General features: G+C 51.1%; 64 protein-coding genes and 3 long non-coding RNA genes across 162 annotated transcripts in view; 36 read left to right on the top strand and 31 right to left on the bottom strand.

The window, feature by feature from the left end:
• Nucleotides 1-1,529: 1,529 nt before the first annotated feature.
• LOC133161931 (transmembrane protein 151A-like) lies at nucleotides 1,530-8,478 on the bottom strand. Its single transcript, XM_061290675.1, has 6 exons — nucleotides 8,386-8,478; nucleotides 5,560-5,907; nucleotides 5,075-5,209; nucleotides 4,807-4,946; nucleotides 4,667-4,706; nucleotides 1,530-4,459 (listed from the first exon to the last, which is right to left on the bottom strand). The coding sequence occupies exons 1-6, from the start codon at nucleotides 8,449-8,451 to the stop codon at nucleotides 3,323-3,325; spliced, it is 1,866 nt and encodes a 621-aa protein (XP_061146659.1). The 5' UTR covers nucleotides 8,452-8,478; the 3' UTR covers nucleotides 1,530-3,322.
• An 889-nt stretch (nucleotides 8,479-9,367) lies between these two features.
• Nucleotides 9,368-10,994, bottom strand: LOC133158598 (sperm-associated antigen 17-like). The gene is made up of 8 exons (XM_061285925.1): nucleotides 10,979-10,994; nucleotides 10,781-10,934; nucleotides 10,653-10,714; nucleotides 10,459-10,577; nucleotides 10,215-10,393; nucleotides 10,088-10,148; nucleotides 9,546-9,952; nucleotides 9,368-9,481 (listed from the first exon to the last, which is right to left on the bottom strand). The coding sequence occupies exons 1-8, from the start codon at nucleotides 10,992-10,994 to the stop codon at nucleotides 9,472-9,474; spliced, it is 1,008 nt and encodes a 335-aa protein (XP_061141909.1). The 3' UTR covers nucleotides 9,368-9,471.
• Nucleotides 10,793-20,807, bottom strand: LOC133161917 (sperm-associated antigen 17-like). Of its 2 annotated transcripts, XM_061290663.1 has the most exons (38): nucleotides 20,615-20,807; nucleotides 20,089-20,229; nucleotides 19,946-20,005; nucleotides 19,741-19,869; nucleotides 19,489-19,624; nucleotides 18,577-18,750; nucleotides 18,285-18,472; nucleotides 18,052-18,204; nucleotides 17,727-17,781; nucleotides 17,216-17,622; nucleotides 17,023-17,151; nucleotides 16,774-16,924; nucleotides 16,390-16,703; nucleotides 16,030-16,314; nucleotides 15,790-15,944; nucleotides 15,610-15,722; nucleotides 15,480-15,538; nucleotides 15,175-15,414; nucleotides 14,993-15,107; nucleotides 14,830-14,919; nucleotides 14,592-14,702; nucleotides 14,395-14,456; nucleotides 14,224-14,332; nucleotides 14,007-14,140; nucleotides 13,852-13,936; nucleotides 13,619-13,776; nucleotides 13,281-13,544; nucleotides 13,004-13,159; nucleotides 12,777-12,895; nucleotides 12,525-12,655; nucleotides 12,327-12,460; nucleotides 12,038-12,205; nucleotides 11,860-11,967; nucleotides 11,688-11,757; nucleotides 11,527-11,617; nucleotides 11,383-11,433; nucleotides 11,015-11,291; nucleotides 10,793-10,934 (listed from the first exon to the last, which is right to left on the bottom strand). In XM_061290663.1, the coding sequence occupies exons 1-37, from the start codon at nucleotides 20,741-20,743 to the stop codon at nucleotides 11,087-11,089; spliced, it is 5,379 nt and encodes a 1,792-aa protein (XP_061146647.1). In that variant the 5' UTR covers nucleotides 20,744-20,807; the 3' UTR covers nucleotides 10,793-10,934; nucleotides 11,015-11,086. The 2 variants fall into 2 exon arrangements, with proteins under 2 accessions (XP_061146647.1, XP_061146638.1); XM_061290654.1 differs by having other exon boundaries at nucleotides 14,224-14,329; nucleotides 16,030-16,703.
• A 680-nt stretch (nucleotides 20,808-21,487) lies between these two features.
• On the bottom strand, nucleotides 21,488-25,126 carry zfta (zinc finger translocation associated). 2 transcript variants are annotated; one of them, XM_061290456.1, is made up of 6 exons: nucleotides 24,543-25,126; nucleotides 23,191-23,673; nucleotides 22,709-23,053; nucleotides 22,203-22,620; nucleotides 22,066-22,112; nucleotides 21,488-21,959 (listed from the first exon to the last, which is right to left on the bottom strand). In XM_061290456.1, the coding sequence occupies exons 1-6, from the start codon at nucleotides 24,688-24,690 to the stop codon at nucleotides 21,502-21,504; spliced, it is 1,899 nt and encodes a 632-aa protein (XP_061146440.1). In that variant the 5' UTR covers nucleotides 24,691-25,126; the 3' UTR covers nucleotides 21,488-21,501. The 2 variants fall into 2 exon arrangements, with proteins under 2 accessions (XP_061146440.1, XP_061146448.1); XM_061290464.1 differs by lacking the exon at nucleotides 22,066-22,112 and having other exon boundaries at nucleotides 22,237-22,620; nucleotides 24,543-25,117.
• A 710-nt stretch (nucleotides 25,127-25,836) lies between these two features.
• On the top strand, nucleotides 25,837-31,200 carry si:dkey-28a3.2 (uncharacterized). 5 transcript variants are annotated; one of them, XM_061273618.1, is made up of 7 exons: nucleotides 25,837-26,393; nucleotides 27,038-28,678; nucleotides 28,969-29,334; nucleotides 29,544-29,605; nucleotides 30,134-30,195; nucleotides 30,267-30,579; nucleotides 30,878-31,200. In XM_061273618.1, the coding sequence occupies exons 2-7, from the start codon at nucleotides 27,104-27,106 to the stop codon at nucleotides 30,987-30,989; spliced, it is 2,490 nt and encodes an 829-aa protein (XP_061129602.1). In that variant the 5' UTR covers nucleotides 25,837-26,393; nucleotides 27,038-27,103; the 3' UTR covers nucleotides 30,990-31,200. The 5 variants fall into 5 exon arrangements, with proteins under 5 accessions (XP_061129602.1, XP_061128924.1, XP_061131883.1 ...); XM_061272940.1 differs by having other exon boundaries at nucleotides 25,840-26,393; nucleotides 27,043-28,678; XM_061275899.1 differs by having other exon boundaries at nucleotides 25,844-26,393; nucleotides 27,043-28,678; nucleotides 30,267-30,575.
• On the bottom strand, nucleotides 30,755-34,524 carry ecsit (ECSIT signaling integrator). 4 transcript variants are annotated; one of them, XM_061279345.1, is made up of 8 exons: nucleotides 33,926-34,524; nucleotides 33,333-33,519; nucleotides 32,690-33,047; nucleotides 32,554-32,618; nucleotides 32,395-32,481; nucleotides 31,893-32,105; nucleotides 31,709-31,814; nucleotides 30,755-31,638 (listed from the first exon to the last, which is right to left on the bottom strand). In XM_061279345.1, the coding sequence occupies exons 2-8, from the start codon at nucleotides 33,423-33,425 to the stop codon at nucleotides 31,406-31,408; spliced, it is 1,155 nt and encodes a 384-aa protein (XP_061135329.1). In that variant the 5' UTR covers nucleotides 33,426-33,519; nucleotides 33,926-34,524; the 3' UTR covers nucleotides 30,755-31,405. The 4 variants fall into 4 exon arrangements, with proteins under 4 accessions (XP_061135329.1, XP_061133087.1, XP_061133661.1 ...); XM_061277103.1 differs by having other exon boundaries at nucleotides 32,395-32,618; XM_061277677.1 differs by having other exon boundaries at nucleotides 32,395-32,618; nucleotides 33,333-33,432.
• A 122-nt stretch (nucleotides 34,525-34,646) lies between these two features.
• On the top strand, nucleotides 34,647-44,456 carry eml3 (EMAP like 3). Of its 3 annotated transcripts, XM_061263851.1 has the most exons (24): nucleotides 34,648-34,920; nucleotides 36,948-37,136; nucleotides 37,209-37,305; nucleotides 37,385-37,765; nucleotides 38,131-38,241; nucleotides 38,337-38,365; nucleotides 38,527-38,562; nucleotides 38,888-39,008; nucleotides 39,084-39,233; nucleotides 39,304-39,373; nucleotides 39,707-39,817; nucleotides 39,947-40,042; nucleotides 40,461-40,595; nucleotides 40,953-41,091; nucleotides 41,183-41,337; nucleotides 41,442-41,567; nucleotides 41,634-41,765; nucleotides 41,839-41,906; nucleotides 41,980-42,068; nucleotides 42,149-42,246; nucleotides 42,316-42,403; nucleotides 42,534-42,632; nucleotides 43,149-43,279; nucleotides 43,516-44,456. In XM_061263851.1, exons 1-24 carry the CDS (start codon nucleotides 34,896-34,898, stop codon nucleotides 43,675-43,677), a joined length of 2,838 nt encoding a protein of 945 aa, XP_061119835.1. In that variant the 5' UTR covers nucleotides 34,648-34,895; the 3' UTR covers nucleotides 43,678-44,456. The 3 variants fall into 3 exon arrangements, 1 of the variants encoding a protein (XP_061119835.1); XR_009711692.1 differs by lacking the exon at nucleotides 43,516-44,456 and having other exon boundaries at nucleotides 34,647-34,920; nucleotides 42,511-42,632; XR_009713693.1 differs by lacking the exons at nucleotides 42,534-42,632; nucleotides 43,149-43,279; nucleotides 43,516-44,456 and having other exon boundaries at nucleotides 34,647-34,920; nucleotides 41,442-41,571; nucleotides 42,316-42,367.
• Nucleotides 44,457-48,671: 4,215 nt separating this feature from the next.
• LOC133157420 (acid-sensing ion channel 2-like) lies at nucleotides 48,672-54,296 on the top strand. 2 transcript variants are annotated; one of them, XM_061283942.1, is made up of 2 exons: nucleotides 48,672-49,323; nucleotides 53,784-54,296. In XM_061283942.1, exons 1-2 carry the CDS (start codon nucleotides 48,934-48,936, stop codon nucleotides 53,826-53,828), a joined length of 435 nt encoding a protein of 144 aa, XP_061139926.1. In that variant the 5' UTR covers nucleotides 48,672-48,933; the 3' UTR covers nucleotides 53,829-54,296. The 2 variants fall into 2 exon arrangements, with proteins under 2 accessions (XP_061139926.1, XP_061139918.1); XM_061283934.1 differs by having other exon boundaries at nucleotides 48,673-49,323; nucleotides 53,778-54,296.
• On the bottom strand, nucleotides 49,814-55,838 carry LOC133157409 (coiled-coil domain-containing protein 74A-like). Of its 2 annotated transcripts, XM_061283911.1 has the most exons (6): nucleotides 55,147-55,838; nucleotides 54,887-55,051; nucleotides 54,608-54,791; nucleotides 54,427-54,533; nucleotides 54,298-54,348; nucleotides 49,814-53,920 (listed from the first exon to the last, which is right to left on the bottom strand). In XM_061283911.1, the coding sequence occupies exons 1-6, from the start codon at nucleotides 55,245-55,247 to the stop codon at nucleotides 53,809-53,811; spliced, it is 720 nt and encodes a 239-aa protein (XP_061139895.1). In that variant the 5' UTR covers nucleotides 55,248-55,838; the 3' UTR covers nucleotides 49,814-53,808. The 2 variants fall into 2 exon arrangements, with proteins under 2 accessions (XP_061139895.1, XP_061139906.1); XM_061283922.1 differs by lacking the exon at nucleotides 54,887-55,051.
• A 4,093-nt stretch (nucleotides 55,839-59,931) lies between these two features.
• Nucleotides 59,932-69,229, top strand: mta2 (metastasis associated 1 family, member 2). Of its 2 annotated transcripts, XM_061283546.1 has the most exons (18): nucleotides 59,933-60,349; nucleotides 62,823-62,890; nucleotides 63,164-63,257; nucleotides 64,360-64,477; nucleotides 64,608-64,671; nucleotides 64,797-64,914; nucleotides 64,984-65,086; nucleotides 65,184-65,283; nucleotides 65,383-65,571; nucleotides 65,791-65,865; nucleotides 65,935-65,993; nucleotides 66,064-66,188; nucleotides 66,660-66,799; nucleotides 66,882-67,110; nucleotides 67,179-67,268; nucleotides 67,628-67,746; nucleotides 67,822-67,964; nucleotides 68,047-69,229. In XM_061283546.1, exons 1-18 carry the CDS (start codon nucleotides 60,322-60,324, stop codon nucleotides 68,201-68,203), a joined length of 2,019 nt encoding a protein of 672 aa, XP_061139530.1. In that variant the 5' UTR covers nucleotides 59,933-60,321; the 3' UTR covers nucleotides 68,204-69,229. The 2 variants fall into 2 exon arrangements, with proteins under 2 accessions (XP_061139519.1, XP_061139530.1); XM_061283535.1 differs by having other exon boundaries at nucleotides 59,932-60,349; nucleotides 64,797-65,086.
• Nucleotides 69,230-69,767: 538 nt separating this feature from the next.
• cth1 (cysteine three histidine 1) lies at nucleotides 69,768-71,265 on the top strand. Its single transcript, XM_061285816.1, has 2 exons — nucleotides 69,768-69,776; nucleotides 70,375-71,265. The coding sequence occupies exons 1-2, from the start codon at nucleotides 69,768-69,770 to the stop codon at nucleotides 71,209-71,211; spliced, it is 846 nt and encodes a 281-aa protein (XP_061141800.1). The 3' UTR covers nucleotides 71,212-71,265.
• Nucleotides 71,266-72,963: 1,698 nt separating this feature from the next.
• taf6l (TAF6-like RNA polymerase II, p300/CBP-associated factor (PCAF)-associated factor) lies at nucleotides 72,964-77,399 on the top strand. Of its 6 annotated transcripts, none has more exons than XM_061272336.1 (11): nucleotides 72,964-73,121; nucleotides 73,693-73,875; nucleotides 73,995-74,081; nucleotides 74,179-74,329; nucleotides 74,670-74,884; nucleotides 74,939-75,013; nucleotides 75,125-75,345; nucleotides 75,469-75,631; nucleotides 75,982-76,110; nucleotides 76,182-76,699; nucleotides 76,934-77,399. In XM_061272336.1, exons 2-11 carry the CDS (start codon nucleotides 73,729-73,731, stop codon nucleotides 77,271-77,273), a joined length of 2,046 nt encoding a protein of 681 aa, XP_061128320.1. In that variant the 5' UTR covers nucleotides 72,964-73,121; nucleotides 73,693-73,728; the 3' UTR covers nucleotides 77,274-77,399. The 6 variants fall into 6 exon arrangements, with proteins under 6 accessions (XP_061128320.1, XP_061128473.1, XP_061128165.1 ...); XM_061272489.1 differs by having other exon boundaries at nucleotides 72,988-73,875; nucleotides 74,670-74,720; nucleotides 74,790-74,884; XM_061272576.1 differs by having other exon boundaries at nucleotides 72,990-73,875; nucleotides 74,670-74,720; nucleotides 74,790-74,884; nucleotides 75,499-75,631.
• A 1,161-nt stretch (nucleotides 77,400-78,560) lies between these two features.
• sorcs2 (sortilin-related VPS10 domain containing receptor 2) lies at nucleotides 78,561-93,174 on the top strand. 2 transcript variants are annotated; one of them, XM_061271984.1, is made up of 27 exons: nucleotides 78,561-79,056; nucleotides 83,800-83,867; nucleotides 84,701-84,800; nucleotides 86,417-86,581; nucleotides 86,710-86,783; nucleotides 86,875-86,939; nucleotides 87,360-87,481; nucleotides 87,589-87,678; nucleotides 87,792-87,971; nucleotides 88,032-88,178; nucleotides 88,296-88,398; nucleotides 88,468-88,544; nucleotides 88,646-88,737; nucleotides 88,811-88,918; nucleotides 89,184-89,304; nucleotides 89,418-89,551; nucleotides 89,682-89,801; nucleotides 89,894-90,059; nucleotides 90,123-90,309; nucleotides 90,423-90,556; nucleotides 90,630-90,753; nucleotides 90,830-90,942; nucleotides 91,216-91,323; nucleotides 91,390-91,489; nucleotides 91,573-91,672; nucleotides 91,743-91,974; nucleotides 92,238-93,174. In XM_061271984.1, the coding sequence occupies exons 1-26, from the start codon at nucleotides 78,724-78,726 to the stop codon at nucleotides 91,945-91,947; spliced, it is 3,336 nt and encodes a 1,111-aa protein (XP_061127968.1). In that variant the 5' UTR covers nucleotides 78,561-78,723; the 3' UTR covers nucleotides 91,948-91,974; nucleotides 92,238-93,174. The 2 variants fall into 2 exon arrangements, with proteins under 2 accessions (XP_061127968.1, XP_061128050.1); XM_061272066.1 differs by lacking the exon at nucleotides 78,561-79,056 and adding an exon at nucleotides 82,170-82,492.
• A 118-nt stretch (nucleotides 93,175-93,292) lies between these two features.
• LOC133150245 (intraflagellar transport protein 57 homolog) lies at nucleotides 93,293-94,854 on the top strand. The gene has a single exon (XM_061272696.1). The coding sequence runs from the start codon at nucleotides 93,295-93,297 to the stop codon at nucleotides 94,708-94,710; it is 1,416 nt and encodes a 471-aa protein (XP_061128680.1). The 5' UTR covers nucleotides 93,293-93,294; the 3' UTR covers nucleotides 94,711-94,854.
• A 507-nt stretch (nucleotides 94,855-95,361) lies between these two features.
• LOC133150322 (equilibrative nucleoside transporter 2) lies at nucleotides 95,362-101,901 on the top strand. 3 transcript variants are annotated; one of them, XM_061272979.1, is made up of 14 exons: nucleotides 95,362-96,061; nucleotides 96,134-96,266; nucleotides 96,754-96,887; nucleotides 96,972-97,053; nucleotides 97,496-97,659; nucleotides 98,194-98,333; nucleotides 98,420-98,554; nucleotides 98,641-98,738; nucleotides 98,804-98,873; nucleotides 99,100-99,272; nucleotides 99,657-99,762; nucleotides 99,951-100,036; nucleotides 100,126-100,325; nucleotides 100,406-101,901. In XM_061272979.1, exons 3-14 carry the CDS (start codon nucleotides 96,856-96,858, stop codon nucleotides 100,515-100,517), a joined length of 1,398 nt encoding a protein of 465 aa, XP_061128963.1. In that variant the 5' UTR covers nucleotides 95,362-96,061; nucleotides 96,134-96,266; nucleotides 96,754-96,855; the 3' UTR covers nucleotides 100,518-101,901. The 3 variants fall into 3 exon arrangements, with proteins under 3 accessions (XP_061128963.1, XP_061128883.1, XP_061128805.1); XM_061272899.1 differs by having other exon boundaries at nucleotides 96,134-96,270; XM_061272821.1 differs by lacking the exon at nucleotides 96,134-96,266 and having other exon boundaries at nucleotides 95,362-96,102.
• Nucleotides 101,902-103,211: 1,310 nt separating this feature from the next.
• On the bottom strand, nucleotides 103,212-107,809 carry LOC133150497 (serine/threonine-protein phosphatase PP1-beta catalytic subunit). Its single transcript, XM_061273097.1, has 8 exons — nucleotides 107,673-107,809; nucleotides 105,402-105,533; nucleotides 105,098-105,328; nucleotides 104,903-105,007; nucleotides 104,762-104,833; nucleotides 103,858-104,009; nucleotides 103,581-103,715; nucleotides 103,212-103,500 (listed from the first exon to the last, which is right to left on the bottom strand). Exons 1-8 carry the CDS (start codon nucleotides 107,722-107,724, stop codon nucleotides 103,396-103,398), a joined length of 984 nt encoding a protein of 327 aa, XP_061129081.1. The 5' UTR covers nucleotides 107,725-107,809; the 3' UTR covers nucleotides 103,212-103,395.
• On the top strand, nucleotides 104,895-107,812 carry LOC133150557 (uncharacterized). The gene is made up of 2 exons (XR_009713799.1): nucleotides 104,895-105,033; nucleotides 106,500-107,812. It is a non-coding gene; the product is annotated as an uncharacterized LOC133150557 (long non-coding RNA).
• A 1,674-nt stretch (nucleotides 107,813-109,486) lies between these two features.
• On the top strand, nucleotides 109,487-113,863 carry rela (v-rel avian reticuloendotheliosis viral oncogene homolog A). 2 transcript variants are annotated; one of them, XM_061291498.1, is made up of 11 exons: nucleotides 109,487-109,646; nucleotides 110,587-110,622; nucleotides 110,730-110,875; nucleotides 111,030-111,175; nucleotides 111,252-111,343; nucleotides 111,449-111,583; nucleotides 111,722-111,826; nucleotides 111,891-112,106; nucleotides 112,177-112,257; nucleotides 112,324-112,422; nucleotides 112,507-113,863. In XM_061291498.1, the coding sequence occupies exons 1-11, from the start codon at nucleotides 109,640-109,642 to the stop codon at nucleotides 113,373-113,375; spliced, it is 1,932 nt and encodes a 643-aa protein (XP_061147482.1). In that variant the 5' UTR covers nucleotides 109,487-109,639; the 3' UTR covers nucleotides 113,376-113,863. The 2 variants fall into 2 exon arrangements, with proteins under 2 accessions (XP_061147482.1, XP_061147475.1); XM_061291491.1 differs by lacking the exon at nucleotides 109,487-109,646 and adding an exon at nucleotides 109,695-110,191.
• A 7-nt stretch (nucleotides 113,864-113,870) lies between these two features.
• On the bottom strand, nucleotides 113,871-115,445 carry lg1h11orf68 (linkage group 1 C11orf68 homolog). Its single transcript, XM_061291511.1, has 2 exons — nucleotides 115,287-115,445; nucleotides 113,871-114,893 (listed from the first exon to the last, which is right to left on the bottom strand). Exon 2 carries the CDS (start codon nucleotides 114,842-114,844, stop codon nucleotides 114,098-114,100), a length of 747 nt encoding a protein of 248 aa, XP_061147495.1. The 5' UTR covers nucleotides 114,845-114,893; nucleotides 115,287-115,445; the 3' UTR covers nucleotides 113,871-114,097.
• Nucleotides 115,446-115,737: 292 nt separating this feature from the next.
• On the top strand, nucleotides 115,738-118,814 carry drap1 (DR1-associated protein 1 (negative cofactor 2 alpha)). The gene is made up of 7 exons (XM_061291526.1): nucleotides 115,738-116,157; nucleotides 116,444-116,516; nucleotides 116,966-117,059; nucleotides 117,144-117,272; nucleotides 117,349-117,439; nucleotides 117,529-117,617; nucleotides 117,982-118,814. Exons 1-7 carry the CDS (start codon nucleotides 116,116-116,118, stop codon nucleotides 118,163-118,165), a joined length of 702 nt encoding a protein of 233 aa, XP_061147510.1. The 5' UTR covers nucleotides 115,738-116,115; the 3' UTR covers nucleotides 118,166-118,814.
• Nucleotides 118,815-119,054: 240 nt separating this feature from the next.
• LOC133162340 (mitogen-activated protein kinase kinase kinase 11) lies at nucleotides 119,055-129,116 on the top strand. 2 transcript variants are annotated; one of them, XM_061291472.1, is made up of 11 exons: nucleotides 119,055-121,630; nucleotides 122,369-122,464; nucleotides 124,246-124,426; nucleotides 124,713-124,861; nucleotides 124,928-125,103; nucleotides 125,181-125,433; nucleotides 125,509-125,625; nucleotides 125,796-125,967; nucleotides 126,039-126,154; nucleotides 126,326-126,745; nucleotides 126,827-129,116. In XM_061291472.1, the coding sequence occupies exons 1-11, from the start codon at nucleotides 120,850-120,852 to the stop codon at nucleotides 127,471-127,473; spliced, it is 3,108 nt and encodes a 1,035-aa protein (XP_061147456.1). In that variant the 5' UTR covers nucleotides 119,055-120,849; the 3' UTR covers nucleotides 127,474-129,116. The 2 variants fall into 2 exon arrangements, with proteins under 2 accessions (XP_061147456.1, XP_061147462.1); XM_061291478.1 differs by lacking the exon at nucleotides 122,369-122,464 and having other exon boundaries at nucleotides 119,058-121,630.
• Nucleotides 129,117-129,546: 430 nt separating this feature from the next.
• On the top strand, nucleotides 129,547-133,251 carry LOC133163133 (FERM domain-containing protein 7). 6 transcript variants are annotated; one of them, XM_061292941.1, is made up of 12 exons: nucleotides 129,547-129,684; nucleotides 129,801-129,905; nucleotides 129,979-130,021; nucleotides 130,087-130,165; nucleotides 130,300-130,397; nucleotides 130,475-130,589; nucleotides 130,797-130,944; nucleotides 131,014-131,109; nucleotides 131,200-131,366; nucleotides 131,472-131,540; nucleotides 132,308-132,380; nucleotides 132,448-133,251. In XM_061292941.1, the coding sequence occupies exons 1-12, from the start codon at nucleotides 129,574-129,576 to the stop codon at nucleotides 133,177-133,179; spliced, it is 1,836 nt and encodes a 611-aa protein (XP_061148925.1). In that variant the 5' UTR covers nucleotides 129,547-129,573; the 3' UTR covers nucleotides 133,180-133,251. The 6 variants fall into 6 exon arrangements, with proteins under 6 accessions (XP_061148925.1, XP_061148835.1, XP_061148769.1 ...); XM_061292851.1 differs by having other exon boundaries at nucleotides 130,797-131,109; nucleotides 132,451-133,251; XM_061292785.1 differs by having other exon boundaries at nucleotides 130,797-131,109; nucleotides 132,448-133,203.
• Nucleotides 133,206-137,534, bottom strand: stk26 (serine/threonine protein kinase 26). Its single transcript, XM_061293772.1, has 11 exons — nucleotides 137,132-137,534; nucleotides 136,098-136,166; nucleotides 135,596-135,757; nucleotides 135,468-135,524; nucleotides 135,236-135,344; nucleotides 134,910-135,067; nucleotides 134,638-134,823; nucleotides 134,345-134,490; nucleotides 134,136-134,256; nucleotides 133,941-134,059; nucleotides 133,206-133,681 (listed from the first exon to the last, which is right to left on the bottom strand). The coding sequence occupies exons 1-11, from the start codon at nucleotides 137,150-137,152 to the stop codon at nucleotides 133,666-133,668; spliced, it is 1,164 nt and encodes a 387-aa protein (XP_061149756.1). The 5' UTR covers nucleotides 137,153-137,534; the 3' UTR covers nucleotides 133,206-133,665.
• Nucleotides 137,535-137,992: 458 nt separating this feature from the next.
• tbc1d19 (TBC1 domain family, member 19) lies at nucleotides 137,993-144,008 on the bottom strand. Its single transcript, XM_061293314.1, has 21 exons — nucleotides 143,781-144,008; nucleotides 143,584-143,656; nucleotides 143,477-143,522; nucleotides 142,930-143,011; nucleotides 142,762-142,836; nucleotides 142,628-142,691; nucleotides 142,490-142,536; nucleotides 142,290-142,409; nucleotides 142,152-142,221; nucleotides 141,938-141,979; nucleotides 141,713-141,825; nucleotides 140,925-140,999; nucleotides 140,786-140,848; nucleotides 140,627-140,711; nucleotides 140,507-140,551; nucleotides 140,146-140,178; nucleotides 139,927-140,036; nucleotides 139,749-139,840; nucleotides 139,366-139,481; nucleotides 139,215-139,285; nucleotides 137,993-139,128 (listed from the first exon to the last, which is right to left on the bottom strand). The coding sequence occupies exons 1-21, from the start codon at nucleotides 143,874-143,876 to the stop codon at nucleotides 139,060-139,062; spliced, it is 1,587 nt and encodes a 528-aa protein (XP_061149298.1). The 5' UTR covers nucleotides 143,877-144,008; the 3' UTR covers nucleotides 137,993-139,059.
• Nucleotides 144,009-144,089: 81 nt separating this feature from the next.
• On the top strand, nucleotides 144,090-146,998 carry LOC133163573 (cholecystokinin receptor type A-like). The gene is made up of 5 exons (XM_061293653.1): nucleotides 144,090-144,565; nucleotides 144,898-145,149; nucleotides 145,221-145,482; nucleotides 145,584-145,711; nucleotides 145,807-146,998. The coding sequence occupies exons 1-5, from the start codon at nucleotides 144,436-144,438 to the stop codon at nucleotides 146,457-146,459; spliced, it is 1,425 nt and encodes a 474-aa protein (XP_061149637.1). The 5' UTR covers nucleotides 144,090-144,435; the 3' UTR covers nucleotides 146,460-146,998.
• Nucleotides 146,999-147,013: 15 nt separating this feature from the next.
• On the bottom strand, nucleotides 147,014-158,046 carry rbpjb (recombination signal binding protein for immunoglobulin kappa J region b). Of its 2 annotated transcripts, none has more exons than XM_061293525.1 (11): nucleotides 157,910-158,046; nucleotides 152,455-152,493; nucleotides 151,589-151,684; nucleotides 151,161-151,326; nucleotides 150,866-151,040; nucleotides 150,390-150,527; nucleotides 150,203-150,315; nucleotides 149,985-150,125; nucleotides 149,760-149,915; nucleotides 149,571-149,674; nucleotides 147,014-149,476 (listed from the first exon to the last, which is right to left on the bottom strand). In XM_061293525.1, coding segments are annotated over exons 1-11 (1,431 nt in total). In that variant the 5' UTR covers nucleotides 157,912-158,046; the 3' UTR covers nucleotides 147,014-149,175. The 2 variants fall into 2 exon arrangements, with proteins under 2 accessions (XP_061149509.1, XP_061149424.1); XM_061293440.1 differs by lacking the exon at nucleotides 157,910-158,046 and adding an exon at nucleotides 156,966-157,258.
• Nucleotides 158,047-163,497: 5,451 nt separating this feature from the next.
• On the bottom strand, nucleotides 163,498-164,307 carry smim20 (small integral membrane protein 20). Of its 2 annotated transcripts, none has more exons than XM_061281365.1 (3): nucleotides 164,103-164,307; nucleotides 163,873-163,955; nucleotides 163,498-163,731 (listed from the first exon to the last, which is right to left on the bottom strand). In XM_061281365.1, the coding sequence occupies exons 1-3, from the start codon at nucleotides 164,209-164,211 to the stop codon at nucleotides 163,726-163,728; spliced, it is 198 nt and encodes a 65-aa protein (XP_061137349.1). In that variant the 5' UTR covers nucleotides 164,212-164,307; the 3' UTR covers nucleotides 163,498-163,725. The 2 variants fall into 2 exon arrangements, with proteins under 2 accessions (XP_061137349.1, XP_061137343.1); XM_061281359.1 differs by having other exon boundaries at nucleotides 163,873-163,929; nucleotides 164,103-164,303.
• A 728-nt stretch (nucleotides 164,308-165,035) lies between these two features.
• On the top strand, nucleotides 165,036-167,534 carry si:dkey-19b23.7 (uncharacterized). The gene is made up of 8 exons (XM_061290160.1): nucleotides 165,036-165,166; nucleotides 165,726-165,797; nucleotides 165,867-165,938; nucleotides 166,020-166,183; nucleotides 166,264-166,327; nucleotides 166,579-166,744; nucleotides 166,809-167,006; nucleotides 167,073-167,534. Exons 1-8 carry the CDS (start codon nucleotides 165,152-165,154, stop codon nucleotides 167,174-167,176), a joined length of 855 nt encoding a protein of 284 aa, XP_061146144.1. The 5' UTR covers nucleotides 165,036-165,151; the 3' UTR covers nucleotides 167,177-167,534.
• On the bottom strand, nucleotides 167,447-172,816 carry si:dkey-19b23.8 (uncharacterized). Of its 3 annotated transcripts, none has more exons than XM_061290190.1 (4): nucleotides 171,152-172,816; nucleotides 170,759-170,935; nucleotides 168,042-168,681; nucleotides 167,447-167,778 (listed from the first exon to the last, which is right to left on the bottom strand). In XM_061290190.1, the coding sequence occupies exons 3-4, from the start codon at nucleotides 168,592-168,594 to the stop codon at nucleotides 167,708-167,710; spliced, it is 624 nt and encodes a 207-aa protein (XP_061146174.1). In that variant the 5' UTR covers nucleotides 168,595-168,681; nucleotides 170,759-170,935; nucleotides 171,152-172,816; the 3' UTR covers nucleotides 167,447-167,707. The 3 variants fall into 3 exon arrangements, with proteins under 3 accessions (XP_061146174.1, XP_061146183.1, XP_061146164.1); XM_061290199.1 differs by having other exon boundaries at nucleotides 170,759-171,365; nucleotides 172,658-172,816; XM_061290180.1 differs by lacking the exons at nucleotides 170,759-170,935; nucleotides 171,152-172,816 and adding an exon at nucleotides 169,218-170,729.
• A 249-nt stretch (nucleotides 172,817-173,065) lies between these two features.
• tnfsf12 (TNF superfamily member 12) lies at nucleotides 173,066-177,847 on the top strand. Its single transcript, XM_061290168.1, has 6 exons — nucleotides 173,066-173,449; nucleotides 175,051-175,132; nucleotides 176,876-176,932; nucleotides 177,041-177,064; nucleotides 177,174-177,301; nucleotides 177,424-177,847. The coding sequence occupies exons 1-6, from the start codon at nucleotides 173,282-173,284 to the stop codon at nucleotides 177,697-177,699; spliced, it is 735 nt and encodes a 244-aa protein (XP_061146152.1). The 5' UTR covers nucleotides 173,066-173,281; the 3' UTR covers nucleotides 177,700-177,847.
• A 3,066-nt stretch (nucleotides 177,848-180,913) lies between these two features.
• chd3 (chromodomain helicase DNA binding protein 3) lies at nucleotides 180,914-201,825 on the bottom strand. Of its 6 annotated transcripts, none has more exons than XM_061290103.1 (41): nucleotides 201,426-201,823; nucleotides 199,963-200,102; nucleotides 199,707-199,877; nucleotides 199,505-199,629; nucleotides 199,208-199,437; nucleotides 199,000-199,127; nucleotides 198,796-198,907; nucleotides 198,565-198,734; nucleotides 198,120-198,371; nucleotides 197,777-197,986; nucleotides 197,489-197,712; nucleotides 197,299-197,430; nucleotides 197,137-197,236; nucleotides 196,845-197,036; nucleotides 196,484-196,690; nucleotides 196,275-196,412; nucleotides 195,759-195,880; nucleotides 195,500-195,673; nucleotides 195,265-195,406; nucleotides 195,038-195,169; nucleotides 194,819-194,936; nucleotides 194,343-194,467; nucleotides 194,030-194,261; nucleotides 193,100-193,284; nucleotides 192,187-192,364; nucleotides 192,040-192,126; nucleotides 190,521-190,606; nucleotides 190,313-190,446; nucleotides 190,004-190,148; nucleotides 189,467-189,626; nucleotides 189,329-189,399; nucleotides 188,470-188,641; nucleotides 188,310-188,390; nucleotides 188,076-188,207; nucleotides 186,975-187,083; nucleotides 186,523-186,655; nucleotides 186,044-186,239; nucleotides 185,809-185,972; nucleotides 185,449-185,560; nucleotides 184,040-184,154; nucleotides 182,839-183,556 (listed from the first exon to the last, which is right to left on the bottom strand). In XM_061290103.1, the coding sequence occupies exons 1-41, from the start codon at nucleotides 201,613-201,615 to the stop codon at nucleotides 183,376-183,378; spliced, it is 6,207 nt and encodes a 2,068-aa protein (XP_061146087.1). In that variant the 5' UTR covers nucleotides 201,616-201,823; the 3' UTR covers nucleotides 182,839-183,375. The 6 variants fall into 6 exon arrangements, 4 of the variants coding, with proteins under 4 accessions (XP_061146104.1, XP_061146087.1, XP_061146079.1 ...); XM_061290095.1 differs by having other exon boundaries at nucleotides 188,458-188,641; nucleotides 201,426-201,822; XM_061290120.1 differs by lacking the exons at nucleotides 182,839-183,556; nucleotides 184,040-184,154 and adding an exon at nucleotides 180,914-181,643 and having other exon boundaries at nucleotides 188,458-188,641; nucleotides 201,426-201,821.
• Nucleotides 201,071-204,177, top strand: naa38 (N-alpha-acetyltransferase 38, NatC auxiliary subunit). 2 transcript variants are annotated; one of them, XM_061290218.1, is made up of 3 exons: nucleotides 201,071-201,206; nucleotides 203,333-203,507; nucleotides 203,752-204,177. In XM_061290218.1, the coding sequence occupies exons 2-3, from the start codon at nucleotides 203,345-203,347 to the stop codon at nucleotides 203,874-203,876; spliced, it is 288 nt and encodes a 95-aa protein (XP_061146202.1). In that variant the 5' UTR covers nucleotides 201,071-201,206; nucleotides 203,333-203,344; the 3' UTR covers nucleotides 203,877-204,177. The 2 variants fall into 2 exon arrangements, with proteins under 2 accessions (XP_061146202.1, XP_061146194.1); XM_061290210.1 differs by lacking the exon at nucleotides 201,071-201,206 and adding an exon at nucleotides 202,645-202,997.
• dnajc3b (DnaJ (Hsp40) homolog, subfamily C, member 3b) lies at nucleotides 204,069-208,390 on the bottom strand. 3 transcript variants are annotated; one of them, XM_061290132.1, is made up of 12 exons: nucleotides 207,982-208,390; nucleotides 207,795-207,905; nucleotides 207,514-207,638; nucleotides 207,348-207,422; nucleotides 207,124-207,267; nucleotides 206,887-207,068; nucleotides 206,680-206,799; nucleotides 206,482-206,587; nucleotides 205,809-205,929; nucleotides 205,593-205,725; nucleotides 205,303-205,451; nucleotides 204,069-204,724 (listed from the first exon to the last, which is right to left on the bottom strand). In XM_061290132.1, exons 1-12 carry the CDS (start codon nucleotides 208,064-208,066, stop codon nucleotides 204,567-204,569), a joined length of 1,509 nt encoding a protein of 502 aa, XP_061146116.1. In that variant the 5' UTR covers nucleotides 208,067-208,390; the 3' UTR covers nucleotides 204,069-204,566. The 3 variants fall into 3 exon arrangements, with proteins under 3 accessions (XP_061146116.1, XP_061146125.1, XP_061146134.1); XM_061290141.1 differs by lacking the exon at nucleotides 207,982-208,390 and having other exon boundaries at nucleotides 207,791-207,905; XM_061290150.1 differs by lacking the exon at nucleotides 207,982-208,390 and having other exon boundaries at nucleotides 207,514-207,691.
• Nucleotides 208,391-208,698: 308 nt separating this feature from the next.
• On the bottom strand, nucleotides 208,699-213,277 carry cldn15a (claudin 15a). The gene is made up of 5 exons (XM_061277732.1): nucleotides 211,146-213,277; nucleotides 210,897-211,061; nucleotides 209,278-209,359; nucleotides 209,061-209,168; nucleotides 208,699-208,984 (listed from the first exon to the last, which is right to left on the bottom strand). The coding sequence occupies exons 1-5, from the start codon at nucleotides 211,360-211,362 to the stop codon at nucleotides 208,885-208,887; spliced, it is 672 nt and encodes a 223-aa protein (XP_061133716.1). The 5' UTR covers nucleotides 211,363-213,277; the 3' UTR covers nucleotides 208,699-208,884.
• A 153-nt stretch (nucleotides 213,278-213,430) lies between these two features.
• Nucleotides 213,431-215,317, bottom strand: fis1 (fission, mitochondrial 1). Its single transcript, XM_061277789.1, has 5 exons — nucleotides 215,157-215,317; nucleotides 214,680-214,812; nucleotides 214,519-214,595; nucleotides 213,886-213,991; nucleotides 213,431-213,797 (listed from the first exon to the last, which is right to left on the bottom strand). Exons 1-5 carry the CDS (start codon nucleotides 215,199-215,201, stop codon nucleotides 213,694-213,696), a joined length of 465 nt encoding a protein of 154 aa, XP_061133773.1. The 5' UTR covers nucleotides 215,202-215,317; the 3' UTR covers nucleotides 213,431-213,693.
• Nucleotides 215,318-215,328: 11 nt separating this feature from the next.
• On the top strand, nucleotides 215,329-218,025 carry tada2b (transcriptional adaptor 2B). Its single transcript, XM_061277577.1, has 2 exons — nucleotides 215,329-215,945; nucleotides 216,115-218,025. The coding sequence occupies exons 1-2, from the start codon at nucleotides 215,478-215,480 to the stop codon at nucleotides 217,270-217,272; spliced, it is 1,626 nt and encodes a 541-aa protein (XP_061133561.1). The 5' UTR covers nucleotides 215,329-215,477; the 3' UTR covers nucleotides 217,273-218,025.
• Nucleotides 218,026-225,326: 7,301 nt separating this feature from the next.
• cct7 (chaperonin containing TCP1, subunit 7 (eta)) lies at nucleotides 225,327-228,837 on the top strand. Its single transcript, XM_061277576.1, has 12 exons — nucleotides 225,327-225,477; nucleotides 225,996-226,079; nucleotides 226,178-226,247; nucleotides 226,323-226,429; nucleotides 226,519-226,697; nucleotides 226,766-226,937; nucleotides 227,023-227,187; nucleotides 227,266-227,454; nucleotides 227,703-227,800; nucleotides 227,889-228,021; nucleotides 228,099-228,305; nucleotides 228,372-228,837. Exons 1-12 carry the CDS (start codon nucleotides 225,472-225,474, stop codon nucleotides 228,591-228,593), a joined length of 1,632 nt encoding a protein of 543 aa, XP_061133560.1. The 5' UTR covers nucleotides 225,327-225,471; the 3' UTR covers nucleotides 228,594-228,837.
• Nucleotides 228,838-230,234: 1,397 nt separating this feature from the next.
• Nucleotides 230,235-231,950, top strand: grpel1 (GrpE-like 1, mitochondrial). The gene is made up of 4 exons (XM_061277758.1): nucleotides 230,235-230,395; nucleotides 230,804-230,945; nucleotides 231,002-231,083; nucleotides 231,167-231,950. Exons 1-4 carry the CDS (start codon nucleotides 230,340-230,342, stop codon nucleotides 231,511-231,513), a joined length of 627 nt encoding a protein of 208 aa, XP_061133742.1. The 5' UTR covers nucleotides 230,235-230,339; the 3' UTR covers nucleotides 231,514-231,950.
• Nucleotides 231,951-235,196: 3,246 nt separating this feature from the next.
• Nucleotides 235,197-252,288, bottom strand: LOC133153187 (NACHT, LRR and PYD domains-containing protein 3-like). Of its 6 annotated transcripts, none has more exons than XM_061277294.1 (12): nucleotides 252,132-252,288; nucleotides 251,105-251,375; nucleotides 248,932-250,891; nucleotides 248,688-248,858; nucleotides 248,437-248,607; nucleotides 237,204-237,371; nucleotides 236,953-237,123; nucleotides 236,698-236,868; nucleotides 236,447-236,617; nucleotides 236,196-236,366; nucleotides 235,942-236,115; nucleotides 235,197-235,662 (listed from the first exon to the last, which is right to left on the bottom strand). In XM_061277294.1, exons 2-12 carry the CDS (start codon nucleotides 251,358-251,360, stop codon nucleotides 235,653-235,655), a joined length of 3,594 nt encoding a protein of 1,197 aa, XP_061133278.1. In that variant the 5' UTR covers nucleotides 251,361-251,375; nucleotides 252,132-252,288; the 3' UTR covers nucleotides 235,197-235,652. The 6 variants fall into 6 exon arrangements, with proteins under 6 accessions (XP_061133278.1, XP_061133287.1, XP_061133310.1 ...); XM_061277303.1 differs by lacking the exons at nucleotides 248,437-248,607; nucleotides 248,688-248,858; nucleotides 248,932-250,891 and adding exons at nucleotides 237,456-237,626; nucleotides 237,693-237,863; nucleotides 237,937-239,743; XM_061277326.1 differs by lacking the exons at nucleotides 248,437-248,607; nucleotides 248,688-248,858; nucleotides 248,932-250,891; nucleotides 251,105-251,375 and adding exons at nucleotides 237,456-237,626; nucleotides 237,693-237,863; nucleotides 237,937-239,743; nucleotides 239,941-240,199 and having other exon boundaries at nucleotides 252,132-252,267.
• A 751-nt stretch (nucleotides 252,289-253,039) lies between these two features.
• nat8l (N-acetyltransferase 8-like) lies at nucleotides 253,040-260,910 on the top strand. The gene is given in 6 exon segments (XM_061284972.1): nucleotides 253,040-253,050; nucleotides 253,957-254,083; nucleotides 254,085-254,150; nucleotides 254,152-254,653; nucleotides 255,469-255,633; nucleotides 257,105-260,910. Coding segments are annotated over 6 exon segments (1,239 nt in total). The 3' UTR covers nucleotides 257,473-260,910.
• Nucleotides 260,482-282,116, bottom strand: poln (polymerase (DNA directed) nu). Of its 8 annotated transcripts, none has more exons than XM_061277428.1 (29): nucleotides 281,888-282,116; nucleotides 272,859-272,983; nucleotides 272,489-272,579; nucleotides 271,741-272,426; nucleotides 271,613-271,665; nucleotides 271,039-271,425; nucleotides 270,797-270,957; nucleotides 270,618-270,730; nucleotides 270,033-270,163; nucleotides 269,905-269,964; nucleotides 269,761-269,821; nucleotides 269,284-269,348; nucleotides 268,737-268,820; nucleotides 268,309-268,398; nucleotides 268,167-268,223; nucleotides 268,037-268,093; nucleotides 267,895-267,960; nucleotides 266,573-266,630; nucleotides 266,001-266,078; nucleotides 265,471-265,582; nucleotides 265,052-265,128; nucleotides 264,574-264,705; nucleotides 262,917-263,027; nucleotides 262,770-262,848; nucleotides 262,629-262,696; nucleotides 261,354-262,560; nucleotides 260,974-261,281; nucleotides 260,751-260,791; nucleotides 260,482-260,619 (listed from the first exon to the last, which is right to left on the bottom strand). In XM_061277428.1, the coding sequence occupies exons 1-26, from the start codon at nucleotides 281,890-281,892 to the stop codon at nucleotides 262,343-262,345; spliced, it is 3,225 nt and encodes a 1,074-aa protein (XP_061133412.1). In that variant the 5' UTR covers nucleotides 281,893-282,116; the 3' UTR covers nucleotides 260,482-260,619; nucleotides 260,751-260,791; nucleotides 260,974-261,281; nucleotides 261,354-262,342. The 8 variants fall into 8 exon arrangements, with proteins under 8 accessions (XP_061133412.1, XP_061133403.1, XP_061133455.1 ...); XM_061277419.1 differs by having other exon boundaries at nucleotides 260,974-261,278; XM_061277471.1 differs by having other exon boundaries at nucleotides 260,974-262,168; nucleotides 262,499-262,560.
• On the bottom strand, nucleotides 273,123-278,418 carry haus3 (HAUS augmin-like complex, subunit 3). 3 transcript variants are annotated; one of them, XM_061277569.1, is made up of 6 exons: nucleotides 278,402-278,418; nucleotides 275,005-275,956; nucleotides 274,719-274,931; nucleotides 274,241-274,473; nucleotides 273,521-273,800; nucleotides 273,123-273,393 (listed from the first exon to the last, which is right to left on the bottom strand). In XM_061277569.1, the coding sequence occupies exons 2-6, from the start codon at nucleotides 275,926-275,928 to the stop codon at nucleotides 273,166-273,168; spliced, it is 1,878 nt and encodes a 625-aa protein (XP_061133553.1). In that variant the 5' UTR covers nucleotides 275,929-275,956; nucleotides 278,402-278,418; the 3' UTR covers nucleotides 273,123-273,165. The 3 variants fall into 3 exon arrangements, with proteins under 3 accessions (XP_061133553.1, XP_061133555.1, XP_061133554.1); XM_061277571.1 differs by having other exon boundaries at nucleotides 274,719-274,928; nucleotides 278,402-278,417; XM_061277570.1 differs by lacking the exon at nucleotides 278,402-278,418 and adding an exon at nucleotides 276,480-276,576.
• On the top strand, nucleotides 276,624-280,234 carry LOC133153626 (prostaglandin reductase 1-like). Of its 2 annotated transcripts, XM_061277583.1 has the most exons (9): nucleotides 276,624-276,745; nucleotides 277,746-277,873; nucleotides 277,944-277,989; nucleotides 278,219-278,278; nucleotides 278,437-278,604; nucleotides 279,013-279,286; nucleotides 279,357-279,462; nucleotides 279,726-279,844; nucleotides 280,002-280,234. In XM_061277583.1, exons 2-9 carry the CDS (start codon nucleotides 277,768-277,770, stop codon nucleotides 280,110-280,112), a joined length of 990 nt encoding a protein of 329 aa, XP_061133567.1. In that variant the 5' UTR covers nucleotides 276,624-276,745; nucleotides 277,746-277,767; the 3' UTR covers nucleotides 280,113-280,234. The 2 variants fall into 2 exon arrangements, with proteins under 2 accessions (XP_061133567.1, XP_061133568.1); XM_061277584.1 differs by lacking the exon at nucleotides 278,437-278,604.
• Nucleotides 281,163-282,905, top strand: txn (thioredoxin). The gene is made up of 5 exons (XM_061277863.1): nucleotides 281,163-281,323; nucleotides 282,116-282,220; nucleotides 282,310-282,375; nucleotides 282,585-282,650; nucleotides 282,722-282,905. Exons 1-5 carry the CDS (start codon nucleotides 281,297-281,299, stop codon nucleotides 282,791-282,793), a joined length of 336 nt encoding a protein of 111 aa, XP_061133847.1. The 5' UTR covers nucleotides 281,163-281,296; the 3' UTR covers nucleotides 282,794-282,905.
• Nucleotides 282,781-312,065, bottom strand: svep1 (sushi, von Willebrand factor type A, EGF and pentraxin domain containing 1). 5 transcript variants are annotated; one of them, XM_061277206.1, is made up of 50 exons: nucleotides 311,161-312,065; nucleotides 309,040-309,601; nucleotides 302,988-303,243; nucleotides 302,748-302,924; nucleotides 301,638-301,796; nucleotides 301,384-301,563; nucleotides 300,418-300,591; nucleotides 299,819-300,013; nucleotides 299,640-299,758; nucleotides 299,432-299,561; nucleotides 298,786-298,893; nucleotides 297,976-298,107; nucleotides 297,716-297,910; nucleotides 297,522-297,643; nucleotides 297,350-297,455; nucleotides 297,099-297,260; nucleotides 296,463-296,696; nucleotides 296,240-296,401; nucleotides 296,001-296,162; nucleotides 295,689-295,850; nucleotides 295,538-295,620; nucleotides 295,377-295,473; nucleotides 295,194-295,307; nucleotides 294,959-295,072; nucleotides 294,675-294,876; nucleotides 294,440-294,597; nucleotides 294,162-294,360; nucleotides 293,905-294,080; nucleotides 293,665-293,789; nucleotides 293,458-293,587; nucleotides 293,137-293,307; nucleotides 292,878-293,051; nucleotides 292,678-292,797; nucleotides 292,311-292,487; nucleotides 292,117-292,201; nucleotides 291,653-291,844; nucleotides 291,416-291,583; nucleotides 290,507-291,185; nucleotides 287,570-290,271; nucleotides 287,059-287,293; nucleotides 286,836-286,991; nucleotides 285,978-286,041; nucleotides 285,733-285,906; nucleotides 285,460-285,636; nucleotides 285,220-285,393; nucleotides 284,558-284,728; nucleotides 283,864-283,959; nucleotides 283,488-283,583; nucleotides 283,313-283,406; nucleotides 282,781-283,247 (listed from the first exon to the last, which is right to left on the bottom strand). In XM_061277206.1, exons 2-50 carry the CDS (start codon nucleotides 309,535-309,537, stop codon nucleotides 283,217-283,219), a joined length of 10,767 nt encoding a protein of 3,588 aa, XP_061133190.1. In that variant the 5' UTR covers nucleotides 309,538-309,601; nucleotides 311,161-312,065; the 3' UTR covers nucleotides 282,781-283,216. The 5 variants fall into 5 exon arrangements, with proteins under 5 accessions (XP_061133190.1, XP_061133183.1, XP_061133217.1 ...); XM_061277199.1 differs by lacking the exon at nucleotides 311,161-312,065 and adding an exon at nucleotides 309,833-310,565; XM_061277233.1 differs by lacking the exon at nucleotides 309,040-309,601.
• Nucleotides 312,066-312,209: 144 nt separating this feature from the next.
• On the bottom strand, nucleotides 312,210-317,255 carry LOC133153306 (NACHT, LRR and PYD domains-containing protein 3-like). 4 transcript variants are annotated; one of them, XM_061277530.1, is made up of 9 exons: nucleotides 317,098-317,211; nucleotides 316,933-317,021; nucleotides 315,909-316,179; nucleotides 313,938-315,738; nucleotides 313,694-313,864; nucleotides 313,443-313,613; nucleotides 313,188-313,358; nucleotides 312,948-313,121; nucleotides 312,210-312,667 (listed from the first exon to the last, which is right to left on the bottom strand). In XM_061277530.1, exons 2-9 carry the CDS (start codon nucleotides 316,966-316,968, stop codon nucleotides 312,625-312,627), a joined length of 2,838 nt encoding a protein of 945 aa, XP_061133514.1. In that variant the 5' UTR covers nucleotides 316,969-317,021; nucleotides 317,098-317,211; the 3' UTR covers nucleotides 312,210-312,624. The 4 variants fall into 4 exon arrangements, with proteins under 4 accessions (XP_061133514.1, XP_061133522.1, XP_061133532.1 ...); XM_061277538.1 differs by lacking the exon at nucleotides 316,933-317,021 and having other exon boundaries at nucleotides 317,098-317,255; XM_061277548.1 differs by lacking the exon at nucleotides 316,933-317,021 and having other exon boundaries at nucleotides 315,909-316,493; nucleotides 317,098-317,221.
• A 4,166-nt stretch (nucleotides 317,256-321,421) lies between these two features.
• On the bottom strand, nucleotides 321,422-348,903 carry LOC133153290 (NACHT, LRR and PYD domains-containing protein 12-like). 4 transcript variants are annotated; one of them, XM_061277495.1, is made up of 13 exons: nucleotides 341,661-342,545; nucleotides 339,918-341,014; nucleotides 338,529-338,593; nucleotides 338,258-338,375; nucleotides 335,880-336,217; nucleotides 325,277-326,311; nucleotides 323,296-325,105; nucleotides 323,052-323,222; nucleotides 322,815-322,985; nucleotides 322,564-322,734; nucleotides 322,313-322,483; nucleotides 322,073-322,246; nucleotides 321,422-321,799 (listed from the first exon to the last, which is right to left on the bottom strand). In XM_061277495.1, exons 6-13 carry the CDS (start codon nucleotides 325,530-325,532, stop codon nucleotides 321,787-321,789), a joined length of 2,937 nt encoding a protein of 978 aa, XP_061133479.1. In that variant the 5' UTR covers nucleotides 325,533-326,311; nucleotides 335,880-336,217; nucleotides 338,258-338,375; nucleotides 338,529-338,593; nucleotides 339,918-341,014; nucleotides 341,661-342,545; the 3' UTR covers nucleotides 321,422-321,786. The 4 variants fall into 4 exon arrangements, 2 of the variants coding, with proteins under 2 accessions (XP_061133479.1, XP_061133487.1); XM_061277503.1 differs by lacking the exons at nucleotides 322,073-322,246; nucleotides 322,313-322,483; nucleotides 322,564-322,734; ... (7 more) ...; nucleotides 339,918-341,014; nucleotides 341,661-342,545 and adding exons at nucleotides 343,873-344,046; nucleotides 344,113-344,283; nucleotides 344,350-344,520; ... (2 more) ...; nucleotides 345,810-347,805; nucleotides 348,019-348,903; XR_009714292.1 differs by lacking the exons at nucleotides 321,422-321,799; nucleotides 322,073-322,246; nucleotides 322,313-322,483; ... (3 more) ...; nucleotides 323,296-325,105; nucleotides 325,277-326,311 and adding an exon at nucleotides 335,187-335,356 and having other exon boundaries at nucleotides 341,661-343,866.
• On the top strand, nucleotides 335,211-376,698 carry LOC133153347 (NACHT, LRR and PYD domains-containing protein 3-like). Of its 3 annotated transcripts, XM_061277563.1 has the most exons (9): nucleotides 335,211-335,228; nucleotides 368,409-368,878; nucleotides 369,096-370,896; nucleotides 370,970-371,140; nucleotides 371,225-371,395; nucleotides 371,476-373,054; nucleotides 373,692-374,788; nucleotides 376,113-376,177; nucleotides 376,331-376,698. In XM_061277563.1, exons 2-6 carry the CDS (start codon nucleotides 368,623-368,625, stop codon nucleotides 371,651-371,653), a joined length of 2,577 nt encoding a protein of 858 aa, XP_061133547.1. In that variant the 5' UTR covers nucleotides 335,211-335,228; nucleotides 368,409-368,622; the 3' UTR covers nucleotides 371,654-373,054; nucleotides 373,692-374,788; nucleotides 376,113-376,177; nucleotides 376,331-376,698. The 3 variants fall into 3 exon arrangements, with proteins under 3 accessions (XP_061133547.1, XP_061133546.1, XP_061133548.1); XM_061277562.1 differs by lacking the exon at nucleotides 335,211-335,228 and having other exon boundaries at nucleotides 367,466-368,878; XM_061277564.1 differs by lacking the exons at nucleotides 335,211-335,228; nucleotides 370,970-371,140 and having other exon boundaries at nucleotides 367,466-368,878.
• cideb (cell death inducing DFFA like effector b) lies at nucleotides 349,443-350,844 on the top strand. Its single transcript, XM_061277721.1, has 5 exons — nucleotides 349,443-349,665; nucleotides 349,754-349,868; nucleotides 349,947-350,096; nucleotides 350,400-350,590; nucleotides 350,705-350,844. Exons 1-5 carry the CDS (start codon nucleotides 349,547-349,549, stop codon nucleotides 350,835-350,837), a joined length of 708 nt encoding a protein of 235 aa, XP_061133705.1. The 5' UTR covers nucleotides 349,443-349,546; the 3' UTR covers nucleotides 350,838-350,844.
• gmpr2 (guanosine monophosphate reductase 2) lies at nucleotides 350,689-354,140 on the bottom strand. 4 transcript variants are annotated; one of them, XR_009714342.1, is made up of 11 exons: nucleotides 353,953-354,134; nucleotides 353,556-353,650; nucleotides 353,364-353,483; nucleotides 353,208-353,291; nucleotides 352,773-352,946; nucleotides 352,620-352,701; nucleotides 352,421-352,527; nucleotides 352,189-352,231; nucleotides 351,957-352,116; nucleotides 351,625-351,889; nucleotides 350,689-350,828 (listed from the first exon to the last, which is right to left on the bottom strand). XR_009714342.1 is itself a non-coding variant. In XM_061277582.1 (10 exons), the coding sequence occupies exons 2-10, from the start codon at nucleotides 353,640-353,642 to the stop codon at nucleotides 351,700-351,702; spliced, it is 1,047 nt and encodes a 348-aa protein (XP_061133566.1). In that variant the 5' UTR covers nucleotides 353,643-353,650; nucleotides 353,986-354,140; the 3' UTR covers nucleotides 351,241-351,699. The 4 variants fall into 4 exon arrangements, 2 of the variants coding, with proteins under 2 accessions (XP_061133566.1, XP_061133565.1); XR_009714341.1 differs by lacking the exon at nucleotides 350,689-350,828 and adding an exon at nucleotides 351,010-351,194; XM_061277582.1 differs by lacking the exon at nucleotides 350,689-350,828 and having other exon boundaries at nucleotides 351,241-351,889; nucleotides 353,986-354,140.
• slc7a8a (solute carrier family 7 member 8a) lies at nucleotides 355,006-363,240 on the bottom strand. Of its 2 annotated transcripts, none has more exons than XM_061286147.1 (11): nucleotides 362,704-363,240; nucleotides 360,070-360,274; nucleotides 359,127-359,278; nucleotides 358,003-358,128; nucleotides 357,478-357,631; nucleotides 357,227-357,350; nucleotides 356,804-356,907; nucleotides 356,632-356,728; nucleotides 356,410-356,559; nucleotides 356,158-356,335; nucleotides 355,006-355,996 (listed from the first exon to the last, which is right to left on the bottom strand). In XM_061286147.1, the coding sequence occupies exons 1-11, from the start codon at nucleotides 362,861-362,863 to the stop codon at nucleotides 355,851-355,853; spliced, it is 1,596 nt and encodes a 531-aa protein (XP_061142131.1). In that variant the 5' UTR covers nucleotides 362,864-363,240; the 3' UTR covers nucleotides 355,006-355,850. The 2 variants fall into 2 exon arrangements, with proteins under 2 accessions (XP_061142131.1, XP_061142126.1); XM_061286142.1 differs by lacking the exon at nucleotides 362,704-363,240 and adding an exon at nucleotides 360,635-360,923.
• Nucleotides 376,699-378,676: 1,978 nt separating the features above from the next.
• Nucleotides 378,677-386,165, top strand: LOC133153213 (NACHT, LRR and PYD domains-containing protein 3-like). Of its 8 annotated transcripts, none has more exons than XM_061277352.1 (10): nucleotides 378,677-378,811; nucleotides 380,717-380,851; nucleotides 380,913-381,183; nucleotides 381,353-383,156; nucleotides 383,230-383,400; nucleotides 383,481-383,651; nucleotides 383,732-383,902; nucleotides 383,983-384,153; nucleotides 384,220-384,390; nucleotides 384,674-386,165. In XM_061277352.1, exons 1-10 carry the CDS (start codon nucleotides 378,758-378,760, stop codon nucleotides 384,822-384,824), a joined length of 3,270 nt encoding a protein of 1,089 aa, XP_061133336.1. In that variant the 5' UTR covers nucleotides 378,677-378,757; the 3' UTR covers nucleotides 384,825-386,165. The 8 variants fall into 8 exon arrangements, with proteins under 8 accessions (XP_061133336.1, XP_061133346.1, XP_061133379.1 ...); XM_061277362.1 differs by lacking the exon at nucleotides 378,677-378,811 and adding an exon at nucleotides 378,854-379,068 and having other exon boundaries at nucleotides 380,700-380,851; XM_061277402.1 differs by lacking the exon at nucleotides 378,677-378,811 and adding an exon at nucleotides 379,062-379,068.
• Nucleotides 386,166-386,595: 430 nt separating this feature from the next.
• tinf2 (TERF1 (TRF1)-interacting nuclear factor 2) lies at nucleotides 386,596-390,558 on the top strand. 3 transcript variants are annotated; one of them, XM_061277575.1, is made up of 11 exons: nucleotides 386,596-386,853; nucleotides 387,344-387,546; nucleotides 387,678-387,779; nucleotides 387,842-387,937; nucleotides 388,048-388,158; nucleotides 388,207-388,330; nucleotides 388,702-389,088; nucleotides 389,486-389,768; nucleotides 389,990-390,063; nucleotides 390,224-390,297; nucleotides 390,364-390,558. In XM_061277575.1, exons 1-11 carry the CDS (start codon nucleotides 386,820-386,822, stop codon nucleotides 390,499-390,501), a joined length of 1,626 nt encoding a protein of 541 aa, XP_061133559.1. In that variant the 5' UTR covers nucleotides 386,596-386,819; the 3' UTR covers nucleotides 390,502-390,558. The 3 variants fall into 3 exon arrangements, with proteins under 3 accessions (XP_061133559.1, XP_061133557.1, XP_061133558.1); XM_061277573.1 differs by having other exon boundaries at nucleotides 386,598-386,853; nucleotides 389,447-389,768; XM_061277574.1 differs by having other exon boundaries at nucleotides 386,604-386,853; nucleotides 388,222-388,330; nucleotides 389,447-389,768.
• dhrs4 (dehydrogenase/reductase (SDR family) member 4) lies at nucleotides 390,531-393,240 on the bottom strand. The gene is made up of 9 exons (XM_061277667.1): nucleotides 393,172-393,240; nucleotides 392,726-392,841; nucleotides 392,489-392,666; nucleotides 392,326-392,427; nucleotides 392,186-392,256; nucleotides 391,615-391,666; nucleotides 391,399-391,533; nucleotides 391,050-391,105; nucleotides 390,531-390,976 (listed from the first exon to the last, which is right to left on the bottom strand). The coding sequence occupies exons 1-9, from the start codon at nucleotides 393,223-393,225 to the stop codon at nucleotides 390,862-390,864; spliced, it is 879 nt and encodes a 292-aa protein (XP_061133651.1). The 5' UTR covers nucleotides 393,226-393,240; the 3' UTR covers nucleotides 390,531-390,861.
• Nucleotides 393,241-394,046: 806 nt separating this feature from the next.
• Nucleotides 394,047-402,070, top strand: efs (embryonal Fyn-associated substrate). Of its 2 annotated transcripts, none has more exons than XM_061277561.1 (9): nucleotides 394,047-394,206; nucleotides 394,342-394,450; nucleotides 394,573-394,700; nucleotides 395,328-396,515; nucleotides 396,725-396,835; nucleotides 397,896-398,786; nucleotides 398,869-398,925; nucleotides 399,194-399,451; nucleotides 401,135-402,070. In XM_061277561.1, exons 3-9 carry the CDS (start codon nucleotides 394,689-394,691, stop codon nucleotides 401,240-401,242), a joined length of 2,625 nt encoding a protein of 874 aa, XP_061133545.1. In that variant the 5' UTR covers nucleotides 394,047-394,206; nucleotides 394,342-394,450; nucleotides 394,573-394,688; the 3' UTR covers nucleotides 401,243-402,070. The 2 variants fall into 2 exon arrangements, with proteins under 2 accessions (XP_061133545.1, XP_061133543.1); XM_061277559.1 differs by having other exon boundaries at nucleotides 399,804-402,070.
• A 289-nt stretch (nucleotides 402,071-402,359) lies between these two features.
• On the top strand, nucleotides 402,360-414,857 carry acin1b (apoptotic chromatin condensation inducer 1b). Its single transcript, XM_061277482.1, has 17 exons — nucleotides 402,360-402,542; nucleotides 403,990-404,034; nucleotides 404,134-404,245; nucleotides 404,506-404,576; nucleotides 404,865-405,896; nucleotides 406,066-406,139; nucleotides 408,182-408,299; nucleotides 410,868-410,913; nucleotides 410,984-411,126; nucleotides 411,188-411,343; nucleotides 411,420-411,576; nucleotides 411,642-411,787; nucleotides 411,973-412,080; nucleotides 412,168-412,275; nucleotides 412,423-412,771; nucleotides 413,165-413,262; nucleotides 413,791-414,857. The coding sequence occupies exons 1-17, from the start codon at nucleotides 402,408-402,410 to the stop codon at nucleotides 414,100-414,102; spliced, it is 3,210 nt and encodes a 1,069-aa protein (XP_061133466.1). The 5' UTR covers nucleotides 402,360-402,407; the 3' UTR covers nucleotides 414,103-414,857.
• Nucleotides 414,858-414,928: 71 nt separating this feature from the next.
• On the bottom strand, nucleotides 414,929-420,535 carry ajuba (ajuba LIM protein). Its single transcript, XM_061277568.1, has 9 exons — nucleotides 419,972-420,535; nucleotides 418,520-419,895; nucleotides 416,564-416,665; nucleotides 416,411-416,478; nucleotides 416,280-416,342; nucleotides 416,082-416,212; nucleotides 415,945-415,996; nucleotides 415,467-415,535; nucleotides 414,929-415,370 (listed from the first exon to the last, which is right to left on the bottom strand). Exons 2-9 carry the CDS (start codon nucleotides 419,817-419,819, stop codon nucleotides 415,227-415,229), a joined length of 1,929 nt encoding a protein of 642 aa, XP_061133552.1. The 5' UTR covers nucleotides 419,820-419,895; nucleotides 419,972-420,535; the 3' UTR covers nucleotides 414,929-415,226.
• A 1,239-nt stretch (nucleotides 420,536-421,774) lies between these two features.
• Nucleotides 421,775-425,015, top strand: mrpl52 (mitochondrial ribosomal protein L52). Of its 6 annotated transcripts, XR_009714383.1 has the most exons (8): nucleotides 421,775-421,906; nucleotides 422,189-422,258; nucleotides 422,325-422,392; nucleotides 422,477-422,541; nucleotides 422,691-422,858; nucleotides 423,344-423,440; nucleotides 423,506-423,557; nucleotides 423,901-425,015. XR_009714383.1 is itself a non-coding variant. In XM_061277852.1 (6 exons), exons 1-5 carry the CDS (start codon nucleotides 421,873-421,875, stop codon nucleotides 422,841-422,843), a joined length of 390 nt encoding a protein of 129 aa, XP_061133836.1. In that variant the 5' UTR covers nucleotides 421,775-421,872; the 3' UTR covers nucleotides 422,844-422,858; nucleotides 423,347-425,015. The 6 variants fall into 6 exon arrangements, 3 of the variants coding, with proteins under 3 accessions (XP_061133836.1, XP_061133817.1, XP_061133808.1); XR_009714382.1 differs by having other exon boundaries at nucleotides 423,506-425,015; XR_009714381.1 differs by having other exon boundaries at nucleotides 423,344-423,557.
• mmp14a (matrix metallopeptidase 14a (membrane-inserted)) lies at nucleotides 424,133-430,552 on the bottom strand. The gene is made up of 10 exons (XM_061277572.1): nucleotides 430,299-430,552; nucleotides 427,756-427,904; nucleotides 427,562-427,684; nucleotides 427,170-427,477; nucleotides 426,939-427,100; nucleotides 426,735-426,874; nucleotides 426,517-426,655; nucleotides 425,862-426,012; nucleotides 425,681-425,796; nucleotides 424,133-425,615 (listed from the first exon to the last, which is right to left on the bottom strand). Exons 1-10 carry the CDS (start codon nucleotides 430,374-430,376, stop codon nucleotides 425,296-425,298), a joined length of 1,686 nt encoding a protein of 561 aa, XP_061133556.1. The 5' UTR covers nucleotides 430,377-430,552; the 3' UTR covers nucleotides 424,133-425,295.
• Nucleotides 430,553-431,857: 1,305 nt separating this feature from the next.
• lrp10 (low density lipoprotein receptor-related protein 10) lies at nucleotides 431,858-436,842 on the top strand. 2 transcript variants are annotated; one of them, XM_061277565.1, is made up of 10 exons: nucleotides 431,858-431,947; nucleotides 432,435-432,546; nucleotides 432,621-432,653; nucleotides 432,926-433,070; nucleotides 433,376-433,569; nucleotides 433,680-434,176; nucleotides 434,357-434,793; nucleotides 435,032-435,226; nucleotides 435,292-435,421; nucleotides 435,489-436,842. In XM_061277565.1, the coding sequence occupies exons 2-10, from the start codon at nucleotides 432,495-432,497 to the stop codon at nucleotides 436,053-436,055; spliced, it is 2,250 nt and encodes a 749-aa protein (XP_061133549.1). In that variant the 5' UTR covers nucleotides 431,858-431,947; nucleotides 432,435-432,494; the 3' UTR covers nucleotides 436,056-436,842. The 2 variants fall into 2 exon arrangements, with proteins under 2 accessions (XP_061133549.1, XP_061133550.1); XM_061277566.1 differs by lacking the exon at nucleotides 431,858-431,947 and adding an exon at nucleotides 431,954-432,102.
• Nucleotides 436,843-437,028: 186 nt separating this feature from the next.
• LOC133153547 (ciliated left-right organizer metallopeptidase) lies at nucleotides 437,029-441,291 on the top strand. Its single transcript, XM_061277578.1, has 11 exons — nucleotides 437,029-437,553; nucleotides 437,881-438,030; nucleotides 438,087-438,194; nucleotides 438,293-438,529; nucleotides 438,611-438,794; nucleotides 439,303-439,372; nucleotides 439,941-440,037; nucleotides 440,106-440,213; nucleotides 440,577-440,699; nucleotides 440,773-440,873; nucleotides 440,947-441,291. The coding sequence occupies exons 1-11, from the start codon at nucleotides 437,548-437,550 to the stop codon at nucleotides 441,128-441,130; spliced, it is 1,368 nt and encodes a 455-aa protein (XP_061133562.1). The 5' UTR covers nucleotides 437,029-437,547; the 3' UTR covers nucleotides 441,131-441,291.
• A 588-nt stretch (nucleotides 441,292-441,879) lies between these two features.
• rtn3 (reticulon 3) lies at nucleotides 441,880-450,418 on the top strand. 3 transcript variants are annotated; one of them, XM_061277686.1, is made up of 8 exons: nucleotides 441,880-442,179; nucleotides 444,857-444,904; nucleotides 448,667-448,874; nucleotides 448,969-449,107; nucleotides 449,376-449,445; nucleotides 449,515-449,561; nucleotides 449,752-449,810; nucleotides 449,883-450,418. In XM_061277686.1, exons 1-8 carry the CDS (start codon nucleotides 442,089-442,091, stop codon nucleotides 449,929-449,931), a joined length of 711 nt encoding a protein of 236 aa, XP_061133670.1. In that variant the 5' UTR covers nucleotides 441,880-442,088; the 3' UTR covers nucleotides 449,932-450,418. The 3 variants fall into 3 exon arrangements, with proteins under 3 accessions (XP_061133670.1, XP_061133679.1, XP_061133662.1); XM_061277678.1 differs by lacking the exon at nucleotides 441,880-442,179 and adding an exon at nucleotides 444,632-444,719; XM_061277695.1 differs by lacking the exon at nucleotides 444,857-444,904 and having other exon boundaries at nucleotides 441,884-442,179.
• Nucleotides 450,419-451,290: 872 nt separating this feature from the next.
• Nucleotides 451,291-452,449, bottom strand: LOC133153775 (uncharacterized). Its single transcript, XR_009714384.1, has 2 exons — nucleotides 452,164-452,449; nucleotides 451,291-452,094 (listed from the first exon to the last, which is right to left on the bottom strand). It is a non-coding gene; the product is annotated as an uncharacterized LOC133153775 (long non-coding RNA).
• Nucleotides 452,450-452,453: 4 nt separating this feature from the next.
• Nucleotides 452,454-521,057, top strand: part of LOC133153157 (NACHT, LRR and PYD domains-containing protein 3-like) — an 80,209-nt gene continuing 11,605 nt past the window's right edge. Inside the window, exons 1-10 of one of the 4 annotated variants that reach the window (XM_061277262.1) lie at nucleotides 452,455-452,604; nucleotides 453,522-453,792; nucleotides 453,958-455,767; nucleotides 455,841-456,011; nucleotides 469,985-470,155; nucleotides 470,236-470,406; nucleotides 470,480-470,650; nucleotides 470,735-470,905; nucleotides 470,979-471,152; nucleotides 508,736-509,053. In XM_061277262.1, coding sequence (XP_061133246.1) covers nucleotides 453,537-453,792; nucleotides 453,958-455,767; nucleotides 455,841-456,011; nucleotides 469,985-470,155; nucleotides 470,236-470,406; nucleotides 470,480-470,650; nucleotides 470,735-470,905; nucleotides 470,979-471,152; nucleotides 508,736-508,748 — 3,108 coding nt within the window. In that variant the 5' untranslated portion in view covers nucleotides 452,455-452,604; nucleotides 453,522-453,536 and the 3' untranslated portion in view covers nucleotides 508,749-509,053. Of the gene's footprint in view, nucleotides 452,605-453,521; nucleotides 453,793-453,957; nucleotides 455,768-455,840; nucleotides 456,012-456,081; nucleotides 456,253-456,332; nucleotides 456,504-456,573; nucleotides 456,745-456,810; nucleotides 456,985-457,320; nucleotides 458,127-469,984; nucleotides 470,156-470,235; nucleotides 470,407-470,479; nucleotides 470,651-470,734; nucleotides 470,906-470,978; nucleotides 471,153-508,735; nucleotides 509,054-521,057 lie in introns of those variants that run through there. The other 3 variants (XM_061277254.1, XM_061277246.1, XM_061277271.1) reach the window with 3 other exon arrangements.
• Nucleotides 464,263-468,796, bottom strand: LOC133153779 (uncharacterized). Its single transcript, XR_009714385.1, has 2 exons — nucleotides 468,336-468,796; nucleotides 464,263-467,977 (listed from the first exon to the last, which is right to left on the bottom strand). It is a non-coding gene; the product is annotated as an uncharacterized LOC133153779 (long non-coding RNA).
• Nucleotides 516,672-521,057, top strand: part of LOC133153648 (uncharacterized) — a 6,282-nt gene continuing 1,896 nt past the window's right edge. The window contains exons 1-7 of one of the 2 annotated variants that reach the window (XM_061277595.1): nucleotides 516,673-517,359; nucleotides 517,455-517,619; nucleotides 517,715-517,879; nucleotides 517,975-518,158; nucleotides 518,233-518,339; nucleotides 518,418-518,468; nucleotides 518,845-521,057. The exon at nucleotides 518,845-521,057 is cut by the window's right edge and continues 1,896 nt beyond it. In XM_061277595.1, coding sequence (XP_061133579.1) covers nucleotides 517,259-517,359; nucleotides 517,455-517,619; nucleotides 517,715-517,879; nucleotides 517,975-518,158; nucleotides 518,233-518,339; nucleotides 518,418-518,468; nucleotides 518,845-518,956 — 885 coding nt within the window. In that variant the 5' untranslated portion in view covers nucleotides 516,673-517,258 and the 3' untranslated portion in view covers nucleotides 518,957-521,057. Of the gene's footprint in view, nucleotides 517,360-517,454; nucleotides 517,620-517,714; nucleotides 517,880-517,974; nucleotides 518,159-518,232; nucleotides 518,340-518,417; nucleotides 518,469-518,844 lie in introns of both variants that reach the window. The other variant, XM_061277604.1, reaches the window with a different exon arrangement.
• The window catches only part of LOC133153736 (acid-sensing ion channel 2-like), a 9,645-nt gene continuing 7,057 nt past the window's right edge, over nucleotides 518,470-521,057 (bottom strand). The window contains exon 2 of one of the 2 annotated variants that reach the window (XM_061277811.1): nucleotides 518,470-518,981. In XM_061277811.1, the coding sequence (XP_061133795.1) occupies nucleotides 518,937-518,981 (45 nt within the window). In that variant the 3' untranslated portion in view covers nucleotides 518,470-518,936. Of the gene's footprint in view, nucleotides 518,988-521,057 lie in introns of both variants that reach the window. The other variant, XM_061277802.1, reaches the window with a different exon arrangement.

The raw sequence follows: 521,057 nt of genomic DNA, 5'->3' as shown, positions 1-521,057 counted from the left end.
TTGTTTACGTGCAGCCCGAGGAAATGAAGAGAGCAGAGCAGAGCGAGCGCACGTTCCAGCCATGCACTGGCTTTGATGAACTGCCGGCCGGAGGCACAAATGCCGCGCGGGCAATCCTTTGGGGCCGTTTACCCGCCCATCTATCCTCACAGCCGCAATGCCTTCTTGCCATGCCCGTTGATTCGTGGCTCCTTGTGCTTGATTGATGGCTTCATCAGCTTCTGCCATCTCAAGTGGGCTAAAAAGGGCTCTTGCCACGAGTTGTGCCTTTCATTGTGGCTTGGCAAACTTTGTAGCTCAGCTAGGTTCTTTTGTTCTTCTCGCCCTCAGGTTTCCGGCCAGTGCACTCGAGTCATGTGAGATGGCGAGGGCTACCCGCGGGCGCTGGACGACTCGCTCTCGCTCTCGCTCTCTTTCATCAAGTGGCCCGAAAAGCAAGTCGAGCGCCCGCCCTCTCATCGTCTTGCCACGAGAGCTTGATGCCGGCCACTTTTCCGCCGTTGACGCATTGAGGATGCCGTCATGCCACTCTCGGCTGTGGAGTTTTCGTTTCTTTTGGTGCAATCCGAGCAAACGTATTTATCTGGCCTAACGACCAGAACCAGAGTGGAGACGGCTTTTTGGGGCGGCGGCTGCGGTGGGGGCTGTCGAATGCCCCGCTAACGTGGGCGGGGTCGTTTTTTCCGCAGGTTCACCAAGCGATGAAGCGCCACGACCCCCCCCCCCCCCCCCCCCCGTCCAGCCTCCAATTCATCAAGGCAGCGATTCGGGTCGTCAATAACGGCGAGACGGATGGCTCCCCTGCTTGGCGCGCCGGCTGAATTGCTCACAGAACGTGCGTCGTCACGTCCAGCGGTGACTGGTGGGGATTGCGTTGGAGATTTCGAAATACAGCGAGCAGCGCTTTGGCAAATAGTCTATTATATCTATACATTAGTATATTGCCACTGCCTGTTGAAGTTTGCATTGAAAACAACCACATAGTTTGCATTGAAAACAACCGCATAGTCCGTTCGCTTATTGCTCATTTAGTCGCCCTCCTCGTGGCGACGACAAAGATGGATAACGACGGAAAGCCATTTGTGCACCTCCCCGAAATTGCGCTTTGAACGATTCTTTTTTATTTCACTCCCTATCGCGGCTTGCTGTCAAAATAAATTGCCTTACGTGAATATGTTAGCTTAAAAGTCAGAATTCTGAGCATAAAGTCAGAATTATGACTTTAAAGTCAGACTTCTGAGAATAAAGTCAGAATCCTGTCACCCTTCTTTTTTTTTTTCTTCACCGGCCCTAATCCTCTTCCGTACATAACAATGGTATCATGAACCAAATATTATTGCGACTAACTGAGGAGTTGCGACCGTCTCCGTGCGCGTGTTTTACTGCCCCCTGGCGGCCACGCTGCACAGCAGAAACATTGGACTGATGCCTCCCTCTCGCTCCCTTTAATAACGTCGACCAGGTGTTCTCAACTGCTTTAGTCCAAGGGACCACCATAATCACCAAGAAGCAACTCGGGGACCACAGCCTTGGCAGAATATTATTTTATTTTGCACCAAAGGAGGATAGACCTATACAGGCTATTTATTTGCATCTGTATGTATTTTGGGAATCTCAGCTACATGTGACATACTTTGGATGGGTAAATGATTGACAAAATGAGCTGGAATTTTATTTGGACAAAGGTTATCATTCTTTTCCATTTTGTAGACCCCACGTAATACCACCACGGACCGCTAGAGGGCCAATGATTGACAAAATGAGCTGGAATTTTATTTGGACAAAAGTTATAATTCTTTTCCATTTTGTAGACCACACGTAATACCACCACGGGCCGCTAGAGGGCCGCGGACCACCGTTAGTTAGTTTATTGTTTAGCACATATTGTTATATCAATAACTGTGCAAGGAGGGAGACGAAGCCTAGGGCTCGTAAAGAGTTCCACTCCTTCACCGTTGACGATCCCTGAAGTAGCCAATGAAAAGTTGAGTTGAAAACAGAGGCGTAGCCAGGAATTCTTCCAGTAGGGGCGCGCGCCCACAGGAAAAAAAAATCGAACATCACCCACGCCGTTCGCTGATCGCTAAAACAACATCCGGGTCCGGGAGGCAAACGGTGAATGGATAACATCGCGCACATAGAATAGCGCAAGCACAGACCGAAAGAGAAAAACGGCATGAAGATGAAGAATCGAAAAAGCTCGATTTTTTTTCAACCGGGGCGCAGGGAGTCCTAACCGGGGCGCGGCCCCGGCTTGGCTACGCCTCTGGTTGAAAAGACACGACGATCTTGGGGTTGTTTTATTTTTGGGAGGCCGGGGCGGATTTGTGGCGGATTTCAAGACAGCGGCGAGGCGAGGCAAAGCGCATGCTCGAGCGTGAATTTCAAGGACAATGACTCACTTTCCACCATGTCAGATTTGGTTTGTACCTTGTCTGAGTCAGGGTGAGTGGCCGGGTGGAGAAGTGCTTCTTCGATATTTTGCTGCCAGCTCGACGCGGCGCTAGACGCCGCACGAAGGCGACGCGGGAGGAGGACATGTCCATGATGTCGGAGAGCGCCTGGAAGTCCCGTCGACAAGCTCGCTAAACGGGAACGCGGTGCACGCGCTGACTATTTCAGTTTGGTGGCCAAATGCTTACAGCATAGAGAGAGCGAGAGAGAGAGAGAGACTGAGAGCGAGCGAGAGAGAGAGACTGAGAGCGAGCGAGCGAGCGATAGATTATTGCCCAAGTGCGTTCCGTCCGTACAATCAAATCAAAGGAACAATAATGAAATAAATCCATACGTACTAGATGAATAGATAGATGAAATACTCGCCGGTTTGACTTTTATGTCCGATTTCATGTCATCGTGGCTGATTGGAGGCCATCTTCATCCACGTGTGCTCGCCGTACCTGCGAAGGGAGGGAGGGAGGGAGGGGCCTCGCTTGCAGCAGCTGATGTGCTCGTAGCAAGTGATGTGCTCGCACCAGAGTGCTGCGGAAGACGCTCGGGTGTTCCACAAAGGCGTTTCTGCCTGCCTGAATGGGTGGGTGCGCTGCTGTGCGGAAGATCTGGACTCCGGGCCAGGTGAGGCAATGTCGTTGCGGCTCCCCTATCCTGCTCCTCCCCTATCCTCCTCCTCCTGCTCTTGCATAGATTGATCCAGAAGCCAGCTTCCGTCCGTCTTGGCTCGCTGCACTGGCAAAGTTTTGGGGCGGGGCAACTGATTTTGTGCTCAAGTGAAACCATGCCTAAGATAAAGAGCGCTGCTTTGTCCGTCCGATAGAGAAGCCCTTTTTCGGTGTAGGCGAGTCCAAAGCCAGCCTGCATTGCGTGTTCAGAGGCGCTCCCCGGCATGGCAGCTTTCATCACCGTGGACAATGAGCACAGGGAAGAAGAAGGCATCCTGGTAGGAAGGCGGGCGATCCCTCCGGAAGAGGCCTCCTCCGTCTCGCCCGGCCCTCTGGCTGCGGCCGTCCTCGCCCCTCCCCTCGTCCGCCTCCCGCTCGTCTTGGTCATCGCCTTCGGCCTGCAGCACACCTCGGCTCTCCTCGTCGTCCTGCCGGGATCCCAAGCCTGGGAAAGAGCCGCCGCCGCCGCCGCCGCCGCCGTCCTCCCGACTCCCCGCCGGGCCTCCTCCCATGCTGCGGGAGGAATGAAGGAGGCTGCTCCGCCTCCCTCCTCCGAGCCTACCCAGGGAGAATCCGCTTCGACTGAGCACCAGCCGGCCCGGCGGGCCGCCGTGCCCGGCCGCCCTCAAGGCGGCCACGGTGGCATTGAGCAGGGCGGCGGTTCCCGTGGGCGTCCTCAGTCGGGAGGGCAGACTGCAGCTGGACGCGGTCCGCCGACATCGAGGGCAGCTCTGCAGGAGGTATGTGGAGTTGAAGACCACCGGCAGCGCCAGGGGAGGTGGGTTCCCCTCCGGGTTGGGGGTGGTGCCCGGGGGTCCAGACACGGGCGTGAACGCGGCGGAGTTGTCGGTCCTGCCGCTGCCACTGCCTCCGCTGTCCAAGTCCATGAGGATGGCCTCAGAGTAGCTGGGAACCATCTGTTGGTTACAGCGGATGTGCCACTCCAGTTCAGTCATGTCCACCGTGTTGACCCGGGAGATGGCTCTGTAGCTGGACCCATTCAGAGCCGCGATGCATGGGATGGCCGCCATGCCCGCCCCTCCGTTCTCCGTCTCCCCTGGTCCTCCTCCGCCGCCGCCGCCGGGATCCTCGTCCTCCCCAAACAGCTTCTCCACGTGGTAGTGCACGTAGGCCGTGCGGTACTCAGACAGCACGCGCAGCGGCCACGAGAGCAGGAAAGCCGAGGCCAGCCAGAAGACCCAATACTTGGAAAACCACGGCTGGTGCGAGGGGTCCGGGAAGGCCAGGATGTGCTCGCGGAAATCCACGTTCTTCAGGTGCATGCCCTCCCTGGCCTCCATGTAGTCGTCCAGGCCCTCGTTCTCGCCGAAGAAGCGTGCTCGCTTGGGGCGGGAAGGACAAGTGAGTTGACAGCGGGCCGTGCCATGCACGCGCTTGCCAATCAATTCAAGGCTTTACGCTCACGTATGACGGCCAAAAAACCCCAATCGAAATTTGGAGGGAGTGGTGCGTGTCAAATGGCTTAAGGCGAGTTGATCTCTCGTCCTTAAGTTTAGGCCAGTTCACCTTTGCTTTGGTCTGTCAATTACCTGGGTGAGATAGGCAGCCTCAGAACGTGCGCTGGAGAAGCTGAGGAAGGGGAAAGGCGCTCGGTCGGTCAGTCGCTCGCTCGGCCGGTCATCTTTCACCACAAATTGCGAGCAGGCCATGGAAAATAAAGCTCACCTACCTGAAGCACTTGGTGAAGCGGAGGCGAACCGCCGAGTGCAACTGCAGCTCCAGCAGCTCCTTAGACACGTCTTTGACGCCGTAGCGGGCGTAGTCAAACTCGGAGCTGGAGGCGTGAGTGTTGACGCGTTCGTGATAGACCTGGAAAGACCACAATTGCAAATGTCACAACTCAAGTGGACTCGTCTCGTACCACCAATGCCACTAGTGCAGTGAGCAGGAAAGGGGACGCATTTCTCCGCACCGCTAGAGGGAGCCGTGTCTCTCACCTGCGTGGTCGTGTACGCGTCTCCGTTGCGGTATCTTGTCACCTGCCTAGTCCTCCTCACGTAATGGTAGCTGATGGCCTTCCACCAAATGCAGGGCGTGGCCTGCTGGAGCCGCTGCACGCGCTCGTACACGTCCTGCGAATGTTTGGCGTCAATGAAGCAAAAAAAAAGGAGCACACTTTTCAGAGCTTTGACTCCTGAAGAGTAGCTCCAAGCCTTTGAGCGTGGCTCCCCGAATCCCTCAATGGCCGGCTGTCCAGCCAGCGCAAAGTCTTGGCCAGTTCCGCTTTGAGCTTGAAGAAACACCAAAGATGGCCAGCAGACGGCAGCATAGGGCGAGATCACTGCCTAGCAAATGAGTGGGGAAACGGCGGAGCTTTGGAAATTTCACTCTGACCGCCGGTTTGAGAGGAATTAGCACGCTAGATGATTTGAGTTGGGAAGTAGAAGCCATGCCGGCGAGTGTACGTTCACGCACGACAAACCTGGAATTCAGCGTGCGCCAACACAGCCGTCTTGGAGAAGCAGTGCCAACACTCCACCAGGTAGACCACATAGAGCATGGCCAGGAAGGCCAGCGGGATGTAGAGGTAGCCGCCGGAGCACGGGCTCTCCAGGCGCCGCACGTCACTGTAGTAGGCGGTCGAGGTGGTGGAGTTGCTGGCGCCGGCGGCAGCCACGCGCACCGGCGACGAGCTGAGCACGGGCACGCGGCACAGGGCGCACCAGATCAGCGCGGCGAAGCAGCCGTACATCAGGAGGCTCAGGAGCAGGCACTTCCAGTGCGACTCCCGGCACAGAGACGCCGCCGCCGACCGCCGGATCGGACGTTGCTGAGGAGACGCGTGCAGAGACGTGTAAGGGAACGGCGGCGGCGGGACCATGCGGTCTTCCGATAGCTCCGCTTAGCATAGCGAGCGTTGGAGATGGAAGAAGCGGCTGACTATACTACTACTTTTCTTAGAAAGTTGAATTTTCTCATTTTTAGTTCCCGATGCTGTCGCCACCGTAGCGGCCCGTCCCCAGCGACGACCTTCCTGCCGCTAAAGGGGGTCGGTCCGAGTGTGGAAGCGTGGCTGGCGACCTCAACGGAGACATCGCCACCCGGAACGTAATTACAAGCACGAGCCATGCAGTGAGCGCTATTGCTTGCATGGCTAAGTGAACGCGGCCTCACTTGCACTGTGCGGATGTCATATTACAGCCAGCCCTCCTTCTCCAGCCTCTAGTTCTGATTGGCCCGTCAGAGCCCGGCATCGCGATGCATGTGAATAATTTAGTCACCTAGGATGCTTGGAGACGATTCTGGAGCGGACGCTGGCCAGAGGACGCAACGCGGCTCTTTGGACATAGCACGGCGTGCTTGAAGGTCGCCCATCTCCGGCCTATTTCAGATGCCGTTGGCCTGCCCTGTCTCTGAGCTCCACGGGCTCTACCTTTGCTGACGCAACGACCTCTGAGTTTTGCCTGATACAGCCTCCCTCGCTCCCTCCCTCCCCCAACGCTGGCAAAACAGATAGCTTGAGCGCCATATACGTATGGCTATATTGTCGCCTGCTCGCCCCGTTTTCAAACAAGCATTTATTTCTCTGCTTCCATGCGAATGGAAGCCCCAGCCGCCTCAGAATCAGTAGGAGCAACTGAAGTGTTTGTTCACCGATGGGATTCCAAATTTGTCCTCAGCTTTCTGACACAACAAATCTCCGATGTGGCCGTGTTTGATCGATTGCCGTGTTTCCTGGTATTCAACCACAGTCCACACGTTTGTTAGCGGCCTTCCCATTCCGCTGCTGAGCTGAGGTGTGCTATAATTAGCAAATCTTGCCATGTGGGCAGGCAGACCAAGAAGTGACTGAGGATCTGGAAATGTATTTTGTGTGTATACATACATTCTTATACACCTATGTGTATTTACGTATGTACTGTATGTTTCTAGTCGTAGGACAATGATGGTCAGTCGAGAGACAAAGTGTAATAAAACGAATGAAGGACTCGACTGCACTTTAGCAGTCGACTATTGACTGAAGGTAAATGGGATAAGTGCTTGAGAGGGAGGTTGGAGGGAGGGAGGGAGGGAGGGAGGTTGGCGGATGGGAGGTTGGCGGATGGGAGGTTGGCGGATGGGAGGTTGGCGGATGGGAGGTTGGCGGATGCGAGGCCGCCATCGAGTCCATCCGGGAAGGCAAAACAGGAAGCACACTCGATCGCATGCATCGCCTATGCTCTCCATGGCAGCAAGCAAGGAATGCTGGAACGGGGCATTCGACAACAAAACGTTTACGTCTTAGATTTCAGCACTTTGGCAAATGGTGACCGTTTCATGAGAAGGGGGGGGGGGGGGGGGGGGCAATGACGACGGTACGGCCACTGCCAGTTGAGCTTTCCTGTCAATTTCAACCTCCAAACGAAACGGCCTTACCTTTGACACTGGCTAGCTAGATGCTCAAATAAATGGCAAATGCCGTTGACATTGGCCACCTTTATGGATTTTCTTCAGGCTCCACAAGAAACGGACTCGCGTTCGAGTAAGTTGGTAGTAGACGAATGGAACTCGATTGTCTTTTTCTTCACTCACGTCTGCACGACTACTATCGGACACTACAGTGCCTCCTGGTGGTCGAGGCTGGCACACCCACCGCTGTGGAGCAGTCAGTCAAACCGCGCGCGATGCACAGACACTTTGGCCTCTTTATTTGATTGCAAAGATGGGACTAATAATCGATTGGTGATTTTTTGAAAAACGCGTCCAGCTGCTGGCACTTTCCGCTTCTCAACAGTTCACTTTTCTCCCATTTTTGGAGTCCTCCGTGACAGCCGTGCGATGAGCCTTGTGTTGATTGAATCAAATGAAAACATCTGAATTGACTTGGGAAAATCATGATCGTCAATTTTGCCGATTTTCTGACCATGAGCAAACCAGGAAGTGAATGCTAATCCATTGGCTTGTGCCTTTTCTGTTCTGCCGATTTGAAATGTTGTACTGCGTTGTGGAAATTCAAACGTTTTGAGCACGTCATAAGCAAGCAAGCAAGCAAGCAAGCTTTGATTCAAATAACCATTGGCTGCAAAGCGTTTAGAAAAAAGTCGGGGAGATTGAGCAATATGTACGGCTAATACAATCAAGTTGAGCCTACTCCAAAGATGTCATCTTCGCTCTGCGTTGCCGGCTGGCCGATCGAAAACAAGCGCCCGCCCGATCGAGTGTCCTTGACCCGCTTCGCCCTTCCCTTCAATGACACGGCGTGTCCGCATGCACCGCAACTTGTCGGCCGGCCGGCCGGCCGGCGGCGCCCACCGTCCGGCGTCCTTACCTGCTCTCGTCCCGAGCCTTCCTCCAAAATGGGCTCTCGTGCGGCGGCCCTCTCCTCCGTCCGCATCTTCCCTCCTGCCGCTCCTCGCTTGTGCCCGTGCCCCCCCTCCAACCCGGCCCCAACCCGGCCCCAACCCAACACCCCACCACCACCCCCCAGCCCTCCCCTTTCCTCCCCTCCTACAAGCGAGCACAGGCGGCGGTGGCGGCGGCAGCCGTGTCCGAAGGCTGCAGCTGGCACTTCCTCCCGGGTGGAGCAGCGGGCTCGGTCACGTCGGTCACCCCATCTGCCGCAAGTTGGTGTCCGCTTTCACGATGACGGCGCCTGCGGCAAACGGGCATCGTCGAGTCCGCCTCTTGGAGCTCAGCGATGTTCGGCCGGCTCCGTCATTCGGCGTGAAGAAGAAAAGAAACCAAACAAAAAGAGTCACGCGGCGGCGGCGGCGGCGGCGGCGGCGGCGGCGCTGAGCCAAAAGCGGGGGACGCAAACATGACAGACTAGACTGCATACGGCGCACGCACAAGCGGCGACGCCGAAGCTGACAGACAGCGCCGCTTTTGCACCTTTCTCTGACGTCATCGGCGCGCTAAACACGGAGGCGCGTGACACCCCGGCGCGAGCGAGCGAGCGTGCGCGCGCGCTGTGCGCGGGGAGCGGAACGAAAGAATGGCTCAGTAGTTCTATCGATGTACGTCCGACAAATTGACCCCTTCTCCTGTCCTTGTGGAAATAGGCTTGATTTGAAGTAAAGAATAAAAACGACGGTCAATCAAAGGGTTTTTTTGAAAACCAAATCACACCATGAATCCTATCAGATAGCGCCGATGGTGCTAGGGAATGAAAACGAGTGACTCGTTACTTCATTTCAAAAGTAACTCAATTATCAACCAAAAGATTTGTCATTTGGAGTTTCACAAAGAACGATTGTTAAGGCGCCCACACAAACGTGACGGTAACAGAGAGCCAAGAATGGAACGGAATGGAATGGAATGGAAGCTACGACCGCTGCTTTATTGTGCGTGCACGCTTGGGTGACGTTCGGCTTGCTGCCTGCGTTGGCGTGCTCTTCAAAGACTAGCTGTGCGTTTATGGTGCCCTGTACAAAGAAGAACAAGAAGAAGAAGAAGAGATTGTGCTCAACTCTCTGCACGCGTGCGTACCTGAGAAGGCAGCAGCGGCGGCGGCGGCGCTCAAGAGAGCCGCGTTGCGGCGGGTTCTGGCCCAGGCGCTGGCACGCCGGGAGGCTGCGGGCCTGTCTGGGCCTCCCGGCGCGGATCCCGCTGTCGCAACCGGAGCGCTCTCTCAACCAGATGTCGTAGAAGGCCTCAGGAAGAACGGCTACGCCACGTGCGTCAAGGATCTCTCCGCAAGGCTGCCTCGGTCCAGACCGCGGCGACGCCTGCCTTTGAAGGATATTGGCCGTGACGGGTAGGTAGAAGATGTCGGTCTCTGTGGGGATGATGATGTCCTGGGAGATGTACTTGGTGGGATTCCCGTCCAGCTGGAGCGCCTCCTCGCACATGGCGTACAGCTCGACGTCCAGTTCAACTTGCAAACCCGCCGGCACCTGGGCAAACAGACGGAGCGCTTGGCGCAGGCGTTTGCGCTTCGGGCGTTTGCGCTTTGGGCGTTGGCGCTTCGGCCGTCGGCGCTTTGGGCGTCTGCGCTTCGGGCGTTTGCGACGGCTGGCCTGTGCGCTTACGGGTCCCGGCTGGTACTTGACGCGGAGGCCCGTGGAGACCGGAGGCTGCTTGACGTGGAACCTGGAAGAGAAGCCGAGCGGCAGAGGTGACGCCCTTTGCGCGTCCTTCGCCGCCTCCCGCGCTCACCTGCAGGTGTCGACGCCCACGTTCTTCATGACCACCGTGACCACGGAGGACGCGCCGTCCCTCAGCGGGCCAAAGTCAACTCTGGACGGCCGCAGCTCAAAGCCTCTGCTGATGACTTTGGGGTCGGCCAGCGAAACGGCGCGACACCTGCGCCGCACCGGCTCCTCCACGCGGCGGAACTGGCACGGAAAGAACGTTAGCCAGGCAAAACGCCGGCCTGAGTCAGGCAGGCGACCGGCCTTACGTGATGGTTGGGGACGCTGCAGGCTTTGCAGCTGACAATGGAAGGCGGCAGTCTGACGCCGCTCCGCCTGGGCTGCCCGCTCACATTCACCTGGAGCGACCTGGGACGGACGGCTGCTGCTGGCGCACGCGGAGCGGGGCAAGGTGGGGCATACACATCAGCCGCGTTCAGTTGAACTAGGCGGGATTGCGCACCTGGTGCGGTGGCGGGTGCGGCGCCAAACGTCCTGCTGCTCCTCGCTGCCACCGCCGCGTGACTGAAACAGAGGGCCGCGCCCATAAACATCCGCTGACTATGTCGGCCGACTGCGCGACTGGCAAACCTGGCAGGATAAGAAGGCTCCAAGGGCCGCGCCGGCTTCAAGGGTCGCCGCGCCGGCTCCAAGGCCGGCTCCAAGGCCGGCTCCAAGGCCGGCTCCAAGGCCGGGTCCAAAGGCCACACTGGCTCCAAGGGCTGTGCCGCTTTGTTGTCATCGTCTAGGCGGCAAAACGCAACACGTAGACAAAGTGGCTTTGTGAGCCCGACTCGTTTCCCATTTGTCGGCCCGTACGCTTACGGGCCTCTTGGGCTAGGATGTCGCTCCGGAAGGCGTCGTCGTCCGTATCGTCCGACTCGGTGGTGGGCACGCTCAAACTTGGCCTCTGGGAGTCGGGACAATGAGTCTGTAGAAGAAGAGCACGAGAGAGTCAAGGGGTGGTACGGGCAAACCATTTGGACGGGAACGGAGGTCAACGCTTTCCTCGCGCAAGGAGTCGTTTTCGGGATGAAAGTAGGGCACGATGATCCTCTTCCTCAGCGCATCGACACGGGCCTTCACTTCAAGCAGCTCCTGTCTACGGGACGCACAGAGGGGCGGATGGAGTTTTGCCAGCTTTCTTTCGGGTCAAAGACCAGCGCGCGGCGCCACGGGCCGAGCCTGCCCACCTGTACTGCTCCAGCGTGTCCGTCCACTTTGACACCTGGAGCTGGGTGCGGCTGCGAGAAGACAGACGGGAGAGGGAGGGAGGGAGGGAGGGATGAGATGCTTGAGCCAGTCGGCGGGTCGAGCTACGCGGCGGCGGCCTTTACCCGGCGCCGGCCGGCACGGCGGGATCCTCCGCGCGGCCCGACGGCTCGAGTGCGGCGTGCACCGCCCGGCCGTACAGAACGCCCATGTCCCCTGCGGACAGACGAGCGGCAAATGAGACAAAGGATCGTGGGCTCGGGCCGTGATGAGCGACTGCCTTTACCTGGACTCCTCTGTGCGCCGGCGGCGCCGCCTTTGGCTTGTTCCCGGTGCTCCGGCTCCTCTGCGAAGGACTTGAGAAGAACTCTGAATCATTAGCACACTTTGCAGAGGAAGACGGCATCCCGAGCAGCGCTGGTTTCACGTCTTGGCTCGTCGGCAGAGAGCGCCGGCACCTGACTGAGCAGAAGCCCGGCGTGGGCTCGTTCCACCTCGCCGCGAGGCTCCTTGAGCGTCGCGTCGGCCGACCAGCTCGCCTTCTCCATCAAACTCTCGATGTATTCCTGCCGGGAGAAGCCGGCGTTCCTTTGTCTGCTCACGAGTCGCGAATGGTCGCGAATGGTCGCTACTCGCCTTCAGCCACGTGTCCACCGTGTCTCGGAGCTGTCGACCGAAGGCCCTGTGCTGCTGAACTTCCCTTATCTCCAGGACTTTGGGGCAGCTGAGGACGCCGCCGCCGCTGAGCTTTTTCAGGCCGGGCCCCTGTCCTGCAGTGCTCCCGAACGGAGGACTGTGAGTCGTCTGCGCCGGCGGCGGGCGGGATGTGTTAAGGGTTAGGGTGTTAAGTCAGAGGCTGCGTTCCCACAAGTAAGGGCGGCGGCAACCTGCACGAGCGGAGGCGTCACCTTACGGGATAGCGTACCTCAAATGGGGCGCAATCCCGCCCGCTGCGGTTCCGAAGGCTCTGATGTATGGCGTTGGGGTCCAGCTTGACGTGCACCCACTTGGAGCGCACGTTTTCCGTGCCGGGTTTCAGGACGGTGATGCCAAACTCACCTGGAGGAGCGCAGACACCTTTCCGTAGCAAGGTCGCGCCTCGGCGGGACAAAGGCACGCTCACCTGGCGAGTCCGGCAGCGGGTCCTTCAGCACGGCCGCGGCGGGGTCCGAGCGGGCCCGCTTCAGCAGCTCCGACACGGCTCGGCTACTCATGAGCTCCGAACCGGAACCGTCCTCGTGCACCAGGAACAGCCTGCGCTCAAAGACCAGGCAGGGGTCAAGCGCCGAGGACTTGGCCGGCGGAAAAAAACTGCTCGCGGGTGCTTGGGGCCGTGTGAAAGTTCCTTCTGACACCGTGTGTGCGTGTGTGTCACCTGGGAGAGTGGTCTCGGGGCCCCCCCGTCCCATCTTTGTCCTCGTCTTCGTCGTCCTCTTGCAGCGTCCTTGGGGCTGGGCCAACAGAGCGCACGCTCACCTGGCCGTCTTGCGACACCTGAAGAGAGAGCAATGTACAGCTGGCTGGGGGCTATGTGTAGAAAGTGGAGTTGTTCTCAGCAGAACACGCCGGGCGCACGACAGCATGTCGACATCCGCAACTGGCCTGAAAGTGATTTCCATCCACGTCTGTGACGTCGCAGGCCACTTTGTCGGTGGGACTCATGATGTAGGCGGGGCGGCCGTCCCGGAGCGCTCCGCTGGAGTAGACGCACTTGCCGTCGCTTTGGATGCGCAGGAGTCCGATGCTGGACGGGACCACCTTTTGACCCCAAACCTCTTTTTTAGGAGTTCACGAGGACGGACGGACAAACGGAGGGAGGCAGCGCGACGCGCATCACCGCGCGCACCGCCAGCCAGCCAGCCAGCGCGCGGCGGCCCACCTGATAAGCTCCCTGGTTATCGGAGGTGACCACGGTGCCGTCCGCCAACCAGATTTCGGCCACGTGTCGTTCGGGGTACATCAAGACGGTGGCGCAGGCCTCGTTCTCCACCGCCACCACCTTCTCTCTCCCTCCCTCCTCAGCAGCGCTTCCAGGCCTGTCCCGGTAGAAGGTGGTGATTCTGGTTCCGTCCGCGTGATCGACGCTCACCGATCCGTCCGGCCGCTTCACCGTCACCACCAGATCTTCGCGGCTCAGCATCACCTGGAAGGAAGCCGAGGGCACGGAGCCAATGTCGTTCGCCCGGGTTGGGCCGGTGGCACCGGCGTGCGGCTCACCTCGTGAGTGACCGGGTCGGAGGTCACGTAGCTCAACAGAGCGCAGGCGGGACTCTGCTCGTGCGTGCTACCCACGGTGCAGATGCGCGTGCCGCAGGGCGTGGTCGTTGCCCAATACCCTCGAGGAGGAGACGCCGGCTGGTTCTCGGGGTTTTGCTCTGGAAGCACGCAAGCAGATAAGAAGGTGTGGAAGACGCAGAGGCTCGATGGAGTTCAGCGCGGCTCTTTCTTGCCATCCGTCGTGTCTTCTTCCGCCTCGGGTACCCACACCGGGCCGGAATCAAGGCTGGAGCTGACCGTGCCGTCCGCAAAGAGCACCTGCCGCGCCAACGTCACCAAAAGCTGAGTGGCCGAGTAGAGGCGCGGCAGGCACGGCAGGCGGGCTCACCTGGCTGGAGCCGTCCCTCATGTATCGGATGACGGTTCCCTGGGCCGTAACGGTGCGGGACGCCTCCTTGGCCAGAGCGGGGCCGCGGCGACCCGTGGCGTGAAAACTCAGCCGCACCAGCACGCTCGGCTCCCCTGAGGACACGCGTAGGTGTCGTCATGCGCTGCACGTAGGTTGCGGAGGGAAAAACAAGCACAGGCCCACCGCCGTCACCCACCGTCTTGGCGCATGAACTGCACAAGTAGGCCACTGGGGATGGACAAGCTGAGGCCGGCCAGCGGCCTCGGGGGGGGGCACGTCCGCGACGACGGGCTGTCACGCGGCTGCTAAGAAGCGCACAATCACGTCTACGGCTCCATGGGCCGGCGCAGATTGCAAAGACCTGCACCTCGGCACCATCGCCCTTGGACGTCGACTCTTCCTCCGGTTCCTTGAGGCTCCCGTCCGAGGCTGCCAAGGAGGGGCGGCGGCGGCGGCGGCGGCCATTTGATTATTGGCCATCCGAGGCATTTTGGAAATACTCATAATAAAGGAAGGGCACGCGTGCCGTGCCCATGACAGCCGGCGGCAAGCTCACCAACCCACCTTTGCCTTTGTCCTTTGCCGGTCCCTCAAAGGTGTAAGCCAGCCGGACGCCGCTGTCCAGCAAGGCCGAGAAGGAGCGCCTGGTGGCCGCGGCCGTCCTGACCGGATGCTCTTTTGGAGTAGCGAGCCAGCCAGCCAGCCAGCCAGCCAGCCAGCCAGCCAGCCAGCGAGAGAGCGAGCAAGAGGTCAGCGCGGCAGCAGAAAGCGGCAAACGAGCAAAGCTCTCGAGGTTCTTCACCTTTGCCGCCATTTCTCGTAAGCGCTCGGTCCACGTGCGTGTACAAGCGGTGGCCGTCTTTGCTCACGGCCACTTTCAGCATGCTGGAACCTGCCGAGAAAAGCGTGAGCGACTTTACCCTCCACGTAGCCCACGGTCTCCACGGTAGCTAACGTGACTTTACCCTCCACGTAGCTGATGGTCTCCACGGTAACGTGCCCCCCGGCCGCAGGGAAGAGGTACTGGAGAGACCCTGACAGGTGGACCAGCATTCCGTCCATGTGGAAGCCGGCGAATCCCTAAAGGAGAGGCACAGAGGTCAAGACGGCGAGCGTTTGGCCTCCCCCGTCCGGTAGCGTCTCCTACGCTGCCGCCGGCCTCCTCTTTGTCGTCCGCTGTGCTGGGCGGCGCCGCGTCGGCGGCAGCGGCCGTGGAGCTGCTCTCCGCGGCTTTGCTCTTGCCCACCGCCGATTTGTCGCTCTTCTTGGTCTCGGTGGACTTGGCGTTCTCCGCCGGCTGCTGCTTCTTGCCCGTGGCCGCCTTGGCCGGCTTCTTGCCTTTCTTGCCTTCCTCTTCCTTCAGCTTGTCTTCCTCCAGCTTGGCCGCCTGCCAAATGTCAATGGCATTTCAGAGGCCGGGGCGTCTCCAATGCGGCGGCGGCGGAGTGAAACCTTGAGTGAGCTTCCGGTGACAAATTGCTCCCGGGATTCGTCATCTTCCTCTGGCAAACCTGCAAAGTTTTTTTTTTTCTTTCAAGTCCCGGAAGAAGGAAGCCATCAGAACCGAAGCTGGGCTGTATACTTTCTGAAGCTTGCGCTGCAGAACTTGTGCGGTCGCTCGCCGACAACTGTTTCTTCAGCTCCTCCTTCTCAAGCCAGTCTGCAATGGTGTCTGCCACGTGCTCCTTGAAAGTCCTTGAAAGAGCAGCACGAGAGGCGCCGTGCGGCCAGCCAAACAATGGGTGTGGGCTCTCGCTCTTACCGGAACTTGACGTCGGTGTGAATGGCCACGTCCCAGAACTCCTTGCACAAGCGATCGGGACTCATGGGATTGTGGCAGAAGACGTAGAGGACGTTATTGTGACTTCCTCTGTGCGTGTCCACACAGCGATACCGCTGGGCAGCTGAGTGGAGGACCTGCGGCCAGCACGGCGCCGAGCGTCACACGCCGGCCGGCATGGCGGCAAGCGTCAGTCCCCCAGACGAGAGAGAGCGAGCTCACCTGCGGGAAGACACCCGCCTCGTGGCGTTCCACGTAGTCCCAGTCCCGGAGGCACCTCCGCCGGCAGCTCTGAATGTCGCGCAGGTCGAGCCGCTTGGCGCTTTCCCGCTCGGCGCTTTCCCGCTCGGCGCTTTCCCGCTCGGCGCTTTCCCGCTCGGCGCTTTCCCGCTCGGCGCTTTCCCGCTCGGCGCTTTCCCGCTCGGCGCTTTCCCGCTCGGCGCTTTCCCGCTCGGCGCTTTCCCGCTCGGCGCTTTCCCGCTCGGCGCTTTCCCGCTCGCTGATCTGCTGCGTTTGGCAGGCACAATTCAAAAAAAAGACAAGAAGAACAAACAGAAGCAAGAAAGAAAGAAGAAGAAACACCTCCTCTTCCTGGAGAAAGGTGGGGCCTGCGGCGGCAGAGACAAGGAGGGGAGGGTGAGCGCGTCTGCCGGCGCAAAGGGAAAAAGGTTTGAGGGGCGGCGGCGGACATTTCCTGCGCAGGTTGCTAAACTTGTGCTTTGCAAAGGACAGCGGGTCATCCCAGGGGATGACGGGCTGCTCCTTGGCCTGATGCGCCATTCCCAAAGCTCTGCAGTCTTTTCCCAGGACGCCGTCCTCCTCCACCTGGCTCAGCAGCATGCTCTCCAGCACGCTGCGCTGGAAGAAGTGCTCCGCCTGGGGCCACGACACCTCATCTGCGGCAAAGGCAAGGGCTCAGCTTGACCCAATGGAACAAAAAGCACATAAAAACTGCGCGGCGGCCACCTCCGGTGCACTGGCGCTGGAGCTGTTGCTTGACCACCCTCCAACACGAGGCGTCGCAACGGCGCCGGGCCACAGAGTCGATGAGCTGCCACGCCGGCGAGCGCCTCATCACGGACGCCTCCTCCTGGGCCGGATCCAAACTCGGAGTGGCCTCGGTCGGGGAAGAGAGCGACAGACGAGGGCCGTTGCCTTTCCGACGCAGAGGCGCCAAGCATGGACAGCGCGCATCTGATGATGCGCTTAACTCACAGTTACGCCAATGAAGCGGCGCGCCCTTTCGTCGTGGTGGCGGACGATGACAGGCTGCTGCTGCTGCTGCTGCTGCTGCTGCTGGCGCCTCCTGGGCGTCTCCTCGGCGCCAAACTCTTCCTTAAGCATCTGCGACAGCCAGCAGCCGGGTGACAAGGTGACAAAGAAAGGTGCGAGGCCTTCACGCACCTACCTGCTTGTCCTCTTCTCGCTCCACCGCGCTCAACAAACTACACAGCAAGTCTCTCCTCTCGTCCTCTGCGTGGACCTGAGGCAGGACCTTGTGCAGCATTCGGCCCAGCGCGTGACGGTCCAAGTCGAGAGCCGTCTGAGGCTCGCCGTCGTCGGGCGCCTGCTCGCTCGACACAGCCACCTGCACGCACGCAAAGGTGCAGGGATGATGGGAGGGACCCAAAGGCCGGCCGGCCGGCGGCGGCGGCGGCGGCACGGCGGCGCTCCCGAAGTCCAAGGACGCGCAAACCTGCTCCAGCATGCAGTGCAAGATGAGCGCCACCGAGCAGGCCTCGGCTGGGACCTGCTCCAACAGGCCCGCGTAGTGATTCATGTCCACGTCGGTGGTAAGGGATGAGGGCGGCTTTTCTGTTTGCCAAGAAGGAGAGCCGGCTTAGCTTGCCTGCCTCCTACCAAAGTGACGCTGGAGGATGATGAGATGGAGAGAGGGAGGTAGGGAGGGGCGTACTCACTCGGGGCAGGCGGCCGCCCCGACTTCTTGGAATGGGGGGACACAGAAGCTGTAGTCTGTCAGGAAACACCACAAAAGTCAGGCCCAGGGAACCGAGGTTGAACCAAGCACCTTTTTACAAGCCAACAGTGCTAGCCTCCCTACCTCCCTCCCTCCCTCCCTCATTTGAGTCCATCTCACCTGAAGGCCAGTGGCCGGCTTGGACTGACAAAACAACAAATAATGGCTGACATGGGATCGGACAATAATCTGCTCACAAATGGGAGCCCTTGCAATCAACATTTCAGAAGGCGTCCGTCCGTCCGTCCGTCCGTCCGTCAGTCTACCTCGGCAGGCGGCGGCGCGTCCTGGCCCCAAACCACCGAAGGCACACGGATGAAGTTGGCGCTGTCCAGGTAGTGCCGGTGCTGCCTGCGCCACTCCAGACAGTCGTAGATGAGATTGGACACGCCGTCAAACATTTGGGTCGCCGCCGCCATCTGCCAGCAGACGGACGTGAGCGTTAAGACACGGGCCGGCCAATTGGCAGGCACATCCTATCCGGCAGGCGGCCGCGGACCGCAGCCTCCGGGTCCTGCGGGTCAAAGGGCATCAACGAATCCGGGACAGCGTATTCCAGCTGAGCCACGTCGTGGAGTCTGGAGTTGGGTCCCCCGTTGTCCAAAACGTGTCTCAGGGCTCCCCAGAAGCGGTCCAGCACCTTGGCCTGCGCCGCCCTGGCCTCTCGGGCGGCAATTTCGTCCGCTGCTGGAAAGCAAATGAAATTGCAATTTGCGCTTTACCGTCATTGTTGCGCTTCCGCTCGTCTCAGGCCGTCCAGAAGGACAAAGGCGCACGCTTTGGTAGCTCACCGTCGGCCGTTTCCTCATCCACTTGGTCAGGGGGCACGGTGGCGGCGGCGGCGGCGCTCAGCCTGATGACGTTGGCCACGTGCACGCCGGCGCCGTCCAGCGTCCCCACCAGCTGAGGCTGGTGGAAGCCCAGCAGCAGCACGTAGTGGTGAGGCCCGTCGCTCGGCTCGTCGTCTTTACCGCCGCGCGAGCAAAAAAGCAAACAGGACAACACACGTGTCAATGCTGAGGGAGCGAGCGAGCGTGCGTGGCTTTGCAACTTTCTCGCCCGGGGGACCGTCCATTCTCTATTATCGACCAAATGCCGATGATGATGGAACTTTATTCATCCCACCGTGGGGAAATGCACTTGTCTAAACAAATAAAATAAATAAACAGATTGATTGTGTTATCTGTTTATTGATTATTTATTCATCACTCTTACTATTGATTGTTTGAATTTTTGCCTTCTTGTTTTTATATTGTGTGGCGTACTTGTATGTCTATCGTGTTATGTGTTTCGTCACCGTGGGATAGAGAAAAACGTCATTTCGGTCTCTTTGTGTGTTGTGACATGTGGAGAGATTGACAATAAAGCTGACTTTGACTTTGACTTTGACTTTTGTCTCAGCAGCGCAAATGATTGCAAGAATGCCAAAATGTCCAAAAAAGGATCAATACGGCATCTCAGTGGCAGGAAACTATGTTGGCGCAAAGCTTAGACAGAAGTAGCACTTTGCCGCTGCAGTTGCATTCGGACAAGAGTCACGCTTTTCTGTTGGCATCCCGGTCGGTGCCGAGGAACTACGTGTCATTGCCACAAAAGCAGTGTTTTGCCGCCAGCCTGGCGGGCATCGCCGGGCAACCCCAAAGAGCAAGGGTAGCATGTAAACAGTCATTGTCGTCAGCATCATCATCACGGCCGTGGCTTACTTATGAACTTGGGCGGCTCCACATCATCCCTGCGCTTGAGTTTTGATTTGGGTTTGAGGGCCGGCTCGTCCTTTGGCTTTTTCGCTTTGCCTTTGGGTCCCGGTTTTTCTTTGGCGACAGGAGCAGCTGCTTTGGCCTTGAGACGGAAGCGCCCAACAAGGGCAAGCGGTTTGGGTGGGTCAGAAAGAGCGCGGGCGAGCGGACGGACAGACGGACGGGCATCCAGCTCATGGTTCTGCCCACGTCTCTCACTTGCTCGGCCTTTCGCCTCTGCTGGTCGCTCTCCTTGATCTGCAGCAGCATGAACTTAACGACTTGCGCCATGAGCTGGGCGGGGATCTCCTCTCGGGCCTCCAGCAGCTCCCTGGCGGGCTCCGTCACCTGCGGACATTGGCAAACGTCCGGAGAGGCGCGGGAGTCGGGCGTGGCGGCGGCGGTCGCGGTCGCGGTGGCAAACCTGGTAGAACTGAGGAAAAGCGTCTCGTTTCTTTGCTTTGGGGTTCCCGTACTCGCGAATCTGCTCAAGGACATTTGCTTCACTATGTTCCACTTGCTCAAGTGGTTAGGCCAGAGAGACTCAGGCGTGCACCGGCGAGCTACCTTGGCCTCGGTGTCCTCCCACGACAGCGAAGTGAAGAGCTTGCGTTGCGGTTGCCGCACGGCCCGAGCCAGCGTCCGGATCAGCTCCTCGTCGCGCGGACCTCGGCCCACCAGCACGCACACGCACGCTTGCCAGTGGTCCTGTCGCCGCCACAGCCAGCGAGAGCGGGGTTACGGCGGGAGCCAGCGGCGGCTACGTCACGCGCTCGCTCCATTCTGATCAAAAGTTCTTCATCACAGTTGAGCCAACTTCAAAGCAAGTCAACGCATGCAGATGCCATTTCTCAGCCGGCCAATGACACAAATGGTTGGTTTTGCGCTTCTTTAAAGTAGCTTTCCTCCATTTTTAATTTTTCCTTCGAACTTGCTTGCTTTGTTTCTGGGCCCCAAGTAGACAAGTGTTACGTTCCGACATGCAGTGAACGTATTCCCCGAATGGCCAATGCCCGGCCGCGTCCGGTCGGTCGGCCGGCCGGCCGGCCGGGGCGGCGGCGGCGGGCCTTGTTGTTTGCCGTTACGTACAAACCTCGTGAAAAAGTGCATTGGCGAGCTCGCTCTCCCAAGTCTGGACTTCCGAGCCCTGCGCGGCGGCGGCTGCGACGGCGGCCGCGGTCTTCTTCGCTGCGGCGCCTTTCTTGGCAGCCTTGGGGGCCATGATTGCCTGGCTGGCTGCCTTGCCTGGCTGCCTGCCGGGACAAGAAATCCGATGTGCAACAAACTCGACCGCGTGTCTCGGCGTCCGTGTTGCCAGGACAACCAAGCGCACACACAGTTCCATCCCGCCCGCGTCCACTAGATGGCAGTGGAGCGTCTTTGGTCGAAAGACGTTCAAAGTAGCTGCTATGATGACGATCCAAGGTTTCCAAGAAAAGCCTAGGGACCGCCGGACGGATACGCACGCTGCACACTTCACGCTTCAGATCGATTGGAGTTCAATACAATGGAGGAGGAGGAAGTTGTAAATAAATAAATAAAGACAAAAAATAATCTAATAATAAAATAAATAAATGGCTGAGCTAGTTTGCTTTGACCCAAGTATTGAAGCGAGAGCAACAGCAACATGTTCTCTCATGTACGTTTTGATGCCCATATCCGTACAATTCTTTCTATTAGGGGAAAGAAAGCCAAATAAAGGTCATGAGTGAAGCCTTTGAATGTGATTTTCTACTTTTTGACATTTTTTAATAAATTAACAAAAAACTTTTTTTTAAAAATTACAAGATATGTGCAGAATTTTAAGGAGGGTGTATTTACTCCATTTTGGATAAAGCTCTAACATCATGTGGAGTAGAGAAACAAGCGCTGCGCATACTTTTCCAGATGCATTGGGAAGGCTTTAGGAGGAGCTTTTTGAGAGCGTTGTGGAAGCTGAAACAAGAGCAGCCTGAGACACCCCCCCCCCCCCCCCCCCCCTTAAGTGGCAAAGTGCCCTGTGTCTGTGCGGGCGTGATCCCGGGACAGGAAGCAGTCGTCGGCGTGGACAAAGCTTTTGGCGTTGCGGTCGTAGGACAGCGCGGCGCGGCGCCGCTCGGCGTCTCCGTAGCGTAGCGAGTGCGCGTGCACCTGCTGGATGTGGCGCTTGATGGTGCTCACTTTCAGCGTGGCCAGCGCCGCGCCGCACACCATGCAGATCAGCCCGTGGCGCCGGCAGTCGTAGTCCATCAGGAAGTCCCTGCGCCAGCGCACCTGGTAGTTGCGCCGCTGGTCCTTGCCCGCGTAGTGACCGTGGCGCGGGGCGGCGTCCTTGCTTGTGTCCTTCACTCCTCCGTCCTCGCCCTTCTCCTCTTCTTCTTCTTTCACCGAGCATTTGGTGTCCTCGTTCGGGGCTTCGTCGGCGGTCGGAACAGCGGCGGCATCGCTCGTGTTAATTTCTGCCGACCGGGAAGTAAGCGCAATAAGCCTCCGTCCAAAAAATAAGCAACAACAAAAAGGAACATAAATGCATTGTGGATACGCAAAGTGTTTGTAGCACTTGACTTTTTGGACATTTTTGCAGATCATTTTCGTTTTCTGGCCCTTGACATCTGAGGAAGACAGTGGAAACTGTCAAGCAGGTAACATCTCAAATTTGGACTCGTGTGAACAAAAGAACCGCCTTCTATCTATGTACGTACAAGATGGGTTCTGCAAGCTCCCCAACCCACCCACCGTCTTGGGCGAGGATGCCGTCGGCACAGTACTCTTTGGTCCAGGCGGCGGCGGCGGCTTCCCGCTCCTCCTGGCTCAGGCTCAGCGTCTGGGGATGGCATTGCTGGATGTGGCGGCGGAAGCTGCGTACTTGGGTCCCGCGCAGCACCTGCGAGCACACCATGCAGTAGACCCGACGGCCCCGGGGCCCGTACGCCACCAGGTAGTCCAGGCGCAGCTGCCACGATTCGCCGCAGGCGCCGCGGCGCCGCTCCATGCGGGCGGGGCACGGCCGTACGGCATCCGGCCCGCCGTCTTGGCCGAGCGGACCCGCGTCCCCGGACGGCGACGGGTCCCGCTCGCCTCCGTCGTCGGCCTCCGACTGGATCGAGCCCTCCGACTCGTCTGCCGCGGTCAATAGAGGCAAGTCAATTGCCGACAAGTGCCGGCCGACAAAGCGCCCCTGGCCCAACGGGTACGCCGTCTCGCTCACCGTGCGCCTGGGCCCAGGCCTGCAGGACGCAGTGCTTCTGCTGGGAGGTGTAAACCAGCGAGTCGGGGTGGCGCTGGAGCACGTGGCTCTTGATGTGGTCCAGGTGCAGCGAGGGAAGCTGGCCGCCGCACAGCATGCACAGCAGCCGGCCCGCATCCGCCTCGTACTCCATCAGGAACTCCTGGCGGAACCACGCGTGCAGCGACGCGTTCAGGTAGCACTCCAGCGTGCGGATCTCCGCCGCCGCCGCCGCCGCCGCCTCGTCTTCCGCATGGCCGGCGTCTCCCGCCTCGGGCCGGGGAAAGAGGTTCCTTCTCTGTTGCAGTTGGGACTCGGCCGGTGCGGCTCAGGTGGGACAAAACAAAACAATCGTGTTACTTTTTCAATAGTGTACGTGTAGATTTCAAGCATTTTTCTCGACCGAACAAATCGAAAAAAACACCTGACGCCATTCGTTGACCAACTCGCGCGCACGCACTCACCGGCAGCGTCGGCCTCTCGCTCCCCCCGAGGTGAGGCCTGGACGGGCGGGGCGGCGAGGCTCAGGTGGCTCTCCCAGCCCGAGCGGATGACCTCCTTGTCGGCGGCGCTCCACAGCAGCGAGTCGGGATGCTTCTGGCGGATGTGGCGTTTGATGGTGCTCAGCTTGAGGGTGGCCAGCGAGCTGCCGCACACCATGCAGATCATGCCGTGGCGCAGCGGGTCAAAGTCCATCAGGTACTCGCTGCGCCAGTACTCGTGGTAGTAGCGCCGGTGGTCGCGGCCCGGGATGCGGCTCAGGCCCGGGCGCGACGCACGCCGCACTTTGCGTCCCGACGACGGACCGGGCGCCGGCGACAGGATGAGGGGCCGGTCGGGACTCTCGCTGATGCTCCAGTAGCTGGTGCCCGGCGATCGGACGGGTCCCGCCGAGCCCTCCTCGGATTCGTCTCGGGAGGCGTGGCCGTTGGCGAGCGCGTCTTCCGCTAAGAAGACACAACACGCTTGGACTCAGGGATTTTCCACTTGATAATGCAATGTTGAAAAGGAACACTGGTCAACAGCAGATTTGTATCCGGTAGGGCCGCGCATTGTTATTAACATCATTGTTATTATTAGGATGAAACCTGACTGTTTGTTCTGGGATCAAGCGAAGCGGTTAGCTTCTGACTTTTCCCCTGTAGTGCCTCTACTGTCCACTGATGAGGTTTCCCCAAAAACAACCCTTCTTTCTTAAATACTGTAAATGATTGTTATTATTATTATTATTGTTTGTTTGGGTCATAGCAAAGACTATAAAAATGGGACCCATTGCCTCCCTGCTTGGCATTCAGCATGAAGGCTTGGAATTGGGTTAGGGTTAGATCGCCAAATGATTCCCGAGCGCGGCGGCGGCGGCGGCGGCACCGCTGCTGCTGCTGCTGCTGGTGCTGCTGCTGCTGCTGCTGCTCACTGCTCCCCTCTCGACCCCAGGGGATGGCTCCAAATCACACAGGGATGGGTTCAATGCAGAGGACAAATTTCACCACACCCAGATGTCATTGGGACTTTAACTTGACTTTAACTTTGTCGTTATTATCATTCATATGATGATGATGAAAACATGACTGTTTGTTCCGGGATCAAGCTAACCGGTTAGCTTCAGCTGTTTCCCCTGTAGTCCCTCCACTGTCCACACGAGGACGTCCGCGCGCGCCGTGGCGCTGTTAAGCCTTTGTTTACAGGAGCCCACACAGACTTTCGGGGCCAAGCGGTATTGGTATTGTCCCACTGACAATGGCCGTGGCTTTGACAGCAGCCACACACACGTGAAAAGCGTAACATTGACTTTCTCTTTTGCTCAACGTCACCTCACCTCCCCAGTCGCCGTGCCCGCGCGCCGCCTCTCCCTCCTCCTCCTCCTCCTCGTCCCCGCGTACGGTTAATGAGAGCGGCTCCGGCCGAGCTTGCTCGCAACGCCGAAGCTCGGCGGCGGCGGCGGCGGCGGCGGCGGCGACGTCCATCCCGCGCTCGCTCCGGTTCCGGGACGTGTCACGCGCGCATGAGCACGTTGGGGACACTCATCTGGCATCGCACGGCAGCTCCGACGACGCGTGCGTGCGTGCGTGTGCGTGCGCGCGCGCGACCCTGTCAATGTAAACCTACCCCCCTCCGCCCCCCAGCCTCGCGCTCTCTCTTGACAAGTTAACTTTTCATCGGGGCTCTCCCGTGACGTGGAAAAGGTGCAGCAAAGGCGTGAGCGTGGGCCTCCAGTCGCGAATTTCTGAAGCTCTTGCTTGTCTTAAGGGTGGGGAGCCGGACGAGGGGCCCCTGGGGCTCCTTAAGGGGCTCCTGGGTAAATTTAAAGAGACAGTACTCGTGTCCACGAGCGTCCTGGAGCACTGTTGCGTCATCACACGTACGTTTGTCAGGTCGCCCGACCGCCCGTTAGTATTCTTAGCATTACGCACAGATAGACTGCATGTGTTGACAGCAGGGCAGGGCAGGGCAGGGCAGGGCAGGGCAGGGCAGGGCAGGGCAGGGCAGGGCAGGGCAGGGCAGGGCAGGGCAGGGCAGGGCAGGGCAGGGCAAGGCAGGGCAGGGCAGGGCAAGGCAAGGCAGGGCAAGGCAAGGCAAAGTAGGGCAGGGCAAGGCAAAGCAGGGCAAGGCAAAGCAGGGCAAGGCAAGGCAAAGCAAGGCAAGGCAGGGCAGGGCAGGGCAAGGCAAGGCAAGGCAAGGCAAGGCAAGGCAAGGCAAGGCAAGGCAGGGCAAGGCAAGGCAAGGCAGGGCAAAGCAAGGCAAGGCAAAGCAGGGCAAGGCAGGGCAGGGCAGGGCAGGGCAGGGCAGGGCAAGGCAAGGCAGGGCAAGGCAGGGCAAGGCAAGGCAGGGCAAAGCAGGGCAAGGCAGGGCAAGGCAGGGCAGGGCAGGGCAGGGCAGGGCAGGGCAGGGCAGGGCAGGGCAAGGCAAGGCAGGGCAAGGCAGGGCAAGGCAAGGCAGGGCAAAGCAGGGCAAGGCAGGGCAAGGCAGGGCAAGGCAGGGCAAGGCAGGGCAAGGCAGGGCAGGGCAGGGCAGGGCAGGGCAGGGCAAGGCAGGGCAAGGCAGGGCAAGGCAGGGCAAGGCAGGGCGGCATGGTGGTCGGCATTTAAATATATTTTATGTTGTTGTTTTTTTACCTCGTATTGTAATATTTAAATTCTAAATTTCATTTTATGCACGCGTTTATTTCTCTTTTATTCTGTTTTTTAGGCACACACCTTTAATATGGGATATAATCGTGTTTATTCCTATATTGTATGTATACACTTTATTATTGAAACAAAACAAAACAAAAATCATAAAGGGGCTGGCTGTAATGCGCGGTACATGGATTCTATTCAGTACTTGAAATTCCAGTTTGATGACTATATTTGTTAGTACGTATCCCCCCCAAACATCGAGACGCGCGCGCGGCCTTGTCATTGTGGAGTAGGTCGGGCCAGTCCGTATCCGGGTCCTGTGCTTCGTTGTCAAGGCAGCCAGTTGGCGCGCACGGCGGGAGCTAACCGACCGTGGAGCGAGTCTTACGCGGGCGGACCGAGTCCCACGCGGGCGGACCGAGTCCTACGCGGGCGGATCGAGTCCTACGCGGGCGGATCGAGTCCTACGCAGGCTGTTCTCACATCATCACGGAGAAAAAGAAAACGAAAAAATCCTCAGCCCGCCGGCACTAAAGTAACTCGTTGATAAGGTAAACGATCGAGCGCGCATGCTTTCACTCTCCGTCCTCGAAGCCGCGCAGGCGAAGATAAACGACGAGGACAAGCTAGATGTCCATTGTGAGACACGGTGTGCCGCCGGCCGGCCGGTGGGCCGGAGAGTCGCCCGTCCACCCGCCCGCTCGCTCGCTCGTTCGACGACCGTCCTAGTAGTGTCAACCCCCCCCGGCCCCCACCTCTTTTGAACCCGTCGTTTCTTCTCCGCTGTTGAAATGGGTCAAAACGCGTGCGAAATGCGACATTTTGACGGTCGGCGGGTAGAACGAAAGCAAGCCGGCCGGCGGAGGGCACATATCAAGAGCTAGCTAGCATCACCATAACGACGACACGTTAGAAGGGCGAGATAGCCAGCCGTGTGTTGCTACAAGGCCTCCAAACAAGTGGACATGAAAGCAGTGAGGAGGGTAACACCACCCACTTCAAAGCAGTAAGCCATTTGAGCAACATTGAAGGCAAACTTAACATGGATGAAAAGAGACAACAAGATTGATTGGAATCGGCTGCAATGCTACCTAACGTTTGATGGTGATTCGATCCAAATGGATATTGCACAGAAACATGCGTTGATCTTCTCGTTTCCCCCCACATTGACTGTAGTGTGCTACTGTCATGTCAGCACAGGTCCTGACGGCAGAACCCGTGAAGGACTCGGCGGGACGCCATCTTGTCGCTTGACAGCAGCATGCCCACGGTCGAGACGGAAGACGACTCGGAGGCTCCCGAGTCGGACGGCGCCGCCGCCGCCGCCACCCCGTCGACTACCGCTTCGTCCGCTCGCTCGGCTAAAAGCACTCGGACGGTCGGGACGATGACCGACGGCGGCCGGACGCCGCATTCTGCGCGGGTCATAAGCGAGCGCAGTTCGACAACGGAGAGTGAGAGCGAGGAGGCTCGAGTGGCCCGTCGCCGGGAACGCTGGAGGCTGAAAAAGCGAGAGCAGCGGGCCAAGATGGCGGCGAGGCTCAGCGAAACCCAGGAGAAGGTCACACCGGTGATAACCGCGTCCGCTCGCTTCCTTTTTCCTCACGCCGACCGAGGTGGGCGAGCCCAAACGCAGACCTTGCGCAAGTGCACACAAATAGCCAAGGAACGGCCTCCGAAGGGCGCGCCGCCGCCAAGCCTCCCTCGGCGGAGATCCTCGCAAGCGCAAAGACGGCAGAAAGTCAAATGCCTGTCCGTGCCTTCGCCGCCGCTGACAAGGAGGAGCGTCCCTCCGACGGACGCTGCCGGTGACGCTCTGGAGCGGAGCGTCGCCAAACAGAGAGAGTACTGGCGGATTAAAAAGCGGGAGCAGCGGGCCAAGATGTCGTTGGTGGCCAAGGTCCGGCTCAAGGAGAAGGACTCCCTGATGCGGCGAGTCCGACGTTACCGCAACATTGTGAAGGAGATGAGGCGGGCCCGGCCGGGCGGCAGCTTCATTAAAGGAGACGGCGCGCTGCCCGCGGCGGGCATTCCCCGGACCACGCCGTCCCTCGGCGGCCACGCGGTCCCCGCCGGAGCGCCCGCCCGAAGCTCAGAGCCACCGCCACCCCGGTCTTGCAGTCACCTCACGCGTCCTCAGAGCCAGCGCAAGGCCGTCTTTCCGGCCGCGGCCGCACGGGTCGCTCGGCCCGCCTGCGTCAGGAAGATGCTCCTTTCGGATCAATCGCTGAGGGAAGCCGAGCGCTTGGCGAAGAAACGAGAGTACTGGAGGGTGACGAAGCGGCAGCAGCGGGCGGCCCGCCTGAGGCGAGAGGGGGCTCGGCTCGGCCCGCCGCTCCAAAGGAAGCAGGGCCCGAGGCCGGTGTCGGAAGCGCCCGTGTTGAACGTCATCAAACGGGAGCCCGGCCTTAGTCCCGCCTCGGAACAAGGCGTCGCTCCAGATGTCAAGCCTCCGCTTCTGGAGCCCGAGCCTGACCCGGCTTCGCCTGCCGACTGCCCGGCGGCGACCACTTTGCTGGCGGTGGCTTCCATGAAGAAGCTTCTGGAGGAGTCTCTGAGCACGGCGAACGAGGTCCGAGACCAAGAGCCCGGCGTTGGCGCCAAGGTGAAAGCGGAACCCGAGCGCTCGGAGCCCGACAGGACGGAGGTCGCTCTGGTTGTGCGAGCTCGGTACCCCGATGGCGTCCCCCAGCCTTGCCCGAGTGCAGACGGGAGCCTGCAGAAGAAGCGTGAGTACTGGAAGCTGATGAAGAGGCAGCAGAGGGCCCGGCAGAAGGAGAGCCAGCGCAAGGTCGGCGCTGGTCATGGCCGTGGTGCTGGCTTAGCGAGCAAGCAGGTGGGACGCAGGCGTTCTCTCTCCTCTTGGCACGCTGGCCTTCTTTCACCGTGGCTCGGAGTCTGTCTTGTCTGTCTGTTGGTCGGTCTGTCTGTCTGTCTGTCTGTCTGTCCACTGTCCAGACACTGTGTCCATTTACCGCTGCATGCGTTTGTGTCGCTGCGCGCGCGGGACGCTGTCCGAGCGTACTCGTCTGTGCCTTCCCATTGGCTGCGTCCGCCATTGTAACATCTGATGAACTCTATGGACAAAAGACGAGGTTACAAATGCACAACTCTATTCCTGTTCAGGCCGCGGCTCTGGCCCCGGTAAACGTCGCAAAGACGCCAGCGAGGGTTTCCGCCGCGCTGCTCCGAGCGCCCGGCAACGGACGCCCCGCAGCAGAGTCCGCTCTCCCCACTCTGAGACCCCCGCAAAACCCGCTTTCCGGGCTCACCCTGCTGCTCCCCGTCCGGCCTCCCGCTCCTCTGAAACGCTTGCGGCCGCCCGGCGCGGGCCCTCCCAAGCGCCGCCCGGAGGAGTCCGAGGAGGACTTTGTGAACCGCCAGCGCGAGTACTGGAGGATCAAAAAGAAGGAGCAGAGAGCCAGGAAGTGTGTGGCTGACAAGGGCGTCGCCCGCGGGAGGACCTGCACGCCGCCCGCTCGCAAGCTCCAGGTATAAAAAGTCCAGAGAGGCTCGCTTACTCCAGTAGGCCATCTGGGTTCTTCGCCATGGCAACCGCCGAGACACCCATTGCTAAGGCGTTTCCCAACCGCCCTGCCTGCCTGCCGGCCGGCCGGCAACGACGGGGCTAGGCTAGCTAGCCACCAACGGTGACGAGCCATGCTTTTATTTCTTTCTTTCTCTCTGTTTTCATCGCACAGGGTTTTTGTCAGCGTGCCATGCCCGACGAGCCTTTGAGTGACGCGGAAGGACTTCTCGTCAGGTAGGAAACTGCATTTGCTTTGGACCTTGATCGTTTGTTCTCGTTAAAGACGCTACGTACGGAGAAATGACAGCCCAGAACTCTAGTCTGTGTCTCGACCTGCTCGTCGGTTGACACGAATAGGGAACAACAGGCTGAACGCTACGCGATGCTCACGTGACATGAACGAGGAGCTGAGAACGTGCCTGACGTCACATATTAAGACTTATTCAAATAACATCAATAACAAGTTTATCGAAGCATCCGTCCCACTCCAAATCCATCCAAATCTTTGTCCTCTGGGTCACTCATAAACAACTCTGCTGATTTCGTAAGCGGACGTCGGACTCATGGTCAGTTGCAACTATTCCACGGGCCGAGAGCGTCCTCTTGCGGTTTAGTGTGACAATAACATTTGAAAGGATATAATGTGTTAATAATCTCACACATAAGTCGCTCGCAGCGAGCCGAGCGGAGATGGAAAAGGGACTCGCAGTTGCGCTCGCCCGTCCATGTGTATCGTTCTCCCGTTGTGCTTTGCTTTCACAGCAATCGGGCGGACGCCGGGACTTGCTCTCACGCCGCCGCCGCCGCCGCACCACCGCCGCAAGGTAACGCGGCAGCAGCTAGGGAAAGACTCATTTGGAAAAACAAAAATAACGACGGTCAACCGCGTCGCCAGGTGAGTTACTCGGGACGGCCGAGCGCCCCACCGGCGAGGAAGGTCCCGTGTCGGAGGCCACGTGGAGGAACACCTACCTGATGGACTACGAGCCGCTGGACCGGCTGCTGGTGTGCGTGGCGTGCGGTGAGCTGCAGCACTCTCACAGCCTGGAGGGCGTGCTGGCGCACATCCAGGAGGCCCACCCGCACACGCGGGCCCTGGAGCCCGCACAGCGCCGCCGCATCCTGGAGGCCTGGGACGAGCAGGTGTCCCGGCGCGAGCGCTTCTTCACCAGCCAGCTCCAGCGGCGCCACGCGGCCCTGGCAGGTAGGTAGGCGAGCTCGTCTCGGTTTAGCGCCAACTGCCAAATCGATCGATGACATCGCGGACCGTTTTTGTATCGATGAAGGAGTAGAATCGAATGGCGTCATTGTGGCGCTTTGCTTCGTTGGAATCGGCGCATCCCAAAGAAATGTATTTGAGGAAAAATGGACAAAAGCAACGAGCACTTGGAACACAGTTTATTGTTGTTGTTGTTTCGATCCCCTGGTCGGTCGGTCGGTCGGTAGCCCGCCCGCGTTTACTCACCGACAACTGCAATGAATGAATAGACCTGTTTTGTTCAACAGAGACTCACAGGAACTGACGTGTGGGATAAAAGCAACTTCTCCAAAAGACATCTTCAGGTATTCATGTCCGGTGATCCCGCCAAGCCACGGACGGGCAAAGTCGCCAATGTGATTTTGGAGCCAAAGGAGAGCGTGAGAGGGAGAGAGATTGGCTCTTTCAATTCAGGAGCATGGTGACAGCACAAAGTTTTCAGCATCTGGCAGGCCAGAAAGCATTTGCGTTGCGTGGACGTGTGCACACCGGCCCACCGCAAGCTTTCCAATGGATTTGGCACGTGCCAACTGATGCCTTTTCTTCTGCAATTAAATGCTCTTTTTTGTCACTCTGGGACAATTTCTTTTGCGAGCAGTGCAATTAGTTCTTATGGGGCGCGCTTGCGGCCGGCCACATGCACGTCGCCACGCATGTCGGCCTCTAGAGTGTTTTCTTGCCGTCTTCTCCTTCCCAAAAGACGCACGTTGAAGACTCCATCTGGGTTTGAGGGAAGGCGAGGGCAGAGGAGACCGCCCGCCCGCCCGCCCGCTCGGTCAGTTGGCGCTCCTTCTCGCTTCCTCGGGCGGCGTCTCCCTCCCGAGAGAGTCGTCTGTCGGGCTTTCTGCCGGGAGCTCCCTCGGGGGGGCGGCGGCGGCTCGCAGGCGGAACAGGGTGGGGATCCGACCCAGGATGGGGTTGCTCTCCTGGAGACCGGAGATCCACCGGTTGAGCGTGGCCTGGTCCCCCTGGCTGGTCATGCACATGGCATAAACTGGACCTTCGTCCACTAGGGGGAAAGACACAGCAAAAGTTGAGTAAGTCACCAAAGAGTTTCCCATCCCAAATGTCTTTCTTACAGTCTTCAACATCTAAAGTGTCCATGTCCCCAAGGTCCCGATCTAAGTCCAAGTCGAGTTGCAGAGGGTAGTCAAAACAGCGCTCTGGGTCGTAGGGCTCCTCCGCCTTGGGGGAAAAAAAGAAAAAGAGAAATATTCCATTTCAGTTCTTTGACGTGTGCTGGCGAGCAGCGGCTCTGCTCACCCTCTCCTCAGGCGGCGCCGGTTCGGCCCGGAGGACGTAGTAGTGGACGCACGTCTTCCTCAGCCACAGCGGGAAGGGCCCCTCCACCAAGACGGGCCTGTCGGGGTCGTGCTCGCCGAGTAGCCCCATCTGCTCGGGGCTCTGGATGCCCACGATGTGCGGCGCCGCTGCCGTCTGCTCGCCGCCGCTCTGGCTCACGTCCGTGCGCGCCGTCTGCTGACCAGATGGGAGGTAAGACGATGGCCACGCTAGCTATCTTGATGACTCGTGGGGATTGGAAAAGAGGGAAAAGAAAAGCTTCAGTCCCTTTGTCCAAATAAGTACACTTGTGCTCCGAAAATGTAGTTTGGGGGTCATGTCGTCAGATTTGCGGCCGCGTGTTTTGGTCGGGCACCGACCGACCGGCGAGCGATAAGGGATGCCGTCGAGACGAAGACAAAGTCCCGACCCTCTTTTGCCGGTCTCCCGTTCCCCCTTATGATTTGAAACGGGCGGGCACCACCTGGTAAACGGTGACTCGGGCATCCAGGTCGTCGGCGATCCGCTTCAGGCTGAAGCGGGCCAGCTCCACCGGGTCCTCGGGCAGCCGCTGCGGGACGGGGAAGGGGTTGGCGTGTTTGAACTTGGGGAACCAGTACATGATGCGCTGGTACTTTCTCACAGGGTGGCCCTTGTCGCCAAAGATCCGCACCAGCAGGACCTTGGTTTCCACGTTGGGCATGACTCCTGGCCAAAGCAAAAAGAGCACACCGGTTCAGATTGCGGCTTTGAGCCAGCGAACCCTTTGTCACACGCACCGTAGTTCTCCATTTGCTCCAGCAACTGCACGGCGCACTCCTGCTGCCGAGGATAATGGTTGAACATGCGCTGGATGAAGTTCCTGGGCACAAACACCTCCTTGGGAAAGACGTCCAGCAGCTGGTTGTAGACGGCCAGGTCGCGCTCCACGCCAAACTCGGGCATCTTCATGAGCGCCGCGTAGATGAACTCCACGTGGCCCCTGCGCCTCACGTCCGCCTCGGCAAAGGCCCGCAGCGCCTCGGCGAAAGAGGCCTTGCTTTTGTGCTCGGCGCCGGCGAAGGGGTCGCGCGCCACCGCCGTCCCGGAGCCCACAAACTCGGCGGGTGTGTCGTTGCTGCGGAAGCGCCGCGGCACCTGTGGAACGTGGTGGGAGCGCGCATCCAAATGTTGTGACATTCTTCCTTCCAGATATTTCCTATTGTAAGCCACGCACGGCACAGTTTCCACGTCAACAGTGTGCTGCTTCCATATAGCAAAATGTACTTGAATGATTACGTTGATAAAAACGACACTCTATAGGTTCAAAGAATACTCAAATGGTAAAAACGGAATCATGAACATTTCCAAAAGCATGTAATAGTACACCATGAAGGCCTTCACAATGGTTTAGTCGGACCTAAATTCGGACCGCTGTCTTACCTGACGGTGCTGTGGACTGCGTAGCAAACTGGGCCGAGCAGCACGGTAGACCGACTGGCCCAGAACTCGGAGCAGGCAGCGGGCGCAATGCATGGTACGACTGAAGTAGGAAGAAGGTGCATGACGATCTCACACTCATTGAAGACAGGTGAGCACACTCGTGGTCAACGACGTCGCCATTTGCGCGCTGTATTTAGGAACTTATATGAGGCGAACCATTTCCACATTGACACCTAAATCTTGTTTTAACTTCGCAAGCAGTCCTACGATATGTGTATTTTCATACGTTTAGGTAGACATGTCACCTCACTTTTAAGCGATACTATGCATTCTTTCGTCGGGTTTTAAGCGCAGTGTTCTAGTTGCAAAATGCATGCGGTTGCGGACAGTGTCATATACATTTGAAGAAAACCGGAATACATCATTGATTCGGATGGTACATCGTGGTTGTCATGTGGGTCAATGTTAAAAACAAGCTAGTACAGTGGCGTTTGCGTGTACTGCATATATTAAAGTTTAATATAATATATTAATTTAATATTAAACGAATGCTTTGCTCGCTTGCTCGCTCGCTCGCTCGCTCGCTCGCTCACCGTCTCCTTCAAGTTGCTCTTTATGAGTGTCGCCGGGCAGAAACGTCGACCGACCGACCGACCGACCGACCGACCGACTTCCGGATGCTTCGTCCAAATCCCGCCGGCCAAGAACGCTGACATTAGTTCCGCCCTTTTTTTCTCTAACATTGAGACAAACTGAAATAAAACGATCGAAAAGATGTGCTTCCTCAGCTAAGGGAAAAGGCAAGCTATGAAGAAGCACTCCTGCGTGTTCACATCTTATCGGAAGTTGAAGAGAGCGGAATTTGGATGACATTCTTTTTAGGAACACAGTAGATTAAATAGTACCATTAAATGAACTCATTAAATAGTTCCATACCGCATGAGCTTTTCGTTGGAGTATGTTTTGTGTTTGTAACGTTTGTAACCCCCCAAACCGGATAACGATAACCATTGAATTGTATTTCATGTCGTCACTGCGTGAGAGCGTCATGATCCTCGTTTCAGCCGTTTGGTATCCAATCATCATGTAGTATACCGAGAGACTCAAACTGAAGAAAAAGCACAAGGGTTTATATTCTTATCATTAAACAAATGATCAACTATTGAGAGCAAATATCAAACCTTGGTCAAAGTTCACGGAAACTACCGTTGCAGTGATGAAAACGTCCGCATGATGGCGCCAAAGCCTCCAAGCAAGGAGTGCGAGGGAGGCGTACCTACCCTACCGTCTTACTAGGAAGAGTTAAACGAGAAGCGAATTAGAGTCAGTGAACCAATAGTTCCAGTTTGGATACTCGACGCGGTGGCTGGCCTTCGGGGGCAAAATTCTCTCGGCTCAACTTGACGTGGAGAGCCCGAGTGCGTGTTTGAGCAACACTCCTTCCTTCCTTCCTTCCTCCCGCCCTCGCAGCATGGGGACGAAGCACCCTTTTTTTGGGGGTCGCCTTTGAACTCTCGACGACACGGGTCATAAAAGAAACCTAATCCCCCCCCAAATCCCACCATGCACTCCTCAAGCAACAGCCTGGGTGAGTACGTGTGTGTTTGTCGGTATTCTTTTGTGCTACGTTGAGCTACATCCTCTTTTTTGGTGAAGAACATGCTTGTGGGCGTCCGTGCGTGCGCGCGTGTGACATGAGTGCGTAGGCGTGGAGGCAGATGTTGGCTCGTTTGGGAACTGTCTCATGGTTTTCAGTCAATGCTTTCCTTGTTGTTGACTGGGGCCAAAACATTCTTTGCAAAAGAGTTGTTGTTGTTGTTGGGTGTTTTAGCCACGTGCACGGCTAATTACAAATATGCATCTAGTGTCAATCGTGAGTTCGAATTTTCCCACATTGTGCCCTTTATTTTTCGATATTCATCACGCTTAAATGTTTCAGATCAGTAAGATTGACTCACCAAGTGAATACGAAACGCAGTTCAGGTATCAATCCAAACCGATGTGATCCTGTAATGAATTGTCTCCTGAACTTGACCCGCTGAGCTTCATTTGGTACAGACCAAGGGACTATGTTGAAGTCCATTGAGGCGCTTCAACGAGACCAAAGGAGTGCTTTGCCTAATGAAGCCAGGGAAGTGTGTTGAAGTGAGTCGAGGAGCTTTGTTTTCTCAAAGAGAGTGGTTTGTTGTCATTCTGCTGCCAAGTGAGTTGGGGATGTTCATTTGGACAAAACTAGTGCTTGACCACCATCCCCTGACATCTTGGAACCAAGGAACTTGATTCAAGTTGAGAAGCTTCGTTTCGACACAAGTTGTCTTGTTGAGCTATTTTCGAACCTTTTGAGCAATCAGACCATCCATTTGCCTGTGTGTGTGTGTGTGTGTGTGTGTGTGTTTGTGTTTGTTTGTTTGTTTGCGTTTGAGTCCGCTGCTTGCAACATGTTGCGTCCGCACTGAATGAGATGGTTTTGTTCAAAATGGCCTGTAATCACAGTCTGCCTGATGTGCCATTTGTCTTGAGCATCGCAGGCAGATTGGATTGGCCATTGTACAGTAAATGTGAAAGAAGCTTCAAGAAAAGGGCCCATTGCTTTCATAATCTCACCACGAGACAGAGAGCAAAGAATACAAAACAAGAATCAGCGCATTGTGAAACTTCCTATCTGTATTCCTTTGGAGAGCAAGCTCAGTCACGCCCATTCACTGACGATTGCCAAATCCGATCCCCCCCGTACTTAGGCAGGCGTCGGGCCGTGCCGGGCCGGGCCGGGCCGGGCCGGGCCGACTGACGTCTAATAGGGCCGCCAGCAAAACTTCAACTTCATGGCATTTGTCTGCAAAAAGTGGAGACTTGACATCAATCCTTTTTACGCTACGTAATTGAATGGCAAAACGAGTTTCAAACATGCAATCTTGAAGACAACTCTGCATTTTGTATTGAAAGCAATTGAGCAGCTTTGCCCTAGCTTGGCTATCTTAGCTCAATGCTAGCAGACGACGGCCTTTTAAAAGCCAGCAAAAGGAAGAGCAACACTGTCGAAAGATACTCTGTGAAAAAGGGGCTCATATCTATCTATTCATCTGACTGAGGCTCCATGGATGTGTTATACTGCCCCCAAGCGGCCAGCCAAGGTGCGCAACACACATTCGGAGCGGCGCAAAGCAATAGCAACCTTTCGTCTTTCATTCTTTCCATTTGAATTGTGATTGTCAAATCTCTTTCTTGTCTGCACGTCGTGCCGAGAAAAATGGAAAGGAGGCCAAATGCGCCAGTTGACCAGTTTGACAAGAACAACCGTCGTACCGTTGCTCATCATCATTCCGGAATCTTCTCCAGCGACACTAGTTGCCAGACGAGTTTGCGCTTGGGATTCTGCCATAAACTCGGATCTCTCGGCGTCGAGGCTTAACGACAGTCTGTGTGTGTGTGTGTGTGTGTGTGTACGTGTACTTTTGGAACTTGTGCAATCCTCGAGGCTCCGACCTGGGGTTAAAAATGCGACTTGCTTGTTGCGTGACTTTTGCAAGAGAGCTTTCTTCTCACGCAAGCGTAGCTTAGCTTGCTCACGCACAATGCAACAGCCGTACGAGTGTCCATGGCGCGCTCTGTCCTCAGATGACGCGGCGGTGGCGGCGGCGGCGGACAGCGGCGCCGATTCGACCGAGCTGGCGGCCCCGACGGAGACGCGTCTTCAGGCGCAGGAGGACGAGCTCACGCTGCTCAAGGCTTCGCTGGCGGACGCCTTGCGCCGGATCCGCCTCCACGATGGGCTTCTCCTTATGCTCAAGCAGCAGTTGATCGCAGGTGAGGCCCCGAGCGAGCGAGCGAGCGAGCGAGCGACCATTCCATTGACTCCATTTGACCCGTGGCTTCTAGTGAACCCCGCCGCTGCCGGACTGATCAACCAAATTTGCTGTCACGAGGGCGCAAACATTTTTTCCAGCTTGGACCGAGTCCTCCTGTGTGAGTGCAGGTACTGGAAAGAAATGCCGGTGGGAATTCTTTTCAAACCCCGAGTGGCTGAGTTCACGCCCCTCCGCTTTTGTGCCCAGCCAAAGACCACGGAGCATTTCGGGGCCGGCGACGACGGATCGGTCCACCCAAACGGAGGCGGGCCATCCCGAGCCAAAGGCTGTGCACGGCCAGGCGGCTCTATCCGGGGGGGCGCAGAGCCTCCACCTGGAGGACGCCTTCCCGCTGCGGGCCGAGCAGCAGCGCGCCCCCAGCGTGGAGGAGGGCGAGGACCCGGATGACCACGATGGAGCGACGCGGCGAGAAACGGAGCCCACTCGGACAGCGGCCGGCGAGGAGCCCGTTTGGACCAGCGCCGGCGGCCCCCAGAATGGACGCGATTGGCCGGAGGACGCGTCTCTCGATCAGAACCTCGGCCCTTTGTCCAGTGTCCGGGAAGAAGAAGCGCAGCACAAACCTCTGTGCGTGAGCTGGCCAAATTCAACTCTTTTCTTTCTTCTAAAACGTTCTTGTTGAGAAAATGTTGTCCGTTTCCGTATCAATCAGCTTGGAGGGCATTTTTGTTTTTATTTGATTTATTTTTGTTTTTATTTATTTTATTGTATCCGTATATTCTATTGGTTTTATTAGATACATATATATCTATTTATTTTCGGTTTTTTTGGGAGTGCAATTGTTAGTTGACGTTCTCCAATCACGCACACCGCAGGTCGAAATGAGAAAGGGCGAAAAAAACGTGTACAGGTTTATCCTATTTATAAAATATGTTGAAAAAGGTGAAGCGTATTTCTCAGCGGCAAACAAATGTCTTCTTTTTTTTCCCCAGACTTCGAAGGAATAGCGAAAAACTGGGCAACTTGAAGAGGCAGGTCAAGCGACTGGACAGAAAAGCGGCGTCCTCGGCCACTCTCCTCAGCCGCTCGCCAAGCTTAGAGAAGTGGGACATGCGCGCCGGCGAGCGAGCCAGCGAGCGAGCCAGCCAGCCTGCTTGTGCGCTTCTGCTCATTCCCGCTTGTCTTCCTTTCTCCGCAGTCATGTCAAGGAGCTCGTTGCCAGCGCAGGTGATTTTATTTTTTTTTTTTCCTTTTCCAAAAATGGAACTTTTGTGTCGCAAACACTCCCCTTGTGCAATTGCGAGCGTTCATCAGCTTGAAAATGGTTCTCAGAATGGTTATGGGAAAAGATTTTTAAAATGTCCCCTCCGTCCCATTCACCCTCACAGGATCCCCCGGCTCTCGAAGACGAACCTACGGTCAAGGTGGGTCAAGTTTGAAATGTATTTGTTCTGAGGATTCGCTCCCACCCGCTCAGAGTGACGAAATGTCCACTTGACTTTTTGGGTATTTTCCAATTGTAGTGCAATTTTAGTTTACTTTGCCATTTTTTGGATAGCTCCAAACAAATCTTTGCGCGGGATGTGAGGTTGAACAGATATACGTACGTTCGTTCCCCAAGGCTCTGCGCTAGGTCCTAAACTATACGCAGCTAGCTATCTACCAAGTGGTGGAACACAATTTGGAAGGAGTCCTGTGTCTGACTCAAAGAATCCTTCCAAATCGAGTGAGTGGAATGTGCTTTTCCAGGCCAGTCCATCAAAATGTTCATCCGCGGCCGGCCCATCACCATGTACGTCCCGAGCGCCATCCAAAATTACCACGAGCTGAAGACGGAGCCGCCCTCCCAGAGCCTGGAGCTGGACTGGGTGTATCCTTGCTTGCAGCACGGCCGCGCGTCCAAAGTGACACTCGGAGGCGTCCACCTTGACCCGCGGCGCCGCAGCTACGGCTACCGGGGGCGAGACTGTCGGGCCAACCTGTACACGCTGCCCACGGGCGAGGCCGTCTACCTTGTGGCCCGCGTGGTGGTCCTCTACCACATGGACCAGCGCACGCAGCGCCACTACCGCAGACACAGCGACTGCGTTCGCTGGTCAGCGGAGAGAAGAAATGGCCGCTCCTGAAATGCCTGCCGCCGTCCAACCTTTCTGCTTTGCTTTCAGCCTCGCGCTGCATCCCGACAAAGTGCGGATCGCGTCCGGCCAAACGGCGGGTGTGGACAAAGACGGCAAGGTGGTGGTAATAGCTGGCGCAAATGGCTTGCAAAAATGAAAACCTTCAAACCCGGAAGATTACATTGTAGAGCAAAAAACGACATTGAGAATGGGCCTCAAGAACCAGACGGGTTTGATTCTTTCATTGTCGTTTTGTAAACTTGGTGACATTCCCGTGCTTGCACGGGACTCCAGTGTTGAAAATGGCGCCAGAGCAATTCATGCAGAAATGCGGGAGGAAAAAGTCCATCCCAAAATCACTTTGGGGAAGAAAACAAATGACACGCAGCTTGTTTACTTCTCATCAGACGTGTTGAAAATGATCCTTTGAGACGCTGTGCGTGTGTGTTAGCCCCTGCAGCCTTGCGTTCACATCTGGGACTCGACCACCTTGGTCACACTGCAGCAAATCGGACTGGGAACTTTCCAGAGAGGAGTGGTCTCTCTTGCTTTTTCCACCATGGTGAGTTTGAACCTCTTGAGAAGGATGGCGGGCGTGTTGTCAGTTGCCCTGCCACCACCGCTGCGCTTTGAGCTCATCCAGACTTTTTCTTTTTCGGTCTCTCCTTGCCAAACGTATTTGCCTTCTCAGGACTCGGGCGTCTTCCTGTGCGTGATCGACGAGTCCAACGAGCACATGTTGTCCGTGTGGGACTGCGCCAAGGGGAGCAAGCAAGCTGAGGTCAAGGTAAGTCGCAGGATACTCGCAGATGAATGGAGCTTTTTGTGTCCGTTTCTTGAAGTCGTGGTGAAGAACATCTGCCAGAGGTCCTAGCTGGAAGCCTTTTCTTTTGGCACAAGGCACCGTTGGCGCAGCGCACGGACTCCGGCTCCGAATTCTTAGCCGCTCGTTTCAAATGAGAGAAAAAGGGATCACTTTTGAGGACGTCTTTTTTATTTGTCATGCCCCGCCCGCAATAATCAAGCGCCTAAAATCCGTCCATCCGCTTTCCGAATCAAATCGAGTCATATTAAATTTTAATTTCAGTATACGACTCAAAGGAATCTGTGTGAAAAGAAAACGCGGGTGTTAGTGTTGTAGCCCCCCCCCCCCCCCCCCAAAAAAAAAGTGCAACCTGACGATGCGGTGTCTTTTGTTTTGGAAGACCACCAACGAGACGGTGTTCGCCGTGGACTTCCACCCCGGCGACAGTGGCAACATCATCACCTGCGGCAAATCCCACGTCTACTTCTGGACCCTGAGCGCAGGGCAGTTCACCAAGAAGCAAGGCATCTTTGGGGTGAGCCTGGCCTCCCTCCCAGCGTGTCACCTTCACGTCCCCCCCGTGGCCCGATGCTATCCTCGTGGAATGTATAATTATTCTGAAGGCAAATTGTGGATGGACTATCAGACTCCACGTGCGGATAGTGAAAGCGCCAATTGTCTTGACTTTGAAAAAGGACAGATGTCACTAGCCATTTTGATCCCATTGATCTTTTTCCTATATTTGAAGCGTCCCGTCCGTCTCTCATTTCAAAGCGAGTGTCGATAGGTTTAACAACGGTGTGAAGAAAACGTATGAACCCCGCCCGCATGAAATTGCCTGGGCCGACGACCTCTGCCCTGAAAAGTCTCCCTTGGCTTTCTTTTCTTGCAGAAATACAAAAAGCCCAAGTTTATCCAGTGCTTTGTGTTCAGCCTGACTGGCGACGTTTTGACCGGCGACTCGGAGGGGAACATCCTGACCTGGGGCAGGTCAGCGGCCAATGTCAGAACTCTGGGCAAAGGGGCCAAAGGTGGGAAGGAAGGAAGGAAGGAAGGAAGGAAGGAGCATGTCTGACTTTCATATGCCCATCCATGATGTCGGTTTTGGACCTTTCCCTTCAGAGACCTTCCAGATCATACGTCAGACCAAAGCGCACGAGGGCAGCGTTTTCACCTTGTGCGCGCTGCAGGGCGGCGCCACGCTGCTCAGCGGAGGAAGCAAAGACCGCAAGATCATCCGCTGGAGCGCCGACCTGGCTCCGGAGCACGAGTGCGAGGTGAAGCGCAAACCACAGCAAAAAAAAACAGCGCAAAGCCGCCGCCGCCGCCGCCGCCGCCGCCGCCGCTCCTTCACCCGCCTGCCTCACGCCCGCTTGTCCAGATTCCCGAAAGGTTCGGGGCGGTCCGCAGCCTCGCCGATATCGACGGAGAGCAAGTGTTAGTGGGAACGAGCCGAAACGCCATCCTGAGGGGCGCCTTCTCCACCGGCTTTGTGGCCGTCGTGCAAGTAGGTGCGAGAAGCCGGCCGGCCGCAGAGCTCGCCCAGCTTCCCACTCACCCGAACGGCTCTCAGGGCCACGTGGACGAGCTGTGGGGGCTGGCCACGCATCCCTCGCTCAACAGCTTCCTGTCCTGCGGCCACGACCGGCAGGTGTGCCTGTGGAACGCCGAGGAGCACGCGCTGCGCTGGAGCGTCTCCCTGGAGGTACTCGGCCAATCAGCCAGCGATCGCCAGAGCTTTTTGCCCCCTCGCAAACGTCAGCGCTGTTTTTCTGCAGGAGTACGGCCTGTGCGCCGATTTCTGCCCAAACGGATCGGTGGTCTCGGTCGGCCTCAGCACGGGAAGGTAAGTTGCGGACGGCGTTGCGCCGCCACGGCCGGAGGCCGAAATGACTCCCGCCCGCCCGCCTTCGCAACAGATGGGTGGTCCTGGACCTGCTGACGGCCGAGGTCATCTCCGAGGCTGTGGACGGCAACGAGCAGCATTCCGTCATGAGATACTCTCCAGGTAGGAGAGAGTTGAAGCTCCTCCCAGCAACCCATTACCAACGTGGGTGCGTGGGTGCGTGCGTGCGTGCGTGTTGTCAGACGGTAGCTTCCTGGCGGTGGGCTCCCATGACAACTTCATCTACATCTATAACGTGACTGAAAATGGCCGCAGTTACACTCGTTTTGGGAAATGCAACGTAAGCCCCGCCCCGCCGCGTCCATGGCCATCCTGCTGCACTCTGCCCCTCACCCATCTTTGCTCACAGGGTCACTCCAGTTTCATAACTCACCTGGATTGGTCCAAAGACGGAAAGTACATCATGTCAAATTCGGGCGACTATGAAATCCTCTATTGTAAGTTGATATATGCTGCTTTTTTTCCTAAATATCATTCGCCCAAAAATGCGTCAGTCCGTCCGGCCGGCCTCGTCCGGCCGAACAATTAAACACTCCTCCACTAGATGGCACACTTGTTTGTTGTCAGGGGACGTCGCCGCAGGCTGCAAACTGCTGAGGAATCGCTCGGAGAGCAAAGACCGGGAGTGGGCCTCCTACACCTGCGTGCTGGGCTTCCACGTCATGGGTGAGGAAAGGTGGTTTTGCCTGCCATGCCATGCCATGGCATGCCATGCCACTGCAATGGTTGATTTCATACAGGTCAAAGAGATGCCACCATTTGCTGCCATCTTGTGGTAGTTTAGTGTCAAACAAGGATGGGTTTTTTTTGAATATTTTATTTGGGTTTTCAAAACAATGATGTTTTGGCACTCAAAAATGCTCCTCATGGAGTTGGATTTCAAATAAAACACTTTTCAACGTTCCATCCCTTTACTGAACAATAGTTTGCGACATGATTTCAAATTTTAGGATTTCGTTCCTGGTTTGGCCTGGAATGTGTCCGACAATTGGCGTCGTTGTTTTCTGAGCTGATAGCAAATTGTTTTATTTGGATTCAATCCAAAGATCAGGCAATTTTTACTGTTGAAGCTAAAAGCTTGAGCCTCTCTCTGTACGATTGTTCTACCAAAGGAAGAAAATATGTCAATTCATTGAGTCATTGACGAAGCATCTCTTTCTGCATTTTTGCCGCCATCACCAGGCGTGTGGCCGGAGGGCTCGGACGGCACCGACATCAACGCGCTGTGCCGCTCCCACAGCGAGAGCGTGGTGGCGGTGGCGGACGACTTCTGCAAAGTCCACCTCTTCCAGTACCCCTGCCCCAAACTCAAGGTGCGGCGCGGCGCGGCACGGTTTTGCTGAAGCAAACATGATGTGGCCAAGCTCCAAAGCGCTTTTGGAATTTGCATAAGCGCATATGCCAACTCCACTTCCTGGCTGCTTTCCCGCCCGTTACCGTCCGCTCGCAACTAAATGCCTGCGCTGGATTTGCTGTTTGGGCTGGAAAAGCAGCCAAAAAAAAAAAGTCTTTTTCACCAGACCAGAGTTGGTTCGTTGGTTCGTTCCAGGCGCCGAGCCGCAGGTACGAGGGCCACGGCAGCCACGTCACCAACGTGCGCTTCACCCACAGCGACGCGCACTTGCTCTCGGTGGGCGGCAAGGACACGTGCATCTTCCAGTGGCGGGTGCTCCCCGCAGGCGCTCCGGAACCCGCTCCCAGCAGCCACTAGGTGGTGACCGCAAAAAGAATGGAGACAAAGAAAGCGGCACAACGCGGACGGACGACGCGACGGGTGGGGGATTTCGTCGTAGCCGCGATAGTGCACCCGTTACCGTCGTCTTCCTTCCTTGCGTGTGACCAGGCGCCTCAGTTGAGCGATTCTCACGGACGGACGGACGAGCGAGCGAGCGAGCGAGCGTCAGTCGCTCGGCCTTGTTTGGAAAGCGCTTTCCCAACAGCCGTCACAAGAGCTCCGTTTTCGCGGATATTCCGATTCGAACGAGCCCCCGCCCGCGTTTCGAGGAGGCCGATGTCTCATTCGGAGAATTCCAAATTACGACAACCAACTATTTATTGTCAAAAAGGTTTTTGGACCTGTAGCGCTTACAGCGATAACGATAAGAAGTACGGACTTTTTAAAAGAATACGACTACCACTAAAATGAATGATTTTACAATACTTTGTACTTGTTTCATTTGACAACTTTTATCTTGTATTGCCACAGTAAGTGGACCAAATGTTTTTTTTTTTTTAGAACAAATCTCTTGAATGGAGGGAGGGAAGAATTGGTTTTATACTCTGTTACAATATCAAAGTGCCGTTAGCACACTGCCGAAAGCTCTTCCCTCTCAGGAAGTCCATTAACGTTCCTTGTCCATTTGTGTATACGCCAAAGTACTGTGAAGACCTTGTAATCATTTTCTGGATTGCTTGTCCACATTTGTCTATCAGACGAGTCGAACACAAACCTGTTCGCCAGTCGCAAGATCAAAGTCAAAGTCAAAGTCAGCTTTATTGTCAATCTCTCCACATGTCACAACACGCAAAGAGACCGAAATGACGTTTTTCTCTATCCCACGGTGACGAGACACATAACACGATCGACATACAAGTACGCCACACGATATAAAAACAAGAAGGCAGAAATTCAAACAATCAATAGTAAGAGTGATGAATAAATAATCAATAAACAGATAACACAATCAATAAGAGGAGCAAAACGGAGCCAGCAAGCATAGCGCAAAAGTAAAAAACATCATCAACAAAAAGGCACAAACAATAAATAATAAGAGTCATAATAAATAAACCGATAACACAACAAATAAGAGCCAGTGTGCATACAGACAGTACAGACAGTAAAAGTACAAGACGCTACGCAGAACGTCTACTCTATCCGCCCATGTTGTGTTGTAACCACAACACATTTGTTTAGACGATCCAAGGACGGGAATTTGTCGAGAAGTCTTTACGTGAATCTCTGCGGCTCCTTGCGCCTCGGCTGGACTCATTGTTTTAGTGGTAAAGAAATGGCTGATGCACTTCTCGTCTGGACATGGATTTCTATTTTCGGCTGTAGACACTTATGGCTGGCGACACATTATGGATGTCATTCTCTCCTCAAATGGTTCCTGCCGAGCACCACCTGCTTCTCTGTCGGCAAACAGACCAGGCATAGCTTCATTCTGTCTTGCGTGACTGTATGTTACATTCCAATAGATAGGCTGATTTCTTTCTTGAGCCCATTTGTTTTCCATTTTGGGCCGACAAGTGATTGCAATCGTTTGCTGTAATGATGACTTTACTAGACTCGGGCACATTCTTCCTTCTTTTCGAATTTCAGTTGCGTAAATGAACAGTGGCATGGGAATACATGCTGTATTCAAACGGTGTCATTGCTATGTGAATAATGAGCATTTTGATACAGTTGCCTGCTTTTCTAGTTTGGTGCACTTTTGACAGGCTTTTGAAGGCGCTACCAGTGACTCTCACTGATGTTGCTTTCATGTGTCGCGTTTCAGCAGGCTTTTGCTATCTGTCTTGTGGATTTTATCATCTACGTATATATATATATATATATATATCAAGGCTTATCTCAAATCCCCAGTCTGCGCTACATCCCTGTGTTTTTTCTTAGCTTTAAATAGGGTCATGAATGTCTAATTACTGAGAGAACATATTCCATATTAGATTTCTTGGGAGTGACTATCACCATTTCCAATCAAGTAGGGGATTAAAAGAAGGCAATGTGGTGCAACTGCGCTCCAGACCTCCTCTGACACGTTGATGAACTGCATGCACAGTGTGTAGGTCCAATAGGTACCACCGACAGATTTTTAAAGTCTAAGCGTACTCCATGCAAACAACTCGCTCGACTATGAAGCTAACAAGCAGGTAACTAACACAACGGACATTGAATTAATAGTCAATTCCAATTTGAAAGAATACATTTCCATTATCCATCAGTGGAGACTATGTAGCACCTTTGGTCCAAGGCTGTCAAGCTACCATTTCCTACCGACATCCAAGACTGGCTCGGGACTTAAGTGTCCTCCAAAGGAACATTAGGGCTGACACAGTAATCATCCAAATCCTACGTGAACCCTGAAACATGAAATGGAATTGCTGCCGAGTGAGTGAGTGGCTAATCTCTGGTTACTCCAAGCGAAGGGCCGACTCATTAGACAGGGACCGGAAAAATCGACGTACCTGCACTCAACAACTGTAGAAAGAGGGCAGGGGAGAGAAAAGAAAGAAAGAAAGAAAGAAAGAAAGAAAGAAAGAAAGGATGTGTACCCCAGTAGGAAATTGTACAAATAATGGAAGTGGACGTACGACAGACGCATCTCAATACATTTGGATCGAGTGGAAATGGTCATTTATTTCAGTCATTAAATCATTTAATGGATTGACTACAAAGGCTGAAATGGTTGACTTTTTTTCTCATTTCCATCATTAACATTACAGGTGATAAAGCATCTAAAAATGAATATTGCATGAGCAAGCGTCCCAATGATTTCTAAATGACATGCTAGCAATTGGCTGAAAACTGAAAACGTTTTCCTGTCTAGTCAATGTGAATAATGCCTTTCACTTTTAAACTTAACCATGGAAATCAGCATTTATTCAGATGCATCTCTACGTCAAAAGGTAAAACTGGTTCTGCTCACCAACCGGTCCGATTTTTCTAACATGCATGTTGTTGAAATGTGGGAGGGAGGGAAGAAGTCAAAGTAGCTCAAGCATCAATTGGAGATTCTGGGAGCACTTTTCTCCATGGCGGCTCTTTTCTTTTGTGATCTTTCCGTCCAAATCTACGGAGCCGTTGTCACTGCGTTCCGCTGGCCAATTGAAGCGCTGACATGTGTCGTTGACGTTGCCCAGCAGATCCCTGAAGACAAAAGGAATATCCTAATGAGCACTACTGACCTTCCTTCTCTTATTCTGTGAACTTTGTGTGACCTTGGCATATATTCAGGAGGGCCTAGTTATTCTGCCGCCATTTTCTTTGCGGCCCTTTCCCCGCACGGCCACGCAACGCTTCACAGTGGAGACTTGCAAGTCCACACCGAGTGGTTCCAGAGTCGCTAGGCTGCATGGCGCCCAGCTTCCGTTGGAACACATTTTAGACGATGAGCATGAAGCACCACTTAGTAAAAACTCCCTGAGGGCGTGATGGTTGCACAAACTCCTGCAAATTCCTTGCTGGGTCTGCTAGCAGCCTGCCTTTGCGCCCTTGTTGGCCGCCCTTGTTGGCCGCCCTTGAAGCTTTGCCACACGCCTGCTATTTTCCATTCTTATACTCAACCCTTTCACCGGCCCTTGAACTCTGGTTGTGGAGCATCAAGTTCCTTTCCTTGAACCCTTCGATCTCGCTTTCTGCTAATTTAGCGGCGTAGCAGGACGACAAAGAACGCAGCCAGCGACGAGGAACACTGGTCTGATGTGTCAGTTAAAAGAAGATGGGAGAAAAACCTTTCCGACACGAGTTGCATTCCAAAGCGTATTTGCTGTCATGACTTTAAATGGGTTAAACAACAGCCGAAATAGGGATGGACGATTAGTACGGATGTGTCAAAAAAGAGGAATTTGACGATATATCATTTCCTATGTACTATGTACCTGCGGCGAAAAAAGCCAAGCGTGGAGAGTCTCTGCTGCTGAGTAAAAGTCAATGAATGGCAGCCCGGGCGGGCAGCCTTCCCATACTGTCTTTTAATCTCGCCTATTTCCTCTCAAATAGGACAATCCACTTCCTTTTAGACAATTGCCATGTTTGAGGTTCAATAAAAAAAATAATGATAATACAGCACAGCACATCAAAACGTTTTCCAATAAAAAGTCCCGGGTTCAAAGGTTTTCCCGTTGCAGCGTGTCGGAGAGCGGCCCATCGTAATTGCTTCATGATTGTTCAGTTCGGTCACGTTTGAACGGGTTGCTGCACACAGCGCTTGTCAGTCCCCAAACAACCCCCTTTTCTGGACTTTCCTCAACAGGTGAAGAAGAAAAGTCGTTTTGAAACCTATAGCTTGGTGCTGTCCAAAGTCATTCGCCATAAATCATGTCTTAGGGAACAAGGAGGCAAGCAATAAAAAATCCAATGACTCCTTTGTGCCTTAGCTTTGAGACAATTCAAACCTCTAATATATAGTAGTTGTGAATAAAGCTGCAGGAGTAAGCGTTGTTTTTGGTTTAAACAAATGTCCTTTTTGTATTTTCTCAATAATAGTTATGCATCTTTGATCATTTCTCCAAAACGATGAACATGTGAAAAAGCAAATGAAACAAAAACAGCAGGCAACAGCTTGTCACTCGCAAAGTAGAGGGCAATCGAAAGTCGAGACACCATTATATTGTACTTAGCTCGTTATCTCGTAAATCGTGTGTGTGGTATAACGCAAGTCATGCGTTAAGAGCAGAAAACTGCAACTAGGTGACCTTTCGGAAAACTCCAAAAGAAAAAGCAATAGGAGCTCAACTATGCAGGGATGTGCAGTTTTCTTTTCTTTCTCTGCGTGTTATTTATGTGTCTAGTCATGGAGTGGACTTGCAATTCATTTTTTTCTTTTTCTTTTAAAAACTCCCATGGTGTAGGTGGGAAGCTGAAAATAAACCAACTCCTCTGCACAAGCTGCACCTCTCTCTCTCTCTCTCTCTCTCTCTCTCTCTCTCTCTCTCTCTCTCTCTCTCTCTCTCTCTCTCTCGTGTTGCTCTCCACAGTCAGTCTCTGTGCTTCAGCATTATCTATCCATCCGTTCATCCGAGTGCGCGCATTTGAGCGAGCGCTGGTTGCGCACGATCATCAGCCCCAGCGTTTCGGGCACGCACGCACGCACGCATCCAAGAGAAGAGAAGATGTGCCAATGCGTTTCGTCCGCCTCCAAAGTGAAGCCTCCGGGCTCCCTAGCCGACCGTGGCTCTGCTGCTCGCCTGGTCGTCCAACCGCGTGCGCTACCTGCTCTCGTCGCCCGTGTACACCAAGGCGCACATGGTGTACGCCAAGCGGCTCGTCTTCCCCGCCGTCACCATCTGCAACCAGAACCTGCTCTTGCCCAGGCGCATGAAGAAGTCGGACATCTTCAGCGCCGGAAGGTGGCTGGGGCTCCTGGGGAGGAATTGGCAGGTGTCTCCGGCAGCCAGGGAAGCTTTGGCGGGGCCTTGGTCGCAGCAGCAGCAGCAGCAGCAGCAGCAGCAGCGCACCGAGCCGCCTTGGTCGCCGCTCTCCCGCATCCTGGACTTCAACCACTTTCTACCTCCCCCGCGGGAGTCGCAGCCGTCCATGAGGCAGCTGCTGGACCCGCTGGGCCACCAGCTGGAGGAAATGCTCTTGTACTGTCGCTACCAGGGAGAGATGTGCGGCCCGCGCAATTTTAGTACCGTGAGTGTGACCACCAAGTCCTTTCTTGAAAATGGATGGGTTTTTATTTTTGAGGATGTACTTGGGTTTTGCAAAGCTCCCGTTAGTTCTAGCAAATGATTGATTCTGATTTCTATGCAATGTTGACAGTGTGCTTGAAGCACTACTTTCCCATGACTGTGGCCTGCTCTCATTGCAAAGCTACAACTGCCACAGAAATACACTTCAAGAGCTTGATGGGGCAAATGAAGAAGGCAGCCAGCCTTATGGCGCTTCCTCTCCCAAGGATTTGGTTACTTAATTCTCAGCAATGACCGTGATATCTTTTTCATGTCAAATTTGTGTCAAGTTGCATGACACCACCACATTTATGCCTCAAGCTCATGTTTGAGTGACACTTGAGACTGGAAAATACTTCGCTGGCCGCTGAGCTATTTATAAAACAAGGCCGAGGGCTACTCCTAGTCCCTCCTGGCGTGAACTATACAAGTCAGAATGTCGACAACACATCTTTAATGCACGGCAAACTTTATTACATGAAGAAGGGATGCAACAACGGGGAGATGATGCTTCTCTTTGGGCAATCTTGATTTTATAACACTTGTAGTTTTTAAAATAACAAAAATTTGACATTTGGTTAACTGTGTGACGTTACAGCAACAGGTGAGGGCGGGTGTGGCACTTTTCACTTTCAGTTCAGCTTTGGCCATCATTTTTCTCTAATGAACTGACGTGTTTTTAGGTACGCTTGAAAATGGCGACGTACCTAAAGGAGTGTCCGTGTGACATCACAGATCAAACAGAAAGTGGGGGTGAGGGCGGGTGTGGCACTTTTCACTTTCAATTAAGCTTTGGCCATGATTTTTCCCTGGCGTAAATAAAGGTTGACCATTCGCTTGTGAGTTACTCCATCAAACCATATTCATTCCGGGTATTGAGAGCCAGGCTTCCTTAGTGGAGTTGTTGGTCCTCTGGGCTCTCACCCCCAGCAACACGGGTTTCAAGTTTGGTGGGGCCCAAAAAAATTATTATGCCCTGCATTTGACCCATCCCCATGTGATCGAGGCCTCCGTAGTGGAGTGGTTAGTCCTCTGGGCTCTCACCCCAGCGACACAGGTTTGAATCTGGGTGTGGCCGAAAAAATAAACTTGCAACACTAGTGGCTCGTGCCCCATATAACTAACCATAGTGTTTTTTTCCGTGTATAGTGCGCAAAATTTAACTAATTTATTGTCCTCAAATCTGGGGTGCGCATTATACATGGGTCCCAAAAAATTTTTTAATTTTTTTTTTTTTTTTTTTAAGTCCCAATGCTCGTCACACACGTAGGGAGGCAATGGGTCCCATTCTTATAGTCTTTGGTATGGTCTTAACTAGGCTGGATGTAATTTTTTTTGTTGGCGTTGATTTCTCCGACTGCCCGTAAACCAGTGCTTCTCAATTATTTTCTGTTACGCCCCCCCCCTAGCAAGAAGAAAACTATTCGCGCCCCCCCTCCCCACCGTGACTATCCTAACTTGTCTTGTAAGTCGTAAAATGTTGCACTGTCGCAAACGTCACAGAAGTAACAATGAGAGCGCCACTGCCCCCTGCTGTAGTAAACGCGCAATTACACTTTCTTCTAGTACTGCCAAAAAAAAAGCCTGTTCCCCAGGGTCACACGCGCCCCCCCCAGGAATAGCACCGCGCCCCCCAAGGTGATCGAGCAAGCGTCTGATACGAGAGTGTCTGAAGTGAACAGCAGAGAAGAAAGGCAAAGTGTTGTGAAATAAAATGCGCAGAACGGATGCGCAAGACACGTCAGCTATATAAAGAGCGAGAGTTGTTTTCTTCCTATTAGTTTCAATTCACAGTTTAATTAGCAGTTTCAATCAGCAAATAACAAAATGCGTATTACAGGTAATATTTTATTTCACAACACTTTGCCTTGTTCCTTTGGTCTCTGCTGTTCATCCTAAAACACAAAGGCGCTCGCTCTTTAAGCAATGCGACAGTGAACGCCCGGCGCGCTGCGGTTGCGCGACCGCACCAAATTAAGCTCCCTGCGCAGTGCGCACTGAGGTCCACTTAAATTTTAGATCAGGACTTTAAAAATATCTTCTAAATTTCAGCGACGGCTCTGTCACCGCAAACCGGATATCATACGGAGGCCGCCATTACAGATGCCCAGAACGGATGCGCAAGACACGTCAGCTATATAAAGAGCGAGAGTTCAGTTCTCTACCTAAGTCCGTATTACAGGTAATATTTTATTTCACAACACTTTCTTCTCTGCTGTTCACTTCAAACACGCTCCATGCGACCGCAATGCTCTCGTATCAGACGCGGTGGTGCGTTTACGGGCAGTCGGAGAAATCAACGCCAACAAAAAAAATGACATCCAGCCTAGTTAAGACCATACCAAAGACTAAAAATGGGACCCATTGCCTCCCTGCGTGTGTGACGATCATTGGGACTTAAAAAAAAAAAAAAAATTAAAAAAAAAAATTGTACATGGGTACAAGCTTTTTTCCAGCATCAGCATGCCATTTTTAGGGGTGCGTACTACACACGGGGGCGCACTATACACGGAAAAAAACGGCACACCTCCCTAAAGCTTAGGGTTAGGTTAAGAGCTAGGGTTAGGTTTAGAGCTAGTGTTAGGGTTAGAGCTGTGGCTAGGGTTAGGGTTAGAGCTAGGGTTAGGGTAAGGCTTAGAGCTAACCCTAAGAGTGCGAGTACGAGTCGAGAAAATGGCGAGCTAACCCTAGCACTAACCCAGGGGTCGGGAACCTATGGCTCGCGAGCCAGATGTGGCTCTTTTGATGATTGCATATGGCTCGCAGATAAAATAAAATATTGGCGAGTATGCTAAAACGTTCATGCTGGATGTAGCCAATGAACTTTCTCATGATCTTCCGAACAAAGCGTCCTGTACGTTTGCGCTACGCTTACTGTCTGCTGTATGCACACTGGCTCCGTTTTGCTCCTCTTATTTATTGTGTTATCTGTTTATTTATTCAACATTCTTATTATTTAATGTTTGTGCCTTCTTGTTTTTGTATTGTGTCGTTTACTTGTATGTCTATCGTGTAATATGTCTCGTCACCGTGGGATAGAGAAAACGTAATTTCGATTTCTTTGTCTGTCTTGACATGTGAAGAGATTGACAATAAAGCGGACTTTGAAGACAAGATAATCAAACGGATACAAGACATGCCTCTGTCGGCAAGAACTGTTCTGTAATGATGAGTGTTATAACAACATTATTTAAAAGAATAAATTCAAGAGGCTTATTATACTGACATTTAGTTGAATTCACTTTTAAAATATATTATATGGCTCTCACTGAAATAAATTTCCCAATTTTTTGCTTTCATGGCTCTCTTAGTCAAAAAGGTTCCCGACCCCTGCTCGGGGTCTGCTAACCCTAACCCTAACCCTAGCCCAAACCCTAAACCTAGCTCTAACCCTAATCCTAACCCTAACCCTCTAATCCTAACGCTAGCTCTAGTTCTAACCCTAGCTCTAACTCTTACCTTAACCCTAGCTCTAACGCTAACCCTAGCCCCAGCTCTAACCCAAACACTAGCTCTAAACCTAACCTTAGCTCTAAACCCAACCCTAAGCTTCAGGGAGGTGGATGGTTAAATGGGGAAATACACGATCAACTGTGTTGCAAATTTATTTTTTAGGCTGGACCCAGACTCAAACCCATGTCGCTGGAGTGAAAGCCCAGAAGACAAACCACCACACTACGGAAGCCTCGATCACATGGGGATGGGTCAAATGTAGGGGTGTAAATGGCGGGTTTTTTCACGCTACGATATAATATCGATATAAAGAACTACGATACGATATTTGCCGATATCTTAAAGCCTGCTGCGGTTCATTCACGATGTATCGCGATCTAGTGCTCTACGATCGATTAATCGATGCGTATCGATGTATCGTTACACCCCTAGTCAAATGCAGGGCATAATAATTTTTTTAGGCCCCACCAAAATTGAAACCCGTGTTGCTGGGGGTGAGATCCCAGAGGACCAACAACTCCACTAAGGAAGCCTGGCTCTCAATACCCGGAATGAATATGGTATGATGGAGTAACTCACAAGCGAATGGAAAGCTACGGACCGGTGACGTGTCAGAAATATTTAGGGTTAGGGTTATATGGTAGTATGGTAAGGTAATATGAATAAATGATACATTTATGATAAATATATAAATACGATTAAATAAAATGATTTTTTTTAGTAGGGTTTTTGGGAGTTTTTCGTAGCTCTTTTGGGGGGCTTAAGATCAGGGGATGCTTTGAGAATAATTGACAATGATATATATATATATAGATGTGTCTTTGGTGACATTAGGTACTGTAAATCCCTGCCGTTTACAAGCTTCTACCCAGCGAAAACATTTCTCTCGGTTCTTCCACGGCTTTTTGATTGGCTGTTTGATCTGTGACATCACACGGACACTGACTTTGCATGTCCCCGAAGTTGCAGCTGAGAGGTGAGCATCTGGATCATCTCATCGCACCGTGCCCTTGACGTGGCTTCTGTGCACGGCGCGATTCCGTCTCTGGCGCTCCGCCACAGATGAGTTGAGGCCCTGCGTGAGCGCCGGGAGGCCAACGGCGGTCCTGGGGGAGGACAAAAACACAATTCCTAACTAGAACGTAGACTGGAGGCAGATGGCAAGACCAAAACAGTCGCTGATTCTTTTTCAGGCTTCCACTTGACTAAAATAGTACCTGACTTGTCTACAAAAGTATTTAAGAGATATTTTTAAACACCAAAGTGTTTTTTTTTTTCCACACTTGGATATGGAAAGGTGCATTGAAGTGTTTGACACCAAATATAGTCAAGTAGGGCTGCAATTAATGATCATTTTGATAATCAAGTAACGTCATCTATTTTGTTGATTCATCAAAGAATTGTATTTAAAAAGAAAACGTTTTAATTCCTATCCCTTCATTCAAATACACATGTAAGGACAAATAAAATGAGAATCACTTACGTTTTTTCTGTTTTCAGATCCAGTTTCGGAAATGTGTTGTCAGAGAATTTGCTGCAAAAAAATCGCTTCGATTGGAAATGTACCATTTCCACGTCACGGCTAACACGGCGACGCTTTCTGATACCTTACCGAATATCATCCGCAAGGAAGGCTTTGGTCAGGTTGTAGTTTTCGGGGGTGATTCTCTTTCTCTTGTTGAGCACAATATCTTCCAGCAACTCCTTGTAGCGCACAATCTGGAAGACGCACAAATGTTGCCCTGAGTTGAGACACACAATGCATGGCAAAGGCTTTGAAATGCGAGCCTCACTTGCTGGGACTGTGAACGGTGGTTGGTGTTGTACAGCTGACGGATGATGAGCTCACATTCCCTCAGGGTGGACGCACGCGGTGGATTAGACAGACCGTTGTGGACTTGTAGAGGCTGCAGCGAGGCTGAGTACCCGCGATTGGCTCTGTAGGGTCCGTGAACCTCGGCATAGTCCCCCATGTTTCTGTAATCAACAATAACATTCTCATGTTAGTTCACTTCGATTTCACATAACAGGAAATAAATGGATGAATAAATGCAACTTGGGGACATATTCACCTTCGCATTTGGTTCTGGGCTACTTGGCTTTGCTTGGGTGCCAGCAGGGTGGACGCACGCGGTGGATTAGACAGACCGTTGTGGACTTGTAGAGGCTGCAGCGAGGCTGAATACCCGCGATTGGCTCTGTGGGGTCCGTGAGCCTCGGCATAGTCCCCCATGTTTCTGTAATCAACAATAACATTCTCATGTTAGTTCACTTCGATTTCACATAACAGGAAATAAATGGATGAATAAATGCAACTTGGGGACATATTCACCTTCGCATTTGGTTCTGGGCTACTTGGCTTTGCTTGGGTGCCATATGGATGGTGCCATCCATAATCATCTTCAATCCCTCGATTTCATCAATGCAATTCATGGCAAAAGTCGTCCAGGGCAACCAAATACGATCGATTCTAAGTTGCCCTCTGCTCAGACGCCCCGCTTTTTATGCCGCGTTCTAGTGACGTCGGATTGACGAGGACCCCCGTTGTTTTTCTCAACAAAGAACTGACGTGCGGTTAAGTTTGTTCAAGTTAAAGTCTGACACAAAGATCAGAGTACAGTATCAGAGTAGTAGTCTTTTATACAGACGGCTCGCGCATAGTGGACGACGTGCTGACGTAGCCAGGCAGGCGTACGTGCACTGGGTATGCCGCGTTCTAGTGACGTCGGATTGACGAGGACCCCCGTTGTTTTTCTCAACAAAGAACTGACGTGCGGTTAAGTTTGTTCAAGTTAAAGTCTGACACAAAGATCAGAGTACAGTATCAGAGTAGTAGTCTTTTATACAGACGGCTCGCGCATAGTGGACGACGTGCTGACGTAGCCAGGCAACAAAGAACTGACGTGCGGTTAAGTTTGTTCAAGTTAAAGTCTGACACAAAGATCAGAGTACAGTATCAGAGTAGTAGTCTTTTATACAGACGGCTCGCGCATAGTGGACGACGTGCTGACGTAGCCAGGCAGGCGTACGTGCACTGGGCCAATCAGCGAGCACGCAAGGTTTGGTGGGCGGGGTCTCGTATATTCCGTACATTTGGATTTAAAAACGTTTTAAAATGTTCGACAAAATATGACAACATTAAAATTAGGTTGATACTTTAATGTACGATATTTTATGACTTGACCTCTTATTCGGAACATCATTTTAAAAGCCTACGGATATATTACAAAATACCATACCAATACTATATCAATGAAAATGAAGCGTTCTCAATAAACTATTTACGGTTTATGCTATTATTTCTTTCAAAGCAATCACACTACTGATTACTTATATTTTGAGTTGAGGTTTCCTCCTGCCTGTTCTCACTACGTATTTGCCACATGATGTTTTAAATTTCAGTCAGAATCGGGTTGAAAATACAAACAAGATCATATACTCCAAAATGCATTAACATTCTGGCTATACAGGGATTACAAAATATCCATAAATAAGATATCTGCTATTTTGGGTGCGTCCTTCTTCCCGTTCAAACGATTTCCTGCTTCATTAAAAATTCAAAATGCATATGGCATCATCAGTAATGCTATCAACCACTAGAGGTCAGCAGTGTCTTGAGTAAGAGGAAAAAACTACAGTGACTACAGTGTGGCGTTTGCATGTTCTGCAGGTATACTCACAAATTAGCTTCACTGAAGACTCCAAATTGCCCTTCAGTGTCAAACAGATGAAACAAGTGAGGCGCAAATACATGCACGTGCATCTTGTATTATTTATTCTTTCATTTCAAAAAAAAGTCAATAACACAAAACAAACTGAAAGCATACAACATATGCAAATAGGCGAAGTCCTTTTGAACAAAATAAAAGGTATATAATGCAAGTGAGCCCTTGAAACAAGGCAGGACATGTATGGGAAATGCGCTATGCCACATTTTCACATGGTTTAGTTTGACTAAGCACATTCTGCTCCGAAGGCAATCCAAAAAAACGATTGCAGCCTTAAGAAAAAAGTTCAATTGAGCGGTTGCAAAGAAAACACAACCATAAGACACTTTGTGTGGGGACAAAAATAGCAGCAAAGTCATCGACGATCCACCACCAACGCTCTCTCCGCCTCCAAAATTGCCTGAGTGAGGCAAACACGCTTTGCGATGAGTCTTTGTGGAGTCCATTGTTGGTGAGAGGCTAGCAGCAAAGCGGCGCCAGGTCCTCGTCCGCGTCGGTGAAAAGCCGCAGGAGTTCCCGGGCGGGTTTGGAGTAACCCTGGTGAGAAAGCAGCGTCCTGCGCAGCGTCCTGCGCAGCGTTAGGAAACACTTGGTCTTCTCCAGGCAGGAGCTCGGTCAGCGGGAGCCCGCGCTGCAGTAGCAGATCCTCCAGCAGGGCGCGCACTTTCTCCAAGCCACCGCTGCATTTCTTCTCCAGTGTGTGCAGCTTGCACCTGAACAAAAGAAAAGCATTTCATCTTTGTCAACTGGTCAAACTGGGACGGATAGAATTTGCAGAAAAATGCACCCCAAACAAAATCAAATGTTGACCCTGATTTGGTGCTTTATATACATTGATAACAAATGTATCCAACTCAGAGCTCTTCCTAATATTTTGGTTCATTATTGAGCTCTATGCATTTTCACCCGAATGAAGGCTGTTCCTAATGTTTTGACCTTCACTAAGGTGACAGGAAGGGCTTTACCTGCATCCAACTGAAGGCTGTTCCTAATATTTTGATGCATCTGTGTCCCTCCATAAAGCTACAAAGGTTAGGAACAGCTGACAGTCAGAAGTAGTTTTGGCTGTTTTAATATTTTTACCCATGCACTTATGTCACTAAGTAAGGGAACCAAAATATTAGGAGTATGACATTAAACTACACAAAAATAAAAGCAAACAAGATGCCAATGAATGGTGCCTCACCTGAAGAGCTGCTCCTTGATGCTGTCCTGAAGTTCGAGGTCTACGTACAGAGACATGATGTTTTGGAATCCAAGTGAGTGCGATGAGACGTGCCGATCCAGCGTGTCTCATTTATGCTCACCGGCAGCCAATCACAGGCCGCTGCGCTACGGGCGGGGGACAATGGCGTGAATGGCGTGTTAGACGGAGCAGGTGGGCTGCCAGTCGGTTCACAGAAGGTCAGTGGGAAAATGTTCCTCCTTGGGTGGACACGACCCAAACGACCGACACCCTCTTCACGAGACTCCCAGATGAGGCCCGAGCGTGAGACTCAAACGTGCGATAGAGTCTCACTTGAAAACAGTCACAAGGAAAAATATTGATGAAATATGGAAAGGATGCTTTACTGTTTTGGATAGAGTGGAAGTGTCCAATCATAAATGATCATTCTTTCTTCTACAACCCAGCCATCCGTTATTTCCTCCTCTATCACTCCTTATCACCATTCTTCCATCCTTCAGTCTTCCTGCATTAGTCATGCATACGTCTTCCATCCATCCATCCATCCATCCATCCATCCATCCATCCATCCATCCATCCATCCATCCATCCATCCATCCATCCATCCATCCATCCATCCATCCATCCATCCATCCATCCATCCATCACTGGATTTGATGTAAAGTACACAAATAACAAGCATCTTATTCGCCGGTCTCACTATTCCCCTCTCAGCCACTGTCACCAACCTGGGTGTGAAACTGGACCCTCAACTCAACCTTGAGTCACACATAAAACACATCTGCAAAACCTCCTTCTTCCACCTCAGAAATATCTCCAAACTCCGCCCCACACTTACCCTGACGGATGCTGAGAAACTTGTCCACGCCTTTGTCTCCTCAAGGATAGACTATTGTAACGCACTCCTCATCGGGATCCCTAGCAAGAGCCTCCAGAGGCTTCAGTACATTCAAAACAGCGCTGCTAGGATCCTGATGGGGGTGCGGAAAAGCAATCACATCACACCCATCCTCCGTTCTCTGCACTGGCTCCCCATCAAATTCCGAATTGATTATAAGATCGCCCTCCTCACTCACCATTGTATCCTTGGACATGCTCCCCCATACCTCAAAGAACTCCTTGCCCCAAAACCTGCCACCCGAAGCCTCCGCTCATCCAATTCTAACCTTCTCCACGTTCCTAAAACCAAGCTGCGCACCATGGGCGACCGAGCCTTCTGCTATACAGCCCCTACACTGTGGAACTCCCTCCCCGACCACCTAAGAGCACCCCAATCCACTGACACTTTCAAAACTGGACTTAAAACTCACCTCTTTACCTTAGCATTTCCGTAATTTTCTTTCTCATATCTTGGTTGTCGTCCAGTTGTTCTAAACTTGTCCTTGTTTTGTTTTCTTGTTTTTTATCTGCCATGTAGCACTTTGAGATTTCCCCAAATGTAAAGTGCGTTATAAATATAATTTATTATTAATTTATTATTACATTTGCAATTTATAAATGAACAACTAATATATTAACAACAGGTCACAGTGAGCGAACGTGCCGTCGACTGACGCTTAGGGGGCAGTGTTGCTCCGCGTTTGCTCAACAAGCACAACGTTTGTCCATTTGTCCAACTTGTTCTTAACCATTTTTGCCCACATAGTCATTCATAGTCTGTAATTTTCGAGATGCTTTCTTTAAACATTTTACCGCCTTTTGTAAAAAACATTGAAATCCATTTTCTTTTCTTTTTTTTTATATCGTCTAAGTTGAAAAACACCCTCAACTTAAGTTGCACGTATGTATTCTGATGACCAATTTTTCAATTCGTTAGCCTAATAGCGTAAATGCCTGAATCCTCTTTAATTTACTGTCATTAGCAATAAAAAATGAGCAATGTTGTCATTTTTATGCATATTCTGAGTCGAAACTTTTCCTGTTTGTTGGATTTTTTTCCCCCGCCAGTTTTCCCATCAACGTACAAATATAATGTGGGCATTTATGCGATGTAAGCTATGGAAATGTAATTGTGATGTGAACATATTGAAAATGCTATTCAAAAAGATGTTTTGGAGGCTTTTTTTTTCTAATTTATGTCAGAGGTCAATAATGTTAAAAAAAAAAAAAATGAAACACGCTTTCTACAGTATTATTATTATTTCCGTAACTGCCTGGTCGAGATGACGTTTCCGACGTTTGCCGAACATTTCCGAAGATGACGACGAGCGTGTGTAATCGAGTGACGGTGAAGACCAAGAAGAAGAAGATGGACGAAGATCTGCTGAGCGGAGGATGAGCGGAAGAGTGGAGGTCGAGACAGACGTGTGAATGAGCGAGTGAGAAGGCGGCGGCCGCGGAGGAGGAGGAGGTGGTGGGGGAGAAGGAGACGATTGTCGTGAGGGAGCAAATTCAAGACCAATGTTTTGGAGGAGCGTTTCGTGACGGAAACTTTCAACTTTTTTTTCCTTTTTTTTTTTAAACCGCCACTCACTCGGCTTGTTGTGCCCCGGAGCCGGCCGGCTTTGTCTCACGACGCGGGCGTCTATAAATGGACTAAAACAGAGCCCCGCAGACCATCTCTTCGCATTAACCCAGAGCTCATTACTAAAGAATGGCGGCCAACATGTATCGAGTGGGAGGTAAGTTGTCTTATTTCATTTAATTTTTGTTCATTTTTGAACACCCCACCACTCCCCACCTCCTCCCTCCAGCGTGGTTGTTCCTTCTGGCTGCACGTTAGCTTAGCTACGCGCTAGCTGTCTGTGAGCTAGCCGCTAATCCCCGCTAGTGCTTGCTAGGCTAAACGTAGGCACCGCACCGTCTACTTTCCAATTCCAGTCAACTATTGAAAAGACGTAGCCCATTCACTAGCAGTTGAAAAGACGCCTTTGTGATCCAAAATCCACCCGAGGGGACATTTTACAGCGCTAAAGTGCGCCCAAGTCTTGCAAAAGGTCAACTTCCGAATTCCATTCGTTGTCCGCCGAAAGTTATCGGGAACCTACTACGAGGGTCCCTCTCTGGTTAGAACATTCAATTCGGCGTATTAACACGACCATTTTATTGATTTGCAACATCGGCCTGAAGTGGACGCATTACACATGGTGCTAGTTAGCATTAGCTTTGCTTTGACAATGCCCCGTAGGCTGAACTGATAGATGCGGCTTAGGTTTTGCCACTGGCTTTAGTTCACATATGACTGTTGTATACAGAATTGTTACAGTCCCTGAGTATAAAGATTTCATCTGAATTGTACAAAGTGGCGGCAGCAAAGCACTACTTTTGTCCAAAGGAAACTTCTCAACAGACTTCAACTAAAAGCAACCAAGCTGAGCTGAGTCTGCTGCAAATGGCGAATTCAAAGCAAGTCTCCGGTCCTCCCGATTGTTATCCGGCTTCTCCAGATCTTGCTGATCATTCCAATTAGGTGTGTTGCAACAAGGAGACGTAGAAAACGTGTAGGACACCGGCCGGCGCTCAACGACCCACCCGACCGACTTGCCTACCCAATGCACTTTAGTGGGTGCGCAGTCAAAGTCGTCTATCTTCATGTGTAGAATTCTAGGTTTTCTCATTTTAACGTCAACGTAAGCACTCGTTGAAATGACAACGGCGCCTCGAAGCGTGCGTGGGCCAGTGTTAGATTCTGACAGCGTGAACAAAAAGAGCGATTTTTTTCTTCTTCTTCAAAGACTCATGGACCAAATCTCGGGACTGCTTGCTTGTCTTTTTTATAATTGAATATAGCAATATGCGTTCATGAACAGAGCGACCAGTCAAACGATAGTCAGTCAAAAACCCTTCGGCAGTTCTTTTAATCGACGTTGGGGCCGGCCGGGATAGGCGCCACCAGCTCGATTGTTTAAGAAAGCCAAATTCTGAGCTTAACTTCAATGTGGTTTGTCCGTATTTGCCGTGTTTCTTTTGTCGCCCTCCATCTCCACGCGTAACTTCTCAGCCGTCCGTCCCCTCTCTGCTCGCTCACAGAGGAGGAGGGGAAAAAAAGGACTGGCCCCAATGACCTTCAAATAGGTGGGCTCGTTAACTCTGCAAGCAAATCGCGACTATTTTTATTTATTTTTTCTTCATAAAACCGAAGAAATAACTTGGCTGACTCTGACATTCTTGCCTTTGATTGGTCCGTTTTTTGGATGAGATGAGGGCCTGGACATTTTGTTTCCTTCCAATAAGCCATCAATCGGAGTGAAATTCAGATTTTTTTGGCCTCCGGTACAGTGATCCCTCGCTATATCATTTATCGAGGCTTCGGTGCATCGTGTTTTTTTTATAAAATGTAAAAATAAAAGTTGTTAGTATAATAAGAGTTCTAAAAACATATTTACAGTATTGTATTGTACCTTGTTATAAAAAAAAGTTAGAATGATAATAATAAAAGAGTTTTAAAAAGATATTTACCGTATATACACTTGTTATAAAAAAGTTGTAAAAACATACGTATCATATTGATATTATTTTCTGTATGTCATTTACACTATTAATATAATGTTTACATGTTTGAAACTATTCTTTAATGTTGTAATGATGACGTCAAAGTCCGCTTCATGTCAAGACACACGAAAGAAACCGAAATTCCGTTTCCTCGATCCCACGGTGACGAGACATAGTACACGATAGACATACAAGTAGACGACACAAAATAAAAACAAGAAGGCACAAACAATAAATAATAAGAGTGATGAATAAATAATAAATAAACAAATAATACAATAAATAAGAGGATATGTACTTGTATGGTTTCATATACATTTATTGATACGCAAAAACTGTTAAAAACGAGAAGGTGACACTACTTTGCGTATTTCCTCTTATCGCGGGTGCTCCTGGAACCAATTAGTCGCCCTAAACCAGAGATGACTATTTCATTTTACAACACAGTGAGAAAAAAGTTGTTGTCATTGTGTGGCATAAATCAGCATTTTTTAGCTTTCGGGGTGATTCGTGCTAACATTTGGCCAGCGATATGCGGAGAGCGATTTGCGAGTCCAATTTGTCGACGCGCAAACGACGTTTGAAAGAATCCCACGTCTCCACCCGCTTGCTGGTTGGACGTAGGTCTGCTTCACCTCTTGCTGTGTGTTTCCCTCCTTCCAGATTACGTCTACTTTGAGAACTCCTCCAGCAACCCGTACCTGATCCGCAGGATAGAAGAGCTCAACAAGGTGCCGTGGTGCCACACAAACGCACACATCCGGTTTGGCCCAACACTGGCGCGGGAGCCTCCTCCAGCTCAGTGGCCTACTGTCCGCCCTGAGACTGGAAGACCGCCGCACAGACATTTCATCTTTTGTGCGTGCCACCGGAAGGCGCTGGCGTAGATAGACGGAGAGACAAAAGTGGCAGAATTGCTTTTAATTTGGGTTGATCGTTTGGCCTTTTTGAACTTCTTAAACGGAGATGTGTTTCTTGTGCAAATTTGGCCGTCTTTTGTGCAGACGGCCAACGGGAACGTGGAGGCCAAGGTGGTATGTCTCTTCAGACGGCGAGACATCTCCGGCAACCTCAACGCTCTCGCCGACAGCAACGCAAGTAAGTTGCGCCCGCCGCTACTCGAACCGCCGCCGAGTCGCCTCGCGTCCGCGGCGACATATGCCGAGTCGGGTCGGCCTGAGCGCGACAAGATTGAGCATTTTCAAAGAAATGAAAGCTGAAAAGAAGAAGCTGTTGGACGGTGGTGTCACACGCCTTGAGGAAGTCGCGCCTCAAAAATGCCTTCAAATGAAAGTCGAACTGGATCCTTTGTCAACATGCGTCCCGTCCCGGCCGGCGCCTTTGCTGCGCTCTTCTTCTCCAGGACGCCTTCACTTCTTTTGTCTTGTGTGGGTGTGATATAAGGAGTTTGGGCGGGCTTATTTTGCTTTTGACATACGGCCCACCGGAGGCTGAGCACATTTGCTCATTAGCGAGGAAGACCCCCCCCCCCCCCCCCAAAGGATGCACCGCCCGCCCACCCGCCCGCCTCAGACAAAGACGTGCCCGCCTCCAAAATCGAAGCATCCACTGTACTGTTGGCCGGTCGGTCACACGAGGACACCGTCGTTAATATGGGTTTGAGATTTCCAAATCTGGGTCCTCCGTCGTGCCAGTTGGGCTGCTCGTCTATAAGAACAAATAAGTACGCTTGGTCGCATGTGGCGGAACAAAAGGCCCTTTTTTGTGCGCTGCCACAGGACCTTGTGGAAAGTGTGTGTGCGTATTCCTTAGATGGAGTGTGCTGCTCTGTGTGTGTGTGTGCGCAGCGCAAGTTAGGATACATGTTGGGGGGGGTTGCACCTCGAGTTCGGTACACAGGGTTTCCGACATTGTCTGGCAGGGACTAGCTGGACGGCGGTGGGGGGTGAGAGGTTAACAGAAAAGGGGGTGTAGCCCAAGTAGCGTCCCTCCTCCAATGTGTGTGCGAGCGCGGGCGGGCGGGCGGGCTTGCCCCCTCGCTGACGGACGGGGTTTCCCGTAGCGGAGCGCAGGGGCGGAGTCCTGCCAGAGATGGAGCAGGCGATAATGGCGCCGCCCCCTTGGGCTTACCACAAATAGCAAAATGGTACGTTCCGGACAGAGGTGGTACGGTTGGATACTTGTGTGAAAAAGAGGCGCAAAGTTGGAGTGCAAATGAAAATGCCGTTGTCATTTGAAGGGGAATTTGAGGAGGAGTCCAAGCAGCCGGCGCTGGCCGAGCCACAGAAGCACCAACTCAAGCACCGGGAGCTGTTCCTCTCGCGCCAGTTTGAGTCGCTACCGGCCACTCACATCAGGTAGTGCCTGTGCTGCCGTGGCCGCCTGACCCTTGTGCCTGCTGCCTGACCCTTATGCCTGCTGCCTGACCCTTGTGCCTGCTGCCTGACCCTTACGCCTGCTGCCTGACCGTCTACTCTCTCCCCCCAGGGGCAAGTGCAACGTCACCCTCCTCAATGAAACTGATGTCTTGGCAGGATACTTGGAGAAAGAGGTGAGAGGAGCCTGGAGAGCATTTCACTCCTCAACTGGCTTTGCTTTGTCTTGCCTCTGATGCTGGCTTTGTTTGAAGCACAGCAAACCTCCCCCCCCCTCCCAATCTTCCGGCTTTCTTTTCAGGACTGTTTCTTCTATTCATTGGTGTTCGACCCGGTCCAAAAAACCCTGTTGGCCGACCAGGGAGAGATCAGGGTGGGCTCCAAGTACCAGGCGGATGTGCCCGACAAGCTGGCGGAGGGTGAGGAGCCAAATGCGCCCGCGCCGCTCTTCCTCAAATCCATTTCTTTTCTTTTCTTTTTAATCTCAGGAGAATTGGATGGCCGCATCCAGGAGAAGCTGGAGACCAAGGTGTGGGACCCTGACAACCAACTCAAAGACCCCCAGATTGACCAGTTTCTGGTGGTGGCAAGGTAAATGACCCAAGCCCAATTAGCAACTAACGGCGGCGTGAGTAACGGATGACTTTGAGAATCTCCCTCGCCTCCCTCTTTGACTTGTTGTTCACAGGGCGGTGGGCACCTTCGCTCGGGCTCTGGACTGCAGCAGCTCCATCCGCCAGCCCAGCCTGCACATGAGCGCGGCGGCGGCTTCTCGAGACATCACGCTGGTGAGACGTTGGCCGGCCGGCCGGCCGGAATCACTGGAATAAGCCAGGCGGACGGACGCTTCTAAGCCCTCATTGCGCCGCAATGTCTCTTGTGTGCAGTTCCACGCCATGGACACGCTGCAGAAGAACCATTACGACTTGGCCAAGGCCATGTCCACGCTGGTGCCCCAGGGCGGCCCCGTGCTCTGTCGCGACGAGATGGAGGAGTGGAGCGCCTCCGAGGCCATGTTGTTTGAAGAGGCGCTGGAGAAATACGGCAAAGACTTCAACGACATCCGCCAGGACTTTGTAAGCAGCAAAAAAAAAAAAAAAAAGTGCACCGGGGCTGAGATGGCCTCAAATGTAATCGCAAGTTCGCCAGCAAATTCATTTGAATCCCAAGAAAGTCATTTAGCCTGCAAAAAGCTTTTGGCCGACGCTCAACTTGATATGAAAGGGTTCATCTGCACTTTGGTCCTGGCCTGCCTGCTCTTTCATTTCTTTATTTTGCTGTGCTGTGCTGTGCAGCTCCCTTGGAAGTCTTTAGCCAGCGTGGTCCAGTTCTACTACATGTGGAAGACCACAGACCGCTACATCCAGCAGGTAAACAGCCCGTCGTGGTTTGACGCCGCTCCGAGGCCACAAAGCGAGCGTTTCTTGCCTCCTCCTCAGAAACGACTGAAGGCGGCCGAGGCGGACAGTAAGCTGAAGCAGGTCTACATCCCCACCTAGTGAGTATTGCCAGTCACTGCGGCATCACGGCAGAAGAAAAAAAGAAAAAAAACCTTTTTTTCTGACCAGCACCAAGCCCAACCCCAATCAGATCATGGTGCCGGGGAGCAAGCCGGGCGTGAACGGCGCCGCCACCGGCGCCGGCGCCACCGCCGCCGGCTTCCAGAAAGGACTCAACTGCGAGAGTTGTCACAGTAAGTCAGGCCTCGTCGTGGCTTGTCCTTTTTTCTTCAGTTGGTCATTGAAAAGAGGAAACGTGTTGCTTTTCGACCGCCTTGAATGGATTCTTTTAGGAATGAATGGCTCTTCCAGTAAACTGGGACTTTGTTACCAATCGGACTCCTGTAGCCGCCTCAGGTGCCGCACGCACCCACGCACGCCCGACCGACACGCAGCCAGCCGTATTATCTGTGCCGACGCGTCTCCTTTGTTAACTTTAGCGTCAAATACGAAATTGAAGCAAGCGTTGCATGTTTCCTTTTCCGCTCTACCCGCGCTGAAAATGCTGAAAGTCCAAAGTAAGTTAAGAGTGTACAAATAAGTTGTCATAAGAGAAAAATTCTCCAGGTGAGCCAGAATACAAATCAAATTCTAAAGATTTTTTTCATTTCCCGTCGGAGGCGAAATAAAGTTGAAGAGAAACTCTTTGATGTCTTTTGTGCCAGCGGCCCAGTCGCCTCAGTGGTACGCCTGGGGGCCCCCCAACATGCAATGCCGACTGTGCGCCTCCTGCTGGATCTACTGGAAAAAATACGGCGGCTTAAAGACCCCGACGCAGCTCGAGGGCGCCGCCCGGACCGGCTCCGTATGTCGCCCCAACGCGCGCACGCACGCACACCTCGCGGTCCCTAAGCACGCACCCATTCCATTGTCCTCCTGCCTTTCAGGAGTCAGGGCCGCGCAGTCACATGACCCGCCAGGAGGTCCAGGGCCTGTCGCCATTCACGCGCAACGAGGGCCGCGCCAAGCTGCTGGCCAAGAACCGCCAAACGTTCATCCTGCAGACCACCAAGCTGACCCGCGTGGCCCGCCGGGTCTGCCAGGACATCCTGCAGCCTCGGCGGGCGGCGCGGCGCCCCTACGCCTCCATCAACGCCAATGCCGTCAAAGCCGAGTGTACGTCCACCCGCGTGCGCGCGGCCGGCTCCAGCCTCGGGATCCACCTTTGACTCTGCTCTCCTCAGGTATGATCCGGTTGCCCAAAGCCACAAAAACTCCCCTGAAGAGCAAGCTGGTCCCCCGACCGTCGCTGGCCAACATCGTGAAGGACTTGGGTAAGAGTAGCCGGAGCGTAGGAAACGGCTCGGGTCCCAAATACACGCCGAGCCCATTGGGGCTCGGAGATCAGCCAACCCGGGTGGAGGCCAGAGTTCCCAGCAATGCCGGTGCGTCGGCATTTAGCTGTTACGCTGCACGCAAATGGAAGAAAGTGTGGATGCCCCCCCATAAGTGCCATTTCTATCATTGACTTTTCCCCAACGGGTCATTTTACTCAACTGCTTTTGACTTGAAATGAGGGACACGCTTTAGTTTTTGCCAGATTATTTTCCCTTTAAATGTCTTTTGTGCCACATGCTGCCTTGCCTTGGGATGAAATCCGATGTTTTGGGTTTGTTTGTTTGCTTGTCTGCAGCCATCGCCGCTCCTCTCAAGCTGAAAGCGTCCAGGGGACCCCCCACGCCCATCAACAGGAACCAGGCCAGCCAGCCTAGAGCGGGCCAAGGCCTGCTGGGAAAGAGGGGCTTTGACAGCGTGAGCGTCCTCGCTGGCGCGCCGGCCGTCCCGCGCCGGCCACGTCCGACTCAAATTGCCCTTTGCTTTGGACAGGGCTCGGGAACGGCCTACTCGGCCAACGGGAGGGCCTACACTTCAGGCATGAGGACCACCTCCCAGTCTGTCATCAAGCGTCAGAAGGTCAGCCAGGGAGAAGCCCCCAACCCTGTTGTCTTCGTGGCTACAAAAGACACCAGGTACTCCCAAATGGAGCCCGACCCGAGCCCATTGAGCACAAGATATACTTGACAAATGTCTCCCCCCCCCACACACACACAGAGCACTAAGGAAACATCTGACTCAATCGGAGATGCGCCGGGCGGCTCGGAAACCTCACCTTCCCGTGCGGCTCAAGCTGCCGCCGCCGCCCCCTCGCCCCCTGGCCCTGCCCTTGCTCCCGTCCAGCACCAGCGAACCCATCGTCCTCGAGGACTGAATGGCGGGCGGGCCGGCCGGCCGGCCGGTCGCTTTTCTTAACAGGATAGCAGCGGTCTGTGTCCATACTTTTCTCTTTTTTTTTTTAGTTCCCCACCAAGGATCCCTCCCGCAGCTCAGGCTTTGTAAGATTTTATTCCAGGTCCTGAATTATTTTGTAACACCCCACTGGCTTTTAAATGTGTAATTTAAGTGGAAAATGTTTTCTCCCTGAAACAATTTTGGATGGTAAAGCACACCGTGTGTCAATGTGTGCGTGCATCGTCGCTATCTCTGCTCAAAGTGAAGCTCTAGTCTAAACACTTCAAACTTTGGCCCCCGTACGCGGTTGGCCGGCCGGCCGGCCGGCCGGCAAGCAGCGGACAGCTTGCCAACCTGTGCCAGATATCCCAGCCAGCCAGGCATTGCATAGCATACAATAACACCGGCTTGTTTTGTGCTCGCTTGAACAGCCGGCGGCACTATCCAATAATTGTTCAGGACCCTCCACTCTCTTTCACTTTTCTATCTCAAAGCCCACCCCAAATACTTTTTTTACAAAGACAATTGGATCATCCTAATCCCTGGATTCCACAGCACTTGGGGATAGCAATGATTCTTTTTTTTCTCAAGCAGCTTTGGTCCCAATGTGGAGTTTATCTTTCCTCAAAAAAATCAAAAAGAGGGGGAGAAAAAAAAAGAAGAAATGGCTGTGTTTGTAGCAAATACCCGTCTGTAAAGATCAGGCAAGTGGATAACTGCATTATTGCAAATGTTTTCTTTTTTCTACAAACTGAAGTACATCACTGAAGTACAGTTAGGTTGTTGTTGTTGTTGCTGCAAATTTTGAGATGTCATTGGGCAGGGGGCCAGACCCTTCAAAAAAGTGTGTGCGCGTGTGTGTGTGTTGGTGGGCGGGGAATGACATTTTGTATAGGCAGCAAGAGAAATATGCGACAAATGGTTTTTTATGATTATTCCAGCGTCTCTTTATCCTGTAATCTTTCTTGATGACAAAAGAAATAAAGTTTCTTTTTCTTTTTGGTCACGCAAGTTTTTCTTAATTTGCCGTGACTTAAAGGTGTTGAAGGTTGCCTTTGTTCCTTTTATACCTCCTTGTTTGCTTATTAAAAAGTGTTGTCTTGCGTGCATCACAAACTGTGTGTGTGTGTGTGTGTGTATATATATATATATATGTGTGTGTGTGTATATATTTATATGTGTATATATAGTTATGTATGTATATGTGTATATATAAATGTGGCTATGCATAATCGGTCCCTGGGTCGTTGGTCCGTGCACCACGTGACAAAAGCAGAGCACCTGGTTGGTCCACGGTCACGTGACCCCTCGCGCACACCAGATAGTAATTTGGCGGGACTTTCGGGTCGTGTTCTCCACCACGTGCAGAGTTGACCATTTTCCGCTTGCGACTTTGTGACAGAAGAGCGGACGTTTTGGCGTCCGTGCCATCCCCCATGTAAATAACCACGATTGATTTTGAAAAAGTCGTATCCTGTGCCTAATTAACTGAGGCGGGGTCACCCATCAATCACGAGCAAGTAGCGTGGTAACCGCGCGCAGCCATGATTGGGGTAAGTCATTCTAAAACGGTTTTGTTTTGTTCGATGGAAGAATTATAACAAAGGCATATTTTCGTTGAATTTCCTATTTGAACAATTGTCTTGAAAAAGCAACATTGATTCGACTTCAAGACGAGCTGTCTTCTGCCCTCTAGCGGACATGAATCGGCTTGTTCTGCGTCAAGATTTCTAAATATTTCGAGTAAATGTCGGTTTTGGGCGCTTTGGTTTTGCAATCACTACGCCTGCACAAATTGTTGAGTATTATGATCTCACAATATTTGTTGTATGAAAAGGTGTCAACGTTGATTTAATTTTGAAGTTTCAGATTTTTTTGAGGGTTGGGGTGTAACTGGCATGATTGAGTGAAATGACTAACTGGGCGTATCTTGACCACCGGGATGCAGCGTAATAGTCATGCACGTGTGGCGAGTTTCACAACTGACTCGGTAGTTGAGGGTTTGGCAAGAGGATCGAGACCACTGAGTGAGTCTTATGTCTGCCTGTATGATTTGCTAGCACTGAGCAAGAATGATAGTTTTGTCAGCCCATGAATGGCGTTTTGCATGGAATGAGCACACCTGAGTTTGAGCCTTTTTATCTGTCACAGGTGAGCGGTGACTTGCTCCTTCCCACCGGCCAAGACGAGGAGCCGGTAGCCAACCTGCTGCTCTCCGGCGAAGAGGGGACCAGTGCGGACGGTGACGACGGCGCTCTTTCCCTGGCCCAGGCCCTCCTCCCCGTTTCTGACCCCCCGTTGCCCCAACTCCCGTGGGTGTGCTCCACCCGCTACAAGACGGAGCTCTGCGCTCGCTACGCCTCCACGGGCTCCTGCAAGTATGCCGAGCGCTGCAGTTTCGCCCACGGCCTGCGCGACCTCCACGTGCCTTTTCGCCACCCCAAGTACAAGACGGAGCTGTGCCGCAGCTACCACTCGGCGGGCTACTGCTACTACGGGAGCCGCTGCCTCTTTGTCCACGGGGCGGCCGAGCAGCGGCCCGTTCCGCGCCGCGCCCGCCGGAACGTGCCCTGCCGCACTTACAGCAACTTTGGCATCTGCCCCTACGGCACGCGCTGCAACTTCCTGCACGTGGAGGAGGCAAAGTGCGACAAGAGCGCCGCCAACCTCCAGCAGCGGGGGCGGTGGCGGCGGCGGGAAGCCTTCTGCCACACCTTCAGCGCTTTCGGCTTCTGCGTTTACGGCACGCGATGCCACTTTCGGCACGCCGTCCCCAGCGCGGTGAAAAGCGCCGGCCCGAGCAGCGCCGGCCCGGCCTCGCCCGCTCTGGAGTCGCCGTCGGTGTCGCCCTCCGCCTCCCCGCGGCCCCGCAACGCCTTCACCTTCTCCAGCCAGGACCTGGGTGACCTGATGCTCCCGCTGGCCTTGCAACTGCAGCAGATGGAGAGCAACAAGGCCTGCAATGTGTGGGAGCAATATCAATTCTGAACTCTCCAAAATGTTTTTGAAAGCGGAGTAGCTTTTAAAACGATTTTTTTTTTTTTTAACCCATAGATTGCTTTTTCTCGATGCTTTTATTTTTATTTTTTTTAAGCATAGCTTGTGTGTTTCTCGACCATTAAGCTCGAGTTGGACAGTCATCCTGAATCGCAAGTGTCATTTAATTGCTAACATACTGGGAGGAAAGACGAACCCAAATAAAATGATTTTAATACCCTGCTTTTTTGTCACATAGGAGTTTTTAGGTGGCCGTTTTAGTCTTTTCTTTTTTTTTTTTTTTTCGTGATATAATTTTCCAGCATTTGGATCAAAACAGAATCTAAAGGCTGCTTAAGGGCCCTTCATGCCACAATTGGTGTTTTCAGTATTTGTGTGCTGACTTTAGCAGTAGGTCCGTCTAACCCAGGGGTGGGCAAACTTTTTGACTCGCGGGCCGAACTGGGTTCTAAATTTGGACCGGAGGGCCGGACCAGGAGCAGATGGACGTAGGCGTTGTGTGAAGTCATATAAGCGACCTGTAAAGGTCATTGCATAAAAGATCTTGGCCTTTAGTAGGTAGTAAAGCATGGATATTCCAAACAAGTTTTTTGAAAACAAATGCATTTATTAACAGCATTAAAAAAAAAAAAAAAATCACTAAAAAACTGCTATCAGTGATTCTCATCAAATACGACACTGTTATTATGAATAACAATCTCCATCACTTCAATGCCTGCAGGTCAGATTAATGAAAGATGTTTATCTCATGAGATCACATCATACGGCAAACATTCTGACCAAATATATCATCTTGAAGAATCGGTGAAAGCATACATCCAAATAAACTAATCAAAACAGCAACACGGTGAGGGGTATCTGAACATCAGAGCAGAGTTTTAACTCACCTGGTAACAGAGGTGAGGAAACGGGAAACACTTGCTTAAAGTAAGCCTTAAGAACTTTACAGGTTAAGATTAGTCGCAAATAGGTGGTGCATCAATGTCCTTGAGCATCCTGCATTGTTTGAAAATGAGAATGGTCGCTAGTTTCAATCCCTGCTATGTGTACAAATCATATTCAAAATGCATTTTTTTACAATAAACTTGAGAGCCTCCCGTTCATTTTCAGTGGGAACAGTGTTGTTGGTCTCCCTTTTTTGCTAGTGCGTCATAGTCTGGAGTAAAATTTGTTGTGGCAATTCTTAGGCGAGATCCGAGGTGTTGGTCCGTTTACCTTGATCTGTGACGGGTTGATGTTGATGTGGCTGAACGTCACGTCGCGTACGTCGAGCCAAATTGGCCACTCTTTTTTAACATTCGGCACTCACTTCTTTTTTTCGGGCCACTCATTTTAATGGAAGGATTCCAGGGGAAGGTTTGTGGGTGGCTTTAGCGCAAAACTGCATCTGAAAGCTCAGCGCGCGAATTACAAGAACGCTGTCGTCAAAGCCCACGCTCTAAATTCGGGACTGATACGAATAGAGCGAGAGTGCGCCAAGTCCGTACTACTGAGTACGTACACGCACTTGTGAGTGTGCACCGAGCTTTCTGACACGGCTTCCGGTAGTAAATGCGCAGGCGAGCGCTTCGCCATCTACTGGGAAAACGCAGTCATTGCAGGCAAAATGACAAAAAAAAAAAAAGTTTAATAATACAATTTGTTCAGGGTTGGCGGGCCGGATTAAACGGTCCCGTGGGCCGGATGTGGCCCGCGGGCCGTAGTTTGCCCACCCCTGGTCTAACCGGAAGCCTCTGCTTTTACTTTGATAGCGTTGTCTTATTTTGAAGCGACCGGCCGGTCGACTTGGTTCTTGCTCGATTGCGAACTTGCCACTGCTATGGCTGGTGCTAAGCTCTCGAAACGTCCGAGAAAAGCTTCCACGTGAAGTATTCCGCCTCAATTTGCTTCCGTGTGACAAAGTAAGTAAACATGTCGATTTAAGATATGATTTTTGATTGTGTTTTCCAAACGATTGAAAGCAAGCTGTTATGGTTTGTGTTGTCCGTAGCGTGTTCGAGCGCTAGCATAATAGCGCCCGAAAAGCTAGCTACGATTCAGAATTCAAAAGAGGGGCATAGCATGGGCATGAGGGAGAAGAACTTGCTGCACTGCGTGCGATGAATTTGGGCCTTGATTCGGGCCGGGTAGGCTTTGGAACGGTCGACGGTTAGCTTTTGAAACTTCCCGTTGAGCTTGTTGCCATTCGTACTCAAGAGCAAGAATACTTGCTCGTGCCTTGGGACCATTTGTTTGCAACAGCAGACATATTGACATCCTGGCTTTAGTATTCTGAAAGACCTTCAGATGAAGTGCATTTCACCTAAATGCCTGAGAAGATAGATAATCCATGTTGGTGAGGAGCTAAGTCTATGAAATGATCATTTTGCCTACCCAATTGAATCCGTCGTCAGTCATTCATGAAAAAGTCAAGATTTGAAAGTAGCTGTCAACAGAGTCGTCTAAAACCAAATGACAATGTCATGCATGGAGGTGTTTTTCCGTCACGACCTTTTGCCACACTTGCGGATGGCGGAGCGAGACGAGCGACGCTTCGCCGAAGTGTCGCGGGAGTCCGTCAAGTTGATGGCCGAGAGCGCCGGCGTGGAGCTCGACGACGACGTGGCCGCTCTGCTGGCCGAGGACGTGTGTTACCGGCTGAGGGAGGCCACGCAGGTGAGAGAGAGACAGAGAGAGTCTCCCTCCGTACGAATGCGATGGACGACAGTGATAACATAACGCTAAACACCGTTGAAGCAATGACTGATGTTTTCTTTTTTTTTCCAACACAACAGGGCGGCTCTCATTTCATGAGACATGCGAAGAGAAGGAAGCTGACAGTGGAAGACTTGAACAGAGCTCTGCGCTGGAGCAATGTGGAGGTATGTGGAGCTGGCTGGCTGGCTGGCCGGCCGGCCGGCCAACTCGTGGCTCAACTGGCTGTGTACGGCTCACACCAAGCGTTTGAACCTTGCCAAGGCCATCTGCGGTTACGGCTCCCAAGAAGCGCTCGCTTTCCGCTCGGTGAAAGAAGGGGAGCTTTTCGTCAGCGAGGAGCGCGAGGTCAACCTGGTCGACTTGGCCCTGGCCACCAACATTCCCAAGGGCTGCGCCGAGACCATGGTTCGAGGTACACTTTGCCCCTCATCGTTGTTTCCCCACTTCTTGTTTTCCCACTTCTTGTTTTTATGATTAAACGAAATGCAAAAAAAAAATCACACAGTACATGAGGAGCATTCAAGCAGTCTCACACAGTTTTTTTAATTGCCATGGGCCGCTGGTCACGTTGCTCCTTCTCCAATGCAATATTTGACTCTGATTTTCAGCCCATAATTCCATTCTGACCTCCTTGGGGGAACAAAAGATTCAAAAGAAAACATGCCACTCTGCACGTTTATCAAATTCGACAGAAACTTTAAGAGGAAAGTCTTTGCTTTGCTGAAAGTCTCTGGCGACTGTTGTTTTGCCAGTGAGCGTGTCGTACCTGGACGGAAAAGGAAACGTGGAACCCCAAGGAACGGGTAAGACACCGAGCGGGGCGCCGCTCAGCGCCCCCGCCGCCGCCGCCGCTAACCGCCGTCTCTCCCAAGTTCCCTCGGCGGTCCAGTCGCTGTCGGAGGAGCTGCTCAAGTACTACCAGCAGGTCACGCGCGCCATCCTGGGAGACGACCCCCACCTCATGAAGGTCTGCCCTCGGCCGGGTCGGGCGGGCTCGGGCTAACCTCTGACCTCCTTCCAGGTGGCTCTGCTGGACCTGCGCTCCAACTCCAAAATTGCTGCCTTGCTTCCATACTTTGTTTACGTCATCAGCGGGGTGAGGCCGCTCGCTCGCTTGCTCGCTCGCCTGGCCGCCCGCCCGCCAGCCAGCCAGCCCGCCCGTCGCGCAATGTTTGCTTGCACGCTGACTGTGTTTTTGTCCTCGCAGGTGAAGTCGGTGAGCCACGACCTGGAGCAGCTCAACAGGCTCCTGCACATGGTGAAGAGCCTGGTCCAGAACCCCTATCTGTACCTGGGCTCGTACGTGCGCAGCCTGGTCTCCAGCGTCATGTACTGCATCCTGGAGCCCCTGGCCGCCTCCATCAACCCGCTCAACGACCACTGGACCCTCAGGGACTACGCCGCCCTGCTCCTCAGCCACATCCTCTGGTAGGTGGGGGGGCCCGCCGACCGACCGACCGACCGCATGCGACTTGTGATTTGAGGCGCACAAAGACTGAAGCGGTCGGTGCTTTGCGATTGGGAGGACATGTCGGTGCTACGTTTTCCAAGTCTTGCCCCGCCCGGCCGATTTGCCTCCAGGACCCACGGCGATCTGGTGAGTGGGCTGTACCACCAGATTCTGCTGTCTCTCCAGAAGGTTCTGTCGGACCCGGTCAGACCGCTGTGCTCCCACTACGGCGCTGTGGTGGGCCTCCACGCGCTGGGATGGAAGGTGACTTCCTCCGCCGGGCGCCAGCCATCGTGCTCCATTGCTTTCTGGCAGCAATTTCTTTGCTCCGATTGGTCAACCTCATTGACTACTTGATTCATAATCACATGGAAGATACTTCCTTAGCTACGGCTGATTTTAGGCTTTAATTTTCCATTTCAAAACATTGTGTTTAAAAAGAATCCCGGTGCACCGAGCAATTCTCGGACGATGAAAGCGTTGGCCTTTACGTGAAACTGTTTCACCTTGAACGAGATCAAAATGGGTTTGATTGTGATATTGTTCAAATCCGGCCAAAGAGTCGCTCCATGAATTCAAGACGTCAATGAAGAAGTGAGTGACCTTTGCCGCAGGCTGTCGAACGGGTTCTGTTCCCGCATCTTCCCGCCTACTGGGCCAACCTGCAGGCTGTGCTAGACGACTACTCTGTGTCCAACGCTCAGGTCAAAGCAGATGGACACAAGGTCTACGGGGCCATCTTGGTGAGTCCCGAATGGGTCCCGAAAGGCGCTAAACGGCCCCAATCGATTTCATCGTCCTGTCTGTCCTGTAGGTGGCGGTAGAGCGCTTGCTGAAGATGAAAGCGCTGGCGCTGTCCCAGCCGGCGGCCGTAGCCGACGGAGGCGCCGGTGCCCATCCGGGCTCCGCCGCCGCTGCTGCTCTGGGCTACGGGGTGAGCTCGCCCGCTCTCAGCCCGCCACCGGAACATCTGTCCGAGGCCGCCCTGGGCATCGCCAGCCACCTTCAGACGGGCGGCGGCGGGTGCCCGTGGGAGGACTGGGCCCCCGTCCCGCTGCCCGCCATGTACTGCGAACTCTACTCCTTCTTCGGGGACAGCCTGGCCGTGCGCTTCAGCAGCGGGCCCGGCTTCCGCGGCGGGCCCGCTGCGGCGGCCGGCGACCCGGCGCGGCCCGGCGACGCCAGGAAGGACCCCCCGGGGCCCGCCTCCAATCACGACACGGCGCGCAAGATGCCCCAGCTCACAGCCAACCTGAGCATCAGTCCCAGGCACGACGGCAGTCCTCGGACAGACCCGGCCCCGCCCAGCCTGGCCGCTACTGGATCCGGAAGGTACAAAGCCGAAATGAAGCATTGAGTTAGTTCTGGGTCCTTTGGCTCCAAAATGGGACTACATTTGAGTGTGTGGCATTCGATTTGAAACGAGACAAGCTCATCACGCTTTTGAATGCAATTGATTCCAAATACATGTTGACACGCCTGTGTGAAAAAAGGCTCATGCTTCAAGTCCACATTGCACTTGATGCAAAAAAGCCTTTTTGATTTTCTTTGCCTTCCCACTCCCAGGGCTGCGGCCGGCTCCTCCTCCTCCTCGGTGGAGCGCTCGCGATGGTCCGCGTCGCGGCCGGGCCAGCGGCAGTCGGGTCCGTCTCGCGACGTTTTCCCCAAAGCTCGCTTCAGCTCCCCTCAGGCGCGACCCCTCGTCTTCTCCTTCCTCATCGGCGGCAGACAAATGGGCCGCAGTTGCCGGGGCCGTCGACCTTTCCAGACCGCCTTTGCCCTCCCGCCGGCTCCGGCGGCCGTCCCGCCGCGCGCCTACGCCCACAAGCTGCCCGTCATCGGTCGGGTGGGAAAACCCGTTCGCCGTTGGGTGCGCTCCCACTATTCTCTCCACCTTCCCCTTTAGGTGCGAGCTCTGTTGTACATTTGCTTCCGGACAGAATACTGGTCCACGGTCGACCGTTTGAGTTTTACAAAGCGTAATAAATGGAAAGGTGTGTTTCACACCTTTGACGTTTTCTTACAGGTCCTACTTCCTTGTTTGATTGTATTCATTTCAACTAACAAAAGCAGTCGCGGGTGTAGCCCATGGAGCGCCCGCCCGCCCGAGGACAGCTGGGACACTTGCCTTGCCGTGGGTTTATGCTTGTGTTTGGGCCACGTCCGTGGTCACCCTTGTGCATGAGGGAGGAAGGAGAAGCCATTTGGAAAATCAAGCAATGGCTTTCTTCCACACTATCATCTATTTATGTGAACATTCTTATTTCATTGTGCCACTAATGCGTACATTTTGATTCAAGTCTTTGTCTCTATTTGTTAAATAAGTCATTTTAAGTAGCAAATGTAGTATATTTTCAGTTCATAACTTTACTATGCTATTAACTAGTTTTGGGTCATTTTATAAATAAGATAATCAATGCCCCTACCGATTTTAGTTGTAATTCATATATATATATATATACCGTTTTTTTCCATGTATAATGCGCAAAATTTAACTAATTTATTGTCCTAAAATCTGGGGTGCCCATTATACATGGGTACAAAAATATATATTTATTTATTTATTAATTTTTTATCCGGATATGATACGGAGGCTACCATTACGGATGCGCTTTCTTCTCTGCTGTTCACTTCAAACACGCTCCGGCTCCATACGAACACAATGCACTCGTATCAGACGCTTGCTCGATCACCTGCTCGTTTGCTGTCTGTCACAATGTAGCCTACGCAAATCCGAAACATTTCTTTGCTATCGAGTTTGCTAGCGCATGCGCAGTGATACAGAATAACATCCGGTTGTTCCCAAAGATTATCTTTTTTTCTGAAATAATTTTACATTTACGGACTTCAGTAGGAGTCAAAATTTGGGTGCATATTATACATGGGTACAGGCTTTTTTCCAGCATCAACATGCCATTTTTAGGGTGCGTATTATACATGGGGGCGCATTATACATGGAAAAAAACGGTATATATATATATATATATATATATATGCCACCCCCCAAGCCCAACACGTAATCCGCGCTCTCATTTGTACTTGCTTATTTTTTATGAAATACAATGACTAAAATCCAAAAGATATGGTTGAATTGAATCCATTCGCCTTCGTATTGACGTCACACGTGACGTGTAACTGTAGGCGTGATTTCTTGGCTTTGGCGGCGGGACGCGTCCACGTTGTTGCCACTGTCTCCGCCCCCCTTCCCTTCCTCGTTCGGCACACAGCAGCGAACGTCGCCTCCCTAATCCATCCCTCCCTCCCTCCCTCCACACCTATCCAATCATCCATCCATCCATCCATCCATCTTGCTCCAGTCTCCTGCTCCGTGTCTCTCTCCGGGCCGGGCCAAAAGCATGGCCAAAGCAGCGCTCGCCGCCCGGGCGCGCCTCTGCCTTTTGCTCCTAAGCGTCTCGGCGGTGGTGGCAGCCGCCGCCGCCGTCGCCATGGTGGAACCGGCGCGCTGTGACCGCGGGCGCGTCGTGGACCAGCGCGGAGGACGCTCCCCAGCAGACGGAGACGAGGACGCGCTCGGTGCCCAGGAGCAGGAGGAGGAGGGCTCCCCCCCCCGCCTCAGGAGAGCGCTGTCCCGGGCTAAAGCAATGTCCCTGCAAAGCAGCTCGTTCGTGCTGAAAGGCGATGCGACCCACAACCAGGCGATGGTCCACTGGACAGGCGAGAACAGCAGCGTAAGTAGCCCGCCACGCCACGCCACGCCACGCCCCGTCCATCCAACACCCCCTCTTTGTTCCGTCCGTCTACGCGACGGGAGACAAGTTATTGTTCTCGCCAGCCAGCCACGCACGACTGTCGGGTCAGGCCAGGCCGGGCCGGGCCAGATCAGGCCAGGCATGTGTCGCACCTGCCACATGGCCGGCCTGACCTGACAGTCGGCCGGCACCGCTGCGTGCGTGCGTGCGCGCGTGCGTGCGTGCCATGCGATGAGATGCAGCTTTCTCTTATTCTGCTTGCCGTATGTAGTCCTTCCTTCCTCTTTATGCATCTGGGCCAGAGGAATGTGCAAAGCGGTCATGAGCGGTTCGTGTCTGTTGAGGTCAGGGGTGACCATGCAAACTTCCACAAAGGCCGCTTGACTCGGTTTGGCGAGCGCACAAGATTCCTCATTGAGCATTCATTTGTTCCACGATGAATGGCTTTGCGAGGAGAGACCGAGAGAGCTAAAAAAAGCACACGGCTACAAACAAGCTGTCACTGGTGCTTGAGGAATGAATGGCGAGCAATTTTTGGGAGTTCAACAAAAAAAACGACTAAGCCCAATTTTTCAGGGGGGTAGCCGCCGTTTCATGCCGTCAAGTCAGCCCATCTGGACAAGCAGCAGTAAATGCTGCGTGCAAACACCATGCAAGCCAACTAACTCAAGTAGCTACTACCTGGGTTGCCCAAGAGAACAAATGGTGTGGCTATTTGAGTGCCGTGCTCACTCGCTCGCTGGGTGAACGGAAAATCCATTCTTGTCAAGCGCAGCATTATGTGACCCCCCCCAACACGCGTGGCTTCCGCTGGCCCACTTGGGGCCTATGCAAACCACAGTGCTTTTTGCCCAAAGTCTGCACACTCCTGCAGTAGAAAGGAGTCTTTTTGGGGCAGTGGCCCGCCCTGGGCCTGCCTGGATCTCAAAAAGCATGAAAACCATGCAAGGCCCTTGTGAATTGGCCGTAGCGCTGACACCTCACGTGCGCGGGCCGGCGTGCTCAGGCAGGCATGCGGGGGCCGGCATGCGGGGGCCGGCATCCGGGGGCCGGCATGCTGTGGGGGGGCCTCCGCGTTTGTGAGTTCCTCAGCTCCCTATGGCTGAGAAGGGACGCCGACAATGTTCCTGGAGCGGGCGTCAGAATATTGAAGAGGAGGAGGAGGGCGAAACGCAGCGGGAGAGAGGAAGCTGGCAACTGTGTGATCAAAGTGAACATCAGCTGTCCTCTTTAATGCCGCCGCCGCCGCCGCCTCCTCCTTCGTGGGATTAGAAAGCATTTTTTTTTTTCTTTCTTGTCCAAACCTCAAGACACTTGCTCGGCTTTGACACTGCCAGGCATTTCACATCCAGGCACATTTTGGAATCAGAGCGTGACGTCGGCTTGAGCCGTCAGCAGCGACTGCGGATGATTGTTTTGGAATATGACCTGGCGGCGCCGGCCAGCGTCCGCGCACACACAGCATGTCCGGATTATCCCGTCCAAAGAAGGCTGAGTCCTCCCTCCCCCCCCCTGTTTTGAGCCTCCTTCATTTCATTTCATTTCATTTCATTGCATAACGTCTCATTACATCACGCTCGTCGCTCTGACGGGAACACGAGCAGGCGGCAATCAAGGCGCACAGCCCATCGACAGCAGCCAGCGTCGACGGCACGTTGACCTGGCTCGCCTCAACGGCGCTGCAAGTCTAAAGACACACGACAGAAGAAGAAGAAGAAGAAGAAGAAGAAGAAGAAGAAGACAAGCGCATACGCTGCAGGGTGAAGCCCGCTCGAAACGATTCATCGAGTCATTCGATTGGAAAAATCGCATCCGTTACATTCCGTGTAGTCCACCTGAGCGTGTGCCCGAAACGATTTCATTGCCTCAGGTCGTCTTTTTAGGTTTGCACTTTGGGTTAGTGGGCGTGGAACCAGCGTTTATAAGCTTACAAGGTTGCTTGTGCGCTAAACAATGCATACAAGACTGTGAAATCTTGAGTCATTTTCCATAAAAGAAATCTGATGACTCCATGTCATTAATCGCTAGATTACTCAAATACCCAAATCATCTTTCAAACAAAAATAGCCTTTTTGGCCAGTCCAGTGGAGCGCTACCTCCACTGGATCCAAAAAGTCGACACAGCCCTGTCCGGCCGGCTGCTCTAGCTCAGGGGAGGCGCCTCCGCTAAATAAAAAAAACAAAACCCCCAGAAAACAACAGCGACAGCCTCGCCCCGCTCAATTTCGGAGACGGTGTTGCATTATTAAGAGCAGACGGCCTGCATGTCACCCCCCCCCCCCTTTTTCCTCCCAAAATTGCATTATTTATCACTTGGGCAACGAGGAGCCGTGGGCAAGGTTGTACAGCACCCCGTCAAGGTCATTTCCTCACTCACAGATGAAAGGCCTTGAAAAGGGAGCCCAACAAACGGCAGGCTGCGTTGCAGTCGCCACAACCTGCCCGCTTTGCCCTTTGCCCAATCTCGGCAAAGGAGCCTCGGCCCCCCTCCCGCCGTCAATTATGCATTGCACTCTGGTGACTGGCGAGCGTTAATAATGAAGCAGCCCGGCCCGGCCCAGTCCGGGCCAGCCAGCCGCAGTCGTCATTGTTCTTTTGTTTCTCACTTCACCCCCTCCCGCTTCTACTCATCTTCAAGGTGACAACATGGCATCCCTCCCAAACATGAGACTCGCTTTGCTAAGGAACGGAGAACGCAAAGCAACGGTGGTTAGTGCAGGGAAACCAAGCTGGCTTGGACAAAAGCGGCACCGGAACTGCCGAGCGCTAGAGCAATGAGGGGAAACGGCGGAGCGCCTCATCTCGCTGCCACAGGGTGGTCATTAGCCCACGAGCGTGCTGTCGGCACTGCTCCCAACCACCCTCCCTCCCTCCCTCCCTCCATTGGCGCCCAAGATAGCCTGACGAGGCGACGACGGGCCTCGCCCGCTGCCAAACGCTAATCGCCACGCGGGCCGCCAAAAATAGCCGCGCCGCGCTTTTGTACGCGGCCAGCTGGAGCTGACAGGCCACTCCTTTCTGGAGCCTTGATTGTTGCGCAATCTTCCCGTCATGTCCAGATTCACCGAATGACCTTTCGCTAGACCTGCTAAAAAACAAAACGAAAAAAAGCTGTCCTTTCACATGTGTGTTGCTTCAAAACAGTGAGCTGAATAACAATAGGAAATAAAGAAAAAGTAACCGCTTGACATTTCGGCCCAAACGCCAACGTCTGCATGTTTATGGATGAGACGAGTCGCCACGCCGCTCCACTTCCTGCAGCTATAACAAAACAAGCCGTGTGGCATGTGCGGCGAGCCGTTGGCCTTCCACCCACGCTTAGGGACGAGGCGACAGCTGCTGCGGACGGGGACGGAGCCGGAGCCGGAGCCGGAGCTCCAGCCGAATGTCTGATTCCTCCTCGTACCGCGTGACGGTGAGGAAAGTTGATTGCTGTGCGGTCGCCGTGCAAAGTAACAAAGTGACAATTTGAACGACATCAAACTCCGTGACAAATGCCGCTGTACGAGCCTTGGTGACAGACACTATCACAATCTATTTTGGTCCCAAGTCAAGAAAGCACCATGCGCTCCCATGCAGCTTGGTGGCCGCTCGTTTCCCTTGAGCGCAGGGGCGAAGACTCCGAGGCGGATTTCCCGCCTCCAAATTCCCGCTCGCTCGCTCGCTCGCTCGCTCCGGTTCCCACCTGCGTTGCCTTTCCTCCTTTGTCTCTCGCTTGCCTCCGCAGCTCCATTTCCCGCATCTGCTCCTCCCCGAGGCCACCACATTAGCCAGCGAGATGGATAGATGGAGAGAGAGAGAGAGAGAGAGAGTATGAGTATCAGGATCTAGTTGTGATCATGTTGGCGCTGATGCTACGTGGGGGACACAGCTCCCAAGCAGCGCCGGCGCTCTGCTCTGCTCTGCTCTGCTGTCTAGGCTGGCGGGAGTTTGGTTGAGGCCAGCAGAGGCGCATGTAGTTGCCCCTGCTCTCCTCTCATCTGCTCTCCTCTCCCACGTCAGATTGACGATGCTGTCTGGACAGTGAGAGCAGCCTTTGAATGGAGCTAATTGGCAATATTCAGGCCATTTCTTTTGGACTAGTTGCTGCTTTGCTGCGTGTGTGTGTGTGTGTGTGTTGGAAATTGGTGGAGGATGAGAAATAGCTTGCGCTGCACCTCAATATATCCAGTTGCTTTCTTTTTTTGCTCTGCGACGGCGTCATGAAATTAAGTGTAAGAAATGTCTTGCCCTTTTTATTTATTTTTATTTTTTTGGGCGATCTAACCCCCCCAATTCCAACCTTATAGTCCAGAAAATACGGTAATTATCCCAATCCCATTTGAAAATAGGCCAATGTATTTAATGGACATGTTTATTTGTGGTTTTGTGGGTGATAAGCCGTCTCAGGCGATGCTCAATGAAGGGCAAATTGGATGACACTAGAGCTCAGTGTAGAGACGGACAATGCGGTCGCCAACACTGAATGGCCGCATTCTTCCTCTCGGACGGCGCAGCAAAAGCGGCCCTGACGGCCAGCCTCTCTCCCGTGAGGTCGTGACCTCCGAGGGACGTCTGGAAAGTCACTGGACTCATTCTCTGCCTGCCGCGGCGTACTAACAAAAAAAGCCACAGTGGACCACGGAGCGGAACTGGCCCATTTCCGTCCCAACGTTTTTGGCATCCTGCTTTGCGTTCCATTTCTTTTTTGCCATGTGACTAAAGTTGCCTCTCCTCTTGCAGGTCATTCTCATCCTGACCAAGTACTACCACGCAGACTCCGCCAAGGTGCTGGAGAGCTCTCTGTGGAGGTAGGTTGCCCACGGCAACGTGGACCGCCGCGCCGTCCCTCCTGTCCCGTCCCGTCCGTCTGTCCTCGAGTCGGGCTGCCCAAACCGCTTTGAGTGGCTCCAAAAAAAAAAAAATCCCGTCGTTAGTGAGGGAGAGAGAACCTCGTGCTTACTTTCTCATCGAATATTCATTTTTGATGCTGTGACCTACATTATACGAGGCTTAATTTGCCTCCTTTTCATAAGAGAAAAGAAAGCAGACATCACCGACCCTGGCAACAATTAACTGCCTTTTTATTTTTTTTCTTCCCTCCCCTTCACTCCATTCCCAGAGCGCTTGAAAGCTTGCAGCCAGCCTCCCATTAGCTCCAATTCTCCCTGGAAGTCACGGATGGAAATTATGCGCATACGCATTTTTCTTTGTTGACACTTTCTTTGTTAGGCTTCTCTGCAGCTGTGCTGTTGCAGACTCATGTATACCGAAAAAAAAACATTTATTATAGTGTGTGTATGTGTGTGTATGTGTCACGTCAAGTGAAAGCAGCCGCGGATCACACACTTGGTGGCACTTGCTGCCACGCACGCACGCACGCACGCACACGCATACACACACACTAAGTGCACTGATGCGTGTGTGCGGGGGGAAGACGGCGGGCGGGCGGGTTCAAGGTCGGGCCGAAGCTGTCGCTGCCTCAAGTGGCGGAAAAGGTGTCAAACTTCACAAGTTGCCAAGAGGCACTCAATGGGAAAGGAAGGTCGAGGGAAAGTGTGTTGAAAGCGGCGGCGGCGGCGGCGGCGGCGGGCTTTTGAAGATGCCTTTTGTGTCTGAAGCTTGACGTTTGCCCGTGTCGCAGGTCCGCCGACTACGGCGGCACCTACACCAAGCTCAACCTGGTGCCAGGGACCAGCGTGGTGGTGAGCAGCTTCTACATCTGCCCGAGCAACAAGAAGAAGGTAGGAGACACTTTGGCCCCCATCGCTCTTCATCCGGACATTGACCTTCCTTCCGTCGAATTGGGCCGAGCGCTGGAAGGTCGCGCGCGCACTTCAACAAGACACTTGCCGTTGCTCTCTGGCGTGGGCAGAAGGTCTACTCGCAGCGAGCCATTTCTCTCCGGCCGGCCGCCCGCTTGGCGTGTGCGAGTGTGACGGACGGGAAGAGAGCCAGCCGTAAAAGGGCAAAAAGTGCCAAATGGATCTTTTTTTCTTCCGTTCTCACTCGCTCGCTCACGCATGTGTGTGTGTGTGTGTGTGTGTGTTTCTGCATCTAAATGGATACATTTGCCCGGCCACCGCCAGACATTGAGCGGAGGTGGTCTTCAAGCACAACGTGGAGGATGCAGTTGCCACGGCAACCCGAGCGGCGATCCGAGCCGCGATGAGGTGGCGCCGCTCTGTAAGGTCGCTCGCAGTTGAAGGATAAGAAGGAGTCGGAGGCGCCGGAAGAAAAGCGCGCCGAGGCTAAGGAGGCCTCGTTAACGCCGGCTAATTGGCGCTTTAAACTCGAGCTCGCCGGCAGGGAGCCGCCATCATTTGTGCTCGCTTGGAGGGAGGGAGGGAGGGCGGCGAGGAAGGAAGGAAGGAAGGGAGGAAGGAAGGAAGGAAGGAGGGAGGGAAGGAAGGAAGGAAGGAAGGTAGGAAGGAAGGAAGGAAGGAAGGAAGGAAGGAAGGAAGGAAGGAAGGAAGGAAGGAAGGAAGGAAGGAAGGAAGGAACCCTAACCCGCATGGACACACGCCAACGCTTTGACGGCTGGCGGATAAACGAGGCGTCGAGACGAATCAAAGTGAACATTTCCCATTTGAGTAGCTTGAAGTGGACAAATGGCAGCATGGCTTCGGCAAAATCAAGCTGTCATTAGCACGTAGCAAAAATGCTTTGCCGCAGTTTGCCTAGTCTATGCCTTTGCTTTTTTTTTGAAAAGGAACATCAAATCCAAAACGCGTCTGCTGCCCCAAACAGGACGCCATTTTCAGCTTTTGCTTCATGCAGAGCCCAGGAAAAAAAACAACCACTTAGTGGTTGTTGGTCCTGCTTTGGTTTTTGCTTTTGAGGGCAAGCGGCGGCGGCGGCGGTGGCTGCCTTGTGTTGAATAATTCAGGAGCGCCAAAGCTGAACTTGAAGTGAAGCACCCAACGTCTTTGCTGCCTGCCCCCTAATCATTCCAGAGAGGAGGCCCAAGTTTAAAGTGAAGACAATTTGTAATTTTAGTCATGACACAAAGTGGCTACAAAATGAGTCTTGGCGGGGCGCATAAAATGATGTGGCGGGCCCCCATGCCTTGACTTTGACCCCTTTAGTCATGAATCCTTTTCCTTTGAACAAAACCTCATGCTTGTTTTCTTTTTTTTTCGTTTGCGCCGCCCGAGCGCATCCATTATTGTCCGCCGCCAGCGCACTGGGGATTGGGTTTCACGCACCCAGGCACCCCTGGCTGAGCCGAGATGGGGGGGGGGGTGTCATTGCAGAGCTGGCCTTCAGAGGAGCGAGCTGGGCCGCACATTTTGCAGAACTGCTTGATGGTTGGCGGGGCGATGATGACAGCCGGCCTTTCTTTCGATGCAAATGGCAGGTGCTTCTGGTGGGTTCCTCGGTGTACCAACGTGAGCAGATGCTGTTCATCAGCGTGGACGAGGGCTCCTCCTTCCAGCGCCGCTCGCTGTCCTTCAGCCCGGATGTGCTGCTCTTCCACCCCAAGGAGGAGGACAAGCTGCTGGCCTACTGCAAGGATGGGCGGGTGCGCCACCGGACACCGTCAGCTCCAAATGTGTCGCACACAAAATCAACGTTTTCTCTCTCTCCCTCCCTCTCTGTCCGTCTGTCTGTCTGTCTTTTTCTTTCTGGCTGGCTGTGTAATGGCACCAGCTGTTTGCCTCTGCCGACTTGGGCCTTACGTGGACTTTGCTTCAGGAGCGGGTGACCAGAGACAGAGCATTCTGGTCAGTTGAAGCAACTTCCTGAAACTCGCATTTTGGGGTGCTGGGGGAGGGAGGCTTCATTCTCTTTTTCTTTTGTTTTTTTGGGTCCCAGGGCAGTGCCCGATGTGGATGTGGATCCTGACCTGGTGCACATGGAGATGCAGGACACAAGTGGAGGTACACCCTTCTTTTTTTTTTTTGTGCTGCCATCCATTAATTGTTAATCCATCCATTTATTTATTTATTTATTCATTCATTCATTCATTCATTCATTCATTCATTCATTCATTCATTTATTTATTTATTTATTTATTTATTTATTTATTTATTTAATATTGATCTATTTGTTATTTCTTAATATTATGCTATTTTGTCTGTTTGTTTATCAACCTGTGTGCATAACTGCTGGCTCCTGAATTTCCCGCCGGGGAAGTGCATCCCTCCCTCTCTCTCTACCTCCTTCTCTACCTCCCTCCCTCCCTCCCTCCATCTCTGTGTCTCTCACGAGAGCAAAAGGCCGGTTTAGGTTAAAGCAGTGGAATATTTTTGGAGCGGCATATATTTGCCAGAGGTGCTCCAGCCTTTTGGTCATTGCAGGTTACCTGTACGTCACCTGCGTCATCCGGAACTGCTCGGCGGCGGCGGCGGCCAGCGCTGAGTTCCCGGGTCACATCGACCGCAACTCTCTGTCTGTGCGGGGCGACTACATTTTCCTCAAGGTAAAGCGCAGCGCAAACAATAAGAAACTTCCCTCCGCAGTCAGGAGAGTCCAGTCACATCATGTCATGTCATGTCACGTCTGGCCTGGCCTGGCACTGGCTCCCAGGTGACGGCGGGGAATCGGAGCGAGCACTACGTCTCGTATCGTCGCGCCGACTTTGTCCAGATGAAGTTTCCCAAGTACGCCTTGGCAAAGGTGAGGCGAGTGGAGCAGGCAATCTTCTCGGATGCCATTTCCGCGGATGCCCGGGTCGGGTCGGGTCGTCGGTGACGGCCAGCCGGCCCCCTTTTTGGCTTTGCTCCGTCCAGGATGTCCGCATCGTGAGCACGGACGAGCGGCAGGTCTTCCTGGCCCTGCAGGAGTGGCACCAGACGGACTCGTACAACCTGTACCAGTCGGAGGCGCGCGGCGTCTACTACTCCCTGGTGCTGGAGAACGTGCGCAGCGCCCGGCAGCCGGAGGGCGACGTCCTGGTCGACATCCTGGAGGTGAGACGACGCCGCTGAGGCTCGGAGGGAGGCTCCGCGTGACCAATGTTCTCCGTGCAGGTCCGAGGCATTAAAGGGGTCTTCCTGGCCAATCAGAGGCTGGACGGCAAGGTGCGGACTCTCATCACCCACAACAAAGGACGGGATTGGCAGCCCTTGGCCCCGCCCGCCACCGACATGCACGGCAAAGCCATCAGCTGCAAAGCGGTAAGAGCGGCCGGGCGAAGGCGTCTGGCTCCCCTTTTTCCACAACCAAGACGTATTTGCACGCATCTCAAGTCCCGCCTCCTCGTCCGTCCGTCCGTCCGTCCGTCCTCTCTTTAGCCCGAGTGCCAGCTGCACCTGCACCTGCGCTGGGCGGACAACCCCTACGTGTCCGGTACCGTCCATACCAAAGACTCTGCTCCGGGCCTCGTCATGGGAGCGGGTGAGAGCTAGATTGGCCCGCCGCCCCCAGGCAGGCGGTCTTCTCCCTGCTCATTCCGTGCTCCTTCAGGTAACCTCGGCTCCAAGCTGGTGGAGTACAAGGAAGAAATGTACATCACGTCCGACTGCGGCAAGACCTGGCGACAGGTACCTACCTACCTACCTACCTACCTACCTACCTACCTACCTACCTACCTACCTACCAGATGAATTTGACCTGGCCAATGTGACTTTGGTGTCATGTCAAGGTTTTCGAGGAGGAGCACCACATTTTGTACCTGGACCACGGCGGCGTGATTGTGGCCATCAAGGACACCTCCATTCCGCTCAAGATACTCAAGTATGCACGCGCAAGACAAAAGCGCTTTTAAAAGAGCTCCTTCCGTGTACAGTGGCAAACTCTCTCCACGCAGGTTCAGTACGGATGAGGGACGCACGTGGACGGTCCACAACTTCACCGCCACCTCCGTCTTCGTGGACGGACTCCTGAGCGAGCCGGGAGACGAGACCTTGGTGATGACGTGAGTCGCTTGCCACGGTGGTTCTTTCTTCCCGCCGCACACACACGCGCGCACACACTCCAATCCGCCTTCCCGTCAACTCCGACGACAAGCTCCGACAGACGAGGTGTAATGAGTCCTCCGAAGGTTGCTGGCAGAGATGTCCCTTTTTTGTTTGCCCTCGGTTGCCAAGACGGAATGTTTGACCTTAGAAAAAAGGCGGCGGCGGCGGTACGGCATATTTTGTGGGAAGCCATCTTTGCGCTTGGGTGTCCTCTGCCCGCAGCGTCTTCGGTCACATCAGCTACAGGTCCGACTGGGAGCTGGTCAAAGTGGACTTCCGGCAGTCTTTCCCTCGCCAGTGCGCAGAGGCCGACTACGAGTCCTGGCAGCTCACAGACCTGCAGGTGCAGGCGCAGGCGCAGGAGGGCAGGCGGGCGCAGGAGGGCAGGCGCTCGCTCGCTCGCTCGCTCCCACCGTAAGCTACTGAAGCAGCCGTGTCGTGTCATGTCCCCCGCAGGGCGAAAAGTGCATCATGGGCCAGGAGCAGACTTTCCGCAGAAGGAAGGACGCCGCCTTCTGCGTCAAAGGGAAAAGCTACACCTCGGCCCTGGGGACCAAAGCCTGCCGCTGCAGCCAACGAGACTACGCCTGGTGAGAGCCAGCCAGCCGGACAGGGCAGGGCAGGGCAGGGCAGGGCGCAAGCGAGCAAGCAAGCAAAGCCGCCGCCGCTGGCGCCGCTGGCGCCGCCGCCGCCGGCCTCATTGCTCCCTTCTCTTTCCAGCGACTACGGTTTCGAGCCATCCCACGCGGAAAGCGGACGGTGCTTGGCCGACTTTTGGCACCGTCCCAACTCGCCGCCGGACGACTGCCGCCCGGGGCAAAGCTTCCGGTCCAGCACGGGGTCTGCGCTAAACACGCCAAAACATCCGTCTTTGTTCGCAATTGTCATTGGCGTGGCCATTTGTCAAGCGTGGCTTTTTTTTTGTGTTGCAGGTATCGCAAGGTGCTGGCAAATGTGTGCCAGGGGGGCCTGAACAGGAGCGGGCGGCAAAGTCACTGCCCTCTGCTGCCCCCCAGAGGACTGCGAGTGGCCGTCAAAGGACAGACGCCGGCCGTGGCCCCGGGCGACGACGTCACGCTCGTCGTCCGCCAGCAGGCGGTACGGCTCCGGGATGGACCCGATGGAAAAAGGCCAATTTAATTGCAAGTCTTCCTCACCCAGGGCGACACCGGCAGCACCGAGTACCAGGTGGACCTGGGCGACGGCTTCCGGGCCATCTACCGGAACCTGACGCTGACGGACGAGCCCATCCGCCACCGCTACGAGAGCCCGGGCGTCTACAAGGTTTCCGTGCTGGCGGAGAACGCAGCGGGTCGCGACCGGGCCAGCGTCTACATCCAGGTCGCAGGTTAGGGAAGGGCGCTCTTGCAAACTCCGGCGCCCCCTAGTGGTTCTACTAGCTAGCGGCACGTAACTCGGCGTTGCACGTAAGCTTGGCGTTTCCACGCTGGTCAAATGCAGCGCCTCTGCAACAAGTGCGCCTGGAAGCCGTCCCCGTGGCCGGGAGGAACCAGCAGATCAACCTGACGGCCGCCGTCCTTCCCGCCGACGCCAACCTGACCGTCTTCTACTGGTGGATCGGAGACAGCCTGCAGGTACGTGAGGCGTCCTTGCGAGCGACGCTTCGGGCCGACGCCGCTAACGTCCGTCCGTCGGTCCGTCCGGCAGCCGAGGTTGACTCTGCGCAGCAGCTTGCTGACCAGCTTTCCGAAGGAGGGCCGCGTCTCAGTCAGCGTCCAGGCCACCAACGGGAGGTCAGCGGTGCAGGATTCAAGGACCGTCCGCGTCTTAGGTAAGCGGCCTTCTGACGCTTGCGGCGGCAGGCACTGCGGGAGCTTGGGGTCCGAATGCTCGTCCCGCCCCGGCAGAAAGCTTCCACGTCATCCCGCTGAGCTTCAGCGCGCACCTGGACCGCTTCAATCCTGACATTCCCGAGTGGCGGGAGGACGTGGGCCGGGTGGTCACCGAGACGCTGGTTGAGGTAAATGAAGGAAGGCACTTGAGCCGCTGGCCCAGTGGGCCGAGGCCCACTCGCAGCCTGACGCCAAACGCAAAGGAGAAAAATGATGATGACACGAGTCGTCGCTGGCCGCTTCATTCGTTTATTTTGATTTTGTTTTATTATTGATCTATTTTTTGATTATTTTTACTTCTGTATTATTATTTGGATTTGGTTTTAATATCGATCTATTTCTTTGATTATTTATTTATTTATTTATTTATTCATTCAGGTTGATTTTGTGTGTTCCGTCAGGCGACAGGCGTTCCGCAGGAGTCGCTGGTGACGGTGGTGAAGGCGGGCCTGCCCACCGCCGCCGACCTGTACGTCCTCCCGACGGAGACCGGCGCGTCGCACCACGAGGTGAACCCTCCTCGGTCGATGGTCTGGCACTTTAGCGGGCATGACCTTTGACTTTGTGCTCCGCAGCGTATCGCCAGCATCCAGCGAGCCTTCAAAGACCACAACGTCAGCTTTACGCTGCGAGGAGGTCTCCGGGTTGTGGTGCTGCCGGCCGAGCCGAGCGCAGGTAGCGTTGGACGCGGCGGCGCGCGTGTTGCTCCGGCGCCCTTTTCTCCCCTTTCTCGTTTGACGGCGGTGTCACGACCGCAGGTCACGGAGTAGCCGGCGCTCCCGGCGTCTGGGCCCTCGCCGTCGCTCTCCTCATCGGCGTGGCGGCCACGGCCTCCTTCCTTCTCCACAAGTTCAAGAGGTGGGTGGGTGCAAAGCTGGCCGAGCCGACCCAACTCCTGGAGCCTGGCTGAGCTGGGGCTGTTTTTCAGGAAGCTTCCGGCCGGCAGCCGCAGCGTCTACGCCCAGATGCGCGACGAGAAGGAGCAGGAGATGACCAGTCCCGTCAATCACAGCGAGGACACGCAGCACATCATCCGGGGCGACGAGGACGACGAGGCCGACCCGCTGGGCCGCGCGGGAGCGAGCCCCGCCGTCCGCTCCCTCATACGGACCACCGCGAACCGTTGCTACTGAACTCGGTCGGCGCCACTCAAACACAAGGTACCAAGGTTTTTCCCCCTTCCGTTATTAAATTCATCGATTGATTTTTTACCTACCGGCGAAAGCTTGCGCGGACCCACCGACATGCGGCAGGCATCTCAGTAGGGCGAAGTGAGTTCGGAGAAAAAGAGTGCTTTGCCGCCCTCTTTTTGCAGCTAGTGTCTGAAAAGAAGGAAGAAAGTGGCAATGCATTGGAATGTTTGGACTGGGCCGGGCCCTGCCCACGTACACCTAGGAACACATTTCCTACCTCTTGTTGCTAGGCAACCTTCAGCGGTGGCTCCGGAGAAGCGGGATTTCACTCGGCCTTCCCTTAAGCGCACCCCCATGCCTCGAAGCCACGGCGGCGACCCGCTTCGACGGACGCTCTCCTCCGAAGGGCGGCGGGCGGGCGGGCGGAAGTTGCCCCCTTCTCACCACGCCCCCCCACGATCATTACCCAATGAAAGTCGGGGGCACCGAGGGAATTTTTCCGTTTGTTTTTTTCTCTTCCAGACAGCCTATATTAGGTGGAGCATCAGCGTGTACACGGGAACGTCGGCTTTCTTTTTCACTCGGGTGTTTTTCACGCCAACCGTGTTGTTTTGATGTTGTGCTTTTTTGAAGAAAGAGGAGCAGGCCTTGGATCTTAAAAAACCATTGAAGCCGTCAAAACCAGACCAGACCAGGGCTGCTCTGTACCTCCCTTTTCACCTCTTTTTTCTTTTGCACTCAGTAATATTTTGATGTGGGAACAACGTGCTCCCTCCCTCCCTCCCTCCCTCCCTCCCTCCCTCCCTTTTTGATACATTTGCAGCAAATAGCAATGGGACTATTTTTGATACGCTCACCATATCCTTTTGGAGACTTTCTGCTCAGATGTATCGGGACCCCTGCGGGATATCCCACTTTGCACCGAGTGCAGCTGAGGAACGTGCGTCCCGAGAATGGCTTCACTTTCATGTTTTTTGTACATAGCCCGCTCGCCCTTTGGCCGTTCTTTTGCCATTTGTCACCGACCCAGACGTTCACACGAGCACAGATGGCACAGCGGTTTTCCCCGCTCGCCAACATTCCTACGCTCGGATGGGATCGCCCTTTTCTTTGTCGGCGGGCGGGCGAGCCGATCCGATGGTCCCGGTCGGGGAGCGCGCCGATCCGATGGTCCCGGTCGGTCGGGGAGCGCCCCGCCCGGCCGGAATAAAGGCCTCCGGGCTAACATGTGCGGCGTCTGCTGCCTTTCTGCTCCGGAGCGTGGGCGCGCCGCCTCACTAGCCGGCGCGATGACATCATAGAGAGCGGGACGCGCAACGTCGCTCAACATAGGCGACAAGCGCTTTGATGACGCGGCCACCCGACGGCGCCGCGCCCCTCCACAGAGTCGAGAAGCGCTGTGTAAACATCGCCACAAGGCGACGGACGGCCCGATCCGCCAGCCGCTTCTTGGCCAGAGATGCCCGGCCTCCAGTCGGTCGGCCGGAGCCAAGCCGCGGCGCGCACATGGCCCAGCAGCAGCAGCGGCGCGGTGACGAGGACGAGCGCGGCGGGCCCGGGGCGGCCTACCGTCCCTTTGTGGCCATGGAGCGCCTGCTGCACAAGCTGCACATTTTGAACTACCAAGACCAAGTCCTGGCCAAGCACAACATGAGGAACCTGAGCAGGCATTACTTTGTGTCCAGTCCCTACGTGGAGTCCAACCCGGGCGAGCAGTTCTACATGTTTGGCATCATCGCCGCCTGGCTCATCAACGCGGCGGGCAGGCCCTTCCACGAGCGCGCCGACTACGGCGAGCCCGGCGCCGCCGTGGCCGACATCTTGGCCGAGCTGCGGGCGCTGGGTGTGCGGGTGGACTTCCCGCCCTCCAAACTCCTGTCGGGCTCCGGCGAGCAGGTGTGCTTCATGCTGGACAGGCTGGCCGAGGAGGCGCTCAAAAAGAGGGGCTTCTCCTTCGGGAGCCCCGAGTACCCGGCCGAAAGCACCGCCGGGGAAGCCGCCGCCGCCGCCGAGGACGCCCGAGTCAACGTGGTGGAGGAGGAAGAGGAAGGTGAGTGGCGCCGGGAGGAGGAGGTGGCGGCGCAGCCCGAGGACGAGGAGCAAACCCCGGACCTGGAGGCCTTGAAGCTACGAAGCGCTCGCCCCCGAGCCAAGGTGCCCTGCGTCGACACGGAGATCCTGGAGTCCATGGTGGACGCGGCCGAATGGTACCTGGAAGTGGAGCGCGCCCTCCCGCGCCTCACCGTCAAGAACGACAACAAGGACTGGAGGATCCACGTGGAGCAGATGCACCGGCACCGGGACGGCATCTCGTCCTCCTTCAGAGAGGCCGAGGGCTACCTGGGGAAGTTGCGGGAGGACATCGGCAAGACCTTGGAGAAAGTCCGCACCCGGGAGAAGTACGTCAACAATCAGCTAGAGCACCTGATCCACGACTACCGCCAGGCTCAGGCTCAACTGGGCCGGGCCAAGGAGCAGTTCCAGCGAGCCAGCGAGGGCCTGACGGAGAAGGCGCGCGTCCTGGCCGACATGGACGACGAGCTGAAGCGGGTCAAGCGCGAGACCGAGCGGAGGAACGGCAGCGTGTCGGACGGCGCGCCGCTGCTCACCATCAAGCGCTGCATGGCCGACCAGAACCAGGAGATGGTCCTGCTGGACAAGATGATCGCCAGCTGGCGCTTGCAGATGAAGACGGGCGGCGGCAGCCTGCTTCACGCGCACGCCAGCGTCTCGCCGGAGCACACATGGACTTGGGATTCCTGAAGTGGAGCGGGTCGGGCCGGGCCAGGCCGGGTTGGGCCGGGGCGGGAGGCCCATGGTCGGAAGCTTTTTCATGGCTCGCCCCGGCTGACTGCATGCTTCCATGTTGTTGTTTTTCGAAAACCCCACTACTCTACATTACATTCCTGAATATCATCAAGCAGCCGTTGGCAATTTTTTGCTTTCCGTGAGAAGATTTGCGTGACTGCACGCCAGACGTCAGTAAAGGGCGAAAAAAGGGAAAGCAAATCCCAAAGAGTTTGCGCTTCAATTTGATCAAATCATTTGACTGACTGAGCGATTATTTCCTTTCTCTGCGTCAAATTTGGCCTGTTTGGCGAGCAGATTTTTCCTCTTCCTACGCACCCCAAACGTTTCCCAGGGCAAAGTCCAGTTTGGGTTCAAAAACAAAAGTCCGAGGCCAAACGTACGGAGACAGGAGTTTTGTTGAACCGATGTAGGGGGCACGACAGACACCACAATTTATAAATGTATTTATTTATTCATTATTTACTTTGGGCGCATGTCAAGTTGAAAATGTTTTGGCAGGGAGGCCGGAAGCTGCACTGGCCACGTCATTTTGTGAAAATGTGAGCGTTGGCAAATTCACATCCCTTTTCTGGGAGTTTCAATTCAACATCAACTACACCACGGAGCAGCAACGCATACAAGGAGCCGCTCGCATCGCATCGCATCGCTCGGCGATGACGTCACGTCGGTCAAAATCGCGGCTCAATGCGCTGTTTCCAACTCAATTGAGTTCAGAGCGTCGCCCTTCTGCTTGTGCCAGTTAAGCGGGCCATCTAGTCGTCATTTTCTATTTTCTGCTACTTTGAACCATCATTCTTGTTCGAAGTTTGACACTCGAGCAAAATTGGGAGAGGAAAATAACAACCGTGTGCCAACCCTCCGTCACTATTCATATTGAGGACATGAAAATGTGCCATTTTCACACATAGCGTGTCCCGTTTCGAAAAGGACGTAAAAATGCCGTGTGGACGGCGGCGCAAGAGAGAGACAGAGAGAGAGGATGACGGCGTGACGACATGACAGTGAGAGACAGCGAGAGATGACGGAGTGACGACATGACAGTGACGCTTGTGACGTCATACAGGAAGTACTACTGCCGGAAAGTGCTTCGCGCGGCACCCTTGCTTCCTTCCAAAAAACGCCAGCCAGCCAGCCACCCGGCCAGCCGGCCAACCAGCCAACCAACCAGCCTTTTGTGGACGTGAAGAGTGAAGAAGCCACGCACCCACGCAGAAGAAACGGGCTGGCCGCCACCTGCGACGCCACCGCCGCCGCGGCAATCACGAGAAAGCTGCTTTTTTTTCCGCGCTGGCGGGAAGGCAACGTATGAGCGTCAACACGCGCTTTTTTTTCCCATCCATTCAAGTAAGTACCTTTCTTTCCAATTCGACATCAGCCAGCCCACGGAACGTCCATCAAATGACCTTCCTTGCGACGCTCGACACGACTCACGATAGCCTCGACCGAAACTCGTCCGTCATTCGATCGCTTATTTGCCGCAAAGGGAGTTGCGGCGGCTGCGGCGGCAGGTAGGTAGGTAGCGGCCGCCCCATATTGTGTTCTGCTCAGCCGTCCCCCATATATTCCAACCCATATATATAATCAATATATCTCCGTTTCTGACGGCTGGCAGCCCCTCCCTCCCATTTGTCTCATTCATTTTTACGACTTCTATTTTCTATGCGAATTGATAGTGCTCAATGGGCCCACCAAGCATGTTTTTGGGAGGAGAGCCCGGAGAAAAACCACGCCGACACAGGGAGAACATGCAAACTTCACACATTGATTTGCTCTCGTTTTAAAACGTTGTTTGTTTTTTCTAATTACAAAAGGAAACCATATGGGCACATATGTTTTAGATCTTGCAGTTTAAACAATTGCCCATGATAATCTATTTGACATAGTTTAGATTTTTACGATTTTTTTCCTTTCAAAAAGAGCTGATATGAGTATGTATGTATTACATCTTGCCCATAAGTGAGTCTGAGGGAACCTCAATGATTTGTGCTCTCGCAGCTCAGCGTGAAAAAGCAGAGGCTCCTTTTTTTGGGGGGGCTGAGGCTGCTGCTGACTTGCCCTCGACGGCGTGGCTGACTTTTCCCGCCCGGTGTTCTTAAGATGAAGCGACTCCGAGCCGCTCCTTCAGACCGGTGAGACGCGCGTGCGCTTTGGGCGATGCCCTCGGCGGGATCTGCGACTTATTCCGTCCTTGTGGTCTCTCATCATCATTTCAGGGGCTGCTTGGTTGGGATCTGCTTCTTCATCCTGGGCTTGGGAACTCTGCTGCCATGGAACTTCTTCATGACTGCGTCGCTGGTAAATGAAAGTCAATGTATAAAGATCAGCCTACCCCAAAAAGATTTCATTGGTGGCCGTGGCTATGGCAAAAGGAACGATGGATGGATGGATGGATGGATGGATGGATGGATGGATGGATGGATGGATGGATGGATGGATGGATGGATGGATGGATGGAAGGCTCACGTACACGTAGCCCCTAACCCTGTGACTGATATAGGTGAGTCAGGGGCATACTCGTGATCACGCGCCGAGGTTCAGAGAGGCCTTTTTTGCAGCTCGCCGTCGGCTTGTTTTTATTCGGCGTCCGCAAGGGTTGTTTCTTTGCGTTTTGACGATGTCATCGGCCAGAGGCGTCATCACGAGACGGCAATTTTTTTCTAGGTCATCTTTTGAAAGCTTTTCACAGAGCAACATTTTCTCTCCCTCTGTCTCCCCACACTTTCTCGCCCACGTGCAGTATTTCCAGCGACGGCTGAGCGCAAACGCGTCCAACGTCACGGACGGCGGCCATGGCAAAGGCGACGGCAGTGGCTACAGCAAGTACTTCAACAGCTGCATGACCCTGCTGTCCCAGCTGCCCCTGCTGCTCTTCACCTTGCTCAACTCCATCCTCTACCAGAGGTCTCTGATCCCCGTGGCAAAGTCGTATCCAGCGTGCGCCCGGCCTTTCTGTCCCACACGGTCTTTTGGGCCTCGGGCGTCTTGCCGTACGACAAACGGCAAGCTGCCCCGGGACTCGACTGTCCAGAAAGTTGAAATAAGGAGGTCTAACTCGGTCAGACGCCAAAAGTCATAGTAGACTGGCGTGTCCTCGTACGAGTCGGTCACTTGGACCGTAGTGGTGTCGATTGATCAAGATTGGATTGGGGGGGGGGGGGGGGGGTTCTTATCCGATTGGGCCAATGGTCCAGCGGTGTCACGTGCCATCATTTCCTGACAAGCGGCCATTCAAATGAGTTGCGACTCCCAAAATAGAAACAGTCAATGAGATATTTGTTTTCCTTTGGCCGCACTTGGATACACACTGCGGCCCGCCGTGCGCTTGCTCATCTTTGTTTTTGGCTCCTCTGGATGCCGCCCTTCACCCGACGGGAGCTTTTGAATGGGCCGGACCTAACCCCCAGCCGGGCCTGGGCTTTGCCACCTGTGACCCAGGATATCGGAGGCGGTGCGCATCGCCGGCAGCTTGATCTTCATCCTGCTTCTCTTCGTCTTCACCGCCGCGCTGGTCAAGGTGGAAATGGACACTGAGCGCTTCTTCTCCGTCACCATGGCCACCATCTGGTTCATCAACTGTGAGTGGGCGTCTGTCGTCGCCGCCGTCGGGCTCGCCGCGACCCGCTGAGCCCTTTGGTCCTCCCTCCCTCCCTCCCTCCCGCAGCGTTCGGCGCCGTGCTGCAAGGGAGTCTCTTCGGCCTGGTGGGGATGCTCCCCCAGAAGTACAGCGCCGTCTTCATGAGCGGCCAGGGGCTGGCCGGCACCTTTGCCGCCGTGGCCATGCTGCTCGCCACCGCCAGTAAGTGCGCAAGCGACAGTGCCAAGGAGTCCTGCCGCTCGCTCCGACGTGTCAGACAACCTTCTCCCTCCCGGCCGGCCGGCCAGGTGACGCGCATCCCGAGTCGGCGGCGTTGGGCTACTTCATCACGCCGTGCGTGGGCACGCTGGCGACCCTAGCGTGCTACCTCCTCCTGCCCCGATTGGTGGGTACTCCCGGCCCAAGCGGCTCTGGCGCCATTGCATCAACGAGCTTTTTGCTTGCCTGCAGGAGTTTGCCCGCCATTACCTCGGCCAGGGCGCCAAATACGAGCCCGGCGCCACGGATGAGCTGCTCGCAGGTGAGAGAGAGAGAGAGAGAGAGACTTTTGGCTGGCGACTTGACGCGTGTGCAATTCCAAAGGAGCGCTCGCTCGTGTGGCTCAATTCAATCAATTTATTCATTATCATTATCTCGTTTGGCTTCCATTCATCCGCGGCGAGTCGCGGCGGCCGGCGCTCACACAAAGGCGCCCTTTGTATGCACTCCCAGTCCATCAGCGCACACGCGTGTTCTCTGCTTGACAGCGGACGGCGGCAAGCTCAACGGTCGCGCCAACGGCTCGGCGCCCGTCAAAGACGACGGCGATGGCGCGGAGGGCTCCGAGGCCCGGCGGGACAGAAGCCGTGAGGCTTTTCTGGCGCTGGGGCAGGCGGACAAGACGCAAGCCAAAGCCTCCGTCGTTGAGGTCTTCAAGAAGGTCAACCTTTTCTTCTCGTGCTCGAAATGTCGCGCTTTGGCTGATTGCGACGTGACTTTTGAAATGAGCAAATCAATCAATGAGCAATCAAACGGAATCAAACTAAAAAAAAAAACAACCAACCTGCTCTAAAAGCAAACAAACGGTCCGGTCCGGCAGGCCAAAGACTGGAGGGTCAACAACAGTGAGCAAAAGAGAATTTGCCGCTTGGATGGATCTATATGGCAACAGGCCAAGCACGCGGCGGCCATCTTGGCCGCAGTGGGCCTACTCGATGTGGCTTGCGCCGGCTAGCGTACGTGTAATCGTCGTTGGCGCTTTTACCACTGGCAACTTAAGCCGCACTGGCTTCATAAAAGCCTCCCTCCCCTCTCTTGTGTGCAGATTTGGGTGATGGCCTTCTGCGTGACCTTTGTGTTCACGGTCACTCTGTCGGTCTTTCCCACCGTCACCGTGGACGTCAGGACGACCGCCTTGCCGGGGAAATGGGGTCGGTGCTCGGCTTTGCCCTCGCGGCACGTCGGCGCTCCGCTTTGATCCTGTTTTGGCGTCCGACTGAGCGCGGCTCCCTTGCTTGCTCCCTCCCTTGCTCGCTGGCTCCTTCCCTTGCTCGCTCGCTCGCTCCCTCCCTCCCTCGCTTGCTCGCTCCCTCCCTCCCTCCCTCCCTCCCTCCCTCAGACGACTACTTCATCATCGTGTGCTGCTTCCTGACTTTCAACATCAACGACTGGCTGGGCCGCACGGTCACCACCTTGATCCGCTGGGTGAGTCCCGAGAAGCAAAGCGCTTGTTTACAAAGCGACCCCACGTGGAGCGAGAGCGCCTTTCGAGGATGTCGCCGCTGTGTTGTCAGCCTCGCAAGGAGTCTCCTCTCTTCCCGCTGCTGGTGGTCTCCCGCGTGGTCTTCGTCCCGCTCCTGATGCTGTGTAACGTCCAGCCTCGCTCCTTCCTGCCCGTCTACTTTGGCTCCGACGCCGTCTTTGCCGTCATCATGGCTCTCTTCTCCATCTCCAGCGGATACTTTGTCTGTCTGTCCATGTCGTACGCGCCGCAGTGAGTGAGCAAAGCAGGAGCGGTGAGCGACCGGCCCAAACGCCGCTCACCCACCGCTCGCTCGGCTTCTTTGTGCTCAGGTTGGTGGAGGCCAAGGACGCCGAGACGGCCGGATCTCTGATGACCTTTTTCTTGGCTCTGGGTCTGTCCATCGGCGCCGCCCTCTCCTTCCTGCTGCGATTGCTGGTGTAGTGGTGTGCGGCGGACCCCTTCGGCCAGGCGGGCGGCTCGGCTCGGCTCCGGGTGGGGTGCCTTGACTTGAGAGTCTTTGCCGCGCTCGCCCGTGCGCTTTGGGACGTTGACTGAGCGAGATTGACGTGCAAAGCGTGTGTGTGTGTGTGTGTGTGCGCGTGCAAGTCAATCTATTTTTTGTGTTTCATCCAACAGTGTGCGCTGTTTCATCAGTTTTGTTTTATTTTTCTGCCACCAAAAGCGAGGCCTTGCAAATGGAGTCGCAAGCTCGTTAAGTGAACAAATGGCACTTTGAAGTCAAGGCAGACCGACCGACCGGCCGATCGATCGACCGGCCGACCGCCGCAATGCAATAGGAATGAGGAACATACGCTTTTGTAGTATTTGTTTGCTTGAAAAGACAAGGCAAAGTTGGCATGTCAAGTAAGGGATGTCTTTTGCTAATCCGCCTTCACGCTTCTTCGCCCAGCCAAGAAGCCACATTGAGTCTTGGCCCATTTGCCTCAAGCGTGTTGGAATGAGCTTTTTCATGGTCCCTGCCACATCCAAGGCAAACAAGCACCTTTTGCCATCTTCCTGTTCGCCCTGGCCGCCGCCTGAACAAAGATTCATTTGGCGTTTCCTTGAGCGAAACCTTTCTCGTGTTCATAGGAAGAGCATTTCTTTGTTTCTGCTCAACATTTTTTGATTTTTCAGCTACGTTGGACTGATGCCAATGTGCATCGCTCTGTTTTTTTTTTTTCTTTTTCGATTTCTATCATTGCACTGTGCCTCGCATATATAGACAGACCAGTGCCTAGCAGCCTTTCTCTGTTCGAATGGGCCCAAAATGTGGCGTTGTTGTTTTTCTTTTTCCGGGGACTCTCTTTTCTGTCAGTGCAGGGGTGTCAAAGTCATTTTTGTCGTCCTCATAGTTTTCTTTGGATGACCGTCAACGCTGTATATGATGTACAGTTTAAGCTGCACGACAAACTGATGAAGAACTCGCTCTGCCATCAGACACGAGTAAAAAGTGTCCAAATATCTGGGAATGGTGGTAGAAATTCCTAGCAATAGCTGTAGTTTTGAAAAGTAAAGACAAGTTGCAATTTTGTTATGACACATGAAGTTGATCCTCAATTTGTCTCGGCGGGGCCACATCAAATGATTTGGCCCCCGGGCCTGAGTTCGACACCTCTGCCCGGCCCGTATGGTGAAAAGATCCAAGTGTCCATTCGTCACGCTGACGTAAAGAATGTGCATCACGTCTCTGCTTCAGCAACATCTCTGAAAAGACTTTCAGCTGAGCTAGCTAGCTAGCTAGCTCGCAGTGGTGCCTGTGTCTGTCCACTGTACATTTTTACTTGACCTTGGGAATGAATAAAACCTTTTTGAAAGTATAGAACCGTATAGACTACATTTAAAAAAAGAAAAGAAAAAGAGACCGTCTTTTTGACAAAAAGTATGCGTTTACAATTCAAATGTGAATTCCAAACGAATGTTAATGATGGCATTGCTTTGGCACAAGTCAGCCGCTCACTTTCAAAAATCGCCATGGCTATTATCACACAAAACCAAACGGTAAGTATAGAAATATATAGAAAAGCGCTATATAAATCCCAGTTATTATTATAGATGCCAAAGTTGAGATGTTGTGATGGCGTGGCAAAGATGTCATTTCCCTTTCGGGACTCCAGATTGAGCTCAAGGAGTGGCACGTGCAAAGGTACAGGTTTCTATCTTCTGATGTCATTCGAACTTTGTTTTACGCTCCACAGGGCTTGGAACTCGAAGGCGAATCACTTGAAAAGTTGAAATTGTCATCGGTCGGTCAAATCCGAAATGTTGAACAGCACACACTCCAAGCCTGGAGAAAAGAGGAGCATCTGTAGTATTCAAAAGTGACCGGACTCCAGCAGGTACAGATTGATTTTGGACTTCTTCTTGATTGGAGACGTCATCACCACTGCCTTGTGTTAGCTACGTTTAGCCGCCTTTTAGCCTAGCCGTCGCGCTAGGCGTCGCGCTAGCCGTCTATCAGACGTCAAAATGCGGACAGGGAAGGTCATATTTCAATCAGCAGCAATATTGATCCCTTAACCTAATTCTAGACCAAATACAGTAATATACATCGTGGCTTCAGTCCATCCCCCTAAAACAAAATCATCCCAAATTGAAATTCTAAATTGAGGAATTATGGTTTGGCAGCAGAAGCCAAGCAGGGAGTGCGAGTGCCCACACAATTGCAGTACGTACACTTGTACCTTGTTGTTCAATAAGTTGTTGTTGTACTAATAAGAGTTCTAAAAACACACAGTATTGTACCTTGCTAGATATATTAAAAAAAAATTGAAGGTATTCTTTAATGTTCTAATGATAACATATGCGCTTATATGGTTCCATATACACACAGAAATGTATGCATGTTAAAAATGAGAGGGTGACACTACGCGGGTGCTCTTGGAAGCAATTCGCCGCCATAAACCAGGGCTGACTGCATGGATCAAATCAAATCAAATCAAATCAAATCAAATCAAATGAAATAAAAGGCCTGTCTGTGCACACCGCGCCCGCCGGTAGATGGCGGCAGCAGGTTTAGCTACATCCGGCCACCATCAGTTAGTGGCGCGCGCGGGCAGACGTTTGTCTGTCTGTTTGCCAGGATGCGCCCCTCCGTGTGTATCAAGAAACAAAATGCAACAACATCCCCCACAATGCGTGTGCTTTATATTTATTTCTTTAATGTTTAAGTAGATAGATGCAAGGGGCAGTTCAGCGGGAGGTAAAGAAAAAGTGGGCTGCGTGTTTTTGTTCTGTTTTTAGTCGGCGGGTCTACGTGGCGGGCGCGAGAAGCAGCAGACGACGCCGACGCTCCTTTCCTCTCGTCTCGTCTTCTTCCTCATCGCTTCTTGGGAGCTTGCGCCGTGCGGGGAGGAGTGACGGGCCGACCGGAGTTCATGCCGCCGTACTGGTACTTTGCTTTTTTCTCCGAGGGCTTCAGGATCTGAATGACACGCGGCAGGCAGTTTTCAATCAAATAGTGCTTTCCGGGCAACTTCCCGTTTGCAATTCTTGAGCAGGCACCTGGAAGGAGCACATGAGGGTTTCGTCCACGCTCATCATGCCGCCCGCGTTGTCGAACTCGCCGCAGTAATTGGGCGCCGAGAAAAGCGTCACCAGTTGTCTCTTTGCAAAGAACTCGTAACCGTCTTCCACCACCTGAGGGGAGGCAAGGAGGGAGGGAGGGAGGGAGGGAGGGAAAGGAGGGAGAGAAGGCCCCGGAAAGGCCCCACGTTGGAGTATGACAAAAGGAGCGCAAACGTCAAGGACCCGTTGCATTTGACATTGGCATGATTCCAACCTGGTGGGCTCTGCAAATGAGGTCCAGGTCGTGGCGGTTGAGGAACTTGCTGACCACGTCGGCTCCGAATGTGAAGGAGACGCCGCGGTCGTTCTCGCCCCAGCCCTGCACGTCTTTGTCCGGGTCCGACCACAAGAGGTCGCACAGGAGGCCTGCGAGATGGCGTAAGACGCCTTTCAACTTTTCCGCTGTGTGCACACAGTGCCCAACGCCGCAGACCATAAGAGGATGTGGGCCAAAAAAAAAAAGGCAGCGAGAGCATCGGACTCCCTTAAAAGGAGAAGAAGCAGGTTTGGTGACGACAAGCAAGTGGGATCACTCCAGGCAGAGCTTTGAAGAGACTGTCGCATTTTTGATTGCAATGGAAATGGCAGATGGGAACTTTAAGAAATGTTGCCGTCCTTAGCAACGGAGATGGCAGATGGGAACTTTAAGAAATGTTGCCGTCCTTATTTATAATCGAGTCGTCCGCCATCCTCGGAAAGGTCTTCCTTCTCGGCTTGGTCAATCGTCCTACTCCAACGAGAAAGTTAGCGTAATACCCGATGGAGAGTTCAACTTAATTAGCTGGCTAATAGACAGTGACCGTCCGACATTTAGGGCACAGGCACAACTTGGGGGTGGGCTCCTGCGACAGCAGCGAGTGCCAATATATTCTGAGAGTTGGCTGAAGTGTTCTCAATAGAATGTGACAAAAATCCATTGATTTCACTCCAGTCTCTTTTGCCACCTCCTGCGTGAAGAAAGAAATGTTTTTTTTCTCCTTCATTTGAAGCGCTTTTTCAATTGGCCTCGGGACAATTGCTCGTCGGGAGATGCGGTCGAGTCAAGGTGTTACGCAACTGTCGTTCATCATGGTGCAAGCGCTTTTTGCCGCCTCACCCCGCGCCTCGCTCGAACTGACCTGTGTCGGGCACGTCCGTGGGTCTCATGATGCGTCTGATCTGCTCCATAGACTGCAGGTCAGGGGATAGACCTGCGGGCGAGAGCGCGACACCGCGTCACGGGTGGCCCGCCCGCCGGAAGGCCGACGTCCGCGGCGTACCTCCGTGGCAACAGAAGATTTTCTCGTCCACGATGGCGGCGATGGGCAGGCAGTTGAAGCAGTCGGTGAAGGTCTTCCACAGCTTGATGTTGAAGCGCCGCTTGCCTAGAGGACACAGGACACGGGATGGGGTAAGCCGCGACGGGCGGCCGGGCAGCCGGCAGGCCGCTCGCTCCGCCCCGCCGAGGCGCTCACACTCATCGTAGAAGCCGTAGATGCGGTTGATGGAGGCGCACTCGTGGTTGCCCCGCAGCAGGAAGAAGTTCTCAGGGTACTTGATCTTGTAGGCCAGGAGGAGGCAGATGGTCTCCAACGACTGCTTCCCCCGGTCCACGTAGTCGCCCAGGAACAGGTAGTTGGCCTCCGGGGGGAAGCCGCCGTACTCAAAGAGCCTCAGAAGGTCCGTGTACTGCCCGTGAATGTCACCTGGGGGGAGGGGGGTGGGAGGGGTGACGAGGGGAACGGACGATGGAGACGGACGGCGCCAGCCGGCACTCACCGCAGATTTTGAGGGGCGCCTCCAGCTCCAGAAGGATGGGCTGACTGAGGAAGATCTCCCGGGACTTGATGCAGAGGCCCCGCACCTCGGCCTCCGTCATCTGGACGATCTTCCCCGGACGGCATCCTCGCACTGGGGACGGGCGGACGGACGGACGGACGGACGGACGTAAAGGCAAAGTGTTTGAGGCCCATTTAGGGAGCGCCCCCTTTTGTTGTTTGACTTTGATTGCAATTTTGCTTTCGCTTTGTTGCACATTTCCATCAGCAACGGAGCGAGGTCCCAAACGGACACTTCCACTTGCTTGACTGCTCACTGAGCCCCCCCCCCCCTCTCCCTGCTCCCCTTGTACATTTTGGAGCAGTCACCGGTCCATATATGGGCGGCGGCTTTGAGTAAGCCCCGCGTCGGGACAAAGAGGGAGCGCCGCGAGGCTCCTCTCTCGGCCCTGCCCGACCAAAGAACCGAGAAACGCTGAGCCGAGCACGCGTCAGACGACGATGCGGTCGGCGTCCGCACGTGACCGACATTTTTCACATTTGCCACGTACGCAAAGTGGGCGATGTTTAGCGCACCTCTGGAGGGAATCAAGTTGTCTGCCTCCCCATTCCGTCAAATAGGCCGAGAGTTGACATTTGCGGAAGAACGAGCGTCTTTGTGAGGCCGAAGAAGAGATGAATGGAGGGAACACGGGACGGGGCGGTTCTGTCGCGGGACAGGCGAGGTGCCGTCCATCCGCAAGAAGCCCCCTTTGCCGGCCGGTGCCCGCTTCTAAACGCGCAGGCCCCCTCCGCCATTGTTTCCACAAACGTGCTGTAGCACCAAAACTGTTGGCTCCCCAAAGATTCCAAATGAGAGCTTTTGCTCTGGTTGCCGCTTGTAACGTCCTAAACAGTCCCCCCCCCGGCTTGCTTTATTGGTGTCCCAGACAGCTGCGGCCGCTGACATTTAATCAGAGATCTCTGCAGCCGTAAGTCTCCGTGCAGCCGTCCGTCATGGCTGAAACAAAATAGCAAAATGTATTTTGGTCCGCCGACAGTGGGCGCATTTTCAAGTGACCCTTTCCGTTGATGTTTTCTGCTTCTCTTTCTTTTCTAGATGATGAACTCCTTGTGCAGTTTGTTGGCGCCAAGGCATCACGTGCGAGTGACTTGAGGAGCTTCGCGTCACATTCTGCCAAGTGATTGCCGTTAGCTAATTTGACATGGCCCATTTGAAGTCCCTCGGCAGGCGCTTGCAGCTCACAACCATATTTGTTACTGGATTGCGAGTAAAGCTTTACAACGTTACAAAAGAAGCACACGCTCGCTAGGTGGGTCCAAAGAGGGGTGAGGACAACGAGCCATTTGCCGACAGCAAACCGTATCATCGGCTGGTAACGCTCGAGAGTCCATTACGGAACGCGCCGCAAAGCGGCCGTGTCTCGGCCGTGTCTCGGCCGTGTCTCGGCCGTGTCTCGGGCGTTCCGACCAGCGAACAGCGTGGTTCCAGCCGCCAAACGGCGCCACGCCTGGCTCGCTACTACGGCTAAGAACGCCACGTGTCTGCGTGCCGGCGCGTGTCTGCGTGTGAGCTGTGGTCGACAGCAGCCCTCGCGCGACATCACACCAAGTGTGTCAAGCGGCGGCATAGAGTGATCAATTTGATTCAACAGGCGCTCGCCCAACCTTGAGTGTTTTCTATCTAGCGGAACCAAACAACTGCGTCCGTCCGTCCGTCCGTCGTTATCGACCAAGTTACGTTTGTATTTGGGGGAGAAAACGCCGACTTGTGCTAGGAAGGTGAACGGCAGTGCCGCCCGCCCGCCACCGTGCTGCGTTCAAGGGACACCAGCACTATGTCCAATAATTGGAGCACGATGTTGCTGCTTTGATTTCGGCGCGCTCCAACGATGCCATGACGTGCGATGCGCTTGTAAGAAGGCATTGTCAGGGCGTCGATAACGAACGACAATGACTCCGGCTCGTGCCGATGGACGACAAGTTTTGGAAGCCACGTAAACGCCACACATCGATAGCCAAGGTGTGAGAGCCCGTCCAGAAACGTGTAAATAATCAAATACAGGGTAAAGAGAGGCAAGGGGCGAAGTGAGCTGAAAGGTGCGGTTGAGATGTCCCCCCCCAACAAGACCCCCAGCAGCACCCCGAGAGCAAGTCGAGCAAAGCTACAAGCTGATGGCCCAAAACAAGGCAACGACGCAATGGCACGTAGCGCACCGCCCGTCCGCCCGCCCGCACGCGCGCACTCCGCTGACTAAAGAGTCGTACTCACCCTCTAAAAGCCTGGAAATCAACGAGTCCACGTCCAACTCCCCCTCCGCCATTTGTGTTCCGAAGAGCTCGCTTGCGCCGCAGTGAAGGAGACTCCGAAGGTACCGCCTCACTGGCCCCAAACGCACCACCAAGCCGAGCCCGAGCGTTTATGACATGCCTCGCGCGCGCTGCCTTGAAAGTCCCTTGCCTATCAATACGCGCTCACGCGACGAGGACGTCGATTCAATATGCCACAAGTCGATCGCGAGTGATCCAAGTTTGGATATGACGTATTTATGACACGCGTACGTCATCATGACAAGAAAAAGGCGTATTTCCCACGATTGAAGTGAGCCCGCGAAGGCATCATTCTCGCTTCTGCCTTGGCAAGCATAGACATCAAACATACATAGAGCCCGCATTGTGCTGAGATACGTCAGCTTCTCCGCCATGTTTCATGTGTCTACGGCTTCCCCGTTAGTGACCTCCGCTTTGGTGTGACATCATTGCGCACTTGTGGAACGACTGACGGACTGACAGACTGACTGACTGACTGACTGACTGACTCCATGCTAGTCGAGAGACAAAATTAGGCACTAGCTGACATTTGGGTGGTTCGGTGGAAATTCGTTCCAAGCCCAAAACAACAAAACACTACAATCAAATCAAAACCGAGTTGAGAAAAGCAGAATCATATAGAATAGTACTTTATTAAAAACACAGCGTTGTTCCAAATGAATAGAATAGAATAGAAACAGTTAACCCAAGTACACGTTGGTTGGACTTGACCATTACGATCAAGATTCTAATCTTTCAAAAACCGTTATCGTCGTTTTTAAAATCGTCTTTCTGAACACTTGTGGACGCATGTCGTTTCGCTTGTGTACGCGCACGCGCATTGATGTATGGAATTGTTAAAGCATAGTTATGTTTTTCCAGACATACTGTGTAACGTTCGGGTTCTTGAGATCACTTCTTTCCCTTTTAGAGTCGCTTTCAAAATGCGAAAAGACGATTTTCACCTGTTGTGCTTTTCGGATGACGTTTTCTCGCCTACGGCGCCATCTCGTGGACAAAACGTGGAGGCGTTCTTTTCTTTCGTCGCCCTTCCCCTTGGCCCGCCCGATGCAGACAACAAATGAAATGTGAGTCGTCGCAACTCACTATTTTGGTGCCTGCCGCGTGTCGAGAAAACCCCAAGCAACTACGAAAGTTTCCCCCAGACGATGTAATTCGATGGGGAGTTGCGGTTTGAGCCTCTCCTCTCCCACGCACGCACGCACGCACGCACGCACACGCGCTCTTTTTGCGAACCTCCAAGTGCGTCATGTGGGTATTTCCGCGCGGTGTGAGTGGGTGGTGACGGACGGTCGTGCCATTTTTTTTGGGGGGGGGGGGGGGGGGGGGCGTCAAGCTGGTCGACAGTGAAAGCGGAAAAAAGACCAGTTGGTGTCTCATCAAATAAAAGACTTTGGGGGTTGCGCGACATCTCGCTCTCGGGGATAGTTTGTCTTCCCTGACAAGTTGGACAGTAAAAAGTCTCCAATGAAGTTTTAAGAGTGACCTACTCAGAGCGTGTGAAGCTCAAATGACATTTGGTTCTTGTCGCAAAGCTAAGCAGGATGACTTTCCTTTCTTGAAAACACAATGAGCGGTCGTGATGGAACATTCGAACAAATAAATCGATGTGGCGTCCTCGAGTTCCGAACACTGGTGTTGCTGCCTACCGGAAAATGCGCGTGTTGTCGTCACATGCGGCTTGACGCTGCTGCGCAGGCTGCGCAGGCTGCGCAGGCCCGCATCCGGCGGGCCGGGCCAGGGCGGGCGGACGGACGGACGGGCCGGGGCGGGGGAGCGAGCGGGCGGGCGCTCGGAGAGAGCCACAGCAGCGAGTAGCTCCGACTCGAAACGTGTTTTCGCCAAGTCTTCGCGCGTTTTGCCCTTCGCCACATTGCCGAAAGGAGCCCAGAAAGTACTGCGGGAGCCATGGACGGTAAGCGGAGCCGCTTTCGCCCGCTTTGCTGCGTGTTTGCTCACTTTTTGGAGCGCGGAATGCGGCGGCGGCGAGGGGGGTGAAAGTGGACGGCGGACGGGGTGTTGTTTTGCGCCAGGTGGAAGGAATTCCCCCCGCGACCAGTTTGTCATTCTATCTATCGTCAAAACAAGATGATCCCAAAGTTGTCTTGAAAAGAACAAGAAGTTGCCTGCTGCGTGTGCCGCGCGCGCGCGCTGGGACGGGCCTGTTGGTTGGCTTGGCTCACGCATTTCCTACTGCGTTTGTCAAGGCCCTGAACGGCGTTTGAAAACGACCTCGTTTCATTTCGCGTGTCGACGTTCTCCTAGCGAGCGATGCAACTGCAGTCCGTCCGTCCGTCCGTCTGTCCGTCCGTCGTCATTTCAAGCTGTCAGGTGCGGTGCCGGTCCTGCTCGGAGTGCCGACTCCATCTTGCGATCGGACGTCGCGTTGTCAAATGTCATCCATCGATGGTTCTCCAACTTTTTCCACCAAGTGCCTGCCACCCACCTCCAAACTAAAAGGTTTTATCCCTGAAAAGTGCCAACAATGATTGCAGATCACACTTGAAAGTGAAATCAAAGTGGGCCGTCCGTCACTGCTTCATTGGGCCGACCGAGTGCAGCACCACGAGTTTGTTGGTTTCTTTCCGCTGGCGTTTTGTCGTGGTCGTCTTTGTCGCATCATAACAACGGCTCCAAATAGCCAAAGTTTTGCTCCAACTTGCGTCACACGTCACTCCATATCATCAATCCCCACATCTCGTTCGGCGTGTCCAAAGTGGAGTCCTTTGACTGTCTGTTTTTGTCGGCTTTGTTCGATAACCTTTGACCTCGCGGGAGCCCAAGCCGCAAAGATGGGCTGAAACGGGTTCTAACGTGAAGTCTTTCTGTGTTGTGTACTCGTGGGTCCGTCGCAGGTGTGTACGGATGGCCCATGAACGCGCCCAACCCAGGTACGAGTCGGACGGACCCGAGCGATGACATCAGGCGGCGGTGGCCGGCGGCGGTGGGCGGCGGCGGCGCATTTTAATGCACATTGTTGTGTCCTTTCTCCATCAAGTCCAAACGGCGAGCCCCTTCGTGGAAATCATCGAGCAGCCCAAGCAGCGCGGCATGCGCTTTCGCTATAAGTGCGAGGGGCGCTCTGCGGGCAGCATCCCCGGCGAGAAAAGCAACGACACCACCAAGACCCACCCGGCCATCAAGGTGAGTCGCCTCGCTCCTCTAAGTCCTCTAAGGGATCTCTCTCTCTCTCGCTCTCACGTGAAAATCCACGTCGGAGAAAGATGTGAATTTTAAGAACCTCCGACCGACACGGCCAGTCCAGATTTGGCCGCTTTGACCGCCTTCCTTTGGGCAGGTGCACAACTACAGCGGCCCCCTGCGCGTCCGCATCTCGCTGGTGACAAAGAACACGCCGTACAAGCCGCATCCGCACGAGCTGGTCGGGAAGGACTGCAAGCACGGCTACTACGAGGCCGACCTGCAGGAGAGGCGCGTACACAGGTACAGGTAGATGGGACGGGCGACCGGCCGGCAGAAGCCAAACGTGAGCCGTGTGCACGCCGTTGCGTTGTCTCAGCTTTCAGAACTTGGGCATTCAGTGCGTGAAGAAGAAGGACGTGATCGAGGCCATCACCTGCCGGCTGCAGACCAACAACAACCCCTTCAACGGTGAGCGGCCGCTCCCAGCCCAGCTCAGCCTAGCCCAGCCTAGCCCAGCCTAGCCCAGCCTAGCCCAGCCTCACCCCCCCCCCCCCCCTCTCTCTCTGCCCGCAGTCCACGAGGCCAAGGTGTGGGAGGAGGAATTTGACCTGAATTCCGTGCGGCTCTGCTTCCAGGCCTCCATCACGCTGCCCACGGGGGAACTCTTCCCCCTGGAGCCGGTGGTCTCGCAGCCCATCTTTGACAACCGTGAGTCACGCACGCCAAGTGGACCAAATTGAAAAGCCCAAGAAAGCTTGCTCTAAAAATGACATTTGAAAAGCAACATTGAAAAGGTGGGATCCAAAGGAAGCGCTCTGAGCCGCTCGCCCGTTCCTCTCGTCTCAGGGGCTCCCAACACGGCCGAGCTGAAGATCTGCAGAGTCAACCGCAACTCGGGCAGCTGCAAAGGCGGCGACGAAATCTTTCTGCTGTGCGACAAAGTTCAAAAAGGTGACGGCCGTTGGACGCGGCGCGCGCAAAGTTCCTGTGAAGAGACCCCCCCCTTTCTCCACAGAGGACATCGAGGTGCGCTTCTTCCAGGACTCATGGGAGGGCAAGGGCACGTTCTCGCAGGCCGACGTCCACAGGCAGGTGGCCATCGTGTTCCGCACGCCGCCCTACCGCGACACCGACCTCAACGAGCCCGTCCGCGTCAAGCTGCAGCTGCGCCGGCCCTCGGACCGCGAGGTCAGCGAGCCCATGGACTTCCAGTACCTGCCCGCCGACAGGGGTAGGACCTCGAGCCCTGACTCTCGCCGCCGCCGCTGCTGTCTTCTCACGTGTTCCCCCTTCCCCTCCAGACGAATACCGCTGGAACGAGAAGCGGAAACGCACCGGCGACATGTTCCATAGTCTGAAGCTGGGACCTCTGCTCTCCACAAGTAAGAGTGCAATCGCAGTCCGTCTCCCATTCGGTGGCGTGAGATTAACAGCTGTGGGGATTTCAGAGTCCGTTGCGCCGCCCGATCGACGCCACTTCAGCCCCGCCAGGAGGACGCCCCCGAGCAAGCCCACTGCGGCGGCGGCGGCGGCCATGGCGCCGGCTTGTGAGTGTCACACGTGCGGCGGCTCTCTCGAGTCCTTTGCGGGTTTTGCTCACGCTGCCGGCGCCGCTTACTTTTGTGCTGCAGTTGCCCCGAAAGCACAGAGCTCTTTGGCTCACGCGCAGCCCGGCCACAAGTTCCCGGGCCCGAGCAAGACGGAGGCTTCCTGCTTCCCCCCCTCCCCCTTCCCGCCCTTCTCCACCCCCCAATCCACTTTTTTCTCTTCCGCCGCCTCCTCCCTTTCGGCCCCCCCGGCCAGCAGCCAAACGTGGAAGATCCTGGAGAGCTTGAACCTGGGCCCGCAGCCGCAAGCCGCCAGGATCCCCAGTTGCGCCGTCAACCGCCCGACTGTTTCCAGCCAGGATTACCCCACCGTTAACCTGTCAGACCTTCAGGAATTCTTCCCCGGCATCACCTCGGCCATCAGCCAGGAGCCGTCGGCCTCGCAGGGGAGCGCCTGTGGCGGCGGCGGCGACACCGCCGCCGCCACAGGCGCGCAGTCCGTCGGCTTCTTCTCCTTACCGGGCTCTCAGTTCCCGGCAGACGCGGCGGCCGAGGAGGGCATCCCGCAGTTCCCCAGCTTTTCCGAAGCCCAGGGCTCGGGAACCCTGGACAGCCTCGACATGGACGACTTTGTGGACCTCCTCAACCCGCCGGACGAGAGCGGCAACGGCCAGCGAGCCGCCCCCTCGGCGGCGGCGCACAACACTTTGGACCCGGCCGGCAATCCGGGAAGCACCTGGATGAATTACCCCAACAGCATCGTCAACCTGCTCCAGAACGAGAGCATGATGGACGTCTTGACCAACAGCGGCGGCGGCGGCGGCAACAACAACCAGCAGCGGCCCGCCGTGCTGGACGAGTTTGACGAGTTGATTTCGGTGGACGAGGATCAGCTCATCTCCATTTTTAACAGCGGAAGCCAAGCCGGCTTTGTTTCGGGCCACCCCGCCTAAAAGACGCCTTTGGCCATTTATTCCATAGCCGTGCGCAAGCGTGCACCCGCTGGTGGGCCACCGCGCGGACCTGAACAAAAAAGCCACGCCGTCATTGCAACGAATGCTCGTTCGTTCGTCATTCAATGGCTTCGAGCCTTACATTAATTAACCACACTTGCGTAGCAACCAAATAGCTCGCAGGCTGAGGGCAAAGCCAATCGGCGCGCCGAGTTCTCAGACGGACAGACGTTGGCCGTTGGCTTTGTCTCGCCAGCGATACCGACGGGTCTTTTGTCTGACTCGGACCGCGGACCTGAAGGTAAGTCAAGCGTGCCCTTTGTGTCCGTTTTATGGTGGACCAATGTCCTTTTTTTTTTTCCATGCGCTCCCGAACGTTGGGTGCCAGGGCCGCGCCGCGCCGCCCAATGCAGCCGCAACACAAATGGCTCATTTTTTCAAAGGAAATAAAAGATCCTTGGCACGATTGTCAATTTGTCAAAGCACAAGCCTGAGTCTGGGCAAGAACTTTATTTGGCAACTGGCAAAAGCTGCGTGAACCAATGCTTTGGGTTTGAAAATGCACCGAAATCTGCAGGCTGTGAACGCAGTCAAGGCATGAAGGAGATCCTCCTCGATCCAACGGAATGCCTCGACTCACTCCGATGACAGCACCGCCGACAGATTCCCCATTGCGAGATTTCGGATTCTTCTTGGGTTGTTGTCGCGCTTTCTCGTCACACCTAGGTGACGTCCAGGTTGGTGACTTTGTTGATGATGCGCGAGCGCCTGGGCACCCGCTCCAGGCTGAATTGACTCTCGTAGATGGTGGGACAGAGCCTCCAGCGGTTGCTGCGGTAGATTCCCAGGTACGTGTAGACGTCCGGCTTGTAGGCCAGAGGACACTTGACGCCCGAAGCTCGGATGCAAGCGTCCAGCTGGACCACTTGGCTCTCGTCGGTGAAGTCGTCGTTGTAGACGCAGATGACGTGCCTGCCTCCTTTGACGGGGTCGTACGGGCTGACTTTGACGCTGGAGATCTGGCCGTCCGCCGTGGCTCTGGCCACGGACTCCCACGCGTGATCCACCTTGAAGCCGGGGTCCAAGTGCATGAGCCACTTGCCCGAGAGGACGCCGTGGTTCAGCGCCAGCTCCTTGACGTTCTCAAAGTTGACCGCTCGCCCGCTGGCCACCAGTTTCTCCCAGCTCTCCTGGAGGGCCTCCACTTCCCCCTCATGAGAGCGGTAGTCGGGGCCCCGCACGGCGATCCAGCCCACGGGACTGGCGCCCGGCTCCCCGTCGCCGTATCTGCTCACTCGCGAAGGCCTGTTGCTCTCCAGCCAGTCGTCGAACTCCGACCTGGGGGTTTTTCTGGAGTCGAACACGATCCAGGGGTCCATGTCCGCTGCCAAGGCCTCGGCGGCGTAAGTGTCGGCGGCAAACGGGCGCTCCGCGTCGCCTCCTGTCGTGGATGCCGCTTCCTCCTCCATAACGGTCCTGTTTGATCACACGTCTGGGTTGGAGAATTCTCGTCTGAACCTAAAGAAAAAAGTTGTTTCAAGTATACAACATATAGGCTTGAGTTAAAAACGTACTTTAGGACTCAATCAAAATGTACTTTATGACTGTATGGTTGTGTCATTTGGACTAAAAGCCACCAGTACCACACGCCTATGGGTGGATGCATGTGTACTTTGGTTGAGGCACCGAGTGGGAGTACCTTTTCAACCTTTGCATTACCTTGCAGGACACAGTAGCAGAAAGAAAGAAAGAAAGAAAGACAGAAAGAAAGAAAGAAAGAAAGTTTCACTTTCGATTTTGCTAGCTCCATTAGCCACAGCAGTTGGCCGCATTTGCCGTGAAAGCAGCGGCCCTTGTCAGATTGAAAAGAAGAAGAGCCGACATTGATGAATGCAAAGTGTAAACTGCTACCTGTTTTGTCAGACGCGGCGAGCAGCCGAGTCGAGCCGAGCCAAAGCGTCTTGCAAATTAAACAGCGAGCGCTTTAGCTTCCAACTGCAGCCTCCGGCTTCTAAGGGGCGCTGTCTGTGTTTTTGGAAAAGAAGGCGGCGGCACCGGCGGCACCGGCACCGTCAATGCCGTTGGACCAGTTGTACAAATGGTTACGTTGCTAGTCTGACGTCCTGTGGAAAGTGGTGCTCTTCCCTGCATCTTGCGATTGCGATTGTGGGTCGACTTGGTCAATGTGCAAAACGTCTGCTTGGAGTTGACATTCAACGAAAGTGTGCAATCGAGGGTGGGTCAAATTGCTCCTCAAATTGTCGGAAACGAGATGATCATTTTCAAATCGGAAGTGGTGAAGTGTGAGTGAGCAGAATCTGTTTAGAAAATAAACGTCGACAATCAATATTTGTCGATGGTGATGACGTGTCGGGGGGGGGGGGGCTTTTAGCAGCGAAGCAGTGCGAAGCAGTGCAAATCTTCGCCTCCCTCCCGCTCATTTTGGCTTTTGGCCATAAATGATGGTGGAATGGTGATGGCGGGCGTCTAGACCCTGGGGGCACCGTACTACGCAACTCGCAGCGGACGGAGTGACGACACCGACACGTCACGGCGTGCTAAGGTGCTAAGGTGCTAAGCTAACATCTTAGCCCCGGCCGGGACCGTCCGTCGCGCATCTATTTTGGTGTGTGCGCGGCGGTGGACCTTTTCGCTACTCCGGAGGAGTCCTACTCGATTCGCCCACGCGCGCTCGGGCGTGCGGGCGGGCGGGCGTGTCAACCACCTGCTTTACTTCACAATGCCGAGCAAAAAGAAGAAATACAACGCGAGATTTCCACCGGTAAGTGTTTGCCGCCGGCGCCCGCCCGCCCGCCCGCCCGCCCGCCCGGCCGCTCCGGCTCGCGCGAGCCACTCTTTGAGAATGCTAACTTGCCATTGTAAACGTCATTTGGCGTGGCTTGCATTTAGCCCGACTAGCACACTAGCACAATCAAAAGACGTTGACTTCCAAATGGGTGACGTAAGCTAGCGCAAGGCCGCCGCTAGTTCGCGTTGGTTGTTTTTAGCATGGCGAGCTGCCTTTTTGGTAGCCTTCATTCACGTCTTGGTTTCCCCCTCTTTTTCAGGCAAGAATTAAGAAAATTATGCAGACGGATGAAGAAATAGGCAAAGTGGCTGCTGCAGTGCCTGTTATTATTTGTATCCTTTTTGTCTAGATTGCATTTTCAAAGTTGGGGAATGAAAGCAGAATTTCCCAAACAAGCAGATTTCATGCAAGTGCGGGGGTGCCCAATGCCTTAGCTCTGGCCCTGGGGAATCCCACGAGAGATAATTCGGTGTCGTCCTCTTCAAAGCCACGTTGGAGGACAGGGGTCTGGACGACTCGTCCTCGACCCGCTTCCAGACGATCGAATCTGGTCGTTCCCCGCCGTGTCGTCTCGGCGACCGAGGTGGCTCGCCCGCCGTCGGAGGACGTCCATCCTCATAACATTCAAAACGGCGCGAGGGAGGGTGGGGGTGGGGGCGGACGACCGACCGACGGTGCGTTTCTTTCACCGTGACTCGCCGCTTGAAAGGAGCGTAAACGGCACCGGAACCGTTGGAGTCCGCATTACCAGGCTAGGTTCCTTTACCGCGAGCGACATCAGCGAGAGCCCTGGAGCTTTTCTTGGAGTCGTTGCTCACTAAGGCCTGCCACGTCACCCAGTCCAAGAACGCCAAGACCATGACCACGTCACACTTGTAAGTTTGACCCCCCGTTGGCGTTTGCGTGTTCTCGCCTCTTTGCTTCGTGTTGCCGGACTGCGTCTACGTGTGCGTGGATAGAAAGCAATGCATCGAGCTGGAGCAGCAGTTTGATTTCCTCAAAGACCTGGTGGCGACCGTGCCCGACATGCAGGGCGAGGGCGACGAGAACCACGGCGAGCCGGCGGGGGACAAGGTGCCGCCGCGCAGGTATGGACCCGAGCTCGTGTTTGCGCGGCAGGTTTGTTCTCGGCGCTCACGCCGCCCGCCGCTCGGCTCAACCCAGGGGTCGAAAGCTGGGCTCGGCTCACAAAAACGGAGGCGCCGGCTCAAAGGCCAAGGACAAGAAGTTGTCCGGAACCGAGTCGGAGCTCGAGGTGGGAAGCCGTTGGCGCCGAGTGAGCCGTCTCGCTTCCGTTATGGTGGCTAACCCCTTTGTGTCCTCGCTCGGCCCTTCGGGCTCAAGGAGGACTCCGAGGACAGCGAGACGGACGGGGACGGAGAGGACGGCTCCCAGTCAAGCACAAATCTGCAGGATGCAACCAGGTTCCACAGGTACGGCCCCGAAAACATCATTGGGAGGAGCTAACCCGACAGAGCTCACGTCCCTCGGGCCGGGCAGGGCCGGCCGGGCCCGCTCTGCCTTTTAATGCAGTTTGAACATTCAGTATTCAGAAAATGAAAGAAAACCAGGACTGGAAATGCAGCATTCAAGGTTGAAACATTTGTAGCATCAAACACCCCCAAATAAAGTTCTTTTCAGGATGAAATGCAAATATGTTGCATATAAAAAGTAAATACAACTGAACTGTACTTAGCTTGAGATTCTTTCACTTACCACTAGAGGGTGCTCGCATCACTGCTTACGGCGGCGTATTTGTGCTTCTGCTTTGTGCCTCTGAATGTGTGTCCCCCGTAGCGCCGCGCCGAAGCACCCGCAGGGGGCAAATGTGGTCCCGGGGGACGGCGCAGCCCCGGTGCAGCCCCCCCCCGTGGCCTTCGCCCCGCACCACTCCATGATGAGCGCCGTGCCACCGCCGCCAGCTCCCGCGCTACAACAAAGCCAGGATGACGAAGATGACGACGAAGACTATGACTCTTAGCTCGCCTAAATACGCACACACTGACTTTTTCTCGTTAGACTTGCTCTCACAGCGGTCACTCGGAGCAAGAGACTCTTCATCGGAGAAAGAAAAAGAAATCTGGTTGTACATTGCGTTTTAATTTTGTGTTCTCTTTTAAACTTGGGCTTTTATTTCATTGGAGATGAGAGTCCAACCAAGATCGTTTTAAGGAGTTCTGTTTTGATGAGGATTTCTTTTTTCTTTTTCTTTGAATGCCTACAGACAGGATAGGTGTGCTTTGTGTGTTGCTTTGTGGCTTTTCTCTCACTTGTCTTTAGTTCTTTTAATTCATGTTTTTACCCCCCACCCTAAAAGAAAGTCCCAAGTCCACAGACAGCTCCTTGGTTTTTTTTTTGTTTCTTTTTTTATATTATTATTATTTTATCAACCCTGGCTTGATTTTTAAATCCGTTATGATAACAAATTTCTGTTGAGGCCACATTCAACTTGTTGACTTCTTTTCCTGTTATGCTGCGTCTGCCCCTCCCAAGATACTTTTAATGATTTAATTTGATTCCCCTCGATGTCCATATCAAATGTATCCTAATAGGTAGAAGGAAGTTGCATTGTAAATTTTTTAACATTCTTTTTATTTTGTACGGATTAAATAAAAGAAAAGTCGTTTCCATTTCGTGCCACGTTATTTTTCGTCCTCTTGCATGTCAGTGAGGTACCGATCTCACGTATTGAACTGAACTTGATTTATTCATGTATCTCTGTCTATCTATTTATCTATCTATCTCTGCACTCGTCCATTTTGAAGCGCCTTGACGGTGTCTTGTTATTTTGCTACCGCGGCGGACGCACTTTGATTTGCTGTTTCGATAGACGTGACGGAGAAAGGAAGCAGGGGAGGGCCAAGAGAGCAAGGGAACCGACCGAACGACCGACCCGCCGAAGGGCCTCTGTGAGGAAACGCGCAGTGGCAGCCGGGCGGCGGGGCCAAAAGGAACATTAGTCTTTACAGGGGAAGCTGCTTTTTTTGCAAGCAAGAAATTGCACATCAAAACTGGCCAAATAAAGGTGAAATAATTGATAACAAGGGACGCCTGTATACTCAACACTCGGGCGGGGGATGCAAACGTTAGTCAATTTCCGTCACTGCTTGTGTCACCGGAATGAGATCGACGGATTAAACAAAACAAAGCGACATTATTTGCCATTTTAGGAGCAATGTGGTGGAATTCCATCTAAACAACAACTTGATAGTTGTTTTGATACCTTTCCGAATCCCTTTGGTGACATTTTTGTCTTCCAACAGTTTGAAAAGCCAAATGTTTGGATGTTGCGCTTTCATTTGGTGGTTCAGCAGCCGCAGGAAGTCACTTCCGTTTGAGCGCTTTATTTTGTGAGGCGGCGACGGAAGCGCGAGCTCAGCTTGACGTACGTCTTGTCACCTGACTTCCGGTCGGGAAGAGGAGAGGAAAAGTTGTGACTCCCCCACGCACCCAGCCCCTCTGTCTCCAGTACGGACGTAGAAGTTGTTTCGAGGTCCGAGGACGAGGAAACGGAATCTAATAGCCCGCCCGCGCTCGATGGGAATATCGCTCTTTTCGACACGGGAAAGTCCCTTGGTGTCCGTCGGAGTGACGCAAGGGAGCGGACTCGCCGCCGCTCGAAACTGCTCGGGAACCAACGCCGTGACGACGACGACGACGGCGAGGAGAACGAGAACGAGAACCATGACCACTACTTTGGAGAGCTAAGGGCCGGCCGGAGTTGGCTTGCCCGTGTGTCTCTTGTGGGATCTCTCTTGAAGTTTTGAGCGCTTTGCTTGGAGTTTACGGAATGCGCAGTGGTGGTCAGTCAGTCCCGTACCACTGGGCCGGGCCGGCTGGCTCGAGTCAATGCTCCCTTTCCTGCTATTCTTCTCCGCACTCCTCTGCGCTTCCTGCTTGTGCTGGCCCACTCTACTTAATGGCTAAAAATACTTAAAAACAGAGCTGAGGGTCCGGTGGGGAAGCCCGGATGAGCCTTTGTCAGCTTCTCGTCGTTGGAATGCTTCTTCAGTCGCAGCGTTTGACTTGGCTGCAAAGGCAGTTGCTCGAATCCAGGCCGAAGGAACTTTGCCAGCTTCTTGTCTTTCGCCGCCAATGGCGCTTTTGGACTCTAGCGAATGGCTAAAAAGTCTGGACAACAGAGTCCAGTCAGGAAGCCTCCCTCGCTGACCCTTAGTCAGCACCTTTGACTATTTTGGCCCGGTGAGATTGTTTTGTGCGTGTCACGGCACGGCATTAAACGCCAATCCGTTTGACCTGCGAGTCAGAAAAGCTGGACAGGCGCTTTGCGTCTCCGCGAGGTTTGGATGGCGGCGAGTCGCTCGGTGCCCTCCGCGATGCTCTCCTGACGTTTGATTGAGCTCCAAGCGCCTGTTGACAAAGCGCACGCCTCCAGAGCAAAGTTGGCTAGGACCCGAATTCCCACCGCTCCGACCTGCCGGTCACCCCGACCGAAGATGCCACCCGCCTTTGTTTCCCCTCCAATGGAATCGGCCCCGCCGCCGTTCCTTCCTTGCGAACGTTCCACTCATCCCCGATGACCCAGCGGGACGGAAGGGCAAGAGAGGAGCGAGGCGCCGTCCGCTACGCTACGCCTTTGGACGTGATTTTCAAAGCCTCGGTCGGTCGGGGTGCCGTCGGGTCAAAGCGAGCGTCGGAGGCTCCATGGAGCCGCTGAAGAACATATTCAGCCGAGGCCCGCTGTCCGCCTGGAAGAACTCTGAGCAATCGCAGAAAGGCAACTTCAGCAACCCCGTGTGGACGGCCTTGTTTGACTACGAGGCGGCCTGCAAAGACGAGCTCACCCTACGGAAGGGCGACCTGGTGGAGGTCCTCTCCTTGGACGCTGAGATCTCCGGCGATGAGGGTTGGTGGGCGGGCAAGGTCAACAACAAGGTGGGCATCTTCCCCTCCAACTATGGCTCCTTCAAGCCTGGGGCATACGGGAAGCTCCCGGGCGGCGGCGCCACCGCCGTGGCGGCGGCGGCGGCGGGTGAGCTGGGCCCCGCCGTGGCGGTGGGCGCCTCTGAACCTGCCGTGGTGAATTTCCGTGAACTCAGCCTCCAGGAGGTGATCGGGGTGGGCGGCTTTGGCAAGGTGTACCGCGGCACGTGGCGGGGCGCGCTGGTGGCGGTGAAGGCGGCGCGCCAGGACCCCGACGAGGACATCAGCGTGACGGCGCAGAACGTCCGGCAGGAGGCCCGACTCTTCGCCATGCTCACCCACCCCAACATCATCGCCCTCAAAGGCGTTTGTCTGCAGGAGCCCAACCTCTGCCTCATTATGGAGTACGCTTCGGGCGGGCCCCTGAGCCGGGCTCTGGCCGGCCGCCGCATCCCGCCTCACGTCCTGGTGGACTGGGCCGTGCAGATCGCCCGCGGGATGCTCTACCTCCACAGCCAGGCCATCGTCCCCGTCATCCACCGGGACCTCAAGTCCAACAACAGTAAGTAGGCCAGCCCGTAGGCCAAGCCCGTAGGCCAAGCCCGTAGGCCAGGCCCGTAGGCCAGGCGCGTAGGCCAGGCGCGTAGGCCAGGCGCGTAGGCCAGGCGCGTAGGCCAGGCCCGTAGGCCAGGCCCGTAGGCCAGGCGCGTAGGCCAGGCGCGTAGGCCAGGCGCGTAGGCCAGGCCCGTAGGCCAGGCCCGTAGGCCAGGCGCGTAGGCCAGGCGCGTAGGCCAGGCGCGTAGGCCAGGCGCGTAGGCCAGGCCCGTAGGCCAGGCCCGTAGGCCAGGCGCGTAGGCCAGCCCCGTAGGCCAAGCCCGTAGGCCAAGCCCGTAGGCCGGCTCGTACCGTAGGCCAACCCAATCCCTCTCTGTGCTGGGTGCCTGCCAGATCCTATCACCTCCATGCTTTTGATTTCCTATTTTTTGTCCTCTGGTTGCGGGCCTGCCACGACACGTCTGTCGGGCCACATCCTGGAGCAGGTCGTCGCTCGCGCAACAAGCGCTATCCAACCAAAGCCAAGAGAATAGACAGCGGGGAGCGTACCCAAACAGCCAAAAAAAAGCGTCCGGTCGTTCCCATCCGGCCGTCTTTTGTCTCTTTGCGGCCTTTGGGACCTGAGCTCGACGGTCACGTGGCTTCTCGCCATCCAAAGTCCCATCCGGGTCGTGCTCGGCATCTCGTGTCTTCCCCGAGCGAAGGATCCCATCTTATTTTAAGCTGGACTTTGTTTAAATTGCAGGTTTCTGTCTACCGCCCACCGCTTTCCAAATGACATGTTATTTGCCTGAAAAAGGAGACTCGGGAAATGGACCAAAAGTACGTCCTCCTCCAGGAGGTGAGACAAACGACGGCCGCTGTGCCGGGACCGCCCCTGACTTGTCTTTTTTGAAAAGGTGGTGGAGGCGCGCCTGCCTGTGCCGACTCGGCGCCTTTCTGAGCACAAGACGAGGTGTCGAGTCGGATAGCGCGTCGCGAAACCTTTTTTGAAGCCCCAAATCGCTAACAAACCAAAAAAGCCACGCTAAGCACTCACTGACCCCTTTTTTGTCACTTGGATGCTGGCCATAAACGCGCCTTGTTTTGGGCTTTCTTCTCGACTTGTTCCGCGATTGGACAAGCGTGAGCCTTGCCTCCGCCCGCATGTTTTCATTCAGCAGTTGCAAACATCCCCCGCATGTGCGTGTGCGTGCGCGTGTTAACATTGAAGCGTGCCCACTTCCAGAGCTGTGACCGAGCGTCACTCTTTCCCTAGGCATTTTGGATTGTTTAAAAAAAAAAAAAGTGTTTCTCTGATACTCATGATGTGTAGCAAAATATTCATATGTAATTTGACGTCTGTGACCTAGCGTGACTTTTATATTGCTAATTGATCAAGAGCAGGAAAAAAATAGGAGCCTTTTGTTTGCGGGCCTCGGCCGCCATCTCACCTTTAACTACTGATCTTCCTTCCTTCTTTCCTTCCTTCCTTCCTTCCTTGCTTCCGTGGCGCTTATGCGAGCAACTGAGGAGGAGCTGGTGCCAGCGGCCTTCTGCTTCTTCAGATGTGGCAAAGGAGGGACTTTCCGCTGTTTGCCCAGCGAGGGGGAGCCTCCAGCCAGCGAAGCTTGTTTGGGCTCCCGGGCTTGTTAATAAGTAACCAAGCATTTGGAAGGCAACCTCGCCCCAGCCCCAATCATTAATAGGAGCCTTCCTCACCATATCCTTCAATATATTGTGGTGCCGGCGGCAAGGAACGACACTCACCGATGTCTTATTCCACGCTATCGGGTACTGGTGCCATCGCTTGCAACCCTCCATCCATCCGAATGTCATGAAATGAAATTGGGTGACTTGTGCGGCGCTTGGGAATGGCGGCAACGTTGATAGACTTTGGCGCCGGCGGGCTCGGGCAAAGGTTGCCGGGCTGTCCATCCGAGGGAGCGTCTGTCAGCCCGTGAACAAAGCTGCCGTTCTTCCCAGGGAGAGCCCCGCCCCCGCCCTGCCGGAATGCGCCACTCGCCTACGGGGGGGGGGTTAAATGCACGTCATTGCGTTGAGCCATGATGTCAGGTGCCGAGTACTCCGTGCGGTGTGCAAAAACCATTTGACCCAGTTCCTGCCTTTCCAGATCCTTGGAACATCAATGTAGTGTAAATGAGGAAAAAAGGGGGGGGGCGGCGGAGGTGTCCTTCAAAAGTATTGGGACAGAGCACCTTTTCACGAGCGAAACGTTTTGAGGCGGAGAGAAGACGCCATACAGATTGGGGCGGCGCCCTGCCAGCTTTGCGCTGCACTTCCTCCATTGCGGCGGCGGCGGCGATGACGCCACACTTCCCTTCTTCATAATCACACTCTTATGAAATTGGGAGAATGTCATCACCAGGGCCTGCGCAAATCCGCTTGGGGCAAGCGCAAAGCCATGTGTGGCTTCCTGACTTTTCATTTTTGATGAAGCCTCCATCCATACTCGCTCGCAACGTCCATTTTGAATGGGCCGAAAGGGTTCAGCCTGGCCATCCAGTGGACGATTGATTGTTCTTGACGAGCAATGTGCTGATCTTCGCAGATCTATGCACGCGGGCAAAGGCCGAGCGTCCCCGTGGGCCGGTTCGTTGCCGACATCTGCTTTCTCCGCAGTCCTTCTGGCTCAGCCCATCGAGAACGAACGCATGGAGGCGCTGACGCTCAAGATCACCGACTTTGGCCTTGCCAGGGAGTGGCACAAGACCACCAAGATGAGCACGGCGGGCACTTACGCCTGGATGGCCCCCGAGGTCATCAAGTCCTCCACCTTCTCCAAGGGCAGCGACGTCTGGAGGTGGGATTTGTTTTTCTGCAGCCTCCGTCCGCTGCTTTAGCTAACAGCGCGTTGCATGGGAGGGGGGGGGGGGGGTAGTTTGGGCTGGAGTTGAGTTCCACCTCCTGCGTGCTGGGACAAAAGCTAATTGACGGTGTGTGAGATCCAGGTTTTGATGGCTGCAATTGGATCCATGAAAAAGCAAAGTAGCAACGTTAGCAATTGAAGGCGGCTCAATGTCCTAACTCCTCTTCCGCAATGGAACACGCGGCATTTCTCCTCTCTGCGACTGTGCTTGCTTGCGCAGTTACGGCGTCCTGCTGTGGGAGCTGCTGACGGGAGAGGCGCCCTACAAAGGCATCGACGGGCTGGCGGTGGCGTACGGCGTGGCCGTCAACAAGCTGACGCTGCCCATCCCTTCCACCTGCCCCCAACCCTTCGCTCAGCTCATGGCAGGTACGCAACGTCGCCTTGGCTCCCCCCCCCTCCCCAGCAACAGCCGATTGGATTTTTGTCCCGCAGAATGCTGGGACCAGGACCCCCACCGCAGGCCCAACTTTGGCTCCATCCTGGCTCAGCTGACGGCGCTGGAGCAGCAGGTGAAGGAGGAGATGCCGCAGGACTCCTTCCACTCTCTGCAAGAGGACTGGAAGCTGGAGATCCAGGACATGTTTGACGAGCTGCGCGCCAAGGAAAAGGTAGGCCGGACTTGGCGTGCAAATGAACCGCTTGGTTCCAGTCCTGACTGGTTTTCTCCCCCCCCCCCGTTTTTCAGGAGCTGCGCTGCCGCGAGGAGGAGCTGAAGCGGGCGGCGCTGGAGCAGAAGTCCCACGAGGAGTTCCTGCGCCAGCGCGAGCAGCAGCTGGCCCAGTGGGAACAGGACGTGTTTGAGCGCGAGCTCAGCCTCCTCATCCTGCACCTCAACCAGAACCAGAACCAGGAGAAGCCCAACGTCAAGAAGCGCAAGGGCACCTTCAAGAAGCACAAGCTCAAGAGCAAGAACGGCGAAAAGATCAGCATGCCCCAAGGTAGCTAGCTTCTTGCATCTCCGCCATTGTGCGCAAGTGGACTCACGGCCAAGACGGCCCGGCCCGTCTTTTCAGATTTCATCCACAAGATCACGGTGCAGGCATCCCCCGGCCTGGAGAAGAGACGCAACTCGCCCGATTTGGGCTCGGCCTCCTCGCCCTCCTTCGGCCCGCGTTTCCGCGCCATCCAGCGTGAGTGGATTGGACTTGTGTCCTTCCTTCCCCGAGCGTGTGTGCGCGCGTGCCCCCCCCCCCCCCCCCCCCCCCTTCCACTTCTCGGCGCCGCCAATGACCCTCAGCTCTTGCGCTTCCTGAGGGCGCCGTGGAGTCGCATTTGTTGTGACGCTCGCGTCTGCCCGCAGTCAGTCCCGGCGACAGCGGTGGCGGCAGCAGCGGAGGCAGGCCATTTGGTCTGAGCGCGGCGTGGCCCCTGGAGGTCCCGTCCCCTAAGCAGGCCAACGGAGAGCTCAAGTCCCAGAGCCCCAAAAGTCCCAAGAGCCCCAAAGTCCTGCGCCTGAGCCCTCAGGAGAGCAGGTACGTCGCCCGAGTTACCGCGGCGACAGCAGCAGCGGCTTTTGCTCAGGCCTTGCCGTTTGCTCTCACAGTTTGTCCATGAGAGCCAAGCTGCTGGTGTCCCAGCGCGACCACAATGGAGAAGACGCAGACGACTTTGAGGAGTACACAGCCTCGGCGGCGGCGGCGGCGAGCCCGCCTCACGACGGTAACCGAGCCTCGCTTGCCTTTGATTTGATTTTGTAAAGGTTCTTCAACCGTGATCATTTCACTTATTTGGAAATGATTTGCTCAGACAACAACAACGGCAGATCCGTTCTTTTTTCTTTTTTGTGCGCTATCACAGAAGACCAAATGAAAAGACTAACGTTTTTGGCAGGCTCCTGGCTGAAGCCCGACACCTGGCGGCTTCAGCAAGGCGATTCGGGCGGCGAAGAAGGAGGCTCTTCTCTCAAGAGCGCCCGCCGCGCTCTGCTGGCCAGCGGCGCTCTCCTGGCTTCTGTGGGCTTAGGTCGATGCCTGGACGTCTCCCCGAAAGTGCCTCCTCGAACTCAGCCCCCATCCCTGGAGGAGTGCACCGCCAAGCCGCCCCGCTTCGTGGACGACCTCATCACTTTCGCCGCCGAGCCCGTTTCCCGGCCGCTTTTGGATCCGGCCGAGCCCCCGGGGGAACCCGAGTCCCCGGGGGAACCTGAGCCCCCGGGGGAACCCGAGCCCGGCTTCCCCGACATCGCTTCGGACCGTGCGGGCGAGAGGAGGAGGAGAAGGTCCAGTCCGGGCCTGCGAAGCTCCCACCTCGGTGCGTAAAAGAAAAAAAAAATTTCAAATGTGCCGGCACATTTATGGCCGCTTGAAAGCGACTCGTTTGCGTTCTTTGCAGTTCTGGACTTGCCCCTGTGCCGAGACACGCCGGACGCCGAAGAACAGCCGGCCGCCGCCGCTGCGGCCGGCTCACTGGGCCTGGACGCTGCCCTTTGGACCCCCAAATCCTGCTGCCACCTGGAGGTCAGCGTCATCCCCCGCCCTCGCCCCTCCCCCATCCGGCCCCGCATCGACGCGTGGAGCTTCGTCTCGGCGGGCGCCGGCCGTAACTGGAGCCGCCCGGACGGCGTCCCGGCGGGGTTCCGCCCCTCCCCGACTAACCCCTTTGGCAACTGCGACCCCTTCCCTTCGCCCGCCTGCGATCCCTTCGCTCTCAGGGCCGACCCGCCGGGAGCCTGGGACAAAGCGTCGCCCTTTGACCCCTTCCCGCCGGGCGCCTGGGACAGAGCGTTGCCCTTTGACCCCTTCTCGCCGCCGCCTTTCCCCACCTCGCGTTCGGCGCCGTGCTCCGCCAGCGGCTCGCCCACGCTGCCGTCGTTCCGCGCGGCGCCGCTGGACCCGCCCGACTCGTCGCTCATCGACTTGGGTTGGGCGGCGTGCGGGGGGAAGAGCCCAGACGCAACCAAAGAGAGAGTCCGCCCCCGAAGGACTCTGGGGCTCAAACCCTTCAAGTCGCCGACGCAACTCCGAGACGACCGCTTCTGAAGTCCACCCGGTTTGTCCGAGACTCACGCCCCCCTGAAAGTCCAGGTCTGGTTTTAATGTTAGCGTATGGCGAGATTTCCTATTTGGGTTTTGACCCCTTTGAACTTCAGGAGGGCCTTTTTTTTTTCCAACTTGATCTGGCGCTCTGGACCAAAAGCATTCGCTTAGAAGAATTCAACCCTGTTCTTGTTTGCGGAATCTGAAATCTTAAACAGGCCACTTGACTGAAAATAACATTTGTCCCGACTGGTCCCGGCTGAAGCTGAACTGCCAAGGGTCTTGACCCGAGAGCCGGCCGGCCGGCAAATATCATTTTCAGCCACCGGTGAGTGGTAAAATTCCTCCTCCCTCCCCATCCACATGGATTGAAAACGGGTCCACTTAGCTGCTTGACAAAGACAATCTTGATCCGAGTGCCGTCTTTAGAGCGAGTGCAGGGGGCCGGCCGGCCAGCCAGCCACAATGTGAGTATTCTGGTCCAGAACATTTGACTTCTCTTATCAGGCTCAGAACCAAAGTGAGCGAGCGAGCGAGCGAGCGAGGTAGTTTTAGTTGAAAATGTGCCGTGCCTAAGGCTTCCTGGTCATTCCCGTGGACGCCTTCCTTGGCACGGCTCTGGCAAAGATGGCAGATGAGGGACTCTTGAACATTTTGCCATTCCCGCTTTGTGTGCCGAGTGGCTGCTTTTGCCACATTCTGGTTGCAGGCAGGCAGGCAGGCAGGGAGGGAGTGCCTGATTTACAAAGGAGATAGAGAACGTACGTCTTGCTCGCATTCCAGGACAACGGCGGCCATTCCAAACGCCAAAGAGTGCCACTGTGACAATACGGGGGATTATTTGCCGCCATTCCGACCCGCTTCCGTGTCAAGCGCGAGTTCAAATTCCCGGGTGGCCTGTTGTGTGTCACGTGAGCGGCCGGTCGGTCCCAAGCGACCGATGCGTTTGTGACTATCCGGCAGCCCGCCCCACCCAAACGATGGACTTTCATTTGCGTGTCTGCCTAGGGGGGGGGGGGGGGTGGGGGGGTGCTTATTTCCAAATGGCTTCGGCGCTCGGTCACACACACTGGATGAAAATGGTGGGACATCAGGAGCATGAAAACAAAGTTCCACTGGACTATTTGAACCTGTTTGTACGGACGGGTGCTCCGCAGCTTCACCGTGACAATCTCTCCAATCATGAATGGGATGATCTTTTGTTTTTTTCAACCTGATTTGCGACCCTTACTGTTCTGCTACTGTGTACCTCCACGGAGCCTTTTCAGCGTCTCTGCGCCTGTGCCGGCCGTCGGGATATGTGAAAGGCTTTGTGACGGCTTCTGTCAAAAAAAAAAAAAATAATCAAATTGGATTGTCCTTATCTCTTGTTTAGCCTTTGGTTGTGTGTTGTTTGCAGGATCATGTAAATGATTGTTTTTATTGTCCTTTTTTTTCTCTTCCCCTCCATCTTTGCATTTGGGCCTCAGAGAACTTGAGAAATGTGGCCCGCGCCGGCCGGGCATCTTATTGTCTTGTGTCAGGAGGGCTCTTTCTCGACCCACTGTGTGAACGAACGTGTTCTTTTTATTTCTTGACAATTGAGATGGGATGGATTTTAACCTGTGGAAAAAAAAAGACAACCAAATAAATGTAACTTTTGAACAGTTGAGTATTACCTTTGACTATCATTTGCGCATTTTTTTCTTCTTCTTCGGTAACTGGTCTGGTCTGAGCACGAAAATTAAAATGACAAAACTCCATTCACGCACTCACGCACTCATTCACTCACACACGCGCGCGCACACACACACACACACACACACAGGAATAGGCGCTGGAGGCTACGAGATGCTTTTGGACTACTAGCCTACTTTCCTCAAAGACGGGTGGGTCACTTGTGTATTCGGTGAAAGCGTCCAGCGGCAGCCACCGTGAAAGCTTTATTATATTCCAAGAGACACACACGCGCTTGAATACACTCCGATGCTTTGCGTGCGTGCGTGCGTGCGTTGAATGAAAAGACGCAAAAAGTCGCCAACACGGACGGACGGACGGACGGACGGAGGGAGGGAGGGAGGGAGGGCGCTCCTTTATTTCTCCGCTCAATCCGTGCGGCACGAGATGGACGAGCGGCCGGCGCGCTCATGGACAGGGCGCAAAGTCTGCAAGGAGACCAAATTGAGACTGCGCGTGCTTTTCCTGGATGACAGCGAACGCACCTTCGAGGTGGAGGTGAGTGACTTCCACTGGCGTTATTTGTTTTGTCAAAAAGTACGTGTGACAAGCGCCGTGCGCTTGACACTGAGACAAGGAAGGCGTTGAATGTGTCGCTCCCATGCATTTGCTAGGCAAACATTTTGGGCTGCCACTTCTTCAACAAAGTGTGTGCTCACCTGACGCTCTTGGAGAAGGAATACTTCGGACTGGAGTACCGTCACCAGGGCGGCAACTACGTGAGTCGGTCTGATCAGGCGCATGCGCGCACGCCTGATGGCTTTGGACTCATTCGGGCTTCTTTGGTTTCAGGTTTGGCTGGAGCTGCTCAAGCCGCTCGCAAAGCAGATTAAAGGTAAGTGGATTCACAACAAATGGTGTACATTCTTTATTTATCGATATTTTTTTCTTTTTTTGAAGACACCCCCGATCTGCTCTTCAGGTTCATGGTCAAGTTCTTCACTCCGGACCCCAGCCAACTCCAAAGGGGCCTCACTCGGTACGGCGCCGTTTCTCATTTCATTTCATCTCATGTCATCTCATGTCATCTCATCGCATCTCATCTGCTCACGTCACATCACGTCCTGTCTCTCATCACATCACATCTGATGCCGTTATGTTGTGCGCCTACAGGTACCTTTTCGCCCTGCAGGTCAAGCAGGACCTGACCAACGGCAGTCTGACCTGCAATGACAACAGCGCCGCCCTGCTGGTCGCCCACATACTGCAGTGTAAGGACCAAACAAACATGGGATTGATTCATTGTCGTACACTCCTAGTTTTACCAGCCGACAGTGTCTCCTCGCAGCAGAACTCGGGGACTACGATGAGGAGCTGGACTGTCAGCACCTACAGATGAAGCGCTACGTCCCCAACCAGGAGTACCTGGACCACAAGATCCTCGGCTTCCACAAGAAACTCAGGTACAATGAATCCCAGTCAGCCTTCCCATTGAAAAGCTTGATAGTTGCCTATAGATGCCACAAGATGGCAGCAAAGCACAATTTCTGATCCGAAACAACTCCCCAGCCCATTCATTTGGTTGGGTTCACCAAGATGGCCCCAAATAGCAGCACGGTACTCCTCATATTTATTTCTTATGATTATTTGTTTTGTCTGGACCCCGGCAGAGGCTTGTCCCCGGCCGAGTCGGACGTCCACCTGCTGGAGTTGGCCAGGAAGCTGGACATGTACGGCATCCGGCCGCAGTCGGCCAGCGACGGCGAGGGCGCGCGCATCAATCTGGCCGTTACGCACTCGGGCGTGCTGGTCTTTCAGGTAGCCGTTTTGGTTGCGCTTCCGACGAGCCTCTGCCAGCAGACGCCGACTTTGCACGCCTTTGCTCAGGGAAACGCCAAGATCAACGCTTTCAGCTGGGCCAAGATTCGCAAACTGAGCTTCAAGCGCAAACATTTCCTCATCAAGCTGCATGCCACTCTTGGGGTCAGAGTCCAAGGCTTTTCTTTGTTTGCGTTGACTTTTGGGGGCTGACGTTAAGCTGGTCTGCTCTGCTCTGCCGCCCCGCCCACGCAGCCGTCCCGCAAGGACACGCTGGAGTTCTGCATGGCCACTCGGGACGTGTGCAAGGCCTTCTGGAAAAGGTGCGTGGAATACCACGCCTTCTTCCGGCTGGCCGAGGAGCCCGGGGAGGCACGGAGGAGCGCGCTGCTGTCCACCAAAGGCTCTGGCTTCCGATACAGGTGACGACCGACCGACCGACCGACCGACCGACGTCTTTCTTCGCACGTTTTCTTCTTTGCTTTCTCCGAGGAGGAGGCTGACTTTTGCTTTGGGAACGTGGACAGCGGGCGCACACAGAAGCAGCTGCTTGCATGTTTGGGATCCAGCCAGAAGAAGCCTCAGCGATCGGCCAGGTGGGTTCCATGAAATCCCGAGGTGGTGCCAACGCGATAACGTAGCAAGCCACTGAGCGATTGGCTAAGGGAGCGTGATGGGAGCCAATCAGAGCCAGTGTTTTTACACATGTGCCGACGCACCTTCGTCAGCAGTCGCACAAACAGAGGAGAGAGGGGAGGGGAGGGGAGGGGAGGGGAGGGGGGGGCTCGGAAATAGTCAGCCAGGGAGGAAACTCGGTGTCTGCTTGCGACTAGTCCGGATGTTGCAAAACAGGTTTTCATTAGACCTAACGATTCGAAGCAGGCTTTTAAACTCAAGTTCAAATTGGCTTTGGCACTGTTGCAAAAGTTCATTTACTACACAAATTAGTTCCAAGTTCAGTTCACACATTTAAAATGTCTTGTTCACTTCCGAATTGAAATGAGGCTTATCGTTCTAAGGATGAATTGTGTCTGGTAAGACTTTTTTTTCTTTTTTAGTAAAAACAATGACCGTGTTTGATTACAGTTTCCAAATGGGGTTTTAAACTAGGTTGGGGTTCAGGGATTAGGGTTTCATTTCAAATCCTACATTGTAAAAAAAACAACAAAACAAACAGTTACAAGTTGTTTTTACCTACCTTCAAGTTGAGCTTGAAGAAAAGGGTTGTGCTCTTGTTTTGAAATGCAGGAAAGGCAAACTCCGCTCCATTTGGCCCACTTGAAATGCTTTCAAATTTTGGGTTCAGCCAACAGGAGTTGTTTTTTTTTTTTTTCTTTTCAACTCGAGCTGTTCTTCCGCGCAGCACTCGCCGCCGGGCAGAATCCGACTCCCGCCAGTGCCGATCTTCCCCCGATCTCCTGGCCGCCTCCCAACAGGTGACCTGAACCCGATCCATTTCCATTCCATTCGCTCGTTTCACGGCTTTGCGCCGTTGTCGCCCAGCAGTACGAGGACGCCTTTGCCCGGCCCAGTCCCTCCTCAGAGGTCAACCGGGCCTACGCTGCCGCCGCCGCCCCCCCGAGGTGTCGGAGCCTGGCCCGGGTCACGCCCCTCTGGCCGCAGCGGGCGGACGAGCGAGCGCGGATATCGGGCGCCATGGGACGCCGCCGGCCCGTCCCGCAGGTGGCGCAGCAGCTGGTTCTACTCTACCCTCGCACTCCCGCCTACCAGTACCACCCGGTGCTCCCCACATTCCCCCAGCCGTATTTCTCCTCCGACTGCGCCGTCTCGCTGGAGTGCTTGCCGCAGCCGAGCAGGCGGGACGGACGACGGCGGCCGTCTTTGTACCCGCCGGTCGGCACGGAGGCGGGACATTACAGCGACGACTGCAACTTCCTCCCGGGGCTGCCTCGCCGACGGCAAGCGGACGGCCACTTTCGCCTGCCATCGTGCGAATTGCGTCCCCTGGGCTACTATCCCCACTTGACGCGACCAAGCAGGCCCACGTACCTGCCGCTCAACGCCGCCGCCTCCCCTCTGCCTCGAGGCCCCGCGCGGAGCCGCAGTGATTCCGAGCCCCGAGTTGGACGGCCGTGCTACGGAAGGCCCGGCGGCGGCGGCGGCGGCGGCGGGGGCAGAGCGGCCCGGATGAGCTTCTCTTCCGGCAGCCTCCAGCTGGACGAGGAGGACGAGACAAAAGAGGAGAGGAAAGGCGCCACCGAGGTCACGCTCTAGCACGCAATAAACCGAGACAAACAACGTTTGGAATGCATCTTAAATATTTATTCATAAAACTCTAAAGACGAACATTTTTTTGGTTGCTGGTTCCCTCTGAGTAAACATCCCTTATGATATATTGCAATAAGATAGCCAAGTTGCAGATTGTCTTTGGTAAGGAAAACTGGAGAAGCGCGCCGCTCCCACCGACCTCGTTTGCAGCGAGGGAGGGAGGGAGGGAGGCGCCCATGGCTTCTTACTGAGCACAACAAAACATCAGAACCAGAAGAATCATTTTGGCATGTCATCTTTGTCAAGTGCTGCCCAGCAAATATCTACAAAAGGTAAAGCGGCGCTGCCCGATGACAACCAGCGTAAAAGACCACCAGCGGTGGTGAAGGTGCAGAGACGTTGCACAGCAGATCTCCAAATTGCAAGCTCGGGTGGCGGCGGCGGCGGCGGCGGCAGCGGCGCTTTGACACCGCGTCCTCTTTCCGCCTGTCCTCAGTTGCCGTTGAACCTGAGGACAGCGGGACCACACCAAGATGAAAGCGGAACAAAGGGCAAACTTTTGCACAACGTCACAAGCGCAGTTCTATTTCACAGCCACTAGATGGTGCTGCTACACACTCTCGTATCTTAGGCCACTTTGTTTTACTGGGAGCTAGCTCGGTGAGGAAATGACAATCTCGTCCTGGTGTCAGACACGATGACGATGGGGCTTTGAACCCCCCGCCCCGCCCCGCCCGCCTCACCATCCAGACAAGACAATGGCCTACCTGGCAATGATGTGCGTCACCATCTGGTCCGCGATGCCCGGGCAGGCGTCCTCGGCCGATCGGACGTTCCGTTCCAGCTCCTCGATGGCCGACGGCTTTTCCTTGTGCCGCTGCTTCAACTGCAGAAAGGAGAGCGAGCCCACAGTCCGCTGGCACCTTGTCATGAGCGACGACGGGTGGGCTGGGCGTAGCTACCTCTGAGAAGACGGGCGAGATGACGGCGGCGAGAACGGAGGGCCGTTGGTCCGTCTTGCGCTTGCGCACTGTGGTGAAGCTCCACTTGGGGGGCTCTCCGTCCTTCCTGTCGCCGGACTCGCTAAACGCGGCCAGGCCAGGCCAGGCCAGGCCAGGCCGGTCAAACCAGGGAGGCTGCTGGAAGCTTTCGGCTCTGCTGTGCGACTTACCCGTCGTCCGAGTCGTCGGGGCTGCTGTCGCTGTGGCCCTGCTCCCGCCACCTTCGGTACCTGTCAATCAACTCGCTGAGGTAGGACGTCTTCTTGCAGTGTTTGATGATGAACTTGTGCTTGAGCAGCTCCTTAGCGGTGGGACGCTGAACGAGGAGACAACGCCGTGAGCCCGGCCGGCCGGCGCGGCTCGCCGCCGTCCAATTGACATATCAGACCGACGCAATTGTTTTAAAGGCCAAGTCAAACGTCGAGGCGAGAAAGTCAACAATCAAAACAAAACGGCGCCTTACGAAGCCAGGGTCCTTGTTGAGGCAGGCCTCGGTGAACTCTTTGAAGCTCTTGGAGAAGTCGCCCGTCAGCGTCGGCGGCGGCGACTTGGGGATGAGGAAGAGCACCCTCATTGGGTGCATTTCCGAATTGGGCGGCTCCCCCTTGGCCAGCTCGATCGCGGTGATGCCCAGCGACCAAATGTCCGCCTGGAGGCACGAGTCGGAGGAGTCAGCGCCCGGACGCCGAGTCAGAGGCCGGACGCAAGCGACGACGCGCGCGGCAGTAATCTGACCTTGAAGTCGTACGCAGACTGCTGGATGACCTCCGGTGCCATCCAGAAGGGCGTCCCCACAAAGGTGTCCCGCTTGATTTGCGTGTCCGTCAGCTGACCGGCCACCCCGAAGTCGGCCAGCTTCACCTGGCCGTGCTCTGACAAAAGGACGTTGGCGGCTAGAAGGGAAGGGGGGGGGACAGCTCCACGTTACAAGGCCGTCCATCCATCCATCCGTCCATCCGTCCATCCATCCATCCGTCCGTCCGTCCGTCCGTCCGTCTGTCCATCCATCCATCCATCCATCCATCCATCCATCCATCCGTTTTTGGGCTGCGCCAGCCCACCTTTGATGTCTCTGTGGATTTTATTCTCCGAGTGAAGGTAGTCCAGCCCCTTCAGGATCTCCTTCAGCATGGTGGCGATCTGCGACTCATCGAAGGGACCCGCGTGGAGCTGCGTTTCAAAGACGACACTTTTTTTTTTGTCCATTTCACATTCCAAAGTGCAAACTTTTGGAAGCCATTAGTTTGCGCTCCCAAGGCATTTCCTCGGACGGAAGGAAGGAAGGAGGCTCACCAAGTCGAGCGCAGAGCCTCCGCCCAGGTACTCCATGATGATCCACAGTTTGCTGCCCTGAAAAACAGGCGGCGGGCCGTCAGCGGGCCCAGCGAGCGTCGCCGCCGCCGCCGAGTCTACCGTCTCACTTTGAGGTAGGAGCCGTAGTACTTGGTGATGTAAGGGCTGTCGCACTGGCTCAGCACGGTGATCTCCTGCTGGATGTCCTCGATTTCGTCCTCGGCCTCCTCCAGGTCGATGATCTTGATGGCCACCACGCTGAGCGAGCGGTTGTCGATGCCTTTGAACACCTGGCGGGCGGAGAGACGGCGCAAAGCGCTCCAATCCGGGTTCCCAAATGAAGCGAGGAACAAATGGATTCTTTCTCATCCGCTTCAAACGTGGCTTTTACAAAGGAACGCGATTCAAAGTGATTTGGAAACCATTGCGCCAATAAAACGTGAAAGAATTGCATCAATTGACGTAACAAACAAATGGCTTGTTTTGGAATGCAAGGCGTCAAATTTGGATGGAAATTGGAATGGATTGAGCGGCCGTTGAGGAGAAAAAACAAACGCGCCTGAGAGGGACCGGACTTTCCGAACGGACCTCGGAAATGACTATTCGTCAACCGCCGGCCGAGAAGCTCACCTCTCCAAAGGATCCCTTGCCAATGCGCTCCAGCTTGGTGAACAACGCCTCCGGATCGATCTGAGAACTCTAAGGGAGAAAAGGAAACACAGCACAACGCAGGCGTTGATCTGCACGCCAGTTGATCTCCTCCAATTTGAGCAAGTTTTCCTTGAGGAAAAGACGGGCGCCTGCACGTGTTCCTTCCTCCGCACGACGGTTGTCAAATCATTGTTCAGTGGTCACCGATCTTGAGCGTTGCAAGCATCCATTCGGACACGCAACTACTGCAAGCAAGTTGGATCCCGGCTCGTACGGCCAGAAGAAGGCACGCTGAACCTTCGACCGCCCGCAAAGAAGCCCGAGCGAGCGTGCGGCTGTCAATCATTCCCGCGCCTCCGAAAACAAAACAGCGAGCGGGCGGGCGGGCGGTCAGGCAGGCACTGGCAGCCACGCAGGCAGTGCCTGGCAGGCAGGCAGGCAGGCAGGTTACACAGGTCGGCACGCCCGGATGGCTGGCCTCCCAACAGACAGACAGACAGACAGACGGAGCCAGCCAGCAAATGACAACTAGGAATACGAGTCATTAAACTATTAAGATAGAGAAAAGGTCATTTCGATCTCTTTGTGTGCATGTGAAGAAGTTGACAATAAAGCAGACTTTGAAGTGCAATCATTGGAGACGACTGGAAAATGAATGATATGTACGCTCGTTTGTGACCCAGTGCGAAACGATTGCACATTCTAAGACATCTGTCAACATATTGAGATCATTCACAGTGCAACTTGTTGCATTTGTCAACAAACATTCAATGGCCACGCAAATAGCCGCCGCGCGCAAAGAGGCACCGCACCGCAACGCACCGCAACGCAACGCTGCGTGTTTTGTTGCCCGACGTGCGGAAGTGGTTCGACTCTCGAATATGGCAAGTCCCATTTCAAAGGTGGCTCTCGCGCAGTGCCACCTCGCCTTGCCTCGCCTCGCCTCGCCTTGCCTCTTGATAAACTGGTTCAGTTGGCTTTTGAAAGGCCGGTCCACCTCCGTGCTTACTTACCTGCATGCCAGGAACCTCCATGGTGACTTTGTTGAAGCGAGAGACAACGCCGCCCTCCTTTCCTCCTTTCCTCCTTTCCTCCCTCCTTTCCTCCCTCCCTCTGTGTCGCTCGCTCTCTCTCTCTCTCTCTCGGCTCCTGGTCACTTTTGCCCTTGAACGCCGTCTCGGGAGCTCGACGCGGGGCAAAACAAAAACTCCCGCAACGTCCAGCCGATGGGAAAAGTGCCAGCACAGGCGACAGACAGATAGACAGACAGACCGACCGACCGACCGACCGACCGACCGACGGAGAAGGTCGAGCGAGCGAGCGAGCGAGCGAGCGAGCTGTGTGTGAGTCGAGAGAAAGTTCAGCAAACTACCCAGGACAGACGCTTGTTGCTCCGTGGGCGGGCTGGCGGTCGGTCGGGCGGAAGAAGGAGGCGTCAACAACAAAAAGCAGCCGTTTTACGACCTTGGAATATTAAGAATATTAAGAGTTCAAAACAAATTTGCTCGCCTCTGCACGGTGGCCTACTAAAACGTTCATTTGTATTTTACAACTATTTTAGTGACCATTTGTATTTGGTGCATTTTTCCGTCACACATCAACCGGAAGTGAAAAGAGCTTATTGGCGTGCCTTGCCGAACCTTTTAACCAGAGACTCTCTACTGCCATCTAGTGGACGTGGGGTGGAACTCGGCCACCACCGTCAGCCCTGGCCGCTTTTCAATGACATTCTGAAAGTGACAGCGAGTCAGGACATGGACATGGACATGGCACCTGCTTGGGCTGGTATCCATGCACTTGGACAGGCCAAAAGATGCCAAGTATCAGGAAGAAAAACAAGTCCAGACTAGACTAACGCCATTAAAAAGTCGGCCTTAGATAAGATAAGAGGAACTTTATTAATCTCACCTGTGAGAAACTGCATGTAACAACAGCCTGATTTACAGGAAGGTACAAGTAGGGGGATAAAGGTGCAAAAAGAGACTTCTGGACCGTAGTCCTCCGGCATAAAAAATAGAATACAATATAAAAAGAAAAATATGGAAAAACAACAGCAATTGTAGTACAACTAAAAATATATAAGCTATGAATATTTACAAAAAGAAGAAGATAAAAATAGTGGTAAAGTGTCGTAAAGTGTATGAAGTTTAATAATGCTAATAACAAAAGAAATAGTGCACGGGTTATAGAAGTGAAATAGAGCTATGCATTGTGTGGCAGAGGATATTGCACATTGGGCTTAAATTGCACATTGGGGTTAAATTGCACATTGGGGTTAGGGTCTGTGAAGATGAAGAGGTTTTGCTCCTCTTATTTATTGTGTTATTTCTTTATTATTTATTCATCACTCATATTATTTATCTATTATTTATTGTTTGTGCCTTCTTGTTTTTATTTTGGGTCGTCTACTTGTATGTCTATCGTGTACTATGTCTCGTCACCGTGGGGTGGGATGGAGGAAACGGAATTTCGGTTTCTTTGTGTGTCTTGACATATGAAGGGATTGACAATAAAGCGGACTTTGACTTTGATGAATCCTTACTGTGGTGATTCAAAACAACGTGCAATTCAATGTTAGCAACTTTGACAATAAAGCAGACTTTGACTTTGATGAATCCTTACTGTGGTGATTCAAAACAACGTGCAATTCAATGTTAGCAGCTTTGCTACAAAAAAGTGGGAACTTTCATTCCATTTCAAAATGCTCCAGAGCTTCTTTACACCCAAAAAAGGAAAGACATGACATTTTGGTTATTTACAGCAGAGTATGGTTTCATTTTAATGATCCGGCCCACTCGACATCTACCGGGGCCCCAAGTGGCCCACAGTGTGAAATGGAACCCCCACATTGACGATATCATTGCAGTAAGGTCACGCGCCGCACGGAACGCTGAATCCGGCGCGTCGGCAAATTCGCAGACGGTCCGGCCAAAGCTCGTCGCTAGATGGCGAAGAGGAAGCTCTGGATGAGCGGCATGACTCGGAGGGTGGAAAGGTCGGCGAGGACGGCCTGCAGCGGAACACGCGGCAACTTCATTCGCGCACGCGCGGATTTGCTTCTTCAAAACGGATCTCCGGGGAACGCACGAGCCGTACCTCGGCCGAAGCCAGAGACGTCACTTCCATCAGGTTCTCGGCCCGAAAGGCGAAGACGGCGGCCGCCAGGACTAGTCAACCAGCGGCCGGGATGAGAGCGGCGTCGAGAAAGCGGGCACCGAACGGCGGCGGCGGCGGCGGCGTAGCTTACCCGCCACCAGCTCCAGGGAGTCGTAGCCCAGGATTCGGTCCCAAAGGAAAAGCAGCTGGTCGGTGCAGAGATAACCGGAGAAAGCTCGAAGCAGCCACTTGAAGGCGATGCGTAACCTAGCCGCAAAAAAAAAACCACAGCAACAACAAGAAAATTGGGCTCAAGCCCAAGGTGCTGCTCTTGTCACGAGAGCATCAGCCACAAGGTGGCAGCACGAGATCATAGCGGGCGCAAACGGGGGCTGGCGTTTGATGGTAGAACACTGAATTGACCGGGCGGGCCCTAGTCAATTGTTTTTAAACTTCATTTTCCATGGACCTGCCTCACCCGGGCGGCGGCGGCGGCTGACCTTGCTCGACATCTCAACTCGGCGGACAACTTACGGCTGAGCGCCGATCCGTCGCAGGTGGTGGAAGAGTCGCGGCAAGTGCGTCTGCAGGAGCCGCTCCAAAAGCAGACACAGCGACACGATACCCTGCCGGCCACACGCAAACACCAAGGAGGCCGGTAAGGCGGTGGAGGCGGTGAGGGCGGTGAGGGCGTCCGGCGCCGCCTTCTTACCGAGCGCGCCGAGGACACAGAGTGTAGGCGGAAAAAGTAGCGGGTGTACATCTCCCTGAACACGCTGTACAGCTCTGGCGGCTCCTTGTACAGGAAGCACAGCGGGGCCACTGGAAGAGGCGCGGGCGGGTGGGCAGCTAGCCGGCTTGCTTGCCTGCTTTCGGGAGCGTCCCAAAAGTGCACGGCGGCAGCGGCGGTGGCGGCGGCCCTTTGACTCACCATACATTGAGAAGCCGTGGAAGGGAATCACGCCTGTTGCAAAAAAAAAAGGGTTCTTGCGTTAGCTGCTCGTTCCTTAAAATGGAAAACCGTGGATTTTTTTGGGGGGGGGGGGACAAAAGAGCAATAAAGGCTCTCTACGACGCGACCTAATGCGGCCCAATCGCGTCAATGTTTCACCAAACGATGACCGACTCATCCGGACTCTGGCTTCATAAATGGCGGCGTCAAAATCAGGCTTCAACCCGCAGCCGCTTTTTTCCTCGGTCAAGATGGAGGAAAACAATGGCGACGGAACGGAGCACGTCATTTGTCAAAGTGTGTGTGTCTGGGTGAAATGCGAGCGGACACGCTTGCTCACCGTTGGGAGGATAGACCACGGCGTAGGCCTCGTCCCCTTCTTTGCCTGCCAGACAGACAGACAGACAGACAGACGTAGAGGGCAGGGCGGCTTTTGAGCTTCCAGGCAGGCGCCGCTCACCTCGGATGTAGGATTTGGGCGGCGTGGCGCTGTTGTACTTGAAGTGCTCCAAGACGCTGGCGTCCCGGGAGAAACACAACAAGACCTGCGGAGCGAGCCATCCGGAGGTCAGGTGGAGGAGAAGGATGGAGCCAGGGAGGCAGGGAGGTGAGCAAATACCTGGTAGAGGAAGTCTTCAAAGACAAAGTAGTAGTCGTCGTTACTGGCCGTCAGCTTGACATCCTGCAAGGAGGAGGCGAGGCGCTCGGCCGCACGTCACCCAGAAGCTGACCGGACCGGGCCGGGCCAGGCGGCTTACCTTGCGGATCAGGTGGTCCACCAGCAGGTCGTGTTGGACGACTCCTGCCTTGAGCCGCTCAAAATGCATGGCGTCCTAAAATAGAGAGAGGAACATCAAACAGGATCCAAAGAAAGAAAGAAAGAAAGAAAGAAAGAAAGAAAGAAAGAAAGAAAGAAAGAAAGAAAGAAAGAAAGAAAGAAAGAAAGAAAGAAAGAAAGAAAGAAAGAAAGAAAGAAAGAAAGAAAGAAAGAAAGAAAGAAAGAAAGAAAGAAAAAAAGAAAAAAAAGAAAAAAAAGAAAAAAAAGAAAAAAGAAAGAAAGAAAGAAAGAAAGAAAGAAAGAAGGAAAGAAGGAAAGAAGGAAAGAAGGAAAGAAGGAAAGAAAGAAAGAAAGAAAGAAAGAAAGAAGGAAAGAAGGAAAGAAAGAAAGAAAGAAAGAAAGGAAAGGGGACGGTGAGCACGTGTCGACGAGTGTAAAAGTGTCGTAAAAGCTGATGGATGGGCACGGCGGAAGCGCGCACGCAAAAGCCAGCAGGACGGACGGCGGCGGAAGTTGGGCTGGCTCGCTGGCTGCCAAACAAGAATCTCATCTGTTGGCTTGGGATGGAGCGGCTGAGACGCGCTCCAGACAGCCATCTGGCACTTTTATGGCCCGCTTGATGTCAGAGGCGGGAGTCTGGATCTTCTCTTTGGACAGCCGGAACCAGGATCGCCAAACGCGTTTTGGGCTCATCCGCTTGAAGACAAACACGGCGGCGGCGGCGGCGGCAGCGGCGGCGGCGGTGGTGGCGGCGCACAGCCTTCCAACCTGCGGCCGGTCCACACAATTGAGGATGAGGGCCCAGAGGTCGGCCCGCAGGCCGGTGGGGCAGCCCCGACGGCTGTACTGCTGCGCCGCTGCGCTGTCCTGCCCGCCCAGCACTGCGGTGGCACAAGATGGAGGACGATGAGGAGGCGGCCGGGCTGGAAGCGGGCGGCCGAGCCACAGGTGGGCCACGGACCGGCTACGGGCCAGGGGGCCGTGCTCTCCTACCTTTCTTTGCCGTCTCCACGTAGTCCCGCTCAAAGAAATCTGCAAAGCCATACAGAGGTGAAGGAGGCAGCAACGAGAAGAGGCTCGGCGCCTCGACTATTCCGACGTACGGCCCCGGCGACGTCAAGCTTCTGTCGCCGACCGACCGACCGACCGACGCTTAGATAAAGGTGGCAGGAAGAAAAAAGGAAGAAAAAGAAAAAGCGCCTCCCTGGATGGATGTGCGCATCGTCGTCGATGCCCAGCTGGCCGGCAGCCAGGTTTAGCTCGCCGTAGGCTCCTCTCTGAAAGAAGAGAAAGGCAAAGGTCAAAGGTCAAGACAGAGCTGCCGCGCGGGGCGGGGCGGGCCTACCAGCTGCTGGATGTCCTGGACGTCCAGGGGCACCTGGATCAGGCCCCAGTGGCTCCTGGTGCCCCCCTCCTCCTCGTCGCCGCCGCACTTGTGGTTGGGGCTCCGCAAGGCCACCACCACCTGCGCCACGGAAGGCCATCAAGCGCAGTCCGCGCAGCCGGCGCCGCCACGCAGCCGCCGCGCAGCCGCCGCGCACTCACCTCCAGGAAGTCTTTGGCAGCGTAGATGGGCCTGAAGCCGCTCAAATCTGCAAGGCACCGCGGTGTCCCAACGTTAGCCAGACGCACAAAGGCCAATAGAAAGAAGAAAGTCAGCACGTTCCCGGCGGCGAGAAATACCCGCTTCGTCCGTGCCCATCTCGTTCCATTTGCTGCTCAGCTCCCGCTGCTCGGACGCCGTCCTCTGCGGCGGCGCAAACAATCATGGCTTAGCGCTTAGCGCAGCGCTAGAGCCGCCAATTGTGGATTTTTACCATGCGGGCCAGAGGCACTCCCAGCTCTGTGCTCATGCCGTTCAGGCTTTTCAAGATGCGGCGCTCCCAGCCGGCCTGTGACACACACACACACACACACAGCTTCCAAGAGACTGACCGGATGGACACCGCGGCGGCGGCGGCGGCGGCGGCGGCTCAGAAGCTGACCTGGGCCTTGCGCATGTAGGCCAAGGGCTCCTTGACATGCTCCGGCGGCGCCGATGCCGTGAGACTCGAGGCCAGTCGCTCGCTGGAATCAAACAAAGGAAACCAACCTTTTCAAAGGGAGGGCTGGGCGGTGGACAACGACAACGGCTCATCCCGAGTGAGGAGGAGGACCAGGCACCAGCGTCCTCATCCGGAAGACAGCTGAGGACGCTCGCTTAGCTACGGCCTGCGTCACTGACAAGTAGCTGATAAGGTTTATCGGATGTAAACCCAAACGGTGGGGGGGGGGGATTCTTTTCATCCTCACACGCAAAGTCTCAACGTACTTGTATACAAATGAGCGAGAAAGAAAAGGTGCTCTCAAAAGTGCGTCAAACTTTGATTTTGAACATTGGAGTCGGTGGGCGCAGCTTTATTTCTCTGGCCCTTCATCACAAAAACGGGCTCCGCGTGTCAAACCTTGAGAAGAACCACAAAGCTATTCTTGAAAAAAGTCCAAGTGGGCTCAAATGTCCTTTTTGGGGAGAGTGCAGGTGTTTTTACTTACACTTGTAATTCTCGATACACTGCATTCTGGAGTTTTTTCTCCCAGCCTGTAAACAGCAGCACAACAAGGTCAATGCAACGCAAATAAACCCCCAGAACTTGCCGCACCTGAAGTTCTGAGGAAACTCCGCACGTCGTCCTTTATTGAGTCCAGACGGATCTCGGGTTGATGTAAACACTCCTGCGATCGAAAAGAAAAGGAGAAAAGGAATGAAGGAGAAGATGCCGGTTGTAGGACGTTTCTTGGGGTTCGCTTGGTTGAGTGTTGGGGGTAGCCTGCAGCTCATGCTAGCATACTCACTCACCCGAGCTTCTCGCTCCATCTGAGCGTGCAAATGGCTTCCCTTCAGGCGTTGGACGAGCTGAGCAATAGTCCGTGACAACTCGGCGCCTTCGTCCATGTTTCCTTGACGGAGCCGCGTCCCGTCGCGTCGCGTCGGAAAGCACCAAATAGACGTTGAATCGGCAATGACAGCGCCGAACCAAGCCGAGCCGAGCCGAGCCGAGGTTGCTACGGCAAGTCCGCTTGGACAATCTGTCGACGGTATCGCGAGGTTGCTGGGCAACGCGCTCCGCAAGCCCAACAACTTGTCACTTCTTTGTTTCTATTTGAGCGTGTTTTCCTAAAGGTTTCTTATTTAGAATTTCTTTTGTCATATTTCTCAAATGTCAAATGGATGGAAGGAAAAGCTATACTTTGGATTCGCGACACTTTGATGAATGTCACCGTGAAAATACGGAATAGAATGAAAGGCAAAAAGAAAACATGCTGTGCTCCCACCCTGGGCGTGTGACGTCACGAATCACAAACTGGCGGGGGGTCGTGCAAAGCGGCCAGTTGAAGCCACAAGACACGACAAACCAAACCAGAGCAGAGCAGAACAGAGCAGTGCAGTTCGAAGAGGGCATCCTACGTCGCTGCGTCTCGCTTTTCGCTTTTCGTCCCCTTCTTCTCCAACCATGGTGGCCTTCGGCGTGCACGAAATGCTCAACTCCACGGAAATGAGCGCGCTTTTGTGCAAATGGGGCGTCAGCAACTTGTCGGACTGTGAGCCTTGGAGAGTCGCAGCAGCCGACGTCGGCGTGAAAGGTATCGACTGACTATTCATTCATTCGCCTTTTCAACTTGGAATCCTCTGCGTAATTGCGCATTGCGCACGCCTCCACCACTAAGCCTCCCTGGTTTTTCTCTCGGGTAGTCAAATGTGCTGGTCAAGGTTGCGCGCGCGCGCGCGCGGCCAATCGCTCAAGCTCTGAAAATGCGCGATATCACGGCACGCGGTCTGATATGTTCAGAAAATAAAAACCATTTGGGTCACGATTGATCAAGGGCCATTTTGTGAGCGGAGCGGAAGTTGCTTTCCCCCCTTGTCCCCGTTGGAGTGTTTTCCTAGTCTCGTCTCGCCATGTCCGTCGCTGTAGATTTGGGCGACGGCGTGCGGGTCTTTCTCTACTGCGTCATCTTCCTGATCGGCGTGGCGGGCAACAGCCTCATCATCGCGGTTCTCTCTCGGAACCGGCGGATGCGCACCGTCACCAACCTGTTCCTGCTCTCCCTGGCCGTCAGCGACCTGATGGTCTCCCTGGTCTGCATCCCTTTCACTCTCATTCCCAACCTCATGCGGACCTTCATCTTCAGCGACGGCACGTGCAAGATGGTCATGTACTTTATGGGTATGGCGCTAAGCCCTAAACCGCGTCTATCCGCAAACTTGAATGTGAACTGCTCCTCTTTTGGCACGCAGCGGTCTCCGTGAGCGTTTCCACCTTCAACCTGGTAGCCATCGCGCTGGAACGCTACAGCGCCATCTGCAGACCGCTGAGCTCCAGGACGTGGCAGACCAAATCGCACGCCATGAAGGTCATCGGCGCCACCTGGCTGACGTCCCTGTCGCTCATGGTGCCCTACATCTACTCCAGCTCCCTGATGGCCTTTAATCGGCGCGACAACACCGACGGCTTCATGTGCCGCATGACGTGGAAGAACCAAAAGCTGCTGGCGTATTGGTGCGTTGAAAACAACGCGCATGGGTGGATGGATGGGTGGGCGGTCGGTCGGTCGGTCGGGCAGACTCCGACCGACTGACTCCATATGCTTCCAAACCCAGGTACGTGTCCTTGTTGCTGCTGCTCTTCTTGCTGCCCGGCGCCGTGATGCTGACTGCCTACGGACTCATCTCGCTGGAGCTCTACAAGGGCCTCAGGATCCAGTTGTCCGACGGGACACGCGCCAGAGGTGAGGCCTGCCGGCCGTTAAGGCGCTACAGCCCCGACCGAGCCCCTTTGCGACAGCGTTTGGCCCACTGTCAAATGACATCATCCGCTTTGCAGACAGACCGACCAGCTTCGGCAGCCTCCGAGCCAGCAACGGCGACGGCTGCTACCTTCATTTGGGGCCGCAGGGCACGGCGCCGCCGGAGCGCCGCTCCGGCAATACGGCCAACCTGCTGGCCAAGAAGCGAGTGGTCCGCATGCTCCTGGTCATCGTCTGCCTGTTCTTTGTGTGCTGGACCCCCATCTTCGTGGTCAACGCGTGGAAAGCTTTTGACCATCAGGTGGTCTCCCGTCTGACGGGCGCGCCCATCTCTTTCATCCACCTCCTGTCGTACACGTCCACGTGCGTCAACCCCGTCGTCTACTGCTTCATGAACAAGCGCTTCCGCCAGGGAGCGGCGAGCACCTTCTCGGCCTTGCGGCTCAAGGCGCGCGCCGTTGTCCACCGTCGGACCAAATGCCCCCAGCCGAGGTGCCAGCAAAGGGGCCAGGAGAAGCGACGGGCCGAGGACCGACGGAGGTTGGGGCAGCACGCCGAGCAACTCGTGGCGGAGAAGGTGCGGGAGGCCCCCCGGCCCACCCCCGAGGAGCAGCCGTCGGCCGGGGAGATGGGCGAAACCTTCGTTGAGCTCGACGTCCATCCGTACCCCGGAGGCGCTGCGGCTGGCTCCGCCTCCGGCAGCTTCACCTCGCCGCCGGAAGTGCTCTGAAGTGGATTTCAGTCATCACGCAACTGTTGGGTTGGGACTGTGACCCAGGTTGCTTCATTTGGACTCTGGGACGTGGCCCGAGGCAGAAGCCCCAATATTCTCTCTTCCTTATAGGACCTGCTCATTTTCAAGGTTGACCTTCTTCACGCGTGCACCCGATGCAAATGGTCCTGGTGGTTAACAAGCTGCTGCGGAGCTCGCATTGGATCATTGGAATCGCACGCTGCCAAAGAGGGAGCCCGCATCTGGAAATGCAAAGGCCAAAAGCAAACGCGGTGAAGAAAGTGCAACGTGAGCGTTATCTGTGAGATTTGGGGAACAGCAACACCTGCGCTTTGGATTCGCAGAACTTGCGCCAGCTCAATCTGCAAACAAAACAGCAGTGAGAATGAGGTCACTCGCAACATTTCTTTCCCACAAGGCCTTTTACCTTACACCACTCCACGTAGAGAAGTCCCGGTGTGAGTGGCAGCTAGGAGACATTCTTAGGTTGCAAGATTTTTCATTTGTGTGCTTGTGCTGACCCAATTCAAAAAGAAAAACATACAATGGGAGACTTTCTATCACTTTTTTTAATTCTCATTTTCCCCTTGCGTTTTTTGTTTTCCATGACATACAGATTGGAGCATGATCCGGAGCTGCGATATGTACAAAAACGATGCTATTCCCTAAAAAGAATGGAGAGAGAGAGGGGGGGGAAAAAGAAAGAGCGCATCTCCTTGCTTTGGAAACTTGCCAGCCAATGGAGAATGCAAGGCAAGGCAAGGCAAGGCAAAGCAAGGAAAAGCAAGGCAAAGCAAGGCAAGGATGCTGACGCTGATATTAAATAAGAAAATAGTTAGCCGTGACACGTAAGGCTGAGAGCTACCTTTCCTTTTTTGAACCTTTGCTAAAAAGTTATGTTTAAAGCTGCCCACCCCTCACTGCACAGTGCACCAAAAAAAACAAAAACAAATGACACCATCAGACTTTTGGCATTTGAAAGAGCTTACATACATTGTTCGGCGCTCGTTATAACCGTGAAAAGAAAAAAAACAAATCACAAAAACAGCTGCTTGCACAAGAGTGGGGGGGGCCTCGTGATAAGAAGGCGTTTTTTTTTTTTGCAAAGTCCCTTTGTACATAGAAAGGAAGGTCGACCAAGCGACGTGTGGAGGAAGAAAGGACGGGAAACAGAGCGAGGAGAGGGAGGAAGAAAAGGAAAAACAAAATAAAATTCCCCGCCAGAGGATGGAGGTGAAGGAGGGCCGGCCGGACCTGGCCGCTAAAGGCTATTTGTGTTTGGTGGGCATTCTGAGAAGGAGGACAAGACAAATGGCTGGCTGGCTGGCTGGCTGGCTGGCAGACAATAAATGCACTTTTTGGACATGGGGAGCAATAATTTAAAATATACAACATTTCACGACAAACAGGGGGCACAACTTCATTCTGGTTGTCTTTTCTTTCCCTCCGAATGACAACCCACATTGGCTCGCTTCCTTTCGGAGTGGTGGATTTTGGCGCAAGGTTGGAACATCAGCCCGTGCCGAGCCGAGCCGTAGACTATTGCTGCCCCGCGACCGTGGGAAGAAAAAAAACAAAACAAGGCTCTTGTGTGACAGTACCGCTGGAGAAATTGGACAGCGAGCGATTTTCGTGATCTTGTTTTCCGGAACTCGAGTCTTCAATAAGGCCACATTGAATTGAGAAAAGTGTCTCGCTCGCTCGCTCGCTCGCTCGTTCGTTCTTTAGTTCATTTTTTTGTCACGCTCGCTTGGAAGACGCGTGGCTCCACGTGATCCGGATGATATGGACTGCATACACACAGTTCTCTTGCACAGTACCAAGGTACTCTCACAAGTCCGTCCTCTGTCGGTGAAAACAAAGGCTCCAGTGATGAGTGGCATTCCGAAAAGGAGATGCGGCGGCGGCGATGGCGGCGGCGCTCCGCCCGCCCGCTCGCTCGCACGCACGTATTGCAGGCAAGGCAGAGCAGAGGCGTTGCTTAAAGCTTTTCCTTTAAAGACTTCATAAAAACCAATGAGATTCAAAAATAGGCCCTCTGAGGTGGTTGCCCTGACACACACACACACACACACACACACATATATTTGCTTTTAGATTCCCCCCCACCCTCACAGGAAAGGGGAAAATAAGGGCAGGAGTTGGGGGAGGGGGGGGGCTACAAGATTATAGGAGGAATACAAAGTATTTGGTAACAAAAGTGTACAATAGGTTTAATAAAGGTATGGAGAAAAGGTGTACCTTTGCTAAAGCTTATACAAATTCCTTGGTCCATTAAAACTAAGTTAACGTCACGCCGGCGTGTCCCTTTACGTCCTGGCGCCGCCTCCGCCGGCCTGGGCCGACCAAGCATCCCCCGCGGCGCGGCGCGGCGCGGCGCGGCGCAGCGGCTAAGGCCAGAGGAATACTCGGGATTGGGAAGCATTTGGAGGGCAGTGCAAAAGGGGAAGGAAGGGCAAGCGGTTTCTGGAACGCGGCTACGTCGGCCGCCGTTGCCATCGGCGTCGGGACCGACCGCAGCCCGCCCGGCGGCCACGGAGCGCGCCCCGACATGGGACACGGCTCCTCCAGAATCTCACTGCGTTTCTTCTTTTGCCCAGAACATTTTTCATCCGTCTCAGCAGTTGACCGAAACGCAGAATTTTAGTGTGTGTGTTTTGTTGAACTATTGCAAATTGTTCTGGAGCTGGCTGGCGCTACCTTAAAGCGAGCGTTAGGAGACCACGGCGGCGGTGGCCGACGAGGACGTGACGGCGCTCCCGTAGACGGCCGCCTCCGGCCCGCCGCCGCTCAGCAGGCTCGCCGAGTTGCCGGCCCGCAGGATGGCGCCGGCGGCGTTGCAGTGTGGCCGCGGCCCGGGCTCGGGCGTGTAGGTGAAGGTGAGCGAGGTGGAGTAGATGAGGCCGTCCTCCCTGACCAGCGTGACGGGCACCTGGACGGGCTGCCGCACCCAGCGCCAGCCCTCGCGGAAGGCGGAAATGTCAGGCACCACGCACAGCATGCTCTCGGCGCATCTGCGGGCGGGCGGGCGGGCGGGCGGGCGCGGCGTGAAAACAGGCTCAGACAAGAACCCCTTTCAATCATCCCGGCCCGTTGCGAAAGGCGCACCTGTACATGGTCTCGGCCTCCACGTCTCCGAACCAGACTCGCAGATTGGGGGTGAAGTTCTGGCCCGTCAGCTCCAGCATGGCCACGTCTCCGCCGCCGTTGAGCTGCAAACACGTGCAAATAGCCTTGGCTTGGTTCTCAAACGGCAGCGGCCGGCAAGCGAGGGAGGGATGAGAGGGAGGGACCCACCTGCAGGCTCTCCACCACGGGCACGGGCGTGACAGGCGCCTGCACGGGGCCCATGCCCTCGTAGAAGGTGTACTCGGCTTTGTCCGTGCTGATGATTGTCCAGGAGGCGCCGTCGTTGATCATCTCCTTGTTGGGTTCCTTTGGGCAGGGCGTGGCCTGGCAGAGAGGGCAAACGGCGTTGGTGTGCACCTGTTTTCGGCTTGGGGGGGGGGGGGGGGCACCCACCTGAAACTGGATGATCCTCTCTTGGGAGAGGCACAGGTACATGCGCTCCGTGTCCTTCAGGTAGAAGGCGCACTTGTGCAGCTGGGACACCGGGTCGTCAGCGTCCAGCAGCGCCGTCTGCTTGTCCACCTTACGGATGATCTGGCGAGAGGCGGGGCCAGAATGAGCCAGGGAGGGAGCAGAGCGGGCGGGCAGACAGGCGGACGGACGGGGCCTACCAGTCGGGGCAGCGCCATGCCGGTGACCGAGCACACCAGCTTGACCGTCTGGCCGTAGTGGATGTAGCCGTCGCGCACGGTGAACTCTTCGCCCTCCGACTCGTCGTCGTCCACTGGAAGACAAAGGGCGGCGGCGATCGGGTCGGATTAGGGGGCCGTGTGCGGGGCGAGGGTTAGAGTCTCTTACGTAGGTGGATGTAGAAGGCTCCCCACTGCTGGGAGCTGGCGTGGAAGTTGCCGCCCTCCACGTGGAGATAGCGCGTGCTGACCGTTTGGGAGCGCAGGCGGTTGAAGAGCGCCACCTTGGTGCCCGACGCAATGCACACTGCGGCGGCGGCGGCGGCAAACGACAACAGCGCAGCTGACTTTCGCTTTCCAAAACTCGAGACTTGACCTCAGCATACTTTATTCTGATGATACTTGATCATCATCATCATCATTTTATGAGCCTTCATCCAAAGGCAAAAGCTTGACATCTCCTCGACATTTATTTGAAAAATGCTCAATGAATCCAAAGAAAAGTTTACCATGGAAAGATTTGACCATCAAAAAAAGGATCTATTACTATCTATAGTCAAAAATGAAAGTTGAAATTGAATTTGAGACCACTACTGGCTTTGTAAACAAACGTTACTTGCTCAAACCATCTCGGGATGTACTTACGGTCGGCGTTTTTCAAGGACTGTTTCTTTTTGGAGGGCTTGGAGATGACCTTGATCCTCTTGCTGAGGAAGACGCCGATGTCGGCGCTGTTGCCGTAGAACATCTTGACGGACAACATGAAGTGCTTCCTCTTGTCCGAGTCGGATATGTACAAGGTTTTGGCCGTGCAGTAGTTCTGGCCGAGGGAGGACGAGGCTATTGAGGCAAGCGCGACGGACGGCCAAACGGCGATGGCCACGGCCAAACGGCGATGGCAATGGCCACGGCCCTCCCTCCCTCCATCTCTCCCTCCTACCTTCCCCTCCAAGTTAAGCTGCTGCATTTCCTGCTCGCTGTTGCCGATGCCAATGAAGGCGCACGGCTGCGACTCTTGCTCGGAGCAGCCGTCCCGCTCCATCTGCTCCTTCTTTTTCTTCCAGCCGCTTCCCATCAGGTACACGCACGGCGGCGGGCAGAAGAACCTTGACAACAGAGACAAAATCATTTGCAACGTCCTTCAAAAACGCCGCCAGCAGAGGGCGCTCAAGCACCGACGGGGAAAGCAAACAAAAACACGCTTGCAATGCGGTCCTCATTTGGATTCTTGAAATACCTTGGAAGAGTTCTTCTTCTTCACATGCGCTCCGCGGAGCATTTGCTTACAAATTACCTTCCGGAAGGTGGTGGTGGTGGTGGGACACACTTTGCACAGGCAGGCGCTCGCTCGCTCGCTCGCTCGCTCACCTTTTCTCGTTGCCGTAGGATTTCTGTGCAACCTTGGCGTGCAGGATCATGACGGTTTGGTCCCCTCGCTCCTTCAGGTAATTCCTCATGGCTTCTCTGTAAGGGCAACACAAGGGGAGAGAAATCAACTCATGCTAAGGCGGACAATCAAGGCGGGCTTCACCGTACACACGCATGGCCTAGTCACACCGGACCCTTCCACAAGGTCATGCTAAGCGAGAAGCCCGCCCCGCTCGCCCCCTTGCCAGCGTGATCACGTGATGCACCACCAGCAAAATGACAACCTCATGGCGCTCTTGAAATCAAGACGCTCCTCCGTCCGTCCGTCCGTTCGTGCCAACGTCAGACGCAGTGCGTCTTTTGACCGGCTTGCATTTTGAAGCCAACCCTTCCGTCTTTCCGGACTTTGCAAGGCGCACCTGCAGCTCTTCCATGTTGGAGTACTTTTTGAACAACTTGTTGGCAACATTCTCATGAGGTGTTTTTGGAGCAAACATTTGCTGGTACAAATGCAACTTTTGCTCCTCACCATCTTGCCGCCATTGCTCGGCACGTTCAGAAAGCGGGAGAAGAAATTAAAAAATAGATTTCTCGCCCAGGCCTTCCTTGAGGTGTCATTTTCCAATAGAACAGAATTTGGAGCCGCTTCAGTCCATGCGAGTCTTGGCAACGTTCTTTCTGCCACGCCCGCGATTACACCTGCAGGCGGCGCCACGGAAAAACGGCGGTGGCGGCACTGAAATGAGCTAGAATTGGCCTGTTTGCAGTCGGGCAACAGCGCGGGCAGCTAAAAGACCACGTCCGGCGCACGATGGCCAATTCGCAATGGGAAGCAAAGGAGCCGAGCGGAACGGCGTGTGTCTCACCTGGTGAGGCGCTGTGGCTGAGGGCGCTCCCCGAACTTCCTGAAGCCAGAAGAAACAAAAGAGAAAGGCGGATGCTCTTAGAAATCACGCTGACAACATCCTGGAAAAGGCAAAGTGGCAGACGACAGCGGCGAGTCAGCGCGTTCGGCCGCGGAGGACCGACTCCAATCGAGTCACGTTCGGAAGGTGGACGCGCGCGCTGCAGTTAGGTGGCGCCCGACGGGAGCAGAGACGCCATTGCTCGGAATCAATCGGCACCAAAGGTGGGTGACCGCTAAGGTTCCCGCGGCGTCTTTGGAAGCTAACGGACGCCGAAGGATGGGCGAGGGACGTGAAAACGGGCGACAACGGCAAACATTTGCGTTCAAGCCGTGATCAACATTTGGACATTTTGAGATTCCTGTGTCCTGCACTGAGAACTTGAAATCATAGGAAATCAAAGAAAGCAAAAGATTTGACAGATGAATTGATCACTTCAATGATCAGCCGCAGCCCAAATAGTCAATACAGCAACGGGACAACCGCAAAGAGAAGCTCACACGTACGTGCGTACGTACACACGCACGCACGCGTTTGTTTTGCCTTTTGAAAATTGCTTCTGACTTTGATGTCCATTTCAATGTGATCAAGTGTTGGGCCCAAGTAAGGCTGGACATCCGGACACAGCCAGCACCCGACTTGACAAAAAAAAGACGAGAGAGAGAGCGGCAGAGGAAGGCCACCACCATCCAAACCGAACCGGGCTGGGCCCTGACTCGTGCGTCGTTGGGCGGGTCGCAGCGGGCACACCAGCTCGCTCCATCTGGCTTTGACACAGGAGACCTTAATGACAGAGGCAGACAAGCCAAAGACCGGGCTGGCCATTCTGCCCCCCCCCGACCCGACCGCACGCGCTCGCCATCTGCTCTCCGGACGGACTGCTCTGGGCCTGGCACATGCTCAAGGCGCCACCGGGCGGACACATTAACGGCACACGCCGTCACGCAGCAGCTCCCCAAAAGCCAAACGCGAGTGAGTTTTTTTCGGGTTCAAGCGCAGCACACATTCACACTTGGAAACGCGTCTGAGCCCAAAAATCCCAAACGGGCGTGTCGTCGGCGCCTCTCTTTGTAGCCGACGCGTACCACCACTCTTTGAGCAGGACTTGTCGCACGTTCGGCGACTGTGCCCTTCTCGCCCTCCCGGCCGGCCGGCATTGGGGAAACGCCATGGGAGAAAAGACCACGGCCGTGTGATGGGGGAAAATATGTGGTTGGGGGTCCAAGATGCTTCATGTCTTTGCTGTCAGGACGGAGGAGGGGGGGGGGGGGGGGGGGGGCTTGAACCCTGAATGAACCAGACTTTTCCCGCTTCTCACTCGCTCGCTCACGGCTGAGCTGATGACTCACCACTGGAACCAGAGCGCACCCAGGGCGGGGGAGGGGAAAACAATATCCACCGTGCTCGTACTTTGGCCCCGGCAAAAGATTTTGCGGGAGGCTCCCCGGCAGGGCTTTGGCCTGCCGGAAACGCGTCGCCGCCGCCGACTATCCCGATCCGAGCTGACAAATCTCGCCACTTTGCCAATTAAGTTTGGACGCGTCGTGGCAGCAAAGTCCTCGGACAAGCCAGCTTCTGGTTCCACTTGGGCTTGGTTCAAGGTCGCAAACGCTCGACGGGCTTTCTTTGGAACCTCGCAGAGCCCGTGCCAGCGTTTGGCCCACCGAGAAGGCCACGTTCGCTGCCGTGAAAAACGCTCGCAATTGCACCTTTTGTCTCTCAAATTGCAACAAGTCACAGTGCCCGAAGGGAACCAGCCAATGAGGTGAGGGCGGCGAGTACGGGCCCTCGCCAGAGGTACGCCGCTTGCTCTTGCCGGAGCGTCCAAACTCACGGAAGGAGCAAAGGAAACAGTGGCGATTGGAAACCACACACGACATTTGCGCAACACCCGCCGCTTTCATTTTGGCGCGTCCCGATCCAGACCTTTGGGCTTCCAAAAAAAGACTTTAGCACGCAGTGCTCGGACGAGCGCGTCCAAGAGCGGAGACATGGTCTTTGTTTTTCCTTCCATAGCATTGGCCAATGCAGGAAACTTTTCAATGCTTTGCACGCCGACTAAGAGCCCCAAATTTCATTCAAAAGTCATCTGGCTGTTGTGGTGCCATCTGGGCTAGCATCATATTTCTATTGCTCCTGGGGCTTGATGCTAATTCCCCCTTAGCATGCCAAAGGCATTTGACACTGACGTACGTTAGTTAGCGTTAGCACCGGCACTCTTTTCAAAACAAAGCAAGTCTTGTATTTGCAGAGCGCAGGAGCCGCTCTCGGGCACGGCCGTCGTCTTCCAACACTTGGGAGGTCTAAATACTTTGGGCCACCATAAAGGTCGGCGCTGCGACATCTGTCGCTCCCTCAGAAGCGCTACTTTCAAGAAAAGATTTGACGCAAACACATTGTCACCAAAGAGAGGCGGGCGGGCGGGCGGGCGCAGGCTCAAACGGACGGGCCCGTATTTAGGCCAGAATGGAGCCAAAGGCCCGTCCGGCGCCAGAGGCACCGTTTGGAGCGCCTCCCTTCGGCACCGAACGGATCTCATAGCATTGAATTTTATTTTTACAATATAACAATTGTTCCCCCCTAACTTTTCACCCGAACACCACCACACCACCTAGAGCTGACCCAGTGGTGCCCCCCCAAAACCTTCTGCACACAAACACACGTCCAAACGCACGTGCAAACACCGCGACACACCTCGTCGAGCATCCACGCCGGCGCCAAGGACAAAGGGCACTACAGGTGATGCCACAAGTGATGACAAGTTCACGCAAAAGTTGCATCTGCCCCAATTTCCAGGTTTGATACCGCATCAAAGCTTGAAGTCAAGTGCCGGTAGCTTTCGTATTTTTTGGCTGGTGCCACAGGTTGTAACCATACGTCCGTCAAATCGATGCCGCCCGGCACTATGACGTCGTCGATCCATTTCATCAAGAAGCTAAATCTGGACAAAGAATTTCCTAATAGCTAGCCCGTTACTTTTGATTGCAGTTTGAATGTTTCCAATCAACTTGGATTGGCTTTCAGCGAGCTAACGATGACGACTAGGCGATGCGTCCGCTCGTGCTTTGGATTCAGCGGGAAAGGAAATGGTCCGGACGAGACGGTTGCCACGACCAGTCTGCGCAAACGCGTAGAAGGAATTTTGTCACACAGTGCTTGTGCCCATGTATTGGCCTTCTACTGCTTGAACGCACAAAATCGCCACATTTTCCTTCCTCAAAACAATTCTCATTATCACTTCATTATTTTCGCCTCTAAAAATAAGACGTCTACTTTTGTCTAGAATAACAACTTAATTTTAAAACAATATCTTTTGTTCTCCCAAAAACCTCGACTACTTCCTTAGAGGAAAAACAACCATATTTCATCACTGTTTTTAAGACACATTATTTTAAAGCATTTTCCAAAATGAATTTCAGATTCCTACTCTTTGTTTTTTTTTTTTTTAGAAAGACAACTTTACGCTCACTTTGAAAATATTTCTTCTCTAATCTCACAACTTCATTTTTCTAATATGGTTGCATCCCGCCCCACAAAGAATCAAAGACTTTTGTTTTTGGAAAAAAAAAACAACTTTCTGTAAGATTGTCCCCACAAGAAATATAGGAATATTCGATATTTTGGGGTCTTAAAATGTGCAGCTGTGTTTTACACACAAATTAAAAAAATACTATATTCAAAAATGCTGTGTATTTGCTTCGTAAGACGGCTATTTTGTTTGGGAAAAGCAGTTTTATTTTTACCCTTTCAAAATCTTTACTTTTATGACGTTTTCCACCTGGAAGTTAAACTTTATTCTCAGTTGTACGACACCCACACACCAACACGTTCAAACAAACACACGTCCAAACAAACACACACTCGCAGACACAAAACACGAGTCGATTGTGGTGAAATCGCGGCGGCAATTACTTTCCTATTTCTTGGACAGTGCGAGTCCATTGCTGTCAGGTTGACAAAGCAGCAACGTGATTCACTGGCATCTTGCTAGCCGGCGTCCATTATCGGACAGCTCGCTGCCCGTTGGCGGCGGCCCATGACGGAAAACCAAGCCGAGGAGAAGGCGTTTTGGTCGGGACGCTTCCCAGCGCGCGTGCTCGCAGTCTGCTCTCGATTTTGCGGCGCTTTTCATTAGCTGCCTAGCTGCCACACATGCTAATAGCTCGCGTGAAGCTAGCCCACGAAACACGGACGGCTGCGCAGCGTAGCGCAGAAAGCAAAGCAAAGCAAAACAAAACACAACGAAACGAAACCCGCTTAACACATTGGAACAAAGAAACGAGGCTGCCTGCGCGGTGAGCGTCGCGTCGCGGCGGAGAAAAGTCACCGCCGAGCCAGCCGGGCGATCGCACGGCAATGTGCGGCGGCGGCGGCGGCGGCGGCGGCACGGCAAAACCACGCTTATTGACTCGGATTCACACGAAGTCCCCGGTCGGCCGGCCGACCAGCAAGCCCCCGTATCTCATACTCACCCCGTCACAACAGGCGCCATCTTCCACAAACTCTCACCAAAACTCCAATACTCGCGATATCCTTTTTTTTTTCTCTCTCTTCTTCTTCTTCTTGAAATCCTTTTTTTCTTCCGCGGGGGCGCCTCTCCCCGCAACCCCGGCGATCCGTCGAGACAACAAGAGGCCGAATGGAGGTGTCGGGACCAGGGAGAAAGGGGGAAAGGGGGTGGCTTCTTGCTTGCTTGCTTCCTTGCTTGCTTGCCTGCTTCCCTGCTTGGCTGGCTGGCTGGCTGGTTAGGAGACACAAGAGAAGGGGAGGGAGGGAGGGAGGGAGGCCACACTTTGGTGGGGGGAGGGAGGGAGCGCGGGAGGGGGAGGCGAAAAGGGCAGACGCCACAACAACAGGCGTGGGAAACTTCCGAGATCGCGCGAGAGCTGCAAAAACTCTCACAATAGGACAGCGCTGAGGGGTCGCCCGCTCTCGCGAGACTTGGCCGCGCTGCTTTTCCCACGTGTGTACTCGGCTTCGAAATGACACATCGGCGCTTCTTGCCGACTTGGATCCAATACCTTGCCCCACTCACATGAATTCGAACGCCATTCATCTTTTACAGCCCCCCCCCCCCCCCCCCAAACTAGCATCATTTTGTTGCTACGTGCTTTTAAAAAGAGAAATACCGTAAAACGTATCAAATGAAAACCAAAATTAACAAGAATTACTCCTGCCGCTTTTATGCCTCCAAAAAATATCACTTTGCTTTAAATGCCATGTAACTGCAATGCCAGGCTTACCTGTTAGATAATTGCAATAATATTAAAAAAAACGATCATAGTAATAATAATAAAAATTGCACCCGTAAATTAAGCTTGCCATTCAATGCCATCTTATTCGATCAATGCCGACTCATCCGACACTTTCTTGCCTTCCATTCCATTTGTTTTCATTTCTCTCTCGATGCACTTACATGTCAGATAATTGGCCACCCCGAGTTGAGAGGAAGCGTGAGGGAGGATGATGGCGACACACGCTCTATCTCTGGCCAAGTGACTGCGGCCGGCGCTGAGGTCGTGACCCTCCGTGCAGTCCTTTCCCCGCCCTCCGGGCCGTCTGTCTGGGGGCTGCGGATGACGCTCTCGCAGGAAGAGGATGGCTGATTAGGATGGGGGAGGGCACCCCTGACCTTTTGTCCAGAAGGAGAGGGGGGGGGGGGCGTGCCCCCGCGTGCACCCTTGCGTGATCCACACTGATTGAGAGAACCAATATCAAGATTACACAGCAAACCCTTGCGGTTAATCGTTGACCCCCCCCCCCCCCCCCCTCCCGCCCTGAAATCTTGGTCTGGTCCCTGGGGGTGGGTGATGCGTCCAAATCACATTGTGGACTCGCCGCCATCTGCTTTTGTGTCATTTGCAGCAAAACGGTTGCTGGATGCAATTGAGGCAGGCAGCCATGCAGGCAGGCAGCCAAGCAGGCAGCCACGCAGGCAGGCAGCCACGCAGGCAGGCAGCCACGCAGGCAGGCAGGCAGGCAGCCACGCAGGCAGGCAGGCAGCCACGCAGGCAGGCCGAGACCGGCGAGCAATGTCGTCAAATGACACCGCATTTTCAACTGTTGTTCACGTTGGATTAAAATAAAGGAAATGGCATTTTCTGCTACAATTCCCTTCACTACATTTGCAAGAGAAGTTTGGCAAGCGAATGTGAAGAATAGCGTCGCGGCGAGGAAGCGGGGCGGTGGCCACTCAACGGCTGGGGGGTTAGGGTCCGGGCGGGGCTCGCTGTAGAGCGGCAGGTGCCTTAATTGTACCCCCGACAAAGCCTCGGCGAGTGGGCCAGCCTCACAATGAGCGTGCGGCCAGAAGGAGCCATGAATGGAAGCGCCAGTGATTGAATGAACCAAATGGATGAACACACCAACGAACGAGCGAGCAAAGGGATGAACAAACAAACGAACGGACAAATGAACAGGGGAACAAAAGAATCGACAAACAAATGAACGGATGAACAAACAAATGAACAGCCAATCGAAGGAATGAACCGACGGTCGAACAAACAAATGAACAGAGGAACAAACAAACGACGGGCCAGGCTATTGTTGGAGTCGGATTGCTTCATCTTTGGCATCTTCTCTGTTGCTTTTGATTCAGTTCTTCACAGGTCATTGAGTGTTTCGGGACGGTCACTTGATTCTCGGCCCGGTTCTTGGCGTCCTCGTGACTCGGTCGGCCATTGTTATGTTTTTTCTTTCTTCTTGAGCCCTAAATGGTTTCAACAGCATTCTCCAGCGGTTTCTGATCTAGCTTCTGACTCGGCTCTCATTGGATTTGACCGGGTCCTAGGTGCTTGACATGATTTTTGAGCCGTCCTTGACATGGTTCTAGAAGAAAATCAAGCGTGTCAAGGACAAATAAAGGATGTCTAAGCCAAGGTGTGCAAGCAAGGGAGGGATTTGGGGGAAATGATGAGGTTTGTTTTGGGGTGGGTGGGCTTGGGACAATGAAGCGAGACGGCACACGCGATTCATTCCGCCTCAGAAGAGAAACCCTGCCTCACCATCTGCTCGGGGTCAGGAGCGTTTGCCGGGGTCGGCGTCACATGGCATAAGCGCCCCCGCCCCCACTGACACAAAACGCCCCAAGCCCTTCAGCCTCGCACGGCAGACACCCGCCCGACCCGCTCCCGTGTGGAGGGGAGTGCCACGCCGGGCGACCCCCTCCCCCCGCCAAAACAATGGCCTGTCAGATGAAAAGGATCCCGGTGAACTTGATATACATCACAAAAGGGCCACAGCAGCGTGCCTCCCTCCCTCCCTCCCTCCCTCCCTCCCTCGGCGCTCGAATTTGAGCTTGGAAGCGCGACGACGGCCGGCCGGCAATATTTGAAAAAGTGTCCAAACACATTTTAACGCAATTTATAAGGACTGGCTCAAGGCCATAAAGAAATCCAATCGCAATACAAGACACGGAGTGGAGCCCGAGTGTACGTTTTGAATCCTCTGGCGGCACCTCGTCAGCGAGGCACGGCTTTTTTTCCACGGCTTGACCTCGGACCCAGCGGCCTTCTGCTTCCTCCGATGGATGAAGAAGCGAGCGAGGGCATTTCGCAAAGCTGCTCTTGAGGAAGCCTTTGTTTATTTTTTTCCCTCCTTGCTTGCGTGCGAGAGTGGCCTGTTCCTCATTCTCTCACTAACGTTTAGGGGTCGGGGATTAGTGAGAAGATCAGACGGACGGGTTGGGCGAGGTATCGCTCGTCGTGTCTTTTCCTCGTGCGTGACTGTCAAGCAGGCGTATCCTGACTCAAGCCCCCACCCCCCAACCCGTATCTTTCGCCCCCCCTCCAAGCCAAATCCCTTAATCTGCTCTCGGACACGTCTGGAGGGCAAAACAAACAAATAGGATCTCCCCCTCCTCCCTTGCCGTTGGTGACACACCCGGCCAGCCTAGCGGCCGATGAAGGGATGAAAACAAAACTTGTGCTCGAGAAGGATCGCAAACTTCCTGCGGAAGCCGCGTGGCGGAATCGTCGCCCGGGGTTCTCCTTCTGGCGCCAATGACGGACGGGCCACATTTCAGTTGCTTGGGCTGATTCCTTGCTTTCTTGATCGCAAGTGTTGGATTTCTTTGCCTTGATGCAAATGAGCAACCAAAGGTCCAATACAACTTGAACAAAACCCCCCGAAAAGATGTCATTTGGACCGTACGGGGAGCCCGTCTGACAACAGCGCAGGAAGAAACTGCTTGTGAGAAGGTGGCCGAGCGTCACGAATGATGCGAGACTGCCAACTATGGCAGACGTTAAGCTTCACTCCAGCTTCCATTCATCTGCAGCGGCGGCGGCGGCTAGTCCACACGCCATCCGGCCGTCCGGCCTCGCCCTCTCCTTCCCCTGGCCGCCGTGCCCATGAAGCAACCTTTCTACCGTCTAATGAGAACCATCTTAGCCGGCTTGTATTTTTGTTTTTTTGCTTTCCGCTCATGGCGAGCTCACAGGCGGCCGGGCCAGAAACAGTGAGGTCACCGCTGTTATATTTAAGAGGGTGGTGAGCTCATTGGAGGAAAACCACAAAAGCCAGAGAGCCAGCCAGCCAGAGAGCCAGCCAGCCAGAGAGCCAGCCAGCCAGAGAGCCAGCCAGCCATTGGCAACGGCACGGCCGGTGCACGGCCCGCTTTGGTCAAACCGTGTCTTGACATCAAAAGTGGAGTAGGAAGACACGGTGCGACGCTCGCTTCCCATTCAAAGGCTGTTTGGCGACGACGTGGGTCGCACTGACCCCAGCCCAAATCCGGCCGGGTGCTCCCGATTCGGGCATCCCGGCGATCCTCCGCACGCTCCGGGCCATCCCGGAGAAAGAGGACAGGAGGTTGGTGGGGGAAATGGCGAGGATCACCAGGAAGTGGAAAAAGCAGGAGCAGCAGACCAAGCGCCACAAACACACCGCAGTCAAATTGGCAAGCGAGCAAGAAAAGGGAAGCAAACACCGAGGCCCGAGCCCAGCCCAGCCCGCCGGCCAAAGAAGGAAACGCCGCACGAGCTGCACGAGTGGGCTGCTTTTTGCCAACACACGCAAAGAACATTGTGGACCACGTCGCGCGCGCCTCCAGATTGGGCGGGCGGGCTAGAATGCAAGAGTGCTTTTGCAAGACTGGCAAGATGAGGTCCGTGCGGGACAAACATTTTCCTCTGCAGTGAGTACAGGCCAAAGAAAATGGCGGAAATAAGAAGTCCTTTCCAAGATTTTCAACTAATTGCTTCAACATTTCCAAAATCGGCAGCGGCGCCGGGTCCGCGTGCGACAGGATCCTGGCAAGCTCCGGCCGCACCGTGCTCGGCAATTTCCTGCTCACCTCATTTGGAGCTTGCTCAACCGCGGCCAAAGTTTGTAAGCGAGGCGCTGCTCCCTCCCACACAGATTTTTGGTTTCTTTTGAGAGACACACGCGCAAGAGATGGCCGTCAGAGCGCCGGACAATTGCGGCTTTTCGGCAAAAAGGCACACAAGCTAAATTTGGGAACGACAAAAGATGGGAATCCATGAGCAGACTTCAAATAAATATGGAGGGAGGCCTGAAATTCAGCTCACGCTATCAAATGAGTCTTTAGGTCCTGACAGCAATGGCCAGTAGAAATATCATAATGAGTGTTTCTGATTGGCCCTTTCAAATGTGGAAATGTTGAAAGGCTGAGAAAGTGGCAGAAAAATGAAGAAAAAACAAAAGAAAAAAAAAACTAGTCCCTACCGAATCTAACTTGACTGTCAATCATTTTGATCCTTATTGAGTAGATGCATTTACATGTTTCGGTGCTTGCTAATGTAGCAGTCGTCTTAGTTGATGCCCGGAAATCAATAAAAAAATCAATACAATTGTAGCTTTGACCATGTCGAAATTGCCAAGTTGTCTGATGCTGCCATTTGGGTCCCGAACCCATACACTGTTGCGCTCTAGTTGGATTTGTGTCATTTGCTGTTGACCTCCTTTACTCGAACTCGCTCAAGTGTCACTCCTGCTAGCAGGACGTCATCGCAAGAAGGCGAGAGCGTCTGGAGGCTGCTCGCCATCGTGCTCGCCTGCCTGCCTGCCTGCCTGCCTGCCTGCCTGCGTGGCTGCCTGCCTGGCTGCCTGCCTGCCTGCCTGCCTGCGTGCGTGGCTGCCTGCCTGGCTGCCTGCGTGGCTGCCTGCCTGCCTGCATGGCTGGCTGCGTGCTCGCCTGCCTGCCTGCCTGCCTGCGTGCGTGACGCGTGGCCTCAAGAATGCACTTCCCTTCCTCTGGCCGCTCGCTTCAATTTCCCCCTCGGCTCGCGGGAGCCGTCGCTTAAGGAATCTGGAAAACACCAGCGGGGGAATGAGAGGAATTTTCAGGCCGGGCTCTGGAGTTTTCTCTCCTTTCGGAGCCGGGCCCAACAATAACACGCTCGCATCGACAACGGGGCTGTTTGTCCATCGACGAGGAGCGCAGCGGCCCTTCCTTCGCCTCGCTCGCTCGCTGGCTCGGGCTGGCGGCCGGCCCGAGAGTCCCAAAGTACAGGCTGCACGGAAAGATGGAACATAAACACATGCTTGAGCACTTTCTTCATCGCTCTCCAATCCTTCTTTCCTCCCAGGGATGCTGCTCAATGTCAGGAAACCGCAAAAGCAGAAATGCGAGGGGGGGGGGGGGGGGGGATTTTGGAAATGTTCTGCCTTTAGTCACACCGTGAAACGTCTTTTGAGCCTTGAGAGAAACTTCTGTTTCCTTTTTGACTGCTCAACTATCTAAAGAAAATAGTCTGACTTGATTATTCACAACATTTGCTCACCAGAGTTCGGGGCCCTTGACCCAACAAATTGCCAAGAAGCAGCTATTGTTTTCCAATGAGAAGGGCTCGCCCCAGTGGACAAAACAAAAGAGGACAAGCGTCGCTTCCTCAGCCTCACTTAGACGCGGGCTCCCTCTTGTGGTACAGATAAGAACGACCGTCTGAAGACAACTGGATTTTTTTTGTCTTCATTTTCACATTTGTTTCGAAACTTTTCTTTAGGTATATATAAATAAAAGTCAGATTTCATCATTAAAAATATTTTCAATAGGTATATTTTATAATGGCTGGCACATGTCAATCATGCAAACTCCACACAGGACTCCAACCCTCAAGCCGTGCTGTGCTCAATATTACAAAGTCGTTTTTCCATTGTGGGTCCCCTTCGCATAATGGATACAAAGTCAAATCCTTGGTGGACGCACTCACACGCCGAGCGGAGCGACATCCATCGGCAATCACTTCTTGAACGGATCGGACCATATTTTCACACCTGTGGTGGAACAAACAAACAAACAAACAAACAAACAAACAAACAAACAAACAAACAAACAAACTCTCAATTCCTGGTGGATTTTTCCTATTTGTGCCAGGGCTGTGTAAATGACTCATTAAATGGACGAATGATCCGTACCAAGGGGCTGCACGTCGGCCTGTTCGATTCCTGAGCGATTCGTCTTCTGGACTTCTCCTGAAGTGGAGGGGGTGACCCACCACCAGTTCAGTTTTTAATCAGGACCACCGGACGGCGAGCGGGGAAATGGAACCCAAGGTTAAGAATGCACACGAGGAAAGAACATTTTAACAATTTAATTAATTTTAACTTGACATGAAGGGCAAAAAGTGTCATTGTTAGCCACTTACTGTACTCATTTTTGTGAGTGAGCGGGTAGTAGAAGATGGGGTAGAACGCAGCAGCGACGGCTGTTATGAATCCTCCAAAAATCAACACTGTTTTGTGGTTTTTGGACATGATTCTTGGTCGTTCGGCAAGGAGAGCCGCTACGCTCACCTGCTGTAAGTCCGCAATGTTTGAGTCATTTGCTTCCGGGTTCAGAGGAAACGAATTAAAGTCCGGCACTTGTCCTTTCTGGCTTTCCGTAGTGGTTCGCGTTTATGGAACGCTGCCCCCCCCCCCCCCCCCGAACTGTGACGTCAGTGCATATCCTCTATCGTTTAAAAGTTGGGGCTGTTTGGAGACGCTTTTATTTATTTATTTATTTATTTATTTATTTATTTATTTATTTATTTATTTATTTATTTATTTATTTATTTATTTATTTATTTATTTATTTATTTATTTATTAACAAAAAGGCATCTTTTACACATATTTTACTTGGTTTTGTGCTACGATGTATTGGCAAATACAAATGACCCTATAACCCAAATTTTTGTAATCCCACATGGACGTCTCGACATGATGACTTTTAAACACATTGTGATGACTTGTAATCTCGTCATGCCGACTTCTAATGTCGTCTCGTCTATTTTTATTATTTTTTGCTCTAGGGGTCCCTAAAATACATCGTCGTCGGACTAATATGTGAAAATACGCTCGGATTTTTTATTTTTTTTTTGTCCGATAGTATTCTCATTCACTCCAACTACAAACTTGAGTCGTACCCGTGTTGCGAAGGAACCAACAACGAAGCAGCATTTGCGACTAAGCCTTCTGTAATGTGTTGATATAATCAATAAATCAAACCAATCAATATGAGGAGTGAGTTATTATTAATAAATTGTTTGATTCACATTCTATTAATGGCAATATTAATTGCAACAATAACACCGCTTTACTTGCAGTGCTCAAGACAACATACTAGGATGTGCTTTGGAGCAAGCCCGTTCCCGTCCAGGCCTCTAGGGGCGCTACACTGGAAGGAAGCTGAAAACGGCAAACTGCAGCACGGTGATGAGCACAGTCAGCGTAAGTCGCCAATTTATTCATTTATGGTTTGCTCATTGCATGCAAAAAATCATTTATAAGTCTGTCATACACTTGCGCGTTTTTTTTTTTTTTTTTTAGATAAATACTCGCAAGGTGCGGCAATTTTGAATGAATCAAGTGAGGCAGCGGCGTTGCCAGGGCACTCGAGCATCTTCGCCTTGATTTTCGTACATTTACAGCCGTTATGATACTTTTTCTGTCATATCGCATATTGCTCTGCATTTAACGCCTGGTGAAGAAAGAAAAAGACGGGCGGCTGGAAGCAACGGCGCCACACTGCGCATGCGTGTTTTGGCCGCCATCTTGGAAGGGTATATACCTGACTGAGCACTTCCACATTTGGATGGTCGACTTAACTCATACTTTTTGACACTTTTTATAACTTGAATTTTCTACTAAGATTTCATTTTCTCTTATTTGGGGGAAATCAATCCAGTTTTAGTCAACAGCATTGGCACAGACCAAGTCAGTTTGCTTGCATGGTCAGTTTTCAGCTTTACGAAAGACTTCCCATGAGCCGTTTGATTGCTGTGTCCAGAAAGGAGAGCGGGAGCAGCGGAGGAAGCTGCATCAATTTTTAGCAGACCTGGCCTTACTGGGTTCCTTACAGGTGCAGTGGCGTCAAACATGGGCCCACGGGCTGGCTCATCAAATGACCGCTTGTCCGCTTCTCTCCTAGGGTTTTAAGTACTTCCAGCCTTGGTTGAGAGGGAAAGAGGAGCTGCTGCTGACTGTTGTCAATGAAGATCTGGTCAGTCGTCGGCAATGTTGGGAAAAATTGCGCCCGACGTGAAGGACGTACGAGTAGCCGTTTCCTTTACCTACTAATCAGGGATGGCGCTCGCCAGGCTTCGCCGTGTCCAGAGCCTCCTCCGGCAGCGTCTCCAGCACCAGCGACATTTGTTCGCCCAGCAGCAGCTCCCCCAGCATAGCCAGCCGGGCGGGCTCCCCCCAGCCCGGAGAGCCCCGGGGCCCGGCGGCCCGACTCCCTCTCGGGTGCGTGCGCTCATTCCCGCCTGGGTTACTGATCATTTTGACCCGTCCAGTTTGAGCACTTGGTGCTTTGCTGCCCTCAGGGACCCCAGGAGCGAGGAGCATCTACTGCCAGCCTCCCCCAGCGAGCGCGAGATGGCAGTGCCTGTAAGAGCGAGTTCCAGACGCACGTTAATCGCAATAGCGTGCACCGTGTCGAGTCCACGGTGCTCTCTTTAAACCTGCTTGCATAAGATCTCACCATCGTACAGCCTCAATTGCGATACCATTTTTCTTTCCAAGTATGTTTTTGAACAAACATTGATCGAAACCCAACACATTACAGCAAACAAAAGATTTTGGTCCTCGGAGGTTGGCGCTGCTTGATGTTTGCAGACGCTTCCCCCAACACGCAACAGGAGGTGAACTGCACCCTGTTCTTGGTGGCCGGCTACGTCAAGTACGGGCGCCCGCACGCTTGGATCCGCTCCAACCACGAGCGCCTGCTCAGCATCCCAGGCGGCCACTCCCTGGTCAGGGACACGCCCATGAAGCTCAAGTCCATCGCTGATTGGCAGAGCGGAGGTACGGAAAGCGAGCCAAGGGTTTCTTCAGGAGATCAGTTGCGGCTTTTTTTTTTTTTTTTTAGGTATTCGCGTGTGGGACGTGGTCAGCGAGCTGGTGTGTCTCTGCACCATGCCCTTCCCCTCCAATCCGTTGGCTCTGGACATGCGCTACATCCAAAGTCTCGCCGTGCCGGAGCGCTTCCTGGTCACCGGAGCCCTCCTCAACTTCCTAGAGACGTACGCCGTCTTTGGCAACCGCGACGAGCTGCACTACGACAAAGGTGTCACCTCAAAAAAAACCAACAACCTGGAGTTCGTTTTGGTTGTAACGGTTTTCTCCTCTTCAGTGCTGGAGGAAGTGCGGCCTCTGCGCCATCTGCACGTCCAAACCCTTCTGGAGCTACAGCGGCTGAAAAAGCAGGACGTGGTCGGCGTGACGCGGCTTTCGTGAACTCTGTTTAAATTGAGCAACTTTGCGACCCGTCTCGCGTTCAACCGTCGCCGTTTTCATCGACTGGAGACCGCCGCCAACTCAGCGAGGACTGGGGGGGGGGGGTCTTGGTTTTGACGTTCATTTTTTGCATCCAAAGGCGGGACAAGATGCTTCCGGAGCTGACAGAGTTCAAAACTGCTGCGGGATTTTGAGAACTTTCTTCTTCTTCTTTGCACGCACTGCAGGCAGGCCAAGCCAATATTTGCCCGACGCGCTTGACCACACCAATGTGTATAAAATCCTTTTAATGCATATTTCATTAAAGACGACGTACATTAGAAGGTGCAGTACAAAAATTAAAATACAAAAGATACTCCCTTCAGCAGTCACTTGTGTGAAAGAAATCACAAACCTTGCTAAAAAAAATTTGCAATGTGGCAAAACTCGATGCAAGTCATTTTGAGGGAGGAGCAAAAAGCACGATGGCCGGCGCTCGCTCCGGCAGCCGTTTGGAAGCGCCAATGGCTTCGGGAGGGACCCACGCTCCTTTCAGCTCCAGCTGTCGGAGACGGAGCCTCGGGCTCGGAGAGGGCTTCGGGACAGGCTTTTCCGCCAGCGGACTGCATGCGGAACCACACGGACGATAGACAATTAGGGACATTGCGAGCGAGAGAGATTGCAATTCTACTCGAGCTTCTGCTCACAGGCACTTATGACCGATCGGGTGAGCGGTAGAATGCGCGGACCTTCGGAAAAGAATCGACCGCTAATTGCAATTGGGTTGCCTTCAAAAGACCTTCCTTTCCTGACATACGTATTTGATGAAACGCTACATTTTGGCCAAAGCCATCAAGCAGGTAAAGCCAGAATGACGTCAGCTCACCTTTGCCCAGGGCGGCAGGTAGCGTGTAGCTTTTGGCGACGGCGGCGTGGGCGCTCGGCGAGCCTTCCCTCTGGCACTCGCTCAGCGCACGCTGGAAGGAGCGCGCCAGGCAGTCCGTCATGTCCCGCGCCCGCTCGGCCCGCTTGCACCAGAAGACGCGGCACTGCAGCTGCTGGCCCTGGTGCTTGCAGATGTACAGGAAGAGGTTGGGGCGCTCGGCGTCGGCGGCGCAGTACGCGATGTCCTGCAGGTACGTCTTGGCCAGCTGCCGACCCGTGCTGAGCTCCTTGACCTCCACGTAGCGGGGCCGCACCACCAGCGCGTGGTCTTTGCTCAGCTTCTTGGCGCCGGCCCCGCCCGCCAGCAGGCGGCCGATGGCGTCCCGCGCCTGCTCCCGATCCAGGGAGAAGATCTTCTCCGTGCCCAGGTAGTGGACCTTAAAGAGCGGGTCGCCGTGGGACAGCGACTCGGTGCGGTCGCGGCGGAAGTGGCGGCGCAGCGCGGCCGGCGACTTCTTCAGGCTCTGCATGAGGTGGAAGGGGCCCGCCGACATGGCGCCCCGAGCAAAGTGTCCACGCCGCCCGTGGTCAGCCTTCCTTCTCCAGACGGAGTTGCGTAAGTCGCCTTGGCTGCTTTGTCTCTGCAAGAAGATCAAATGGGTCTCCTTCAAGTGGCAGAGCGACGGCCTTCAAACACACGACGGTCAACATTTGCTGGGGGGGGACCAAAACATTTCCAGCTTCACTCAAAGGAACTGCAGTTTGAGTGACTAGGTCTGTTGTGGCCTGACCGAGTGACTGAAGCTCCCCTACTTCAACCTCGTTCCTTGGTCAGGCCAGAGACAGTCTTCAGGGGGAGGAGTTTCATGTAGCCCACACTACTACTTCGCATGTATACGAAATGGTAACCCGTAGTCAATGACTCGAGGGTAGGCTGCACTGAACTGATATTGTTTGGCCGGCCAGCTCCATTGTGTCGCTGTAATTTTGGTTCCTATTTCCCGACGTCCCTCCCGAGAGCACCTTTGACCATTGTTGGTGGAGACGGGTGCAGGAAACAGCTTGGCGTGGCCCTGCCCCCTAGCCGAAGTCCTGAAATATTTGCGTTCCCCGCACAATGACGTGCTTTGGCGAGTAATGTTGGACAGCACACGACACAATGCCTCGTTGCTCTTACCTGGCGGCCGCAGGAGTCTCATGCAAGCGATGTCCGTGAACGCCTCAGCTGAAACGTGCCAAGCTAAATCGCGCCAGGACACGATAAAAAAAAAAACTCGAAGGAGGACAGTAAAATTCAGTTTGGGGCCTGGTTACAAACGCACGCTACGCCTTTCGACGCTAACGCGATGCCATCTTCACGCTCCTGTGTGCGACTCGGTTCCGCTCGCGACTGTTTTAAACGACAGGCGGTCGGGCGCGCGCGCCTACGTCACGAGAGGACGCGCACCCGCGTCAGAGAAAACGAGGGACGGGCGCAACCAAGGGGACGCGGGGAGGAGGGGTGCGGCTAAGCTATAAATGGCACGTTTGTTTCAGAGTACGACGCAAGGTGGGTGGGGGAATCAGCTGACTGAGCTCCATTTTTACGATACTATAAGTGGCGTGTTGAAAAAAAAAAAAGGAACAAACAAAAGGTGGCATTTGTATCTGTAACAAAGGCAATTCCCCTTGCTTGACAACAGGAATGCTTTGCCCAAAGTCGCCAGTCAAGACTGTCCATAGACTGAGAATGTTTTTTTTCCCGGTGACTGACCGGTCCACGTCGGACCCCATTTCTAACCCAGTCAGCTGGGATGGGCTCCAGTTCACCTACGACCCCAATGAGGACAAACAAACCCGAGGGAAAATAGGCATCTATATTTAGTGTCCAGAGAAACATTTTGATGAGCATTACATGCTCGCGGTGCCTCGTCGGTGCACAGCGGAGCCATTCTTGCTCGCGCGCTCGCGGTGTCAACGTCATGGAACCCTTTCACAGCGGCAGCCCGACCCCCGAGTCATCAGTCTCAAAAAGTTGGCTAGAATTTCAGAGTGAACCTGAATGCATTACAGTGTAACACTGTTCATCTTGTACAGCAGTGCTTCTCACCACCTCCCAAAAGGACTTCACATAATGACCAACATTCAAGAACAGTTGTGTAGTAGACCCAAGTGTTCATGTACTATAACGTGGCCTTAACACTCTTGGATGTATTCAGATACATCCATCACCAGTAAAAGTCACTCAAATCTTCTTAAATCTACTGAAATAATGCCATACATTTGCCTAAACACGATTGGACCTACTGTGTGTGTGTGTGTGTGTGTGTGTGTGTGTGTGTGTGCGTGTGTGCGTGCGTGTGCGTTACTCTGTGCGAAAAGTAGCACGTCTGAATGACACTACTGCAACATCGATGCTGACTTCCATCAGTGTCCAAGGTGTTTCACATTATGATCTTAGCATTAAGCTAGTGGACATGGGTCAGCACCATGATCATTTAAAAAAAAAAAAAAAAAAATGTTTTTTTTAGATTGTTTAGTGTGTGTAGAATTTCTGTAAGGTATGCTAATTTCCATCAGATGGTCACGTCATATGTTAGCATCAACTTAGCTGACTTGAGTTATATTGTGGTTTGATTGAAGATTTGCGAGTTTTCTTTGATATTAGTTTGACCATTTCAAGTCGTCTAAATTCCACCAGGGAAGAAGTTCATATGATGAGCGAACTTGATAACTTGCCTACAACTTGGTTCTGGTCCGATGAGGCGTTTACTCTTGTGCTCCTTCCTCCTCCTTCTCCCATGGCGTCACATGACTCACGCAGGGTTGAGCGTGAAAACAGGCAAGCGCAGATGTCCAAATAAGGGCGTACGCGGCGTGTATAGAATGACAGCATGTCTGCTGGCCTCTACCCCTCTTTTAGTGAGTTCAAGTGAGAAAAAAAAAACGACAATCACATGAGCTCATTTCCTCATTTGACACCTTCGCCCAACTGAACACATTTACTCAAGCATACTGGGCTGTCCGGGACAAGTGACGTCACGGAATGCAAGGAAACCTCCAACCATCATCCTATTCTTCATTTTCGCTAAGGGCAGCAGCACCTGCCTTTGCCGATGGAGGTCACCTCACCTGGCTGAGTTGTGCGTAGGGGGCGGGGCTATCCAAAACCAGACTAAACAGGAAGAAGACGACGGGGTCGAGAGGTCTTGGCAACGAACCGCACCATCCGACGACGTCGGCCGGCTTGTGCTTGCATCACTCACGGTCATTTGAATCTCTGGCTGACTAACGTTTGCGGCGAGCGAGTGAGTGCGTCTGCGTCTGTGTGCCTCATCGCTGACATCTGATTAGGCGGAAAAGAAAAAAAAAGAAAACACAACTTCAGCGGCCTTCAGTAGTCAGGAAGACGCGAGCTATTAATAGCAACACGCACGCAGCAGCCAGGCGTGGTTCGCCGGGAATGAAGGCAGCCTTACACAATTTCCCATTTCCTGCGCCCGACACACAACACACATACGCACGCGCACAAGTGGTTGTGACCTCAACCTTTTAACCTTTTATAGGGGCTATGATCACACACATTCTCTCCGTCACACAACATGGGCAGGAGAGAGGGGTGAGTGCATGGGGAAAGAAAGGAAGGATGGCGAAGAAGAGAGAGAGAGAGAGAGAGAGAGAGAGAGAGAGAGAGAGAGAGAGAGAGAGAGAGAGAGAGAGAGAGAGAGAGAGAGAGAGAGAGAGAGAGAGAGAGAGAGGAACAAGCAGGCAGGTAAGAGACACGGAGCCCCGGGGAATGGAAAGAGAAGGATGAGCGAAAGAAATAAAGAGGGAGGGAGACGGGAAAAAGAGAGAGGGGCCGCAGAGGGGGGTGGAGAAGTACTACTGTACAGAGAGAGGTGGAAAAAAGGTGGGAAGCAAGGCTGGGAGGACCAAAAAGACTGAGCGAAAGCCACCAAAGAAAAAAAGCCTACGCATGTCAAGTAGAACCTGGGCATGCTGTACGTAGAGTTTCCACGGCTACAGTGCTCTCTAGCGGCTGAAACAACAACAGCAACATTTTCGACGGAACTACTGCGCGTTACAAGAGCTCAACTGAATGTTCCACAGGGAAATCTTAGGAGGATGCAAAAGACAACCAAAGCAAAATAAAGTTTCAATACGAGGATAGAGTCCCACGACAACGACAATTTGATTTTGTTGCAAAAAATGCGAAAATATTACGATAAAATGTTGTACAGCACTTTTACAAGAATTAAAGTCAGACAGTCATTGATAAGATTCAAGAATTTTGATTCGCCATGTTTGAGCGTGCCAAAGAAGCAATTGGACTTGGGCCTCCATTCAACATGAAGCACTTGATCTTTTACAATAAAGCCTTCCCGCCTCGTTCTATTGTAGGCGAGGGGATACCCTCAACCGGTTTGCCAGTCAATCGCAGGGCACAAAAACGAACGAAAAGAAGTCCTATCATGACAGAGATACTTTAAAATTCAAAAACATATAACAGAATGATAATAAAACGAAGAGTTTAGAAAGAAAAAAATCAATTACTTCAAGGTCAACATTTGAAGATCAAAGTTCAAGCGCACTCACGTTCATAAGAATAAAGTGTATGACAAGAAAATGTCCTCCGACCTCTCAAATCTTGCGAGGACAAGAGTTCAGCCTTGATGAAAAAGCCGTCATATGACGAGAATTTGAGCGTTGAAAAGTGGGCGAAATGAAATTCTTATCTTGCATTCTGTCGCCCCCGTGTGGCCACCCCGGGGAACGTCCAACAATCGAGACCGGTTGATAGGATGAAACAGAAGAGAGAGAAAAGACAAGCAAGAAAGGAAAGAGAAAAAAAAGAGAAAAGTGCAGCTCAGAGAGACACAGGAGGGGAGAAGGAGGCTCTCGGCGTCAGATCTCAACTCGGGAGCCCCCCCGGTCGGTCGGTCGGTCGGTCGGTACTCATGCGCGCGCGCGCAGTCTTAATAAAGACAAGAGGAGGAACACCCCCCGCCCCCCCAGCTAGAGAAGCCCGAAGGGAGAACCGAGACGCCGAGAGACGGATGCAACAGTCGGCGAGATGCGACGCGCCAATTAGCGGACCGCGCGTCTTCATTAAGCAGCCGCGGCGGGCCAGGGTGGGGGGTGGGCTGGGGGGGCTCGAGTGTGCCGTGGATGTGACCAACTAAGACGCACCACCGTGGGATGATCGGCGGCGGCGGTGGCGGCGGCGACGGCGGCGACGGCGGCGGCGTTGACTGAGTGAGCATGCATCGGATCGCGCCGCGGCGGCGCAAGCTCCGGGCGCTGTGGGCTTCGCTGGCCCTGCTGGCACTGTCCGTGGCAGCCTGCAGCGCGCTCTTCACGGCGTGGACTTGGCGCCAGACGCGGGACCTGTCCCAGTCCTTCCACATCCTCCAGGAGCGCCTCGAGCAGGTCGGAGCAGCAGACGACGAGTACCCCCCCCCCCCACCCACCCCAAGCCCAAAAAAAAAAAAAAAAAAGTGGTTATGCAACTTAACTCGTGCATGCGGTTACGGGAATCATCGTGGGGGACGTGCGGTGGTGTTTAAATGTGAATTTTTACTACTCTCTCTCAAAGGCACGCTTTTATTGTCTTTTGTTAAACAAACAAACAAACAAACAAACAAAGCGTTTACTGGAAAGCCTGAAATTCTTTCATTCTTGTTTTTTTTTTTTTCTCTCCTCACTCACATTTCCTTTTGAATGTAGCATCAGTGGCAAAGGCCAAGCGACCTTTCCTCGTATCCCTTTCCAAAATAATTGATTTTGGCAGCCCTTTTGAAATGTACTTTCAGTCTGGCTTGTTAGTTTGGAGCACCACGAGTCATTTAGTCAAGTTTTAGTCGAGGAGAAGTGCAGAACGTTTGTTCCGTTCCAGTTCGAATTTGTTTCCTTTGAGTCAAAGGCCGCTCGCTGTCAGCAGCTTTTCCCCCATGTTTGTGAGCGGATATTATTTGAGTTGATCTGAAGAAGTTGTCTGAATTTTTCGTTTGCATCCAGGTCTTAGATGAGCTCCTACTTGCGGCCGCAGTTGGCCGCTTTGACCAGCGCAACACTTAGCACCATCGCTACACGCTAGCCAGCATTTGTCAAACGTCAGCGTAGCGACATTGTAGCCGTTGCTTTTATGTTCTCGTAGAAACGACCACTACCAAACTATAACGAAGCCTAATGTAACCTCACGTTTTGCCGTGAAGCGCCGGAACAAGAGTCGCGGCCAGGCCGATCAATCGTTGATTCATTTTCGTCTCGTCGTTGCTGGCGAAGTGAGATTCGACTTCATTTCGTGCGGCGTCTTCATTACGATTGTATTTTCTTGGGGTTTTCTTTCTGCCTTGCAATCTTCCGTTTCACGAAGCACCTGTGGCAAATGCAAACTCTCCATAATATCCCTTTCTGATGATTCTCCTGCAATCATCACGCCCTGGCATGGCCGACCGACTCAACAGGGGGAATGGAGGCCTGGAAGGATTCAGTATTTCCCTGCTGCCTTTCCCTGTTGATTCTTGGTTCCTTCCTATGCCTGGCATTTTTTGCGATGCTCATTCCTTCAAGTCCGGAAGGACATTTTTGTCTTGTTGCTCTTTCCTTATTATTGCTTGCTCTTTTATGATGATGCCTTCCCGAGTTCCTTCAAGACTTGACACAATTAGGGATGGCCTGGCATTGCCCCTTGCACTTTCTTTTTTAGTATAGTATAGTGGCCCGCAGCTAAGGACACGTGGAGTGCTGATGCTTGCTTGGAACATTTGTTGCCAGGAGAGCGACAGTAGCGCGCCGTTTAAGCACGCACACACACACGCACACACACACACACTTCTCCTCCAGCGGGGCCCCCCCGCCAAGCGTTTCAAACTCTGCTGGCTCCGCAAATCTCCTTTCTTTCCCAGAAAGCCAGCCAGCGAGGCCAAGCACTAAAACGTGCTGGGGGGGGGAGGGGGAGGGACATCCGAGTGTGGGATGCACACTCGTTCATCTCACACGTGTGTGTGTGTGTGTGTGTGTTTGCACAGGTCAATATGCAGCGGAAGGCCATTGTGCAGCTCATACTGGAAAAGCGGGAGCTGCTGGTCGGCCAGAGAGTCAAGCGAGACGGTACACGCACGCACGCACACACGCACGCACACACGCCGTTTTGGGCTGCAGCTAAAAGTCCACACAGGAAGGAGTAGGCAGCCGGGCTGCTGTGGCACAAATTACAGGTCTGACCAGAGCGGCCTCACAGCCTAGAAAACCATCTGGCTCGGGAACCGGGCCTTGTTGCACGCTTCTGGCTGCACTGTCAATTTTTTTTTTTTTGGGTCAAGAGGGGGGGGGGGGGGGCTATGATTTGTTGTGAAAGCAGGGATACTTGACGACCTATCGTTGCGGTATTTATGGCAGCCCTCGTGCGGGCGGCTTGACGATTATGTCCGGGAGTGAAGCCTCGGTCGGGACCAATTCTTGAGATGCTTTAATGCCTCTTTAGTGTCAAACTAAACATGAAAAGCAATTTCACTTGGGCCGTTTGGAACTACCAATGCCCCTGCTAGCTACATACGTATCATTGACAAGCTCGCATTATTATAGTTCACAAAATCGGTCAGAGAAAATGTTTACGAATGAAAGCTAAAGTATCCAATAAAAGTACAATTCGAGCGCAAACGTCATCTTTGTAGATTGAGGAGCTTTCGGGCTTTGTTTTGAATGGCTTTTCTTTCCGCCAGCAATGACGACGCAAAGTTGAGCATTGCGCTTTTCGGCTTTTTCAACGAACGGCAGTTTGCCAAACGCTCCCATTGGCTGCTAGCTAGCAAATGCAATTGGCTCGATGACAGAGACGTACGCGATAGGCAAAAGGGCACAATCAGCAAAATGTCACTTTGGACTCAAAGTTGATCTGCTACCCGCAGGCCAAGCACGCCTGTGAGAATTGTGGACAATACGTCAATAAATAAATAATAAATAATCAATAAATCAATGAATTAAAGAAATATATAAAACGAATACATCCTCGGTACACTTTTGTGAACTTTTTTTTCATCATCTTGGAGTCGACAAATGTTCCATATAATAAAAAACCCCGACATTAAATATAATTGGAAAAAAAGGGAAAAACTACTACAAATAAATAAATACAAAAAAGAATAAAACTATTACATCTTCGGTTCACTTGACTTGACTTAGTGAACTTTTTTTTCATCATCTTGGACTCGAAAAATGTTCCTGATATTAACAGGAACTAACACTAACGCTAAACAGAAAAAAGAGAAACATTGATCAACAAAAGCACCCTGAAAACTAAGTGAATTTAAAAAAAAAAAAAAAAACGACCGATAGTCACGGGTAATAAATTGGGAAGCCTCCTAACGCTAAGTGCTAGCAAAAGCGAGCTTAAACGATGCCTCCTTTTGACGTTAGCATTGCTAGCTGCAGGTTGCTGAGCTGAGGAGCTCAATCAATCTTTCTATTTTTGGCCAAAGCTGCTCTGGAGAATTGATGGCACCTTTGCGGCCGGCCCCCTTTCTTTTCTCGTCTCTTTCTTTCTTTCCACCGCTTCATCTCTCTCATTCCGTTTATGTTGGATGCTTTGGTCTCCTCGACACATTCCTTTTTTTCTTTTTGGATTCCCTGCGAGCGGCTGCCGGCACGCTCCCATGATGAAAAGAACAGTTTGAGGGAAAGCTATGAAAAGCACGTGACGGGAAATCCATCCATCTGCTAAACCCGTTAAGACAGCGACGAGATGGGCGGCAAATGAGCGCGGCGGCGGCGGCGGCGGCGTTTGGAGACACATTGTGGAAGCGCACCAATGTTTTTTTTCTTTGTCCCACTCACATTCTGTCTGCCAACCAAAAGGGGCGACGCTGCGCGGGAAGCACGGAAACGGCAAGAAAGCGGCGTCTCATTTTGAGAGTAAGTGGCCTGGCCTGGCCTGGCCTGGCCTGGCCTGGCCTGGCAGAAGCCTCGGCTCACCTTAGCCTCTGTCATGCCTTCATTGACTTTGCCTTTTCTTCCTGACAGTCACCAAAGTCTCCTCTCAGCAAGGTAAGGAAGGCTGCATGGGTGCCGGCCGGGGTGGGCCGGGGTGGGCCGGGGTGGGCGGTGGCAGGCCGGGGCGACTCATTCCTCATCCCACGTTGCCCTCGCTCCGCAGTGGGCGAAGGCGGCGTGATCAAGGGCTGGGAGGAACGCGCGCTCAACATGAGCAAAGCCGTCAGCTACGACAAGGAGGAGGGCACCTTTGTGGTGGAGAGGCCGGGCGTCTACTTCCTCTTCTGTCAGGTACAAGCGAGCTGAAACATTCCCCCAAGGGGGGGGGGGGGGGGGGGGGGGGGGGGGCTGTGGCCTCTCCCTCCCCATTGGCTTCCCTTTAGAGTGACATGTAAAATAATCTAAAAATGCAGGTTCTATTCAACGAGGAGAAGTCGCAGTACGTTAAGCTGGATGTGGTGACCGGTGGCCAGAGGCCCCAGAAGCTGCAGTGCATGGAGGGCTACGGGACCACCCCGTCGGCCGGGCCCCACCCATCGCACTTCCTCAAGCCCTGCCAGGTGTCGGGGCTCCTGCGCCTGGACAAGGGCGCCCGGCTGCACGCCGTCACCGGACCGTCCTTCCGCCTGCACACCTTGGGCAACCCGTCGGCCTCGCCTCACATCTTCAGCATTTTCAAGGTCAACTGACGACGGGGGGGGCAACTGGAGCCCCTCCCTCTGCATTCGCCCCCCCCAAGGGGGGGAACTGTAGCCCCTCCGCAAAGGGGCAGGGGGGAACTGTAGCCCCATCTGTAAAGGGGGGGGGGGGGGAACTGTAGCCCCTTCCTCTGCATTGGCCTCCAAAGAGGGGGGGGGGGGGACTGTGGCCTCTCCCTCCGCATTGGCCTCCAAAGGGGGGGGGGGGGGTACTGTAGCCCCTCCGCATTCACCCCCAGCGCCGCTTCTTCCCACGGACGATCCTTTTTTGGGCAAAGCCAACGGTGTGCGGACGCCGCTTAGCCGGCGACGCGACCCGGCCAAGGGGGCGGACGAGAACCGAAAGGAGACTGGGCTTCCGCGTTTTGGGCCGTGCTGTGCATAACCTGGGAACTTTTTGGACATCGCAAAGATGGGATTTTTTTCTTTAAAAAGCCTTTTTGTAACATGAAAATGGACTGCTTAATGCATTTTCTTCCCCCTTGGAGTAGTCCCTCTGTACTTTTTCTTGCTATTTTTGCTATCTGTCGTTTCAAAGACGCAACCGCGAGTTATTGTCTGGATCATCCGGTGGAACAAAAGGAAAAAAAAAAATCATTGACATGTTCAAAATCTCATTGGGGCTACAAAGACATGGAGCGCTGGCTGTGTTCCAAAATACAATGTGGCTTGTTTTCTTAAATGGACTCTCAATAGGGTTGAAGTCAGGGGATGGTGACCCTGCTGCTTCCCTGATGTCAAAGCCTAGATGCAGCAAAAGCTTCATTGGTGTCTAAAACAAGTTGGCAAAACAAGCTTTTTAGTTGTTTCAAAAATAAAAACTCGCAATGTTAAGAGAATAATGTTGACTAAAGTTACAATTGGAATGAGAATAAAAATCGGATTTTTTTCAGGAACAAAAAACGGATCTATCTTAGGAAAACGCTCGTCACATGCTTGAGCGTCCAGACATTGGTGGATTAGTGGAGGAGGAATGTCATTTTGAGATTACAATCAACACGATTTTTTTTAAAGCAAAATAGACACTCGTAAGAATAAAGACAAGTTAGCCGTGCATATATATAAATTCAATCTCTGCATAATCATTTGGAACACAGAGCTAGCCACATTCCAATCATGTTTTTCCCCAGCAAAACTGCTAATGGGAGAACAAGCGAGCGCCAAGCGGGCCGCCGTGCTGTCCGTCCGTCCGTCCGTCCGTCCGTCCGCCTTGCGCAAGTCCACCAAGTGTGTTATTTGCAGCGGCGCGCGGTTGCCTTTTTGTTTATGAGTCGTTTTTGTGGGCTGGCCGCATGGCTTTGCTTGCTTTGCCCGGGGCACTCGGGTTCCTAACCCTTGCCAGCGTGTTGCAAAAAGGAACGTGGCACTATTTTCATCCTCTTTTCATTTCCTCACCCGAGCGAGCGCCTGCCCGCCGTCGTCCGTCCCCCTCAAAGTAAGCCCCCCCGGCTGCCTCACATTTCCCCCTTGTCAGCACACACGCTCGCTCGCTCGCTCGCTCGCTCGCTCCACCAAAGCCGCCCGCCATCTCCATTTTCACTTCCTCATGCAAAGCTGGAACATTGCCGCACGTACGCACGCACACACACACACACGCACACACACGCACACACACACTTCCTTGCTCGTATTTCGATTTTGCTAAGGGTCAAAGTTGACGTGTCAGTGCCTTGTGAGCCTGGATGGATGCTTTGCGTTTAGGGGAGGGCGGGGCAAACCAAAATAAGCCAATGCAGGGTCATTTTGGGCAAGCCCCTTCCCACTAAAGCTTTTAAATAGTTACATTGATATTGTATACGGGCTATACAGGTCAAGTCATTCGTAAAAAAAAAATGCATTGTGATTGTAAGATATGTGATTGAAATAAATTTGCTTTGTCATTTTCAAATTGAATCTGTCATGTATTTATTGACTAATCTTTTTCACTTTGTTAATATTTTGGTTTTGATGAATTACAGCCAATCAATGAATCAGGTATTTTCATCAAATGAAAATAAATCAAATACATTTACTATGAATACATTCATCATTTTCGCAATACTGGGTTTAGTGTGTCAAGTTTTCAGGAACACAATGATTTCTTTCTTGGTTTGTTATTATTCTCATTCTTGAAAGGATATCCAAAGTGCAGCGAGAAGCAATGGTACCCTAATATTGAGCCTTGTGGCACTCCGGTGGACGCTCAGGTAGTGAGTGCGCTAGCTATCCAGTCGACAGTCTACGACGTATCGGTTCCCGTCCTTTCATGGCAACAACAACCAAATAGAATGTGTGTGTCTCATTTTGTTCGGTTTTATTACAAACAAAGAAAAAAATAAACAGATGTGTTATTTCTAAATACTTTCATTGGCAGCCAGCATTTGATAGGCATAGTGACAAAAAGATAAAAAGAAAAAAAGGATAAAGCAATGTGATTTTTTTTTTTTTTAGGGGGGGGGGGCACTCTCTCACCCGGAAACAAGAAATGAAATACCGTAATTTTCGGACTATAATTCGCACCGGAGTATAAGTCGCACCAGCCATAAAATGCCCAAAAAAGTTAAAAAAAAAACCATATATATGTATATAAGTCGCTCCTGAGTATAAGTCGCCCCCCCACCCAAACTATGAAAAAAAACGCGACTTAAAGTCCGAAAATTACGGTACATGTTTTTTCTTTTACTCACGTTGTTCATTCCTATGTGTAAATGAGTCCCTTTTTGGTTGTTGTCCAAGTCTTCAACAAATCGAATTAGTTTGACTTGCGTATAGCTTTGTGGCTAGCATATTACGGTGGATATAAAAAGTCTACACACCCCTGTTTCAATGGCAGGTTTTGTGATATAAAAAAGTCCGTTTAAGAGAAAAACAAAACATTGTTTTGCCAGGGGGACTCAAAGGAAATGTGTTCACCAATCACATTCCATCTCACAGCTCACACCTGCCTGCTGCCGTTTCAACACCAAATCAACTTCAGATGTTTTAGTAGCTTTAAAGTCATCCGCAAATCTAAAATGGAAGCATGAAAAATGAAATTTTACTACGATCTTCACGATGGAAGAAAAAGACGTGTGCGTACGAGTGTGTGTGTGTGTGTGTGGGGCATCGGCTGGAGAACTCCAAGTGTGTGTGAGTGTATGTATGTATATAAATTATATGTATGTGTGTGTGTTAAGGCCAGACTAAAAAGAAGTAAATAGTATACAAGAATCAAGTCGTGCCATCATCAGTCTTTCTTTCTTTCTTTCTTTCTTCTTTTATTCAATTGAAATACTGAGAATATAATGTGTTTTGCAGAATGTCTAACAAGAATAATGTCTTGTGAGAATGAAGAAAGTATTTGGGAGGGACAAAATCGGATTCTTTTGGGGGAAAAAAGTTGGGATCAAACTGAAGACAAAAGAGCTTTTGGAGAAAACAATCGATCTAACGAGAATCAAGTTGTGTTCATTTCATGAGAATAAAGTTGGGTTTCCTGAAAATGTCATTTGAAGAGAATAAAGTCGGATTTTTTGCGAAACATTAAGAAAAGAGGAATATTCATTTGCTCAAGCATCCAACTCATAATCTTGCCAACATTTTTGGAACGAGAACATGAAACTTTGCTCAATCAACTATGTTTGGGGATAAGTTATGCTTTACTTTGGAAAAAGTCAAAACTGGTCATTCTCATGTTGCATTTATAAAAAAATAAAAATAAAAAAAAGAATTGTCTGCTCGACCAGAGTCAGTCAAACAATGACTTCATTCTCAATAAAATATTGGTACTTTTCAGTGTAGCTTGAATACGTTGCGTGTGAGCGTGCGTGCGTGCGTGCGTGCGTGCGTGCGTGTCAACCCAGTCTAGTCGTCAATGCAGATGATCTCACCACCGCGTTGCTCCCGTCGCAGGTCTCCTTCCCGTTCCTTCTTGACAGGCAAGGACAAAGACAAGGACAAGGGGGGTCCGTTGAGCACTGCAAGGCGGACAGAAAAAAAAAAAAAAAAAGACAAGCCATGGAGTGCTCAGCAGTGAAACAGATGCACCACATTCAACAGTGCCCTAGCATAGAGCCTTGTGGCACTCCAAAAGGAAGGCTCATTTGACACAAACGTGCTCAGCCGGCCGGGGGCCAGTTTAAGAGCCCCTTTTCCAAACAAAAGCCAGGAATAGACGACGGCCGCTCAAATGTCATAACAGCACTTCCAGATCAGCCCTGCGATAAAGCGGGGGGGCTAACTCCGTTTGCTGCCAGCGCGGGGCCAGCGCAGGGTTAGGAAAAAGAGAAGGGAGAGTATCACATGAGAAGCAAAACAAACGGAGGCCAGGAGAATCGCACAGCACGCAACGCTCAGCCACCAGAGGGCGTGTGCGAAAATCTCCAGCCCCCAAAACGGCCACCTTTAGGCCTAAAACAGCTTGGACGGAGGCTCGTGAGGACAAACCCGACGTAGAGGATCAGACGGGTGGATAGCCCAAGCAAAAGTCACCAGAGCCAAAGGGGGTTCGGGGGGGGGGGGGGCGGTTCTTGTTTTGAAATAATACAGACCCGTTGAGCTCGGTCAGGATTGTTCTGCAGCGACTCGGCACCGCAGCGGATGAAGCCAGACGGCTCGAACAGATCATATTGAACACCGTCTGCTATTCGAGACGCTGCCATCTTGGCAGCCGCCGCGCCAAAGCCTTCTATTCTGGACCAGGCGTGCGGGCCTGCGTGCCTGCGTGCAACAGCAGAGGCGCTCAGGCCGGCCTTTCAGAAATTCTCCATCCAGATCCGAGCTTGGAAATGATTTGCGCAGGCGTCTGAGCGCCACTTTGACACACATCCATGACACGGCAACAGCAACAGCAACAGCCCAATTCTTTGGGCCTTTGCTCGCCACCAATCCCACATGAGGAAATGTGCTTCTTTAGAGGCTAAAAAAAGGGAGAAGAAAAAAAAGAAGCCAGACGCTAAATGTTGCTGCTGCTGCTGCTGGGAATGCAGCACGGACTGCGCTCCAAATAGAATCCACAAAGCGGCCATCCAAAATGGACGTGGATATTGGCACGTGGCGATTTGCCGACTGGCTGGCTCCTTTGTCCTTGCACTATGGAAAGGCATGCCAGCAAAATGGAAAGGTGTTGGATGGCCAATGCTATGCAACACGGAGAAAAGAAGAGGCGGGAGAGGACGCACAGCTTCCTTTTAATGAAGCAAAAGCATCCGCGGCACCTTTTGTCGCCCAAAAGAGAATGGAGTGTGGTGTTCACGGGGCTCCCCTAACCCTTCCCGGATCACCGTCGCAGATACGGCGAGGTCTCTGCCAGAATCTGTGCGGGCTCCAGACAGAACTCCAGCGAGCGTGTCCAGATGGAAGACTGCGCAGGAATGAGGGAGGATGGGGTCAAAGCGAGGAGAAAGGCTCTTTGAGTCTGCCGGCGGATGAAGAATTGATCCTCGGGGAACTCTTTTTTTTTTCCAAAAGTGTGTTTGTCTTTAAAAACCTGAGGAAATCAGGGATTTATATGCAGCTCTGAATTCCTGACAACCTGCCACTGGATTAACCTTCAGTCTTCTCAGAGTAGTTTCCCCCCTCCCCCCCATGCAAGTCGTCTCTCTCTGCTTGGGTATTCCACAAGGCACGGTCCCGGCCGGCGCCTGGCACAGTCCTGGCTTCGCTCAGGGTTTTTTGGGGCGACCGTTGCGCGGCAGGTTCTCCACCGTGTTACTGAGGCGATACTTGACGATGATGCTGTGCACCGTGGACTTGGGCATGCGCAGCTCCAGGCCGATGGCCCCCTCCGACTTGCCGTCCTTCCACAGGTCCACCACCCGCTGGCGCTGCACCACATCGTGCTCCTTGGTCTTCTGGCACGCGCCGGTGCCGGCCGGCCCCCAAGCAGCTTCTGTGGGGGCAGACAAGGGGCAGACTGTAGCCGAGGCTTGCGGAGGGAGGGAGGGAGGGAGGGAGGGAGGAAGGGAGGAAGGGAGGAAGGAAGGGAGGGAGGAAGGGAGGGAGGGAGGGAGGGAGGGAGGAAGGGAGGGAGGGAGGGAGGGAGGAAGGGAGGAAGGAAGGAAGGAAGGAAGGAAGGAAGGAAGGAAGGAAGGAAGGAAGGAAGGAAGGAAGGAAGGAAGGAAGGAAGGAAGGAAGGAAGGAAGGAAGGAAGGAAGGAAGGAAGGAAGGAAGGAAGGAAGGAAGGAAGGAAGGAAGGAAGGAAGGAAGGAAGGAAGGAAGGAAGGAAGGAAGGAAATAAGGAAGGAAATAAGGAAGGAAGAAAGGAAGGAAGAAAGGAAGGAAGGGAGCACCGCGACGGGACACTCGAGTGGTCCCCGCGAGGAGGATTTAATCGGTCGGCTACTGGGGTGGGGCAAAGGTCTGGTGAACCCACATGCTCTCTCCCAGGTGAGGAAGGCCTGACAGGTTTGGGGAGCCTGACGAGATGCGGGACGGCTGGCGAGCACCATGGGAGCCTCGGCATCTGCGTTTCGTGCACATAGGAATGTCTGGGAGGAGGACAGGCAGTGCTATTCCAGGGTGGCCAACTCTTTGGATTTGTTGTTTTTAACTCTTGTCCAGCAGCCAGCTGCTTTGCTTTTGGTTGCTTTGCTTTTCTCCCTCGCCTCGCCTCGCCACGCCACGCCAATCAGGGCGAGGGCGGCGACCCGGCCTGGTACGGGCTCGGAGGGGCAACTGGCAGCTATTTGCGTGGTCACGCATTTACGCCAGCCGAGCGAGCGAGCGCATCTGCGCTGCGGTCGGCGTCCCTCTCAAAATACCTCCTGCGTGTTTTCTTGGCGCAGCGCCCGGGGGATAATGACATTTTCGCCCATGCGTCGTGCAATGCCTTTGACAGATGTTTCGCTCTCTCGCTCTCGCTCTCTCTCTCTCTCTCTCCAATTACACCCAGTCGACTTGAGCCGTTGTGGCAAGAGCATCTTTTTGCACTTTTCTCTGCCGCATCTGGGCAGCACGTTGGCCGGCCGGCCGGGCAGCCGGCCAGCCAGCCAGCCAGCCACAGAGCGCGTCTGGCTAGCACATGACACGCTCAACGGCAATTGACAAGCAGCGGCGGCGGCGGCGGCGGCGGCGGCGGCGGCGGCGGGAGGGACGTCGCGGCCAGAACGCAACGTGCACATTCCTGAGTGGCAAAATGAGTCGTCATTTGATTCAAAGAGCCTGGACATCCACGCTCAAGTCCAGATTGGGTGGCCATGTGATATAAGGATGGAATTCCTCCGATGAAGTCTTGAAATAGAAGCAATAGAAGCGGCTTTTTGCCCGCATCACCAGGACAAGGCCGCCGACGGACGGTGGAGTCGCTAATGGAGTCCAGAACAGCGTGCTCATATGGTGATGGTGGTGTTTTTGGTTGGGCTCTTTTCAATTCACGTAACTTTTTCCAAGCGTTTGTTCGTTTCCATAAAAATGGCTGAAATGGAGTCATTGGTAAAGTTCTGCTCAACGGCCGTACAGTCTAAGGAATAGCTCGTTTACGGAACAAAACTGAAGGACATTTTTACTGCCTTTTTTTGGACTGTGCTGTTTGTTGTCCATTGCGATCCGACACAAGCTATTGGGTTGGGTCAGATGCGGCAGAAAACCATCAAGGGGTGCCCGCGGACATCCGGATGGGGACCCTCGCCAAAAGTGACAAATGAATCGTGTTTGAAAAAAGAAATGGCTCCCAAATGCAGCATGGAAATATGCTGACAAAGATTCATCTGGACTTTCCAGCGAATAACAAGTTTGGCAACCTTCATTGATTGCCTTCTTCTTCTTTCAAAGAGACTCACTGACCTGATATGAAGGACCCGGGCGGCATCTGACTGTAGTTGGCCCCGCCCATTGGCCCCGGAGCATAGGGGGCGCCGTAGTGCTGAGGGGTGGCGTAGGGTCCGGGAGGGACAGGCTGGAGCCAGGGAAAGAAAAGGGACGGGTTCAGGCAAGACGGCATCGACCGAGACGGGAGGATGGGGGCGGCGAGAAGAACATTGTCAAGTGCTTCAAGAGGGCGAGGGAGGAGAACGTGCTGACGAAACACTCGTGGCGCGAAAGAGCGAGCGAGCGAGCGAGCGAGCGCGGGTTGCCGGGCTGTGTGTTCTGACTGGCCAAGCGCGGCGCCGTCATTCTTCATGTTTGCGCGGCGAACGGGCTGACCGGGGGCGCCTGCGTCTCCGTGCCCTTGCTGGCCAGCCGGCTGAGGATGCTCCTCTCCGACATTTGCAGGCGCGCGGCGACGGGCGCCACTCGGGACAGCGCGGCCGGCAGCCGGGTCACGTCGGCCTTCATGTCGCTCAGCAGCTCCTCCAGCTGGTTGAGCACTGGCAGCACGACAACAGACTTTGGCGTGCCTTTTCCTAACGTTCCCGACGACAGATGTCACGCCACGGACCTTTGTGCAGGACGGCGTTGGCCGGCTTGCTGCCCGCCAGCGACTCCTCGCTGAGGTGCTGGTGCGCCTCGGCCAGGCACTCCACCTCGGCGAAGCGGGCGTTGAGCGCCATGGCCGGGTGGCTGGGCTCCTGCGTCATGTTCAGGTAGGCCGCCCGCCGCAGCTGCTCCTCGATGACCAGCGCCTGCTCCAGCAGCTGAAGGAGGGAGGGAGGGAGGGAGGGAGGGAGCGGGAATGAATGGCAGCGTTGATGCTAACTGCCAAGGTTGCAGAATCATCAAGAACGCTGCCGTTTCTTGCCTCGACACCGTTTTGTTTGGAGCGCGGAGCAAGTGATGCAAGAGATTGCGTAAATGAGGATGTGGGCCCACGCGCCAGGCCGCAAGCAAACAGGATGAGGAACGCTGCGGTCAGCACCGGTGTGTCAGCTGACAAAGAGAGCTTATTTCCAACCGTGTTCTGGACACAATTAGCTTTACCTTGAAGCGGCGAGCCAGGAACTTGTTCTTCATTTCCAGGAAGTTGCCTTTGTTGGCCTGCGACTTAAAGGGCTCGTTGACGACGGCGAACGGCGGGTCGTTTTGGATGTCCTGCCACCGAGCGTAGCCGTGGCTGGAGCCCCGCCGGGTCAAGGACAGAACTGTCCAAAAATGGACATTTCGGAAACCTCGCCTCTCCACCTCACCGTCATAGTGATAAGCCTCAGCAGCCAACACGCAGTCAAAGGGAAAGGTAGAAGCTGTGCTAGCACAATTGGATTTTTGAAGAAGTCAGCATGGCGGGCGTCATCAAACTAGATTTATGCCGTCGATACGCAGAGCCGACTCGCTAAACACTGAGGACGACGTGTTCTTAATGTTTTGGTTTGCTGTCAAAAACGGGGGGGGGGGTCTTCAGAGGGCTGGCCGCTTTCCTGCGTCGCCAAGGATACACGCCGATTCCTGCCAGGAGCCAGAAATCGTGGCGGCGGTGCCAGATATCGCTCATCTTTCCCGAGGAGATAGCGGCCCGCTCTTCGTTCTGCCAAAGAGTGTGCAACTCTGTGGGGGACACACACACACACACACACAAAGTTCCAAGTTTCCAAGTTCATATACAGTTATTTATCCAAGTCCAACCATGGACCGCGTCCTACCTCCCTTTCTACTGATCTTTCCTTCCTTAATAATCAGAACAACCTGAGAGGTGGAAGTGGGCGTGTCGCATTGGACAGCTGTAACTGAGCATTTCTGGAAGTAGGGTCAATTTGGAGCCCCATTTGATTTTCCGTTTCTATAAATAATCCAGGCAGGGAGAGATTCATTTCTATCCAGTACACACCTCAGAAAGAGATACCATATTTTCCGGACGACGCGTGGCAGTTTATTTTCATAGTTTGGGCGAGGGGGGGGGGGGGGGGGGTGCGACTTATACTCAGGAGCGACTTATTTGTGAAATGATTAACATCTATCTTTTCATATGTTATTCTCACACTGAACCGAAAGAGGGCGCTCTAGGCTTGTGGAATAATTGCAACTGTCAATGAGTCTGAATCCATTCACCGACTTCCGGCGTTGTTTAGAAGTGACAGCGAAGACGAAGATTTCATTGTTGAATGATTTGGAGTGACACAGATGGGTTGATAAACTTATTCATGCTATAGTTATTTGAATAAAATCGGACACATTCTTAGTTCCTTGGTTATGTGTTTATGTAATGCTAGCAATGCTAACGTAATGGTAACTCAGTATATCAACGCGTTCAGCCTATTCTATTTTCATTTGAAAGTGCCACTGGTGCAATGTGGTTTTCTCCTTCATTACGCATTTTATGGCTGGTGCGACTTCTACTCTGGAGTGACTTGTCGTCCGGAAATGACGGTACATGGGAAACCAATCAAGTATGAAATGAGAATAGCGACGGAGAAAAAAGTCATTTCGAAATCCTTCACCCCGACTACCTACTGTACCTTCTTCACTCAGTTCAGATAATATACTCCGTTCCGTAGCTACGTAGCTTATTTGGAAGGAGAGTTGCATCATAGCGTACTGACCGGTAAAGCCGCCGTCAGCAATGTTAAACATGAAGCGAGGTCGCTCCACAGGCAGCTTAGCCAGCTCCGCCTTCACCTCTCGCACTTCTTTGCCAGCGGCGGTGGCGGCATCCTTTTCGATTTGCATCTCCTCTGTTGACAACAAGAAAGGCAGAGGACGGAAAAAGACGGCTCAGCTGAGCCGAGGCTGAGCCCCGGGCTGAGCCCCGAGCCAAGCCGAGCCGAGCGCTGCACCTTTCTTGGTTTGGGCGGGCTCCTGGGCCGCTTCCGGCTTGGCCGCGTCTTTTTGCCGCTCCTCATCCACCTTTTGGCCATCTAAGAACCAAAGTTCGACATGTGACTAGCTCCATCAAATACAAGGAGGTGAATTATGATTGGTTACCCGCTCTGCCACCTTGCGCCTTCCCGTCACGCTGGGTTGTTGGAACGCTCTTGTCTGGCCAATTGCTCTCCTGCGGCCAGGCGCTGCTCGCTTGCTCGTTCTCCTCCTCTTCTTTCTCCTCCGTACATGAAGGGTTGTCCTCTGTTTTGGGACTGGCGGGACCCACGCTTTGCACTGCGCAAAGCTGAAACCACAAAGGAGCACATTTCATTTGAACAACTAAGCTCAAGTTTTGGAAAAAGGAGAAAACGTTGAGACTGACAAGAAATGAAAAAAATGTTTTGTTTTGATTTAAAAATAAAAGAAACCATATCAAAATAAGTATTTTTACAACTAAGCTCAGGTTTTGGAAAACAAATTCAAGAAAAATAAATAAATAATAAAAATAAATAAAACAAAATAAAAATAGCGTGCTAAATTGTATATTGTAAGTATTTTTACAACTCCGCTCAAGTTTTGGAAAAAAAAAATAAAAAATACATAAATAAATGAAGCATACTAAATTGTATAAAAAGAAGTGTTTGAAGTATTTTTACAACTAAGCTCAAGTTTTGGAAAAAAATGTCAAGACTGACGAAAAAAATCATATAAATAGATAAGTAGATAAATACATAAATAAATGAACCTGATTGAAATAAGTATTTTATCAAGGTCGTTAAAAAATGTCAAGTACTTCAATGTGAAATCAAACGAAAGCATTTTCTTTTGAGAAGTACCGAGATTCAATGGCTTCATTCAAATATGCCTGAAAAAAGGGCAACAGCATCGGAACAAATAGCAGATGTCCATTGGGCCGCCGGCCGGCACTTCCAACGCAAACCTCGCATTACCAGCAAAGTGCGATGGAGAGGACATTTCTTGGGCTTCCCACCTCTTCCCCGTCATCCTGGTCCTTCTCGCCGCCGCCGCCGCCGTCGTCCTTGTCTGTCGGCACGGGCGTCGCTGTTGACGACAAAAGGTCACGGGTTGGCCACTGGCTCGCACAACTTTGCCATTTTTCCCCACCGACCTGGCTTGGAGGCGCACGGCGTGTTGCCGTAGCTGGCGTCGGGGCTGGCCGTTTCGGCGCCGCCGGGGGACGACGCCCTGGAGGGGGGTCTGTCCGGTCTGACGTCGGGCTTGAGCTCCGGAAGACTCCAGCGCCCGTTGATGTGCTCGAATTCCTGAATCTGGGCCCAAAGGTCAAGCGGCTACTTGGCGGCTTCATTGGAAGAGCTGCTGCTAAATGCCATTAGCAGCAAAACAAAATAGATATACCGTATTTTCCGGACTATAGGTGGCAGTTTTGTTTTTGCCATCCTTAGTTTTCAGGATTAGCGGAGCCACAGAGAATGAAGATTTCATCGGATTTGTTGTTGCCGATTGTATTTTTAATTGAAATTGCCTGTCAAGAGGACATGTCTGTTCTCGTCCAATAGATTTCCCCCCAAAGTGCGACTCATGTAGGTTGTTCTTCCTCCTCCTTGTGCATTTTACGGCTGTACTCCGGAGCGCTAGTCTTATAGTCTGGAAAATACGATACTCGCAGAAGAGAAAAGAGCGCCACCTTCTTCTTGACGAGCGACATGACGCCGATGCGCGTGAGGACCGGCTGCCGACACAGGCCTTCCCTGGGGACGCCGTCGGCGAACGTCTCGGCCCCGTCGGCCACCGGCTCGCACAAATGACGCATGAAGAGCGACACGTACGCCCTGGCCGTTCGCCCGCCCGGACGGACAGACAGACAGACAGACAGACAGACAGACAGACAGACAGACAGACAGACAGACAGACAGACAGACAGACAGACAGATGGACGGACAGTGCGTGGTTCAATCACTCGAAGGCCTCTTTGGCTTTTGTTCACGATGCTTACTTGAATTCCTTCTCGCTCTTGCCTCGGAGGTCCCTGACCAGCCACTGAGAGGAGAAGGCGTCCTGAGACGGCATCCCCCAGCGCATCACGGCGTTGACAAAAGCCTTCCGCTGGCGTGTGTTGAAGCCCAGAACCTGGCAAACAAAAAATAAAACGCTCGCTGCCATCTTTGGACATTTGCAAGAAAGCGGGCTTCGGACGAACGGACCTCCAAGTTGCCGCCCACTCTGGCCAGAAGAGGAGGGAGCGGTTTGTCCTTCTCGTTCCTCAACTGGCGGCGGGATTGTCTCCGGCCTGCAGGGAAGCAACGGGTTAAAGAACAAGAAAAAAAAAAAAAAGAGGCACGCTTTCAATCTCGTATCGCATGCTCGCCTTTCGCGAAAACATTGAGCTTCTTGGCGCGGTAAGGAAAGGAGAGCGAGCGAGCGAGTGAGCGAGCGAGTTTTTCTCCCCCTTCCTTGCACTCAGAGATGGCCGTCTGGATTTGTGTGTTTTGGCAAAGGGCTTTGCGTGAGCGTGCCAGGCAACTGGATCCGCTAAATCAAAATTTGCTTTTTTATTTGCGGGGGGCGGGGGGGCTGGGTCTGCTGCAAATCATTTACAGCCCAATTCAATACGCTGATTGAATGAAATCAGATGATATTCAAACTGTGTGTTTCCTAACGACAATGTAAAAACCCGTTAAAACCAAATGACCCCCTCAACACACACACACACACACGCGCACGCAAAATAGGAGCAATTTCCACAGCAGACAGATACTTTCTATCACTGCTAGCGCTTTCGAGGCTTTGACGCCATCTTGTGAAATCTTTGAGAATTATACATACACATTTTTTACAAAATACAACAAATGCAAATAGTTTGGAGTGAATGACATGTTTAACAAATAGCTAGCGATAGTACGCACAGGGGAAAGAAGTATCTGAGCTAGCTTACACGGTTTTCACGGTACGTAGCTTGCAGCGTAGCTTGCAGCGTAGCTTGCAGCGTAGCTTGCAACTTTTGACAAGACATGGTTTGGTGGGATTTCCAGATTTAATTCTCTTTTGTTGTTTTCTTTACGGTGCTTGGAGTGTGAAAGCCACACATCTAGTTTCCAGCGGCCTGTCTATGATAGCTTTGTTAGCATGAAGCTAGCACACCTGAGTTGTATGGGTTGGATGGATGGAAGGATGGATGGAAGGAAGGAAGGAAGGAAGGAAGGAAGGAAGGAAGGAAGGAAGGAAGGAAGGAAGGAAGGAAGGAAGGAAGGAAGGAAGGAAGGAAGGAAGGAAGGAAGGAAGGAAGGAAGGAAGGAAGGAAGGAAGGAAGGAAGGAAGGAAGGAAGGAAGGAAGGAAGGAAGGAAGGAAGGAAGGAAGGAAGGAAGGAAGGAAGGAAGGAAGGAAGGAAGGAAGGAAGGAAGGAAGGAAGGAAGGAAGGAAGGAAGGAAGGAAGGAAGGATGGATGGATGGATGGATGGATGGATGGATGGATGGATGGATGGATGGATGGATGGATGGATGGATGGATGGATGGATGGATGGATGGATGGATGGATGGATGGATGGATGGATGGATGGATGGATGGATGGATGGATGGATGGATGGATGGATGGATGGATGGATGGATGGATGGATGCATGGATGCATGGATGGATGCATGGATGCATGGATGCATGGATGGATAGATGGATGGATGGATGGATGGATGGATGTTTTTGAAGCTCAAACGTTTGGAACCGACCTTCGGGACGCTCGTCAAAGTCCTCGTCCTCCTCCTCGGAGCCCACGGAATACTCGGACTGGTTGTCGGAAATGTCAGCGTGCCACTCTGGAAGGACCAATGTGTTTGGCCGCGGACAACTCCTTGTTTTGCTCTTCCTTATCTTACCCTGATCTTCCTGCGCGGCGTCGTTGTAGTTGACGGGCTTGCGGTTGCGCTTGCCTTTGCCCAGTTTGCTGGCCAGGTCCTCCTGCTGCTGCTCGTAGTGGTGGCGCAACAGCTTCTCCCAGTAGTCCGGATCTACGTTCTCCTCCTGCTTGATGATCTCTCGCTCCATCTCGTCCATCTGGAGTAGCAAACGTCGGTGAGGAAAAGAAGAAAAACAAAACAAAACGCAGCACGTCGGGTCGCTTTGATTTTGGATTTTGTTTTCATCGCTTGTCCTGAAAATCCTTTGTTTACTTTTTACACGTTTCACAGTTAGCCGATTTCCGATTTTTCTTTCAAACGAGGAATCGGTCAGGATCAACAAAGGCAACGGAAGACGCCCTTTAGACATACCAACAAGAAATACGGAAACCAACTAGAAACGTTTTTTTATTTCCACTTCATTTTGCGGCCGTACCAAAACGAGGAGATGATGGCAACTCCTCAAGTCATTTTAGTTGTTCTTTGCGGATGATCAAGAAGGTGCCAACAAAGTATCGGTGCCATCGACGTGTGTACGCTGGTTTGTGCTCAGATATTTGGTGCTAGAAGCTAGCTAGCTTGCAGATGTTTCTTCTCGGATTAAAGCGGCGCCCGTCAATATATTTATTCAGCTCCCGTGAGAAATGCGAGCGAGCGGGAGTTATCGCCCCAGTTATCAGCGGCGGCGGCACTGTTTCGCTTCTCTCGGCTCATTATTTCACCGCTTTTTTGGCGAGATGAATGTAGCAGAGCTGCCAATTCCCCCCCCCACCGACCCCCCTTTCCCAGCAAGTGTCCAAAAAAGGTAACGCTGGAAGTGAAATCCAGGCAAGAAAAAAAAAAAAAAAGCAAGCCCATGTTGCTCAACGTTCTCAGCCCGCCGGCCTCTTACCTTGTCCTCCTCTCGGACCATGTAGCGGGCCACTTTGAAGGAGCTCAGGTACTCGTTCATGTTGTGGACGTCCGAGTCGTCGGTGGCGTCCTGGCTTCGGTCCAGCAGCCTCTCGATGGCAACGCTGTCGTAGTGGATCACGTTGCCCTCGTCTTCAACTTTATCCCCCGACGAGCTCTTCATACCTGTCGGGGACCGGAGAAACAGAAGCACCCATTTCACTCTTGTAATATTTCCCCCCCCAAAAACTATTTTTTGCAGTCATGCAACTGTTTCTGTAAATAAAATGTCATTTATGTCATATTGTTTTATTACCACCCCCGAAAAACGTAATTTATGTCATATTGTTTTATTGCTCCCCAAAAAAAAACTAAATTATGTCATGCTGTTTTATTGCTCCCCAAAAAATCGGATTGACTTCAAGTAGTACTGTGACTTTTTTTTTTATGCCCAAAAACTTCTTCTAAACTTGCAACTTGATTTTCTAGATAAGAAGAGTACAACTTCTTGGTCTTAAAATGGTGACTTTTCCGTGACAAAAACAAGACTTCATTCTACAACAGTGATTTTTAAAATACAACTGAGTAAGTCAGTCATATGGTGACTGCTTTTTCTCTCTCCAATAATAATAATAATAATAATAATAATAATAATAATAATAATAATAATAATAATAATAATAATAATAATAATAATAATAATAATAATAATAATAATAATAATAATAATAATAATAATAATGATAATGATAATAATAATAATAATAATAATAACAATAACAATATCAAAGAATCAATAGCATGGGAACGTTTTTTTTAGAAACAATAAAAAAAAAGACCATTTTCAGAATCATTTCCTTTTACCTAGAAAGCCGTAAAATTCTCTTAAACATTGTAACGATTTCTGGCAATCGCTCCCTCCCTCGCTCACCTTCTCCCTTGTCTTTGAAGAGCTCCTCGGTTCCAAACTTGAGGATGTCGTCCAGTTCCTGCTTGGTCATGGAGCCGGCTTTGGAGCCCAGGCCGGGCCGGACCACCAGATGGGTCAGCATCATCTTCCTCTTGGCCACCTGTGTGATGCGCTCCTCCACGCTGCCTCGCGTCACAAAGCGGTAGATCATCACCTTGTTGGCCTGCCCGATGCGGTGAGCCCGACTGAAGGCCTGACGGGCAAAAATGACAAAGACAACAATGCTTTGGGCCGGCACGTCCCCCCCTCCCCCCTAACCATACCCCCCTGCAACCTGAATGTCATTGTGGGGGTTCCAGTCCGAGTCAAAGATGACGACGGTGTCGGCCGTGGCCAAGTTGATGCCCAGGCCTCCGGCTCGGGTGGACAGCAGGAAGCAAAACTGACAAGCGCCGGGAGCTGCACAGTACCATGAAGGAAAAGGACATTTGGAGCAGAAAAAGGAGAGTGCATTTTGGGAATGGAAAAGGGGACTTTTGTTTTTCCCTTCCATATTCTGCAGACGCAATATTAGAAAAAAATAGCTGAAATAAAATCCAAAATAAAAATAGACCAAATGAAATCAATCAATCAAAATAATGATCAAGATCAAGATGAATAAATATTCCCAAAATAAAATCCAAAAGACTTGATGCTTATTATATGCTGAACTTGACAAAATGGAGATATTTTGGAACGTCATTTACCTTTGTCCAGCAAAATCCAATCCAACCTGGCCAAAAAGTTCTTCACTCCTCCTTTTGGACTCACCATTGAAGCGGTCAATGGCTTCCTGCCTGAGCGCCCCGGTGATGCCGCCGTCGATCCTCTCGTACTTGTAGCCTTCGTAATCCAGGAAGTCCTCCAGCAAGTCCAGCATTTTGGTCATCTGCAAAGAGCAGAGTCAGCAAACAGGCCCAAAGGACCGAGGCCCAACGGACCGAGGCCCAACGGACCGAGGCCCAACGGACCGAGGCCCAACGGGCCCACCTGCGAGAAGACCAGCACTCGGTGTCCCTGCTCCTTCAGCTTGCGCAGCATCTTCTGCAACAGCGTGAGTTTCCCGGAAGCCTTGGTGAGCGCCGAGCCCTCGTAAGCGCCGCTGGCCGTTTTCTGGGCCTCCTGCAACCAAAGGAACGAGCGAGCGAGCGAGCGACACTGTAGCACGTTGCCAGAGGTGCGGCGGCCGCTCGACGGAAGCTGAGGACTTTGCCCACCATGGAGGCCACGGGGAAGAGGTAGGGATGGTTGCAGCACTTCTTCAGGTCCATCATGATGTTGAGCAGGGAGACCTGGTTCCCTCCGCCTTTTGAGTTCAGAGCCTCAAAGTTCTTGGTTAGAATCAGCTTGTAGTACTTTCTGGGTTTGAAGACAACGAGAAGGCCCGGCCGGGATTGGCTTTTCTTATTTGTCAAGAGAAACAAGCAATGGACGAGAGCGGGACTTTGCTACTTCTGCATGGGGCTGAGCTCCACTCGCACAATCAGCTCGGTCTTGGCGGGCATGTTCTTGAAGACGTCGGCCTTGAGCCGCCGCAGCATGTGAGGGCCCAGCAGGTCGTGCAGTTTCTTGATCTGGTCCTCCTTGGAGATGTCGGCAAACTCCTCCAGGAAGCCTTCCAGGTTGCTGCGCGGCGGCGGCGGCGGCGGCGGGGACGCACGCGCCCAATGACGTGGTGAGCAAATTTCGATTCGGAGAAAATGCAACCTACTTGAAGCGGTTGGGTGTGAGGAAATTGAGCAGGTGGAAAAGCTCCTCCAGGTTGTTCTGGAGCGGCGTTCCCGTCAGCAGCAGCTTGTGGTCAATCTTGTAGTCGTTCAGGCGCCGGAAAAACTGCCGCAATATCAAGTTGGACTTTCACAATTTTCACACTGGACTTTGCTAATCACATTGATTTCACAAACATATGGCTTTGTACTTGCTTGGGGGGTTTTGGACTTGGCTGTGCTTGTCCGCAGGCCAAAACAATCAAAGAATGACAACCAGGAAGGTGTCACCCAAAAAGAAATGGTTTTTTTTTTTCTTGGAATGGAGCTTTGGCAAAGAAGGCGCAACCAATTCCAACGCTTTCGTTTGTTTTCGTTCATTTGTTTTCATTAGGAGCAAAGTAGCGCTCTGCCGCCACCTTGTGGCCTACACTGGCAATTATTTGGCCTTTTGGCCCAGCATCTCTTTGCTTTCGTTTGGTTTTCTCTCTCAAAAGAATGCAGCTTTTTCAATGAATCACCTTGGACTGATTATTTTTCAGACGGTGAGCCTCGTCCACCACCAGGCAGGCCCAGTCGATGGACTTGAGCGCCGTCTGGTCGATGGTCACAAGCTCGTAGGAGGTCAGCAGCACGTGGAACTTGATCGGCGTCTCTCTCTGGAGCAAAAAAATAAATCATGGTCATCATCCCGTCCGGGGCACGGGCGGGCGGCGTCGCTTCTCCTTGCCTTCATCTTGAAGGCCTTCTTGCCGCCGCCTTTCATCATCAGCGAGTCGTCAAAGGAGAACTCGTTTTCCCGGATGATGGCTCGGCTGTCCTTGTCGCCCGTGTAGGTGACCACGTAGAAGTCGGGCGCCCACATCTCAAACTCGCGCTCCCAATTGATGATGGTGGAGAGCGGGGCGCTGACCAGGAACGGACCCTTGGTGTGACCCTGCAAATAGAAATGGGCAACCACCATTTTTTGTAAAACGTGTCCATTTCTTTTAAGATTGAGGTTTTTTTTTTTTTCCTGGCCTTGATACAAAACACAGAGGCTGCTAGAAAAGACAACAAAAAAAAAGGCATTAGCGGCCAGCGGCGGCTACCTCTTTGAAGAGCGAATAGAGGAAGACGATGGTCTGGATGGTCTTGCCCAGACCCATCTCGTCGGCCAGGATGGTATCGGTGCCCTGAGCCCAGGAAAAGCGAAGCCAGTTCAGACCCTCCATCTGGTAGAGATGCAGCGTGCCGCCCATCGACGTCACAAAGTCGGGCTGCTCCTCGTATTTGATCGTCGGCTGCGGGAAGATTGTTTTTCTTTCTTTTCTGTCTTCTTTTTTTAAAAACAGAAAGGAGACATGCCACGCCACGCCACGCCACGCGAGCGAGCGAGCTCACGTCGGTGACGGGCCAAGCGGGCGAAGGCGGGTCCGGGCCCTCTTGACTCTTGCTCCTCATCCTGCGAGGTCGCTGGGGGTCTCGCTCGGTGACGGCGTCCCTGCGTCAAGGTGGGGTGAGCCGGGCGGCGCACCAGGCCCAAAGCGCTCTCCGGGGTGGTACCTGTGTCTCCAGTAGTTGGCTTTGTAGACGGCAAAGTCGGGGATGTCGGTGGCGTCTTGCTCCCAGGTGCACTGGTCGTAGGTCAGGTCTCTCCACTTGACCAGGTAGTGGTACGCGCCCTTTTTGTCCAGACTGCCACGCATTTGAAAATGTTAGCCAATGCGCCAATGTTGCATTCCTCGCTGCTTACCTGTGGTTGATGATGCGATGGATCAGCAGCCACTCGGGCTTGATGCCGTATTTGTAGAACTTGTCTTCCATGACGGCGTACCCGGGGTCCTCGGAGCGCCGCTTGTCGCCGTTGGCCGCCCCGCTCTCGTCCTCGCCGCCGGAGCCGTAGTCCAAAGCGGGCGGCTCGTCCATGTCCGTCTTCCTCTGGTAGTTTCGGTACATCACCGAGTGGAAGATCTCCAACTGGAGGGGTCGGGCGGGTCAGAGCGTATTATGCCTTCCAAAGAGCCGAACTTTTGGTCTCCACCTGCAGCTCAGTGATCCAGGCGCAGTGCCAGTAGGACCGTCCGACCAGCTTGACCAAGAACTCCCGCTCGGCTCGCCCCTTTGCCAGTAGCGGCTGGTCGTGCGCTGCGTCCGGCGCCGCGGGGACCGCAGGCGCCGCGGGGACCGCAGGCGGGGGCTCCCCCCACCGCCAGTGGAGGATCTTTTGCACGCGTCCTTTGACGGGTGGGCACTAAAGGCGGGACGAAGGAAAGGTGGCCATGCAGACCAGAACACACAGTAGGCTGGGCCGTCCCTCCGTTCACGTCCACCGTCCCTCCCTCCCTCCCAGACAGACAGACAGAGCAAGAAAGGAAGCGACTGACCGTGCATCGCGGACACAACCACTGTCCGTTGGGGATGTCGGGCAGCGGCGGGTTCAGGCAGCGGACGTGGTAGGAGGAGGTGCAGGTGTCGCAGCACAGCAGCTTGCCTCCGTCTTTACACACCCGGCAGAACTCCATGTGCTCGTTGTGGTGGTGGTGGTGGTGGTCCTCCGCCCCCGCCCCCGACATGCTCTTCTCTGCCGCGTCCTCAAAGTCTTCGTATTTGGCCTCCCACTGGATGCCTTCTTTTTCCTGGAAAGAGACGCAAGCAGACAAGCATTGGCAGCAAAGCCTCGCCATCGTATCGGGCCCCGGGCGCGGCCCGCGTTCCTGTGGGGTATGTTCTCGGCCGTGCCTTGGCCGGATACCACGAGAAGACGGCGCTTTGTTATTTTTCCCCCCAACGGGCCCGGTCGGAAGACAGGGCGGCGGTGGCGGCACTCACGCAGTGAGGGCAGCTCCACCTGCCCTCGGGAGCCTTCTCCAGCTCGGGCTCTAGGCACACCAGGTGGTAGGCTCGCGGGCAGGTGTCGCACAGGATGATCTCGCCGCCTTGCTGGCACACCTCGCAGTAGTCCTGGTGGTCCGTCTCGTAACCGTCGGCGTCTTCCTCACCTGAGAGCGCGAGGCGAGCTGTGAACGGGGGCGCGCCCGAGTCGGACTGGGCGCCGCTTACTTTTCTTCTCCTTCTTGGCCGGCCGCCCGCGCTTGCTCTTTTTCAGCCGTCCGGAGCCGTCCGAGCCGTGGACGTCTTGGCGCTCCGACTCTTCTTCGTCCGGTTCGTCGCTCTGACGGAGACGGAAGGACGGGCGAGGTGAGGGCAGCGGCGAGCGTCGCCGGCCACCCGGGATGGTGGTGCCCCCCCCGCGCGCTTACTCACCGAGCAGCTCCTCTTCCTCTTGGCACACGCCGGCGAAGGTTTGAGCCCAACGGGCGCCATCTTTTTGGCCTTTGTTTTTTTCCTGTCGGGGACTCGAGGACTTTTGCTGCGCTTCTTGTAGCCCGGCCCTGCGCCAGCAAAACTCAAAGTAGGTCACATTTCAGCCAGATCGACAACGAGAAGGGAGAAGAGGTCTACCCAGACTGACCTTTGCCTTCTTTGGTCTTAGCCTTGCGGACAGGCGGCGGCACTGGCGCCGAGACGGCGGCGGCACTGGCGGCGGAGACCTGCTCGGCGGCGGCTGCTGCGGCGGCCACGGCGGCCACGGCGGCGTCGCCTTTGAAGGGGTTGTTGAAACTGAACTCCCGCCATTTGGCCCCCAGGACAGTCATCATTTTGGACATGGGAATCTTGGGGTTCTTCTTGGCGATCATGGGCCTGGCAGGAGGGGAAGAATGTGCGCAAAGGAAGAAGACATCGGGCCGGGCCAGGCCGGCGTTTTTACCTCATAAACTGACTGAAGGCCTTGTAGTTGGTGAGCTGCCTGTAGTCCTCCTCGCTGAAGGTGTGATCCACGTCCTCCAGGCCCCACTCCTCGGCCAGCCGGGCGGAGGTCTTGTGCTCGGCGGGCTGCCGGGGAGCATCCGGCCGGCGCTCAGATGAGAGACGGGAAGCGACGACAACGTGCACGGATGATTGGACTTTACCCGGGCGGTCTCCTCTTGAGCTCTGCCTCGGTCCTCGTCATTGCTTTTCTTCCTCTTGCTTTTCTTCTCCTTCTTTTCTTGGTGCTTCTTCCTCCTCCTCCTTTTCTCGCCGCAGTCCGAGCGGTCGCCCGAGTCCTGGTCCGCCGGCGAGTCCGGGTCTACATCGCTGTCCTGAGCAGACGCGATAGAAGGGTGAGGAGCGAGCGGCCCAGCTGACCAGATTGAGGACGGTGGAGCGAGAGGCGCTGCCACCTACGAGCTCCTTGGCGCCGTCGCCCTCTTTTTCCGGCCTGGCGCCGTCGCCCTCTTTCCCCTTCTTCTTGCCATCCTTCTTTTTCTTTGGACGTCCTTTCTTTCGACACGGGACCTCCCGGTCAGACGTGTCCGCTTCTTCCTCTAGAGAAGAAGAGGATGGTTAAAGGGGATGCAGAATCTTGGCTCTGCTTCAAGCACAGCACAGCAGCAAACATCTTCAACAGGCACTGAGGGGTGGAAGGAGAGACAGACGGACGGACGGATGGACGGGCAGGCAGACGGACAACCAGAGAATGTATTGATGGATGGACTGAGGGGTGGAAGGAGAGACAGACGGACAGATGGATGCTAGACCTGTGCTCAGAACAACTGGGTGCCAGATGAGGCTTTTCAAGGGTACCTTCCAAACCTTCTCCCAAACCTTCTCTACATCTTCCCGTGCACAGGTAGCAGAACAGGCATGATGTTTTTGCTTTGGAGCACCAGAAGAAAAGTCACATCAGCACGGTGAGAACACACGAGGTCCACTCAAGAAGTTTGGAGCCGATATTTAAACGCTGGAGCGCAAGCGGCCCGACAGTTGCAGTGGGTAAAAGTGGGACTCGGTACTCTGGTCGGCTGACACCCGGACAGAAACGCGAGATACGAAAATGAATGGGATCAGCCTAGATTGAGTGTACGTTCACTCCTTCCAACTCCCCGGCGAGCCGTGTGGGAACGCCGCCAACGGCGCGCAGAAAGCCGGCCGCCGGGCGACTCGAACTCCGGGACTCGTAGGCCCCGCCGGTGGAGCGGCGGGACGGATCGGGGGCGGGGGGGCTTCAACTCCGGCAGCCGTGGAGGTCGCGGGACGGTTAAGGACCGCGCTGCTGCGGGAGCTCATTTTATTTATCAGTCTGGCGCGGAGGCGGAGCCCCCCCCCAGTCGGCCGAATGAATCTTAGTTGTTGAACCTTACAAAGGCGCCACATGTTTTGCTTCCACCCTCAGAAACTTCCTCAGAGTGAAATAAACATACTTGGAAGTCACCCGACATTCGTGCGCGGATTTAACCCGACCGACTGCGTTTGAACGCATCGCGAGAAATGTCCCGGAACGCTGTCATTCCTGTGACACGCGTGTCACGGAGTGGGCTGCCTGGCTGCCTGCCTGCCTGGCTGCCTGCCTGCCTGCCTGCGCGGCTGCCTGCCTGCCTGCGCGACTGCGTGGCTGACTGCCTGCGCGTCTGCCTGCCTGGTTGGTTGGGGTGAGCAAGATGACACTTTGACCGTGGACACAAAGTTGCCGAGCAGACCGAGCGTGTTTCGTGCGCATCCCAGTGCTTGAAATCGTCCTTCCTTCCTTGGTTCCTTGGTTCCTTGCTTCCTCCCTCCCTCTCTCCCTCCCCGAGCTGGAGACGTGCATGATTTTTCAACGCAGCCGTGGCGTGTCGTGCAAAACGTCCCTTTCGGGAGCCCTGACGTACCTGGGCTGGCTGCAGTTTGCCGAAGCGCCGCCGGCGAGTTGATGTCGCTTCTCGCGTCTAATAAGTCTCCGCTGCCGTCGCCGCCGTTGCCGTCGCCGCCGCCGTCTCCTGCTTCGTCAAAATCTCCTCCCTCGGAATGAAGCGCCGTGCTCTCGTCTTCCTCAAAGGCCCGCCGCGGTGGATAGGACATGATAGTCCTCTCATCGGGATCCCGTCCTTGTGCGCAAAACAACAACAACAACAAAAAAAGACCAACTAAAAAAAACCAAAAATGTATCGTGCTGTTTATTTAATATTCAAATCGAGGGGGGGGGGGATTTTACACTAGGCAGAAAGCAACAAAGATGGCCGCCCTCTTATATTTATTTTTTAACAACCCCCCTACACACACACCCCCAATAAGAAAAAAAAATCCCCTTACATAAAAATGGCTGACATTATTTTTTCAGCCCCCCCCCTCCCCTTCACCCCGTGCGCCCCCCCCCCGTCTTAAAAAGCTCCACATTGTAACAGGAAAGAAGGGGAGGGAGGGGGGGGGCGCATGCGATTTACATTGTTATTACTTGTTTGTGTGTGCCCCCCCCCTCCCGTATTGAGAATGTGTGCCCCCCCCCCTTATGCCCAGACTTGTGGTGTCACTTTCTGCATTGCAGAGCAAATCTCTCAAGCATGGCCCATACCAATGGATAAAAAAAAAGAAAATGTGTGTGTTGGGAAGGGAATGAGAGGGAGGAAAACTGCGCGCGTGTACGTGTGTGTGTGTGGGTGTGTGTGTGTGGGGGGGGGGGGGGGGGGGGGGGGGGTTCTGCCGCAGCCATGCCCAGAATGACATCAGATTGTATTGCTTAAAAATTAAATGCTTGTGGTGAGGGTGGAAATCAGTGAGTGAAGATGAGACAGTTGCTTGGGAACAGAAAATGAAGATAGTGTCAATTAAAAAAAGGGGCGAGAGCCATTTTATTCTTTTACATCTTGCAATATATTCACGAGCTTTAATTCTAATGAGGTGATGAAATGCTAACATGCGGCATGCTAACCAAAGTAAAACATTTTTAAAGCAAATTATGTGAGCAAAGAAGGAAGGGAGGCAATATGGACGAGTAAATTGTGGGATGGTTTGAAGAAAACAAAACAGAAAAGACGTGAAGGCAGAAGGACAGAAGGAAGCAATGTGTAAGAAATGGAGGAATCAAAGGAAGGTGCAAGAAAAGAGTGGGTGGAAGGAAGGAAGGAAAGAAGGAAAGAAGGGATGAAGGTGAGACTAACTGGAGGGTGAAAGAAATGTGGGTAGCTTGACGGAGGGATGAAATGTAAGGATGCATGGAAGAACGGTAGGAAGGAGGGCGCAAGAATGAGGGAAGGAAGTGAGCAATGATAGGAGCAATAAAAGAAGGGGAGGAAAGAAAAGAAATGGGAAAGAAGGAAACTTGGTTATGAGTGTTATGACTACTAGTGGCCACTGGGGGTCGCTGTTGCTCGTGTAACATGCGACAAGTACGTCCGGCAGCAAACTACAGAAGAAGAACGAGCGCTCGGATGGCAACAATCGAAGAAAACGGACCGTCTTGTCGTGTATGTTCTTATTTTGCTTATTTTTGCCATTATTTTCCTGCTCCTAGTTTGCCCTTTGAATTCGGTCGCTCACAAATTAGCCGTGAAGTGATTCAATGAAGACCTCCATTTAAAAAGAGATTGTCAACATGACGTGTATTCAGGTTTCTATTTATTCCATGCACTGATCGGTTGGCACTTTTGAAATTTTGTTGTACATGTGTGACAATAAAGATCTATTCTATTCTCCTCAAGTCTCCACGTACAACCACAGTGACTTTGTACCAATTCAAGTAGAAACGGATTGAACATCAAATCGAAATAGAAGTCAACTGTCATTAAATGTATGCACTCAGGAAGCACGTGACATGTCCTCGGCATCCCAGGCGAGGCAGAAACTCCAGGGCCTTTTGAACAAGAACATGAGGATCCGCATGACCGACGGCCGGACCTTGGTTGGCCTTTTCCTTTGCACAGACCGGGACTGTAACATAATCCTCGGCTCGGCCCAGGAGTTCCTCAAATCCAAAGGTGAGCGTGACGTCAATTCCTCGCTCTTATTTCTTCATTGTTTGTGCCTTCTTGGCTTGTTTACTCGTATGCATATTGCGTACGATGGCTTGTCACCGTGGGATAGTGGCAAACGTCATTTCGATCTTTTTGTGCGTCTTGACATGAGAAGAAATTGACAATCAAGCAGACTTGGACTTTTGGAGTTTCAAGTAAGGCTGCCGGGCGTTGGATTGATTTTTTTTTTCTTTGCTCTTCTTTTAAGATACTTTTTCCCGGGGGGAACCCCGAGTTCTTGGCCTGGCCATGATACCCGGTCACCATGTGGTGTCCATCGAGGCCGAAGCGGACATTCTGGACGACACGCAAGGCTTCGGAGTGAACCACTAGGGAATGGACTATGAAGAATGGACTTTTGTTTTGAAATGAAATGATTCGCATTCTACAAGACTCGGAGGAAGAATTGTCAGGCAGTACATCTTTTACTGCAATTGGGTGGCAACCAGTCCAGGGTGTCCCCCACCACCATCACCAAGCCATCTGGGATTGGCTTCAACTCGCTCTTTATATACGACACATCAGTAAACCATTTTTTTTCTTTTAATGTTGTTGAGCTCTGCATCAGATTGACAATGCAAGGACACAAACAAAACAAAACAAACTCAATAAATAATAAGCTCTCTTCCTTAAATGACTTTTTTTGTTTTCCGATCAAAGTACAGCACTACCGTCAACTTTGAGGTTTTTCCCGTATTTCCGCCGCGCAGCAACCCGCCCACGTTTGGCTGTACTTTGAAGCGTCAGTCGTATTCCTAACTGTAGTTGAGAATATAGTGCTTTCGTTTTGGAAATAAAAGTGCAGATTCGGAAACAATAAAAAAGAAACACTCTTTTCAGCAGTCAGTTGGCCATTTTGGACAATTGATGACATGAGTCTTTGAGCAAATTGGTTTCAAAACGAAAAAAGCATTCGTGGTAAGAATGGCACATAAACAACAAAAAACGTGCTGTTTTGAAGGCAGTCGGACATTTTGTTGAGAAAGGAAAAGTCCTCACCGTGACGCGCCACAGACTTGTCCCCTACTGGAACTTGAAGTGGAAGCTGCCTCCTGACTCAAAAGGGTTGAAGGGGAAAGGCCAGGCGTGGCCATTGTGTCCTCCGCCGCCGCCGCCATGCTGCTGCTGCTGATTCTCCGGATCCAATGGATCCTCGCCGCTGTCAAATTTCTGCCTCATTTCTGAAAACATGGATCATCTTTTTAATTGCTTTGGAACAACAGTAATGCATCCCCTCTTCCAAGAGCACCCGATAGGTGGCGATAGGTGAAAATCCTCTCCTTTTGAACATTTTACGTGTATCAATAAGTGCATATCCTTTTATTCGAACATTATAGAATAGTTTCAAGCATGTCAATCAAATATTAACTGTATAAATAACGTACAGAGAATAATGAATACATTTGATACGCGCGTGGGTGCTTGTAGATGTAAGTAAAATGTACATACTGTAAATATGTTTTTTTTCTTCAAATGTGCGATTGTGTGGCCACTCCCTGCCTGCCTGCCTGCCTGCTTTCTGCTGGTGTGCGGACAATTTCCGTGCCATAATTCCTCAATTTTGAATTTGTTGGCTGCAATTGTGTGGGCGCTATTTGCCATAATTCCTTTTTTTTTTTTCTTAGAAAAATCCACGATGTACTGAGGCAGTGAGGAATAGCGGCCACGTAGGTGGATGCGGAAAAAAAAAAGACCGCTGCCCTCGGTCACGCTGCCAAAGCGAGTTTACGGGAGAATTATTCAAAGGGCTTTCCCCGACCTGGGTCGGTGAGGACTTCCTTGGCCGACGCAATGTCGATGAACTTCCTTTCGGCCTCCTTCTTCTCGGCCTCCGACTGGAAGTTGTCGGGGTGCCACTGCTGCGCCAGCTTCCTGTAGGCCTTGATGATCTCCTGCTTGTTGGCCGCCCTGAGAAGAGCGCTCGAAAAGTCATCGAGCACCGCGTCGCTCTCCTCTGCAATCAACTTTCATGTAGGGCTTTTTTTTCCGCTATAAATCTGCCGTTTATTTAAAAGCAATGCAATGGCACGTTGAAAAATAAATCAATACCGTCCGACTCCGAGAATCTTGTAGTAGTCTCTCTTGCGGGAGATCTTGAGCAGCTTCCGGGCTCGCTCCAGCCCTTCTCGGATGTCGTCGCTGTCGCCGTCAAACTCCTGCGCCTCTTGGTAGTCCTCCACGGCTAGGGCAGATGTTGCGAGTGAATGACAGCGCCACCGTGCGGGCGGACGGGGTAGGTCGCAGGCACGGCGGGCCGCGGCCTACCTTTCTCGTAGTCCTGGTTGAGGATGAAGGCCTCGGCGCGGTGGCGGAGGACTTTGGCGTCGCGAGGGTCCCTCCGGTGCGCCTCGGAGCACGCGTCGATGGCCTCCGTGGCCGACTTGGCCTGTAAAAGAGCACGCGGCTAAAACGGTGACGCTAATTTCGGACAAACGCCGAGCAATTGCCGGCGAAATGTCGACGCGCGTTGCGCCTATTGTCCACTTGGACCCGTCCAAATCATTTCAAAGCAAGCAGATTATGATTTTGTGGGGTCCACACCCCCACCGTTGACTTGCCAGTACTTGTGACCCAAAGGTGGTCATATTTGATATTTCCACTCACGGCAATGGCGTTTGGGCACATATTCAAATATTCATATTCTTTTTTGCCCCTGGCCTGAAATGACACCACATTGTTTTCAAACTCTAAAAGGGGTCCATTCCACTCAACTCGATTCAATTGAATCGGGCTCAGAGATACATACCAAAGCCATGGTATCCCAATTTGCCGCAATTCAACTTTGATTGATTTCATTTCGCTCTGATCCGCCTCACCTTAAACCCATTTAACGCAACGTTGTTGTTTTTTTACCTGATCCATTCGTTAAAGGAAGGAGATGAAAAAAATAACAAAAAACCAAACAATGGAGGGTCCCGTCGGCAAGACGGTGTCCGACCTTGACGAGGCAGAAGCAGATCCTCTCCTTGGCCAGGTTGGAGTATTGCGGCACGTGTGGCTCTGCCTTCATCACGCCCTCGTACTTGTCAATCGCCTCGCGGTACCTAGAGGCCAGCCAGCCAGCGGCGGGTCAGAATAAAGCGGGGCCTCGGGCGCTGACCCGACAGCGGCAGGAGCCCCTCTCACGGTACCCCACCTTTCCGCCTGGACGAGCTCCTCGGCCGAGTCCAGTTGCTTGCTGAGCTTCTTGGCTTGCTTGTAGTGGGCCAGGCAATTCTTGTCGTCCTGGTCCAGCTTCAGACACTCTCGGACTTGGCTGCGGCGTGGGCAAGACAAGCGTGAGCAGGGCGGCGGAGGAATCCTTCCCTCCCAGACTCCCTCCCTCCTTCGCTCGCTCACTCACTTAAGAGACTCGTGGTGCTCCCCCAGGCTGTAATGCAGCAGGCTGAGCTTGAGGAAAGCGGCGCGGTTGTCGCTCCGCAGCCTGGTGGCCGGCGCCAGGTCCTGGACGGCCTTGCGCGGCTCCCCGGTGCGGAGGTAGCAGTCGGCGCGCAGCTCTCGCATCTCGGGATCCCAGGGCGAGATCTAGCCAGGAGGCGGGCCATCATTCCAACAAATCGGCACCCGGATTTGGGCTTACCTCGATGATTCGCTCCAGCACCGAGACGGCGGCGCCGTAGTTGCCCCGGTGGTGCGCCGCCCGGGCGTCCTCCTGCAGCTCCTCCAGCTCTCGGGCTCTCGCCACCTGCTCCCGCGCGTCGGCGTGCTCCGGAGTTGGCCGGAGCTCCCCGGCGGAAAAAAAAAAAGATCTCTGCAACAGTCGCGTGGATTTGAGCCCGAGCAAAAGCCCGCCTCTGCGCTCACCACCGCTTCGAAATCTCGGCGGGCCTCCTGCGCGTTGCCTTGTTTCAGAAGGATGTTGCCCCTCTGCAGCCGGGCCTGGGGAAAGCGTAGAAGGCCGGCAAACAAAATGGAAGTCGTGTGAGACAACGCATGCGTGACATTTGTTGATTTCGATTCTTTTTCTTACAGCGAGGAAGTCAGGCTTGAGCTGGATGGCCCTGGTCAGGTCGGGGAGGGCCGATCGGGACTTGCCCATGGCCAGGAACACGGCGCCGCGTTTGTAGTATGTCAAGTAGTTTTTCGAATCCACTTCTAGACACAGCGGGATATGCCGTCTTTGAATCGCAGCGTTTCACGTCGGCTGGCTTCGTGGACAAGCCATAAATTCAACATGGCTCAAAACATTTGCACATTCTTGAAGACATTGTTGGTTGGCCTTGAATGAGTGATAAGGGCGAGCTTACCTACCTACAGCAGAGTGGTAATGGGACAAGGCTTCGGCCAGCTGACCAGCTGCCAGAAGTTTGCGACCCATCTCCAGGTGATGCTCAATCTCGCCGCGAGTTGCCCCCAAGACGCCTGGAAGACAAAGTCGTCGTCGTCTTTGGAGACAGAAAACAAAAGGGTGGGACACACACAATCCGACGAGACTTACCGTCCAGCTGTAAGTCCAAAATGACACAGAGCAGGGACAAGGAGCGCACGACTCCACCGAGTCCAATCAAACGTCCCCAGTCCATACCCGGCAGTGGTTTAATGACAAACGAAGAAGCACCTCAACGTCGAAGTCATTGAAAGGCCATTGTGCAGCTGAAGCCTTCTTTTAGCGAGACGAGCCCGGTGTATTTACGCTTCGGACCGGGCCGGGCCGTGCCGTCGGTGTTGAAGTTCCGTGTAGAAAACATCGCTCGTGGATGAAAAGGTCCCCTCGGAAAACTTGGCGCTTTGAACGCAATTTTCCGCACGTAGCACCAAAAAAAAATAGTTGAAAAAGAAAAAAAAAGACTCATTTGTGGTGCTTTTCAACTGAAGCGAGGACAGAATTAGCTCACACACGCAAGAAAAAAAATAAAATAAAAAAATACACGTGGTATTGGGTGACCCCGCCCACCACACATGATTGGTCCACGCGGCAGGACATCCGCATCTGGTTGACGCAGCCCGAGCTCATTGGACTACAGCCGCACGTTGCCGCACGTTGCGTACGCACGCCAAGAAATTGCGGCCGCCCGAAGTATGCCGAGAAATGGAAACAATTTGATTGCTATTCTACTTCAAAGTGTTCAACAATCCAACATTCCTTGTTGTTTCTTGTCACTGATACACTCGCTCTTATTTGTTGTGGTAAGACTCAAAATGACTCAAAAGAGTGTTCATCATGTACGGTACACGTTTATTGCGCATAATTGTAAAATATGTTGGAAAAAGTGCAAAAAATCGAGAATCAAATCAGAGTAATTGCATGTGAATATTTGACATGAACAAACAATCGGGTACAAAATGTGGCAACTAAACAAGGACAACCATATTATTATTATTGAGTACCAAAAGATTTCATTTAAACGTACGCATTTCGGCCGTAAGTGCTGGCAGCCACACTTCTGGTCCGGGCGGGTCCAGAATAAACAGTACCCCTGCTTTGATGATGTTGCAAAGGGCTGCAGAATTCAGAAGGAGCATATCAATATGAAATCAAGTCACTTTTCGGTGGTGAAGCGAGACGCCGACACTTACTACTTTCCTTCCGAGCCCATCCGACAGGAGCACATTAAGCACGCCCCCCCGGCGATGGCGAGCACGGCCGAGCACCACCCGATGTACAGCCCCTCGCCGATTTCATACCTGCGACCACAGGGACACGAAGGTCAGGCCGGGCGGGCGGCCGTGCAGGCGGGCGGCCGTGCAGGCGGGCGGCCGACCGTGCTTCTCGTGTATGCCGCCTCAAACTCACCTTGTACCTGGAAAGAATGGGTCGAAGAATTCCTGGGTGATGTTGAAGGCGTACCAGGACACTGCCACCATTGTGCACAAACCTATAAAAAATAAAGAAATAAATTCATCACTAACCTATTCAAAATAAACACATCATCACTAACCTATTGAAAATAACAAAAAACAAATATCATTGTGCACAAAGCTATGATTTTTTTTTTTTAATCACTAACCTATTAAAAATAAACATGTAATAAATTCATCACTAACCTATTCAACATAATAAAACACAAATATCCTTCGTGAAGATGCTGAGCAAAGTCCAAAACCTGACACACTTTGGAGAAAAACGGCATTTGGGGAATTTTCCTTTTTTGCCAATTTAGTGACGCCCTTCCATATTTGTCAAACCCTTTTCACCTTTGTCAAACTGTTCCTTTTAATCGTTTTTCCTCTCTGATGCTATTTGTAGCCCACAGCAATGCCACCACTGTGGACAAAAGACAGCGAGCGGGTGTCAAACTAGTCCAAAGTCCGACAGGACAGAAAGAATGGATTTTTACAAGTCGTAAAACACGTCCTTTATTATCTTGAAGGTGTTTTATAGCGGACGTGCTCGATGCTGCTGCTTTTCTTGGCCGCTCACCCTGTAGCGGTGATTCCAATTTTTTTTCATGAGTCAAAAAAAAGGTCACGTCCAAGTATTTATCGGGATTGAAATATTAATTCCAAAATGGAAAAAAAAAAAAAAAGACTAGCAAGGAAGAACGTAAATGAGCTCAGTGTAAGGCTGTCTTACAGGCACGTAGAAAATCCATCAAAAACAAAATGTGGCTGACCAACGCTTACAATGGAGCCCTGGCACAAATCTGTCAAAGAATGAATCCACCTCAAAACCTTTTTCTACATATGCCAACAAAGCATTACCCTTGACATAGGAGCACAATGACACACAAGACGATGGCCAAAGAACTTCTTTGTCTAAGCCGCCGGAGGTGTCAAACCCGAGGCACGGGGTCCAGATACGGCCCGCCAAGACAAATTGCGGCTCGACTTCATGTGCCGATACGAAAATTTGCTTTCTGGTATTGCTCGCAATTTTTAGCACATTCATCTTTTTCAAATATTTGAACAGTTCCGACTCGTGTCTGATTTCAAAGCTAGTTATTTATCCGTTTGTTGCGTCGCTTATACTGGATATGATATTAGGCGTTGACAGTCATAATGGCCCCCCCCCCCCAAAGAAAACTATGAGGACGGTCTCAGCGAAAGCCCTCAACGCAGTTCCTCGGCAGCCCAGACATTTTTATTTCTCATTTATTTCTCTCTTTTTATTCTATTTATTTCATGCACTGATCGGTTGGTACTTTTGAAATATCGTTGTACATGTGTGACAATGACAATAAAGATCTATTCTATTCTAAACACGCGTCTGGGCTCAGTCGATCAAGTTGGTGCTCAGCCCCTGTCTCAAAGGTCATCTTTTTGGCCAACCTTTTTCTTTTCTCTCTTAGCCCAACTCCTGGAACGATGCTACGCCCGATCAGTCCATTTGAATTTGTCAATATTCAGGATGAAACCCGGGTCGGTCCCAGCAATTTTGGTGCTGGGCGCACGCGTGGAGAAGCGCGGCGCTACCTTGCAGGATGAAAAGCACGCCGCCGGCGCCCGCGATCCGACCCTTGAGCACGTAGTTGTCGCCGGCCGCCTTGGAGCACTGCACGCCCACCAGGGCCGCCGCCAGGCCGAAGGCGCCCATCACCACCGACGTGATCATCAGGGCGCGGGAGGCCTGGACGTAACCTGGTCGGGGCACAACGGATGCGTGGCCAGGTTACTACAACAGAAGAAAAAGTAGAAGCAAGCGCCAGCTCGGCTCCAACTTGCCGTTCAACGCCAGCAGGGACGGGAATTCCCGGCAGTTGTGGACGCCCGTGGAGTCGGTGGCGCAGGACATCCAGAGGTTCTCGTAGATGGTGGAGGTGGTGATGACGTTGCCGTCCACCGTGGACGTCTTCCAGTAGCGGTTGGGCAGCGCCACCCCGACCATCACCCAGCTCAGAAAGCCCAGAAACAGGGCCACCACTTCCACGGTCGGATCCATGATTGTCGATCCCCGGCCCGCACCGCCCCGCCAGCCCACCCACCGTCAAGGTCAAAAAGCGGCGTGCAGGAAGCTACGCTAGTAAAGCAAATCAACGCTCGAACGGGGGAGAAGCGCTGGCCAAATATGACGGCTTGCCAAAGTGGTGGATTTTTATCACCAGCACTCTCCGCCCACTCGGACGCAGGCAGGCAGGCAGGCAGGCACGCGTGCGTATCTGCTAGCGCTCAACACCCCGAAACATAGCAGGTGTTTATCAGCTCATGCAGAGTCCAATGGTCACACGAGCATCAAGCTTTATGTCCTTAAAAAAAAAAAACAACGCGTGCTGGGAGGACGGGAAAAGGGTGAACAATAATCATCGCGATAAAGCAGGAAGAACAAATTATCGGGTCTAGTTCAAACGTGTAAAGCAGAACAATGAGAACCAACATCTGGCTTTTTAGGTGTCCAACTCGAGGCCCCGGGGGCAGATACGGCCCACCATATCATGCTATGTGCCCCGACCGCACGCCCGCCAAGACAAATTGACTTTGTGTCATGGCTAAAATGACAAATTGTCTTCACTTTCTCAAAATCGAGACTTTGCTCGCAAGTTGTTATGACCATTTATTCTTTTCAAATATTGAAATAGTTTGTACTCGTCTCTGATCAGAAGGCTAGTATGTATTTAGAAGCTTAAGATCAGGGGATGCTTTGAGAATAATTGTCAATTTCTGTCAATGTGAAGCCCTTTGAGACTGCTTGTGATTTAGGGCTATACAAATAAACTTGACTTGACTTGACTTGACTTAGAAGACAACGACAGTCAGGATGGCCCTCCGAAGGAAACTATGACTACGATGCGGCCCGCCGCCGAAACGACTTTGACACCACTGCAGTTTTTTTTCCCAGCTGCAATGAAGACAGACGAATACGAGAGACGATTTGAGGCCTGTCCGTACAATTCCAGGTCGATTCAATTGCACATTGAGGAATGGCTTCTGTTCAGCTTTTCATCAAACCATCAACTGAGATGAATGTGTATTGCTCCGTTATTGCCAATGGAAAAAAAAAAAAAAAGGAGGCTCGCAAGGTAATTGGAGTCGTCCCAATCCTTTTTTCCAACCACTCGCATCTTGCTCGATCGTTCCGGCGCAAAAAAAAAAAAAGAAAACGCATCAGGGCACAAAGCGTCGTTGCTTTGCAAACGGGTCGAGGGCAGGAGCGGAGCCATTCGCTAATTAATTGCGACAGGCAAACAGGGAAGAAGGCGTGGTGGGGAAGTTGAGACCTTGGCCGTGGAATTTTTTTTTTGCCGTCACACGGCAGGTAAATATTGCAAAGCCCCCGGCCCCATATCGCACGCACGCACGCACGCCTCAAAACATCTCAAATGATGTCGGTCAATAAAATATCTTGATGATACATTCGCTCGCTCAATGAACCATATTCAATCAGTGTGATTGAATCCAAGTTTTCAAAAAATACAAACTATATAAAGTGCCTTGTTTTTTTCTTCTATCTGATTGTAAAAAAAAATGTGCCACCTGAGTGGAAACAGGAGACCAAATCACAAAAGCAACAACTCATTTCCACAAAAAAATAAAAATAAAAATTATTTTCTTTGATACTAACTGGAAAGTCCTCCTCATCATTATTGCTTTTCTTTTGTTTACGACCTCACAATGGAGATGATTTAATGCATTACATATTGTTTTAAATGATCACGGCAATTTGACACTTGGGAGTTTCGGTGCCGGTGTCAGCTGAGTTAATAAGTGACGCACCGCCGATAACGACACGCGCGCGCACGCAAACACACACACACACACACACACACACACACACACACACACACACACACACACACACTCGCGATGGCATCGTAAACCAATGTTGACACATTTGATTTCATCTTTGGGTCAAGATGGTGATTACAAGGGCAGTCAACTAGGCCAAGCCGTGTTTTTTTTTTCTTCTTGGTATTATTTTGTTTCCTGTTGATGTCAAGACGGCGAGTTAAGACGGCCACGTACTCGGCGCCGATAAGGGCGCAATTATTTGATGAGAACAGGTGACTCAGGTCAACTTTTTCTTCCTTCCTTTTATTAAGAGTTGCAAAAGCCGTTCAACTCGGGACATGTTCCCTTTTGACTAGATTGGCATGAAAACAAATTGGATTGTAAATAAAAGCTATGGCCCAAAAAAAAAAAAAAGACATTGGATTCCACATAAAAGCTGTGGCTCGACACTTGCTTTGTTATGTACACAGGCTGAAGGCTCAATGTCAATGCGAAAGAAAATAAATACATCAATCAGCAAAAAAAAAAAAAAAAAAAAAGAGGCCGCTTAAAACTTGGACCCTCGCTTGGCCACAGCCAGTCCGATGAGCCCGGCCAACCCGGCCACGCCTAAACCGATTCCACCCACGATCGCCATGCCGACCAAGCCATCTACAGAACAGCGCACGTACTTCCATTTGCACCAAACTAAGAGACACAATCATTCTTTCTCTCACCCGTCGGCCGTGATCAATTTTACCTTTTTTTAACGCCTTGTCGATGAGCGCCTGCAACTCCGCCGCCTGCTTGTTGCCGGGCTCGTTCTTCAGGAGGATGCGGATGTACTTCAGGGCTTCTTCATACTCCTGCAAGACGATGGCCTTCCTTCGTGCTGTCAGTTACTTTGATTTGCTTTATGAAACCGTATTTCCCAGACTACAAGTGGCAGTTTTTCTTCATCGTTGCTGCAACGTATACTCGTAGGAGCAAAATGACTTCTTAACACATTGTTACTTGACCATTAACACATTGCTTACTTAATAGGGCTTCACGTGTTATTTTCACACTAAACGGCAGGCGGCTGCTCTCGGCCTCTGGAATAATTGGAACTGCAACTGACAATGAGACTGACGTCAGCGCCGCATCTTCTTCCGGAGTTGTTTATAAGTGACGCAGAGGACAAAGATTTCGATGGTTTAAACGATTCGGAGCTTATGTACGCGACTTGTAGTCTGGAAAATACGGTACTTGGATTTTGGTTTATGTTGGCAGGTACCAGGCTTGTTACAACTTCCGGGTGGAAGCAATTCTGCTTATCTAGTCCCTTTAACTCCCGGTGATAATTATTCATGTACTGGGGCCCCCCAAAAATGAGCGTGCTCGAGCTTTTCACCTTCAGTCGGTAGTTGGCCACGGCGAGGTAGAAGTAGAAGTCGCGGGTGTCGTCCTTCGAGGCTTTCTGGACAAGTTCTTCGGGACAACAAGATGGAGAACGTATCAGGAACTTGACGGACACGCCAGCGGGACACTTGGGTACTTGGCAACAACACTCACCCTCCAACAGCGCAATTCCTTTCTTGATGTCGCCAGTGTATTTGCTCCTGATCAGACACCAGGCGTATTCAAACTTGGTCTCCTTGGAAACGGCTCCCTTCGCCAGCTCATTGTTGTATTTCTTCTCAAATTTCTATCAAAACAATATCAAGGTATACATCGCAGGCGTGACGGACTCAATTCAAGCACAGTTCGCGCGTGTGCGTGCACACTTCTTTGTGTGTCTTGACATATGAAAGGATCGACAATAAAGCAGACTTTGACACACACATGACCAAAGTCGTCAACAGTTTCATATTAAAAGGAGCATTAGCATTAGCGACTTGAGTGACGCGACAAATAAGTCGCCGTGATTCCAAATTTTGGCAGCGTGGAAGGAGTGCTCCACATACGTCTGTTGGTCGGACTGCGAGGTGTCGAACGACGAGAAAGGGGGTGAAGTGTTTTTAAAAACACCGGCGAGCGGGCGTAACTTACGAGCAGGTCTTCGGGAGCCACTACGTCGCTCAACACGGCCTCCATGTTTGCGGAAACGTTACGTGAAGATCACGCCTCTCTTGAAATGCGTCACGCGTGACGTCAGTCAAATGGAGTCAATGAAATCGTGTCTTTTGGATTTTATTCATTGTATTTCATAAAAATAACTAGAACGCACGAATGAGAAACCGCGGATTACTGTTGGTTTTGGCGAGTGTGCTCTACCCGGCCAAACATTGACGGCTTTGGCTCCAGCATCCCGGCGAACCTCGTCGGGTTAAGCGCTCCGGTTAATGAATGAATGAGTAAATGAATGAATGAATGAATTTGACAGGAATCAATCTTTTTTACGACACCGACTGGAATTTGGATTCGATGAGTGGTGTTGCTTTTCCTTGCGCATGCGCAGTTACACGCAGCGTTGGCCTCCCTCTCAAAGCGGCGCTCGGCAATGTCAGTCAGGGCGCATGCGCGTGCGTTCAGCCTCCGTCCGACAACAAGGAGCGAAAGCCAGCCAACATGGCCGACGTGGGAAAGAAGTACTGCGTGAACTGCCTGGCAGACGTGACCAATCTCCGGCTACGCTGCACCGATTGTCCCGATATCGAGCTGTGTCCAGAGTGCTTCTCGGCGGGCGCAGAAATCGGCAACCACCGGAGATGGCACGGCTACCAGCAGGTCGACGGCGGTCGCTTCTCCCTCTGGGGTCCCGAAGCGGAGGGAGGATGGACGAGCAGGGAAGAGCAGTCGCTCCTCGATGCCATCGAGCAGTACGGCTTTGGAAACTGGGTACGATGTCGTCGTACTTGCTGCACCTTTGGCAGTGACGTAGAAGTGCCCGTTCCGACTACAAAGCACCCGAATACTGAATACAACTATAGTTGTTGTTTTAACGATATGCACTAGCACTCTTGACGACTCGGCATACTTTCTATGTTTTTTCTGCCCTCCGTCATAGGAGGACATGGCCGCTCAAGTGGGAGCCGGCCGCACGCCGCAGGAAGTCATGGACCACTACGTGACCATGTACATCCACGGCAACCTGGGGAAGGCCTGCATCCCCGACAATATTCCCAACCGGGTGACGGACCACACCTGCCCCGGCGGCGGGGCGCTGTCGCCCAGCCTCACTGTCCCGCTCCCGCCTCTGGACATCAGCCTGGCCGAGCAGCAGCAGCTGGGCTACATGCCGCTGCGCGACGACTACGAGATCGAATACGACCAGGACGCCGAGACGCTCATCAGCGCCCTCTCCGTCAACTACGACGACGACGACGTGGAGATCGAAATGAAGCGCGCCCACGTGGACATGTACGTACGAAAACTACGCGAGCGGCAGCGGCGGAAGAACATCGCCCGGGACTACGCCTTGGTCCCTGTCTTTCTGGGCCGAGACAAGAAAGAGACGCGGGACAGGGACAAGTCCCCGGGAGTGGTGAGCGCGGCGGGGACGGCGGCCGGCGCCCTCGCCGCGCCGGCTTCGGCCGCCGGTACCTGCCCGGCGGTTCCCGCTCCGCCCAAAAGAAAGATCAACAAGGAGGAGAAGGAGCAACGGATGCGGCTGCGGGGGCTCTGCCAGTTCATGGCCCACCGAGAAGTGGAAGAGCTCTTTGAGAACATGCACAAAGAGCGTGCGCTCAGGGCCAAAGTGCGGGAGCTGCAGCGCTGTCGCCGCAACGGCATCGCCCGCCTGGACGAGGCGGCCGAGTACGAGGCGGTGCGCCACAAACGGGAGAAACGCAAGGAGAATAAGAGCGTGCTCATCTCCAAGCGGGGCGGCGGGCTCGGCCCCGGGACGGCGCCGGGCGGCGGGCTCGGCTCCGGGGCGGCCTGCGCCGCCAAGGAGGAAGCCAAAGACGGCGAGTTCGCCGCCATCGAGAACCTGACGGGTTTCGAGCTGCTGTCGGACCGCGAGAAGGTCCTGTGTAGTTCCCTCAACCTGAGCCCCGCGCGCTACCTGACTGCCAAAACCATCATCGTCAAGGACCACCTGCAGAAGAGACAGGGCGTCCCCTCCTCCAAGAGCCGGCTGCCCGGCTACCTGGACAAAGTCCTCAGGAAACGCATTGTCACCTTTCTCACCGAGAGCGGCTGGATATCCAGAGATGCGCTTTAGGCCCGGGCGGACGGACGAGACCAAAGTGACCAGCCGGCCGGCGGCGGGGTTGGCCGTGCCTCCGGCGGGCGCCGCCATGTCACCTCCGCTCCTAAAGAGGACGTACGCAAACTTGAACAGGTTTCCGCTGTCTTGTCAGCGCGCAACGTGGAGCTTTGACTAGCGACGGCGCCAAACGTGGAAATTTGGGTGTTGCGAGGGACTCACCCGTATGACTTGAAAGATTGACGGATATTCAAGTTGTTGTTATTACCGATGATTTTTTTTTTTAGGCCAACGTCAATTTGGTGATTTGTCCGAACAAAATATTTGAATTAATCGGCAGATTATTGGGAGAGAACAAAAGAATATATATATATATTTTAATTTTTTCCGTCCCTTGACACGAGCACCATTCAAGATATGGATTAGAGAGGCAAATTGACTCGGGCTACCTGTTTAACTTTACGACAGAAAGGAAAAATTGGCTGAGCCCCTTTTTCCCCTGGGAGGTGAATGTTGGAATCTCATTCGCTTTCTTGTTCATGTACGAGGACAGAAAAGCCAAACATTGGTGGATTGAGGACTGCAGCATTTCTCGGCTTTTTGCCCGGCGACATTTTCCTACGGACCATTTGTAAATGGTGTAGGCATGGAAAAACAAAGAAAAGAATTACTGGTGACCTACCTGTACAGCAGTATTTTCCATTGTGCAATTGATTTTTGTAATCGCCTTTGTAAGTAAAAAGATGAATTTTATCTCGCACCAATCAACCTGTGGCCTTTGCTTTCTGCGTGTACATTAAACCTAGGTGTCAACCTCGAGGCCCGGGGGTCAGATACGGCCCAGCGCATCATTCTATGCGGCCTATAATGACCCATTTTGCATCGACATTACGAACATTACAAATGGTCTTCAAAACATTTTTTTCCTAGCAATTCATCCGTTTGTTTTGTAGCCTATACTGTATGGCCCTCCAATGGCAGTTGGTCAAGAATGTTTATAGGTTGAAAAATGATCATTGATTTTTTAATTTCAGGCAAAGTGACGCACTGTTCTGTTACAGACTCCAAAAAACTGTTAATAATAAAGTTATTCTTGATTGTAAGTTGATCTTTCTTTTTTATTTATAGGTGAGGTGACTTGAGCGGAGGGAAGTCTTGGTGCCTCAGCTTGTGGCTGCAACATAAACGGGAAGAAAAGAGCAGATGGGTGCAGTTCTACAAAGCGTCACTAGCTGCTGCTGCTGCTGCTGCTGCTGCTGCTGCTGCTGCTGCTGCTGCTGCTGCTGCTGCCGCCGCCAAAAAGCACTTTGTGTCAAAAGTGGTCCAAACGAGTCCTTGCGTGGAAGATCTTTGACATGCCTTGCACTCTTCCTTTTCTTTGTGCAGAATTTCCGACATAGAGCGACAGACGGCATCGGGGCCTCTGCGAAAACCCTCCAAAAATGACTCAAGTGGCCTGTGCAGCTCCAAGTCGTGTAGATTGACTACCGAGATTGCGTGGCCGCTCAAACACGTAAGACGCATCCGGCTGTCCGAACACGCGTCCGGGCCGGCGTGACATTTGGTCGCCACACAATAGCCCGTGTCCAAAACAAACGTGTGTTTATGTTAGGAAGCGGCTGTCTTTTGCCTCAGGGGCGGCTGCTCCAAATCACAGGAAACACCTTCTCGGGCCACGCAGCCACGCAGGCAGACAGGCAGACACGCAGACAGCCACGCAGCCAGCCAGCCAGGCACTGGCAGGCAGGCACTGGAGGCAGGCAGTGCCTGCCTGGCAGTGCCTGGCAGTGCCTGGCAGGCAGCCACGCAGGCAGGCGCAAGACGGCTGGCTCACCGTGGTCCTGGCCGCCTGACGACTTGACGGCGAGAAGCATGACGCCATCTTTGGTGCTTTCCGGACGGCTCTGGAAGGACGCGCTGCGCGCACACACACACACACACACACACTCATTTGTTTGGGCTGACTTTGTAGCGACGCGGCGGGACGGGACGGGCCAGCCTCGTCGCTTGCCGCTTACTTCTCTGTTCCGGTATCGCTGGTCTCTGTTGAAAGAAGGCCAGGCTTGAATGTCACGGCAAAGCTCCCATTTTGACCTCGGGCCACGTACCTGTGTGCTCGTGGATCTTTTTGCATTTGAACTTGAGGATGACGATGACGGCGGCGGAGGCGGCCAGCAGGACGGGCAGTACGATCCACCAAAGTCTTTTGTCACTGGCTGCCAAAAGAAAAGAAAAGAAAAGAGAGCAAAGTCACCCGGCCCACTTTGACTCAGGCGGATGGATGCTAATGTCTTACCTGCTCCTCTGACTTCTTTGTCAGCGCTGCCAACCTGAGGACCTTTCCGCAATCACAATCCTCTTTTTTTTTTGTTGACATTTCACATACAGTCACCAAAAAAAGCCAAGAAAAAGCTAAAACTGAAACTAGATCAAAATTGATGACATGCAATGACCAATTCAAAGCTATGATGACCTGGGTCGGGTTTGGAAAAAGAGGGCTTGCCCACAAATTGAGCTCCACTCAAACATTTTCTTCAGATGAATGAATACATGCACTATCTCGGGCGGGCTCTGCCATTTTGCCTCGTCCTGTCACTAAAAATGACATCACGGTGCCTGATGCTGGGAGGGAAACAGCAACAGTAGCAAAAAAAAACCCAGAAAGAAAAGGGGAGCAAAGTGTTGAGAATGTGCTTTCTTTGGCTTTTCTTTCCCCAACATCCGGTCTCGCCACTTACATACCGGGACTTTTGTCTGTGGTCTGGCCCGTCTGGTGCCGAGGCATTGCTGAAAGCACAATTGGTTGGTTGGTTGGTTGAGGAAAAAAAGAAAGAAAGAAAGAAAGAAGAAATAAACCAGCTCTCACCGGGAGTCCCAAGGGAATCGTACGCGACCGTACCGTTGGCGGTTTGCGGCGGGGCCGAGGTGGGCCGAGGTCCGATCGGAGGCCGTGTAGTGGTGAGTGCCGTCGCCGTTCTGTCACCTTGAGGCCGCTCGGTGGTCCCGTGCGTCGGGCGGGTGCTGCTGTTTGCCGCAGCTTCTGTCAACACAGGAAATAAAAGGGTGGAGCCACGGTCGCTAAGGAGGGTACCCTTTCCAAAGATCCCACTTTTCTCGTCGGGCCCGGCGAGAGGGGTCGTCGTTGCTGCCGCCGCCGCCGTGGGGACTTTTCCTGCAGTGGAAAACATTGGCTGTCATCGTTGCACCTCTTTTAATCCTCCTCCTTGATACACTCACCGCTCTCTGCAGGTTTCGCCGTGCTTTGTGCCGGCGGCGCGACTGTGGCGGGCGCTCGGCTTATCGCTAAGCGGCTCGTCGGCGCTGGGCCCGTCGGCGCTGGGCCCGTCGGCGCTGGGCCCGTCGGCGCCCGGCCCGTCGGCGCCCGGCCCGTCGGCGCTCGGCCCGTCTGCGCTGGGCCCGTCTGCGCCGCTGCTCAAGGGTACAAAAGAGTCAGATCCACAACTAGCTGTGTGTAGGCGCTGGAAACAATAGGGCCCGAACGATGTTCCTTTTGGTGCCGATTTGACAGATTGAGCAGATTGAGTCCAAGCAATCTTTTGTAAGAAGAAAAGAATTCCTGAAGAAAAGGGCCGACATGGCCGACTTCTGGCCGTTTGTCTCGTCCGAGTTGATGTGTTCACACGGTACAAATCTGCCAATGAATTGCCAATTTGAAAAGCGCTTGCTTCTCCAATATCCATGGATGCAATCCCTCGGGCCCTAGTAAGGAAACAATTGGATTGCATTCACCCCAGTGGCTTTCTGTCACCGCTTTGTCCGTCGTCGGACTGTCCGCCCGCCGGTTCCCGCCAATGTCATCTGTTGACTCTTTGAGGCATGGACAATGAGCAGGAAAACAGCGTTAGAACAGGATAGGATAGCAAGTGTCGCTCCGACGCAAACAGTGCCTCGATACGGGAAAAAGAAACCCAAGTGTCCTGACAGCCACTGACTCTATCATCTCCGAGGAATGCCAACTCCTCCCGCAATCAAACTTGCCTAGGGAGGCCGTGAAGGCAGCAGGGGGGGGAGACGGGAAGGAGAGCCACCCAGCCAGCCAGCCAGCCGGCCGGCCATTAAGAGTGAGGCTTCACACACTTGTTGAACTCTTGTTTTGGATGTTGAACTCTTTGTTTTGCGACACGTAGAGCCAGGCGCTTACTCGCCCACGACTTGCCTGCTATTTTGGCAACGCTACAATAGCGAGGGGGCGAGACCATCTATCTCCGTCAAACATCGCTCCGTCCCTGGAGGTCTCATTTGTGCGCGTTTGCTTTGATGGCTCTCCGATAGACAAATCAAAGCAGCGTCAAGTCAACATGACTGATATCAGAGTCATCAAAATTGTTGGCTGACTGACAAGATAGATCGGAAAGCACCTCTCAAAATGGAAGCTCTCTTAACCGATGCTACTCCTGGTGGACAAATTGACACTCGGCATGTATTCCTGATCCCTGGACCCCAAGAGCAGCACGATACAAGATTGAATTGTTTACATTCTATTTCGTTATGTCGAGGTTGGATCTTGTCAGAAAGCGCAGCTCAAGATATATAAAAATTATTACCGAAAAAACATTTTACACTAATTGTGTAAAATACATTTTATGTGTATTCATATATATATATATATATATATAGTACATACATACATATATACAATAACATACATACATACATATTTATTAGGGATGCACCGAAAATTCGGCCACCGAAAATTTTCGGCCGAAAATGACCCAAAAGTGCATTTTCGGTTTTTGGCCGAAAGACCTAAATCACCGAAACAACACGGCCGAAACTTGTGATGACGTGAGCAAACAGCGCAGCCAGCACGCGGGAAAACGGGATAAGTCTGCGGTGTGGACTGATTTCACTATCTCAGAGAAAGACCCACGGATAGCGATTTGCAAAACATGCAATGCTGAAAGGGGTGCATCTGCAAAAAGTTTCTCCATGTCGGGTTTAATTCATCACCTGAAACCCAAACATCCCGATCGCCATTCTGAATATGAGAAGAAGGCGACACAGAAAAGGAAACTGACACCGAGCACGCCCACTCCGTCTGTGGGGGACGTTTTTGAAAAGGCAAGAAAGTTCTCTGTGTTTTTATAAGAGAACATATTTAATTTTACAGTCAGTTATAAGCCTGTAAATTATTATTTAATGTACACATGAGTTGGGTCAAGTTAAACATTTTATTTTATTTTATTTTTGAATTTTAATTTATATTGTGCATTGTTGTCAGTGCTAAATAAATATTTTCATACTTTCGTAACTGGTTTATTGCAATGCCTTGATTTTAGTGAGGTTAGTACACATGTAGCCATAAATGCTGTGGTTCTAATAACTGACATTTCTTTCGGTGTTTCGGTTTTCGGTTTTCGGCCTTGGTTTCCTCATTTTTGGTTTTCGGTTTCGGCCAAGAATTTTTATTTCGGTGCATCCCTAATATTTATCTATACATATACATATATATATATATACAATATCATACATACATAGCTATATATACATACATATTTTATATATATATATATATATATATATAGATATATATATAGATATACATATATATGTATATACAATAATATACATACACATCAAGTATATTTTTTACACAATTGGTGTAAAATGATTTTTGGTAACAATTTTGCAATCCGTAACTCCATTGTGGTCTAGACATTCACTTGATGCGCTGGAAAAAAATTAATAAAAAAGGGAAAGAATTCAGCTAATTCACTTACGTGCCATGAAGATGTGCACTGATGCTAGCAGCAGGACGAGCCAAACCCTGATGCTCTTCATGGCGACTTTGTGCCCGAGTGTGACCCACGCTGAGTTGCACAAGAGGGAAAAAGAGAGCCAGAGAGAAAAAACCCAAACAACAAAGCGGCCCTCAAGCCGGGGCGCGCCACCGGTCCTGCTTATTTTGGCACTTCCTTCCTCTCTGACGTTGACGCAAAGCTGAGGGGGAGCAACGGCCGGGTGGGACACAAAAAGTCCAATTTCGGGAGAGGCGAGCTGTTCTATACTGTTCGGCTCCAAGGTGACACAGACAAAAATCAAAATAGCATTTTTTTTTCCTCTATTGGTTTGTTTTTATTTGCGTGCACACACACGCACGCACGCACACAAAGTGTGTCAAAACGTCTTCCGTCTGCGTCCATACGCACACGCGGCGCTATGCGTGACGACAGAGGTTCAAGGTTCCAAGTCACACATACGCTCGCTCGCTCGCTCGCTTGCTGGCTCGCTCACGTTCACAGCCACGCATTTCAATTTTGATTGAATTTGCTGCAAGCTGGGGAGCCGCAAGTTGGGGAGCCGCAAGTTGGGGTGCGGCAGTGGCGACCTGGCGGCACAAAGAGAAAAACGGTTGCCGTTCGCTTCTTTTCTACCTGGCACGCGTAATGACGGACCTTTGGCGTGTGCTCTTGGACGGCCAAAACGAGTGGCGGCTCCGACCCGCTCTCTTCGGCCTCTTTTCTACCTTGCACGCGTAATGACGGACCTTTGGCGTGTGCTCTTGGACGGCCAAAACGAGTGGCGGCTCCGACCCGCTCTCTTCGGCCTGAGGAAAAATAAACTCTTTCAGGTGGTTGTGGATTGAATGACTCTTCCATCCATGCCATTGTTGCTTTGACCCTATGACCTCCTCCCAGTGCAACATCCAGGGTAGCACCGTTGGCCCATGCCTCTTCTTCCCACTGCTCCAAAGACAGAAATCTATGAAATGACCAGAACACATCAAAATGTTTACTCAAAAGTAGGAAGGCTATCACGAGACATTTCTACAGCCTAGTGAGACATGATGTTAAATTAGATCTCGACAGTTGTCCAACTCGTATGGACAAATCGAGGTCAAGGAATAAATTGCTCGGAGGGAGACCTATTGTGAGGAGTCAGTCAGCTTCCCGAAGGTGATGAGCGTCCGATGAGCGTCGTGGAGTTCCGCGTTGACGCAAATCCTCTCACCCCAAGCACCGCTATAAAACAGCACCACCTGGTGGACGGTCAGCGGAACGGCAACAGACACGCGGCGGCCCCCCTCCTCGCTGACACACGCACGCGCGCGCACAAACGCAAAGTTGACGAATGCAAACTTCCGTCCTTGAGAAATCTGGAATGCTGTGCTTTTGAGGAGCAATATTTAGAAAACAATCTTCTCCTTGACTGCAGAGAAGACCGTATGACGTCACAAACAACATAGTACGTAGGTCTAAACCCCGCCCATACGCCCGCCCCTAACTACTGGCCTGCTCTGCTCTGCTCCTAAAGTCGACCACAGTAGCAATTTAGCACAACACTGCTATGGAGTTGTTGATGTTTGCGACGTGCCCGAGAAGCCGCTGAGGTGACGCAATTTAGGCCGAATACGGCGTAAACTCCGAATTCCTCCATTTGTTAGCGCCGAAAGTCGACTGATGTCTGTCTAGTGTCTAAACAGCGGACGGACTCGCCAGTCTCCCGCCAAAGATTCGTGTCGTGTCCCCTCCCGATCCGCCGCAAAATCCGTCGATTTGCTGTTTGGCGTGTCTGCGAGGGCGGTGTCTGTAACGCTTTTGAAAGTGCGTCGAACACGTCGAATTTGTGGGCTTTCCTAAATCGAGCGCTCTTCAAAAGAACCCATCGTAAGAGTCTCGGACCAATCAGAGGTCCTGTATTCGTCCGGCGCACTGCGACGTCACTCGGGCTGCGTTCACGGACAATTTCCTCACCTCGCAATCTTGTTGTGAAAGTTGCTTCAGCATTTTTTAATGGCGAGGGGTGGGCAATTGCGGTCCACCCCTGGCCATTAAAAATGCTGGCTTGCAAACCTGTGTTTGGAATCTTTTACTCGTTACCATTATATTGGGCTTCATCTTTTTTTTTTTTTTTTTTAAAAATTGTGTTTTGTGCAATCACCTCAAAATTGGGGAAAACAAATTAGGCAAGCGGCCAATTGCGTCATTGCTGTCGCATCACGCTTGGTGGACCTTTCGTTAAAGATGTCAGTAAAAAAGAAAAATGACAAGACATTTGTACTTCACCAAATACATTACGGGCAAAGGCCAAGCTTATTCATGACCTCGACTCATCCCAAGTGGCGTAAAATCCAAAGGCTTTCTGACGTCACTACCCCTACCCCTCCCTTCCGCGTGTACATGAACGCCTCACCGCTAAGCATTGTGGGTGGGAGTTGATGCCGCTTCCGAGCTTCTGGAAGAAACTGCAAAGATGATGGTGAGGCCGCTTTTCCGACGTCCAATCCGCGCGCATCGCAGTGTTTGGCGGCTGGCTTCACGCTGGAAAAGAAGCCAAGATGGAACACAATACGCTTCCTATTAGCGGGGAGCCAATATTTCAGCAGATGACGACGCGAAACGCCCCAAAATAGCCTTAGCATCGGAAGGCTAACTGTCAATGGGCGTGATGGCTACGAGGCGTCCCGTGATGACAATAAGGCAGGCGACATGTATAGAATGAAACGATCGGAAGTGAAATGCCAATCGCAGTGGATCACTTCGGAAGTAGGTCGCGGGTGGAACAAGAGTCGAGTCTTGCACATGTGCTTCTCGGCTTAGCCGCTAGCTAGCTCCATTGTTGGGATGACGAAAAGATGAGGAGGATTAGCACCAAGCGAGCGGAGCAACTCGCAAAGAGGTCGTTCAAGGCGCCCCAATAGGATCTTGGAGACTGGGAGCCCGAGAAGGAAAGAATGACTGATGCGCAGTTTGATCCCATTGTTGTCTTGTCCACAGCCCACACCGGTGATCTTGCTGAAGGAGGGGACAGACACTTCTCAGGGAATCCCCCAGCTCATCAGTAACATCAATGCTTGCCAGGTCTGCACATCTCGGGGCTTTAGCTTGCGAGCAAACGAGCGAGCCTTGGACTGACGGAAGCGCTCGCGCCTCTCTTCGTCCGTCCGTCCGTCTCTTAGGTCATATCTGAGGCTGTGCGGACAACCCTGGGGCCCAGAGGGATGGACAAACTCATGGTCGACAATAGAGGTGAGTCGGCCGGCGAGGGGAAGGGCGTCGTGGCGCCCGGCCGGCCAGCTCTAAAGGAAGCTCTGCGCTGTCCAGGTAAAGCCACCATCTCCAACGACGGGGCCACCATCCTGAAGCTGCTGGACGTGGTCCACCCCGCAGCCAAGACCCTGGTGGACATTGCCCGCTCTCAGGACGCCGAGGTCATGTTTCGATCCACAGCGGTGACAAGAAGCCGGGACGGGGTGGCTTCCTTCCCCGGTTGAAAATGTCTCTTTGCACCTGCACTCAGGTCGGGGACGGCACCACCTCGGTCACGCTCCTGGCCGCCGAGTTCCTGAAGCAGCTGAAGCCCTACGTGGAGGAGGGGCTCCACCCTCAGACCATCATCCGAGCGTTCCGCACCGCCACCAATCTGGCTGTGGAGAAGATCAAGGAGATCGCCGTCCCCGTCAAGAAAGACGACAAGCGGTGAGCATTTGCCCGTCCTGCAAGTTGTGCTCCAAGGCTCTCTCTTACCTCCGTGGCGCTCTCCTCAGGGAGCAGCGACAGTTGCTGGAGAAGTGCGCAGCCACGGCGCTCAACTCCAAGCTGATTGCCGGGCAAAAGGAGTTCTTCTCCAAGATGGTGGTGGACGCCGTCATGTCCCTGGACGAACTGCTGTCCCTCAAGATGATTGGCATCAAGAAGGTCCAGGGAGGGGGTCTGGAGGTGGGTGTTCTCTCCTTTCCTCCAGCAGAGCACCACTTTTGACTTTGTTCCCCGGTGTCGTGCGTGCGCCCCGCCCCAAACTCAGGATTCCCAGTTGATTTCCGGGGTGGCCTTCAAGAAGACCTTCTCCTACGCCGGCTTCGAGATGCAGCCCAAGTGCTACGAGAATCCCAGGATCGCGCTGCTCAACGTCGAGCTGGAGCTGAAGGCCGAGAAGGACAACGCCGAGGTTCGGGTGAAGTCCGTGGAGGTACGCAACGCAGACTTTGACGCGGGGCGGCGCCAGAGTCCGCTTCTGTCCTTCACCCCTTTTGCCTCGCATCCGCAGGACTACCAGGCCATCGTGGACGCCGAGTGGAACATCCTTTACGACAAGCTGGAGAAGATCCACCGGTCGGGAGCCAAAGTGGTTCTGTCCAAGTTGCCCATCGGCGACGTGGCCACCCAGTACTTTGCCGACAGAGACCTGTTCTGTGCCGGGAGGGTCCAGGAGGAAGACTTGAAGAGGACCATGATGGTAGGACAGAGAGCAGAACTCTGACAGCGGTTCCCCTCCTCGAACGTAGTGTCGCAACCTTTCCGGGTGAAAATATTTGCTGCGTTCCATCTCCCATCTGGCCCCGTTCAGTTGGATTGGAAATATGTCATTGCGAATTGGGCCGTGTGAAGCGAGACAGCCGCTCCAAGACGCGCCAGAGTTTTTGACGCCATCGGAGGCGGGGCCGCTCCATCGCTAATGGCGAGCTGTCGTTGTGTGATATCCAGGCCTGCGGGGGCTCCATCCAGACGTCGGTAAGCAATCTGACAGATGACGTCTTGGGTCTGTGCGAGCTCTTCGAGGAGGTCCAAATCGGCGGAGAAAGGTTAGCAGCGTCCCGGCCCGCTCGGGTCCCGTGGCCGCCCGCCCGCGGCTGACCCACCGACCGATCGCCCATCTGTGGCCTGGCGTAGGTACAACTTGTTCAAGGGCTGCCCCAAGGCCAAGACGTGCACCATCATCCTGCGAGGCGGAGCCGAGCAGTTCACCGAGGAGACGGAGCGCTCGCTGCACGACGCCATCATGATCGTGCGGAGAGCCATCAAGGTGGGCCCGACGGCCAGAGCTCTTGGCTTCCCGCTGTGGATATTTGACCGCGGCGCTCGCTCGCTCGTCTTTTGCAGAACGACTCGGTGGTTGCGGGCGGAGGAGCCGTGGAGATGGAGCTGTCCAAGTACCTGCGCTGTTATTCCAGAAGCATCCCGGGGAAGCAGCAGCTGCTGATCGGCGCCTACGCCAAGGCCCTGGAGATCATCCCCAGACAGCTGTGCGACAACGCCGGCTTTGATGCCACCAACATCCTCAACAAGCTGCGTGCCAAACACGCTCAGGTAGGACGCTACGGGGAATCGGGCCACCTCCACCGGCGGGCGTTAACCCTCACCTCCCCTCCCCAGGGCGGCATGTGGTACGGCGTGGACATCAACAACGAGGACATCGCCGATAACTTTGCCGCCTGCGTGTGGGAGCCGTCCGTCGTCCGCATCAACGCGCTGACCGCGGCCTCTGAGGCGGCCTGCCTCATCCTGTCTGTCGACGAGACCATCAAGAACCCGCGCCGCGCTGTGGACGCGCCCCCGGGTGGCGGGAGGGGCCGCGGAAGACCTCACGCACACTAAGGACGACCGCCAGCCACGTTTGATTTCCATTGCCGCAAAGGCGCACGGTGAAGAGCGGCTGTTCTTCATCCGCAGCGGTTTTGCCCTCCTTTTCTTGGACATTTCATTTTGGCGCCGCCGTTTGAGCCACCGCATCGTGGCGAGCCACGGTGTGCGCGGCAGGCATTCTCGCTTCCTCTTCCACCTTCTGTAAACGTTTGGCGAGATAACTAACATCCAATAAAAGCACTGCAAGCAGGTCAAATTGACCGTTTCATTGGCTCCTTCTTTGAAACACAACTAATCCACCGCTGAAATCAACTCTGGTCGAAACCGGCCGGCAATGCCGCAAAACAAAACACGCTTGGAAAGTCCAGCTCGCTATCAAGCTCTATTCTCTCGGTTTATTGTTGGAATTTCGTACGGCAGAACGTCATTGTTCTCGGCGTGAGTGAGGTATACAGTATCTGATCAAAACGGAATGCTATCAAAACCATAACGTACCAACTAGGGGTGTAAATGGCGGGTTTTGTCACGATACGATATATCGATACAAAGAACTACGATACGATATTTGCCAATATCTTAAAGCTTGCTGCGATTCATTCACGATATATCGCGATATAGTGCTCTACGGCCGATTTTTTTTTTTTAAATAAAAAAATATAGAACAATCTCCTGATTTATAACAATTCATACGCAAAATCAACAAGGTACTGCAAACTCTTTATTTAGGAAATGACAAGAGTATTGTAGTACACAAAGTGCTTCTTTTAACACTGAACTTTGATGTGGTGTTTTTTCTTTAAATATAAATATAGAGATTTGTGCTCCCTGAATATTTGATCACCGCACGGCAGGATTGACAAACTGCACGTGTCTTGTCGGTTGAGCCATCTTTTCTTTGGAATCCAAAGTGCTTCCAAACAAATGACTTGAAGCCTAAAGGGGAGCCAATTCCCTCGTCTTTTTGGACACTAGCCATAGCACCAGCCCACTAGTTGTCGCCTCCCCTTTCACGTGCCTGCTCTGCGCACAACACAACAACGGAAAGAGGAAGCGAGCAACAATGAACTGGATTTCAAAATAAAGTCGCGTCTAATGTCCGAGGTCAAACACGGCGATATAAATCGATGTTTACCTTTAGCATCGATGCCAATATATCGTAGAGCATTATATTGATTAATCGACGTGTATCGATGAATCGTTACACCCCTACTAGATATTGATATTGATTGATTATTCTGCCCGGTTCGTCGCTGCTTGTGACCCTAGCAAACACGCACTCGCTTGACAATACTGCGAACTTGTTAAGATGACTGGCAAGCCAAAGGCTCTTTGACTCAAGGGCTCGATTTTGTCATTTCATTTTTACCGGTGACACAACTATTGGTGTTTCTACTCCAACGCAGCTTGTGTAGGTACTTTCCCCACGTTTGTCCGTTAAAAAACACATACTACAAAAAATACGACAGTACATATGAACGATTTCATGTCCTCGTTATTGTCATTCCATCATTTGCAGCCAATTCTCACGGCGGATGATTGACTTTTTGGGAACTCAACTGCCCTTGATCACGTGTTGATTTCACGTTTGCTCAAGGGCAACCAAACCACATCTTATCTCGAACGCGATTGGTCAGAAGCATACATGTCCCGCCTCTTGTGACACGCAATTGGTTAGCCTGTACGACGTCGCCATCAGCTACCGACCGAGCCTATGTCCTGTCTAGAGGAAGCTTCTCGCTGACTGAATCAAGACAGAAAATGGCCAACATGTGCATACGGAGCCGCTCATTCGGAGCTTTGCGCCACGTTCTGAGGTTAGTGACTGATTCCGACTTGACTTTAAAAGTACGTCGACGTGTTCGGTGCGTGTAAACGTTAGCCACGCGAGAGAGCGAGCGTGACGTTATGGGCTTAGATAGGAAAGGAAATGCGTGTACTGTATTACCTGGAGATGGCGCCGAGATGACTGCTGGGACTTGAGGAAATGGACTTTAGCGTTCATTCGTTCGCGAAGGCTAGTTATGGAACACGACTCTGTCGCGCCGCCGATGACGTCATCGGTGTCGCGTGCTTACGTCATCTGGCTGACCTTCCTTAATACGCAGGGTTCAGGTCAGTTAGGCTCGTAATATATATATATTTTTTTTTGACGAGAACGAAAGTAAGAAAGTACGTCGTGAGCAATGAAGTTACAGGTCTGCTATTTCTTTGCGTGTTCCCAGAGCATCCCCGCGGCGGTTATGCACAGCCACTCAGCAGAAGAACGGACACGGTTCAGAGGAGGAGGAGACCGCCGAGCAGAGCGCGACGGAGAAGGTCCTGGCCGAGAAGACGCAGTTGGGGGAGCAGCTCAAGGAGATGACCGTAAGTCCCATGCCGTCACCTCCTCAAAAAGCCTTACCCGAGCGACCGCTCCGCAGGACAAATACAAACGAGCCTTGGCGGACATGGAGAACCTGCGGACGAGAAGTCAGAGGATGATTCAGGAAGCTAAACTATACGGTGAAGACGACGCGAGCGAAACACTCTACCGACGTGCGGCGGCGGCGACGTAATCAATATTTTGCCATTTGTTGCGTCGTCAGGTATCCAGGGCTTCTGCGAAGACCTGCTGGAGGTCGCCGACATTTTGGAGAAGGCCAAGGAAAGCGTGCCAGCGGAGGAAGTGACCAGCCGGAACCGTCACCTGAAGAACCTCTACGATGGCCTTGTGATGACGGAGGTCCAGATCCAGAAGGTGTTCGCCAAGCACAGCCTGGTCAGGCTCAACCCGTACGGCCACAAGTTCGACCCGTACGAGCACGAGGCGCTCTTCCACGCCCCCGCCGAGGGCAAGGAGCCCGGCACCGTCACCGCCGTGACCAAAGTGGGCTACAAGCTTCACGGGCGCACCCTCAGGCCGGCGTTGGTCGGCGTGGCCAAAGCCTCCTAAGAAAGCCGAGGACCACGTGGACATTTGGCGCGCTTGCTGTCACCCGACAGCATTGAATAGAGCGACCAAACGTTGGAGTTATTATAATGAGTTGGCGGGGCCACGCAAGACTATTTTTTTTGGGGTCAGGGGTTGTTAACGTTCACAAAGATTTGCATTTGCAGAGGTTCCAAATTTTTCAGCGACAAGAAGAACCCTTTCGCAGTCTTTGCAACCTTTTGGGAACCCTGACGAAATTCCACATTGGCAAAAAGGTGCGAGAAGTTGCCCCTCAGTGAGCGATCACCTGAAACAACACAAACACAATTGCAAGGCACGTTTCCAACAACTTTGCCTTTTGCGTGCCCCTGCCAGCTTATCATGGAATATCCATAGAGGTGCAAACAACTGGCGCCAATAACCCTTAACGCAAATAAAGATAGATATATAATAGAACACATCACGATAGTCGCATATTCTTTCTCCTCTGCAAGAATCAACTCATTGATTCAGTCATTGAACCTACGTAGCAACGACTTGTTTGTCTGTCGTATACATTTTACGCTGCCCCTCGTGGCCAAGGTGGGTACTGCGCAAGAGAGCTCCGCCACACAGGCCCAAGAAATGGGCCCAAGGGTACTTTAGTTCAGTTCAGTCAACAGTGCGGGCCCAAGGAAGGTGTTCGGTCGGGAATCGTTCAAACAATGTCACAAAACAGACAAAGCAGCGTGCGTGCATGCGTCCTGGACACTCGCCAATGACTATGATTCACTATTATTAAATGAACGATACATAATTACTAGGGGTGTAACGATACATCAATACACATCGATTAATCGATATAATGCTCTACGATTTATTGGTATCGATGCTAAAGGTAAACATCGATTTATATCGCCGTGTTTGACCTCGGACATTAGACGCGACTTTATTTTGAAATCCAGTTCATTGTTGCTTGCTTCCTCTTTCCGGCGTTGTTGTGTTGTAAGCAGAGCACGCACGTGAAAGGGGAGGGGACAACTAGTCCGCGGCTCCTGGGCTGGTACTATGGCTAGTGTCCAAAAAGACGAGGAAATTTGCTCCGCTTTAGGCTTCAAGTCATTCGTTTAGAAGCACTTTGGATTCCAAAGAAAAGATGGCTCAACGGACAAGACACGTGCAGTTTGTAAATCCTGCCATGCGCTGATCAAATATTCAGGGAGCACAAATCTCGCCGCACATTTAAAGAAAAAACACGACATCAAAGTTAAGTGTTAAAGTACCGTTTTTTTCCGTGTATAGTGCGCCCCCATGTATAGTACGCACCCCTAACAATGGCATGCTGATGCTGGAAAAAAGCTTGTACCCATGTATAATACGCACCCAATTTTTATGAATTTTTTTAAAAAAAATTTTTTAATTTTTTTTTTTTTTTTTTTTTTTTTAAGTCCCAAAGATCGTCACACACGCAGGGAGGCAATGGGTCCCATTTTTAAAGTCTTTGGTATGGTCTTAACTAGGCTGGATGTCATTTTTTTTGTTGGCGTTGATTTCTCCGACTGCCCCTAAACGCACCACCGCGCTCCGTGCGCACACGGCGGCTCTGTATGGGAGAGACGTTGAAGAGGAATAAAAACACCCTTGGAAACCAAAACTTGCCCCTCGTCGTGACTCGGAGCCGCAACAAATGTTTCGGATTTGTGTAGGGTACATTGTGACAGACGGCAAACTAGCAGGTGATCGAGCGAGCGTCTGATACAAGAGCATTGCGGTCGTATGGAGCGTGTTTGAAATGAACAGCAGAGACGAAAGGAACAAGGCAAAGTGTTGTGAAATTAAATATTACCTGTAATACGCATTTTGTTATTTGCTGATTGAAACTGCTAATTAAACTGTGAATTGAAACTAATAGGTGGAGAACTGAACTCTCGCTCTTTATATAGCTGACGTGTCTTGCGCAACCGTTCTGCGCATCTGTAATGGCGGCCTCCGTATGACGTCCCGTCCGCGATGGAGTTTAAAAAACAAACAATATTTGACAATAACACACCATCGAGGATTGCACCATCGCATCAAACGATGTGTCGTCAATTATGAATTTTACTAAGTGTGTTGGGCAGGATGGCTGAATGCGATGCGCGATTGACAACAAACAAGAAGAAAGGTGAGTTTTATTTCGGGGGAGATTTGTCATGTCTCGTCCCCAGTTTTGCTATGTGTCTAGGTTGCCATAGTTTCTGTTCGTGTCACCCCGCTCTTCCTGTGTCACCTCAATCGATGTAACGTGTTTTGTATTTAAGTCCTGTCTGCCCCTCGCTCACCGTTGGATCATTGCATGTGTTACTGTCATTCTGTTCCTGTCTTTGGTAATGTCACCTTGTCTTTTTGTTCCACGACTTTGTCGGTCAGTCCTGTTGTTGGTTTTGTTGTACCATGACTTTATTTAAAAAAAAAAATAAAAAAATAAAAAAAAATTAAAAAAAAAAAAAAAATTAAAAATTTTTTTCTTTGTACCCATGTATAATACGCACCCCAGATTTTAGGACAATAAATTAGTAAAATATTGCGCACTATACACGGAAAAAAACGGTAAGCAATTTGTATACTACAATACTCTTGTCATTTCCTAAATAAAGAGTTTGCAGTACCTTGTTGATTTTGCGTATGAATTGTTATAAATCAGGATATTGTTCTATATTTTTTTATTAAAAAAAAAAAAATCGATCGTAGAGCACTATATCGCGATATATCGTGATTGAATCGCAGCAGGCTTTAACATATCGGCAAATATCGTATCGAAGTTCTTTATATCGATATTATATCGTATCGTGACAAAACCCGCGATTTACACCCCTAATAATTACTTGATTCGTTTAATATCATTAATGATTATCTATTATGAAAGGACTGCCAGTAAGTGGTGGAAACAGGTCTCTTGATTTAGCAGCCAACGTTTCCAGCGGAAGCTCCATTTCATCATTTGACCTCGAATGTATCGAGTGTATATTTTGTGCCCAGCCAGGCTCTTGTTGCGTTTGCCATTTCTCCTCGGTTCACCTTTTGATTCATGGAGGAACAAAAGCAATCATGCCGCCCGCCTGATGATGACATGCCGGCCGCCGGACTGCGCCGCCCGCCTGATGATGACATGCCGGCCGCCGGACTGCGCCCCTCCCGAGTCATCAGTTGCGTTCTATTTGGGCATTATTTGGAAGAGGAACGTATTCGAATTCATATCAGTTGAGATCAGAAAAGGGGGGGGGGCAGGGGGAGAGCAATCATCCTATATTCAAGAGCCCATGTGGGGCAAATGGATGGATGGACGGATGTAGTGCTTGTGGGAATGAAATGTAAAGAGCATTGCATAAAAGCTTTTGGCCTATAGTAGGGACTAAAGCCCGGTGTACGCCAAAAGCGGCAGACACAGACACAGCTTCTTCCCCCAGGCTGTGGCGCTGATGAACTCGCGCCACTCACAGAGTCTCGGAGACATGACTGCGCAATGACATCCTGCTCTCTATGCTTTACCGTTGGATTATGTGTCCTCTCTGCATCCATTGCAGCCTGCTCATCCTGGAGGAGGGATCCTCCCTCCCATCTGTGCTCTCTTCTCAAGCGTCCTCTTTCTATCCCCCTAGTAGGAGTTTGGACTATTTCCTTGCCCTGTTTGAGAATAATTTCTGCACATATCGTCCCGAATGTTGTAGCAAAGATTGATTGATCTATTGATTGTTCATTCTACAACTTGTATTTATATTTCGTGGCGGTTTAGTCATCAAAATGCATTTAAAAACAAGTCAATTGAAGGCATGATGATTGCAATGATTATTGGCATCAACATTCACCATTGGTCGGCCAGCAGGTCAAATTATGCGAAGAAGTGGAGGGTCAAGGGTCAAGGCCCGCCCGCCACGAGTGTGGATGGCAGGAGAGTGTCAGGAGCACACGTCTGTGTTGGAGTTCACGTCTTATTTGTGAAATGAGGAAATATTTATGCCTTATCATCGGTCGGAGAATCAAGCAACTAACGTGGAGGACAGGCTTTGCCGTTTCCTTTTGGACAGCGGGCGTCCTCAGCCAAACGCTCCAGGGGAAACGCATCCTTCGCGAGCTTCTGCATGCATCCACATCCATCCATCCATTCGTGCTCAGAACTCTCCCCAAGGATCCAAGGGTGCCATCTATAGCCTCCTAGACAAAACATGAGAGAGATATAACCAAGCATTCAGCGTTTGAGGAAAAACACCAGGCATGCATTGAACACTTACTTCATTCAGGCAATATGGCCCAAAACATTTGTGATGTCAAAGTGCACCGAATGAAGTTGGTTTTAAAACATTTCTTTTGATTGACTTCATGTCTGCTTCTCTACTTTATTCAAGTCAGCAAATCTGGTTTTGGAACTAGGCGCGAGCAACTTTTTGGAAGCCATTTTCTTCAACGGCACCCTGGAAGATGTTTGGAACCTACCACTCGATCTTCAGACTGCAGCGAGGATCCATTTGGACCTCCTCCAAGACCCGCTTTCCTTTCTCTTTGATGTCATTGAACCACAGGTTCAGCTTTTGGAGGTGGGAGGGGTTGGACCGGAGAGCCTTGGCCAGTGAGACGCATCCTCGAGTGCTGATCTCGCACTCCATGAGCCTGAGAAGACAAGAGGGCGGCTGACACAAGCCCAAGGTTCTTGGGCCGGCTGGCCTTCTGCCGCTCAAGGAGAGCATTACCCGAGAACTTGCAAGGTGCACTGCGGCTTTGCCAGTCCGGTGGCGAGCGCCTCCAGCCCGTCGTTGTGCAAGACGTTGTTGCCGAGATCCAGCTCCCTCAGGCTGCCGGGCGAACTTAGAACGGAGGCCAGCGCCTCACAGCTTTTCTTGCTCAGCTTGCAATGCTGGAGCCTGAGAAGACAAGAGGGCGGCTGACACAGGCCCAAGGTTCTTGGGCCGGCTGGCCTTCTGCCGCTCGAGGGGAGCCTTACCCGAGAACTTGCAAGGTGCACTGCGGCTTTGCCAGTCCGGCGGCGAGCGCTTTGAGCCCGTCGTCGCGCAAGTCGTTTTCGCTGAGATCCAGCTCCCTCATTCTGCCGGGCGAGCTTAGAACGGAGGCCAGCGCCTCGCAGCTTTTCTTGCTCAGCTGGCACCACCGGAGCCTGAGAAGACAGGAGGGCGGCTGACACAAGCCCAAGGTTCTTGGGCCGGCTGGCCTTCTGCCACTCAAGGGAAGCCTTACCTGAGAACTTGCAAGGTGCACTGCGGCTTTGCCAGTCCGGCGGCGAGCGCCTCCAGCCCGTCGTCACACAAGTCGTTCTTGCTGAGATCCAGATTGCTCAGGCTGCCGGGCGAGCTTAGAACGGAGGCCAGCGCCTCGCAGCTTTTCTTGCTCAGCTTGCAATACTCGAGCCTGAGAAGACAAGAGGGCAGCCGGCTGACACAAGCCCAAGGTTCTTGGGCCGTCTGGGCTTCTGCCGCTCGAGGAGAGCCTTACCCGAGAATTTGCAAGGTGCACTGCGGCTTTGCCAGTCCGGTGGCGAGCGCCTCCAGCCCGTGGTCGTGCAAGTTGTTGAAGCTGAGATCCAGTTCCCTCAGGCTGCTGGGCGAGCTTAGAACGGAGGCCAGCGCCTCGCAGCTTTTCTTGCTCAGCTGGCACCACCGGAGCCTGAGAAGACAGGAGGGCGGCTGACACAAGCCCAAGGTTCTTGGGCAGGCTGGCCTTCTGCCGCTCGAGGGGAGCCTTACTTGAGAACTTCCAAGGTGCACTGCGGCTTTGCCAGTCCGGTGGCGAGCGCCTCCAGCCCGTCACACAAGTCGTTGTTGCTGAGATCCAGCTCCCTCAGGCTGCCGGGCGAGCTTAGAACGGAGGCCAGCGCCTCACAGCTTTTCTTGCTCAGCTTGCAGTCCTCGAGCCTGAGAAGACAAGAGGGCAGCCGGCTGACACAAGCCCAAGGTTCTTGGGCCGGCTGGCCTTCTGCCGCTCGAGGGGAGCCTTACTCGAGAACTTGCAAGGTGCACTGCGGCTTTGCCAGTCCGGCGGCGAGCGCCTCCAGCCCGTGGTCATGCAAGTTGTTCTCGCTGAGATCCAGATGGCTCACGGTGCGCGACGAGATTAGAACGGAGGCCAGCGCCTCGCAGCTTTTCTTGCTCAGCTTGCAGTCGATGAGCCTGAGAAGACAAGAGGGCGGCTGACACAGGCCCAAGGTTCTTGGGCCGGCTCGAGGAGAGCCTTACCTGAGAACTTGCAAGGTGCACTGCAGCTTTGCCAGTCCGGCGGCGAGCGCCTCCAGCCCGTCGTCCAACAAGTCGTTCTTGCTGAGATCCAGCTCCCTCAGGCTGCCGGGCGAGCTTAGAACGGAGGCCAGCGCCTCGCAGCTTTTCTTGCGCAGCTTGCAGCTCTGGAGCCTGAGAAGACAAGAGGGTTTGGGCTGCTGACATGTGCGTGGCCGGTTCAGCGTGCTGGCTCGACGGCACCTACACTGATTTTTGAGAAGCCTTGACCACCGGCAGCAGCATCAGGAGCCCCTTCTCGGACGGAGCGTATTTCCGGAGATCGAAGCAGCTCATGGCTTCGTCGGAAGCCCGCAAGAAGAAGAGCAGGGCCGACCACATGGCCGGAGGTAGGTCCTTGGTGGACAATTTCCCCCCTTTTAGGTATTGTTGGATCTGCTCCAGCAGGGACTCGTCCTTCAGCTCCTTCAGGCAGTAGAACAAGTTGATGTTCTCCTCGGGAGAATTCCGCTTGATCCGTCGCTTGATCAAGCGGACCGTTTCTGCCTTGCTGTGTCTGTAGTTCTTGGGAACCTTCAACAGCTCACCCAGGAGATCCTGGTTGCACTGCAAGGAGAGGCCCAGCAGGAAGCGGAGGAACAAGTCCAGGTTTCCCTCACTCTTGGAGGCTTTGCGGATGGCCGCCTCGTGGACCCGAGTGAGCTGCTTCCGCTTCCAAAGCAACAGGAGGCCTTTCCGCGTCCACCTGGAATTGTCCAGCACGTTTGTGTCGTCCTGGAACAAGCTCATCATCACGTGGAGAGCAGCCAGATATTCCTGGATGGTCAGGTGGATGAACTGGAACATCTTGCGTTGGTATTTCTTGAGCGGGGGTACCTCCTTGAAGACCACGGTGAAGACTCCCGAGTGTTTTGCGCCCTGCGGGTCATCCAAGCCGCTTTCCCGCAAGTCGCTCTCGTAGAAGATCTGTTGCTTTTTCATCAGCTGCTGAAAAGCCAGCTTGGCCAGCGCTGTGACGTACTCCGTGCTCTTCTGGCTGTCTCGCTCCTTGGACTTGTCCAGGTGATAGAGCAGGAACTCTGTGTACATCTCGGTCAGGGTTTCGGGCAGCTCCTTTCCGTTTTTCCGATGATCTCGGAGAACGGTGGCGGTGATCCAGCAGAAGATGGGCAAGTGGCACATGATCAAAATGGTGCGGGACTTCTGGATGTGCTTGATGACGTCCTCCTCGGCGGGGAACCTCTTCCTGAAGTAGTCCATCCTCTGGGAGTCGCTGAAGCCTTTCACCTCGGTTCTGGCGTCCACCAGGCGCGGCGGGATGTCGTGGGCCGCCTGGGGCCGCGTGGTGATCCAAACCCGGGCGCAGGGAAGCAGGTTCCCCTTGATGAGATGCGCCAGGAGCACCTCCACCGGGTACGCTCGGGTCACATCCAGGTCCACCTTGCGCTCGTCGTTCAGGTCCAGTTTGAGGCGGGACTCGTCCAGGCCGTCCAGCACAAACAAAATCTTGATCTCGCTGGACTGGTAGTGGCGGTTGGGCGACTCTTGCAGACTGACCAAGATCTGGTCCAGCATCTTGATGGCCTTGCTCTCCCAGACAAAGAGTCGGATGAGCTCCGCCAGCGAAAAGCTTTTCTTCTCCTCCAAGTTCAACTCGCGGAAGGCCAAGGGAAAGATGAAGTCTACGTCTGTGTTGGTTTCCCCGCTGGCCCAGTCCAGGACAAACTTGCGCACCAGGAAAGTCTTACCGATGCCCGCGAAGCCCACGGTGAGCATCGTGTGAAGGGGCTCCTGGCTTTGGAAGATGTCACACGGCTGGATGGACTCCTCCTCGGCCACGCCGCACATCTCCATCTGAAGGACCTCGTGCTGCTTGTTGGGGAGACCGGCGACGCCGCGGGTAATGTTGAGCTCGGTGTAGACGTTCTCCAGAGGCTCCTGCCGGCTGTTCCCTGGGTTGCCCTCGGGAACGTTGAGGTAGATCTTCCGCAGGTTCTCTTGCAGCTCCCGCTTGTATTTGCCGATCTGCTCGTCATCCACTGAGGAGATGCTACCTGAGGGCGCAGAAGGAGATCCCGTGCTGCAAAACCGTCTATAGGCCTGGCCGCAAGCGTGCCGCAGCTATGCCGCCGCCGCCGCCTTCACTCAAGGAGGCAAGTGAAGGAGGCCAGAGCTATTGCCATCATTTGTATCACCTGAGAGGTTGCAGGTAAGCTGCTTTCTGAAAGCCTCCCCCCTTCCCCCACCTTACCTGTGATTTGCGGCAGGTTGTTGCGCAGCTTCTGGGCCAGGTTGTAGTTGTTGATCTTCTCCAGAATCTCGATGGTCTTCTCCCCCGCGTTCTTCCCGTGCCTGTTCATCAGCTGTGTGGCGATGTCAGTCCGGTCTGCGTTTTCTTTGACGCTCTCGGGCAGGTCCATATGAAACTTGAACTTCTTGAAGTCCTCCTGCCCCAGGTCTTCCAGCGTTTCCAACAGCAGGTCCTTGATTTCCATCGTTCCCGCATGAACCTGAACGCAAAGGGATCACTTGAAGCAGTCCGAAAATAGCATTGAGCTGACAAGACCACGCTCCCCCAGCCAGCAGCCGAAGCGCAGCGCAGATCCCGCCCTCCCAAGATCTCGTGGACGAGCTGAGGGCACGCACCGCGCTCTTTCAAAAACGGATCTTGCGTTTGATGAATTGGAAAGAGTCTTTGCGGTGCAATTATCCTCAGCCGGTTCGTTCGCAAAGGAGACAGGCGTTCTTCTGTTTACTGGGAGCTTAGCTTCCTTTTACATCACAGCCATACCGTCGAACTGGTAGAACTGGTGAGACCAACGAAACTGTTTGGTCCGGGATTTTGTTGGACTGCCTCAACCATAATTCATGTACATTCCATTCCATTTCACTTTGCTACTGGGCTGGCCAGTCTACTGCGAGTGTTTACAAACAATGCCGAAACCAAAACGCTCACGGAAGAGTTGGTTACAAAATTCCCGTGCTTTGGCCAGGGTCGCAAGGAAGTATGTGAGTTAATAAATAAATATCCATCCATCCATTTTCTATACTGCTTGTCCCCACGGGGGTCGCGGGCGTGCTGGAGCCCAGCAGTCATCGGGCAGCAGGCGGGGGAATAAGTAAGTAAGCAAGTAAATAAATAAATAAATGTGAATGAATGAATAAATAAATAAAGTGTAAATCAATAAATAAACGGCCAAAAACTCACAAATGTCAGTGCACATTAGTTTTTGTCATTGTACACGTTTTGTTCGGCCGATAAATGCTACTGCTATCCAGGCACCATGTCATTTGTGTCATCGTACACTAATGAAGAAAAAACAGGTCTATGTCGTCACCCTAGTAGGTTTACAAAACATACACATCAAATACAAAAGTCAACCATCCATCCATCCATACGTACCACTTTGGCCTGCGAGTGATCAAACGAGGGGCTACTTTACTTGAACGACTTTCTATCCCGCTGATTGATATCCCATAGCGATTCTTCAGGGCGTGCCCCCGAAGTTAGACTTACTTTTGCTTTTGTCTTGCAACTTCATATAATTAATTACCAGAAGGGCCGGTTTTTTGCTATGTGTAATATGGCTGCAATCCGCGTGGGGGCGCATGAGCGCTCTCAAGAAAACAAAACGAAATGGCCAGTTTTCTAGCTCAGTCAGTTCCATCTCAAATGTCAAATCGTGTTGACGTACGTTAGGGGAAAGATGTGGCAAGGCACATACAGACACGCTCAGTGACGAGCTGCTTTGGAATCGTCAAGCCATGTTGCAAGGCCTCAAGTCGACCGCTAAGTGACGCTAGCAGACAAGTAAGGGGGGCGGTTGCCGTGGCGCAGCGCTGCGCCATTCACACCCTCGGAAGGGTGGGTGCTAGAAGGGAAAAGCTGCATGAATCAAGTCATAGGGGGAAAACTCGGAGGGAGCAAGCAAAAACGTCACACCCGGATCTTGGAAAGATCAATATCGATATATGCTTACGTTTAGCATCGATGCCAACAAATCGTAGAGCATTATATCGATTAATCGATGTGTATCGATGAATCGTTACACCCCTAGTGTAGCGTGTCTCCTGGGGTCAACACGGGCAGTAGCTTTGCACGCTGGTCGTAGTGTTGCTTTTGTCGGGACTGCAAGTCCTGTATTCTTTTGAGAATATGCTGTGGGGCTGACTGTTTCAGCACAGCACTGGAACACGGAAGGACTCTAGCCATCAACATTTGTGCAGGTGACAGGTGCAGTCCTGTCACCGGTGTGTTTCTCAGCGACAGCGACACTAGATGTGGGTCAGTGCCGGTCTGCACTGCTTTCTTCAGCGTGTGTTTTACTTACTGTCTTTATGGCCTGCTCTGCCATTCCATTGGAAGAGGGAAAACCTGGGCTGGAGTGTGTGAGCTTGAACTCCCATGAAGCTCCAAATGACTGCATCTTATAGCTGGCGAATGGGACATGATCACTCACTACCTCCTTAGGAATCCCATGTCTGGCAAAGACAGACTTCATCTTCTGAATCACCGTGCGAGCTGTTTTATCAGTCAGGTTGAGCACTTCTGGATATTTTGTCAGGTAATCCACCAACAACAGGTACGACTTTTGTTTTTCAAGATGGCGCCGCCTGCATACGCAGCGACCTCTCTCTGTCCCGCCCGAACGGTGTTTTGTTTGTCTAATGAGTGTTTGTCCGGCAGTTTTATGTGTTCGTCTCGTCGTACTGAGTCGTGCTACAGTTACGGCAGGCAGGTTCTGCTCGACATCAGCCAAAGCGAGTTTTGTCGAGTTCTGGACTTTGATGCGGGGACATTAAAGGAGCTCGGAGTGCTACGTCCTGAAGCGTCGCCGGGCTCGTCTGCTATTCCTTCCCCGGTTGGGAAGCGTCGAAAGCGGTGTGCGAGGAGGCTGACGAGGGGCAAGCGCGGAGGCGTCCGGGCCAGGCTGGCGGGCAACCCTGCTCGCCCGGCCGTGCCTTCCATTCTTCTGGCGAATGTTCGATCGCTGGACAACAAAATGGATTACATTCGCTTGCTGAGATCTACAAACCGGACAGTGCGGGACTGCTGTGTGCTCGTGTTCACTGAGACTTGGTTGACCGTCAACATTCCGGACTCTGCTGTACATCTGGAGGGGCTAGCGTGCTGTCGCGCGGACCGGGCCATTGTACAAGGGGGAAAATCTCGTGGCGGTGGAATTTGCGTCTACATCCGTGACGAATGGTGCCGGGACTCTGTAGTGCTATGCAAGCACTGCTCGCCACTGGCGGAGTTTGTGATCATTAAGTGCCGTCCTTTTTACCTGCCAAGGGAATTTACCGCGATTCTGCTAGTCGCGGTTTACATCCCGCCCTCCAACATCGAAGGCGACAGGATCGCGGCTCTTAGTGAACTGTACCAGGCTGTCAGTGAACAACAGACAGCGCACCCTGACGGTTTCACCATCTTCGCTGGGGATTTTAATCTTGCCAACCTGAAGTCTGTTTTTCCGAGGCTTCACCAGCATGTTAATTTCAACATCCCGTGTCGAGTGCTGAAGGACTGCGCTGGCGAGCTGACTGATGTCTTCACAGACATCTTTAACACTTCCCTGCAGCAGGCCATCGTCCCGTCGTGTTTCAAAGCTGCCACCATCGTACCTGTGCCGAAGAAACCCGCTCCGTCCTGCTTCAATGACTACCGCCCCGTGGCACTTAAGCCCATCATCATGAAGTGCTTTGAGCGGTTTGTCATGGAGCACATCCGATCCGTTCTCCCCCCCACCATTGACCCCTTCCAGTTTGCGTACCGAGCCAAACGGTCCTCTGAGGATGCCATCTGCTCTGCCCTCCACTCGGCCCTCACCCACCTGGAGAGAAGGGACTCGTATGTGAGATTGCTGTTTGTGGACTTCAGTTCTGCCTTCAACACCATTGTGCCACAACGCCTCATCAGCAAACTTGACACGCTGGGCCTCAGTACCTACCTCTGCAACTGGCTACTGGACCTCCTCTGTCAGAGGCCACAGGTAGTACGTGTTGGCGACAAAATCTCCGCAAGCAGCATCACGCTGAGCACGGGGGACCCCCAAGGCTGCGTGCTCAGTCCGCTGCTCTTCACCCTCCTGACGCATGACTGCACTGCAACCTACAGCGACAACCGCATAGTGACGTTTGCTGACGACACGACTCTGGTGGGTCTCATCACCAAGGGAGACGAGACTCAATCCAGGCTGGAGGTTGACCTTCTGACCACGTGGTGCAGGGACAACAACCTCCTGCTGAACAAGACCAAGGAGATTGTTGTGGACTTCCGGAAGGGTCACACCCAACACCTGCCGCTGACCATCGACGGTGCTGTGGTGGAGAGAGTGAGCAGCGCCAAGTTCCTGGGGGTGCACATCAGTGAGGATATCTCCTGGTCCACCAACACCGAATCACTGAAAGAAAGCCCAGCACCGCCTGTACTTCCTGCGGAAACTCAGGCGAGCGAGCGCCCCTTCGGCCGTCATGACTACATTTTACTGCGGCACCATTGAGAGCGTCCTCTCCAGCTGTATTGCTGTTTGGGGTGGCGGCTGCACTGACTACAACTTGAAGGCCCTGCAGCGCATAGTGAACACGGCTGGTAAGATTGCTGGTGCTTCGCTCCCCTCCTTGAAGGACACTTCCCATCTCACCCGCAAGGCGACCATGATTGTGAGTGATGCGAGTCACCCCGCTCACTCTTTGTTTGAGCTTCTGCCCTCTGGGAAGAGGTACAGAAGCCTGCGCTCCCTCCCGCACCACCAGACTCTCAAACAGCTTCATACTCCAGGCTGTCAGGATCCTGAACTCGCTTCCCCGTTCTGCGTAGCGTCCTGTACTTTTACTGTCTGTAGCTATCCCACACCAAAGTCGGGCCTGACGGGGGACCATTTGGATCGTTCTTGCATGAGTGGAACATATCCCCGTATCCACCGTGTCCAGAAAAGATCTGCGATGTACTGTGTTTGCCGCTGTTAGGGTGGTGATCACTCTAACTTATTTTGCAAGGACCACACTGGAGACAAGTTAGTCGTTTTAGGCACCTGCAGGCGGAGAGTTCACTCGTTGCTGTGCTCACAGCAATGGTCGAATGAAGTCTGACTCAGGCCTCGTCAGGCGCTTATTTATTGAGAGAAACAGAGTGGGGTTGAAAGTGGGGGTTGAAAGTGGGAACACACAGGATAAGGTGAAGATCAAAGCATAGCAGGGGACCTTTTACGACGTTCTGTAAACAAAGCAACTTTGATTGCTTCCTCTGCAGCTAGTCAATAAGTTGAAAAGATCTTAGCACTTTGGTAAACTAATTTTGTCTAGACAGGACAACCTAGTTAAATTATTACAGCTTACATTCCAACATAATCATACGATGAAGATATTCTGCAAACCCTAACAGCCGCCATCGCCTTCGGGCATACAAGTCTTCCTGTTTGAATGTTCCTGGTGGAAGCACGGGCTGGACCTTTAGCTGCAGTAGGTGATTAGGCGTCAGTGGTTCCGAGTCATTAGGGTCACTGGAAACGGTTGTCAAAGGACGGCTGTTCAGGATGGATTCAACCTGGCACATCACTGTTACTAAACCTTCATCATCCAAAGACTGCTGGTTTGTGATGGAGGATAATATCCTTTTCACCATTCTTATTATGCCCTGCCAGATGCCTCCATGGTGCGCACCGGCTGGAGGGTTGAACAAAGATCAAATTAGTTCCATTGTCCGACCTTAATTGTTTCACTTGGCCTCTTCTGGCTATGAAGCGCCTAAAGGCATTCACACAAGCAAGAGTCTGTATCCATTGAGTGTGCTACTTCCAAATGGACTGCTCTAGTAGTCAGGCAAGTAAATAGCACGCCATAACGTTTTGCCATGCCACGCCCTCTCCTCACCTCAGGGAGGTCAGGAGTCAAAGGATCAATTGGCAGATCGGCCATCTTTTGTTAGCTTGCACGTGCAAAGTTCCGCCTGCAGGGGACACAATTGTTCACAATCTCCCTCGCAAGAGAATTTGCGCAAGGAATCCGATATTTTTGCCTTAAACTTGCCAAGATGTGATTTCTGCCACAATGGCCAAGTCGCTGATCAATGTGTTGAAGCAGAAGCTGTGAAACGTGATGCCTTTTAGGCAAGGTAGCTGGATGTTTGGGTAGCTCTGGCATAGCCATCCTGCTCAGGCGACCACCAACCCTCAATAAGCCATGGTCAAGGACTGGGTCCAGTCTGAAGATGGAGCTTTTCCAGTTGACATTCCTTCCGTTGTGCAAGCATGCCATCTCCTGTGGAAATCCTTGATTTTGGCACGTCTTCCCTCTTTGAGTCTGTTTGCGATTGCTCCAGAAGAAAACCAATTCGAGTCCTTAAATCCTCCAACAGTCTCTTATCTTTTCCAGGCTTGGGTATCAAAGTAATTACTCCTTGCTTCATTGTTGTTATGAATTGTTTTCTATCAATACAATCCCGTAAAGCTTCAAATCGTAATCGATGAATGGATATTATTTCATGTTCTAATGAGAACATATGCACTTATATGGTTCAATATACACTTACTGATACACAAACAATGTATGTATGTATGTATGTATGTATGTTAAAAAAAACAAGCGGATTATCACATATCGCAGACGCTCTTAGAACCAATTATCCGGGGTAAAAGAGGGATTACTGTATCTCACTTCTATTGGCCGTTGCCGCAAACAAGGTAAAAACCGACGTATCGGTCGATACCCGATACCGATCCGATATTATGGTTGACTTAACAAGCTACATAACTCTACATGTGGAACAGAAAAGACCAAAGGCAATGGCATCAGGCAGACTACACAGTTCTTTGCTCTAAATTAGGGGTGTCCAAACTAACGGTCCAGTTTTTATTGGCCCGCAGCAAATTCTGAAAACATAATTGAATATGGCCCGCACAAGAAGCTTGAGCTCAGCTTCTCAGTTTCCACACCAGATGGAGCCCGCCACACAAAGCGTTTGACGTCCCATTAACACCCCCCCGGAAGAGAAGCGAACACGCAGCGTTTGACATCCGATTAGCCGACCGCGCCCCCCACCCCCACCCCATTCGGGAGAGAAGCGAACGCGCAGCCTTTGACGTCCCATTAGCAACCCGAAGAGAAGCGAACGCGCAGGGTTTGACGTCCGCTTAGCAACCCGGGGAAGAGAAGCGAACGTTCGCTCCATGTTTGCGTTTGTTTAGAAAACTCTCGTGGTATGCGGCACACGTGCTGCTGACGTATGACGTAGCCCGCGTCCTAATAGATTAAGGAAAGTATCGGCTCACAGATCGGCTGCATTTTCCGATACCCGATCCATCTATTTTGTTGATATCGGGGCCGATATCCGATCCAGATATCGGATCGGTGCATCTCTAGGTTTAGTCATCAAAATGCATTCAAAAACAAGTCAATTGGAGGCATGATGATTGCAATGATTATTTATTATCGAGTGTGGATGGCAGGAGAGTGTCAGGAGCACACGTCTGTGTTGAAGTTCACGTCTTATTTGTGAAATGTGGAAATATTTATGCCTTATCATCGCTCGGAGAATCAAGCAACTAACGTGAAGGACAGGCTTTGCCGTTTCCTTTTGGACAGCAGGCGTCCTCAGCCAAACGCTTCAGGGGAAACATACCCTTCACAAGATTCTGCATGCATCCACATTCATCCCTCCATCCATTCGTCCTCAGAACTCTCATCAAATATCGAAGCCATCAATGACATCCTAGACAAAACATGAGAGATATAACCAAGCATTCAGCGTTTGAGGAAAAACACCAGGCATGAACACTTACTTCATTCAGGCAATATGGCCCAAAACATTTGTGATGTCAAAGTACACATCATGAAGTTAGTTTTAAAACATTTCCTTTGATTGATTTCATGTCTGCTTCTCTACTTTATTCAATCTGATGTCAGCAAATCTGGTTTTGGAGCTCGGCACCAGCGACTTTTTGGAAGCCATTTTCTTCAACGGCACCCTGGAAGATGTTTGGAACCTACCACTCGATCTTCAGACTGCAGCGAGAATCCATTTGGACCTCCTCCAAGGCCCGCTTTCCTTCCTCTCCAATGTCATTGCTCCTCAGGTCCAGCTGTTGGAGGTGGGAAGGGTTGGACCGGAGAGCCTTGGCCAGTGAGACGCATCCTCGTGTGCCGATACTGCACTCCTTCAGCCTGAGAAGACATGAGGACGGCTGACACAAGCCCAAGGTTCTCGTGCCGGCTGGCCTTCTGCCGCTCGAGGAGAGCCTTACTTGAGAACTTGCAAGGTGCACTGCGGCTTTGCCAGTCCGGCAGCGAGCGCCTCCAGCCCGTCGTCGTGCAAGTCGTTCGAGCCGAGATTCACCTCCCTCAGGCTGCTGGGCGAGCTTAGAACGGAGGCCAGCGCCTCGCAGCTTTTCTTGCTCAGCTTGCACAACCGGAGCCTGAGAAGACAAGAGGGCGGCCGGCTGACACAAGCCCAAAGTTCTTGGGCCGGCTGGCCTTCTGCCGCTCTAGGGGAGCCTTACTCGATAACTTGCATGGTGCACTGCGGCTTTGCCAGTCCGGTGGCGAGCGCCTCCAGCCCGTCGTCACCCAAGTCGTTGATGCTGAGATCCAGATGGCTCAGGGCCCGGGACGAGCTTAGAACGGAGGCCAGCGCCTCGCAGCTTTTCTTGCTCAGATTGCACCACCGGAGCCTGAGAAGACAAAAGGGCGGCTCACACAAGCCCAAGGTTCTCGGGCCGGGTGGCCTTCTGCCGCTCGAGGAGAGCCTTACTTGAGAACTTGCAAGGTGCACTGCGGCTTTGCCAGTCCGGCGGCGAGCGCCTCCAGCCCGTCGTCGTACAAGTAGTTGACGCTGAGATCCAGCTCCCTCAGGCTGCCGGGCGAGCTTAGAACGGAGGCCAGCGCCTCGCAGCTTTTCTCGCTCAGCTTGCAGTTCATGAGCCTGAGAAGACAAGAGGGCGGCTGACACAAGCCCAAGGTTCTTGGGCCGGCTGGCCTTCTGCCGCTCTAGGGGAGCCTTACTCGAGAACTTGCAAGGTGCACTGCGGCTTTGCCAGTCCACCGGCGAGCGCCTCCAGCCCGTGGTCGTGCAAGTCGTTCTTGCTGAGATCCAAATGGCTCACGGTGCGGGACGAGATTAGAACGGAGGCCAGCGCCTCGCAGCTTTTCTTGCTCAGCTTGCATTCCCTGAGCCTGAGAAGACAAGAGGGTTTGGGCTGCTGACATGTGCGCGGCCGGTTCAGCGTGCTGGCTCGACGGCACCTACACTGATTTTTGAGAAGCCTTGACCACCGGCAGCAGCATCAGGAGCCCCTTCTCGGACGGAGTGTATTTCCGGAGATCGAAGCAGCTCATGGCTTCGTCGGAAGCCCGCAAGAAGAAGACCAGGGCCGACCACATGGCCGGAGGTAGGTCCTTTCTGGACAATTTCCCCCCTTTTAGGTATTGTTGGATCTGCTCCAGCAGGGACTTGTCCTTCAGCTCGTTCAGGCAGTAGAACAAGTTGATGTTCTCCTCAGGAGAGTTCTTATCTATCTGTTGCTTGATCAAGCGGACCGTTTCTGCCTTGCTGTGTCTGTAGTTCTTGGGAACCTTCAACAGCTCACCCAGGAGATCCTGGTTGCACTGCAAGGAGAGGCCCAGCAGGAAGCGGAGGAACAAGTCCAGGTTTCCCTCACTCTTGGAGGCTTTGCGGATGGCCGCCTCGTGTACCCGAGTGAGCGGCTTCCGCTTCCAAAACAACAGAAGGCCTTTCCGCGTCCACCTGGAATCGTCCAGCACGTTCTTGTTGTCCTGGAACAGGCTCGTCATCACGTAGAGAGCGGCCAGATATTCCTGCACGGTCAGGTGGATGAACTGGAACATCTTGCGTTGGTATTTCTTGAGCGGGGGCACCTCCTTGAAGACCACGGTGAAGACTCCCGAGTGTTTTGCGCCCTGCAGGTAATTCAAGCCGCTTTTCCGCAAGTCGCTCTCGTAGAAGATCTGTTGCTTTTTCATCAGCTGCTGAAAAGCCAGCTTGGCCAGCGCTTTGACGTACTCCGTGCTCTTCTGGCTGTCTCGCTCCTTGGACTTGTCCAGGTGATAGAGCAGGAACTCTGTGTACATCTCGGTCAGGCTTTCGGGCAGCTCCTTTCCGTGTTTCCGATGATCTCGGAGAACGATGGCGGTGATCCAGCAGAAGATGGGCAAGTGGCACATGATCAAAATGGTGCGGGACTTCTGGATGTGCTTGATGAGGTCGTCCTCGCCGGGGAACCTCTTCCTGAAGTAGTCCAGCCTCTGGGAGTCGCTGAAGCCTTTCACCTCGGTTCTGCCGTCCACCAGGCGCGGCGGGATGTCGTGGGCCGCCTGGGGCCGCGTGGTGATCCAAACCCGGGCGCAGGGAAGCAGGTTCCCCTTGATGAGATGCGCCAGGAGCACCTCCACGGGGTAGGCTCGGGTCACATCCAGGCGCTTCTTGCGCTCGTCGCTCAGGTCCAGTTTGAGGCGGGACTCGTCCAGGCCGTCCAGCACAAACAGAATTTTGATCTTGCTGGACTGGTAGTGGCGGTTGACCGACTCTTGCAGACTGACCAAGATGTGGTCCAGCATCTCGATGGCCTGGCTCTCCCAGACAAAGAGTCGGATGAGCTCCGCCAGCGAAAAGCTATTGTCCTCCTCCAAGTTCAACTCGCGGAAGGCAAAGGGAAAAATGAAGTCCACGTCTGTGTTGGTTTCCCCGCTGGCCCAGTCCAGGACAAACTTGCGCACCAGGAAAGTCTTCCCGATGCCCGCGAAGCCCACGGTGAGCATCGTGCGAAGGGGCTCCTGGCTTTGGAAGATGTCGCACGGCTGGATGGACTCCTCCTCGGCCACGCCGCACATCTCCATCTGAAGGACCTCGTGATGCTTGTCGGGGAGACCGGCGACGCCGCGGGTAATGTTGAGCTCGGTGTAGACGTTCTCTAGAGGCTTCTGCTGGCCGTACTCCGTGTTGCCCTCGGGAACGTGGAGGTAGCTCTTCCGCAGGTTCTCTTGCAGCTCCCGCTTGAATTTGCCAATCTGCTCGTTATCCACCGAGGAGATGCTACCGATCTGCTCGTTATCCATCATCATCGATTGGACTGGGTTCTCGATATGGCTTTCTTCCACCGGGAACGGTCCATGGCCATCTCGTGGTTGATGCCGAGTGCCTTCATGTCGGCTGCCACGGTCATCTGCCTGGTCATCCACTGAGGAGATACCTGAGGGCGCAGAAGGAGATCCCATGTGGCAAAAACGTCTTTAGGCCTGGCCGCAAGCGTGCCGCAGCCATGCCGCCGCCGCCGCTTCCCCTCAAGGAGGCGAGTGAAGGAGGCCAGAGTTATTGCCATCATTTTTATCACCTGAGAGTTTTCAGGTAAGCTGCTTTCTGAAAGCCTCCCCCCCTCCCCCACCAGAAGCCTCATTCACCTTACCTGTGATTTGCGGCAGGTCGTTGCGCAGCTTCTGGGCCAGGTTGTAGTTGTTGATCTTCTCCAGAATCTTGATGGTCTCCGCCACAGCGTTCTGGCCGTGCGTGTTGGTCAGCTGTTCGGCGATGTCAATCCGATCTGCGTTTTCTTTTTTGCTCTTGGGCAGGTCCATATAATACTTGAACTTCTTGAAGTCCTCCTGCTCCAGGTCTTCCAGCGTTTTCAACAGCAGGTCCTCGATTTTCATATCCAGAGCCATCGTTCCCGCATGAACCTGAACGCAAAGGGATCACTTGAAGCAGTCCGAAAATAGCGTTGAGCTCCCCCAGCCAGCCGTCCTCCCGTGCGAGTCCATCAGCCGCAGTCGCCCTCCCAAGATCTCGTGGACGAGCTGAGGGCACGCACCGCGCTCTTTCAAAAATGTTTCTTGCGTTTGATCAATTGGAAAGAGTCTTTGCGGTGTAATTATCCTAAGCCGGTTCGTTCGCAAAGGAGACAAGAGTTCTTATGTTTACTGGGAGCTTAGCTTCCTTTTACATCACAGCCATACCGTCGAGCTGGTAGAACTGGTGAGACAAACGAAACTGTTTGTTCCGGGATTTTGTTGGACTGCCTCAACCATAATTCATGTACATTCCATTCCATTTCACTTTGCTACGAAGTAGACTGGGCTGGCCAATCTACTGCGAGTGTTCACAAACAATGCCGAAACCAAAATGCACGCTCACGGAAGAGTTGGATACAAAATTCCCGTTCTTTGGCCAGGGTCGCAAGGAACTATGTGAGTGAATAAATGAATATCCATCCATCCATTTTCTATACTGCTTGTCCCCACGGGGGTCGTTGGGCTTGGGCGGACCGTGCTGGAGCCCAGCAGTCATCGGGCAGCAGGCGGGAGAATAAGTAAGTAAGTAAGTAAGTAAGTAAGTAAGTAAGTAAGTAAAAACAGGTCTATCTCGTCACCCTAGTAGGTTTACAAAACATACACATCAAATACAAAAGTCAACCATCCATCCATCGAGATACGTACCACTTTGGCCTGCGAGTGATCAAACGAGGGGCTACTTTACTTGAACGACTTTCTATCACGTTGATTGATATCCCATAGCGATTCTTCAGGGCGTGCCCTCAAAGTTAGACTTACTTTTGCTTTTGTCTTGCAACTTCATATAATTAATTACCAGAAGGGCCGGTTTTTTGCTATGTGTAATATGGCTGCAATCCGCGTGGGGGCGCATGAGCGCTCTCAAGAAAACAAAACGAAATGGCCAGTTTTCTAGCTCAGTCAGTTCCATCTCAAATGTCAAATCGTGTTGACGTACGTTAGGGGAAAGATGCGGCAAGGCACATCCAGACACGCTCAGTGACGAGCTGCCGTGGAATCGTCAAGCCACATTGCAAGGCCTCAAGTCAACCGCTAAGTGGCGCTAGCAGACAAGTAAGGGGGGGCGGTTGCCGTGGCGCAGCGCTGCGCCATTCACCCCCTCGGAAGGGTGGCTGCAAGGAGGAAAAAGCTGCATGAATCAAGTCATAGGCGGAAAACTCGGAGGGAGCAAGCAAAAACGTCACACGCGGATCTTGGAAAGTTTCATTGGAAGAGCAAGCATGTTTCCTGCATGGGCCTGTTTAACCCGGGCTAATCCAGTAAACACAACTCAGGTGTACGATCGAACGTAACGATCAACTAGTTTTGCGCAAATACAGATTTTTTTTCCCCTCGCAAAAGTAAATGAGAAGTTTCGTACGGGTCAATACGACCCATAAAATATGAGACAGGTCAAAAGGGGCAAGAAACAATATTGAAGTGCATGTAGGCGCTTCATTAGAGCAAAATCAGTGCTTTGTCGCCATCTTGTGCCCTCTATCTTACTTGACCTGACACCAGTTCATCTTTTAATGGTGTAATATCATCTGTGAGCATCTGTGAACGTGCACGGGATGGCCGCAAAGTCAGCGATAGTGTCACATGGAGGTGTCAAAGGTCACATTCAAGAGTACCGCAACACGTGTGGAATAGTTGCATTTGGGCTTGTGCTTTGCGCTTCTGATTTATGCTTCGGAGGTTTGGGTTAGGGCCCCAATCGGGTTTACGGAAGACTTCAAATGGATTGTCCGTAGGTGTGAAATGAAGTGTGGACGGTTAAGTCTATCGTCGAGAATATGAATCGGTATCAGCGCTAAATGAAGTCACTATGTGACCAGTCCAGTCCCTGTTGTGGCTTTATGCTCTGATACACTGTTGTAGTGTTGTCACTAACCGTGGGTTGCTTACTGGTTGTTTCACCAATAATACACGGAGGCAAGGATGCAGTACAAGTCGATCTTTTACTGCCCGCTCAGTCAACATCTCCCCGACTCTCAATACAGACAGACCACACAGTCGAGCACCGAGTGCTCGATTCCAATCTACCACAGTCCCAGCACTTTGTCCACTAGATGGCAGCACGGGTGAGAAGAATGCGGGCTTGCAACTTGAGCAGAGAAACTCCTTTAGCATTGGGTAAAACTTAATGCGATAGGTTGGTAGATAGAAGAGAGATGAAATCGATCAGGCACAAGCAGTGCGTGTTGAATGGGAAGGCGGTGTCACTGTTACGTACTTGCCGCTTTTAGGGGGGGGGGGGGGTTCGCGGGGGCGTGGAATCACCGCAGTGCAGCAGTCATCTAGCGGTGGAGGATGCGCAACCCCGATCCGCAGAAAACATCAAATTCAATAAAAAATCAATCAAAACTCCCCGTGTGCGTGTGTTTCTTTCTATACGTGTAGATGTGTTGGTGGATTTAAAGCTTTTGATGAGTGAAAAAGCTGCGAGAAAGTTCCGTTTGACGCAGCATCACCGATGTCGGTTGTGCAGATGGACCCAAATAGGCGCACAGCGGCTGTGGTTCGAGAAGGGGGCCCTTGTGTGTCTCGCCTCCTCCGTCAGCATCTCGCAGCTTCCACCAATCGCGGCGACGAGCGGACCTCCATCCGCACGCCCTTCCCGCCCCGCCTATAAATAGAGCGGGTGGCCGACCGGCGCGCGTCGGTCGCCAGAATCGCTCAGGGTTGCAGCAGAAACCCCCCTCCCCCCCCGCTCCCCCATTACTCCTCCTCCACCTTCTCCTCATCCATCGTGTCTTCTCTTCATTTTTGGTTTTCGAAAGGAAAGGCTGCTGCGTAGACGGCGGGGGGGAGGGAGGGAGGGAGGTAGGGGGGAGCGGGGAGGATCTACGCGGCGGCCACTTGCATGTATTGTCCGTCTCCCAAAATGGTTTGCGAGACTAAAATAGTGGCGGACGAACACGACGCTATACCCGGGAGCAAGAAGGAGCCCATGATGTGGAGCACCGCCTCGGCCTCGTCCTCGTCCTCGGCCTCGGGCTCGTCCTCGTCCGGCGAGGCCAAGGACGCCAAGCGCGACGCGGTGTTCATCCGCGAATTCGAGCGCGGCGACGAGGAAGAGGTGCGGCGCATCTTTTCCGAGGGCATCATGGAGAGGATACCCAACACGACGTTTCGCGGGCTCGCCCAGCAACCCCAAAGTCAGCTTTTCTACGCGCTTCTCACAGGTATGTCAAGCCCCCGTTCGCCTTGTACGCATGCGCGCTATTCCTACCCGAATAACTCCACAGGTGTTTGTTTGACGCACCGAGTGAAATGTGCTGCAACCAACACCGGTAACAAAGGGCACGGGGGGGCCGCATTGCACATGCGCGGTAACCCGCGGGCAGGCCTGCAGTTGAGGAGACCCTCGCCTGAGCGAAGGGGGGGGGGGTACCCCAAAAAAATCAGCGCACGACGCCTTTCTCCCAAAGGAAAGCCCGCTCTTTGAGCCCCCAAGCATCAAATCTGCGCGCTTCCTCCGTTTCATCTTACGAAGGTTCAACAAAGGATTCCAACACTGCCATCTATCAGCACTGGTGTTGTGGAAGAGTGCGCAGATGGAAACATGGTTATATCCAGTGTTTGTCCTTTCTCACGTGCATGGTTTCTTTCCAACATTACATCGTTTGAGGCTTACCCGAAAGATGGAACGAGTCGGACGCATGGCCTCGGGTACGCTGAATCCAGCCTTCGCCTTCGCCTTTTGTTAAACGAGAGGATCATCAAAAGTGCTATGTTGACGAGTCGAGGGGGAACGTGCTATAAAGAAAAAGGACTGACCTGACCTGGGTTAGGCCACGTGGCAAAAGCCGGCAGGGACCCGAGAGGTGGTTTCCCACGCCAGGCCGTTTGGTCAGCATTCCCTCAAAGATGTTTCCTGGTGAAAGTTGTCAGAAGAAGCTGCATGCATGCATGATGTGAACCCAATGAGTAATTGTGCAAGCGCTGGAGATGGCGCTCCGTGTTCCCCCGTGACGCCTTTCCGTTGCTCTCCTCCCAGTTGTGTGCTTTTTGCTGAGCAAATCCTTGGCGCTGACCTGCTGCGCGCCGCTGGCGCTCATGGCTGCTCGCTATTACTACAGCGGCAAAGTCATCCACAGTTACCTGGACCACGCCTTGCGCACGGACATGGCGGACATCGAGGCTTACTACATGAAGCCCGCAGGTAAGACGACAACACATTGATGTTTGTGTGTGTGTGTGTGTGTGTGTGTGTCCAATACGCTGCCCCTCCTCCCAGCATTTTTCCTTTTCCTTCCCCCATCTTGCTTCCACTTGAAAGCCTGAAGGGAGGAGGTGTGTGTGTGTGTGTGTGTGTTCGGGGGGTTCAGCATCACCATCAGCCTGGATCAGTATTCAGGCATCAGTGCTCTTGCACAATGCGGCAAGGAGGGAACTCCGTTTTGAGCGTGAGGCTGCTTTCACTTTGGGACTTTATTGGGGTGAAAAACGACGGGCCAAAAAAGTGACATTGGTCGCCGTTCTAATGACTACATTGAGCCTGAAGGGGGCCATTGCCGAGCATGCCAGCGGCACTTTTGGCACCCTAAGCTTGAGGAGCCGCTGCCCTGGCTTCGTCGCCGTCTTTCTCCATGCCGTGGGAGCAGTGAAGCCATAAGTAGCAATCGATATTTGTCGATCCGATGCGCGCCGCAAATAGTTCTCGTCACTCGGGAGGGTGCAGTGCAGGTGCCGATGATAGAATGCACTCGAGCGTCTTAGGGCTCCCAGTGTGAGGTGAGGGGCGGGGCGACCGGGCAGGCGGGCGGGCGGGGCAGGGAGTGCTGGAGGAACGGCTCAATGTGATTATGCTAGCGGTGGCTGTATCCGATGCGCCGGCGACTCGCGTGATCGCCGTTTGAAATGTGAAGAAGAACTAGATGGAAAGAGAATGAGAAGGTGCTGTGCAAGTAGACGGGGACCAGACGGGCAGGCTAGTGGGTGGGCCACCAGAGACGCCCTTTGACCCGAGGGAAAGCGGGTGCGCTACGATGCGGAACACGGACAGACAGACAGACAGACAGAGGGGTGTGCTCGTCTCTTCTCCTCACTCTCCGCCCTCTGATTTAGTTCTTGCTGGGAGATCATCAGTATTCCCATGCTCCCCTCCCCCTCTTCTCCATCCTCACAAGGTCCCCTCCCTCCCTCCCTCCCTCCCTCCCTCCCTCCCTCCCTCCCTCTCTTGCGCGGTGCCCTCGCAGCCATAATGGAGCCGCCGCCACAAGCTCCCATTTGTCTCCAAAATGGCAAAACCTGGAACAAAGGGACAAAAAAGGGGCAAAAGAGAGGACAAAAAGAAAAGAAAGGGGAAAATGGGACAAAGAAAAGGGGAGATAACGCAAGAAAGGGGTGGGTAGAAAATGGGAACCATGTCAAAGAAAAATTGTTGGAAGAGGCTCAACAAAAATGGAAAGAAAACATGCGCAAATGGAAAATAGAAGAGGAAAAAAGGAGCAAAAGATGTTAAGAAAAAAGGTGGCTCAGGAGAAAAAAAGAGAAACAAGAAAGAAAACTAGGTGGAATGGAGGAAAGAGAAAAAGTTGTATTCAAGCATGTCTTCTTTCTCCTCTGCAAAGAGGATGGCCATTTTTTTTACAGAGTGCTAATTTTCCTTATGATTACCCCCCCACCCCCAGGCTCGAGTTTCTGGGTAGCAGTGCTGGACGGCCGCGTGGTGGGCATGGTGGCGGCGCAAGGCCGCGAGGACGACAACACGGTGGAGCTGCGGCGCATGTCGGTGGATTCCCGCTACCGCGGCAAAGGCATCGCCAAGGCCCTGGGCCGGCGCGTTCTGGAGTTCGCCGTGCGCAACGACTACGCGGCGGTGGTTCTGGGCACCACGGCGGTCAAGATGGCCGCCCACAAGCTGTACGAGTCGCTGGGCTTCCGCCGGACGGGCTGGAGCCACGACTACAGGCTGCCCGGCATGAGTCGCTCGGCGCCCGAGCGGCTCTTCTTCCAGATCCGCTACAGCCGCTACCGCCTGCAGCTCCGTGAGGAGTGAGAGCTCGCTCGCCAGGGAGGAGGAGAGAGAGGGACGGACAGAGAGAGGGACGGACAGAGCGACGGAGAGCAAGAGCCGGCCGGAGAGAGCAAGAGTCGGCCGGAGAGAGCAAGAGCTGGCGACCGCCCCCCCCCCCCACCCCTTGACAGCTTTTATTTATTTAATCACTTCCATTTATCATTGCTTAGCATCTCCACTGATGTTGTTTTTTTAATTTTTTTTATTTGACATCTCCATTTGTTATTTTGTATTGTTTGACATCTCCATTTTTGTTTTGTTGGACAAGCACGCATGGCGCACGACAACCAACAAATGCCGCTGGCTGGCTGGCTGGCTTCAAAGTGACCCAAAGCATTTCTATATGAAATCTACTTGAGCATCAGCAAGCTACAAAATTGCCAACCGGCCTTGGCTCTTGTAGCCAATGGGCCGGGTCCAGAGAATGATCCCGACCATCTCTAACTGCTCCCCAACAAGCGCAGCGGGTCGGGCGGAACAACCAGCTAACGAACGTGCGATGCAGTCGAGCCTCGTTGCAGCACCTACTCACAAATTTGGAAGTGTTTCGAATTGAGTTGAGCGCTTGATGGATGGCTGCGTCCCGGGCGGTGACGCGCCGACGAGCAATACCTACAAATCATCCTCACGAGAAAAAGCGCATTTGCTTCTTCTGATAGCAAAGCCAGCAATGTTCACTCAAAAGTCAACTATGGGGAGAAAAAAAAAACACCCTCCTAAAATGACCTTGCTGCTTTTCCCGAGTCTGTCTCCAACCCCTGGCCGCACCCCTGAAAATCTTCCTTGTCCACGCCCTCAGCAATTTCCGCATGAGCGACCCAGCCTTGGCGCCGCACGGAAGCTACGACCTTTACCGGCACACCAAAATTCAGTCCCCATTTGTGTGTGGAGACAAACGCAAGGCAACACCGGCGCCGCCGCCGCCGCCTCACCTGTCAAAACGCAGAATGCAAAAGCTACGCCATGCGGCATACCCGTTGTGACAACAAATGATTCATATATGCCTGCTATATATAATTATATAGAGAGACATATCTACAAAGATGTATTGTGCAGCTTTTTTTTTTATGATGGGGGGGGGGGGATGGCTAAAAGATGATCAATTGCATGCAATGCCTGTCTAAAATTGCAAAGAGGCTTTTACTCGATCCGAGCACAGCGGAAGCGTTTTGTAGCGGGAGGGCTGTTGCATGGCATGCGGCGCAAACTTGAGCGTCATGGCTTGCAAATTGTGGCAAAGGTAGCGGCCCGAGTTGGGCTGCCGGTGTCACGCGCAGGAGAAATCTTTTGAACAAGCGGCGCCTCCGTACAGCACAAGGTTCATTTGGGCATTTGGGATGGATGGATGGATGGAAGAGAAGGCCGAGCATGTGGAAGCAAAAGCAACGGGGCTCTTTTGGAATCGTAACGTGCACTAATGACGATTGTGTTTGTGTGTGTGTTTACTACCGCGAGCAATTCTTCAAGGTAGAATGTGGAAAAGGTTCTTCTATATGCAACTTCTCTCAGAGTGTGTCCTCCTGTACCCCGTTGACAGCCCAGGCAGCGAGCGGCAGGTTCTCACGAGCACAAATATACACCATGTGTGTCTTTTTACTCTGACGATGTCAAGGGGGCTGAGTGAATGTAAAGTGCCGACTTGACTTTTTTTTTGGGGGGGGGGGGGGGGTTCCCCCTCCCTCCTGTTCTTGCTTTACTTTTGGGCAGGGGTCTCAAAGTCCAGTCCTTGGGGTTTCCCTCGTCTGATTCAATGCTTAGGCTCCTGCAGAACGTGAGGATGAACTGATCATTTCAATCAGGTGTGTTTAACAAAGGAAACTTGGAAAACATGTAGGAATGCAAACCCCCCCACCCCCGAGGACTGGACTTTGAGACCCCTGCTTTTGGGGGATGGCAAGAAGTGATCCGTAAGAGGTTGTTTGCTGTTTCACTTTGGGCAAGGCGTCATCGAAATGGGTGGCGCCGTGTGCTGGGAGGCGTTTGGCCGTAGTGAGGGAGACCCCCCCCCCCCCCCGGGCCAAGGACTTGGAGCACAAGTTCGACTCCAGGTTTTGATCTTCTTTTTTTTTCCCCCCTGCGAGTAATACGGATAAAGTTTGTATTCCAGACGGTCAGTCGGTGGGTCGGTCAGTCGGCATTGGTGCATGATGCGCTCCTAGCTCACACTGACAAATCCAATGGCGAACCCGACTGGTGCATTTTGTTTTCCGAAAAATCCTGCCCATGTGCCATCAAAGGGAGCAATAAAGACAAGTAGGCCAACTCCAAGATTTCCTCATGAGAATGCTGCCATCATGTTACTTATGGCCCCGCTCCCCCCCTCACACTCGAGAGACGAATGATTTCCTTTTATGTCGACATATTTGTACAAATGTCAAAAGCAGGCGGCGGGATGGACGGAAAGTGCGACTCCCAACTTTGCAGATTCAATGTTTTGAATGACTAAGCTTGTATGAAACATTTTGCTGTAAATAGGGCTCCTTTTTATTCACTTTGAAACAGAAAATGGGATTTGAAAGCTATCCCGGCCGGGCGCTTGCAGCAGTAACGCTTCATTTATGTAACGCGCGCGGCAAAACATCAAGTGCTCGGAGAAACTGGCCGTGGGTTTAGGGGCAGGGTGGGGCGGGGCGGGGCGGGGCCTCACGTTGTGACATCACCAGGTGAAGGAAGACCCCAGGGGGTGTTTGGAGAGCAGAAATGCTCCCAGATGGGCGATTGGCGCAAAACACCACTTTGAGCGTGTTTTGCTCCAAGCTCCGACGAGTCCATTCCGCACGACGGCTCCCTTAAGAACCCCCCCCACGTATCGCAACAGCGCACAAATCAATCAAATATACATATAAAGGCGATCAAGCAAATGGAAGCGGCCCCAGGTCCAAATTTGAAAGTTGCTTTCTGCAGTCCATGGATTGTGATCTCAGGTCAAAGTTCAAGCCTGGCTGTTCGAAAGCAGTGCGGAGCACCGCCACCACGTGTTTTGAGGCCAAGCGGCTCTACCGTGATAGAGGACTGCAAGCTGACAAAACGGGGTTGGGATGTGAAAGCCGCCTTTGGGGGATGGATGGATGGATGGATGGATGGATGGGGCGACTCTGGGGCTGGCCGCTGCATTGCCACCGGAAGAACCTGAGGCCCGCCGATTGGCAGAGGTGACAAATACAGAGCATCGAATACTTAGCATCAGGGGATGCGAGTGCTGGCTGACATATCAAGCGGTTACAGCAAAAGCTGATTTTTTTGGTTTTAATATCACTTACCTGGCTGTCTGTTTGTCTGTCTGTCATGCTGTACCAGCGCGCTGAGGAAAAAAAAAACAATTGCAACTGGTCAATGTAAAGGTGGGATTCCCTGCATTGTGATCAACGTGGCTGTACATAAATTGCATCAATAATAAAAAAAAAATGCATTAAGCTTGAAGAGATTTGCGGCAAGATAACGTTTTTGTCATTTGAAAATCGACAACGATATCACACGTCTTACGGTTGCCATGGCAGCTGGGGAAGGCTTCAACTGTTGCCAAGTGGAGCCATCTTGCTCCAGATGTAATGGCTGGAGGTGGACGTGAGCAAGTCACAAGCGCAACAGCCGTCCGTCATTCTGCAGGCTGGATTTGGGGCTGTCTTTGGTGACACCTCTTCTCCAAAAAATACAGAGGCCCGAAGAATGCAGAGCACACACTGGGCGGGGGAGGAGAGCGCTGTGTCGGTGCTTGGGTCACGTCCACACAAACCCGACAGAACAATGACAGGATAGGCGGCCAGATTCCCACGATGAGGCAGCGAGCTCTGCTTAGAGGGAAAAGAAAACTCGGTAAAATTGATGATAAAAGTACAAAAATAAAATGGCACGGGTTTGCTCACCTTTAAATGAGAGAAGGTCAACATTTCAAATCGAATATCTTGGGTTTTCAAAAAGCTGCCGTTTGAATTCAGTGTTCTACTCACTGTATATGGCGATGCTTGGACCATTCATCAGGGAACAAAGTATCAAAAGATCAGTAGTAGGGTGAGTAGTTGTGGAATGGGTGTGTTTGTGTGAGGGGCTCCAATCAAGACAAAAGGGGCTCCAGCCAAGTGTACTGAGGGGGCGGGGGGAGGTTAAAAAAAAAAAAAAAAAGAAAGACATGGGCTGGAGGCCGAATTGCCCTTCTTTTATGAATGAGAACGTGCATGCAGAGCACAACAGGCCAAAGTGCAGAACAACAATTATCTAGTTATCTCTAGCTCTCTATCTATCTTATCTAATTACACTAGAAAAACAGCAAGTTATAAATAGCAGTCATTTAAACGTGACGCCGGTGGAGAGTGGGCGAGAGATTTTTTTTTTTGTTATCGAGCACGTGCGCCCAACACAACCAAGCATTAGTGAACAAAACAGTGCGAACGAAAACCAGAGGAAGAACCGGTGCAATCCAGTGCTGCCCTTGCCCCCGGATACGGACGGAGTGAAAAGCAGCGCCGGCAGCAGCTGCCGGGTTTCCATGGCGATGCGGATGTCGGACAAAAAAAACAGCCGAGAAGTGGGGGAACGGAGCGTCGAAAACACACACGCTCAAACGTAAGAATAGACAGAGAGAGAGAATGAGATCAAATGCGACAATGAGCTAAGCCGGCATGTGAAGCGCAGACATGGAACCCCAGGACTTGCCACAGGAGACTGCCACCTTCAGGGGCACCTGGGAAACAAACACATACGTACATTGCATGTGCAATTTAAGTAGAGAGGAGGCCGCGTACTGGGCGCCACCGAGGCGGCGGCCATTACTGACTAAGGAGCCACTCGGCCGCACGTTCAGCCGCAGCTACGTATAGCCGCAGCTACGTATAGCCGCAGCTACGTATAGCCGCAGCTACGTATAGCCGCAGCTACGTATAGGCGGTCGCGAGCTGGACCTACTCCAGTCTTGAATCTGCCCTTTTGTCCGTTTTGGAGGCGGCAAATTCCACACAAAGCGCCTAGCCAGAGCGAGATCCCAGAGCCGAGCCTGTATGCGCTTGCTACTCACGTCAAGATGGACTCCCAGATGGTCAATGTGGCTCAAGGACTCCATGGTGCCCTCCACCAGAGCTGCACAGAGACACATTTGAAATGGTCTGAAAGGAAAACGCAGCACCTACAAAATCACAGGTAGTTACCGGAAAAGTCTTCCACCTGCGGGTCCTTCACTTCGAAGAGGAGCTCATCCTTGAACTGAGCCATCAGCCTGTCGCAGCGGACATGCGCATTCCATTTGTTCCCCTTTGCGTAACATTTCCGCGGCTCGGCCGTGGTCGTACCTGGCCGACGATCCGTCGGAGGCGGAGAGCATCTCGGACACTCGGATCATTGCCATCTTGCAGAGGTCGGCGGCGGAACCTGCACGCAACCACCTTGGCTTCAGCTCGTCCGGCGGGAGCGCAACGCGACGAAGGACCTTTACCGACCTTGCAGCACAAACGCAATGGCCATTTTCTCAGTCCGCAAGCGAAGGGCTGACTCTTCCGAAAGGATGTGTCGCACGGGGCGCTGGCGGCCCAAGAGGGAGCGCACGAAACCTGAGCAAAAAGCACTTTGTCTTGAGTTTTTGGTTTGCCGTCAAAGTCAAAGCATGGTGTTGGACTTTGGCGGGATTGCACAAAGCGCAGAAAAACAGTTGTCACAGAGGTTCTCCTCACACATTCCAAAAATGTGTTTAGTGTGCTCAAAGTCACCCGGGATTGGTTGCGAAGCAGCGGCAGGCTGTATAGGAAATGGGAGTGCGACCAGCGCTTCTGCCTCCGTGCACAATGACTACACACTGGCGTCGCTTGCCACCACAACACGCATGCAGCGGCCGTGCGGCCATTTGGACACGCAGCAGAGCCGTACATTCCAATAGCGGGACAATGGCCACGGCTTTGCCACTAAATCCCTGCAGTATCCCTTACTGTGAGGAAAGCCGTCCGTCCCTGAATGGCCCTCTTCCCATCAAATACGTAGGAAGTGAGCTCACAACCGCTTTGGGCCCACACAAAACCCCTCCGCTGACCTCCTGTCAACTGGGGCGGTGACCTTTGTGCCTGCCGTTGGGGCCCGGTGGCGCGCGGGGGTCGCTCTGAGGCCGCTGACGTCGCCTATCCGTGTGAGCGATGGCGGGTTGCAATAGGCTGCCCCTGCATATAATCCACGCAAGTGCACGTGTGCCGACCAAACGGGATTTCCACACTCTCACGCCTGAGAATCTCACAAGCGGGGCCGACAATGACTAGGGCTGAAGCATTTCAATAACTACCGTATTTTCCGGACTATAAGGCGCACCTAAAAACCTCAAATTTTCTCAAAAGCCGACAGTGCGCCTTATAGTCCGGTGCGCCTTATATATGGACCAAATAGAGAATGATGGATGGATGGAACTTTAACTTTTAAAGTTTACTGATCTATCTGACTGTTTTGTTTTGTACTTATTAAAGTAAGCTTTACATGTTTATTTTGTGTGTTGTGTGATATTAACATTATTGATATATAGTGATTGTTTTCACTATTTCAAGTTATTATATTGTGATTGCATTAACGGTGCGCCTTATAGTCCGGTGCGCCTTATATATGGACAAAGTTTTAAAATGGGCCATTCATTGAAGGTGCGCCTTATAGTCCGGTGCGCCTTATAGTCCGGAAAATACGGTAATTGTGCTTTCACTCCCCAAATAATATTGATACCATCAATATTTGGACTGCTCTACTTTTAAGACGAAAGTCATTCCCGTTTTTGGGGTCGGTTGCGTCGCGAAGATTACGTCGTGCTTTATTGTCCGTGAAAAGCAAACCAAAGTGAATGAAATATTCGATGCGGCCCAGCTCGCCAGGGTAAGATTGCGTTTGCAGATTTAGCAGGAGAGCCCACTTTTTTTTTTTTTTCTTTTTTTAGTCTCGTATCTCTGGCGCCCAGCATTTTGCCACTAAAGCGTATTGAGCTGCCGCCGCCACCGCCGCCGTTGATCTTGTTCTGGCCCGACGCGAGCGCATTCATTTTCTCCCTCGGCCAAAGCGGGTGCATTCATTTCCTCCCAGGGGCCAAAAGCGAGGTCGGCTCCTATCGACCTCGGGGGAGAACGCCCGACGTACCATGTTTGCGGCCCTGCCGGAGAACGCTCAGCGTGAACGCCTTGACTTTTGGGAATTCCAGGAAGAAGTTGTCTTGGAATCGGTGGGCCGCCGACATGGTCACGCCCATGGTGTTGGCCAGGCAATCGCGCCCTGTGGAGGGGCACAGACAGGGATGGGCTGCTGTCAGAATTTGGTGTAGCATCCGTTCAACTCCTCCAGCGTCGTATTAGATATTCTGCATTTTGTATAACGATTGGCGTCAATCAGAAGGGTGCTGCTCCAGATATCCATTTGTCAGATGCTAGCCATTCGTCATTTGAAGGCATTCTGCATTGTTTGCTGAGCGCCGTCTATCTATCTTCTCTTTTTTGATGCCTACATTTGCCACCTTCTGAGTTTGCCGATCTCTTCCGCAGTCAGGACGTACCTCAGTCGGGATGAGCTCCAGCTCATTCCCGGCGCAAACGAGTTGAGTATCGAGGTCGTCGGTACTAACCTTTCCCATACAAAATGGAGGACACGATGCGCTCGGCTTGTTCCGGGTCCTCTGACGCCGCCGCGCGCTCGTGCATCCTGAATAAAAGACAAGGTGAAGATGCCGATGAATGACAGCACATCAGGAATCAAATGTTAACGTGACTCAAGCGATACGTAGATGTTATCTCTTTCTGACGAAGGAACGCGTCGATAATGGAAAGTCATCAGGGACAGACGGAGAGGTCGGAGCGTCCGACAGGGCTCAAGGCCGAGTGACCTCAAAACGAGGACGAGCAGCCCGACTGGAGCTGGAACGCTCAAAGTAGATTTTGCATTGATGGGGAATTCCATTGGCAGATGAGCCATTCGAAAAAGGCTGCTGCTGAGCATGAAATGACACACTTCCAGAACCTTTTTTCTCGTGTGCGTCCGACCCACCATTCAGAGGCTAAAAGAGCATAGGCGTCGGCCTCGGCGTCACTAAAAAGGTGGACGAGCTTGCGGTCGCCGGAGAAGTGAGCCAGGAGTCGCAGCTCCAGCTGGCAGAAGCCTGAAAACAACACCAGCACATGTTCATTTCAGCCAAATGGATGCATGTTCAAAATGAGAGGGTAACGCTACTTTGCGGATTTCCATCTATCAATTAGCCGCCATAAACTAGGGATTACTGTACTTCGACTACGATGATGATTATTGTTGCTTAGGTTTTGTGGGCAACACTAAATACATAGAGTGAATCAAGTGCTCGGTGAAGGAACGAGCCGTGGCGGACGGCCATTTTGCGGCCAAAGGACGAGCACGCCGGACCGGTCCCGTGCAGAAGTGGGATTCCCTCCCTCCCTCCCCTTTCATGGAAACCTGCTCCTTTACATCCTACGTTTGGACAATGTGGGCGTTGGGCGCTCACAAAAACGCAGACGAGTGCGGCCCTCACACGCCGCCCCATGTATGTTGTATGGGTACGTCACCTGCGGCGACAAAAGTCCAGCCTTCCTCCGAGACGTACACGGCACGAGGATCAACACTGGTCACGGCCGGGTCGCTTCCTGCGCAGAGCAAAGTCACAGTCGGAAAGTGAAGTGCGTTCAAGTCTCATTTTCGGCAGTCTGTATTTGAATCGGCTCGGGTCCGGCAAACAATTTTGCTCCTTCTCAACCGGGCTTTGAACTAGCGGTAGCGGCGATTGAATCAAACGGTCAGCGTTCACATCAATCGTTTTCCCCCGCAGCGGACGTCGCCTCCGCATCCTACAGCGGCCTCGACTCCGCTACGACATCAAAACGAGGACGTGAGGAAAGGAGCAGGATTTGATGACAAGCAGCTTTGGCCGAGGTGCCGACGTAGAGAAAAAGGGACCAGCGCCCTGCAATGCGGCGGCCGCCGAGCCGCCAGACGTAGGGAACGCTTTGTGAACAGGTCAGTCCACTGTTGGCAAAATCACTGCGCCTCGGCTGCCATTTTAGAATGGAGTCAGTGCGGCGGAGTAACATTTCAGAAACATCCATGGATAATTGTCAGCCGGCGCCAGTGTGCTCCTTACCTTGGCCGCGTGGCATCAGGGCGATCTTAAGCGGCTGTCTCGGGACGGCGTCAAAGTTCTAGATGGGTACAAACAAAACGGTGAGTATGCAACAAAAGCAAATGCAGACTTGTCTCTAATAGGCGGGTGATTGGGTTGAACTGGGAGATTTCAAAATGAAGCCAATTGACACGACGCTGGTCATATTTCAAAGGATGGCTCGGGGCAAGGAAACGGCGTCTTTGAGAGCGAGCGCACAAGCGCCACTGGATGATTGCGCCGCCTCTTCAAACAGCAGCAAAGGCGCGCTAATCATCGGTATTTACAAGGGTAGCTATTTTGCTGCCAAGGGAGCAGAAGAGAAAAGCAACGATGATCTCCCCGCGCCTAGCACTAAAGAGATCATCCGGGGGGAAAAGGCCCAAGGAAGAAATTCTCGGCTTCCACACCTCATTTATTATTCAGCAGACATAGGGAGGGAGAGAGGGAGGGAGTGACCGAGGCAGGGTCGGTGAAAAAGGACCGCAGAGGCGGGGCGTGGGCAACAAAGTGCAAATGTGCGACACGACAAATGGCTGCTCACACAGAGGCGTCAAACGGAAAGCGGACTGCGAGGACCTTGTTGAACAGACGCAACGCAGCTCAAGTGCTGTCGGGCGATTTGGTCCCATTGACTCGTCGTGGAGCATATGCTCGGGGGGAAAAACACAAAACAAAGCAAAAAAACAACCCCCCCCCTACACACACACACACACACGTGCTCACACACATTGGTATTTGCTTCACGTGGCGATTACAAAAGTAAACTCCGCCCTGGCAGTAAGAGAGGTGCTGAGCTTGCAACTGGAACCTTGTGGCCACTATGACTCAGTAGCGGGTACACTACTGCGGGATGGAAAAACAGATCAAGCAGGGGAGGGGGCAAGCTCAGGGGTTAGGGTTTGTAAAGATCATTCTTTTTTGTGTTGTTTACTCCTTTGTATTTTGTCACCGTGGGATATTGGGAAGGTCATTTCGATCTCTTTGTGTGTCTTGGCTTGTGAAGAAATTGACAATAAAGCAGACTTTGACTTGAAAAGACTGAACACGACTTGGTATGTGGCGCTCAATTGCTGTGGTATTATTTGTCCTCGTTTCAATACTGCCCATTTATTTGGGCAGCGAGAAACAAAAGAAATGAGATCATCATCAAAAATGCCCTGCCGAATCCGACGATTCCCGTTTTTCGGATTGCATCAGCGATGCGAGTCTCCCCCCCCCTGCTCGTATCAAGTGTTTGATGAGGAAAAAAGACCATATCCACGTTTCATGGGCAAAGCGCCGGCGCCGCTTTCTGCACCTACTGGGTTTGCTGAGAAGAGTCTGCCGGTGACGACGCTGGTCTGGGACCATTTTGCGGAGAAGTGGCCCTGTGGAGTTTTGCAGAGTCAGCTGGAAGGGACGGACGGGCTTTGTTTACGCTGGCAATCAAAGAAAGCGACTCACCTTAGTCAGCATGTGCACGTACGCATCGTCGACAAAGCTGGATTTGGCTTGTTTCACCTGGAGGACACAATGCGGACGTTTTTTACGGTAAGGAGGGGGGGGGAAATGTTCGGACACGCTCATGACCCACCTCTCTGTACTCCTGAATAATCTTCGGTAGCGGATGCACGTCTTGGTACATCTGCAACTGCAGCAAAGACAGGGGAGGGGGATCATCTTCCATTTTGCAAACTTTTTTTCCCGCCGTTTACAAACGCAGAGTTGGGCTCTACTGTTTTAGCTGATGCCGTCTGCTTCTTGCACCGCAGACTCTTCTTCTTCTTCTTTAGGTGCTCTTGTAGACGCAGTTTCTTAAAAAGAACCTGTGAAATTGAGAAAGAACATCAAAACAACGGCTGCTACCAATATTCATTTGGCCTAGTAAAATTCAGATCACTGATGAGGAGTATAAAAAAACACAAACAAATCAAATTGCATTTTTGGGTGTCAAGCACAACGCTGTTTTGCAACACTTTACACACGTTTGTAAGTATTGTTTGGCTTTAAAACTAAGGGGGGGAATCGATCGATTTTTTCTCTCTCTCCATTTGTCTTATGTGTAAATGTACTCTACTTAAATCATATTGGGTTGGTTATCCAGTCATGCCCCAACCAACAGTCAAAAAGCACCGCGGCGCAGAGCACATATGGAGTTACTGACGTGACGGATCTGGATGGGGCTGGTCATGAGGAAATCTTGTCCTGCGGCGACATTTGCGTCCTTCTCCAAATGGTTCATCTTCCTCTGCCGGAGACAGCAACGTGACAGAAAAACAACAATACGAGTGACAACCGCGTACCACTGGGCCTCGAACCCATGTGGAGCATAGGCCAAACAAAATGGCCGGCCGAACTTCCCCCATGGAGTCCTTGAGTTTTTTTTATGACAAAAAGAGCTTTTGTGTTGTGTTGGAGACATTTCAGACTTGAGCCCCAAATGGAAAACGTGTGTCTCCTTCATATTTAATAGCGCAAACGCATTCAACACATGGCCACCCAAACACAAGGCGTCGACCTTGACCGCAAGGTCAAACAACACGCGGAGACTTGCGCAAACACACACACGACTCAGCAGTTTGGCCGAAGCGTACAGCTCATGCTCCTTCTCGACGCGTGCTTGGAATCGTCACACTGTTTGCAAAAAATAAACAAGAAAAGGACACGAGGCGGATGACGGCCGGCCGCGGAAAAGACTTTTGGCCGCTTACCTTGAGCAGGTCTGACAGATTCATCAAAGCGTCTGTGTCCATCTGGATGCGCTGGCTCTCCATGGCTGAAACAGTACAAGCAGCTTTTCACAACTGTGGAGCGCCAGCCCAATAACAAGCAGTTTCTCTTCATTGCTCCCCAGAAATGGACTTTTGTATGGAAACTGATGTCGAGTAATTGTCGTTTCAGAAGTAATATGGAGTAAATGTGTGGATTTTTCCATCGATTCAGATGACGTATAGCCGCCGATAACCTTTCTGCCTGTCATTTTTTTTTTTTTGTCTTTGAGCTTGAAGCGTGCCCTACATCATTTTGTCAAGGAACAGGAGATTTCCGTATCTGCGCGTCTGTGGAAGAAACAAATGGCGCCGCGCCGGACGGCGAGGCGTGCAATTAAACTGCGTTGCTGTCGCCCTTCATATTAGCGGCAATTTGTTGCGTCGTGGAGCCCCAAAGGACGTGAACGAGTCAATCACCTGCTAGAATCGGAATCATTTTCAGCTCAACGTCCGAGTAGATGCTCCAGAGGCTTTGGGCCTGGAAGCACAGGTGAGCAAAGCGCATGAGCATTTGCGACCAGCCGTCCGAGTGAGAGCGAGAGAGAGAGCGAGTCTTTGTACCCGTATTTCAGCACAAAGCTTCTCATTCAAGTCGTAGAGGGAATAGAGTTCCAACAAGACCTGGGACACAGGCACAAAATGACAGTGTGGCTCACAATGACGAGATGCGCCTGGAGAGGCTTACGTACAGTGGCCGGCGTCCCGGGGGGCAGGCTTATGCGGGTGTGTTTCCGAAAGAGGTCTGGGTAGCAGGTGCAAGGATCTTCGGGGTCCAGCAGCCAGCCCGACACCTGAGGGTCCAGGATACGGCAGCCCGACACTGGAGGAAAGAGAGAGGCTAAAGGACACACCACTGGTGAGGAGCGGTGGGCCAGTTGACATGGAATGCTGCTCAACCGGCCATCACCCTAACGTACATTTGCAAGTCTCTCCTTAGAACGTATCTACTTTGCGGCTATTTTCGATAGTGAGCTATCGTTTTCGGGACAACCGGTGTCACGTTGCAAGCCAGAGCTATGGCTTTCAAGGTCATCTCTAGAAAAATACGACTCTCGCTCTCCCCTTGTTCAATTTGGACTTTATAAGCTTTCTATTTGAGGAAAGCTTGGACAACTTTTCATTGGGACAAAATACGTCCTTCGACTTTCTCCAAACACTCCAGCGTTTTTACGTCTGTCCGTAGTGACGCCCAGCCTAACCTTTGGCAACTTTGTCTGTCGTAACTGCTGTGTGGATTCTAGGATTGGCTTTGAGTTGTTGTTTGCGCTACGTACCTTGTTCCCAGCTGAGGTGTTGTCTGCACAAGCGCAAAGCCGTGCTAAGCCATTCCTTGGCTCTGTAGCACACGGTGACGCCGGCTCGCGAGGCCATCCGCCGCAGCACGTCTCTGTACAAAAGGCAAAATGTGCGGACCGCTGACACACGCCCACCCACGCACAGACAAACCCGGTACCTGGTGAAAATCTGCTCTTGGGCCTGCGGCGGGTCGCGGTCCAGTCTGTGGTAGAGCAGGAGGTCGTTTTGGCCCAGCGAGCGCCTCCCGTGGCAGCCGTCCACGTCATTGATGAGAAGTAGGAGGAGGCCGCACACCGGCTGCGTGAGATTGGGTGGACTCTAGCGGATGGACGCATCGAGAGCAAATGTGAGCTTTTTCAGGGCGTATCGCCCGGCTCCGGAAGGACCGAATTTGCTTACCTCTCCTGACTGGAGCTGCGTGCCACCATCTTGGTACACCAGGGTAAGCAGTAGCGCCTGAGCCTGCTCAATGTTTGCCATCATCTGCATTTTCTCATCTGGGCTCAGCGTCTCGGTGCTCTTCACCTCAGGGTCCCCGGTCAAAATTGCGAGCGGCCAGTTCATTTTAGAGGTGCTGGCGCAGGCTCCGCCGCCGCTGCTGCTGCTGGGGCCGCTTTGTCGGGTTTCCCGGCCGGCACCGCGAGCGGAGGCCGGTTGCTGTTTAGGCCTCCGAGTGCCAGTGGCTGCTGACGACAGACGGTTGGACTTCCGCCTAGATGATTGGCGCGGCTTCATCGCATTTTCAGAGCGCAGCGACTTGCTCTTCTGCTTCGAGGAGGAGGTCTTCTGAAAAGCAGAATGATATGAGCGCACGACCGCCTTCAACCAGAGTATTTTCATCCGTGCTGGGACTTCTGAAAAGTGTAAAGTACTTCAAGTCTACTTCTCGCGCATTGTGCAAAAATAAAACCCTAGTCTTTTTCAAAGCGCCCATTTTGAAGGACACTTCTGTAAAACAGCCCCACGTCCTCACTCGGCTTCTTTTCAGCAGTCTTCTCTGTGAGTAGCGGTCTCTCTGCGGCTTCCCTGAAATTAACAGAGGAGGTCAGCGCGGGTTTGTCGGCAAGCGGGTGACGTGCGTACGCCAGAAGACACGCTTACCCGTATTGCTCTGAGAGCGGGTTTCCATCAAGTTGGTGCAGTCTGCCAGTTGTTCTCTGGAGGGGGATTTGGCGTTGGAAGCGTCACCGCTGGGTTGTGCATCTCTAAGCATGAAACTACACCCAGGGTGGCTCTCTTCCTTCGGCTCACGCGCACTCTCTAGAGACGTGCTCCTTTTCTCAGCATCCTCGCCGTCGTAATCTGACCAAGTCAAGCCCTCAAACAGATCCAGAGACGAATCCATCTCCACGTCCGCTGAAGGTTTCCCGAAGTCGGTGGTGATCTGATGGTCAGAGGTGGCGGCGGCGTCCTCGCTGATGCGCAAGGTGAAGATGTCATTGCCCTCAACATCAGGAGGAGCACTCCCGCTAGTTGCGCCACAGCTCATAGGGTCCGTCTCTCCCATCATCACGTTTGCACTCGGTGGAGCTTCATCCAAGTCTGCTCCCGGAGGCCGGACGATTGGTACCGCGTCGTCTTCCCAGTCGGCAATTGGCCAAGTGACCGTGTCGGATTGGTCTCGGATGAGCTCATCTATCCAAGAGTAACCCAAATCAGCAGCCTGATTCCGTGAATCCATCCCTGCGCCGGGCCGCGTCCGATCGAGCTCAACATCACCGCCGCCGCCGCCGTTGCCGTCCTTTGGAGGATTGCTGCCGAGGACACGCGTCCCACTTGCGCCGCTGCTGGGCAGCCAAGACATTTTGCTGTTGTCTTCATGACATCCCAAAATGCATTTGTCGCTTACCATTGCGTGACCGCAGAGCCGGAAGTCGCGGCCTCCCTTTGGATGCTCGGATGCATTCCCGCCTGTATTTCTCCAAAGGCAAAATCAGGACCTAAGCCCAATCAATGAAGAACCAGAAATAATCATTAAGATTCACATCTCTCTCTCTCTCTCTCTCGCTCCAGAGTACACACACTTTTACTTTTACAAAGTATTACTTTTACTGAGCACGCAAAAAGCTTGATTGGCACTTCCGTCGATACTTTTGGACAACAAACTACCGAAAGAGAAGGGAAATATTGAATGTAGCGAGTGCAGACAGCGAGTGAACGGGGAGAAGACACAAAGATTCAAAAGTTTTGACACCATCTGCAATAGCTTCACATCTTACTGTGACCTTGGTCGGTTTCTTCTAACTGGGCCTGCACAAAGTCCAAGAACTCCCGCTCGACGACGGACAGGGTTCCGGTGCTGGCTTTCTCCATCTTGTCTGGGCTTTTGTTTGTTGAATTTGATCTACAACAGAATTCAAATGCACTTTTATTACCAACGCATCAAAAACACAAGGACGTTGTCACACTGTTGCAAAACTAGATACATAAAAATATGTTGGATGGATGGAAGGAAGATGATGTGAAAAATTTCAAACGATCAATTTCTTTCAATAATTCTTTATTTAGACAACGTTTTCCATTGGTCTATTCCCGTCTGCTCCTCAGGAGCCGTCTGCGCTCCAGGTCCTCAAGTGCGCTCTGCAGGAGTTGGACATCCAAGTGGAAGCGGATGTAGAGCTCTCTCTCGTGTCTGAGGAGGGAATTGCACTCCAGCTGGAGGTGCTTCGTGTTGATCTTGCCTTTGATTTCATGGACGGCTTCTTGTAAACGCTCCAAACACGATTTTGCTTCTCGGAGTTTTGCCATCAACTCCTGTGGGCAGAGGATGGCGACTAAACGTGTGACATAAGTGTTCAGAGCTGGACCTAGCTTTTGGGATTTTCAATGTGGCTCTGCTGTTTGGTGGTGAGGAGGAGAACATGGAATAAAAGCAACCCACCTGCGCATGGGGACACAGCAGCTCCCGGTCAGCAGTGGCCACAGGACAACTTACACGCAGCTCCTGGAACTCCGAGGACACGGCCTCGCGAAGGGCCTGGCAGTGGCCCTGAACCTGAGCCACTGTGAAGTCCTGGTCCCGGCTGGCCGCTGTCAGCGCTTGATGGGAGGCCTGCAGGTCGTTTGCCAAGCCGCAAGCAGCCTGCTTGAGCGCCTCGTACGTCTGAAAAGGTTCTACTCTCCCACGGGACGAATGGTGCTCGAGGAGGAGCCGCAGGAGTCTGAGGGGGGAAATGAGAAGACTGCTCCATTACTGAAGCCTAAGCGTTGGGCGAGCATACAACTGAGCTGGGTCCCAAAACTCAGACTTATAACATCCTACTTTGACGCCGTCTCGGTACCAAGGAGCTGTGAAAAATAGCCGTTTGCCACCATATTGTGAAATCTAGTAGTCACTACAAAGTATGATGGAGATGAAGTTTGGTCGAAATAAAAAAAAATGGTGCTTTGCTGCCATCTGCAGACCATTTGATACCTTCAAATAAAGTCCTTTCAGGAAGAAATGGCTAACAATGGGGAGCCGCAACGCCCACAGTGGACGCATTGTTTTTATGCTCCAGCTCATAGCTGAGTGTCAAAGTGCAAGAATTGTGCAAGACGTACAAGATGATGCAAAAGACCTGGCTAACCAGGGTGCAAGAAAGTTGCTTCGACGCGTTACCTGCGGAACGCGGCGTCCTTGCTGGTGACGATGGGGTTCGGCCTGGTGTTTAACGCCAACTCGGGATGCGCCAGAGCGCCCAATCTGAGGGACGTGGCGTCGCGTTCTTCCACAAGCCTGCTGTTGGCGTTTGCTAGATGATTCAGGCACGCTCGCCACTCTCGTAAGTCAATCTGCTGAGCCAAGTGCAGGACGTCGAAGGAGGCCTTCTGGCGGAGGAGATGATCACGTACCTGGTAGGAAATTTGACAGCCATTTTATTTGTTTTTTTTAAATGTCACCGGCACAGGGGAAAGTCACTGAAGCTAAAGCGACGGCTGCCAAATATGGATGCATTTTTATAAATCAGGGAATGGATCCCAAAGCATTACAAAAGGGCTAGTAGATGGCTTGCCAATCCGCAGCCTTCATCATATTTGATCTGGTCCTTTGGAAGAATGCTGGAGTGCAAACACGAGAGGTCCTTGTGTTCACAAACCTCATCCAGTTGGCTGGCGAGATGGCTCTGGAGAGCCAGTTGCAGGGCCAAGTCTGCCTTCAGCACCGGCACGACAAACAGCCGGGCGGACTCCCGAAGGACCGGGGGCACCGGTCCGTGGAGCTGAACTTCCATCTCCGCCTCCACGGCTTGCAATTCCATCCTCGACGCCACCTCGCGCACACGAAGCGAGGCCGGCTTGGCGATACGCTGCTGGGGTAAAGCGGTCCACACGAGAGGTGACGCCCACGCACCGAATCGTCTTGCCGCGGCGCTCCGCGTTTACCTGGACGCTCGGCAACTTCTCAGAGAGCCAGTCGCGCCCGGCCTTGACGCTCGCCTCCTCTGCTGTGGCTTGCATCAATTGGTGCTGGGTCGTGATGTGCACCAACTCAAGTCTGGCCACATGGGTCCTCTTTTGCGCCGCTTCACTCTTTTTCTTATCCTCCTCTTTCTCTTGACAAGAGCTGAGGTCCAACCCCTGGAAACCTTCTGAGGAGGAGGAGGTGTCAACAAGGTCCGCGAAGAAGTGATTCCGAGCGAAAGCGGCGAGCGTTTTGGTGTTGAGCTCCTCTTGGCGAAGATACTGATTCAGAGACAGCTGAGAAAGAAGAGGCTCGCGCTTTCTGCCGGCGGATGCGTGCGCCGCTTCCGGCCCAACGGACAGGTGCCACGACGTCAGCTCGCCCGCCTTGTCCGCGAGGCTTTGGAGCTCAGCGTTGGTGTTGGCGTTCTCGGCTTCGAGAGAAGCGCTAGCCTCCTTTAGCTGGGACGCGGCCCGTTCCAGTTCGGAGGCGAGCCGGAGGTCCACATCCGCACCGGAAGCGGCCACGGCCTGCAGCCTCTTGAGGCGCTGCTGCTTCAGAGCCTTCTCCTTCATCAACGCCTGAAACTCCCCTTCCAAATCTTCTACAGTGACGCACTCCTCGGCTGAACTGCTCTCTTTGAATGGTCCAATGGTTTTGAGGACCTTGTCTAAGGCTGCTTGGTCCAAGATGGGCACGCCGGACTTCTGGAGCTCTCCATAAGCCCGCACTTCCTCTGTGGTCAAAACATTGCTCTGGTTGAGGCTCTGACAGACAAAACGCAAGAAGTGCAGGTTTTCCGGAGAACCGTTGAACATCCAGTCGAACTCGGAGGGCTCCAGAGAGGCTGCGTCGGGATAGCCCAGTCGAGCCATGGCCTCCACAAAATGCCCACCGCTTAACATGGCGCTGGCTTATCTTGTTGTTGGACAACTGGAAGGGAACAAGGATGAGCACATTTAAAAACAACACAGCCAACCGACGTGCGGCACATGAGGTCTTCTCGTAGCGCTGAGGCTAAACATCTTGATTCGATTGTTCCATAAATGTAATCATTTCTCTATGACCATTCGATTTTGTTGCGTTGGTGATGAATTAGAAACGGCAGACGCAATTGGCAGTGTCTCTTAGGGACACGGGATTAGCAAGGTACTATCTTGAGGTATGCCTTTAGCTTGCTTTCCCTTCTCTAACACACTCTTTGCACAAACGAGTTGATTTCATCGAAGACTGCCACGTCCGATCACAGAGTAGGAATCCTGGAGATGAGCGTTCGACCTTCTTCCGCAATCTCGCGAAGAGAGAAGGCTCCACAGCTGTGTCTCCCTCCATCTTTCTAGCATACGTACATTAGAAGGCAGCTTCCTGGTATTTACTCTTAGCATAGCGAGCATCAAAAATAAAGGAACGGGAAAATATAGCTGACCAAATGTCAAAGTGATGAAACACAACTCACAATTTGAATGGGGTTCCCGCAGGTTCGCAAGCAGCCACTCGAAGGCGGCCGCGGATTTGAAAGGCGCGCGCCTAAGCCTGAACGTCATCAACAGAGGACACTGTCGACATGATGACGTGCGCGTGCTTTCAGCCAATCGCGTGCGAGCCAAACATTTTAGTTTCCGCCCATCTTTTCTCGTCGTCTGTCTCAAATTAAAATCTCCGCAATACCCACCAAGTTGGAAAGAGCGCCTGCCGTCCTCGTCCTACACTCGACAATAACTGGTAAGGGACAATGGCAAAGTTGAAATGTTTTCTATTTTATGAATTTTACGAGGAAGCTGCTAAATCACATCCAAGTGCGCCCGCAGTCTTTTTTAATGAGAGAATTCACTTGAAAGGAACTCGGCAACAATTGCATTCCGCATCGGAGAATATTTGCTCTAAGACGGGATATGAAGAACACCACGCGTTTAACTCAAGGGTGTGCAGACTTTTGTTCTCAAGGGCCACATAGGGTTTTGAAGAGGCCAGTCGGGCCGTGAAATTTCTAGAGTGGGTAAAACTAAATACGTAGAGTAAAGGTTTAAATCGGAGTAAAACAGCTTTGTAATAAATTCATAATCCGTATTTTTTTAATAAATAATGTAATTTATTTTTTCCATTAACGGCAAAGTTCTTCATTGTGGGAAAGCTTATTTATTATAGTGAAAAACGTAAAATGATTTAGCATATCACTTTTGTATTTTATGTAAACTGGTGATTTTTGTTCTAAAAAAAGTATCTGGCTCTTTTTAAAATTGTACTTGTGAGTATTTTAACTATAACCAAACAGTTAAGTGAATAAAAAACGTAATAACGGTTTATGATACCAAAATGATGCTTATTTCCTGATCGCAAGTACAATCTATTTATCTCTAATCACCCAAATATTTTATGAAAGAAAAAGCTTGTGCAATCGTTAAAATTGTAACTATTTTCTATAGTCAGTGCAGTATTTTACAAATGAGCAATATCCATCCATCCATTTATTTTCCAAACTGCTTCTCCTTACGAGGTTCGCCAGAGCCTATCCCGGCTGACTTTGGACAGCCCGAACCGGTAGCAAGCCAATCGCAAGGCACGCGGAGAAAACCAATCATTCGCAATTTGGAGTGGAACGCTTATCTAAAAAGTCATTTTTATCCTTAATGACTTGCGAACATTAAATAATCATCTCGTTGATAAACATTGCGTTGATCCCCGATCGTATTTTCGGCATGACATTTTAACGTGGTCCATCCAGGTGCTGACCCAAACGCCCAACCATGGTTCGAGCTAAAACGTGGAGCCTGAGCAAATATTTCCAAGGCTTTCCCGAGGAAAGCGACTTCCAGCTCAAAGAGGAGGAGCTCCCCGAGCCTAAAGATGGACGTACGGCCATTTTGTTGTTGTACTATCAAACTGCAGTCTTTCCGTCTTATTGCCGTTTGTTTTGTTTCAGAGGTGCTTTTGGAGGCCTTGTTTCTGAGTGTTGACCCTTACATGAGGTCAGTGAAAAGAAATCCGCTTTAAAAAGTTCCAAGTTTAGAATTTATTCTCGGGAGACGTTCAAACATTTTTAAATCTTATAACATTTTCAAATATATAAATATTATATTATTGATTTCATTTGCAATCAGATGTTTCTTTTTTTTCTTTCCTACTTTCAAACTCTTTCTAACGCGATTTGAAAGTCTGCGTTGCCAAATGTAATAAAATCACTTCTTGTCTGCTCAGGCCTTTTAGCCGCGTTCGCATGAAAGAAGGAGACGTGATGATCGGAACTCAAGTGGCCAAGTAAGGAGCAGAGCGACCACATCATGCACATGTGCAGCCGCCGAGCAACAAACGGGACAGACTGACAAACTAACTGACTGACTCACTGGGAAGGAATGGCAATGTTTAGGATGAGTCACTCACGTCTTCAAAGTTCTCCTGGCTTTGTTGTTGTCTAGGGTGATCCAGAGCAAAAACGCAGCGTTTCCCGTAGGGGCCCACGTCGTGGGCCGCGGCGGATGGAGAACACACACCGTGTCGGACGGCTCCGACCTCATCCCGGTCATGCCCGATTGGCCTCGGGACGTTTCGTTGTCTTTGGCCCTTGGCATCGTGGGCATGCCTGGGTAAGGAAGGGAGGGAGGGACGAAGTTAGTTGTTGTCAAACATCTTGCAGCAAACACAAAAGCAAGTCACGATTCCATCGCAACATCGTATTGCACAAAGTAGAAATGGAACGTGTCCGCCGAGACAAAGGTGCAGTTAGCTTGGATCTGTGACTTGAACGCGGCCGTTTTGTAGCTGTGACCCTGAAGTTGAAACCAGTGAGGAGCGTCACGCACATCACACCCATAGAAAGATAGGTTAGGCTAGCAGTCTAAGAACTGTATCTTGTTCCGTATCTGGCACAAAAGAACTCTTTTCTAGCTGGCGTCTATCCAATCGTTCAACTGCGACTCTACGGTATCATTGCAAGCGTTGAAGGAAAAAGGCGAGCCGGATCCTTACCTACTGCACATCCTCTCGGTCACCAGGCTGACTGCTCTGTACGGAATCGAAGAAGTCCTGGAGCTGAAATCGGGCGAGACGTTGCTGGTGAACGCGGCGGCGGGGGCGGTGGGCTCGGTGGCGGGGCAGATAGCCAAAATGAAGGGCTGCAAGGTGGTGGCTTCGGCGGGCTCCGACGCCAAGGTGGCCTTCCTCAAAGAGCTGGGCTTGGACGAGGCCTTCAACTACAAAACGGTGGCCTCCCTGGAGGAAGCTCTGAGGAAAGCCGCTCCCGATGGATACGACTGCTTTTTCGAAAACGTGAGCCGACGACCCCGCTTCCGGCCCTCGCGTTTCTGCTGCTCCTCATGTTTTTGTCACTACTCTTCAGGTGGGAGGCCCTTTCTCCAGCGTCGCCATGTCACAGATGAAAGATTTTGGAAGAATCGCCGTGTGTGGAAGTATATCCACCTACAATGACACCGAGGCGCAGACAGGTACGCACACGCGCGCTTGTGTTTTCATTTAAAGGAACGCAATTTCACTAGAGGGCGACATTGTCCTTTTGAGAAACTGAGCGGCCGTTTGAGAGGAAGCTGGTCGTTTCTGTTCTTTGGGAAGTTTCAAAAAAAGACTTCATTGCATTTTTTGGTCAATACATTGATCACCAAGGTCATTTAAAAGCAGATTTTTGCTTTCTGTGGGGGAACTAGGCCCGGCCATGATTAGCATATAACTGAACACAATGTCGCTCCGACAGGCCCGTATCCTCAAATGACCATGATCGTCAAGCAGCTCAAGATGGAGGGCTTCATGCAAAGCAGATGGGAACCAAAGCACCCAGAGTCCCTCAGGAGGCTCATGGCCTGGTTGAAAGAGGTTTGTGGAGGGAGGAAAAACACGTCACCGTTGGACTTGCCGGCATTGTTCCTCCCTGCAAACAAACGGCTGCTTTTGGTTTCCGTCTGGCAAACAAACGGCTGCTTTTGGTTTCCGTCTCGCAAACAAACGGCTGCTTGTTGTTTCCGTCTTGCAGGGTAAACTGCAGAGCCACGAACACGTCACCAAAGGCTTTGAAAACATGCCGGCGGCTTTCATGGGAATGCTGCGAGGAGAAAACATCGGCAAGGCTATCGTGGCGGTCTGATGTGAAGACACCAATATTAGTCCGAGTGATGGCAACCGCGCGAGTCGCAAGAATGACAACGCAACTTTTTTCAACTCTCTGATGTATTGAGCATTTAAAAAGGAATAAATCATGTGCAAGTATTGGCAGCCTCGCAATACTGATGATGCAATTGGCAGCAATGATAGCCTGAAGTCTTACCTTCTTGGTTTTACTTTTTCGTGTTGTTTACTTGTGTGTATATTGTGTACAATGTCTTGTCACCGTGGGATATAGTGGGAAACGTCATTTCGATCTCTTTGTGTGTCTTGACATGTGAAGAAATTGACTATAAAGCAGACTTTGACACAAGCTTGACACACTACGCAGCCATATTGTTGCCCAGATCCCAGTTTTTTTGTGATATTAAAATCATTTGAAATTCCAAGGTACCGTATAAACTATTCAATAGACTACTAAGTAAAGAAACAATGGCGCAAGACTGACATTACAAAGAGCTGAACATCAACAATTTCCTAAACGTAAACTTTATTGTGGTCTGAAGAGACCCATTCTAAATCTAAAAGGTTTGTTTGGCTCAAACAAGATACATTTATCCTGTCTTACTCCGACAGTCTGTTAAATCCGATTAAATAGCACGGCGATTGAAGATGAAGGCTCAAGTGGGCCAACCTTTTATTTTTGCCTGATTTGAATCTGAATGGCGGTCGCGAGAGCCTCGTCGCCACGGTTACCAAAGATGCTCTTCATTTATTAATGTTAGTGAACCACTTGGTTATGTGGTTGGTCGGGCACCACCGTCCTTTCATAGAGTGAGATATTTCTACGACTACACGTGTAGGGTTCAGTTCAGAGACAAACACAAATGATACAAATAGTCTCGAAGCGTAACACCATTGCGTGGGTTACGTTGACATCATGCGAAAAGCAGAATGAAGCTCTTAAAACATCGAGTCTGTTTTAAAAGCTCTCGGCATGTGCGTGCAAGCACTCAACATTGATTTGGGTGATTGCACTTCCCTCTTCTATTTTGAAAAGAAATCACACGACTTCCTCATGTGCTCGTGTTGAGCTTGCCGCAGGGAGGAGCGTGTTGCGTACAAACCGCCGTAACGGCACACAAGCCGAGTCATTTCCACTTGGTCTTCCAGCGTTTTGCAAAAGTCAACTAGCTGCCTTGCCCATTTCCCCCAGCAACAATCGCCATGGTTCTGATCAACATTGAAAGCTCGGTAAGTTGGCTCGCTTTCCGTGTATTTGAAAGCCCAAACCATCATCATTTGGCATGTCTCCACGATTGTTCCCAATCTTTGCTCGAAGGTTGGAACAGTTCACTTGTGTGTGGACTTTGCTGCTGTAACATTAACTACGGAAGTAAGGGTTGGGACCTCGAATCGACATTGTTGCAGAAAGAACGACAGAACGATAAAAGGCTCAAGGCACATCGCTAACGGCGAACCTGAAAATAGTGACCGATTGGGCAGAGTTCACGGAGCTAACTCGCCGGCCGCTATCTATCGAAGCTAATGCTAATGCCGCCTTCTTCGGCAAACAAGGATGGCGTCACACCTACATTTCCGGACACCGCAATTCCAATGCACAGGACGTTAACGACAAGAATAAAAGTTACATTGGAGTATTTAGGATCAGGGAAAAGTAACGTCGGACTCAATAAAATTGTCGAGCTGGTGACAACGGGCTACTGTAATTTGCCCCTCCAAAGAAACTTGACGAGTCAACTACACTAGGTGCTACAAATGTGCGATTTGTGTATTTTTTTCTTTCTTCCAACTCACCTCATTAACTTTTGAGTTCGTCTCACTCGAGTGGTTGCCTTGGCTCGATTTCGGGTGTTTTTTTTCCCTCAGCGATGTTCCCTTCGTCGAATTTAGGACTAATTCTGTTCAAATGGAGCTCGAACCTGGTCATCACCTGATGCTGACGTCATGCTGCGTTCGCGGTCAGCGGGACGGTCGTTCGTTCGTGCTGTTGAATTGTTTGCCCTGCTCCGATCTGCTCCCCAGGAAGAGTTTGAGGGTTACCTGAATAACAGCGGAAACAAGCTCATTGTGGTGGACTTCACAGCAACTTGGTGTGGACCCTGTAAAATGATCGGCCCTGTTTTTGAAGTGAGCCAACAATGTCTCTCTCTTCTGTTCAATGTTGTGCGTGGTGATGCGATGGCTAAACTAAAGGGTGAGGGTGGATTCCCTTGCAGGCAGCGTCCAAAGACCCGGAGTACGCAGATGTGATTTTCCTCAAAGTGGATGTGGATAAGTGTCAGGTACGGAAGGGTGGCCAAGCAAAATGTCCAAAAGCCATGTGGTCATGAGGAAAGTGACGAAACTTCCTCGGCCGAAGTGTCGTGACCAGCTTGAGCTTTTGCATCGACTTCCTGTTGTCTATCACGGCCCGCCGCCATCTTGCATTCTTCTTTTTAAATCAGGGATGAATTGTATTGTATTTGACTGACTTGGACTTTGTGCTTTTCAGGATGTGAGCTTGAAATGCGAAATCAACTGCATGCCCACATTCCACTGTTACAGGAATGGAAAGAAGGTAAGCCAAACACTTTTGATGTCACCTTGTGGAAGTTTCAATTCCTCAATGTTCTGTTTGTCTTTTTACAGCAAGCCGAGTTCTCTGGGGCCAATGTTGAAAAACTCAAGGAAATGATCAAATCACAAAGTAAACAACAGTAACCGTCTTTATTCCACCCAGCATGAATTCAGTGCATGTCTTGTGTGTGTCCGTTGGAACAAGTGACAAGAAGGTCGCTTCAATAAAACATTGGCCCGAGTTGCTCGGAAATGATTTTCGCTGTGGGTTTAATCACTGGTAACTTGGGACTCTTTCTGTCATCACAAAACACCTACCAAGTGTGTCAAAAGCAAATACAGCCATTTATGCTTTAATTCAATTTAAAAAAAAGTTACTTTACATAGACTGGACAAACACATCCATCATTTGTACAAGTGTGTGTGTGTGTGTGTGTGTGTGTATATATAGCAGCGTATGTTCAATACTGTTGTTTCTTAATAATGAAAAAAATAATACAGCTTTATATTACAAATGGATTCTTGCTTTGTGAGGAAGTCCCCTCCCAACAGGGGCCAGAGAAATGCTTAGAAGTGATAGTATCCCGACCTCCGTTTCCTTCAACGACACAGGGAAATCTTTTAGGATCTGCTTTACCGTGGCTCTGCCCTGCCAAACGTTACCTGGAGCAGTCGTGTCCACCCCACCCCGGACTGCAGTGGCAGCGGTTGGGCCTGATGCATCTGCCTCCGTTCTGACAAGGCGACAAACACGCGGCTGCCAACGCACATCCAAGAAATGAGAAGCAGTCGGCTTCCCGCGGGCAACGCTCGCTCGCTCGCTGGCTGGCTCACTCACCGCTGTGGCAACGGGTGCCCGTCCACCCGGCGGGACACTCGCACTGGTAGGGAGCCACGCAGCGCCCTCCGTTCAAGCACGGCAGGATGCAGATGGCTGCTCAAAGAGGGACAAAGACGTGACCGGCTTCTCCTTTGACTACATTCCAGAGAAGCCGTGCTGAACAAATCGACATTTCCCCCTCCGGATTGCATAACGTTCACAAAGTCAGTACGTCCCGTTGCGACAAGAACGCAAAGTCGCACGGCACGCTGAGACGAACAAGCGGCTGCACCCGCACGTGCCCCTTCCACGTCGAAACCGCTGGCGGGCAGGCGGGGTCTCGTGTGTGATTGTGTGAGAAATGGGCCTTGTCGGGAAAGACTCAGCTACTCACGCTCCTCGCAGAGTCGGCCCATCCATCCTTCCGGGCAGGCGCAGGTGTTGGGCCTTTGACACACGCCTCCATTCTGGCACGGCAGCCAACACACAGCTGACACACACACATTTCATACAGGTGAGAATGCGTGCAGGAGCGCAACTCATTTTCATAGTAGCTGCCACAAAACATGTTGAAAGTGTTGTTTGTGACTGGTCCGGGAAGGAAAGGAATGCAATTGTCAGGGTGACTTGCAGAATGACTGCCACTCCCACAACAGAGCACAGCAGAGCACAGCAGAGCACAGTGAACCCTCGCCAGATTGCAACACTGCTCATTTATGGGAGTCACTCAATAATGTTGCTTTTATCAACTTGGACTTTTAGCGGATGATTTTATTGTGATTGCAATTGCATCAGAATATCGAGACGGAGGGCGTCAGGAAGAGTTTTTACGATATTTTATAATGACCGTAACCTGCCTACGAGGTTTCACTTAATATGCTAGCGTGAAGCTAACAGGCTTTCGACAAAATTTGTTTGAACATCTTGGTGCTTAGCAACGTTGTTTGGTAAAACCAAAAATATATTTAAAAAACAACTTCATCTGGTGCCAAATGATAAAGTTGAAGCAAGCACTCTTTGCAGACCGACACATTTTGAAAGTTTCGAGGAGTACCCATACACGCACACACAAAGCTAGCCCCCCCTACCTCTGCAGGTGGGAGGCGGCGTCCAGCTGCCATTCTCCAGACAGCGGCTCCGTCCGACGCCCTCCATGGCGTAGCCGCCAAAACACGAGTACGCGGCCACGTCCCCGAACTGGAAGACCGCTCCCCGAACCAGCCCGTGGGCCACGTGGAGGGGGGGGCCACAGGAGACCCCTGTACAACAGCCCAGCGGTTACTCGCTACAGCAGAGACGCGCTTTGGCACTTGAGCTCCACCAAAGGAGAATGAACGTGACGACGGTTGCTATGGAAGCGGCTCATTTTTGGTGCAGACTTAATTGGCTGGCATCAAAGCGTCGTGTGCACAGTGAGGACATGAAAACAAGAGGAGGGCTTGAAGGCCTTTTTGTATTTTCTTTGGCCGGCAATAGTTCTCAAAAGATGAATCAAATGTTTGACGCCTCTCAGCTTTGGGCCTTCACGACTTGAAACCAAAAGAAGCGGGGGTTCACTGTATTTGCTACGCTAGTCAGCTTTCCTGACATATTCAGATGATTCATTTCTGATTGGTCGAGCTGGTGACCTATTCGGTCCAAATATGAACTTATTCATAGCGCAACAATTTGGGACAAAGAGACAACAGCGCCCAAAACGATTCATTTCACTGCATGTGTGTGCGACGTGAGGTAGAAGCGGTGGACGTACTTTCACACACGGAGCTGGGGGTGCTCCAGGTCTGGTCCGGCCTGCACGTGATGGCGCCGCCCCCTCTCGGCTGCTGGCCTTTCGGGCAGTTGACCCGCACCGCCTGACCCACGTAGAACTTGCGGCCCTCGGCGCGGCCGTCCTTCCAGCCGGGAGGCGTCGGGCACGCTTTGGCTGCAAAACAAAGGAGAGCTTCACATTTGCGCTGGCAATCTGTCCGTCGGCTGCCCGCTTTCTCACGCTGGCAAGCGGGGAAGGCCGAGCTCCAGGTGTTGCCCCCCATGCACATGACCAGGGCATCTCCCACCAGGCTGTAGCCTTGGTCACAGGCGAAGGCCAACGCGCGTCCGGTGATCAGGTTGTGTTCTTGAACTTTGCCGTGAAGCATCCGCTCGGGGCCCTCGCAGCCCCGAGCAGCTGAAATCACACAATTGCATCACACTCATCGCCGTTCTCCAACCTCGACAGCGGCGCCAGAGAAATGGTGCGCCGATGTCGCCTTCGGGTGCTCACCTTCGCAGGAAGGCACGGGCAGGCTCCAGGTGCCGTTGGCCAGACAGACAAGCGTGGCGGGGCCGAGCAGCCGCAGGCCGGCCTGGCACGCGAAGCTGGCGTTGTGCAGGTACGTTTCTCCCGTGGCTCGCACCGTCGCGTTCTTGACGGTCGGGGGAGGCCCGCAGGACCGCGCTGGGGGGAGACCAAGCAGGGCCGCATCAACAAACAGCGGGCCACGACGACGCTCGTCTCTACCGACTTACCGAGGCAGGCCGGTCGAGTACCGCTCCACGTTTTGTCCGCCTGGCAGGTCTGGACAGAGTCCCCCTGCGGAAGACATAATTGAAGTTCAGCGCAGGCAGTGAGTTTCCTCACCCACCCAGGTGCTCCTGGTACCAATGTCACAAAGAGAGGAATTTGGTTTCTTTCTTCAACAGTGACGTCCTGAGACTCGCTTGAAACGTCAAAGTCGGGACTCGGGACTCATATTATCCGTTTATACCAGGGGTGTCAAAGTGTTTTTTGTCGCAGGCCGCATTCTCGTCATAGTTTCCCTGGGAGGGCCATTATGACATATGTCCACGCCATATATGACATATGTACACAACAAACTGACCAAGTGTTTGAAATCAGAGAGGAGTAAAAACGGCTGAAATACCTTTCAAAAGATGCATAGTAATAAAAACTTAGTTTTTTTTTTTAAAGTAAAGACAATTTGCAATTTGAGTATTGACACGTGAAGTCAATGCACAATTTGTCTTGGCGGGCCACATCAAATGACACCCACGGTTTATACAGTTCATGTTGCAATAAGATGAATACGGCGCGAGAGTTAAGGAAGTCTCTTATCAAACGGCTCTGCGTGCTCAGCATAACGGTGAGAGCTGCGGGGAAATCACGTGACTTGCCGCAATTGGATGACGTCACTGCAGGGGGCCCAAAGTCAAAGTGCATTACAGTGGAAGAAGAAGCCTGGCCAAATATTCACTTCAAAAGGTCAATGGATATTCAGGGAAGAAAGTGAGCCCCAAAATCCATCAGGTGAGCTGCAGCGGATCGATTGTGTTCTGCCGCTCGGTCCAAGCAACCGAGCAGGAAAACGCCGACGCTCGTACACAAACCTGGATCTCAAAGCCGGGCAGGCACGAGTACGTGACAACATCTCCGTAGTTGTAGCTGTCCCCCTCGCGGACACCGTCGGCCAGAGGAGGCGGCGCGTCGCACGCCGTCGGCTCGCACCGAGCCGAGGCGATGCTCGGGGACCAGCTTCCGCCCATCTTTGTGCAAAAGAGAAGATCACGAGCCGTCCGGCCCGGCGCGCCGCGGGACTTGCACGTTTGCTACCTGACATTGGGCGAGCGCCGAGCCTCGCAGGGAGAAGCCGGCCCGGCAGGAGAGGGCGAGCGTGCCCCCGACGGGGGTGAGCTCCTGTCCGGCGATGGCCAGGTGGGGGACGGAGTGATTGGCGGGGAGGCGGCAGGGGACGGGGCGGCAACGGACGCTGCCTTTGGACCAAGTGCCGTCGCTGAGGCAGGAGAGAGTCGCTGCGGCTGTGGCCAGCTCGTAGCCATCCTCACACCTGTGAAAAGGTTCAGCCAAAGATGATTGATTTTTGATCATCCCAACCTGTACTCTGCTCTTCATGCATCTTTGGTGCCACCTTTGGTGGCACCCTCGCGAGCATCTGCTCTGGTGTTTTGCCGCCATCTGGAGGAAACCTTTTTGCCATCGCATCAAATGTTCCCAATTGGCTAGGCTCATCCAAAGAAGCATTGTCCAAACTGGATGCTGTAGGCCGTGTGTGTGTGTGTTTGTGTGAAGGTAGCACATAAAGTTTTGCTTGGCGGCAGCTTACCTGTAGGTGACGCGGTTGGGGAAGGTAAAGGCCCCTCCTTCCACTTGAGAATGAGCAACGGCGGGAGGCTCTCCGCAGCCCACGGGCTCGCAGCGGATCCTGGGCTCGGCCCATTTGCCGTCTCCGCCGCACGAGAGGTGCGGCAAACCCCTGGGCCGGTAGCCGGGCCTGCACCTGTACACCACGGTGTCCGGGAAGGCGGCGCTGGCGCCCAGCAGAACGCCGTTGGGAACGGTGGGCGGGGTGAGGGCGCACCTGCCGCGGCCGCACACGGGGACGCCGGGGCTCCACACACCTCCCTCCTCGCACACGGCGTGAGCCGGACCCAACAGCGAGTAGCCCTCGTCGCAGCGGAAGTCCACCCGGTCGCCGCAGGCGCGCCGGCGGCCCAGAACCGCCCCGAATTTCAAGAGCGGGAGGGCGCAGACGCAGGGCTGACACCGGGGCACGCCGCCGATCCAGACGCCTTCGGCCGAGCAGCGCAGGACGGGGTCCCCGACCGCCACGTAGCCTTCAAAGCAGACGTACTCCACCACGTCGCCGCGGTTGAAGGTGGAGCCGTTCAGGAAGCCGTGGCTGATGTCCTCGGGCGGATCGCAGCCCACGGGGTCGCAGCGCGGCGCCGGTTCGTCCCACAGGCCGTCGGACCCGCAGCGGCGCGTCGGCTCCCCGACCGCGGCGTACCCTGGTTCGCATTCGTACTTGACCTCGGCGTCCGGGGCAAAGTCGGAGCCCACGACTCGGCCGTGGGCTATCGGGGGTGGCTTCTCGCAGCGGACGGGGAGGCAGCTGAGGGAGCGGTGGCTCCAGCTGCCGTCAGCTTGACAAATACTGAGCGACTCGCCTCGAAGGAGGAAACCGGGCTTACAGCCCAGTCGGACGGCGGCGCCGTACGCAAAGTCGTCGCCTTCGAAGGTGATGTCGGCGGCGAGGTCGGGAGGGCCGCAAGACACCGACCGGCACTCCGGTTTGCGTCCGTTCCATTTCCCGTCAGCCTGACAAGCGACGCTATCGTGGCCCTGGAGGAGGAAGCCGGGATTGCACGTATAGCGCAGGACCGCGGGGTAGACGAAGGCGCCTCCGCGAGCGGCGCCGTTGGCCACGGGCCCCGGGTCTCCGCAAGACACGGGGCGACAGAGCGGGGCGTCGTCGGTCCACAGTTGCCCCGACAAGCAGCGCCTGACCGCCGCTCCCTCCAGCCGATAGCCTTCCTCGCAGGCGTACGTGACCGTACTGCCTCGGAAGGTGTCCGTCACGTTGACGCGGCCGTGCTCGGGGCTCGGGGGCGTCACGCACTCGGCCGGGACGCAGGAGGGCGCCGTCCCGTTCCAGCTCCCGTCTTCCTGGCACGCCAGCCTGGTGGCGCTGGTCAGGTCGTAGCCTTTGTGACATCGATAGTCGACGGTGGCCCCGTGGAGGAAGCTCAGGTCTTCCGGGGAGCCCCCCCCCGCCTCGGCGGCCCTGACGTAGTCCCCGAAGTCGATGTGAGGGGGCAGGCCGCAGTCGGAGGGCACGCAGACGGGGGCGGCGCTGGACCAGCCAAACTCCTCGCACGTCAGGTGGTCCTGCCCCATCAGCCGGAAGCCGGGGAAGCAGCTGTAGAAAATGGTGACACCGAAACCGTGATCCTGGCCTTCCACGAAGCCGTTTTGGACGGGCTGGGGAGGGGCGCAGGATATCTGCACGCACGCGGGCGGCTCGCCGCTCCACTCCCCGCTGGCGAGGCACTCCAGAGTCTCCGGGCCTTGGAGGTGGTAACCGCGGCGGCAGGAGTAGGCCACGCTGTGGCCAAACTGCAGTTTGGTGAATGTGACTTTGCCGTCGGCCATCTGTTTGGGAGGCGAGCATTCCACGGGGCGGCAGGAAGGCACCCCTCCCACCCAGAGTCCCTTCTCCCCGCACAGGAGCGTGGCGTTGCCCGCTAACCGGTATCCGCTCTTGCAGCCGTAGAGCGCCTTGCTGAGGTACATCAGGCCCTGAACGTCCACCGTGCCGTCGGAAATGTCCACGGGCTGGGGGCACTCGACGGGAACGCACTCCGGGTACGGGCGACTCCACTCGCCGCTGGACAGACAGGACACGGAGTCCTCTTTGCGAAAGGTGAAGCCGTCCACGCATTCGTAGCTCACCGCCGAGGTGAACGGAAAAGGCGGCGGCGGCGGCGGCGGCGAGGAAGGAGCCCCGAAGGCCACGTCAGGAGGAGGGCCGCAGAGCACCCGCTCGCACAGCGGGAAGGTGCCGTTCCACTCGCGGGAGGGCGAGCAGCGGAGGACCCGCGGCCCCCGCAGCGCGTAGCCGTCCTCGCAGGATAACTCCACGGTTCCCGTTTCCGAGTCCAGGCTCTTCACCAGCAGGTGGTTCTCCTCCAGCTGCGGCTCCGGACAGCGCACGGGGGAGCAGCGCGGACGCCTGGACTTGTCCCACCGGCCGTACTTGAGACAGGTCCAGACGGCGTCGCCCGCCAGCTCGTAGCCCTCGTCGCACGAGTACTCCACTTTGCGGCCCACCTGGAAGTCCGTGCCGGCGTAGCGCCCGCGCGCAATTTGGGGAGGGGGGTCGCAGGTCAAGAGGACGCAGGTGGGCGGGTCCTTGTCGGACCACTGGCGGTTGGCCTGGCAAACTCGCTCCGGACGACCCAGCAGTTTGTAGCCGGCGTTGCAGGCGTAGATCACCTTGCTGTTGAAGGTGAACCGACCGCGGACCTTTGGAGGAGAAGGAGGGGCGAGCCGGTGGTTGGTCGGAAGACAACAAGAAAATAAAGCAAGATCTGGCGGGTTGGTTTGGGAGCTTAAGATCAGGGGATGCTTTGAGAAGAATTGTCCATTTTTGTCTATGTGAAGCCCGTTGAGACTGCTTGTGATTTAGGGCTATACAAATCAACTTGACTTGACCTGGTTGGTTGGAAGAAAAATATCCGGCGGGCGCTCGGCAGCTTACCTGGACGTAGCCGTTTTTGAGCGGCGGAGGCGGCGAGCAGGACACAGGAACGCAGACGGGCAACGCTCCGGCCCACTCCCCGTCGGCTCTGCAGGTGCGCCTCTTCTCCCCTCGGATCAGGAAGCCCTTATCGCAGCTGTAGGCCACGACGGCCCCGAAAGCGTAGTCGCTTCCGCTGACGTAGCCGCGATCGATGGCGCCGGGCTGGGAGCAGCGCACGGGCACGCAGGCCACTCGCCGCGCCGGCGGCTCCCACTCCCCTCCCGGGAGGCAGCGCAGCGTGGCCGTGCCGTTGTTGAGCACAAAGCCCTCCTCGCACTTGTAGCTGACCTCCGAGTGGCTGGCGTACCTGCTTTTGCCCAGCGAGTCCAAAATGGCGTGGGGGAGCTCCGGCGGGCGCAGGCAGAAGTTGGCCACGCAGCGCGGGGGCTCCTCTCCGTCGGGGGGCGCCCACAGGCCCTGAGCGTTACACACCATCTTGGAGTTGGCGCCCGCCGCCGCGTAGCCGTCGGTGCAGTAATAATTGGCCGTGTCCCCGAACAGCTGGTGGCTCTCGTAGGGCTCGGCGTGGTCCACGGCCGGCGGGGGCCCGCAGGAGCGAGGCACGCACTGAGCCGAGCTGTCGCTCCAGCCGCCGTTTGCCAGACACTCCCTGGTCCCGGAGCCGATCATGGTGTAGCTGTGGAGGAGACGGACGGACGGACAAAAGGGGAGAGGGAGCTATTGTGGAATTGGCCGCAACTGGCCGGCCGGCTGGCCCGAGGGTAGCGCACTGGGCTCGTCCTTACGTGACCGAAAGAAAGCGAAAACTTTGCTCTGCAAATCAAAAACGACTTTGAGGCTTCCGGAGGCTTAAGGCTCGGGCCGGCCGACAAGACACGTCGATCGGGGCTTTTTGGTCTCATTTACCCTTCCTTGCAGACATAGTGCACCTTATTCCCCAGCTCGTAGTTCTCTCCTCGGGTCACGGCGTCTGGCAGGGCCGGGGGGTCGCCGCACAGGACGCTGACGCAGCGGGGGTGGGGCCGACTCCACTCGCCCGTGTCTTGGCAGGTCACTTCCACGGGGCCCTGCGGCCTTTGCGCAAACGTCGATGGAAAAAGTCAAATCGGCCTTGACGTGCGTCAATGCCGTTTCCGTCGCTACCTGAAGCCCTCGGCGCAGGCGTACGACACAATCGACTTGTACGTGTTGGCGGTGAGGGTGTAGTAGGCGTTGCCGACGATGGGCGGCGCCCCGCAGGACACGGGATGGCAGACAGGGGGCGTCCCGCTCCACACCAGACTGGAAAGACACTGGACCTCGTAGGGGCTTTGAGGGATGAAACCCGGCATACAGCTGTAAGCAAAGTGGAGACGTCAACGACCGCCTGTCCTGGCGAGGAAAAATACGTTCCGTGCAAGTCGGAACGCGTCGTTGCCAGGTCGCAACCAATCACGGCTCAGCGGTTTTCTGAAGCTGAGCCGTGATTGGTTGAATGGCTGAGATGGAGAAAAATGACTGGGGAGGGAGGGATTTTTCTTGACTTCCCCTTTGAGAAGGAGTAACGAGTCACAAAGGGTCCACACTGTTTGTGGTGGGGGGAAAAAAAAAAAAGATGGCTGGGGTACCTGAAAGTCACCTTGCTTCCATAGGTGAAGTTGCTTCCTTTCATGATGGAATTCTCTGGAACAGATGGCGCCGGGCAAGATTGGGCTGTCGTCATGCAAGCACAGAGGAGCGCAAAGTCAGATTGGGGGTGGAAAGAAGGAACGAAGCCCCCCTGACTGTCGCATTTGCCCGCCTCTCGGCCAACGCTAATCACCTCGGCAGTACGGAACGGGGCCGTCCCAGCTTCCCGTCTCCAGGCACCGCAGTTGAGCCGCGCCCATCAATTGGTAGCCGCTCTGGCAGTGGAAAACCACTTGACTGCCCATCAGGAAGTCGTTGCCCTCTCTGTGGCCAAAGTCGGGTTCGCCGGGTTGCTCGCACTTGACGGGCTCTGCCCCGGTGGGAGGGAAAAAAAAAAAATCTCTTTTGCTCCCCGACATTATTTGTGAGAATAGTGGACTCCACAATCAGTTGACCCGTGCACATTTTACAATTGCCTATAGCTGCCACAAGATGGCGCCAAAGCACTGCCCCCCCCAACAAATAAATCAGTTCAATTGGGTGGCTGAGGCAGATTTTACCTGTGCAGTTCTTGCCGTCGCCGCTGTACGGGTGGATGCAGGTGCATGTGTACGAGCCGTCCGTGTTCCGACAGCTGGCGTGACCGTCGCAGTCGGATCCGAGGGCGCACTCGTCTACGTCTGAAATGCACACAAGGGACGACGTACACATGCTGCGCCTCCGTCCGTGCCGTGCCGTGCCCCGATGTGAGGTGACCTACCGAGACACGCCGGGGGATTTCCTCCCCACTTGCCGCTGTTGGAGCAGTGCACCTTGGCGTCCCCCAGCAGGTAAAAGCCCAGCTCGCAGCGGTAGACCACCGAGCCGCCGGCGTGGAAGTCGTCGCCCTGAAACTCGCCGTTCGCCAGGGGGCGAGGGGGCCCGCAGGATACGCCTGTCGGAGAAGGGCGGCGGACATGCTAGCTATCGCTCCTTCCACAAAATTCCTGGACGGGACGAGGCTTTTGGCATTTCTTTACGTTCGCAGCTGGGAAGAGGGTGGCTCCACTCTCCTTGATTTTGGCACTGGAGAAGCGGCTCCCCCACTAGGTAGAAGCCCGGATCGCACGAGAGCTGAACCTGGGCGCCAGGACTCACCTCCATTGTGGAGGCGTGGAGGTGCGGTGCAGCGTTCTCCAGCTGCGGGCAGTCTGCAGACAGACATCCCCCCGAGTGATGGATGGATGGATGGATGGATGGATGGATGGATGGATGGATCCCCCCAACACACGTTCGTCCATCCGTCCGTCCATCCGCCCACCCAATTCATCCACCCATCCATCGGCCCCACGAGCACTTACCGGCGCAGAAGATGCTGCTGAGGTTCACTTTGACTCGGCCCAGAGCTCCATTGAGAAAGTCCGGCCAGGCCAGAACATTCCCTCGGTGAGTGACGTGGGAGGCGGGGCAGCTGCTGGCCAGGACCTTGATCTTCACAAGAGGTTGGAAACGCAAAGCCTGTCACCATCACGGCCGAGGTGAAAATCCGGTCCGGGTCGCGTACGGACCTGTTGGGGCGTGAGGACGCGATCCCAGATGTTGAGCTGGCTGATGGAGCCGACGAAGGATTCCACCGGGTTGAAGCCTTGGCCTCTCTGGTCTTGGTCCTGACCCAATACCAGCGCCCCTCCACCTACGGACGGGCCCAGGGTTGAGCTTCAGCCGTTAACAAGCGACGCGCGTCGAGCGGGCGCGGCGTGTCGGGGCGGAGCTAAGCGTAGCCGTGCGTTCAGAGGATAGCACTACACCTGGGATACTGGTGCCGACCGACAGGCCTTTGCCTCCGTCCGAGGGCTTGCCGTCGATGTAGATCCTCCAGTCGCCGTCCCAGCTCCGCCAGGAGACGCCGATGTGGTACCAGCCGCCCGTGTTCACCGGCGGGCAGTCGGTAATTCGCTCCTTTCCGTTCACGTACAGAACCCACCTGCGAGGTTTTTCGTACGCTAGTTTTATTGGCCGCTCGGTCCTTGCGCGCAATCCGGGACTCCCACTCCGCTCCACCGACCCGTTGTAGTCTATGAGCAGAAAGGCGTTGTCGCTGCCCTCCACGGCGTAGGAGACGGGCGTGCCGTAATTGGTGGTGTCCGACGACTTCATCCAGAAGGTGCACGTGATCTCGGAGAGCGCCGGCATCACGCCGTCCATCAACACGTAACCGTGGATGCCCGACACCTCAAAGTCCAAGTTGAAAGCCGCCGACATTTCTGGCCGGGAAAGGGAAAAAAACTAAAGTCGGCAACCTTCCTCTCCGGGACGTTCTCGCGGCGAGCCGGACCGTAGTACCTGTCTCACACCTGGTCCCGTTGAAGCCGGGGAGGCAGCGGCAAGCGTAGGAGCCCAGAGCATCCAGGCAGCTGGCCCCATTGGCGCAGGGGTTGGGCTCGCACTCGTCCACGTCCACCTCGCAAAGCCGACCCGTGTAGCCCTCCACGCACTCGCACCTGCCCAGCGGGAACGAGCATCCCCGTGCGTGACAAAGCCGAGCGGGAAAACCGAAAAAGGACGCAACGCTAATCACCTGAAATCGGCCACGCCGTCCGCGCAGGTGGCGCCGTTAAGACAGGGGGCGGAGCTACACTCGTCCACGTCCACCTCGCAGCGGTCCCCCGAGAAGCCGACGGCGCACCGGCAAGCGTAGCCGCCCGTCAAGTCCTCGCAGGCGCCGTCGTTCTGGCACGGGTCGGACAGACACTCGTTGATTTCCACTTCGCAGCGAGGTCCTGCACGAGCGAGGCCAGATGGCAAAGGCAGAAAAAAAACAAAACGGCGCCGTTTGTCGCTTCTTCGGAAAATCCAAGGTACCTGTGAAGCCGGCGGCACAACTGCAGGAGAATCGGTTGACCTCGTCCACACACACGCCTTTGTTCAGGCACGGCGATGAGAGACATTCGTTGGCCTCCGCCTCGCACAAAGAGCCTAGGAAGAAGAAAAAAAGAAAAAAAAAAGTAGAATCGTTGCTGAGGGAAGGACACATTTTCACACCATTTCGCCGACTTGGCCAAATGGCTGCGTCCATTTTTAAAATGTTTTAACCGACCTAAAAATCCTGCCTTGCACTGACACTGGAATTCTCCCATGCCGTCCTTACACAGGCCTCCGTTCTGACACGGAGCCGAGTCGCACTCGTCCACGTCCGCCTCGCACTTAGCGCCTGTCGGGGAAGGGAGTCAAAGTCGGGCCAAAAAAAGCGGAAGGTGCTCCCAGCTTCTCCTTTCTTTACCCGTGAATCCGGGCGTGCACGTGCAGACGTAGCCGGCTCCCACCTCTTCGCACGTTCCCTTGTTCTGACAGGGATTCAGGAAACACTCGTGGAAAACCTGCCGAAACAGTCCAGAATGGAGCGGGCTCCAGGAGGGGCGGGTGGGGGTTGGTGCCACCCACCTGGCTGCCGGCTTGGTAGTCCTCGATGACCTCCGGAGCGGCCGTCGCGCTCTCCTCTTTGGGAAGAAAGCTGGAGCCGAAACCTGAAATGGAAAAAAAAATAAATAAAATGAGACAAGCGGCGAGAAAGGTGCCGAACGGGACCGCTTACTGGAGCAATGCTGGATGGTGGTGGCCCCGGTAACCGTGGTGGTTCCGTAGAAGGGGCACGACAGGCAATACGAGCGTCCGTGATCGGGCTGGTAGTAATCTCTGGGGCAGGCGTAGCAAGGAACCAGGCCCGTTCGGGAGAAATGACCTGCCGAGCACGGAACTGCGGAGGAGAGGCACCAATCAGGAGAAAAGAAATCTGGCGGGCCGTATCAAGTCAAGCGTGGAGAGTCTCCGTCAAGGAAGCACTCAAACTAAATGATTTCGGTCCACCACGTCTACCCCAGCCCCAATTTTACTGGCCGACCATCACCTCCGCACTCCTTCTGGTCCACCGCTCCCCGGGTGACAGTGGAGGTCCGGTCGGGACAGAGCAGACACTCCCTGGCGCCGTAAGCGGGCTGGAAGTGACCCAGCGGGCAGGATTCGCAGATCTCCAAGCCGTTGGCGGAGTGACTGCCGGGCTTGCACTGGCCTGGAAAGAGGTTTTGGCCGGCCGCTTGTAAGCAGAAAGGCGGCGGCGGTGCTGGCGGTGGCGGCGGCGGCACCCACCTTTGCATTCGGCCACGTTGCGCGAGTGCAGGTAGGCCGTGGACGTGCCCTCTGGGCAAGACTTGCACTCCAGCTGACCCTCTTGGTCCTGGTAGGAACCCAGCCGGCAGCTCTCGCATTCGTGATGCTCCATTGAGAAAAAGGTTCCCACCGGACACTGGACTGCAAAGGACGGGCAATCAGCGGCGGCCGGCCGCGACGGCCGCGACGGCGACCCACCTACCGCACATCCTTCCTTTGAGCACCGAGCCCGGCCGGCAGAAGAGCGAAGCCTTCCTGCTCTGCAGCGACTGGGTGTCGGCCAGGATCATCTCGGAGGACACGTGGAAGGTGGACAGCGGCTGCCTGGCCAGCGTGCGCTTCAGGCGATTGGTCAGCTGCTCCAGGGTTCGCAGGAGCCGCCTCTGATTGGCCACCTCCGCCGAGTCGTTCCTCGACAACGGGAGAGGGACGCTTGCTGGGGGAAAGGCAAAAGCATTTTTTTGTCAAGGTTCCGTGTGTGTGTGTGTGTGTGTGTGTTTGTTGTTGTGTTTTGAAATCAAACACAAGCCCCAAATAATTTTGTTTATCCAAGCAGTTTTTTTTTTTTTAAATATCTTCATCAAAAAAAAGTTCATATTTTCATATTCCAGGTATTTTTCACACACACAATGGATGTTCACAATGCTGCCATTTTTCTCCGACTGTCATCGTCTTTTTCCAAAAAGTGCATCATCAAATATTTCAAACGTGATATACGAGATATAATACCTACGTAATATCGTACCAAAATGACATTCAAACCACATGGATTCTAGCATGGGTCATTTCGACCCACTTGGGTGGGCAGTCCGTCATAAGTCATCGGTCATCTTCCTACCGGTGATGTTGAAAAAGATCTGGATCTTCTGGTCCCGGGTGGGGCCCCGGATCTTTCGGTGCCTCTTGCTGCGTCTCCCGGCGGGCCGGCGGACGCCTGTGGCCAAGCCCGACTCCAAGTAGGCGTAGTCTTGAGCTCCCTGAGGACCCCAACCCCCCGCCACTGAGGGAGAGAGAGAGAGAAAGGAAAGGCGCTCATCGCCAGTCGCAACGCCCGGCCCGGCCAGCCCGCCCGCTTTTCGCCCAGCGTACCAATGGCGAATCCGTTCTCGTAGTCGTAGTTGTACTCCAGACAGTTGCCTTCTGGGATGACCTCCAGTTTGCACACGACGCCGTCACCGCTGCAGATGTTTGGGAGCTGCAAAGACCACAAAGACGTCAACGATGACTTTGAGCGTGCGTGAGTGCCGTAGGCGCTTCTCACCATGCTTCGCAGTTTGGATTTCAACTCCCCGGCGAACGACTTGACCAAGTCGGCGTCGTCGCAGCGCGAGGCTTTGAACAGCATCTCGAACGGCTTCAGCCCGTTGTTAGCCACCCGGTTAACTGGAAGAAAAGAAAAAGACAGTTTGAACGGGGAGCCCGACTTCCGTTTCGGCCCGCCGGGTGTCGACGAACCCGAGCAGTCGGGTCTGTCGGGCGAGTAGGGCGGTTCCCACAAGCCGTCGTGGGCACACACGTAGCTGTGCGCCGCCGCGTCCTGAGTCAAACTGTAGCCCGGCTGGCAGCGCAGCGTGCAGTTGACGCCGTTCTCTTCCTCCGAGCAGACAAACTCTCCGTTCATGGGCACGTACGGCCTCTCGCACGTGGTACCTGGACACGGGCAGACGGGTTGGCGTCGCCGGCCGGGCCCTGCGCTGGCCGCCTCGGCGCTTTACCTCGCACGCTGACGGTGAGGTTGCAAGTGCGGCGGTTTTCCGCCGCGTCGCTGGCCGTGTACTGCACCAGCGTCTCGCCCACCGGGAAGAGCGAACCCGGAGAATGGCTCTTGCTTACCCGCAGCCGCCCACCTGTGACAAAACAAAACAATGTTTGGAAGCTGCTGATGGATGGAGCGAGCGATGGATGGAGCGATGGATGGATGGAGTGATGGATGGAGCGATGGATGGATGGATGGATGGATGGATGGATGGATGGATGGATATCAACCAGCCAGACACAGCCAGCCAGCCAGCCAGCCAGCCCACACAAAGCTATCTCAAGGTATGGTGCGTGCGTCTGGCGAGTGGCGGCTAGCTATATTTGGTTCTGGCATTTGGGTGCGGGCCCGCCTGCAAAAACAAAACGCAGACGTCCAGAACCGAGCTGGGCTGACGTTGCACGGCCCTGGCGGGAATTGGCTCAGTGGAGCCTATAATTACGTCTGGGTGGGCGGGGCTCCAGACAGGTGGTGGCCATTTTGGGACTGTGGCGTATCAGGTGCAAATATCGACACTTTGCGGAAATCGCCGCTTTAGTTGTTTTGGTTTTTTTGCATTAAGTGACCAACATGCATTTGGACTTCAGCACAAGAGGCATTTTGACGAGAAGAGATTTTCGCCAATTTTCCTTGATTTCGCTCTCAACGTGGTGAGAAAGAGCGTCTCCCTTTTTACCAGTCACTCGATGGAAAAGATCTTGTTTATCCATCGCCAGAGAGGAAAAGAGGAGGAGCAGGGGGGGGGGGGGGGGGCGGTCGCCAGACATACCTGAGTTATCGGAAAACTGCGGCTCTTCCCAAACCACCGCCGTCTGGGCGTCCGTGGCCTGGACCGCGGGCGGGGACCGGCACCTGTCAATCACCGGGGGCTCCGTGTCTAGAAAAAAAAGGGGGGGGGGGAAAAAGTGACGGCTGCTGTCAGAGGCTTAAGCACAACCTCATGTTTCCCATGAAACCCCCCCACATATGGAAATGTTCATGGAGGCTTTTCCGCTTGCCTACTGGGATTACAGACATGTTTTTTGGACTTTTTTTTTTTTCCACCTGCTGAGATGAATGAGCCGGCTGGATGACTCAGACGGGATGACGCTTTCTGTAAATGTAAGCCTATAATTACACGATTGCTCCCGAACCCCCCGACAAGGCTTCGCGCCATGACGGCCAAGCGCTACTTTTGGTGTAAAAAAAAAAAAAACGGACACAAGAGTTCCTTGACTTTAAAACAGCAAACAAGCCTTGATTCCAAAAGATGGCGGCAAAACGTCAAAATGAAACTTTCTTCGACCTGTCCAGCAGGGGGCAGCGCAGCAATATGTATGTTTCCATGGCATGGTTCTTTGAGACGGCGGTAGAGCACTACTTTTGTCCAAATGAAACTCCCCCCTCGGCTCATTTGGACACGGCTCTGCGCTCACCGATGACCGTGACGGTGAAAGAACAGTTGGCCCGATTCCCGGAGCGGTCGGCGGCGGCGTAGGTGATGGTCTCCGTTCCGACGGGGAGCAGTTGCGGGGGAGCGTAGACGGGTTTCACCTGCAACGCCACCTAAAGGAGGAACGGCACGGCACGCTTGAAGACAGCCAAAAAGGCGCTGCGGCGCTCGCGGCCGAGACGTGAAGGAACCTCCTCTCCGGAGTTGTCGCTGGCCACGGGGGCGTCCCAGGTCACGTGAGCGGTGCTGCGCCGTTCGTCCGTCTCCGCCACCATGCTCTCCGGGCACTGGATGCGCGGCGGCTCCACGTCTGAAGAGGCGCGGGCGGTAAAAGCCTGGCACGCACGCACCTGAGGGGACGGCGGAATACCTTTGCACGCCGCCTTGTGGACGTTGGCGCTCCAGTTGCCCGAGCCCAGACACAGCGCCTTTCGGTTTCCGTGGAGAGCGTATCCCTGGCGACAGGTGAGCATGCAGGCGGAGCCCGGGGAGGCCGGCCTTTTGGTGCAGGCGGGGGGCGACACCAGGATGTTCTTCAGGGGCCCGATGGGGGGGCAGCGCCTCTCTGGCCAGGTGACAGACAGACAGACGCCTTAGCACGGAGCGAGACGCGCATTCATTTGAAAATGAGACTAGAGCGTGGCCCACAACAGGCGGGCTCCTGGACTCTTTTCCACGCACTTCCTTGACATGCTGAGATGCTGCAAGTTGGCAGCCAAGCACTACTTTTGTCCGCTCCGGTCATGGTTCACTCGAAGCCATGGCTTTTGTCTTTCCCTTTTCATTCCGACATAGTTACTTGGCAGCCGGATGGCGGCAAAGCACCCGTTTTGTCTAAATGACGCCTCGCGGGTTCAATTGGAGATGAATCGATGAGCTATGTTGTCATTCGTTTGAGCACAAGTGGCGAAATTGGCGCTAGTAAATTGACGGGCGTGAGCAAAGGGGCTTGGCAGGAGGAAGGCTTACCCACACAGCGAGGGAGGGGCCCGCTCCAGCGGGACGTGGCCAGGCAGGTGAGGCGGGGCTCCCCCTCCACCCGGTAGCCTCGCTCGCAGTCCACTTGGCACTCGGCCCTGTAGGAGGCGCCGCCGCACTTGAGCGTGCCGTGCGCCGGCTCAGCCAGCGGCGGGCAGGAGCGTGCTGACAAAAGAAAAAAATGATAAATAAGGAAAGGAAAGGAAAGGAAAGGAAAGGAATTGAAAGGAAAGGAAAGGAAAGGAATTGAAAGGAAAGGAAAGGAAAGGAAAGGAAAGGAAAGGAAAGGAAAGGAAAGGAAAGGAAAGGAAAGGAAAGGAAAGGAAAGGAAAGGAAAGGAAAGGAAAGGAAAGGAAAGGAAAGGAAAGGAAAGGAAAGGAAAGGAAAGGAAAGGAAAGGAAAGGAAAGGAAAGGAAAGGAAGCGCAAATCGTTCTCTGAATATCGTGACGGCGGTGGGTGAAGCATTTCAAGTGTGAGCAGCAAAGGGTGAGGAGCGGCGTGCTCAACTCGCACAATGTTTCTCTCATTTGCTGGGCTTTTTTGGCCTGGGGGAAAGAAGGAAGGGAAGGGAAGGATGGGGGAGGGCTCTCCAAGGAAACGCCTGTCTGTCTGTCTGTTGCTTGTCAAGCTGACAGAAAACACCACCTACACGCCCCCACCCCTTTGTTTTTTTGTTTTTTTTAACTTCCTGATCATTTCTTCAAGTATCAAGACTTTGAAATCGGCCGCATGGGCTCAATTAGGAAGGAAGGAAGGAAGGAAGGAAGGAAGGTAGGAAGGGAGGAAAGACGGAAGGAAGGAAGGAAGGAAGGAAGGAAGGAAGGAAGGAAGGAAGGAAGGAAGGAAGCGACATTGGTACTCCAATTAGTTTGGCCAGTTCTCCTTCCCCGCCCGCCGCCAAGCACCGAAAGCATTACAGAATCAAGCCGAAGATTGGAAAGGGAGTCGCTACTCACGCCGACAGGAGGCGGGCGAGCCCGACCAGGTGGCGTCGGCCCGGCACAGCCGGATGCCCGTGCCGTGGAGATCGAAGCCCGGCTGGCATTTGACGCCGCAGGCCGCGTCGTAGTGGTTGTTGCACACGTTCTGGATGAAGAAGCCGTTTGGCGGAGGGGACAGCGCCGGGCACTGAACCACTGCGGAGGGCAAACATTGTGATGATGATTTTTATATATTTTTTTTCAAAGGCCCGAGCGATGTTTGCAATTACCCCGGCAGGTCAAGTTGACGGCCCGGTAGCCCGCTTTGCAGACGCAGTCGTCGAGCGAGGTGCCGCCGGGCCGGGACGTGTGCTGCCGGTCCGGGCACGGCAGGCACGTGCCGGGGCCTCCGGGTGTTGCCTCCGGCTTGTAGGTGCCTGGTGGGCATGCTGCGAAAACAAAAAATTCCCAAAAATCAAATCAGCTCAAAGAAAGTGGCTGAGAGCTTTTTGAATAACACTTGATGAAAACCAGGATGTGGAAGCAACCCCTTCTTTTTTGGGGGGGACAATTTCATATCGGCGCTCGTAAACAGTGCGACTCCACTCCCACGCGCATATTTCCACATTCTGGAAAAATAGGCCGGGGAAAAACTCTCCACGGGTTTGGCGGGGTATTTGTAGGCGGGCCCTCAAGCAAGCAGACATCTGACGCGTTTTCCCTTCCAAGTCATTTGGAGCTCAGAGGCTGAACGCCGGCCGCCAACAGGAAGTCTGCTACTTTGGTTGAGGGCCAAAGTCCGGCAAGGCTGCAGACACGCCGCCTCGTTGGACTTTCTGGGCTTGTTGCGCCAGGAAGTGATGAAGGACAAAAGAATGAAGAAATGCATCAGCAGACATCTTTCATGGTGAATCATATCATGGGGCTGTTCCAAACGGACCTGAACTCGAGGCTTGGCTAATTACCAAGCGGCGAGTGAAAAAGAAGGAAAAAGAAAAACAAAGCACGAAGCCTTTCCCGACCTTTCGGTAAAAAAGTTTCCAACATGGCGACCGCGACGGTCATTCAGGCGGGTCCCCGTGTACATTGCGAGGCCGGCTCCCAGCAAATGCACCAACCCGTGCTGGGAAAGGCACGGTGCAATTACAAACGTTGCCGAGAACCCGCCTCTTATCTTGCACGCAAAGCGTCTAATTGCAAGGCGGCCAATCTCACAATTGGATGTTACCGACGCAAAATATGGCCCGCACATCTGGTCCCGGTCAGCATCTGGTTTATTTGATCCGGCCAGCCGAGTCGGCCCATTCCAGATGGTCCGAACTCGTCCGTCTGGCCGTGCGCTTTGATTTTTGCCTGCGCGGCGGTCCAAAAAAAACCTTGGCATGGCCGCCGCTCACTACCTGCGCACTCGTGCTGCAGCCCCTTCCCGAAGTAGCCCTTCTCGCAGACGCAGTCGTAGCGGCCGCTGTGCGTGCCGCACTTGCAGCTGGCCATCACGTCGCAGCAGTCGCGGCCGGCCGGGCACAAGGACGCGCATCGGGACGGGTCCTCCTGGATGTAGCTGCCCGTGGGCAGATCTGGCAAATATCGGACGGCGTCAATAGCCGTCCGGAGGCGCCGGCCGGCGGGCTGGCGGTTACCTTCGTGCAGCGCGCGGCGAGCCAGCGCTTCAAACTCGGCAAAGTTGTGCAGCAGGTAGCAGTGCTGCTCCTTGGGGTGCGAGGCCATGTCATGAAGCTCCCGGATGTTGCCCTGCCAGATGCCCAACGTGAAAATTTCCACGCCGCGCTCCCTCAGGGCCGCCGCCACGGGGCGAGGATCTCCGCCGTTGGAGTAGCCGTCGGTGATCAGGAAGATGACCTTGCTGGCGTTGGCTCGGGAGTGACGCAGGATTTGCTACGGCGACACAACACAAACGAGACAACGAAATAAACATGACGCGCACGCCAGAAGGCTTTGCTAAATGTACACGTTTTCATTTTTCAATTTGAGTTGAGTCCTTTTTCGTCCTGAGCCTTTGACACGCTTGAAGGATGTTGATGCGGGCAGGACCGGGCTGGAGCCACACGGACAGGACCGGCGTGTAAATGGACCGACGTCACGCGTGACCACTAAAAGCAGCCCTGGGTCGCAGGCGGCTCCAAACGCCGACCTCAGCGGGAGGGGAAAGGGGAGAACGGGCTCAAGCGCTCACCATTTCTCCACGCGGCAGACGAGGCCAGGCCAGGCGGCAGACGAGGAGGCGGCGGCCCGCCAGCGCTAGCTCCAAAAGCAGACGCCGATCCGCTTCCCAAACTAACATACAATTAGACGGTCTTTCTTTTTCGGGGGTCCCACCAGCTCAAATTCTCTCTTGCTGCCTGCCCGGTGGTGGTCACTACGACTCAATTTGGTGGTGCCAAGTAACGACGTTGAACTCAGCTGAAGCGTATTACAAAACAAAACAAAAAAAACACCAAGGCGAGGCGAGGCAAGGCAAGGACGAATCTCTGTCCAGCATGTGCTTTTACTTTTCTGTTTGGTCTGCAGAAAGATTGAGAAGAATATGAGCCTTTTGTTGCAGTCATGGCGTTTAAAAGTTTGGGGGAGGAATGGAAAAAACAATGACACAAAATAAAAGCAAATTCTTCCAAAACAAAAGAAGAAAAATCGCTACAAATTTCACTTGTGCCCCAAGTTTACCAAGTAAACTACCCCATGTTTTTGTCTGTTTGAAAAAGAAAAACCTAAAAATATGTTCATATAGTTGAAGAACGTGTTTTTTCTCCATTCATATAATCAAGCTTTCCATTTGAAGGATGAAAATGAATCCAAACTTTTAAGGCAACTTCCAAATTGGATCGCTTTCAACACAGCAACTCTTCGGGTGTACGAAGCCTTAGTTGGGGTGATGCTGCGAGGCGGGCCGAATCTCGTCCGAGTGGGAGAGAACGGGCCGAGCCGTCCACATAGCGGACCGTGGGATTCGGAGGCATGCAGACGGGGAGCCTCGATAGCCAGCAAGCAACGCTCCCATGACGTTTTGCTCCAAAAAAAACAAGAAGAAGAAGAAGCAGAGCAATTTGACAACATCCGCTCGCTGCATGTGGGAAATCATTTGGGAAGTGAGCGTGCTCATTTTCTGCTTTGGGTAAACAAACATCAACACAGAACACGGGGAGGGAGGGAGGGAGGGAGCGAGTCAACGTGGTCAAAGCCGTTCCGACGCGTGACTGACGGCGAGCGCCCGCTGCAGCGACGACAACGGAAGCCGGGGGGCGCAGTTTCCTCAACTCCGCATGCGCTACCAGAGCCATTGTGCTATTTTAAGCCTCTGGCGGCGGCGGCGTGCGTGCTCAAGGGGGAAAGTGTCTGGAATGCAGGTGAGCCATCCCACCCTTTGCAAAACTGGGGTCATTTCCAGACACTGAAGGTTGTCCACTAATCCCGACCGACTTGAAGTCCTTTGACAGGGACAAACGGGGCCTCGCGGGCGTTGACCTCGGCTGACCTGACCTGTCTGCACGTCGCCACGGATACAACTCAAAGATCGCTACGGAGCGGCGACGTATCGTGGCAACCCAATACAGGTGCGGATACTCGGATGTAGCACAACTAGCCACTTGACTCATTTCATTCTATAACGATGTGACACAGTCGCCATCGGGCGTTTGACCTCTTTGGGACAAGAGCAATTCAAGTGCTACTTTGGCACCAAGGAACTATGTTCAAGTGGACTTGGAGCTTCAGTCAGACAAAAGTAGTGCTTTGCCGCCTTCTTGAGGCCGGGGAACGACGCCAATGTGAGATGACGCGTTTTGTTTGGACAAAAGTAGCGCTTTGTCACCCTCTTGTGGCGTTCCGCTGTCAAAGTAAGTTGAGGTGTTTCGTTTCGTTTCAACAACTTTGTCGCCATCTTGTGGCATCTGGCTGAGTGGACATTTAGACAAAAGTAGTGCTTGGTCTGCACACTGCGGCGCATTGATGTGAAGGCGGGACATCGAGGAGTTTCTTTTGGATCAAAGTGGTGCTCTGCCGCCGTCGTCTGAGATGAAGGTTGACTTTCCAGGGGAAAAAACAAAAAAACCCACACATGGCAAGGTCCATCCATCCATCCATCCATCCATCCATCCATCCATCCATCCATCCATCCATCCATCCATCCATCCATCCATCCATCCATCCATCCATCCATCCATCCATCCATCCATCCATCCATCCCACGGGGGTCGCAGACACAAACAACCATTTGCACTCACACCCAGGGACAATTTGGAGTGCTCAATGGGCCTACCAAGCATGTTCTTGGGATGTGGGAGGAAACCGGAGCGCCCGGGGAAAACTCACGCGGGCCCGGGGACAACATGCAAACTCCGCCCAGGGAGGGCCGGAGGTGGAATCCAACCCTCCTAACTGTGAGGCGGACGTGCTCCCCAGTGCGCCACCGAGCCGCCCCACGTGGCAAGGTGGTGTCTGAAATGATGGAAACTATCCGCACAGTCATGAATGAGGAGACCTCGGGGTCCTTTTGCTCAAGACGCTCGGGGGCTGGAAAGTCGGCCCGAATTTCTGGAAAATATTGCGCATCCGTTCAGCCGCAAGCGGGCGGGCGGGAATTTGTCAAACAATTGGATCGAGTGGCCGCTCCATCATTTTCACTCAGGCTCAGCATGCGCTTGGGCCACGCTTCCCTGTTTTTTCGGAGCTCCCTCCGGCCGCCTCGGACGTTGCGGCAAAGCTGACACCGTCCACAATCAAATGGGGCAACCTTGCTCCATGCGGAAACAAATTCCAGTCAAACAATCCATCACTCTGATTGGCTGCTGGCCAGCCAATGCGTGCACGAGAACAAATTGACGCTCGTGCGCAAAGCAAGGAAAAAAAGCACCGGGATTAAGCTCAGCAAATTGCTAGCCTTTTTCTTACAGGCTTGCCTGCGACTCAAAAAATACACCGATGCTGCCGTCTTAAACAAAAATCGGAAAAAAACCACCAACTTTTGCGGATTTGAAAAGAGCGGATATAATCCATGTAACCAATGAATTGTTCAGAGTTGAAAGAGTTTAAAAATAGACTTTAATCATGGAATTATATTTACATTGGGTCTAGATATATTTCAACAATTATTTTTTTGATAAACCATATTTTCCGGACTATAAGACGCACCTAAAAACCTAAAATTTTCGACAGTGCCCCTTATAGTCCGGTGCGCCTTATATATGGACCAAATTCCTAAATTTAAACTGGCCTGAAGCATTGTGTCATGAAATCAATCATAAGTGGCCCGCTGAAGACTATGAATCATGAATCAAAAAGACTATGGATCATTATTTTGTGATTATAAAGTAACTTGTTGCGTCTGAATTTGAAATAAAAAAGATAAAATGGAGAATGATTTGATTTGGATTAAAAATCTGACATGATTCATTAATGGTGCGCCTTATATAAGGACAAAGTTTTAAAATGGGCCATGCATTGAAGGTGCGCCTTATAGTCCGGTGCGCCTTATAGTCCGGAAAATACGGTAGATCTTTTTTCACCATCTCCAAATGATCTGGGCCGTCTTTTCATTGGAATGAATGAATGAATAAATAAGATGGCGCTCTAGCAGCTACAAGGCAACGTTTAGCCCAAAATATGACCTTTTGAAAGTACAACAGCGCTTGTGTGCACTTTTGCCACCACCAAAAAAAACAACTTTTACTGGGACCACCCCCTCCGCTGCCTGCCTGCGCTCTCGCAAATATTATGACCGCGGATCTCGTCGTCTTCAGTCCGGACGGAAACAGAGTGGGGGGGGTGGGGAGGGAGCCATTGTGCTGACTCACCGGAATGAGAGTGGCGCTATTCGTTTGGCCTGCCGCGACGCCCATTGGTATTTTTAGCGAGTTGTTAAAGCAATGACGCGAGCCGTCCGCTTCCTGTGTGGAGGCGTCAAAGGCTTCCCTTCCCGCGTGACTTTGTTAGCCTTCGACGCTAACTGCCCACCTTGCAGGTTGACACGCTGGCGAATTCCAGCATGAGCCAGATTCAAAGAAAACAAAAAACATTCTTTCTTGACCTCTCCAGCTTTTTTCCATCCACTTCCTCCCACTCACTTTCCCCCCACCGACTTTAGCGGGACGCTCAAAAGCCGAAGCCAAGCCGCGTGTCCGCCAGAAGGCGAGACGGCGCGGTCTCACGAGGACAAGTACGGAAAAAGACGAGCTGTCTTCAAATGTCAAAGTTTCCTCGGGTGAGGAAAAAAGAATTCCCTATATTCTCCCCTAATTTTCTGTCTGCATTCTTTCCACAAGCTAAGCAAAAAAAAATTTTTTTAAATGGGAGGGTGCAAAAGTGAGACATGAGCAAGACACGAGACGGAAGGAGACCATAGAGTCGTGTCTCGACATGCGAGCCTGCCTGCCTGCCTGGCTGCCTGCTGGAAAAATGTCTCCCTCCTTTAATGGATCCCAGCCCCCGAGAGGCGCAAACATGGCTGGCCCTGTTCGGATTATTACGTCATTAGCGATCGTCGGCGTGCGTCATCCCACACAAGGCCAAAAACGGGATTATCTAACTGGACGTGCCACTTCCTACTACTTCCTGGGCTGCAAGCTTCAGGACCCTCGCTCGCTCGCTCGCAGGGGGATTCAATTGATTGAATTTTGGGGAAGATGGAGCCTGGCCAGGAGTCTTGTTATCAGCAAGCCGCTCACTGCTAACATATAGCAGGACAGCAGGTTGAACGGAAAAACCTCCGATGGCAACCGACAAGCCTTTCACAGCACGTTCCATTGCTCCAATGCTAACACCTAGCAAAATAGCAAGCCGCTCACTGCTAACATATAGCAGGACAGCAGGTTGAACGGAAAAACCTCCGATGGCAACCGACAAGCCTTTCACAGCACGTTCCATTGCTCCAATGCTAACACCTAGCAAAATAGCAAGCCGCTCACTGCTAACATATAGCAGGACAGCAGGTTGAATGGAAAAACCTCCGATGGCAACCGACAAGCGTTTCACAGCACGTTCCATTGCTCCAATGCTAACACCTAGCAAAATAGCAAGCCGCTCACTGCTAACATATAGCAGGACAGCAGGTTGAATGGAAAAACCTCCGATAGCAACCGACATGCGTTTCACAACACGTTCCCTTGCTCCAATGCTAACACCTAGCAAAATAGCAAGCCGCTCACTGCTAACATATAGCAGGACAGCAGGTTGAACGGAAAAACCTCCGATGGCAACCGACAAGCGTTTCACAACACGTTCCATTGCTCCAATGCTAACACCTAGCAAAATAGCAAGCCGCTCACTGCTAACATATAGCAGGACAGCAGGTTGAATGGAAAAACCTCCGATGGCAACCGACAAGCGTTTCACAGCACGTTCCATTGCTCCAATGCTAACGCGCTCCTCGTCGCTATGCTAAGACATGGCAAGGTAACCTCCCAAAGAACTCTAACAGTAGCATTTTGAGAATAGGGAAAGTGCTGAAGCCAATTGAAGATGAAGTCTTCTTCTACTACGGCCAATCAAAGTATTAGTTTGGCATCTTGGTGCTATGTTCCGTCGCAACACAACATGTGCTTTGCCGCCCGCCATCTTGCAGCACCTCCAGGGAGTCGTACACGTTTTCAGCGGCGGCGTGGCCGTTCCAATCAAATGCTAACAGTTGCTGCGCTAACATAGCAAGCCGCGAGCTGGCTCAGGGACGACTTTTGGACTCACCGCGGCCCGCTGGAAGGCTCCTTTAGTGTAGGTGCCCCCTCCTCGGTAATTGATAGCCGGGATCTCCTTGTTGAAGAGGGAGCACTTGTGATGGTGCGGCTTGGGGGCCGTGATGTGGTCCACCCGCGTCACCACGTGGGTCTTGGAGGAGAAGGTGACGAGGGCCACGCGCGTGTTCTCCGCCGTCACGGGGAAGTCGGAGAGCATCTTGCGCACAAAGCGCAGTTCGCTGGCAAAATTGCCGGCGCCGACGCTGGACGACTCGTCCACCAGGAAGACCAGGTCCAGGCAGGCGCCCTTGTCGCGGAGCTGCCGGACATTGCGCTTGAAGGCCACGCCGAGGCGCGCCACTCTCCTCTCGGCGCTCTCTGAAAGGTTGCCGGCCCACGGCGAAGGCGCCATTTGGCGGGACTGCGACGGAGCGGCGCTCCGGACGTCGGCCACGCACAGGACCAGGAGGCAACAAGTCCAAGGCGCTGTGGACCTTTGCCACCACATGGTGAGGAGCTCCGAGGAAGGTCTCTGCGGAGGTCGAGGCGCACTTACAGGAGATCAAGGCGTGCTGCGCACAGGACACACACACACACACACACACACAAAAGAACCCCCACAAATGAAGACTCGGACCTGTTTTTTCACCAATTTCCAGATACGCGGCACAGATCCGTCGTCCGCATTTCTTGTCCGATCCAAAGAAAAACTGTTTCCCGATTTCTGCACCCCTTCAAATCGTGGTGACTTGAAAGTGTGCTGACTATTTTACAGCAAAATCCCCCTTTTTTTTTTTTGGTACCTAATTCTTCTGGAGCGATTCAAGGCGCCACAATTTGCGTCCCGGAAGCTTAAAAGCATCGCTTGCTTCTTGCTGAGTCCTCCGCTTGCTCCATCTGCCAGATCCCCCTTGTTTTCCTGCAAAAGCTAAATCCCAAAGCCCATCCTTTGGAGTCCGCTCCAGGCGCGCCGTCCGACCGACTGACTGAACGACCGACCGACCCTCTTCCTGTGCGACGCTCCTCGCTCTGAATGCTCCGGCCAGCCAGCCAGCCAGCCAGCCACAATCCTTCAGGAGGAGGGCGGAATCCAAAGTTGGGAGACAGAGAGAGGCTGAGGGGGGAAAAGGGGGCAGTCCAGCCGTGGCGCTGGTGAAGTCATTTTTTCTCTCGCTCGCTCGCTCGTTCGCTGCGTCTCACCTCCCCCTTCAACTGTCTACATTCCCCAAGAGGAGAGAAGAGCGGGGCTGGCCGGCCGGCGCCGCCAAGCACCACAACGGGATCGTGAGCCCAAGGAGAAAGTCAGAGCTTCCCAAATTGCTCGTCCCTCTCTGTCCTCCCCCCAAAGTTTTTTTTTTTTTTTTTTTTCAGCAGCGGATGCTCAAAATGGTTAAATGAGAGGCGGGCCAATTTGTGCTTTTTTTTTTTCCACCAGAAATACGAGCAGGTTTCAATTTAACGTCAAAGATGGCAATTCTTCACCCAAAATTGCCACATTTTCCATTCAAGTGATGAAAATAGGGGCGGGGCAACATGGTGGCCACCCCTCTCGGCCCCTCCCCCACCCACCCAAGAGTCCACGCCAGTAAAATGAGCACACCTGAGATTTTTGGGTCATTTGGACGTGGAAGGAATTAGTCAGCATTCTCTGCCAGCGTCCATTTCAACAATTTCAAGACTACGCTTAGCCCAAAGCCAAGGCCCGAGGGCCAGACACGGCCCGGCACATCATTTGATGCGTCCCGCCAAGACAAATTGTGCATGGACTTCACGTGTCAATACTGAAATTGTCTTCACGTTCGAAAAATAGACAAGTTGCTCTCAATTTTTATTAGCGTTCGTCTTTTTAAAATATTTGAACTTTTTACGAGTCTGTGACTTCAAAACTAGTTCTTCCTCAGTTTGTTGTCTAGCCTATACTGGATAGAATATTAGGCGTTGACAGTTCCAAAGTGGCTCTCCTCAGCAACGGTCCGTCCAGATGGAGACGTGCACGCACGCACGCGCGCACGCAGGCCAAAAGGAGCAGCGACATGGCGGAGAAAAACAAATGCTCACGTGGGAATTTGTCCTCCTTTTTCTATTCCACATTGCGCGTGTTGTGTGTTGTGCGTGCATGGAGGAAATGTACCTGAGTGCAGGGAGGCTTGAAAAAGTAGCGGGAGCGCTTCCTCGACTCAGCCTTCTGTCTTGCTACGTGTTAGCATCGTTAGCATTTGTCCCGTTCTCATCCACACTGAGTGAATTACAAATGAAAGGAGAATCTTCACTTGAGCCTTGCCTTGCCTAACTTCTCTTCCTCTTTTTGGACTCATTTCTCAGGTGGCATTGAAGAGTTGTGTTACACTGCCCTCTGTCGACGGCTGATTGTCATTACAACTGCAGGTGGCCGGAGACGACGGAATTAGTCCGGCGTGTCTGTTTTGACGCGCGAATACAAAGGCAGAACAAATGTCATTTTCATCATAAATTTTTTAACCTGGAATTTAAATGAATTGCACTGCCGTCCAGTCGTCAAACATCGTCGAGGATGGTTTCGTTTAACTTGTAAAAAATACACGGAGCTTGCTTATTTTATATCTCATTCTATTATGAGACAATACAGATCTACCGTTTTTTTCATGTATAATGCGCCCCCATGTATAATACGCACCCTAAAAATGGCATGTCAATGCTGGTAAAAAGCCTGTACCCATGTATAATACGCACCCGCATTTTGACTCTTCCCTTTTGTCCAGTCCGTCTTGAACGCTAGCGATCACGTAAGTCACAGAAATCCCCTTCGGGATGGTAGTTAGAAGATCCCTTTTGTCCAGCCTGAGCTCTGTGGTTTGGTTTCGTTAGTTTTTTGCCATCGTATTTCCCTCGTTTTGAGGCGCTTTCTGTTTTGCTATCTCCAGCCTTTTTGTCCCTCGTTTTGAGGCGCTTTTGGGTTTTGCTGTCCTCAGCCAGCCTTTTTGTCCCTCATTTTGAGGTGCCTTTTGTTTTTTGTGCTGTCTTCAGCCTGAGAGACCTTTTGTTGGCACTCTGCATCCGAGTGCTCTCCCTGCTCCAAGTCTGACAGTTACATACATGAGAAAACTTCACGTCACTGCAATAAACACAAAATACGGCATAAAACGCACAACAAATGACGTACAGGTGTACGCTCCATCCTAACATAATAATGAGAGTTCATAGTTCATTCTACAACTCGTGGCGCTTTAGTCATCAAAATGCATTCAAAAACAAGTCAATTGAAGGCATGATGATTGCAATTATTATTGGCATCAACATTCACCATTGGTCGGCCAGCAGGTCAAATGATGCGAGGAAGTGGAGGGTCAAGGGTCAAGGCCCGCCCACCACGAGTGTGGATGGCAGGAGAGTGTCAGGAGCACACGTCTGTGTTGGACTTCACGTCTTATTTGTGAAATGTGGAAATATTTATGCCTTATCATCGCTCGGAGAATCAAGCAACTAACGTGAAGGACAGGCTTTGCTGTTTCCGTTTGGACAGCGGGCGTCCTCAGCCAAACGCTCCAGGGGAAAGGCATCCTTCGCGAGCTTCTGCATGCATCCACATCCATCCATCCACTCGTGCTCAGAACTCTCCTCAAGGATCCAAGGCTGTCGTCAACGGCGTCACATCAACCCTCCTAGACAAAACATAAGAGAGATATAACCAAGGATTCAGCGTTTGAGGAAAAACACCAGGAATGAACACTTACTTCATTCAGGCAATATGGCCCAAAACATTTGAGATGTCAAAGTGCACCGAATGAAGTTAGTATTAAAACATTTCTTTTGATTGATTTCATGTCTGCTTCTCTACTTTATTCAATGTGATGTCAGCAAATCTGGTTTTGGCGCTAGGCGCCAGCGACTTTTTGGAAGCCATTTTCTTCAACGGCACCCTGGAAGATGTTTGGAACCTACCACTCGATCTTCACACTGCAGCGAGAATCCTTTTGGATCTCCTTCAAGGCCCGCTTTCCTTGCTCTCCGATGAGATTGCCCCACAGGTACAGCTGTTGGAGGTGAGAAGGGTTGGACCGGAGAGCCTTGGCCAGCGCCTCGCAGCTTTCCACGCTCAGCATGCATCTCTGGAGCCTGAGAAGACAAGAGGGCGGCTGACACAAGCCCAAGGTTCTTGGGCCGGCTCGAGGAGAGCCTTACCAGAGAACTTGCAAGGTGCACTGCGGCTTTGCCAGTCCGGCGGTGAGCGCCTCCAGCCCGTCATCGTACAAGTCGTTGAGGCTGAGATCCAGCTCCCTCAGGCTGCAGGGCGAGCTTAGAACGGAGGCCAGCGCCTCAGAACTTTTCTTGCTCAGGTTGCAGTTCCCGAGCCTGAGAAGACAAGAGGGCGGACGGCTGACACAAGCCCAAGGTTCTTGGGCCGGCTGGCCTTCTGCCGCTCGAGGGGAGCCTTACCTGAGAACTTCCAAGGTGCACTGCGGCTTTGCCAGTCCGGCGACGAGCGCCTCCAGCCCGTCGTCGCAGAAGTAGTTGGAGCCGAGATCTAGCTCCCTCAGGCTGCCGGGCGAGCTTAGAACGGAGGCCAGCAACTCGCAGCTTCTCTTGCTCAGCAGGCAAAACCTGAGACTGAGAAGACAAGAGGGCGGCTGATACAAGCCCAAGGTTCTTGGGCCGGCTGGCCTTCTGCCGCTCGAGGAGAGCCTTACCTGAGAACTTGCAAGGTGCACTGCGGCTTTGCCAGTCCGGCGGCGAGCGCCTCCAGCCCGTCGTCACACAAGTCGTTCCTGCTGAGATCCAGATGGCTCAGGGTGCGGGACGAGCTTAGAACGGAGGCCAGCGCCTTGCAGCTTTTCTTGCTCAGCTTGCAGTTCCAGAGCCTGAGAAGACAAGAGGGTTTGGGCTGCTGACATGTGCGCGGCCGGTTCAGCGTGCTGGCTCGACGGCACCTACACTGATTTTTGAGAAGCCTTGACCACCGGCAGCAGCATCAGGAGCCCCTTCTCGGACGGAGCGTATTTCCGGAGATGGAAGCAGCTCATGACTTCGTCGGAAGCCCGCAAATAGATGACCAGGGACGACCACATGGCCGGAGGTACGTTCTCAGGGTCCCGCCGGAATTCATTTAGGTATTGTTGGATCTGCTCCAGCAGGGACTCGTCCTTCAGCTCCTTCAGGCAGTAGAACAAGTTGATGTTCTCCTCGGGAGAATTCCACTTCATCTGTCGCTTGATCAAGCGGACCGTTTCTGCCTTGCTGTGTCTGTAGTTCTCAGGAACCTTCAGCAACTCACCCAGGAGATCCTGGTTGCACTGCAAGGAGAGGCCCAGCAGGAAGCGGAGGAACAAGTCCAGGTTTCCCTCACTCTCGGAGGCCAAGCGGATGGCCGCCTCGTGTACCGAAGTGAGCTGCTTCTGCTTCCAAAACAACAGGAGGCCTTTCAGCGTCCACATGTAATCGTCCAGCACGTTCTTGTTGTCCTGGAACAGGCTCATCATTACGTAAAGAGCGGCCATATATTCCTGGACAGTCAGGTGGATGAACTGAAACATCTTGCGTTGGTATTTCTTGAGCGGGGGTACCTCCTTGAAGACCACGGTGAAGACTCCCGAGTGTTTTGCTTCCTGCGGGTCATCCAAGCCGCTTTCCCGCAAGTCCCTCTCGTAGAAGATCTGTTGCTTTTTCATTAGGTGGTGAAAAGCCAGCTTGGCCAGCGCTTTGACGTAGTCCGTGCTCTTCTGGCTGTCTCGCTCCTTGGACTTGTCCAGGTGATAGAGCAGGAACTCTGTGTACATCTCGGTCAGGGTTTCGGGCAGCTCCTTTCTGGCATCCCGACAGTCTTGGAGAATGGTGGCGGTGATCCAGCAGAAGATGGGCAAGTGGCACATGATCAAAATGGTGCGGGACTTCTGGATGTGCTTGATGAGGTCCTCCTCGCCGGGGAACCTCTTCCTGAAGTAGTCCAGCCTCTGGGAGTCGCTGAAGCCTTTCACCTCGGTTCTGCCGTCCACCAGGCGCGGCGGGATGTCGTGGGCCGCCTGGGGCCGCGTGGTGATCCAAACCCGGGCGCAGGGAAGCAGGTTCCCCTTGATGAGATGCGCCAGGAGCACCTCCACGGGGTAGGCTCGGGTCACATCCAGGCGCTTCTTGCGCTCGTCGCTCAGGTCCAGTTTGAGGCGAGACTCGTCCAGGCCGTCCAGCACAAACAAAAGCTTGATCTCGCTGGACTGGTAGTTGTCCGACTCTTGCAGACTGACCAAGATGTGGTCCAGCAACTTGATGGCCTTGCTCTCCCAGACAAAGAGTCGGATGAGCTCCGCCAGCGAAAAGCTTTTCTCCTCCTCCAAGTTCAACTCGCGGAAGGCAAAGGGAAAGATGAAGTCCACGTCTGTGTTGGTTTCCCCGCTGGCCCAGTCCAGGACAAACTTGCGCACCAGGAAAGTCTTCCCGATGCCCGCGAAGCCCACGGTGAGCATCGTGCGAAGGGGCATCTGGCTTTGGAAGATGTCGCACGGCTGGATGGACTCCTCCTCGGCCACGCCGCACATCTCCATCTGAAGGACCTCGTGCTGCTTGTCGGGGAGACCGACGACGCTGCGGGTAATGTTGAGCTTGGTGTAGACGTTCTCCAAAGGCTCCTGCTGGCTGTACATCGTGTTGCCCTCGGGAACGTGGAGGTAGATCTTCCGCAGGTTCTCTTGCAGCTCCCGCTTGAATTTGCCGATCTGCTCGTTATCCACTGAGGAGATGCTACCTGAGGGCGCAGAAGGAGATCCCGTGTCGCAAAACCGTCTTTAGACCTCAAGGAGGCAAGTGAAGGAGGCCAGAGCTATTGCCATCATTTGTATCACCTGAGAGTTTTCAGGTAAGCTGCTTTCTGAAAGCCTCCCCCCCTTCCCCCACCAGAAGCCTCGTTCACCTTACCTGTGATTTGCGGCAGGTCGTTGCGCAGCTTCTTGGCCAGGTTGTAGTTGTTGATCTTCTCCAGAATCTCGATGGTCTTCTCCCCCGCGTTCTTGCCGTGCCTGTTCATCAGCTGTGCGGCGATGTCAATCCGGTCTGCGTTTTCTTTGACGCTCTCGGGCAGGTCCGTATAAAACTTGAACTTCTTGAAGTCGTCCTGCCCCAGGTCTTCCAGCGTTTTCAACAACAGGCCCTTGATTTTCATATCCAGAGCCATCGTTCGCACATGAACCTGAACGCAAAGGGATCACTTGAAGCAGTCCGAAAATAGCGTTGAGCTGACAAGACCACGCTCCCCCAGCCAGCCGTCCTCCCGTGCGAGTCCAGCAGCCGCAGCGCAGATCCCGCCCTCCCAAGATCTCGTGGACGAGCTGAGGGCACGCACCGCGCTCTTTCAAAAATGGATCTTGCGTTTGATCAATTGGAAAGAGTCTTTGCGGTGCAATTAGCCGAAGCCGGTTTGTTCGCAAAGGAGACAAGAGTTCTTCTGTTTACTGGGAGCTTAGCTTTCTTTTACATCACAGCCATACCGTCGAACTGGTAGAACTGGTGAGACAAAGGAAACTGTTTGGTCCGGGATTTTGTTAGTCTGCCTCAACGATAATTCATGTACATGCCATTCCATTTCACGTTGCTACGAAGTGGGCTGGCCAATCTACAGCGAGTGTTTACAAACAATGCCGAAACCAAAATGCACGCTCACGGAAGCGTTGGATACAAAATTCCCGTGCTTTGGCCAGGGTCGCAAGGAAGTATGTGAGTGAATGAATGAATATCCATCCATCCATTTTCTATACTGCTTGTCCCCACGGGGGTCGCAGGCGGGCGGGCGGGCCGTGCTGGAGCCCAGCAGTCATCGGGCAGCAGGCGGGGAATAAGTAAGTAAATAAATAAATAAATGTGAATGAATGAATAAATGTGAACGAATGAATAAATAAATAAATACAGTATAAATGAATACATAAATAAACGCCCAAAAACTCACAAATGTCAGTGCTACTGGTACCCATGCAGACACCATGTCATTTGTGTCATCGTACACTCATGAAGAAAAAACAGGTCTATCTCGTCACCCTAGTAGGTTTACAAAACATACACATCAAATACAAAAGTCAACCATCCATCCATCCATCCATCCATCCATACGTACCACTTTGGCCTGCGAGTGATCAAACGAAGGGCTACTTTACTTCAACGACTTTCTATCATGCTGATTGATATCCCATAGCGATTCTTCAGGGCGTGTCCTCGAAGTTAGACTTACTTTTGCTTTTGTCTTGCAACTTCACATAATTAATTACCAGAAGGGCCGGTTTTTTGCTGTGTGTAATATGGCTGCAATCCGCGTGGGGGCGCACAAGCGCTCTCAAGAAAACAAAACGAAATGGGCAGTTTTCTAGCTCAGTCAGTTCCATCTCAAATGTCAAATCGTGTTGACGTACATTAGGGGAAAGATGCGGCAAGGCACATCCAGACACGCTCAGTGACGAGCTGCCGCGGAATCGTCAAGCCACGTTGCAAGGCCTCGAAGATGTCAGCTCCAACTTTCATCCATGGCAGTTCAGGAACCTGGTGTGGAATGAGTGGCTCAGCCTGGTGTTTGGGCTGTAGCTGCTGGCACTGCACACATTTTCCCACCATTGTCTTTATGTCTCGTGCCAGGCCAGTAAAGGACTTTTCTTGCTTTAGCTTTAGTACGCTGCACGCCTTGGTGTGCAAGGTGCAGCTTCTCCAAAATGACTCTCCTGAAGCTCTCGGGTATTAGGATTTTGTCTCCGACCATTACAGTGTCATTCACTCTGCTGATGTTGTCCCTCATTGGCCAGTTTACTGTCCAGACTTTTCTTTTTCATGGGCCAGCCCATTTCTTTTTCTATATTGTTTACAGTCTTCGTTTTACATTGGCTATTTTTCCCCGAGCCTCCCCGACACACCTTTGACAAGTGGTTACTTTTTCCACATTTATGACACAGCGTCACACACAGTTATGACCTTAGACTTTATTGTCATTTTGTCAACACTTGGTGCACCCAAAACCAAATTTCGTTGCATACGGCTCTCAACAAAGAAACGATATTTCGGCTGGATAAAAAGTGACATTTTTATATAAATAGGAAATAAGATAAGTATAAAGTACAACAGTGATAAAGTATGTACACAGTGCAGGAAACAAAAACAGTATTTACAAAGTGCCCAGAGGAATGCTAAGTTGACTGTTCAACAGTCTGACGACACCGTTGCAGAACCTGGTGGACCTGCAGTGCTTGGACTTCAAGTAAACATTAAAATGATAAATCAAAACGTTTGATTTTCTTTGCTTTTATGTCATTTTAAATAAAAAAACAGAATTTTAAATATCCCAAATGATTTTACTCTCCATAAAAATATCTCCTGTCAAAATGATACAAGATAGAAATATGAACATGCTGCAAAACAAAACTTGCAAATATAAAACCAATTTGTGCTTTTCAGCAATAACAACGTGCTTTGGCGATCTCCTCTGCATGCCACGATAAAATTTGCTTTCACAGCAGCTTCACTTTGTGATTTTGCACAGGTGAAAAACGTCTGCTGGAATGTCAGCTTCTTCTTGAACTCTTCTACCTTCTGTATCTTCTGCTCTGCATTCAGGTCTTTCAGGTTATCCAGATGTTTTGTTTCATAGTGCCTGCCGTCTTAGATTAAAATCTTTCAATACAGCCACATTAGCGTCACAAACGAGACAAACGGGCTTACCGGCAATGTCAGGAAACATATACTCGACCTCCCATCGGTTTTTAAAGGCTCTGTTTTCAGAATCAACTTTTCTCCTCGGCATCATGAGGGGCTAGCTTGGCAATAGCTTGCAGCAACAAGCACTTGTCCTGATTGCCGCGGAATTATGGGATCTGTGCTTTATTGTGTTATCATCGGGCCATTAGTAACAATAATATAAAATGACCATATCCGGCCCGCGGGCCTTGAGTTTGACACATATGGTCCAGAGCGACGGCAGAGTCCGGTGTTTGCTCCGTTAGCCAGGTCTCCGTCAACAGCGGCATGCTACATTCCCTGTATTCCCGTTGGCGCCGTGCTAGCGCCGTTAGCTCGTCCATCTTATTGCAAATGGACCTCACATTCCCGGTGATGATGGTGGCGAGTGTGGGCGGCGTTTCTTTTTCCGCCACATAACACCCGAGCGTTGTCCTCCTTTCCTCCTCTTCAGCTCGGGGGAAACATTGGGCTTGTAGCCTGTTAGCTTCCCTTGGCTACAGAGGGCTAACAGCTGGAGTGATGAACCAGGTGAAAAATAGGAAGAATAAAAGGGCCAGCCTCACTGTTTTTACAAACATGTTTCTGCCCGGTAAAAAAGAAAACACAGGACTGAGAAAAAAAAAAAAAAGAGTAAAAAAGAACATATAAAACGAGACAATGTACAGACGAGTCGACGGAGCTGCTGCAAACGTGTCGCCACTACTGCGGCGCCAACAATAACGCGCACACCAGATTTTAGGACAATAAATTGTTTAAATTTTGCGCATTATACATGGAAAAAAACGGCAATTTGGACGTGGAAGGAATTAGTCAGCATTCTCTGCCAGCGTCCATTTCAACCATTTCAAGACTACGCTTAGCCCAAAGCCAAGGGCCGAGGGCCAGATACGGCCCGGCACATCATTTGATGCGTCCCGCCAAGACAAATTGTGCATGGACTTCACGTGTCAATACTGAAATTGTCTTCACGTTTGAAAAATAGAAAAGTTGCTCTCAATTTTTATTAGCGTTCGTCTTTTTAAAATATTTGAACTTTTTACGAGTCTGTGACTTCAAAAGTAGTTCTTCTTCAGTTTGTTGTGTAGCCTATACTGGATAGAATATTAGGCGTTGACAGTTCGAAAGTGGCTCTCCTCAGCAACGGTCCGTCCAGATGGAGACGTGCACGCACGCACGCGCGCACGCAGGCCAAAAGGAGCACCGACATGGCGGAGAAAAACAAATGCTCACGTGGGAATTTGTCCTCCTTTTTCTATTCCACATTGCGCGTGTTGTGTGTTGTGCGTGCATGGAGGAAATGTACCTGAGTGCAGGGAGGCTTGAAAAAGTAGCGGGAGCGCTTCCTCGACTCAGCCTTCTGTCTTGCTACGTGTTAGCATCGTTAGCATTTGTCCCGTTCTCATCCACACTGAGTGAATTTCAAATGAAAGGAGAATCTTCACTTGAGCCTTGCCTTGCCGAACTTCTCTTCGTCTTTTTGGACTCATTTCTCAGGTGGCATTAAAGCGTTGTGTTACACTGCCCTCTGTCGACGGCTGATTGTCATTACAACCGCAGGTGGCCGGAGACGACGGAATTAGTCCGTCGTGCCTGTTTTGACTCGCGAATACAAAGGCAGAACAAATGTTATTTTCATCATAAAATAACAGTTAACGTTTGACCTGTAATTTAAATGAATTGCACTGCCGTCCAGTCGTCAAACATCGTCGAGGATGGTTTCATTTAACTTGTAAAACATACACGGAGCTTGCTTATTTTATATCTCATTCTGTTATGAGGCAATACAGGTCTGGTCATTTATCCTGATAATAATTCAATGCTCGGCAATGGCAAGGCAGAAAAACATACACGCACAACCATGGAACATCTCCCTCAATATTGAGTAGTTCCAAATAAATGCCACAAGATGGCAGCAAAGACCCACTAGGCACATCAAGAAAGAACTTTGACCCGAGCTCATCTAGACAGCATTAGCAGCCCTCCACCGCCGAGGAAACCAAAATAATAATAAGTCTGACTGCGAGGACTGTTTTCTTCTTTCTTCTACATGTGTTGCTGCACTGTTTATGTTCATTCACGTTTGAAGCTTCCATGGCCGCTAATTGGCAATTTGCGCAGATGCTGTATTTCATCTATTTTGTGGCCACAAATAAAACATGTCAAGTCTGTTCCTCGAGAGGAATCTATAGAGATATATGTATCGTTTTTTTCCATGTATAATGCGCCCCCATGTATAATACGCACCCGAATTTTGACTCTTCCCTTTTGTCCAGTCCGTCTTGAACGCTAGCGATCACGTAAGTCACAGAAATCCCCTTCGAGATGGTAGTTAGAAGATCCCTTTTGTCCAGCCTGAGCTCTGTGGTTTTGTTTAGTTAGGTTTTTGCCATCGTATTTCCCTCGTTTTGAGGCGCTTTCTGTTTTGCTGTCTCCAGCCTTCTTCCCTCGTTTTGAGGCGATTTTGGTTTTTGCTCTCCCCACCCAGCCTTTTTGTCCCTCCTTTTGAGGCGCCTTTTGTTTTCTGTGCTGTCTTCAGCCTGAGAGAATAAACACCTTTTGTTGGCACTCTGCATCCGAGTCCTCTCCCTGCTCCAAGTCTGACCGTTACATACATGAGAAAACTTCACGTCACTGCAATAAACACAAAATACGGCATAAAACGCACAACAAATGACATACAGGTGTACGCTCCATCGTAACATAATAATGAGAGTTCATAGTTCATTCTACAACTTTTAGTTTAGTCATCAAAGTGCATTTAAAAACAAGTCAATTGAAGGCATGATGATTGCAATTATTATTGGCATCAACATTCACCATTGGTCGGCCAGCAGGTCAAATTATGCGAGGAAGTGGAGGGTCAAGGGTCAAGGCCCGCCCGCCACGAGTGCGGATGGCAGGAGAGTGTCAGGAGCACACGTCTGTGTTGGAGTTCACGTCTTATTTGTGAAATGTGGAAATATTTATGCCTAACGCTCCAGGGGAAAGGCATCCTTCGCGAGCTTCTGCATGCATCCACATCCATCCATCCATTCGTGCTCAGAACTCTCCCCAAGGATCCAAGGCCGGCGTCAATGGCGTCACATCAATCATCCAGCCTAGATAGATATAACCAAGCATTCAGCGTTTGAGGAAAACCACCAGGCATGCATTGAACACTTACTTCATTCAGGCAATATGGCCCAAAACATTTGTGATGTCACAGTGCACATCATGAAGTTAGTATTAAAACATTTCCTTTGATTGATTTCATGTGTGCTTCTCTACTTTATTCGATCTGATGTCAGCAAATCTGGTTTTGGAACTAGGCGCGACCGACTTTTTGGAAGCCATTAACTTCAACGGCACCCTGGAAGATGTTTGGAACCTACCACTCGATCTTCAGACTGCAGCGAGAATCCGTTTGGACCTCCTCCAAGGCCCGCTTTCCTTCCTCTCCGATGTCATTGTCCCCCAGGTTCAGCTGTTGGAGGTGGGAAGGGTTGGATTGGAGAGCCTTGGCCAGTGAGACGCATCCTCGTGTGCCGATGTTGCACCTCTCGAGCCTGACAAGACAAGAGGGCGGCTGACACAAGCCCAAGGTTCTTGGGCCGGCTCGAGGAGAGCCTTACCAGAGAACTTGCAAGGTGCACTGCGGCTTTGCCAGTCCGGCGGCGAGCGCCTCCAGCCCGTCGTCACTCAAGTCGTTCCCATTAAGATCCAGATGCCTCAGGGTGCGGGATGAGCTCAGAACGGAGGCCAGCGCCTCGCAGCTTTTCTTGCTCAGCTGGCAGCGATAGAGCCTGAGAAGACAAGAGGGCGGCTGACACAAGCCCAAGGTTCTTGGGCCGGCTGGCCTTCTGCCGCTCGAGGGGAGCCTTACCAGAGAACTTGCAAGGTGCACTGCGGCTTTGCCAGTCCGGCGGCGAGCGCCTCCAGCCCGTCGTCACTCAAGTCATTCCCATTAAGATCCAGATGCCTCAGGGTGCGGGATGAGCTCAGAACGGAGGCCAGCGCCTCGCAGCTTTTCTTGCGCAGCTTGCAGCCCCAGAGCCTGAGAAGACAAGAGGGCGGCTGACACAGGCCCAAGGTTCTTGGGCCGGCTGGCCTTCTGCCGCTCGAGGGGAGCCTTACCTGAGAACTTGCAAGGTGCACTGCGGCTTTGCCAGTCCGGCTGCGAGCGCCTCCAGCCCGTCGTTGTACAAGTCGTTGAAGCTGAGATCCAGATGCATCAGGGTGCGGGACGAGATTAGAACGGAGGCCAGCGCCTCACAGCTTTTCTTGCTCAGCTTGCACCTCCGGAGCCTGAGAAGACAAGAGGGCGGCTCACACAAGCCCAAGGTTCTTGGGCCGGCTCGCGGAGAGCCTTACCTGAGAACTTGCAAGGTGCACTGCGGCTTTGCCAGTCCGGCTGCGAGCGCCTCCAGCCCGTCGTCACACAAGTCGTTGAAGCCGAGATCCAGCTCCCTCAGGCTGCAGGGCGAGCTTAGAACGGAGGCCAGCGCCTCACAGCTTTTCTTGCTCAGGTTGCAGTACCAGAGCCTGAGAAGACAAGAGGGTTTGGGCTGCTGACATGTGCGCGGCCGGTTCAGCGTGCTGGCTCGACGGCACCTACACTGATTTTTGAGAAGCCTTGACCACCGGCAGCAGCATCAGGACCCCCTTCTCGGACCGAGCGTATTTCCCGAGTTCGAAGCAGCTCATGGCTTCGTCGGAAGCCCGCAAGAAGAAGACCAGGGCCGACCACATGGCCGGAGGTAGGTCCTCCGTGGACAATTTCCCCCCTTTGAGGTATTGTTGCATCTGCTCCAGCAGGGACTCGTCCTTCAGCTCCTTCAGGCAGTAGAACAAGTTGATGTTCTCCTCGGGAGAATTCCGCTCAATCCGTTCCTTGATCAAGCGGACCGTTTCTGCGTTGCTGTGTCTGTAGTTCTCGGGAACCTTCAGCAGCTCACCCAGGAGATCCTGGTTGCACTGCAAGGAGAGGCCCATCAGGAAGCGGAGGAACAAGTCCAGGTTTCCCTCACTCTCGGAGGCTTTGTGGATGGCCGCCTCGTGTACCCAAGTGAGCGGGTTCCGCTTCCAAATCAACAGAAGGCCTTTCCGAGTCCACCCGGAATCGTCCAGCACGTTATTGTTGTCCTGGAACAGGCTCATCATCACGAAGAGAGCGGCCATATATTCCTGGACGGTCAGGTGGATGAACTGAAACATCTTGCCTTGTTGGTATTTCTGGAGCGGGGGTACCTCCTTGAAGACCACGGTGAAGACTCCCGAGTGTTTTGCGCCCTGCGGGTCATCCAAGCCGCTTTCCCGCAAGTCGCTCTCGTAGAAGATCTGTTGCCTTTTCATCAGCTGCTGAAAAGCCAGCTTGGCCAGCGCTTTGACGTAGTCCGTGCTCTTCCGGCTGTCTCGCTCCTTGGACTTGTACAGGTGATAGAGCAGGAACTCTGTGTACATCTCGGTCAGGGTTTCGGGCAGCTCCTTTCCGTGTTTCCGACAGTCTTGGAGAACGGTGGCGATGAGCCAGCAGAAGATGGGCAAGTGGCACATGATGAGAATGGTGCGGGACTTCTGGATGTGCTGGATGACGTCCTCCTCGGCGGGGAACTTCTTCCTGAAGTAGTCCAGCCTCTGGGAGTCGCTGAAGCCTTTCACCTCGGTTCTGCCGTCCACCAGGCGCGGCGGGATGTCGTGGGCCGCCTGGGGCCGCGTGGTGATCCAAACCCGGGCGCAGGGAAGCAGGTTCCCCTTGATGAGATGCGCCAGGAGCACCTCCACGGGGTAGGATCCGGTCACATCCAGGCGCTTCTTGCGCTCGTCGCTCAGGTCCAGTTTGAGGCGGGACTCGTCCAGGCCGTCCAGCACAAACAAAATCTTGATCTTGCTGGACTGGTAGTGGCGGTTGGGCGACTCTTGCAGACTGACCAAGATCTGGTCCAGCATCTTGATAGCCTTGCTCTCCCAGACAAAGAGTCGGATGAGCTCCGCCAGCGAAAAGCTATTGTCCTCCTCCAAGTTCAACTCGCGGAAGGCCAAGGGAAAGATGAAGTCCACGTCTGTGTTGGTTTCCCCGCTGGCCCAGTCCAGGACAAACTTGCGCACCAGGAAAGTCTTCCCGATGCCAGCGAAGCCCACGGTGAGCATCGTGCGAAGGGGCTTCTGGCTTTGGAAGATGTCGCACGGCTGGATGGACTCCTCCTCGGCCACGCCGCACATCTCCATCTGAAGGACCTCGTGCTGCTTGTCGGGGAGACCGGCGACGCCGCGGGTAATGTTGAGCTCGGTGTAGACGTTCTCCAAAGGCTCCTGCTGGCTGTACATCGTGTTGCCCTCGGGAACGTTGAGGTAGATATTCCGCAGGTTCTCTTGCAGCGCCCGCTTGAATTTGCCGATCTGCTCGTTATCCACTGAGGAGGTGCTACCTGAGGGCGCAGAAGGAGATCCCGTGTCGCAAAACTGTCTTTAGGCCTCAAGGAGGCAAATGAAGGAGGCCAGAGCTGTTGCCATCATCTGTATCACCTGAGAGTTTTCAGGTAAGCTGCTTTCTGGAAAGTCCCCCCCCCCTCCCCCACCAGAAGCCCCGTTCACCTTACCTGTGATTTGCGGCAGGTCGTTGCGCAGCTTCTGGGCCAGGTTGTAGTTGTTGATCTTCTCCAGAATCTCGATGGTCTTCTCCCCCGCGTTCTTGCCGTGCCTGTTCATCAGCTGTTTGGCGATGTCAGTCCGGTCTGCGTCTTCTGTGATGCTCTCGGGCAGGTCCGTAAAAAACTTGAACTTCTTGAAGTCGTCCTGCCCCAGGCCTTCCAGCGTTTCCAACAGCAGGCCCTTGATTTTCCTATCCAGAGCCATCTTTCCCGCATGAACCTGAACGCAAAGGGATCCCCTTGATTTTCTCGCACAAGAGACGGCCACAATAGTGTCCCACGTCCAAAGCCCAGAAGGTGGCGTTATTTCCGAGAAGCTGGAGGCCAAAGTCTGCTCTTCTTACGACTCTTTCCTGGTCCTTGAGGCTGCTTGACAATGACTTTGCTGCTGGCTTGGCTTCCTTGTTGTTTCGTCCCTTCAAGAAGTAATTGAATTTTTGCCTTCTTGTTTTTATATTGTGTGGCGTACTTGTATGTCTATCGTGTTATGTGTCTCGTCACCGTGGGATAGAGAAAAACGTCATTTCGGTCTCTTTGTGTGTTGTGACATGTGGAGAGATTGACAATAAAGCTGACTTTGACTTTGACTTAACTTACACCTTACACCCAAAGTAAACAACTGAGCATTTATGGAGGAAGCCAGCGACTGAAAGCTGAATAACCGACAAGCGGACCGAGTGAACCGTCTGAGCAATCGCCAACAAGTCGTTCAGACTCGCCGAGCGACTGGCTCGCTCGCTCACTAACTGACCGACCGACCGTCCAGCTGACTAAATAACGGGATTTTGAACAGCTCTGCACGCACGCTCTCCTTCGCGTCGTCTCGTTTCAGCGTGTGAGCGATTGCCTTCCGAACCAAAGTCCTCGTCGCTGTGGCGTCCAAAGGTCAGGGCGACGCCCTCTCGTATATAAAGGACAGCTTGGACTTCTTTTTGTTACTGATCTGTTTATCTTGACTTGGCAGACCTTGACAGACCGTGAGAACTGTGTAAACAAAAACATAAACATACAGTGCATTTGTTAACAATAAATCAATATGCTCAAAATAATCTCCTTTGGTCTCTTTTCACATCCTATTGCACTACTGCTAATAAACTTCACCACATAACATATAATACCTATAAGACTGTTAAACAAATAAACCTTTAAACATCATCACAATAATTATTACCATATACATATATATACCACCACTAGCAAACATACCGTAATTTTCCATGTATAATGCGCCCCCATGTATAATACGCACCCTAAAAATAGCATGTCGCTGCTGGAAAAAAGCCTGTACCCATGTATAATACGCACCCAAATTTTGACTCTTACTTAAGTCCGGAAACGTAAAATGATTTGAGAAAAAAGATCATCTTTGGGAACAACCGGATGTTATTCTGCCGGTCAGTATCACTGCGCCTGCGCTAGCAAACTCGATAGCGAAGAAATTTTTCGGATTTGTGTAGGCTACATTGTGACAGACAGCAAACGAGCAGGTGATCCAGCAAGCCGCGTCTGATACCAGAGCATTGTGTTCGAAGTGAACAGCAGAGAAGAAAGGAACAAGGCAAAGTGTTGTGAAATAAAACATTACCTGTCATACGCATTTAGAACGGAAGTCTCGCTCTTTATGTAGCTGACGTGTCTTGCGCATCCGTTCTGCGCATCTGTCATGGCGGCCTCCGTATGCTATCCGCTGTTGTGCTAGATTTGGTTCCCCCGTAAGATTTTGTTTCCCCTGCCGGGGGAGCGCGCACGCCTTATTTGGGAAGCGAAAAAGCGATGTCGTGCGGCGTCAGCACTATGTTGTTTTCAACAAAAACATGAAGAACTCACGTTTGCGTCAGTCAATTTTAATTTTGATAAAGGATTATTCTCATTTGATGCCATCCGCATTCTGCCATTGAAGCGGGGTGCATTCAAAGAGCAGTTGTACAGACGGAACACTCATGCACTTCACCAAAACGCAACAATGTCATTACGTGAGCTCTTTGCATAAACCTCGATGCAAAGAAACTATAAAGGAGTATATATTACAAAGGAGACTTTCTACTTAATTGTGATTATCATTCATCCATCCATCCATCCATCCATCCATCCATTTTATTTTATTACTCAGGTATTTTCAAAGCAAATTAACATTGTTGCACTTATTAATTTGTTTTAACATGACAGCGCAATACAATTAAAAGGTGACACCATAGCAATGTCAAACGTGTTCATTTAAGAAAAAGCCACACACGTTTTGTGATCAAATCTTTCATAACGAGAATGATTTGAGTGAATTGATTGATTTTCATCCCCCCCTCCCCACCATCTGTCACTTTGCTTGGGACAAAAGGAGCCTTTAGGACTGGAATTTCTTCTCAATTATTCATTCAAATCAATTCACTCAAATCATTCTCGTTATGAAAGATTTGATCACAAAACGTTTCCGTCTGTACGACTGCTCTTTGAATGCACCCCGCTTCAATGGCAGAACGCGGATGGCATCAAATGAGAATAATCCTTTATCAAAATTAAAATGGACTGACGCAAACGTGAGTTCTTCATGTTTTTATTGAAAACAACATCGTGCTGACGCCGTACGACATCGCTTTTTCCCTTTCTAAATAAGGCGTGCGCGCTCCCGCGGCAGGGGGAACAACACCGGGTTCTTCCATCTTGGCTGCGCGCGGGGCATTGTGGGTCTTGTACGTGCACGCACGCAAGCGCGGGCGCGCACGCAACAACCAAATTTGTCTTCATAACAAGCAAGCAGGGCTGTGGACAGTATTCCTACGCGCATTCTCAGCAGCATGATGAAAATAAAATGGAACGTATTTTTTTTTATTGTCGGACTCGGTGGACTCGGTCAAAATCAGCACCGAGTCCGAGTCCGGCAAAAATGACCGAGTCCGACCGAGTCCGAGTCCCCGAGTCCACAGCCCTGCTTATGTTTGATTCATGGACATCAGATTGGCGCGCAGCTGCCCGATTGCCAAATTCTTCTGCCACTTCAATGACTTTCTTTGGAAATGCTATACTAGAACTTGCTCTCTTAACCATTTTGATGAAACTGCTAATTAAACTGAAGTCTCGTTCTTTATATAGCTGACGTGTCTTGCGCATCCGTTCTGCGCATCTGTCATGGCGGCTTCCGTACGATATCCGGTTTGCGATGGAGATGAAAAAACAAACACTATTTGACAATAACACACCATCAAGGATTGCACCTTCGCATCAGTGTTGGGCAGGATGGCTGAATGCGATGCGCCATTGACAACAAACAAGAAGAAAGTCAAGTCAAGTCAAGTCAAGTTGATTTGTATAGCCCTAAATCACAAGCAGTCTCAAAGGGCTTCACATAGACAGAAATGGACAATTCTTCTCAAAGCATCCCCTGATCTTAAGCTCCCAAAAGGGCAAGGAAAAACTCCAAAAAAATGAGAAACCTTGAGAAGGGACCACAGATGGAAGGATCCCCCTTTCAGGATCACCAGGTTGAAATGGATGCAGAGAGGGCACAAATGATACAACATGAAAATCAATGAAATAAAAAGTGGATGTCCATGTCAGAGCGGAGGGCTGCCGAAGGAGCCCTCAATTGTCCTGGCAGTGTCCTCGAGGAGGTTGAGCTGCAGTTCCCCCATCCTGAATTGGCCCACGAGAATCCAGATAGCCGCTGTCAGCATGGGTGCCACCTAACCACCTCCCCGGCCGGGGAGGGGGGAGGGAGGGGGTGGAGAGGGAGAGAAAACAAACTCCAGCCGAATCGGCCACTACAAGTTAGTTAAGGGCCATGTCATAGAAATGTCTCTTTAAACGTGTCTTAAATGTTTCTACTGAGGTAGCAGTCCTAATATCCATTGGTAGGGCATTCCAAAGCTCTGGAGCCCCAATAGAAAATGCTCTAGACCAGGGGTGGGCAAACTTTTTGACTCGCGGGCCGAACTGGGTTCTAAATTTGGACCGGAGGGCCGGCCGGACAAGGAGCAGATGGACGTAGGCGTTGTGTGAAGTCATATAAGCGACCTGTAAAGGTCATTGCATAAAAGATCTTGGCCTTTAGTAGGTAGTAAAGCATGGATATTCCAAACAATTTTTTTGAAAACAAATGCATTTATTAACAGCATTAAGAAAATAATAATTCACTAAAAAACTGCTATCAGTGATTCTCATAAAATACGACACTGTTATTATGAATAACAATCTCCATCACTTCAGTGCCTGCAGGTCAGATTAATGAAAGATGTTTATCTTATGAGATCACATCATACGGCAAACATTCTGACCAAATATATCATCTTGAAGAATCGGTGAAAGCATACATCCAAATAAACTAATCAAAACAGCAACACGGTGAGGGGTATCTGAAAATCAGAGCAGAGTTTTAACTCGCAAACACCTGGTAACAGAGGTGAGGAAACGGGAAACACTTGCTTAAAGTAAGCCTTAAGAACTTTACAGGTTAAGATTAGTCGCAAATAGGTGGTGCATCAATGTCCTTGAGCATCCTGCATTGTTTGAAAATGAGAATGGTCGCTAGTTTCAATCCCTGCTATGTGTACAAATCATATTCAAAATGCATTTTTTTACAATAAACTTGAGAGCCTCCCGTTCATTTTCAGTGGGAACAGTGTTGTTGGTGTCCCTTTTTTGCTAGTGCGTCATAGTCTGGAGTAAAATTTGTTGTGGCAATTCTTAGGCGAGATCCGAGGTGTTGGTCCGTTTACCTTGATCTGTGACGGGTTGATGTTGATGTGGCTGAACGTCACGTCGCGTACGTCGAGCCAAATTGGCCACTCTTTTTTAACATTCGGCACTCACTTCTTTTTTTCGGGCCACTCATTTTAATGGAAGGATTCCAGGGGAAGGTTTGTGGGTGGCTTTAGCGCAAAACTGCATCTGAAAGCTCAGCGCGCGAATTACAAGAACGCTGTCGTCAAAGCCCACGCTCTAAATTCGGGACTGATACGAATAGAGCGAGAGTGCGCCAAGTCCGTACACGCACTTGTGAGTGTGCACCGAGCTTTCTGACACGGCTTCCGGTAGTAAATGCGCAGGCGAGCGCTTCGCCATCTACTGGGAAAACGCAGTCATTGCAGGCAAAATGACAAAAAAAAAAAAGTTTAATAATACAATTTGTTCAGGGTTGGCGGGCCGGATTAAACGGTCCCGTGGGCCGGATGTGGCCCGCGGGCCGTAGTTTGCCCACCGCTGCTCTAGACCCTATATTGGGGTAACGTGATCACATTTTCTTGTCCGTGAGAGCAGCCTTGCAGCAGCATTTTGTACTAACGGTAGACTTTTGATGCGGGACTTAGGAGGACCAGAGAATAGTACATTACAGTAGTCCAGGCGCGACGTGACCAACGCATGTATAATAGTTTCCGCATCACCGGTCGAGAGGAGCGGACGAATCTTTGCAATATTACGAAGGTGAAAAAAGGCAATTCTGGTTATATTCTTAATGTGCTTTTGAAAGGAGAGAGTTTGGTCAAATATTACCCCGAGATTCGTTACAGTATCGCTCTGAGTGAGTACGCTTATCTATAGTTATAGCGGTGTAGAAACTGGATGTCCTCTCGGTTTGGGTCTTTGAAGTTGAAGCTTTAATAACTTTCATTTACAGTTACAGGTAGTACAACATTGACTCCTCGCTCGTTCTGTTTAACTATAACTCTCCCGCTCTCTGTGTCACGCCCTCTCACTTCCTCCGTGTCTTAAAGGGGTAGTGTCTAATTATCACGACACTACATCTCTCCTTTTCTTTTAAATGAAATGTCTTTCCTTAGTTTCAGCTTACTTACCCTGACAGAATGTACAATTGAAATAAAGTGGTTTCCAAAATACAGTCATGTAAAATTGTGATTCCGTATTATACTATGAATTCAAAATCAGATATACAAACACTTTAACAAATAACTAAGCTTAACATCTCTGAGCAGTACTGAACACACATTACTCTTGTGTCGATAACAAACATAACGGTGGCGAGAATTTGTCAGTGTCTCATCACTCTATGTAGCCTTTGCTATATCTCAGTGATGAGTCTTTGAGGCGGTCGTCTGTTTACCCTCACAGGGCGTCGCCTCCTGGTTTCAAGGTTAACGTGTTCAGGATCACCTGCTTGTCCATTAACACTGTCGTCATCACAGTTATCACCGTCTCGTGTTGTGAATGGGACTTCCGGTCTGTGCTTCAAGAGTTTGAAGTGCGATCTATGTCTTGTGAGTCTGTGGTCCTGTCTCTGTGCAGTGACCATCGTTCCGTTCACTGCGATGACTTTGTAGGGGTTTGGGTTGAAGGGCGTCACAAGTTTTCCCGTCTTCCTCTGTTGTATTAGGACAACATCACCCTCCTTGAGCACAGAGTGTGATGCGTTCCTCCTTTCGTCCGCATACTTCTTCATTTTGTCCTTCCTCAATCCATCTGTCCGACGGAGATCATCATCACTGGGGGGATGAGAGATGGACGGCAGCTTTATACTTATGGGCCGACCATAGAACACCTCAGCCGGAGGCCGGTTGGTGGTATGATGAGGTGTTGCCCTGTAGTCCCTGAGGAACTTGTACAGCTCTTGCTTCCACGGCTTGCCTTCCAGCGTAGCTGTGTGGATCGCTTTGGTCAGAGTCCTGTTGAACCTTTCAACCGCAGTGTCGGCCTGTGGCCAGTAGGGGGTTACCTTCCTGTGGTGGAATCCAAGGTATCTTGCAAAGTCCGAAAAAGCCTTGCTCGAGAATGGGGGCCCATTACCGCTTCTCACCACTTTTGGGATTCCCACTGTCGAAAAGATTTTGTCCATGACAGGGATGAGTCTGCATGCCGATGTAGATGGCATAATCTCCACAAAGGGAAACCTCGAACACTCATCCATGAGGACTAACAGGTAGTCACCTGAAGGAAAGGGGCCACAGAAGTCCACTGCAACATCCTCCCAAGGCCCCTGTGGGAGTTCAGACATTCGCAGCGGTTGATGCACAGTCTTGGGTACTGCATGTGTAGCAATGACGGAGACATGCATTCCAGTGTCCACGTCATCTGTGATACTGGGCGTGTGAAGTGTTTGTGGATGGCGTGACACGTAGTCTGCCGAGTTTGATCTTCCAGGTTTGTGAACAATTTTGAGCTTGTAAGGTTGCACCTGTATGAGACCTAGTTTAGTTGCAGTGTCATGGCCCAGCAGCGAGCCGTGGTCTCCATCAACAACGTAGAATGCTGCCTGAGCTGTTCTCCCATTGGCAGAGACTGTTGTGGTGACCTTACCACGAAGGGAAAGGGGAACGTTTGTACCATAAGGGTATATCCTTTTGCTTGACTGCTCCAGTTTGAGTTTCGTTTTCAACGCGCCGTAGGCTCTTCGATCCAGGAGATCAGCTGAGGCTCCCGAATCAACAAGAACATCAATGTATTCACCAGCTACCATGACTGACCTCACTGGTGGTTTTCTCCCCTCCGCAGCTCTAGTGACAAAGATGTACTCATCATCCGTGCTCGAGTCATCAGCCGCGAGATGACTTATGGGCGCGGTGTCAGCACCGTCAGCAACAATAGTTTTGATTTGTCTGCGCCTGTTAGGCCACGACACCTCTTGTGCGCTCTGTGTCGGTTCCATTTTCTGTCCATGTTGACGGTGTTTCACCTTCATGCCAGGGCCGGAGAGACAGCAGCGGGCGAAATGGTTGAATTTTCCACATGTCCGACACTGTAGACCTTTCGCTGGACATGCTGCCTGACCACCCTGATGAGGAAACGCACCTCCACAATTCCTACATTTCATCCCTGGCTGATCTCTACGGTCCATGTTTTCCATACGGCGTTCAGAGGTGTTCCATCCTCTGCGTCTTGAATAGAGCATGGCTGCAACATGTCCAGTATCTCGATTGTTTTCAATGCCAGACGCCTGAAGTTCCAATGTCTCGAAAGCTCGGGCCAGATCCAATAGACCTTTCAGAGTCATGTCCGGGTCTCTCAGTGCCCTTCTCCTGAGACGTGATGATGTGCAGCAGAGTATTATCTGAGACTTAATTTCCTTGTCTACATTAGTGAATTCACAATTCTGAGATAGCTGTCTCAGTCTGGTGTGAAAAGCATCAACAGTTTCACCTGGGTTTTGTTTTGATTGTCTAAATACATAGATTTCATATTCTACATTATGACTTGGACTGAAATATTCGGTGAGCAGTTGTACTGCCTTATCGAAATCACCTGGTTGGCCTCTTTCAGGAAAAGTCTCAAAGATATCCTGCACTTGTTCCCCAGCGTAGTACAGAAGCATAGCCTTTTTTCTTGTTTTATCAGTTATGGCAGCCGCCGTGAGAAATGTCTCAAATCTCCTCATCCACTTCGTCCATTTCAGGGAAAGGGAAGCCGGCTCTGCATGTACATCAAAAAGGGGAAATGCGGGTAAACCAGCCACACCAGCCATCGTTACAATAGGTTTTGTTCGACAGCGTTTTCTTTTCCTTTCCACAGGAATACCACTGTCCACGTGTGTGCGTAGCCGTTGCTAGCCCCGATCCAGCAGGCAAACCGTTGTGAGCGGTAGAAACTCCGTCGCGGGGATCCGTTCACGTCAGTCGCGCAATATCCTCGTCGCCATTGTAGAAACTGGATGTCCTCTCGGTTTGGGTCTTTGAAGTTGAAGCTTTAATAACTTTCATTTACAGTTACAGGTAGTACAACATTGACTCCTCGCTCGTTCTGTTTAACTATAACTCTCCCGCTCTCTGTGTCACGCCCTCTCACTTCCTCCGTGTCTTAAAGGGGTAGTGTCTAATTATCACGACACTACAAGCGGTTTCCTTGAATAAGTGTTGATAACGAGTTGGACCAATGATCAACCTCTCAGTTTTATCTGGGTTAAGACGAAGGAAGTTGAGAGACATCCATTGCTTGATCTCCGCAAGGCACGCCTCAAGATTACAACAATCCCGTGGATCTGTCATCGATAACGGCATATATAATGGGGTGTCATCCAGGTAGCATTGAAAACAAATATTATATTGACGTATTGACACCCAAATGACACCCACGGTTTATGCAGTTCATGTTGCAATAAGATGAATACGGCGCGAGAGGGAAGGAAGTCTCTTATCAAACAGCTCTGCGTGCTCAGCATAACGCTGAGAGCTGCGGGGAAATCACGTGACTTGCCGCAATTGGATGACGTCACTGCAGGGGGCCCAAAGTCAAAGTGCATTACAGTGGAAGAAGAAGCCTGGCCAAATACCGTTTTTTTCCGTGTATAATGCACAAAATTTAACTAATTTATTGTCCTAAAATCTGGGGTGCGCATTATACATGGGTACAATTTTTTTTTTTTTTTTTTTTTTTTTTTTTTTAAGAAAATCATGGTACAACAAAACCAACAACAGGACTGACCGACAAAGACGTGGAACAAAAAGACAGGGTGACATTACCAAAGACAGGATCAGAAACCAAACAGACATCATGACATCATCCGACGGTGAGCGAGGGGCAGACAGGACTTAAATACAAAACACGTTACATTGATTGAGGTGACACAGGAAGGGAGGGAGGGGCGACGCCAACAGAAACTATGGCAACCTAGACACATAGCAAAACTAGGGACGAGAGATGACAAATCTCCCTCGAAATCAAACTTGAAATCACCTTTCTTCTTGTTTGTTGTCAATGGCGCATCGCATTCAGCCATCCTGCCCAACACACTTAGTCAGTAAAATTCATAATTGACGACACATCGTTAATGCGATGGTGCAATCCTTGATGGTGTGTTATTGTCAAATACCGTTTGGTTTTTAATCTCCATCGCGGACCGGACGTCATACCGAGGCAGTATCACTGCGCATGCGCACTATGGATCCCATGCGCAGAACGGATGTGCAAGACACGTCAGCTATACAAAGAGCGAGAGTTCAGTTGTCTACCTAAATGCGTAATACAGGTAATATTTTATTTCACAACACTTTGCCTTGTTCCTTTCGTCTCTGCTGTTCACTTCGAACACAATGCTCTGGTACCAGACGCGGCTTGCTGGATCACCGGCTCGTTTGCTGTCTGTCACAATGTAGCCTACACAAATCCAAAACATTTGTTGCAACTCCGAGTCACGACGAGGGGCAAGTTTTGGTTTCCAAGGGTGTTTTTATTCCTCTTCAACGTCTCTCCCATACAGAGCCGCCTTTTTCACGTCCGCACGCCTTTTTCACATGTGCGCACGGAGCGCGGTGGTGCCTTTACGGGCAGTCGGAGAAATCAACGCCAACAAAAAAAATACATCCAGCCTATTTAAGACCATACCAAAGACTATAAAAATGGGACCCATTGCCTCCCTGCGTGTGTGACGAGCATTGGGACTTCAAAAAAAAAAAAAATGTAAAAAAAAATTGGGTGCGTATTATACATGGGTACAGGCTTTTTTCCAGCATCAACATGCCATTTTTAGGGTGCGTATTATACATGGGGGCGCATTATACACGGAAAAAACGGTAATACGAAATAATCGATAACCGAATTAAGGCTTAAGAAGAGATGTCATGAATAAGCAAGAAAAAGAATTACAAGTCGAAAAAACAACAAAAAAAACAAGACTCACCCACTCAGAACAAAAGAGGAGACTAAAGGTCTAAAATTCTATTTGGTTGAACAAGTCGAGTGATCGGCTCTCCTTTGTTCCAAAATCCGAATTCTGTTTAAAAAAGAGGAATTGGCGTCTTCCCCTTTCTGCCCGGAGCGGCTGTCTCCTGTGCCTTCCTTGAAGCTTAAAATTTGACAAATTCACCTTAGTAGAATTTGGTTCAATCTCAAAAAGAATGAAAAATCCCTCTTCGTTCTTTTACTCCGGGTCTTGGCAACCTTGCTTCGAGCAGCAACCACTGCGCCTCGTTCGTCACCGGATGCAGAGGTTTCCTGTTTTGCTCGGTCTTTCTTTCACTATGAGTCAAAGTCAAGTCAAAGTCAGCTTTATATTCCGTTTCCTCTATCCCACGGTGACGAGACATAGTACACGATAGACATACAAGTAGACAAGGCACAAACAATAAATAATAAATAATAAATATGAGTGATGAATAAATAGGAAACAAATAACCCAATAAATAAGAGGAGCAAAACTGAGCCAGTGTGCAAACAGCAGACGGTAAGCAGAGCGCATAGTACAGGACGCTACGCAGAAAGGGGGAGAGAGTTCAGGATCCAAACAGCCTGGACTATGAAGCTGTTGGTGAGTCTGGTGGTGCGGGAGGGAGCGCAGGCTCCTGTACCTCTTCCCAGAGGGCAGAAGATCAAACAAAGAGTGAGCGGGGTGACTCACATCACTCACAATCGTGCTCGCCTTGCGGGTGAGATGGGAGATGGAAATGTCTTTCAAGCCCTTAATGTCTCCTCTCAACTTAATGCATTCAGGTATGGATGGAACACCAATGTTAAATACAGGTTGGACAAAACATTGCAACATGAATCACATATATCTTGTCTAATAAAGATCAATCTCCAACTTAAACACATATATTACATCTTAAAATGATGGCACAGCAAAGTCATATTCCAAAATGGTGCGTTGCTACGTGTTTGAACAGGTCGTCTCCTCCCAATTGCTAACAATTTAATTGATTCGATTTGTTCATTTCCATCAGGTCACCCCTATATCAAGCTTTAACACCATCTCCTGGTGAAATTTTGGAACTACTACATGTTTTGGGATAGCCAATGTGCCTGGGCCAAATTCAATACCTCATTTTACACCATCTTGTAGCACCATGCCACTTGACAACTCCGGAGGGACTTATCTATGTTTTTTTTCACGTTATTGTGCATTTTATGGCTCATGCGACCTATATTCCGGAGCGACTGTTCGTCCGAAAATTACGGTATGTGTTCCTAAAACAAAAGCATCATTCAACAGAGTCAAAGGCCTTGCAAACATCGAGGAAGAGTACGTAGCCGTCATCTTCCACGGGATCACCAGACGTAGTCTCTATTCAATGCAAAACAAGCCGAATGTTGTGATGAATAACTCTTCCTTTGATAAAGCTGGACTAACCATGTCTGTGAGTGTCAGTTTCAGTCCAGTTTAAATTTCAAAGGTTAGATGTTGTATAGTTCTTGTCACCCGCTTATCGCTGTATACAGCTGTTGCTCATACGCTTTTGAAGGTGGAGGTACAATGTCCAAAATGGAGGCAGGCAGGCAAGCAGGCCGAGGGAGGGAGAGAGGCAATGGCAGGCAGGCAAAGGTGGTAGGCCAAGCAAGGAAAGGGGGGAGAGGGACTGGCAGGCAGGCAAACAGGTGGCACACAGGTACAAATCCAAATTGTTTGTAATTCAACTAAGGTTTCAACATAAAGGGTTCAAAGAAGTCAACTAAAGTTTCTTTTCTAAATTCTAAGTTCCAAAAACTTCAAGCTTGGAGCAGACTTGAAGTGGCTTGAAGCGGCCTTTTACTATGTCACTACTATCTTCCTTCCTTGTCTCACTGAGACTGACGACCAAGTGCGAGCAGCCTATTTAGTTCCCTGGTCAGGTGACTGATCAGGTGACTGATCAAAGGCTTTGTCAACTAAAAGTCCATGGCCCAAGGCCAGTGAATCCGAAACAAAAATAAGAATTTAAGCTAAGGAAACTAAATTGGCTCCAACATATCCGGCCGGCCCCTTATAGCTACCACGTGTGGCTATAAGAAAAAATTCACAATGGGGTCAATTTTCAAAAAATAAACCATGTTAATTTCCTAATTCTAATTTTAAGTTTTACTCTCAATTACACTACAAATGTGTGCAAGTATCAGTGTATGAATGTAATGCAAATGTACTAAGCACATGCGCAGTCTTTGTTCAATGTGGGTTGTTGGCTTTTACCAACAGGTACATCTTGCTGATGGGCCGTAAGAGCTGGTTGCTTCTAGTTTGCAATCTCACACAGTCAGGCAAGTAAATAGCACGCCATAACGTTTTGCCATGCCACGCCCTCTCCTCACTTCTATTGGTCCAAAGTAATCCAGTCCAACATGTGAGAATGGAGGGAGGTCAGGAGTCAAAAGATCAATTGGCAGATCGGCCATCTTTTGTTCTTCACCTGCACGTGCAAAGTTCCGCCTGCAGGGGACACAATTGTTCACAATTTCCCTCGCAAGAGAATTAAAAAAAAAAAAAAAAGGAATTTCCATTTTGCACAAGGAATCCAATTTTTTTGCCTTAAACTTGCCAAGATGTGATTTCTGCCACAAAAACATTTCAGACTATACTTACTTCATCATCGATGTCTGGTCCATCGGCGTCGCCGTCGTTTTTGGCTTTTTGTTCTCCTCTTCCACCTTTGGACAGAGTTGAGTTTGAATTCATGAATTTTTGTTACGTTCGACTATAGTAATCTCAACACAGTATTATACCGGAAATCAATTGTAATCCACTTATCAAAAGCTTCCCTTCGCTCATGCCTCCGGGTGCTTCCTCTTGAGATGGCGCTTCAGGTTGGCCTGCTGATTTGCGGCAGCAGAACCCATCGATAAACAAGCATTACGTGTATCGTTTACGATGCACACGGCCTTCTCTTCTTGCACATCAAAATACGTCCACACGTGACTCTTTCTGGATGCCATGATTATCCGAGGGACAAAATAGCCTGCAGAACGAACGCAACTGCTTTCACACTGGCTGCTTCGGCTTATATCGGATCCCTTGCTGAGAGCGCCGACGTAAAAGTGAGGCGACGTTCCAATTGGACGTCGGATCGCTAACATTTTCCCCGCCCGTTGGAATGATTTAAGTAAAGCCTTTTCATTTACATGTTATGACTTTCCTGTTATTTAAATTCTTCCTCTTTAGTGACAGAGATGTCTTTTGTTCAAGTTATCCCATATTTACTCAATGTTTGTTGAAGTGTTTACGACAAGTTACTTATTGTTATTGTGTGTTAATTTACTAAGTAGATCAAGTCTAGCAAAGGTTTAGTTGCATTGTTCCACAGGAAAGCGGCAATTCAAGTTATCTTTTGGAATTTGTCTACACTGTTTTTGCCATTATTCACATCACGTCCTGAGTGTTGTTAGTCACCTAAATGGTGAACAGAGGGGGTGGTTTTACCAAAGTCAAATTCCTTGTTTGGCACGCTCAAACATGGCGAATAAAAACTCTCGAATCTGATCTCACTCGCGGACGAGTCAGCCAACAATGGGAGAGGAACAGCTGGTTGAGTGCTAATTTACACCACACTGCATTGTTTAGCTAATCAGCAACCATTTTTATCCGCCCTCCCCACCATCTGTCACTTTGCTTGGGACAAAAGGAGCCTTCAGAACTGAAATTTCTTAAAGCAGTTATCATTCACGTCCATCTAAGAACCTGGAAAATAGTAAGGATATAACATATATCACGGGTCATTACGACGACTTTGGTGGAGTTTTTACTGCTTCTTCCAACTCCTACCGCGCTGACTGTAACCTGACACTCTTTGGCTGCGTCTTGCCTCTTTTGTTTATTGTCGGACTCGGTGGACTCGGTCAAAATCAGCACCGAGTCCGAGTCCGGCAAAAATGACCGAGTCCGAGTCCCCGAGTCCGAACCGAGTCCACAGCCCTGGTCCTCAACCCCGATGCTCGGCCGGTATGCGAACAGCAGGGGGGCGGCGGAGGAGCTCACCAGGGGGCGCAGGTGGTGGAGGAGCAGCCTCTCCAGGGTCTTCGCCAGGTGGGATGTCAGGGCCACCGGCCGGTAGTGGTTGAAGTCACTGGGGCGAGATGACTTGGGCACCGGTACCACGCAGGATGTCTTCCACAGCTGTGCAGCCTCAGGCTCATGTTGAATATGTGCTCCACGATCCTGCACAGTTGCCCGGAGCAGGATCTGAAAAGCCTGGAGGTGATGCCATCTGGACCCGTCGCCTTCTCCACCTTGAGCCTGGCCAGTCCACTTTGTGATTTTGCACAGGTGAAAAACGTCGGCTGGAATGTCAGCTTCTTCTTTAACTCTTCTACCTTCTGTATCTTCTGCTCTGCATTCAGGTCTTTCAGGTTATCCAGATGTTTTGTTTCATAGTGCCTGCCGTCTTAGATGAAAATCTTTCAATGCAGCCACATTAGCGTCACAAACGAGACAAACGGGCTTACCGGCAATGTCAGGAAACATATACTCAACCTCCCATCGGTTTTAAAGGCTCTGTTTTCAGAATCAACTTTTCTCCTCGGCATCATGAGGGGCTAGCTTGGCAATAACTTGCAGCAACAAGCACCTGTCCTGATTGCCGCGGAAAAACGCTCGGCAAGGCAGCGAAAGCACTGCATTATGGGATCTGTGCTTTATTGTGTTATCATCGGGCCATTAGTAACAATAATATAAAATGACCATATCCGGCCCGCGGGCCTTGAGTTTGACACATATGGTCCAGAGCGACGGCAGAGTCCGGTGTTTGCTCCGTTAGCCAGGTCTCCGTGAACAGCGGCATGCTACATTCCCTGTATTCCCGTTGGCGCCGTGCTAGCGCCGTTAGCTCGTTCATCTTATTGCGAATGGACCTCACATTCCCGGTGATGATGGTGGCGAGTGTGGGCGGCGTTTCTTTTTCCGCCACATAACGCCCGAGCGTTGTCCTCCTTTCCTCCTTTTCAGCTAGGGGGAAACATTGGGCTTGTAGCCTGTTAGCTTCCCTTGGCTACAGAGGGCTAACAGCTGGAGTGATGAACCAGGTGAAAAATAGGAAGAATAAAAGGGCCAGCCTCACTGTTTTTGCTAGCATGTTTCTGCCCGGTAAAAAAGAAAACACAAAACTGAGAAAAAAAAAAAAAAAAAAAGAGTAAAAAAGAACATATAAAACGAGACAATGTACAGACGAGACGACGGAGCTGCTGCAAACGTGTCGCCACTACCGCGGCGTCAACAATAACGCACACACCAGATTTTAGGACAATAAATTGTTTAAATTTTGCGCATTATACATGGAAAAAAACGGCAATTTTGACGTGGAAGGAATTAGTCAGCATTCTCTGCCAGCGTCCATTTCAACGATTTCAAGACTACGCTTAGCCCAAAGCCAAGGCCCGAGGGCCAGACACGGCCCGGCACATCATTTGATGCGTCCCGCCAAGACAAATTGTGCATGGACTTCACGTGTCAATACTGAAATTGTCTTCACGTTCGAAAAATAGACAAGTTGCTCTCAATTTTTATTAGCGTTCGTCTTTTTAAAATATTTGAACTTTTTACGAGTCTGTGACTTCAAAACTAGTTCTTCCTCAGTTTGTTGTGTAGCCTATACTGGATATAATATTAGGCGTTGACAGTTCCAAAGTGTCTCCCCTCAGCAACGGTCCGTCCAGATGGAGACGTGCACGCGCGCACGCAGGCCAAAACGAGCGACAGACATGGCGGAGAAAAACAAATGCTCACGTGGGAACTTTCTCCTTTCCCAAGCGCCTTCATGTTGTCCAGCCCCATTTGCTACGTCTGAGTCGAGTGTCTTCCGTTTGAAGGCAAAAACGGGAGAGTGGGCTTGATGCGGCCACATCCTCAGCAACGCGCATCGACGTCCCAGCTGCGAGGCGAAACTTTGACTTGTCCAAGATCCTTTTTCGATTCCACATTGCGCGTGTTGTGTGTTGTGTGTTGTGTGTGCATGGAGGAAATGTACCTGAGTGCAGGGAGGCTTGAAAAAGTAGCAGGAGCGCTTCCTCGACTCAGCCTCCTGTCTTGCTACCTGTTAGCATCGTTAGCATTTGTTCCGTTCTCATCAACACTGAGTGGATTTCAAATGAAAGGAGAATCTTCACTTGAGCCTTGCCTTGACTTCTCTTCGTCTTTTTGGACTCATTTCTCAGGTGGCATTGAAGAGTTGTGTTACACTGCCCTCTGTCGACGGCTGATTGTCATTACAACTGCAGGTGGCCGGAGACGACGGAATTAGTCCGTCGTGTCTGTTTTGACGCGCGAATACAAAGGCAGAACAAATGTTCTTTTCATCATAAAATGTTTGACCTGTAATTTAAATCAATTGCACTGCCGTCCAGTCGTCAAACATCGTCGAGGATGGTTTCATTTAACTTGTAAAAAATACACGGAGCTTGCTTATTTTATATCTCATTCTGTTATGAGACAATACAGGTCTGGTCATTTATCCTGATAATAATTCAATGCTCGGCAATGGCAAGGCAGAAAAACATACACGCACAACCATGGAACATCTCCCTCACTATTGAGTCATTCCAAATAAATGCCACAAGATGGCAGCAAAGACTCACTAGGCACATCAAGAAAGAACTTTGACCCGAGCTCATCTAGACAAAATTAGCAGCCCTCCACCGCTAAGGAAACCAAAATACTAATAAGTCTGACTGCGAGGACTGTTTACTTCTTTCTTCTACATGTGTTGCTGCACTGTTTGTGTTCATTCACGTTTGAAGCTTCCATGGCCGCTAATTGGCAATTTGCGCAGATGCTGTATTTCATCTATTTTGTGGCAACAAATAAAACATGTCATCTTTGTTCCTCGAGAGGAATCTATAGATATATATGTATCGTTTTTTTCCATGTATAATGCGCCCCCAGGTATAATACGCACCCTAAAAATAGCCTGTCGATGCTGGAAAAAAGCCTGTACCCATGTATAATACGCCCCCGAATTTTGACTCTTCCCTTTTGTCCAGTCCGTCTTGAACGCTAGCGATCACGTAAGTCACAGAAATCCCCTTCGAGATGGTAGTTAGAAGATCCCTTTTGTCCAGCCTGAGCTCTGTGTTTTTGTTTAGTTAGGTTTTTGCCATCGTATTTCCGTCGTTTTGAGGCGCTTTCTGTTTTGCTGTCTGCAGCCTTTTTGTCCCTCATTTTGAGGCGCTTTTGGTTTCTGCTGTCCCCACCCAGCCTTTTTGTCCCTCCTTTTGAGGCGCCTTTTGTTTTTTGTGCTGTCTTCAGCCTGAGAGACCTTTTGTTGGCCCTCTGCATCCGAGTGCTCTCCCTGCTCCAAGTCTGACAGTTACATACATGAGAAAACTTCACGTCACTGCAATAAACACAAAATACGGCATAAAACGCACAACAAATGACATACAGGTGTACGCTCCATCGTAACACAATAATGAGAGTTCATTCTACAACTTGGCAACTCGTGGCGCTTTAGTCATCAAAATGCATTAAAAAACAAGTCAATTGGAGGCATGAAGATTGCAATTATTATTTATTATCGAGTGTGGATGGCAGGAGAGTGTCAGGAGCAGACGTCTGTGTTGGAGTTCACGTCTTATTTGTGAAATGTGGAAATATTTATGCCTCATCGGTCGGAGAATCAAGCAACCAACGTGAAGGACAGGCTTTGCCCTTTCCTTTTGGACAGCGGGCGTCCTCAGCCAAACGCTCCAGGGGAAACGCATCCTTTGCGAGCTTCTGCATGCATCCACATCCATCCGTCCATCCATCCATTCGTGCTCAGAACTCTCCCCAACGTGCACATCATGAAGTTAGTATTATAACATTTCCTTTGATTGATTTCATGTGTGCTTCTCTACTTTATTCAATGTGATGTCAGCAAATCTGGTTTTGGAGCTAGGCGCCAGCGACTTTTTGGAAGCCATTTTCTTCAACGGCACCCTGGAAGATGTTTGGAACCTACCACTCGATCTTCAGACTGCAGCGAGAATCCATTTGGACCTCCTCCAAGGCCCGCTCTCCTTCCTCTCCGATGTCATTGTACCGCAGGTTCAGCTGTTGGAGGTGGGAGGGGTTGGACCGGAGAGCCTTGGCCAGTGAGACGCATCCTCGCGTGCCGATCTTGCACCGCACCAGCCTGAGAAGACAAGAGGGCGGCTGACACAAGCCCAAGGTTTTTGGGCCGGCTCGAGGAGAGCCTTACCCGAGAACTTGCAAGGTGCACTGCGGCTTTGCCAGTCCGACGGCGAGCGCCTCCAGCCCGTGGTCGTGCAAGTCGTTGTAGCCGAGATCCAGCTCCCTCAGGGTGCGGGACGAGCTCAGAACGGAGGCCAGCGCCTCGCAGCTTTTCTTGCTCAGCTTGCAGCTCTGGAGCCTGAGAAGACAAGAGGGCGGCTCACACAAGCCCAAGGTTTTTGGGCCGGCTCGAGGAGAGCCTTACCCGAGAACTTGCAAGGTGCACTGCGGCTTTGCCAGTCCGACGGCGAGCGCCTCCAGCCCGTGGTCGTGCAAGTCGTTGTCGCTGAGATCCAGCTCCCTCAGGCTGCCGGGCGAGCTTAGAACGGAGGCCAGCGCCTCGCAGCTTTTCTTGCTCAGCTTGCAGTTCCAGAGCCTGAGAAGACAAGAGGGCGGCCGGCTGACACAAGCCCAAGGTTCTTGGGCCGGCTCGAGGAGAGCCTTACCTGAGAACTTGCAAGGTGCACTGCGGCTTTGCCAGTCCGGCAGCAAGCTTCTCCAGCCCGTCGTCGTACAAGTCGTTCCTGCTGAGATTCAGATGGCTCAGGCTGCCGGGCGAGCTTAGAATGGAGGCCAGCGCCTCGCAGCTTTTCTTGCTCAGCTTGCATTTAATGAGCCTGAGAAGACAAGAGGGCGGCTGACACAAGCCCAAGGTTCTTGAGCCGGCTGGCCTTCTGCCACTCAAGGGGAGCCTTACTCGAGAACTTGCAAGGTGCACTGCGGCTTTGCCAGTCCAGCGGCGAGCGCCTCCAGCCCGTCATCACCCAATTCGTTGAAGCTGAGATTCAGATCCCTCAGGCTGCCGGGCGAGCTTAGAACGGAGGCCAGCGCCTCGCAGCTTTTCTTGCTCAGCTTGCAGTTCCAGAGCCTGAGAAGACAAGAGGGCGGCCGGCTGACACAAGCCCAAGGTTCTTGGGCCGGCTCGAGGAGAGCCTTACCTGAGAACTTGCAAGGTGCACTGCGGCTTTGCCAGTCCGGCGGCAAGCGCCTCCAGCCCGTCGTCGTACAAGTAGTTCCTGCTGAGATCCAGCTCCCTCAGGCTGCCGGGCGAGCTTAGAACGGAGGCCAGCGCCTTGCAGCTTTTCTTGCTCAGCTTGCAGCCGCTGAGCCTGAGAAGACAAGAGGGCGGCTAACGCCGGCTGGCCTTCTGCCGCTCGAGAGGAGCCTTACTCGAGAACTTGTAAGGTGCACTGCGGCTTTGCCAGTTCAGCTGCGAGCGCCTCCAGCCCGTCGTCACCCAAGTTGTTGTTGCTGAGATCCAGCTCCCTCAGGCTGCCGGGCGAGCTTAGAACGGAGGCCAACGCCTCGCAGCTTTTCTTGCTCAGCTCGCAGCGATCGAGCCTGAGAAGACAAGAGGCCGGCTGACACAGGCCCAAGGTTCTTGGGCAGGCTGGCCTTCTGCCGCTCGAGGAGAGCCTTACCTGAGAACTTCCAAGGTGCACTGCGGCTTTGCCAGTCCGGCAGCAAGCTTCTCCAGCCCGTCGTCACACAAGTCGTTCCAGCCGAGATCCAGATGGCTCAGGGTGCGGGACGCGCTTAGAACGGAGGCCAGCGCCTCGCAGCTTTTCTTGCTCAGGTTGCAGCGATAGAGCCTGAGAAGACAAGAGGGTTTGGGCTGCTGACATGTGCGCGGCCGGTTCAGCGTGCTGGCTCGACGGCACCTACTCTGATTTTTGAGAAGCCTTGATCACCGGCAGCAGCATCAGGAGCCCCTTCTCGGACGGAGCGTATTTCCGGAGATCGAAGCAGCTCAAGGCTTCGTCGGAAGCCCGCAAGAAGAAGACCAGGGCCGACCACATGGACGGAGGTAGGTCCTCCGTGGACAATCTCCCCCCTTTTAGGTATTGTTGGATCTGCTCCAGCAGGGACTTGTCCTTCAGCTCGTTCAGGCAGTAGAACAAGTTGATGTTCTCCTCGGGAGAATTCCGCTCGATCCGTCGCTTGATCAAGCGGACCGTTTCTGCCTTGCTGTGTCTGTAGTTCTTGGGAACCTTCAGGTGCTCACCCAGTAGATCCTGGTTGGACTGCAAGGAGAGGCCCAGCAGGAAGCGGAGGAACAAGTCCAGGTTTCCCTCTCTCTCGGAGGCTATGCGGATGGCCACCTCGTGTACCGAAGTGAGCTGCTTCCGCTTCCAAAACAACAGGACGTCTTTCAGCGTCCACACGTAATCGTCCAGCACGTTCGTGTCGTCCTGGAACAAGCTCATCATCACGTAGAGAGCAGCCAGATATTCCTGGACGGTCAGGTGGATGAACTGAAACATCTTGCGTTGGTATTTCTTGAGCGGGGGTACCTCCTTGAAGACCACGGTGAAGACTCCCGAGTGTTTTGCGCTCTGCGGGTCATCCAAGCCGCTTTCCCGCAAGTCGCTCTCGTAGAAGATCTGTTGCTTTTTCATCAGGTGCTGAAAAGCCAGCTTGGCCAGCGCTTTGACGTAGTCCGTGCTCTTCCGGCTGTCTCGCTCCTTGGACTTGTCCAGGTGATAGAGCAGGAACTCTGTGTACATCTCGGTCAGGGTTTCGGGCAGCTCCTTTCTGGCATCCCGACAGTCTTGGAGAATGGTGGCGGTGATCCAGCAGAAGATGGGCAAGTGGCACATGATCAAAATGGTGCGGGACTTCTGGATGTGCTTGATGACGTCCTCCTCGGTGGGGAACCTCTTCCTGAAGTAGTCCAGCCTCTGGGAGTCGCTGAAGCCTTTCACCTCGGTTCTGCCGTCCACCAGGCGCGGCGGGATGTCGTGGGCCGCCTGGGGCCGCGTGGTGATCCAAACCCGGGCGCAGGGAAGCAGGTTCCCCCTGATGAGATGCGCCAGGAGCACCTCCACGGGGTAGGCTCGGGTCACATCCAGGCGCTTCTTGCGCTCGTCGCTCAGGTCTAGTTTGAGGCGAGACTCGTCCAGGCCGTCCAGCACAAACAAAATCTTGATCTTGCTGGACTGGTAGTGGCGGTTGGCCGACTTTTGCAGACTGACCAAGATGTGGTCCAGCATCTCGATGGCCTCGCTCTCCAGGACAAAGAGTCGGATGAGCTCCGCCAGCGAAAAGCTATTGTCCTCCTCCAAGTTCAACTCGCGGAAGGCGAAGGGAAAGATGAAGTCCACGTCTGTGTTGGTTTCCCCGCTGGCCCAGTCCAGGACAAACTTGCGCACCAGGAAAGTCTTCCCGATGCCCGCGAAGCCCACGGTGAGCATCGTGCGAAGGGGCTCCTGGCTTTCGAAGATGTCGCACGGCTGGATGGACTCCTCCTCGGCCACGCCGCACATCTCCATCTGAAGGACCTCGTGCTGCTTGTCGGGGAGACCGACGACGCTGCGGGTAATGTTGAGCTCGGTGTAGACGTTCTCCAAAGGCTCCTGCTGGCTGTACATGGTGTTGCCCTCTGGAACGTTGAGGTAGATATTCCGCAGGTTCTCTTGCAGCTCCCGCTTGAATTTGCCGATCTGCTCGTTATCCACCGAGGAGTTGCTATCGACCTTCCTGTTATCCACCGAGGAGATGCTACCGATCTGCTCGTTATCCATCATCATCGGTTGGACTGGGTTCTCGATATGGCTTTCTTCCACCGGGAATGGTCCATGGCCATCTCGTGGTTGATGCCGAGTGCCTTCATGTCGGCTGCCACGGTCATCTGCCACGTCATCCACTGAGGAGCTGCTACCTGAGGGCGCAGAAGGAGATCCCGTGTCACAAAACCGCCTTTAGGCCTGGCCGCAAGCGTGCCGCAGCCATGCCGCCGCCGCCGCTTCCCCTCAAGGAGGCAAGTGAAAGAGGCAAGAGCTGTTGCCATCATTTGTATCACCTGAGAGTTTTCAAGTAAGCTGCTTCCTGGAAAGCCTCCCCCCTCCCCCACCAGAAGCCACGTTCACCTTACCTGTGATTTGTGCCAGGTCGTTGCGCAGCTTCTGGGCCAGGTCGTAGTTGGTGATGTTCTCCAGAATCTCGATGGTCTTCTCCCCCGCGTTCTTGCCGTGCCTGTTCATCAGCTGTTTGGCGATGTCAGTCCGGTCTGCGTCTTCTGTGATGCTCTCGGGCAGGTCCGTAAAAAACTTGAACTTCTTGAAGTCCCCCTGCCCCAGGCCTTCCAGCGTTTCCAACAGCAGGGCCTTGATTTTCATATCCAGAGCCATCTTTCCCGCATGAACCTGAACGCAAAGGGATCACCTTGATTTTCTCGCACAAGAGACGGTCACAATAGCGTCCCACGTCCAAAGCCCAGAAGGTGGCGGCATTTCCGAGAAGCTGGAAGCCAAAGTCTGCTCTTCTTACAACTCCTTCCTGGTCCTCGAGGCTGCTTGACAATGACTTTGCTGATGGCTTGGCTTCCTTGGCGTTACGTCCCTTCAAGAAGTAACTTAGCCCTTACCCCCAAACTTCGATCAAAGTAAACAACTGAGCATTTATGGAGGAAGCCAGCGACTGAAAGCTGAATAACCGACAAGCGGACCGAGTGAACCGTCTGAGCAATCGCCAACAAGTTCCTCAGACTCACCGAGCGACTCGCTAACTGACCGACCGTCCAGCTGACTAAATAACGTGATTTTGAACGGCTCTGCACGAACGCTCTCCTTCGCGTCGTCTCGTTTCAGCGTGTGAGCGATTGCCTTCCAAACAAAAGTCCTCGTCGCTGTGGCGTCCAAAGGTCAGGGCGACGCCCTCTCGTATATAAAGGACAGCTTGGAGTTCTTTTTATTACTGATCTGTTTGTCTTGACTTGGCAGACCTTGACAGACGGCGAGAACTGTGTAAACAAAAACATAAGCATACAGTGCATTTCTTAACAATAAATCAATATGAGAAGAGTAGAGAACTGAAGTCTCGCTCTTTATATAGCCGACGTGTCTTGCGTATCCGTTCTGCGCATCTGTCATGGCGACCTCCGTATGATATCCGGTCTGCCATGGAGATGAAAAAACAAACACTATTTGACAATAACACACCATCAAGGATTGCACCATGGCATCAAACGGTGTGTCGTCAATTATGAATTTTACTGACTAAGTGTGTTGGGCAGGATGGCTGAATGCGATGCGCCATTGACAACAAACAAGAAGAAAGGTGATTTCAAGTTTGATTTCGAGGGAGATTTTCTTCAAAAATTCTTGTACCAAGATTTTCTTCAAAAAAAAAAAAAAGTACCCATGTATAATGCGCACCCCAGATTTTAGGACAATAAATTAGTTAAATTTTGCCCATTATACATGGAAAAAACGGTAGTTAAATTTTTTGCATTATACATGGGAAAAAACGCTAAATACATTCAGATGTACTTGAAAGTGTGACACATTACACTGACGATCTGAAATGGTGGCGCTTCGCCGTAAACGCCGCGCCGCGCCTTTTGGTATTTCGACACGTGTGCGCAATCTGGATGAACTTTGCCTCGGGCTTGCTGTATCTGGATGGTCAGCACTCGAGGAGCAAAGTCCACGATGCGCTTGTTAAAGCTGACACTGTTATTGTTAAGTCACACCAGTGAGAAGAAGCGACTCGCAATGGACGCAACGTCGTCATTGATTAAGTAAGTAAGATTTTGGTGTCGTTTGCCAGGCCAGGCCTTTGAGATCATTTCTGTGACAGAGCTCAAGATTGGTTTTGGCTGTCTGCAGGTCGGTAACCAAGCGAGTGTGGTCGGCGCCCCAGCGTCCGTTCAGGGTTCGCGGTCCCAACCGAGAGGCCAAGAAGGGCATCACGGCCGGGACTTTGGAGGAACTGAAAGAGAGGGTGATTATTACGCTGCTCTAGGAGTTGTGGCCTTTCATTGGATTGTGTCTGACTGGCTGGCTGGCTGGCTGGCTGCAGGTCTGTCAGGCGCTGTCGCTGGTTACTCTGGTGTCCCTGGTCTGCGAAGAGGACGGGACGGAGGTGGACTCGGACGATTTCCTGGCGACGTTGCCGGACAACGCCGCCATCGTGGCCCTGGAGCCCGGTCAGACGTGGCGACCTCCGTCGGTACTGGGATTTGTTGATTCATTCAGACATTTCTGCTATTTTTGCCCCATAGATCAGCGCGAGTCGTCGTGGCATTTGCGCCATTTTTTTTTCCTCCTTGTCCCGTTGCAAAAGCCACTTGAGACTTCAAATGACTGAAATCAAGCAGCACCCTAAAATAAATGCAGCCATGGCAATTTGGGTTGTAGCTCATTGCAATGCTCGGCAGATGGCACCGTCCCCGGGAGGGATGCCATCAAGTCACTGAGCATCTTTTGACTAGCGCTTCCTAACCGTTGGTTCGTTCATTCCCAATGACCTCAGGGTGCCTCTGTGTCCCGATGTCAAGACAAGAGCAAGTCCAAGACGGGAAAAGACATCGCCAGCGTCACCTTGGACCTATACAAGATGAACCCCAAGGATATGTTTGGCTCTTTGAGCGTGAAGGCCACTTTTCAGGGCCTGTACTCGGTCAGCGCCGACTTCCAGTGTCTGGGACCCAAAAAAGTACTCAGGTGAGCATTCCCCCCCCCCAAATCTGGTTCTTTATAAATGTATTTTTTTAAATGATTTGTATTTATTTTTTGTCCCCTCATGCGACAGTGGGTTATTTGTTTTTGTTTTTGCAGAGAGGCCCTTCGCGTGGCCTCGGCCCTCCTCAACGCCGCCGGACACCTGCTCATCACTTCGGCCTCGGTGATCCGCCGCGTCATTGAGGGCGTGGAGCTTTGGCAGCCCCCGCAGAGGGCCCATCTAAATTGATCAAAAAGCATCATTTTGGTGGACCGGTTAGGAGCTTCATATTGATTTTGTACATCATTCCAAACTTTGGTGCAGCGGGTAGGCTGTGTGTTTTTTTTGGGGTTTATTTTGTAAACATGTGTCATGGCTCCTCATCCATTCATTTTCAAGTGTAGACCATCCGTAGCACGTGCAGATGTGGAAGAGCTGTATTGACTTGTACACGGATGCGACACACCTAACGTGTGGAAGGAACACTCTTCCACTAGATGGCAGCAACTCCCGTTGGTGCTTTGTCGGTCACTTCCAATTGGACTCTCAATGAGGAAAGAATACATTTGCGAGCACGGTTCATCGAGATGGGCCGACACGTTTTTGCTGCGCTCAAGAAAAAAAGAATAAAAGTATGAGTTTGCCGCCAAACTGGAGTGAAGGAATGATTTTTATTCCAATGCAAATTGTGATTTGCTGCTGTCTTGGTCCAATAAGCTATGTGGAAGTGCATTGAGAACTTTTGTTCAGGCAAAATGAGTGCTTTGCCGCCATCTTGGCATCAATGAACTATGTTGGAATGATTTGAGGAGGCTAATTTGCACAATGTGGCTTAGCTGCCATGAGCTGTGTCAATAAAGCATGTGAAACAAAACAGTGCTTCGCCATCAGACCCCGTTCTTTGGTGGGGGTGCCGACGGGGCTCACGCTCCATCAAACTTTCTCGAGGGGTTTGTCGCCGTGACGTTCTTTTCCGGTGTCAAATATGAGCAAGTCCATGCATGTTAAAAGACAAAATTCTAAAAGTTGAGCTTACGGAAGGAATCAGGAGAGGCCGATGGGAGTAGCATAGTCGGCGTGGCATACGGTACAAGCGGCGTGGAGGACCGGGTCAGCCGTCGTTGCCGAAGACCGTGTTGAGCTGCTGGGTGACCCTGATGAAGGTGGTCCTGCGGCTCAGCTCCTTCAGCTTGGCCGCACCCACGTAGGTGCAGGTGGAGCGCACCCCGCCCAGGATGTCTCGCATGGTCACCTCCACGGGACCTTTGAAGGGCACCTCCACAGTCTTGCCCTCAGACGCTCTACAAAATTGGGCTCATTAAAAATCAGCACTTTCAAAATCTTCTTTTCGCAGATTTCGGGAGCCACCTGTACTCGGCCAGGACGCCGGCGTGCTTCTTCATGGCCACTTCGGAGCTCATGCCGTAGAAGAGCTTGTACTTCTTGCCCAGCTTCTCGATGGTCTCGCCGCCGCTTTCCGAGTGGCCCGCCAGCATGCCGCCCAGCATCACAAAGTCCGCGCCGGCACCTGACGGATATCACCGCTTTAGTTAAGAAAAGGAAAGAAAAGAAAAAAAAAGAAGGACCTTTTCCAACCCACCGAAAGCCTTGGAGACATCGCCGGGGCAAGTGCATCCCCCGTCCTGCGGAAGACACGGACGGCATCAAGCGGGGCTCTCAAAGAGGCCCGAACAACTTTGGGAAACGATCCAATTTTTCGTTTTTTTAAGATTGTCATTTATTACACAACGATGATTACGACGCCGGTTACGATGAAGCCGTGACGGGAAAAAAAAGGGAAATTCCGCCATCGCTTCCCAATGGCGGCTCACCGAGATGATGTGGCCATCGAGCCCGTGGGCCGCGTCGGCGCACTCGATGACGGCGCTGAGCTGAGGGTAGCCCACGCCCGTCTTCTTGCGAGTGGTGCACACGGAGCCTGCGGAAGAAAATCGCAAAATGGAGGCAGCCCTCCAACAATGGCCACTTTTATAGGTTGCTACCGCTGCGAAGAACGCCCATGGCGCTCACCTGGTCCGATGCCCACTTTGATGATGTCGGCACCGGCCAGGATCAGCTCCTCCACCATCTCTCCCGTCACCACATTCCCCGCCTGCGAGAACGGGGCGAACTTGTAATCAACAGACGAGGGTCAGGATCGGCGACGCCCAGACTCCGACTGACCATGATGGTGTGCGAGGGGAACTTCTGCCGCACGTCCTTGACAAAGTGCACGAAATGCTCCGAGTAGCCGTTTGCCACGTCCACGCAGATGTAGCGTAGGCGTGGCACGGCAGCCAAGATGGCCGACATCTTCTGGAAGTCCGCCTCGCCGGTGCCCGTGCTGACCGCAAGGTTCTGGGAGGGAAGGGGGGGGGGGGTGTTATAGGACATCGACACTTTCAAAACTGCAAGGGATCAATTGGAACCAATGCGGAATTGATAACATTGAAGTTGGCTCCTAAAAGGGAACCAAAGAAATGGATTTTGGCAAATGTTTGCAAAACACCCCTTGGCAAAAGTCCCAGAGAATTCTCTGCTCCCATTTTGCAATAGGACCTCAAATGCCACATCTTAACATCTCCACACCTTTGAAAGAGGAAATACATCACGTAGTACCTCGAGGCATTCTGGGTGCTCGGTCGCAAACTCCCGCCAGTCCTCCACGGAGTAATGCTTATGGACGGTGGTGAAGACCGCAAACTAGTGGAAGACAAGAACTCATTGCGCAAAGACGTAGCAGCGGTTCCAATGAAAGGTTTCCGCGTCGCCTACGTTGTTCAACGCCTTGGCCATCTCAAAGGTGCCCACTGTGTCCATGTTAGCGGCAATGATGGGGATTCCCGTGTAGCTGCCCTTGGAGTTCCGGAACGTGAAGCGCCTCAGCAGGTCCACCTCGATAGAGAAAACGTGGGTCACCAATGACTGCATCATCATCATCTGGCATCGCCGTTCATTTGTATCTACCTCACTCCTGGATTTGAGGGTGCTGCGCTTGGGCCGGAGTAGCACATCTTTGAAATCCAACTTGATGTCATTCTCAATGCGAGGCATTATGGAAACTGCATGACACGCCGCGCACAAATAAGTCTCGCAGAGGAATTTGGTAACATCCAAAGCAATCGTTTACGACCATGACGAGTTTTCTATATAAACAGTTAGACGTACTAAACCGGTGGCTACTTTTTATCTCGTCCCGCAGTAAGAAAAAGTGCATTTTGTTCAGATTCTAACTAGATACGTAGGTAACATATGTTAATCCAGCGATCGACAACATAAGGCATTCAATTGCCTCTACGAGTTATGTCTCCATCAAATTGAATGCCTTATGTTGTCGATCGCCACTTCAAAATATGGAACTTACCGGTTGTTCCGTAAAAAACGTGAATTCTGTCACCTGCAATGAGCGAGTCGCATTCGGTTGACGTATGAGAAAGCGCATGCGCAGTTGCGCTGCTGAGCGGAAGGCAAGAAAAGCCGCCTTGGACTTTTTGGACGTTGAACGAAGCGTCCGGTCCCAGTTAGAGAGAGAGGCCCTTGTACTCGGAAAATTACTTTACGGCACGTAATGTCGTAAATAATTCCGAAGTCGTAAATAAGCACGCGCTTCCACCTTTGCGTCAAAGCCGCCGCCATGTTGTGCAGGGCAGGCGGGCGGGCGGATGGATGGATGGATGGATGGATGGATGGATGGATGGATGGATGGATGGATGGATGGACGGACGGACGGACGGACGGACGGACGGACGGACGGACGGACGGATGGATGGATGGATGGATGGATGGATGGATGGATATTTATGTAGTATCATCAATACAAAGTGTTCATAAAAATAAACCACTGCTCACATTAATAACCATTTAATATTGTCAAAATCATTCAAACCCATGTTAGAGTTACTTAAAAAACATTTACTTTAAGTAATGTGGGTTTTTTTTAGAAAAAAACAAATAAACATTTAATATTGTCAAAATCCTTCAAACCCATGTTAGAGTTACTTCAAATACTCGAAGGTACAGCTAGCAAAGGAGTATTCCAACACTAATATCACACTTTTCCTTCGTAGCCCAACTATGTTTTTGTGCAAGCCAAAAGATGAGGCATTTCGACTAACAGAACGAAACAAAACTGGCCCGGAGTTGCTCCTATTTATTTCCAAGTCATTGCGTGTGTGTGTGTTTTTTTTTTGTGGGACTCCCGAGAGGAATAAATATCAAAGTGGCACCTCCACAGACGATTAGCATTTTTTAACTCATTCATTGCCAACCCAGTCTTTGACGTCTCTAACCGTCAATGGCACTGAATGAGTTAAAGGAGGCGTGCGTGCTTACCCTGAGAAAGCCAGATGATTATTGCAGGTCTGAAGAGCATAATGTACATTTTAGGGACAGAACAAGAATCATACCACTGCTTCAGTTCAAAGGTGCATGTTCAATTTATCTTTCATTCACGTAAGACCATTTAAAAAAGAAAAACTTTTGGTAGACAGCATCAATCATCCATCTAATATCTGCTAAACACCATCAATCATCATTCTAATATATATATATATATATATATATATAGGTGTGTGTGTTGTAATTCTATTCATTCTATTATTAGTTCCTTTCATTCTAAAAATAATGATGTGATAATTCTGCGCATAAAACAGCTAAATCGTCGACTAGAAAAATACATTTGACAAGACAGTAAATGGTGAATGCATTGGGATTCGTTGCAAAGACAATTCAAATGTAGTGGTGGAAAAAAAACGACAAAATCATCCACTCGCTTTACACCGCGGCAATACGAACGTAAGTACGTACGCCGCTTTAAGCCTCTGGAGTAGTTGGCTGGGAAGTCAAATGAAAGAAAAAACATGTCAAAGAGCCTCAAAGAAAATCACGGCGTCCATTGTTACAAAACAAGAAATGCTTTCTCCAATCTTTGCGCTTGACAAACGTTTCACAATCAAATTTGGTGTTTTGAACATGTGAGGAAAAAAAAAAGACAAAAGTAGAAAAACAATAAGAGGTCATCACAGTGAAGAAGAATAAAAATAATAATAATAAGACAGACGTTGTAAGCTGTTTCTCTTGGGGCAGTGTGAAGCTGACCAGCTAACGGCTAGCTGGGTGTTTTGTTGCACACGTTTCCAGGTGAAAGCTTAATGCTCCTCAAAATGTCATCACAGCATATTTGGCACACAGACAGATGATTTTTTTTTTTCACCAAAAGATTTCCAGTAAAAAAGAGATCAGTAAACCGTCGTCCGAGCGGCTTCAGCAGTCGGCCGATTTGTCTTTTTCCTCGTCCCCTTTGGCCAGAGGCGACCTGGCTTCCTTCATTTCCTCGCCCTCGTCGTCGGCCGACGTCTGAGCTGGATAAACCACCAGGCAGAACTTCTGACCCACGTACGTCAACTTGTCTGAAGGAGAAAGAGACGCGGGCGTTAGTCTGGGATCGAGCGTCGGATGAAACAAACACTTCCCGGCTAAACCACTTCCGCTCCAAAACGGCTATCGGGGCACCGGACCGTCGACGGGAGTCTGGCCGTTCCGAACGGCGGCCCGGACGGGGCAAACCTACCGACAAATGCGTCGAAGCACTTTGGCTTGTTGTCCCAGTAGACGCCCAGGAAATAGACGGGCACGCCGGTGAGCATGATGGCCAGACCGATGCCGCACACCACCGGCTCGGAGTAGAGCGAGAAGATGAGGAGGAAGGCCCAGAAGAGGAGGTATATCACCGGCCAAATCAGGTTGATCTGAAAGCAAAAGAGAAAGCGTGAGAGCTGAGCCGAACCGCGCCGAGCCACGCCATGCTCGCTTGGCGGCGCACCTTGATGGGCCTGTGCATGTCGGGCTGTTTGATTCGCAGCACAATCTGCCCGGCGACGGTCACGCCGTAGAAGAGGTAGTTGATGAATCCCACGTAGTTGATGAGCGTGTACATGTCGCTGGTGCACAGCATCAGCAAGGTGGACAGGCACTGCGGACAAACGGACGGCGGCTTCAAGGGTCACGCCGAGCCAGGCGAGACGGCTTGAGCGCCTGGACTCACGGTGAAGAGCAGAGCCGGGATGGGGGTGCAGCGCTTCACGTGAATCATGGCCAACAGACTGGGGAGGTGGCCCTCTCTGGCTCCGGCAAAGAACAACCTGGCGTGGCGAGACCGGCACAAATCTTGGCGCCCGTTCGGAAAGAGCGCCCGCCCGAACACAAACGCCACTTGCCTAGACGAGGTGAAAAGGGAACCGTTGACTCCCCCGAAGGTGGACAGAGCCACAGAGATGGGCATGATCCACGCCATCACACCCAGAAGCTTCTCTCCAAAGGTCTGGGACCAACGAGCAAGGAAGACAAACAAGGACACGTTTCACAGCTTTGTCTCCAGGATGGTGGGGGAAGTACCCAAACACTTGATCGTCCTTCTCCAATTCAAGACAAGAAGCAGAACCGCTGGGAGCGGTTCTTGTTCCGGAAAGGCCAGACTGGTTGGGGCAAGCCTACAACCTGAGCTAGGGTCTCACCCGAGCAGCAACCGGCAGACTGCTCGAGGCGAGCCTGAGCTCAAGCGAGGGTTTGGTCCAAGTATGGCCGTCTAGGATTTGGACTGGGTCACTTTTCACCGCTGCCTGATGGAACCAGCCACTCACCACAGCGACGGCGTTGGAGGCCAGCAGCTCCTGCGGACTCATGGCCGTGACGTAGGCGATGTTGGCGAAGACGTAGACAAAGGTCACCAGCGGGATGGAGATGAAGATGGCACGGGGGAGGTTCCTGTCGATAGATAGATGGATGGATGGATGGATGGATGGATGGATGGATGGATGGATGGATGGATGCATGGATGGATGGATGGATGGATGGATGCATGCTAGAGAGATAGATAGGAGACAAGTCTTACACGTAAGGATCTACCAGCTCCTCTGTGACATAGTTTAGGAAGTTCCATCCGCCGTAAGCAAAGGAGCCTTGGAGGAAGGACAAGGCTATCAAGCCCACGTCGTAGTCCTGGAAGGGCTCGAAGGCGTTGGCCGGCTCCAACCAGTAGTACTCCCCTGCACGGGCAACGGAAAGTCTTCAGACATTGTAGGACCAAGGATTTGAGTTTAGCTACTGGCCCTGTTTTTTTGGGGTTTTTTTTTATCCTGGCATTATTACCTGAGCGAGAGCAGTGCTTTGATGTGGTTTAGAAAAAAATCGTTTGTGTTCAGGCCGGATAAGACCATGTCCCACGGCTTGTTGGTTGGAGAGCACAGACTTAAGCCACCTAATTCTTTGTCTTCAAAGAGCCCTGTTTTGTTGTCTCAGGGGCCGCGGGCCCCTAAAACAACTGGCGCTCGGCCTTGTTGTGACTACTAACATTACCGCTGGCCAACTGGCTGAGCCCAAAGCGCTCCGTCCTCGGTGACCCTGAGAAGATCCTCACCCTTGCATATCTGCACGATGCCCATGATGATGATGAGGGCCAAGGCAAGCAGCTTCCCCGCCGTGAAAATGTCCTGCACCCTGGTCGCCCATCGCACGCTGGAGCAGTTCACCCACGTCAACAGCACTGGACAGCACACAAGCACAATCATGTGACTTTTCACAGCTTGAAGTGATCATGTGACCAAACCACGGACTGGACCTTTGACGTGGTGGCTCCTTGGACCAGCTTGCGCAACAGAGGCATTTTAGCAGGCCAAAAGGTTCATGTCGATGGGGGAGGAAAAATGGCCTCTTTGACACACCACTTTGCTGAAATATGGATCGATTGATTTTTTAGATTAGCGCTCCCGCAGCAGCTTGGAAAGAAATATCGGACTTTGTTACTCCAGTTGAACAAGCAGCTCCGTCAATTCAGATTTGCGTCTTACTGCTGAGAACACGTGCCGCCACCCAGATACGTAAATTTCGTTGTATGACAATAAAGATCTATTCTATGTCGTGCCGAATTGCCGCCGTTTTTTTATTTTTTTGCCTTTTCAATAGTCGTCAGAGTCCAACAAGAGCCCTGACCCGCCCCGGCCCACCCCTCCCACCTCCTAGCGAGCTTCGTGCCACAATGTAACACAAGACCGGGTCGCTGGATCCGGATACGTCCCTAATTTAACTAAGGCTACATTCATTCGACCTGTCTGAAAGGTCAATTGAGGTGAGTTTGCTAGCCCTCCTGCTCGCTCGGTCGGAGGTACGAGACGAGCCGGGCTGTTTTTCAAGCAATCTTCACACCAAACGTACATTTCTTCTCGGCAAAGTTGACAAGGTCAACAAGGACGACGACAAAGCTCGCAGTCACGGCCGGCCGTCTGATGTCCGCGTGTAGTATTTGTCTGGCCCGTGTCAACTTTTCAGAAGGACGCGGGTGGACCGCAAGGAGGAGAGGCGCTGCAAACGAGTCGGCCTAGATCCGTTCACGAGCGGCAACGGAACATCTCTTGGAGCTGTTCAAATGCGTTTGTGACCAAACCACAAATGATGTGGCCCCCGCCCGGGCTTTGAGTTTGACACCCATCCAGACCGCTTGTGTTTTTGCGGTGGCTAACGAAAGAGAAGCTAATTATGACCTACGGAGACAAACGGCGGCGAGCAGGCGCAGCCCGATGTCCGGCGGCAAGCAGGTGGGGAAGAGAGGCTGCAGCACGTAGTTGGAGAAGGTCAGCGCGATGACGGCCTGGTTGGTCGGGTAAATCACCAGCACGGCGATCCACAGACGGAGGAACCTGGTTGAAGAAGAAATAAAAGAATCGCCGCTCGGGATTAGCGCACGGATGACTTCGCTCGGTCAAGTAAGAGCCTTTGTTCGGACCGAGGCTTAGGAAGGATCATCCGGCAGGAATGTGTGCGAGTTTGACGGGGAAAGAAAAATTCCGACAGCATTTCGGCGCCAGCAGCTTGCACGGCCGCTTCGACCCGAGTCGTTTCGGGAGCTCAATACTGAGAGAAATCACGAGGCCCAAAACAATCCAGGGCTAGACATCCTGCTTGCGAGACCCCGCTGAGAACTCAAGTCTGTGTTTATTGTCTGGGCCAAAGTACAGTGTGTGTCTTTTGTTCTTTGCTTTGTTTTGGACTGTTTTCGAGGAAGCGGTCTCATCGTTTTCCAAGCCCGCAACGGCAACCCGAACGAACGAACCAGCGAGCGGTGGGAATACACGCTTGAAAGCCGCCGGCAGCGGCCACAATCGTGGTATGTAAGCCCGCCTACTTAGTTCCGACCCCCTCCGAGTCCGCAGCTGGGATCGAGCGGCTCGCCCGGTCCTAATCCCATCTCTGATTCATTTTCATTTGAACTCTAACGGATCAAGTCTAATGAGTGTCACATGTGAAGAAGAGAACAGGCAAAAGCCGGAAGGCTGCGATCAGACGGTCAACTGGAACCAGCTCAACTTGACAGCCATGATTGGAATGGCGGCAAAGCACTACTTGTGTCTCAAGACAACTCCTCCACCTACTTCAGTTCCTTAGCACCAAAAAACAGCGTGCCGCGAGATGGCAGCAAAGCACTGCTTACCCGGCCAAGCCTCCGAAAATGTCCTTGACGTAGGCGTAGTCGCCCCCCGATTTGGGGATGGTGACGCCCAGCTCGGCGTAGCACAGCGCCCCGATGGCGGTGATGAGGCCCGTGATGATCCACACCACCAGGGCCACGCCCACAGAGCTGGCGTTCTCCATCACGCCCTTTGGGCTGACGAAAATTCCAGAGCCAATGATGTTTCCTAAAAACAGAAGAAAAAAAAGGAGCCTCCGTCAGTCAGGCAGACTTGACCACGCTTCCATCCAAATTGGGGCGGAGCCGATATTGAGCCCGGGACGCAATTGGCCCATCATCAGTTACGCATGTATTTGGAAAGTGTCTGAAAGTCAAATGGGCAATGTTTAATCATTAGACGACATAACCTTAATGGTTTGTTTTGTGCAAATTAGCATCCGGTGACAACGTTGAATACATTTACAAACTTGTTTGAATCGTGCTGCAGGGCTCAAAGTAGCGGTGCAATTCCGGAACCGCTTCATTTGTGTAAACTAAGCGCCTCGGTGCCACAAAGCTGAGCAAAAAACGAGTTTTCTAGCCTGACCTGTTTCTGTGCTTTTGTGACGCCACCTCCATTTTACGAGCGAGGGACAGGAAAAAATAAGCCGTTGGCACGACAACGTGAGCCACAGATGCGGGCCGCCGCCGTACACGGCAACCCGCTCGTGGGGGGCAAACGGGAAGTGGCAATCCGCTGACGCAGCAAAAGTTAGAGTTCGGAGGCTCATAAAAGGGCGTCGATGTCAAAGGTCGATTCCAATCATCATGATAGTCAGCACAGTACAAAAGTCCAAGGCAGCCGCAATCTGCCCGCCGCCGCCGCCACAAGCGCCAAATAAGGAAGGAACGCTTCAGACTGCAGCCGGCTGCTTGTTTCATAAAGGAAGAGCGCATTGGTCTTCCTCTTCCGGGCTTTGGACGTAAATGATTCAAAGAGCCCTTGAAGCAGCCGCACCCCATTAGTGGAACCCAAAAGGTTCTGGGACCAGGAAAACGTCCCGAAAAGGAATGATGTGTGCCGGGCCATCGACGAGATGAGCATTTCAAATTGGCACGGGCAGAATTTTCATCTTTTCGCCTCGCTCACACGCTTTGTCACACAAAGAATCATAAGAAATAATCAGTCCGCCGTGTCAAAAAGCAACACGTGGAATCCGCTGAGTGAAGTGAAGGGAAGAGCGCTTGCCAGCCCCTGAGGCTTAGCCGAGCCGGGCCGGGCCAGACGTGCTAATACAAGTCGGCTATGCTGCAAGTGGCCAATAGTTGCCTTTTAATCCCTCTTCCAAATTGCATGTGTGCACCGACACAATGGGGCTATGCAATTCTTTGATGTCCTCGGACCGCTCGCCGCTGAGACGGCGGCCCCACGTGACCTCAAAGTCCGGACTCTGGAAGGGCCATAAAATCCTCTGATTGCACCCAACGATCAGAAAGTGACAGCGTATGCACAAATTTGCTTTGCGAATCATTTGGGGACAATTGAACTGTACGGTTGCACGAGTGTGCACGCCCCCATTTTTTTAATCATTGTTTATTTGAACCCCGAATCAAGTTGAGCTGTTCTCCTAGGCCTTTCAGATGGTCAACGTTTTTGGCCACCAAATAGCTGACATTTGAACTGCAGTTGAGAGAAAATGGTGTGTTTCTTTATGGTTGCTTTTTATTTTGCTGTATGAGATGCTGCTTTGTATGTCGTAGCACTTTGAGGCTGTCCAATGACTCCAACATGCATGCTAACTTTCATTAGCCCACAATTAGCATTAAGTAGCTATTTTAGCTCTTGATTTTGTGTACAGTGACCTTGAGGGTCTTCTTCTTATTTTTGTATTGTTATTATTATTTTCAATTTGGGTTTCTTATTATGAGTTATTTAAGCTCTTGATTTTTCAGTGACCTAGAGGGTCTTATTCTTATTTATACACAGGGTTCAGTTATGTTTGAAAAGTAAGTTGGAATTCGAAAAGAAAAGCAAACATTGGAGACTTGGCTCCTTTGGAGTGTTTTCCTTCCGCTCCGTCTTCCCGTTTTGTGCACTCTCGCTCTCATCTTTCCTTCGGTTACTGTGGCGACGTACGCTTCAACGAGTCACTCGGCCCTCCCCCACCCCCTGACTCGCCTTCTACCTGGGAAGGTCGCTGCGCGATGGATCAAAATTGATGATCGTTTTACTTGACGTGCAAGAAGTGTAGAAAGGGGATGGAGGGAGGGAGGGATGGATGGATTGGATTGGATTGGATTGGATTGGATGGATGGATGGATGGATGGATGGATGGATGGATGGATGGATGGATGGATGGATGGATGGATGGATGGATGGATGGATGGATGGATGCATGGATGCATGGATGCATGGATGGATGGATGGATGGATGGATGGATGGATGGCTGCATCGATGGATGGATGGATGGATGGATGGATGGATGGATGCATGGATGGATGCATGGATGGATGGATGGATGGATGGATGGATGGATGGATGGATGGATGCATGGATGCATGGATGGATGGATGGATGGATGGATGGATGGATGGAAAGGAAGTTTGCCCATGCATCAATCGGGGCCAACAGATCTGCTCTCGATCTTTGAGGTGAAGCTGGCTTTAGAACTTACCAACGATGATACCGCAGGCGCTCACAAGGCCGATTTCCTTCTTCAGTGCGACCCCTCCTCCTCCTCCTCCTCCTCCGCCTCCTCCGTCTCCTCCGTCTCGGGACTCCTCATCGGCAGCATCCTTGGAAGAAGCGCCCCGCTGTCTGGGACCGTCCGACATGTCGAGCAAGCTCTCTCTCTCTCTTTCTGTCTCGCACGCGCGCGTCTGCCTTCCTTCCTCGTTGACCTGCTTCCCCCCACCTGTCTGTCCTCCCTCGAGCGGGTCTTCCGGGCCGGCGCGCAAGAACCGCTCGTCGACGCGCTTATGTGCGCTTTCGGCAACCTGTCAGGCGCTCGAGCGCACACATGGGAATAAAGAGAGTTCCAAGTTTGAGCGAGACGAAAAGAACGGAAAAGAATCCAGCGGTGGTGTCAGTGGAAGGCGCCCAAAGTCCGCCTGTCGTGCCCAACGCGCATATTCCAAATGTGCGCAAAATCTACACTTTGTGGAGCGTGTTGCATCCGCAGCGCCTCCTCAACATCCGTCGTGGGGAGTTGGACTCGCGAACGGTTTAAATATGCATGCGTGCGTCATACACATGGACACGCCCCCAACCGCATTGGCCGGCCTCCTTTCTGGACTCCTCCCCTATTTTCGACATGATCACGTTCATCAAGAAAACAATGAAAATATTTTTATTTATCCCAAATGAAGACAATGAGAAGGAATTCTTTTAGCTTCAGCTCAGTTCATCTCCTGAAATAATTGACTTTTTCATTTCTTGTAAAGAACAAAATGGTCTTTTCATGAAAAATCGTTTTATTTAAGGAGTGAATTATCGTTAAAACATTGCACATTTGAATTTACTTTTGAGTGTTTTGGCAAAAAGTTGGACACTTAAAATGTCTTTTATCAAACACACACACACACGCTTATTTCCGGAACTATAAAAATGATCTCCCACGCGTTTTGGGTGACAAATTCATCACTGTTATCCAGGCATTGTTCACACACGGACACTGATGATTTGGGTCCTTGTCCCTGTAGCAGCCCCCTTGACACACACACACACACACACACACACACACACAGACGTCCCTATTCACCTGAGGGACAACGGTGCTTCCCGTCCACTCGTGGTAGCGGACAAACAAAAGACTTGCAAAAGTGGGCCTTTTTTTTCTTGCTGACTCGGCAAAAAGTCAAGTGACTCCTGACTTGACCTGCGCGTTGTCTTATCAATGTTTGTTTGACGCCGTCAATCACGTCGGCACTCTCCTTCGGCCGTGATGGGATTAGCCGGCGTTTTTCGAAATGACGACGTCAGGAGCCCGAATGAAATGAGCATGTGTCACATGACCCGCCGCCTCAAGAGGTTATCGAGGATGTTTGCGAGGGCCGGAGATGTAGTTTAGCCTCAAAGCTTGAGGTAATTGACCAGAAGGAGCTTTGAGAGTTTTTTTTCCGAATGCACAGGCACGGTCAGCCTTGCGCAAGAGGAAAGGCGACAGTGTTTTCAACTGGACCGCAATGTCCTGACTCAGCGGCGTGCCGCTGCGAGCCATTCGCCAGGCCGGAAGCGGGCCTTTTTGCTCCCCCCCCCCCCCCCCCCCTCCATTGCACACTTGTTGTGTGATGTGCCTTTCCATCATGCAGGCGCTGGCGGGCAACAGACGCAGATTCTCCAGATAAAGCTGTTAATAAGTAAGCGCCCCCCCCCCCCCCCCCCCACCCACCCTCCTCCCCGTTTCGTCTTGTTTGCCGCGCAGCCGATGGGAAATTGGAACCATGGCATACAAACGTGGGCAACCTGGAGAGGGAGGGAGGAAGGCCGCTGCCATCACTTGCTCGTGTGCAATGAAAGAGGCTGATTTGCAAGCGTGTCCTCAAGCAGTTGAAACCAACCGACGCCGCTTCTCGCGCTGGACGACTTGCCGAGCCGCCGGAAGTCGAAATCAGACGAACTCAGAGCCTCGTCTTTTACGCGTCGCCTTCCGCTCGCGCACCGTACAACTTTGCAAACATGTCCAGACAAAAAGAAAATGTGAGTCGCCAAAAGGATTCAAGTCGCGTTTGCTTTTTTAGAGGCAATGACTTTGCGTACTCGAGTGAATGCACTCAGGCTATGCAAAAGGACGCAAAAGGGAGGGAGGGAGGGAGGGAGGGAGGAAGGAAGGAAGGGAGAAAGGGAGAAAGGGAGAAAGGGAGGAAGGAAGGAAGGAAGGAAGGCAGGAAGGCAGGAAGGAAGGACGGAAGGAAGGAAGGAAGGAAGGAAGGAAGGAAGGAAGGAAGGAAGGAAGGAAGGACGGAAGGAAGGACGGAAGGAAGGAAGGAAGGAAGGAAGGGAGAAAGGGAGAAAGAGAGAAAGGAAGGAAGGAAGGAAGGAAGGAAGGAAGGAAGGAAGGAAGGAAGGAAGGAAGGAAGGAAGGAAGGAAGGAAGGAAGGAAGGAAGGAAGGAAGGAAGGAAGGAAGGGAGAAAGGAAGGAAGGAAGGGAGAAAGGGAGAAAGGGAGAAAGGAAGGAAGGAAGGAAGGAAGGAAGGAAGGAAGGAAGGAAGGAAGGAAGGAAGGAAGGAAGGAAGGAAGGAAGGAAGGAAGGAAAGAAGGAAGGAAGGAAGGAAGGAAGGAAGGAAGGAAGGAAGGAAGGAAGGAAGGAAGGAAGGAAGGAAGGAAGGAAGGAAGGAAGGAAGGAAGGAAGGAAGGAAGCAAGGAAGGAAGGAAGGAAGGAAGCAAGGAAGGAAGGAAGGAAGGAAGGAAGTTCCTTCTTCAAACTTTGATGGACTTTGCCTGAGCTCAAGGTCCGAAGAAGGCCCAACCCACAGCCGGCCTTGAATGCCACTTTGAAGCGCTCACTGGAAGGACTTAAGCGCAGTTGGAGAGACAATGACAGTTCAAGCCTTTTCTTCCATCAGCCCAGTCCAATGTTTTCCTCCGAGAAACTGTTTGTAAACACGGGGCTGGGAGAAGGCGGCCTAAAAAAAAAAACATTTCAATGCGCCAAAGAGGAATGTGTGAATTTACAGTGAAGCGAATGGAAAGTCTTGGAGGAGAAGGAAGAAGAAGCCAAAGAGGGGGGGGGGTCGTAATCGGAGCCGCGTGTTTACCGTGCACCCAGAAACACGCCCCGCCCGCCCGCCCGCCCGCCCACCCAGGGACAATGTGTTCCAAAACACGTGCAGAGTTTCCAAAACGTGCATACCTCGCTCGGCCTGAGATTTTGGCCCGGTCACCCCTTTAGCTAAATATGGCCGCTAAAGTATGACAAGCGCCTGCGCCGCAAGGCGTGCCACAAATATTCCTGAAAAGGTTTCCAAGAGACGCACGCCCTGAGACGACCCGGATCTGACTTTGGAGCCGAGGAGGCCGGGACCCGACGCTAGGCCCGTCGGACCCGGTGTGTGTCCCGTCATCAGCTCACGTTTGTCTCTTGAAATCTATTGACCCCCCCCTTGTATTGTGCCTGTCATTTTGGTTTCCTCCCTCTTGGCTGTTTTCAAGGGAGTCTGGTTGGATCCGGTTCTCGCCGGCCCAAGATAGGACGGCCTCGCTTTTTTAAATCTCCTTTTTTTGATTTGTCCGGACAGCACTTGATCCCTTCCCTTGCTTTGTACTCCAATTCTGAATGAGACTCTTTCTTGTTCCTCCCTCAGGAATATGGAAGCAAAGGGGAAAGGCAAGGCGCCATCATTGTCGCTGGACGCCACTTTGATCAGCACCTTGGCACAATTCCAACTGGGTGCATATTCCTGAAGAGACGCAGTGTACGGAGGAGAAGGTGTTGAATGTCACACCGTCCTCGCGTGTGGACTTTTCCCACAATGGCAGCTTGGCAGCATCGTCGACGAGCCGTCACACTCATTTGTCCGTTGATTTGGCGGGATGCTCGCGTGATGGATGGATTGATGGATGGATGGATGGATGGATGGATGGATGGATGGATGGATGGATGGATGGATGGATGGATGGGCGAGCGTGCGGCGGCCGGCTGGCCTCCGCCCGGCTGGCCTCTGCCCGGCTGGCCTCCGCCCATCTTACTTGAGCCCATGAAATATTTACGGGAGTGCAGCTCCACGGTTATATTTAGCCTGGTAACATGGAAGCCGACCGGCCGGCCGGCCGGCCGCTTGCTTGCTGCTTGCTTCTTCGGCGCGGTGGAATTAGTGGCTCAATTGATCTTCTGGCTGACTGAGGCGTACTGCAGAAAGCCAACCGCATTTTTGCATTCACATTGAAGTGAAAGAAAATAAATCATCTAATTGCAGCTTTCCCCCAAAGTTATTCAAGCCAATTTACATAATAATATACATTCGTTAGCACATACATAAATACATAAAACAGACATACATAGAAGAATAAGAAATTTTCCCCAATTCACAGCCAATTTGAAAATATTATGGCTTATATGTATATATATATATATTTTAATTTTAATTAATTAATTCATTTTTTTTTTTTAAATTAGTTAAATTTTGCGCATTATACATGGGAAAAACGGTATATATATATATATATATATATATATATATATATATATATATATATATATATATATATATATATATATATATATATATATATATATATATGTATATATATATATATATATATATATATAATTTAAATTAATTTAAATCAAAATTTAACTAATTTATTGTCCTAAAATCTGGGGTGCGCATTATACATGGGTATAAAAAAAAAAGAAAAAAAAGAAAGAAAAGTTTTTTTTTTTTATTATTATTTTTTTTTCAATCCGGATATGATACGGAGGCTCCCATTACAGATGCGCTTTCTTCTCTGCTGTTCACTTCGAACACAATGCTGTGGTATCAGACGCGGCTTGCTGGATCACCTGCTCGTTTGCTGTCTGTCACAATGTACCCGACACAAATCCGAAACATTTCTTTGCTAGCGAGTTTGCTAGCGCAGGCGCAGTGATACTGACCGGCAAAATAACATCCGGTTGTTCCCAAAGATGATCTTTTTTCTCAAATCATTATACGTTTACGGACTTAAGTAAGAGTCAAAATTTGGGTGCGGATTATACATGGGTACAGGCTTTTTTCCAGCATCAACATGCCATTTTTAGGGTGCGTATTATACATGGGGGCGCATTATACATGGAAAATTACGGTATGTTTGCTAGTGGTGGTATATATATATGTATATTGTAATGATTATTGTGATGATGTTTAAAAGTGTATTTGTTTAACAGTCTTATAGGTATTATATGTTTTGTGATGACGTTTATTAGCAGTAGTGCAATAGGATGTGAAAAGAGACCAAAGATTATTTTGAGCATATTGATTTATTGTTAACAAATGCACTGTATGTTTATGATTTTGTTTACACCGTTCTCACGGTCTGTCAAGGTCTGCCAAGTCAAGATAAACAGATCAGTAATAAAAAGAAGTCCAAGCTGTCTTTTATATACGAGAGGGCGTGGCCCTGACCTTTGGACGCCACAGCGACGAGGACTTTGGTTCGGAAGGCAATCGCATCAGAGTTCAAAATCACGTTATTTAGTCAGCTGGACGGTCGGTCGCTCGGTCAGTTAGCGAGCGAGCGAGCGAGCCAGTCGCTCGGTGAGTCTGAACGACTTGTTGGCTTGTTTGGCGATTGCTCAGACGGTTCACTCGGTCCGCTTGTCGGTTATTCAGCTTTCAGTCGCTGGCTTCCTCCATAAATGCTCAGTTGTTTACTTTGATCGAAGTTTGTTACTTCTTGAAGGGACGTAACGACAAGGAAGCGGAGCCAGCAGCAAAGTGATTGTCAAGCAGCCTCGAGGACCAGGAAGGAGTCGTAAGAAGAGCAGACTTTGGCCTCCAGCTTCTCGGAAATGCCGCCACCTTCTGGACTTTGGACGTGGGACGCTATTGTGGCCGCCGTCTCTTGTGCGAGAAAATCAAGGTGATCCCTTTGCGTTCAGGTTCATGCGGGAACGATGGCTCTGGATATGAAAATCAAGGGCCTGTTGTTGGAAACGCTGGAAGACCTGGAGCAGGAGGACTTCAAGAAGTTCAGGTATTATATGGACCTGCCCAAGAGCAAAAAAGAAAACGCAGACCGGACTGACATCGCCGAACAGCTGGCGAAGATGCACGGCAAGAACGCGGGGGAGAAGACCATCGAGATTCTGGAGAAGATCAACAACTACAACCTGGCCCAGAAGCTGCGCAACGACCTGCCGCATATCACAGGTAAGGTGAACGGGGCTTCTGGTAGGGGAAGGGGGGAGGGTTTCCAGGAAGCAGCTTACTTGAAAACTCTCAGGTGATACAAATGTTGGCAACAGCTATGGCATCCTTCACTTGCCTCCTTGAGGGGAAGCGGCGGCGGCGGCGGCGTGGCTGCGGCACGCTTGCGGCCAGGCCTAAAGACGGTTTTGCCACATGGGATCTCCTTCTGCGCCCTCAGGTAGCATCTCCTCAGTGGATAACGAGCAGATCGGCAAATTCAAACGGGAGCTGCAAGAGAACCTGCGGCAGATCTACCTCAACGTTCCCGAGGGCAACACGGAGTACAGCTGGCAGAAGCCTCTGGAGAACATCTACACCAAGCTCAACATTACCCGCGGCGTCGCCGGTCTCCCCGACAAGCAGCACGAGGTCCTTCAGATGGAGATGTGCGGCGTGGCCGAGGAGGAGTCCATCCAGCCGTGCGACATCTTCCAAAGCCAGGAGCCCCTTCGCACGATGCTCACCGTGGGCTTCGCGGGTATCGGGAAGACTTTCCTGGTGCGCAAGTTTGTCCTGGACTGGGCCAGCGGGGAAACCAACACAGACGTGGACTTCATCTTTCCCTTCGCCTTCCGCGAGTTGAACTTGGAGGAGGGGAAAAGCTTTTCGCTGGCGGAGCTCATCCGACACTCTGTCTGGGAGAGCGAGGCCATCAAGATGGTGGACCACATCTTGGTCAGTCTGCAAGAGTCGGACAACTACCAGTCCAGCGAGATCAAGCTTTTGTTTGTGCTGGACGGCCTGGACGAGTCCCACCTCATACTGGACCTGAGCGACGAGCCCAAGAAGCGCCTGGATGTGACCCGAGCCTACCCCGTGGAGGTGCTCCTGGCGCATCTCATCAAGGGGAACCTGCTTCCCTGCGCCCGGGTTTGGATCACCACGCGGCCCCAGGCGGCCCACGACATCCCGCCGCGCCTGGTGGACGGCAGAACCGAGGTGAAAGGCTTCAACGACTCCCAGAGGATGGACTACTTCAGGAAGAGGTTCCCCGCCGAGGAGGACGTCGTCAAGCACATCCAGAAGTCCCCCACCATTTTCATCATGTGCCACTTGCCCATCTTCTGCTGGCTCACCGCCAGCGTTCTCCAAGACTGTCGGGATGCCGGAAAGGAGCTGCCCGAAACCCTGACCGAGATGTACACAGAGTTCCTGCTCTATCACCTGGACAAGTCCAAGGAGCGAGACAGCCGGAAGAGCACGGAGTACGTCAAAGCGCTGGCCAAGCTGGCTTTCCAGCAGCTGATGAAAAAGCAACAGATCTTCTACGAGAGGGACTTGCGGGAAAGCGGCTTGGATGACCCGCAGGGCGCAAAACACTCGGGAGTCTTCACCGTGGTCTTCAAGGAGGTACCCCCGCTCAAGAAATACCAACGCAAGATGTTCCAGTTCATCCACCTGACCGTCCAGGAATATATGGCCGCTCTCTACGTGATGATGAGTCTGTTCCAGGACGACACGAACGTGCTGGACGATTACGTGTGGACGCTGAAAGGCCCCCTGTTGCTTTGGAAGCGGAAGCAGCTCACTTGGGTACACGAGGTGGCCATCCGCATAGCCTCCGAGAGAGAGGGAAACCTGGACTTGTTCCTCCGCTTCCTGCTGGGCCTCTCCTTGCAGTCCAACCAGGATCTACTGGGTGAGCTGCTGAAGGTTCCCAAGAACTACAGACACAGCAACGCAGAAACGGTCCGCTTGATCAAGCGACGGATCAAGCGGAATTCTCCCGAGGAGAACATCAACTTGTTCTACTGCCTGAAGGAGCTGAAGGACGAGTCCCTGCTGGAGCAGATGCAACAATACCTCAAAGGGGGGAAATTGTCCACGGAGGACCTTCCTCCGGCCATGTGGTCGGCCCTGGTCTTCTTCTTGCGGGCTTCCGACGAAGCCATGAGCTGCTTCCATCTCTGGAAATACGCTCGGTCCGAGAAGGGGCTCCTGATGCTGCTGCCGGTGGTCAAGGCTTCTCAAAAATCAGTGTAGGTGCCGTCGAGCCAGCACGCTGAACCGGCCGCGCACATGTCAGCAGCCCAAACCCTCTTGTCTTCTCAGGCTCGAGAGCTGCAACCTGAGCAAGAAAAGCTGCGAGGCGCTGGCCTCCGTTCTAAGCTCGCCCGGTAGCCTGAGGGAGCTGGAGCTCAGCTGGAACGACTTGTACGACGACAGGCTGGAGGCGCTCGCGGCCGGACTGGCAAAGCCGCAGTGCACCTTGCAAGTTCTCAGGTAAGGCTCTCCTCGAGCAGCATAAGGCCAGCCGGCCCAAGAACCTTGGGCTTGTGTCAGCCGGCCGCCCTCTTGTCTTCTCAGGCTCAGGGAATGCCAGCTGAGCAAGAAAAGCTGCGAGGTGCTGGCCTCCGTTCTAAGCTCGCCCTGCAGCCTGAGGGAGCTGGATCTCGGCTTCAACGACTTGTGTGACGACGGGCTGGAGGCGCTCGCCGCCGGACTGGCAAAGCCGCAGTGCACCTTGCAAGTTCTCGAGTAAGGCTCCCCTCGAGCGGCAGAAGGCCAGCCGGCCCAAGAACCTTGGGCCTGTGTCAGCCGCCCTCTTGTCTTCTCAGGCTGGTGGATTGCAAGATCGGCACACGAGGATGCGTCTCACTGGCCAAGGCTCTCCGGTCCAACCCTTCCCACCTCCAACAGCTGAGCCTGGGGTTCAATGACATCGGACAGGAAGGAAAGCGGGCCTTGGAGGAGGTCCAAATGGATTCTCGCTGCAGTCTGAAAGTCAAGTGGTAGGTTCCAAACATCTTCCAGGGTGCCGTTGAAGGAAATGGCTTCCAAAAAGTCGGTCGCGCCTAGCTCCAAAACCAGATTTGCTGACATCACATTGGATAAAGTAGAGAAGCAGACATGAAATCAATCAAAGGAAATGGAACTTCATGATGTGCACTTTGACATCACAAATGTTTTGGGCCATCTTGCCTGAATGAAGTAAGTGTCCATGGACATTTTACGTCGGTTTTTACCTAGTTTGCGGCAACGGCAAATAGAAGTGAGATACAGTAATGCCTCTTTTATCGCGGATAATTGGTTCCAAGAGGATCTGCGATACGTGATAATCCGCAAACTTGTTTTTTTTAACATAAATACATATATACATACATACATGGTTTGTGTGTCAGCAAGTGTATATATATATATAGATTCCTCTCGAGGAACAAACATGACATGTTTTATTTGTGGCCACTAAATAGATGAAATACTGCATCTGCGCAAATTGCCAATTTGCGGCCATGGAAGCTTCAAACGTGAATGAACATAAACAGTGCAGCAACACATGTAGAAGAAAGAAGAAAACAGTCCTCGCAGTCAGACTTATTATTAGTTTTGTTTCCTCAGCGGTGGAGGGCTGCTAATGCTGTCTAGATGAGCTCGGGTCAAAGTTTTTTCTTGATGTGTGTAGTGGGTCTTTGCTGCCATCTTGTGGCATTTATTTGGACTTACTCAATATTGAGGGAGATGTTCCATGGTTGTGCGTGTATGTTTTTCTGCCTTGCCATTGCCGAGCATTGAATTATTATCAGGATAAATGACCAGACCTGTATTGCCTCATAACAGAATGAGATATAAAATAAGCAAGCTCCGTGTATTTTTTACAAGTTAAATGAAACCATCCTCGACGATGTTTGACGACTGGACGGCAGTGCAATTCATTTAAATTACAGGTCAAACACGACGGACTAATTCCGTCGTCTCCGGCCACCTGCAGTTGTAATGACAATCAGCCGTCGAGAGAGGGCAGTGTAACACAACTCTTCAATGCCACCTGAAAAATGAGTCCAAGAAGAGGAAGAGAAGTCAAGGGGAGGCTCAAGTGAAGATTCTCCTTTCATTTGAAATTCACTCAGTGTGGATGAGAACGGAACAAATGCTAACGATGCTAACACGTAGCAAGACAGAAGGCTGAGTCGAGGAAGCGCTCCCGCTACTTTTTCAAGCCTCCCTGCACTCAGGTACATTTCCTCCATGCAAGTCAAAGTTTCGCCTCGCAGCTGGGACGTCGATGCGCGTTGCTGAGGATGTGGCCGCATCAAGCCCACTCTCCCGTTTTTGCCTTCAAACGGAAGACACTCGACTCAGACGTAGCAAATGGGGCTGGACAACATGAAGGCGCTTGGGAAAGGAGAAAGTTCCCACGTGAGCATTTGTTTTTCTCCGCCATGTCGGTCGCTCGTTTTGGCCGCGCGCACGTCTCCATCTGGACGGACCGTTGCTGAGGAGAGCCACTTTCGAACTGTCAACGCCTAATATTCTATCCAGTATAGGCTACACAACAAACTGAGGAAGAACTAGTTTTGAAGTCACAGACTCGTAAAAAGTTCAAATAATTTAAAAAGACGAACGGTCATAAAAATTGAGAGCAACTTGTCTATTTTTCAAACGTGAAGACAATTTCAGTATTGACACGTGAAGTCCATGCACAATTTGTCTTGGCGGGACGCATCAAATGATGTGCCGGGCCGTATCTGGCCCTCGGGCCTTGGCTTTGGGCTAGGCGTAGTCTTGAAATTGTTGAAATGGACGCTGGCAGAGAATGCTGACTAATTCCTTCCGCGTCAAAATTGCCGTTTTTTTCCATGTATAATGCGCAAAATTTAAACAATTTATTGTCCTAAAATCTGGGGTGCGCGTTATTGTTGGCGCCGCGGTAGTGGCGACACGTTTGCAGCAGCTCCGTCGACTCGTCTGTACATTGTCTCGTTTTATATGTTCTTTTTTACTCTTTTTTTTTTTTTTTTTTTCTCAGTTTTGTGTTTTCTTTTTTACCGGGCAGAAACATGCTAGCAAAAACAGTGAGGCTGGCCCTTTTATTCTTCCTATTTTTCACCTGGTTCATCACTCCAGCTGTTAGCCCTCTGTAGCCAAGGGAAGCTAACAGGCTACAAGCCCAATGTTTCCCCCTAGCTGAAAAGGAGGAAAGGAGGACAACGCTCGGGCGTTATGTGGCGGAAAAAGAAACGCCGCCCACACTCGCCACCATCATCACCGGGAATGTGAGGTCCATTCGCAATAAGATGAACGAGCTAACGGCGCTAGCACGGCGCCAACGGGAATACAGGGAATGTAGCATGCCGCTGTTCACGGAGACCTGGCTAACGGAGCAAACACCGGACTCTGCCGTCGCTCTGGACCATATGTGTCAAACTCAAGGCCCGCGGGCCGGATATGGTCATTTTATATTATTGTTACTAATGGCCCGATGATAACACAATAAAGCACAGATCCCATAATGCAGTGCTTTCGCTGCCTTGCCGAGCGTTTTTCCGCGGCAATCAGGACAGGTGCTTGTTGCTGCAAGTTATTGCCAAGCTAGCCCCTCATGATGCCGAGGAGAAAAGTTGATTCTGAAAACAGAGCCTTTAAAACCGATGGGAGGTTGAGTATATGTTTCCTGACATTGCCGGTAAGCCCGTTTGTCTCGTTTGTGACGCTAATGTGGCTGCATTGAAAGATTTTCATCTAAGACGGCAGGCACTATGAAACAAAACATCTGGATAACCTGAAAGACCTGAATGCAGAGCAGAAGATACAGAAGGTAGAAGAGTTAAAGAAGAAGCTGACATTCCAGCCGACGTTTTTCACCTGTGCAAAATCACAAAGTGGACTGGCCAGGCTCAAGGTGGAGAAGGCGACGGGTCCAGATGGCATCACCTCCAGGCTTTTCAGATCCTGCTCCGGGCAACTGTGCAGGATCGTGGAGCACATATTCAACATGAGCCTGAGGCTGCACAGCTGTGGAAGACATCCTGCGTGGTACCGGTGCCCAAGTCATCTCGCCCCAGTGACTTCAACCACTACCGGCCGGTGGCCCTGACATCCCACCTGGCGAAGACCCTGGAGAGGCTGCTCCTCCACCACCTGCGCCCCCTGGTGAGCTCCTCCGCCGCCCCCCTGCTGTTCGCATACCGGCCGAGCATCGGGGTTGAGGACCAGGGCTGTGGACTCGGTTCGGACTCGGGGACTCGGACTCGGTCATTTTTGCCGGACTCGGACTCGGTGCTGATTTTGACCGAGTCCACCGAGTCCGACAATAAACAAAAGAGGCAAGACGCAGCCAAAGAGTGTCAGGTTACAGTCAGCGCGGTAGGAGTTGGAAGAAGCAGTAAAAACTCCACCAAAGTCGTCGTAATGACCCGTGATATATGTTATATCCTTACTATTTTCCAGGTTCTTAGATGGACGTGAATGATAACTGCTTTAAGAAATTTCAGTTCTGAAGGCTCCTTTTGTCCCAAGCAAAGTGACAGATGGTGGGGAGGGCGGATAAAAATGGTTGCTGATTAGCTAAACAATGCAGTGTGGTGTAAATTAGCACTCAACCAGCTGTTCCTCTCCCATTGTTGGCTGACTCGTCCGCGAGTGAGATCAGATTCGAGAGTTTTTATTCGCCATGTTTGAGCGTGCCAAACAAGGAATTTGACTTTGGTAAAACCACCCCCTCTGTTCACCATTTAGGTGACTAACAACACTCAGGACGTGATGTGAATAATGGCAAAAACAGTGTAGACAAATTCCAAAAGATAACTTGAATTGCCGCTTTCCTGTGGAACAATGCAACTAAACCTTTGCTAGACTTGATCTACTTAGTAAATTAACACACAATAACAATAAGTAACTTGTCGTAAACACTTCAACAAACATTGAGTAAATATGGGATAACTTGAACAAAAGACATCTCTGTCACTAAAGAGGAAGAATTTAAATAACAGGAAAGTCATAACATGTAAATGAAAAGGCTTTACTTAAATCATTCCAACGGGCGGGGAAAATGTTAGCGATCCGACGTCCAATTGGAACGTCGCCTCACTTTTACGTCGGCGCTCTCAGCAAGGGATCCGATATAAGCCGAAGCAGCCAGTGTGAAAGCAGTTGCGTTCGTTCTGCAGGCTATTTTGTCCCTCGGATAATCATGGCATCCAGAAAGAGTCACGTGTGGACGTATTTTGATGTGCAAGAAGAGAAGGCCGTGTGCATCGTAAACGATACACGTAATGCTTGTTTATCGATGGGTTCTGCTGCCGCAAATCAGCAGGCCAACCTGAAGCGCCATCTCAAGAGGAAGCACCCGGAGGCATGAGCGAAGGGAAGCTTTTGATAAGTGGATTACAATTGATTTCCGGTATAATACTGTGTTGAGATTACTATAGTCGAACGTAACAAAAATTCATGAATTCAAACTCAACTCTGTCCAAAGGTGGAAGAGGAGAACAAAAAGCCAAAAACGACGGCGACGCCGATGGACCAGACATCGATGATGAAGTAAGTATAGTCTGAAATGTTTTTGTGGCAGAAATCACATCTTGGCAAGTTTAAGGCAAAAAAATTGGATTCCTTGTGCAAAATGGAAATTCCTTTTTTTTTTTTTTTTAATTCTCTTGCGAGGGAAATTGTGAACAATTGTGTCCCCTGCAGGCGGAACTTTGCACGTGCAGGTGAAGAACAAAAGATGGCCGATCTGCCAATTGATCTTTTGACTCCTGACCTCCCTCCATTCTCACATGTTGGACTGGATTACTTTGGACCAATAGAAGTGAGGAGAGGGCGTGGCATGGCAAAACGTTATGGCGTGCTATTTACTTGCCTGACTGTGTGAGATTGCAAACTAGAAGCAACCAGCTCTTACGGCCCATCAGCAAGATGTACCTGTTGGTAAAAGCCAACAACCCACATTGAACAAAGACTGCGCATGTGCTTAGTACATTTGCATTACATTCATACACTGATACTTGCACACATTTGTAGTGTAATTGAGAGTAAAACTTAAAATTAGAATTAGGAAATTAACATGGTTTATTTTTTGAAAATTGACCCCATTGTGAATTTTTTCTTATAGCCACACGTGGTAGCTATAAGGGGCCGGCCGGATATGTTGGAGCCAATTTAGTTTCCTTAGCTTAAATTCTTATTTTTGTTTCGGATTCACTGGCCTTGGGCCATGGACTTTTAGTTGACAAAGCCTTTGATCAGTCACCTGATCAGTCACCTGACCAGGGAACTAAATAGGCTGCTCGCACTTGGTCGTCAGTCTCAGTGAGACAAGGAAGGAAGATAGTAGTGACATAGTAAAAGGCCGCTTCAAGCCACTTCAAGTCTGCTCCAAGCTTGAAGTTTTTGGAACTTAGAATTTAGAAAAGAAACTTTAGTTGACTTCTTTGAACCCTTTATGTTGAAACCTTAGTTGAATTACAAACAATTTGGATTTGTACCTGTGTGCCACCTGTTTGCCTGCCTGCCAGTCCCTCTCCCCCCTTTCCTTGCTTGGCCTACCACCTTTGCCTGCCTGCCATTGCCTCTCTCCCATTGCCTCTCTCTCTCGGCCTGCCTGCCTCCATTTTGGACATTGTACCTCCACCTTCAAAAGGGTATGAGCAACAGCTGTATACAGCGATAAGCGGGTGACAAGAACTATACGACATCTAACCTTTGAAATTGAAACTGGACTGAAACTGACACTCACACACATGGTTAGTCCGGCTTTATCAAAGGAAGAGTTATTCATAACAACATTAGGCTTGTTTTGGATTGAATAGAGACTACGTCTGGTGATCCCGTGGAAGATGACGGCTATGTACTCTTCCTCGATGTTTGCAAGGCCTTTGACTCTGTTGAATGATGCTTTTCTTTTAGAAACACTTACCGTAATTTTCGGACTAAGAGTCGCTCCGGAATATAGGTCGCATGAGCCATAAAATGCACAATAACGTGAAAAAAAACATAGATAAGTCACTCCGGAGTTGTCAAGTGGCATGGTGGTACAAGATGGTGTAAAATTAAGTATTGCATTTGGCCCAGGCACATTGGCTATCCCAAAACATGTAGTAGTTCCATAATTTCACCAGGAGATGGTGTTAAAGCTTGACATAGGGGTGACCTGATGGAAATGAACAAATCGAATCAATTAAATTGTTAGCAATTGGGAGGAGACGACCTGTTCAAACACGTAGCAACGCACCATTTTGGAATATGACTTTGCTATGCCATCATTTTAAGATGTAACCGCTTGAGCAATATCAATATATGTGTTTAAGTTGGAGATTGATCTTTATTAGACAAGATATATGTGATTCATGTTGCAATGTTTTGTCCAACCTGTATTTAACATTGGTGTTCCATCCATACCTCAATGCATTAAGTTGAGAGGAGACATTAAGGGCTTGAAAGACATTTCCATCTCCCATCTCACCCGCAAGGCGAGCACGATTGTGAGTGATGTGAGTCACCCCGCTCACTCTTTGTTTGATCTTCTGCCCTCTGGGAAGAGGTACAGGAGCCTGCGCTCCCTCCCGCACCACCAGACTCACCAACAGCTTCATAGTCCAGGCTGTTTGGATCCTGAACTCTCTCCCCCTTTCTGCGTAGCGTCCTGTACTTTGCGCTATGCTTACCGTCTGCTGTTTGCACACTGGCTCAGTTTTGCTCCTCTTATTTATTGTGTTATTTGTTTATTTATTTGAGAAAAATCCTGAAAGATTTGATCACAAAACGTGTGTGGCTTTTTCTTAAATGAACACGTTTGACATTGCTATAGTGTCATCTTTGAATTATATTGCGCTGTCATGTTAAAGCAAATTAATAAATGCAACAATATTCATTTGCTTTGAAAATACTTGAGTAATAAAATAAAATGGATGGATGGATGAATGATGATCACAATGAAGTAGAAAGTCTCCTTTGTAATATATACTCCTTGTCGCCTGTACCCAAAAAGAGGAGTTTGTTTGCATCGAGGTTTATGCAAAGAGCTCACGTAATGACATTGTTGCGTTTTGGTGAAGTCAATGAGTGTTCCGTCTGTACGACTGCTCTTTGAATGCACCCCGCTTCAATGGCAGAACGCGGATGGCATCAAATGAGAAGAATCCTTTATCAAAATTAAAATGGACTGACGCAAACGTGAGTTCTTCATGTTTTTGTTGAAAACAACATAGTGCTGTCGCCGCACGACATCGGGTTTTCGCTTCCCAAATAAGGCGTGCGCGCTCCCGCGGCAGGGGAAACAAAATCTCACGGGGGAACCAAAATCTAGCACAACAGCGGATATCATACGGAGGCCGCCATTACAGATGCGCAGAACGGATTTTTAATATAGCAAGACACGTCAGCTATATAAAGAGCGAGAGTTCAGTTCTCTACCTAAATGCGTAATACAGGTAATATTTTATTTCACAACACTTTGCCTTGTTCCTTTCTTCTCTGCTGTTTAACTTCGAACACAATGCTCTGGTATCAGACAAGGCTTGCTCGATCATCTGCTTGTTTGCTGTCACAATGTAGCCTACACAAATCCGAAACATTTCTTCGCTATCGAGTTTGCTAGCGCAGGCGCAGTGATACTGACCGGCAGAATAACATCCGGTTGTTCCCAAAGATGATCTTTTTTCTCAAATCATTTTACGTTTCCGGACTTAAGTAAGAGTCAAAATTTGGGTGCGTATTATACAGGCTTTTTTCCAGCAGCGACATGCCATTTTTAGGGTCCGTATTATACATGGAAAATTACAGTATATGTTTTGTGATGACGTTTATTAGCAGTAGTGCAATAGGATGTGAAAAGAGACCAAAGGAGATTAGTTTGAGCATATTGATTTATTGTTAACAAATGCTCTGTAAAGATGTGGATTAGTGGTTAGGGATGGAGCACTATGGACGAGTCCGGTCAGAGAATCTTGCATCAACTTTATTCTCAACAACAGTGAGTATACAGGTTTCCAGGAGTGTATGTTAGTGGGTTTGAGTGTGTACTTGTGTGTGTGTGTGTGGTCTATACAGAAGGAAAACAAAGAGAAATAATGTAATTAGATTATGACAGTCAAATTACATCATCTAATAAACATACGCATAAACAGCTATGTAGGGTATCTCCACTACAATAGCACAATGCAAGCAATAACAACTGCTATACAGGGCAATAAACTTTACTACTGCTACCACCCTTAATGAACATTCAATAAGTGCGTTACTGCCGCTTTAAGACGTGCACTGCTGGCCGACGGCACTCGGTGTCGGTAATAACAGCGGATAGTACACAACTGAACTAAACACAGTAATACATTTCTAACGCTATAGGCACACGTTTGACAAACATATGACGATAGTACGCAGACAACATGGCGGCACCCCGTGCGAAGCCACTAACCACGCACTTATCCCATACAAGTTATATCCGCTCGTGCCAGCAACAGGAAGTAAACAAAGATATGTTCGCTCCCCCAAGTGTACAGGCCAGTCTGCTAACTCACCTGGGGTTTCATAAACGCACACAAATGTCACGGGGAAAAGGGGTTACGTAAGTCCCTTTTCCTCCCTAAGCGCGAGACCAAAAAAGGAGAGTGCAGCGTTCTTCTCATAAGTGTCCCGCTTTCTGAGGAGGCGTTCAAGTGCACCTCGGAAAAGTCGGCGTCGGATCAATAGACTTTCGGACATGCACTGTAGGTTTATCTTTTTGTTTACACAGTTCTCACGGTCTGTCAAGATAAACAGATCAGTAACAAAAAGAAGTCCAAGCTGTCTTTTATATACGAGAGGGCGTCGCCCTGACCTTTGGACGCCACAGCGACGAGGACTTTGGTTCGGAAGGCAATCGCATCAGAGTTCAAAATCACGTTATTTAGTCAGCTGGACGGTCGGTCAGTCAGTTAGTTAGTGAGCGAGCCAGTCGCTCGGCGAGTCTGAACGACTTGTTGGCGATTGCTCAGACGGTTCACTCGGTCCGCTTGTCGGTTATTCAGCTTTCAGTCGCTGGCTTCCTCGATGAATGCTCAGTTGTTTACTTTGATCGAAGTTTGTTACTTCTTGAAGGGACGTAACGACAAGGAAGCGGAGCCAGCAGCAAAGTCATTGTCAAGCAGCCTCGAGGACCAGGAAGGAGTCTTAAGAAGAGCAGACTTTGGCCTCCAGCTTCTCGGAAATGCCGCCACCTTCTGGGCTTTGGACGTGAGACGCTATTGTGGCCGTCTCTTGTGCGAGAAAATCAAGGTGATCCCTTTGCGTTCAGGTTCATGCGGGAAAGATGGCTATGGATATGAAAATCAAGGGCCTGCTGTTGGAAACGCTGGAAGGCCTGGGGCAGGACGACTTCAAGAAGTTCAAGTTTTTTACGGACCTGCCCGAGAGCATCACAGAAGACGCAGACCGGACTGACATCGCCAAACAGCTGATGAACAGGCACGGCAATAACGCGGGGGAGAAGACCATCGAGATTCTGGAGAAGATCAACAACTACAACCTGGCCCAGAAGCTGCGCAACGTCCTGCCGCAAATCACAGGTAAGGTGAACGTGGCTTCTGGTGGGGGAGGGGGCGAGGCTTTCAGAAAGCAGCCTACCTGAAAACTCTCAGGTGATACAAATGATGGAAACTGCTCTGGCCTCCTTCACTTGCCTCCTTGAGGTCTAAAGACGGTTTTGCGACACGGGATCTCCTTCTGCGCCCTCAGGTAGCATCTCCTCAGTGGATAACGAGCAGATCGGCAAATTCAAGCGGGAGCTGCAAGAGAACCTGCGGAAGATCTACCTCAACGTTCCCGAGGGCAACACGGAGTACAGCTGGCAGAAGCCTCTGGAGAACGTCTACACCGACCTCAACATTACCCGCGGCGTCGCCGGTCTCCCCGACAAGCAGCACGAGGTCCTTCAGATGGAGATGTGCAGCGTGGCCGAGGAGGAGTCCATCCAGCCGTGCGACATCTTCCAAAGCCAGGAGCCCCTTCGCACGATGCTCACCGTGGGCTTCGCGGGCATCGGGAAGACTTTCCTGGTGCGCAAGTTTGTCCTGGACTGGGCCAGCGGGAGAACCAACACAGACGTGGACTTCATCTTTCCCTTCGCCTTCCGCGAGTTGAACTTGGAGGAGAACAATAGCTTTTCGCTGGCGGAGCTCATCCGACTCTTTGTCTGGGAGAGCAAGGCTATCAAGATGCTGGACCAGATCTTGGTCAGTCTGCAAGAGTCGCCCAACCGCCACTACCAGTCCAGCAAGATCAAGATTTTGTTTGTGCTGGACGGCCTGGACGAGTCCCGCCTCAAACTGGACCTGAGCGACGAGCGCAAGAAGCGCCTGGATGTGACCGGATCCTACCCCGTGGAGGTGCTCCTGGCGCATCTCATCAAGGGGAACCTGCTTCCCTGCGCCCGGGTTTGGATCACCACGCGGCCCCAGGCGGCCCACGACATCCCGCCGCGCCTGGTGGACGGCAGAACCGAGGTGAAAGGCTTCAGCGACTCCCAGAGGCTGGACTACTTCAGGAAGAAGTTCCCCGCCGAGGAGGACGTCATCCAGCACATCCAGAAGTCCCGCACCATTCTCATCATGTGCCACTTGCCCATCTTCTGCTGGCTCATCGCCACCGTTCTCCAAGACTGTCGGAAACACGGAAAGGAGCTGCCCGAAACCCTGACCGAGATGTACACAGGGTTCCTGCTCTATCACCTGTACAAGTCCAAGGAGCGAGACAGCCAGAAGAGCACGGACTACGTCAAAGCGCTGGCCAAGCTGGCTTTTCAGCAGCTGATGAAAAAGCAACAGATCTTCTACGAGAGCGACTTGCGGGAAAGCGGCTTGGATGACCCGCAGGGCGCAAAACACTCGGGAGTCTTCACCGTGGTCTTCAAGGAGGTACCCCCGCTCCAGAAATACCAACAAGGCAAGATGTTTCAGTTCATCCACCTGACCGTCCAGGAATATCTGGCCGCTCTCTACGTGATGATGAGCCTGTTCCAGGACAAAAAGAACGTGCTGAACGGGTGGACGCTGAAAGACCTCCTGTTGTTTTGGAAGTGGAAGCAGCTCACTTGGGTACACGAGATGGCCATCCGCAAAGCCTCCGAGAGTGAGGGAAACCTGGACTTGTTCCTCCGCTTCCTGCTGGGCCTCTCCTTGCAGTCCAACCAGGATCTACTGGGTGAGCTGCTGAAGGTTCCCAAGAACTACAGACACAGCAACGCAGAAACGGTCCGCTTGATTGAGCGACGGATCAAGCGGAATTCTCCCGAGGAGAACATCAACTTGTTCTACTGCCTGAAGGAGCTGAAGGACGAGTCCCTGCTGGAGCAGATGCAACAATACCTCAAAGGGGGGAAATTGTCCACGGAGGACCTACCTCCGGCCATGTGGTCGGCCCTGGTCTTCTTCTTGCGGGCTTCCGACGAAGCCATGAGCTGCTTCGAACTCGGGAAATACGCTCCGTCCGAGAAGGGGCTCCTGATGCTGCTGCCGGTGGTCAAGGCTTCTCAAAAATCAGTGTAGGTGCCGTCGAGCCAGCACCCCGAACCGGCCGCGCAAATGTCAGCAGCCCAAACCCTCTTGTCTTCTCAGGCTCCGGTGGTGCAAGTTGAGCAAGAAAAGCTGTGAGGCGCTGGCCTCCGTTCTAAGCGCGTCCCGCACCCTGAGCCATCTGGATCTCAGCTGGAACACCTTGCACGACGACGGGCTGGAGGCGCTCGCCGCCGGACTGGCAAAGCCGCAGTGCACCTTGGAAGTTCTCGAGTAAGGCTCTCCTCGAGCGGCAGAAGGCCAGCCGGCCCAAGAACCTTGGGCTTGTGTCAGCCACCCTCTTGTCTTCTCAGGCTCCAGTGGTGCCGGCTGAGCAAGAAAAGCTGTGAGGCGCTGGCCTCCGTTCTAAGCTCGTCCCGCACCCTGAGCCATCTGGATCTCAGCAGGAACGACTTGCGCGATGACGGGCTGGAGGCGCTCGCCGCCGGACTGGCAAAGCCGCAGTGCACCTTGCAAGTTCTCGAGTAAGGCTCCCCTAGAGCGGCAGAAGGCCAGCCGGCCCAAGAACCTTGGGCTTGTGTCAGCCGCCCTCTTGTCTTCTCAGGCTCATGAACTGCAAGCTGAGCGAGAAAAGCTGCGAGGCGCTGGCCTCCGTTCTAAGCTCGTCCCGCACCCTGAGCCATCTGGATCTCAGCGCCAACGGCTTGCGTGACGATGGGCTGGAGGCGCTCGCCGCCGGACTGGCAAAGCCGCAGTGCACCTTGCAAGTTCTCAGGTAAGGCTCTCCTCGAGCGGCAGAAGGCCAGCCGGCCCAAGAACCTTGGACCTGTGTCAGCTGCCCTCTTGTCTTCTCAGGCTCTATCGCTGCAAGCTGAGCAAGAAAAGCTGCGAGCCGCTGGCCTCCGTTCTAAGCTCGTCCCGCACCCTGAGCCATCTGGATCTCAGCGCCAACGGCTTGGGTGACGATGGGCTGGAGGCGCTCGCCGCCGGACTGGCAAAGCCGCAGTGCACCTTGCAAGTTCTCGGGTAAGGCTCTCCTCGAGCCGGCCCAAGAACCTTGGGCTTGTGTCAGCCGCCCTCTTGTCTTCTCAGGCTGGTGCGGTGCAAGATCGGCACGCGAGGATGCGTCTCACTGGCCAAGGCTCTCCGGTCCAACCCCTCCCACCTCCAACAGCTGACCCTGACCTCGAATGACCCCGGAGAGGTAGGAAAGCGGGCCTTGGAGGAGGTCCAAATGGATTCTCGCTGCAGTCTGAAGATCAAGTAGGTTCCAAACATCTTCCAGGGTGTTGTTGAAGAAAATGGCTTCCAAAAAGTCGCTCGCGCCTAGCTCCAAAACCAGATTTGCTGACATCACATTGAATAAAGTAGAGAAGCAGACATGAAATCAATCAAAGGAAATGTTTTAATACTAACTTCATGACGTGCACTTTGACGTCACAAATGTTTTGGGCCATATTGCCTGGATGAAGTAAGTGTTCAATGCATGCATGGTGTTTTTCCTCAAACGCTGAACGCTTGGTTAGATCTCTCATGTTTTGTCTAGGATGTCATACGTGGCTTCGATTTTTAAGGAGATTTCTGAGGACGAATGGATGGCTGGATCGCAGCTCGCGAAGGATGCGTTTCCCCTGGAGCGTATGGCTGAGGACGCCCGCTGTCCAAAAGGAAACGGCAAAGCCTGTCCTTCACGTTAGTGGCTTGATTCTCCGACCGAGGATAAGGCATAAATATTTCCACATTTCACAAATAAGACGTGTGCTCCTGACACTCTCCTGCCATCCACACTCGTGGCGGGCGGGCCTTGACCCTTGACCCTCCCCTTCCTCGCCTAATTTGACCTGCTGGCCGACCAATGGTGAATGTTGATGCCAATAATAATTGCAATCATCATGCCTTCAATTGACTTGTTTTTGAATGCATTTTGATGACTAAACCGCCACGAAAGTTGTACAAGTTTTAGAATGAACTATGACTCTCATTATTGTGTTACGATGGAGCGTACACCTGTATGTCATTTGTTGTGCGTTTTATGCCGTATTTTGTGTTTATTGCAGTGACGTGAAGTTTTCTCATGTATGTAACTGTCAGACTTGGAGCAGGGAGAGCACTCGGATGCAGAGTGCCAACAAAAGGTCTCTCAGGCTGAAGACAGCACAAAAAACAAAAGGCGCCTCAAAATGAGGGACAAAAAGGCTGCGGACAACAAAAACCAAATGCGCCTCAAAACGAGGGAAGAAGGCTGGAGACAGCAAAACAGAAAGCGCCTCAAATCGAGGGAAATACGATGGCAAAAACCTAACTCAACAAAACCACAGAGCTCAGGCTGGACAAAAGGTATCTTCTAACTACCATCTCGAAGGGGATTTCTGTGACTTACGTGATCGCTAGCGTTCAAGACGGACTGGACAAAAGGGAAGAGTCAAAATTCGGGTGCGTATTATACATGGGTACAGGCTTTTTTCCAGCATCAACATGCCATTTTTAGGGTGCATATTATACATGGGGGCACCTTATACATGGAAAAAAAACGGTATTCTGACAAACGTTTAACTTTACTCCCAACATTTGAAAAAATATAGCTGTACTTTTTTTTCTTCAACATTTTCAGATTTAAAACGATCGAAAGTTGTAAATAGAGAGCGCTAACTAAGATAGCTTAAAAAACAGTGTTCAAAATTTCCAGCCTGAAAAAAAACACTTCCAAGACAGGGAAGTAGTATTTTTTCAGATGTATCGCTAGCACATTTTGCTAGAACATGAAATTGATTTTTGTATTGACTTATTCACTTATTCAGCCCTTTTGTTGGATTTATGTTCTCCTGAGTGAATGTGTTGGTTTATCTTTTGTTGTGGAAAGATGTTCTTCTTAATTGTCGTTTTATTTTGGAGGTGATTTTGTTTTGGTGATCATGGAAGACTTCACTTCCTGTTCCGGGTTGTTTTGTAGCGTGAACCGCATGCAATATGCGATGTGTGTATATGTTTGCCCTCCTGTGTTGCGGACAAGAAAATAAACGGGAAAAGTAATCAACCAACCAAGTGTGTGCATTATTAAGAGAACATGGCCGAAGAAGAAGAAAACCCTTCGAGCTCAACACCTTTCTAATTCTTCTTCTTTATTCAAGTCAGTGCACCTACTTATTTGTACGAGTTGCATTATACATAAATAAATAAATAAATAAATAAATAAATGAATGAATGAATGAATGTCCGTGGGATAGAGAAAACGTAATTTCGGTCTCTTTGTGTGTTGTGACATGTGGAGAGATTGACAATAAAGCTGACTTTGACTTTAAAAAATAAATAAATAAATAAATAAATAAATAAATAAATAAATAAAAATGGCGCAAATTTGCGTCATATCCGGAAAAAGATGTAGTTGCGCTCGTTTCTGAACCCGTATTGCTCAGACGCGTCGGAAGAAAGTTATTTCCATTCAGCCTGTCTAAGCACCACCCGCGCGGCATACAAAGGACGACAAATCGAACTACTTAACTGAAGGCGGGAGTGCCGGAAACGTCAGCGGAACTTTTCGAGCAAGCGCGGTCTAAGCGCGACGCAAACATCAGTTCAACAACTGCAGTCGCGCCCTCCATTGTTAATGAAAAAAGGTCAATTCCTTCTTCGATACAACTTAGCGACCTGAGCTATTGCGGAACGAGCCCTTAACACTTTCTTTGTCTGAGCCGATGGCGTCAAGGAAGCCTAACGACACGCATGCTGGTGAGTCACTTTAAAACGAGCTTTCATCGAACCATGTGGATCGCAGCTCACTTTTAATGGACTAGCATCCAAGTTCACTTTTTGTTCCTCTCGGGGCTTTCCATTCTCTGCAAAGTGCATCATCAAGATTCAAGAGTTGGCCATGTTTGAGCGTGCCGAACAAGGAATTTCACTTCGGTCCATTACAGCCTCTGTTCAACGCTTAGGTGACTAACAACACTCAGGACGTGATGTGAAAGATGACAAATCTTCTCAAACATCTCCTGATCTTAAACTCCCAAGAGGGCAAGGAAAAACTCCAGCTTGGTTTGGTATTGCTCCTCATCAGTGGTCCATCTTCTATTTAAGGGCCCTCGTGCAATCCCCATATACGAACCTTTCAAAAAAGTACATAGCACACGATTCCTTTTGCTTTGAACCCCAAAAAACCCAGACCAGATTCTTGGGTGCAATAGTCTGGAGATGCCCTTGTGTCCTGCCTTCTGTCCAGGTGTCAGTCATCCCTTGGCCAGTTTGCAGCTGCTGGCTCCGCCCGTGCGCTTGCTATCCGCCGCCCTCTGGAAGGTCATGAAGCAGCGGGACGTGGCGCAGTACGGCGTCCTGGCGGAATTTGTGGAGTCCACTTGCGACGCCGTGTCCGACCTGCTCACCTCCAGGCACCGGGCCAAGCTGGCGTTGGGGCTGAGAACGCGAGTGGGTGTCCTGTCGGTCGTTTGGCATTTCTTTGTGCGTCGTTCCTTTTAACAAAGTGCAAGATCGATTTTTCGGGAAGCGGCGGAATGTCGGTGCCTGACTTGAACATTCACGCTTTGCCTCCATTCCAGCTCATCTTGGAGCTCCTGCGTGTCCCGCAACCCGATGCCAGCGTCATTGCGACCCACCTGAAAAAGATAAAAGCTCCTTCCGTCCCGTCCACTTCTACCGCGGTATGCGCGTCCATCTGGTTTGTTGTGTCTCGTCGGAGCTCAACCAGCGTTTACCCCCGCAGAAGATTGACGTCAAGGTGAAGAAATCGGTCGATAGTTTTCACACGCTGGTCCACGAGCTGCTCACTGACTCGGCTGCCAAGGAGGAGTTTTTCCAGGCGAGTACTTCTTCTTGCAATGTCTTTTAATAAATATTTGAATTATATAATCAGACTTGTTCAAATCATCATTCTTTGCAACAAGGTTTGGTTTGACTTCTTACTGACAGGAGGAGTTCCTGGAGGACTACGGTCCATTATTCGAGGAAAGACTGGAGAAGCTGCTGTGGGAGTTCCTCATTCGATTGGATCAACTGCTCCCGGTGCCCAGCCTTCCTCAGGTGGGTTCGGTTGAGAGCAAGCGTCCGTGCAGCTCGCCCCAATTGAAGAATGTGTGTGCGCAGACGGTGTCGTGGCTCAGCGAGAACCCCGCCGTCTTGGAAGAGTGCGCCCGTGCCGCCAGCCAGCCCCAGCTTCTCAAGACTTTGCTGGACCATCAAGCCTGTCTCTCAGGTGAGTGAACGTGGCTGGCGTCCAGCGCCGTTGTCCGGAAATTTCCTCCATCTTTGAATATTGGACTTTGGGATCAAGTTGGCTTTCAGTAGCAAATAAAAGAACCTTTGGGGTCCACGATTGTTGTGGCGTGTCTGCACATCTGTTTCTTAAAGGCTTTTAGAACAGTGACGCTAATGCTATTCGTTAGCCTGTCATTGGCCTTTGACATGGGTTGTTAGCACAAAGCTAATGGGCTTAGTTGCCGTGGTCGTGGCATTAGAATGGAACATGGAATCGTTGGAACAAAGTTTCGCAATATACTTTACCAAATGATGGGATGTGCTCTGTTCACTGTTTTCCTTCTTCTTCTTCTTCTATACTCCCGATAGCATCCCTCCCACTGAACGCGGCAGACTCCATCTTGACCCCCGTCTCTTTACCGCTCTCTGGAAAAGTGCCTTCAAGTCTGCAACAAGGCCCCGGGTCGTCAAGCTCTTGCGGGGATCAGCCGATCCGCGAGCGAAACCTAACGCCGCCCGTGGCCGCCGCAATCCGCGGGCTGCTGACCGACAGCGACGACGCGCCGGCAATGAAGAAGGCCAAGCGAGACGGCGGCGAGCTGACGGGGAGGAGCGGCTGCGATGAGGAACCCATGGCGTCCCAAAGGCATCACAGCCTCGTCGCGGCGGCCCTTGGACAGCGCCAACTCAGACTGGTGATTCCGAAACTGTCGAGCGCCCAGCTATGTCCGGGAGCGACGCCTTCTGGCCCAAGAAGTGAGGCTTTGTGACTATTTTCTTTCTCTACTCAACTCACTTAGGACTCTCATTCTGACCAGAGCAAAAGAATTTGCCACATATTTTATTTCGATGCCATGTTGGTCGTGTGGATTCATTTTAATACGGACGTGGGTGATAAGGAATAGGACGCGTTGGACCTTGTTAGCGTTCTTTGAAACGGGCCATTGTTTTCTATCATGTATGGAGAAGCCTGTGGCATCACAATTGTAACTACGGGAAAAATGAAGGCCAAATAAATGTTGGAATTTTGACAAGAAATGTGAATTTGTTCCATCTCGGAATAAGGCCGGAAAGTCAAACGTGAATGACGTATTGTTTTTTTGAACCGTGACAGCAAACTTGGATGACTCCATCTCGACATCCCTCCCTTCGGAGCTTTTCGGAAGCGGGGCCTCAAATCCCCAACCAGGCGCTGGGTCTTCCGAGGATCCAAAGAAAACGGTCGCCCCCGAAAGAAGCCACAACGAGCAAGATGGCGGCAGGCCGGCCACCTGGAAGGCAAGGAGCAGCCTCGCTAGACGCGAGCAAGCAAGCGGCGACGGGGAAGCGCCCCAAAAGCCCCGTCAACCTAAAGTGGTGATTCGAAAACTGCGGCGCTGCGAGCTCCATCTGGGAGCGGCGTCTTTCTACGGGCTGAAGAGCGTCAACGAGAAAGAGTAAGCAAGAGAATCAGCTCGCTTCAGCGCATGTCGATCGGGTGGCCGCCTTTCGGCCATGTACGGTATTTTTTTTTTTTCTCATGTCAAATAGATTCAAATGATAGTTTGCAAGTCACTCATGAGAAGTTCTTTTGTGGCTGGACATCAGCAACCATTTTATATCTAAACACCACTCATGGTCAACTGGTCAATCTTTTCTTTTTCAATCTTCTTGACAGAAATTGTCCAAGGTCCGTAAGCGGAAGTGCCTTGTCATCTCCTCAGCGGCGCGGCAGCAGTAGCAGCAGTGCAGGTAGAAAGTTCTACATTTGATTTTTAAAACCCAACCAGGAAACTGGTATAAAAAAAAAAAACTAATCGGTTTTCAAATTTTCATTCATCATTTACTTTGCTTCCCATAATTTTCTGAATGTGTTGTTGTTTTTTTTCTTTGGGGGTCTTTGTACGCAAAGAGGCGCCGGTCCCCTCGGGCGATGATTACGTGGCAGATTCTGAGGACGAAGGCACCAAGAAGTTCAAGGAGAGAGTAAGTGAAGACTTTCTCCAGCGTCCAAGTTGACCCCTGACCCAGCTTCTCGTTGGTCTCCCTCAGCTGTTTCTCAAGCGTTACCGCAAAAGCAAGCACGGCACGTTCTTCCCCACCCTGCGTGAATTCTTGAAGCTGCGGAAGCGCGCCGTGCTGCTTATTGCCCAGCGTGACGGTGTCTTTGACCGCTTCAGTCTTACGTGAGCCATCTTTGGATTGGAAAATGCTGAGACTTCAGAATAAATGCAGTTTTAATGTGCACCTTTTTTGTACCGCACTTCCGGAAAATACTCGGGGCGATTTTTCCACGGGGGGAAATGTTTCGTCTGCTTTTTTTTTTTGGGGCAGCGGAATCCCCTCCTCGTAACATTTCACCACAGAGACAGTTTCATTCAGCATTGAACTCTCTTTCAAATTCACCTGCAACTCATATGAACACTGTGTTGTGTTTACAAATGAAGAAAAAAAAATGCTAAGCTAATTGCGAGAATGCTTAAGTCTAAAAAAAAAAAAGACATTCGATAGCCGTTGGTACGCAAATGACAAATAGCCAGCGGGAGATTTTCACAGTCGACAGCCGATCCCCCCCGTGGCTGCGATGGTCTCTCCCGTGATGTACGAGGCCTCCTGCGTGCACAGGAAGGCTACCACTCCGCCGATTTCCTCCGCTTCACCGACTCTGTGGGGCCCGGCCGGGGGGGGGGGTCAAGAAAGTTGCACCGTTTCATACGCCAAGCAGAGGTGAGACGTACCTTTTGATGCACATCTGCTTTTTGAAGTAATCCATGATGTCGTCATTTCCCCACAACTAATAAGCAAAAAGGAATGGAGTCATCGATAGAATTGAAAGAACTGGAACGCAGCCTCCGAACCAGAACCACCGCCAGCACTAAGTGTATTTTTTCTTGAGCGTGTCCAGCAAATCTGAAATTTAAATATTGACCAAGCAACGGCTCGGCGCATTCATTCGTCAGATATGAAATTATGCCAACTCTGAATTAAACGCCGCTAACCGATTCATCAGCTGATTCTTTGGAACTGCATTTTCTGGGGGGGGGGGGGATTCCTTTTACCAATTCAAGGCCAAAGTGGATGTCTCACCGGGGCGCTGAAGTGCGTTTTGATGATGCCGGGGGCCACGCAGTTCACCCTGATGTTGCTCTGAGCCAGCTCGGGGGCCAGCGCCCGGGTCAGACTCACCAAGGCGGTCTTACTCACGCTGTACGCACCCAAGCCCTGTAGGGAAAAAAAAAAAGGGGGGTCCACAATACAGTCTTGCAAGTTGTCGCTTACGGTCTTTGGTGCTGGTCGGCTGACCTGCATGGGTTGGTAGGCGGCGACGGACGACACAAGCACAACATTTCCTCCGCTAAAGGAAGCACACAACTTTCTGTTAGTTTTTCTTGCAACATAAGACAAAAATAATGAGTGATGACATTCATACAATTCCCTAATTTAAAAAAAAGAAAAAAAAAAGCCCAATCTTTCCCTACTATATTAGGCAAAGTATTTCTAGATACATATGTATTTACCGTATTGGCCCGAATATAAGATGAGTTTTTTTTGCATTGAAATAAAACTGAAAAAGGGGGTGTCGTCTTATAATCAGGGTCGTCTTATATTCGGGCCAACATGGTATATGATATATCAATATATATATATATATATTTTTTTATATATATATTTGATAAAATTTTAAATAGATGACTATATACATTTTGATCAACCAAATTTCAAGAGGGGAAAAAAAATGCCAGGACTCGATTATTTAAATACTTTCTTTCAATCAGGAGATCAAAACGTCATTTCTATATCACTTTTCGCACACTTTTACATGTTAAACTCATTTTCACCACCCCACAAGCTCAGGCACATTTTTGAAACTCACCCCCTCTTTGCCATATGCGGAACCACCAACTTGGTCATGAGGAAGGCCGCTTTTACATTGACGGACATAACCTAAAAAATGATGGCACGGCAATCAATTTGAGATTTAATTTAAAAAACAAAGTCCATTACGTGACGAACCTTGTCCCAGACTTCCTCCGTGGTGTCCATGAGGTTTCCGAAGAAAGGGTTCACAGCCGCGTTGGACACCAGGATGTCAACGCCGCCGCACTGATCCAGAGTCTGCATGAAATCCACCATAAGATTTGCAGCGCGGCGCACCCGTTAAGTATTCACGCCGCACCGTCTGAAGCAGCCGTTCTCGATCGCCGTGGTCCCCGACGTTACAGGTGGTGCCGGTGACTCGGATGTTCTGGCTCTGCAGCAGGGCCACGGCCTTGTCCACGCCGGCCTGGCGCCTGCTGCTCACCACCACGTGAGCCCCCCTCTCGCCCAGGGCTCGGGCCGCGGCCAGGCCGATGCTGATGCCAGAACAAACGATGCCTGAGAGTTTTTCTTTGGAAAGGCAAAACATGCTTACCCAGCTGTGGAGGCGGTGACAATGGCCACTTTGCCAGCGAGGCTACTCTGAGACATGCCTCTGTGACCTGAGACGGGAGTGGTCCGAAGGCACCTGAGGGCAACCTTAAACATCACCTGCGGGGTCACAAAAGCCAAGTACCGTTTTTTTCTATGTATAATGTGCAAAATTTTACAAATTTATTGTCCTAAAATCTGGGGTGCGCATTATACATGGGTACAAAAAAATATATATATATTTTATTTTTAATCCGGATATCATACGGAGGCCGCCATTACAGATGCGCTTTCTTTCTTCTCTGCTGTTCACTTCAAACACAATGCTCTGGTATCAGACAAGGCTTGCTGGATTACCTGCTCGTTTGCTGTCTGTCACAATGTAGCCTACACAAATCCGAAACATTTCTTCGCTATCGAGTTTGCAAGCGCATGCGCAGTGATACTGACCGGCAGAATAACATCCGGTTGTTCCCAAAGATGATCTTTTTTTTCTGAAATCATTTTACGTTTACGGACTTAAGTAGGAGTCAAAATTTGGGTGCGTATTATACATGGGTACAGGCTTTTTTCCAGCATCAACATGACATTTTTAGGGTGCGTATTATACATGGGGGCGCATTATACATGGAAAAAAACGGTAATTCTTCTTGATAATTGCTTGTAGATGCCACTCAACTCACTTCGCCAACAAGAGTGGCATATTTCAACGCATTTGATTGACTCTGCCCGACCAATCAGAGGACGTCTACCACTGGTGTCACCGTGGGCCAGTTGTCTTGCAAACTTAAAATCCAATTGGCTTCAAAAACAGTCCACATTTGATCGGCGCTTCAGATCAACCTGCCCACCACGAAGCGTGACACTCGTATCGCTAGCATTTGCGTTATCTTGCCACAATTCAACATGAGCATTAGTCACTCCAATTAACGGCGTTTTCATCAATCATATCAATGAGCAATTCATGCATTTAAATAAAAGTAAAGTCAAGACCTTTAGACTCTTCGCACTTGGTGGAAAAAAGGCGAACGCGGTTCTCCTTCCGGGTTAACAGGCATGATCGGTTCGTTTCGTTTTGGTATTTAGACCTATTTTAAATTGATATCACCCAGTCCGTCCTTTCAAAAATACATATATCGAATTGAATTGAAAGCTCACAATTGTCTTATTGTCTGCTATTTTTTATCGAGCCAATAAACGCCACTCACGTCAAGGAGCCAATCAGAAGGTGAGGGAGCTATGCGATCTCGCAAGTACCTGGATAGCGTTCATTGCGTTGGGTAGGCGGGCATCGGCGCTTCCAGACTGTTTGTAAATTCACTCAAATACGTCGGCGTCGCAGAAGGCGGAGATCATTTTGTTGTCATCATCGGTGGAAAATGACTGAAAGCCAATGGCCCCAGTTTTCTCCGCTTGAGAAGCGCTTTCACCTCATCTCGCCCCGAACGCCGATTTGTAGCTTAGCAGTGAATTCGAACGAGGAAGGTAATGTACTTTTTCTTCTTCTTTCTTTTTGACGCCACTGCGAGCAAACCTCGGATGCTTTTGACCTCCTTTGTGTGGAAAGTGCCGAGGAGAAGCAGCCTTTTACTACTGCCCTTTTTTACGTTGGCGCCCTAGGCCGCGCTAGTGAATGACACCCCAATGGAGACACGTACCATTGACCCAGCAGAGCAAACGACCGATTCGGATCCCATTTCATCGCTGAGTCGGCGGATGCTAAGCTAAGGTTAGCGTCTGACGTTACTGGGGCGTGGAATGACGGGACAGGTGGTGCCCAGTCGCCTTCGTGTCGCTCGGTCTTGTTTCGACCCATGTGTGCTGTAAGTAAGTGTTCCGAACCACTCACAGGCCCAGCGTTTGGGATTCACAAGGCGGGGAGACGATGTGAGTGAGCCGAATGGACCGATCGGAACACCCGAGTTCGACCTTCCCCGAGACGCAATAAGCCTCACGTCTTCCCAGCCATGTCTGTTTCCGTAAGTATCGACGGAGTTCTGTTTTGGTGGCGCATGTATTTTGCCAGTGGGGTCCCACATGGCACTGGGAAGGGGCTTTAAAAATGAAAGGGGGTGGCAATTAAGCCCTCAAACGGCAAGGGACAGATGTGACTCTCCTCCCCCATCCCCCACTTACTGCGCTCATCCCACTCATTAGCATTAAACCGCTCTGTCCATTTGACCATTGGTGCTTATTTGCAATGGCTGCAGGTTTGATACTTTAACTTGAGCCCAGGCAAAGGGGCGGACAAACGGCAGGCATGGTACCAGACTCTGGCCAGTCCGGGGTGTACCTCGCCTCTGGGATGGCTCCAGTTAGCCCGTGACCCAGATGAGGATGTGCCATGCATGGATGGATGGATGAACAGTTGGAGCTTGAGTCTATTATTCCTTCCCATGCAGTCATGGACGGACGGCGGGCGCTTGCATTCAAGCCCCCAAACAACTGAGCTGTTTAGCATTGCCATCAATGTACTTGTTGTTCGGGATGCATAAATCCCGGTTTGTCTTGCCCGTCTGAAACAAGACTATTAAAAACCTGTTGTGTGTGGTTTTTTTTTTTTTTTTAGTGGGCTCGCATTTTAATCCGTGTCCCCTCCCTTTCAGACGGTGTTGGCAAAGGCGCTCTTTGACAACGCAGCAGAAAGCCCGGAGGAACTGGCTTTCAGGAAGGGGGACATTCTGATGGTTTTGGAGCAGGAGCAAAGCGGCGGGCCCGGCTGGTGGCTCTGCTCCCTGCACGGCCGGCAGGGCATCGCCCCGGCCAATCGTCTGCGCCTCCTCCAGACCGCCCCGGCACCTGGCTCGGACTCCGTGTACTTGTCCCCCGGTCCGCCGCTGGCCCACGGCAGCCTGGACGACGCCGCGTACCACTCGCCACCGGCCGCCGGCGAAAGCCGGATGGCCGCCGCGGCCTCGAGACCCGGCGAGCTTCGCAAGGCGGACGGCGGTCGTCCTCGCTCCCACTCCAGTTCCGGGTCCCGACCCAGACCTGACTGGGATATGGGAGCGGCGGGTCGCCCGCGCTCCCCTTCCCTAAGAGGACGGGGCACGGACGTGAGCATAGCGCTTTATCAGACTCCGGTGAGCCCGCTCCCTTCATCTGCTGTGCATGTCCGACAGCCAGGAGCCCAAATGGCTCCCGAGTCTGTCTACCTCTCACCCGGCGGAGTCGCGAGAGCGGCCGATGCATCTGAGGACACCACGTATCTCGTCCCTCGGGAAACGCTTACCGCAGGTCCGCCGTCCGATGACTGTTACTTGGTGCCAAAAGGAACGCCGCTCGCCGGTGAGGATGTTTACCAAACCCCAACGGGAGGGGTTCTGGCCGCCTGCCCCGACGGGCCCTCCTCAGTCAGCGGAACTCAGCAGTCCCAAGTGGGTCAGGACATTCCCGGGACGTACCAAAGCCCCTCTTCCGTGGCGGTGAACCTTCAAAGAACTTTGTCTTCCCCCGCCCAAGCGCCTCTGAGGCCCCTCGTCAAGAGCTCGTCACCCAACTCCGCCGTAGCCAGAGGGAAAGCGGGTCTGGCCTGCCACAGAGGTTCCCCTTTGCTAGTTCGAGCCGGCCACCCGCGTGTTCCCGGATCGCCCAGTTTTGCCCGAAAGCCACCGCCGCCGGCTCCCCCGGTGAGGGGAGTCACGCGGAAAGACGGGCAGCACTTTGCGCCTTTCCCCCCACCGAGCGATCCCGGATCTCCGGCGCCGGAGGTGAACGCGCAGGCCGGTCGGGACCCGGAGAAAAGCAACGGCAAAGGGCAACCTCAAGATTATGCAGATCCCGCCGATGACCAGGTTGGCATATTTAAGGCTTGTCGTCCGACCTCTTTGCTATCCAACTTGGACTCGACTGCCCTCGTTGCGCTATTGCTAGCACGCCATATTTGATGCTTGCATATTGGTTTGGTGATGGTTTTTTTTCAGTTGACTTGTACAATGTTGGATTCCATGGTCTATTTACTCTCAGAAATGGTTTTTTTTTTTTTTTTTTTGATGCTCGACAGGTATACGACACGCCACCCAGCGGCCGGTGGCAGCGCGCCGCGCCGCCGATCCTCAGCAACGGCGATGACGCCATTTACGACACGCCTCGCAACGTCGACGCGGAGACGGAGGTGATGACTTTTTACGATTTTTTTCTTCACTCTGTTGAAAAGTTTGAGAGCGGTGTTTCCCATTTGAAAAACCTCGACGGTGAGCCACCTAACAAAAATGTCTCGCGCCCAGTGCAAAGTGATTCTTGGCGCCATCTTGTGGCAGCTAGTGTCAGAGAACTATATTGCTGTCAGTTGAAGACTTTCATTTGGACTAGAGTAGTGCTTGTGGTGAGTTTTGTTTGTTTGTTTGAAACTTTCTCAGAGTGTTTGTTGCTGTGATTCCAAGTTAGTGTGCACTTTGTTGAACAAATGTCAAAATCCCATCAACCCATACCCCTTCCCCCCCCCCCACCAAAGGGCCCGAGGCAAGGCCACACCTGTGCGGGCCCGCTGCGGTAGTCCGTCGTGCCGCTTCTATTTTCATCTGTTGGAGCGCGGGCAGCAGCGGTCTGGCTCGATGGCTCCTTGAATGTGGGCGCCAGCTGTTGCCTTGTTTTTGCTCCACTGACTGCGTCTGCGTTGACACCAGGCCGTCGGAGTGGGTAAATATAGCCCGAGGCCGGCTGGCCTGCCGGCCGGCCTTCAATTGGTGCTCTGGGACACTTTGAAGCATCTGCCTGTGGCTTCCCGCAGGTTCTGACATCTCGCCAGCGCGAGCGTAATCCCTTTCTGTTCATGCCATGTTGATTGCATTCATTGGGATGAAATGGCTGATCGGGATAAAAGCGCTTCAAGTACACAGTCCATTTAGAGTATTCAGACGGGGTCGAGCCTAGGTCCGTTCTGGGGGAGTCATCGCCGCTCCGTTTAGCCTTAACTGGATGTAGCAGCGCAAAGGGGACAAATAACGTTTTGGGCACAACCATGGTTTGTTGACAAACCACTTGGTCACTTCGGGCGGCTTCATCTTCTACCATCATCTTTCTGGAATGTTTGCTCAATCCGCGCACGTCTGTGATTTGTTCCGGTCGGAAGCGTGAAATGGGATCAGCGGACCCCGCCTCCTTCATTCCGTTCCGAGCCCAATGAGGATCGGCAGTACGGAAAAGGGCTGACTGTAACAAATTTCCATTCGCAGGTGTATGACGTCCCCACCATCACGCTGAACGGCTCCACGTCGGAAGGCCGAGCCAGTGCCGACGACGTCTACAGCGTACCCAGTCTCCCGGGTGTGCCCGTGGCTCCCGGCGAGTCCAGCGCCGCCGGCCTTCTGGGGGAGGACGACGAAAAGCGAGCAGACGCGGGATCCCCGGACCGCGGGATCTACGATATGCCGGCCCCCAACGCCGAAGTCCTCCCCCGCTCGGCCTCGTCTTCCTCCACCTCCACTCGCCGCCTTTCCGTGTCCAGCAACGGTTCCGGGGATCTCCAGTGGAGGGCCTCGCTTTCTGGCCTGGTCCACGCCGCGCTGAGCGCGGCCGCCGCGTCCGGCTCGCCCGCCGCTCCGTCGTCTCGGGATCTAGCCGCCTCGCTGGCCGAAATCCTCTCGGCGTGGAAGGCCAGCCACTCCGGGGACCCCCCGCCGCCCCTCCAGCTGGCTTGGTCCCGCCTCTCGGACCTCCTGCCCGCGCTATCGGCCGCGGGCAGCGCCCCTCCGTCGGAAGGACTCCTTTCCCTGGTGCGGCGCTCCCTGGAGGAAAGCGCCCTCCTCTTGCAGGCTCAGGGTCGCCCCCGACTGCCGTCCCAGGAGTCGTTGTCCCGCAGGCCGCTGCCCGCCCTCCCGGTGTCGGACGGCAAGTCGAGCGGAGGCGGAATGGGCTCCCGTAAGAGTAGCTGGATCCAGGAAAGGCCTCTGCCCCCGACTCCTCAGCCGGCCTTCCCCCCGCCTCCCGCTTCGGCTGCGGTGACGCTGGTGGCGAGCCCGGGCGACGGAGACGAGGATCCCGGCAACGAATACGCCGGGATCGGCCTGACTCCCGTCCCGGCCCTGGTCCCCAACGGGGACAGTGTCGGATACGTCAAGCTGCAGGTCAGTCATGGGCGCCGCCGCCGCCACGGGCTAGTCATTGCCACTGCCACCATCGTTTGACTCGCTCTCCACTTGGACGTAGGGAAAACCGGAGCTTCCCCTGCCTCAGAACGGACAAACCATCAGCTCCGAGCCGAGGGTAAGTTCCCGAATGAGCCTTTCCTTTGCGCTCGGACCCGGGCGGACACGAAGTCCGAGCCATCAAATATACATGTACTGGAGTCCCGGCCTGCCAACAAGAGCTGTCTTGTCTTGGTTAACAATCCGGCCTCACACGGGACAACCAGCCAAAGACAAGGAGTCTTTGAAGAGACGCTGGCTGAGTGAGCCGTACTGTTGTTCCTTTGTCCCGGTTCTGGACGGGGTGGGCGCCGTAATCCGTTTTTTTTTGTTATTGTCGTCTTCAGCTGACTCCGTCCCCGCCCCTGCCGCGGTCCCTCTCCCTGGAGGACTCTGAGCTGCTGTCCTTCTACTCGTCGCAGAGCCTGGCTCACCTGTCGTGCCTGGCCGACGCCATCGACGTGCTCTTCGCCAGCGTGCAGGGCAACCAGCCGCCTCGCATCTTTGTGGCGCGCGGCAAGAGCCTGATCGTGACGGCGCACAAGCTGGTGTTCATCGGCGACACGCTGGCCCGCCTCCTCACTTCGGCCGACCTCCGCGCCAAGGTGCGTCCTTTGCTCTCGTGCCGATCCGACTTCCTTTCTGGCACCGACCGATACGTCCTTTTACCCCTCCTTCCCTCTTTATTGCGATCTTGGTTTCTTGCTCCTTTCCTCGCCCCTTATTTCCTTTCTTCCATTTGTCCTTCTTTCCTGGCATCCGTCCGTCTGTCCTTCATTCTTTTCATCTCCTTCCTTTCGTCCTCTTTTTTTCATAAATTCTTCCTTCCTTCTTTCTTTCTTTCTCCCTTTCTTTCTCCCTTCCTTTCTCCCTTTCTCCCTCCCTTTCTCCCTTTCTTCCTCTCTACCTCCCTCCTTCCCGCCATCAACTGATTGGTTGCAAACGCTGGCCGTCCAGATCACAACCTCCGGGGGTCGCCTGTGCCAGGCCTTGAAAGCGGTCGTCGTGGCGACAAAGGGCGCCGCCCAGAACTACCCGTCGGTGTCGGCGTCTCAGGAGATGGTGGACCGTGTCGCCGAGCTCTCCCAGCAGGCCGCCGGCTTCTCCACTCTGCTCCAGCGCTTGGCCGAGATCTCCTCGTGATGTTTTGGGACGGAAAAGCTTCTTGACACTACTCCTCTTTTCTCTCTCTCTCTCTCTTTCTCTCTCTCTCTCTGAAAAATGCCTTATTTTGTGCTGACCGCTTTTTGTTGTTGTTGTCCCCGTGGCTCCTCCAGTGGTGTGGCTCGACTCTGCGGCTCTTTGCAGCTTTGCTTTGGAGTCCGTCATTTCCTCCCTATCGGCAGCGGGTGACTGGAGGGAGACGTCGATTTGAGGACGGACTTGAAACACCTGAATGACTTGACTGCGCAACTTTGTTTACATTTGAGAATCAGTTTTGTTTTCAGCAAAATTCATCATGCCACGTCCAGTGCGCCCTCGCTCGCTCACCTGGCAAGCCGCCCGTAGACCGTTACGCCGAGGGGCTGCCGGAAAAACCGGTCTTACGAGAATGGAGGGAACAGGACAAAGACAATCTTTCATTTCAACCGAGTCAGCTGCCAATATTGTCTGGCGAGTGACACGGACTCGATCAGCTTGACATTTAGCAGCCACTCGTTATTGGACGATATCTGTTGGATATTTTTATTGGACGTGACCCAAGAACGGTTGGCAGAACAAAAGCCGCCGACCGGGTTTACCGGCGGCGTGGCGGCGACACGTCGCGACGTGCATTCTGACTCAGCCAATGTGACTTTGTTGGCCTTCCCGCCTGCTTTGGGTCCTTTGGTTTCCTTTGTGCTTCCTTTTTGAGTCCATTCTTCCTCCCCACTTGCCTTCCCTTCTCACGTGCAACAGTCCTCCTGTTCATACGTGATTCCCTCCGTCGTTCTTCTTTTGCCCATCCTTTTTTCGCCCGTCCGACGCTCTTTCCGTCCTACCTTTCTTGGGCCCTTGTTCCATGCATCCATCGATCTTTCCTTGCTATCCCCCCTTCCCTTCGTCCGTTCTTTTTTTCCAGTCCTGTTCATATTATCCTTTCATTTCTTTCACACTCTCTTTTTTTCAGTTCTGTTCATATTATCCTTGTTTCCTGCCTTCCTTTCTTTTTTTTCTTTCTTTCTTTTACACTGTTGTTTTCTTCCCCCCAGTCGTCGACCTGATTATTTCTCGTTATTTTCACTTTGCTTCATCACGTCTGCCTCATTCACACAAGCCAACACTCTTTGTTTTCCTTCCTTGGTTAGACGCCGCATCTCGGAGTCTCCCCGACGCCACACGTTACATGCATGCCCCCCCCCCCCCTTTTTTGGGGGGGGGGGGGCAGAGTGGGGCACTTTATTGATGGACAATGACCACGTTCAAAGTCGGACCCATTAAGCCATTGGGCGTGGCCGCTAATCAAGTGTTTGTCTGAATTTGGATCATAAGGAATTATTTACCTCATCCTTCCAAGCATGCTCTGAGAAACCTTCCGATCCCTTTTTTTCTGCTGTCGTGTCACCTTGTGGATGATTCAAATGCTAATGGCAACTTCACTTGTTACGAGTTTGAAGAAAAGCAAGTAACCTTTATATTTATTATGATCATTTACGTGTTTTTTGTTTGTGTTTCCTTCATAGCTTTACTATGCCTGACTCTGTAATGCACATTTTTGTGTGATTTCGTGTGGTGCTCTATTGCAGTGGTTCTGAAACTGGTCGCTAGAGGGAGCTGCGTTCGTTAGCCAGCTCTTCCTCTGCTCGTTAATGGCCGTCAACTTGCGACGACGAAAGAATATTGCGTTTCATTCTGCGGAAATTGCTTCGGTTCCTATTGAACAAATCAGGTCATGACTCTTTAGGATGTTGTAACAATGTTGTTACAATAATACACACGGCAGTTATGTGAGGTGCTCTCTAGACCTGAAAGGTTTTAGAACCCTGCTCTATTCTAAATAGTGTGCCCCTACCCCATATACCATTGACTTGTTTATGTTGATTCATGTTTTCCACACACATATGAACTCTTCCTTGTTGGCAGGGTTCTAGCAATACAGAACTACAACTCTTCACTTTTGAACACGTCTGCCTTGTATTCCAGTCCAGAATAAACCAAGGTTTTTTTTTCTTTTTGCAAGAATAAACGTGATCACTTTAGTGCTGTTACAGCGCTGATACCTTCACTTATCAATATGACCCAAATATGGTTTCTTTTTGTTGTGAAGCACAATTTGATTGCCTGATTGTTGCCATTTTACGAGAGGGAATTTTGTTTTGTTAAATATATATAAAACGTGCATTGGTCACGGAACATGGAACGAATTTGAAAACTACGCTACCGCTGTGCTGGACTTGAGACTTCACTCGGGCATGGCGGAATTTTCCGGAAATTGCCGAATTACGACGCCGAGAGCCCATGGGTAGCGTACGCTCAGTAAATCGTAAAGCCCCTCGGGCCTCCCGAAGTTCTCCGGAAACTGCCGAACTATGACGCCGAGCGTCAGCCGAAACGACGCTGGTCGGGAATACTTTCGACAAGATGGCGGACGAGGACATTACGCTTGACGGACAGCCTTTACAATCCCTCCGAGTGGCGGATTTGAAAGCCGCGTTGGAGCAGAGAAACCTGTCCAAGAGCGGGGCGAAGAACAAACTCATCCAGCGATTGAAAGGGGTGAGTTAAGTGATCGTCTGGGGGCGCGCTTAGTGTTAAGTGTGGACAAGTTTACTACTAGCAGGAGGCTGGCGGAGGAGGGAAGGGGGGCTGGAGCCTCTTCACGGTGTGTGACGGCTCAGAAGCGGGAACGAGCAAGCAAGTCGGATCGGTGCCAAATAGTGCCCATTAGCACTCGGAACGATCTCGGTGTGCTGTAATGGTGGACGTCGCCAGGACGGCTAAGCTAACAACGAGCCTCTCTTCGCGGATAACTAGTTGCGGGGCACCGTGTTGCACAGTTGGAAGTGTGCACCTGTCAAGTGGAGGCCTAAGCCGACCGGAAGCGAGCCAGCAGCCGCCCTGCGGGAACGTTAAAAAACCAAAACCAAATAAGTGACCACGCGCGTTGTTCGTGTGGGCCCACGTTGTTGTTTTTGGTTGTCATTTTTGTCTTAACCGCCTGCGGCCGTATCAAGGCCTTGGAGCTCGATTTCGGCACCGACCCCTGCACGCCGGCCGCTTAATGCGTTGGACAGTTTTTTTGACGTCCTCATTTTACGACAAACTGAAGTTCAGTCGTTGACGGCGTAACCTGAATTTCGACGTAACTCGCTGTCGTCTGTCACAAAGCTACGCTAACGCACCAAAGTCGTAATTACAGTCAATTCTGGTTTGAAAAGACACAAACAAACCGTAAGTACGATATTAACTAAGCGTGACTTTATTCCACAAATAAACATGTATGACTAAGCTATGCTAGTGCAGTCGTGAAATCCCAATTAATTGTATGTCCATTTTTTTAAAACGGAATCTGGGTCATCATTAAAACGCCTCGAATGGCAGTAAGTCAACATGTCATATTTTTAGGCCGGGCCAAAGCTTTTCTGACCCATCATAGTAGGAAAGTTGGTGTAACAGATAAATAAAAAGACACTATCAGGCCATAAATACTTAACTTCAAAACAGTATTTAGTGTTGTATTGTACACTTGCTGTAGTTCAAAGTCAAAGTCAAAGCCAGCTTTATTGTCAATCTCTCCACATGTGACAACACACAAAGAGACCGAAATGACGTTTTTCTCTATCCCATGGTGACGAGACACATAACACGATAGACATACAAGTACGCGACACAATATAAAAACAAGAAGGCAAAAATTCAAACAATCAATAGTAAGAGTGATGAATAAATAATAAATAAACAGATAACACAATAAATAAGAGGAACAAAACGGAGCCAGCAAGCATAGCGCAAAAGTAAAAAACATCATAAACAAAAAGGCACAAACAATAAATAATAAGCGTAATAATAAATAATAAATAAACAGATAACACAACAAATAAGAGCCAGTGTGCATACAGACAGTAAAAGTACAGGACGCTACGCAGTTTATTACTGACCTATGTAAAGTAAGAAGTAAAGTCATAATTACAGTAAATTGAATGAAATGCTGAATGTTTTGCAGGCACTGATGCTGGAAAACCTGCGCGGACGCCGGCCCAACTCTCAGGTAGTGCCAATTGAATCCTCTTGGTCTTTTTTGAAATGCATTCTACAGACCACATTTCGGTATCCAAGTTTTATACCACAGATTTCATTTTTGCTGCAGATGGGGGAGGAGATGACCCAGAATAGCTTCATCCAACAGTATCTGGCCAAGCAGCAGGAACTCCTCAGTCATAGACAGGAGAGAGGAGCCCATCTTGAGGGGGAGGCCGACGGTATGGCAAGCCTCTCAACATGCTCCCAATCGTCCAGTACCTAAGCTCCATCTGCTAATGTTTTGCGTCAGAAGCTGTAAAAAAAAAAAAAAAAAGAAAGAATGTTCGGTCATCTTTGATAGAGAATGGAATGGAATGAAATGAAATGCTTTTATTGCCATTGTACAGCAAGTAATGTGTCAATTTACAAACGTTCATTGACAGACTACAAATGGCTGCTGCTACTAACATTAACTCTTTCCCTCCTCGCCGCTTGACAGAAAGCCCAGCAATGCCAGAAGAGGATGAAGATCAGTCGGACAACGACAGCTCGTCCGGCGTCTCTGACAAGGTGGGTGGACCACGTGGTGACTCGTACGGTGGTTTGTTTACATCAAGGACCAGCCCAAACACAAATGAGCTTTCCAACCATGCTGCATCCAAAGCAAGTCAGAGGGTGTAGTTGTAGTTTAACAGTAATCAATATTTCTGCCTTTATTGTTTTTTTTTTTTCTTGCCTTCAGGTGACGCCTCTCATTGATTCTAACATATTTGAGTGTATTTTTTTAATGATAATATTGACTTCAGAAGTTAATCATTGGTGAAGTCAGTGTGACGTATCCTTTTTTTTGCTCGGCAGAAGCCCCCTTTGGCATCTCGGAGCGGCGAAGGGGAAATGTCACATAAGCCGGACGGTAGCACCGGTCGCCAGGAGGCTCCTGCGGCCAGGATGCAGAGGGCCACCTTCCCGCAAGGACGCAAGGAGCCACCGGCCCCTTCTCCCCCTCGCGCCGTGGCCTCGCTGTCGGTGCGCGTCCTAGGCCAGCCGGACCGCCAGGGACTGCCCCCGGCCCTGTCCAGAGCTCAAGAGAAAGAGGGCGTCGCGCCGAGCGAAACCGCGTCGGCTCACTCGGTCCTCCACCTCAGCCGATCGGCCGGCGTCTCGGCCGGAGCTCGGGTCCGGGAGGACAGTGACGAAGACGACGACAGCGGGGATGACGAGGATTGGGGGCCGGGGCTCGGCGCGGCACGGAAAGGCGACCGGGCCCCCCCGCAGCCTCCGCAGATGCCCGCCAGTTCTGTGAGGTCCAAACGCAAGCTTCAACCTCCGCAGCACATCCCGCCACCGCAGCCCCAGCAGAATCTGATGCAACTGCGCCACCCAACGCCCCCGCCCTCGCCGCCCCCTGACCTCTTCCCCCTCCCGGACACTCCCAAGCAGAGCCCGCCGGACACCGACGACAAGGAGGGAGAATGCTCCGGAGCGCGCCGCGGTGTCCCACCTCGTGACGCGCAGAGGCCAGACTCCGATTCCAGATCCCGCTCCAGTAGTCCGGAGCCCCCCGCCAAGCGCGGACCGGGCCCGCTCTCTCTGCTGGTGCACAAGATGGAGACGGAGGAGGCGCAGACCAGCGCCGGCGCCGCCGCCGGCCAGTCTCCGGAGGAGAGCAAGAAGAAAGAAAAGCAGACCAGCGACCGAAAGGAAGACGCAAAAGCGCCAGATGAGGAAAAGCTCGACGGCAAAAAGAAGGCGGCAGCTGGCGATAGCCGCGGGGCCGGGGGGCGGGACTCGGGTTCCTCGTCAGATTCGGACTCGCGGTCCGACTCCTCCTCTAAATCCTCCTCCTCATCCTCCATCAGGATTCAGTCGTGCCGCGTGAGGCAGCCGAAGGTCAGTGATCGAGCTCGCAGAGGAACGTTTCACCAGCGTAGCTCCATGAACAAAGATACGTTAGTTGGAGTCGACAAGAGCGGTTCTTCTTGTTGTCGTGTCCGCTATTTGAAAGCTAAAGCGCGCTGATTTGCATTTGAATGTGTTTGTGTGTCCCGTGATCTCACAGAGAGCCGAGCTCCGCCAAGACGCAGATAAGGAGACAAAAGGGACGGAGACGCAGAAAGGACACCTCCTGAAAAGGTTTGCAATCACACCCCAGTCCAATTTAGATAAGGAAATCACAGACGTAAGCCATGCCCATGGAATCGCCAAGGCTAATTGATAGCCGGCCATGTTAGTTGATAGCACACCTTTGTGCTCAAGCGTCGACGAAACACTTGGGCCAGGCCTTGAGTGGATGAATTACAAAAAGAGTCCAAATCATTTCTTTCTAATGAGCAAATCCTATACTTGGATAAAAGTATCGCCAAATTGATTTCTGTTCAAATTTGCGATTTTCTTAATTTGTTTTTTTATCAACAATCAATTAACAACACTTTTATGATATCAATTCATTTAAATGATACTAAAATGAAATGAGCACATTTGAACAAAGCAGGGAGTATTCTCGAGCCCCTGATCATCTTATTGCGCAGGTTACCGAGCTGTTCTTTGACCACCCCACTGGTCCATGCCATACATTTGCAGAACATGGCCCAGGGGTCAACTCCCCAAACAAACGGCACAATGGGTACCAGTCGTGCAATTTAATTCCAATGTTTGACTCCAGTGAAATAAGTATTATAAGAAAGAACGACCACAACAAAAATCTCAGAAAGTTGTTCAGAAAAGTCTTGTATTTTTCATGAATTCTTAATTTGTTTCTTTTTGGGGCGAAAAAAAAAGGGAACCTCTGCTCACAGTCAGGAGCTTCTGAGTGTGTTCCTGTAAGGCGTTTGTATGTGTGCGCCAGCCCGCCAGTCCCCCCCCCCACACCACCACCACCACCACCAGCCGCCCCCAGCACCACTGCCGTTATAAAAACAAAACAAAATTGTGCGCCTTGGGTGAGTGTCAGGTGTGTTGGCTGTTTGGTTCCTCCTGCGTACCCCAAGCCTGGAAGCAGAATTGAAAATGGACGGAGCGGTGTCGTTGTGTATGCCTGAACAAAACTATTGGATGAGGCTCATTTCTTTTTCTTTTCTTTTTTTAATACCTCCATTTGACACACTCGGGGTCTTTTGTGAACAAAAGCCTTCGACTGAAAGCTTAAGTAATCCGAAGTGATGACAACGTGGAGTGTGATCGTTTGTTGTATTTTCGGTCAGGCATGTCTTGGAGTGTCCTTGCGCTGGATTGGCTGTCGCCTTTTTTCCCTAATGGGTCCTCGGCCTCCTCCTGTTTCGTCTTGGTGTGATTTCCGCTCTTAGCTAACGGCGGCACCCGGCCTTTAATTCAGCGCAAGGCGTAGTAGTAGCAGCAGCAGCAGCAGCATTGTAGTATGTTACTTTCAAGGTTTAAGAGTCGTTAATGGCATTTTAAATTGGAGGGTGGGACCGGAATATCTTCAGTGCTTTGTGTGGGGTTTTTTCTTTTTTTTTACTTGACGCCGCTTTCGCTAGCCAACATGGCTGGCATGCCCACATTGCATCCTTGATCGCGACGCAGTAATTAGCCGTGCTGGAATCGAAACTCCTCCGACAAGAGTCAATTTTTTGGTAAAGGCTCCGCGGACCGGGACGAACGCTTTGTGCGAGTTGGGTTCGTTGCGACCGGCGAGAATGCTTTCCGAGGCAAACAAAAACGGGTAAGAATGGGAGCGAGCCAGAGGGCGACAGACAGACAGTGGTGGTGGTGATGCATGTGGGAATGGCGCCGGCCGCCGGATGTCTATTGTTGCGTGAAGTAGTGGCCACAGATTATTTGCAATCTTAAATCATTCGCCCAAATCGACCGTTCTGTCGTTCTGTGAGGCGCAATGCAGCCTTGCTAGGGGAGATATCATAAGGGGATATATCATGCGCGGATGGATGGATGGATGGATGGATGGATGGATGGAGGCGGGCCTCCGACGCACTCGCACACACACATTGCTAATGTTAGTGGCTGCTTAGTGCAGGATAGTACTGTATTGCAATTTCAATCGTTTGCTCCAGGCGATTTTACTTGAATACTACAATAGTTATTTGGCTAACCCTTGATCCTAGTGATGGCAGCCACATGAATGAATGAAGGGTTCCTAATGAAGATCAGCACTCTAGATCCTTATGACCTGGTTTGTGTTTTCTTTTTTTTTTTGGCAGAGTGGTGTCAGAGCCCAGCGAGGCGGCCGTGTCAGAGGTGGAGCCCCGCTCGAGCGGCGAGGCGAGGCAGCCGGCGCCAAACGCCGAGCCAGTCGATGGCGAGGGCCGTCTGGAGGAGGTAAGTCTGGTCAAGAGAGCGGAACGTTTGACCGTCTGGCGCTCAAAACCTTGCATCCTCATTCATGAACGAGCATGACAAGCTGACACGAGGCTCACTTGAAAACAACACAACCTAGAGAAAAGCCCAACTACAGTGCGACTTCGATTTACAAGGGACCCCGCTTGCGTCAAACCCCCATCCAACCCCCCCCCCCCCTCACCCCCATATCTTGAGCTGTGGTTACATTGCTTTTTTTGCTTTCACTTAGGTTTTGCAGACCATGTCAAGCTACATGTAAAGCCAAGGAAATGACACGTTGTGTATGAAACGCAAAACTATTGCAAAAGTCAAATGGTGCAGAAGGCAGGCCAACTGGCTAACGAAACCAGCAGCGACTTTGTCATATTTAAGCAAACGATATTTCAACACAAATAGTGCAGCTAAATGGACAATGCAAGAATCCTCCCAGGCGTAAATTCTTGCTCCGTGGTGAACAAAACATCTGGTGCGGCTTAGTTGTCTTCTTTTTTCATTTCCCTCTAGTGGCTAAGTCGGGAATGTGCAGAAGTGTCAAGCGCTAACTTTATATTCTTCTCGACCGTATTGGAAAGTGCATGTTGGTGCAATGATTACAAAACCTGATTTTGGGGTGTATTTTATTTGCGGAACAGCGTGAGTGTGAGTCAAAGCCCCACGTGATTATTGGCTGATTGCTTTGCTGTGGCGCTTGATTGCGTTTTGACCCAACTCGTAATGCGCCTCATGGTTCGCTGAGCGCGCACGCCGAGTAGTTGTTCATTTAGTTCGCCCGCTGCATGTCGCTCACCGAAGGGCTGGAGGTCGAGCCTTATTTTTGACACTCAGGTTGTGTAGCGATGCATCGTGACGTCTTTCTTGCCTCTTTTCTTCCTCTCTCTGTTCTTTAGCCTCATCTAAACGCTTCTCTCTGCAATATAGTATTTATGGTGTGATTGTTGTTTTAAAACCACATTGATTGCTTTGTTATGAAGGTGCCCATGCCTCTTCCATTGCCCCTAATGGTACAAGCTGCGTACTACTACTACTACTACTACTACCACCACCATCACCACCTCCACCACCAACAACACCACCACCACCACCTCCTCCACTCCTGCTCCTACTCCTCCTTCAACTTCTGTCCCGATACGCCTGAGTGCGTCTGCAACCGCTTGTGTCACTGAATAAAGTCTGAACCAACAGCAGGAACTGGATGGAGCTCACATCAGACCGGCAGCGGTGGTAGCCACGGTAACGGCAGACCCCCAGTTGTCACGGTAACCTACCCTTGAGCAGAGCTGCTTGCCGCACCGCTCGGCGAACTGGACTGTACTTTGGGCAGAGGGAAAGGGGCGCCGTCCAGCTCTAGCTCCTCCCGACAGCCCGCTGGGTTTTTGACACGGGACTGAACTTCCAGCACAAGTCAAATGTGGACATTTCCTCCGCAAACAAATCTGTCAGACACTTTTTGAAAGAAGCATTTCTCCGTGGAGTCCTTGAACAAACTTTGAATGGACATACAGGCGTGGAAAAGTCATTTGAGCCAAGATGCTCCGCAATGGATCTGAATGCTGTGAAATTGCCGTTTCCGTGACGTCTCCCGCTCGCACCGCTGCCTGGATTACAATTCTCAAAGCCACAAATCCGGCTGGCTTTTTTTTGTTGTTTTTTGTTTGTTTGTTTTTAGCCCTTTCAATTCTTCACATTGCTTTTATTTTTTGAGAGGAGCATCGAAGCCAATCCCCCCTCCCCCCCATCCCCCCAAAGACTTGCAATGGACTTGTACTGAAATCAAGGACATGAACCTAAACGAAGAGAAGGCCCCTCCTGACCCCCGACCCCCTCCCACGGACACAATTGTGACTCTGCACAGCTGCTGCCAATCCCCTCAAAGACTAAAGTCCACCCCAGTGATCTCTTCCTGCACACTCAAATCGAGGCATGGCCTCCGCCTTCCCCGATTGGATCCTTGTTGCCTAGATACAGTGCACAGGGTCGTGCGGTTGGGCCCTAGTCGAGCCAGTAAGGAATCAGGTGTCAAATGGTACCACCATTTCAAATGTCTAATTGCTAGAGGAATTCCTTTCCTCGTTTTAATTCACAGCAATTGTTTAGTACTGCAGTTTTCTTTGTGGTAGTGCTAAAAGTCTGCAGTTTATTGGTAAATAAGCAAATCTTTAGTGACTAAAAAAATAAAATACATAAAGTCGCCAGGGCTTCTTTTTCCACCTCTGCTTCGAAGAGCACAATTTAATTTTTTTTTGAGTGATGCAACAGGTTTTTTCAATTGACTCAACACCCAGACAACGCTTTTACCCTTAAAAAAAAAATCTGGGAAAAAAAAAAGGATGTGGACACACACAAGTAGTTAGTGGCAGCTTTATCTTGAATCGCAGACGCATAACGCATAGATGTGTTGATGTTGGTGTCTTTAAGCAGAGGTGGAAGCCAAAAATGTTCCTTACCACCTTTTCATGTTTCCCGTGGCACGTCAGGAGTTCCCATCTCACCCACTGCGCCCTTTGGGGTTTCTGTATGTTCTTTTTCTGTCTCTCCTTCTCTTTTCAGAGCACCACTCCAAAGGCTTTTGCCGCTCGCAAGATCTCCCTGACCAGTAGGTGGACCCCGAATGAGACGCTTGCGCCCCTTGCTTTTTCTCCCATTTGACTTTGGCGCCTCGGCAGGCAACAAGACGCCACCCGTCGACAGCGACGGAGGAGCGGGAGATGCCGACGCTGGAGCGGCCGGGAGGAAGCGGCGTTGGGGCTCCAGCACGGCCGTCACTGCCAAGAAGCCGTCCATCAGCATCACTACTGACTCGCTCAAGGTGGGTGTGAAGGCCGCGTGGTCCTTGTCATATGGTCTCAATCCTTTTCTGTGTCCCGTAGTCTTTAATTCCAGATATCAAAATAGCCCAAGAAGCGGTGGTGGACCTTCACCCCGAGGAGCTGCAGCTGTCCGGGGATGACGACAACAACAACAACAGGGACAACGGCCAGGGAGACGCCGATGACGGTCTTCAGATCCGACGCACCGTCACACAGGTGAGGGAGGGAGGGAGGGAGGGAGTTGTCCGAGCAGGGGCGTCGGCCTGTGACAACTTGCGTGCGTCCTCTTCAGGTGGTCCCCTCCGACCAGGAGAACGGGCGAGGCGACAAAGAGGAGAACGCCGAGACGGCGGAGCCAGAAATCCCGCCGGCGGCGCCCCTCGTAGAGCGGTCCGAGCAAGCTCCTCCCGAGAAGACGGCAGAGAAGCTCGACGGAGAGCTGAAGAAAGGTGAAAGCCTCCCAACTTGTTCCGTCTCCGAGCTTTCCGTTCACGCTCCTCTCGTTCGTCCTTAGCTTGCCCCGACGACGCTTTGGTGCGTCGCTCCATCAGTCGGCAGCGCTCCGGCGTGTCCGTCACCATCGACGACCCCATCCGATCCGCGCGGCTGCCGTCGCCGCCCCGCGGCAAACCTTCAAATATCATCCACGTGACCAACCTGGTGGGTTCGCAGGGGAAAACGCTGAAGCAATATCATTTCAAGGCTTCATGAAAACGCTCCGGAATTGCTCAAATGAGAATCATGAATGAGCCCTGAAAAGAGCCTCCAATGTTTGTCCGACGCAAAGTAGCCCAATTGGGACGCTCCGACCGCACTGACTGTCCGTCCATCTGCTACGTTCTAAGGTGCGGCCGTTCACCCTGGGCCAGCTCAAAGAGCTCCTGAAGCAGACGGGCAATATGGTAGAGGAGGGCTTCTGGATCGACAAGATCAAGTCGCACTGCTTCGTCACGGTGAGCCGCCGTCCGACTCTCGCCCCGAGGCGTTTTGTTCGAGGGCTAGCTAACGGGCCGGGCCCTCTCTCCCTCCGCCTTTGGCAGTACGCCAGCGCAGAGGAAGCGGCGGCCACAAGAGAATCTCTTCACGGGGTCAAATGGCCTCAGAGCAACCCCAAAGTGCTCAGCGTGGACTTCTGTGAGCAGGATGAGGTAAATGGCTTCTTGTGTTTTTTTTGTCATGGACTTTGGAGTTTCGGAAAGCACAAACAGTCCCTTTAGTAACAACCTAGATTATGTGGATGCTTCAAAAGAAACAGGCTCACTCCCCCCCATTTGTGTTTGTGTTCCCGCACGCAGGTGGACTTTCACAAAGGTTTGTTGAAGCCAAAGCCCGCCGAGCCGCAAGTCCCCCAGCCGGTGCCGCCGCCGCCCAGCCGCCCTCCGCCGCTCATGCCCGAGCGCGACAGGCAGCGCGAGCATGAGCACGAGCGCGGCCCGCCAGGCGTGCGTGACTTGTGGGCCGAGCGGCAGCGGCAAATGGAGCGCCGCGAGCGGGCCCGCGGCGAGCGCGAGTGGGACCGCGACAAGATCCGCGAGTTCGCCAGGCCGGGAGCCGACAAGATAGAGCGGCGCTCCAGGTCCCGTGACCGGGAGCGGCGGAGACGGGAAAGGCCAAAGAGCAAGGAGAAGAAGACAGAGAAGAAAGGTGAGGAGTCCTTCCCATTTCTATTGCTCCAAGCGGCCATTTTTAACCGCCCAGAAATATTATAATAATAACAACGAGACACTTTTCACCAAACGCGTAAATGCATTAAAAACAAAAAAGAACGGGGCTGAAAACGTGTTGGGTGGTGTTTGCTGTGCGTTCCTCTAGAGGGCGGTAATGGCAAAGGAATTGAGGGCTTGCTGCTGCTGCCGCTGAGGGGAGCGAGCGGCACATTCGCAATGCCGCTTGCTACGCTGTCTTCGGAAGCATACTGAACGTTCAAGTGTTGAAATGTTATTTAGGTTATTTGCAAGCCAGGCCAGGCAGGGGCAATACTGAGCCATGGATTGATGAAACGCCCTAACTCTAACGCAAACCTTTTGTCACCTTCAGAGAAGGCAGACGAGCCTCCCGCAAAGCTTCTCGACGACTTGTTCCTCAAGACCAAAGCGGCTCCTTGTATATACTGGCTCCCCCTCACCGAACAACAGGTTGGTCCCGCGTCTTCTTTGTGCGTGAATGGCAACGGCGAGCGGCGTTTTGTGACCTTGCCCATCGGCGGTGGCAAGCCAATGCCATTCGTTGACCTGCCCAATGCAAACTGTGCAACACGGCTTCTTGGCTCCGCGCACGGGAGGACGTGCTGATGCTCTTGTGGCAGCTATACGTAATGACCAAAGCGGGCAATTCTTCTCGTTTTGATGCGGAACAGTCCCATCCAGTGTTAGTTTTCTGATTGAAGTCGTTTCCCATTGGGTGGATTTTTCCATGAAAGCTAACTTTCAATTCAAGTCAAAGGTTCGTAAACACCCGCTTTTACGTTGGAAAACATTCGTCGGCGGCGGCAGCGTCTGTTAATCCCAGACTAGTCACTGATTTTTGATATAGCGTCTCGTCTATGAACGAAGGGATGGCATCTTGTTTTTTTTTTTTTCTTCCTCCCAGTCCAAGTAACACAGGTTCTCAAAGTCATTAGCCGAAACCCTAATATACGTACGTGCGTGTATATGTACCACCAGGCGGCGCAGAGGCTGGTAGAGCGCAGCGAGCGGCAAAAGGAGCGAGAGCGGCGGCTCAAGGAGCTGCAAGAGGAGCAGGAAAAAGTTCGCGAGGAACGCAAGAAGGAGAGGCTGAAGGCCCGGGAAAACGAAAGCCGAGGCAGCGACGGCAACGCCCCCGCGTCCGCCAGGGGAGCCGAGGCCGAGCGGGACAAGGAGAGAGGCCGGAACAAAGATGGCGAACGGAGGCGGGAAGGCGAGAGGCGGAGTGGCAGGCCGCCGCTTGGCCGTCGCTCTCGTAGCTGTAGCGACACCCGAGACAGGCGCCACTGAAGCGGGCGGCGCCGGGGAAAGAGGGAAGGAGGGAGGGAAGGAGAGCAGACTTGCCTGGCCCGGCCCGGGAGCAGACTTGTCCTCCTGAGGTTTGGGAGACCTTTTTCTTCCCCCCCCCCCCCCTTCAAGTTGTGTGGTTCCACAGTTTAAAAGCCCTATAATAAAGTCCAAAATAGATAGCCTAGCCTTCAAAAGTTTACTCTGAGCAGTTTTAGTGTTTCCACTTGCTTCAGCACTGAACTTGACCTGACAGGGTTTTTTAGTTAAGGTGTTTTTTTTTTCTTTTTTTTTTTTTTTTTATAAACTACATTTGCTCAGTCGAAAGCGAGATCCTATCAAAACGCTTTGTTAATTCAAGGAGACAGAAGAGAACGGTGGCCCACTTTAAATTCCCTATGTCTAAAAAGAAAAAAGGGGTTGACCTTGAAATGCTCTCAAAACTTTAAAACAACCAATTGTTGCTTGATGCACCATAACAACAACAACAACAAGGCGCCGACTGGCAAAAATTCCCATTTGTCATTTCGAATGTGCACTTTGGAATTAGGAGCGAACTGAGTGCACTGTCCAAGCATTGAACCTAAAAAAAAAAAAAAAAAGTCTAATTTAGCATTTGGGCCTCATTCTGGAATGTCAACTGTCGGAGATCCAAATTGTATTTTTGCCGTCTATGAAATTTTAACTTTGATTTGATTTTTGTTGCTGCCGAATGTCATGACAAATGCATTAATAAATGGAAGTGCCGTCTGACTTCACTTGGGCCTCCCTCACGCTCTCTCTCGGAGGAGCTTTTATATGAACTCTGAAATGTACAACCACAAAGCAGTCTTATTAACTCTAAGGTGTTATTACAGCATAGAAAAATGACAGTCCTCCAATTTGGTGCCCAAACAAAAGCTCTTCAAGTGCAAAACGTTTGCTAAGAAAATATGTACAGGTAAGCAGGATCCTTTTGTTCTTCTGCAGCAAATGAGCAGCAGTGGCCTTTGCCTTCCCTTTTTCATTGTGTCTGAGCAGAAAGGCAAACCAGCAACAGCAGAGCAGGCCAGGGGGAACGGCGTCCAGGAGTTGGCGGCGAGGCGACGCGGGAATGTCTTCCAATCAGCAGTTCCGCAACACATCCCTCAGTTGTGCGCGGCGGCGGCAGCAATGGCGGCGGCGGCGGCCGTGCCGCACACGCGGCCCATGTGACACGGGTGGCAGAGCAGATGAGAGTCCAGCGGGAAGCACTGCGAGCCGGACTTATCCGAGAGCTGCTTGCCGCACTCCTGATAAGGAACGCACACGCTCGCTCATGTCGCCTTGCGCAAACAAAAGGCGGGCCGGAGGGAGGGAGGGAGGGAGGGAGGTAGGGCATCACTCACCTCGCAGTGGTAACACTCAAAATGGTAGTCGTTGTTCATGGACACGACCCTGAGGATCTCCTCGCTGCCCTGCAAAACAATTTCAGGAGGAATCAAACGCCAAAGTGTGTGGGAGTTGGATTGATAAAAAAAAAAAAAAAAAAAGTCATTGGAGATTTTTCCCACTGGAAAGAAGCGAGGGAGGACAGGAGAGAGAACAAACAAAAGAAAGCAGCTCCCATTGGAAGGAAGGAAGGATGGAAGGAAGAAAGAAAGAAAGAAAGAAAGAAAGAAAGAAAGAAAGAAAGAAAGAAAGAAAGAAAGAAAGAAAGAAAGAAAGAAAGAAAGAAAGAAAGAAAGAAAGAAAGAAAGAAAGAAAGAAAGAAAGAAAGAAAGAAAGAAAGAAAGAAAGAAAGAAAGAAAGAAAGAAGGAAAGAAAGAAAGAAAGGAGAGAGAATGAAAAAACGAAAGCACCTTGCAATAGCATGGTGGGCCTCACCTCAGTGGGTAAGATGGGCTGCAAACAGGCGGCACACTTTGGGGCAAAGGTCCTGCAGGGGTGAGGGAAAAGACGGACCAGAAAGGTTTAGTACCCCGCCAAATGTTGCGCAACGGCGCGCCCGACGCTTCTTATACTTGTTGTAGTCGGCCACGCAGTAGACGTTGCTGTGCTGGTCCACGGTGAAGGGGACCCCGTCCAGCGCCTTGGTGCACACCACGCAGCGGAAGCAGCCGGGGTGGTAGGAGTTCCCCAGCGCCTGCAGGATCTGAGGCCGCAAGCGCAACTTTTAGAGGGAGCCTCTAAGCCTGATGAGAAGGCGCTGGGCACCTCACCTGCTCCAGAATGAGGTGGCCGCACACGCTGCACTTCTCGGCAGCGGCCTGGAATCCCGAAAACTGCAGAGTACAAGAAAAGCCATGAGGACTCGAGAGAGAGAAAAAGAAAAAAGGCAAAGCCCTCTCACCATATAATCTTCTTTGCAGTACACCGAGCCGTTGACGTTGTAGAAGTCCTTGTTTCTCAAGGCCCGTCCTGCCGAAACAAAGCAGTCTCAAATCCATTTTGCAGTTGCCGGATTTTCAATCGTCACTTTGCTTGGCTTGGCTTGTTTCCTCACCGCAGGACACGCAGGTGAAGCAGCGCGTGTGATAAAGGCTGTCCAGAGCCTGGCAGGCGTTGTCCACTCCGTACACGCCTTTACCGCACTTGATGCAAGTCCCTAGTGGAGGGAGGGAGGGGGAGGAAGGGAGGGAGAGACACACACACACACACACAGGATAGGAATCAGGACCTTTGAGGCCAGGGGCGGGATTTGCCTTTGCCGGCACCGGTGGGGGTTTCACACCGTTTGATTTGACACTGCTGACATAAAAGGGAAATTCCAACACTTCCCGTGAAGACAAAAAAAGAAAAAAGAAGACCCACGCAGCCAAGCGGCAAAACGGTGCCACTCCACCGGGATCGCAAAGCAGCGGCCCGCGAAATAGCTCAGTCCGCCCGCCCGCATTTACTACTCCATTTGCCTGCTTTTCAAATTGAAGGAAAAGCAGTTAGGCGGTCCGAGCGCTGCGGTGGCCCGCTCCGACCCATTCGCTGTGATCTATTCCGGGATCTGCCCGCATGTTTTTTTTTTTTTTTTCATGTGGCCGAGGGAGTGCCACGCAAACGAAACGAAGCATTCCTGCGCGCACCGCTCAATATTGCCAGCGTCTGGAAAAAGACAAACAGACTCTTGACATGAGAAAGGGGACCCGAGCCATTTTGTTGTCTTGCCTGTTCACCAGAACCAGCCCACGCTGGACCTACAAACATTTAGAAAGACTGTCACGTGGCGGCCCCGGGCTGTTGGGCCTCCGTAAACGCCACTTTGAAATCTTTACTCGGAAAATGTGTCAAGCCCACACACAATGGGCGAGATGTCACAAGGGAGCCCGCCGAATCGGATGTGAAACGGGGAGGTGGCCGTGCCGCCGCCCCATCACACCTTTGCCAGGGAGAGCCAGCCCTCCCTCCCAAGCTCCCTCCCTCCCTCACTGGTGCTTTTGCCGGCCAGATGCCGAAAGGCGAGGCTCATATTTCTTGCCAATTGGCGACGCGCTTTGCCGCTGCACGTCCCCTGAGGGAACGCATACCTGAGAAGAAAAACAGGCTGCAGCACACAGCGCCCCTGCCTGCGTCCGCACACACACACACAGCTCACTGTGCCCTGCAGTCACCGCAGGAAAACACGCCCTGCACAAAAAAACGGCGCCCGCATGCACACACACGCACACGCATCAAGCCACCGTAACACACACAAAGACAGTGTGAGCCTGGTGTGACTCACAGTCGTGGCCGACGTTTATAGCCCAAGCGTGCAATTTTCTCCCAGAGTGTTATTTTCAACAGTTGATGGCCAGCATGCATCAAGCCAAGCTTCGAGAAAGTTTCACGTCCATCAACGCAACAACACACGGTACGGCACGGGACGGGCCTGTCCCCGACTTGTCCGGATCCGCTTTGAAAACACGTCTGCGTGTCCCGGCAGGTTCGGAGAGCACCGCGGAATAAGAAAAATGAGGGCAACCCTTGCGCCGGGGACCGACCGGTCTCGTGGTCCCGGCTGTCACCGTGAGACGCTTACTGTTGTTGAGACAGCAGCTCCCGTGCGCGTTCTTCTGCTTTGTCTTGTTTTCTGTCCCTCCGCCTGCCTGCCTGCCTTCCTGACGGCCTGCCGACTTGCTCGCCCGCCTTACCGATCGATTCCAGGTAGGAACGTGCGAGGTACCGATAGCAGGTATCCGACTCGGGACGATAACGGCCTTACTCCCAGAGGGTGCCGAAACTTCAGGGCAACACCCCCCCCCAGAAACCACGAAGTAGTCCTGGACAGCAGGCGCCACTATTGTGCGGCGGCCGAAATCATCGTCTGCCTCAAAAAGGAAGCCCTTTCATGGACATTTTAGTATTGGGACTCAGTTTCAAAGAGTACTCAGGGTCTTCTGAAAAGAAGCCACATTTGACTCGAGTTCACGTTGGCATCTGATCACGTTTGGGATAATGTTGAGCAAGGTGAAACGTCAAGTTGTCTTACCAAAAAACTCCTGCCGGTTCTCAACGGCGTCTCGTCCAGCGGCGGGCCCCAGATCCTCCTGAGCCTTGGTGGCCGCCGCAGACTGTTCTTTCAACATCAAGCCCTCCAAAAGACCCCCGGCGCCTTCCAGAGCTGCGTCTCTCAGAAGAAGCCGGGTCAGCTCTTCTTGGTAGCGCGTGCCGGGCAGGTCGGAGTGGCGGCTCTTCCCGCCGCCTAGCGCCGCATCCCCTTCTTTGCCTCTGGCCCCCGCCGGCCGCTGCTCGTCCCACCACTCGGGGCCCGCCCGGTAACACGCCGCGGCCGGACTTCCCACCGCCGGCGGGTAGGAGTGTCGGCCGTCGTAGACGCCCTGACGCATGCCGCTGTCCAGGTATTGAGTCCAGGCCTCCACGGGGGTCCTTGCGTAGACGGGCCCCGTCTGCGACGAGGGAGACTGCTGCAGCTGCTGCTGCTGCGCCGGGATGGAGTAGCGGGAGTCGTAGCCCAGGCTGATCCCGCTGGTTCGGTTGCTGCTGCAGCGGCTGCCCATGGGGCTGCCGCCGCCGCCGCCCCCTCCGCCGCCTCCGCTGGCCGTGCTGGAGGCGAAGCTGGACCGGGGGCTGACCAGCACCGACTCCTGGAGGCTGAAGGACGAGCACGGACTCAGGGCGGGTCCCGGGGAGTAGAAGAAAGCGTCGGCCGGGCGCTGCGATGAGTGGGACAGGGACGCCGGTCTCGGGCTGTCCCACACCTCGCTGCCTGTGCTCAGGCGTTTGTAGAACAACGCCTCCTGGAGGGAAAGCCGCTTGTGCCGCTCCAGTTCCGGAAGGTAGCCCGTCTCGCCCGTCGTGCCTCTGGGAGCTGACCCGTAACCCGCGGCGGCGCCGGCGGCGGGGTACGGAGGAGGCGGCGGTTCAGATAGGAGCTGCTGCCTTCGGACCAGTTGCTGGAGCTCCAGGGAGTAGCGGCGCTGGTTCAGCGACACCTTGTGACCCCTCGGTGCGTCGCACTCGGGGCCCGGGCCGGACTCTCGCCTCAGGTGGGAATCCAGGCCTTCTCCCAGATAACACGAAGCCCTTTGCTGGGGGGAGCGACGCCTGAGCGGAGCCAAGGTGGAAGGGTGAGGCGCTTGTTCTCCATCCGCCTGCGCGGTCGACGGCTGGGGAGAGGGCGACAGACCGCCGGCGCCGCCGGCGCCGCCGCCGTTGCCGCTGTTGGCGTTCGCCGCCGGCTCGTGTTTTTTCTTGGAGCTGTTGAACCTAACGCTACCCGAGTCTGTGAGCTTCAGCTTCTCCAGCAACTTGCTTATCGGCCGATCCATGGCGACTTTTCCCGAATGGCTACACTTCTTGAATGCTCAAACGGTGCTCAGAAATGACTACTCTTCAATTGGTTTACTGCAAGAAATAAATAGCTAAATAAATAAGAGCAAAGGAGGCGCAGAGGAGACTCAAGACATGACTTGATCCTTACTTTGCCATCATGTGGACGGACACCCCACAGGCGCAGGTCGCTCGGCTCAATTGGACTAGTCTGAAGAAGCGCACATCCAGGACACTTCGAGTGGTGGTGGTGGGTGGACGCAGGGAGGGAGGGAAGGAGGGCCTTCTTTGTGGACCCTCGCGTGGCTCCACATCTGCATCGTCCCCAAGTCTTGCACAAATCTACTTTTGTCTCAATGGGCTGCTGGCAAAAGGTACTTTCTTTCATTGGCTTGCAAAACAATGATAGTCAAGTTCCGCCCGTGCACGACTCAGCCGACTCCTGCCATTCATCCCAGGGATAAAACCAAAACAAAAAACCGCACTAGTAGTCCACAGAAAACGGACGCATCGCTCCAACGCGTCCGGTAGCGGAGAAATTCGGAAAGACAAGGAGAGCTCTGTTCTACCGACTCGTTTCCGTCTCAAAAGACCTAGTCGGTATAAATAAAATCCCTCCCAGAGTGCATTGCACGGTCGACAACTTTCTTTCTTTTTCTTTCTTCCCCTAAATAATGACTTACCTCCCCCTCTCTTTTTAAAAAAAAAGAAAAGTAATGTTGGCTATGACTTAGTAACCTTGTTCCGGCTAGGGATTTTCAAAGCTAAAGCTCCTTCATTTCACTTCTTTTGAATTCAACCAGACCATGGCGCTATACGTTTTATTTTGAAGGCAAGTCGGTGAGGCGTTCGTTCCGTCCCTGTCTAGCTTGATTTTTCACTCGTTTCCTTTATCAGTCAACGGTGGCGACTTGTTACATGCCCCCTTCTTCGCACCCCCCCCCCCCCGATCCCTCCGGTAACCGGAACACCTCATACGATTTCATGCGAATTCTAGATTTGTAGCGTTGTATCACATCCCGCTTTCCGACTTCATTTCACGCGGAGTAGAGCTTAAAAGAACCGAGTCCGCGCTTTCTTTGGACGGCACTATTTGATTGTACCAGCAGCCTGTGGAATGTGCGGAGGCACACGGTCGGAGTGAGGCGGTCTCCGGAGAGAGACGGAGCCCTTCACCCCGGAGTCCCCCCCGCCGCCGTCGGCCTTCCCGAGCACTCTCGCTCCGAGCGTTCGCCTCGCCTGGGCTTGCGAGTGGCAACTTGTCTGAAAAGCTAACAGAGGAATTCTTCTGGGCTTAAGTGTCGCAGTCGTTCCAAACAACACCATGCGCAGGTTTTCAATACTTTGCAACCTAGTTATTGACGTTGGTTAGCCCTTCCAAAAATACAATTTGACCTCCACTTTTGCTCATTCAATATATTTCCGACGGTGCTTTATTTTTCTTTTGTCATTTATAATATTAAAACAAAAGCGTTTCTCCTGGCTCCACTGTTTCGAAATGCCCTCACCACCACCACCAACATTAATACAATGCAAAAACTCAAGCAACACAATAACAGCCACAATTAAAAGCAAATTAAATGACATAAGGCCTACGCTCTGAGGATTCATAGATGTGAACTCGTGGCAAAATATGTAACAGCATTGTTCTAAAATGCTTATTCCGACATTGCATTTGTGGAATAAGAAGCACGAATCCATCTATCTTCAGCAAATTTAGGGCAAAAGTGCGTGGTTGAATGTGCATTTCTTTAATCGGTGAAGTCATGAGGAGTGATTGAAAATAAAATAATAATACTCCACCCAAATGCATTCATGTTGGATTTGATTCTGGAAATTTAAAGTCGCCCATTTCTGACGCTGGATGGTTTAAATTGAGAAAGATTGAAGTTTGGACGGACAAAAGACGCTTTGAATACACTCATCAAATGTTTACATTGAAGCTCAGGCGGAGAAAACCGAGCGAGAGTTTATAGCGTCATCTTGCGGCCGTTTGTTCTCATTGCCCCGTCCCTTGTGTCCAAGCGGTCATTTGTTGCAACTGCAGGCAAGATGGCGTCTCCCGTAAGGATGCTGTGTTTCTCCGGTGAGACACGGATTTTTTTTAAACTACCGTTGAAATACTTTGTTTTTCCAGTCACGTTTCGTTTTAACATAACAATAATGACTCTCCCTCGCCGGCAAACACGACGCGTCCAGCAGCTAATGCTAACTGTGTCCGGAAGCTAACGCTAACTGCGTCCGGCAGCTAACGCTAACCGTGTCCAGCAGCTAATGCTAACCCTGTCCAGCAGCTAATGCTAACTGCCCAGCGTAAGTTCGCCGAACTTGTATGATATGTTCGTACTTTTTGTGAGTGTGTGTGCAGCGTTCAGACACTCCTGCCGGTGGTTCAGCACGACGCCGGGAGCTCAAGGGGGAGGAAAGTGGAGGAAAGAGTAAGCTGAGACTCAAATGGTGTCCCATTGAGCTTGTGACAATACGCGATGATATTTGTTGTTTAGACACGGACTTGCACGCAGTGGCAGCGAATATGGACCTCTAACAGATCTACCCGATTGGTCTTTTGCAGGTAGTCACCGTAATGCCGTGGGTCTCAATCAGGCCCAGTATAAAGTCCACTGGGGGTTTTAATTGTCATTGCGTTGGTTTGCAGATGGCAGGGCAGCACCGCCCATGAAGGGCATGTTGAGGAGAAGGGGAGAGAGGGAAGAAATGGCAGTAAGCATTATTATCATTGAATTATTTTCATTATTTTTATTAATTATTATAATTATATTTATTATTAATTATTAGTTCTTATTATAAATATAATTATATATATATATTTTTTTCAATTATTGACTTCATTAAACGTCTCTCTTTCACAGAGGCGCATCGTGATGCTCAGTTCCGAGATGGATCGAGGGATCGAGTCGTGGCTGGAAAGGGAAGAAGAAGCGGAAAGAATTGAGGAGCGCCGAAAGTCTCTGCTGCTGAAGCCTAAAGGGAAGCTTCTAAAGAAGAAGGATGCTCACAGTTAGGAAGAGCCTATCGTGGTAAATAACAGCCCCAATGTTACTGTCAAAAGTCAAGTCGACCCAGTTTGGGCTAATTTTTGCGTCATCCACTGGAGGGCAGTATTTCTTCAGTGAAGATCGATCGGAAGGCTCAAGCGCCATTTTGTTTTCTTTCTGTGCAAAGGGAGGTAGGTGGGTTTCAGCCACCGTGCAAAATATCTCCTGGGGGCCATGTACAATCCACTCCATCATCGAATACGACCATGCAAACATTTGACCTTTTTGGTCATCATCAGTTGTTGAACTCCCATTTTACATCGAGATATAGAACTCGTACGCTTGTAAAATGATGCCATAAAAAGCTAATTTGTTAAAGCTAAAAAATAAAATCGTTAGAAAACACTGTAATGTGTAGTCGTTGGAATTTCTTGACTCATTTTTTGCTTGACAATAAATGAACCAAATATTTGAGGAGTTAAATGCGTATGGATGAATAAATAAGAATTTCTGCAATTATGTTCAAGGAGTTAAATGAATGCAGACACTCGTTTGATGGACCGACAACTTTTGGCTCTACCCGAGCCCCGCGGCATCGTCAAAGCAGTCCATAGTCAATCAATCGTGAGTTGTCGTGGCATTCTGAACACCTCACATTGCACCAGATGCCAGAGTGCTGATTTTTGCAGTCAGCTCAGCAGTGTGGAATGGGATGCAATGGGAATTGTTTTCTCCAAAGAGGTAAGCCCGCCACCAATGCTGCTGCTGCTGCTTGTGCTGAGCTGTCGAGTAGAGTGGGAAGCCCACTAGCCCCCCCCCCCTCCCTCTCTTTATTCTCCCCCGCCTTGTTTTGCTTTTGAGGAAATGAGAAGCAGATGTTTGGCTTTTGTGTTTGCTCGAAGGCCGATGAGCGAGCGGACAACACAGGAAGCACGTGACAGTGTGTGTTCATATTAAAGTGGAAGTATTCACAGCGCTCAACTTTGACCTCATTGTGTCGGCTGAAACAAATTCATTTTGGAATACTTTCCAGATACAATGTGGGTCAGAGCGCTTAGGAGGCCGTCTTTTTTTTTTTTACCAGATGTTTTCCAGAGTGGGAAAACCGAGCTCAGGGGTGCCAGCCACTATGTAGGTCACCGAACCAAAAAAAAAGAAGAATCCAGGTTGAATTGCAAGTAGGCGCTTCCCACCAAGGCACGCAGACGCCAGACTGAGAAACAGTGTGTCAGCACAAAATAAAAACACGAAATGTCCGACTCATCAGTATTCTCCTCAGCGGGGAGAGCAGATGCCAAAGAATAAAAAGGCACATGGACAAGCTCGTTGGCTTTTATTGATACACTCATTATAAATATCAGTATGGTCATTCCGAATCACTTTTGATTTTGCTTTGAAGAAACTCAGCCCCATGTGTTCATCAATAGCATGGATGATCACCAGCTAATGTCTGGGGAAAAGGTTTGCACTAACAATCAGCAAAGCCAGATTGTTGCTTACTTGCTCCATCATTGTCACGCTGCGCCTCTGTCCAGCAGGACTCGTAATTGACAATGAACACACGCAAACCAAATAGCCAACGATGACAACGTACGTACGTACTTGGAAGAAAAATAATAACACCAATGCAGCGAGCCATCATTTACAAGGAAGAAGAAAAATTAGAAATGCCTTAATACTGATTGCACCGTATTGTTGTCTGCTGATCCCCGTCCCGTCTCTGTGCAGAGACGGAGAGAACCAAATTGTCGGACCGACCCGACTCGTCCCACCTTAACTTGTGCGGAAAGAGAAAAACAACAACAACGCAAAATGTGGAAAAGATGCATCCCTGCGGTTATCTGCAATGTCTTTGGCAACTGTGGCGTGGATTTGGATGGCTTGCAATCAAACTGCAGTTGGGCCAAACTCGTCCACTAAGCAAACACTACTCCCAAACAAGTCAGGATCAAGTGAAAAGGCACCTTTGGAGGCGGACCTAATTGGACTTTGCGGATAGCTGCCTTGGCTTCCGAGCCGCCGGGTGATCCACGCATTTGTTTGTTAGCGAGCTACCGATTAAACCCGAACGAAGCTCGGCGGCCGCTTCCCTCTCGCAGCGACGTCTGTTTCAAACCTGCCACGTGTCGAGTCGAAACAACTTGACTTATTGTGCATTCATCAACTCCAAATCCCAAACTTTTTGGGAGTAGTGTATCTCAGGGCGTTCAAAAAAAAAAAAAAAAAAAAGGAATATGAGCAAGAGATCTAGGAAGTCATTGTTTGTTGTTTGTTTTTCTGTTCTTAATGTAAATAGATAGCATAGAAATACAGCGGGTTTTGGTTTCTACGTGGAACCCCCCCAAATGTTTGGACCGAGCGTCCATCCGTCTGTCTCTCGTCAGTGCTTGCGCCGTTCCGTCTCTCGGTTTCCACCTCCAACTGGCCCTTGCTCGCTCCTGTTCGGGTCGCTCTGCGGTAGTCCGTGGGTAGCCGCTGCCTAGACCTTGTCCAGAAGTGACCTCTGGCAGTAGAGGAGGCGGCGGGGCGTGCCGTATTTCCTGAAGAACAACAGCGCCCCCAGGGTGACCACCACCAGGACCAAGAGGAGGAGCGGGATCACCACGGCCGCCGGCCCGACGCCGCCCCCGGCCTCGTCCACCTCCAGGATGATCACTTCCTCTTTGCGACCCTTCTTGGGCTCCTCCCCCTCGCAGCCCATCCAGTGGCTCAGCGCAGACTTGGGGTAGCCCGACTCCACTTTCATGTACTGGTTGTTGAACTTCCAATACTTGTTGGCTTTGTAGAAGTAGGTGTACGCTGCGGGAAAGGCGACTCGGTCACTCGTTTGACAGGCGCTCGCCTTTGACTTTGAGGCTACTCACAGCCGTCCTCGCTCATGATGGCCGCCTTGATGTTGTCCGGGGCGCCGCTCCACGTGCTGATGGGCTTGGGGTAGCCGCTGTCCACTGTGCGAGTCCTCTCGTCGAAGCGGTAGTACCTGCCGACGGCCTCCGTGTCAATGAGCATCGGACGACTGAAAAAAAAAGGGATGTGCAAACTCACTTTGTGCCCCTGAAGAAGTAGGTCTGGCCCGTGGGGGTGTAGAAGAGCGCCGCGTCCATTCTATCTTGCGGCAGACCGCTCCCCATGTCTCGGAGGCTCTTGGGAGAGTCCTTATCCATTGTGGACTCGCTGAAGACCCAGTACTTGTCACCTGTTGAGTCAAGATACCACTGGGTCATATCAGGCGCAGGAAGGACATGGTGACGTCTGGCTCAAGCGCCATACGGAAAGGTACTCTAGCGAGCCACATGGCCTGACGGTGAAGTCGACCAGGGAAAATTGGACAGGTGCAATTGGCCGTCCGTCTTCCAAAGGCCAAACCTCCGGCGGTAAAGAACGGAACATTTTCGAACATCCTGAGCCGAAAATCAAATTCGGTCCATTGTGCAACTTTAGCGGCCGCAGGGCTCACCAACAGGTCAGGGTCCTCTATCCAGCCTGTTTTAGGAGGCGCCCCACTACAACACACCTGATTCCTCAGCAAGCTCCAGAAAGGCATCCTGATGATTTGAATCAGGTGTGTTGCTGGATAGGGGCCCTCCCTCCAGGACCAGACTTGGTGACCCCATTACGGGTAGGCAACCTGGGTCCTGGAGACAGAACTCGGCCTGCTAGCCCAGCCGTAGGTCGGAAATCCACGGCCCGCAGAGCTTACCCTTGAAGAAGACAAATTTGCCATCGTTCCGCTCGTACGCGGCGTTGATGTTGGAAGGCAGGCCCTTCCAGAAGTGAGCGATGGCCATCGGGTAGCCCGGAAGCACCTTGTTGTTGCGCACGCGCCAAAACCACTGGTCCTGGAAAGTTCCCCAACAGCCGTGAAACCCACAGTAAGGTTTTCCACACACATGCGCAGGGAGCGGCGACGGATAATACCTTGAAGACAAACTTTTCGCCTCTGAGAATGGCGATGGTGTCAAAGTGTCCCTCGCAGATGTCCGGACCGTGTTCTGGTCTCTTGGGGTTGGACGACTTTGTGGGTCTGGGCGGCGGAGGAGGACCGCCTGTCTCGGTCCCTGCGGGAGAATGGTTCATCATGGGTTGTATTCCGGTGACACCGCCGCCATCGCCGTCACGTACCATAAATGGCTTGGATGCCTCTGTGGTCGTCATCCGGAAGCTGGAAGTTGTCAGTGTCCATCCACTGATAGAAGGGCGCCATGATGGCAGAGGGGCTGTTGGAGTGCTCCAGACCCAGAGCGTGACCTAGCTCATGGACGGCCACCAGGAAAACGTCGTTCCCTTTGCGGAGACAAACGACTGATAATTTCTAGCGAGAGAAGTCCCAGAGGACGTTAGCCTTTAGCTTACCGCCCTGGTCCACGTTCCCCGTCGTCCAGGGCTCGGCGAGGTCAAAATGCGTGTCCCCGCCCATCCCCTGACCGGGGAAGTAGGCGTGAGCCAGGAAGCCGCCTTCGCCATCAAAGGGGGTGCTGTCGCCGTGGAAGCCCTCCGAGAAGGAGAGCATGATGTCGGCGTATTTGTCCACCTTGCCCCGGATGTGGCTGTACGGAATCTCCCTGAAAGTGAGCGGGATGGCGTCCTCCCACACTTTGAAGGCCTTCCGGATGGCCTCGTGGGTGGCGCGCTCGCCCACTTTTGGCGTGTAATTCTCGATACTGCGAGCAGAGAGACAAATTCGGACCTGGTCAGAGCGGATGCGGACCACCGAGAAGCGCGGCGGCGGCGGCTTCAGTCCTGACCTGAAAGTCACCTCCGACTTGTCCCACTTCAATCCTTGCACCGCGTAGCGCTTTCTCCTCAGGTTACTTTTGAGCTCCGCCCCAAATTTATCCGGAACTCCGCATCGTGGACGGCTCATCGCCCTGGCGACGGTCAAAGCAAAAAGTGGTAGGATTTGCACGGACGTTGTCACGGGGGCCTTCTCAAGACTCACGTTAAGGTGTTGGTGTCGATGGAGCCGGTGACGGTCAAGCCGTAGAACCTCTGCATGGCCGCGACGGCCGTCTCCACCGAGCGGGGCGAGCGCAGGGCCTGCGCTCGGACGTCGCCGGGGGGCAGGTAGCCGTATTGCTGAAGCCAGGCCTTTCCGGTCAGAAGAAGAAAGATTGTCAAAAGCCCATCGGTCCGGTTCCCAGCGTATCGCGCATCTGCTGGACCGCGCAGACGGCCGAGGTGCCGAACATGTGCGAGGCGGGCGTGAGTCGGCGCCGAATCCAAACTGAGGAAGAAATGAGTCACCGCGCGTGACCTTGGAGTCTGTCTGGACTTTGGCAACTCACAGATGTTGCACAAGTCACAGAGTCCGTCCGTCCGTTCGTCCGTCCGTCCGCTCTTAGTGGGTCAAAGGATTCCACTGGTTATTTGGACTGATGAGAGCCACGGGCATTTTTCCAAAGAGAATTGGCCTCAAATCGTCTGCAACAGCATCAGATTTGGAAGGGAGCAAATGTGGTGGACCACCTGTTGCTGTTGCGGCACATGTCGCTTATGTCCACACACGGTGACAACTCCCCTTCCTCTCCTCCTCCTCCAACTCCTCCTCATCTTCTTCATCAACTTCTCCCCATAGTTCCCTGGATCGGCGCTCAAAAGATCTGTCATTGCTCATCGGGGCCTGAAGGACCTTTTCCTCATCTCAATGGTGCGATGGGTTCTTTGAAAAAGTAAGGCTTCCGCCGCCATTAGGAGAAATGGGTCAAAAACAAACAGAGTGATGCCGAAGCACTAGCTTTGTCTAAATCGGGCTTCTCAATTCACTAAGATCTCACGAGTCGCTTTTATGAATAGGTCGGTTCTTGGAGTGGGGCGGCACGGTGTAGCAACGGTAAGCACGCCTGCCTCACAGTCTAGAGGCGCCGGGTTCGATGGCGCTGTGGAGTTTGCATGACTCTCCGGGTGCTCCGCAAATGGCGAGCCTGGTGAGGAGGAGGAGAAGCGCTTGGGAAGGTGAACGAATGGTTTCTGGTGGCCAGGGGGTCCCACTCTATGTGTCTCTTGGTGTTCCATCCAAATTTTGCAAGTCCATGTTGCAATAGAGGACAGGAAGTGGTGCTGTGGATGACATTTGAGTGCTTCCTGACCTGACTGCTACCACTGTTTCCTTCTTTGAAGGAGCAGGCGCCATCAAAGCTTCTATTTATGGAGGCTTGAACATGGCCGCCGCCGCCGCTGCTGCTTTAGGTAAACACACACACACACGCCTACCTGAGAGTGTGCAGTGTGTCTGCAGACACTAAAACATGTGGTGGGAGAGAATCTTTTGGGGACCTGCTACCGCTATTTGATTTGAATCCGAGGTTTCGGACTGTGAGGCAATAACGCTGAAGTTCAATTTGAGAACGAGTCAGTTGTTCCTCTGTCTGTGCCAGGGGGGGGGGGGGGAAATAAATAAGAATCCACTCAAGTGTCTCCGGAATTTTTACTCCAATGTCTTTGCTTGGTCTTTGCTAGTTAAGAGCAGGGCTGGCGTATCTGGCAAAACTAGAATCAGGTCTGGTTTGTCGGGAGTTGCGGTTGTCACCTTGATAGTTTGTTCAGGCCAGGATCTGTTTTTGATGCTAGCGTGGAGTCGAGATGAAGCCAGATGATCTGCTTCCCACTTTTATCAGACGGAACCAAGAACAAATACTCTTATTGTACTTCAATAGATCTGACTCTGCTTCTTCTCTCCGTCTTCCTTGGTCAAAATGGTGACGGCGGACCGACGGGCGAGTATTAGCGACTGTGGGCCACTTTGTCGTGATATTTATTTCCGTTGTCTGACCATTCTTGGACGGAGGGACGAACGGTATATTTTGAAATGGAGCCATTCAGCTCAAAAGGATGCAAAACGATTGAGGTCGTTCCGATGGATTTTGCTCGCGGCCCTCGTCCAAGCCCAAAAACTGACTTCCGATTTGGAAGCGTGTCTCATCGTTTCTCGGAATGTTGCGGTTTGGCCATGTGACCTCGCGCCCGGCCTGACATCAAGTGATGCAACGCATCTCAGTGCCATTGACGGCTTTGTCTGTGTTTTTAGCGGTCAGTCATGCATCCTGCACGGCCGAGTCAGAATATGATTCACTTCCCTTCCACATCGTCCACATCGAGACGACAATTGCTAGCTAGTTTTGGTGGTGAACCTCGCAGGGCAGGGCGTTGCTGTGTTTGCATCAACGTGGAGAAAAGACGCTGAGCTAAGACTATTTGAAAGATGAGCGATCAGATTGTCTTGGCATCCCAAATTGTCTTGGTCAGAGTTGGACAGCCAAGCGAATCTGATTTCAGATAACTTTCCGTCAACTCGGCCGATCTGTATTCTGACTTCTTTGCTGTCTTTCTTAACAATGCAGAAGGAAAATGACAGAAGCAGAAAATATCACTTGATGGCACAAGGCATTCATCTGTTTTCCGTATGGAAAATCCCCGCCAGCCATACTGGCAGGCTCCATTTCTCCAACCGGTGGAAAAGTGAGGAGAAAAGCGTCCGTCACTTACCTCTGCTCTCAACACATCTGCCGTGACGGAAAAGCAGCGGATGGCGCAGGCCAAGGCGACCACCAAGAGCGGCAACATTTTCTTCTCCGACTGGCGCAAATCCCCAGGTCTTCCCGATGAGCCAAGTAAAACCAAGCCGCGCGAGTCTTGAAGCCGGACCGGACCGAGTCAAATGCGAACTGAGAGTGAAAGACAAAGGAGTGAAATCATCCCATCTGTTGTGTGTCAACTTCTCCCCCCCCCACCACCCACTTTCTTACAGAGTGTGTGGACGTGGTCAGAGCGGAGTGATGGAGGAGCCTTTGGGTCCTCCTCCAGATGTGCCTGTGGTGTTTTCTTTTTTTGAGAACTCCACCGCCCCGCCCCCTCCCCTACCCTCCTACCCGCCTGCCGTGTGCCGAGCATAGCATACGCACATAGAAAGCGCCTTGGCACCAAGTTGTGTGTCGACGCCATCTTGGGTGTGGCAAAGTTTCACCATGTGCTTGCTCGCTTTAAATTTGCCACTTGTATTCTTGCACTCTTGTACGCTGCTGTGACAAGTACATTTCCCCGCTGTGGGATGAATAAAGTTCCATCATCATCATCATCATCTTGGGCCTTGGCCTTCTCTCAGGAGCATAACTACTCGCTCTTCTTGTGACCAAAACCTTCTCAAACCAAACCTTGGGACGAGAAGGGGCTCTGGGGACTAGAACGAACATGCTCTTGGGGCAGTAATCTCTCAAAAGTAGAACATTCCCTGAATCTGGGATCATCTCGGAGCCAGAACCCTCTCTTGGACCAGACCTTTCTCTCGAACTAGAACATTCTCGAAACCAGAACCCTCTCTTGGACCAGACCTTTCTCTCGAACTAGAACTTTCTCTCTCGGGGCGAGGCCCGTTTCTTTGGACGAGAACCTTCCACTTGCAAATGGTGCATGCTCCTGGGATTAGAATCTGCTTCTCCTGGGGCTAGAAAATTATTTTGTGACCACACCTTCTCTGTGGACTAGTATTGGAGGCAAGTACCTGCTGTTCATTTCTGATCCAGTGTGACCAGCAGCACGCAGTCCCAGTCCTGGCAATCCTGTCAGGGAGGACATATCTGTGTGGCATGCGGATCTGTTCTAGGTCATGGAAGTCATCCTTGTTTGGGTTAACTGCATTTGCGTGGCATGCGGATCTGTTGGAGGTCATGGCAGTCATCCTTGTTTGGGTTAACTGCATTTTAATTGCACTTATATGTGCATAGAACGCATTGATGGTGTGCCATGTTATAAATGTAAACTGCAAATTGTGACCTCCAAAGCCAATTGAGTATGTTTGTGTCTCGATGAATGTGAGGCCACTTGGGTTGGAAAAAAAAACCCTGGTTCCATTTTTAACATCGAGTCCTGACATTGAGCGCTTTTTGCCCGAATGAGCAACCGCAGACACGATTTGGATGGAATTTCTGACCGAGCTCCGATTTTTCTGCTGGACCGGCAATTTGCATTGAGCAACAGTGACATCTAGCGATAGAAAAGGCGATCGGCTGGTGGCGTTAAAAATAAATAAAAAAACTACACAACCGTGTGACGGAAACCCCGCCCCTCGTGCGTCATCCTGCAAAAAAAAAGAAATACGGAAGTAGCTCCGGACTTATCAAAAGGAAACGAAAGACAAGGTAACGTTCTATCCGGTTTTAAGTAGCAACTTTGTTTCGGACAATTCCTTGGATAATCCAAATCGCAATGTCAAGATGTTCGACGGTAACTGGCAGTCAAATGCGAGTAAGGAAGGACGCGCGACGTTAGCATGTAGCTCGACCGCATGCTAAAGGCTAGTAAAGCTCGTTTTGCTCTAAGACACAAACTAAGCCGATTTTAGAGCAGCGAGGGAGGCGAATGAACTTTTAAACGAGCCGAGTGCGAAGTGGTGCTAGTTGCACACAACCTGGTGGGCACTTTACTGGGTGGCAAGAATGGCCACGAAACAAAGCTTCAAAGCAGCACTTTGGAACCAATTTTCCGCCTGTCACCTTCTGTCACGGGCCTAAGTTGACCAAGGATGCTTTGGTTGGAGTTACAAGTCGGTTCTGGATTCAAAACTGGAATCAATGCAATAGCTTGAAATTGTACAAAATGTCAACATTTCAAATTTCTACCCTACAGGTGGCGTCTTCCAGAACAATCGTTCCAAAATGACACTTTTGTGACTTCCGGTCTTTGCACATGATCAGCATAATGGTGCACATCCCTAGCCTCCTGCTTTTTTGCTTCACGGGTACGTAGCTGATGGATGGATGGATGGATGGATGGATGGATGGATGGATGCTAACCTGATGTTTCTGCCCACAGCATGCAGCCGGACACAAGTAGCGCTTTTCTTCGGTAAGGACATATGCCATTGTAACAAAGAGGAAATCAAGGCAGAAAACAAAACAAAAAAAAACTTTGTAGAGAGAATTTAGACCCTAAAATTTTCAAGGTCTTTTGTGTCATTATTATAAATTAACATCACAATTCTGCATCTGTAAACAGTGCAACGAATTTAGCTCGTCGTCAACTTTTGCCATGTTCAATTCCCTGTCTTTGTTTTTTGGGGCGAGCCCAGCTTTTGGGGTGAAATGTGTCCATTTTTTTTATGGGCCTGTTTTCCACAGAGCACTGTGGACATTCCTCTCAAGTGTTGGATAACGACGTAGGCGAGATCAGGAGTTCTGCCTACCACACGTACTCCTACCATTTTGGTGCCACGTATGACTGCTGGACCATTAAGGGTTCGGTGGGAGAACCGGTCGTCCTCAGGTGAAATATTCCAAACTTTTTTCATACGTCGAATGTCCCTTTTAAATGGGTTTTCTCCCTAAACTATAATACAATTACATCGATGGAGCCCTGAGCGATAATTAGAATAAATACTGTAATCTGCTAATGGGCAAGTAATAAATAATGTGTTAATAATTTCACATACAAGTCGCACCCCGGCCATACTAAAAAAAAGAAAAAATATGCGCCTTATAGTCCGCAAAATACGATACAAAGTGGACTCTCCCTAATTTTGTGAATCAACTGCTGTGTGTGTGTTTTTTTTTCCCCCTTTCTTCTTTTAGCTTCTCGCAATTTTCAGCTCGGTGCAGAAATGAGTGGCTGGCCATCAAATCGTCTGGCGGCGGCACGCCGCTCATCTTGTGTGGCTCCAAATTGCCCCCGCCCGTCGAATTCCCGGGGGGAAACATCACAGTGGTGCACCACTTCCTGCCACAAGTCTATCCCGTGTCGTCGTTTCGCTTGAATTACGCCAGAGGTGCCTTTGTTGTTTTCCCGATTGGCCCTCCACGTGCTAAAGGGCAATCCAATCTTTTTAGTGGTGAGACGCCACCCGTGGCAGATACTAAAATGTCAAAGTATTTTCAGATGGGACTTTTGGCCAGTGCCCCCGGACGTCCTTCAAATGCCCGGGAGGCCGCTGCCTGCCCCTCTCGTGGCGTTGCAACGACCAAGCCGAGTGTCTGGGGGAAGGCGCCGGCGCCGACGAGGAGGGCTGCGGGGCCGAGGGGACCCCGGCCGGGGCGCCCGAGAGGAACGGCGCCGGAGATTGGCGGGATCCCAGTCCGTCGGCAAAGAGCCACGGCGGCGACAGGGCAGAGGAGCTCTTGGCCCTGTTGAAGGAGAGGCAGGAGACCCCGGCGACGGCCGCTCCCGTCTCGTGGCCCTGCGGGGGGCTTCTGCGGACCTTCTACGGGACGTTTTGTCCTCCGTCTCTCCGCGGCCCCCCTCTGCACTGCGTTTGGACTCTGGACCCGGATGACTCCCGGCCCTTGAAGCTGGACCTGCAGCAGCTGGTGCTGGGGCGCGGCGACACGCTCACGGTCCACAACGGCGTGCAAGGCGAAGGAGACGTCGTTAAAATTGTGAGTGAAAATAGCAAAGGCACGGCTGCGGCCATTGAGCTTTTTAAAAGCGACGGCCATTTTCCCGCTGACGAATATCAGTTTGATGAGGAATGAGCAAAAAGGAAACGTGGGTTTGAGTCCACGACGACGCACGCCAGCTCGGTGTGAGCCCGCCCTGACTTTTGCCCCACCCGACAGATCACCAGCGCCTCCAACTACAAGTCGCTGCAAGTGGAGTCGCGCACCGGCCTGCTGTCGCTGACCTACCAGACGGCGGCCGGCTCGGAGGGCGGCGGCTTCAACGCCACCTTCCACGTGGGCGGCTACTGCCCGCCCTGGGAGGGCCGCTGCGGCGGCGCCTCGGGAGGCTGCTTCACGCAGGAGCAACGCTGCGACGGCAAGTGGGATTGCCCCGAGAGCGGCCGGGACGAGGAGGGCTGCCGGGGCTGCGGCCGCCAGCAGTTTGCCTGCGGGGTGCCCGGAGGCCAGAGGGCGGCGGCCGGGCGCTTTGCCGGCCGCCCCGTCTGCTATCCCGCCAGCGAGCGCTGCAATTACCAGCTGTACTGCGCCGACGGCAGCGACGAGAGGGACTGCACCGTGTGTCAGCCCGGAACCTTCCACTGCGACACCGACAGGTCAGCCAGACAGACAGACCCCAAAAGAAGCCCTTTGTCTTGTCAAACCTCCAAATGCGATGAAAGAAAAGCTTGGGATGGAGCTCAAATCCAAGGGCCGTGCTAATCTATGTTCACACTGGCCGTCACTTACGTGCTGAGCGTCAAATTTCCAACTTGCCGAGTGGTTTTCGAGCCACTGGTAGAATGAGGCTGGCGCTTTGCCGGCTGACCTTTGGCCTCTCGCCTCGCCCCGCAGGTGCGTATTTGAGAGCTGGCGCTGCGACGGCCAGGTGGACTGCCACGACGGCACGGACGAGCTCAACTGCACCGTGGTCCTGCCGCGCAAGGTCATCACGGCCGCCACGGTGGGCAGCCTGGTCTGCGGCCTGCTGCTGGTCGTCGCCATGGGCTGCACCTGCAAGCTCTACTCGCTGCGGAGCAGAGAGTACGGGTAAGACCCCCCACCCCACCCCCAGTGGCAAAACTGCGGCACTTAAACGCATCTTGCGCACGCAGCATGTTTGCGCCCGTCAACCGACACGAGGCGCAGCTGATCCAGCAGCAGGCCCCGCCCTCTTACGGCCAACTCATCGCGCAAGGCGTTATCCCCCCGGTGGAGGACTTCCCCACGGAAAACCCCAATCAGGTGAGGAGCTGCATTTTCCAAGAATTCACCTGGAATCCGTTTGAGAAAATCACTGATGATGTTTCAGACTTCCACCTTGTCTCTGAGGGGAATCCTGCAGCTCCTTCGCCAGGACGCCGTCACGTCCCCGCACCGGAGACGCAGGCCTCGCGTGGTCCGCCGCCTGGTCCGTCGCATGAGAAGGTGGGGTCTGATCCCCAGGCAGCCCTCCAGACCTTCCCAGACGGACGGACAGCGGCCGCCCGACGCCGCCCCTCCGGATCAGGAGCCCGCTCCCGCCGCTCCCGGCGGCTCCTCGGCGGCGGCGGAGGGCGCCCAGCGGCCCGCGCCTCAGAAAGTGAGCCTGTCTGTCAGGGCCCCGCCGGCGTCTCGCGCCTCCCCGCCGCCGCCGCCCCCGTACGCGCCGCCCGCCGAGGCGCCCCAAACGCCCCCCGTGGCCGTCCCGGCCGGCGGCCCGTCCCTGGCGTCCATCTTGCACACCCTGGGCCTGAGTCTGTCCTTGTTCAGAGCCTCGCCCTCATCCGGCAACTCTGCGCCCCTCTCGGCCTCCCCCGACGACGACGTGCTGCTCATTCCGCTTTGCGACGACGACGACGACGCCGCCTCGGACGAGGACGTGCCTTTGCTCACTTGAACGGGCCTCCCTCTCTCTGTGCCTTTTTGTCTCTTGTCGTCCAATTGCTTTTAAAATCAACTATTTTACCATTTAGATGAGCAACTCTCGGGCGAGTTCCCAACCTTTATCCAGGCTCGGCACATCTTCCCCCCCCCCCCCCATTCGGCCCACCGTCAAAGAAAGTGTCGGACCTACCCCGCCCCAAATGAGAACCTGAGCGTTTCAGTCAAAAGCGCAAACTCTTCCTTCCATCAAACTTCTGGAAAGTCTCTGGAAAAGGGTTGGGAACCAAAAACCGGCGAGGCCGACGCGTTTCATTCCCACCACGTCAGCTGAGCTTGTTGCACAGTGGAGTCTTCCCGAGCCACTTTTTGACTCCTTCCGTCTGCCGAAAAACGTTCGGCAGCGGGATATGTTTGGAGATCGTCTCGGGGTATTTGAGAGAGAGAAAACGTGTCCCTATTTAAGTGCCTTTTTGAGGAGTATTCACCCCCCCCCCGCCCCTCCCCCTCACGCACTCACAATGGCTCGCAGGCAATAACCCTCGTATGCGGCTTTGAGTGCGCCTCTCCTCAACCCTTTCCCCAGTCCAGTGTATGTAAATGGCTGCTTGTGTGAAAGAGACGGACGGGCCCGCATTGATTTTGAAAGATTGCCGGTGGTCTCGTTGCTTTCTGTCCGACGGCGGAGGAGCTGAGAGGTTTTGAACTTTGCAATGGGTTGAGATCAATAAGAGAATGTCTTTAGGGTCAATTTCACTGTATATAAGTCCAAAATGTGGCTGCCATTAAAAAAATGCACTTTTTATTGGGGGGGCTTTGTTTTGTTCCCACCTGACGAGCTTTGTATTCAAAAAAGCTCTTGTGGAATTTCACACCGGCTCGGCGTCCCAGAAGACCAAACTCTTCAAGGAGGAAGAATCAGTCAGGAGTTGCTTCTTGGCGAGCCTCCAGTCAATTGCTAATATTTTGGGGAGGGCCAAGTTGTGTTGCGTTGAAACAGGTGATGGCTTCCCGCCCAGGATTTTACCTGTGTCTGCCTCTGCTTTGCGGCGCGCTCCGGGTTCAGGCTGTGGTCGGGCCAGGTCCGGCGCCGAGCCCCGGAGAGGTCGCCCCCGTGAGGATCGGGACTTGGCTTTCCGCGGAGAGCGCGCACCTATCGGCGCGCGAGGACGCGCGAGTGAGGGGCGCCGCCGAGCTGGCCGCCAGCACCGCGTCGTCGTTTTTGTCAGGTGCGCAGCAAATGTGGCCCACGTGACTTGGTTTCATAGCCCAAGCAAGAAGCTCAAGGAGATTTGCTTCGACAGTGCGGCCAGTCTTAAGCCCGTTGCTACTCGAGAGGGACGTCAGCAAATACTGCAGGTTTCTGTGGAAGAATTCAAGCAGCGTCAATTACAACAGGTAGGGGGCGCCAATGGTCATTCGTCGACGACGGCATCTTTTGGAGCCATCCGATCGTTTTCAGGTGTGGCCAAGCAAAGAAAAACTACAAACATGAGACGTGTCTCGACATGAAGGTGAGTGACGGACGATACACCGCCAGGTTAAATTGAATTGTCCTATTTTATTTTAGTCCCCCAAATCGGATGTGTGTCAAATGCGCATCTCTCAAAGATACTCGAGTGGCTCTGAATTAGCCAATCTGAATGTGGAAGGATGCTGATGTCATTGCTGTGAGGGACATTGAAATCTGATTGGTTCAACTGAAACAGCGGCAAGGCTAATGTAGTTGACGTGCCACCTCAACTGCATGATGCTGAAGCCCCCGGGCAGATTAGCTTCATTAATAATCCCCCAAAAGTCAGCAACGCATAAGGAGTCATCTTTCCCGTTTCCCCTCACAGATTCCAGATGAGCACCTGGCTGGCTGCGAAGTGCACCCCCAGGCTAACTCTACCCGCGCCGTCGTTCTCAGGCGTCCGGGCGCCGGCGTGGCCGACGTGGACTTCCTGTTGTACCTCCACGTGCAAGCGTCGGACAAGTGCAGGGCGCAGGTAGTGCTCGTTTGCTCGGCGCTCGGCCGAAGGCTCATCTTGACTTGTGTCGGCAGCCTGGCCTGTTGGCCTACGCCGCCCACTGCCGGACGGACGCCGGAGGGAGACCTTTGGCTGGCGTGGTGGTCCTCTGCAGGGATAGACTGACCAAACTGACTGCGCAGGTCCTCCAACGTTTCACTTTGTTCTTACAGTGCCATGTGGAAGACATGAAGCACCATGCACCTACTCTCCTTCACCCATCCCCCCCCCTCCCATCCAGACCGTGCTCCATGAGCTGCTCCATGCGTTGGGCTTCTCCAAAGATCTTTTTGACACGTGGAGAGACTGCTCGTCCGAGAATGATTTTTCAGCCGGTGTCACTTGTTCCCCTCGGGGAAAAGTGACTCACGTGGACGGATGGGGCCAGATGAGGCTCTACACCCCGTCCGTCATCTCGGCGCTCCGGAGGCACCTGGTCGCCGCCGACCCTGAGCTGGGGGCGCCGCTGGAGAACTGGGTGCATGCCAAACCGTCAGCGAGCAGGTTCTGCGCCGCCCCTCCTTGCACTGCATGACTCGTGTTTGTCTTTGCACTCCAGGACGCAGCCCCGGGGATGGCGTCCTCACACTGGGAGTCCCGACTACTGCAGGGTTCCGTCATGTTGGCCACGCCCAGCCGGTCCGGCATAGCGCGGATCGATCCGCTCACCTTGGCCGCCTTTCGGGACACGGGCTGGTACGTCGTCAACGCCAGCCGGGCGCAGGATCTCGTCTGGGGAAAAGGTACCCGAGCTCAAATAAAATAGTTTAGGTGAATGATTGAAATCATTCATTTTCTTTTAGTATTTGCAATTCATTCATTTGAGGAAAAAATGTAGCATGATTTCATTCATATCATTTGTATCACTGAGTATAAATAACATCTTCATTAAAATGAATATAAATGCGGTCAATTGAATGTGAATTGTTTATTGTATTCAAAAGATTGTAACGGTGTCAATTAAGTACAGCCAGTCATTTGTTCAAACCAATATGCTAATTTACTAATTTTAATTGATTCACCTATTCTTTTGAATCTAATTTTCTTCTAGCAATAAAATATAATTTTCATTGAAATCATATCTTTCAAGGAGGTATGAGTGCCGTTGTTTGCAGTGCAACCAATTTTAGTTCTAAAAAGAAATCCCCACAAAACATTGAAATGAGTCCATCAGAAAATTCCAGATGCTCAATGTAAAACTGTACAAGTGGTACACTTGCCATTGACTTTTTTTGGGAAAATAACTTTCAGGTGAAGGAGCTTTGTTTGGTTCCACGTCGACCTGCCACGACAACTCGTCATCCTTCTTCTGTAGCGGCAGGTTAGTTTCCTTTCCTTTCCTTTTTTTTTTTTTTGCTTTGCTTTGCTTTGCTTCCTCATCCTTCCTCTCCTTCCTCTTCCTTTGCTTTCCTTCCTCTTCCTTTGCTTTCCTTCCTCTTCCTTTCCTTTCCTTTCCTTTCCTTTTTTTTTTTTGCTTTGCTTTGCTTTGCTTTGCTTTGCTTCCTTTTCCTTTGCTTCCTTTTCCTTTGCTTTCCTTCCTCTTCGTTTGCTTTCCTTCCTCTTCGTTTGCTTTCCTTCCTCTTCGTTTGCTTTCCTTCCTCTTCCTTTGCTTTCCTTCCTCTTTCTCTGCTTTCCTTTGCTTTCCTTCCTCTTCCTTTTCTTTCCTTCCTCTTCCTTTGCTTTCCTTCCTCTTCCTTTGCTTTCCTTTGCTTTGCTTTGCTTTGCTTTCCTTTCCTTTGCTTCCTCTTCCTTCCTTTTCCTTTGCTTTCCTTCCTCTTCCTTTGCTTTCCTTCCTCTTCCTTTGCTTTCCTTCCTCTTCCTTTGCTTTGCTTTGCTTGTGCCGCCTGTGAATGGAATTGTGAGAAAAATAACCCGCGGCGCTCCTGCAGCGGACTGGGATGCCATCATTTGCATGGGCACAAAGCGCGGTGCCAGAGCGATCACTACTTGGACGGCTGTCGCATCTACAAACCCCTGGAGAAGGGCGTAAGTTCCTCTGCTTTTGCGCCGCCAGGCTTTTCAAGCTTCCTCTTAACTCCACGCATGCGTTCCAGAGCGAGTGCTGGGAGAAAGCAAACGAAAGGAATTCAAATGAAGAGCGCCAAGGCGGGGAGATCTTTGGTCCGGACAGCCGTTGTTTCTTCTCCCATCTGAGCACACTTGTGGGTACACGCCGGACAGCCAAAGTAGTCCGAGCCATATTTTGGCCACGTTTTCCTCATGTCTGATTTTCAGAAATGGATTGTTCTTTTTGTTCAAAACGCATCAGCCCATAATGACAGCAAGATTTCTGAAAGTCAATTCCAAATAAAACGCTAAGAAATCACTTACTGCCGATTGAACATGATCTCGAATAACTGACGGAAACTATTTGGAAGGAAATTGCAAATATGTACTTTGACAAAAGTAGTGCTTGGCCGCCACACCCTGACAAGAAGGTGAGATGAAATGTCATTGCAACGCAAATAATGCTTTGTTGACTTCTCGTGGTATTTTGAATCCTGCTTGTCCTCTTTGTTGAACAGAACCACAGTCAGCTCATGGTGACGGGACGATGCTACAGACACAAGTGCAGCGGACTAAACCGCTACCAAGTTCAGGTGCTGGGCTCCGATTGGGTGGACTGCCCAGCAGGTGGCAGCATACAGGTAATCCACGAAAAACGGACGGAAACATCTTCGATTCGACTCGACTTTTTTTCTCTGCCATCATGTTTTGAAGATAAGAGGATACCGGGGTTCTGTTTTCTGCCCCAACGAGAGATTGTGTTTGGATTGGGACGTCAGGCCTCCCTCAAAGGCCGAGGATGGTGTCCCCACAGGGCAAGTGGAGCGTTTTTCTTCAGACAAGCCTGTACTTATAGTAAACAATACTTTTCTCTCTCTCTCAAATCAGTCAGCCAGAGGTCACCATAGTCCAGGATGACACCCGGTCAGCGTACGGACCCGCTACAGATCCCCTGGTCACCACTGCGCTCTGCGTTGTTGTAGCAGCACTGAGTGTCCTGGTTTTCGGTCTGGCCAGCTCCAGAGGTTCCCCCTGCAAAGTTCGGATTCATCCGGCTTTGGGGCATGTGTAATTGTTGAGAAGATCCTCTTTCCGGATCACTGTTGCAAACAAAAAAAACCCCAAAGAACTACCTTGTGACTGCATGCTCATTTGTGGTGTGTGTTTTGTTTTGGAATCATGAATACATTAAATACGAAAACTCTCACTCATGAGTAGAGCATGTGTTAAGAAGGAATGATTCTGATTGCTTTGGTTTTGTCTTTTATGAGTAAATCTAGTCTTTGAAAACAAAGCGATCGTCCATGTTGCCCTTGTGTCTGAAATTCCGGAGGGCATCGAACGCATTGGCATGCGTCATTGTTAAGGGGAAGCTGATTGGTGGACAACCAGGAAGTTGTAGTGTCGTCTATGTGGGTAGCCTCGTCAAAAAAAAGAAAAAGTAGTCAGCCTTGTTTGTTTTACGCATCAATGATCCAACGTCCACCCGTCACGCCCTGTGACAACACGTCATTATTATAGTGCTATGTGATCCAATTAACATACAATTGATCTTTAACAAAGCTTATGAGCAGCGAAAGCAAGTGTTGTGTTCAGGAAATCTGTTCAATATGTTCTCGACCCGAGCACACATATTCGTTTGTGATATTTACATTACACAAAAGGTGCGTAATGGAGGCACCCAATCAAACGAAGTGGATTTTTAATTGTCAAATGTACGACTTGCACATCGGGCCACGGTGTGTGGTTGGATTGTCAAATGTACGACTTGCACATCGGGCCAGTGAACGTCTCAAACGCACCAGCTACCCGTCGTGTTTTCTCCTCCCTCCTCTTCCTCCATTCGCCCGGCCGGCCGCTCGCAGCGTTTCCTTCCATCTTCATTGAATTGACGCGACGGTGCGGCAAACAAGTCCCGCTCTTCGGCGTTAGAAAGACAAAAAGTCGACGCCATTAGAGCTGAATTGGGCCCAAACGAGACATTTGCTGCCAGCTTCTTTCTTTCTTTTTGTCGTCGTCGAGCACGCAATATGGATCCAATGACTCAGTCTGCCCAGATATCTTCGTCGCAGGGACTCGCCGATGGACAGAATTCTGCGTTGAAAGAATCCAAGCCGTCCGGTAAGAAACAGTCGCAAACGGGCACTTTGTTTCAAAACAAAAACGCACACATTATTTATTATTCCAAATGGTTTTGACTCGCGAGCGAGCGCCCTTTTCCGCCATTTCGCCTGTATTTTGGGGGCTTCTATTGTCGATGGCCATTGCACTGTATTGACGCTTCCACCTGCAGTCCTATTTACATCAAATGAATCCAACTCGGCGCGGTTCAAGTATTCTTCTTTGGCTCACATTATTTGACGTGGGTACATTTTTGGTAATTGTGTGCCAAATGGAGCTTGTTGTGCACTGCGGGGAAACGAGTGAGGCTCCTGAAGGCAACGTCTCTTAAAGGCGCAGTACCTTCCTTCCCCACGTTTTTCTCATTTTCTACAGATTCAAACAATGGCGCTTTTTTTTTTTTTAAATCAACAGTCATGAAGGGAGAGCTGTCATTTAATTATTTCCAATTCAACTAAGATGCCAGTGGATAGGCTTTTTATTCCTAGTTTTCTAAAGGGAGTGGCTGCTAGCACCATCAGTCCAGCAATCTTTTTCTGCAAATAAAGCCTTCAAAGGCACACATTCAAAACATCCACCCGTCCGTCCATCTTGCTTGATACACTTTGATATTCCTTCGAATATAAAGTGCGTTATAAATAGAATTTATTATACACGCTTGGGTGTGGCGTGCAATGCTAATTGGCCCTTTTGAGTCAGAAAGTCGTGCTTTGAAATGGAAGCTCGCTCGTTCGCTCGGTCGATCTCTTATTTCCCTCACCGTTCTTTTATCAGGTAGGCTATTCTTTTACTTGGTGTAATTTGATGCCTAGCACTTGAAGCAGCTGTCATGTGTCACTGCTCAGCTGCTGCACACGCGTGGCCGCCCCACAATGCTCAATTTGTTTTCATCTAACGAAGCAAATTCAAAAGGTGATTGGCGATTGTCTGGGAAATCTCTTTGGCTGCCCTCCAAATTGACGACACTTTTTAAATAGGCCAAAGCTACAACATGGCCGAACGACTTGCCCCAATGGTGTGTGTGTGTGTGTATTTAAATTGTTCAAAAAGTCTAATAGCAGTCCATTCAAGAAATACTAAAAGAAAACAAAACATATCCTACCTAATTACTATTGGAAGCGATTCAAGGCCACTTATAGTCCGGAAAATACGGTACTTGATTCAACATTTATACCAACGTTAGCGACTCAATCCCGTGCTAAAAAAAGAAAGCCATCACTCTCAATGGTAGATTTCTGAGCGATAGCGGGAATTCCAGGGGAAAAAAAAATCCAAAATGTGGGCGCGCTAGCCGAAGCGCGTTCCAATTGTCAACGGGCCGTCGCCGAGGAAGTGGCACACTTGAAATGAGGACCTCGTTTCTCCAAGCGTATTGCACCAGAGGAAATGTGTCCACAGAGTAATTGTAGCCTCATTTAGCGCCCACATCTCATTAAGGGCACAAATGTGACCCATTTAACCAGATTGCGCCGGTGCTTGTGTGGAATCGCAATCTCTATTTTCCCCGTGACTTTCTATTCCACCCGATGACAACGTTTGGTCAGGCTCAACGTTTTTGCCGATGTCTGTCGTATTTTCTTCCCAGCATTCTCCATAGCGCAGGTGTCAAACTCGAGGCCCGAGGGCCAGGTACGGCCCGCCACATCGTTTTATGTGGCCCGCAAAGACAAATTGCGCATAAACCTGTCTCAATACTAAAATGACAAAAAAACGATATTGCCGTTCAGTTTTCCCTCGTATCTGCAATGGCAGATCCTTATCAGAATTTGAAAGGTAGTCTGATCACAATCTTCTCATGGGAGGCGCAATTCCTTCATGCTGCAAAAACTTCACTTTAAAAACAAACAAAAATGAAAGGATTGAATCAAGGAACTCGATTTGTAGATTTTGATTGGGCTAAAACATGTTTGTGTATTTTTTGCGGCGCATAAACAAGCTTCCAAGTGAACGGAATGTCTTTAATGCTGACTTTGCCTTTTTTTTTTTGCTGCCTTCGCTTTTACAACCCTCCAAGAGTCCATTGATCAATCTGGGCTCGGCTCGGCTCGGCTCTGCTCTGGAAGCCTTTGCGGCCTGTTCCTCGTAATCCACCTTGCATCATCTTCCCAAGCCGCAAAAGCGAACGACCTCGTTAGTCATGGTTCAGTCTCGCTGGCAGTACAAACTCTAATTGCAGGGAGAAAAAAGAAAAAAAAAAGAACTCTCCCTGCAATCGTAGTACAAAGCTGTGTGGGAAAGCTGACAGGTATATCTCAAAGGTGTGGCTTCTGACAGCAAGCCAAGAGATGGAATGCCGTTCGGCAAAGGTGCATCAACCCCAACCTGCAAAGCCAGTAGCACATCTACGCGCCCCCCCAAACAAGAATGCGCCACTCGCCCGACGACAGCCAGCTCATTCAAAAACATTGCAAAAAAAACCAAACTGCCGAGTCGGCGTTGTAACTCCGAGGCAAAGCGAGCGGAGGGGATGCTTTTTCTTTTTTGCGTGCGTGTTCTCTCCAACTCTGCACAAGCCAAGCTGGCTCAGGTTCCCACTCAAGGTGACGCCGCCCTTTGACCTGCGCAGGTGCAAAAAGGTTACTCGCAAAGTATTTGGACTTGGCTCCGCCCGTCGCTCGCGAACCTGCTTGCGTTCACCGCTCTTGTGTTGTCTTTTCTTCTTTTGATTTTCTTTCAGATCGCGTTCTTTCCTCCCCGCCCGTATCTTTTATTCGGCCGTCACAAGGCAAGTGTGTTACATCTCCTAACGCTGCTGGCTTGCTTCTCCATCCCTCCTTCCTTCCCTGCCTCCTTCCCTCAGCCCGTAGCTGTGCAATTCTTGCCCTAGTGGCGGTTCCGGAGCGGTGCGACGCGCACCAAAAGTGGCTCCTTCCATCACATGACTTGTGTTGACGAGCTCGACGCGGGCCCCGGCAGCTCGACCCATCTTTAGCAGACTGCGAGCGAACATTATTCGGGTCAGCGGGACCGGCTGCGGGTTTGAGATAATCCCCAGATTGCCACCCTTATTTTAAGACGCCAAGAGTTGACACCGTACGGGCTGGCTGGGGCAGGGACCTAAAAATGGATCAGGTTGCTGTCCTTCCCCCTTAGCCAGTACCTGAGATGGCCCCTATCAGAACCAGCAGCAAAGGGGCCCACCCAAGGGAGGAAGAGTGGCACCAAAGAGATCGCCCACGGCCCAGTGGGCAAGCGGGCCGGCCTGACGACCTCCCCCCCCTCCCCCTCCCCATGGCGAGCGCACTATCTGGCTTTGCGCATGTCACGCTTCTTTGCTCCTTTTGGGTCATTGCTCTTCTTGTGTAGTATAAGTAGCGTTAGCTTGGATCTGCGGTGTCAAACTCTGGCCCGTGGGCCAAATTTGGCCCGCAAAGACAAATTGTGCTTCGACTTTATATGTCAATGCTACGATTGCAAATTGTGTTCACTTTTAAAGAAATAGATCCATTTTTGTTACCATTCATTTCTTTTTAAACTTGAACAATTTCTACTTCTCCCCGATTTATCAGTTTGTTGTGTCCGAGTCCGTACATTGATTCGGGTTGACACTTGTAACGATGCGGCCCGCAACATAAATGCCTTTGAGGCCCCTGGCTTAGATCCTTAGGTGTCAAAGTCAAGGCCCGGAGGCCTGAAGTATTTGCAAAAAAGCAGGTGTCGAGGTATTTTTTGCACGTCGGTACCAAATCGGTACCCAAAGTATCGCTCCTCGCGATGACGGTGCCGCATTTGGTCCCCTTCGAAAGGTACAATCAAATGTTTTGGGACGCAACTTCATCGCCACTTGTTGCTGTCTTGACGTGGGTCGGCGCGGCGAGAACGGAAGGTCCGTCTGTCCGTCCTTTGTGTCCATTGAGTTCACTTTGCATGAACGCTTGGGCTGCAGTAGCAGTGTAAGGCTTCCGCCGCCACACGTAGGTAAGATAAGAAGATCCCCGTTGCGTGGGAGTGGCCGCCTCATCCGTGTGACCTCCCTCCCTCCCTCCCCTGCTTTTCTCTTGTCCTCCGTGCGTGTCAATGCAGACGTAAAGACGCTGCCGTGTCGGGGTAACGGCGACCAAGGGCTTGCCACTTCCCTGCGCTTTTCTTCTCAGCCAGGCTCTTTTTCGCCCGACACTTGCGCGCAGCCCGAGTCGCCGATCAAGACGTCGCCGGTGTCGGAGCGCATCAAAGCTCTGGAAGCTCTCGCCGCCAAAAAGGAGACGTATTGCCCAAGCGACTTTTCCTCGCACCACCGTGACAAAGTTCCCAAGCTGCGCCAGGAGACCAAAGGAGCCGACTGGCCCTTTGAGGTCCTTGGCGAACGGCGCCAAACGAATGCCTTTGAAGAATCGGAAGCTCGGGCTCCTCCGCCGTCCGTGGCTGACGGGCGAGACGCCGCGGACGGCGGCTCGCTCCAAGGCGGCCTTTCTTCCGCGTTTGAGCCGCCTGAGGGAAATCCCGCTTCACCTCCGCTCTGTGTCCCCGACAATTTGGTGGAAGCCGGCCACGACGATGTCGAAGAGGCGCCAACGACCGATGGCGGCGACCGAGCTCCGTGGCGCTTCGATTGGGAGCATCCGACCTCCCCTTCGCCTCCGGATGACGGCGCTCGGGACGCTCCGCATGGCGACAAGAACGCCGAGGCTCGGGACCTCCATAGTTCAGCCGAGTCTGATGAAACCCCTTTGGAAGATCCCCCCTCTCCAAAGTCTGATTGTCATCCATCCAGCGACGTCGCCACTTCTCCTGCGACGGCCGACGCAGAAAGGGCGCCGGCGCCCAGATGGGAACGAACACTAATGCAGGTTCCGGCAATTAATGTCATTGAAAGCCAAGAGCCGAACTGGAGCGACGACGAGCTGCAAATGGAGTTTGAGGACGACGAGCTGGCGGAAGAGGCCGTCCAAACGGCACGGCCTGAGGAAAACGAGCAAGAAGCGAACAGAAGACCCGTCCAAAGTGAATTCATGGAAGGCTATTCTCCTCCTTCCTCTCCTGTGGAGTCTGACGGCGAGCGCCTCACTCCTCCACCGGCGGAAAACAAATTCAAGAGCGCCGCCACGTCTTGGAGCCAGGCGAGCAAGGACTCGTCCGGCAGCGGCGAGGATGACGACGACGCCGGCGCAGCCCGCGACGTGGCCACCGTCTCCTCCAGAATAGGTCTCATGCGAGACGATACGTACGAAGGGCGGTCGTTTGAGTCGGCCTTTGAGCCGTCGGCGCCCAAAGACGACGGCGGCGGCTTTGCTGCTGATGTCGAAACGCCGCACGCCGAGGACCCGGAACCTCTGACGGGCTGTGATAGCGGCGCTGCATCCGAGCCTGTGGATAGTTTTGTGGAGTTCATGAGAGAATGCCTCAAATCCAGACCGGGTGAAGATGAGCAGTACGTTGGGCGCTGCCCTCCAGCTCCGCCGCAGGACCAGCTTCCGCTCGGGGCCCTGGAACGCTTGGGCGGGAGTCAAGAGGCGGGAGAAGAACGGCTGCCGAGCGCGCCGTGTTCCCAGAGCGACACGCTCGGCACCGACTGCAACCTTTCTCAAGAGGTGGACGCGTGGGTCGCCGAGGCCCGACATCTTGCCGAGCGCGTCTTGACGGCAATGCTTAGCCACCTGTCAGGTAATGCTCGTTGTTTTGGCTGTCGAAACGGGCTTTTGGCGAAATGTAAAGCCTCAGAGATGGAGAGAGGCCGCCGTTTTACGTGCCCGGCTGCTCTGGGAGCGTTCCCATCGAGTGCTACTTTGACCCGTTTGGCTCGCCGCCAGCCATGCGGGGCGGGCGGGAAAGGTTCTCCCTGCGCTGTTGATCCAATCTGACTGTTCTTTGTTTCCCCTTTGAGCTGCGTCAACATGGCCGCTAGCAAGCGAGCGTGCGCACCCGCGCCGCCGCCACCTAATCTCTTCTGCATGAGCAGAATTAGCTTTTCCACATTTTCTTGCTCATTGTTGTCCCGTTCTTCTCGTCAACTCACGCGGCTAAAGTTGAGCTTGTCGCGGGGCCACAGAAGGAATTTGCGACGAGACAAAAATCCAGCCGTGAGACGTGTGTGCTTGAGGCCCCTTGAAAGCTCCCGTACGATGGGGGCCAAAAAATGCCACAGATCAAGGCTTGCCCCTTTTGTTTTGAAACAAATTTGCGACAAGGAAAGGTCCAATTTTCCATCCAACTAGAAATGACTTGAGAAATTATTTTGGAGTCAAATGTTTCCGAATTTCTTCGATCATTTGGTGGGGGGACTGAGAAATAATTGCCTCCCTTGAGCACCCCCCTCTTTTGGCCACGCAAAATATAAAGTCAACCAACAACACGAGAATCACACGCTAGCCGGCTAGCTGGCTGGCTGGCTGGCTCCCGTCCTCCAATTTGATTTCCCTGCGGCACTTTGAGAGTGGCAACCCGCTCGGCGGTTACGCAACTCCTGTAGCGAGCCAATCCTTTCCGCATGCGCGACTCTCGACAAACACGCAAATTTGAATTTCGTGTAACGCCTGCTACTCGTCCGCAGTCAAGGATCTGATTCACTGGCGGGACCCCAAAAAGTCTGGCTTGGTCTTCGGTCTGTCCTTGCTGCTGCTGCTGTCGCTGGCCGCCTTCAGCGTCATCAGCGTGGTGTCCTACTTGCTCCTGGCGCTGCTGTGCGTCACCATCACCTTCCGCATCTACAAGTCGGTGGTCCAGGCCGTGCAGAAGTCCGGCGACGGCCACCCCTTCAAGTAAGCGCGCCCGGCCGGACCGGTTGGGGAGCTAAACCGGAGGCCAGGCACCAAAGCCTGATTTCAAAAGCTCATCTGTTCCTTCTCCCTGCAGATCGCTGATAGATAAGGATGTCAGCATTCCTCCGGAGACTTTCCGCAAGCACGTGGACAGCGGCCTGACCTACATTAACCGGGCCCTCAAGCAGATGAGCCGCCTTTTCCTGGTCGAGGACCTCGTGGACTCCCTCAAGGTGATTTGCACTCCCGCTCACCGGACCCAAAGCCGCTCAAATACGGACTCGTCGGCCAACGAAAAGATGCCGAGGCTTGGGTTCGGTCGGCGCTCTCGTACAGACGCCAAACGGCGGCGCGACTCAACCCGGAACTTTGGCTGAACCCGAAGCTTTCGAGTCGTGACTTGGGAACGCGCCGCGCCGTCGATTCAGCGGAATCAAATAAATGCGAGGTCGCTAGCTGCCCTTGGAAAAGGTCTCACGCGAGGTCTTTGATTTTGTCTAGCTGGCCGTGGTCATGTGGCTGCTGACCTACGTGGGCGCCGTCTTCAATGGCATCACCATCCTCATCCTCGGTAAGCGCCGCCGGCCGCAAGCCAGACGGTCCGCACGCCAGAATCTCACTTGTTTGTTGTCCTCCGCAGCCGACATCCTGCTCTTTGCCGTGCCTCCCATCTACGAGAAGAACAAGGTGAGCGTCGCCGGTCCTTGAAACGGCAATGACGGTCGGGTGGTCGGTCGGTCGCCCGTGAGCTTGTTTTTCTCCACTGCTCGGGCATTGTCCAAATGCGGCCGGCCGGCCGGACGGCTGGCGGCGTTGAGCTCACCCCCTCGCGTCATTTGTTGGCGCTCACAAAAGGTTGCGCTTGTTCTGTCCACAGACGCAGATCGACCAGTACGTGGACCTGGCTCGGACCCAAATCGACACCACCGTCGCCAAGTAAGCGGCGCCGCTGGCTGGCCATCTTGGGGTTTGGTTGCAAATCTTTCGCTTTCTCCCCCCATCCCTCAGGTTGCAAGAGAAACTCCCCGGCGCTGTGAAGCGTAGCAAAACCGAATGATCCGTTGGAGAAGATGTTCCCTAACCCGCTTCCACTCCCACCCATCTCCATAATAGACTCCCCAGCAGCACACTGAACCTTGCTTGCTAGGTAGAAAAAAAAAGAAGTCTCTATTTAATGTCGGACGTAGCGACCGCGCTGTGGTACCAGAGCGTGAACTAGACTGAATCTCTGGCCTGCTTTCAAGGGTGCATGCCAGCAAAAATGTCTGTACTCAAAGCGCGCCGTTCGTTTTTGTTGTTTTTTTTGTATCCCCCCCCTCCCCTCGCTTAAGTAAGGAAAGAGATTAAAGAAAAAAAAAAAGAGGAATTAATACTAACCTTGTTGTCGCCATCGCTGTGGCTATTCTCGTCGCTCTGCGTAGATAAGCGGGCTCTTTTTTTTTTTTTTTTGGTAGCAGGTTTGCCTGTGTTTCTGCACTGATCTTTTATTCTGGAAAACGCCGCCAAGCGGCTTGAACTCACAACAATAAAAGCTTCTTGCAACACTGTGGTGATTGAGTCCAGTTCACACGGGGCGCACAGCTTCTGAGTCCAAAGGCCGTCTTCCCAATGGCCTTTTCTCTCTCTCTCTCTCCCTTTTCTCTTTCTGTCTTTCTTTTTCTCTTTCTCCCTCGTCTCGCTCCTTTTCTCTTTCTCAAGACGACACGTTTTGACCTTCCCACGCAGGAACGTGCTTGGAGCCAACCATCGTTAGGCCGAGCGTTTTGGCGACGTGGGTCGGGTCTGCGTTCTGACTGACGCGCTCCGTCCGCCATGTCCATGAAGTATTTGAACTCCTCGAACAGGTCTTTCAGCGCCCTCAGCAGCACCAGCTTGCTCTTCATATCCTGGCAGTACTAGAATAAAGTGTAATGGCGCATTTTCCCAGCAGGGGGCAGTGGCGCTCTCATTGTTACTTCTGTGACGTTTGCGACAGTGCAACATTGTACGACTTACAAGACAAGTTAGGATAGTCACGGTGGGGAGGGGGGGGCGCGAATAGTTTTCTTCTTGCTAGGGGGGGGCGTAACAGAAAATAATTGAGAAGCACTGGTATAAGGAGATAAGAGCTGCCCAAACAACGCATATAAATTGCACGTAGAAGAAGAATAGAGGTCAAGCTTCGTGCCTGTCGGAGTTGAGACATGATATGGCGCTTGGCTGTTTTGAAGTCTGTTTGTCCTTGTCCTGATGTTCCTGTAGCGCCTCCCCGAGGTCAAACAGGACAGAGCCAGGGTGGGAGCTGTCTTCTGAGATAGGCCCGCCCAATTGATAGATTGACAGATACTTTCGGGATCCCCTGGAGAACCAGTGTTAGGTCTAAATACTATCAGACATTAAACCACACACTGGAAGGAAGAGGAGAAAAGAACCAGAACAGGTTTACTCGCGAGGAGAACGATAGAGAGAGGAAACTCGGTTACAATCTCCATCAATTCTGAGTTCTCCCTCCACGTGCTCCTCTATTTAATGTTTTGGTTTCCCTGGTTACAGAGGCGTTGCTACACTAAAGGGAGGGGAGATTGTGTCTGTAGCAACGCTGATTAGCTAAGGAATGTAGTGTGGTGTGAATTCGCACTTCATTGTCGGCCCGTGACCCCCGCAGAGTTTGTCCATCTGTTCTCCTCCAGTTGTTGGCCGAGTCGTCCGCGAGCGAGATCAGATAACTCCTGTGGAACAATGCAACTAAACCTTGGCTAGACTTTATCTACTTAGTAAATTAACACGTAATAAGAATGAGTGACTTGTCCTAAACACTTTAACAAACATTGAGTAAATATGGGATAACTTGTAACCATCTATGAACCAAACCTACAGTTAACTAAAAGGAATGAAGTTTCTTTCAACCAAATAAGAACATTCCGCCTATGCAAATAAGCTCTGCTCATTGTTAGTGAAGGCTTCTTACAGAAACAAAAACACACAGATAACATAAGGACAGGAAGGTTACATATGGCTGACAGAGATCAAAAGACTTCCCTGTCACTAAAGAGAAAGAACCTAGATGAAAGGAAAGCCATAAACTAATAAATGACAAGGCTTTACTTAAATTATTCCAACAACCAGTGAAGTGATTCAAAATACATATGTTTTTGTTCTTGTACATATGTTGCTTTGTGTTATTCGGTCCAATAAACGGGTTCCGATTTTATTCTTTCTGCATCTTAACCATCAGGGACACCTTGAAAGAGAACGCGATACGTAAATGCAAACTTTGACAAAATAGGGCACCGTACAAAAGAACACTTACCTGATTTGGGGAAATGTTCCCACACTGGGGAATGTTTCCTTTTTCTCGCAGGTTCCATCAAAACGGTTCGTTTGCAAAGAATCTCGTACTGGCTGTCGCACAAAAACTCTGATTGCGCGGGCAAGACCGGGGAGGGACGCCTTGCCGCGTTTATGTGTCACGGCACCCATCCTGGAACGAACTGACTGAGCTAGAAAACTGGCCATTTTTTTTGTTTGTTTTCTCGAGAGCGCTCGTGCGCCCCCACGCGGATTACAGCCATATTACACAGCAAAAAACCGGCCCTTCTGGTAATTAATTATATGACGTTGCAAGACAAAAGCAGAAGTAAGTCTAACTTCGAGGGCACGCCCTGAGGAATCGCTATGGGATATCAATCAGCATGATAGAAAGTCGTTCAAGTAAAGTACCCACTCGTTTGATCACTCGCAGGCCAAAGTGGTACGTATGGATGGATGGATGGTTGACTTTTGTATTTGATGTGTATGTTTTGTCAACCTACTAGGGTGACGAGATAGACCTGTTTTTTCTTCATTAGTGTACGATGATACAAATGACATGGTGTCTGCATGGGTAGCAGTAGCATTTATTGGCCGAACAAAACGTGTACAATGACAAAAACTTATGAGTCATTTGTGAGTGTTTTGCCGTTTATTTATGTATTCATTTACTTTGTATTTATTTATTCATTCATTCACATTTATTTATTTATTTACTTACTTACTTATTCCCCGCCTGCTGCCCGATGACTGCTGGGCTCCAGCACGGCCCGCCCGCCCGCCTGCGCCCCCCGTGGGGACAAGCAGTATAGAAAATGGATGGATGGATATTTATTTATTCACTCACATAGTTCCTTGCGACCCTGGCCAAAGCACGGGAATTTTGTAACCAACTCTTCCGTGAGCGTGCATTTTGGTTTCGGCATTGTTTGTAAACATTTGCTGTAGATTGGCCAGCCCAGTAGCAAAGTGAAATGGAATGGAATGTACATGAATTATGGTTGAGGCAGTCTAACAAAATTCCGGACCAAATAGTTTCGCTTGTCTCACCAGTTCTACCAGTTCGACGGTATGGCTGTGATGTAAAAGGAACCTAAGCTCCCAGTAAACAGAAGAACTCTTGTCTCCTTTGCGAACAAACCGGCTTAGGATAATTGCACCGCAAAGACTCTTTCCAATTGATCAAACGCAAGATCCGTTTTTGAAAGAGCGCGGTGCGTGCCTTCACCTCGTCCATGAGATCTTAGGAGGGCGGCTGCGGCTGCTGGACTCGCACGGGAGGAGGGCTGGCTGGGGGAGCGTGGTCTTGTCAGCTCATCGCTATTTTCGGACTGCTTAAGGTGATCCCTTTGCGTTCAGGTTCATGCGCAAACGATGGATCTGGATATGACAATCAAGGGCCTGCTGTTGGAAACGCTGAAAGGCCTGGGGCAGGAGGACTTCAAGGAGTTCAAGTTTTATACGGACCTGGCCGAGAGCGTCAAAGAAAACGCAGACCGGACTGCCATCGCCGCACAGCTGATGCACAGGCACGGCAAAAACGTGGGGGAGAAGACCATCGAGATTCTGGAAAAGATCAACAACTACAACCTGGCCCAGAAGCTGCGCAGCGACCTGCCGCAAATCACAGGTAAGGTGAACGAGGCTTCTGGTGGGTGGGGGGTATTTCCAGAAAGCAGCTTACCTGAAAACTCTCAGGTGATACAAATGATGGCAACAGCTCTGGCCTCCTTCACTTGCCTCCTTGAGGTCTAAAGACGGTTTTGCGACACGGGATCTCCTTCTGCGCCCTCAGGTAGCATCTCCTCAGTGGATGACGAGCAGATCGGCAAATACAAGCGGGAGCTGCAAGAGAACCTGCGGAAGATCTACCTCCACGTTCCCGAGGGCAACACGGGGTACAGCCGGCAGGAGCCTCTGGAGAACGTCTACACCGAGCTCGACATTACCCGCGGCGTCGCCGGTCTCCCCAACAAGCAGCACGAGGTCCTTCAAATGGAGATGTGCGGCGTGGCCGAGGAGGAGTCCATCCAGCCGTGCGACATCTTTGAAAGCCAGGAGCCCCTTCGCACGATGCTCACCGTGGGCTTCGCGGGCATCGGGAAGACTTTCCTGGTGCGCAAGTTTGTCCTGGACTGGGCCAGCGGGAGAACCAACACAGACGTAGACTTCATCTTTCCCATGGCCTTCCGCGAGTTGAACTTGGAGGAGGGGAAAAGCTTTTCGCTGGCGGAGCTCATCCGACTCTTTGTCTGGGAGAGCAAGGCCATCAAGATGCTGGACCAGATCTTGGTCAGTCTGCAAGCGTCGGCCAACCGCCACTACCAGTCCAGCGAGATCAAGATTTTGTTTGTGCTGGACGGCCTGGACGAGTCCCGCCTCAAACTGGACCTGAGCGACGAGCGCAAGGTGGACCCGGACGTGACCCTAGCCTACCCCGTGGAGCTGCTCCTGGCGCATCTCATCAAGGGGAACCTGCTTCCCTGCGCCCGGGTTTGGATCACCACGCGGCCCCAGGCGGCCCACGACATCCCGCCGCGCCTGGTGGACGGCAGAACCGAGGTGAAAGGCTTCAGCGACTCCCAGAGGCTGGACTACTTCAGGAAGAGGTTCCCCGCCGAGGAGGACGTCATCAAGCACATCCAGAAGTCCCGCACCATTTTCATCATGTGCCACTTGCCCATCTTCTGCTGGCTCATCGCCACCGTTCTCCAAGACTGTCGGGATGCCGGAAAGGAGCTGCCCGAAACCCTGACCGAGATGTACACAGAGTTCCTGCTCTATCACCTGGACAAGTCCAAGGAGCGAGACAGCCAGAAGAGCACGGACTACGTCAAAGCGCTGGCCAAGCTGGCTTTTCACCACCTGATGAAAAAGCAACAGATCTTCTACGAGAGTGACTTGCGGGAAAGCGGCTTGGATGACCTGCAGGGCGCAAAACACTCGGGAGTCTTCACCGTGGTCTTCAAGGAGGTACCCCCGCTCAAGAAATACCAACAAGGCAAGATGTTTCAGTTCATCCACCTGACCGTCCAGGAATATCTGGCCGCGCTCCACGTGATGATGAGCTTGTTCCAGGACAACAAGAACGTGCTGGACAATTCCAGGTGGACGCGGAAAGGCCTCCTGTTGCTTTGGAAGCGGAAGCAGCTCACTCGGGTACACGAGGCGGCCATCCGCAAAGCCTCCAAGAGTGAGGGAAACCTGGACTTGTTCCTCCGCTTCCTGCTGGGCCTCTCCTTGCAGTGCAACCAGGATCTCCTGGGTGAGCTGCTGAAGGTTCCCAAGAACTACAGACACAGCAAGGCAGAAACGGTCCGCTTGATCAAGCGACGGATCGACCAGAATTCTCCCGAGGAGAACATCAACTTGTTCTACTGCCTGAAGGAGCTGAAGGACGAGACCCTGCTGGAGCAGATCCAACAATACCTAAAAGGGGGGAAATTGTCCACGGAGGACCTTCCTCCGGCCATGTGGTCGGCACTGCTCTTCTTCTTACGGGCTTCCGACAAAGCCATGAGCTGCTTCCATCTCCCGAAATACGCTCCGTCCGAGAAGGGGCTCCTGGTGCTTCTGCCGGTGGTCAAGGCTTCTCAAAAATCAGTGTAGGTGCCGTCGAGCCAGCACGCTGAACCGGCCGCGCACATGTCAGCAGCCCAAACCCTCTTGTCTTCTCAGGCTCCAGAGGTGCAAGCTGAGCAAGAAAAGCTGCGAGGCGCTGGCCTCCGTTCTAAGCTCGTCCCGCACCCTGAGCCATCTGGATCTCAGCGAGAACAACTTGCACGACCACGGGCTGGAGGCGCTCGCCGCCGGACTGGCAAAGCCGCAGTGCACCTTGCAAGTTCTCAGGTAAGGCTCTCCTGGAGCCGGCCCAAGAACCTTGGGCTTGTGTCAGCCGGCCGCCCTCTTGTCTTCTCAGGCTCTGGAACTGCAAGCTGAGCAAGAAAAGCTGTGAGGCGCTGGCCTCCATTCTAAGCTCACCCGGCAGCCTGAGGGAGCTGGAACTTGGCTGTAACGACTTGAGTGACGACGGGCTGGAGGCGCTCGCCGCTGGACTGGCAAAGCCGCAGTGCACCTTGCAAGTTCTCGTGTAAGGCTCCCCTCGAGCGGCAGAAGGCCAGCCGGCCCAAGAACCTTGGGCCTGTGTCAGCCGCCCTCCTGTCTTCTCAGGCTCCAGAAATGCCAGCTGAGCAAGAAAAGCTGCAAGGCGCTGGCCTCCGTTCTAAGCTCGCCCGGCAGCCTGAGGGAGCTGGATCTCGGCTTCAACGACTTGTGTGACGACGGGCTGGAGGCGCTCGTCGCCGGACTGGCAAAGCCACAGTGCACCTTGCAATTTCTCAGGTAAGGCTCCCCTCGAGCCGGCCCAAGAACCTTGGGCTTGTGTCAGCCGGCTGCCCTCTTGTCTTCTCAGGCTCTGGAACTGCAAGCTGAGCAAGAAAAGCTGCGAGGCGCTGGCCTCCGTTCTAAGCTCGCCCGGCAGCCTGAGGGAGCTGGATCTCGGCTTCAACGACTTGTGTGACGACGGGCTGGAGGCGCTCGCCGCCGGACTGGCAAAGCCGCAGTGCACTTTGCAAGTTCTCCGGTAAGGCTCTCCTCAAGCCGGTCCAAGAACCTTGGGCTTGTGTCAGCCGCCCTCTTGTCTTCTCAGGCTCATGGAGTGCGAGATCAGCACTCGAGGATGCGTCTCACTGGCCAAGGCTCTCCGGTCCAACCCCTCCCACCTCCAACAGCTGAACCTGTGGCGCAATCACATCGGAGAGCAAGGAAAGCGGGCCTTGGAGGAGGTCCAAATGGATTCTCGCTGCAGTCTGAAGATCGAGTGGTAGGTTCCAAACATCTTCCAAGGTGTCGTTGAAGAAAATGGCTTCCAAAAATTCGCTCGCGCCTAGCTCCAAAACTAGATTTGCTTACATCAGATTGAATAAACATGGCGAATAAAAAACTCTTGAATCTTGAATCTCTTGAATCATGAATAAAGTAGAGAAGCACACATGAAATCAATCAAAGGAAATGTTTTAATACTAACTTCATGGTGTGCACTTTGACATCACAAATGTTTTGGGCCATATTGCCTGAATGAAGTAAGTGTTCAATGCATGCTTGGTGTTTTTCCTCAAACGCTGAATGCTTGGTTAGATCTCTCTTATGTTTTGTCTAGGAGGCCTGATGTGACGACGCCATTGACGGCAGCCTTGCATGATACATGTGACGCCATTGACGGCAGCCTTGGATCCTTGGGGAGAGTTCTGAGCACGAATGGATGGATGGATGGATGTGGATGCATGCAGAAGCTCGCAAAGGATGCATTTCCCCTGGAGCGTTTGGCTGAGGACGCCCGCTGTCCAAAAGGAAACGGCAAAGCCTGTCCTTCACGTTAGTTCAGTGCTTCTCAATTATTTTCTGTTACGCCCCCCCCTAGCAAGAAGAAAACTGTTCGCGCCCCCCCTCCCCACCGTGACTATCCTAACTTGTCTTGTAAGTCGTAAAATGTTGCACTGTCGCAAACGTGACAGAAGTATTAATGAGAGCGCCACTGCCCCCTGCTGTAGTAAACACGCAATTACACTTTATTCTAGTACTGCCAAAAAAAAAGCCTGTTCCCCAGGGTCACACGCGCCCCCCCAGGAAGGGCGCGCCCCACTATTTGAGAAGCACTGCGTTAGTTGCTTGATTCTCCGAGCGATGATAAGGCATAAATATTTCCACATTTCACAAATAAGACGTGAAGTCCAACACAGACGTGTGCTCCTGACACTCTCCTGCCATCCACACTCGTGGTGGGCGGGCCTTGACCCTTGACCCTCCACTTCCTCGCATCATTTGACCTGCTGGCACCAAACGCCGACCAATGGTGAATGTTGATGCAAATAATAATTGCAATCATCATGCCTTCAATTGACTTGTTTTTGAATGCACTTTGATGACTGAACCGCCACGAAATATAAATACAAGTTGTAGAATGAACTATGAACTCTCATTATTATGTTACGATGGAGTGTACACCTCTACGTCATTTGTTGTGCGTTTTATGCCGTATTTTGTGTTTAGTGCAGCGACGTGAAGTTTTCTCATGTATGTACCGCGGACATTTTACGTCGGTTTCTACCTAGTTTGCGGCAACGGCAAATAGAAGTGAGATACAGTAATCCCTCTTTTATCGCGGATAATTGGTTCCAAGAGCATCCACGATATGTGATAATCCGCAAACTTGTTTTTTTTTAACATACATTCGTACATACATACATACATACATACATACATTGTTTGTGTATCAGTAAGTGTATATTCAAGCATATACTAAGTGCATATGTTATCATTAGAACATGAAATAATAGTCCCCTTCCATTCATGGATTACGATTTGAAGCTTTACGGGATTGTATTGCTAGAAAACAATTCATAACAACAATGAAGCAAGGACCCCTCCGTGAGTCGTCACCTTATCGTGGTGGAGGGGTTTGCGTGCCCCTATGATCCTAGGAGCCATGTTGTCTGGGGCTTCATGCCCCTGGTAGGGTCACCCATGGCAAACGGGTCCTAGGTGAGGGGCCAGACAAAGCACGGCTCAAAAAGCCCCTTATGATGAATAATATATATGGACACAGATTTCCCTCGCCCGGACGCGGGTCACCGGGGCCCCCCTCTGGAGCCAGGCCTGGAGGCGGGGCTCGAAGGCGAGCGTCTGGTGGCCAGGCCTTCGCCCATGGGGCCCGGCCGGGCACAGCCCGAAAAGGAAATGTGGGTCCTCCTTCCCATGGGCTCACCACCTGTGGGAGGGGCCAAAGGGGTCGGGTGCAGTGCAAGCTGGGCGGCGGCCAAAGGCAGGGACCTTGGCGGTCTGATCCCCGGCTGCAGAAGCTGGCTCTTGGGACATGGAATGTCACCTCTCTGCCTGGGAAGGAGCCCGAGCTGGTGTGCGAGGCAGAAAAGTTCCGACTAGATATAGTCGGACTTGCTTCCACGCACAGTTTGGGTTCCGGTACAAGCCCTCTCGAGAGGGGCTGGACTCTCTTCCACTCTGGAGTTGCCCACGGTGAGAGGCGTCAAGCAGGTGTGGTTATACTTATTGCCCCCCGGCTGGGCGCCTGCACATTGGGGTTCACCCCGGTGAACGAGAGGGTAGCCTCCCTCCGCCTTCGGGTGGGGGGACGGGTCCTGACTGTTGTTTGTGTCTATGCACCAAACGGCAGCTCAGAGTACCCACCCTTCTTGGAGTCCCTGGAGGAAGTGCTGGAGAGCGCTCCTTCTGGGGACTCCATCGTTCTACTGGGTGACTTCAATGCTCAGGTAGGCAATGCCAGTGAGACCTGGAAGGGCGTGATTGGGAGGAACGGCCCCCCCGATCTGAACCCGAGCGGTGTTCTATTATTGGACTTCTGTGCTCGACACGGGTTTTCTATAACGAACATCATGTTCAAACATAAGGGTGTCCATGTGTGCACTTGGCACCAGGACACCCTAGGCCGCAGTTCAATGATCGACTTTGTAGTCGTGTCATCGGATTTGCGTCCGCATGTTTTGGACACTCGGGCGAAGAGAGGGGCGGAGCTGTCAATTGATCACCACCTGGTAGTGGGTTGGCTCCGATGGTGGGGGAAGATGCCGGTCCGACCTGGCAGACCCAAACGCTCTGTGAGGGTCTGCTGGGAACGTCTGGCGGAATCCCCTGTCAGGAAGAGCTTCGACTCCCACCTCCGGCAGAGCTTTTCCCACGTCCCGGGGGAGGTGGGGGACATTGAGTCCGAGTGGACCTTGTTCCGCGCCTCCATTGTTGAGGCGGCCGACCGGAGCTGTGGCCGTAAGGTCATTGGTGCCTGTCGTGGCGACAATCCCCGAACCCGCTGGTGGACACCGGCGGTAAGGGATGCCGTCAAGCTGAAGGAGTCCTATCGGGCCGTTTTGGCCTGCGGGACTCCGGAGGCAGCTGACAGGTACCGGATGGCCAAGCGGAACGCGGCTTCGGCGGTTGCTGAGGCAAAAACTCGGGCGTGGGAGGAGTTTGGCGAGGCCATGGAGAATGACTTCCGGACGGCTTCAAGGAAATTCTGGTCCACCATCCGGCGTCTCAGGAGGGGTAGCAGTGCAACGTCAACACTGTTTACAGTGGCGATGGTGTGCTGCTGACCTCGACTCGGGACGTCGTGTGTCGGTGGGGAGAATACTTCGAAGACCTCCTCAATTCCACCTACACGCCTTCCATTGTGGAAGCAGGGCCTGGGGACTCTGAGGCGGACTCTCCAATCTCTGGGGTCGAAGTCACTGAGGTAGTTAAAAAACTCCTCGGTGGCAAGGCCCCAGGGGTGGATGAGATCCGCCCGGATTTCTTAAGGGCTCTGGATGTTGTGGGGCTGTCATGGCTGACGCGTCTCTACAACATCGTGTGGACATCGGGGACAGTGCCTCTGGATTGGCAGACTGGGGTGGTGGTTCCCCTCTTTAAGAAAGGGGACCGGAGGGTGTGTTCCCATTACAGGGGAATTACACTCCTCAGCCTCCCTGGTAAGGTCTATTCAGGGGTGCTGGAGAGGAGGGTCCGTCGGGAGGTCGAACCTCGGATTCAGGAGGAACAGTGTGGCTTTCGTCCTGGCCGTGGAACAGTGGACCAGCTCTTCACCCTCAGCAGGATCCTCGAGGGTGCATGGAAGTTCGCCCAACCAGTCCACGTGTTTTGTGGACTTGGAGAAGGCGTTCGACCGTGTCCCTCGGGAGGTTCTGTGGGGGGTGCTTCGGGAGTACGGGGTACCGAGCCAACTGATAAGGGCGGTTCGGTCCCTGTATCACCGATGCCAGAGGTTTGGTCCGCATTTCCGGCAGTAAGTCGGATTCGTTCCCAGTGAGGGTTGGACTCCGCCAAGGCTGCCCTTTGTCACCGATTCTGTTCATAATTTTTATGGACAGAATTTCTAGGCGCAGCCGAGGCGTTGAGGGTGTCCGGTTTGGGGACCTCAGCATCGCGTCTCTGCTTTTTGCAGACGACGTGGTGCTGTTAGCTTCTTCAGGCTGTGATCTCCAGCTCTCACTGGAGCGGTTTGCAGCCGAGTGCGAAGCGGTTGGGATGAGGGTCAGCACCTCCAAATCCGAGTCCATGGTCCTCGATCGGAAAAGGGTGGAATGCCTTCTCCGGATCGGGGATGAGATCCTGCCCCAAGTGGAGGAGTCAACTCAGGCGAGCGAGCGCTCCTCCGGCCGTCATGACTGCATTTTACCACGGCACCATTGAGAGCGTCCTCTCCAGCTGTATTGCTGTTTGGGGTGGCGGCTGCACTGACTACAACTTGAAGGCCCTGCAGCGCACAGTGGACACTGCTGGTAAGATTGTTGGTGCTTCGCTCCCCTCCTTGAAGGACATTTACACCTCCCATCTCACCCGCAAGGCGACCACGATTGTGAGTGATGCGAGTCACCCCGCTCACTCTTTGTTCGAACTTCTGCCCTCTGGGAGGAGGTACAGAAGCCTGCGCTCCCGCACCACCAGACTCTCGAACAGCTTCATACTCCAGGCTGTTAGGATCCTGAACTCGCTCCCCCGTTCTGCGTAGCGTCCTGTACTTTTACTGTCTGAACTGTCTGAATGCACACTGGCTCTTATTATTTATTATTTATTATGACTCTTATTATTTATTGTTTGTGCCTTTTTGTTTATGATGTTTTTTACTTTTGCGCTATGCTTGCTGGCTCCGTTATTTATTGTGTTATCTGTTTATTTATTATTTATTCATCACTCTTACTATTGATTGTTTGAATTTCTGCCTTCTTGTTTTTATATTGTGTGGCGTACTTGTATGTCTATCGTGTTATGTGTCTCGTCACCGTGGGATAGAGAAAAACGTCATTTCGGTCTCTTTGTGTGTTGTGACATGTGGAGAGATTGACAATAAAGCTGACTTTGACTTTGACTTTGACTTTTGATCTTGGGGTCTTGTTCACGAGTGAGGGGAGGATGGAGCGTGAGATCGACAGGCGGATCGGTGCAGCATCAGCAGTAATGCGGACTCTGTACCGGTCCGTCGTGGTGAAGAGAGAGCTGAGCCAAAAGGCAAAGCTCTCAATTTACCGGTCGATTTACGCTCCTACCCTCACCTATGGTCACGAGCTATGGGTCGTGACCGAAAGAGCGAGATCCCAGATACAAGCGGCCGAAATGAGTTTTCTCCGCAGGATGTCCGGGCTCTCCCTTAGAGATAGGGTGAGAAGTTCGGTCATCCGGGAGAGACTCGGAGTAGTGTCGCTACTCCTCCTCGTTGAGAGGAGCCAGATCAGGTAGCTCGGGCACCTCATCAGGATGCCTCCTGGACGCCTCCCTGGGGAGGTGTTTTGGGCATGTCCCACCGGTAGGAGACCCCGGGGACGACCCAGGACGCGCTGGAGAGACTATGTCTCTCAGATGGCCTGGGAACGCCTTGGGATCCCCCGGGATGAGTTAGATGAAGTGGCTGGGGAGAGGGAAGTCTGGGAGTCCCTCCTGAAGCTGCTGCCCCCGCGACCCGACCCCGGATAAGCGGAAGAGGATGGATGGATGGATGGATGGATGGATGGATGGATGGATGGATGGATGGATGGATGGATGGATGGATGGATGGATGGATGGATGGATGGTTAAAAGCAAGGAGTAATTACTTTGATACCCAAGCCTGGGAAAGATAAGAGACTGTTGGATGATTTAAGGCCCAGCATACAGACTCGAATTTTTTTCTTCTGGAGCAATCGCAAACAGACTCAAAGAGGGAAGAACGGCCATCGTTAGTCCGGCTTTAACAAAGGAAGAGTTATTCATAACAAAATTAGGTTTGTTTTGGATTGAATAGAGACTACGTCTGGTGATCCCGTGGAAGATGACGGCTATATACTCTTCCTCGATGTTTGCAAGGCCTTTGACTCTGTTGAATGATTGTTTTATTTTTCGGACTAAAAGTCGCTCCGGAATATAGGTCGCATGAGCCATAAAATGCACAATAACGTGAAAAAAAACATAGATATAGATAAGTCGCTCCGAAGTATAAGTCGCATTTTGGGGGGAAATTTATTTGACAAAATGCAACACCAAGAACAGACATGAACGAGCAGCAACAGGCTAAACGATAGGTATGCTAACGTGACATAAACACAAACATAGAGCTGAGAACGGACGGGGCTGACGTAACATTCAGAGTTATTCAAATAACTATTACATAAATAACACGTTCATAAAACCAACGGTGTCACTCCAATTCATGAAATCCATCGATCGTCCTTTATGTCAACAATGGGTGCGCGCCGCTGAATATTCCACAGGCCCATATAACGATATATAAATTAGATATCAAATAACTATTACATAAGCAATAATATTATCAAACCACCTGTGCAGTCTAAATCATTACATCCATCAATCAAATTCCCCGTCCTTTGTCAACAACACCGCGCGCGCGTGCGCCCTGACGTCATTCTCGTCGTTATTCCACAGATCTAGTATATAACTGGATTGAAGCGTTAACAAAGGACAAGGAAAGACGTGGGTTTGGTAAACGGCTCTTTATTTAACAAAACAAACTTCCAGGCGTGCGGCGGCGTGGACTTCCAGCCACCGAGGTGGAAGAGAGATCCATAGAATAGGACCGGGCGTGCGTAAAAGCCATGACCGAGCCCCATCCACCGTCCCCGGACAGCCACCCGGCCGAGCGCCGGCCCCCGACTTCAATCCACGGAGGTGAAAGAGAGCTCCGTAGAGTAGGACCGGGCGTGCGTAAAAGCCATAATAGTTTTTCAAACCTTTTGTGTCAATCCAAATCCTTAAATCCTTCAAACTCTTCGTCCTCTGTGTCACTTAGAAACAAAGCCGCTGATGATGCCGGTAGTACGTGGGGCCCTTCGTCATCTTCGTCATCCCGTCATCAATCTTTGTCCTTTTTGTAAACAACCGCCGCGCCACGCTGACGGCACTTGAAATTCAAATTACAGTAATCTACAGCAGCTACATCGCGGTTCCACTTTTTTTTTTTTAAGTTTTGAAAAAAAAACATATAAGTCGCTCCTTATTATAAGTCGCCCCCCCCCCCACCCAAACTATGAAAAAAAACGCGACTTATAGTCCGAAAATGACGGTACTTTTTCAAAAGCGTCGGGACTCCAGTTAAATTGAAAGAAATGTGAATTGTTACCACTGAAGGACCAATGTATCAGCTCATTACACGAGACGCAGGTTCAAGGAGAGGTTCAATATCGAGGCGCCTTAGTCACGAAAGACAGAATTGCTTCGGAAGAAAATACGGATAATATCCATACGTGTAAGGCAGGGGTGGGCAAACTTTTTGACTTGCGGGCCGAATTGGGTTCTAAATTTTGACCGGGGGGCCGAACCAGGAGCAGATGGATGTAGTGTTTGTGTGAAGTAATATAAATGACATGTAAAGGTCATTTCATAAAAGGTTTTTACTTTTAGTAGATACTAAAGCATGATTATTACAAAAAAGCTTTTTGAAAACAAATGCATTTATTAACAGCATTAAAAACATATTTCACCAAAAAACTACTATCAGTGATTCTTATTAAATACGACACTGTTATGATGAATAACATTTTCCATCACTTCAGCGCCTACAGGTCAGATTTATGAAATATGTTTATCTAATGAGGCGAAATCACATCCAACGGCAAACATTCTGACCAAATTCATCATCTTGAAGAATCAGTGAAAGAATACATCGAAATAAAGGAATCAATAGTATGGTTGGTTTCCCTTCTTTGCTAGTGCGTCATAGTCTGGAGTAAAATTTGTTGTGGTAATTCTTAGGATAGAGCGGAGGTGTCGGTCCATTAACCTAGATCTGCGACGGGCTTTGTTGACGTTCATGTGGCTGAACGTCTTCTCACACACCTACTAGGTCGAGCCAAATTGTCCACTCTTTTTTAACATTCGGCACTCAGTGTGCACCTTTCTTTTCTTCGGCCCACTCATTTTAATGGAAGGATTCCAGGGGAAGGTTTGTGGGTGGCATTAGCGTAAAACTGTATCTGAAAACTCAGCGCGCGAATTACGAGAATATTGACGTCACAGCCGACACTCGAAATTCGGCACTGATAGATGAAATTACTACTTACTACTGAGTACGCACACGCACTTGTGAGTGTGCACCGAGCTTTCTGACACGGCTCCCGGGAGTAAATGCGCGGACATTATACTCTTTCATCACAGCAACATCTTCATTACAAATCAAACAGACACACTTTCTGTTGATTTCTTTGAAGAAATACTCATTTTCCCAACGCGTTTGAAATATTCTGTCGCACCTCATCCGGTCGTCATTCTTTCAGTTTTGTCATTTTGTACGGAATGATGTGAGCTTTGGGCTGTGACATCATCAATTTATTCATGATCCCTGACGATGCAAACTTTGTTCTCACCACTTACCATGTTTTTGTTTGTTTCTTTGTGTGTTTTAACAAGGAAAGACCGATGTGCTTATGGATGAAGATTAGGGGTGTAAATGGCGGGTTTTGTCACGATACGATATCATACCGATACAAAGAACCACGATACGATATTTGCCGATATCTTAAACCCTGCTGTGATTCATTCACGATACATCACTATAGATAGTGCTCTACGATCGATACGTATATATATTTTTTTAAAATAAAAAATATAGAACAATCTCCTGATTTTTAACAATTCATACGCAAAATCAACAAGGTACTGCAAACTCTTTATTTAGGAAATGACAAGAGTATTGTAGTATACAAAGTGCTTATTTTAACACTGAACTTTGATGTGGTGTTTTTTCTTTAAATGTGCGGCGAGATTTGTGCTCCCTGAAGATTTGATCACCGCATGGCAGGATTGACAAACTGCACGTGTCTTGTCCATTAAGTCATCTTTTCTTTGGAATCCAAAGTGCTTCCAAAGAATGACTTGAAGCCTAAAGTGGAGCCAATTTCCTCGTCTTTTTGGACACGAGCCATAGCACCAGCCCAGGAGCCGCCGAAGTCTAACTTCGAGGGCACGCCCTGAAGAATTGCTATGGGATATCAATCAACGTGATAGATAGAATTAAGCCTGACCTCGTACGAGTTACCGCGCGGAGAACTGAAGTCGTTCAAGTCAAGTTTGATCACTCGCAGGCCAAAGTGGTACGTATGGATGGATGGATGGTTGACTTTTGTATTTGATGTGTATGTTTTGTAAACCTACTAGGGTGACGAGATAGACCTGTTTTTTCTTCATTAGTGTACGATGATACAAATGACATGGTGTCTGCATGGGTAGCAGTAGCAGTTATTGGCCGAACAAAACGTGTACAATGACAAAAACTTAGGTGCCCTGACATTTGTGAGTTTTTGGCCGTTTATTCATTTATACTGTATTTATTTATTCATTTATTCATTCGTTCATATGTAGTATTTATTTACTTACTTACTTACTTACTTACTAGGGGTGTAACGATTCATCGATACACATCGATTAATCGATACACATCGATTAATCGATATAAGGCTCTACGATTTTTTGGCATCGATGCTAAACGTAAACATTAGGGGTGTAAATGGCGGGTTTTGTCACGATACGATATCATATCGATACAAAGAACTACGATACGATATTTGCCGATATCTTAAAGCAAGCTGCGATTCATTCACGATACATCGCGATATAGTGCTCCACGATCGATATTTTTATTTATTTATTTATTTTTAAATAAAAAATATCGAACAATCTCCTGATTTATAACAATTCACACGCAAAATCAACAAGGTACTGCAAACTCTTTATTTAGGAAATGACAAGAGTATTGTAGTATACAAAGTGCTTATTTCAACACTGAACTTTGATGTCGTGTTTTTTTCTTTAAATGTGCGGCGAGATTTGTGCTCCCTGAATATTTGATCACCGCATGGCAGGATTGACAAACTGCACGTGTCTTGTCCGTTGAGCCATCTTTTCTTTGGAATCCAAAGTGCTTCCAAAGAATGACTTGAAGCCTAAAGGGGAGCCAATTTCCTCGTCTTTTTGGACACGAGCCATAGCACCAGCCCAGGAGCCGCCGAAGTCTAACTTCGAGGGCACGCCCTGAAGAATTGCTATGGGATATCAATCAACGTGATAGATAGAATTAAGCCTGACCTCGTACGAGTTACCGCGCGGAGAACTGAAGTCGTTCGAGTCAAGTTTGATCACCCGCAGGCCAAAGTGGTACGTATGGATGGATGGATGGTTGACTTTTGTATTTGATGTGTATGTTTTGTAAACCTACTAGGGTGACGAGATAGACCTGTTTTTTCTTCATTAGTGTACGATGATACAAATGACATGGTGTCTGCATGGGTAGCAGTAGCAGTTATTGGCCGAACAAAACGTGGACAATGACAAAAACTTATGTGCACTGACATTTGTGAGTTTTTGGCCGTTTATTCATTTATTCATTCGTTCATATTTATTTACTTACTTACTTACTAGGGGTGTAACGATTCATCGATACACATCGATTAATCAATATAATGCTCTACGATTTATTGGCATCAATGCTAAACGTAAACATCGATCTATATCGCCCCTTTTTGACCTCGGACATTAGACGCGACTTTATTTTGAAATCCAGTCCATTGTTGCTTGCTTCCTCTTTCCGGGAGCAGTGAGCGGCGTGTTGCGTTGTGAGCAGAGCAGGCACGTGAAAGGAAGGGGAGGCGACAACTAGTACGCGGCTCCTGGGCTGGTGCTCTGGCTCGTGTCCAAAAAGACGAGGAAATTGGCTCCCCTCTAGGCTTTAAGTCATTCGTTTGGAAGCACTTTGGATTCCAGAGAAAAGATGGCTCAACGGACAAGACACGTGCAGTTTGTCAATCCTGCCATGCGGTGATCAAATATTCAGGGAGCCGCACATTTAAAGAAAAAACACGACATCAAAGTTCAGTGTTAAAATAAGCACTTTGTATACGGCAATACTCTTGTCATTTCCTAAATAAAGAGTTTGCAGTACCTTGTTGATTTTGCGTATGAATTGTTATAAATCAGGAGATTGTTCTATATTTTTTATTTAAAAAAAATATATATATGTATCGATCGTAGAGCACTATATCGTGATGTATCGTGAATGAATCGCAGCAGGCTTTAAGATATCGGCCAAAAATCGTATCGTGGTTCTTTGTATTGGTATGATATCGTATCGTGACAAAACCCGCCATTTACACCCCTATTACTTACTTATTCCCCATCTGCTGCCCGATGACTGCTGGGCTCCAGAACGGCCAGCCCAGTCTACTTCGTAGGAAAGTGAAATGGAATGGCATGTACATGAATTATGGTTGAGGCAGTCCAACAAAATCCCGGAACAAACAGTTTCGTTTGGCTCACCAGTTCTACCAGTTCGACGGTATGGCTGTGATGTAAAAGGAAGCTAAGCTCCCAGTAAACAGAAGAACTCTTGTCTCCTTTGCGAACGAACCGGCTTAGGATAATTGCACCGCAAAGACTCTTTCCAATTGATCACACGCAAGATCCATTTTGAAAAGAGAGCGGTGCGTGCCCTCAGCTCGTCCATGAGATCTTGGGAGGGCGGGATCTGAGCTGCGGCTGCTGGCTGGGGGAGCGTGGTCTTGTCAGCTCAACGCTATTTTCGGACTGCTTCAAGTGATCCCTTTGCGTTCAGGTCCATGTGCGAACGATGGCTCTGGATAAGAAAATCAAGGGCCTGCTGTTGAAAACGCTGAAAGACCTGGGGCAGGAGGACTTCAAGGAGTTCAAGTTTTGGACGGACCTGCCCGAGAGCATCACAGAAGACGCAGACCGGACTGACATCGCCAAACAGCTGATGAAAAGTCACGGCAAGAACGCGGGGAAGAAGACCATCGAGATTCTGGAGAAGATCAACCACAACAACCTGGCCCAGAAGCTGCACAACGACCTGCCGCAAATCACAGGTAAGGTGAACGAGGCTTCTGGTGGGGGAAGGGGGAGGCTTTCAGAAAGCAGCTTACCTGAAAACTCTCAGGTGATACAAATGATGGCAATAGCTCTGGCCTCCTTCACTTGCCTCCTTGAGGGGAAGCGGCGGCGGCGGCATGGCTGCGGCACGCTTGCGGCCAGGCCTAAAGACGGTTTTGCAACACGGGATCTCCTTCTGCGCTCTCAGGTACCGAGGCGCTGGCCTCCGTTCTAATCTCGCCCGGCAGCCTGAGGGAGCTGGATCTCGGCTACAACGACTTGCACGACGACGGGCTGAAGGCGATCGCCGCCGGACTGGCAAAGCCGGAGAGCACCTTGGAAGTTCTCAAGTAAGGCTCTCCTCGAGCGGCAGAAGGCCAGCCGGCGGCCCAAGGTTCCTGTGTCAGCCACCCTCTTGTCTTCTCAGGCTCGAGAACTGCAACCTGAGCAAGGAAAGCTGTGACGCGCTGGCCTCTGTTCTAAGCTCGCCCAGCATCCTGAGGGAGCTGGATCTCAGCAAAAACAACTTGTACGACGACGGGCTGGAGGCACTCGCCGCTGGACTGGCAAAGCCGGAGTGCACCTTGGAAGTTCTCGAGTAAGGCTCTCCTCGAGCGGCAGAAGGCCAGCCCCCCCAAGAACCTTGGGCCTGTGTCAGCCGCCCTCTTGTCTTCTCAGGCTCCAGGACTGCAAGCTGAGCAAGACAAGCTGTGAGGCGCTGGTCTCCGTTTTAAGCTCGCCCGGCCGCCTGAGGGAGCTGGATCTCGGCTACAACAACTTGCACGACGACGGGCTGAAGGCGCTCGCCGCCGGACTGGCAAAGCCGGAGTGCACCTTGGAAGTTCTCGAGTAAGGCTCCCCTCGAGCGGCAGAAGGCCAGCCGGCCCAAGAACCTTGGGCTTGTGTCAGCCGCCCTCTTGTCTTCTCAGGCTCGAGGACTGCAAGCTGAGCAAGAAAAGCTGTGAGGCGCTGTTCTCCGTTCTAAGCTCGCCCGGCTGCCTGAAGGAGCTGAATCTTGGCTCCAACGCCTTGCACGACGACGGGCTGAAGGCGCTCGCCGCTGGACTGGCAAAGCCGCAGTGCACCTTGCAAGTTCTCGGGTAAGGCTCCCCTCGAGCGGCAGAAGGCCAGCCGGCCCAAGAACCTTGGGCTTGTGTCAGCCGCCCTCTTGTCTTCTCAGGCTCGAGAGCTGCAACCTGAGCAAGGAAAGCTGTGAGGCGCTGGCCTCTGTTCTAAGCTCGCCCGGCAGCCTGAGGGAGCTGGATCTCAGCGAAAACGACTTGTACGACGACGGGCTGGAGGCGCTCGCCGCCGGACTGGCAAAGCCGCAGTGCACCTTGCAAGTTCTCGGGTAAGGTTCTCCTCGAGCGGCGAGCCGGCCCAAGAACCTTGGGCCTGTGTCAGCTGCCCTCTTGTCTTCTCAGGCTCGAGAGCTGCAACCTGAGCGAGAAAAGCTGCGAGGCGCTGGCCTCCATTCTAAGCTCGCCCGGCACCCTGAGGGAGCTGTATCTTAGCAACAACGACTTGTGTGACGACGGGCTGGAGGCGCTCGCCGCCGGACTGGCAAACCCGGAGTGCACCTTGGAAGTTCTCGAGTAAGGCTCCCCTCGAGCGGCAGAAGGCCAGCCGGCCCAAGAACCTTGGGCTTGTGTCAGCCGGCCGCCCTCTTGTCTTCTCAGGCTCGAGGGCTGCAACCTGAGCAAGGAAAGCTGTGAGGCGCTGGCCTCTGTTCTAAGCTCACCCGGCAGCCTGAGGGAGCTGGATCTCAGCGAAAACGAATTGTGCGACGACGGGCTGGAGGCGCTCGCCGCCGGACTGGCAAAGCCGCAGTGCACCTTGCAAGTTCTCGGGTAAGGTTCTCCTCGAGCGGCGAGCCGGCCCAAGAATCTTGGGCTTGTGTCAGCCGCCCTCTTGTCTTCTCAGGCTGGTGGAGTGCGAGATCGGCACACAAGGATGCGTCTCACTGGCCAAAGCTCTCCGGTCCAACCCGTCTCACCTCCAACAGCTGAAGCTGTGGGGCAATGACATCAGCGAGGAAGGAAAGCGGGCCTTGGAGGAGGTACAAATGGATTCTCGCTGCAGTCTGAAGATCGAGTGGTAGGTTCCAAACATCTTCCAGGGTGCCGTTGAAGAAAATGGCTTTCAAAAAGTCGCTGGCGCCTAGCTCCAAAACCAGATTTGCTGACATCACATTGAACTAGAATTTTGCAATTTCTGGAGAAATTGCGTGTGAAGGCGAAATGTATGAATAACTTTTTCGGGGAATGCTGCCGAACGATGTTGAAACGTGTTGAATTACTTGAGAAATGTAGAATATTTGGAGAATTTGTGGTGAATTTCAAAATAAAAGATGTGAAGTTTTTGGTAAGTTGTGGAATAGGTAGAAAAATGATGAACAGTTGAAAGTTGGAATGGGTTGAATCGGTTGAAAAATGTAGAAATGAGAAGGGAAAAAGGAATTGGGTGTGAATTTCAAAATAAAAGATGTGAAGGTTTTGGGAAGTTGTGGAATAGGTCGAAAAATGATGAACAGTTGAAAGTTGGAATGGGTTGAATCGGTTGAAAAATGTAGAAATGAGAAGGGAAAAGGGAATTGGGTGTGAATTTCAAAATAAAAGATGTGAAGTTTTTGGTAAGTGGGAAGTTGTGGAATAGGTAGAAAAATGATGAACAGTTGAAAGTTGGAATGGGTTGAATCGGTTGAAAAATGTAGAAATGAGAAGGGAAAAGGGAATTGGGTGTGAATTTCAAAATAAAAGATGTGAAGTTTTTGGTAAGTGGGAAGTTGTGGAATAGGTAGAAAAATGATGAACAGTTGAAAGTTGGAATGGGTTGAATCGGTTGAAAAATGTAGAAATGAGAAGGGAAAAGGGAATTGAGTGTGAATTTCAAAATAAAAGATGTGAAGTTTTTGGTAAGTGGGAAGTTGTGGAATAGGTAGAAAAATGATGAACAGTTGAAAGTTGGAATGGGTTGAATCGGTTGAAAAATGTAGAAATGAGAAGGGAAAAGGGAATTGGGTGTGAATTTCAAAATAAAAGATGTGAAAATTTTTGGTAAGTGGGAAGTTGTGGAATAGGTAGAAAAATGATGAACAGTTGAAAGTTGGAATGGGTTGAATCGGTTGAAAAATGTAGAAATGAGAAGGGAAAAGGGAATTGGGTGTGAATTTCAAAATAAAAGATGTGAAGTTTTTGGTAAGTGGGAAGTTGTGGAATAGGTAGAAAAATGATGAACAGTTGAAAGTTGGAATGGGTTGAATCGGTTGAAAAATGTAGAAATGAGAAGGGAAAAGGGAATTGAGTGTGAATTTCAAAATAAAAGATGTGAAGTTTTTGGTAAGTGGGAAGTTGTGGAATAGGTAGAAAAATGATGAACAGTTGAAAGTTGGAATGGGTTGAATCGGTTGAAAAATGTAGAAATGAGAAGGGAAAAGGGAATTGGGTGTGAATTTCAAAATAAAAGATGTGAAGTTTTTGGTAAGTGGGAAGTTGTGGAATAGGTAGAAAAATGATGAACAGTTGAAAGTTGGAATGGGTTGAATCGGTTGAAAAATGTAGAAATGAGAAGGGAAAAAGGAATTGGGTGTGAATTTCAAAATAAAAGATGTGAAGTATTTGGGAAGTTGTGGAATAGGTAGAAAAATGATGAACAGTAGAAAGTTGGAATGGGTTGAATCGGTTGAAAAATGTAGAAATTAGAGTACAAAAACGGAATTTGAGAGAATTTTGGTTGAATTTCAAAATAAAAGATGTGAAGTTTTTGGTAAGTGGGAAGTTGTGGAATAGGTAGAAAAATGATGAACAGTTGAAAGTTGGAATGGGTTGAATCGGTTGAAAAATGTAGAAATGAGAAGGGAAAAGGAAATTGGGTGTGAATTTCAAAATAAAAGATGTGAAGTTTTTGGTTAGTGGGAAGTTGTGGAATAGGTAGAAAAATGATGAACAGTTGAAAGTTAGAATGGGTTGAATCGGTTGAAAAATGTAGAAATGAGAAGGGAAAAGGAATTGGGTGTGAATTTCAAAATAAAAGATGTGAAGCTTTTGGTAAGTGGGAAGTTGTGGAATCGGTAGAAAAGTAATGAACAGTTGAAAGTTGGAATGGGTTGAATCGGTTGAAAAATGTAGAAATTAGAGTGGAAAAACGAAATTTTAGAGAATTTTGGTTGAATTTCAAAATAAAAGATGTGAAGTTTTTGGGAAGTGGGACGTTGTGGAATAGGTAGGCAAAAGATGAACAGTTGAAAGTTGGAACGAGTTGAATCGGTTGAAAAATGTAGAAGTTAGAGCTGAAAAACGAAATTTTGTGAAAATTTGTCGGAATTTTTAACGTGAAAACGTGAAATTTTTGAATTTGGGAATTTTGGGAATGTCGAGAATCCTTCCGAATGTGATTAGAATGTGCTGAATGATGTGAATTTCAAATTGGAACGACGTAAACGTGAAATGTCGAATGTGCCATTAAGAATGAATGGGGAAAAATTTGTCGGAATTTGGGGAATTTTGCGGAATCGGAAAATGTTCGGAATGAGAAAAATACAAGCCACCCTTTCCTGAATATTTGGAATACGTGAAAAGTGGAATGGAGTGAATCGGGTGAATTTTGTGAAAGAAGAAGCGGGACAAAAAAGTGAGGAGAATAAAATATAATAATAATAATAACTAGAATTTTGCAATTTCTGGAGAAATTGCGTGTGAAGGCGAAATGTATGAATAACTTTTTCGGGGAATGCTGCCGAACGATGTTGAAACGTGTTGAATTACTTGAGAAATGTAGAATATTTGGAGAATCTGTGGTGAATTTCAAAATTGAAAGTTTGGAATATTTGGTAAGTGGGAAGTTGTGGAATAGGTAGGCAAAAGATGAAGAGTTGAAAGTTGGAATGGGTTGAATCGGTTGAAAAATGTAGAAATTAGAGTGGAAAAACTGAATTTTGGAGAATTTGGTTGAATTTCGAATTTGGAATTTTTGGTAAGTGGGAAGTTGTGGAATAGGTAGGCAAAAGATGAACAGTTGAAAGTTGGAACGGGTTGAATCAGTTAAAAAATGTAGAAGTTAGAGCAAATGTTGAATCCCCATAGAGAATGGATGGGAAAATAAAAAAAAAGCAATTGCGCCAAAATCTTTTTAAATTTGGAACAAAACCAAAAAAAACGGCCTCAGGAGGTTCACTTTTGGGGTAGAAATGTTGAAACGGGTTAAATCAGACAAAAAACGAAAAAGTTAGCGCAAATGTAGCTATTTGGGCCACTCAGTGTTGAAATAAGGTCACTTCCGGTTTGATTCGGGTCACTTCCGGTCTAGTTTGGGTCACTTCCGGTTTATTTGGGTCACTTCCGGTTTAAAACACGTCACTTCCGGTTTAGCTGAGGTCACTTCCGGTTTACTTGGGGTCACCTCCGGTCTAAAAAGGTAACTTCCGGTTCATTTGTGGTCACTTCCGGTTCGATTTGGGGTCACTTCCGGTTTACCAGAGGTCACTTCCGGTCTATTTGGGGTCACTTCCGGTCTATTTGGGGTCACTTCCGGTTTATTTGGGTCACTTCCGGTTTAATTTGGGTCACTTCCGGTTCGTCTGAGGTCACTTCCGGTTTATTAGGGGTCATTTCCGGTCTAAAAAGGTCACTTCCGGTACATTTGGGGTCACTTCCGGTTTACCAGAGGTCACTTCCGGTCTATTAAGGGTCACTTCCGGTTTATTAGGGGTCACTTCCGGTTTATTTGGGTCACTTCCGGTTTAATTTGGGTCACTTCCGGTTCGTCTGAGGTCACTTCCGGTTTATTAGGGGTCATTTCCGGTCTAAAAAGGTCACTTCCGGTACATTTGGGGTCACTTCCGGTTTGATTTGGGGTCACTTCCGGTTTACCTGAGGTCACTTCCGGTCTATTTGGGGTCACTTTCGGTTTGATTTGGGGCACTTCCGGTTCATTCTGGGTTCATTGGTGGCACTTCAGGGTCATCCAAGATGGCCGCCACACTGGAATTGGGGGTCAAGGGTTGAATTGTGTAAGCATAGTGGAAGTGGGGGTGAATGGGAGTGAATGTGGGAATCATAGTGGAAGTGGGGGTGAATGGGAGTGAATGTGGTAAGCATAAGGTGAATAAGGGGAATAAATGTGGAATGGGTTGAATCGGTCGAAAAATGTAGAAATTAGAGTAGAAAAACGAAATTTTAGAGAATTTTGGTTGAATTTCAAATTTGAGAATTTGGAATTTTTGGTAAGTGGGAAGTTGTGGAATAGGTAGGCAAAAGATGAACAGTTGAAAGTTGGAACGGGTTGAATCGGTTGAAAAATGTAGAAATTAGAGTGGAATAACGGAATTTGAGAGAATTTTGGTTGAATTTCAAATTTGAAAATTTGGAATTTTTGGTAAGTGGGAAGTTGTGGAATAGGTAGGCAAAAGATGAACAGTTGAAAGTTGGAACGGGTTGAATCGGTTGAAAAATGTAGAAATTAGAGTGGAATAACGGAATTTGAGAGAATTTTGGTTGAATTTCAAATTTGAAAATTTGGAATTTTTGGTAAGTGGGAAGTTGTGGAATAGGTAGGCAAAAGATGAACAGTTGAAAGTTGGAATGGGTTGAATCGGTTGAAAAATGTAGAAGTTAGAGGTGAAAAACGAAATTTTGTGAAATGTCGAATGTGCCATTAAGAATGGATGGGGAAAAATTTGTCGGAATTTTGGGAATTTTGCGGAATCGGAAAATTTTCGGAATGAGAAAAATACAAGCACCCCTTTCCTGAATATTTGGAATACGTGAAAAGTGGAATGGAGTGAATCGGATGAATTATGTGAAAGATGAAACGGGACAAAAAAGTGAGGAGAATAAAATAGAAGAATAATAATAATAACTAGAATTTTGCAATTTCTGGAGAAATTGCGTGTGAAGGCGAAATGTATGAATAACTTCTTCGGGGAATGCTGCCGAACGATGTTGAAACGTGTTGAATTACTTGAGAAATGTAGAATATTTGGAGAATTTGGCGTGAATTTCAAAATAAAAGATGTGAAGTTTTTGGTAAGTGGGAAGTTGTGGAAAAGGTCGAAAAATGATGAACAGTTGAAAGTTGGAATGTGTTGAATCGGTTGAAAAATGTAGAAATGAGAAGGGAAAAAGGAATTGGGTGTGAATTTCAAAATAAAAGATGTGAAGGTTTTGGGAAGTTGTGGAATAGGTCGAAAAATGATGAACAGTTGAAAGTTGGAATGGGTTGAATCGGCTGAAAAATGTAGAAATGAGAAGGGAAAAGGGAATTGGGTGTGAATTTCAAAATAAAAGATGTGAAGTTTTTGGTAAGTGGGAAGTTGTGGAATAGGTAGAAAAATGATGAACAGTTGAAAGTTGGAATGGGTTGAATCGGTTGAAAAATGTAGAAATGAGAAGGGAAAAGGGAATTGGGTGTGAATTTCAAAATAAAAGATGTGAAGTTTTTGGTAAGTGGGAAGTTGTGGAATAGGTAGAAAAATGATGAACAGTTGAAAGTTGGAATGGGTTGAATCGGTTGAAAAATGTAGAAATGAGAAGGGAAAAGGGAATTGAGTGTGAATTTCAAAATAAAAGATGTGAAGTTTTTGGTAAGTGGGAAGTTGTGGAATAGGTAGAAAAATGATGAACAGTTGAAAGTTGGAATGGGTTGAATCGGTTGAAAAATGTAGAAATGAGAAGGGAAAAGGGAATTGGGTGTGAATTTCAAAATAAAAGATGTGAAGTTTTTGGTTAGTGGGAAGTTGTGGAATGGGTAGAAAAATGATGAACAGTTGAAAGTTGGAATGGGTTGAATCGGTTGAAAAATGTAGAAATTAGAAGGGAAAAAGGAATTGGGTGTGAATTTCAAAATAAAAGATGTGAAGTATTTGGGAAGTTGTGGAATAGGTAGAAAAATGATGAACAGTTGAAAGTTGGAATGGGTTGAATCGGTTGAAAAATGTAGAAATTAGAGTACAAAAACGGAATTTGAGAGAATTTTGGTTGAATTTCAAAATAAAAGATGTGAAGTTTTTGGTAAGTGGGAAGTTGTGGAATAGGTAGAAAAATGATGAACAGTTGAAAGTTGGAATGGGTTGAATCGGTTGAAAAATGTAGAAATGAGAAGGGAAAAGGAAATTGGGTGTGAATTTCAAAATAAAAGATGTGAAGTTTTTGGTAAGTGGGAAGTTGTGGAATAGGTAGAAAAATGATGAACAGTTGAAAGTTGGAATGGGTTGAATCGGTTGAAAAATGTAGAAATGAGAAGGGAAAAGGAATTGGGTGTGAATTTCAAAATAAAAGATGTGAAGCTTTTGGTAAGTGGGAAGTTGTGGAATCGGTAGAAAAATAATGAACAGTTGAAAGTTGGAATGGGTTGAATCGGTTGAAAAATGTAGAAATTAGAGTGGAAAAACGAAATTTTAGAGAATTTTGGTTGAATTTCAAAATAAAAGATGTGAAGTTTTTGGGAAGTGGGACGTTGTGGAATAGGTAGGCAAAAGATGAACAGTTGAAAGTTGGAACGAGTTGAATCGGTTGAAAAATGTAGAAGTTAGAGCTGAAAAACGAAATTTTGTGAAAATTTGTCGGAATTTTTAACGTGAAAACGTGAAATTTCTGAATTTGGGAATTTTGGGAATGTCGAGAATCCTTCCGAATGTGATTAGAATGTGCTGAATGATGTGAATTTCAAATTGGAACGACGTAAACGTGAAATGTCGAATGTGCCATTAAGAATGAATGGGGAAAAATTTGTCGGAATTTGGGGAATTTTGCGGAATCGGAAAATGTTCGGAATGAGAAAAATACAAGCCACCCTTTCCTGAATATTTGGAATACGTGAAAAGTGGAATGGAGTGAATCGGGTGAATTTTGTGAAAGAAGAAGCGGGACAAAAAAGTGAGGAGAATAAAATATAATAATAATAATAACTAGAATTTTGCAATTTCTGGAGAAATTGCGTGTGAAGGCGAAATGTATGAATAACTTCTTCAGGGAATGCTGCCGAACGATGTTGAAACGTGTTGAATTACTTGAGAAATGTAGAATATTTGGAGAATTTGTGGCGAATTTCAAAATAAAAGATGTCAAGTTTTTGGTAAGTGGGAAGTTGTGGAATAGGTCGAAAAATGATGAACAGTTGAAAGTTGGAATGGGTTGAATCGGTTGAAAAATGTAGAAATGAGAAGGGAAAAAGGAATTGGGTGTGAATTTCAAAATAAAAGATGTGAAGGTTTTGGGAAGTTGTGGAATAGGTCGAAAAATGATGAACAGTTGAAAGTTGGAATGGGTTGAATCGGTTGAAAAATGTAGAAATGAGAAGGGAAAAGGGAATTGGGTGTGAATTTCAAAATAAAAGATGTGAAGTTTTCTGTAAGTGGGAAGTTGTGGAATAGGTAGAAAAATGATGAACAGTTGAAAGTTGGAATGGGTTGAATCGGTTGAAAAATGTAGAAATGAGAAGGGAAAAGGGAATTGAGTGTGAATTTCAAAATAAAAGATGTGAAGTTTTTGGTAAGTGGGAAGTTGTGGAATAGGTAGAAAAATGATGAACAGTTGAAAGTTGGAATGGATTGAATCGGTTGAAAAATGTAGAAATGAGAAGGGAAAAGGGAATTGGGTGTGAATTTCAAAATAAAAGATGTGAAGTTTTTGGTAAGTGGGAAGTTGTGGAATAGGTAGAAAAATGATGAACAGTTGAAAGTTGGAATGGGTTGAATCGGTTGAAAAATGTAGAAATGAGAAGGGAAAAAGGAATTGGGTGTGAATTTCAAAATAAAAGATGTGATGTTTTTGGGAAGTTGTGGAATAGGTAGAAAAATGATGAACAGTTGAAAGTTGGAATGGGTTGAATCGGTTGAAAAATGTAGAAATTAGAGTACAAAAACGGAATTTGAAAGAATTTTGGTTGAATTTCAAAATAAAAGATGTGAAGTTTTTGGTAAGTGGGAAGTTGTGGAATAGGTAGAAAAATGATGAACAGTTGAAAGTTGGAATGGGTTGAATCGGTTGAAAAATGTAGAAATGAGAAGGGAAAAGGAAATTGGGTGTGAATTTCAAAATAAAAGATGTGAAGTTTTTGGTAAGTGGGAAGTTGTGGAATAGGTAGAAAAATTATGAACAGTTGAAAGTTGGAATGGGTTGAATCGGTTGAAAAATGTAGAAATGAGAAGGGAAAAGGAATTGGGTGTGAATTTCAAAATAAAAGATGTGAAGCTTTTGGTAAGTGGGAAGTTGTGGAATCGGTAGAAAAATAATGAACAGTTGAAAGTTGGAATGGGTTGAATCGGTTGAAAAATGTAGAAATTAGAGTAGAAAAACGAAATTTTAGAGAATTTTGGTTGAATTTCAAAATAAAAGATGTGAAGTTTTTGGTAAGTGGGACGTTGTGGAATAGGTAGGCAAAAGATGAACAGTTGAAAGTTGGAACGAGTTGAATCGGTTGAAAAATGTAGAAGTTAGAGCTGAAAAACGAAATTTTGTGGAAATTTGTCGGAATTTTTAACGTGAAAACGTGAAATTTTCGAATTTGGGAATTTTGGGAATGTCGAGAATCCTTCCGAATGTGATTAGAATGTGCTGAATGATGTGAATTTCAAATTGGAACGACGTAAATGTGAAATGTCGAATGTGCCATTAAGAATGAATGGGGAAAAATTTGTCGGAATTTGGGGAATTTTGCGGAAACGGAAAATTTTCGGAACGAGAAAAATGGAAGCGCTCGTCGCGTGAATATTTGGAATACGTGAAAAGTGGAATGGAGTGAATCGGATGAATTATGTGGAAGCTGAAACGTGTCAAAAAAGTGTGGAGAATAAAATAGAAGAATAACTAGAATTTTGCAATTTCTGGAGAAATTGCGTGTGAAGGCGAAATGTATGAATAACTTCTTCGGGGAATGCTGCCGAACGATGTTGAAACGTGTTGAATTACTTGAGAAATGTAGAATATTTGGAGAATTTGTGGCGAATTTCAAAATAAAAGATGTGAAGTTTTTGGTAAGTGGGAAGTTGTGGAATAGGTCGAAAAATGATGAACAGTTGAAAGTTGGAATGGGTTGAATTGGTTGAAAAATGTAGAAATGAGAAGGGAAAAAGGAATTGGGTGTGAATTTCAAAATAAAAGATGTGAAGGTTTTGGGAAGTTGTGGAATAGGTCGAAAAATGATGAACAGTTGAAAGTTGGAATGGGTTGAATCGGTTGAAAAATGTAGAAATGAGAAGGGAAAAGGGAATTGGGTGTGAATTTCAAAATAAAAGATGTGAAGTTTTTGGTAAGTGGGAAGTTGTGGAATAGGTCGAAAAATGATGAACAGTTGAAAGTTGGAATGGGTTGAATCGGTTGAAAAATGTAGAAATGAGAAGGGAAAAGGGAATTGGGTGTGAATTTCAAAATAAAAGATGTGAAGTTTTTGGTAAGTGGGAAGTTGTGGAATAGGTAGAAAAATGATGAACAGTTGAAAGTTGGAATGGGTTGAATCGGTTGAAAAATGTAGAAATGAGAAGGGAAAAGGGAATTAGGTGTGAATTTCAAAATAAAAGAATTGAAGTTTTTGGTAAGTGGGAAGTTGTGGAATAGGTAGAAAAATGATGAACAGTTGAAAGTTGGAATGGGTTGAATCGGTTGAAAAATGTAGAAATGAGAAGGGAAAAAGGAATTGGGTGTGAATTTCAAAATAAAAGATGTGAAGTTTTTGGGAAGTTGTGGAATAGGTAGAAACATGATGAACAGTTGAAAGTTGGAATGGGTTGAATCGGTTGAAAAATGTAGAAATTAGAGTACAAAAACGGAATTTGAGAGAATCTTGGTTGAATTTCAAAATAAAAGATGTGAAATTTTTGGTAAGTGGGAAGTTGTGGAATAGGTAGAAAAATGATGAACAGTTGAAAGTTGGAATGGGTTGAATCGGTTGAAAAATGTAGAAATGAGAAGGGAAAAGGGAATTGGGTGTGAATTTCAAAATAAAAGATGTGAAGTTTTTGGTAAATGGGAAGTTGTGGAATAGGTCGAAAAATGATGAACAGTTGAAAGTTGGAATGGGTTGAATCGGTTGAAAAATGTAGAAATGAGAAGGGAAAGGGAATTGGGTGTGAATTTCAAAATAAAAGATGTGAAGCTTTTGGTAAGTGGGAAGTTGTGGAATCGGTAGAAAAATAATGAACAGTTGAAAGTTGGAATGGGTTGAATCGGTTGAAAAATGTAGAAATTAGAGTAGAAAAACGAAATTTTAGAGAATTTTGGTTGAATTTCAAAATAAAAGATGTGAAGTTTTTGGTAAGTGGGACGTTGTGGAATAGGTAGGCAAAGGATGAACAGTTGAAAGTTTGAACGAGTTGAATCGGTTGAAAAATGTAGAAGTTAGAGGTGAAAAACGAAATTTTGTGAAAATTTGTCGGAATTTTTAACGTGAAAACGTGAAATTTTCGAATTTGGGAATTTTGGGAATGTCGAGAATCCTTCCGAATGTGATTAGAATGTGTTGAATGATGTGAATTTGAAATTGGAACGACGTAAATGTGAAATGTAGAATGTGCCATTAAGAATGAATGGGGAAAAATTTGTCGGAATTTTGGGAATTTTGCGGAATCGGTAAATTTTCGGAACGAGAAAAATGGAAGCGCTCGTCGCGTGAATATTTGGAATACGTGAAAAGTGGAATGGAGTGAATCGGATGAATTATGTGGAAGATGAAACGTGTCGAAAAAGTGTGGAGAATAAAATAGAAGAATAATAATAATAACTAGAATTTTGCAATTTCTGGAGAAATTGCGTGTGAAGGCGAAATGTATGAATAACTTTTTCGGGGAATGCTGCCGAACGATGTTGAAACGTGTTGAATTACTTGAGAAATGTAGAATATTTGGAGAATTTGTGGTGAATTTCAAAATTGAAAGTTTGGAATATTTGGTAAGTGGGAAGTTGTGGAATAGGTAGGCAAAAGATGAACAGTTGAAAGTTGGAATGGGTTGAATCGGTTGAAAAATGTAGAAATTAGAGTAGAAAAACGAAATTTTGGAGAAATTGGTTGAATTTCGAATTTTTGGTAAGTGGGAAGTTGTGGAATAGGTAGGCAAAAGATGTACAGTTGAAAGTTGGAACGGGTTGAATCAGTTAAAAAATGTAGAAGTTAGAGCAAATGTTGAATCCCCATAGAGAATGAATGGGAAAATAAAAAAAAGCAATTGCGCCAAAATCTTTCTAAATTTGGAACAAAACAAAAAAAAACAGCCTCAGGAGGTTCACTTTTGGGGTAAAAATGTTGAAACGGGTTAAATCGGACAAAAAACGAAGACATTAGAGCAAATGTAGCTATTTGGGGCACTTAGTGTTGAAATAAGGTCCTTTCCGGCTTGATTCGGGTCATTTCCGGTCTAATTTGGGCCACTTCCGGTTTATTTGGGACACTTCCGGTTTAATACAGGTCACTTCCGGTTTAGCTGAGGTCACTTCCGGTTTATTTGGGGTCACTTCCGGTCTAAAAAGGTCACTTCCGGTTCATTTGGGGTCACTTCCGGTTTGATTTGGGGTCACTTCCGGTTTACCAGAGGTCACTTCCGGTCTATTTGGGGTCACTTCCGGTTTATTTGGGTCACTTCCGGTTTAATTTGGGTCACTTCCGGTTCGTCTGAGGTCACTTCCGGTTTATTAGGGGTCATTTCCGGTCTAAAAAGGTCACTTCCGGTACATTTGGGGTCACTTCCGGTTTGATTTGGGGTCACTTCCGGTTTACCTGAGGTCACTTCCGGTCTATTTGGGGTCACTTTCGGTTTGATTTGGGCCACTTCCGGTTCATTCTGGGTTCATTGGTGGCACTTCAGGGTCATCCAAGATGGCCGCCACACTGGAATTGGGGGTCAAGGGTTGAATTGTGTAAGCATAGTGGAAGTGGGGGTGAATGGGAGTGAATGTGGGAAGAATAAGGTGAATTAAGTGAATAAATTTGGAATGGGTTGAATCGGTTGAAAAATGTAGAAATGAGAAGGGAAAAAGGAATTGGGTGTGAATTTCAAAATAAAAGATGTGAAGTTTTTGGTAAGTGGGAAGTTGTGGAATAGGTAGAAAAATGATGAACAGTTGAAAGTTGGAATGGGTTGAATCGGTTGAAAAATGTAGAAATGAGAAGGGAAAAAGGAATTGGGTGTGAATTTCAAAATAAAAGATGTGAAGTTTTTGGTAAGTGGGAAGTTGTGGAATAGGTAGAAAAATGATGAACAGTTGAAAGTTGGAATGGGTTGAATCGGTTGAAAAATGTAGAAATGAGAAGGAGAAACGGAAATATTGGAGAATTGGGTGTGAATTTCAAAATAAAAGATGTGAAGTTTTTGGTAAGTGGGAAGTTGTGGAATAGGTAGAAAAATGATGAACAGTTGAAAGTTGGAATGGGTTGAATCGGTTGAAAAATGTAGAAATGAGAAGGGAAAAGGAATTGGGTGTGAATTTCAAAATAAAAGATGTGAAGCTTTTGGTAAGTGGGAAGTTGTGGAATCAGTAGAAAAATAATGAACAGTTGAAAGTTGGAATGGGTTGAATCGGTTGAAAAATGTAGAAATTAGAGTAGAAAAACGAAATTTTAGAGAATTTTGGTTGAATTTCAAAATAAAAGATGTGAAGTTTTTGGTAAGTGGGACGTTGTGGAATAGGTAGGCAAAAGATGAACAGTTGAAAGTTGGAACGAGTTGAATCGGTTGAAAAATGTAGAAGTTAGAGGTGAAAAACGAAATTTTGTGAAAATTTGTCGGAATTTTTAACGTGAAAACGTGAAATTTTCGAATTTGGGAATTTTGGGAATGTCGAGAATCCTTCCGAATGTGATTAGAATGTGCTGAATGATGTGAATTTCAAATTGGAACGACGTAAATGTGAAATGTCGAATGTGCCATTAAGAATGAATGGGGAAAAATTTGTCGGAATTTTGGGAATTTTGCGGAATCGGAAAATTTTCGGAACGAGCAAAATACAAGCGCTCGTCGCGTGAATATTTGGAATACGTGAAAAGTGGAATGGAGTGAATCGGATGAATTATGTGGAAGATGAAACGTGTCAAAAAAGTGTGGAGAAACGTAGAGAATAATAATAATAATAATAATAGAGAATGGTGTAGAATAACATATGTGTGAAGGCCTTCGCCTTCACACAACTAGAATTGCAATTTCGGAAGAAATTGCGTGTGAAGGCGAAGGCAGATGTTAATTTAGAAACGTTAAGCGTTAAAAATGATGAGCGGGAAGAATGAAAAGGGAAAGAAATAATTGTGAAATAAATGGGAAAATGTTACAAATACATGTTACAAAAAGGTACAAATGATAAGCGTTAAAAATGAAATGTTACAAATGTTACAAAAAAGGTACAAATGATAAGCGTTGAAAATGATAAGGGGAAGGATAAAGAGTAAAATATATAATGACGCCCAATGTGGGAATCGAACTGACAAGGGATTTGATACCACTCGGGAAAGATGCTCGTGTACTGGAATCACTTGTGTTTCCCACGAGCTAATTGTGTCCCTGTCTACAAACTGGTTGAATTTGGTTAATGTATTGAATGTGTTTGTTGAATGCGAATACGTAATCAAAGTGGTGGAAATTGCTTAATGTAATGAATGTTGAATGCGAATGTTAGTTACAAATGATAAGCGTTAAAAATGATAAGCGGGAAGAATAAAGAGTAAAATAATTAATGACGCCCAATGTGGGAATCGAACCCACTACAGGAAACTGGCTCGGGTTGACATTGCCATTAAGAATGAATGGGGAAATAAAAGGCACAAATTTGCTAATTACTTAAAAACGGTAAATGTTATGAACGCGAAAAATACTTGCAAGCGTGCCATGAATTTTTGGAACGTGTGAAAGTTTGAACGAGGTGAATCGGTTGAAGCATGTGGGAGTAGTTGGATGTCAAAAAAGTGGGAGGAATAAGTTGTTTAATAATGACTCCCAATGTGGGAATCGAACCCACTACAGGAAACTGGCTCAGGTTGACATTTCCATTGTGTTTCCGACTGAGCTAATGAGGATCCTTCCTTCTTGCTGGTTGAATTTGGTTAATGTAATGAATGTGTTTGTTGAATGCGAATGCGTAATCAAAGTGGTGGAAATTGCTTAATGTAATGAATGTTGAATGCGAATGACAAACGTTACAAATGATAACCGTTGAAAATGATAACCGGGAAGGATAAAGAGTAAAATAAATAATGACGCCCAATGTGGGAATCGAACTGACGCGGGTTTTGATACCACTCGGGAATGATGCTCGTGTACTGGAATCACTTGTGTTTCCCACGAGCTAATTGAGTCCCTTACTATGTCGTGGTTGCAATTGGTTAATGTAATGAATGTGTTTGTTGAATGCGAATACGTAATCAAAGTGGTGGAAATTGCTTAATGTAATGAATGTTGAATGCGAATGTTAGTTACAAATGATAAGCGTTGAAAATGATAAGCGGGAAGAATAAAGAGTAAAATAATTAATGACGCCCAATGTGGGAATCGAACCCACTACAGGAAACTGGCTCGGGTTGACATTGCCATTAAGAATGAATGGGGAAATAAAAGGCACAAATTTGCTAATTACTTAAAAACGGTAAATGTTATGAACGCGAAAAATACTGGCAAGCGTGCCATGAATTTTTGGAACGTGTGAAAGGTTGAACGAGGTGAATCGGTTGAAGCATGTGGGAGTAGTTAGATGTCAAAAAAGTGGGAGGAATAAGTTGTTTAATAATAAAGTACAATATCAATGTGTGAAGGCCTTCGCCTTCACACAACTAGAATTTTGCAATTTCTGGAGAAATTGCGTGTGAAGGCGAAATGTATGAATAACTTTTTCGGGGAATGCTGCCGAACGATGTTGAAACGTGTTGAATTACTTGAGAAATGTAGAATATTTGGAGAATTTGTGGTGAATTTCAAAATTGAAAGTTTGGAATATTTGGTAAGTGGGAAGTTGTGGAATAGGTAGGCAAAAGATGAACAGCTGAAAGTTGGAATGGGTTGAAAAATGTAGAAATTAGAGTAAAAAACGAAATTTGGGAGAATTTGGTTGAATTTCAAATTTCGAATTTTTGGTAAGTGGGAAATTGTGGAATAGGTAGGCAAAAGATGTACAGTTGAAAGTTGGAACGGGTTGAATCAGTTAAAAAATGTAGAAGTTAGAGCAAATGTTGAATCCCCATAGAGAATGAATGGGAAAATAAGAAAAAGCAATTGCGCCAAAATCTTTCTAAATTTGGAACAAAACAAAAAAAACGGCCTCAGGAGGTTCACTTTTGGGATAAAAATGTTGAAACGGGTTAAATCGGACAATAAACGAAGACGTTAGCGCAAATGTAGCTATTTGGGGCACTTAGTGTTGAAATAAGGTCACTTCCGGCTTGATTCGGGTCATTTCCGGTCTAATTTGGGTCACTTCCGGTTTATTTGGGTCACTTCCGGTTTAAAACAGGCCACTTCCGGTTTAGCTGAGGTCACTTCCGGTTTATTTGGGGTCACTTCCGGTCTAAAAAGGTCACTTCCGGTTCGTCTGAGGTCACTTCCGGTTTATTAGGGGTCATTTCCGGTCTAAAAAGGTCACTTCCGGTCTATTTGGGGTCACTTCCGGTTTATTTGGGTCACTTCCGGTTCGTCTGAGGTCACTTCCGGTTTATAAGGGGTCATTTCCGGTCTAAAAAGGTCACTTCCGGTACATTTGGGGTCACTTCCGGTTTGATTTGGGGTCACTTCCGGTTTACCTGAGGTCACTTCCGGTCTATTTGGGGTCACTTCCGGTTTAATTTGGGTCACTTCCGGTTCGTCTGAGGTCACTTCCGGTTTATTAGGGGTCATTTCCGGTCTAAAAAGGTCACTTCCGGTACATTTGGGGTCACTTCCGGTTTGATTTGGGGTCACTTCCGGTTTACCTGAGGTCACTTCCGGTCTATTTGGGGTCACTTTCGGTTTGATTTGGGCCACTTCCGGTTCATTCTGGGTTCATTGGTGGCACTTCAGGGTCATCCAAGATGGCCGCCACACTGGAATTGGGGGTCAAGGGTTGAATTGTGTAAGCATAGTGGAAGTGGGGGTGAATGGGAGTGAATGTGGGAAGAATAAGGTGAATTAAGTGAATAAATTTGGAATGGGTTGAATCTGTTGAAAAATGTAGAAATGAGAAGGGAAAAAGGAATTGGGTGTGAATTTCAAAATAAAAGATGTGAAGTTTTTGGTAAGTGGGAAGTTGTGGAATAGGTAGAAAAATGATGAACAGTTGAAAGTTGGAATGGGTTGAATCGGTTGAAAAATGTAGAAATGAGAAGGAGAAACGGAAATATTGGAGAATTGGGTGTGAATTTCAAAATAAAAGATGTGAAGTTTTTGGTAAGTGGGAAGTTGTGGAATAGGTAGAAAAATGATGAACAGTTGAAAGTTGGAATGGGTTGAATCGGTTGAAAAATGTAGAAATGAGAAGGGAAAAGGAATTGGGTGTGAATTTCAAAATAAAAGATGTGAAGCTTTTGGTAAGTGGGAAGTTGTGGAATCAGTAGAAAAATAATGAACAGTTGAAAGTTGGAATGGGTTGAATCGGTTGAAAAATGTAGAAATTAGAGTAGAAAAACGAAATTTTAGAGAATTTTGGTTGAATTTCAAAATAAAAGATGTGAAGTTTTTGGTAAGTGGGACGTTGTGGAATAGGTAGGCAAAAGATGAACAGTTGAAAGTTGGAACGAGTTGAATCGGTTGAAAAATGTAGAAGTTAGAGGTGAAAAACGAAATTTTGTGAAAATTTGTCGGAATTTTTAACGTGAAAACGTGAAATTTTCGAATTTGGGAATTTTGGGAATGTCGAGAATCCTTCCGAATGTGATTAGAATGTGCTGAATGATGTGAATTTCAAATTGGAACGACGTAAATGTGAAATGTCGAATGTGCCATTAAGAATGAATGGGGAAAAATTTGTCGGAATTTTGGGAATTTTGCGGAATCGGAAAATTTTCGGAACGAGCAAAATACAAGCGCTCGTCGCGTGAATATTTGGAATACGTGAAAAGTGGAATGGAGTGAATCGGATGAATTATGTGGAAGATGAAACGTGTCAAAAAAGTGTGGAGAAACGTAGAGAATAATAATAATAATAACTAGAATTTTGCAATTTCTGGAGAAATTGCGTGTGAAGGCGAAATGTATGAATAACTTCTTCGGGGAATGCTGCCGAACGATGTTGAAACGTGTTGAATTACTTGAGAAATGTAGAATATTTGGAGAATTTGTGGCGAATTTCAAAATAAAAGATGTGAAGTTTTTGGTAAGTGGGAAGTTGTGGAATAGGTCGAAAAATGATGAACAGTTGAAAGTTGGAATGGGTTGAATCGGTTGAAAAATGTAGAAATGAGAAGGGAAAAAGGAATTGGGTGTGAATTTCAAAATAAAAGATGTGAAGGTTTTGGGAAGTTGTGGAATAGGTGGAAAAATGATGAACAGTTGAAAGTTGGAATGCGTTGAATCGGTTGAAAAATGTAGAAATGAGAAGGGAAAAGGGAATTGGGTGTGAATTTCAAAATAAAAGATGTGAAGTTTTTGGTAAGTGGGAAGTTGTGGAATAGGTAGAAAAATGATGAACAGTTGAAAGTTGGAATGGGTTGAATCGGTTGAAAACTGTAGAAATGAGAAGGGAAAAGGGAATTGGGTGTGAATTTCAAAATAAAAGATGTGAAGTTTTTGGTAAGTGGGAAGTTGTGGAATAGGTAGAAAAATGATGAACAGTTGAAAGTTGGAATGGGTTGAATCGGTTGAAAAATGTAGAAATGAGAAGGGAAAAGGAAATTGGGTGTGAATTTCAAAATAAAAGATGTGAAGTTTTTGGTAAGTGGGAAGTTGTGGAATAGGTAGAAAAATGATGAACAGTTGAAAGTTGGAATGGGTTGAATCGGTTGAAAAATGTAGAAATGAGAAGGGAAAAGGAAATTGGGTGTGAATTTCAAAATAAAAGACGTGAAGTTTTTGGTAAGTGGGAAGTTGTGGAATAGGTAGAAAAATGATGAACAGTTGAAAGTTGGAATGGGTTGAATCGGTTGAAAAATGTAGAAATGAGAAGGGAAAAGGAATTGGGTGTGAATTTCAAAATAAAAGATGTGAAGCTTTTGGTAAGTGGGAAGTTGTGGAATCGGTAGAAAAATAATGAACAGTTGAAAGTTGGAATGGGTTGAATCGGTTGAAAAATGTAGAAATGAGAAGGGAAGAGGAAATTGGGTGTGAATTTCAAAATAAAAGATGTGAAGTTTTTGGTAAGTGGGAAGTTGTGGAATAGGTAGAAAAATGATGAACAGTTGAAAGTTGGAATGGGTTGAATCGGTTGAAAAATGTAGAAATGAGAAGGGAAAAGGAATTGGGTGTGAATTTCAAAATAAAAGATGTGAAGCTTTTGGTAAGTGGGAAGTTGTGGAATAGGTAGAAAAATGATGAACAGTTGAAAGTTGGAATGGGTTGAATCGGTTGAAAAATGTAGAAATTAGAGTAGAAAAACGAAATTTTAGAGAATTTTGGTTGAATTTCAAAATAAAAGATGTGAAGTTTTTGGTAAGTGGGACGTTGTGGAATAGGTAGGCAAAAGATGAACAGTTGAAAGTTGGAACGAGTTGAATCGGTTGAAAAATGTAGAAGTTAGAGCTGAAAAACGAAATTTTGTGAAAATTTGTCGGAATTTTTAACGTGAAAACGTGAAATTTTTGAATTTGGGAATTTTGGGAATGTCGAGAATCCCTCCGAATGTGATTAGAATGTGCTGAATGATGTGAATTTCAAATTGGAACGACGTAAATGTGAAATGTCGAATGTGCCATTAAGAATGAATGGGGAAAAATTTGTCGGAATTTGGGGAATTTTGCGGAATCTGAACATTTTCGGAACGAGAAAAATACAAGCGCTCATGTCGTGAATATTTGGAATACGTGAAAAGTGGAATGGAGTGAATCGGATGAATTTTGTGGAAGAAGAAGCGGGACAAAAAAGTGTGGAGAATAAAAGAGAATAATAATAATAACTAGAATTTTGCAATTTCTGGAGAAATTGCGTGTGAAGGCGAAATGTATGAATAACTTTTTCGGGGAATGCTGCCGAACGATGTTGAAACGTGTTGAATTACTTGAGAAATGTAGAATATTTGGAGAATTTGTGGTGAATTTCAAAATTGAAAGTTTGGAATATTTGGTAAGTGGGAAGTTGTGGAATAGGTAGGCAAAAGATGAACAGTTGAAAGTTGGAATGGGTTGAATCGGTAGAAAAATGTAGAAGTTAGAGTAGAAAAACGAAATTTTGGAGAATTTGGTTGAATTTTAAATTTGGAATTGTTGGTAAGTGGGAAGTTGTGGAATAGGTAGGCAAAAGATGAACAGTTGAAAGTTGGAACGGGTTGAATCAGTTAAAAAATGTAGAAGTTAGAGCAAATGTTGAATCCCCATAGAGAATGAATGGGAAAATAAAAAAAAGCAATTGCGCCAAAATCTTTCTAAATTTGGAACAAAACCAAAAAAAACGGCCTCAGGAGGTTCACTTTTGGGGTAAAAATGTTGAAACGGGTTAAATCGGACAAAAAACGAAGACGTTAGCGCAAATGTAGCCATTTGGGGCACTTAGTGTTGAAATAAGGTCACTTCCGGCTTGATTCGGGTCATTTCCGGTGTAATTTGGGTCACTTCCGGTTTATTTGGGTCACTTCCGGTTTAAAATCGGTCACTTCCGGTTTAGCTGAGGTCACTTCCGGTTTATTTTGGGTCATTTCCGGTCTAAAAAGGTCACTTCCGGTTCATTTGGGGTCACTTCCGGTTTGATTTGGGGTCACTTCCGGTTTACCAGAGGTCACTTCCGGTCTATTTGGGGTCACTTCCGGTCTATTTGGGGTCACTTCCGGTTTATTTGGGTCACTTCCGGTTTAAAACAGGTCACTTCCGGTCTAGCTGAGGTCACTTCCGGTTTATTTGGGGTCATTTCCGGTCTAAAAAGGTAACTTCCGGTTCATTTTGGGTCACTTCCGGTTTGATTTGGGGTCACTTCCGGTTTACCTGAGGTCACTTCCGGTCTATTTGGGGTCACTTCCGGTCTATTTGGGGTCACTTCCGGTTTATTTGGGTCACTTCCGGTTTAATTTGGGTCACTTCCGGTTCGTCTGAGGTCACTTCCGGTTTATTAGGGGTCATTTCCGGTCTAAAAAGGCCACTTCCGGTACATTTGGGGTCACTTCCGGTTTGATTTGGGGTCACTTCCGGTTTACCTGAGGTCACTTCCGGTCTATTTGGGGTCACTTTCGGTTTGATCTGGGGCACTTCCGGTTCATTTTGGGTTCATTGGGGGCACTTGAGGGTCAATCCAAGATGGCCGCCACACTGGAATTGGGGGTCAAGGGTTGAATGTGTAGGCGTAGTGGAAGTGGGGGTGAATGGGAGTGAATGTGGGAAGCATAAGGTGAATGCATTTGGAATGGGTTGAATCGGTTGAAAAATGTAGAAATTAGAGTGGAATAACGGAATTTGAGAGAATTTTGGTTGAATTTCAAATTTGAGAATTTGGAATTTTTGGTAAGTGGGAAGTTGTGGAATAGGTAGGCAAAAGATGAACAGTTGAAAGTTGGAATGGGTTGAATCGGTTGAAAAATGTAGAAGTTAGAGGTGAAACACGAAATTTTGTGAAATGTGGAATGTGCCATTAAGAATGGATGGGGAAAAATTTGTCGGAATTTTGGGAATCTTGCGGAATCGGAAAATTTTCGGAATGAGAAAAATACAAGCGCTCATGTCGTGAATATTTGGAATACGTGAAAAGTGGAATGGAGTGAATCGGATGAATTTTGTGGAAGAAGAAGCGGGACAAAAAAGTGGCGGGAATAAAATAGAATAATAATAATAATAAAGTAAATGGAGTAGAATAACATATGTGTGAAGGCCTTCGCCTTCACACAATAATAGAGAATGGTGTAGAATAACATATGTGTGAAGGCCTTCGCCTTCACACAATAATAGAGAATGGTGTAGAATAACATATGTGTGAAGGCCTTCGCCTTCACACAATAATAATAACTAGAATTGCAATTTCGGAAGAAATTGCGTGTGAAGGCGAAGGCAGATGTTAAGTTACAAACGTTAAGCGTTAAAAATGATGAGCGGGAAGAATACAAAGGGAAAATAGATAATTGTGAAATAAATGGGAAGATGTTACAAATACATGTTACAAAAAGGTACAAATGATAAGCGTTAAAAATGAAACGTTACAAATGTTACAAAAAAGGTACAAATGATAAGCGTTGAAAATGATAAGGGGGAAGAATAAAGAGTAAAATAACTTATGACTCCCAATGTGGGAATCGAACCCACTACAGGAAACTGGCTCGGGTTGACATTTCCATTGTGTTTCCGACTGAGCTAATGAGGATCCTTCCTTCTTGCTGGATGAATTTGGTTAATGTAATGAATGTGTTTGTTGAATGCGAATGCGTAATCAAAGTGGTGGAAATTGCTTAATGTAATGAATGTTGGATGCGAATGACAAAAGTTACAAATGATAACCGTTGAAAATGATAACCGGGAAGGATAAAGAGTAAAATAAATAATGACGCCCAATGTGGGAATCGAACTGACGCGGGTTTTGATACCACTCGGGAATGATGCTCATGTACTGGAATCACTTGTGTTTCCCACGAGCTAATTGAGTCCCTTACTATGTCGTGGTTGCAATTGGTTAATGTAATGAATGTGTTTGTTGAATGCGAATACGTAATCAAAGTGGTGGAAATTGCTTAATGTAATGAATGTTGAATGCGAATGTTAGTTACAAATGATAAGCGTTGAAAATGATAAGCGGGAAGAATAAAGAGTAAAATAATTAATGACGCCCAATGTGGGAATCGAACCCACTACAGGAAACTGGCTCGGGTTGACATTGCCATTAAGAATGAATGGGGAAATAAAAGGCACAAATTTGCTAATTACTTAAAAACGGTAAATGTTATGAACGCGAAAAATACTGGCAAGCGTGCCATGAATTTGTGGAACGTGTGAAAGGTTGAACGAGGTGAATCGGTTGAAGCATGTGGGAGTAGTTAGATGTCAAAAAAGTGGGAGGAATAAGTTGTTTAATAATAAAGTACACTAGAATTGCAATTTCGGAAGAAATTGCGTGTGAAGGCGAAGGCAGATGTTAAGTTACAAACGTTAAGCGTTAAAAATGATGAGCGGGAAGAATACAAAGGGAAAATAGATAATTGTGAAATAAATGGGAAAATGTTACAAATACATGTTACAAAAAGGTACAAATGATAAGCGTTAAAAATGAAACGTTACAAATGTTACAAAAAAGGTACAAATGATAAGGGGGAAGAATAAAGAGTAAAATACTTTATGACGCCCAAAGTGGGAATCGAACCCACTACAGGAAACTGGCGCAGGTTGACATTGCCATTGTGTTTCCAACTGAGCTAATCAGGTTCCTACCTCAGTAACTGTTGAATTTGGTTAATGTAATGAATGTGTTTGTTGAATGCGAATGCGTAATCAAAGTGGTGGAAATTGCTTAATGTAATGAATGTTGAATGCGAATGACAAAAGTTACAAATGATAACCGTTGAAAATGATAACCGGGAAGGATAAAGAGTAAAATAAATAATGACGCCCAATGTGGGAATCGAACTGACGCGGGTTTTGATACCACTCGGGAAAGATGCTCGTGTACTGGAATCACTTGTGTTTCCCACGAGCTAATTGAGTCCCTTTCTTTTATTGGTTGAATTTGGTTAATGTAATGAATGTGTTTGTTGAATGCGAATACGTAATCAAAGTGGTGGAAATTGCTTAATGTAATGAATGTTGAATGCGAATGTTAGTTACAAATGATAAGCGTTGAAAATGATAAGCGGGAAGAATAAAGAGTAGAATAATTAATGACGCCCAATGTGGGAATCGAACCCACTACAGGAAACTGGCTCGGGTTGACATTGCCATTAAGAATGAATGGGGAAATAAAAGGCACAAATTTGCTAATTACTTAAAAACGGTAAATGTTATGAACGCGAAAAATACTGGCAAGCGTGCCATGAATTTTTGGAACGTGTGAAAGTTTGAACGAGGTGAATGGGTTGAAGCATGTGGGAGTAGTTAGATGTCAAAAAAGTGGGAGGAATAAGTTGTTTAATAATAAAGTACAATATCAATGTGTGAAGGCCTTCGCCTTCACACAACTAGAATTTTGCAATTTCTGGAGAAATTGCGTGTGAAGGCGAAATGTATGAATAACTTTTTCGGGGAATGCTGCCGAACGATGTTGAAACGTGTTGAATTACTTGAGAAATGTAGAATATTTGGAGAATTTGTGGTGAATTTCAAAATTGAAAGTTTGGAATATTTGGTAAGTGGGAAGTTGTGGAATAGGTAGGCAAAAGATGAACAGTTGAAAGTTGGAATGGGTTGAATCGGTAGAAAAATTTAGAAGTTAGAGTAGAAAAACGAAATTTTGGAGAATTTGGTTGAATTTTAAATTTGGAATTGTTGGTAAGTGGGAAGTTGTGGAATAGGTAGGCAAAAGATGAACAGTTGAAAGTTGGAACGGGTTGAATCAGTTAAAAAATGTAGAAGTTAGAGCAAATGTTGAATCCCCATAGAGAATGAATGGGAAAATAAAAAAAAGCAATTGCGCCAAAATCTTTCTAGATTTGGAACAAAACCAAAAAAAACGGCCTCAGGAGGTTCACTTTTGGGGTAAAAATGTTGAAACGGGTTATATCGGACAAAAAACGAAGACGTAAGCGCAAATGTAGCTATTTGGGGCACTTAGTGTTGAAATAAGGTCACTTCCGGCTTGATTCGGGTCATTTCCGGTCTAATTTGGGTCACTTCCGGTTTATTTGGGTCACTTCCGGTTTAAAACAGGTCACTTCCGGTTTAGCTGAGGTCACTTCCGGTTTATTTGGGGTCATTTCCGGTCTAAAAAGGTCACTTCCGGTTCATTTTGGGTCACTTCCGGTTTGATTTGGGGTCACTTCCGGTTTACCAGAGGTCACTTCCGGTCTATTTGGGGTCACTTCCGGTTTATTTGGGTCACTTCCGGTTTAATTTGGGTCACTTCCGGTTCGTCTGAGGTCACTTCCGGTTTATAAGGGGTCATTTCCGGTCTAAAAAGGTCACTTCCGGTACATTTGGGGTCACTTCCGGTTTGATTTGGGGTCACTTCCGGTTTACCTGAGGTCACTTCCGGTCTATTTGGGGTCACTTCCGGTTTAATTTGGGTCACTTCCGGTTCGTCTGAGGTCACTTCCGGTTTATTAGGGGTCATTTCCGGTCTAAAAAGGTCACTTCCGGTACATTTGGGGTCACTTCCGGTTTGATTTGGGGTCACTTCCGGTTTACCTGAGGTCACTTCCGGTCTATTTGGGGTCACTTTCGGTTTGATTTGGGCCACTTCCGGTTCATTCTGGGTTCATTGGTGGCACTTCAGGGTCATCCAAGATGGCCGCCACACTGGAATTGGGGGTCAAGGGTTGAATTGTGTAAGCATAGTGGAAGTGGGGGTGAATGGGAGTGAATGTGGGAAGAATAAGGTGAATTAAGTGAATAAATTTGGAATGGGTTGAATCTGTTGAAAAATGTAGAAATGAGAAGGGAAAAAGGAATTGGGTGTGAATTTCAAAATAAAAGATGTGAAGTTTTTGGTAAGTGGGAAGTTGTGGAATAGGTAGAAAAATGATGAACAGTTGAAAGTTGGAATGGGTTGAATCGGTTGAAAAATGTAGAAATGAGAAGGAGAAACGGAAATATTGGAGAATTGGGTGTGAATTTCAAAATAAAAGATGTGAAGTTTTTGGTAAGTGGGAAGTTGTGGAATAGGTAGAAAAATGATGAACAGTTGAAAGTTGGAATGGGTTGAATCGGTTGAAAAATGTAGAAATGAGAAGGGAAAAGGAATTGGGTGTGAATTTCAAAATAAAAGATGTGAAGCTTTTGGTAAGTGGGAAGTTGTGGAATCAGTAGAAAAATAATGAACAGTTGAAAGTTGGAATGGGTTGAATCGGTTGAAAAATGTAGAAATTAGAGTAGAAAAACGAAATTTTAGAGAATTTTGGTTGAATTTCAAAATAAAAGATGTGAAGTTTTTGGTAAGTGGGACGTTGTGGAATAGGTAGGCAAAAGATGAACAGTTGAAAGTTGGAACGAGTTGAATCGGTTGAAAAATGTAGAAGTTAGAGGTGAAAAACGAAATTTTGTGAAAATTTGTCGGAATTTTTAACGTGAAAACGTGAAATTTTCGAATTTGGGAATTTTGGGAATGTCGAGAATCCTTCCGAATGTGATTAGAATGTGCTGAATGATGTGAATTTCAAATTGGAACGACGTAAATGTGAAATGTCGAATGTGCCATTAAGAATGAATGGGGAAAAATTTGTCGGAATTTTGGGAATTTTGCGGAATCGGAAAATTTTCGGAACGAGCAAAATACAAGCGCTCGTCGCGTGAATATTTGGAATACGTGAAAAGTGGAATGGAGTGAATCGGATGAATTATGTGGAAGATGAAACGTGTCAAAAAAGTGTGGAGAAACGTAGAGAATAATAATAATAACTAGAATTTTGCAATTTCTGGAGAAATTGCGTGTGAAGGCGAAATGTATGAATAACTTTTTCGGGGAATGCTGCCGAACGATGTTGAAACGTGTTGAATTACTTGAGAAATGTAGAATATTTGGAGAATTTGTGGTGAATTTCAAAATTGGAAGTTTGGAATATTTGGTAAGTGGGAAGTTGTGGAATAGGTAGGCAAAATATGAACAGTTGAAAGTTGAAATGGGTTGAATCTGTTGAAAAATGCAGAAATTAGAGTAGAAAAACGAAATTTTGGAGAATTTGGTTGAATTTCGAATTTGGAATTTTTGGTAAGTGGGAAGTTGTGGAATAGGTAGGCAAAAGATGTACAGTTGAAAGTTGGAACGGGTTGAATCAGTTAAAAAATGTAGAAGTTAGAGCAAATGTTGAATCACCATAGAGAGAATGAATGGGAAAATAAAAAAAAGCAATTGCGCCAAAATCTTTCTAAATTTGGAACAAAACAAAAAAAACGGCCTCAGGAGGTTCACTTTTGGGGTAAAAATGTTGAAACGGGTTAAATCGGACAAAAAACGAAGACGTTAGCGCAAATGTAGCTATTTGGGGAACTTAGTGTTGAAATAAGGTCACTTCCGGCTTGATTCGGGTCATTTCCGGTCTAATTTGGGTCACTTCCGGTTTATTTGGGTCACTTCCGGTTTAAAACAGGTCACTTCCGGTTTAGCTGAGGTCACTTCCGGTTTATTTGGGGTCATTTCTGGTCTAAAAAGGTCACTTCCGGTTCATTTGGGGTCACTTCCGGTTTGATTTGGGGTCACTTCCGGTTTACCAGAGGTCACTTCCGGTCTATTTGGGGTCACTTCCGGTCTATTTGGGGTCACTTCCGGTTTATTTGGGTCACTTCCGGTTTAATTTGGGTCACTTCCGGTTCGTCTGAGGTCACTTCCGGTTTATTAGGGGTCATTTCCGGTCTAAAAAGGTCACTTCCGGTACATTTGGGGTCACTTCCGGTTTGATTTGGGGTCACTTCCGGTTTACCTGAGGTCACTTCCGGTCTATTTGGGGTCACTTTCGGTTGGATTTGGGCCACTTCCGGTTCATTCTGGGTTCATTGGTGGCACTTCAGGGTCATCCAAGATGGCCGCCACACTGGAATTGGGGGTCAAGGGTTGAATTGTGTAAGCATAGTGGAAGTGGGGGTGAATGGGAGTGAATGTGGGAAGAATAAGGTGAATTAAGTGAATAAATTTGGAATGGGTTGAATCTGTTGAAAAATGTAGAAATGAGAAGGGAAAAAGGAATTGGGTGTGAATTTCAAAATAAAAGATGTGAAGTTTTTGGTAAGTGGGAAGTTGTGGAATAGGTAGAAAAATGATGAACAGTTGAAAGTTGGAATGGGTTGAATCGGTTGAAAAATGTAGAAATGAGAAGGAGAAACGGAAATATTGGAGAATTGGGTGTGAATTTCAAAATAAAAGATGTGAAGTTTTTGGTAAGTGGGAAGTTGTGGAATAGGTAGAAAAATGATGAACAGTTGAAAGTTGGAATGGGTTGAATCGGTTGAAAAATGTAGAAATGAGAAGGGAAAAGGAATTGGGTGTGAATTTCAAAATAAAAGATGTGAAGCTTTTGGTAAGTGGGAAGTTGTGGAATCAGTAGAAAAATAATGAACAGTTGAAAGTTGGAATGGGTTGAATCGGTTGAAAAATGTAGAAATTAGAGTAGAAAAACGAAATTTTAGAGAATTTTGGTTGAATTTCAAAATAAAAGATGTGAAGTTTTTGGTAAGTGGGACGTTGTGGAATAGGTAGGCAAAAGATGAACAGTTGAAAGTTGGAACGAGTTGAATCGGTTGAAAAATGTAGAAGTTAGAGGTGAAAAACGAAATTTTGTGAAAATTTGTCGGAATTTTTAACGTGAAAACGTGAAATTTTCGAATTTGGGAATTTTGGGAATGTCGAGAATCCTTCCGAATGTGATTAGAATGTGCTGAATGATGTGAATTTCAAATTGGAACGACGTAAATGTGAAATGTCGAATGTGCCATTAAGAATGAATGGGGAAAAATTTGTCGGAATTTTGGGAATTTTGCGGAATCGGAAAATTTTCGGAACGAGCAAAATACAAGCGCTCGTCGCGTGAATATTTGGAATACGTGAAAAGTGGAATGGAGTGAATCGGATGAATTATGTGGAAGATGAAACGTGTCAAAAAAGTGTGGAGAAACGTAGAGAATAATAATAATAATAATAGAGAATGGTGTAGAATAACATATGTGTGAAGGCCTTCGCCTTCACACAACTAGAATTGCAATTTCGGGAGAAATTGCGTGTGAAGGCGAAGGCAGATGTTAAGTTACAAACGTTAAGCGTTAAAAATGATGAGCGGGAAGAATACAAAGGGAAAATAGATAATTGTGAAATAAATGGGAAAATGTTACAAATACATGTTACAAAAAGGTACAAATGATAAGCGTTAAAAATGAAACGTTACAAATGTTACAAAAAAGGTACAAATGATAAGCGTTGAAAATGATAAGGGGGAAGAATAAAGAGTAAAATAATTTATGACTCCCAATGTGGGAATCGAACCCACTACAGGAAACTGGCTCGGGTTGACATTTCCATTGTGTTTCCGACTGAGCTAACGAGGATCCTTCCTTCTTGCTGGTTGAATTTGGTTAATGTAATGAATGTGTTTGTTGAATGCGAATGCGTAATCAAAGTGGTGGAAATTGCTTAATGTAATGAATGTTGAATGCGAATGACAAAAGTTACAAATGATAACCGTTGAAAATGATAACCGGGAAGGATAAAGAGTAAAATAAATAATGACACCCAATGTGGGAATCGAACTGACGCGGGTTTTGATACCACTCGGGAATGATGCTCGTGTACTGGAATCACTTGTGTTTCCCACGAGCTAATTGAGTCCCTTACTATGTCGTGGTTGCAATTGGTTAATGTAATGAATGTGTTTGTTGAATGCGAATACGTAATCAAAGTGGTGGAAATTGCTTAATGTAATGAATGTTGAATGCGAATGTTAGTTACAAATGATAAGCGTTGAAAATGATAAGCGGGAAGAATAAAGAGTAAAATAATTAATGACGCCCAATGTGGGAATCGAACCCACTACAGGAAACTGGCTCGGGTTGACATTGCCATTAAGAATGAATGGGGAAATAAAAGGCACAAATTTGCTAATTACTTAAAAACGGTAAATGTTATGAACGCGAAAAATACTGGCAAGCGTGCCATGAATTTTTGGAACGTGTGAAAGGTTGAACGAGGTGAATCGGTTGAAGCATGTGGGAGTAGTTAGATGTCAAAAAAGTGGGAGGAATAAGTTGTTTAATAATAAAGTACAATATCAATGTGTGAAGGCCTTCGCCTTCACACAACTAGAATTTTGCAATTTCTGGAGAAATTGCGTGTGAAGGCGAAATGTATGAATAACTTCTTCGGGGAATGCTGCCGAACGATGTTGAAACGTGTTGAATTACTTGAGAAATGTAGAATATTTGGAGAATTTGTGGCGAATTTCAAAATAAAAGATGTGAAGTTTTTGGTAAGTGGGAAGTTGTGGAATAGGTCGAAAAATGATGAACAGTTGAAAGTTGGAATGGGTTGAATTGGTTGAAAAATGTAGAAATGAGAAGGGAAAAAGGAATTGGGTGTGAATTTCAAAATAAAAGATGTGAAGGTTTTGGGAAGTTGTGGAATAGGTCGAAAAATGATGAACAGTTGAAAGTTGGAATGGGTTGAATCGGTTGAAAAATGTAGAAATGAGAAGGGAAAAGGGAATTGGGTGTGAATTTCAAAATAAAAGATGTGAAGTTTTTGGTAAGTGGGAAGTTGTGGAATAGGTCGAAAAATGATGAACAGTTGAAAGTTGGAATGGGTTGAATCGGTTGAAAAATGTAGAAATGAGAAGGGAAAAGGGAATTGGGTGTGAATTTCAAAATAAAAGATGTGAAGTTTTTGGTAAGTGGGAAGTTGTGGAATAGGTAGAAAAATGATGAACAGTTGAAAGTTGGAATGGGTTGAATCGGTTGAAAAATGTAGAAATGAGAAGGGAAAAGGGAATTAGGTGTGAATTTCAAAATAAAAGAATTGAAGTTTTTGGTAAGTGGGAAGTTGTGGAATAGGTAGAAAAATGATGAACAGTTGAAAGTTGGAATGGGTTGAATCGGTTGAAAAATGTAGAAATGAGAAGGGAAAAAGGAATTGGGTGTGAATTTCAAAATAAAAGATGTGAAGTTTTTGGGAAGTTGTGGAATAGGTAGAAACATGATGAACAGTTGAAAGTTGGAATGGGTTGAATCGGTTGAAAAATGTAGAAATTAGAGTACAAAAACGGAATTTGAGAGAATCTTGGTTGAATTTCAAAATAAAAGATGTGAAATTTTTGGTAAGTGGGAAGTTGTGGAATAGGTAGAAAAATGATGAACAGTTGAAAGTTGGAATGGGTTGAATCGGTTGAAAAATGTAGAAATGAGAAGGGAAAAGGGAATTGGGTGTGAATTTCAAAATAAAAGATGTGAAGTTTTTGGTAAATGGGAAGTTGTGGAATAGGTCGAAAAATGATGAACAGTTGAAAGTTGGAATGGGTTGAATCGGTTGAAAAATGTAGAAATGAGAAGGGAAAGGGAATTGGGTGTGAATTTCAAAATAAAAGATGTGAAGCTTTTGGTAAGTGGGAAGTTGTGGAATCGGTAGAAAAATAATGAACAGTTGAAAGTTGGAATGGGTTGAATCGGTTGAAAAATGTAGAAATTAGAGTAGAAAAACGAAATTTTAGAGAATTTTGGTTGAATTTCAAAATAAAAGATGTGAAGTTTTTGGTAAGTGGGACGTTGTGGAATAGGTAGGCAAAGGATGAACAGTTGAAAGTTTGAACGAGTTGAATCGGTTGAAAAATGTAGAAGTTAGAGGTGAAAAACGAAATTTTGTGAAAATTTGTCGGAATTTTTAACGTGAAAACGTGAAATTTTCGAATTTGGGAATTTTGGGAATGTCGAGAATCCTTCCGAATGTGATTAGAATGTGTTGAATGATGTGAATTTGAAATTGGAACGACGTAAATGTGAAATGTAGAATGTGCCATTAAGAATGAATGGGGAAAAATTTGTCGGAATTTTGGGAATTTTGCGGAATCGGTAAATTTTCGGAACGAGAAAAATGGAAGCGCTCGTCGCGTGAATATTTGGAATACGTGAAAAGTGGAATGGAGTGAATCGGATGAATTATGTGGAAGATGAAACGTGTCGAAAAAGTGTGGAGAATAAAATAGAAGAATAATAATAATAACTAGAATTTTGCAATTTCTGGAGAAATTGCGTGTGAAGGCGAAATGTATGAATAACTTTTTCGGGGAATGCTGCCGAACGATGTTGAAACGTGTTGAATTACTTGAGAAATGTAGAATATTTGGAGAATTTGTGGCGAATTTCAAAATAAAAGATGTGAAGTTTTTGGTAAGTGGGAAGTTGTGGAATAGGTTGAAAAATGATGAACAGTTGAAAGTTGGAATGGGTTGAATCGGTTGAAAAATGTAGAAATGAGAAGGGAAAAAGGAATTGGGTGTGAATTTCAAAATAAAAGATGTGAAGGTTTTGGGAAGTTGTGGAATAGGTCGAAAAATGATGAACAGTTGAAAGTTGGAATGGGTTGAATCGGTTGAAAAATGTAGAAATGAGAAGGGAAAAGGGAATTGGGTGTGAATTTCAAAATAAAAGATGTGAAGTTTTTGGTAAGTGGGAAGTTGTGGAATAGGTAGAAAAATGATGAACAGTTGAAAGTTGGAATGGGTTGAATCGGTTGAAAAATGTAGAAAGGAGAAGGGAAAAGGGAATTGAGTGTGAATTTCAAAATAAAAGATGTGAAGTTTTTGGTAAGTGGGAAGTTGTGGAATAGGTAGAAAAATGATGAACAGTTGAAAGTTGGAATGGGTTGAATCGGTTGAAAAATGTAGAAATGAGAAGGGAAAAGGGAATTGGGTGTGAATTTCAAAATAAAAGATGTGAAGTATTTGGGAAGTTGTGGAATAGGTAGAAAAATGATGAACAGTTGAAAGTTGGAATGGGTTGAATCGGTTGAAAAATGTAGAAATTAGAGTACAAAAACGGAATTTGAGAGAATTTTGGTTGAATTTCAAAATAAAAGATGTGAAGTTTTTGGTAAGTGGGAAGTTGTGGAATAGGTAGAAAAATGATGAACAGTTGAAAGTTGGAATGGGTTGAATCGGTTGAAAAATGTAGAAATGAGAAGGGAAAAGGAAATTGGGTGTGAATTTCAAAATAAAAGATGTGAAGTTTTTGGTAAGTGGGAAGTTGTGGAATAGGTAGAAAAATGATGAACAGTTGAAAGTTGGAATGGGTTGAATCGGTTGAAAAATGTAGAAATGAGAAGGGAAAAGGAATTGGGTGTGAATTTCAAAATAAAAGACGTGAAGCTTTTGGTAAGTGGGAAGTTGTGGAATCGGTAGAAAAATAATGAACAGTTGAAAGTTGGAATGGGTTGAATCGGTTGAAAAATGTAGAAATGAGAAGGGGAAAGGAAATTGGGTGTGAATTTCAAAATAAAAGATGTGAAGTTTTTGGTAAGTGGGAAGTTGTGGAATAGGTAGAAAAATGATGAACAGTTGAAAGTTGGAATGGGTTGAATCGGTTGAAAAATGTAGAAATGAGAAGGGAAAAGGAATTGGGTGTGAATTTCAAAATAAAAGACGTGAAGCTTTTGGTAAGTGGGAAGTTGTGGAATCGGTAGAAAAATAGTGAACAGTTGAAAGTTGGAATGGGTTGAATCGGTTGAAAAATGTAGAAATGAGAAGGGAAAAGGAAATTGGGTGTGAATTTCAAAATAAAAGATGTGAAGTTTTTGGTAAGTGGGAAGTTGTGGAATAGGTAGAAAAATGATGAACAGTTGAAAGTTGGAATGGGTTGAATCGGTTGAAAAATGTAGAAATGAGAAGGGAAAAGGAATTGGGTGTGAATTTCAAAATAAAAGATGTGAAGCTTTTGGTAAGTGGGAAGTTGTGGAATCAGTAGAAAAATAATGAACAGTTGAAAGTTGGAATGGGTTGAATCGGTTGAAAAATGTAGAAATTAGAGTAGAAAAACGAAATTTTAGAGAATTTTGGTTGAATTTCAAAATAAAAGATGTGAAGTTTTTGGTAAGTGGGACGTTGTGGAATAGGTAGGCAAAAGATGAACAGTTGAAAGTTGGAACGAGTTGAATCGGTTGAAAAATGTAGAAGTTAGAGGTGAAAAACGAAATTTTGTGAAAATTTGTCGGAATTTTTAACGTGAAAACGTGAAATTTTCGAATTTGGGAATTTTGGGAATGTCGAGAATCCTTCCGAATGTGATTAGAATGTGCTGAATGATGTGAATTTCAAATTGGAACGACGTAAATGTGAAATGTCGAATGTGCCATTAAGAATGAATGGGGAAAAATTTGTCGGAATTTTGGGAATTTTGCGGAATCGGAAAATTTTCGGAACGAGAAAAATACAAGCGCTCGTCGCGTGAATATTTGGAATACGTGAAAAGTGGAATGGAGTGAATCGGATGAATTATGTGGAAGATGAAACGTGTCAAAAAAGTGTGGAGAATAAAAGAGAATAATAATAATAATAGAGAATGGTGTAGAATAACATATGTGTGAAGGCCTTCGCCTTCACACAACTAGAATTGCAATTTCGGAAGAAATTGCGTGTGAAGGCGAAGGCAGATGTTAATTTAGAAACGTTAAGCGTTAAAAATGATGAGCGGGAAGAATGAAAAGGGAAAGAAATAATTGTGAAATAAATGGGAAAATGTTACAAATACATGTTACAAAAAGGTACAAATGATAAGCGTTAAAAATGAAATGTTACAAATGTTACAAAAAAGGTACAAATGATAAGCGTTGAAAATGATAAGGGGAAGGATAAAGAGTAAAATATATAATGACGCCCAATGTGGGAATCGAACTGACAAGGGATTTGATACCACTCGGGAAAGATGCTCGTGTACTGGAATCACTTGTGTTTCCCACGAGCTAATTGTGTCCCTGTCTACAAACTGGTTGAATTTGGTTAATGTATTGAATGTGTTTGTTGAATGCGAATACGTAATCAAAGTGGTGGAAATTGCTTAATGTAATGAATGTTGAATGCGAATGTTAGTTACAAATGATAAGCGTTAAAAATGATAAGCGGGAAGAATAAAGAGTAAAATAATTAATGACGCCCAATGTGGGAATCGAACCCACTACAGGAAACTGGCTCGGGTTGACATTGCCATTAAGAATGAATGGGGAAATAAAAGGCACAAATTTGCTAATTACTTAAAAACGGTAAATGTTATGAACGCGAAAAATACTTGCAAGCGTGCCATGAATTTTTGGAACGTGTGAAAGTTTGAACGAGGTGAATCGGTTGAAGCATGTGGGAGTAGTTGGATGTCAAAAAAGTGGGAGGAATAAGTTGTTTAATAATGACTCCCAATGTGGGAATCGAACCCACTACAGGAAACTGGCTCAGGTTGACATTTCCATTGTGTTTCCGACTGAGCTAATGAGGATCCTTCCTTCTTGCTGGTTGAATTTGGTTAATGTAATGAATGTGTTTGTTGAATGCGAATGCGTAATCAAAGTGGTGGAAATTGCTTAATGTAATGAATGTTGAATGCGAATGACAAACGTTACAAATGATAACCGTTGAAAATGATAACCGGGAAGGATAAAGAGTAAAATAAATAATGACGCCCAATGTGGGAATCGAACTGACGCGGGTTTTGATACCACTCGGGAATGATGCTCGTGTACTGGAATCACTTGTGTTTCCCACGAGCTAATTGAGTCCCTTACTATGTCGTGGTTGCAATTGGTTAATGTAATGAATGTGTTTGTTGAATGCGAATACGTAATCAAAGTGGTGGAAATTGCTTAATGTAATGAATGTTGAATGCGAATGTTAGTTACAAATGATAAGCGTTGAAAATGATAAGCGGGAAGAATAAAGAGTAAAATAATTAATGACGCCCAATGTGGGAATCGAACCCACTACAGGAAACTGGCTCGGGTTGACATTGCCATTAAGAATGAATGGGGAAATAAAAGGCACAAATTTGCTAATTACTTAAAAACGGTAAATGTTATGAACGCGAAAAATACTGGCAAGCGTGCCATGAATTTTTGGAACGTGTGAAAGGTTGAACGAGGTGAATCGGTTGAAGCATGTGGGAGTAGTTAGATGTCAAAAAAGTGGGAGGAATAAGTTGTTTAATAATAAAGTACAATATCAATGTGTGAAGGCCTTCGCCTTCACACAACTAGAATTTTGCAATTTCTGGAGAAATTGCGTGTGAAGGCGAAATGTATGAATAACTTTTTCGGGGAATGCTGCCGAACGATGTTGAAACGTGTTGAATTACTTGAGAAATGTAGAATATTTGGAGAATTTGTGGTGAATTTCAAAATTGAAAGTTTGGAATATTTGGTAAGTGGGAAGTTGTGGAATAGGTAGGCAAAAGATGAACAGCTGAAAGTTGGAATGGGTTGAAAAATGTAGAAATTAGAGTAAAAAACGAAATTTGGGAGAATTTGGTTGAATTTCAAATTTCGAATTTTTGGTAAGTGGGAAATTGTGGAATAGGTAGGCAAAAGATGTACAGTTGAAAGTTGGAACGGGTTGAATCAGTTAAAAAATGTAGAAGTTAGAGCAAATGTTGAATCCCCATAGAGAATGAATGGGAAAATAAGAAAAAGCAATTGCGCCAAAATCTTTCTAAATTTGGAACAAAACAAAAAAAACGGCCTCAGGAGGTTCACTTTTGGGATAAAAATGTTGAAACGGGTTAAATCGGACAATAAACGAAGACGTTAGCGCAAATGTAGCTATTTGGGGCACTTAGTGTTGAAATAAGGTCACTTCCGGCTTGATTCGGGTCATTTCCGGTCTAATTTGGGTCACTTCCGGTTTATTTGGGTCACTTCCGGTTTAAAACAGGCCACTTCCGGTTTAGCTGAGGTCACTTCCGGTTTATTTGGGGTCACTTCCGGTCTAAAAAGGTCACTTCCGGTTCGTCTGAGGTCACTTCCGGTTTATTAGGGGTCATTTCCGGTCTAAAAAGGTCACTTCCGGTCTATTTGGGGTCACTTCCGGTTTATTTGGGTCACTTCCGGTTCGTCTGAGGTCACTTCCGGTTTATAAGGGGTCATTTCCGGTCTAAAAAGGTCACTTCCGGTACATTTGGGGTCACTTCCGGTTTGATTTGGGGTCACTTCCGGTTTACCTGAGGTCACTTCCGGTCTATTTGGGGTCACTTCCGGTTTAATTTGGGTCACTTCCGGTTCGTCTGAGGTCACTTCCGGTTTATTAGGGGTCATTTCCGGTCTAAAAAGGTCACTTCCGGTACATTTGGGGTCACTTCCGGTTTGATTTGGGGTCACTTCCGGTTTACCTGAGGTCACTTCCGGTCTATTTGGGGTCACTTTCGGTTTGATTTGGGCCACTTCCGGTTCATTCTGGGTTCATTGGTGGCACTTCAGGGTCATCCAAGATGGCCGCCACACTGGAATTGGGGGTCAAGGGTTGAATTGTGTAAGCATAGTGGAAGTGGGGGTGAATGGGAGTGAATGTGGGAAGAATAAGGTGAATTAAGTGAATAAATTTGGAATGGGTTGAATCTGTTGAAAAATGTAGAAATGAGAAGGGAAAAAGGAATTGGGTGTGAATTTCAAAATAAAAGATGTGAAGTTTTTGGTAAGTGGGAAGTTGTGGAATAGGTAGAAAAATGATGAACAGTTGAAAGTTGGAATGGGTTGAATCGGTTGAAAAATGTAGAAATGAGAAGGAGAAACGGAAATATTGGAGAATTGGGTGTGAATTTCAAAATAAAAGATGTGAAGTTTTTGGTAAGTGGGAAGTTGTGGAATAGGTAGAAAAATGATGAACAGTTGAAAGTTGGAATGGGTTGAATCGGTTGAAAAATGTAGAAATGAGAAGGGAAAAGGAATTGGGTGTGAATTTCAAAATAAAAGATGTGAAGCTTTTGGTAAGTGGGAAGTTGTGGAATCAGTAGAAAAATAATGAACAGTTGAAAGTTGGAATGGGTTGAATCGGTTGAAAAATGTAGAAATTAGAGTAGAAAAACGAAATTTTAGAGAATTTTGGTTGAATTTCAAAATAAAAGATGTGAAGTTTTTGGTAAGTGGGACGTTGTGGAATAGGTAGGCAAAAGATGAACAGTTGAAAGTTGGAACGAGTTGAATCGGTTGAAAAATGTAGAAGTTAGAGGTGAAAAACGAAATTTTGTGAAAATTTGTCGGAATTTTTAACGTGAAAACGTGAAATTTTCGAATTTGGGAATTTTGGGAATGTCGAGAATCCTTCCGAATGTGATTAGAATGTGCTGAATGATGTGAATTTCAAATTGGAACGACGTAAATGTGAAATGTCGAATGTGCCATTAAGAATGAATGGGGAAAAATTTGTCGGAATTTTGGGAATTTTGCGGAATCGGAAAATTTTCGGAACGAGCAAAATACAAGCGCTCGTCGCGTGAATATTTGGAATACGTGAAAAGTGGAATGGAGTGAATCGGATGAATTATGTGGAAGATGAAACGTGTCAAAAAAGTGTGGAGAAACGTAGAGAATAATAATAATAATAATAATAGAGAATGGTGTAGAATAACATATGTGTGAAGGCCTTCGCCTTCACACAATAATAATAGAGAATGGTGTAGAATAACATATGTGTGAAGGCCTTCGCCTTCACACAATAATAATAGAGAATGGTGTAGAATAACATATGTGTGAAGGCCTTCGCCTTCACACAATAAAGTGAATGGAGTAGAATAACATAAGTGTGAAGGCCTTCGCCTTCACACAATAAAGTAAATGGAGTAGAATAACATATGTGTGAAGGCCTTCGCCTTCACACAATAAAGTGAATGGAGTAGAATAACATAAGTGTGAAGGCCTTCGCCTTCACACAATAAAGTAGAGAAGCACACGTGAAATCAATCAAAGGAAATGTTTTAAAACTAACTTCATTCGGTGCACTTTGACATCACAAATGTTTTGGGCCATATTGCCTGAATGAAGTAAGTGTTCAATGCATGCCTGGTGGTTTTCCTCAAACGCTGAATGCTTGGTTATATCTATCTAGGGTGGATTATTGATGTGACGCCATTGACGCCAGCCTTGGATCCTTGGGGAGAGTTCTGAGTAGGAATGGATGGATGGATGTGGATGCATGCAGAAGCTCGCTAAGGATGCGTTTCCCCTGGAGCATATGGCTGAGGACGCCTGCTGTCCAAAAGGAAACAGAAAAGCCTGTCCTTCACGTTAGTTGCTTGATTCTCCGAGCGATGATAAGGCATAAATATTTCCACATTTCACAAATAAGACGTGAACTCCAACACAGACGTGTGCTCCTGACATTCTCCTGCCATCCACACTCGATAATAAATAATCATTGCAATCATCATGCCTTCAATTGACTTGTTTTTGAATGCATTTTGATGACTAAACCGCCACGAAATATACGTAAATACAAGTTGTAGAATGAACTATGAACTCTCATTATTATGTTACGATGGAGTGTACACCTGTACGTCATTTGTTGTGCCGTATTTTGTGTTTACTGCAGTGACGTGAAGTTTTCTCATGTATGTACCGTGGACATTTTACGTCGGTTTTTACCAAGTTTGCAGCAACGGCAAATAGAAGTGAGATACAGTAATCCCTCTTTTATCGCGGATAATTGGTTCCAAGAGGATCCGCCATACGTGATAATCGGCAAACTTGTTTTTTTTTAACATACATATGTACATACATACATACATGCATACATACATACATACATACATGGTTTGTGTATATTGAACCATATAAGTGCCTATGTTCTCATTAGAACATGAAATAATATCCATTCATCGATTACGATTTGAAGCTTTACGGGATTGTATTGATAGAAAACAATTCATAACAACAATGAAGCAAGGAGTAATTACTTTGATACCCGAGCCTGGAAAAGATAAGAGACTGTTGGAGGATTTAAGGACTCGAATTGGTTTTCTTCTGGAGCAATCGCAAACAGACTTTGATAGGGAAGAAGTGCCAAAATCAAGGATTTCCACAGGAGATGGCATGCTTGCACAACGGAAGGAATGTCAACCGGAAAAGCTCCATCTTCAGACTGGACCCAGTCCTTGACCATGGCTTATTGAGGGTTGGTGGTCGCCTGAGCAGGATGGCTATGCCAGAGGTACCCAAACATCCAGCTACCTTGCCTAGAAGGTATCACGTTTCAGAGCTTCTGCTTCAACACATTCATCAGGGAGTTGGCCATTGTGGCAGAAATCACATCTTGGCAAGTTTAAGGCAAAAATATCGGATTCCTTGCGCAAATTCTCTTGCGAGGGAAATTGTGAACAATTGTGTCCCCTGCAGGGGGAACTTTGCACGTGCAAGTGAAGAACAAAAGATGGCCGATCTGCCAATTGATCCTTTGACTCCTAACCTCCCTGAGGTGAGGAGAGGGCGTGGCATGGCAAAACGTTATGGCATGCTATTTACTTGCCTGACTACTAGAGCAGTCCATCTGGAAGTAGCACACTCAATGGATACAGACTCTTGCTTGCTTGCGTGAATGAATGCCTTTAGGCGCTTCATAGCCAGAAGAGGCCAAGTGAAACAATTAAGGTCGGACAATGGAACTAATTTGATCTCTGCTGAAAAGGAGCTACGGGAAGCACCGAAACGATGGAACATGTATCAAATTGAGCGTAGTCTTATCCAGAAAGGTGTCAAGTGCACGTTCAACCCTCCAGCCGGTGCGCACCATGGAGGCATCTGGCAGGGCATAATAAGAATGGTGAAAAGGATATTATCCTCCATCACAAACCAGCAGTCTTTGGATGATGAAGGTTTAGTAACAGTGATGTGCCAGGTTAAATCCATCCTGAACAGCCGTCCTTTGACAACCGTTTCCAGTGACCCTAATGACTCGGAACCACTGACGCCTAATCAGCTAAAGGGTATGAGCAACAGCTGTACACAGTGTTTTAAGATCAGCGGGTGACAAGAACTATACTACATCTAACCTTGGAAATTGAAACTGGACCGAAACTGACACTCACAGACATGGTTAGTCCGCCTTTATCAAAGGAAGAGTTATTCATAACAACATTAGGCTTGTTTTGGATTGAATAGAGACTATATCTGGTGATCCCGTGGAAGATGACGGCTACGTACTCTTCCTCGATGTTTGCAAGGCTTTTGACTCTGTTGAATGATGCTTTTATTTTAGAAACATTTACCGTAATTTTCGGACTAAGAGTCGCTCCGGAATATAGGTCGCATGAGCCATAAAATGCACAATAACGTGAAAAAATATATAGATAAGTCGCATTTTGGGGGGGAAATTTACTTGACAAAATCCAACACCAAGAACAGACATGAACGAGCAGCAACGGGCTAAACGATAGGTATGCTAACGTGACATAAACACAAACGTAGAGCTGAGAACGGACGGGCCTGACGTAACATCCATCATGTGATGGACTGCCCCCCTTTTTTGTCTTCCGGGTTAGAGCAACGCTGGCGTCTGGATTGTTGACTGCCGCTTCTACCCCGAACCGTGTCGGCTATTTGTCTGTCCCCTGTCTGTTTTGTGTTTCCCGTTTTCAGTGTACCCGTTTTTTCTTCCGCCTTTTCACCTTCCCATCGCGTATCTCTGGAGCTCTGCTCGCACCTCTCTGTTTACGCTAGCCAGCTAGCCAACCCACCACCGGACCCTCCTACCTCCCGGCTCTGAGCCTGTAGCTGCTTGCTCTTGGCTCGGCAAACGGCTTCAACCCAACTTTCTGGCCACCTGGCCGGCGTCCTCGGGGGGAGCACCCGCTCGCTGCGAGCTCGCCGCTTGTGGCTCGGCTGTGTGCCGCCATGACACGCTGGGGCGTGCCGTTTGCACGGGTACAGTCGGGATTGACCAACACCACCACCACCCACTCCACCAACATCACGACTCGGTCCACTGCTGCTTCCATGCATTTCACTGCCTACCAACTTCTAGCTAACCAGCTACTAGCCATTTCTACCATTTTATCTGGATTATCCCCAGCTGCTGTCACGTCTCATCTCCTCCATGATTGATCACTTCTGCTAATCCGGGTTTCCATTCCACCAACTTCTCGTCCATTTGTCTACACTGCTGGTGATCTTCATCATCTCAACAATAATCAACATCTCCCTGCTGCAGCTGCTGCTTCAGCTGCCATCAAGGTTGGGATCCTCCGCCGTCGCCGCTACATCCACCGTAGCTCCGGACTATCTTTTAACCGACATTTCCCTGATGGCTCACCCATCCCCTCTTTCTGGACTACCTCTCGCCCCCCCACCTCCCGTACTGTCAACCTCAACAATCTCCGCTCCTTCATCCATCTCCCTCGCGCTGCTGAACTGTCGCTCCCTCTCCAACAAATCACTAGTTATTTTCGAACTACTATTGGACAATAATTTGCATCTGCTCCTTCTCTGTGAAACATGGCAACAGCCCCTGGACTATTTTACTCTCAACCAAGCCACTCCGTCCAACTACATCTACATCGCCAAACCCCGCCTCTCTGGGCGAGGAGGTGGTATTGCTGTCCTCCATAAGCGGTCACTATCCATCACTGAACTGGACCTCAAGCTCCCATCTATTTCATCCTTTGAATATCTCGCTTTTTCCCTCCCCAACTCTACTACTGCTGTTCTTATGTATTTACCGCCCCCCCCAAGTCACATCCGTCTTTTCTTTCTGAATTCTGTGAACTCCTCACCATCGTATCCTCAGTCTCCTATCGCTTCCTACTCATCGGTGACTTCAACATCCACATCGACCAGCCAACTGCTCCACTGACGTCTGACTTCATCTTCCTTCTGGACTGCCTTCATCTCACCCAGCACATCAACTTCCCAACCCACACCAAAGGCCACACCCTGGATATAGTATGCTCCTCCTTTCCACTCACATCCAACCTCCGTCCTCTCACCTTTCCACTGTCAGATCATCTCTGCATCCTCTTCTCCGCCCCTCTACCCTCGCCTCATAATTCCACAAAACGCACCATCTCCTACCGCAACATCAAGACAGTAAACCCAATCACGCTTTGCCAGCTCTTATCCTCTGCCCTTCCCTCCGACCCCACTTCTTCCTCCCCTGATGACCTTGCCACCATGCTCAACAACATCCTTTCTGACTCCCTTGATTCCCTAGCCCCCTGGAAAACTTCCTCTGTTACATTCACTAACGCTGCCCCTTGGTACACCCCGGATCTCCGCAAGCAGCATCACGCTGAGCACAGGGGCCCCCCAAGGCTGCATGCTCAGTCCGCTACTCTTCACCCTCCTGACGCATGACTGCACTGCGACCCACAGCGACAACCGCATAGTGAAGTTTGCTGACGACACGACTCTGGTGGGCCTCATCACCAAGGGAGACGAGACTCAATACAGGCTGGAGGTTGACCTTCTGACCACGTGGTGCAGGGACAACAACCTCCTGCTGAACGTCGACAAGACCAAGGAGATTGTTGTGGACTTCCGGAAGGGTCACACCCAACACCTGCCGCTGACCATCGACGGTGCTGTGGTGGAGAGAGTGAGCAGCGCCAAGTTCCTGGGGGTGCACATCAGTGAGGATCTCTCCTGGTCCACCAACACCGCATCACTGGCAAAGAAAGCTCAGCGCCGCCTGTACTTCCTGCGGAAACTCAGGCGAGCGGGCGAGCGCTCCTCCGGCCGTCATGACTGCATTTTACCGCGGCACCATTGAGAGCGAGCGTCCTCTCTCTCCAGCTGTATTGCTGTTTGGGGTGGCGGCTGCACTGACTACAACTTGAAGGCCCTGCAGCGCATAGTGAACACGGCTGGTAAGATTGCTGGTGCTTCGCTCCCCTCCTTGAAGGACATTTACACCTCCTATCTCACCCGCAAGGCGACCACGATTGTGAGTGATGCGAGTCACCCCGCTCACTCTTTGTTCGAGCTTCTGCCCTCTGGGAAGAGGTACAGAAGCCTGCGCTCCCTCCCTCCCGCACCACCAGACTCTCAAACAGCTTCGTACTCCAGGCTGTTAGGATCCTGAACTCGCTCCCCCGTTCTGCGTAGCGTCTTGTACTTTTACTGTCTGTACTGTCTGTATGCACACTGGCTCTTATTTGTTGTGTTATCTGTTTATTTATTATTTATGCTTGCTGGCTCCGTTTTGCTCCTCTTATTGATTGTGTTATCTGTTTATTTATTATTTATTCATCACTCTTACTATTGATTGTTTGAATTTCTGCCTTCTTGTTTTTATATTGTGTGGCGTACTTGTATGTCTATCGTGTTATGTGTCTCGTCACCGTGGGATAGAGAAAAAACGTCATTTCGGTCTCTTTGCGTGTTGTGACATGTGGAGAGATTGACAATAAAGCTGACTTTGACTTTTGACTTTGACTTTGAATAGCTCAGCCGCTGTAAAAGGGGAAGGAGGTTCTTTTGGCACAACCACAATGAAATGAGCAGGGGCACGCACGGCCCATGTGAAATTCATGTCCACTTTATGATCACGATGTGGGCATTTGACCTTGCCATGAGAGAGAGAACACGGTCATCATTAAGGCCTTCTTAAAAACTCGCTAAACTCTGTGGAAGACATACACATAGTCCAGCCCACCAATATCCATCCTCGCACAAATTTAGAATGAAATTGCACCGACACAAAGCCTCACTCTTGCCTAGGCGAGCAAAAAGGCAATGCCCCCAACATGCATTTTTGGATTCAAAAGATCAACTCCAAACTCAAATGGATATTTACACAAATAAACAATGTCAAATTAGAATCAACAAAATAAATACAATAAAACAGAATACAATTCACCACACAGAAAAAGAAGACTAAAACGGAATAGATTAAAAAGGAAACCGATGAAAGCAAAAACACATAAAAAAAAAGAAAAAGAAAGTCAATTTAAAATTTTTATTCATCTGAAAAGATGTCGATCATCTTTCCATTTACAAGCATGCGTGCGTGCGTGCGTGCGCGCAAGGACGGATGCAGGGAAACTCTGGATCGGCACGTCTCATCGCACTCACTTGGATTCCAAAACATCATGTCTCTGTACGTAGACCTCGAACTTCAGGACAGCATCAAGGAGCAGCTCTTCAGGCGAGGCACCATTCATTGGCATCTTGTTTGCTTTTATTTTTGTGTAGTTTAATGTCATACTCCTAATATTTTGGTTCCCTTACTTAGTGACATAAGTGCATGGGTAAAAATATTAAAACAGCCAAAACTACTTCTGACTGTCAGCTGTTCCTAACCTTTGTAGCTTTATGGAGGGACACAGATGCATCAAAATATTAGGAACAGCCTTCAGTTGGATGCAGGTAAAGCCCTTCCTGTCACCTTAGTGAAGGTCAAAACATTAGGAACAGCCTTCATTCGGGTGAAAATGCATAGAGCTCAATAATGAACCAAAATATTAGGAAGAGCTCTGAGTTGGATACATTTGTTATCAATGTATATAAAGCACCAAATCAGGGTCAACATTTGATTTTGTTTGGGGTGCATTTTTCTGCAAATTCTATCCGTCCCAGTTTGACCAGTTGACAAAGATTAAATGCTTTTCTTTTGTTCAGGTGCAAGCTGCACACACTGGAGAAGAAATGCAGCGGTGGCTTGGAGAAAGTGCGCGCCCTGCTGGAGGATCTGCTACTGCAGCGCGGGCTCCCGCTGACCGAGCTCCTGCCTGGAGAAGACCAAGTGTTTCCTAACGCTGCGCAGGACGCTGCGCAGGACGCTGCGCAGGACGCTGCTTTCTCACCAGGGTTACTCCAAACCCGCCCGGGAACTCCTGCGGCTTTTCACCGACGCGGACGAGGACCTGGCGCCGCTTTGCTGCTAGCCTCTCACCAACAATGGACTCCACAAAGACTCATCGCAAAGCGTGTTTGCCTCACTCAGGCAATTTTGGAGGCGGAGAGACCGTTGGTGGTGGATCGTCGATGACTTTGCTGCTATTTTTGTCCCCACACAAAGTGTCTTATGGTTGTGTTTTCTTTGCAACCGCTCAATTGAACTTTTTTCTTAAGGCTGCAATCGTTTTTTTGGATTGCCTTCGGAGCAGAATGTGCTTAGTCAAACTAAACCATGTGAAAATGTGGCATAGCGCATTTCCCATACATGTCCTGCCTTGTTTCAAGGGCTCACTTGCATTATATACCTTTTATTTTGTTCAAAAGGACTTCGCCTATTTGCATATGTTGTATGCTTTCAGTTTGTTTTGTGTTATTGACTTTTTTTTGAAATGAAAGAATAAATAATACAAGATGCACGTGCATGTATTTGCGCCTCACTTGTTTCATCTGTTTGACACTGAAGGGCAATTTGGAGTCTTCAGTGAAGCTAATTTGTGAGTATACCTGCAGAACATGCAAACGCCACACTGTAGTCACTGTAGTTTTTTCCTCTTACTCAAGACACTGCTGACCTCTAGTGGTTGATAGCATTACTGATGATGCCATATGCATTTTGAATTTTTAATGAAGCAGGAAATCGTTTTAACGGGAAGAAGGACGCACCCAAAATAGCAGATATCTTATTTATGGATATTTTGTAATCCCTGTATAGCCAGAATGTTAATGCATTTTGGAGTATATGATCTTGTTTGTATTTTCAACCCGATTCTGACTGAAATTTAAAACATCATGTGGCAAATACGTAGTGAGAACAGGCAGGAGGAAACCTCAACTCAAAATATAAGTAATCAGTAGTGTGATTGCTTTGAAAGAAATAATAGCATAAACCGTAAATAGTTTATTGAGAACGCTTCATTTTCATTGATATAGTATTGGTATGGTATTTTGTAATATATCCGTAGGCTTTTAAAATGATGTTCCGAATAAGAGGTCAAGTCATAAAATATCGTACATTAAAGTATCAACCTAATTTTAATGTTGTCATATTTTGTCGAACATTTTAAAACGTTTTTAAATCCAAATGTACGGAATATACGAGACCCCGCCCACCAAACCTTGCGTGCTCGCTGATTGGCCCAGTGCACGTACGCCTGCCTGGCTACGTCAGCACGTCGTCCACTATGCGCGAGCCGTCTGTATAAAAGACTACTACTCTGATACTGTACTCTGATCTTTGTGTCAGACTTTAACTTTAACAAACTTAACCGCACGTCAGTTCTTTGTTGCCTGGCTACGTCAGCACGTCGTCCACTATGCGCGAGCCGTCTGTATAAAAGACTACTACTCTGATACTGTACTCTGATCTTTGTGTCAGACTTTAACTTGAACAAACTTAACCGCACGTCAGTTCTTTGTTGAGAAAAACAACGGGGGTCCTCGTCAATCCGACGTCACTAGAACGCGGCATACCCAGTGCACGTACGCCTGCCTGGCTACGTCAGCACGTCGTCCACTATGCGCGAGCCGTCTGTATAAAAGACTACTACTCTGATACTGTACTCTGATCTTTGTGTCAGACTTTAACTTGAACAAACTTAACCGCACGTCAGTTCTTTGTTGAGAAAAACAACGGGGGTCCTCGTCAATCCGACGTCACTAGAACGCGGCATAAAAAGCGGGGCGTCTGAGCAGAGGGCAACTTAGAATCGATCGTATTTGGTTGCCTTGGACGACTTTTGCCATGAATTGCATTGATGAAATCGAGGGATTGAAGATGATTATGGATGGCACCATCCATATGGCACCCAAGCAAAGCCAAGTAGCCCAGAACCAAATGCGAAGGTGAATATGTCCCCAAGTTGCATTTATTCATCCATTTATTTCCTGTTATGTGAAATCGAAGTGAACTAACATGAGAATGTTATTGTTGATTACAGAAACATGGGGGACTATGCCGAGGTTCACGGACCCCACAGAGCCAATCGCGGGTATTCAGCCTCGCTGCAGCCTCTACAAGTCCACAACGGTCTGTCTAATCCACCGCGTGCGTCCACCCTGCTGGCACCCAAGCAAAGCCAAGTAGCCCAGAACCAAATGCGAAGGTGAATATGTCCCCAAGTTGCATTTATTCATCCATTTATTTCCTGTTATGTGAAATCGAAGTGAACTAACATGAGAATGTTATTGTTGATTACAGAAACATGGGCGACTATGCCGAGGTTCACGGACCCTACAGAGCCAATCGCGGGTATTCAGCCTCGCTGCAGCCTCTACAAGTCCACAACGGTCTGTCTAATCCACCGCGTGCGTCCACCCTGCTGGCACCCAAGCAAAGCCAAGTAGCCCAGAACCAAATGCGAAGGTGAATATGTCCCCAAGTTGCATTTATTCATCCATTTATTTCCTGTTATGTGAAATCGAAGTGAACTAACATGAGAATGTTATTGTTGATTACAGAAACATGGGAGACTATGCCGAGGTTCACGGACCCTACAGAGCCAATCGCGGGTATTCAGCCTCGCTGCAGCCTCTACAAGTCCACAACGGTCTGTCTAATCCACCGCGTGCGTCCACCCTGAGGGAATGTGAGCTCATCATCCGTCAGCTGTACAACACCAACCACCGTTCACAGTCCCAGCAAGTGAGGCTCGCATTTCAAAGCCTTTGCCATGCATTGTGTGTCTCAACTCAGGGCAACATTTGTGCGTCTTCCAGATTGTGCGCTACAAGGAGTTGCTGGAAGATATTGTGCTCAACAAGAGAAAGAGAATCACCCCCGAAAACTACAACCTGACCAAAGCCTTCCTTGCGGATGATATTTGGTAAGGTATCAGAAAGCGTCGCTGTGTTAGCCGTGACGTGGAAATGGTACATTTCCAATCGAAGCGATTTTTTTGCAGCAAATTCTCTGACAACACATTTCCGAAACTGGATCTGAAAACAGAAAAAACGTAAGTGATTCTCATTTTATTTGTCCTTACATGTGTATTTGAATGAAGGGATAGGAATTAAAACGTTTTCTTTTTAAATACAATTCTTTGATGAATCAACAAAATAGATGACGTTACTTGATTATCAAAATGATCATTAATTGCAGCCCTACTTGACTATATTTGGTGTCAAACACTTCAATGCACCTTTCCATATCCAAGTGTGGAAAAAAAAAACACTTTGGTGTTTAAAAATATCTCTTAAATACTTTTGTAGACAAGTCAGGTACTATTTTAGTCAAGTGGAAGCCTGAAAAAGAATCAGCGACTGTTTTGGTCTTGCCATCTGCCTCCAGTCTACGTTCTAGTTAGGAATTGTGTTTTTGTCCTCCCCCAGGACCGCCGTTGGCCTCCCGGCGCTCACGCAGGGCCTCAACTCATCTGTGGCGGAGCGCCAGAGACGGAATCGCGCCGTGCACAGAAGCCACGTCAAGGGCACGGTGCGATGAGATGATCCAGATGCTCACCTCTCAGCTGCAACTTCGGGGACATGCAAAGTCAGTGTCCGTGTGATGTCACAGATCAAACAGCCAATCAAAAAGCCGTGGAAGAACCGAGAGAAATGTTTTCGCTGGGTAGAAGCTTGTAAACGGCAGGGATTTACAGTACCTAATGTCACCAAAGACACACATATATATATATATATCATTGTCAATTATTCTCAAAGCATCCCCTGATCTTAAGCCCCCCAAAAGAGCTACGAAAAACTCCCAAAAACCCTACTAAAAAAAATCATTTTATTTAATCGTAGTTATATATTTATCATAAATGTATCATTTATTCATATTACCTTACCATACTACCATATAACCCTAACCCTAAATATTTCTGACACGTCACCGGTCCGTAGCTTTCCATTCGCTTGTGAGTTACTCCATCATACCATATTCATTCCGGGTATTGAGAGCTAGGCTTCCTTAGTGGAGTTGTTGGTCCTCTGGGATCTCACCCCCAGCAACACGGGTTTCAATTTTGGTGGGGCCTAAAAAAATTATTATGCCCTGCATTTGACTAGGGGTGTAACGATACATCGATACGCATCGATTAATCGATCGTAGAGCACTAGATCGCGATACATCGTGAATGAACCGCAGCAGGCTTTAAGATATCGGCAAATATCGTATCGTAGTTCTTTATATCGATATTATATCGTAGCGTGAAAAAACCCGCGATTTACACCCCTACATTTGACCCATCCCCATGTGATCGAGGCTTCCGTAGTGTGGTGGTTTGTCTTGTGGGCTTTCACTCCAGCGACATGGGTTTGAGTCTGGGTCCAGCCTAAAAAATAAATTTGCAACACAGTTGATCGTGTATTTCCCCATTTAACCATCCACCTCCCTGAAGCTTAGGGTTGGGTTTAGAGCTAAGGTTAGGTTTAGAGCTAGTGTTTGGGTTAGAGCTGGGGCTAGGGTTAGCGTTAGAGCTAGGGTTAAGGTAAGAGTTAGAGCTAGGGTTAGAACTAGAGCTAGCGTTAGGATTAGAGGGTTAGGGTTAAGATTAGGGTTAGAGCTAGGTTTAGGGTTTGGGCTAGGGTTAGGGTTAGGGTTAGCAGACCCCGAGCAGGGGTCGGGAACCTTTTTGACTAAGAGAGCCATGAAAGCAAAAAATTGGGAAATTTATTTCAGTGAGAGCCATATAATATATTTTAAAAGTGAATTCAACTAAATGTCAGTATAATAAGCCTCTTGAATTTATTCTTTTAAATAATGTTGTTATAACACTCATCATTACAGAACAGTTCTTGCCGACAGAGGCATGTCTTGTATCCGTTTGATTATCTTGTCTTCAAAGTCCGCTTTATTGTCAATCTCTTCACATGTCAAGACAGACAAAGAAATCGAAATTACATTTTCTCTATCCCACGGTGACGAGACACATTACACGATAGACATACAAGTAAACGACACAATACAAAAACAAGAAGGCACAAACATTAAATAATAAGAATGTTGAATAAATAATAAATAAACAGATAACACAATAAATAAGAGGAGCAAAACGGAGCCAGTGTGCATACAGCAGACAGTAAGCGTAGCGCAAACGTACAGGACGCTTTGTTCGGAAGATCATGAAAAAATTCATTGGCTACATCCAGCATGAACGTTTTAGCATACTCGCCAATATTTTATTTTATCTGCGAGCCATATGCAATCATCAAAAGAGCCACATCTGGCTCGCGAGCCATAGGTTCCCGACCCCTGGGTTAGTGCTAGGGTTAGCTCGCCATTTTCTCGACTCGTACTCGCACTCTTAGGGTTAGCTCTAAGCCTTACCCTAACCCTAGCTCTAACCCTAACCCTAGCCCCAGCTCTAACCCAAACACTAGCTCTAAACCTAACCCTAGCTCTTAACCTAACCCTAAGCTTTAGGGAGGTGTGCCGTTTTTTTCCTTGTATAGTGCGCCCCCGTGTGTAGTACGCACCCCTAAAAATGGCATGCTGATGCTGGAAAAAAGCTTGTACCCATGTACAATTTTTTTTTTTTAATTTTTTTTTTTTTTTTAAGTCCCAATGATCGTCACACACGCAGGGAGGCAATGGGTCCCAT

The sequence above is a fragment of the Syngnathus typhle genome, linkage group LG1 (assembly GCF_033458585.1).
Source record: "Syngnathus typhle isolate RoL2023-S1 ecotype Sweden linkage group LG1, RoL_Styp_1.0, whole genome shotgun sequence".
NCBI classification, from domain to species: Eukaryota; Metazoa; Chordata; class Actinopteri; order Syngnathiformes; family Syngnathidae; genus Syngnathus; species Syngnathus typhle.
The sequence above is the reverse complement of the archived record's forward strand: the minus strand, read 5'-3'. Positions and strand labels throughout refer to the sequence as shown.

Excerpts from the sequence above, each read along its gene's own strand:
- dnajc3b (XM_061290132.1), bottom strand. The coding sequence starts at position 208,066 with ATGGACTGGGGACGTTTGATTGGACTCGGTGGAGTCGTGCGCTCCTTG. Across the intron at positions 207,906-207,981 it reads TTTGGACTTACAGCTGGACG|GCGTCTTGGGGGCAACTCGC; the intron begins GTAAGTCTCGTC and ends TTTGTCTTCCAG. Across the intron at positions 205,930-206,481 it reads TCTGCTTCTGCCTCGTCAAG|GCCAAGTCGGCCACGGAGGC; the intron begins GTCGGACACCGT and ends GCTCTTTTACAG.
- efs (XM_061277559.1), top strand. Across the intron at positions 396,836-397,895 it reads ACGTCGACGCGGAGACGGAG|GTGTATGACGTCCCCACCAT; the intron begins GTGATGACTTTT and ends TTCCATTCGCAG. Across the intron at positions 398,926-399,193 it reads CCATCAGCTCCGAGCCGAGG|CTGACTCCGTCCCCGCCCCT; the intron begins GTAAGTTCCCGA and ends TGTCGTCTTCAG.
- smim20 (XM_061281359.1), bottom strand. The coding sequence starts at position 164,211 with ATGTCCAAAAACCACAAAACAGTGTTGATTTTTGGAGGATTCATAACA. Across the intron at positions 163,930-164,102 it reads CACTCACAAAAATGAGTACA|GAGAAGTCCAGAAGACGAAT; the intron begins GTAAGTGGCTAA and ends CCTCCACTTCAG. Across the intron at positions 163,732-163,872 it reads GGCCGACGTGCAGCCCCTTG|GTGTGAAAATATGGTCCGAT; the intron begins GTACGGATCATT and ends GTTCCACCACAG.
- LOC133163133 (XM_061292785.1), top strand. The coding sequence starts at position 129,574 with ATGGACGAGCGGCCGGCGCGCTCATGGACAGGGCGCAAAGTCTGCAAG. Across the intron at positions 129,906-129,978 it reads GTCACCAGGGCGGCAACTAC|GTTTGGCTGGAGCTGCTCAA; the intron begins GTGAGTCGGTCT and ends CTTTGGTTTCAG. Across the intron at positions 132,381-132,447 it reads TCCTGGCCGCCTCCCAACAG|CAGTACGAGGACGCCTTTGC; the intron begins GTGACCTGAACC and ends GTTGTCGCCCAG.
- slc7a8a (XM_061286142.1), bottom strand. The coding sequence starts at position 360,818 with ATGAGCCTCCGAACTCTAACTTTTGCTGCGTCAGCGGATTGCCACTTC. Across the intron at positions 360,275-360,634 it reads TCACAAAAGCACAGAAACAG|GAAACATCATTGGCTCTGGA; the intron begins GTCAGGCTAGAA and ends TTCTGTTTTTAG. Across the intron at positions 356,336-356,409 it reads ACATGCACAGGCCCATCAAG|ATCAACCTGATTTGGCCGGT; the intron begins GTGCGCCGCCAA and ends TTTTGCTTTCAG.
- lg1h11orf68 (XM_061291511.1), bottom strand. The coding sequence starts at position 114,844 with ATGGAGGAGGAAGCGGCATCCACGACAGGAGGCGACGCGGAGCGCCCG.
- tada2b (XM_061277577.1), top strand. The coding sequence starts at position 215,478 with ATGAATTTGACAGGAATCAATCTTTTTTACGACACCGACTGGAATTTG. Across the intron at positions 215,946-216,114 it reads AGTACGGCTTTGGAAACTGG|GAGGACATGGCCGCTCAAGT; the intron begins GTACGATGTCGT and ends CCTCCGTCATAG.
- LOC133150245 (XM_061272696.1), top strand. The coding sequence starts at position 93,295 with ATGACGCGGCCACCCGACGGCGCCGCGCCCCTCCACAGAGTCGAGAAG.
- tnfsf12 (XM_061290168.1), top strand. The coding sequence starts at position 173,282 with ATGCATCGGATCGCGCCGCGGCGGCGCAAGCTCCGGGCGCTGTGGGCT. Across the intron at positions 177,065-177,173 it reads CAAAGTCTCCTCTCAGCAAG|TGGGCGAAGGCGGCGTGATC; the intron begins GTAAGGAAGGCT and ends CTCGCTCCGCAG. Across the intron at positions 177,302-177,423 it reads TCTACTTCCTCTTCTGTCAG|GTTCTATTCAACGAGGAGAA; the intron begins GTACAAGCGAGC and ends CTAAAAATGCAG.
- LOC133153306 (XM_061277522.1), bottom strand. The coding sequence starts at position 316,968 with ATGGTGTCTGCATGGGTACCAGTAGCACTGACATTT. Across the intron at positions 315,739-315,908 it reads CGACCTGCCGCAAATCACAG|GTAGCATCTCCTCAGTGGAT; the intron begins GTAAGGTGAACG and ends CTGCGCCCTCAG. Across the intron at positions 313,122-313,187 it reads TGCACCTTGCAAGTTCTCTG|GCTCCAGAGATGCATGCTGA; the intron begins GTAAGGCTCTCC and ends TTGTCTTCTCAG.
- LOC133161931 (XM_061290675.1), bottom strand. The coding sequence starts at position 8,451 with ATGCGGACGGAGGAGAGGGCCGCCGCACGAGAGCCCATTTTGGAGGAA. Across the intron at positions 4,707-4,806 it reads CGCTTCACCAAGTGCTTCAG|CTTCTCCAGCGCACGTTCTG; the intron begins GTAGGTGAGCTT and ends CCCCTTCCTCAG. Across the intron at positions 4,460-4,666 it reads AGGCTGCCTATCTCACCCAG|CGAGCACGCTTCTTCGGCGA; the intron begins GTAATTGACAGA and ends TCCCGCCCCAAG.
- si:dkey-19b23.7 (XM_061290160.1), top strand. Across the intron at positions 165,798-165,866 it reads CCTTACTGGGTTCCTTACAG|GGTTTTAAGTACTTCCAGCC; the intron begins GTGCAGTGGCGT and ends CTTCTCTCCTAG. Across the intron at positions 166,745-166,808 it reads CGCTGATTGGCAGAGCGGAG|GTATTCGCGTGTGGGACGTG; the intron begins GTACGGAAAGCG and ends TTTTTTTTTTAG.
- svep1 (XM_061277206.1), bottom strand. The coding sequence starts at position 309,537 with ATGTGGTGGCAAAGGTCCACAGCGCCTTGGACTTGTTGCCTCCTGGTC. Across the intron at positions 297,911-297,975 it reads CCTCACCGTCAGCGTGCGAG|GTACCACGTGCGAGAGGCCG; the intron begins GTAAAGCGCCGA and ends GCCCGTGTCCAG. Across the intron at positions 295,308-295,376 it reads GTGCACGCCCGGATTCACGG|GCGCTAAGTGCGAGGCGGAC; the intron begins GTAAAGAAAGGA and ends CTTCCCCGACAG.
- dhrs4 (XM_061277667.1), bottom strand. The coding sequence starts at position 393,225 with ATGATTTCAGAAAAAAAAGATCATCTTTGGGAACAACCGGATGTTATT. Across the intron at positions 392,667-392,725 it reads GTCACCGCCTCCACAGCTGG|CATCGGCCTGGCCGCGGCCC; the intron begins GTAAGCATGTTT and ends TTCTGGCATCAG. Across the intron at positions 390,977-391,049 it reads AAGCAGATGTGCATCAAAAG|AGTCGGTGAAGCGGAGGAAA; the intron begins GTACGTCTCACC and ends CGGGCCCCACAG.
- cideb (XM_061277721.1), top strand. The coding sequence starts at position 349,547 with ATGGTCAGCACTCGAGGAGCAAAGTCCACGATGCGCTTGTTAAAGCTG. Across the intron at positions 349,666-349,753 it reads GCAACGTCGTCATTGATTAA|GTCGGTAACCAAGCGAGTGT; the intron begins GTAAGTAAGATT and ends GGCTGTCTGCAG. Across the intron at positions 349,869-349,946 it reads TGGAGGAACTGAAAGAGAGG|GTCTGTCAGGCGCTGTCGCT; the intron begins GTGATTATTACG and ends GGCTGGCTGCAG.
- lrp10 (XM_061277565.1), top strand. The coding sequence starts at position 432,495 with ATGATCAGCATAATGGTGCACATCCCTAGCCTCCTGCTTTTTTGCTTC. Across the intron at positions 432,654-432,925 it reads ACAAGTAGCGCTTTTCTTCG|AGCACTGTGGACATTCCTCT; the intron begins GTAAGGACATAT and ends TGTTTTCCACAG. Across the intron at positions 433,570-433,679 it reads TCGCTTGAATTACGCCAGAG|ATGGGACTTTTGGCCAGTGC; the intron begins GTGCCTTTGTTG and ends AAGTATTTTCAG.
- fis1 (XM_061277789.1), bottom strand. The coding sequence starts at position 215,201 with ATGGAGGCCGTGTTGAGCGACGTAGTGGCTCCCGAAGACCTGCTC. Across the intron at positions 214,813-215,156 it reads TGGCTCCCGAAGACCTGCTC|AAATTTGAGAAGAAATACAA; the intron begins GTAAGTTACGCC and ends TTGTTTTGATAG. Across the intron at positions 213,798-213,885 it reads CGACAAGGCGTTAAAAAAAG|ATGGCTTGGTCGGCATGGCG; the intron begins GTAAAATTGATC and ends GCTGTTCTGTAG.
- taf6l (XM_061272181.1), top strand. The coding sequence starts at position 73,672 with ATGACAATGTCATGCATGGAGGTGTTTTTCCGTCACGACCTTTTGCCA. Across the intron at positions 74,885-74,938 it reads ACGACCCCCACCTCATGAAG|GTGGCTCTGCTGGACCTGCG; the intron begins GTCTGCCCTCGG and ends ACCTCCTTCCAG. Across the intron at positions 75,632-75,981 it reads TCCACGCGCTGGGATGGAAG|GCTGTCGAACGGGTTCTGTT; the intron begins GTGACTTCCTCC and ends CCTTTGCCGCAG.
- gmpr2 (XM_061277582.1), bottom strand. The coding sequence starts at position 353,642 with ATGCCTCGCATTGAGAATGACATCAAGTTGGATTTCAAAGATGTGCTA. Across the intron at positions 353,292-353,363 it reads TGGCCAAGGCGTTGAACAAC|TTTGCGGTCTTCACCACCGT; the intron begins GTAGGCGACGCG and ends GTCTTCCACTAG. Across the intron at positions 352,117-352,188 it reads CGATGTCTCCAAGGCTTTCG|GTGCCGGCGCGGACTTTGTG; the intron begins GTGGGTTGGAAA and ends GATATCCGTCAG.
- rtn3 (XM_061277686.1), top strand. The coding sequence starts at position 442,089 with ATGGATCCAATGACTCAGTCTGCCCAGATATCTTCGTCGCAGGGACTC. Across the intron at positions 444,905-448,666 it reads TTTTATTCGGCCGTCACAAG|TCAAGGATCTGATTCACTGG; the intron begins GCAAGTGTGTTA and ends ACTCGTCCGCAG. Across the intron at positions 448,875-448,968 it reads GGCGACGGCCACCCCTTCAA|ATCGCTGATAGATAAGGATG; the intron begins GTAAGCGCGCCC and ends TTCTCCCTGCAG.
- LOC133163573 (XM_061293653.1), top strand. The coding sequence starts at position 144,436 with ATGGTGGCCTTCGGCGTGCACGAAATGCTCAACTCCACGGAAATGAGC. Across the intron at positions 145,150-145,220 it reads GATGGTCATGTACTTTATGG|CGGTCTCCGTGAGCGTTTCC; the intron begins GTATGGCGCTAA and ends TTTGGCACGCAG. Across the intron at positions 145,712-145,806 it reads CGACGGGACACGCGCCAGAG|ACAGACCGACCAGCTTCGGC; the intron begins GTGAGGCCTGCC and ends TCCGCTTTGCAG.
- cldn15a (XM_061277732.1), bottom strand. The coding sequence starts at position 211,362 with ATGGATCCGACCGTGGAAGTGGTGGCCCTGTTTCTGGGCTTTCTGAGC. Across the intron at positions 209,360-210,896 it reads CGTGCTTTTCATCCTGCAAG|GTTTGTGCACAATGGTGGCA; the intron begins GTAGCGCCGCGC and ends TATTTTTTATAG. Across the intron at positions 208,985-209,060 it reads ATGGGCTCGGAAGGAAAGTA|CCCTTTGCAACATCATCAAA; the intron begins GTAAGTGTCGGC and ends TGAATTCTGCAG.
- rbpjb (XM_061293440.1), bottom strand. The coding sequence starts at position 156,985 with ATGGCGCCTGTTGTGACGGG. Across the intron at positions 151,327-151,588 it reads TCCTACGGCAACGAGAAAAG|GTTCTTCTGCCCGCCGCCGT; the intron begins GTGAGCGAGCGA and ends TCTGTTGTCAAG. Across the intron at positions 150,126-150,202 it reads GCATGGCGCTGCCCCGACTG|ATCATCCGTAAGGTGGACAA; the intron begins GTAGGCCCCGTC and ends GCCTCTCGCCAG.
- si:dkey-28a3.2 (XM_061273618.1), top strand. The coding sequence starts at position 27,104 with ATGCCCACGGTCGAGACGGAAGACGACTCGGAGGCTCCCGAGTCGGAC. Across the intron at positions 28,679-28,968 it reads CTGGCTTAGCGAGCAAGCAG|GCCGCGGCTCTGGCCCCGGT; the intron begins GTGGGACGCAGG and ends ATTCCTGTTCAG. Across the intron at positions 29,606-30,133 it reads GCGGAAGGACTTCTCGTCAG|CAATCGGGCGGACGCCGGGA; the intron begins GTAGGAAACTGC and ends TTGCTTTCACAG.
- haus3 (XM_061277569.1), bottom strand. The coding sequence starts at position 275,928 with ATGTTAAGCGGTGGGCATTTTGTGGAGGCCATGGCTCGACTGGGCTAT. Across the intron at positions 274,932-275,004 it reads AGAAGTTGCCGAGCGTCCAG|CAGCGTATCGCCAAGCCGGC; the intron begins GTAAACGCGGAG and ends GCTTTACCCCAG. Across the intron at positions 273,801-274,240 it reads AAGGACGCCGCGTTCCGCAG|ACTCCTGCGGCTCCTCCTCG; the intron begins GTAACGCGTCGA and ends TTCCCCCCTCAG.
- stk26 (XM_061293772.1), bottom strand. The coding sequence starts at position 137,152 with ATGGAGGTTCCTGGCATGCAG. Across the intron at positions 135,068-135,235 it reads AATCCACAGAGACATCAAAG|CCGCCAACGTCCTTTTGTCA; the intron begins GTGGGCTGGCGC and ends CTTCCCTTCTAG. Across the intron at positions 134,491-134,637 it reads TCAACAAGGACCCTGGCTTC|CGTCCCACCGCTAAGGAGCT; the intron begins GTAAGGCGCCGT and ends CTCCTCGTTCAG.
- eml3 (XM_061263851.1), top strand. The coding sequence starts at position 34,896 with ATGCACTCCTCAAGCAACAGCCTGG. Across the intron at positions 39,234-39,303 it reads CACAGCGACTGCGTTCGCTG|CCTCGCGCTGCATCCCGACA; the intron begins GTCAGCGGAGAG and ends CTTTGCTTTCAG. Across the intron at positions 42,633-43,148 it reads GCTGGGCTTCCACGTCATGG|GCGTGTGGCCGGAGGGCTCG; the intron begins GTGAGGAAAGGT and ends CGCCATCACCAG.
- chd3 (XM_061290095.1), bottom strand. The coding sequence starts at position 201,615 with ATGTCCTATCCACCGCGGCGGGCCTTTGAGGAAGACGAGAGCACGGCG. Across the intron at positions 192,127-192,186 it reads CGCCGCGCAGGAAGATCAGG|AGTGGCACGCTGACATTTCC; the intron begins GTAAGATAAGGA and ends TGGTCCTTCCAG. Across the intron at positions 185,973-186,043 it reads CAACGCCGTCCTGCACAAAG|TGCTCAACCAGCTGGAGGAG; the intron begins GTCCGTGGCGTG and ends TCGTGCTGCCAG.
- LOC133153290 (XM_061277503.1), bottom strand. The coding sequence starts at position 348,274 with ATGGCTCTGGATATGAAAATCAAGGCCCTGCTGTTGGAAACGCTGGAA. Across the intron at positions 347,806-348,018 it reads CGACCTGGCACAAATCACAG|GTAGCAGCTCCTCAGTGGAT; the intron begins GTAAGGTGAACG and ends CTGCGCCCTCAG. Across the intron at positions 344,047-344,112 it reads TGCACCTTGCAAGTTCTCGG|GCTGGTGCGGTGCAAGATCG; the intron begins GTAAGGCTCTCC and ends TTGTCTTCTCAG.
- tinf2 (XM_061277573.1), top strand. The coding sequence starts at position 386,820 with ATGGCGTCAAGGAAGCCTAACGACACGCATGCTG. Across the intron at positions 387,780-387,841 it reads TCCCGTCCACTTCTACCGCG|AAGATTGACGTCAAGGTGAA; the intron begins GTATGCGCGTCC and ends TTACCCCCGCAG. Across the intron at positions 389,089-389,446 it reads GACGCCTTCTGGCCCAAGAA|CAAACTTGGATGACTCCATC; the intron begins GTGAGGCTTTGT and ends GAACCGTGACAG.
- sorcs2 (XM_061271984.1), top strand. The coding sequence starts at position 78,724 with ATGGCCAAAGCAGCGCTCGCCGCCCGGGCGCGCCTCTGCCTTTTGCTC. Across the intron at positions 89,552-89,681 it reads AGCCAACGAGACTACGCCTG|CGACTACGGTTTCGAGCCAT; the intron begins GTGAGAGCCAGC and ends TTCTCTTTCCAG. Across the intron at positions 90,557-90,629 it reads GGATCGGAGACAGCCTGCAG|CCGAGGTTGACTCTGCGCAG; the intron begins GTACGTGAGGCG and ends TCCGTCCGGCAG.
- LOC133157409 (XM_061283911.1), bottom strand. The coding sequence starts at position 55,247 with ATGAATTGCATTGATGAAATCGAGGGATTGAAGATGATTATGGATGGC. Across the intron at positions 54,349-54,426 it reads TTCCTTGCGGATGATATTCG|CAAATTCTCTGACAACACAT; the intron begins GTAAGGTATCAG and ends ATTTTTTTGCAG. Across the intron at positions 53,921-54,297 it reads GATCTGAAAACAGAAAAAAC|GACCGCCGTTGGCCTCCCGG; the intron begins GTAAGTGATTCT and ends GTCCTCCCCCAG.
- LOC133150497 (XM_061273097.1), bottom strand. The coding sequence starts at position 107,724 with ATGGCGGAGGGGGAGTTGGACGTGGACTCGTTGATTTCCAGGCTTTTA. Across the intron at positions 104,834-104,902 it reads AATCTTCTGTTGCCACGGAG|GTCTATCCCCTGACCTGCAG; the intron begins GTACGCCGCGGA and ends TCTCGCCCGCAG. Across the intron at positions 103,716-103,857 it reads TCATTTGCAGAGCCCACCAG|GTGGTGGAAGACGGTTACGA; the intron begins GTTGGAATCATG and ends GCCTCCCCTCAG.
- acin1b (XM_061277482.1), top strand. The coding sequence starts at position 402,408 with ATGGCGGACGAGGACATTACGCTTGACGGACAGCCTTTACAATCCCTC. Across the intron at positions 404,577-404,864 it reads CGTCCGGCGTCTCTGACAAG|AAGCCCCCTTTGGCATCTCG; the intron begins GTGGGTGGACCA and ends TTTGCTCGGCAG. Across the intron at positions 412,276-412,422 it reads ACTTCTGTGAGCAGGATGAG|GTGGACTTTCACAAAGGTTT; the intron begins GTAAATGGCTTC and ends TCCCGCACGCAG.
- si:dkey-19b23.8 (XM_061290190.1), bottom strand. The coding sequence starts at position 168,594 with ATGTCGGCGGGCCCCTTCCACCTCATGCAGAGCCTGAAGAAGTCGCCG. Across the intron at positions 167,779-168,041 it reads ACCTGCCGCCCTGGGCAAAG|TCCGCTGGCGGAAAAGCCTG; the intron begins GTGAGCTGACGT and ends TTCCGCATGCAG.
- ecsit (XM_061277103.1), bottom strand. The coding sequence starts at position 33,425 with ATGCATTGCGCCCGCTGCCTGCTCCGAGTTCTGGGCCAGTCGGTCTAC. Across the intron at positions 33,048-33,332 it reads GCAGTCCACAGCACCGTCAG|GTGCCGCGGCGCTTCCGCAG; the intron begins GTAAGACAGCGG and ends CACGTTCCACAG. Across the intron at positions 31,639-31,708 it reads CACTTTAGATGTTGAAGACT|TGGACGAAGGTCCAGTTTAT; the intron begins GTAAGAAAGACA and ends CTTTCCCCCTAG.
- LOC133153187 (XM_061277294.1), bottom strand. The coding sequence starts at position 251,360 with ATGGCTCTGGATATGAAAATCGAGGACCTGCTGTTGAAAACGCTGGAA. Across the intron at positions 250,892-251,104 it reads CGACCTGCCGCAAATCACAG|GTATCTCCTCAGTGGATGAC; the intron begins GTAAGGTGAATG and ends CTGCGCCCTCAG. Across the intron at positions 248,859-248,931 it reads AAGGCTTCTCAAAAATCAGT|GCTCAGGGAATGCAAGCTGA; the intron begins GTAGGTGCCGTC and ends TTGTCTTCTCAG.
- LOC133153626 (XM_061277583.1), top strand. The coding sequence starts at position 277,768 with ATGGTTCGAGCTAAAACGTGGAGCCTGAGCAAATATTTCCAAGGCTTT. Across the intron at positions 277,874-277,943 it reads CCCCGAGCCTAAAGATGGAC|AGGTGCTTTTGGAGGCCTTG; the intron begins GTACGGCCATTT and ends GTTTTGTTTCAG. Across the intron at positions 279,287-279,356 it reads ACGACTGCTTTTTCGAAAAC|GTGGGAGGCCCTTTCTCCAG; the intron begins GTGAGCCGACGA and ends ACTACTCTTCAG.
- grpel1 (XM_061277758.1), top strand. The coding sequence starts at position 230,340 with ATGGCCAACATGTGCATACGGAGCCGCTCATTCGGAGCTTTGCGCCAC. Across the intron at positions 230,396-230,803 it reads GCTTTGCGCCACGTTCTGAG|AGCATCCCCGCGGCGGTTAT; the intron begins GTTAGTGACTGA and ends GCGTGTTCCCAG. Across the intron at positions 231,084-231,166 it reads TCAGGAAGCTAAACTATACG|GTATCCAGGGCTTCTGCGAA; the intron begins GTGAAGACGACG and ends TTGCGTCGTCAG.
- LOC133153547 (XM_061277578.1), top strand. Across the intron at positions 438,795-439,302 it reads GGATCTCGTCTGGGGAAAAG|GTGAAGGAGCTTTGTTTGGT; the intron begins GTACCCGAGCTC and ends AATAACTTTCAG. Across the intron at positions 440,214-440,576 it reads TCTCCCATCTGAGCACACTT|AACCACAGTCAGCTCATGGT; the intron begins GTGGGTACACGC and ends TTTGTTGAACAG.
- cct7 (XM_061277576.1), top strand. Across the intron at positions 226,080-226,177 it reads GTAACATCAATGCTTGCCAG|GTCATATCTGAGGCTGTGCG; the intron begins GTCTGCACATCT and ends TCCGTCTCTTAG. Across the intron at positions 226,248-226,322 it reads ACTCATGGTCGACAATAGAG|GTAAAGCCACCATCTCCAAC; the intron begins GTGAGTCGGCCG and ends TGCGCTGTCCAG.
- ajuba (XM_061277568.1), bottom strand. The coding sequence starts at position 419,819 with ATGGATCGGCCGATAAGCAAGTTGCTGGAGAAGCTGAAGCTCACAGAC. Across the intron at positions 415,997-416,081 it reads TGCGTGGCCGACTACAACAA|GACCTTTGCCCCAAAGTGTG; the intron begins GTATAAGAAGCG and ends TCACCCCTGCAG. Across the intron at positions 415,371-415,466 it reads TTGAGTGTTACCACTGCGAG|GAGTGCGGCAAGCAGCTCTC; the intron begins GTGAGTGATGCC and ends GTTCCTTATCAG.
- rela (XM_061291491.1), top strand. The coding sequence starts at position 110,125 with ATGTCATCCATCGATGGTTCTCCAACTTTTTCCACCAAGTGCCTGCCA. Across the intron at positions 110,192-110,586 it reads ACCCACCTCCAAACTAAAAG|GTGTGTACGGATGGCCCATG; the intron begins GTTTTATCCCTG and ends GGTCCGTCGCAG. Across the intron at positions 112,107-112,176 it reads GTACCTGCCCGCCGACAGGG|ACGAATACCGCTGGAACGAG; the intron begins GTAGGACCTCGA and ends CTTCCCCTCCAG.
- drap1 (XM_061291526.1), top strand. The coding sequence starts at position 116,116 with ATGCCGAGCAAAAAGAAGAAATACAACGCGAGATTTCCACCG. Across the intron at positions 116,517-116,965 it reads TGCAGTGCCTGTTATTATTT|CGAGAGCCCTGGAGCTTTTC; the intron begins GTATCCTTTTTG and ends GAGCGACATCAG. Across the intron at positions 117,440-117,528 it reads GAACCGAGTCGGAGCTCGAG|GAGGACTCCGAGGACAGCGA; the intron begins GTGGGAAGCCGT and ends TTCGGGCTCAAG.
- LOC133162340 (XM_061291472.1), top strand. The coding sequence starts at position 120,850 with ATGGAGCCGCTGAAGAACATATTCAGCCGAGGCCCGCTGTCCGCCTGG. Across the intron at positions 124,427-124,712 it reads AAGGGCAGCGACGTCTGGAG|TTACGGCGTCCTGCTGTGGG; the intron begins GTGGGATTTGTT and ends TTGCTTGCGCAG. Across the intron at positions 125,104-125,180 it reads AGCTGCGCGCCAAGGAAAAG|GAGCTGCGCTGCCGCGAGGA; the intron begins GTAGGCCGGACT and ends CCCGTTTTTCAG.
- txn (XM_061277863.1), top strand. The coding sequence starts at position 281,297 with ATGGTTCTGATCAACATTGAAAGCTCG. Across the intron at positions 282,376-282,584 it reads TGGATGTGGATAAGTGTCAG|GATGTGAGCTTGAAATGCGA; the intron begins GTACGGAAGGGT and ends TGTGCTTTTCAG. Across the intron at positions 282,651-282,721 it reads GTTACAGGAATGGAAAGAAG|CAAGCCGAGTTCTCTGGGGC; the intron begins GTAAGCCAAACA and ends GTCTTTTTACAG.
- LOC133150322 (XM_061272979.1), top strand. The coding sequence starts at position 96,856 with ATGAAGCGACTCCGAGCCGCTCCTTCAGACCG. Across the intron at positions 99,273-99,656 it reads TCGTTGAGGTCTTCAAGAAG|ATTTGGGTGATGGCCTTCTG; the intron begins GTCAACCTTTTC and ends TCTTGTGTGCAG. Across the intron at positions 99,763-99,950 it reads CGCCTTGCCGGGGAAATGGG|ACGACTACTTCATCATCGTG; the intron begins GTCGGTGCTCGG and ends TCCCTCCCTCAG.
- mrpl52 (XM_061277852.1), top strand. The coding sequence starts at position 421,873 with ATGGCGTCTCCCGTAAGGATGCTGTGTTTCTCCG. Across the intron at positions 422,393-422,476 it reads ACCCGATTGGTCTTTTGCAG|ATGGCAGGGCAGCACCGCCC; the intron begins GTAGTCACCGTA and ends GTTGGTTTGCAG. Across the intron at positions 422,542-422,690 it reads GAGAGAGGGAAGAAATGGCA|AGGCGCATCGTGATGCTCAG; the intron begins GTAAGCATTATT and ends TCTCTTTCACAG.
- LOC133153347 (XM_061277563.1), top strand. The coding sequence starts at position 368,623 with ATGGCTCTGGATATGAAAATCAAGGGCCTGTTGTTGGAAACGCTGGAA. Across the intron at positions 371,141-371,224 it reads TGCACCTTGCAAGTTCTCAG|GCTCAGGGAATGCCAGCTGA; the intron begins GTAAGGCTCTCC and ends TTGTCTTCTCAG. Across the intron at positions 371,396-371,475 it reads TGCACCTTGCAAGTTCTCGA|GCTGGTGGATTGCAAGATCG; the intron begins GTAAGGCTCCCC and ends TTGTCTTCTCAG.
- LOC133161917 (XM_061290654.1), bottom strand. The coding sequence starts at position 20,743 with ATGGCCCCCAAGGCTGCCAAGAAAGGCGCCGCAGCGAAGAAGACCGCG. Across the intron at positions 14,457-14,591 it reads GGCAAAGGACAAAGGCAAAG|CCTCGGACGGGAGCCTCAAG; the intron begins GTGGGTTGGTGA and ends CCTCCTTGGCAG. Across the intron at positions 12,656-12,776 it reads CCCCGAGACCACTCTCCCAG|GCTGTTCCTGGTGCACGAGG; the intron begins GTGACACACACG and ends CTTTGAGCGCAG.
- LOC133158598 (XM_061285925.1), bottom strand. Across the intron at positions 10,578-10,652 it reads CGCACCCGCCACCGCACCAG|CAGCAGCCGTCCGTCCCAGG; the intron begins GTGCGCAATCCC and ends CGCGTGCGCCAG. Across the intron at positions 9,953-10,087 it reads TCAAGTACCAGCCGGGACCC|GTGCCGGCGGGTTTGCAAGT; the intron begins GTAAGCGCACAG and ends CTGTTTGCCCAG.
- LOC133153213 (XM_061277342.1), top strand. The coding sequence starts at position 379,551 with ATGGAGCACTATGGACGAGTCCGGTCAGAGAATCTTGCATCAACTTTA. Across the intron at positions 380,852-380,912 it reads CCACCTTCTGGGCTTTGGAC|GTTCATGCGGGAAAGATGGC; the intron begins GTGAGACGCTAT and ends CTTTGCGTTCAG. Across the intron at positions 383,652-383,731 it reads TGCACCTTGCAAGTTCTCGA|GCTCATGAACTGCAAGCTGA; the intron begins GTAAGGCTCCCC and ends TTGTCTTCTCAG.
- zfta (XM_061290456.1), bottom strand. The coding sequence starts at position 24,690 with ATGGACGTCGCCGCCGCCGCCGCCGCCGCCGCCGCCGAGCTTCGGCGT. Across the intron at positions 23,054-23,190 it reads GCGAGAGGCCGACGCTGCCG|CCGCACCGGCCGAGTCCCAA; the intron begins GTGAGTGCGTGC and ends GTCCCACCTGAG. Across the intron at positions 22,621-22,708 it reads GGCCTGGGCCCAGGCGCACG|ACGAGTCGGAGGGCTCGATC; the intron begins GTGAGCGAGACG and ends TGACCGCGGCAG.
- tbc1d19 (XM_061293314.1), bottom strand. The coding sequence starts at position 143,876 with ATGGACGAAGGCGCCGAGTTGTCACGGACTATTGCTCAGCTCGTCCAA. Across the intron at positions 141,826-141,937 it reads CGTGGAGACGGCAAAGAAAG|TGCTGGGCGGGCAGGACAGC; the intron begins GTAGGAGAGCAC and ends GTGCCACCGCAG. Across the intron at positions 139,286-139,365 it reads CTCCCTGGAGCTGGTGGCGG|TCCTGGCGGCCGCCGTCTTC; the intron begins GTAAGCTACGCC and ends CTGGTTGACTAG.
- LOC133157420 (XM_061283934.1), top strand. The coding sequence starts at position 48,934 with ATGGTGTACGCCAAGCGGCTCGTCTTCCCCGCCGTCACCATCTGCAAC. Across the intron at positions 49,324-53,777 it reads GCCCGCGCAATTTTAGTACC|TTGCAGCTGAGAGGTGAGCA; the intron begins GTGAGTGTGACC and ends ATGTCCCCGAAG.
- mta2 (XM_061283535.1), top strand. The coding sequence starts at position 60,322 with ATGGCGGCCAACATGTATCGAGTGGGAG. Across the intron at positions 63,258-64,359 it reads TCTCGCCGACAGCAACGCAA|GGGAATTTGAGGAGGAGTCC; the intron begins GTAAGTTGCGCC and ends TGTCATTTGAAG. Across the intron at positions 66,800-66,881 it reads GCGCCGCCCGGACCGGCTCC|GAGTCAGGGCCGCGCAGTCA; the intron begins GTATGTCGCCCC and ends CCTGCCTTTCAG.
- mmp14a (XM_061277572.1), bottom strand. The coding sequence starts at position 430,376 with ATGTTGCCGCTCTTGGTGGTCGCCTTGGCCTGCGCCATCCGCTGCTTT. Across the intron at positions 427,905-430,298 it reads CAGATGTGTTGAGAGCAGAG|GCCTGGCTTCAGCAATACGG; the intron begins GTAAGTGACGGA and ends CTGACCGGAAAG. Across the intron at positions 426,875-426,938 it reads AGGCATCCAAGCCATTTATG|GGACCGAGACAGGCGGTCCT; the intron begins GTACGTGACGGC and ends ATTCTCCCGCAG.
- naa38 (XM_061290210.1), top strand. The coding sequence starts at position 202,911 with ATGCGACAAGTACGTCCGGCAGCAAACTACAGAAGAAGAACGAGCGCT. Across the intron at positions 202,998-203,332 it reads AAAACGGACCGTCTTGTCGT|GAAGCACGTGACATGTCCTC; the intron begins GTATGTTCTTAT and ends GTATGCACTCAG. Across the intron at positions 203,508-203,751 it reads GGAGTTCCTCAAATCCAAAG|ATACTTTTTCCCGGGGGGAA; the intron begins GTGAGCGTGACG and ends TCTTCTTTTAAG.
- poln (XM_061277412.1), bottom strand. Across the intron at positions 272,580-272,858 it reads AGAAACCGACCAAGGTCACA|GTCCTGATTTTGCCTTTGGA; the intron begins GTAAGATGTGAA and ends GATTGGGCTTAG. Across the intron at positions 266,631-267,894 it reads GACTCTTCTCAGCAAACCCA|AACTTTGACGCCGTCCCGAG; the intron begins GTAGGTGCAGAA and ends GTACCCATCTAG.